The following is a 558,386-nucleotide window of genomic DNA, read 5'->3' as shown; positions in this document are numbered from 1 at the left end:
TTTGCTAACTGTGCGGAGGCAGCCTGGATGCATCACAGCAAGAATTAAGTCTAGACGTGCAGCGCTCGCTGCCTGGAACATATGAGTCACCATTCCCAAGAAAGAGAGTGATGTCCTGGCCGGCTCTGCCCTCCCCCGGGCTGCTCCCGGGGAGCCCCTCAACCCCTTTTAGAGGGCAAGGCTGGGGGACTGAGAGTGGGCCAGGTGTCTACAGGGCCATCCAGGGCAGCCTGTCACCCCAGAACTGACTTGTGCCTGCAGCCTCCTTTTCCTCTGGGCCCCTTCGGTCCTGGTCAGAGGGTCCTCACATCCAGGGTGTGGCCACCGCAACCTCACTCAAATCCCATGTTCACTTCGATACCTGTTTTGCAGATCTGTCCTTGGAAACTGTCTGTCAGCACCTGTGTATCAAAGCAGAAGCTGTAGCCTGTGTCATTCTTGCCCTTGTTCCAACGTTGCTGCTGATGCAACGGGGCCTTGCTAAGTCCAACTGCATCTCTTGCCAGGATATCAGGGTTTCTCTCATGGTGTCAGAGGGGAGCACATGGTATCACAACATGTTTGATGCTGTGAATCTTTGATTTTTCTCATCAGAGGGCCCCAGCTGGCTTCCCAAGTCTGAAAGTAGCCGACAGAAATCAGAACGGTCGTGTGGTCACCAGCATCACAGCAGCCAGGCCTGTCCTGGAGCCCCTACAACTCCACAGACCCCCACCCACTCCATCCCCTCCCTCTCTGGCCCCAGCAGGTAGATAATGTGATGAGGAGGGAAGGGCAGAGAGCCAACACTTTGTACAACAGCTCCAGTTTCCACTGTCATCTCGAGATATGTGGAATGAAAGTCCCTGTACAGTCATGAATGCGTAATGCCTCAGTCACAGCCTCATAGCCTTCCGTGCCTCAGCGAGGGAAAAGCAATCCCACAGCTCCTTCGTGGCCACTGGGGCCTCACTCAGACTCAGCTCCTCAACACGACAGAGGGTCGTAGTTTCAAAAAAAAGCCAGGGTGGTGGTTTGTTTCAACACCGTTTGCCATGCTTGAGCAGATGCACTTCATCAAAGCTCCGCTGGCCTGTGGGCTGCCTCCTGGCAGATGGACAGCCCCTGCCCCCGGAGGCCTGGCGATGACCTGTGGGGGTTACCTCCCTGTGCACCAAAAATATCCCAACCATTTCTACACTCTGCAGTTCGTGCCAAAGTAGGTGCACACCTTCCCTGAGTTTGTATGTGTTGATTTATTAAGCAGCGAGGGTTCCTCACAACCTGGTAAGATTAAAAAAAAAAAAGTCTTTCACTTCAGCTTTTATTGTTGTTATTTTTTGCCTTTTTAGTCTTCTTGGCATGAACCCAGGTACCTCTTGATAGCTGTTGTGTTGTCTCCAAGACGACAACCTCCGCAAAAATGATACCCGTATTTCACAGAGGATGGGCCTTACCCTGTTCTCTCTCCACCCCATTTAAGAAAATTCCAGAGTTTGGCTAGCACTGTGACAGCCTGTCAGAGAAAAAAATATTTGGCCAGAAGCTATAAATAGCTACCTTCTGCTGATGTATTATAACAGTGATGGTTATAGCAGTGGGGAGCGGGTCTGGGTAAGATCGTCACTGGGCAAGGTGTCTGATACTTCCTCTCAGCCTCCTTCAGGAATCTCCCACATCAGTGGTTCTAAATTGGGGCCATTTCTGCCCCCAAGAAACACTGACAGTGTCTGCAGATATTTTTGGTTGTCACAATTGGGGAGGTGGGAGAGTGCTACTGGAATCTAAGGGGGTAGAGGCCAGGGAGGCTCCTAAATATCCTACAATGCACAGGACAGCTCCCCCCGCCGCCATCAAAAAATGATCCTTGTGCCAAGACTGAGAAATCATGATGGTATCTGCTAAGAGTTGGTGATGGACAGGGAAGCCTGATGTGCTGCAGTCCATGCAGTCGCAAAAGTTGGACATGACTGAGCAACTGAACTAAACTGAAGTCACCCCCACTTTTATATGACATTCCAAGTAATCTGTGGCATATACAGACAAACTTAGGGTGGAGGAAAGGTCACCCTTCTTCAATTCACTTAAACATCATTAAAATGTATCAAACATGTCTACCTGTGTAAGGACCTGCAGACAGGGTTGCAGCTCTGCCCTCCAGAGATGCCAGCAGTGAAGCTGCCAGTGGTGGCGAGAGCCCCTCACATGAAGGGCTGGGAAACTGAGAGGGGGAGACGAACTCCCTGTGACCTGGAGGTCCTCTGAAAGGAGAATTCATACTGTAAATATGGACAAGGAAACCTCTGCCCTCAAAGTGGGAGGAGAAAGCGCCAAAGCCTTGGGAAGAACTGAGCAAAGACAGAGGCCTGCCTGGTGGGAGAAGACCTGAAGTCAGGCTGGGGGCTCTGGCATGGGCTGTGTGGAGCTTCGGGACAGAGAATGAGGCCAACCTTCTTTTTGTTGCATTTACTTTTTTTGGAATAACAGGCCACATGTTTCTGTTTCAGATTTTCATAGCTTTCCCTTTGTTTGCTATGGTAACATTACTATTCAGTTGAGAATCTTGCCATTTCATGCAGTATTTAAAGGGGGGAAAGGGTTTTAGCCTAAAACGTAAATTATCAAGTTCCTCCTGGAGCCAGAACTAAATAAGATTCTGTACTTGGTTCAGTCGCTACTAATTTTCTGTGAGATCCAATTTGTTTTTAGAAAAACTCGCTTTGAGTGTGTATATGCAGAAGGATCTCAGAATCATGATGTTCTAGGAAGGAAAGAAACCTCAAGAAGCATTCAGTTTTGGTTTTGTCCAGACCAGCAGACAGGCTCTGGTCATCCCCACTGCACACGTGAGACCCTAACATTTCTGTACATTTCAGACAGAGAATCAGTCTACACCAAATGGCAGGATATTTCTCTTGGAAACATGGGCGAAGGGGTATAGTTCTTCAGTTTTGCAGAAGAAACCATTGTCCAAGTGGTTCTGCCCAGAGTTGATGACCCAGAGATCAAGGAGATAATCTTTGCATGTGTGTGTATGTGTGTGAATGCAGGCCTAAAGGGCAATAAGAAGCCACCACGCTCGAGATTTATAGGGATGAGGTGTCCTCATCTCTACTGGCCAAGGGAGCAGAGCCAATGCAATCTCTTGGAAGCAGATGTGGGAAGAGTTGAGACTATTAACAGCCAGCAGTCAAAGCCCATCTGCAGACAGTATATGTCCAGGGATTCCTTGCACACTGGAGCCATTTTAGGAAATGCAGACTTTTGGCAGAGCAGACAGCCTTCCTTGGTAGGGGAAGGGGATGGGTCTCCTCAGGGATCTTGAGTGCCTGTGGCTACCGAGAAGCTTGCTCCAGCCCAGATTCCCTGAATCCAGGCTCCCTGGGGACCCTCCCTGGTTCAGAAGCTCTGACTTGATTACAGCTTCAACTGAGATGACCTTGTATTTTCCCATCAAAAATGCACCCCTTTTCACGTCAACATCCCCAGTGTGGGGATCATTACCACATCATTGTCTCACTCCAGGCAGGACCCACCCAGGGAGAAGCCCCGATTTGCTTTCTAAGGGACCTCCCTAGTTTATCATAGCAAATGGATTATTTCCTCAATACTGGGTCACTCAGTGTGTGACTCAGAGAGTTGCTTTTTTGTCAGGTCATGCGATGGAGAAGGAAATGGTGTGGGGAAGCACCAGATCCTTGGCTACCCATTTCCTAAAGCAAGCCTTACCCCGGTCATTCAATGACGTTGGCAGCCTTCTACCTGTCAAAAAAGAACTAAAAAGACAGACGTGTAAAAATCAGATCCTTTTTGTGGGACAATACAAATGCTTTATGAGATCTTTTTATGACAGCCACTAATCACTTATTCATCTTTTGCTCAACCCAGGGATGGTCCCCTTCAGCTCAGAAAAAAAAGAAGAAAGGCAACTCCCTATAAAACAGGCTTTGGTGGTATCCATGACAGGGAGGGGAAAGTGGTGAGATCATTCCTGGGCATGGCTTCTAGAGATTGGTGGTAACTTCCAAGATAACTAAGTCTTGGAATCAAGGTCATAGGAACTGCTTCCATCCCATGTGGGAGAAGCCCAGGCTGCCCTATGGATGTTCAGGCTCCTGGCCACTGGCTGTCTGCAGGAAGTCACTTGTGTATTTGCAGGAGAAGTGAGTGCTTGGGACAAAGGCACTGAGCTGTCAGTGGTTAAGGTTTCTTTGGAGTAGAAGCAGGTACACAGCACAACTGCTGGGTGTGGCCCTTCATGTCTCCTGAGCTTTCTAACACTCCTGGTGACACAGGAGTGATTCGCCAAAGGCAAAGGGCACTTGTGTTACACCAAGGGTCTTTTTCCACCTTGGGTTCCAGGTCTTCTTGTGCAACTCCGGGGGCCTGCATCCTTGTTCGCAGAAACTGTGGAGTCAGAGGGCACCTTATTCCTCAGCCTGATCCTCTTAGGTGCTTAGCGGCTGCCTGACTATGGCCATCACTTCTGGAGTCTGACCTGCAGATTATTCATTGGAATCTTTCCAATGCCCCGATGCCCTGCTCAGAGCTACCATTTACCAAGCGTGGATTCTTGCCAAGTGTTTCCATACGTCATCTAACTTAATCCTCACAAGAATCCTGTGCTCAGTTTATAAGAAAGGAACTCTGTCCGCGCCGGCCACATCCACACACACCTGGTCTGAGGAGACCCAGCTAAAGACAGGAGACCAGACAGCCCCTGTTTGAGCATCCTTATAGAACTTGGTATCTCTTTACAGGTCTGATTTTTCAAATCAAGTTGCTATCCAAAAGTCTAGGCCTCCTACTGGGAAAGTGATACCAGGAAGATGGGGGTGCGTTGGGTGTGGCTGCCCTGAAATAGTGAACGACTCATGGCAGGAGCAGTAGGTCATGGGGAATCCCAGATAGCCATACTGGCCATTCAGTGTCTGTTTCCCAAGAGAAGCTGAAATCTAGGTTCTGGTTTCTGTCTTATACAGGAAACTTTTAGTCTTAAATGTTGGCAATTGATTAAAAAACAAACCAAACAAAACTTGTTTAACCCCCTACAAGTGAAGTAACACATTTGGGAGCTGCTTTGCAACTTCTAGGTTAGGTTTTCCAAGAGCTCTGTTGTTGTTCAGTTGCTAAGTCATGTCCAGTTCTTTGTGACCCCATGGACTACAGCACACCAGGCTTCCCTATCCTTCACTATCTCCTGGAGTTTGCTCAAACTCATGCCCATTGAGTCGATGATGCTATCCAACCATCTCATCCTCTGTTGCCCCCTTCTTCTCCTACTCTCAATCCTTCCCAGCATCAGGGTCTTTTCCAATGAGTCACTCTTCACATCAGGTGGCCAAAGTATTGGAGTTTCAGCTTCAGCATCAGTCCTTCCAATTAATATTCAGGACTGATTTCTTTTAGGATTGACTAGTTTGATCTCCTTGCTGTCCAAGGGACTCTCAAGAGTCTTCTCCAGCAACACAATTCGAAAGCATCGATTCTTTGGCACTCTGCCTTCTTTATGGTCCCACTCTCACACCTGTACATGACTGCTGGAAAAAACCATAGCTTTGACTATGTGGACCTGTGTCGGCAAAGTGATGTCTCTGCTTTTTAATATGCTGTCTAGGTTTGTCATAGCTTTTCTTCCAAGGAGCAAGCGTCTCTTAATTTCATGGCTATAATCTCTGCCAGCAGTGATTTTGGAACCCAAGAAAATAAACTGTCACTGCTTCTACTTTTTCCCCCTTCTATTTGCCATAAAGTGATGGAACCAGATGCCATGCTCTTAGTTTTTTGAATGCTGAATTTTAAGCCAGCTTTTTCACTTTCCTCTTTCACCCTCATCAAGAGGCTCTTTAGTTCCTCTTCACTTTTTGCATTCAAAGTGGTATCATCTGCATATCTGAGGTTGTTGAAAAATATAGGTTAGAAAGTGAAAGTGAAATAGCTCAGTCCTGTCCGACTCTTCGTGACCCCATGGACTGTAGCCTAGCAGGCTCCTCCGTACATGGGATTTTCTAGGCAATAGTACTGGAGTGAATTGCCATTTCCTTCTCCAGGGGATCTTCCCAACCCAGGGATCAAACCCGGGTCTCCCATGTTGTAGACAGACGCTTTACTGTCTGAGCCACCATAGGCTAGAACAGGACTCATTATTTTTTTTCACAAAATAAACTTTTTATTAGAGTGTAAAAAGTCCTTAAAATTCTAAAAATACAAAGTTCTAAAAAATACAAATGCTTAGGTATTTTTGTCACTAACTTTATTTTCCATATTACATGGTGCATTAAGATTGAGGCTATCTTCCCATTAACTGCTCACAAGGCAGCTTTGAAGTAGGCACTGTTACCTGCATGGGTGCAGACAGGGCAACCGAAGCTGAGTCTCAGCCACTGACCCGAAGCCGCAGGACCACACATACCGACAGCCTGAAGCCCAGCCCCGGCTTCCCAACTCTACTGGTCTTTTCATTCAGTAAATCTTGATTTTCAGTTTCTGCCACCAGCACTACTATACAATAAGTATTATTCATTCCAAGCCACATAATTTTTTTCCCAAGTCAGCTCCAGCATTAAATAGAAAAGAATTAATAAACACCCCTGTAACCTAGCACTTAGCTGTTTTGTTTAAGAGGCCAACAAGGGAGAAGGTGCTAGCTCTTAACCAGAGGTTGGGTGTGCTGAGTGAGTGAAACCGGGAAGCCTGAACCCTCTGCAATTATCTGCAGCACTGCGTGGAGCCCTGCGCTGGGCTGCTTTGTGGAAGGAGACTGGAGCTTTCTCCGGAGAGGGGGGTCCAGCTTTCCTGGAGAGGGCACGAGCTGTGCAAGTCTGACTTCAAACCCTGATCTGTGTAAATACTGAATCACAAATTAGGCAACCTGCCTAAATCTGCAAACTAATTTCTCCCCAATACCTTCCTCCATCAGGAAGATGTAACTCAGGTCACTTTGCATCTGGAATTAGTCACCACCAACTAATTTAATCCCTCGCTTATTAATGGCTTATTAACATGGACCCAGCTATGTTCCTGTAGGACAGGTCTCCATAGATGTTACCTTCAGCAGACCTCAGGCTTTATAACTGAGCCCCCTTTCCCTGTCAAGAACATTGCAAAACACTTTTGAACAAAATATAATCTTTTTATAAGGCAATAATTACTTTGTGCTAACAATTACATGTTAAGAACTCTCCTACACTGTTGATGGGAACGCAAATTAGCGCACCTACTGTGGAAAATACTCTGGAGGCTTCTTTAAAACTAAAAATAAAACTGCCAGGTGACCCAGTAATTCCACTCCTGGATATATATCCGAAAAAAAGCAAAATGCTAATTTGAAAAGATACATGCACCCCAATGCTCATAGCAGCATTATTTATAATTGCCAAGATATGGAAGCAATCTAAATGTTCATCAACAGATAAATGGATAAAGAAAATGTGGTATACATATATACAATGGAGTACTGTATTATGCTATGCTTAGTCACTGTGAGACCCCATGGACTGTAGCCTGCAAGGCTCCTCTGTCCATGGGGATTCTCCAGGCAAGAATAATGGAATGGGTTGCCATGCCCTCTTCCAGGGGATTTTCCCAATCCAGGGATCAAACCCAGGTCTACTGGGCAAGCCCAATGGAATACTACTCAGCCATAAAAAAGAATAAAATGTTGCCATTTGTAGCAACATGGATAGACTCGGAGGGCATTACGCTAAGTGGAATAAGTCAGACAGAAAAAGACAAATACTGTATGACTCACTTACATGTGAAATCAATAAGGTACAACAAGCTGGTGAATATAACAAAAAGGAAACAGACTCACAGATAGAACGAGTCAGTGGGGAGAGGGAAGGAGGAAGGGGCAATATAGGGGTAGAGGATTAAGAGGTACAAACTATTGGGTATAAAGTAAGCCAAAGGGATATATTGTACAACATGGGGAATATTGGAAATATAATAACTACAAATGGAGTATAACCTCTAAAAATTGTGAATCACTATACTGTACATCTGTAACTTATATTTTCAACTACACTTAAGAAAATTTCTTAAGGAATATGTAAAAAGAAGAACAAAGTAAACAACAAAGTAGCAGGTATTTCTTCTATTAGAAAGGCTTTCTGGATGGTGCAAGAACCCACTGCAGGAACTTCTTACTAGATGGTGCAGAGCATCCAGGGCCTAGAGTCTCACCTAATTCATCGCCTTTGCAACTGTCTGTGGGAGACAACATGCAGAGAATTTTTGTAACAAGGGCTGAGGAGCCCCCCAGAAACAACATCAAAGGGAACCATGGCAAAAGTTTGGAGTCAGGAGGCCTGGTCTGATACCAGCCTCGCACCAGCTCATCGTGTAACTAGGGACAACATATTACCTCTCAAGGGCTCCTGAGCTCCTGTCTCTGACAAAATGACATCTAGGGAGAGGAACGCCAGAAGGGAGTAAAATCAGCCATCCAGAAAGCTGCTCCACGTTGATCCTAGGAAGCCCACATCTTTTCGTGTCCACAGAGGATGCTCACAGCAAGTGAGAAAGCCCCTGAGAAGCAGAGACACCTGTAAGGAGGAAAGGGCACATTTAACCTAAACGAGCATGAAGAATATTGACTTAGGGCTGAACAAGAAGCCATGCGAACTAGATACACTGAGAAAATACAGAATATCCCTGTATTTTCAAGATACCTGACCAACGAGCCAGACCAGAGTGGAAGCAGCAGTTATAGAGAGCCTTGCTGCAACCACCCAGCTTTTTTCCATTCTCCTCTCTTTCCTTTTGAACGGAAATCAGTGTCACACAGCGCTGTTCATCCGTTTCCCCAGCACAAGGGTTTCTGAAGAACATGCATTTGAGGTGCAAAGCGCCATGGGGACAAACATGATTGTGGAGGCAGTACCAGGCTTTGTGACACACTGATCAGATTCATATTTTTCTATGGCAGTAATAATGCTTCAAGTAATGGAACTTATCAGCAACACCAACCATGGCCACACTGTTCTTTTATTTCCTAAGAAATAACCTTTTCAAAAGTGACAAAGGATGCTGACAAAGGCCCAGCCATGGGGGTGAGAATGACTCAAGTGGCTAAAAGGGCTCTCGGCATGGTTCACGTACTGCCTCACTTGGTTTGTGGCAGAAAAGTGGGTTGAGCTGATGCATTTCCACACCCTGAGGCCTCTGCCAGCCGCATGGGGCTGCACCCCTGCCAGGGCTCAAGCTGGAGAGAGCCTCTGATGGACAGGGCTCCAAAGACAGCACCAGACACCTTGATGGCACAGAAAAACAAGAAACTTTCTGCTTTCCTTGGTTAAAGACATGGGAACCCCAGTGTTTGTTTCTTTTTTGCTGCCCCTCTATTAGGAGAAATACGAACTTCACAAAGGCATTCCCTGTCCACTTTGCAGAAATGTCTATCAAAATTAGACCACAGTCAAGGAGAAGACATCCTACAGGCTATGGCCAAGCGACAAGCCTGGAGAACACACCTGCCCCAGGGTTACTGCTCAGGACTGCAGCTCCATTCAGGAGAACCCCCCACTGACGCCTGGGTTCCAGAACCTGTGCACAGGATGTCAAAGGTCACTCCTGAGAGACTTGGCGTTAGCAAACACAGCAGTCAGACCCTTGTGTAAAGCACATGATGACAGAGGAGGGTGGTCCTCAAGGGAAGAAGAGTGATGGGGATGAGAAGAACCAGGGCCTGTAGGGGTCATCAGCCCCTTCAGTGAGCAGTTGGCTCCCCCAGGGCAGTGGGGACTGTTCCCATCTCTAGGGAGATGAGCTTTCCCCAGAAGCAGGGCTATTTTATCGGGCTTTCCCACAGCCCAGAGAGAACACTTCATGAGATCTTCCGAATCCCTCTGTTCTGATTCCACGTCCATCTCAGCTATTGCAGTTTCCTAGGCATCCTGATAATGGGCGTCTACTGGAAAGGTGTCTGCTCGGAATGGGTAACTGGCACTCAGCCTCAGGACCTGACCTGTAAGTGAAGTAGAAATTGTAAATGATGTCTAAAGGCTGTGAACAACTTTCTGCTCCCACTGTCCTCCCAGACACCAGCCTCCTCCTTCCCTCCTTCCCCCACTCTCCCACCAGCCCACAAGGGTCATCCCTTGGCAGCTGAGACAGACAGACAGAAGAAGGGGCCAGGCACCGGGCCAGGGCCTGGGGCCCTGCATGCACTCTGGATGGTCCACCACATTCATGCTGCCCACATTCAGAGCTCAAAGCCTGAGCTCTGAGGAGATAAGCGTTTTAGAGCAATATGGTTGCAGTCTGGTTTATAGCCTAGTTTCTGGTGTGTTTGTTTTGTATGAATTATTGCTCCAATGGCCTGTTCACTCCCAGGGAAGAGATAAAAATCTGGTTTTTGCCCAAAGGGGAGGAGCAGATCCCCAAGCACAATGTCCTCACAAGGGCCATGTCCAGGCTGAGGACGGCAGGCAGCCCTGCCCAGCACCTCCAGCCAGCCGCCTCCTTGAGTGGTTCATCACGTGCCTCTCAGAGTTTGCTGAAAGCCAGTGAGATTCCTAAAACAAGATGGGATCAAGCCACAGAAAGCAGAGCCCAGCCCAGCGATAATGATGGGGAGAAAAATGGCCTCTAAGGGGGAAAAGGGGGCAAAGAACTGTATAATTTAAATTCATTTTGGGAGACGCTCCCCAAAACTGACTAGGCCAAGACACCACGCTGGTTACATTTTTTCTTAAAAGCCAAAAAAAATTCCCTAGAGAAAGGAAGCAACTCTGGTTACGACTGTTCTTTCTTTCAGCTTTATCCCTTAAGCAGTAGCCCCTAAGCAGCAGGCTTGCCACCAACCCCCTCCCCCACTAAGAGGGACATATGACAGTGTCTGGAGACAGTTTTAATTGCCGCATCCGGGGAATGCTACCAGCACCAAGTGAAGGAGAGATGAGGAATGTTGTCAAAATTCCTATAACACACACCACAGCACCCCCACCTCCAACAAAGAATTATCCCATAATGTCGAAGAGCCGCTGCTGAGAAACCCTGCCTTCAGAAGCTGATGCTCCTGGTCTCTCACCAACTCACATGCCAGTAAACCCAACAGTGTACACGAGGGATTCATAATGAGAGAGAGCTTGATGGTGACCGAGAGTACACAGCAAATCCTGGGCCATCAAACGCTTTGAACAGGACCAGCAGTCAGCCCTAGTGAGCCACTGCTCTCATCATAAGCATCATCTTCTGAACTCCATTAAGCAGACAGCCTCTCACTGTGTTACAGTCAAGTGATTGGTGAAAAGAGTCCCAGGAAACCTCTGGCCTCCAAGAGTTTACAGAATGAGCTGGAGAGTAAAGACTAGACATAAAAAGGTGAGATGAACAAATAAAGAAAGAGAAAAATTGGGTCATGCCAACTGTGCAGGCTAGAAGCTGAGTATATTCTAAGAATGGTGAGGGAGGGTAGAGCTAGTTGAGTGAGCAAGGGGGCACTGAAGGAATGAAAGAGAAGGCCTTTGGGGAGCGTCCATCAGCACCTCCATTTATCTACACTTTCACAAAAGCATGCACTGCATGCTTCCAGACAGGCAGAGATGCAGAAGGCACGGCCCCCGTGCCCCTAAGATTCATACACAAATACGCAAAATTTTAAAATGTCATTTTGAGAGGTACAGCCCCAGATAGTATAGTGTTTGGAGAAGGGGGCCATGCCTTCATGTGGTAGAACTTGCATTTGGCCTGGGCCCAGAGCCCGGGTGCCTCTGGGGGGAAGCTGAACTTGTCTGTGAGCCCCAGACCAGGGACACAGGCTGAGGATTAGTTATCAGGCTGACAAGAATTTCTGTAAAGAATTTCTGACTTAAGGTATTTGTTCTGGCTTGTCTTTTGGTCACTCAACAAGACTCTGTGCTTCAGTTTCTCTCTCCTTCCCATTTCTAAGCAATTAAGACCATCATGTTTTCTTGTGCTCAGTCTCAGTCATGTCTGACTCTTTGCTACCCCCTGGACTGCAGCCTGCCAGGCTCCTCTGTCCATGGAATTTTCCAGACAAGAATACTGGGGTGGGTAGCCATTCCTTTCTCCAAGGTATCTTCCCAACCCCAGGACCGAACCTGGGTCTCCTGTGTCTCCTGCATTGACAGATGGATTCTTTTACCCCTGAGCCAGCTGGGAAGCCTCAGTTAAGGCCACAACTGCTCTTATTAGGAAACACAACTCTGTGACATCCTGTGGAGCCTAGTGGCAAGAACCATCAACATCAGTGAGGTTCAAGGGAGATGTTAGTAGCTCTGACTCACAGGGCATCTCGTGTTTGTTTATGTGCCTCCAATTTCATTCAGTAACAGCAACTCAGAAAACTGCCCAGGCGAAAGTCACATGTTTTGAAGATGTACTGATATTTCAATGGCCTAAACATTTTCCAGGACCAAATCTTTACCAGAGCTGCAAACAAGCAGGCAGATGGACTGCCCTGGGAGCTTTCTCCTCTACAGTGAACCCACAGAAAGGTCAGCAGCCGGACACAGAAAGAGGAGAAGGGTCCTGAATAAACACAGACAGTTTAATCAACCATGAAGAAATCCAAGAGTTGACTGAAAGTGCTTTGTCAGGAAGAGAAGAGAGGCCCCCTGCCCTCAGAGAAAGGCGAGGAAGGTTGGAGGTCACTTAGCAGCAGAGATGGCCACGGACCACAGAGGCCACCGCAGAGGCAGTGAGGGCCTGGTGGGCATGTCAGGGAGGAGAGGGGAGGGGTGGAAACCAGCATTTGGATATTTTCCAAAGAATCAGACAAATAAATGTTCCCTTGAGAGAAAAATGAGAATTTAACTCTGTAAGAAAGGAAGATACTGTTTTCAAAACCACCATAATTACTTAAGAGTTGGTTACTCCTTCAAGCTTATGTCCATCGAGTCTGTCATTTCTGATTCCAGACTCCTCAGGGAATTTAAAACACTGGTTTATTCAAATTACACTGATGTCCTTTACTTGCATCTAAAAAAAATCAAGGTCAAGCTAGGTTGATGTGAGAAAGAGAATTTAGATGAATGAGGTCTGACACCCAGTCTCTGGCTCTGTAATTACTTCCCTTTGTAAACCTGAATACCCAATCAGATGGATGTCTTCTCCACAATTTTTGTCATATTTATGGAATACCTTTAAACAATGGAATCTGGAACCTCCAGCAACATCTGTGTCCAAATATATCCAGGCCTGTTTGTTTATGCTTTTAATTGAAAGTCAATTTTAGACCAACTACTCTATGGTATCATTGAAAATGCATATTTTTAGAAAATTCTTGAGAATTTTGCAAACCATTAAAGTAACTTGACATCATACTTTATATTTCTCAGCTGTGATTGCTGTTGGAATGAAATCAAGGGTAGCATTCAAAGACGTCTGCAGCCTGAAAAGGTTTGCATAAGAATTCTGATTCCACTAGAAAACGGTTTCTTTTAGGATGACTACCATTTTCCAATGGCTCATGTAATATGGTTGGTTTATTTCCATTCCAATTAAAGACGCAATTCATTAAAGAGTCTTTAACTTCATTAAAGCAAAGTTTTCTGTTAATGTTATCAAGCATTGATGGGGTTCTAATCGGACTTTCTCAGCAGGCAGGAAAACAGCTTTCAAACGTTCGATTTTGTATGAAGCAATGCTCGTTTCTACACAAGGACTTTCATTTCTGTGAGCTGGCCTGGTAAAATGTTTGTTCCTTTATGCTCAATCTAGTTTATTTGAGTCACAGGTCTATGGGCCGAATAATATGTATAGAAGGATTATTTGTACAAGAGAGCAGTTGTATTTTTTATATTCAATCTTCAAGGATTAGGAAAATTTTAAACCAATTAAGAACTCCCATCACCAGCAGTTTCTTAGCAGGAAATTACTTTTCATGGCATGTGGGAATTATCATGAACATAATTTTCCCTTGAGATGGTATGTTGGTACACAAGAGGAGTGTTGGACAGGATATCCAGAGGAAGTGATAACTTGCACATGAGGAAATGAGTCGCTCTCTTCAAGGTTAGATGATAGGAGACCAGGGCATATTTTCCTCATTTATCTTTTCATTTTTAAAAGTCCTGGAATTCAGGTACATCTTGATTGTTCAGGATAATAAATAATAGGTGAGGCAGGGATAGAAAAACCACAAATGGTAAGTAAAGTTGGAAAACTAGGGATTCGTTTTTTTCCTGTTTATCTACCTTTACACCGAGCTGTGTACTTTGGTTACCATGGTCTCGTGGTAACTCATGTCACAGGTCATACCATATAAAATCACAGAGACAACGACAGGCAGGAAGAGAGGCCGGGCCGTGTTGTCTGAGTAATACACACAGCCCAGGGTGTTGTTGGATGTGAGCCTGGGTGCACCGCTGCCTGATGAGCCCAACCCGCCCAACCCGAGCCTACAGACTGCCGTCTCACCTTTTCTCCTGCCTCCGCCTGCCCCCTAGTGGACGATTGTGGGAAAGCGTGGGAGTCCGCCTGAGGGTCTTTGTGGGGGCTGAGGAACGGCTCCCTGAGAGCTGGCCTCCCCCAGCCGTGCTCTGGCCTCCGCCAGGCACTCCGTCAATTTCCTGGAGAATCGGGGCTCTGCGTGGGATGCTATGAAGTGTCCCTAGGACGAACACCATCATTTCCTGTGTCATTTCCCCCATTTTCCTCTACCTCTGCCCACCTTGATACCCAGCTGGCCAGCACCTTCCCTTGTGCAATCCCCACATGAGACATGTTTTTTATACAGAGGACAAATTACTCCTCCTTTGGGTCCTGCAAACCGCAGACAACTAACACAGAATGGCGCTACTGAACTCATTCCCACTGTAGGAGCCCCTTATGACTCCCATATGTTCCGATACCCATTCATTTATTCGTCAGATACCTACTAAATGCCGAGCCCAGTGCCAGGCCTCTGAGACATAGAAGAAACTGGGCCAAGATTCCTGCCTGGAGGAGCTCTGGGCGAGAGAAGGGACGGTTCATCCAACAATCGCCATGTAATGAGGCTCACGCCACTGAAAAGACGACCGCGCTGTGCTGCGGGGCCAAGGCGGTGGGGGCAGAGGCTTTTGGATTTGTTGTGGATTCTCGTCACAGCAAGGTTAGCCCAACAACTGCTTTGTTCAAATGACTCAGAAAAGTAAATGAGGCTGGCACAGGCCGTCCTGACACCACACACCTCTATAATACCCTGGCTATGCTGCATGTTTTCATCTCTGCCCAAGTCACAGTGATCTGACTGTCCCAGCCGGTGTGGATGCAGCTGAGAGGAGGCAGACAGCACCACGAGTTCTCCTAGATGACGCATTGCTTGATTTTCCCGCTGTGGCAGCCCTCAGCTCCTGCCAACACTCTGCTCTGCTTTGCTCACTTCAAGCCTCCCTTAATTTTTCTGAGGCCTGGGTTTTCCACATCGCTGATTCACAGAAATGGAAGACCTAGAAAGAAAGAAAAAAAAGGTAATTATCTCAAATGACTCAGGAGCCCTCTTGGACCCTGTGATCTGTGTACAGACTTGCACTGTAAAAGCTGAGGATAATAATATTGTCATCTGTGTAAGAAAAGCTGGAAGAAAAACAGATTAACATTCTTCTGAATTCCTGGCTCCTGGCAAAAACTAGTATAGCTAGGATGGATTCTCAGCCAGGGCCTGACAGCTGAATACCTCATCCAGAGGTGATGGTACCTGTAAAGAACTCTGGGAGAAGACACGTTCCTGGGACAAGGGTCCCATGTGCTCATCTCTCTCTCTTTCTCTCTCTCTGATGAACTAAATGTTTGTGGGATGAAACATTTACTGAAACATTCCAGTCCGTCAGGCCCTGGAAGAAACACAGACTGAGAAATGAAACCGGCAGGCCCTAGACCCCTCCATTTAAGATTCATTAACAAATAAGAGGAAATGATTTCCCTGCTACAAAACTGCTGAGAGAGAGGACAATCGAGGAAGGATAGGAATCAACTACAGGAGAGGAGTGGGTAGCGGGACCAATCCCCCGCCCCCCCGCGGGGGGAGGGGAGGAGGGCTCAGAAGCGCCTGCAGGTGCAAAGGGAGGCGCCATTGCGCCCCCAGCGGAGAAGGGCGGAGGTGCATGTCGGCCGCAGACCTCTGCCAGATCTGCGCCGGGGTTGCAGTGACACAAACACGTGGAGCTCCTGAGAAAGGGCCCCCGTGATAATTCTGGCCCCAGCACAGCCCTCCCCACCTCCCTACAAAGGAGCGCTGGCACGAGTCCCCAGGGAGGCGGAGCTGGTGTGGCTGCATGAGTAGAAGAGGTTAAGAAGCCGGAAGACCTCCGGGATCTGACCCCAAATCCTTCCTTTTCCCTGAGGCGGTTGTGGCCTGGGCTAAGGGAAGTTACACATAGCTATAAACATTGTGCACTTCTGCACCTTTTGTATTAGTCTAAAGAAACTGGTACATCTAAATTATCCTGCTATGCCCTAGCTTTGGCTTCCATTAAATCCTCATACTTCCTGCATTTCTGTTTTTCTTCCATGTACCCTTAATAGCACCCAAAATTCATTCATTTCAGGTCAACAAATACTGACTGAATGCCCACTCCACTCTTTGCCGGGTCATACTGGATACCATGAACACGATGTCAGCAAACATAGACACAGTCCCTGCCTTCATGGAACTTAGGGATAGAAAAGGAGATGACCCTGATGAAATAATCACACAAATTAACACAACATTGCAATGTGTGGTTATTTGATCAAGGTCATCTCCTTTTCTATTGTGTAAGTAATAAGGGGTTTGATTTAATAAGGGACGTCAGGGAAATCTCTGAGGAATTGGTGAGTGACATGAAATCTGAAGGAATAGGATTAACTAGGGCAAGAGGGTCCGTGCCCCTCTGTGGTGGGATGGTACTTGTGCCTTCAAGGTCGTGAAAGACATGAGTGTGAACAGAGCACAGAGAGGGATGGGTACAGGATGTAGGACAAGGCTGGACTCGAGCCAGGCCATGCACAGGGAGTCACCGAAGTGTTTAAGTGGACAGGCAATGGGGTCAAATGTGCATTTTAGAAAGATTGCTCTGGATACAAGAGCTTGGAAAGAAGAGCATTTCGGAAAGGGTCACAAGTGGATGTCATGAGACCAGTGAAGAAGCTGTTACAGGTAAATTCAAAACTAGGAGAAGAACTGCGGAGGAGAGAAAGGGGGAAGATCCTAAGTAGGAAGCACAACTATCAGGATGTGGTGATGAAGTAGATAGGCCTACAATGTATTCCACACCTATACCATCTCCCAACAACCTCCCCTGCAATAAGCCCTCTTCATGGGCTAGATTGCCATCTGAGATAAAAATGCAACTTGCCCTTCTTCCAGATTTGTCTCTAAAGATGCCTTCATGGTTTCTTTCTGGCCTCCTTTAAAAATGAAGGGAAGGAAGGTCTGTGATGCCTGGAACATATCAAAGGTCATGGGTTGAAATGACAACAACTCAGATTACAGGACTGTCAACTCCCATGACCTTAACTGAAGGGCTGAGGGGTTGATAGCAGACCAAGAGAGCTTTACAACACTGCATGCTGCTACAGCATTGGATCTGCTGATTGAGTACTTAACATTCATGTACTGTCCAATTAAAGTATTCTTCTACCACATGCTTAGAGAATGCTATGTGGGATTTCTGCATTAGCTGGGGGTGTGGAACTAGCTACCACGTGTCCTCCTCTACCTAAGACCCTTGCTTCTGCAAAACAGCCATTGATCTGTTCCAGGAATGGTGCTTTATCACTACGCTGTGCTAGGTACCAGGAACTGGAAGATGAATAAACGCCTCCTGCCCTCCAGGAGCTGTTGCCTAGCAGGTCTGCCAATCAGGACCACACCGTGTGGGTGCCACAGCACAGGTGGAGGACGGGGACAGGCGCTCTGCCTGGAGGGGTTAGGAAGGCTTTCCAGAAGACCTATCTGAGCCAAATGTCAAGGGATGAGCAGGAATTTAGATGGAGAACAGAAGACAGGTTATTTCAGGCAGAAGAAACAATTCATATAAAGACACAAAAATACCTAAGAGTAAGATGTGGCCAAAAAACAGGCCCAGAGATGATGGTAAGGGCTGTAGCTGGAGGTGAGATTGGAGACAGACCTCTGGTGGGGTCACTGGAAGCTCCTAACTACCTGCTGAAGGGAATATTAGTATTAATACTAGTGTTTCTATTTTATAACAAATTACTCCAAAACTTAGGTGCATAAAACAACAAACATATATTATCTAACGGTTTCTGCGGGCCAGGAATCTGGGCATAGCTTAGTGATCCTCTCGCTCAGGGGCTCACAGGCTGTGGTCATCTCAAAGTTCCACAAAGGAGGCTGATCCTCCAGGCTCACTCACATAGCTGTTGGTCAGCCTCAGGTCCTCACTGTCTCCTGGCTGGAGACATCAGTTCCTTAACACATGGGCCTCTCCACAGGGAAGCTCCCAATATGGGCAGTTGGCAAAAAGATAGAAGGAGAGACAGAGAGAGAAGAAGAGAGGGAGGGGGCCGGTAGGGAGGAGAAAGAGAGGAGGGGAAAGACATCCTTTGTAATTTAATCTCAAAAACTGGCATCTCATCACTTTTGTCATCTTCTGTTTGTTTAGAGGGTCACTAGGTCCAGCCCACACGAGACGGCAGTTCACACAGGGAGTGAATACTCGTAGGTGGTGATCACTGGGCTGTTTTAGAGGCTGCCCACGACACACACCATAGCTGTTTCAGGCACGATCACAGCATTATCTCATTCTGCATAAATTATAGAGAAAGGCATATAATTTCACTGCGTATTAGTTTGTTTTTGTCGATGGGTACACTCTGGTCCTCAGGAGCCCTGAAGAACAATGTGCTTCATTTCACGTCTCTCCCTAAGGATTTTATACAACCCACTTGGCACTCACACTGTTATTATTAGATGGATTCAGCCAAAAGCTGCCTGTGTGGGTACAGATAGGTGGGAAGGTAGGGAGGCAGAGACAGGAAGTGATCAGGACCCCAAATTGAATAAAGAAAAAGGTTACACGCCAACTGGAAATTAGAAATGAATCTGAGTGGAACTAAGCATTGAGGTTGACAGCTCATATGCGCGATGCCAACTTGCCACAGCTTGGCAGTGCCCTTGGTTTTCCCACACGCAACTGAAAATAGCTAGCATTCATCCTGAGGGAGTGCTTCTAAAATAAGTAACTACTGGGAGCTATACCTCACTGCTCATTCAAGTTGGAAGCAGTCTGCAATTATTTTGCCGAAATTAGATACAAATTAAGTTGCCACTTCCGGAACCCTTTCTCCTGTACTATATCACGGGAAAAGAACACTAAATTTCGAACTCAGATATTTTGGATTTCTTAAAAATAAATGTAATAGCTGATAGGATACCCACAAAGGCATATTATTGATACTAATCTCCTGTGAAACCTAATCTCTTCAGGAGCCTGATTTTCTGATTTTTCAGACCTAGGTTAAGCTGCTATGGACACATAGTGACAGTCCCGTAAAGATGACAGAAGGGGAGGATCACACTTGAATAAACTGTGTGGCACCATCACTAAATCTATCAGGGACAGAAGAGAGAGGACTAGTGTACTGTCTGCTGGAATGGATATGGATGGTTCTGCTCCCACTCTTTTTTTGGTGATCTGAAAGCTCTCAGAATCTTCATCCATTTGGATATAGAAAATCTACCATGTTTTTAAAAGCAAATCAGAATAAACACACATGCAAACAAATAATAATAATGATCATTTGGGGGAGCTCCTGTTAACCTTGCCTAAAAAGGACCTGGCATACAGATATTGTGGGTATTTGGGGGGGTTTCTGCCATGGAAGAGCTCCCGAACTGTATTATCTCCTTAATAAAACACCACTTTCTTTTTCAAAGAATTTTTTATGTGGACCATTTTTAAAGTCTTTATTGAGTTTGTTACAATACTACTTCTGTTTTATGGCCACAAGGCATGTGGGATCTTAGGTCCCTGACCAGGAATTGAACCTATACCCCCTGCATTGGAAGGTGAAGTCTTAACCACTGGACCACCAGGGCTAAAACACCATCTTCTGAGCGTCCCTTGGAAGAAGTGGATGAATGTCTAACAGCCCAGCCATCCTGGAACCGAGGAGGCTGTTGTCCTGCAGGGTTAGATGCTTCCCCACAAGTCTGACTCCCAACTTCCCTTTGCAGAAGGCAAAGATTACTTTCTTCTCATTGTTGCAGACATTAGTCACAGCTGAAGCACAATCAGTCTCCCCCCATGCACCCCACATGTCTCCACCCTTTATCCTTATCGTGATCTGGTGAATCTTAGAAGTGACCAATGAAATAAAGAGCTCCAGATGAACTTTCCTCCTCGGGGAAGGTGTTTTTTGTCTCCATAGTTCTCAAACAAAAACTTCTGAAAGATCCACTAAGCAAACCCATAAGATGGTGACCCTTCACAATCTCATTTTAATGTTAGGGATTATTTCATGCCTTGTTTAAATTTTGACATTATATTCAATGTCTCTTTTTCCAGATTTCTTAGGGCTTGGGAGAAAATGAAGCTCAGTGGAATCAAAGTAAACAGTGGTCTGACATGAACTGGTGTCAGCAGTGGCTCCCCACTCAGCTTGTGGCCGTCTCCCACAGCATGTTTCCTGGGAGTGGGGAGTTCACCACAGTATTTATCCTGACAGAAGAAGCACAGACACAGTCTCTGCCTGCCTCAGGTCAGCCCAACATTCAAAGCAACCACCCTTTGTGGACATCTTTCTGCCTTCCCAGAACTTACCCCGGCTTAAAAAAATCCCTTTCTGAAGAAGCAGGGCTTTCAGGACAGAGTCATATACCAGGCAGTGACAACCTGAATGGACTCCTGGTAGAAGGGCTGCTCTTGTCTCCTCCAGACCACTGACCCCAACCTCCTAGAAGCCACCCCATGATCCCTGAGTGGGGAAAGGGGAACTCAGATCCATAACCCTGCACTTAGACATTCAAAAGATGGCCAACGAGGAGAGAGAGAGGGCTGAGGGGGCCAACAGGGGCAAATTCAGAACACTGAGATTCTCATTTATTTTTACCATTTTTTGATTAGCATCCTTTTTCCTTTTCTGATTTCAAAGTAATAAATAATGCTTAACCTCTTGGGAAGTTAATTCTGGGGAATTAGAATCTGCAGTGGGAAGAGGAGTAAGACCATAGGGTGAGTAGGGAAGAGGCTGCTCCCTGTTCTCTCCCTAAGTCCTCTCCCCTATGGCTCCCACCTCTCCAAAACACACACACACACACACACACACACACACACCCTCTCCCTCTCCGTGTTTCATCCAGTATAAAAATAGCTGTCCAGGGTCTGTTATTCATCCCCAAGCGGCAGTGAAGAGTGGGCCTCCCTGCGGTGCCTGCTGCCCTTTAGGAGCTTAGACTATCAGGTGATGCCTCACGCCTCCCATTCCCCACGCCTAGTTGGATAAATGTCCTCGGTGACCTCAGACGGTTTTATTTTAATCAGCAGTATGGTTTTTTGAGAGGAAAATCCTCCCCGGCTTTCCGAGTCGGCGGGGCCCTCCCCTCCTCCACGCCCGGACCGCAGTGCCAGGGAGCGTTTCCATCTGTGCTGGGAAAGAACGGCCTCTCTGTGCTGCCTGGCACGTTCAGGGCGCGGGCGCGGAGGCGGGAACACGCTCTCCCGCAGGGGAACAGCTTTCCAGGGGTCTTGGGGAGGCTAAGGCCTTTCCTAACCAGGGCAGGCGCCTCCCTGGTGGCCCCGGCTCATTCCTGGCAGGATCACTCCATCCCTGCCTGGGGCACTGATTCCCCCGAGCCGGGGAAGGGAGTCACCTGGCCCCGGGTGCCTGAGGTCCGGCCACCAAGGCTAGCGCATGCGCGGAGAGGGCCCGGGGCGATCGCGGGCTCGGCGCCAGGGCGCATGCGTCAGCGGTGGGGCGGAGGGGCCCCTTCAGAGAACCCAGGCCCTGTTGGTCCAGATTCCCGGAAACGCGTTGGGGACACGGCACTGTTGGAAAAGTCACAGAAGGCTAAAGGTTCTTTGAAGGGCGTTTAGTTCGTGCCTCCATTTTACAGATAAGAAAACTGAGGTCCAGGGAAGTGTTGGAAACCGCCTGACGCTGCACTTGTGAATTCTGCAATCTGGGACCAGATCCAACTCTTATTTGTCATGGTTTAGGCACTTGTTCACTGAGCATTTATCTAGCGCCTGGACTTACCATGTCCTAAATGTGTGTATGGTATGAAAGATAACCACAAATACATCAGAAGCAGCGAAACCGTGGCCATGGGAGACTTGGGCATAGAGTGACACAGTCCTGGGTTTGATTTGCTGCTTTGCTGGCTGGATGGCCTGGTGAAGCAGTTAACCTCTCTAAACCCTAGTTTTCTCGTCTGCAAAACAGAGATTAAAAAAAAAAAAAGGACCTACATACTAAGGTCACACACAGGGCTTAAATGAGATAAGGTGCACATTGCTTAGTGTGTAGCCCGCACTTGTAAGTCACTCAAACAAATATTCACGCAATGTTTTGAGAAGTCAAAAGTGCTAGGCTCACAGGCGTTCCTGAGACAATCACAGTTCTCATTTCCAGACAGAAGTAGGCACCAGAGGGAAGGTACTTTCCCAAGCACAGCACTTGGGGAGACTCGCACAGGGTTACGTGACCTGGCAAGACAGGGAAAGGAGGAAATGGCCTCTGGTTATCTTTCCTCCTGCTGCCCTGTCCAACCCCCTCCCTCTTCCCTTCCTCCCCGCCCAACTCTCACTGTGACTCATGGTGGCTGCAGAGATACATTGGGACCTCTTATCAGGGTGAAATATGTTCTGTGAGGTGGTGCAGTTTATGTTTTTCTTAGGTGGACAGGGCACAAGAAGCAGCAATGGAGTTAAGTGGATAAGAAGGAATAGTAGTTAAGCATCTAAGGTATTAGACCCAAGTCAACTGGAGTCACAGATGACCAGAGTTGAAGACCATCTGATACAATGATGGTCCCTCCTATTAAGGAAGAAGCAGTGAAAAACTGTGAAAGGTAACACAGCATCAAATTTTAGATTCAGGTTAGAGCCCTGGTTTTCTGTGTCCCCAGAGTTCATTCATCCATTTACACGCTGCTTTGAGGACCTGTTATATACTGCCAGGTACAGGGGTCTGCCTCAGTAAGCAGGGAAAGGGGAAAGGAAAATGGGAATTCAAGACTTCCAGATTCTTTGTGCAGCTTCATGGATGGTGATACTATTTAAGAAAGATGGTGTGTTTTGAATATGTGCCTGGGGAACTTCCATGGAAGACTTCCAGGAGGCAGTTAGAAATATGGGTGCCAAGCATGGGAGAGAAGCTCGAAGATGCCCACTGGGGAAGGGTCGACATAGAGGTGGTCTCTGAAGCTGCGGTGGGGCTGAGATGACTCAGAGCAGGCAGGCTGAGAAGATCACGGGGGGATGAGACCCTGACACACACCAGCTTCCAAAGACTGAATAGGGATCTTGAAGAGGCAGCAGAGAAGTGGAAGAAAACTAGAAGAAACAAAAAGCAGCATCAAACAGTGCAAATGAGACTGTTCAGGGTGAGGAGGTAGTAGGGAGCGGGAAATGACACAGAGAGGCCCAGTGCACCCGCCCTGGAATGTGCCTGCTGAGCTCAACAATGAGCAAGTTATTACTGACTCGTGTGACTCCAGTTTCAGTGGGAACGTGAGAGCAGAAACCGAGTCCCAGGGGCTTAGAAGTCGATGGAGGCAGGCCAGAGAAGCATCAGGGGGAGTGGGTACAGCCCACTGCTGCAGGAGAGCTGGCAGGGAAGGGGAAGTTACAGCTGCGCGTGAGTTTTTGTCATTGCCTTTCTATTGTGGGAAGCTGAGACGTGCTTAAAGGGTAAGGAGAAGCAGGAAGGGTTAACAGGCAGGACAAGGATGGGATCTCAGTAGAGCCTCCACAGGGGTGAATGAGAGGAGAGGGGATTCTGATCCCAGATAAACCAAAGGAAGGATTCCTCTCCCGTGGTTCTTTTCTTTCTACCACGTGAGAGAAAGCAATGCATTGGGAAGGTTTAGAAACAGACTCAGGAGTTCTGCAAAGCAAGATTCGTCTGTGTCAGGATCTAGCCATGGCAGCCATCTGACCATCAAATGCTCGTGGAGCTGTGCCAAATACCACACAAATCCTGTAAGTTAGATGCTGTTATTCCCATGTCAGTCAGGTCTCCAGGTAGCAGGTGATTAAAACCCAGCTCGAACCAGCTAAACCTAAAATGGAGCCTATTGGTTTGCTAAACTGCATCTACTGGCTTTAGGCATGGTTAGGTTTGGGGGCTTGAAAGATGTCAGAAGGAATAGGGATTATTTTAAAGTTATCAGTGTGATTTTCTCTTTTGCCTTTCAGAGCATATGAATTTAGTCTACTCAAGGCTTTATCTGCTGGTGGGGGAGGGGATGGAGAGTCTTACCAGGAGGTATGCAAACAAAAAGAAAACACTCAGCTTCTGACATTCAAAAACAGAGTTTGTAATAAGACTATAGCCATGTAATTCAAGCTCTTACCTTAGAAAAATAACCTCTACATCCTATAACCTTCCTCTTTAGCAGATGAAGGACTGGATTTGGTAGACTAAACTTTGGGTTTTATGTATGGGAGGTCCAGACAGAAGGAGAAAGGGGGACTGTGGAAGGACAGAAGCAGCAGAACAAGACCAGAGGTGAGGAAGGAGCAACGGGTTTAGGAAAGTATCAACTAGCCCTGCAAACATGGGAGGACCTTATCCCCTGCCATTTGCAGAATTATGAGAGGGACAGCCTGGGTAGTCTGGTGTTGGTCAGATAAAGGGAGGCCCACAAAGGACTTTTTAAGCTATGCTAGGTCCCCACGTAGCTTTGAACCTACCTGGATGTAGCAGCAAACCTGTGTCCAGCTTGCCAGGACGATCACTGTGGTAGGGTGACTCAGCAGTCCTGGCTGCAGGTGGACCCCTGGGACTAGGACTGATAGGGAGTCAGAAGCACCTGGAAGAGCAGAGAAGAGACCACGTTAGCCGGGGAGCACTTCCTCAGACTTGAGTCTGTGCTTATCAATCAATCTTGTCGGACTCTTTGCAACCCCTTGGACCATAGCCCACCAGGCTCCTCTGTCCATGGGATTTCCCAGGCAAGAATACTGGAGTGGGTTGCCATTTCCTACTCCAGGGAATCTTCCTGACTAAGGGATCGAACCCATGTCTTCTGTGTCTCCTGCACTGCAGGCTGATTCTTTACCCACTGAGCCATCGGGGAAGCTGAGGGTGGACCACAAACTCGCCGTCCATAGACTTCACATCAGAGGCTGGCAGCACGTCCAGTCCAGGCAAAACGTGGACCTTGTCCTGACAGCCAGACATGGTGCCTCTATGCCCAACAGTGGGTGCAAAGCCACGGGTTCCTTTTCTCTCCACACTGAGGAGAGAAACAGAAGCACAATCCCCACTTCTACCGCTACCATATACACCCTGCAGGGATGACGACCAAAGCATTTAAAAATCAGGCTCAGGCCCTGACCAATCTTAATGGAGTGCCCTGCTGTGTCCAAGATTAATGTCTTCATTGATGGATTGTGGGAAGCTCAGGGAGAAGTCCCAGGGAGGGGGGGAAAGGGAGGTGCTTAGGGAACTCAAGGTAGCACTTGCTAACCAACTACTCCAGGTATATTTCAGTATTTTTATTAAAAAGTTCAGTGACAATGTACAGGTGAATATTGGCCAGACACCATCATCTTTATTGGTGGAGAAGGAGATGGGAAAGACCATCTGATAAACTGAGCATGTTCTCAAAGGGGATATTGAAATTATTGGATTGTACCAAGATTTAAACTCTTTTTAATCCTTACTAACCTGTGGAAGGCAAGATTGATTATGAGTAAACTAGAGAAATTACAATGTTAATACATCCAAGTTGCAGTGTGAGCTGAATTTACCTTTTGTCTGCTTTCCTTTCACTCTCAGGCAGAAGCTCCCACTAGCAATTCCAAAAGCTAAAACACGTCTTTCTCAACAGCGCCAGCAACAATCCCAAACCAGGCTCCCACTGGCCCGCCTTTACTCATGTCCCCGTCTCTGAATTAGTTCCTGATTGGTTAAGCCCAGATCACATGACTGTTCCTAACCTCAGGAACTGAGAATGAGGAGAGACATGGCTTTTCTCAAATACAATCTGGATACCATTAGCAGAAATGCTGTACTGGTTGTTATGGAGGCAGGCGCAACAGAGGCACACCACGTCACATTTTGGGAGGTTAACTTTCTAAAACTCTCAGCTTTGAGTGGAGTGTTTCCACAGCATGAAGTGAACTGGCACTATGCACTTATCCATAAATTGTTATCAGTGTAGATCGCTAATGTTGAAAAAAATCACCAACTAGGGACTTCCCTGGTGGTCCAGTGGTTAAGACCCCAGGGGGACAGATTTGATCCCTCGCCAGGGAACTAGATCCCACATGCTGCAACAAAGACCAAAAATCTCGAGTGCCCTGGGTAAGACTCAGTGCAGCCAAATCAATAAATAGAAACATTAAAAGGGAAAATAAAATCATAAACCAAGGCAGAATTTTTCTCTTCTTAAATTTTCTTATCATAATAACTAATTTCTGATCATTGAGTTTGAGGAACATAATCAACAGAATGTCTAGTATGGTTTAAAGCTTATACGCTCTAAAATCACTGCAGATGGTGATTGCAGCCATGAAATTAAAAGATGCTTACTCCATGGAAGGAAAGTTATGACCAACCTAGATAGCATATTAAAAAGCAGAGACATTACTTTGTCAACAAAGGTCCGTCTAGTCAAGGTATGGTTTTTCCTGTGGTCATGTATAGATGTGAGAGTTGGACTGTGAAGAAAGCTGAGCTCTGAAGAATTGATGCTTTTGAACTGTGGTGTTGGAAAAGACTCTTGAGAGTCCCTTAGACTGCAAGGAGATCCAACCAGTCCGTCCTAAAGGAGATTAGTCCTGGGCGTTCATTGGAAGGACTGATGCTGAAGCTGAAACTCCAATACTTCGGCCAGCTGATGTGAAGAGCTGACTCATTTGAAAAGACCCTGATGCTGGGAAAGATTGAGGGCAGAAGGAGAAGGGGATGACAGAGGATGAGATGGCTGGATGGCATCACTGACTCAATGGACATTGGTTTGGGTGGACTCCAGGAGTTGGTGATGGACAGGGAGGCCTGGCGTGCTACGGTTCATGGGGTCGCAAAGAGTTGGACACAACTGAGCGACTGAACTGAACTGAACTGAATCAACAGAATGTCTAGTATGGTTTAAAGCTTATACAATCCATTGTTGTTATTGTTCAGTCGCTAAGTCGTGTCCAACTCTGTGACCCCTTAGACTGTAGCCTGCCAGGCTCCTGTGTCCATGGGATTTCTCAGGCAAGAACTGGAGTGGGTTGCCATTTCCTTCTCCAATACAATCCATAAATAGTTCTATTTAGAAATTGTTTGGTCTCTCCTCTTTTGAATGTGACAACTGTCTTACTTTTTCTCTGTGTATTATTTCCTCTTTTAAAAGTAAATTACCCATCTCCTAAATCCAAGGAAACTAGATAATTAGTTGTCATGTATTTATTTTAAAAAAACAGAAAAAGGCTTTTTGTAATAAATACAACGTTTAATTATCCCAAGAAAGATAGTAAAGACAGTGTCAGCTTTTCTTCACAGACTTTTATTTTCAATATCATAGAACACTCCACATTATTTTAAAAAAAAATCAGCCCTCGGTAAAAGGAGATATTTAAGGTCTAGGGAGAGAAAACATAGTCATCAATTTTACTCTAAAATTTATGCTGTGTCTTTTTTGGAAGGAGTATTAGTCCATAAAGGATATCTAAAAATTTATTACATATAAAACTTAAATCTCAGAATTGAAAAACTCTTCAGGAAAAAAATCATTAATCACAATAAGGAAAAATAAACTCATCATGCCTTGGCATTTGAGTCACATAATTAATTCAGAAGGGGCTGCCTTTCTCAAGTGAAACGCAGGTATTCATTTATTCATCAAATATTTATCTTACCCTTCGTCACTTCTATGCACCGTGCAGAGCACTGGGCTGTGAAGATGAGCAAGGTAGGCTCATGTCTGGGAAGGAGAGAGATGGTGGGGGAGGGGGTGTGACAGCTGAGGGCTTGCAGAAGGGAACACTCCTTTTTCAGCCAGGCGGACGGCTCAGAGGCTTGTCAGGATAAGAAGCTGCTTGAAGGCATTGCATTTCCCACAGCGCCCAGTGCAGTGCTGGGAAGCCCTTGTAAGATGGTTTATTGCCCCGACTAAGATGGAGATGGTGTGGAAGTTCTCTTTGGCAGCCCTGAAGCAGCTGGGCTCTGTGACAGCTGAGAAACGAGAGCTCCTGGTCTTCCCAACACCTCGGGGTGTGCGCTCTGGTGCTGCCTGCCAAGGCCTTGAGCATTCCAGTCATCCACCCGACAGAGTTATGGGGCACCCACCGTGGGTCAGGCATTCAAGCAAAGCAGACTCAGAGCTGAGGGAGCTCACTTCTCCGGGAGAGCAGGGGACATCAAACTGGTGATAAGGCCATGGAGAACAAGAAAGAGTGGAGGACAGGGAATATGGGGAAGGGGCTGTGTAGTATAGAATAGGGTCTCCAAGAAGTACAACAGAAGACTCAGTCCCCTCCCCTCATCCTGTCCCTGTGTTACCTGAGCACCCAAGAACAATAGCTGCTGGTAAATAGGAGCCCGCCAAGGAAAGTGACAAGTCACATGACCCCAGGAAGTGGCCAGCTCAGGAAGACAGGCTGTGCATGCCCTCCCTCCCCAAAGATCTGATCAGTGAAACTGATACAGCCCAATTTGGGGACAGTCAAGAGAGCTCATGCCTGGGGAGGAAATAGGGTCATCTTTTCTGGGGTCAGGAGAAGGTTTGTTAAGATGGAGGCAGGCCTCCTGGCAGCATCTTGGGGTAAAGGGCATCCAGCTCCCAAGAAAAGCTTTGGCAAAGGCTGAGATAGAAAGACAAGGTCCTGGACAGGAGGCCGGGGCCAGGACTGGGTGTGGGTCCCTCCTGGGAACTGGAGTGTCAGTGAGGAAGGGTCACAAGGCCAGGTCACTGGAATAGGCTGGGAGGCACAGCTGCATTGGGGCAACACGGGGGTCACAGGCCCCGGCCTTCTCAGAGCCTGGCTACTCTGGGGGGCAGAATGAGAAGAACTCAGGGTCAAATAGGCTGGAGCAGGGGGTTGGCATGGCCTTCCCGAGTGGCACTAGTGGTAAAGAATCTGCCTGCCAATGCAGGAGACATAAGAGACACAGGTTGGACCCCTGGGTAGGAAAGATCCCCTGGAGGAGGAAATGCAGCCGACACCAGTATTCTTGCCTGGAGACTCCCATGGACAGAGGAGCTAGGCAGGCTACAGTGCGTGGGGTCACAAAGAATCAGACACGATTGAAGCGACTTAGCACACATGGCACGAAGAGGGTTGGGGTAGAGTGGCCACGTTGTGGGGGCTGCGGGAACCAAGGGATTTGTGCTTCTCTCAGATCTACTAACCCTGGCTAAGGTGTCTCTTTGCTGTAGCCAAGACCTGCTTGTTCTCTCATCTGTCAAGTACTGCGGTGCTTTTAACCATGAGCCAAATAATACGGAAATAAATCTCAAATCTAATGGGAGGGAACTAAGGAGGGTGAAATGGCAAGGAATCCCCAGTTTTGTATGCCGAAAGCATAAATCCTAACAGAAACCAAGCAGAAGGAGACTGGAGCCTCTGGGGAGGAGAAAAGTACGTACAGTAAAGAGTGACCGGCACATCGTGCCCCGCTGTGCGGACGCCAGGGTCGGAACAGCGTGTCAGGTTGCCACTTTAATCGTGGGATCTGGATCAGAGAGAACATGGGATTTGGACTTATGCTCTGGGTTTGGCTGCCCGCCCATGCTGGCTGCGTGACCTCGGGTGAGTTCCTTTCCCCTCCAAGCCTTTCTTTCTTCACTGATGTAGCAGGAGCCTGCGTGTTGGAGCCTGCACCACCAGGACTCGGCCCTGTCTGCCCAGTTAGTGGGGAAACCCTGGGGTTTGTAGGGAGCTGCCAGGAGCCCAGTGTGGTGAGCTCACCAAAAGGGCAGAGCATCCAGGTCCAAGAATGGAGTAGATTTCAGTACGTTGTGCTCACAGTGGCTGATCTATTCTGGGCCCTATCCCCTGTTGGAGCCAAGTCTGATTCCTAGGCAAAGCCATCTCTAAAAGCAAATAGATTGCCTACAGAGGTAGTAATACAGGCCCATGGTCATAGGAACCCTGGAAAGGAGCATAATGGGGAGAAAGTCATCTTCTCCACAGTACAGGCTTGCCAGAGCAAAAAGGCAGAGCAGGGAAAGGGGTGGGCCTGGCTCCCAGCCACCGACCTGTTGGTGAGAAAGGGTAGGACATCTCACCTCAGGGTCTCCCCCAAAGTATAGAGTGCAGGGTGCTTTGCTGGGAGTAAGTTCTATGTAAGAGTTGGTGATAACCAACTAATATCTAGATTATTAGTTTTAATGTGACTTCATTTGCCCTACATGGTGAGGGCATCTTGGGTAAAACCTACCTCTTGGGGATCCCTTGAATCATCCACAGGCCAGAGCCTGGACATGGCTAAAGCACAGCAAATGTCAGATTCACCCCAGAAACCGCCTGGGTGCCTATGGGCCCTTTGGAAGACTGTTCAGGACCCCTGGTGTGTCGAGAGTTGCACGGCATTCCCAGGGCAAAGATTTGCAATCACAAAGTAACCTAACGTGCATCTTTGAGCACCTACTATGTGCCGGGGAGGTATTTATGCTAAGAGGGATTTGAATTCTTTTTTTTTTTTCAGCACTTTACAAAATACTTTGATATGCATTTATTCATAGTCTTTACAACAACCTAACAATATAGGATCCCCATTTACAGGTGAGAAGACTGAGTTTCAAAGAGGCTAAGTAATTTATCTATAATGACCCAATTAATACAGGGTGCAGTGGGGATCAAACTCATCTTTTCTTTGGTGTGAAGCTGAGATCAAAGTGATGAAATAAGGAGGGGAAAACCAAGCAAATGCTAAAACCTGAGGTTCTGACAGGAAGAGCTAGAGAAATCAGTGGAAACTGGAGCTGGGCTAGACCGGGGTGGACGGTAGCGGGTGGGTGTAGGATGGAGGCCACGTGTGGGGAGGGCTGGGCTCCGGGGGCATTGCCTGGAGCTGCCCTCTGGTTTGTCACACTTCACAGAGAATTTTTACAGACTTTCTGAGAGGAAACTGCAACTCACTCCTGCCTCTCTGCAAGTGACCATGGGCACTTTGCTCCTGATGAAATGAGCAAATGTTCTGTCTGAGCATCTAAACCACCTCTCCTTATTTCAGCGGCTGCTGGTCTCAGGCTCTGTATCCTGCTCATTTCTTAATCCTGCTGGACGATTATCTATGATATTCCAAAAGGAAAGCCACATACTGAAATGTGTCAATATTAGGACATTAGTAAGCCATGGACGGAGGAGCCTGGTAGGCTGCATGCAGTCCATGGGGTCGCGAAGAGTCGGACACGACTGAGCGACTTCCCTTTCACTTTTCACATTCATGCATTGGAGAAGGAAATGGCAACCCACTCCAGTGTTCTTGCCTGGAGAATCCCAGGGACGGGGGACCCTGGTGGGCTGCCATCTGTGGGGTCACACAGAGTTGGACACTGAAGCGACTTAGCAGCAGCAGCAGCAGCAAGCCAGGGATGATGCTCATTTCAAATTGCAGGAGGAAAAGGAAGCGTCACAGAAAGAAACACATCCCTATGGGTCAGACTTTGTGCTGGCAACTTTCACATTTGTGATCTCTGTTCACGTACCCTACCGTGTTAGGTGGACTATCGTATCAGTTCCACCTTGGCAGCTGAGGAAATAATCGTTGAGAGAAGTAAAGTAACTCGGCCAAAGTCGCACAGCTAACAAGTGGCGAACCTATTGTTTGAATCCAGGTCTGACTTCCAATAAACCACACTTTACAGCCTGTGGAATTCAGGTGGAATTAACAGGACCAATAAACGCAGTTTAATGGACAATAAAACTCTTGACCCTGCTTTTTATTAATTCAGTGTATAAACATCGCCGTTTCAAAATTACCAGCTTGGAGAGAGTTTTTAAATAGTGAATCGTGCGGGATTCATGGAGTCCCAACAGTTAGAACTTGACGCGACTGAGGTGCTACCAGAGGACCCTAAAAGGAGGTGATGGCTTCCACCTATGAACTTTCATTTGTGAGAGTGCCTTTTTGAAAATGGGGCCCCTCTTGCACTGAGCAGAGGAAGTGGTAGAGATTCTCAGATGAACCTGCCTGATTCCTTCAAACTCTGTTGAATACAAGTGTCAAAGTTTGACACATTCTAACCACTTTACCTTCTTTGGCGACTCCAACACCGACTCCAACCCTGAGGAAGAGAGTAGGAAACTCGTTTCTGCTTGACAGGAACAACATGAGATGGGAAAGATCTCCGACGCTGAACGGGTTTCTGACAGTTCTTCAGAAGAAAGTGCCTTCTGCCTGTTCGGTTCAATCTGAGTCCAGGTGAGTCACCTCATTTTCAGTCAGGCAAGTATTTTAAGACACGAGGAATCTAAGCCAGAACTGGCAAAGAAAGGTGAGGAATGGATTATCGCCATTCACTTGGATGGTTTTCGTGGTGCTGGAAAAACCATTTCCAGCTGGAGTCTGGCTCACTGTTGTTTTTCTGGTGGCCACCCCGACACCAGCGTGGGACAGGGTGCATGCATGCCCACACCTGCATCAGACACCCACTCTAGAGGCTCATGTCAGTTGGTCCGTGGTTCGTGGGCTGTGCTCGTGTGGATGGTAAACCCACTCCCTGACATCAGCTCGCAGGGAGCCAGCATGACTCCCCCTGTTACCCCACCCCTAACCCCTGAGACATCACTGGATGTTTTGGAACAGAGTCAGCAGCTGCAGGAACCACCTCACCTGCTGCTCCTTGGTTCAACGTGTGGCTCTGGAAAATACCCCATCGCTGTCTCTTAAATATGACTCAAGGCTCAGGTGTCCTGTTAATCCGAGGGCAAAGGAGAGCGTCAAGGTCTCCGGGAGCTGGGGAGAGGGGCAGAGGTGCTGCCCATGGGAAATGACTGGAGCCCGTGGTCAGGCTCACCTAGGCACTGCCTGGGGGTACAGCCTGCCTTCCTGGCACCTACCTTGCAAAGCTTTGCCTGGCTGCACTGAAGGGGGCCCGGAGGCTCTGAGCAGGAAAGTAGAGTGCCCTGCACTGTGCTCCCCCTTCCAATGTCCCACAGGGCGGCCCCTCTCTCTCGGCCTCCTCTTTCACCCATTCTTTTAGGGGGAGGGGCCAGAGGTGGAGAAGGACACTGTAGTGGGGTGGGGGTGGGGATGGGGCAGGAGCCACCAGGCTACTTGGATTTTCCTGAATCACTTTAATTAATCTAAGCCTTTATATAAATGCAATAAACAAGCAAGCACCATACCTGTGCTCTGCAATCTCCTCCCCCAGACTCTCAGTCAGTCTGGGGAGCAGCCTTACTTTGATTAAGCACCCAGGTGATTGGGCTGCAGGTGATCCTGGATCACATTTGGAGAAACACTGAGGACAGAAATGAGCCAGCAAGTGGATGGGTTACAGCTAGTGTGAGAGGTAATTCATCCAGTGTCTTAAAACAGTGGCAGGGCTGGATTGTGATCCACCCTCCAAATTCATGTATTTAAGTCCTAACCCCCCAGACCTCACTTCAAATGTGAATGTATTTGGAGATAGAGACTTAAAAGAGGTAATTAAGTGAAGATAAGGTCTTTAAATGAGCCCTAATCCAATGTGACTGGTAAGAAAAGGAGATTAAGACCCAGGCACGCACAGAGGTAAGACCATGTGAGGACAGGGGAGGCTGTCAGCCATCCGCAAGCCAGAGATGGGCCTCTGAAAAAAATCTGCAGACACCTTGATCTCAGACTTCCGGCCTCCAGAATGGTGGGAAAATAGATCTCTGTTGTTTAAGCTACTCAGTCTGTGGTACTTTATTATGGCAACCCCACCAAACCAGTACAAACAGGAGACCTGGTTTCACTGAATAATCCTCGCAGAAGGTAGACAGTGCTTCAACTTACTGTATGAACAAAGCTAGCTTAAGGACCTAAGGACATGAGTCCCAGCCCTGGTGCATCAGCGGTAACTCAGGCTACGCACACAGCTTTCCGATGTCAGACGTGCCAGCACTCAAAGGCCAAATGCTTCTCTTCTGGTTACCATCTGAGTGATTTAAAAAAGACAGTCATTATTTTTTAAAAAAAAGAATATATGTACTTAATGCTTATTGCTGTTTAGTCGCTAAGCTGTGTCTTACTCTTTTGTGACCCCATAGACTGTAGGCCTCTAGACTGGAGCCCCCATAGACCAGGCTCCTTTGTCCACGGGATTTTCCAGGCAAGAATACTGGAATGGATTACCATTTCCTTCTCAATGGGATCTTCCCGACCCAGTGATGGAGGCTGTGTCTCCTGGATTGCAGGCAGTCTCCTGCATTGTAGGCGGATTCTTTACCGACTGAGCCACCAGTATCTATAGTGAGATGTATATGGTGTGTAAATAAAGTAGCTTGTGTCAACTCAAGACAGGGTTTTCTATCAGATGAGTTTATTCCAGATCAGGTTTTGCTGCCAAGTGAGTTATAAATATAATTTTTGGTCTTTAGAGCTTTTAAGGTTTTGAAGTTATGTTCTCCCTGTTTCTTCAGATGAAGACACTGAGGCACAGGTTGGTGAAATAATGTCCACGTTCATTACCTCGTGGGAGGTGCGACTGGTCTACCAATGGGGCAGGCTGGCTCCAGAGTCCATGCTCTTCCCGACTACCTGGCTGTGCCCTCGGAGCTGCCTACTTCTCAGGGTCCGACCCATCTGAAGAATACAGATCATGTCCAGCTCGCAGCCTTGCTCTGAAGACCAGCTGCAATGTAGGTAGAGTCGTGCTGTGGGCTGAATTATGTCCCCCACCAGATTCATATGTTGAAACTTTAACTCCAATACCTCTGAATATAATCTTATATGGAAATAGGGTCATTGCAGATAACAATTAGCTAAATGAAGGTCATTTAAGGTGGATCCCTAATCCAATCTGACTGGTGTCTTTATTTAAAGAAAAGCTATTTGGGATTTCCCTGGCAATCCAGTAGTTGACTTCACCTTCAATGCAAGGGGCATGGGTTCAATCCCTGGTCGGGGAATTAAGATCCCACAATGCCACACAGCATGGCTAAAAAATAATAATAATAAAAATAAAAAATAAGCAAAGCAGTTTGGACAGAGACAGACATGTTCTCAGGGAGAATGCACATGACTATGAAGGCAGAGATCAGGGCGAAGCTTCTGCAAGCCAAGGAGAGCCCAAGATTGCCAGCAAAGCACTGGAAGCTAGGGGAGAGGGGCATGGATTGGCTTCTCTCACTGGCCCTCTGAAGGAACCAACTCTGCCAACACCTTCATCTCGAACTCATAGCCCCCAGGACTGTGAGACAAATTGCTGTTGTTCAAGGCCCCAGTTGGTGGTGCCTTGTTACAGCCACCCTAGTAAACTAGTGCAAACTTTTTACACAAGCGCTGTAAGTCAAGTTCTGAGTGAGAGACCAATAGATGCCAGGTAATCTCATTTATCATCTTTATGATGACGTGGAAAAAGCTTCAGATTCTTCGTGGAAAAATCATCCGTCAATTAAGTGATCTCTGAGGCCTCTTCCACTTTCCATGTTTAATTTTCCATGATTGTAACATGAGGATAATTCAGCTCCACTTGTCACTTGCACCAGTGGTCCAGCTCCTACAGCTGTTTTGAAAATTTCCTTAGCTGTTTTGAAAATGGGCTAATGGAGAGGTGGTCCTAATAATCAAAACAAAACAAAGCAAAGCAAGACATTTCTTTCCCTGTTTTCTGGGTTACATCACTGTACATTAAAACCAACACCACGTGGGCCCTGCTTTGCCCTCTGATGTTCCTGCTTGTATCAGCAGCTCCATCAGCCGTGGGGTTTTCTGAACCCCTTTCCCTTGTGTCTTCAGGTCTGCTGAGGTTAACCCACATGATTGTTGGGCTGCCAATTCTGCAGGGGAAAGCAGAAATCTCAGTGAGAGGTTGTTTCCTGTGGGCTAAGAGTGTATCATTGGAACCCTGTTTAGACCTGGAGTGGTGGGTTCTTCATTTGGAAACATGTCCCTGCACTGCCATGTCACTCAGCAATAAGAGCTGCTTTCAGAGAGTCTGAAGGGCTGTTGAACACTTTTCCTGTTCTCAGGATGAGGCCCGGTGGCCCCAGTGTAGGGAAACAGGTAAAATGCTCAACAGTTTTCCTCAGGCTGCAGAGATGGGTCTCCCATTGCCAAGCCGAGTCAACTCGTTTGGCCTCTGCCTTTTAGATTCTACACATCAAGTCAGAAGGTGCTTTCCTATAGGTGGGGTGTGGCCCCCAGCTCCCCATCTGTGGCAACAGGACTTTAATGGCTGTGTGTGTTCAGAGAAAGGACTTCAGGTTCCTTCAACATTCCTTTGCACCTGTTCTCAAGGCTGCTTCTCTGATGTCCTGTCAACTCCTCAGACTTGGTCCAGTGGGCTGCTCTCCACTGGTTTCCTGAAAGAGCTTCCTCCCCAAGCCAGAGGGCCTCTCTCACCTCCCTGAAACCCAGGCCCTATCCTCTGCTAAAACCTCTGCTTAAGACTTTTCTTTTTCTCCCTGTTTCTGGTTTTCCTCTCAGGAATTTTAGGGAAAGTGTACCTTTTCTTGGGCTTCCCAGGTGGCTGGTAAAGAATCTGCGTGCCATTTCAGGAGACACAAGTTCCATCCCTGTGTTGGGAAGATCTCCTGGAGGAGGAAATGGAAACCCACTCCAGTATTCTTGCCTGAGAATCCCAAGCACAGAGGAAGCTGGTGGGCTACAGTCCATAGGATCTCAAAGAATTGGGCACAACTAAGTGACTGAGCATGCGCACACACATGTCTTTTTCTTATTACAGCTGAAGCCTGCTGGAATTCAAAATGGTTGCAGAGTGACAGGTTTTACTTTGAGGCTCTCATGGTGGGTGATTCCATCTCGTCCCAACATGGGAGGTTTAATTAAGCAAGAGCAAGTGTCTAATAGATGGAGCAGCTTGGGAGTACAAACCACATCTTGTTCAAGCCCAGAGCTTGGCACATAGTAGATGCTCAATAAAGTCGTCTGTTGGATGACTGCACCTTTGTTTTCTTTCTTCTTCAGAAAAGTGTCTGACATGTGTTAAATCTAGAATCATGACAGCAGACAGGGTTGTAGGATGCCTCTGCTGTGTAGTAGCTCTCGTGGATCGTGTCCAAGGAAGAGGTCCTGTGGCCAGGAGGCAGAGGTCCCGGTCTGGCTCAGCCATTATCCAAGAAACCCTGGGGTCTTCAGCCTCCCTGGGCCTCAGGGTCCTCCACTACAGCATGGAAGTTACCCTGTCTTCTCTGCCTGCCTCCCCAGGGTTATGAGAACATGACACAAGAACGGATGGGACAATTCTCTGAAAACTTCAAAGACCATGCCAGAGGTATTATTTTTATTGTTTTTGTTGTCACAGATATTGTAGAGTTGAGCTACTCATAATTATTTTTTAGAATTTTACTTATTTACTTATTATTTTGGTGGCGGTGGGTCATCACTGCTGTGCACAGGCTTTCTCTAGTTGCAGCGAGTCGGGGCTAGTCTTCGTTGCAGTGCATGGACTCCAGGTGTGCAGGCTTAGTAACTGTGGTGCATGGGCTTAGTTGCTCCATGGCATTTGTGATCTTCCCGGACCAGGGATCAAACCCATGTCCCCTGCATTGGTGGGTGGATTCTTAACCACTGGACCACCAGGGAAGTCCCTCATAATTATTTTTGACCTTTATCTCTTTTCTTTTACAAGTTCACACTTGGGGACCAAAACCAGGTTTACCTCCTTCCCCAGCTAAAGAAATATCCATCCTTTTAATCCAGGCACCGTCAAATGCTGGCCTCCTTGGAGCTCAGTCATCTGTTTGGTCAGATGTGGCGAGGGATAAGTTAAGTCACAGAAGACTGGTTGACAAATAGTTGCCAAAGCCATCAAGAACAGAAACAGTACAGCCTTCTCCCCCGAGGGCCATGCTTCTCTATGGCATCCTTGAGCTGTCCAGAGACCCCTGGACCTGCTCTAGACAGAGCAGCACAGGGAGGAGACAGTTCATCAGGAACAGCCAGCCAGGGGCCAGGAGAGACTGGGCAGGACCCCCACCTCCTGTCTTCCAAGTGCTTACTCTACTCCCTACGCGCCTCTCGAGGGATCAATGGATGAGGCCACGGTAGGTGGTGCTTTGCCTCCTCTGTCTCCTGTTGCTAAGGTAACCAAGTGAGATGAAACAGAAACAAGCCCGTGATCTTGCTGCCTCCACCCACGTGTCCAAACAGCCCCCATTTCAGCCAGAGATTCACAGTCAGGCCAATGGCTGAGCATGTGTTTTGGGGTCACGGACCACCCCCCCAAGGAGAAACGCCTGAGCTGGGTGGCAGCCTATACTCTCTGAATACTCTTCCTGGGCAGACAAGGTGTTGCAGCTGTGGTGGGGTGAGGGATAGAGGTGAGGGATCGAAATGTTTCTAGTGTGTGGTTGTCAATATGTGATATGGTTGGAATTGTCCAAGGCCTGGCTACCAGCTGCCTATCCTTGGTTTACTCAGGGAATCTATAGACCAAGAGGGCAGAGGGCACAGCCTCTAACCCTCACCTCTGGAATCTGTGTCTCTAGCTTTCCCATTTGCCCCCAAGATGAACCCCCTACCCCAAGCTTTCAGATGAGAGCCCTTCTTAAGGATCAACATGGTACCATGGGGAGGAGGGCAAGGTCGGCTAGGAAAGAGGGAGCTACTTGTAGACCACAGAAGTGGGGAGCTGCTCAGGAGAGAGGAGAGGGGAGGGGAGAAGGGAGGTGAGGAGAGGAGAGGGGAGGGGAGGGGAGGTGCTAGGCTGACCACATGGACGACCACTGCAAGGTCTCCCTCCAGCTCCAAGGCCCAACTCAGTGGTGACCTTCTCCAAACGCCTTTTCAAATCCACTTGGGCTGGAAATACCATTTTCCTCCTTTCTACTCACCAGTGTTTTCATCTGCACCTCCCTGTGCACCTATAACCTGTTTACCTTATATTCGCCTTTTGAATAACTTTTGTTCAGTTCAGTTCAGTTCAGTAGCTCAGTCGTGTCTGACTCTTTGAGACCCCATGAATCGTAGCACGCCAGGTTACACAAATACTAATATATGCTCATTGAAGGAAACACAGACACCCACAAAGAAGAGACTAAAAACCACTCATAAGTACCCTGTGGAGGTGATCACTGTCAGCTTTTGGGGGTGTAGCCTAATTTAGGTCAGGTCTCTCTTCTCTGCCAACATTCAGCTCTTCAGCGACCAAGTCCAAACCTCCCCTCCCCTCTGTGTTCCCTCACAGCTACCACAGAGCCTCCCTTCCGCAGAGACTGGTTTGTGCATTTTAAATGAATGGATGAATAAACAAGTAACAGATAGATGGATAAGTGGACAGAAGGTGGAAGAAAAAGTTCTCTTACCCAGAAGTAGCCCCAGTGAAGGAACCAAGAAGGGAAGAGAGGGTATCAGCCCCTAGAAGACACCTGAGCCTCATGCCCCTGACCGCCTCCCCAGCCCCTCTGCTCCCATCAGAGCAGAGTCAAGGCCAGGAAGTTTACATGCACAGAGAATGGGCCAGATCCAGACAATAATTATTAGTGGAAAGATAAAGATGAAGCCCGGTCCCTGCCTTGTGGCTTGGAAACGTCAGCCACTGCTTGAGGGAAAAGAGGATTCATGGAAACAGCCAAGTCAAGGTTGCCACATGTGTGCAGTATTTTAGGCTCAGCAAGCAGTCTGGCAAATTCAAAGCCACTCGTAAATGGGTTCCAAGAAATCTGATTTCAGCAGCGCCATGGACAGGAGCGTATGTCCCCATGAATTGCCCCTCACTGGGCTGGAGATTATCATTGATTTATCTGGAGCAGAAACAGCAGGATTCCACATTACATCTTGGAAGGCGGCCGGGGCAAAGACAGAGAATTAACAGACCTTTATTATTAATTCCAATACCACAACTCCCCATGGGTTCTGCAGCAAATCACAGGCTCTCTTAACAGAAGTTTCTCTGTGTTTAAGTGGAGCTAATGTTTTGTTTTGTTTTTTCCTAAATGGGGCTTGTCCTCATTCTTAACTATAAAGACAACTTCAAAGTCACAAATATCCATTAATCACGCACGAGTCCGGAGCACACTAGGTGCTACAGGAGAAGCAAAACAAGTCGGACAGTCCCTATATTTCAGCCCCATGAACATCAAGCATTTACTCGGCACACTCCTTCTGTGGGCCAAACGCTGAGCACGGCGTGGGTCTTATAGCACATACAGTGACGATCCGGATTTAAAAGTGGAGAGGTCTGACTCTTTGAGATCCCATGGACTGTAGCCCTCCAGGCTCCTCTGTCCATGGGAATTCTCCGAGCAAGACTGCTGGAGTGGGTTTCCATGCCCTCCTCCAGGAAATCTTCCCAACCCAGGGATCGAACCATAATCTCTTATGTCTCTTCTGTATTGGCAGGTGGGTTCTTTATCACTAGTGCCATTTGGAAAGTACAAATGGAAAGTTCAAAACTGAGAACTCAAGAAGAAGATAATTGGTGCTAAGAGATAATGTTTAAGAACTGTGTTGAGATTTTGATATTAATTAACTCATTGAATCCTTACAGCCTTATAATATATATATACGGTATAGGTCCTGATTTCTTTCATAATTCCTATTTTATAAAAATTATTCTGACTAAAAAAATAAATAAATAAAAGTGGAGAGGTGAGCCTTGGGGAGGTTATACAACTTCCGCAAACTTTCCGCAGTCCCAGTTTGCAAGAGACTTGGGGTTAGAATAAAAGGAAAGAATCCAACAGTTTGTTATTTTTAGTATCATTTTCATGCCATTTAAGTAGCCTTAGAAATGCTCAGCCAACATTTGTGTGCGCCTCCCTCTCACGGGCCCAGAACAAGCCACAGTTTGTGCCAGGGGAGTGGGAAGGAGGTCCGTCCTCATCCGCTCTCCTACTGGTGTGTGCAGATGTCAACTGGCCCTGCTCTGTGCTCATTCACAGCGATCTGCTCATGCCTGCTCTCCACCTGGTGCCCGGAGATGGCCCCAGTTCAGGGGACGCTCTTGGGTTGCAGGGGACGCTCTCAGGTCCAAAATCAGCAGCAAAGAGCAAGAGAAGAGGAAGTCCTGTTCCCAACTTGCGTCTTTACCCCTCAACCTCAGCAGCATTGGGTGCTGAGGGAAAGGAGCCTGGATTCTGGGGTTCAAACCCCAGCCCAACCTCTTGCAAGCCTGTGAGCTTGGGCCAGTCTCTCAGCCTCTCTGCAGTTTCATCCTCTCCTGCTAAATGGGGGCAGTGCCGACCCTGCTGAGAGGTTCAATGGGGTTACGTCTGCCCGCTGTTGCTCAGTCAATAGTAGCCACTTAGTATTATCCAAACTAAATTCCACCTAAGAAGCAGAGTCGTGATTTTTTAAGCCATGAACCATCAAGTATTTATTAAAGATCTATTTTTTAAAGCAGGAAGATGGAGAGAACTCTTGCTCAGCCTCTCCAGGAGCGAGGGACCTGGGCAGGAAGTAAATAAAACCCGTAGCAATGTGCATCTGACTCCAGCATCTGAGATACAGGAAGTGAGAGAAAATTCTCCGGAGTGTCTGCAGCTTAGCAGATAAAGACCAGAGTGTGGGCAGACGGAGGCCCCCAGGACCCCCAAGGCCACGTCACAGGTACCCCTCACAGGTTTCCTCTTCACTCCCTGTTCCCTTCTCCCTGCTCCCTGGAGTTTGCTGTTCAGCTCATGCAGGTATTTTCCTTCCGAGACCGAGACCAACCGCACCCCCCACCCCTACCGAGGGCCCAGAGCATCCTCAGGTTATCGCCCCGGCCCGCCGGCTCCTTGCCTGGCTCTGACCTCATCTCGGCGTCAGTCTTATCAGGTGTGGATGGAATCGTCTCCCCGCTCCTCCGGGAGCTCCGAGCCCAGGATTCTCCACACACCCAGGCGGAGGAGGGCCAGCCACCTCTGGGGCTGAACGCTGCTGCCACCTGCCAAATCAGGAGCAACCCCAGGGGTCTTCGAGCAAAGCCATGAGGCCAGAGTTGGGGAGGCAGGGGGAGCTTTATGGAAGTGTTGACAAGGAACAGAGCAGATGCTGAGTTCAACCAAGCAGGAGAGAGGGAGGGGGCAAGGGTGGCAGAGAAAGCCAGCAACTCCCACCGGCTCCCCTCGGGCCGAGGCAGACAGCAGTGGGTCAGGGTGGGGATTTAGTCTCTGGGAACTCATTTCCTCCCAGGCAGCCAGGAGATGCAGCCAAGCTCCATGTCTTGAGAAGTGGGTCTTGGGGACTGAAACAGGAAATGAGGACCCCTCTGGGACCCAGGCAGGTGGGGGTGGGGGGAGCCTGTGCTCCTGGGTCCCTGCACCAGTGCCTCGGCTCCATGTTGATCCCTACGAAATGTGGCAAGGATACTTCCTATCCAAGCCACTCTGGTTTGTTTAGGCTTGTGGCTGGAGCACTCCTTGGGGTTCATGGCCTGGATGTGAGGTAGGGGCGGGTGTTTAATTAGAATTCGCTCCACACAGGCCCCTTTGTCCTCAGCTCCAGACCCTTGTTTGTCTGTACCCAACTCTTTATTGGCCTTACTGACCATGTCTATCAGTACACGATGACTTACTTGAACTGTGCCCAGAATCACAGTCGTGCACTCCTCAGGAGTTTCTCACGTCAGTGTTTTCACATTCTAGAGCTCAGAAGGGAGGGGGCAGGGGGCAGACCACCCCTCACGATGGTGTCCTGGGTGGGAGGAGGCTGGGTGAGCTGGGCAAACTCAAGAGGGCTCGTTCCTGGCCGCTCCACTCTTCTCAGCAGAAGAGACAGGTAGGGACACAGAGGGGGTGAGCAGCCACTTGTACCCTGCGAGCCATAGCCAGGAGTTTGTCCTGCAGGAATACCCATGTGTGTGCAGACGATGGAGTTCATAATAGAGGACCGGAGACAATCTAAATGCCATCAGCAAAGGCCTTACTGAGAAATGCACGGTGTGTGTGTACAATGGTCCATTGTAGACGAAGCCCCTCATTCACCGGTAGGGGATGAGCTCCAAAATACACTGGTATGTCCAGCAAATACAACTAGGTTAAGAACTGTACATTATTGTTTGTTTAAAAAAAAAGAGGGGAGTGGGAAGGGAGACTATGTGTTTATACGCTTGTTTATGCACAGTCTGTCTTGGAAGACTGCAGGAGCTGCTAATATTGTATCCCCCGGGAAGGAATGTGCCTGGTGGGTGTGGGAGTGGGGAAGGCAGCCGTTGACTTGTGCTGTACACCAGCCCAGCCCGAACTTAGTAGCTGAAAACCACCACTATTTTACCAGCTCACATTTTTATAAGTTGGCTGGAGCTTCTGCACGTGACAAGAGAGCGCCTAGAAGCAAGAGAGCTAGCCAGCGCACAAACACTTTGAAGCCTTTATCTGCATGATGTTTGCTAAATTCTCTTTGGCCAAAGCAATTCACACAACTAAGCCCAAATGAAAGGTAGAAAAATAGATTCCATGTTTTGTTTTTGCCTTGGTTTTTGTTGCTGTAGTTTTGGGCTTTTTTTTTTTTTTTTGGCCATACTGTGTCTTGCAGGATTTTAGTTCCCTGACCAGGGATTGAACCCAGGGCCTCAGCAATGAAAGCATAGAGTTCTAATCACTGGTCCACCAGGGAATTCCTGACCCTGCATGTTAATGAGAGGAGCTATAAAAAAACAGCAGAATCCACCACGAGGCGAGGCAGGTAGGAGGCAGGAGCAACTCTTTGTAGCCTTTCGTGCTTTATGAATTTGAGTCATGTCAATACACCCTACTCAAAAAAACTGAAAATTTAAATAGATTCCCTGAGATTAGCTTTGAAAGAATCCAGTTGTTGAAGGACACGTGGGAAGGAGAGACAATGTGGAGATACAAGTGAAACCAGATGGGTGGTGAGTTGAGAACAACTGAAGCCAGGGAATGAATGCATGAGACTCACAGTGCTCTTATACTTTGTGAATGTGAAAATTTCCTGCAACATAAAGTTTTTAAATAGAAATTTAAAAAGGACTGACACCAAAACCTCAAGCTTATTGACGTTTACTTCCATGGTGAGAGCGTGGGCTACATTGCCCTCTCCTGCCTTCCCAGCCACTCTGGGGGCTGGGGCTATTTGGGCCCTGACCCAGCCTTCTAGAGGGTGATGACTGCAGAGGTCACCTGCAGAGTGGCCCCCAGGGCAGCCCCCAGCGGAGACGCTGGGCCTTGAGGAATTGTTGGAGAACAGGGAAGAAAGGAGCCTTCAGGGAGCTGCCTCCACAGCATGGGCAGGACTAGAGGCTGAAAAATCCAAGGGACTGGGGTGGTATTGGTGGTGACAGAGGAGGTGAAAAATACTTAACTGTTTCAGAACCACATAGAGAGCTTCTGAGGGTGGGGGACAAGAAGGGAACCTTTCCAAGGATTCCAGACAAAAAGTATAGAGTGTATGAGCACATCTGAAGAAAAGTAGCTCAGTGAGAAATAAAGATACGTTTTCTTGCCTCTTCTTCATCACTCAGGATAGCCAGCCAGACCATTGTGGGCGCTGGCGGCGTGCCCAGGATGAGCCCCAAGCCACCCACGTGACCTGAGTCTGGCTTCGAGGGGCCCCAAGTTTAGAACATCTCTGAGAATGCTGAGCACTGCAGGCTTCTCTTCTGTGGGCAGACAAGGAAATCTTTTTTTTTTTTCAGACTTTAAACTTTATTTTGTATCGAGGTATAGGTGATTAACAATGTTGTGACACTTTCAGGTGGAGCTTTAAGGGACTCAGCCATACATGTGCATGTATCCATTCTCCCCCAAACTCCCCTTCCACCCAGGCTGCCACATAACTGAGTAGAATTCCATGTGCTATACAATAGGTCCTTGTTAGGTATCATTTTGAATATAGCAGTGTGTACATGACCTTCCCAAACTCCCTATCTCTTTCCCCCAGCAGCCATAAGTTCATGTTTTAAGTTCTGTGAGTCTGTTTTGTAAGTTAAGTTCATTTGTATCATTTCGTTTAAGATTCCACATATAAAGGGATATCATACAATATTTCTCCTTCTCTGTCTGACTTACTTCACTAAGTAAGTCTCTGGACAGTCTCTGGATCCATCCATGTTGCTGCAAATGGCATTATTCCCATTATTCCATTCTTTTAATGGATAAGTAATATTCCATTATATATATATATAAAGAGAGAGAGAGTGCACATATTCTTTATTCAGTTTCAGTCTTCTGTTTTTGGATATCTAGGTTGCTTCCATGTCTTGGCTATTGTAAACAGTGCTGCAATGAACACTGGGATGCATGTATCCTTTTGGATCATATTTTTCTCTGGGTATATGCCTGGGAGTGGGATTGCAGGGTCATATGGTAGCTCTATCTCTAGTTTTTTAAAGAACCTCCATACTGTTCTCCATAGTGGCTGTACCAATTTACATTCCCACCAACAGTGCAGGAGGGTTCCCTTCTCTCCACATCCTCTCCAGCATTTGTTGTTTGTGGAATTTTTGATGATGGCCATTCTGACCCGTGTGAAGTGATACCTTATTGTTGTTTAGTCACTCAGCCAAAGTCGCTCAAGTCACTTTGATTTGCATTCAGTAACTAGTAATGTTGAACATCTTTTCATGTGCCTGTTGGCCATTTGGGCTAAGGAAATCTTTCACGATCTCTACCTAGTCCTGTGGGACGTCTAGCTAGCCCTGAAAACTTTCTCCCCTGTTCCAAGTGTCTACTAAGAGGAAGTTCCCAGAAGCGTGCTTGCTTCCTTTCATGTGGGTGCCTGTGAATGCCTGCATGTGCACCTCCTGTGGCCACGACAGGACAGGGAGGTGAGGGAAGTGACCATGACACTTTCTACCATCCAACTGTGCCCCAGGCCAAGTGAGGTGACCCTCCAGTCATCATGCCCTACACCTGCCTTTACTGCTCAGCTCCCACCTTGCTTAACTTGTTCCTCACTAGTTAGAAACTCAGTATTACAGAATTACCGTTACATTCTGAGGTATGGTAATGGTGTTGTGATTATGTTTTGTTTTACCTTTTATTGAAGTATAATGTACACACTGAAAGAAAATGTATGTGTATAATTATTTTTAAGGGAAAACATACATATCACTCCTGGAGAAGGGAATGGCAACCCACTCCAGTGTTCTTGCCTGGAGAATTTCATGGACAGTGGAGCTGGAGTCCATAGGGTCGCAAAGAGCTGGACATGACTAAGCAACAGCTCATATCACCAGTCTGCAGATCAAGAGCCAGACCACGACAAGCATTAGAGGATGTTCTTCAAAGGAGAAACACTGTTTTTAATAAATATTCTTAAACATCTACAGATGAAATGATACATTTGGATTGCTTCAAAATAATCTGGATTTGAGCAAGTTCAGTTCAGTCTCTCAGTCGTGTCTGACTCTTTGCGACCCCATGAATCACAGCATGCCAGGCCTCCCTGTCTCACCAACTCCTGGAGTTCACTCAAACTCATGTCCATCAAGTTGGTGATGCCATCCAGCCATCTCATCCTCTTCATCCCCTTCTCCTCCTGCCCCCAATCCCTCCCAGCATCAGAGTCTTTTCCAATGAGTCAACTCTTCACATGAGGTGGCCAAAGTACTGGAGTTTCAGCTTCAGCATCAGGCCTTCCAACGGACACCCAGGACTGATGTCCTTTAGGATGGACTGGTTGGATCTCCTTGCAGTCCAAGGGACTCTCAAGAGTCTTCTCCAACACCACAGTTCAAAAGCATCAATTCTTTGGCACTCAGCTTTCTTCACAGTCCAACTCTCACATCCATACATGACCACAGGAAAAAACCATAGCCTTGACTAGATGTACCTTTGTTGGCAAAGTAATGTCTCTGATTTTCAATATGCTATCTAGGTTGTTCATAACTTTCCTTCCAAGGAGTAAGCGTCTTAATTTCATGGCTGCAGTCACCATCTGCAGTAATTTGGGAGCCCAGAAAAATAAAGTCTAACACTGTTTCCACTGTTTCCCTATCTATTTCCCATGAAGTGATGGGACCAGATGCCATGATCTTCGTTTTCTGAATGTTGAGCTTTAAGCCAACTTTTTCACTCTCCTCTTTCACTTTCATCAAGAGGCTTTTGAGTTCCTCTTCACTTTCTGCCATAAGGGTGGTGTCATCTGCATATCTGAGGTTATTGATATTTCTCCTGGCAATCTTGATTCCAGCTTGTGCTTCTTCCAGCCCAGTGTTTCTCATGATGTACTCTGCATATAAGTTAAATAAGCAGGGTGACAATATACAGCCTTGATGTACTCCTTTTCCTATTTGGAACCAGTCTGTTGTTCCATGTCCAGTTCTAACTGTTGCTTCCTGACCTGCATATAGGTTTCTCAAGAGGCAGGTCAGGTGGTCTGGTATTCCCATCTCTTTCAGAATTTTCCACAGTTTATTGGGATCCACACAGTCAAAGGCTTTGGCATTGTCAATAAAGCAGAAATAGAAGTTTTTCTGGAACTCTCTTGCTTTTTTGATGATCCAGCGGATGTTGGCAATTTGATCTCTGGTTCCTCTGCCTTTTCTAAAACCAGCTTGAACATCTGGAAGTTCATGGTTCGTGTATTGCTGAAGCCTGGCTTGGAGAATTTTGAGCATTACTTTACTAGCGTGTGAGATGAGTGCAATTGTGCGGTAGTGGATTTGAGCAAAGGTACATATTAAACAAGGTTTATAATTATTGAAGCTGGGTAATGTTTACATGGGCTTCCCTGGTGGCTCAGTCAGTAAAGAATCTGCCTGCAGTTCAGAAGACAGTCTGCAATGCAGGAGACCCAAGTTGGATCCCCGGGTCAGATAGATCCCCTGAAGAAGGAAATGGCAACACACTCCAATATTCTTATTTGGGAAATCCCATGGACACAGGAGCCTGGTAGGCTACAGTCCATGGGATTGTAAGAGTCAGACATGGTTTAACGACTAAACCATCACCAACCAATAGTTACATAAGAGTTCTTTCTATTTCTCATACACACACACATACACACTTAAAATTTCCATGATTGAATTTTAAAAACAATCACTGGGGAGCCCTGGCTTCATCTCTATCCAGTGACTCTGAATCATGACAAAAAAGCTGAGCAGGTGGGGTGGAAAATATCTCTTTGGTATATTACTTGGTAATCAAGAATCTGAGAGTCTAATGGATTTAATGATCCCATGGAGAAAGGAATAGCTACCCACTCTAGTATTCTGGCATGGAGAATTCCATGGACTGTACAGTCAATGGGGTTGCAGAGTTGGACACTACTGAGCGACTTTTTCACACATACACACAATGGATTTAATAAGTAAATTATTATTTCTTAAATGAGTTCCATGTGCCTATCTCCTCTATGTAACCGAGAGCCCCTTACCCATGCTGGGTTTTATTCATGTCTGTATCCCTGATCCTCAGCACAGTGCCTTGCATACAACAGGTGCTCATAAGTGTTTGTAGCAAGTGAAAGCTTGAATTCATATCCTCCACAAGCCTAGCATGGTCATAGGATGGCACAGGTGCACAAACTGCTTCATAACTTGAACCATTGCTACCAGGGGATCTTTTTTTTTTCATAGATGCTTCAGGTGGCTCAATGGTAAAGAATCTGCCTGCCAATGGAGTAGATGCAGGTTCAAGGCAGATGCAGGTTCGATCCCTAGGTTAGGAAAACCCCCTGCAGAAAGAAATGGTAACCCACTCCAGTATTCTTACCTGGGAAATTCCATGGACAGAGGAGCCTGGTGGGCTACAGTCCATGGGGTCACAGAGTCAGACACTACTTAGTGACTAAACAGCCAAACAGCAAATTGTTCAAACCCTAACATTACAGAATTGAGAGGGACTTAAGAGACCACTTTGTACCAACTTTTCACGTGATAGATGAGTAAACAAAAGTGCAAAGAATAAAGTGATCTTTTCAAGTTCACACAGCTGGTAGGGACAGAGCCTGAATCGGAGACTGGCCTCTTTCTGTTCTATCATCCAGTTTCACCGCTGTGAATTCGACGCATACCCACAATTCTATTTTCACAGGTGAAGAAGACCAAGATCGTAAAGGAAATGAGTATCTTTTTCTCATAGTCTTGGGTCATTGTGACTCTATAACATTTTCCAGAACAGTGTTCTCCACATAGGATTTTCTCTCTTCCTTCAAGAAAACATTAAATTCAAAAACCTTAATTTTCAAAACAAACAGAAGGGTGATTATTCCCATTCGAAAGGATTTTGGTGCACATTTCCTTTTAAAGAGGTGAACTCTCTCAAGTGTCTTTGAAATATGAGTCAGTTTTTAACAATTCCATCTGTATCCAGCTTGTTAGGAATGAAGCAACTGAATAAAATCAGGCACAGCCCAAGCCACAGCCCCACAGTCCTGTCATGTCAAGTGTCACGAGGGCGCTTTCAACATTCCCAAGTCAAAAAATAAACAAATCAATCAGAGATAACACACCGAGAGAAGAAATAAATGAAAAAAAAAAAGACACACAAGGAAAAATCTCTTCATAACATATGTTCATAACATATATTGATTTAAAAAACTCTTTAAATTAAAATATTAGGATAATTTTGCTTATAGCTTAATTTTGTTGGCACTAAAAGCAGCATTAAAAAAAAAAAAAAGCCCCATAACTCTAGTGGTCTCTTGTGTCATTCATGTTCTGGGCTTTTCCATGCAGAAGTGCCAAAGTATTTTGCAGCTTTGCCCAGTGCCTCTTTCAAGAATCTTGTGACACTTCCATGCCCCAGCCTAACAGGGGTGGCCAGATTTCTTTGCTGTTAAGAGGATTGCTGAGACGTTCTTCTTTATAGAACCCAGAAGACTCTAGGAATAATAGGAAAGAGCAAACAAGAGATGTCAAGGAGAAAGGTTACAAGCAAGGGTGATTCTTCAAAGAAGCTCTCTAAGCAAGGAGAAGTCAAAGAATGTTTTAAAGGACACTGATAAGTGGGGGCTTGCTAGTACTGGGCGCCAGTGTCCTAGGCAAGCTGAGGGGTCAGCTTACATCCTCCATTAAGGGTTAAGCTCCAAGCCCTTCAAGAACTTTGGGTGAGTCAGGGCCAGAGACAGATGAAGAAAGGAGACACCTTATCTCTAATCAGCCCTGCCTCAAAATAGCTCTCTCTTCCCTGGGGCAGAGACCCGTCATCTCTGCACTGCACTGCACGGCAGCGTGGAGGTGTCCCAGCCCACTTAGTCAGAAAGTCAATGAGTGCGCTTGATTCATCTCTTACACAAGTTAGAGCTCTCTGGGTGAAGCAATGCATAATTTAGCAGCCTTCAAAATGGCTTGCCTAAAAAATCAGGATGTTCCTGTCTGGAAGGACCTTACAATTTATCTGGATCAACTGGTCATTTTACAGATGGATAAACTGAGACCCAGGAAAATGAAATGGTTCGCACGAGGAGGAAACACAGGGAGTCCGTGACTGGACTGAAGGCGAAAACCCGGAACTAGAGCAGACATTCTTTTTCTCTTGGCAATGCTGCTGTGCTCATCTGAGAAATGAATGAAACACTCATGCCCCTGGTCAATTTTCCTTCCGTTGTTAAGGAAATCATTTTCAATGCTCCGAGAGCTTCCAAATCAACACTCTCACAGGCAGCTCTTGTTAAACTCTTCCATTGTGAGTCTCTCAAACTTCCTCTTCTGTCTTCATAATCCAGACAGCGTTACTTTTGAGGTTCTATATATGGGCTGCCACAGTTGGCCCCCCACCACCCCCCCGCCACTCCCCGTACCCGGCTGCTGGAAGAGAAAGTTACAAATGGGTAATTGAAGCCCTCAGGGAATTGCTTAGAATGGGGTCAGACAAAGATTCCCCCCAGTCTCATCAACGGCTCACGCCTGCCAAGGGTTATGACTCACAGCTTGGGACCTGCTCTCCCAGGGGGCATCTGTGAGATGGCACAGCTCAGACATTCCTGCTGCCCGGCTTCCTACTTGCATAGTGCATCCCTTTGTGTATCTTCTACACACTCTGGGCTCTGTCGAGTGCTGTAGGAGGCACACAAGTTCTAAACAGGAATGGGGCCAAGCCTGGGGCTTGCAAAGGCTGCTGGAAACTGGACAAAGTAATGGGATGCAGAATGTGGACAAAGGGCTGGAGTGTGTGGTTAGGAGATGCTCCGCTCCATCTAGCTTTATGCAGTTTTGTTACAGGTTATTACCATCCAGGATTTTGTGTTGGAGACTAAAGAGAAATTGAATTGCAGCTCCCTTCCATTTCTCCATGATCATCATCTCTTAAATGTTCCTAATTATTTCTTGCATGAGTCACTTGGCTGGACTTATCACAGTTCTGAGGTGGAAATTGGTTCCTAGCTGTTCCTCATATGTGGGATATTTTTCTTCTACCTAGACTCCAACTCTTCTACTCCCCATAAGGTCCAAGGCTTTGTAATTCCTTTACGGTTTCCCACTCACTATAGTGCTGGGCACATTTGTTGTTGTTCAGTCACTAAGTTATATTTGACTCTTTGCAGCTTGTTGGACTGTAGCCCACCAGGCTCCTCTGTTCATGGGATTTCCCAGACAAGAATACTGGAGTGGGTTGCCACTCCCTATTTCAGGGAATCTTCTCAGATCAGGGATCAAACCCATGTCTCCTGCTTTAACAGGTGGAGTTTTTACACCTGAGGCATCAGGGAAGCCCTGTTGAGCACACGCAGGTGCTTAATAAGTACTTAATAACTATATCCTACTGGGTCAGCATCCCAGTTCTAGACTCACTCTGTGCCAAAGCCAGATCACACCGTGAAGGCCTGCATTTTACTCATGAGAAGGCAAAGGGCATAGAAAAGCAATCGTCCAAGGTTTACACACAGTGAATGGCAGATCCAGGTTTTAAGCCTTAGGTCCTTTGAAACAAAATCCAGCCCTTTCCGTCTATCATTTATCATAGGATGGAGACAGAAAATATTATGCTTAAGACCTTTAGGCTAAAGTTAGTGAAAAGTGGAATAGTATTAGCTTATTGCTTGAGGGGTCTTACACTTTTCATGTCAACATTTTTTAAAAGGACATTTTAATTAATAGATCCCTAGCTTATTATACGAGTTACATAAACATTCTCATACAATCATGTAATTATAAAAGTATTTTTTTCTATCAGTTCAATCATAATCAATTGCATTATCAAAATAAAAATGTTTCCTTTTTAGCTGAAGATCTAAAACTTGGATGCAAATTAATGCCTGTAAGTGAGATTAATCTCACTAAATGAGGTAAGGCCTTACTGTTCTAATATCAACCCAACATGGATTTTGAACTTCTCAGTATCATGCATATTCATGTTCAAAGATTATCCTATCAAACGAGCATCAACAAGTATCAGTGGGTGCTTACTGGTTGCACTGCATGGTTCTGGTTGGCCATTAAATAACTGACTTTGAGAACTTAGGTACATACTAAAGGACCCACCACTTTTAAATGCCAACCATGGGCCAGGAACCTTGAAATACAATTTACACATGTTATTTCATTAAATCTTCATGATAGTCTTATGATTTACAAATGAGGATTCCAAGGAGGAGAAAGGTCATTAACATACTCAGAATCACACAGCTTATAAATGACAAAGCTGAGATCTGTCCCAGATTTGAGTGACTCTAAAATTCGTACTTTAAAACATCTAAAATATTTACCCATGAACATCTAAAACATCTACTCATGAACATTGACTCTAAAACACCTACTTCTGCATTATTGACTATGTCAAAGCCTTTGACTGTGTGGGTCACAACAAACTGGAAAATTCTTAAGCAGATGGGAATACCAGGCCACCTGACCTGCCTCCTAAGAAATCTGTATGCAGGTCAAGAAGCAACAGTTAGAACTGGACATGGAACAACAGACTGGTTCCAAAAAGGGAAAGGAGTACGTCAAGGCTATATATTGTCACCCTGCTTATTTAACTTACATGCAGAGTATATCATGCGAAATGCTGGGCTGGATGAAGCACAAGCTAGAATCAAGGTTGCCGGGAGAAATATCAATAACTTCAGATATGCAGATGACACCACCCTTATGGCAGACAGTGAAGAACTAAAGAGCCTCTTGATGAAAATGAAAGAGGAGAGTTAAAAAGTTGGCTTAAAACTCAACATTCAGAAAACAAAGTTCATGGCATCTGGTCCCATCACTTCATGGTAAATAATAGATAGTGAACCATAAAAAGAGTGAGAAATTTTATTTTTTGGGCTCCCAAATCACTGCAGATGGTGAATGCAGCCATGAAATTAAAAGATGCTTTCTCCTTGGAAGAAAAGCTGTGACCAACCTAGACAGCATATTAAAAAGCAGAGACATTCCTTTGCTAACCAAGGTCTGTCTAGTCAAAGCTGTGGTTTTTCTAGTAGTCATGTATGGGTATGAGACTTGGACTATAATGAAAGCCATGCACCAAAGAATTGATTCTTTTGAACTGTGGCATTGGAGAAGACTCTTGAGAGTCCCTTGGACCACAAGGAGATCCAACCAGTCCGTCCTAAAGGAAATCAGTCCTGAATATTCATTGGAAGGACTGATGCTGAAGCTGAAACCCCAATACTTTGGCCCCCTCATGCAAAGAACTGACTCATTGGAAAAGACCCTGATGCTGGGAAAGACTGAAGGCAGGAGGAGAAGGGGACAACAGAGGATGATATGTTGGATGGCATCACAGACTTGATGGACATGAGTTTGAGCTAGCTCCAAGAGTTGGTGATGGACAGGGAGGCCTGATGTGCTGCAGTCCATGGGGTCGCCAAGAGTCGGACATGACTGAGCAACTGAACTGAAAACTCACACTGTCCCTGCTATACCAGAGCTTCTCAAACTTGTGGTGGTGGTTGTGGTTTAGTCACTAAGTCATAGCCGACTCTTGCGACCCCGTGGACCGTATTCTACCAGGCTCCTCTGGATTTTCCAGGCAAGGATGCCGCAGTGTGTTGCTATTTCCTTCTTCAGAGGATCTTCCTGAAGACCCAGGGACCTAACCCAGGTCTCCTGCACCGCTCGGATTCTTTACTCACAAAGCTACCAGGAAAGCCTGTCTCAATCTTAGGGCTTATTATTAACAGTATCACCTAAGGAATTCTTCAATAATATGGATGCCTGGGTCCCACCACAGACCAATGGCATGAGAGTATGTGGGGTAGAATCTGGATTTCTAAAAATCGCCAGGTGATATTAATACGAAACTAGGGTTAAGAACCATTGTGCAAGGTACACTGTGCTTCAGATTCTTCAACTATAAAAGAAGGAGTTTAGATGGACAGCTCTTAGATCATGTCTACTTCTGCAGTCACCAGAACTGTGGTGAGAGTTGTGTGGGGCCCACTGCTCCTTGAGAAGCCAAAGGAACTGGGAATAAGCAGTTATTATGGCACCCCACTCCAGGACTCTTGCCTGGAAAATCCCATGGACGGAGGAGCCTGGTAGGCTGCAGTCCATGCTAAGGGTCGGACACGACTGAGCGACTTCACTTTCACTTTTCACTTTCATGCATTGGAAGAGGAAATGGCAATCCGCTCCAGTGTTCTTGCCTGGAGAATCCCAGGGACGGGGGAGTCTGGTGGGCTGCCGTCTATGGGGTCACACGGAGTCGGACACGACTGAAGCGACTTAGCAGCAGCAGCACCCACCCTGCCAAACACTCTTCCAACTTTCTACTTCAGTGTAGGCTATGAGCAAAGCTGGATAAACATCCAGGGAAAAGACATTAAAGCATATAATTATTTCATGTATTTTGAAGTTTTATCTGTTTAATTATTTATATTATTCAGAACAAGGGCCTAAAGCTCTAAAAAGATTCCCCATGCCACCTTTCCCTTTATGTCTTCTTTTGAGGTATCAATCATAGTTCTTCAATGAGATCCATATCGCTCCAAACTATTTCAGTGTTACTTCTGTACATCATTACATCCAAAAGTCTTTTGAAAATGTTCATACATTTTGATCCAGAATTCCTCTTGTGGAAATCTATTCTAAGGAGATAAGCAGAAATAGCTTTATGAAGATGTTCATTTCACTATTATTTATTATAGCAGAAAATTGGAAACCACTTATATGTCCAATAGTAGGGAAATGAGTAAAATATAGTATGGCTTACTAAATGGTGAAACGGTGGTCATAGGTGAACTTCACATACAGAGACTTTTAAATGATGTGGGAAATACTAACACGATGCTGAATAAAAAATGTAGGATATTAATGCATATATATGGAGTTTAGACAGACAGTAATGACGATCCTATATGCAAGGCAACAAAAGACACACAAATGTAAAAGAACAGACTTTTGGACTATGTGGTAGAAGCCAAGGGTGGGATGATTCGAGAGAATAGCATTGAAACATGTACCTTACCACATGTAAAACAGATGACCAGTGTAAGTTCAATGCATGAAGCGGGGCACTCAAAGCCGGTGCTCTGCTCTGGGACAACCCAAACGGGTGGGGTAGGGTGGGGAGGGAGGTGGGAGCGGAGTTCAGGATGGGGGACACACGTGAACCCGCGGCTGATTCATGTTGGCGTATGGCAAAAACTACCTCAATATTGTAAAGTAGTTATCCTCCAATTAAATAAAATTTTTTAAATGTAGGGTATACCAAATTCTATAGCGTGGGTCTGTGAGTTAAACGACATGGAGTTGAGTAATTTTAACTATACATGTTAGGGAACCTAACTTGGGTCTGCTTGCCCTTGAGAGGTAAAGCCAATGTACTGACACCAGATTGCGGTGAAGGACAGTGCAGCGCTTACTGCAGGGTGCCAAGCAAGGTGTTCAGGACAGCAAGTGCTCAAAAAGCCCAAATTCCTAGATGGGCTTCAGAGAAGCATTTTTAAAGACAAAGTGAGGGAGGGGCAGCCCAGGGTAGGATCAGGTTGTGCACAGTTCTCTAATCGGCTGACGGGGAAGTAAAAGGGCAGAGTCACAGGAGTTAATATTATCAGTCCTTAGGTGCCAGTAGGTCTGGGGGCCACATGCTCATGGTCATCAGGTAGATAATTTCTTCCATTTAATGGTGGTTTTAGTATCTGTGAAACAAGGTAGGAAAGGTCAACCAGATACGATTACCTACGTACTTCAGAGAGGAGATACAGCAGAGGGTATGGAGGGGTGGGGGTCTGTCCTGAAAAGGCCCCATAGGGTCCTGCTCACTTCCATATACTTATTATTATACATAGGAAAAAGGAAAATACTCAGACAAAGGGAAGCCCTTGTGGCTCAGATGATAAAGAATCTGCCTGCAATGCAGGAGATGCGGGTTCAATCCCTGGGTCGGGAAGATCCCCTGGAGAAGGAAATGGCAACCCACTCCAGTATTCTTGCCTGGGAAATTCCATGGAGAATGGAGCCTGGTGGGCTACAGTCCTTGGGTCGCAAAAGAGTCCGACTCGGCTTAGTGACTAAACAACAGCTCCTCAGGCAAAGATTGAAGTACCTGAAATTGTTTTCACCATTCAACCCAATTCTAAATGTTTGGAGAAAAGAATAAAATAGTGGTTCTGAAGCAGCAAAAAGTGTTATACTTGGCCCTTGGCCCGTAGGCTGGTGTAGACATAAGATTTATAAACAGCAGGGTAGAAACAGGAAATCACAGGTCAGATAATTCTTTAGGTGTAGGAAGAAAAGATACATTTAAAATTTGAGTCAATATGAAGGAAGAGAAAACAGAAAACCCATTCGCCAAAATCAGCTCTAATCCAGGAAGGCTGTCAAGAAGGACGTGGGATTCACAGGTGAGTTAATTTAGAACAATCAAGGCGCCATTTTTTAAGTATTCTCATAGCCCCTGACGCGGGTAGGACGCGTAGTGCTGAGCTTGGCCCCATTTCACAGAGGAGGGGACTCTCTGGGTGTCTCCGCGGCAGCAGGAGGGCGAGGCCGAAGCCCCAAGCCCGGTCCTCCGCCGCCACCAACACCTTCCAGCCGGCCTGGTATCTCCCTGCCGGCTGGGACTTTCGACTTTATCAGCTCGACAGCAGCAAGGTAGGCCCCGAGGGCAGGAGCCGGCCACAGGCTGGGGCCTGTGGGTGGCGAGCTGGGGCCCGAGGGTCACTCACCGCGGGGTGCGTTCATGCCTGCCCCCACGGCCCCGGGGGGCCTTGACCTTGGTTAACTCGTCGTGGGCCCCTCGTGCCTGTGCTTCTATGTTTAGGTGTCTGGTTTTCCCTCTCTGACAAACTGAACCTTGTACTTTTTGGCAAATCGCCCGTGTTTGCTCAGCAATCGACCAGCAGCTGCAAGACTGCAGGTGGTAGCCGAGCGTGCCACCAGTCAGTCCAAGTTCCAAGGGGTCCCTTGCGTGGGGGTGGGTGGGGGGTGGGGTGGGGAGTCCGCGGATGCTGTGACTTGGGCTGAGCCCCAGGATCTTGCCCTAGACTCTGAAGGTTCCTACAGCTCCCTTAGGCTAAGTTTTGTAAGATGAACGATGTCCTGGGCCACAATTCAGCCACCATCTAGTGTATTTTAACAAGAGGAAAGCCCTCTTTACGTTTAAGAAGCTAATAATACATTTAATGCTATGATGTATTAATGATAGTAGTAATACTTTTAGGGAAGAAAAGTTATGACCAACCTAGATAGCATATTGAAAACCAGAGACATTACTTTGCCAACAAAGGTCCGTCTACTCAAGGCTATGGTTTTTCCAGTGGTCATGTATGGATGTGAGAGTTGGACTGTAAAGAAAGCTGAGCACCAAAGAATTGATGCTTTTGAACTGTGGTCTTGGAGAAGACTCTTGAGAGTCCCTTGGATTGCAAGGAGATCCAACCAGTCCATCTGAAGGAGATCAGCCCTGGGATTTCTTTGGAAGGACTGATGCTAAAGCTGAAACTCCAGTACTTTGGCCACCTCATGCAAAGAGTTGACTCATTGGAAAAGACTCTGATGCTGGGAGGGATTAGGGGCAGGAGGAGAAGGGGATGACAGAGGATGAGATGGCTGGATGACATCACTGACTCAATGGACATGAGTCTGAGTGAATTCCAGGAGTTGGTGATAGACAGGGAGGCCTGGCGATTCATGGGGTCGCAAAGAGTCGGACACAACTGAGTGACTGAACTGACTCACTGACTGAATACTTTTAGGAAGACTATGGTGATTCTTGTTTTTCTGTTTCTTCCTATTCTTTTGAATCCAAAACAGGTCCCCTTTCTGCTGCTTTTGTTCAAAATAGGACTTACTCCACACTTACAGGTTTTGATTTTCTAGATTTGAAAATCTATTTGGAATTTACGCAAATGCCTTTCAACTCAATGCCTCTTGTCCAGGTAGAAGCATGAATCTGTACTTCTCTTTCCTTCCACACACTGCATTTTGGATATCTTGCAAACATGTCAGATTGTTCATCATTAAACATATTAAACATACTCTTATTAAAGAGCTATTGTAATGCTGCTCTCAAATAATGTTTATCTTTGCATTTAAAAAGGGAGCTAGATGTTGCCAAGACAGTCAGTAACAGTAATATGTAAGATGCTTGGCAATTCTCTAAATGTTTCTTTCTCTGGAATCAAAAAGTTCTCTTCCTGGATTAGATTGCCTCTATTCCTCAACAGAGATATTCTCAGCTTGTTTAATATCAGACCCCTAAGATTTTATCCAGTGCCATTTTAAGAAATGGTCGGGTGAAGAACAACTTAAAATTCTCTGTGAATCTGCCATTGTTGTTCAGTCACTGCTGTGTTCAACTCTGTGACCCCATAGACTGCCATAGACATTCGTTATGTTGCTTAATATATAAAACCCTTGTAAATAATTTCCACCTGAACTTTAGTCCTAAAGAAAGTTTGGTTGTGCTTTCTTTTATCAATTAACGAAAGCCACAGAATGCAACCTACAGTTCTTTTTGCCTTCACTGCCAGGAATCTCAGAGCGTCATTCTCTGCTGAATTATTGTTTCGAGTGAGTCACTCACAAGCTTCCCTATTTTTTTATTAGTAACGACTGACACGCAGCACACCTTGCAGCTGTGGGGGCCCCACCCGACACTGGGACCCTGGGTGCATGCAGCTGTCTGGGCTGTGCTGGGACACCACAGCTCATGAGTCATTTCTTATTTCCCCTCAAGTGTTAGCACAGATTTCCTTCATTCAAGGGTCTCGAGTGCTCAACTCATTGTTCAAGAAAGCCTGACATCTGTGCTTCCTTCCATACCACAGGAAAACTTTCTCATTTCCCTAGAATGTATTTGTTCAGTCCAGAGGTATCTGCCAGTTGTGAGGAGAGGAGTATTAGCAAAGGCACTCAGGAAGCCACAGGGAAAAACTTGTTCAGGGTTCTGAGGACCCTTAGAGGAAGGGCTGCTGGAGAAGGGGAAGAGAGTAATGTCTCTTGAAGCTCAGCTGTGTGCCAGGTGCAGTGTATGCTGAGTACTGAGCAGTTTGGGTTTTTTTTTAACCTTCCCTGCAGGCCTCTGCAGAGAAGGCGATGGCACCCCACTCCAGTACTCTTGCCTGGAAAATCCCATGGATGCAGGAGCCTGGTAAGCTGCAGTCCATGGGGTCTCGAAGAGTCGGACACGACTGAGCGACTTCACTTTCACTTTTCACTTTCATGCACTGGAGAAGGAAATGGCAACCCACCCCAGTGTTCTTGCCTTGAGAATCCCAGGGACAGCGGAGCCTGGTGGGCTGCCGTCTATAGGGTCGCACAGAGTCGGACTGAAGCAACTTAGCAGCAGCAGGCCTCTGAGGGAGGCACGTTTATACCCATCTTCCAGATGAGAAAGCAGACTCAGAGGGGCTAAAGGACTTCCTCAAGTTACATTGCTATTAAGGGCTGAGTTGTGGAGTCCAACCCAGTTTGATAGATGCTGGGGCTCATTCCACATTCACTGTAAATTCTGCTCACAGAAAACAAGGCTGTGAATAAACCATCATGGACTGAGGACACAGGCCTCAGGCAGGGACTTTGAGACCAGGGTGGCTGGGTTCAAAACCCAGGAGTGTCACCAGGGGCATGACCCTGGGCAGATGACTTAACCTCACCCCCGCCTGTTTCATACATCTACAAAATGGGGAGAGTTGTTTTGAGAAGCACATTAACCCTGGCACAGTCAGTCTTCCACAGGTGTTAATTATCACTCTCCAGTTATATATACCCCAGTGTTGTTTTATTGCTGCTTTTTTGCCCAAATGATGGTGGTGGTTTTTTTTTGTTTGTTTGTTTTTGGCTACACTGGGTCTGTTTTGCTTTTAGTGATCTTTCTCTAGTTGTGGTGAGCAGGGGCTGCTCTTCGTTGTGATGCACAGGCTTCTCATTGCGCTGGCTTCTCTCTCTTCGTGCGGGTCACAGGCACGTGGGTTTCAGTAGTTGTGGCTCGTGTGCTCTATAGCACTGGCTTAATAGTTGTGGCACATGGACTCAGTTGCTCTGAAACAAGTGGGATCTTCCCCAACCAGGGATCAAACCTGTGTCCCCTGCATTGGCAGGCGGATTCCTATCCAACTGTGCCACTAGAGAAGGTCATGATGGTGTTTTTCTGTCTGTCTCTATTACGAAATCATTCACTTGGAATGGTAGCTCTTGATAGCGGGGTCACCTTTGGAACAACCCAGGGAGGTTTTAAAGTATTGATGCCTGTCTCCCACCCCTAGAAATTCTGATTCAGTTGATCTAGGGAATAACCTGAGTAGGGGGAAGAAGATTCTTAGTGGTTCTCAAAGTATGGTTCCTGGACCCACAGCTCAGTATAACCTTGGAGCTTGCTTGTTGAAAACACAGATTCCCAGGCCCCCACCCCAGACCTACTGAACCAGATTCTTAGAGACTAGAGTGCAGCAAAACAGGTCCTCCAGGTGATCTGACATCCATGAAGGTCTGAGAGCCATTGCTCCAAGGGAAGGCAGTGCTTGAGACCACCTCACTGTCCTAAGTACAAGGCCCGGAGACGTAGGCTGACCTAGAGGATCCATATGCTTGTTTACACTGAACGAACCCGTAGTACATGAGAATCCTTATGTACTAAGGATTCCTAAGCTGTGACTCCATTGGCCCATCCTCTCCCAGCCCCAGGGAAAGCCAGTCCCCCACCAGAAGTCTGGTTAAATGTCAAAGGACATCAAGCTAAAATAGCCCCATTTGTACATTTCATGATGTGGGTCATGAAACCATGAACCAAAAATACTAAATTCCTCTAAACCCACATAACCCAGAGTCCTTTGGATATAGCCCCTCGCCTCCTATCAGAGTAGCCCTGCCCTAAGCCTGCAGACACTAAGACTGCCTCCCCTCTCCTGGGCACTGAGGCATGCTCCCATCCTCCTGCTCCCTCTCCCATAATCAGTGCAGTCTGGTATTAACACACTTCCAAAGGTTTTAGGTGGATATTGCAGGATAGAGCTACTCTGTCCCTTCCAGTTACTATGACTCTGTTCTGATGCCTGACATGTTGCTCTGACACTCTCAGAGGCATGGATGTCTATTTCCCTCTTTTCCTTATAGAGCAACTCCCAGAGCACTCTTCCCTTGGCACCCATGTCTTTTTCCTGCTCCTTCAGTCATCATTAGTCTCTTTTGAAAATGAGAAATGTTTGCATTAAATATTTGCCTTCAGCGTTTATCCAGATTCTGTGGAACTTGTGATCAGAAGATGTCTCTCTAATGTCACACAAACATATCTTTCATCATCTGATTGTAAGAGAAAGGCCATTGTTACTTCTAGACGCACATCTGTGCGTCTTTGGTGTAATTTCTCATGGGGATAACACTCATGTTTCCTCGTGCTTCATGGAGCCATCCACTGGGAAAGTTGTAGTAAAACTTTATACTTTTTTTAAACAACTCATTCTAGATAACGCTGCCTCAGTTTCACAGGTGAATGAGCAACAGAATCATTAAAGGAAGGGCAAAAGAACAAGGCAGGGGAGTAGAAGAGAGAAGGGGTGAATGAGTTAGCAGGGAGGGAGGGGGAAGAAGACAGGGGGATAGATGGGTCCAGGGGTTTCTGAGATCTAGATCCAGGAGAAGTTAGAACAGGCAGGTATGAAACACAGCCTTGGCAATCGAAGTGAAAAGGAAAATGTGACGACTTCTGTCGCTGTGTAGCAGGATGTTAAGGGGGGCTTTTCTTCTTGCTGCAGAATCTCAGCTGATTCCTTAAAGCTAAGGACATGGGGTACTATCAGCCACTCCACAGGCTATGGAGGGCAGGAGACCATCCACACAGAACATGCTATGCAGCGACCCAGAAAAGGGAGCCCAGTGACCCTGAGCCCATCACCTCGGGGTGTGGGGAGGAGAGGTGGGTTGTTAGTATGCTGAGGATGTGACTGTCAACCTCAAACCAAGTGGAGAGAGTTGCCAGAGAACCACTGGGACAAGCTGGGGCACCTCCCAGGAGGGGAGACGGACATCCTGTCTCCTGGCTGATCCAAGCAGAGCGGTGGAAGCTGTTCGGCCCAGCACCATGACGGGACTGGGACAGAGTGGGGGAGAGGCTTCTCAGCGGAGCCTGACCTGTGTCCCCAGGTGTTGAGGGCCGGAGCCTGTCACAGTGTCTGTGATATACACTGAAATGCTTCAGCCCAGATGGGGTGACACTGTGTGTGTGAAGATGTACCTTTGCCCACATTCCAGAGGCAGCTACCACAGGATATACAGTTATCCCTATCTTTGAACAGTATCAGAGGCTCTGCTCATTAGCATTGTTGTTGTTTGGTCGCTAAGTAATGTCCAACTCTGCGACACCACAAACTACAGCACGCCAGGCTTCCTTGTCCTTCACCATCTCCCAGAGTTTGCTCACTCATGTCCATCGAGTCCGTGATGCTATCCAACCATCTCATCCTCTGTCATCCCCTTCCCTTCCTGCCTTCAGTCTTTCCCAGCATCAGGGTCTTTTCTAATGAGTCGGTCACATAAGAAGTATGTAAAATGGATTTAATTTTGTGAAGTTAATAGGATTCAAGTTACGTGGGTTGGCCAAATATTTGCAACTCTCCTCACACTAGCGTGAACTTAGTGTAGAGCTAGGGGCTTACAGTTTCTAGCCTAATATGCACCAGAGATTTTTTTTTTTAAATCCTTTGTTAATTTTAGGCTGCGCTGGGTCTTCATTGCTGCACTCAGGCTTTCTCTAATCGAGGGGAGCAGGGGCTACTCTTCCTTCAGGGGTATGGGCTTCTCCTCGCACTGGCTTCTTTTGTCGTGGAGCACAGGCTCTAGGCTCGTGGGCTCCGTAGTTGCGGCATGCAGGCTTTGTGATGTGCAGACTTCAGTAGTTGTGGTACGTAGGCTTCTCTATTTGTGGCGTGTGGGCTTAGTTGCTCTGAGGCATGTGGCATTGTCCCAGACCAGGAATTGACCTCACGTCCCCTGTATTGGCAGGCGGATTCTTAACCACTGGACCACCGGGGAAGTCTCACACCTGAGGCTTGATCCCTACATGGTCCTGTGGCTAGCAGTTGGCTCAGAGCAATCTGGTTGTCTGATGGCCAAACCTATAGTTTATTTGAATCTTACCTCTGCAACACCATGATGTTTCCCTTAAGTTAGTCTTTTGTGCAGAGATAGAGATTTCATGATAACCTAATAGCATATTGTGAAGGAATAATCAGCTCTCACCTACCTGTACATATCACCTGGGCTTCCCTGGTGGCTCAGACAGTAAAGAATCTGCCTGCAATGTGGGAGACCGGGGTTCGATTCCTGAGTTGGGAAGATCCTCTGGAGAAGGAAATGGCTACCCACTGCAGTATTCTTGCCTGGAGAATCCCCATGGACAGAAGAGCCTGGCGGGCTACAGTCCATGGGGCTGCAAAGAGTAGGACACTACTGAGCAACTAAGCACAGCACACCTGTCCATAGCAGCAGCTACTATTACCTTTTATTATTTTTTATATCCAACTGAGTCCAACTTGTTCAAGTATGTACAACTCTCATTATTGAAGAAAGGTATTTTTTACCTTTACCGAGGTAAAGGTATTTTTTACCTAAAAATACCTTGGTATTTTTACCATCATCTTCCTAAGTAGCTTATGTTTATATCTCATTAAGTGGAAATCAAGGGGTGGCAAATTAGTTTTCAAACATATTCTTTAAAACCACCAACTGAATTGCAGTGGGATGGAGCAGGAAGGAGATATGTGTCAGTTACCCACTGCTGCTGTAACGAATTACTGCAAACTTGTTATAGCAGCACAGGTTTATTGGCGTTCTGGAGGTCAGAAGTCTGAAATGGGTTTCACTGGGCTAAAATCAAGGAGCAGGCAGACTGATTCCTTCCGGGTGCTCCAGGGAGGAATCTGTTTCCTTCCTTTCCCAGCTCCTAGAACCTGAGCTCCTTGGACCTCAACCCTTTCCCCCTGACTCTCTGCCTCTCCTTCCTCCCTCTTTCACTTACAAGGATTCCTGTGTCGATAGGTTTACCAACCCAGATAATCCAGAATGTGCCTTCACCTCAAGACCCTGAATGTTATCATGTCTGCAAAGTCCCATTTGCTGTATAAGGTGATCTATTAACAGGTTCCAGGGACTGAAGGCTGGACATCTGGGGAACAGGGGCAGGGGTGTGATTCTGCTGTCCACAGGACAAGCCCAGGCACGTGAGCTGGCGCTGTGTTCCTCTCTCAGAAGACCTCTCAGCCTGCCCTACTGGTTAACTAGGCAAAATGATGGCCTCGAGGAAATAAGCTCTGGGTATTCTCGGGAAAAATCACACCATCAATCCACACTTCAGTTTCTTTATCTGTGAGATTACAGAGGTGACTGTTCTCTAAAGCGTCTTCCAAATCTAAACCCTATGCTCCTCTTTTCTTTGGCAAAATAAGCTTTTGAAGAAATCTGGCTGCTTAACTCAGAGAAGCCAAAATGATGTGGTCCTAGTGCACGGAGGCGGCGGAGGGGGGGGTCCCGTGGTACTGCACCCCTGCCTGGGGCCCCGGAGACTCTCAGAGGCCGTGGGGTGGGATCCTGGGAGGAAGCCAGCACTCTGCTCTCCCAGAGACAGAGGAGGGACCCAGCAGGCCCAGATGGGAGGTTCCAGCTGACAGGCCACCCCAGGGGAAGGTGGTGCCTCAGCCTGTCCCTTTCTGCTGAGTCACCATCAAAGGCCTCCGGAGATGGTGACCATCTCAGAAATGGCTGCTGACTCAGGGCTGCCCCAGGGGTCCAGGGATGACTGAGGGATGAGTCACGGCCCTCCCCAGCCTGCTCCTTGCACACTGACTACCTCTGATCTCCCTGGAGCCTCAGGCTCCTAGAACAGCAGGTCTCCAAACACCGGAGATGGATGGGACCTTAGACACCATTTCACAGATGTCCTTCCCTGTCAGGTGACCTCCAGCTGGCCATGTTTTGGCTTTCTAGCTACTCTGATAAATCACCCCATTTTGGTGGCTTACCTCCCTTTCTGGTCTGACCTTAAAATCAAAGTCCACTTTGCATCCTCAGCCCTGGGCTTCAGTCACCCCAGGTCCTCAGGACTCCTCGAGACCACCTACGTTTTCCATTGTCAAGGTCATCTACCAGCAGGAGCTCTAGACCATGGATCAGGGAACCAGGGCTTCCCGTTCCTGTCCTCTGAGCAGCTGTGGGGCATTCAGCAAGTCACACTGTCCCTTTGGGCCACACAGGGGTTTAAGGATATTTCCTCCAAAGCCCCTTTCAGCAGCAATTCGCGGGGATCAAACTAGAGCATTCAGACCAACAAGGACCTACTGTATAGCACAGGGAACTCTGTTAACGTTACGTGGCAGCCTGGGTGCGAGGGGAAGAATGGATAACATGTATATCTATGTCTGAGTCCCTTCGCTGTTCACCTGAAACTGTCACAGCATTGTTTATCGGTTATACCCTAATACAAAATAAAAAGCTTTAAAAAAAAAAAAAAAAGAATAGATCTCCTGAAAGTCCCCATTGGTTGTGGAAGTCAGTCATCCTGTGTCACAGAATTCCTGAATATGGTGAGTCCGGCTTGGCCTGGGCAAAGCCACGGCTACCCTCAAGTGCAGACCTTCCTTAGATGAGTTCTCCCTGTGGCTCTTGACCTCCTGTCTGTCCCCCTAGCCACAGCCTCCACAACCAGGCATTCTGCCGAGGGTCCTGTTCCTTTTCTGTCCTCAGTCCTGCTCTCCCAACCTTGACTAGACTGTACCCTCGTCGTGCCAATCTCCTGGGGGGTCAGAGGGGCGACACTGGAGACCAGAAACTGAGCTGTGGCTTATTCTCCATCCACATGACAAGGCTGTCATTCCTGCTTTCTAGCTGGACCTGCCTAACCAGACAGGCGCTGGGGTCACTGTGTGTGAGAAATGAGACAGACTCCTGCCTGTGAGGTGATGCTAAGGGCGGGCTGTTCTGTGGCAGATGTCACCTCTGACCTGCAGAGGGACATCCAGGGCCCCTACCCCCACCCACCCCCCGTACACCCCCCAGGGTCTCTGCGGAATGCCTTGTCCCCCTGCCTCAAGCCCGGCCACACTTTGCCAAGGTTCCAGAATCTTCTTGGCCCCTTTGAACCAAACAGGTGCTCTCTGAAAGAGAACAGGGTTGCCCTTTTGCCATATCCATTTCAGTCAACTGGCATCTCGTTTCCCCTTTAAAAAATGAGCAACTTTTTTTGCTCATCCAGCAAGGCAGAGCAGTTTATTTCTGTCATGGGTTTAGGCACCCCCCTCACCTCTACAGAAGGAAAGAACATCAATTTTGTGTGTTGTAAACTAGCTTCCCCAGGGGTCCAGGCCCTACGCAGGGGGACCCTCAGGGAGAGAGATCTCCCTCTCCCCCCTCTCCTCTTCCCCAGAGCTTGCATGCTCAGCTGGAGAAGGAAGAAAGGAAGGCCTATTGTTCCCACCAGCCATGTGTCCGGTGTTCCCCCTGGGAGGTAGAAAAGCCTGCTTGAAGATCGGATCATCTCCCGCCTGGTGTTCTGTTGGTTTTGTTTCTGGTCTTTTTTGCTGCGCCTCCTGGCCCAGACCCCCCAGCCACCCCCCACCCCTGTGCCGCACCGGGTTCGTCCTGTCCCCTTTGCGCGCCTTTGATGTCCGGCTCAGTTCTCGGGGAGCAGAGGGAACTTCTCCCACCTGCCAGACTCGGGGCAGTGGGGTGTTGGGGGTGGGGTGGGTAGGCAGAGTGAACAAAGGCATGTGGGGGGAGGGGTGCCGAGAAGGGACGGGGGCTGCTCCCTGCCTGCCAGTGTTGGGATGGGGGACGCGGCAGGGCTGAGCCGACATCACCAACTTCTCGGGCTTCGGAGCATCCTGCCTGCTGAGGCTCCGAGGGAGACTCCGGCAGGAGGAGCCAGGAAATTCTGGTCGGACCCCGCCTCTGCCACCGTGTGACCCCGCGCGGCCCTGCGCCTCCCAGGGTGAGCCTCTCTGCCCTGAGTGGGGCAGTAACTCCCGCTCCGCCCGTCAGCTTCCTGGGCTGAGGGTGAGAGGCGCTAACACAGCCCTCTCCGAGGAGGCGCTGGGAGAAGCAAAAGGCCTTTGTGAGTCAGCGGTGGGAGTCGCTGCTGGGTGCTCACCCACGGTTTACCCGCCACCCCGGGTCACGTAAGCATCTGGTGAGCTCGTGCTGCCCCCTAGAGGCCAAACCGCTCCTCGTAATTCACCTATTTCCAATTATATTTTGATTTTCTCAAAACCATCAGAGAAATTAAGTATGAATATGTAATAACCCAGCGGTGGATCTGAACTACTTTTATACCAGTGCAGTCATAAAATGTATTTTAAAATATTGTTTTAATGGAGACAGTGGCCCATGAGGGCAAAAGAGTACAAGGCAGCCCTGGACCCAAGGTCTCAGGTGGCCTGTTTGAGCTCACTCTTCCTTGGACGGCTACCTGCTAGCTGGCTACCCCTCCAAGCTGGTGGGGAGGCCTGCCTGGGAGCGTGATGGTGGCCACCTGCCAAGGCCTTACCCCAAAGGGCCCATGTTTTCCCCCAAGATGATGGAGATAACATGCAGGAACAGATGGAGAAACTGAAGCAATTTGGTGCTTTTCTTCAGCCTTTAAAAAGCCTTTTAAAATCCCCAAAGATTACAAAATGCCTTGATAAATAGCTACCTTTCTCTTTGTTGATATTGAGACAGCACTAGTTGGCTTAGAGAGAAATTAGGGCTCCTGCATATTAACAATAACGGCTGCATTCCCTCTTTATGAGAAGTGTTCTCACAGAGTGTGCAGTGCAGCCCCAGGTGGCAACTGCCCCTATTTTCAGATGAGGAAGTTGGGGCCTAAAGGGTCACATGCTGGTGAGAGGGGAACCATAGCTTGAGCTGGAAGATTCTGGCTTCAATCCCCCCAACTCCCCCACCCCCTGACACCCCCCACCTTTGAGTGCTGGCGCCCACCCTTGCATGGTGGGGAGGGAAACACTGCAAAAAACCCAACAAGCCTTTTCCCTCCACACCTGTGGATTAGTAATCCAGTCAACGGTTGGTCATCCTCTGGTTGTGATGAATAATGATCTGAAAACTCATGTCCTTTGACCTGGTTACCACTTTCCGTTTCCCTTCTCATCTGACAGATTTCTTGAGAGCCTTGGACATTCCAGAGAGCTCTGCACGCCCCTCCCTGGCCCCTTCCCAGGCCTCTCTGAGGAGCTTCTCTTTACACTTGGCCTCCCAGCCTTGGGACAGGAATGAAAGGCCATGGGCCTTCTGGAGGCTTCCCTCCACGGTCCCCTCTGGCCCCATGTTCTCTCCCCTGTCCTAAACAGGCAGGATGATGGGCAGAACTGAGATGAATGTTGTCAGTACAGTGAGCACAACGCTGAAAAGCGTGGAGGGGCAGGTGGGCAGCTTCGTCACAGAGGCCTTGGGGACCCAGGAGGGCAGTGTACATCCCATCATAGGTGCCTGGTTTGCTGAGAAGGGCTTGCGATACCCGAAGTGGTATGGCAAGTGGAGTGACACAAAGACTTGCTTTCTTACCCATATGAGGCATGAACATTCCAGCAGGTGTGCAGGAAGCCTTCTTCCAGGTCTTTCATCTCTGGGGTGAAACTCAGATTGTATGTGGGTTCTCATACAGGCTAGGAAAACACATTTCATAAACTATCTTTTGCATGCCAGCTCCTAGCCATTTTTGCATATGTCAAATTACATAACCATCGGAAATCCGTGTGAGATAGGGATTATATGGCAGGCTTTATGCATTAATAAACTGAGGTTCAGAAAGGCTGAGAGATTTGGCAAGAATCACAAAACTAATTGGGAGACTATCGACTCAGAGCATGAGATAAGCTCCCGAAAAATGCTGCCTACCCTTGAGACCACAGTGTGCGGGACCCAAGACACCTCTGGATGCCTTTCTGCTTTGGGGCTGAAGGGAGCCCCCTGTAGCATGTTAGGTGAGTGCGGACCATCTCCCGGTTGACTGGATCTATAAACTGAGCAATTAGATGACTTAGCTGTGCATCCATGCGCCCCCACCCCCCAGCCTTGGCCTTCATCCCGGTTTCCTGTTCCCTTCCTCCACGGCGCATGTGGAGGCCGCATCGCCCTTGTGTCAAACCCTGTGGCCTCGTTTGTCTGCCACAGACGTCCGGGCCGCAGCGGGCAGCTGACCAAGATAAGAATGGAGAGACTGGGCAGGCTTGGGTTTAAATTCCACCTCTGCCATATTTTCAGGGAAAACGACTCAGATTTTAGGGTAGCGATGGCGGTGAGGTGGTTAGAGTCATAATTCTGTCCAAGAAGAGGAAAAGGAGCATCCGGGGCCAGCCCCTCGACAGCAGGCAAGGCCTTCATGCCCCAAGCAGGGGATGCGCCCTGGCTATCCCTGTTCTCCACACACGCTGGTCAGGCTCAGTGTAACCATCTCTGGGAGGGGACCACAATTCACAGTGTTTAAGAGAAACCGCATGAAATTAGGGGGAGCATTTGCGTGGAGTCCACCAAATCTGCACTTGACACCTGCTCCCTGGCCTCTGTTTCCTCATCTTTAACACGTACAGCTGATAATACGTCATGCTAATGCTCTCAGCGCTTTTCACATAAGTTCACTCCTCCCCTTCTCACAGTGGCCCAATTCACGCTTCCCAGTGAGGCAGCCCAGAGGTTACATCACCGCCCGGGTCACAACAGAGCTGGACTTTGAGCACAGGTAGGGGCCGCCGTGCTCTCAGCTGGTTCTTATGGGAATGATGCGGGCTTCCGCTGAGGTGAGAGGCCAGGACTGAGAGAGATCCTGTGTCTTAAGCTTCTGGAATAAAGCACGAACTTGGTTAATGCTCTTTTCCTTCCTGGCCTTCCGTGTTTGTGAGGAGGGGGCCACAGCCCACCTCTCTCAGCCAAGGTCTGCTTTGCACAGTGTCTACAGGGATGAATAAAAGGGAGGGTTTTGACAAGGTGGGTGGCAGTAGGGAGGGGAGAGGAGTGCTAGAGATAGAGCTGTGTCTGCAAGGCAGGAGTCAGAGGGCTGCAAGCGTGGCTGCTGCCTTGGTTCTCTGGGGCCCAGCCTGCACACCAGGACGCCACTATATTGGCTGCAGGTTTGAGTCCAAGAGAGAGGCTTCGACTCCTGCTGCCCCTCACATCATGGCTTTAGCCTCAGACCCCACCCCAACCCCCATTAGAAAAGACCCTGATGCTGGGAAAGATTGAAGGCAGGAGAAGGGGAAGACAGAGGATGAGATGGTTGGATGCCTCAATGGACATGAGTTTGAGTATACTCCAGGAGATAGTGGAGGACAGGGAAGCCTGGTGTGTTGCAGTCCATGGGGTCACAAAGAGTTGGACCCGACTGAGCCACTGAACAACAACAACCACTCCGTTCCACCCAGTGCCGAGGAGCCTGGAACAACTGGAAAGCCTCGGGGGACAGGGAGGAGGGAGCTCCCGGCCACCTCGACCCCCTCTAGGGCTGGTGTGAGGAAATAGGGCTGCTCACTGTTGCAGGCCTAAGATAGCCCAGGCCCACACCCAAGCTGCGGCTGCCCCACCCTGACTCTGGCCTGAGTCAGCCGCCGGCAGATGGAGAGTGTTCCTCAGAACCAGAAAGAGGTCTGTGTAGGGGCCGCTTTCTGATGGAAGGTTTCCAAGCCCGACTGCCACAGTTCCGCCAGAGCCCAGCTTCTCCAGCCCAGGCAGTCCAGGCGATGGTTACTGAGGTGTATTCCTCTCTGTTTATCGAGATCACACAGGCCAAGGACAGGTGTTCCCCGGGCCAAAACAAACAGACCTTGACTGGACGGCATACCGATGTGTTGGTTTCACCCTGTTCTTTCTGCGTGTCCCTCGGCTCAGTTGATACAGCGTGATCAGGACAGTGTAAAGTGATAGACACGCCATCACGACCTGCGCTGACCTTAGCTGTGTGCTCACAGGCACTGCCTGCGTGTTCTGGGAAGGGGGACGCCGGGTGGTTTTTTTCCCCACAAAGTGGGTTCACTGAATCCTAGTGACTTGGATGTTTTGGGAGTGGTTGTTTAAAAAATCCCACCCAGTACTTCAGTTTGCTCTGCTGTTTCTAAGGACAGTCGCAGCCCCAGACTTCAGGAGGGAGATTCATCCACTGTCCTTATTTGGTTCCTTCCCATGTGACCAGCTGAACTGGGCTCTTCTTGTTCAAGGTTTGCCAAGGATAGTGGAGGTCTTGCTTCAATTGCTGGCATTTCAGAAGGGTTCTCGAAATGACAAAACGGTTCCTTTGCACTCTCTCGACGACATTTTCATCGTTGATGAATATTTATGAAGTGCCCACAATGAGGTTGCTTGCCAGTTCTGAACCCAGATAAGAGGGAAGTTCTTTTATTCAATTGTGGGGGAGGGGAGTGTTATTTGGTTAACTGTTTAACTTCTGAAAGCCTTCCTTTTCCTGGAAAAAAAAAAATTGTCATTTTGCAAAGGAAAGAGTAAAGCATTTGCTAATACATAGTATTTCTTCAGTTATCATTTTGGTTCCTGGACAGTGCTTGTTTTCTGAAACCCTCAAATTACCTTATTTCTTTGCACTAAAAATACTTGGTCAGTTGAACATTGGTTGAACTCATGACTGTGGCAACTTGCGCATTCAACAGATGGTTTCATTTTTTCCAATCCATTCTCTCCCTTTTTTTCCACTCCACCCAAGAACAAATCATGCATTGCTGGAGTGAATCACCAGGGAACCCATCTCTGACTGAGTTCTTTGCTGTCCACGGTCCAACACTGCCCCCTCGTGGTAAGGAGAGCACGACGCTCTTAATTTTACCATCTCTTCCCCCCCGCCCGCGTCCCCCGGTGAGACCAGGGGCTGCTGGCTGATTTTAAGGAAACTCTTGTGAGGCCCAGAGTGGCCCCAAGGTCCTGGGGCACAAAAGGCCTTGTTGTGTGTTCTCCAGGGTGAAGGGCTCTGGGCTGTAGGTGGGACTTTTACCTCTGTTTGAGATGCAGTGAACCAGACTGCCTTGACCAAGAAAGTCCTTCCCTGGGAGCTGGATGCTTGGAAACGTATATAAGATGCTCCAGGCCTTTGCAGAAGTTTAGCCATAGCAGGAGCTCCTTTAGTGCATGGGCTGGGTTTTTTAATTTCTTTTTTTATTGTTTACTTTGGAGGGGATATTCTCTTTTATTTTTAATTGAAGGATAATTGCTTTACAATATTGTGTCAGTTTCTGCCATACATCAGCATGGATCAGCCATAGGTATACATGTGTCCCCTTCCTCTTGGACCTCTCCCCCACCTCCCTTCCCATCCCACCCCTCCAGGTTGTTACAGAACCCTGGTTTGAGTTCCCTGAGTTATGCAGCAAATTCCCCTTGGTTATCCCATATGGTAATGTATATGTTTCCATGCTACTCTCAATTCACCTCACTCTTTCTCCCCTGCCCCAATGTCCATAAGTCTGTTCTCTATGTCTGCATCTCCATGGCTGCCCTGCAAATAGGTTCATCAGCACCATCTTTCTAGATTCCATGTATATATGTTAATATATGATATTTGTTTTTCTGACTTACTTCACACTGAATAATAGGCTCTAGGTTCATCCACCTCATTAGCACTGACTCAAATGTGTTCCTTTTTATGGCTGAGTAATATTCCATTGTATATATGTACCATATTCATCTGTCAATGGACATCTAGGTTGCTTCCATGTCCTAGCTATTGTAAATAGTGCTGCAATGAACATTGGAGTACATGTGTATTTTTCAATTATGGTTTTCTCAGGATGTATGTCCAGTAGAGGGATTGTTGGGTGATATGGTACTGTTATTCCTAGTTTTTTAAGGAATCTCCATACTATCTTTCATAGTGGCTGTATCAATTTACAGTTGAAGGGTTGGGTTTTAATCCCCTCTCTGGAGCTTCCCTGGTGGTTCAGCTGGTAAAGAATCCACCTGCAATGTGGGAGACCTGGATTCAATCCCTGGGTTGGAAAGATCCCCTGGAGAAGGGAATGGCTACCCACTCCAATATTCTACCCTGGAGATTTCCATGGACAGAGGAGCCTGGCAGGCTGCAGTCCATGGGGTCGCAGAGTCAGACACAAATGAGTGACTTTCACTTTCTGTTCCCAGAGTCTGGAACATTGCTTGACACTTGGTAAACAGTCCATAAATACTTATGAACTGACTTCAGGTAGTTTCTGTCATCAACAGTCATGTGCTGACACTGTTTTGGGTCCCTGGTTAAGACAAGGCATCTACAGCGTATACAAAGGACAGCCCCCACTCTGATTGGAGTCAAGTTGGAGAACTAGGCCAGGCACAAGAAATGACACTTGCCAGTGTTTTCACTGCTCAACAAATAACACAGGGAATAAGAGGCGCCAGTGTTTGGGGATAAAGGAGAACTCGACCGAGGCCATGATATCAGGGTCAGCTTTTCTGATGCATGGGAGGTGGGCTGTGCGTTTAAGGAAATGATAGTAGCCAGATCTGTCAGGCACCTCCTAGCCCCTACCAGTGCCTTTTATGTATATCATTAACGCTTACAACATCCAAGGAAATGTTCTGTCTACCCACAGATGAGGGAACTCACAGCTCAGAAGAGTTAAGCAATGCTATCCAAGGCCACTCAGCCCAGAGCAAGACCAACAGGCTTCAAATGGAGAACCCATACCCTTCCCACCATGCACTACAAAAAAGGAAAAGTGGATCGCAGACCTTTTCAGGTACCTTTTTGGGGGGCTTAATCTGAAGCAGCTTCCAAAGCAAGCAGCTACTGCTTCTGGGAAGCAAGGGCCAAGAGGGAGGAATCTGGCAACCTCAGGTTCTCTGGGCATGACACTGCCAGGGTGGTAGTGGGGCCATAGTGTCGCTGGGAGCCACCATTCCAGGACTGGCCAGCTTGCAGCCACCAGGGCAGGCGGAGCTGAGGTGTGGGCGTCAGCGCGGCTGTTGGATGCATTCCCAGGGCACAGCGGGTGAGCTGTGTCCACTGCTGAGAGACTGGACAGTTTCAAACTTCACTGTGTGAGTACTTATAAAGAGGCCAGCGATTCCAGGCTTGGTGTGGGAAAGTATGATTAAAATGGGACTCAAGCAAAGCTGTGCAGGGGGATGCTGGTTAAGTGTATGGACAAACTGTTTGGATTTGAAGCCTGGCCCAACCACTTACTAGCTGGGTGAAACCACCTCCGCATGGGTGGTTCCCACCCACCACCACCATAGGGCTTTTTAAAGTTTTAAATGAATTAATATATGTGAAACAGAGCAGCACCTGGAGCGCAGTGCTTATGTAAATTGGGATTACTGTCTTTATTCTTCTGCGGGCAGAATTTAGCAAAGGCATATATGGTCTGAGAGTTGTTGTCAAGGCTTCAAGTCTGATGAAGGACCCAGAGGAGGCTTAAGTGGACCCGTCTAAAGATACTGTCGCTGCTGCTTGGGAAAACAGATGTCCTTATTGTGTTCACAAGAAGGCTTGCGAGTCAGCTGAGCAGAGTGAGATCTTCTATCGTGTCCAGCCAAACAGTGACTTCTAGTGGCAGCCGTAGTTGTTACTACCTCGTACTGCAAACTAAAGGGCTCCTGTCAGGAAAGAATAGCTTGTCAGAGGATGGGAATCACGAGGAAGAAAGGTTGTCGTGGCCCGGACAGTTGTTCTGGAAATTACAGCCATGAAGAGCCCTGAGAACTGGCAGTGTCGTTATTTGGACCTTAAAAAGTCACTTTGTTGGTGTTCAGTCACTCAGGCCTGTGACTCTGAGACCCCACGGACTACAGCACAACAGACTCCTCTTTCACTGGCTCCTGAAGTTTGTTCAAACTCGGGTCCATTGAATCGGTGATGCGCTCCAATCATCTCATTTTCCCTTTTCCTCCTGCCCTCAATCTTTCCCAGCATCAGAATTTTTTCCAGTGAGTCAGCTTTTCACATCGGTGTCCCAAGTATTGGAGCTTCAGCTTCAGCATCAGTCCTTCCAATGAATATTCAGGGTTGGTTTTCTTTAGGATTGACTGGTTTGACCTCCTTGCTGTCCAAGGGACTCTCAAGAGACTTGTCCAACACCACAGTTCAAAAGCATCAATTCTTCAGAGTTCAGCTTTCTTTATGGTCTAACTCTCACATCCATACATGTCTACTAGAAAAACCATAGCTTTGACCAGACAGACCTTTGTCAGCCAAGTGATGTCTTTGCTTTTTAAGATGCTGTCTAGGTTTTTCATAGCTTTTCTTCCAAGGAACAGGCATCTTTTAATTTCATGACTGTCTGCAATGACTTTGGAGCCCAAGAAAATAAAGTATCTCACTGTTTCCATTGTTTCCCCATCTATTTGCCATGAAGTGATGGGACTGTATGCTATGAGCTTAGTTTTTTTGAATGTCAAAAATTAAGCCAGCTTTTTCACTCTCTCACCTTCATGAAGTGGCTCTTTAGTTCCTCCTCACTTTCTGCCATTAGGGTGGTATCATCTGCATATCTGAGGTTATTGATATTTCTCCTGGCAGTCTTGATTCCAGCTTGTGCTTCATCCAGCCTAGCATTTCACATGATGTACTCTGCATATAAGTTGAATAAGCAGAATGACAATATACAGCTTTGACATACTCCTTTCCCAATTTGGAACCAGTCCGTTGTTCCATGTCCGGTTCTAACTGTTGCTTCTTGACCTGCATTCAGGTTTCTCAGAAGACAAGTAAGGTGGTCTGGTATTCCCATCTGTAAGAAATTTCCACAGTTTGTTGTGATCCACACAAAGGATTTACCACAGTCAGTGAAGCAGAAGTAGACGTTTTAGTGGAATTCCCTTGCTTATTCTAAGATCCAGTGGATGTTGGCAATTTGATCTCTGGATCATCTGCCTTTTCTAAATCCAGCTTAAGCATCTGAAGCTCTCAGCTCGTGTACTACTGAAGCCTGGTTTGAAGGATTTTGAGCATTACCTTGCTAGCAGGTGAAATGAGTGTAACTATGTGAACATTCTTTGGCATTGCCTTTCTTTGGGATTGGAGTGATAACTGACATTTTCCAGTCCTGTGGCCACTGCTGACTTTTCCATATTTGCTGGCATATTGAGTGCAGCATTTTCAAGCATCATCTTTTAGGATTTGAAATAGCTCAGCTGGAATTCCATCACCTCCACTGTTTGTTCATAGTGATGCTTCCTAAGGTCGATTTGGCTTCACACTCTGGCTCTAGATGAGTGATCATACCATCATGGTTATCCAGGTCATTAAAACCTTTTTTGTACAGCTCTGTGTATTCTTGCCACCTCTTCTTAATATCTTCTGCTTCTATTAGGTCCATACCATTTCTGTCCTTTATTGTATACATCTTTGCATGTACTGTTACTTTGGTATCTCTAAATTTTCTTGAAGAGATCTAGTCTTTCCCATTCTATTGTTTTCCTCTATTTCTTTGCATTGTTCACTTAGGAAGACTTTTTTTTTTTTTAATCTCTCTTTGCTATTCTTTGGAAGTCTGCATTCAGATGGATGTATCTTTCTTTTTCTCCTTTGCCTCTCACTTCTCTTTTCTTGGCCATTTGTAAAGCCTTCTCAGACAACCATTTTGCCTTTTTGTATTTCTTTTTCTTGGGGATGGTTTTGGTCACTGGCTCCTATACAGTGTTACAGACCTCTGTCGATAGTTCTTCAAGCACTCTATCAGATCTAATCCTTTGAATCTATTTGTCACTTCCACTGTCTAAGCATAAGGATTTGATTTAGGTCATACCTGAATGGCCTAGTAATAGATGGGGAAACAGTGGGAACAGTGTCAGACTTTATTTTTTTGGGCTCCAAAATCACTGCAGATGGTGACTGCAGCCATGAAATTAAAAGATGCTTACTCCTTGGAAGGAAAGTTATGACCAACCTAGATAGCATATTCAAAAGCAGAGACATTACTTTGCGAACAAAGGTTCATCTAGTCAAGGCTATGGTTTTTCCTGTGGTCATGTATGGATGTGAGAGTTGGACTGTAAAGAAGGCTGAGCGCTGAAGAATTGATGCTTTTGAACTGTGGTGTTGGAGAAGACTCTTGAGAGTCCCTTGGACTGCAAGGAGATCCAACCAGTCCATTCTGAAGGAGATCAGCCCTAGGATTTCTTTGGAAAGAATGATGCTAAAGCTGAAACTCCAGTACTTTGGCCACCTCACGCAAAGAGTTGACTCATTGGAAAAGACTCTGGTGCTGGGAGGGACTGGGGGCAGGAGGAGAAGGGGACGACAGAGAATGAGATGGCTGGATGGCATCACTGACTCGATGGACATGAGTCTGAGTGAACTCTGGGAGTTGGTGATGGACAGGGAGGCCTGGCGTGCTGCAATTCATGGGGTCGCAAAGAGTCGGACACGACTGAGCGACTGAACTGAACTGAATTGAATGGCCTAGTGATTTTCCCTAGTGGTTTTCCCTTTCTTCAATTTTAGTCTGATTTTTGCAATTAAGAGTTCATGATCTGAGCCACAGTAAGGTCCTGGTCTTGTTTTTGTTGACTGTATAAAAATCCTCCATTTTGGCTGCAAGATTATAATCAGTCTGATTTTGGTATTGACTATTTGGTGATGTCCATATGTAGAGTCATCTCTTGTGTTGTTGGAAGAGGGTGTTTGCTATGACCAGTGCGTTCTCTTGGCAAAACTCTGTTAGCCTTTGCCCTGCTTCATTTTGCAATCCAAGGCCAAATTTGCCTGTTACTCCAAATATCTCTTGACTTACTACTTTTGCATTCCAGTCCCCTATGATGGAAAGGACATCTTGTTTTGGTGTTAGTTCTAGAAGGTGTTATAGGTCTTAATAGAACCATTCAGCTTCATCATCTTCAGCATTACTGGTTGGGACATAGACTTGGATTACTGTGATGTTGAACGGTTTGCCTTGGAAATGAATAAAGATCATTCTGTCATTTTTGAGATTCCACCCAAGTACTGCATTTCAGACTCTCTTGTTGACTATGACAGCTACTCCATTTCTTCTAAGGGATTCTTGCCACAGTATTAGATACAATGATCATCTGAGTTAAATTCACCCTTCTTGTCCATTTTATTTCACTGATTCTTAAAATGTCAGTGTTCACTCTTGCCATCTCCTGTTTGATCACTTCCAATTTACCTTGATTCATGGACCTAATGTTCCAGGTTCCTATGCAATATTGTTCTGTACAGCATCGGACTTTACTTTCACCACCAGACACATCCACAGGTAGGCATCATTTCAGCTTTGGCTCAGCCCTTTCGTTCCTTCTGGAGCTATTTCTCTGCTCTTCTCCAGTAGAATAATGGACAGCTACCGACCTGGGGGGTTTCATTTTCAGTGTCATATCTTTTGCCTTTTCATACTGTTTCTGGGATTCTCAAAGCCAAGAATACTGAAGTGGTTTACCATTCCCTTCTCCAGTGGACCACATTTTGTCAGAACTTTCCATCATGACCCATCTGTCTGGGTGGCCCTACACGGCATGGCTCATAGTTTGTTACACAAAACTGTGATCCATGTGATCATTTTGGTTAGTTTTCTGTGACTAGTTTTCATTCTGTCTGCCCTCTGGTAGGTGAGGATAAGAGACTTGTGCAAGCTTCCTGATGGGAGGGACTGGCTGTGGGGAAAACTATGTCTCTCTGACGGGCAAGGCCATGCTCAATAAATCTTTCATTTTCTGATGAGTGGCTGTGTTCCCTCCCTGTAGTTTGGCCAAACTACGGTAGGGGTAACGGAGACCTCCTTCCAAAGGATTTATGTGAGCATGCCATACCTCCCAGGACTGCTTCTGTCAGTGTCCCTGCCCCCGCAGCAGGCCACTGTCGACCCACACCTCCATCAGAGACTCCCAAATACTCAGAGGCAGTTTGGCTGGGTCTCTTGTGGGGTCACTGCTCCCCTCTCCTGGGTCCTGGTGTGCACAAGGTTTTGTTTGTGCCCTCCAAGAGTCTCTGTTTCCCCAGTCCTGTGGAAGTTCTGTAATCAAATCCCGCTGAACTGCAAAGTCAGATTCCCTGGGGATTTTCAGTCCCTTTGCTGGATTCCCAGGTTGGGAAGTCTGTTGTGGGCCCTAGAATTTTTGCAACAGTGCTAGAATTTCTTTGGTGTAATTGTTCTCCAGTCTGTGTATCCCGCACCTGGCAGCTCTGTGGTAGTGCTAATGGTGACCTCCTCCAAGGGGACTTATGCCGCCCACCCCACCTCCACCTGCTGCTGCCCTGTGCCTCCTTGGAGACACTCAAACACTCACAGGCAGGTCTGGCTCAGTCTCTTGTGGGGTCACTGCTCCTTCCTCTGGGTCCTGGTGCACACAACGTTGTGTTTGTACCCTCCAAGCATCTCTGGTGGGCATGGGTTTGATTTTAAACGTGACTGCACCCCTCCTGCTGTCTTGCTGCAGCTTCTCCTTTGCCCTTGGATATGGGGTATCTTTTTTGATGGATTCCAACCTTCTCCTGTCAATGGTTGTTCAGCAATGAGTTGCAATTTCTCAGAAGACTAGGGCACATCTTTCTACTCCACCTTCTTTAATGCTGTATTATTATATACATATACATATATATATATATATATATATATATACACACAGTGAAATACTGATAGGTAAAAGGACATGGTACTGCAACAACTTCACCTCAGACACATGAGAGAATCCATTACATACACACGTAGAGGGACAGAGTGATAGAACAAGCATGGTAAAATGTTACTATTTGGAAACACTGGGTGAAGGATATACAGGAATTCTTTGTCGTATTTTTGCCTACTCTTTTATATCTAATTTCAAAATGTTTTTTAAAATGTTTTCAATTTCAATGTTATTTTTATGTCCCCATAGTGAGTTGAATAATGTCCCCCCCCCAATTCATATCCACATAGACCCTTAGAATGTGATCTTATTTGGACATAGTCTCTGTGGATGTAATTAGTTACAATGAGGTCATGCTGGATTAGACTGGGCCCTAAATCCAATGACTCGTGTCCTTATAAGAGAAAAGGGGGACTTCCCTGGCAGTCCAGTGGTTAAAACTCTGCACTTCCACTGCAGCGGGCACAGCTTCAATCCCTCATTAGGGAACTAAGACCCTGCATGCCTTGTGTCATGGCCAAAAAACAAAAAAAGTTAATTAAAAATAAAACAGCTAAATTAACAAAAGAAGAGGAGGAAGAGGGGACACGTACAGAGAAAAAGGCCCCATGAAGACGGAGGCGGAGAATGCAGGTAGGATTAGAATGCCAAGGACTGCTGGGAGAAGCTACAAATAATCGAGAAAGGATGCTTCCTTAGAACCTTCAGAGGGAACATTGTCCTGCCGACACCTTGATTCCAGACTTCTAACCCCCAGAACTGTGAGGGAAGACATTTAAGTCATCAAGTTTGTGGTAATTTGTTAGTCTACCTTAGAAAAATAATAGTCACCCACATGCTTAAAATGGCTCTCTAGTCTATCTCAGTCTGTCATCCACAAGCCTCTGATGATATTAATAATGATAATATGATCATTTATTTAACATTTACAACAAGATTATATGCATTATTTCCTTTAATCCTCCTAACACCTGAATAGAGCAGGTTCATGACTAATTCTATGGCTGGGAAGTGACTGCTTAGAGTGGTTAAGTAGTGTGCAAACGTAGACAGCTAGTGAGTAGAGAGGCTGAGCCTTGACCCCAGGCAATCTGAATCCATAAGCCTCACCATTTCTGCTCCAACATTGTGCACTCTTTCCTGCACAAGCCCTTCCTGTCAGAGCAAACAAGCCTCATGTCTGTCCTGGGGTGCACGCCCAGCTATCCAAGTCCAGACATCGAGCCTTGCCTTGAGATTACACCACATCTTCCTCCTTATCCTTTTAAATCCTGTCCATCCCAGGCCCAGCCGCACTCCCTGTCCTCTGAAATTTCCAAGCCACGAGGCCACAGCAGTCCCTCCTTCTTTAGCTCAGCTCTGTGTACTGCTTGCTTGGTCCCCAAATATACTCAGGATTATTTTGGACGTTATTTACCTTAAAAAAAAAAAATTGTCTCCACTTGGATAGCAAGTACCCTGCAAGTAGGTGGTAATTGTATGTAGGTATCTGCCATATCTCTAGACATCAACTTTCCTTGCCCTTCTTTACTTTTTTATTTATTTTGGTTTGTGTTGATCTTCTTGCTGCAGGGACTTTTCTCTAGTTGCGGCGAGCGGGGGCTGCTCTCCGGTTGGACTGCACAGGCTTCTCATTGCGGTGGCTTTTCTTATTGTGGAGCGTGGGCTTTAGGGAGCTCAGGCTTCAGTAGTTGTGATTCCCCAGCTCTAGAGCACAGGCTCAGTAGTTGTGGTGCATGAGCCCAGCTGCCCCACAGCAGGTGGAATCTTCTTGGACCAGGGATCAAACCTGCATCTCCTGTATTGGCAGGCGGGTTCCTTACCACTGAGCTACCAGGGAAGCCCCTCTCTCCTTGCCCTTCTTTCTGTAGTTAGGAACCTCTCAGAAAAGCTTTCATCAGGCATATATGTAATCACAGTAGAAACTTGACATTTGCAATTTGACTGTTTTGAAGCTTGTTGACTCAATTTCAGTTGTGTATAAGATATAGTCTGCTACATCAAAAAGACCACAACCAACCAATGTTGAAGAGGATGGCGAGAAAAGGGAACCCTTGTACACTATTGGCAGGAATATAAATTGGTACAGCCACTGTAGAAAACATTATAGAAGTTCCTCAAAACCTGAAAATAGAACTATGACATGATCTGAAATAAATGAAGACACTAATTTAAAAAGATACATGTACCCCAATGTTCACAGCAGCGTTATTTACAATATCCAAAACATGGATGCAACCTACATGTTCATCAACACCTGACTGGATAAAGATGTGGCATATATATACATAATAGAATACTACTTAACCATAAAAAGACTGAAATCTTGCCATTTTCAACAACATGGGTAAACCTGGAAGGCATTATGTTTAGTGAAATAAGTCAGAGAAAAACAGATACTGTGTATCATTTATATGTGGAATATAAAAAATAAAACTAATAAGTTTAACAAAAAAGACTCACAGACAGTGGAGAACAAGCTAGTGGTTACCAACGGGAAGAGGGAAGGGGGCAATGGCAAGACAGGGGCAGGGGATTAAGAAGTACAAACTATTATGTATAAAATAAATAAGCTATTGTACAGCATGAGGAATATAGCCAATTATTTTATAACAATTATAAATGGGAGCATAACCTTTAAAAATGGTGGATTACTCTTGTATACCTGAAACTAATATTGTAAATCAACTATACCACACCCCCGAATGTGTGTGTATATTTTTAAGATATTGGCAACACAGCTCAAAAAACACATAGTCTGCTAATGGCTGTGAGCATGACTAAACAATGTCAACACTAGTCTAGGTTGCAGTATTTGTCAAATGAACGAAACTTGGTCTGTTTGAAAAAGCCCTAGAAAGAATATATTTTGAGTAGAAAATTAGTTTCCTAATTAAGGGTGGATTATTTTACCTCACGGTGGCTTAGATTTATGACATGCCTTGTGCTCTGTACAAAGACCTGATGTATCACACGTTCTGTGTAAAAACAGAAGAATCCATTTATGGAATTTTTCTGCAAGTGCTGCAGCAACGCAAGAACTGCTTGAGTGAGGAATTCCAGTTTGCAAAGGTAAACACATTGCACTGCAGTTAACTAGCAGAGATGTTGGACACAATAAGTAATCTGATTTTCAACTGACCCAGGAGCCTAGGTACATAGTGCCATGTTCACAGATGTGGGGGTTCATATAGGTCTTGGATTATCTTTGAGATGTCAGGTTCAGGCAGGTAACATCTGTGAGTAAAAGGAGCAGGATCCCAGAAAGACACCCCCATCAACAGTGATGAATGTCAGTTGACACCTGCTTTGCTGTTGCAATTAAGAGGGAGTTGGCAGAAATATACCACACTGGTGTGCACACCCCAACCAGAAGGCTGCTGGGGTGGGGTCATTTGTTGCCCTGAGGGATTGTAGATTTCATGTATTCTAATTTTTAGAAAAGTTGGAGGCCTAGGTTTTTATGTATTTCCAAATTTAAAAATGTTAGCAAATAGTTCACCTAAAACAAACATTGTTCAAACCAAATACTGGTGTGTGAGCTAAGATGTGGCCCAGTGCCCACCAGTTTGCTACCCCTGGGCTGTTGTTTATCTGTCTGCTTTAGTCTGTGAGCTCCAGAGCACTAGAACCTCGTAAAAGGAATAGACATGTTCATAGAAGGGCAGTTGGAAAAAGAACACATGCTCAAACTTGAAAGATGAGGGCTGAAAAGTGCCACTCAGTGAATTAGTGTTTGTAAAATTCATTCCTCATTATTTTTATTGCATATCCTAATACAAGTCAGGCATTGCTGTAGGATTAGATAAGGGGCATTACAATAATGAACGAACCACAGTTCTGCCGCTCTCTCAAAGTTTATACTCTATTAATAATAATGAGAGTCAGTGACAAAATAAGGGAAGTCCAGGTAGTGGCAGGCATTATGAAAAAGTTAGGGCTAGCTAAGGAACAGAACATGAAGGGGGGCTGTCAGAGGGGCTTGTTTTTAGATAGGGTGTGAAAGAAGGCCCTTCTGGAGAGAGGATTCTGGAGAGGGGACCTGAACGATGATCTGGAGGAAAGGCATCCCAGGCAGGGAGGACAGGAAATGGGAAGACTTTGGAATAGAGGGGCACACCTGAGGAAGAGGAAACACTGTTGATGGATGGAGGAAGCTGGCAAAGGTCAGACCTTATACAGCCCAAGTCAAGGGTTTGTAGAGTGAAATGAGAAACGCTTGGAAACTATGTATTAGAGCAACATATGATTAACGTTTTAAATAGATCATTAAGCTACAGTTTGAAGGGCTGTGGCAAAGACCTACAGATACTACAGAGATGACAGTTGATACAGGGGAAAGGAATTTGATGACATAAGAAGGCAGGGGAGGAACTTCCTCTGTTCTTAGAACTGGGTTGGAATTATTCTGAGCAGAGGTGGCAAAAAGCAGAAGGGTCAAGAGGACAGCCGCTGACTTCATGCTTTAATTATGAAAAGCTTCTACTGTTAATCTCAGTGAGGTAGTATTCTGAAACAGCTATGTTTTTTGAATTGTGTTCACAGCAAACATAGACTTCAAACTTTTCTAAGTAGTTGGGTGCTTTCTAACATGAATTGTTTGGACTGCAAAGGTAAAAACTAGAACCCCATTATGTCTAACACATATACTATGCACAATGCTACGAGGGCCGGTTTGCAGACAAGAGTTTAAATGACTTGCCGGGTCACCTTAGTAGAGGAATGACTTGAATGCAGAAATGACATGAAAGCCCAGAAATGGGCCAAGTTCCCATGGCTACAGACAGTGAGCTGTGACTTCCAGCTACAGGAGTGACTAATTCTAGGGGATACAGGGAATCGAGGCCTATGGTGAAAGCTGCTCCCCTTCCAGTGTTCCCAGTAGGGGAGAAGATGATTTTCCTTATCAATCTGCCTGACACTCTCTATCTCAGCACTAACCAGAGCTCCCAATGTGTGCCTTCTTTTAACATGATTTTTTAAAAATTTAATCTTTACTTCCCCTGGTGGCTCAGAGGGTAAAGAATCTGCCTGCAATGCACGAGACCCAGGTTCAATCCCTGAGTTGGGAAGATCCCCTGGAGGACATGGCAACCGACTCCAGTATTCTCACCTGGAGAATTCCATGGACAGAGGAGCCTGGCGGACCCTTACAGTCCATGGTGTCTCAAAAGGTTGAACACTTCCACATGGTGAGCTAGGAGTTGGCTCTTGGGACAAACAAGTATTATTTGTTACTATGAAATTATCTTGTTTTTGGATATTTTCATGAAAAAAAAAAAAAACTTCAAAATTTTAAAGGAGGCTTTTGATGCAGATAGCAGGCATAAATATGGGTTTAACAACTGATGTTAACAGTGACAATATTTAAAGCCGTCAGTTCAGTTTAGTCGCTCAGTTGTGTGCAACTCTTTGTGGCCCCATGAACCGCAGCACGCCAGGCCTCCCTGTCCATCACCAACTCCCAGAGTTCACCCAAACTCATGTCCACGGAGTCGGTGATGCCATCCAGCCATCTCATCTTCTGTTGTCCCCTTCTCCTTCTGCCCCCAACCCCTCCCAGCGTCAGCATCTTTTCCAGTGAGTCAACTCTTCGCCTGAGGTGGCTGCAACTTAAATTCAGGAAAGAGGTCATTACTTTTATTATTTTAAAATGGAAAGGAGATTAAGAATTCCACTGGTCTGTCTTTAGGGTTAAGATGCCAATTGTAAATGACAAATGTAATATTCTATAACATAATAGGACTTGTATTAAGAATTATTAAGACAAATAACATCTTATTTGCAGAAGTACAGCTGTAGTGGGAAACAAAGGTTAAGAGAACAGATACAAATGGGGCACATACATATGAGATTGCTGATGTACATACAAGCAGTAACGTTTTACGATCAGGAACTTAGGTGAGATACCTGGTGAACGAGGCAGCAATTGTGTTTCAAAATAACCAACCTTGGGATCTGAAGAACAAAAGTGTTTAGAGACACCACAGGGTTACAGTGAGCCAACCCAGAATATGAAAATTACAAGACAAAGGACCCAATTTTTCAGGGGGAAAAAAGATGGACAACTTGTGATTAAAACCAAATACAGACCTTGTTTGAACAAACCAATTATAAACAAACAGGAAACCTGGATACTAAGTTAGATGTTAGAGTAAAAAGGTTGCCTGACCTAGAATTGATTATTGTTTTTGGAGCTGAGAGATGGGTACTCACTTGACCTTCCCCATAATTTTAAGTTTTTAAATGTGGGTTCAGCAGCATAAGATTATTAAACTCCTGGTAAGAGCCTAAACTCTTGACAAGAACCTAGAAAACTGATTCATTAACAGCACAAGACACTGATACTATCACAATACTGTTAATCTGCTATACTCTAACATACAAAGTTAAAAAAAATTCATTCACTCCCAGAAAAGAATAGCACAAAAATTAGGGCAGAAGGAAAAAAGTAATCATTCCAGAGCAACCTGTAACATACAGCTCTTACCTCACATGCAGGTCTATCTTCTGCATCTTCCATCTTCACAAATGCCCTTCACCCACATGCTATTTACAAACAAGGATACAGTAAGAGTTGCTACACTATTAAGAACTCAGGATTTTTCAACAGGGTCTTTGTTCAACAGGTCATTTGCCTTTCTTCAATGTTGGCCTTGGAAAGAAATGTCACTATTTAGAGGCAGTTTAAGCTCTTTAGAAATACTGTTACAGATCAGCAATATGTGTCATAAAAGCACATGTAGAAACAACAATGAACTATTACCTTTCCAGAAGTTGCTCATTTACACTAGGTCATGCTGCTGCTAAGTCGCTTCAGTAGTGTCCCATTTTGTGCGACCCCATAGACAGCAGCCCACCAGGCTCCCCTGTCCCTGGTATCCCCCAGCCAAGAACACTGGAGTGGGTTGCGATTGACTTCTCTGAGATCATGCTAGGCCATGTTAGTTTTTAGTTAGGAATGTAAATGACTTAAGCACCATACCGACATTTTTATTTCCAAGTAAATCTCGTCTCCCTGTGAGGCTTTCTACTTTTTCCAGCCCCACTGCCCACCATAGCAGAATGTATTTGGAAATCTTCTTTGGAGTCCTCTTCAGAAGTTGTAACTACTTTAAACATCCTTATGGCAGTAAATCTTCATCTCTTTGTGGGTGTGTTTGATTTTTTGAAACAGCAACAAATCATTTGGAGCCAAGTCTAGTGGACAAGGTAAGTAATCAAGATGGGTGAAAATTTTAATGGAAAACTTAACTATAAAGCAATATTTTATTATGGCTTTTTTAAGGTCTCTAAATTGACTTCCAAAATATTAGGGAACTCTCAAGTAAATAATTTTAAAAATACCCTTGGCTATACGACTTCTGGATTTTTTTGTGATCACATATTCCTTTGAACAGCCAGGCAGGATGGGGGCCCCAGGGGGAGGAATTGGGGGATGGGCTCAGTTCCTAGCCTAAATACCTAAAGAATAACTGGTCTTAATTTGCCATTCTGTTGAAAATTCTGATTTGCTCACCTTCAAAACAGTACTTAAACCTGACTTAAATAACCTTATGGTACCCATTTATGTGCAAATCAAATTTTGACTTAAGTTTCATGCTACAATAAAACATGTAAAAAACATGTAACATTACACTGTTGGACCAAACCCATTTGCTTTTTCCACCTATCTAAGGAAGATTTCTACGAAAGCTCCCAGTGCAGGTAAGAATTACATTTTAATCTCAAACTTTATATAACAAGGAAAGAAACAGGTCTGTCAGAAAATCAGTACAGGCATTTTACTATCAAAAACTTTTCTTTTTAATAATTTATTTAAATAAGATTGAAGCAATTTAGAAAAACAAGATTTGTATTTTATTTTCTTGTAAAAATCTTTACACATGCAGACAAACCAGTGTTAAGAAAGTATTCACCATCATTTAAACAAATAACCACTTAAATAGAACAGTGTCTGCAATTTTATCTGTATAAAAATAAGATACATTTTTACAGAATTCACGCTCCAGTTCTTATAGCAATAAACAATACACAACTATAATAATTACAATTGAACCTGACCATGGTTTTCAATTAGATACTGCTAGGGCATTTTATGTGCAAAAAAAAAAAAACCCAAAAAACATAGTTCTTTTCAAAAGAAAATGTCCTCAGTGTTTCTAGAGACCTAGAGGGTTTAAGAAATCAAATCCTAATCAGTTTGCTTTTAATATTTTGATTACGAGTCCATACATCACACTGTAGATGGGCAAAATCAGGAGTTGATGCAGGCTCAAAGGAAGAAAGTCAGCGTCTGTGCCTGCCATGTCCTGAGCGACTGCCACCATGGTGCTTGCCTTTGTGGGACCTCTCAAAGGAGCGAGATCTTTCACGCCTGTCCCTATGATGTCCCCTTTCATGCCTGTGTTTCTTGACAGCATCTGAGTGATCCCGAGACTTGCTCTGAGATCGAGAACGAGACTTTTTCCTTTTATGACCATGTCTATTTGAACTTTTTAAATCATCTCTGGTATGCTTGGCTTTAAGGTGAGGAGAGCCATGATTATGATGTCTTCTTGGGCTTTCACTGTGACTGCGGGACCTGCTTCTTGATCTCGAGCTGTATGTTCCAGATCGACTCCGCCTATTATTATAACTTAGATAATAAAAATTTGAGGTTGAGAGTCAGTTTCTACTGGGAGCAAATATTTTTGGTGGTGCTCATAGCAGGTTCAAAACAAAACCACTGTATCAGTGACAGACCAGACTTAAGATGTTTAATAAACTTCCCCACCCCTCACTACCTCTCCTTCAGCCTGTTAACATATTAAACAAACCTTAATATATTACGTCTATATTCTAAGGAAGGGAGTAATTCGTTTTTACAGTGTCCTAGCTATTTATTGAATTATCTCCCATATACTCAAAAGAGCCACTGAAGAGCCACAAGTAGCTGGCCATCTAATTATAAAGTTAACTAGGGAAAATTCTTTAGCTATAGTTAACCTGATTCTTCATTAGTAGTAAGTGGTTGGCCAGGCCGTACACCTCTCCAGAAAAACAAAAGCAAAACTACAATAGAATGCCATATACTACCACGAAACAAAAAAGCCACATGCCTACAGAGCATATCTCCAAACTCATTTCTGACAATTTACCCTGAATTAAATCTAGCCTAACTTTGAAAACAGTCCACGTGCAATTTTTTTTTAAGCCATAACCTTTTAAGACTCCAAATAAGACTGCTTTCCCCAACAAAGTGTTTACTTACTGTCTTCTTGGAGTATGTGATCTAGAACGTGATCGTGTTCTTGACCTTGATCGACTTGCACTTCTGCTATTTCTACTTCTCTTGCTGTCTTTTCTTACACTTAAAAAAACACAATTTTTTAGTTATGTACATAGTGTTAGAAATTACATACATAAAAAGATTCCTCAGGCCATTTTTCTAACTCAAGTATACTCACCCATTGTAAGGGCTTTTAGAAGCCTGTTGTCTATCCTCGGGTTCTTTTTTTATTGTCTTCACATTAACAGAAATAGGTGACTTCTCTTCAGTTTTTACTTCTCTTGGTGATGCTTTTAAAAGAATATTAAGGCATGTTAACTATTAGATTATACAGAAGGCCAAATAAGTTTCTAAATGTAACCAAGTACCATTCAATTATCAGTCCTTAGTTGTCTGTCAAGAGAGAAAATATGAATAGCTTAACATCACTGTTTCTATGCAACTGTGAAATGTTAAAACTTTCTAATAACCACACATTCAGTGCTTAAGTTATTAACCTTACATGGTTTAGAGGCTGGAGAAAATCCACCAAGAGTTGAAAGGGCTGGAGTTCCATCAGGATTCAATCCCTTTGCTTTTAATTTGGCTTCTTGTAAGGCAACTTTTCTTTTCTCTACTTCTTTTTCCAGCAATTCATAGTTTGGCTGTTGGAAGAAAATGAAATTAGTATTTCTCTTTTACGTAAGTTTACACTCTTAGCACTGACAAAATATTAACACAAGTGCTGGTAAACAGAATTACCTTTTTTCTGGTATAAAGCCTAAGTGTTTCTATGCAGATTTCTTGGATCTCCTCTTCCGTAGTACCAAAAAGAAGAAACCAATGGGGACGAGTTGGCAATGGAATCTAAACCATAAAAACAGATTAGATGAAATTTTCACTGTTTTTATTAGAACTGCTAATTCCTGTGATTTATCCTATTGGACTATACAAGATTTACGTCTCTCTATATATGCACCTACCTGAAGAGCTCTAGCTGCAAGGTAGATGCAAGCACATGCAATAGTCTCTGGTTGAAATCGAACAAATACATTGGTTCGAAGACTGTCATTCATATAATTCCTGAAAAATATTTCAACCGTAAGCTTTGTATGTAAACAAATCAGTTCCTCTGAACCTTACATAAAATTGGAGACTCAATCTACTTTATTCTTTTTTCTTCTCATGTTTGTATTTTCAGTATTCTAGCATATAACAATTCTTAACTCAAAAGCAGTAAGAGATAAGAATTTAACACTAGAATCATTCTTCATGTCTCCTAAATAGGACCGAAGTCCTTTAAAATAATTCCATACTATTACTCCACATAGAACAGTTTTTTAAAAAAACATATTTCTATGAAAAGCAATGCTTTGAAAGTTCTGACATGATTAGTTTCAGAAATGATAAACCACTCCAACAATACTTCAAGCCATTAATTATTGACCATCTCTCTCCTTTATCCACAATGAAAAGCAGTGTCAATCAAGTTCTTTCAAAAATTCAATACTGTGATAGGGATAAAAAGGCATTTTCAGTAAGCACGCACCAAATTAAGAAAACTAAGCTAGTTCAGAAAACCTAGGTTGGGAAGTGAAGAGCAAATAATATATATAACAGCCTTGTTTATATACAAGTATGACTAAATATAAATAAAAGCAGTAACTACTTCAGTTAATAAATCACTGGACTTTTTTAATAGTGAACCCTCCCCACAATATTCCTGAAGTATTAAATAAATTTTACAAATTGTTCAAAAGGTTAAACTAAAAGACTGTTTTCTTAAAAGTCCGTAACCCATGAAAACTGCTAAAAATCTATAGAACATATATTAAAGTCATGCATTTTATAAAAGCAATGAGACTTTTCTAGTATTACTAATAAAGAAGCATGGCAGTCGTTAAGTCCAGAACATAAGAATTACATCACTTAAGTACTGCACATCAACAGTCTTAAGACAGTAGTTGTGGCTGAACCACAAACTCCTTGTTTTAACTTTAAATAAGTCAGCACTACAAATCACACATCTATATCTCTAAAATCTAAGTTTTAGAGTTCTATGTTAAAATTAACAGCTCTTTAAAATGCAGTACTTCTTACTTCTAATACCATTGCCTCCAATAGCCCAGCAGCTATACATTCATCAAGAATGGGGATGGTGCCCATTTTAAGCTGCTCTTTCCAATGGTAGAATTCATGCTATACATACTAAAAATAGAAATCTAGTCAAACTCCTAACAAAAGTCATAATGGCTGGACAACAAATCTATCAAAAATGAACTATTCATTTTGATAGTTACAGGTATACATTAAATACATAGGCATGTGAATAGTTACTTCTAGAAACAAATATACAAATCCTTTTTGACAACCCGACAGAACTAGAAGATGCTGCCAGATGGATATGGACCACTTCAGTGAATCTCGGATGAGAGCTTGCACTGGATTGGCTGGAGAGCAGGGCAGCCAATCAGGCCATCCTGAGGTCATGGGCTGAAGTGCAGAGGGCAGAGTTCTATGACTTACCATCATGGACTACCCTTTAATTAAAGAGTAGAAAAAAGAACAAAGTTAAATTGAGTTCTCCATTAAAAGTAATTAGTCAAGCCAAGAAAACAGGAAGCAGAAATAAGCATTATTTACCTTTTGATTAAAAAACAAAAAAACAAAAAGCACCAAAACAAACTTATCTCATTATTTTGGAAAGGGAAAATGAAACTTACTTTATTTCTGCTTCTGTTTTCCTGGCTAGGAAAGAAATGTAAAAAAGCAACTTACCAGGCAGTTTGAACCAGGGTTTGATTACGTTCACATTCTAAGACTTGTAAATACATAACAATGATCTGAAGAACAAGGGAAAAAAACTTAGTTTAGCATATTGGAAGTTCTTTCAAAGTACAGAGTTCAATGAACGTAAGTAACTGAAAATGTTAGGAGCAAGTTTTAATTCATAAAAACTGCATGAATAATACAGACCAACCTAAAATGTACCTGATAGTCAATGTAGATTTTTATGTTACTAAAGTTCACATGGACATGAAATGTTCCAAAATTGTACAGGAAAAAAGAAGTTAAATCATCTAAGAACAGTATCTAATTTTTCATGTGACAGGAACTGATTATTTCACTTAATTTCCAAAGGTACAAACGCCCTAGAGACGGTTTTAAAGTTACACAATGTGTATGGTGCATACTATGCACAACTCAGAGTGGGTATTATAGTAAGTAACCAAACCTCTCTACAGTGAAGCTTACCATACTAAAGTGTGATAAATTTTAAAAACTCAATTTAGTTTACCTGAGCTCAGATCTTTCTGGACCATTATCATCATCATTCTCATTTCACAATTTTAGAGATGTGGAATCTGAGGCACGGAGTTTTCTGCCAAGGTCACACAGCTCATGGCAGAAACACATTTCTATGTGCAGATGGTCCTGCCCCCAGAGCTCTCATATCATTGTGCTATGGCTTATGTTGAGCTTATGGAAGCCAAGAGACACTGGAGAAACCTAAAAACACTCAATGATGCTGAAAGTGAGCAGCCACACACTCTAAGCCATTTCACTATGCAACAGGGTAACACACCACCAGGTACTTCTGCAGACATGTGTTTATTCATTCCATGGCTAATATGTAAAAATCTCCATTCTCTAGTATGAACATTGGGTTACCTCAGAAGCAAAAAGAACTTATCTACACCCACACAATAAAAAGTTAAGACTTGAACCCAGGACTTTGATTCTCATTTTACTGATCATTTCAATGTCCAAAAAGTTGCTTTTTAAAACCAATGGTTAGTGCTCAAAGATAAATTTGCAGGAAATAATATTTTAAAAATAACAAAACCCTAATACTTACGAATGTAATTTCTGTATTCTACAACTCACCTTATGGGGATGCTTGACATGAACACAAAATCCCAATTCCTTTAGCACCCTCCTCTCTGCCTTGATAACTTGATTTTTGGTGTTAATGTAGTTCTGATCAAGGATCAGGGGGCTTGGAGTCCTATAGTTTGTAAGAAATAAAATCAAAACTGTTTTGCACATCCCAAAAATTTTATTTGTGGTATCTCCATTTTCCCTTCCAACCAACTATTGGCAACAGAAACCAGCTTTTTAAACTCCTGCAAACAAGTTAAAAGCATTGATCTTGTGCTGTCCAAGTTATGCTAATTAAATATATACTTTCTAGACTCACTTCCTAGTTTACTAACAAAACGCTGAAATGAAAAAAATTTCAGTCTAATGCTCTTACTTGTATCCTTGATTTTTTTCATCCAGATGTATTATATTACATAACAGATAGCCTGATTTATTTTCATAATCTCATTAGTCTACATAGACTAGAAACAAAATTAATGCACTCTTGAACATATGTATTACAAAGACTTCATAGCTCTTGAAGATGTGTATTACAAAGACTTCATAAGATTAGAGTGATTTTACAGAATATCAACTCATGATTAGTTTAAGACCAAAACTAAAATTAGGGGAAAATAGGGTGGGTAGCTAATTCAGATTCCCCTAAATGGGCAGTTCATTTAAATAAACTGATCTAAGAGTCTCTGTTAATAATCTGGAAACGAAAGATTCAGCTCAATTACCAAAGAAATGTTTTTAAGAATCCAATTTAACACTCAAAGTGATCAATAAAACCAGGCCTAAATTTGTTCAGAGTTATCAGGCAGCATCTTTAGTAAACAATGCAAAAGAGAAGGGAGGGCCAACCATAATGAAGAAACTAAAACAGCACATAAGGTCTCTGTGCCAGACCAAAATTTTGACAGCTTAAAAGTTATGAGAGGCGATTTATCTATGGTTCAGTGCTTGGGGGAAAAATTCTTTCAATTAAAAAACTGTCTTAAATTTAAGTCTTAAAATTGAAAACTAGTTTCTTAATGAGAAGTCAGTCAGGACTTAGAATTTCTCTTCTTAAAGTGTATGAAATGTACCAATGTCCTTCATTTGTTACATTCTTAGATCCAACCAACAAAAAAACACATTTTTATTTAGAAGCTGATTTTAACATGGGTAGAATATGTAAATATTTTCCCCCATACTTAATTTTCAGCTAAAAAATTCAAGAGATTTTGCTCTAGGCAGAACACAACATTTTAAAGATAGTCCTTCTGAACACTGTCCCCCCTTCTCCTTTTACTATGGACACCAAATACAAAAAAATTTAATCTCATAATTTTACACTACAGATCCACTTGAAAATCAAAAAAGAAATTGAAATCAGCTATATTACCCTGTAATGTATGTTACCAGAGTAAAAAAATCAGCAGTCATATTTATTTTCCTTTCTCCTGTTTCAAACTATAAAACCGGAACGCTTAACTAAACTATTTCTAGCTTTGCTATACTATCAAGTTGGATATAAGACAAAAGTTGGCAAAGCTGACAAGATGGAAAACAGCCTGTTAATGCTGAAAGCGGCCTTCACTCAATTCAGTTCTTACAGCTTTGAAAGGTGAGAAATGAAGCCACACCTTTCAGTTGGGAAGGGGACTGATTTCTAACATAAAAATATAAATAATGAACCTATTTTATCAGGACAAACAGGCTACAAGTTCACTGTTCTTTGGAAAAAATCAAATTTAATTCAAATGAGCACAGGGAAGCCTGTTGTGCTGCAGTTCATGGAGTCGCAGAGAGTTGGACACGACTTAGTGACTAAGAAACAAATGTGTACACAAAAATGTGTTCCAAGATCTTAAGGTTTATGATTTTTCAAATGTTATAACAGGAAATCTGGGGAAAAGTGAAATCTACTTAACCAACTCTTTAACCAATGGACCAGTTATCTGATGACCCTTTCATCAGATATTCATTAGGAGACAGAATACCTCTGGTGGTATAGTTACACACCACCTTAACACTTAAGGTGCAACTCAAACAGTACACTGTACCATTAGAATCCTTATAAAATTATTATGAAAAATTTTGTTTCATTTTTTCCTATTTATGTTGAACAAATTTATTGTATCTCTTATCAAACTTGCTTTAAGGGTTTATTTCAAATTCTGTTGAACAAATTTATTATATCTCTTATCAAACTTGCTTTAAGGGTTTATTTCAAATTCTGTTAGAAATTCATTTTCTTACAATCAACCAACTCAACATTTGTATTATGGCTATTATCTGGTCCTTAATCAGGTTTAATTACTAATTCTACTTAAGTAGATTAGTTATTTTCTATCTATTCAGTATAATCTTTACTTTCACATTTTTTGGTGTCAAAATCCCAATATTAAACTAATCAGGGAAACCAAACCCGCTACCTACTCAATTCAACTACCTACTCAACTTCTTGCTTAGGCAACAGTAACTGCTTGCAATCTTCAAAGTCAATTTTGTAGATGTACATAATCTGATACCTTCACTGTTGAGAAGTGGTTTTACCTCACAATGAAAGGAGGCTCAATGAACATGTAACTTATACTACTTACAAAGATTACTTTGTATCACAATTGTATCCCCAAATAGGAGCAGTAAGAAAAGGTTCAAACTGCCTAAGCAAATTGTTTCTTTGTATTAACAAAGTATCTATTCATACTTTACCTGGCAACAAGCACATCAAATTTAATTAAGGTTTGCTAGAATTTCTTCATCAATTAGGTAAACTTTCTTTCCAATAAAAGTTTGAAGAGGTTAACATTTTAAAATCTTAAAAAAAAACCTGCTTAAAAGAAACTTTCATCTGTTCAGAAAAAAGTAATTCTCATGATAAAAAACCACCTAAACCTAACTCCTACTCCTCTGCTTTTGACAGACTTTTTCAGATTAATTTATATGAGAAGAACAATTCTCCAAGTTTAATCTTAGTACAAAATTTTGGGTTTTGATCATTTGAATTTTATTATGGGGTCTAAGATTAGCTATATTTCCTTTAGCATGATCTCAAAAATACAACCACAATAACAAATTTAGGAGGAGATTCAAACATGGTTTCTCTTACTCATAGGGTACAAAGGACCAAGAAAATGTGGAACAAATTCTTTGAGACTGTACTTAAAGGAGATCACTAGTACAAAAAGGCAGACTGTTCAACATACAGAAATTTGTAATTCCTACTTCAAAGAATCTTTCTTTCTTTGGCAGTGTTTAAACAAACTGAAAGCCATCTTTTAGAGCCACCAAAATAAACTGGATGAAGAATGGACTAAATGACAAATCACTTAAGACCGTTCTAACTCTAATCTATGATGTATATGCATGTTGAAAATACCACACCACATTCACCAATAAGTGGGTTGCTGCAGTCTTTGAGTATTTGTCTTCTTTTAGACAAGCCTTACAGTATGAAGCTAGCTAGGTGCCTTAAAACTACAGAAAACCCTTAATTTGCTGGGAATATGCTGCATCTCAAAAGCAAACTATAATTGGGAACTGCTGAAATGAAAAAAAAAATCTGAGGTTAAAAAAACATTCTCAAACTACAAAAAAAATGGAGAAAAAAAAAAAAATCACATAATTCAGAATGGGGCTTGGGCATCAGTTTTTCCTAAAAGCTCCTCCAGTAATTCTAATATATAGTCAGCACTGAAATACAGCAACTTCTTTTAAAGGCTACAAAACTGATGCTTGTTATTAGCAAGGTCATACTACAAATTAAAGCTATGCATGAACTAAATTAAATAATACCATTAAAACAAACTGAAACACTTTACCTAGCTAAAGTGATATTAATGGTACTCTTCTAATGACATTAATCTAAAAAATTACTAAACTATCGTTCTAATAACTTGGACAGCAAAGACAAACGCTTATAACAAGAAACAGGAGTTTTTCTAAATGGTTCACCAGTGGCCAACCTGTTAGTCCCCGATTCCAGTGACCTATTCTCAGAGCACTGGCTTCTCCTTGGGGATTTTCGATACTTCACTCACTGTTGCCATGACGACAGCTTCATCGCTATGTACCACTCCACATCACCCAGGCTTTGGTAAATGTAGCTGGTCGCTGTATAGTCGGTTGCAAGGGAAAAAAGAGTTGAAGTTAATAACATATACAAACTACCTGTCTGAGTAAACTTGTAATATGCATAGAAACACTTTTATATCCTGCTTTCTAAAAAAGGCTTCCATGCAATTAACAACTCCCTTTAAATTTCATGCTGTAATCAGACTTCTAAGATTGAGACACAATCGATTTCTCTGATAATGATCAAAAGGGGGGAAAAAAAAACCCGACACAACAGTCAAATCAGGTGAGATGTTTTAAATTCCAAGGTTTTCACAGTTAAGAGAACCTACTCTAACATCAAGGAAGAATATTCCATCTCAAAGAAAAATTTCAAAGTAGATAATAAATGATAATAGCAAAATGGTTCAAAGAATACTAACAGAAAACTATTTCCTTTAAGCAAACAATCCTTTGACTAAAGAACCTTTTTATTAGTGTCATTGTTTAAACACCCTTAACAATCAACTAGATCTAAATATACATTTTAGCTCAGACCATACTAAATTATCAATTTGAAAACTTCCCAAGTTTCAGGGATTCCTCACTAAGAAGCTAGAAGACATTTTTAAATGCAATTAAAAAGTTAAGTCTATCCCTGGAAATAAGGTGAATGAGAAAAGAACAGAATATAGAATGTAAGAAAACTGAAAACCACTGTGAAAACTATCTGGGTAACAACATTTCAATCTAAGTGGATGGACTAATCATTTCAAGGCTACTACTCACTTGTCTCTCAATAGTTCCATTACCAACAATTTACAGATTCAACTAACAAGGACCACTCACGGAAGCTATTAATTTGGTACTAACCAATGCCCAACCCCAAAATGACTTAAAATCTTTTTATAACTGACTTCCTTTCATACTCAGTACAAGTTTATCTAATATCACAACAACTTCCTCAAAAAGCGAACAGAAGAACTAATCTGCACTGTATGTACTAGAAGCATCTAGTATGAGAAGCCATCTGTAGACACAAGCAGCACTGCAACTAAAGCTTTTTGGTACTGCCTCACAGGAACACATAAAATGTCAGCAGGTGTCCACCTATAAAACAACACTATTTCGGTTTCTATTTTCTTACTAGATCAGATAAATGCCCTATCTAAATGCAGCCCACTCACTGAGACTGTTACCTGACCAAAACAAAATACCTGTTTAATCCCTTTGACTCCAAACTTTATCATCCTGCAGTCCTTTCAGATCCGGTATTATGGGGGATATCGTAGTTCAATGTTGAGAAGTATTCTAACAAAAGCCAACCTCAATTGGTAAAGAATTAACTGGAACTTCCAGTGGTAAGACAATCTACATAAAACTTCACCACAATATTAACTTCAACTGCAGTGTTTAAACTTCCAGCCTTCAGTCTTACAGAGAAGGGAGGGGAAAAATAACTTACAGAACACACTCACACTTGAGACAAACATATTCCCTTTCTTGTTTAATCTTAAAACCACAGGACTGGCTTCACAGCACTGTTAGGATTGTCCATAAACGCAACTGCCTCTACAAACTTCAGATAACTGGTTAACTGTGGTTTTTCAAATTATGAAGTATCAGTGTGTTCCTATGTGAATTTTAACACCTAAATTAAAGTCAGTTTTCCCTTACATCGGTTTTGAGAGGAAAGAATGTTTTGATATGATTGGTGCACAGTTCAGTAGTAGCAAGAGATGCTGCATTCAATAATGCCAATCTTACCTTTTTCCTCTTAACTGGCGGAGGTGGTGAAATACATTAATCACATCTCTTATTCTTCTAGGTGCTTCTTCGATTTTTGATGCAAGATTAATACATGCCATGGCAACAATCTGGAAAAAAAAAGAGCCAATAAAAAGCTGTTAGATTATGGCACTGCAGGTGTAAAGTTAGAAAGAAGTGCCCCTCTCAAAGTCTATAGAACTTATTCTAATGAAAAAAACTGGGACATTTGGTGAAATGAAATTGCAGTTGACACTTCTAGGACATAGATTTAGGCTAGTGTGACGTTTCTTTTTATTTATTGCCTGAAACAAACTTTAGCCGCTCAGTCGTGTTTGACTCTGCGACCCCATGGACTGTAGCCTACCTGGCTCCTCTCTCCATGGGATCTTCCAGGCAAGAGTACGGAGTGGAGGTTGCCATTTCCTTCTCCAAAGGATCTTCCCGACCCAGGGATGTAACCCGGGCCTACCACATTGTAGGCTTTACCGTCTGAGCCACCAGGGAAGTCCTTATTCCCCTTAATTTTAAAACCGGAGCCAATCTCAATCTCACAGGAACTCTCCATTTGATTGAAAATGCAAATTCTTGATAATAAGGCACCTGGGCTCAGGCTCCATCTTCTGGTTCTCAAACCCTCTCCAAAAGTCCCTACTCCCCTATGGGTGAGAGCTAGGTACAAAGGCCTACAACTAACCACTCCCTTTCTGCAAAGCTGGCCGCTGACACTACCCACTCCTTCCTTCCCATTTCCGGATGGAGAAATCCCCCGTCACCCGCCCCCGCCCTGCTTACCTCGAAACTGTGTTTGACGAAAGACTTGGAGTAGAAAAAACGATGAAACAACACCTGACCCGTTGCCATCGCCACCTGCAGACAAGAGAAGAGAACGGAAGCGCAGGGGTCAGGCGGGCCCGCACCAGGCGCCGCCGCCATTTTGTGCCTCCGCTCACTCCCCTCCCCCTCCCCACCGCGAACAGCTCCTGGGCCATCCTCCCGTCGCACGCGCCCTCCCGCGCTCTGGCTGCGACCCGCGGCTGGAGAGGCCCAGGGGGTGACCTCCCACGCGGCCGGGCCCTGGTAGTACTGGGAGGCAGCGAAGGGGAAGGTGGGGAGGGGAGGCGCGCCTGTCGGCCCGGGGCCGGAGCACTGACCTGCGGAAGCCGGAGGAGAATGCCGGCGGCCTGGATGAGCTCGCAGCCCAGGATGCGCAAGTCCGTCTCGCTGGGCAGGTCGAGCCCGTCCTGCATGGAAGGGGTGGGCGAGAGCCGCTCCTCCGGAATCAGCGAGTGATCGATGGTGAGCGAAACTTCCGAGTAGAGACGGTCGCCGATCAGGATCCCTCCCGTCGTGGTCGTCGTCGTGGTCGTCGTGCCGGAGCTTGAGCCGCCCGCGCTAGGGGCAGCAGATGAGACGGCGGTGGCAGCGGTCGCAGTCGGGTGAGGCCCGGACGCCATAGTCTCAGCGAGCTGCACGCACGCCCAACGCAGCCGGAACCCGGAGTGAGACTAACCAGCGTTCTCGGCGCGACGGATATTCCCGTGACCGCCGGGTTCTGGCCGCTTCACGCAGCGTGCGCTTCCGCCCTGACGTCACCACGCCCGGCCGGCGTGCCAACTAGTCCCTTCAGGCGTTGTCTCCGCCCGCGGAGCCTACGCCCGCGCCGGCCGGTGAGCGGAGTCCTCTGGGTGGGACCGTCGGTGACCTGGGTGACCTCCCCGTTGGTTCCCTAGAGTGGCTGGGGACGTGGTCTACTTACTAACACAACCTCAAACCGCCTCGCCTCGTACGTAATATTTTTAATCAAAAGAGTAATAAGGGAGCTTTACGAGATACCTTATGTCCAACTTCGAATCCGCAAATTTACTGTAACTCCAGCACAGCTTTGATAATTTCTCTAGAACGTGCGTCTGTGTGCTCCCGTCTCTCTTCCTCTCCTAACTTTCCGCATTTGGGTGGCGCAGGTTCAGCGAGTACAAAGGGAGGCGTCGGATCGACCTTCGCCCGCATTGGTGGGTGTAAGTGGTTTCTCCAGTGTCGTGTACGGACGAACTTGTAATTTAAAGTGACCCGCGAGGAATCTGGAGACGGTTGCTTTACGGTATTTTTAGTAAACAAGAATGTGAACTACTTCGGTTCCAAGGGAGAAAAAAAAGCTCCCCGATGAGCCCTTGATTCCCAGAGGTATCGAAGTAGGGCGAAGGCTTCGTATTGACTGCGAGGGCGGCTGCTTTAGCGGCTTAGATTATGAAACACAGGCCTGAGCCAGTGACAGCGCCACAGCTTTCGATAATCTGGAAAATCCCTAGTTTCCAAAAATAGTTATAGGGCGAACCCTTACAGAGGTAATTTGATTATGCCCAGAAGGGAGTCTGTATTCCTGCGTGGTTATTGCAATTAGTAATATGGGAGAAATCGATCTCCTTAAGGAGATATTGCTATTGCTATTGCTAAGTTGCTTCAGTCGTGTCCGACTCTGTGTGACCCCATAGACGGCAGCCCACCAGGCTCCCCCGTCCCTGGGATTCTCCAGGCAAGAACACTGGAGTGGGTTGCCATTTCCTTCTCCAATTCATGAAAGTGGAAAGTGAAAGTGAAGTCGCTCAGTCGTGTCCGACCCTCAGCGACCTCATGGACTGCAGCCTTCCAGGCTCCTCCATCCATGGGATTTTCCAGGCAGGAGTACTGGAGTGGGGTGCCATTGCCTTCTCCGTAAAGGAGATATATATATTCTAATATCACAGATATCTATCTATCTATCTATATATAGATAGATATATTCTCTCTGTGATATTCGTAGTTCTCCAAATTTCCTGAAGTTTGAAATAAAAACAGTGATACTGATCCAAACTACTAGAAGCTAGAGCTGGAGGAAAAGGACTATGTCCGGGTTTACTCCATTTTTTATCCCACGCCTGACTCTAGGAGACATGGTCTGGAGATGAGACGCCCCATCGCCTATTATACAGCTCAGTTTTAAGGCCTACTTGGATTAATTATAGAAAGCGAATTGAAACTTATGTAAATAGAGCAAAGAGAGTTTGAATACATTGAAATATTTGTCAGTGACATCGCAAAAGCAAAACATATTCAAAATCCTCATTTTAGAAAAAGCATTAAATCAACCTTACACCAGTATTTCTGAACTCTGGCTGCACTTAAGGATCTTCAGAAGCGCTTTTATTCATTTTTGGCCACATCACAGCAGTGTGTGGGGATCTTAGTTCCCTGACCAGTGATTGAATCTAGACCCTTAGCAGTGGAAAAAACTGAGTCCTAACACTGAACCACTAGAGAATTACCCAGAGGAAACATACTGATGCCTGAGTCTTACTTGTAGTCTTATTGATTTGCAGTAGCCCCAGCCAGTGGTTGAATTTTGCCCATAGTGAAGGTGACTGAAATGTTCACCAGGATTGAGAAACATTGCTCAAATCGAGATACCTGACCTCTCTGCTCCTCACCTTCACCTTTGTGACTAGGCTGCTTCCAGGGAAACGTCCTCTTCAATATTCAGCAGGGATCTAAAATGCTGTAACCAACTTTGAAATCTTTAAAAATTAATTGATGGTATGCAATTTTCCTGGTTCTGATCATCTAGTATGCAGTTGTGTCAGATAGTATCAAGTGGGGAATGCTTCAATTATTTCAAAGTAAAAACGGAAAAAAATAAAAAACCTAATTGGTAATATGCTTCATCAAAACACTAAGCTTCAGTGAAATCATCACCTGTATTTGTAATGAGAGTAATGTAAAACTATTTCTTAATGTAACATTTTTCTAATATTTAGAGAATCTCCCACCATGCTTCTCAAGTAAGCTGACTTGGTGATGTCTTGATGTATTGGGTTGGCCAAAAAGTTTGTAAGGAAAAACCCAAACGAACTTTTTGGCCAACCCATTATTTTATAATACATTTTTAACCTCTAGGTCCATAATTAATCTAAAAAAGTTCACAAGCATAGGAGTGAGGAGTTCTGGGAGAAGGAGGGGTGGCTTACTCTACTCCTGATATCTTTTCCCAGTGGACTTCTCTGTTGACCTCCTCCTGTGTCTGGCAGTAACTTCCAGAAGTGCATAACCACTCAAACTATTCTACTACTTTGTGTCCACTTCCCACTCTTTTCTGACTATACTTCAAATTGCATCCAGTTGAAGTTTGAAGTGCTAGATGCTCAGCCATGTCAGACTCTGTGATCCTAGGGATTACAGCCTGCCAGGGCTCCTCTGTCCATGGGATTCTCCAGGCAAGAATACTGGAGTGGATTGCCATTCCCTTCTCCAAATATTTTGTACATTCTTTCTTAACAGCAGCCCTCCTAGTTGACCCTGAGTTTGCTGCTGCTGCTGCTGCTGCTAAGTTGCTTCAGTCGTGTCCGACTCTGTGCGACCCCACAGACGGCAGCCCACCAGGCTCCCCCGTCCCTGGGGTTCTCTAGGCAAGAACACTGGAGTGGGTTGCCATTTCCTTCTCCAGTGCATGGAAGTGAAAAGTGAAAGTGAAGTTGCTCAGTTGTGTCTGACTCTCAGCGACTCCATGGACTGCAGCCTACCAGGCTCCTCCATCCATGGGATTTTCCAGGCAAGAGTACTCGAGTGGGGTGCCATTGCCTTCTCCACCTGATCTACCTTTTATTAATTTTCTCCTTCTTTGGACTCCCTCCTAGTATACATTCTATTTTTCATTTAGTCCTGTGGCAGTTATATGACAACACATTCTGATCAGGTTGTCATATAACACATTCTGATCACATTTTTTCAACATTAGAAAGAGTCATTCTGGGGAATTCCCTGGCGGTCCAGTGATTGGGACTGAAAATGATTTATATGTAATTAACACTTAGGCATGTACTGCTTGGTAAATCTTGTAACACTGGCCTGATCATCCCACTGCTGGCTCTGTGGAGAACTAGTTCTGACACTTAAACAACCACCCATTTTCTCATAAAGTGATCCAACTGGAGCCCTTGCAAGGTCTAAAATTCTTTGACTCTGGTTATTCAGACATCTTGAACCGCAGACTATTCTCTGGTTATTTCTTCTTTATTGTATTTTAGTCACTGAGTCTTGTTCCTTCCTTGAATCTGCCTGTCTGTTCTACTGTGTCTACTGTTCTCTCATGCCTGGACCACCACGGTAGCTTTCTAAATGGTCTTCTTGCCTCCAGTCTCTCCCATCCTTAATTCATCCTGGGACATCTCTAAATTGCTCTTGAAATACCAGCTTATTTTTCCACTTCCTCAAAAAAAAAAAAAAAAAAAAAGCTGGAGATAATAGAAATCAATACTTTTTGGCAATTGAGGCTTTCCACAATCTGAACTTGCCCTGTCACTCATTTCCTCATCGCATTGCCACCTCCCCTTATTCCCGTCTCAACCTGAACCAAGATCAGCTGGACCTGTCTCCTCACCAATATGTTGTTTACCTTCCTGATTTTGCATTTAACCCTGCTTCCATTCTCATGTCTACAATATTCTAACTCCTCCTTTATGTTAAATGATTTTTTTTTTTTTTTTGAGATACTGATGAAATTCCCTACCTTTTGCCAGGAGCCTCCTCCACCTCATCTACCTTTTATTAATTTTCTCCTTCTTTGGACTCCCTCCTAGTATACATTCTGGCACATGATTCCATACTATCATGCAGTTACCTGAGTACTTCATGGGTGAGTTTATTGACTCCTTAAAAACAGGACCATTTTTGCATTTATTGACATTCTCCACAGAAACCTATAAGACACTGTGTATATGGCAGATACTTATCAGAGCTTGCAGGCTGACCTGCGTGCTTTTCTCCCAGGGCCTTCCATAGGCTGCCTGGTCCTGCCTTCTTTCCATCTAGAGGTCAGTCTATCCTTGAGTGTCTGTTCTACCACCACAGCCCTCTCCCTAATAGAAGCTACAGGTCCCAATTTATCTTGTTATTTTTGCAACACTTGTTAGATCAGTCACGTTTCCACTTCTGCTCTATTCTATGTCCTCACAGGGCACTTAATAGCCCACAACCTCTGTTCTACATAGGCCCGGGCTGGGGACCAGGAGGCCTGTTGGAACTGCTACACCCAGAGAGTAGCAGTAAGGGGACAGGAACTCAAAGAAACTGTACAGTGATGTCGTTTGGTGACTGAGTGTGGACAGAGGCTCTGAGACAGTATTTGGAGGTGTGTCCAGAAACGGCATGTGTGATTGAGAGTTAAAAGGCCAGTGCCAATTTGATAAACTGTAAAGCTAACGAAACCACAGGTTTGCTTTTGAAGTTAGTATCTAGTCTCATCTCTTTTATTCAGAAAAGGAAACTAAGGTCCAAAGATGAGGCTGCAAATAGCTACTCAGTAAATATCTAATGATTGCAAATAATCCAATCAAGCCAGTCTTTGGATGGATTTATTCATAATATTTAATGTCAGAAACTGGTCAGCCAGTCTTAAAGAGCTTATTGGCATGATTTCCAAACAGACCACATCAAGGAAGTGTGACCCCATCAACCCCTGGATTTTGACCCACTGAAACTGATTTAGGACTTCTAACTTGAAAAACTGTAAAATAGTATAAATTTTTGTTGCTTTAAGCCGCTAAATCTGTTGTAATTTTAAATAGCAGTTATAGAAAGCTAATGCAATGAGATCTGCCATTTCCTGGTATTCTTTAAGAAATGCTTCTCAAACTTTAAGATGTATACAGATTACCTGGGTGGAGCCTGAAAGCCCCATTTCTTAAAAAATCCTCCCAAGTGATGCTGATACTGCCAGTCTAAGAGCTATTCTGAGCAGTAAGGCTTTAGAGCACATTGGGTGATTTTACATCTTTTGCTAATCTCAGTATGGAGGAAGTGGAACCCAACAGCAGAAAGTACTGGAGGTTCTGGAGTTAACTTACTAGGGAAAAAGAAATTACTGTCACTCAGTAGCCATGCAACTTGAGGCAAACTACTGACTTTGCTTAAATTAGTTAAACAATAATTTAAGCTGTTTTCTCACCACTAATGGCTTCCCAGGTAGCTCAAGTGATAAAGAATCTTCCTGCCAATGCAGGAGCTGAGAGAAACACGAGTTCAATCCCTGGGTTGGAAGATCCCCTGGAGAAGGAAATGGCAACCCACTCCAGTATTCTTGCCCAGAAAATCCCATGAACAGAGGAGCCTGGTGGGCTACTGTCCATGGGGTCGCACAGAGTGAGACAGGACTGAAGCAACTTAGCACATGCTCATTGCTGCTGCTAAGTCACTTCAGTTGTGTCCGACCCTGTGCGACCCCATAGACGGCAGCCCACCAGGCTCTCCTGTCCCTGGGGTTCTCCAGGCAAGAACACTGGAGTGGGTTGACATTTCCTTCTCCAAAGCATGAAAGTGAAAAGTGAAAGTGAAGTCGCTTAGTCCTGTCCGACTCTTTGTGACCCCATGGACTGCAGCCTACCAGGCTACTCCAGGCAAGAGTACTGGAGTGGGGTGCCATTGCCTTCTCCGACATGCACATTAACCACATATAAATGAATTACCAGTAAAATGAAATTAAAACGCAACAGACACAGTTCTGTCAAATTGCCGTAACAAGTTTTAGACACTTGCTCTCAATTTCTGTACTGATTGATGACTGTAACAGTTCAGATTGGTGCCTGCCCATGGGCCACTCTTTGAGTGATATTAAATTTTTTGATAGTGAATAGATATTACTTATATAATTGCAGTTAATTGTTTTGAAAACAAATCTAATTCAGTCTAATAATAGAAATAGGGACAAAGGACAGAAATGGTTCTGAGAGAAGAGTAATCTTATGGACAAAGAAGATGGTAACAAGAAGGTGATGTGAGATCTAGGTTTTAAAAGTTAGATAGGTATTTGTCTGAAGGGTGAGTGTGGAAGAGCATTTTAGGCAGAGGGAGACAGGTCCAGGACAGAGACATACGAGACTGAGAGCGAAGAACAGTGGACATCTGTGTTTTAGCCTGCCTGGCATTGTCTCCCTTCTTTCCTTTTCCCTAGGGACCCACTTGGAGAAGGCAATGGCAACCCACTCCAGTACTCTTGCTTGGAAAATCCCATGGACGGAGGAGCCTGGTAGGCTGCAGTCCATGGGGTCGCTGAGAGTCGGACACGACTGAGCGACTTCACTTTCATGCATTGGAGAAGAAAATGGCAACCCACTCGTGTTCTTGCCTGGAGAATCCCAGGGACGGGGGAGCCTTGGTGGGCTGCCGTCTATGGGGTCACACAGAGTTGGACACGACTAAAGCTACTTAGCAGCAGCAGCAGCAGGAACCCACAGCTTCTCCATTCTCAATGCAGGTGGTTAGGGTGGGTCTGACCTCTTCCCCAGCACCTCCCACCCCAACCCCTACACTTCCTCCTGGTGATTGGTTCAGGACAAAAGCCAGTCCAGGACTCTGTAATCCTGGCCAGGGGAAGAGAGAAAGGTGCTTGTTCCTGCTAAGATTGCTGAGAGGAGGATGTAAGCCTGGCACTACAGAAGAGAACCAGTGATTGGACTGCCTCAAAAAAATCAAGAGCTATAAATCAGAATAATATTAAGAACATTGATTTCCTCAAACCTTTCCAGTAGTTTTGTTGTTACTGTTTCCCTCTATCTGGGCCTGCTGCTGCTACTGCTGCTGCTGCTGCTAAGTCGCTTCAGTCGTGTCCAACTCTGTGCGACCCCATAGACGGTAGCCCACCAGGCTCCCCCGTCCCTGGGATTCTGCAGGCAAGAACACTGGAGTGGGTTGCCATTTCCTTCTCCAATGCATGAAAGTAAAAAGCGAAAGTGAAGTCGCTCAGTTGTGTCCGACTCTTAGCGACCCCATGGACTGCAGCCCACCAGGCTCCTCTGTCCGTCCATGGGATTTTCCAGGCAAGAGTACTGGAGTGGGGTGCCATTGCCTTCTCCGATAGAAAGGGCCCAGCAAATCCCTAAAAATGACATTTAAAAAATTCCATTTTCCTCTTAAGGTTGACAGCTACAATTTTGAACAATTTAGTAGCTGACTTCATTTAGTAGTGCTTTGTATTTCCAATAAGCATTCAGTATGCTTTCTTTCAGTGAAATACCAGTCTTTCACTAAGAAACTTTTAGGAATAATAGGAAATCAGCTTTTCTGAAGCACCCTAGGTATTTGTCTTCTTAGTGGGAATAGGAGGTAACTTCTGGGAATCTGAGGACCACATTAGACATTTTAGAACACTGTAAAATAAAAATAAGCGAGCCTCATATTGTTCCCTTCCTTGTCACAACTCTTTTAGAAAAATTCCCTATAATTTTTGTCTTTTATGGTATTTTTCATGACTCCAGGTCAACTTTCACAGCATGTTCCTTAATTTGGAGTGGTGATTTATTATTAGATTCATATTTTCCTAGGAATAATCCATAGATGTTGTTGAATCTTTCTTTAAGCTTCATAGCAAAGGGCACGTGATGTCCAAATCTTGGTTAATTTTGATTTAGTTAAGGTGCTGTCCACAAGATATATCCTCTGTAAAGGTACCCCTACACCTCTGTAATAGGTCATCTATGGGATGATTCTTTGACAGTAAATAACATACCCAGTTTAATAACAGATCTTACATATATTTTTTCAAGAAAGAAAAATGCCTCGATATCAAACTTTGTAGATTTGGAAGCAGTTATTTCAACAAATCTCTAGTGAGTACCCACTGAACTATGTTATGCTAAGTGCTCAGACCAAAGAGTGGAAGACAGACCAGCCAACAGGACAATTCAAGAGTGACAAGGACCACACTAAACATGAGCAAACGGGAATCCAAAGAAGCGAAAGATTTTAGGTGAAGAATTTATATTGAGTGGCAGGGTTATGTTAGAATTCTGGCTCTTATGATGACCAATCCAGTGTTCTTTTGGAGACAACATTCAAAGGCTTTATCATAATACTGCTTTTCCCTGGTTCAGTGTAACACTGGTTGTTACAATGAAAATAAATCACTTGACTATGAAACTAAAACTGGCCGCTGCAGTTCATGGGGTCCCAAAGAGTCAGACAGGACTGAGCAACTGGACTGAACTGAATTGAACTGAAAACAAGCTTTCTCCAGGCCCACCATAGGATGCTTTAGAGAAACTATTATTTGGATTGATTTAATACTTACATTGTGACATTAAACTGGAGACCTAGTCTAGTTTTGTTTTAGGAAAATGTTTCCTTGTAGTATAACAGTGACACACACACACAGAACCGGATATTGCTCATCTGCCACACCTTGAAACTACCACAGATTTTTCTATTCACAAATCAGGAAACAATTTAGAGGTTATCTAAAAGCATCCCTACATCTTGAAAGCAACTACTTACAGTTGACTCAATTGCTTTATAGTGTATTGTTTTCATACAAATCACCAGTATCTCAATAGCAATCCAGGTAGTGCTTAAGGTGGGAAGTATGAATCAGTGGGAGATGGCTGCTGAGTTATCAACTGTTTTGCCTGTAGGTTTAACAATATCTAGTGTATACCTAATTTTCAGAATAGAAAAATAAGAGAATAGACTTGTTCAGTTGCTCAGTCGTGTTCCTGTTGGACTCTTTGCAGTCCCATAGACTGCAGCACGCCAGACTTCCCTGCCCTTCATACATTTAACCACTAGTTTGTATTTATTCATTCAATGCCAACTTAAAAAAGGATCGAGGTGGGCTGTTTAGGTGTTGTTCTGATGTGATTCCTTTGAGGCTGCTTTGGATCTGTAGACTCGGAAATCCCAACCCGGTCTCTCTTCCCTGGGAGAAACAGGTGGCAGCAGGGAAGACACAAGCAGGAAAAGCTCCATTGTATCCCCTCATAGTTACAGGAACTATTTTAAAAAGTGAAGGCCAAGAATCACTTCACTCTGCTTGTCCTTCTCAATAAGGAACCTCATAACGTTCTGCCTGCTTCGGGGAAGTGAATTTAGACAATCATTACAGCATGTACAATTTTTACAGGACTCTGGCGGTAACTCCCTCCTCCAGCAGCTAAAGGGCCATTTCCGATCTAGAGCCGGGTTTCTCCGAGGGCTCTTCCGTGGCGGAACTGAACGAAGGGGGTGGTCAGTTGGAAAGATCTTCAACCAACCAGGGGTCAGTCTCGTGCCCACAGTCTGTGAGACAAGTGCTGGGAGTTTACTCCCCCAACCCCGCCCCCAGGTCCCGCAGTGCCCGCGAAGCCTGATCGCGCTCGGCCTGGGGTCAATGAACACATGCAAGACCTGGTTGGGCTGCCTCGGACTCCGGGGGCAGAAAGATTTCATAACGGTGGAGAGGGAGGAGCGCCCCAACCTCGTCACTTCTAAGAAGGCCCAAGCCAGCCAGGGTCGCGAGGGGAAGCGGGAAGAGACGCCTAGAAGCCGGAAAGACGGAAGGCTTCGGCCACGCCCCGCGCACGCGCGGCACACTCTTCCCTTGCGTGGCTGTGGTCGAGCGGCTTCCTCCGCCGGCTGCCGGATCTAGCTCGCCGGTCTTTTCCGCCTGCCCGCTTTCCGTCCCTGCGCAGTCGCGTCGTCGCCCGCCACTCCCTTCGCCCCTCCCTCCGCAGCGCCGGCCTCTTGTGACGGCAGCGGCAGACCCTGCCTTCTTAGTCCTAATCTGATGCCAAGTGAAGGGCGTGCCGGGTATGGAGGTCGCTGGCTTCTCCTGTGGCGTGACCCTCTCTTGGAAAGGAAACGTCTTTTGTAATTTCCTAAAACTTCGAATTAAGCCTGTAAACTGTGTTCGTTTCCTAATAAGGGTGAAAACGGCCCCACACCCTAGTTGATCTTCCAAGCTAGAAGTTCTATTAAAAGGAAACTGCAAAATGTGTTGTAATTTAGGTTTATTTGAAGACTTGCTTGTCGTTTTAATGTGTTCCCTTAGTGTGTAAAGTGGGAGAGTGACATTCATAAAATGACAACTTAGCATATGGAAGCTGGGATAAGCGGTACCTAGTTGGCTTGATCGGATTAATGTGATTTTATTTTCCATTTGAATTATCCAGGTGGCATCTTGAAAGGATGGGTATAAAAAGCTGTTGAAGAACTTAACGCCGTGGTTAATCGTTTTGTAAGCAACTTGAGCCAACGCGAGGGGTACAGAAATAAAATGAGAATTTAAACGTATAAGGGGCAAAGATTTCATCTTCCTTTTACAGGCAGTGAAAAAGACTCAGATTTATATCCTTTGCCCGAGATTCTGTAATTTCTATGGTTTGCCTGAAATTTAGGCCACTGCTTTCACCATGCCAGTACTCTGGCCAGCGTGACTAAGGCTGCCTTTGGAACCCTCTGAGCCTGAGCTATTATAGCCTTTTTTCTTGTCTTCCTGCTTCACTTGTCTTTTTCCACTTTCCGTGATTTTGTTTTTTTCCCTGAGTTCTCTTGTCTCCCTCCCACTCCCCTTTTGCTTTCACGATTTCTTTAACTTCCTTTATTTTTTGATTGTTAAGCCAGCCTTTCCTTCCTCCTTTAAATGCTTCTACCTTAAATGACCAAAAAAGGAAATAGAAGAATTTTTCTTAAGGGTTTTTTTTTTTTTTTGGGGGGGATGGTTAGATATGTAGTATGTATATAGTTAGATGTAAAATCTCCTCTTCTAAAAGCTGCCTCCTACTTCTTCCCATAGATGTCCAGTGAAAGTAGGTGTGTGTATGAGAAAGAGAATAATTAAGGAAAGAAAGCGAGAGATAGGAGAGTGGAGGGAGTGTGTGGTGAGCTGTTTAGAGTCAGAAACGAAAAAATAATCATGCAGTAAATGATATAAAACTCAACCTCAGATAACAACATAGCTGTAAATTCTATACAACTGAAGAAACACATCAGTTTCAATTCATCCATGCCTATGCCTCAGAGATATATTTCCTCAGACGAGTTGTGTCTTTGCCAGAATAAACCTGTAGCTTTAGCTGCCTCTTGAGAAACAATCACAGGGCTTCTGCCTATGAAATAATAATATACAGCGATTCCAGACTACATGTCCCCCTGTAGGCTTCTCAACATGTTGGCCCCTGTGCCCAGTTCTGCAGGGTTGTTTGTTATCCTTGTTCTACACTTGGGGAACCTAAAGCCCAGAGAATCCCTCGCCTAATGTTACAGAAGGCAGAGCCTCTGCTGTTTCCAATTCCATAGTCTCTGAGTGAGCATGTCTAGTACTAAGGAATTAATATCTAATTGAAGATGATTGATAGAATTCATTAGGATATAATGTTGCCAATTGACTGAATCATGCTCTCATTACAGATTTCTCTGTTATCTGTCTTATTCTGCTTGGTTAACAATAACTTGCAGAAATTGGTGGGAAACATATTTTGCATTTTGCTAAAACAATCGAGGTTACTCCTGAAGTTTGGTTTATGTTTTAGTTCCCTATATGAAAGAAAATGCACACCTCTGTATTCCATGATTTAAAAATAACTGGAATCTTGAGGACATTATGCTAAGTGAAATAGAGACAAATATAGTATGATCTCACTTACATGTGGAATGTTAAGAAAGATTCAGAAACAGACAGTAGAATGGTGGGAACCAGGGGTTGAGGGGTAGAGGAAATGAGATGTTAGCCATGGGGTCCAAACTACAGTGATGTGAGGAATAAATTCTGGGAATGTAATGTACAGAATCGTGACTACAGTTGACAATACTGTATTATATACTTGGAAGTTGCTTAGAGAGTAATCTTTTTATTCCTCTGGCTTTACTGAGATATAATTGACAACACTGTAGAAGTTTAAGGTATCAGATCAGATCAGTTGCTCAGTCGTGTCCGACTCTTTGCGACCCCATGAATCGCAGCACGCCAGGCCTCCCTGTCCATCACCAACTCCTGGAGTTCACTCAGACTCACATCCATTGAGTCAGTGATGCGATCCAGCCATCTCATCCGTATACAATGTGCTAATTTGATACATTCATTTATTTCAAAATTATTACCACCATAGTTAGCTAACACCTCCATCCTGTTACATAATTACCGTTTCTCTTTTGTGGTGAGAATATTAAAGATCTACTCTCTTAGCAACATTCAAATATAATACAGTACTGGGACTTCCCTGGTGGTGCAATGGTTGAGAATCCGCCTGCCAACGCAGGGGACACCAGTTTGACCCCCTGTCCAGGAAGACTCCACATACTGCACAGCAACTAAGCCTGTGAGCTGCAACTACCGAGCCCACACTCTAGAGCCCAAGAGCCATAAACACCAAGCTCACATGCTGCAACCACTGAAGCCCATGCAACTGGAACATGTGCTTCGCAACAAGAGAAGCCAACACAATGAGAAGCCGGTGCACTGCAATGAAGTATACCCCCAGGTCACTGCAACTTGAGAAACTCGGTGCAGCAACGAAGACCCAGCACAGCCCTAAATAAGCACATATAATACAGTATTATTAGTTTTAATCACCATGCTGTATATTCGATCCTCAGAACTTATTAATCTTATAACTGGAAGTTTGTCCAATTCTTTGACCAATACTGTCTCATCTCCCCCATTCCCTAGATCCTGGTGACTCCACTGTATGACTTTGGGTTTTTATGTTCCACATATGAGTGATAATACAATATTTGTTTTTCCCTGTCTGACTTATTTCACTTAGCACAATGCCCTCAAGTTTCATCTAAGTTGTCTCAAACAGCAGAATTTCCTTCTTTTTCTCATGTATGAATAGTATCCATTATATATACACCACATTTTCTTTATCCATTCATCAATTCATGGATCTTAGGTTGGCTATTGTGAATACTGCAGCACTGAACAAGGGAGTGTGGATATCTTCATGCGATCCTGATTTCAGTTCCTTTGGATATAGATTCAGTAGCGGGGTTGTTAGATCATGGGTAGTGCTAGTTTTAAGTTTTTGAGGAACCTCCATAGTGTTTTCCATAGTGGCTGCACCAGTTTGCATTCCCAACAGTGCAAAAGGATTCCCTTTCCTTCACACCCTTTTATAACACTTCTTGTCTCTTATCTTTTTGAAAGGCTTCTCTCGTAGCTCAGTGGGTAAAGAATCTGCTTGCAATGCAGGAGATCCTGAGTTTGAGCTCCAGGTCGGGAAGATTCCCTGGAGAAGGAAATGGCCACCAACTCCAGTATTATTGCCTGGAGAATCCCATGGACAGAGGAGCCTAGTGGGCTACAGTCGGTGGGGTCATGAGAGTCAGACACAACTTAGTGACTAAATCACCTAAACCACCACCATTTAAATAGGAATGAGGTAATATCTTGTGGTTTTGATTTGCATTTCCCTGATGATTAGTGGTGTGGAGCATGTTTTTTATGTGCCTTTTTTTATGTGTTGTCTTTGGAAAACTATTCAATTCTACTGCGTACTTTTTAGAAGGGTTTTTTTGTTGTTTTTGCTAAGTTTATGAGTTCTTTCTATATTTTGGAAATAAACCCCTTATCAGATATATGATTTGCAAATATTTTCTTCCATCCTGTAGGCTGCTTTCTCATTGTGTTGGTTGCTTCTTTGCTGTGAAAGCTTTTTAATCTGATGTAGCCCCACCAGTTGGTTTTTGTTTTTCTTGCTTGTGTCTTTGGTGTTAGGTCTGGGAAACTGCTGCCAAGACCAGTGTCAAGGAGCTTTTCAGCTGTGTTTTCTTCTAGGAGTTTTATGGTTTCAGGTCTTATGTTTATGTCTTTAATCCATGTTGAGTTCATTTTTTTAAGTGGTGTAAGAGAGAGTTTCAAATCCTGGAAGATGATGCTGTGAAAGTGCTGCACTCAATATGCCAGCAAATTTGGAAAACTCAGCAGTGGCCACAGGACTGGAAAAGGTCAGTTTTCATTCCAATCTCAAAGAAAGGCAATGCCAAAGAATGCTCAAACTACCGCACAACTGCACTCATCTCACATGCTAGTAAAGTAATGCTCAAAATTCTCCAAGCCAGGCTTCAGCAATACGTGAACTGTGAACTTCCAGATGTTCAAGCTGGTTTTAGAAAAGGCATAGGAACCAGAGATCAAATTGCCAACATCTGCCGGATCATGGAAAGAGCAAGAGAGTTCCAGAAAAACATCTATTTCTGCTTTATTGACTATGCCAAAGCCTTTGACTGTGTGGATCACAATAAACTGTGGAAAATTCTGAAGAGATGGAAATAACAGACCACTTGACCTGCATCTTGAGAAATCTGTATGCAGGTCAGGAAGCAACAGTTAGAACTGGACATGGAACAACAGACTGGTTCCAAATAGGAAAAGGAGTACGTCAAGGCTGTATATTGTCACCCTGTTTATTTAACTTATATGCAGAGTACATCATGAGAAATGCTAGACTGGAAGAAGCACAAGCTGGAATCAAGATTGCCGGGAGAAATATCAATAACCTCAGATATGCAGATGACACCACCCTTATGGCAGAAAGTGAAGAGGAACTCAAAAACCTCTTGATGAAAGTGAAAGTGGAGAGTGAAAAAGTTGGCTTAAATTCAACATTCAGAAAATGAAGATCATGGCATCCAGTCCCATCACTTCATGGCAAATAGATGGGGAAACAGTGGAAACAGTGTCAGACTTTATTTTTCTGGGCTCCAAAATCACTGCAGATGCTGACTGCAGCCATGAAATTAAAAGACGCTTACTCGTTGGAAGGAAAGTTATGACCAACCTAGATAGCATATTCAAAAGCAGAGACATTACTTTGCCAACAAAGGTCCATCTAGTCAAGGCTATGGTTTTTCCTGTGGTCATGTATGGATGTGAGAGTTGGACTGTGAAGAAGGCTGAGCGCCGAAGAATTGATGCTTTTGAACTGTGGTGTTGGAGAAGACTCTTGAGAGTCCCTTGGACTGCAAGGAGATCCAACCAGTCCATTCTGAAAGAGATCAGCCCTGGGATTTCTTTGGAAGGAATGATGCTAAAGCTGAAACTCCAGTACTTTGGCCACCTCATGCGAAGAGTTGACTCATTGGAAAAGACTCTGATGCTGGGAGGGATTGGGGGCAGGGGGAGAAGGGGACGACAAAGGATGAGATGGCCGGATGGCATCACCGACTCAATGGACATGGGTTTGGGTGGACTCCAGGAGTTGGTGATGGACAGGGAGGCCTGGCATGCTGCGATTCATGGGGTTGCAAAGAGTTGGACACGACTGAGCGACTGAACTGAATTGACTGAAGAGAAGGGTAAAATTGCATTTTCCTGCATGTACTTATCCAGTTTTCTCAGTAAGAGAATGGATCTTAAATGTTCTCAGCATAACAACAAATGCTAACTATGTGAGGTGAAGGATGTGTTAACGGCTCTTCTTATGGTAAACATTTAGCCATATAGCCATGTATCAGATTATCACAGTGTGCACCTTAAACTTACATAATATTATATGCCAATTACATCTCAATAAAACTAGAGAAAAAATATAAATAATTGTTCATTTTAGTGACATTTGGTAACTGCATAGTGAAAACAGAAAAAATGATAAATTCTATTATTCTCATATCTGTGTAATACTATATGTCTACTGTGAAGTCTGCACTTTACAGAAACACAGTTCTACATTCCCCCTCCCCATCCCCCACCCAAATTCTACATTCCAAGGGGGTGATTAACTTGTATATCTTATCGTAAAGTAGAACTGGATCCCAGGATGATAGCAACACAAAGCTTGCTTATTCTAACTAGCATGTTATATATTTATAGAACTTTATTATTATCCTTACCATATATTGTGTTTTAAGGATGAAATAAAAAAGCAGGAGCATTGTTGGCAGTTAATATTGTGTGTGTGTGTGTGTGTGTGTGTGTGTGTGACTTTAAAATATAAACAAGGGACTTCCCTGGTGGTCCAGTGGCTAAGATCCCAGGCACCCAATGCAGGGGGCCTGGCCTCCATCCTTGGTCAGGGGACTACATCCCACATGGTACAACTAAAAAATAAAAAACCTCCCTCATGCCACAACTAAAGCTGCCTCATGAAGCAATGAAGATCCAAGATCCTGCCAAACCTCAGACACAGAGCAGCTAAATAAATAGATAAGTATAAAACATTTGTTATAAATAAAATACAAACAAAAGTAACTACCATATTAGTTTTTAAAATGTCAGCAATGGTATTGACATTTTTACTGTTAGAACTGTGAAACATATAGACAGGAGATAACATCCTCACCTGAGAAATTACGCTAATTGCCTGTCTAATTGGGAAGGCTGAGGATGCAGTGTATTCATATTTGCATTCATGGGTTGGAATTTGAGATGGAGGCTCAAACAGCAAGGTTTACTAACTTTAATCCTTCTGTCTTCTAAGATTGGGGACTGACTGCATGGTAGGTTTTTGCTGCACTTGCCTGAGCTGAGAAGTTTGGCATGTCTTTTTTTTTTTTCCCCGTGGGTGGTGTAGGTGTGTGCATGCTCAGTTGTGTCTGACTCTTTTAAGACCTCATAGACTGTAGCCTGCCAGGCTTCTCTGTCCATGGGATTCTCCAGGCAAGAATATTGGAGTGGGTTGCCATTCTCTTCTCCAGGGGATCTTCGCAACCCGGGGATCGAACCTGGATCTCCTGCATTGCAGGCAGATGCTTTACCATCTGAGCGACCTTAGGAAGCACCTCTAAGATAGAGGCTTTCACAGTTAACAGGGAATTTGAACAGAAAAGCATGAGCAAGGGATGGGCTTTACATGTTTCATTGCTCTGAAGCTAGAGCAGAAAACAAGTTCAAAGATCATTCCAGATGATTCTGGGAAAACTTTTACTCCAAAGTATTGTAAACTTCCACTCTGCTGATGATTGGGATATTTTTGGATAATAAATCTATCCATTCGTATTGATATGTCTTTGACCCTCATACTCTGTTGCAGTTACTTTTGCTGCATAGAAAACTGACCCAATTTTAGCATCTTGAAATAACCACTTGACTAGGGTCACAGGTTTTGTGGGTCAGGAGTCAGACTGGGCTCTGCAGGGGTGGTGGACCTCTCCTTGAGATTTCAGGTCTCATCCTTTGGGCTGGGCTGCCTCAGGGCCTGGGGCTGTCAGCTGGAGTAACTACATTTGTCTTCTTTCTGCAGCTTGGCTTCCTTACAGCTACTGTTCTCTCAGGGTAGTTAGACTTGTACATGGCAGCTCAGGACTTCAAGACCAAGTGTTCTAGTGTTTAATGCCTGTGCTGTGATGCCTTTTATGACCCAGCCTCCAGACTGAGCCCACAGTAGTCTCTTGGTTGAAGGAGTCATAAGCCTGCCCAGATTCAAGAAGTGTGCCCAGTGCTTTCTTTGGCAGCACACACACTAAAATCAGAATGATTCAGAGAAGATTAACATGGCCCCCACACAAGGAAGACATGCAAATTTTCAAGTATTCTATATTTTTTTGCAACTAGAGATTATCATACTAAGTGAAATAAGTCAGAAAGAGAAAGACAAATATCATACGATATCATAAATATGTGGAATCTAAAATATGACATGAATGGACCTATCTATGGGGCTTCCCTGGTGGCTCTGACGGTAAAGAATCCACCTGCAATGCCGGAGATATGGGTTCAATCCCTGGGTCGGGAAGAGCCCCTGGAGAAGGAAATGGCAACCCACTCCAATAGTCTTGTCTGGGAGATCTCATGGACAGAGGAGGCTGGTGGGCTATATAGTCCATGGGGTCACGAAAGAGTCTGACATGACTTGGCAACTAAACAACAACATGAAAGAGAAACAGAATTATAGATATAAAAAACAGGCTTGTGATTGCCAAGGGGGGTGGGGAGATGAAGGGATGGACTCGGAGTCTGGAGTTAATTCAGTTCAGTCGCTCAGTTGTGTCTGACTGTTTGTGACCCCATGAACCGAAGCACACCAGGCCTCCCTGTCCATCACCAACTCCTGGAGTCCACCCAAACCCATGTCCATTGAGTCGGTGATGCCATCCAACCATCTCATCCTCTGTCGTCCCCTTCTCCTCCTGCCCTCAATCTTTTCCAGCATCAGGGTCTTTTCAAATGAGTCAGCTCTTCGCATCAGGTGGCCAAAGTATTGTAGTTTCAGCTTCAACATCGGTCCTACCAATGAACATCCAGGACTGATCTCCTTGAGAATGGACTGGTTGGATCTCCTTGCAGTCCAAGGGAATCTCAAGAGTCTTCTCCAACACCACAGTTCAAAAGCATCAATTCTTCAGCACTAAGCTTTCCTTATAGTCCAACTGTCACATCCATACATGGCTACTGGAAAAACCATAGCTTTGACTAGATGGACCTTTGTTGGCAAAGTAATGTCTCTGCTTTTGAATATGCTATCTAGGTTGGTCATAACTTTCCTTCCAAGGAGTAAGCGTCTTTTAATTCCATGGCTGCAATCACCATCTGCAGTGATTTTGGAGCCCAGAAAAATAAAGTCTGACACTGTTTCCACTGTTTCCCCATCTATTTGCCATGAAGTGATGGGACTGGATGCCATGATTTTCGTTTTCTGAATGTTGAGCTTTAAGTCAACTTTTTCACTCTCTTCTTTCACTTTCATCAAGAGGCTCTTGAGTTCCTCTTCCCTTTCTGCCATAAGGGTGGTGTCATCTGCATATCTGAGGTTATTGAAATTTCTCCTGGCAATCTTGATTCCAGCTTGTGCTTCTTCCAGCCCAGCGTTTCTCATGATGTACTCTGCATATAAGTTAAATAAGCAGGGTGACAATATACAGCCTTGATGTACTCCTTTTCCTATTTGGAACCAGTCTGTTGTTCCATGTCCAGTTCTAAGTTGCTTCCTGACCTGCATTCAGGTTTCCCAAGATGCAAGTCAGGTGGTCTGGTATTCCCATCCCTTCAGAATTTTCCACAGTTAATATTGTGATCCACACAGTCAAAGGCTTTGGCATAGTCAATAAAGCAGAAATAGATGTTTTTCTGGAACTCTCTTGGTTTTTCAATGATCCAGCAGATGTTGGCAATTTGATCTCTGGTTCCTCTGCCTTTTCTAAAACCAGCTTGAACACCTGGAAGTTCACAGTTCATGTATTGCTGAAGCCTGGCTTGGAGAATTTTGAGCATTACTTTACTAGCGTGTGAGATGAGTGCAATTGTGCAGTAGTTTGAGCATTCTTTGGCATTGCCTTTCTTTGGGATTGGAATGATAACTGACTGGAGCTAGTAGATTCAAACTATTACAATGGTTTATTATGCAATCTATTAGAATGGATAGACAATACTGTATAGGACAGGGAACTATTAATATATTTAATCTCCTAGGATAAACCGTAATGGAAAAGAACATAAAAACAAATGCATATATATGTATAACTGAGTCATTTTGCTATGCAGCAGAAATAATACAACATTGTAAATCAACTATAAAACTGAAAATGAAAGTCGCTCAGTTCATGTCCCACTCTTTGGGATCTCATGGGCCATACAGTCCATGGAATTCTCCAGGCCAGAATACTGGTGTGGGTAGCTGTTCCCTTTTCCAGGAGATCTTCCCAATCCAGGGTTTGAACCCAGGTTTCCCGCACTGCAGGTGGATTCTTTGCCAGCTGAGACACAAGGGAAGCCCAAGAATACTGGAGTGGGTAGCCTATCTCTTCTCCAGTGGATCTCCCTGACCCAGAAAATTGAAATGGGGTCTCCTGCATTGCAAGTGGATTCTTTACCAACTGAGCTATCAGGGAAGCCCATAAATCAACTATACGTCAATTAAAAGAAAAAAAAAAAAAAAAAAGGGAAGAGAAAGTGGGCCCATAGGAAACCTGCACACCACCACTGCTCCATGAAAGGAGTGTCAAAAGACTTGGGGCCCTGTTCTAAGACTGCCACTTACTCTATACCCAACTCTCTCATACTCACATTCAGCTTAAATATTTTTTCAGAGTGAATACAACGTGTTAATAAAATTCACTACGTGGGATTCAAGGCCACTGAAATTGCCATGTAATGATTTTTCTTTCCCAGGGGAAGCAGATGGAATGATCAGACGGTGCCTACTGCTTTTAAACAAGGCTGCCAATGTCTGTATGTCCCTCCCAAGAGATGGGCTGCATTTCTACAATGAGGGGGAGAAAATGTAATTGTCTTTGTTGAAGAAATCAACTATTTTATTTAGAAATCATGCTTGCTTGCTTTTACTCTTTGTTCTTTGGATATATAGAATATGTCTCTGCAAAAAGATGGACTGAGAAGATTGGTTGTTAGTAATTCAGTAAAAGTATTTAAAACATGCCCTAGGGCTTGGATTAATTGCTTTTGGGGCAAAATTTAAGGAGATGCCAAAAACTTTTTAGTCAAGATATTCTAATGTAGTATTTTTAAAAATCAAAATTTATGCCAAGCAATCCAAAACAAAACGTCAAAATTTTAAATAAAGCCAGATCAGTTTCCTAGGGCTGCTGTAACCATAGACCATAAACTGGATGGCTTAACAGAACTGTATTGTCTCCCAGTTCTGGCGGTTAGACACATCAGGAGAAACCTCATGCCTCTCCCCTAGCTTCTGGTGGTTGCCGAAATCTTACTCCTTGGTTTGTAGCTGCACCACTCCAAACTGTGCCTCCATCTCCCATGACCTTCTTCCAGGTGTGTCTCTGTGTCTTTCCTCTTCTCATAAGGACACCAGCCACTGGATTTAGGGCCCACTCTAATCCAGTATGATCTCATCTAATCAGATTATATTTACAAAGACCCTATTTCCAAATAAGGTCATGTTCTGTGGCTCTAGTGGATGTATATTTTTGGCAAACGTTATTCAACACTGTAGACAGGATTAATATAATTGATTTTCCCTTTTGCCTTAGGATTCAACATGGCTTGGTGTATGCTATGCTATGCTAAGCTATGCTAAGTCACTTCAGTCGTGTCCGACTCTGTGTGACCCCACAGACGGCAGGCCCCCAGGCTCTCCCGTCCCTGGGATTCTCCAGGCAAGAACACTGGAGTGGGTTGCCATTTCCTTCTCCAATGCATGAAAGTGAAAAGTGAAAGTGAAGTTGCTCAGTCGTGTCCGGCTCTTAGAGACCCCATGGACTACAGCCTACCAGGCTCCTCCATCCATGGGATTTTCCAGGCAAGAGTACTCGAGTGGGGTGCCATTGCCTTCTCCGATGGCTTGGTGTGGCCTCCCCTATTTTAGTAGTGAGAGTAGGCTGGCCGATGCCTGCCTATTACGTCAGCTTTGAGACGGAAGACTTAGGAGGCCACTGTGCACGTTCCTCCTGGGAACTTTCACCTACTGACCTGCCTCAGCTTCTACATTCCCGTGTGATGACTCTGAAATCTATCTCTCCAGCCTTACTACTCTCCAGATGTCTGATTTCCAATAAGTTCTGATTACCTGTTCTATGCATATAACTCGGAGAAGGCAATGGCACCCCACTCCAGTACTCTTGCCTGGAAAATCCATGGACAGAGGAGCCTGGTGGGCTGCAGTCCGTGGGGTCGATAAGAGTCGGCCACGATTGAGCGACTTCACTTTCACTTTTTACTTTCATGCATTGGAGAAGGAAATGGCAACCCACTCCAGTGTTCTTGCCTGGAGAATCCCAGGGACGGGGGAGCCTGGTGGGCTGCCGTCTATGGGATCGCACAAGGTCGGACAAGACTGAAGTGACTTAGCCTGGCCTATGCATATAACTATACTGGCTCCCCCTCATCCCCGCCCCATGCGTTTTGAATCATTTCTTCATTCCAAATGTTCTGAAATTGTACAGTGAGGTAATTTAGTTTTTTTTTTTTTATTCAATAAGCTGGGTATTAAGTAATAAAGAAAGAAAGTGAAGTCACGCAGTCGTGTCTAACTCTTTGCGACCCCATGGACTGTAGCTCCATCCATGGGATTTTCCAGGCAAGGGTATCGGAGTGGGTTGCTGTTTCCTTCTCCAGGGGATCTTCCCGACCCCGGGATGGAACCCCAGTCTCCAGTATTGCAGGCAGAGGCTTTACTGTCTGAGCCACTAGGGAAGCCCCAGGTATTAAGTAGATGCTTTCAATTTGGAAACTCATTTCTTTAAGTTTGAGGGACTATTCTTTTATTATTTATTCAATAATTGTCTCCTTTTGCTTCATTCTCATTTCTTTGTAGAACTTCTGTTAGTCTAACAATGGGGAGCCTGTATTTGCCTGCTAATGTTACTATCATTTTTGCCTTTTTCCCTTTTATTTTATGGGACGTTGCCTCAAAATTCTCTTCTGATGATTCTTTTGAAATAGTTTTCATTCTGGTTTTTATACTGTTAGTTTTCAAAAGCACTTCCTTTTTCTCTGATTACTTCTTTCTTTTTGAAAAACCTTTTAAAAAGCACCTTATTCCTGTGTCACGGGTCCAACAGGTATCTTTCTTTTTCAGAGGATACTGGTTCATTTTTTTGAAATTTTCTTCTGTTGTCTGCATTGTCTTTATTTCTTTAATTTTGTTATTTGTTTTTCCTTTTTGTCTTGTTCTGTGTCTCTTATGTTGGGTATTTTCCTAGATTGTTCGGTGAGCCTTGGCTATCTGTCGTAAGAGTGAGGATGGAGAAGGCTGATTTTCGTGCAAAGGTGGGAGCCTGATGTGTGGAGGACTAACAAGGTGGAGTGAGCCGAGCTCTAGAGGGCTTGCCCAATGTTAGAGCACAGAAGGATCTACTCTCTCTCTAGTGTTGGAGGGGGCCCATCGGGCTGGTCTTCCAGCTTTCTGGGAAATGAGTGGGCAAATGGGTTGGAAGGTCTTGCAGACTAGAATGTAGACTTCCCTTAAAGTGATTCTACTTTCAGTTCATTTGTAGCCCCTGCCTTTCCTCTGGGAAAGGGTAGGAGTGCTTTTGATCTCTGAGTCCCCAAAGTCCTGGGATGGGATGAGCTTGCTAATCACTGTTCCCCTCTCTGTAGGTGCTTGTTTTCAGCTTTTTCTTAGGTTAGTCCCTCTCATTTTGATCTCTCTTATTCTTTATTTTCTTGTGGATTTGTAACTTTTACTTTCCCTTCCTGTCTTTTGGTGGGGAGGGCATTGAGAGAGGAAATAAAAAGCATATGTTCAATTCTCTATCTTTTCAGGTAATTAATAATTCATTATTAAACCTTGTAGATGATCACTGCATGATTTCCCCTTAGAAGACAACTTCTTCAATCACAAATATAATTAAATATGCCAGTACTTTACTTTAACAGGGGATTTAATGCTCCACCAGTTAAAGGAACTCAGATGTATTAGGGCCATTTAGTGGACAGTTTGAATTAAGCACTATGGGCTTTAAAGAGCACCTTCTTAAAACTAGGAAAATAGCTAGAAAGCTTCACTACTCATCTCAGTGTCGCTGTGCAAAATTTCCCAAAATAGAACGGTTTCCTCTCCATTTATTTCATAGGTTATTTTAGTACTTATTTAATTTCATCTTTATGGCTATTTTAAAGTCTTGGTTGCTGAAATTTAAAATGTTTCTCTACTAATATTCTTGTGGAAGGTGAAAAAATAACTGACTATTCTTCTTTCTTTATAACAGCCTTTTTATTCCATGAGGATTCGCTTCTGTTTCTCTCTCCTCTGGGGTATTTCACTAGTCTACAGCTAGCCTTTCCTAGGAATTAATTGAGGAGGAAATGGCAGATAGGATTAGGCTGTTGGACCCGGGTAGAGGCCAGGCTTGGCAGTACCTGTGGTCAGCTGGGACAAGCTGTCAGTGAATTATACTGCTCTGTGGTTATTAAGACTTCACGTTACACGTGAATTGAAAAGAACTAAGTTATCCAGTCTCTCAATCTTGCCCTCAATAATTTACTTAAAAAAAATTGTTCTGGAGATTTCAGGCTGAAATTTAAAATTACCTCTCTCTTTTCATAACTCCGAAAGGATTTTATTGTTTTACACCCATAGCTATAGGATCTATTGTAGATATTCTTAAGCGTCCATTCAGCCAAATCATGAGAGTTCCCTCAAGAGTTCCCACAGGGTCAAAATATGTGAATCACAGTGCTTGAGCCAAGTGCAAACCAGCTGGGATTTTAAACAGATCAAGTGTGGAGCTGAAGCCTACTACATCATTTAAATGCCCTCTAGTGGCCATGTGTCATTTTTAGTTCTCAAAACAGTTTCAGTGCCGTCCAGGCTTCCTTTGCTCAGTAGTAAAGAATCCGCCTGCCAATGCAGGAGATGCAGGGTGATTCCCTGGGTCAAAAAGACCCCTTGGAAAAGGAAATGGCAACCTACTTCAGTATTCTTGACTGGAGACTCCCAAGGACAGAAAAGCCTGCTGGTCTAGGATCCATGGGGTCGCAAGAGAGTCGGACGCGACTTAGTGACTAAACAACAAAAACAGCAACAAATATCTTTCATAGAGTGATTTACCAGATAGTTTTGAATTAGGGTTATTATTAGCTGCTTCTGCTCTTGGAGTGAAACAGAACTGGAATATTTCCTGATCATAAAAAATGTTTGACAGCTTGAAATGTGCCTAAACCTTAGCTCTTATTCCAGGTGCATCTGCTCTTATGGCTACAAAATAAAGAGTTGCTGTTTGGTTTGCCTACTAGGTCACATAAACAGCACCAGTAGTTATAATTTACTACTTTGTAACTGAAAAGTAAAAAGAAGTATTATATGTAATATGAGATAACTAGTTCAGTTCAATTGCTCAGTTGTGTCCGACTCACTAGTTCCATTCCGTTCAGTCGCTCAATTGTGTCTGACTCTTTGCGACCCCATGGATCACAGCGTGCCAGGCCTCCCTGTCCATCACCAGGAACAAAATTCAAAATATTGATGGCCAGAGGGTTTAAAGGAGCAACAATCTTCAGTCTCAGAAAACTGAAGAGCTGTGAGAGAGACAGTTTCATTTGTCCATAAATGAATGCCATGGGCGAGCAGAGTAGTGTGATAAAATAATGGTGGTAGCAGTAGCAGCTAACATATACTGAATGCTTGAATGCCAGATGCTATTCTGAATGCTCTGCTTGTATTAATGCACAACAATCTAATTAAGTAGGTACTATTACACCCATTTTTTTTTTGCTACACCCATTTTATAGACAAAATGACAAAATATAAACAAAATAGCCACTAGTCAAGGCTGAGTAGGGACCAGAAAATTTGGAGTGTCCTTTGGCCTCTTAGCTGGTTGGATTTTGGTTAGTACTACTTTTGCTGAAGGGTTTTTGGAGAATCATAAAAATCCCTTCAACAGAACCAGGGCACAGTCAGCCTTGAGCATCCTGGCTGGGCTCCACGAAGGGTTGGAGATGTTCGCTTGGGGATGAGGTAGAGCAAACAAGCTTTGCTCTGGGTCCCTGACCTACCTTGGTTAGACCTCCTACTCTTTTGGTTCTGTTGGGATAAACTGCCCCCAGGAGAACCGAGAGTAGATTTGACTTTTGTATAATTGTGGTCTGAGGTTATTTATAACCTCTTCTCCAGCTTTTTACTTCAGATAGTAGAGACTTGATTTATTTGAGTATAACCAAACTAGTTGTCTGTGGTTATGCAATAAAGCATTTTTAAGCATTTATGCAGTGAAGCATCATTAAGCATTTTTCTTCTTGTTGGTCACAGATCTGATTCTGTTCTTTCACTTCAGGACTGTGACCAGTTAAGACCTTAAAGATAATAAATAATACCTCACACAGTGCCTTCTTGATTTCAGTGAGCCTCACAAAGTATTTTTTGAGATCAATAACAATGGTTTTATTATCCTCAGTGTACAGATAAGGAAACTGGGACCCAGGGAGATTAAGTGGTTTGCCAAAATACACATGACTGCTGGCACAGAATTAAGACTAGAACACCTAGGCATTTCACTGCATTTTTTAAACACACACACACACACTTTTCTAGGCATGCAGATGAATCTGTGTGCATGCATACATGATAATACTAACTGAATGTTAAGTAAGGTAGCCTCACATGAAAGTGAAACCATGCTAATTTCAATTTTATCTGATATTTTCAGTTAAAGACCTTTGAAAGAAAGACAATCAAATCAGTGCCATAGGTTAGATAATTTAAGATTCTTTACATGCTCAAAGGCAGAATCTAGATAATCTTTCAAAGCTTGCTCTAGTCCTCTAATTTTTTTTAATGAAAAAAGTAGGATTATAAAAATGTTTTACTCATAAAATAACATACCTCTATAGCAGTTTTACAAGCTTATCATGCCTAAAACAATTTATCCAGAAGGAGGCAGCATTTTACTATTAAATTGATGCTTCTGCAATGAGTCTAATGAGTGTTTTTTTTTTTTTTCTTTAAAGTTGTAAACTACCTAATCACACAGATCCAAAAATTTTTCAGGGCAAAGATTCTTGGATATCACCAGAGTTTTGCATATTGAACTGTTGAAACATCCAAATCCTGCTCAGATTAAACACAACTAAAATTACAAACAGCAAATGTATTTGTAGGAACTGTTTTTCAGTAAAGATACCAATCAAAATATAGAATTGAACAGAAAATAGAGTAGAAGAATGGGAAAAATGAATGATTTGATTATTGTAGAAACTTGCAGCAAATATGTATTTGATCAATGAGACAAACTTTAGAGGAAAAAACCCCTTCAGTTCATTCAGAAATAATAAGGGTAATGAATTAGTTTTAACCATCTACCTAATTTCATACATGCAACTTGCTTTCTTTCCCCACTTTGTTTTCATGGAATCACAGGATCTTTAGAAGGGACCTTGAAATTTCACATGACACATTTCATTGTTTGCTGGTGAGAACTCATTTCATCCATCTGCGGAAATGAGTCTATTTTCAGAAAATTAGGAAGAAAGCAATTCCAACATGATAGGGGAAGCTCAGATATAAGAATGACGGGACATCAAGGGGGACTTTTCCTATTGTCCTGTGTTGACAAAAAGGATCCAGAGCTAAAAACAGTAACTGGGATCTACCACTTCTTCCAAAGTCTTACTAAGTGGCTGAACAACTGAGCATCAGTCCCCACCTACACCCCCCTCCCCTAATATGGAGTCCGCGGTTTATAAAAGAGCCTGGGGACATGGGGATTCTTCCCTTCCTTTTGGGGAGGGATTTCTCCTGACTCCCATTGCCAAGTGAAGAAAGTTTCCAAGACAATGGCTTTTAGGATCTACTGCTGGTGACCTCTGATTGGATAGCAGAGTTGCTGGGCTACCCATTCCTAAAAGAGCTACCCATTTCTACTAGAGAAGATGGAAGCCAGGGAGGGCTGACTGGTCACGTGGAAGAGGAATGGCAGTGGAACCGTGATCTTGCCCACCCTTACGTGGCATGGCCAGGGTGTGAGAAATTCCCTGAACAAGGAACATAAGAAGACATATATTCTTCAGCTGCTTCATGTACAAGCTGTGCACCCCAGGACTAGGCACCGTGGCCTGGGTTCTATTACTGAGAAAGTTGAGGGGAGGTGGGCTTGAAGTGCTGGCCGCACACTCAGGGCTCACTGGAGATGCAGAGCAGCCAATAGAGAGAGGACACCAGTGCCCCTTTCTTTCCCTTCTTCCTGATTCCAACACTTGAGAGAAAGAGCCATGTCTGGGAGAGGGAGGGAGGCTGTTTCACAGCCAGGACTCCCTCCAACCCCAGGTCACTTCAAACAGCCAAGATTCCAACTCAAGCCTTCTCTGGAGGAGACAGAAAGGAGGTGGAATTTACAAAGAGTTTGAAATTAAAGTTTTATACATTTTTTGGATAACCAAAATTGATAGAAATGATGCAATCTGTCCAGGATGTCACGGAATGATATGAAAAGGAAATGTGGAGTATAGCTAAAGGCAGGTACAATTCTCATCAGCAATTTCTGTGGGTCTAGTTTCCCTAGAAACAGACAGGGAAAACTTCAAGACGTCTAAGAGAACTGCAATAATATGGAGCCACCAAAGCAGCAAAGTAGAAATGTCTGAAGGCAGTATTTAAGCATGGTTATCGTTTAGTCACTCAGCTGTATCCGACTCTTTGCAACACCATAGACTGTAGCCCACCAGGCTCCTCTGTCCATGGGATTTTCCAGGCAAGAATACTGGAGTGCGTTGCCATTTACTTCGCCAGAGGAGAATCTGCAAGGTAGACTCAACCACTGAGCCACCAGGGAAGCCACCATTTAAGCACTGCTGCTGCTGCTGCTAAGTCGCTTCAGTTGTGTCTGACTCTGTGTGATCCCATAGACGGCAGCCCACCAGGCTCCCCTGTCCCTGGGATTCTCCAGGCAAGAACACTGGGGTGGGTTGCCATTTCCTTCTCCAATTCATGAAAGTGAAAAGTGAAAGTGAAGTCGCTCAGTTGTGTCCAACTCTTAGCGACCCCATGGACTGCAACCTTCTAGGCTCCTCCATCCATGGGATTTTCCAGGCAAGAGTACTGGAGTGGGGTGCCATTGCCTTCTCTGGCATTTAAGCACAGACAGGGTCAAATACAGAGTTCCAAGAATCCCTTGGCTTCTGTGTGATGTGGAATGATCCAGAGCTTCTTACTTGTCTTGATGAAAGGATTGAAACCAGAAGCCTGCTGCTGTGCTGTGGTAGCAATGGGAGGGAACCCAGTGCAGGCTTCTCTCAGGCACTGCTGGAAGATAAAGTGGAGATAGACTCAGGATTTACAGGGCTAGCCTGGGCTAAGATGGAGCCAGGTAACAGAGGAAAAAGTCCACGAGACCTCCACCTTTGCCAGAAGAACTGACCACAAATGTCTCCATCAGGATGTGATCAGGTGGTGCAGGGGACATATCTGAGGAGGTCAGTTCTGGGGTCAACCCCCCCTTCAGCTGCTCCCAAGGATATGCAATTCCTGCCCTATCTGTAAGTCCCCATCTTTGGAGGAGGGAAGAACAAAAGAGGAGAGAAAAGTCTTAGAGGGAGTTTGAACTTCAACTGACTACATATTTATCTGTGACTCTTTAAGCCAAAGCAACTGATTCCTTCTTTCTCTCTTTCTTCCTTTATTTTTTTGGCTGCATCAAGCAGCACGTGGGATCTTAGATCCCTGACCAGGGATTGAACCCATGCCCCCTACAATGCAACTGTGGAGTCTTAACCACTGAATCACCAGGGAAGTCCCCAAAGTACCTGATTCATTCTTAACTGGTAAGTTTGCATCTCCCGCTATCCCATCCCATCACCTCAAAAAGTGGGAATTTTGGGTCTGCCATAACAAAACACTACAGATTGAGAAGCTTAAACAACACAAGTTTGGAGGCTGGAAATCCAAGATTAGGGTGCTAGAAGATCTGGTTCCTGGTGAGAATCCTCTTCCTGGCTTTCAGATGGCCACCTTCTCACTGTTCTCACATGGCAGAGAAAGCAGGCTCTCGTGTCTTTCCCTTTTCTTACAAGGGCACGAATCCCATCATGGGAGCCCCACTCTCACAACCTCAACTAAACTCACCCATTTCCCAAAGGCTGCATCTCCAGACACCATCCCACTGGGAATTAGGGTTCAACATCTGATTGTGGGGGGAGAGACACAATTCAGTCCATAACAGCGGGCTTGTGAGGAAGTTTATATCATTTATAGAAAAAGCATGACACCATCATCTTTTGTTGTACCTAAATTATAGTATGTCACTAAAAAACGAGTTCTTTGTAAGCCTCATGAGGGCAGAGACGTGATTTAGCTCACTGCTGTATTCCTAGAGCTTGAATAACTATTGAATAAATAGTTGAATAACTATGAATGAATAACTATTCATTAAAGAAACAAATAAATAACAGTTTTCTTTGCATTTAACTATTGAAGAAATTCAATAAAGCTAGAGATTTCTGATTAAAACTGAAAAAAAAGAAAAATTATACCACGAGTACTTTCAGCCCCTCACCTCCCCACTGTGGGCAGAGAAAGAGACAGAGGGATGGAGAGAAGTGGGGAGAGGAAGTACAGAGAGGCTGGGAAGGAGAAAAAGAGAAACTTAGAAAGAGACCAAGAGTGACCTGAGGAAGTGGGGCAGAGGGAGTGGGAAGGAGGAAGGAAAGAAAGAGGTGGATAGGGACTCAGGGATGATGGGGTAGTGGAGTTCACCAGAAGGACTGGGATCTGGGGGAAAAGACGATCCTCAGGCAGTTCTGCTCTGTAATGTGCGGTGTGACACCCTCCTGATCGCTGCAAGACCTTCTGTCAGGAAACACGTTCCCCTTCCCCTCTTTTCCAGTTGCTTTCCTGTTTCCTTCTGACACTTCAGTATGTTGGAGGACTCAGCGTCATACACTTCTCACACAGTGGTGACCTGGGCTAAAGCTTAATAGGCCCCCTTCTGGTGAAGTCTGTCTTGTGTCCACTTCCTTGTGTTGACACTCATGACATCCCTTCCTGTTTCGTCCTATTGGAGGACAGTCTGCCCCTGACTTAACAGCCATTTAAAACTAGTCTGATCAGAAATCAGCCTCCCAGCTTTCCTTTCCTCACTGGAATAACCTCTATTTCTTTATTCTTTCCTCCGAGGCTGCTGTAGGCTTTCCTTCTAAGTCCTTTAATCATCTTTAGCCTTCTCTGGATTTGTTGTGGGCTTCTTCACCGAATTAGCCTGGAGCAGGATTAGCAAACATCACAAACAATGCTTGGCTTGTGTATTTTCTGAGCCTTGCTCTGTCTCTTTCAATGACTTCATAATTATTTTTTCAGATTATTTGCCTAATTAAATAAAAGGTCAAATTTTAGTTATAGTGGTCCCAGTGATTCCAACAACCAGCTGAGTTATTCTCTCTCTTTCAGACTTAGATCTCACTGCCTTTTGCAATAGCACTTGCTGGAGGACACTGGTGTTATATGATTTTCCCCCCCGGTAGACTATTTTCAATGGAAAACTCAGTGGATATTTAGAAGAATGATTTATTAAAGCATTTAGAGAACATGTTTACCTAAAATGAGATAATTTTAAGTCTATAATAAATGTCTGTTTTGGTTGATTACTTGTCTAATGAGGCACAGTACTTAAAAAATGCTGAACATTCCATTCAGCCATGTGGGACAAACAGGGAATTCTCCAGGATTAAATTTCAGCCCCAGAAAATGGGAAAATTCCATACAATTAAGAGGAGACAGGAAGGAAATGGTAAGATTATAATTTTCTGGGAAACAAATTAAATAATTTTTTTCTGTGCAGAAAAGTAGGGGAAAGGGTTGTAGGATTTTACTGCCTTTATGTCTTAAAGTAGATTTTGTGGTTCACTTTGAGGCTTGAAAATAGTGTTTATAATAGCTGACTGGATTAGTTACAATAAGAGCATCTTTCACAGTCAAAGACTATCTGGAGATAAGTCCTGTGATGTTCAAGAATATTATCAAATACTTCAGTACACATGATCCCAGGCATGAAGTAACGTATGTGGTTTTAAAGGCTATGTTGACATTTTTTGGATAAGGTCAAGGTATTTTGAAATATCAAGTACTTTGTTTTGTTTTTGACCAAAAGGATAGAAAAATACAGCCATGCTTAAGAAAGTGTTATATGTACAAAGTGAAAATTTGAGTTTACTTTCTAGGTAATTCAAATAAGAAAGTCTGAAATATTCATTTAAAGGCAAAAATGTGTTCAAATTGGATCCTTTATTGAATTAACTTTCTCTTTATGGAGTTCAGTTCAGTCGCTCAGTCGTGTCTGACTCTTGGCAACCCCATGAATCGCAGCACGCCAGGCCTCCCTGTCCATCACCAACTCCTGGAGTTTACCCAAACTCATGTCCATTGAGTTGGTGATGCCATCCAACCATCTCATCCTCTGTTGTCCCCTTCTCCTCCTGCCCTCAATCTTTCCCAACATCAGGGTCTTTTCAAATGAGTCATCTCTTCGCATCAGGTGGCCAAAGTATTGCAGTTTCAGCTTCAACATCAGTCCTTCCAATGAACACCCAGGACTGATCTCGTTTAGAATGGACTGGTTGGATCTCCTTGCAGTCCAAGGGACTCTCAAGAGTCTTCTCCAACACCACAGTTCAAAAGCATCAATTATTCTGTGCTCAGCTTTCTTTATAGTCCAACTCTCACATCCATACCATAGCCTTGACTAGACGGACCTTTGTTGACAAAGTAATGTCTCTGCTTTTGAATATGCTATCTAGGTTGGTCATAACTTTCCTTCCAAGGAGTAAGCGTCTTTTAATTTCATTGCTGCAATCGCCATCTGCAGTGATTTTGGAGCCCGGAAAAGGAAAGTCAGCCACTGTTTCCACTGTTTCCCCATCTACCTGCCATGAAGTGATGGGACTGGATGCCATGATCTTCGTTTTCTGAATGTTGAGCTTTAAGCCAACTTTTCACTCTCCTCTTTCACTTTCATCAAGAGGCTCTTTAGTTCTTCACTTTTTGCCATAAGGGTGGTGTCATCTGCATATCTGAGGTTATTGATATTTCTCCTGACAATCTTTATTCCAACTTGTGCTTCATCCAGCCCAGCGTTTCTCATGATGTACTCTGCATATAAGTTAAATAAGCAGGGTAACAATATACAGCCTTGACATACTCCTTTTCCTATTTGGAACCAGTCTGTTGTTCCATGTCCAGTTCTAACTCTTGCTTCCTGACCTGCATACAGGTTTCTCAAGAGGCAGGTCAGGTGGTCTGGTATTCCCATCTCTTTCAGAATTTTCCACAATTTATTGTGATCCACACAGTCAAAGGCTTTGACATAAATAAAGCAGAAATGGATATTTTTCTGGAAATGGAAAATCAGCATCAAAACTAGGAAGAGATAAGATTAGACAGGTTTTTGTTTGTTTTTTTTTTTTGCATCATTTTGGAGGTAGATTATTTGAGTCTTAGTTGAAGGGTACCCAGCCATGAGGGCATATTTTCTCCAAGTACCCATTTTGATTATTTTAATTTCTTTGACTCTTCCTTTATTTATTTCCATTAATTCTTTTGTTCAAAATGGAAAGAGAATGGTCAGGGATGTGCTTTAGTTCTCAAGTCTGCCTATTTATTTATTTTTTTAAATTTTATTTTATTTTTAAACTTTACATAATTGTATTAGTTTTGCCAAATATCAAAATGAATCCGCCACAGGTATACATGTGTTCCCCATCCTGAACTCTCCTCCATCCTCCCTCCCCATACCATCCCTCTGGGTCGTCCCAGTGCACTAGCCCCAAGCATCCAGTATCGTGCATCGAACCTGGACTGGCAACTCGTTTCTTACATGATATTTTACATGTTTCAATGCCATTCTCCCAAATCTTCCCACCCTCTCCCTCTCCCACAGAGTCCATAAGACTGTTCTAGTAAGCCAGAAGGAAAAACACCAATACAGTATACTAACGCATATATATGGAATTTAGAAAGATGGTAACAATAACCAGGTGTACGAGACAGCAAAAGAGACGCTGATGTATTTATTTTCTTGGTGTCAGTGAACTCATTAATCATAATGCAATCCTTGGTGAGAGAGGACCAGAGATGCATTGTGAAAGAAAATGAAAAGGTGAGGGCACAGAGGGAAGATAGGGCAGGCTCAGTTTCCAGTGTCCTGTGGTTATGCTAGACTCAGAAAGTAAAATTACCGGGTCTGCGTCCTGATCACACACTGCTAGTGGCATCCACTTACCAACCCCCAACCCCACAAAAATCACTAAATCACATGAAGGATGCATTATGTCTTCAAAAGTGTGACACAGGGAATTCTCTTTTGTTCCAGTGGCCAAGACTATGAGTTTTCAGTGCAGGGAGCCCAGGTTTGATCCCTAGTCAGGGAACTAGATGTTACATGCCGCAACTAAAGATTCCGTATGCTACAACTAAGACCCACTGCAGCCAAACAAATAAACACAAATAAGTAATTTTGTTTAAAAAGAAAAGTGTGACACAGGCGCAGTTCACCTACCCTGAGTCCTCCTGTCTCTGTGTGTTTTCTATCACTGTAGCAGATCAGAGGTGACATCACATTTGAGGTATAAGCAACGTGATTGTTTATCAACAAAGCAGGACACAGTTCTGGAGAGTTGGACCTGAAGTCAGGGGAGGTCGGTCTTGTAAGCTCAGAAGAAAGGACTATTAAACAGTGCACATATTTTCAGGACCTTGATTTTCTAATAAATCACATCATAGCACACCCACCACTATAATATTTTACATTCGTATAACAATTTTGGTCTAAATATCTTGGAGATTTTTCAAGAAAGCATTGCTATCAGGCTTCCCTGGTTGCTCAGTGTTAAAGAATCTGCCTACCAATGCAGGAGACACAGGTTCGATTCCTGATCCAGGATGATTCCACATGCCACAAAGCAGCTAAGCTCATGCACCACAACTTTTGAGTCTGTGCTCTAGAGCCCGGGAGCCACAACTATTGAACCCATATGCCACAGCTACTGAAGCTCTTGTGCCCTAAAGCACGTGATCTGCAACAAGAGAAGCCACCACAATGAGAAGCTGGTGCACAGTAACTAGAGAGTAGCTCTTGCTTGCTGCAGTTAGAGAAAAGCCCACACAGCAATGAAGACTCAGCACAGGCAAAAATAAACAAGTAATACATAAAAAATTTTAAAAAGAAAACAGTGCTAACACAGTTCTGTTTTTATGCAAGTGGGAATAGTGGATTGTGGGAATTAAAGTAACTTTTAAAGGTATTGTTTAGTACGAGGTGAGTACAGGAGTGGGTGCTGCTAAGTCACTTCAGTCGTGTCCGACCCTGTGCGACCCCATAGATGGCAGCCCACCAGGCTCCCCCGTCCCTGGGATTCTCCAGGCAAGAACACTGGAGTGGGTTGCCATTTCCTTCTCCAATGCATGAAAGTGAAAAGTGAAAGTGAAGTCGCTCAGTCGTGTCCGACCCTTAGCGACCCCATGGACTGCAGCCTACCAGGCTCCTCTGTCCATGGGATTTTCCAGGCAAGGGTATTGGAGTGGGGTGCCATTGCCTTCTCTGACAGGAGTGGGTAAGAAGTGTAAAAATAAAGGAGAAATGTATATACCTATATTAGCCAAAAAGTCTGGAAATGTAATTCCAACAAGTCTTTACCTTAATTCATTTTTTGTCTCCTTCCTTTCCAATAGCTCAAAATTCTGATATTTAATTAAACCTGCTCTTAAGAAAGTACTAGAATCCAGTTTGTGAATTTCAGCCAGTATATTACCTCTTTTAGAGATACATTATATATTTATATTTTAAGTCTTTTTTTTCTTTCTGAAAGATGAGTTTTGTCCTCAGTAAAAGGAATTTCAAAATCAACAGAAAGTGGCAAAAAAAGTTCTTTTGGAAGTAGAGAGTCCTTTCTAATACAGCTCTGCTTGCCTCACCTATGAGTACTAATGGCTTTTGTAAATATTTCTTCTTATAATTAATGTACAAAAATCAGAGTTCCATTTGATCAAGTGGAAACTTATCAATTAACTTTAAGATAGTGATACTACTGATAGAATTTTCTGGCCATTCCCTGACATAAGCCAAGAAGGCTTCACTGGTTTGTTTTCTGGTAATATTGCAATAGCACATGTCACCAAGTTAGTAACATTTATTCTCCAATATATCTGCCCCAAGAGTATAGGGAGAGGTGTTTTTTTTTTTTTTTTTTTTTGAGACTCTTAATTAAAGAAAAAATAGCAAATTGGTCCAGTAGTCATGTACAGATGTGAGAGTTGGACCATAAAGTAGGCTGAGTACTGAAGAATTGATGCTTTCAAACTGGTGTTGGAGAAGACTCTTGAGAGTTCCTTAGACAGCAATCCTAAAGGAAATCAATCGTGAATATTCATTGGAAGGAGCTGAAACTCCAATACTTTGGCAACCTGATGAAAAGAACTGACTTATTGGCAAAGACCCTGATGCTGGGAAAGATTGAGGGCAGGAAGAGAAGGGGGTGACAGAGAATGAGATGGTTGGATGGCATCATCAACTCAACAGATGTGAGTTTGAGCAAGCTCCAGGATATAATGAAGGACAGGGAAGCCTGGAGCCCTGCAGTCCATGGGGTCACAGAATTGGACATGACTGAACGACTGAACAACAACAACAAAATAGAATATACTAAAGATGTGGACTCTTTAAGCTCATTGTTTTAAAAGAATGACTCCATTATATCTGTAAAGCATCACCCATATTCTGTTTAGAAAAATAAAAAAGAAAATATTGGATTGAAGACAATAGCAGAGTTCATGTCTTCATGTTCCCATGTCTCAAAATCAAAATATAAATTCATTAAGCTCATTCCAAGGATCTGTCAGTTTTCATATGATTTATTCTTGTTAACAAGGGCACATACACTGAATTAAAGTTTTCTATCAAACTTCTGTCTTAGAGGACTTGAAGTAATCCTGTCTGGATGACACATGGGTATGATGCAGAAAATCACTAATGAAAATAAGGCAGGATTCCAAGGGTATCAGATGTCTATGTTTGTGTACATTATATATTAAATAATGGATTTGTGATCTCATAAATCTAAGGCCTTGACTTAGTTTTAAGATTTTGATATTTTGATGACTCATCTGGACCCTTTCACCATCATTCTTTGACTACCCCTAAGCCTCTACTTCTCTACCTCTGCCAACCCTTGGAACATTCACAGCCTAGACCTTGTCATCACCTGGAAGTACTTACTTCTGAATTTTTTCCCCTTTGGCCACGACCTTCAACTTGCCCATTTCTTGATCCCTCTGCAATGGTTCTTCTCTCTATCCCAGCCCTGGCACTCCCCCATGTAGCCTGTGACAGGTCCATTCTAACCTCTTTTCTCTTGGTCCTAGAATCTCATCTGGACCAGACATGGTTCCTGAGAATGTATATTTAGGAAAGAGAACAGCCTTGGTTTCATAGTGACGGCCTTCCTCTTAACACTTCCCTCCTCCTTCTAGTCTGTAGACCCACTGTACCCTTTGTTCCCAGCTGTATGTCTGAGAAAGAGCGTGGGGAAGGCACATCATACATGTAGCCACTTCTGCTCAGAAGTGACCACACTGATTGCTTCTTCTCTCATTCTATTGTCCAGTAGAGTTGCAAGGAAGCAGGGAAATGTAGATGTACACAGAGATATCCACAAGCAGTAATAGTTTCTCTGACATCCACCTTGTAAGATTGTTTTGAGAATTACACACAATAACATTTGTAAAGTATTTCCTCAGTGTTTGGTAGATAGTTTTCTCAATAGCTATCTGGTATTTTTCAGTTTGATGAAAGTTGTTTTTCTCATTGTAAGTGAATGAATTAGTATTCCACTCTATATTTATATATTTCTGTGAGTTTGGTTAATGCAAGCCAAAGTCAGAGAGGTTGCTTCATACCCAGAGTGTTGATAAAACCACATTTCTGGGTCTGCAAATACAAAGACTACCTAGAAACCACCTAGAAACACCATCATGTGAAGTCACATCTTGGGGGCAGTCAGCTCTGAGGTCAGATTGCTCAGGCACATATTTCCTTCTGATCTTAGCTGGGCTTTCAATATTAAGAGCCACAGGACAGAGTATATATGTATCTATCTATCTGAATTTTAGCGTCTGCCCTTAGTTATCACTAGCAGGCTACCTTGTCCTATTCCTCACAGCAGCTCCTGAGGGTTTTGTAGGATGTCTGCTATGGAGTATCCTGGCATTGCCTGGTGTGGGGTTTGCCTGGAGGTCTTGTCACTCACTCCATAACCACCAGTACCCTGGCTGACTTACCCTCTAGTCCTGACCCCTCATATGCCATCCTAGTAATTCATTACCTTTATATCCTCTAATGCTTCTGCCACCTGCTGCCCAGATGAGGTCACATCTACCCCAAGGGTAGGCATGGATCATCTGCCCCAATATCAATTTTATTCAATGGTGAGAAATAAAAACTATTTTTCTTATTTTGGAATAAACATAAATATATTAGGGAATAGAATGTAAATTCTCCTGAATTTTGAATCTAGAACTCAAGAAAATTTCCCTATAAATGGGGCAGAACTCTGGCTCTACTTCTAGTTTGATTCCCTTTGCTGTGTGGATACATTGGGGGAGGAGGTAAGGAGCACAGATTCTCTCAACTGCCCACCTGGTGAACTTGGACTTGTTCTAGCTGAGTCTCCCATGGACACTGTTCCAGCATGGTATCTCTGAGAGGTCATTCTTGATGTTCTCTGGCTTGTAGAGATACCTGTTTTTCATCTCAGAGTTGTGCAAGATTCTCTTAAGGACCTTGTTTATGTTATTATTAGGTTGGCAAAAAAGTAATTGTGGGAAAAAAAAGAAGTAATTGTGGTTTTGGATCATGAAATTTAAATCATTATAACTAGGCTCAAACACATCTTTATTAATTAAAACAGGAACCATTTACGATCAACATAGTTTTGCCAATAAGAAATAAGTTTCTTTATTCCTGTAGCATAAAAATCTGTGCTTCAGGATTCAACAAATCCTTGGAAAGTATTTTCTGCCTCCTGCTGGTTGTGGAAGAATTGTCCCTGCAAAAAGTTTTTCAAATGCCTGAAGAAGTGGTAGTCAGTTAGCGAGAGGTCAGGTGAATTTGGTGGGTGAGGCAAAACTTCGTAGTCCAATTTGTTCAACTTTCGAAGTGTTGGTTGTGTGACACATGGTTGGGCATTGTTGCAGAGAAGAATTGGGCCCTTTCTGTTGACCAATGTCAGCTGCAGGCACTGGAGTTTTCAGTGCATTTCATTGATTTGATGAGCATACTTCTCAGATGTAATGGTTTTGCCTAGATTCACAAAACTTGTGCATCAGATGACAGACCACCAAACACTGACTATGATCTTCTTTTGGTGCAGGTTTAGCTTTGGGAAATGCTTTGAAGCTTCTTCTTGGTCCAACTACTGAGCTGATCATTGCTGGTTGTTGTATAAAATCCACTTTTTGTCACACGTCACAATCCAATTGGGAAAAGGTTCGTTGTTACTGCATAGAGTAAGAGAAGACGACACTTCAAAATGATGATTTTTTTGATTTGCAGTCAGCTCATGAAGCACCCACTTATTGAGCTTTTTCACCTTTCCAATTTGCTTCAAATGCCAAACGACTGAAGAATGATTGACACTCTGAGTTCTTGACAACTTCTAAATGTAGCTGTAAGAGGATCAGCTTCGATGATCCTTTCAGTTGTTTGTCGTCACTTCCGATGGTCAGCCATTGTGCTCATCTTCAAGGCTCTCATCTCCTTTGCAAAACTTCTTGAACCACCACTGTACTATACATTCATTAGCAGTTCCTGGGCCAAATGCATTGCTGACGTTGCAAGTGGTCTCCACTGCTTTACGACCCATTTTGAACTTGGATAAGAAAATCGCTTGAATTTTTTTTTTTGTCTAACATCATTTCCCTGGTCTAAAATAAATATAAACAGCAAGTAATAAGTCATTAGCAAAAAACATAAAGCAAGAAATGCATATTAAGATGATGTACATATAATCACATTTAGGAATGTATTCCAATATAAAACAAAGTTCAACAATGCAATTTTTGCACCAACCTAAATATTTAGTTATTTAATAAACACATATAGCACTTACTATGGGCTTCCCACATATAGCACTTACTGTGGGCTGCCTCAGTGGGTAAAGAATCCACCTGCAATGCAGGAGATGTGGGTTTGATCCCTGCCTGGGTGGAGAAGATCCCGTGGAGGAGGGCATGGCAACCCAGTCCAGTATTCTTGCCTGCAGAATCCCCATGGACAGTGAAGCCTGGCCAGCTACAGTTCATAGGGTTGCAAAGAGTCGGACAAAACTGAAGTGATTGAGCACACATACACAGTACTTACTAAGGGCAAGGCAGTCTTCTAAGTGATGAATATATGTTAATTCTCACAGCCACCACATAAGAGAGGATCTTGTGTGTGTGTGTGTGTGTGTGTGTGTGTAGGTGAATGCACAGTTGACCCTTGAACAACACAGGTGCACTGACCTTTCACATAGTTAAAAATCCACTTGTGATTTATACTCTGCCATCCATATCCCCAGTTTATCCGTATCTGAGGACATTAGTCAATCACAGATTGTGTACTAGTGTAATATTTACTAGTGAAAAAAAATCCCTGTTTAAGCGGAACTTACTGTTACAACCTGTGTTGTTCAAGGGTCTTCAGTAGATGTGTGTGTGTGTGTGTGTGTGTGTGCACGCATGCGTGCATGTATGAAACACTGAGGCACAAAAGTCAAATAACTTTCCCAAAGTCACACAGTCACACACTATAGGCTGTAAGACAGAGCCAGAATTTGAATTCAGATATCTAAGTTCTTGTGTTTACTGCCTGTTGCATGAGTTGATGGGTAACTTCTATTCTTCTCTAGACTATAAGAGCCTTGAGGACAGAGTTTTATTGATCTCTGTGTCCCTCTAGGCTAGAATGGGGCCAGGCACACAATAACAGTGCAGCAAATGTTGGCTAACCCTCTTTCAGAGATGATGGAGGTTGGTAGGACTGTGTGCCTGGGGCAAGTTTTACCCACTTAATCACCCCGTCACCTTCTCTAAATAAATAGCCCATGGCCTCTAATTGCCAGAGGAATTTTAAACTCATCCTGTTCTTAGTGGAACAAGTTGTGAAATTTTTGTGTAAAATAACTTTGACATTTTTCTAGAATATTTTAACAATTTCTTTGAATGACTGGGAATTGTATAATTGCAGTTTCCCTCTGCACCCTGTTGTTTATGATTCTAGGAAGTTTGGCTTGGTTGTGTCTGTTCAAGGTCTGTGGGAGTTCAGGAATCTGCATGCCATGCTTTGAGATTTCAATCTGCATTTCACCTGCCCCAGAGCCCTCATGTCAGTTAAGGGCAAACTCCACCAAAAAAAAAAAAAAAAAAAACAGCAACAAAAAACCTGACAGCTTTAAAGGATATGGAAGGGGAAGCAAATGCCACAGCTTGCAGTTTCCCTTTGAAATCTTTCCTAAGCCACATCTCAAGAAGGTGTTTTGGGATCACAATTTTATATTTCCTGAGAAGCATTTGGAAAACATACTTGTTGCAAGTGATGACTGGTTAGAAATAAATTCACTGAGTATTAGTTCCACAGAGAAGTAATTATCAGAGCTTAAGAAAGCAAAACATAGAAAATATGTTTTTCGTAAGGGTCAAGCTGGGGATCTTCCTTGCTTTGTTTACAATAAAAGGAGGGTCTTGCACTGCAGCACGCTTTCTCTTTGTAGTTCTGGTTTTCCCTGGTTGGCCCCATCTCATCTCTCTCTCTTGCGTGCACGCGCGCCCCCCCACCCCCCACACACACTTTTTTTGTTCGTTCCTATTTGGAATATTATGTGAAAAAGTGGTCTCCCTACCATAATCCCCCATGTCAACATCCACTACTATGGTAAATCGCTATATAACTTTACCATTATCTAACGTGCATCTGATTTTCTTTTCCCAAAACTGGAAATAGTTATGCATGTCTTTCTATGATCAGGTAGTGAATTATGTCAAAAACTATTCTCTCTCCCTGTTTCCCTCCTACTCTTGCCACTCTTCTCCCATCTCTGACTTTAGAAACAAATCATGGATGTTTTTACAGTCAGAGTACCTTGAGGGAGGAAATAGTTCTATTTCCTCTTGAGGGCAATCTAGCAAATTCTGCTACCACCCGAAGAGGTGTGACTCAGTAGAGCAAGGCCAAAGGGATCATATGGTTGAATTCAGACCTGGAACCAGTTTCTTTGGATAGAAATGGCTTTGCCACTAATTGTTCATGGCATATTAAGGGCTATGGGTTACAAAGATTGTAAATAACAAGGATTTAGGGTAGTATGTTTTAAGTTACTTGTTGAGTATTACTTGTGGTAGACAGAGTGTGAAAAACATAACTGACATAGCCAAAGATCAAGGTTTCACATATTCACAATTAGAATGTGTATGTATATATGTATATGTAAATGAATACACATACTTATTTATGGCTTTTTTTTAATATCCCAAAGGATTTAATATTATTTACCAAAATACACATGATATAAAGAGAGAAATAAAATATAAAACAAGTGGATGAGGGCACCAGGCCCCGAGAGGGTAGGAAGGATGCAGATGAATCTGGAAGTAATCTTCGTACCTGCAGTGTGTGCTGTAAGGATGAGTCTCTGCTTGCGTTGGGCTACATGGGCTCTTTGTTACATGTCTCTGCTATGTGTTGGGCTATATTTGCTCAGCCACTAATATAAAAGACATAGGCCCAAATCTGACTTAGCAGGAGTAAACCCACTTCTGATACTAAAAATAACAGGAGGAGCTTCTCATAGGGCATATAGTAAAATAATGAAGTCCTCAGCATTATTCTTCAAGTAAGTATAGTGATGAGTTATATTTGGTTGCTCCATGATCCAGAGTGCCTTGTGGCTGGCAGATATTCACTCCTCCAGAAATAGCTGTTCTTCATTTGCGAGTTGCCTATAATTTATTATGGCTTAGAAATCTTTGAGGGAGAGAGAATGGCAAAATGCTATTGTTTTTCTAGATTAAAATAGGCAACAATACTTTGGCAGATAATATATAGCCAATGTAGAATCAAAAAATTGTATATATATTTTTAATCCCAGAAGTAAATACAATTTTTCTTAATTTCACTAAGTAGTTATTATTATTGCTTACTGTCATTCAATGCTATTTATTTGAATATCCCTCCTGTACCTTTTAGCATCTGTATAGAGGAAAGAGGGCAGAGGTTAAAATATTTAAATAAAATTTCTTATATATTTTCTCTATTTGCCTTAGATTCTTATATTTTTTTTATGAAAGTGATATATGTTCATTGTAGAAGATTTAGAAAACACAAAACAGACAAGTGGTTTAAAATCTTACCATCTAAAAATCACTTTGAGATGTTATATAGTATGTGTTTATGTATTGGGTTGGCCAAAAACTTAATTTGGGTTTTTCTGTAATATCTTATGGAAAAATCTGAATGAACTTTTTGGCCAACCCAGTAAGCAGTACATGCATTGGCTTAGTTTTCTAATTTTATAAGGGTTACCTAATTACCGCCCTAAACACTAACACCATACTTTCTCTACTTACAGTTGAGTATAACTATTCATTTCCTGTTTACTTTGAACACATAAGTAATGTGGAATTGGAAGAAAAGCACAAAAACAGAGCTTTGAGTATCAGGTCAAAATTTGAGATAAAGTCTGACATTCACAAACAACAGCTACCCCATTTTTAAAAAAAATTAAATCCTTTTAGGTCTCAGTTTCTACATAGTAAAAATGTCACCAAAGTTCTTCAGAAAGTGGGATGCACACTCTTGCTACTTCTAATCAACACAGTATTAGAAGTCCTGGTCACAGCAATCAGATAAGAAAATGAAACAAAAGTATCCAAATTGGAAGGGACTAGATAAAATTGTCACTATATGCATATAACATGATACTATATATATAAATCCTAAGGACTCCACACAAAAACTCCTAGAATTGATAAATGAATTCAACAAAGTAGCAGGATACAAGATTAACATTCAGAAACCAGTTGCATTTCTTTTTTTTTTTTTTCAGTTGCATTTCTTTACACTGACAATGAAATACCAAAAAGGGAATGTAAAAAAATACCTTTAAAAAAAATACCAAAAAAAAAAAGAGAGAGATACCTGGTAATAAAACTGAACGAGATGAAAGACATATACTGAGAACTAGAAATATTAATAAAGGAAATTAAAGAGTATTCAAAGAAATGGAAAGCTATCCCATGCTCTGGAACTGGAAGAATTAACATTGCTAAAATGGCAATACTACCCAAAGCAATCTACAGATTTAATGTGATCCCTATCAAACTACCCATGATATTTTTCACAGAACTAGGACAAATAATACAAAAATTTATATGGAACCATTAAAAGACCCAGAATTTCCAAAGCAATATCATGGGGGAAAAAAAAAACAACAACAAAGTAGGAGGCATAACACTCCCAGACTTCAAGCAATATTACAAAGCTATACTTATCAAAACAGTGTGGTATTGGTGCAAAAACAGACATATGGGTTAACGGAACAGAATAGAGTAGAGAAATAAACCCACACAGCTATGGTCAATTAAGCTTTGGCAAAGGAAGCACAAATATTCAATGGGAAAAAGATAGTTTCTTCAGCAAGTGGTATTGGGAAAGTTGGACAGTTCAGTTCAGTTGCTCAGTCGTGTTGGACTTTTTGCGACCCCATGGACTGCAGCACATCAGGCTTCCCTGTCCATCACCAACTCTCCGCACATAAATCAATGAAGTTAGAACACATCCTCACACCATGCACAAAAATAAACTCAAAATGGCTTAAAGACTTAAACATAAGATACAACACCATAAAACTCCCAGAAGAGGGCACTGGAAAATATTATCTGACATAAATTGTACCAGTATTTCCCAAGTCATACCAATCTCCCAAGGCAATACCAAAAAAAAAAAAAAAGAGCAAATGGCACCTAATCAAAGCTTTTGCATAGCAAAGAAAAGCACAAACAAAAAGATAACCTATGGTATTAGAGAAAATATTTGCAAATGATGTGACCCATAAGGGCTTAATCTCCAAAATATACAAACAGCTCTTATAATTCAACAACAAAGAAAACAAAAAACCCAATCAAAAAGTGGGAAGATCTAAATAGATATTTCTTCAAAGAAGGCATACAGATGGTCAATAAGTACATGAAAGGATTCTCAACATCACTAATTATTGGTAAGTTGCTTCAGTTGTGTCCAACTCTTTGTGACCCTATGGACTGTAGCCCACCAGGTTCCTCTGTCCATGAGATTCTCTAGGCAAGAATACTGGTATGGGTTGCCATTGACTTCTCCAGAGGATCTTTCTGACCCCGGGATTGAACCCACGTCTCCTGAGGCTCTTGCACTACAGGAGGATTTTTTTTACTGCTGAGCCACTAGGGAAGCCAAATGCAAATCAAAACTACAATGAGATGTCATCTCACACCAGTTAGAATGGCCATGATGAAAAATTCTACAAATAACAAATGCTGGAAATGGTTTGGAGAAAAGGGAACCCTCCTACAATGTTGGTGGGAATGTAAGTTGGTGCAGCCACTATGGAAAACAGTAGGAGACTCCTCAGAAAACTAAAACTAGAATTACCATATGATTCAGCATATAGCTGGACAAAACCATAATTCAAAAACGTACATGCACCCCTATGTTCATAACAGCAGCATTCACAATAGCCAAGACATGGAAACAACCTAAATGTCAAACAACAGATGAATGGATAAAGAAGATATAGTATATATATACAGTGGAATACTACTCAACCATAAGAAAGAAGGAAACAATGTCATTTACAGTAGTATGGATGCAACTAGAGATTATCATACTAAGTGGAATAAGTCAGAAAGAGACAGATACCATATGATATCACACATGTAGAATCTCAAATATGGCACAAACGAACCTATCTACAAAACAGAAACAGGCTCACAGACATAGAGAACAGATTTGTGGTTGCCAGGGCAGTGGGGGAAGGAGGAGGGATGGACTGGGAGTAGATGCAAACTATTACATTTAGAACGGATAAACAACAGGGTCCTACTGTATAACACAGGGAGCTATATCTAATCTCTTAGGACAAACCGTAACGGAAGAGAATATAAAAAATGATATATCTATATATAGATATAACTGAGTTCACTTCGCTGTACAGCCGCATTAACACAACACTGTAAATTAACTATACTTCAATAAAAAATACAGAGCACTGTGCAAATGCAAATGTTATTGTCCTTACTAAGTAACATGGTGACTTGGAAGTTGGACCCCATGACGGGGGCCATAATAGGGTGCTCTTGACCCTTTAATATTGAGGGAAAAGAGGAGAAGTTAGAAGGGACACTCTGGATCTGGTGTCCAGATCTAGAGTCATGAAGTCAAATTTGAATCCCTCTGAATTAGTTTTCTTCATTGTCTTTTTTATCAGCATTTCCCTCTTCCTAGCTTTATTTCTATTTTCCTGTTGTCTTTCTGTCTCTTCTTTCTCTTCCTCATCTCTTTCTACTTTTATTCTCTCCCTTCTCTATCTTTAATTGACCTGCATTCCAGAAATTTTATGTTAAAACAGGAAAAGAATGGTAGGACACAGCCCTTAGAATTGAATTTGAATTTTGAATCTCAGTGAAAACCTTATATAAAATCTACGACAATCTTGGCTTTAACCAAGACTACAGCTAAAACAGAGAAAAGATGATCATTTCTCCTGGATACTCATATATGAGATTTATGGGTGGGTGGGAGATCTATAATTCCAGTGGTACTGCTAAGGGCGGAGGTGATCATCTTGGCCACCTATGTGATTGCTCTCAACCATCCCTCCATCCCCAGGTCACAGCTGCTAGAAATTACAACTCTGGAAAAGTTATCTGAATTTTAGGAGAGAAGCAGACTTTTTCTCTCATGAACTCTATAGGCAGTCTGCTACTTTCATACATAAAGCCTTTCTGAAAGCATAAATGAAAACAGACTATCAAACATATATTAAAAGGTAAGTCTAACTATACCAACTTAAACACAGTCTTCAAATATCTATTTCTAATATATAATATACATGCTGTAAACTTGGATTCCCCGCCCCCCCCATAATAAAACACTGTCACCTGGCTTAATGTTGAATGAACTTAAGGTTCAATGAACATCTGAGTAGGAATGCAATCTACAGAATTTGGCCTGTCCACTGATTTCTATCTTTATCTCAATAGTATTACTTCTATGAAATCCGTATTTTTCACTAATATCAACTATTCCATTTTCCTACTTCGTCTACATTTTATAAGGGCTTCCCAGGTAGCGCTAGTGGTAAAGAATTCGCTTGCTAGTGCAGGAGACATAAGAGATGCGGGTTCTATCCCTAGACTGGGAGGATCCCCTGGAGGGGGAAATGGCAACCCACTCCAGTATTTTTGCTTGGAGAATCCCTTGGACAGAGGAACCTGGTGGGCTATGATCCATAGGGTTGCATAGAGTTGGACATGATTGAAGCTACTTAGCACACACTACATTTTATAAAATGCTAATGACAAAATATAGTAAAACAGTCAAATTCTTTCCACAGCACCGCCCTCTGGTAAAGATGGCTGTGCTGGACAAAGTGAGTGGCTGACTGGCCTTAGGCAGTTCCCCATATCATGGCTCAAATTGTCTAGCCAAGAAAAAATCAGAATGTGGCCAACAAGGTCTCTAATGCATGCTGTGTGTTAAAAAAAAAAAAGTGGGTCATGTGGCATTTCTACTAAAGGAAATATGGGAGCTGTATATTAAAAGGCGGATAAGGTAGGAAAAAAAGTAGCCTAATGGTAAAATCTAAAGAACAACAGCGGCATCATCATTACAACAATGAAATGACTAAGTAGTAAGCATAATAAAGACTTTGATTGTTTAAGATATGCATTTCTATTATTTAACTTTTTTTTTTATTTGGGGGATGGGATGGGGTTTAACGAGATGTGTGTTGAGGCATTTAGAGAAAAGTGAGAAATATTTCTCAGAGACATTGTCATTTTAATATGTTTTTCTTGAAGCATTATTAAAGTTGACAGCAAAAAGTAAAAACTGGGACTATAAATAAGGGAAGTGACTATCATGTTCTGGGTACTTTGTGGGGTACAAAAATGAGTGAGATGCAGTCTTTACCCTTGAGCTCCAGATATAATCTGTGTAATACTGAGAGTACACAAGTAAAAAGTGGAAACAATCAAAATTAAATAATGAGATTTATTTCATTATTCACAAAAAATTTTATTATATTTTATAAATGTATTTTATTTTAAAACTTGGAACAGTTTTGGGATTTTAAGCAGTAAAGGTTTTTAAAAGTTGCAAGCACAGTACAGGACAGAAACTTGTTTTCCTGAACAACTGGAGAGCAGGCTGCTAAGCTGATGTGTCGTCATCCCTGACTACTTCACTCTTCATTTTCCAACAATTACATTCTCCTACATGACCACAGAATAGCCATCAAAATCAGGAGATTAACACTGAACCATGGCTAACTTCTAATCCTCAGCCCCCGTTTAAGCTTTGCCAATCATCCTAATGACATACTTTAGCAAAAGGATCTGGTTCAAAACCACACAGGGTACTTAGTGGTCACATTAGTTTTCTTTAGTCTTGAAGAAGTTGGTCTTCCTTTGGCTTTTACAACCTTGACAATTTTAAGGATCACATGGTAGTTGTTATGTACAATAACACTTAATTTGGGCTCATTTGACCTTTCTTTGATTATATTCAGGTCATTTATCTTTGGTAGGACTACCACAATGTTCTCTTTGCCACAACTCAAGTGATGTACAATTTAGATTTGACCCATTGCTGTTGACATTCACTTTGATCAACTAGTTAACATGGCATATGCTTTTCCATTGAAAGTTACTCTTACTTTCTTTAGTACTTTGTTTCTCACTAAATTTTCAATTCATTTATGATTTAAATTTGTTTGGATTTAGATTCATTCCTGTTTTATTCAATAGATTATTTTAATTCTCAAACTATCCCTGATTTGGTCAAGGGCAGCCCCCTCAAGCTGGCTTCTCTATACTTTTGAGATTTCCCCATTCTTGGGGGCTTCTCTGGTGGCTCAGATGGTAAAGAATCTGGCTGCAATGCAGGAGACCTGGGTTTGATCCCTGGGTCAGGAAGATCCCCTGGAGAAGGGAATGGCAACCCATTCCAGTATTCTTGCCTGGAGAATCCCATAGACAGAGGAGCCTGGTGGGCTACAGTCCATGGGGTCACAAAGAGTCAGACATGACTGAGTGACTAACACTTTCACATATCACTTTCATCATTCTTGGAGCACTTCCTTGCTTTTTGATATAAGAAGATGTTACATGCTCGTCTTATACTCTCCCTGACCCAGGTCTAGGATAATTCCCCAAGAAATCTAGGCTGCTGTTAATGGAAAATCATATTTATTTTTTAACATAAATCATATTTATTTTTTAACATAAATCATATTTATTTTTTAACACACCCAACACCCAAGCTCTGGGTGTTGGGTGTGTTCATTACTCTTAAGAGTTTGGCTATTCCCAAGCCCTCTCAGTGGACACAGCTAGCTATGTATATCTATATCTAAAACATAGATGCAAATATCTTTAAAACAATAGTTTTATTTACTTACATATTAGCTATTCTATGTCTTTATACTCATTTATATTGAAAATCATGAGTTTATACTGATACCTCCAATTTCGATCCAATACCATGGGGTTCATTTCAGTTTTCTTCCTTCTCATGTCTGTATCTTCCTACTCTGACCATTAGGAACCTTACTCTTAACATCCTTAATTTATTTCCTTATTTCATCAATCTCCTAGTATGTGACCCATCTCTGCTGCCACCCTTTTACCCACATGGACACTCATCTCACTCGGGTTGAGATGCCCTGTCCTCACCTTGTGGACACCTGCTTACCCTATTTGGGCTTCAGCATTCTGTGCTGGGTAGCCTCATGCCTGGATGCTTTCCTCACTCTTTCTGGGCTCTGACAGCCTACACCAGGTTGCCCTTTGTGGACACCCTCTTTACCCAGCTCTGACTCTGACCCCTACATGGGGCAGCCATCCTGGGTGGCCACTCTCTTGCTGGATTTGAGCTCTGACACCTTGCTCTGGGCCACTGTGGTCCTCTCCTTCAAGGGCAGATGCCTGCCTTAATCTGCCGAACTGCATGTTTTGGGACTGTGTTCTGGGGGAGGGAAAAGGAGAGGAAGGAAATGGGAAAGAAGAGTAAGTAAGTAATTTCTATTTGAAATTCTAAAATTTAAAAGAAAAGAAACAATGTAAACTATATATTTGTTTCTCCAAGGATGAGAAGTGAGGCTTTCTCTAAAGTCTTCTAAAAAGTTGAAAAGATTAAACATGTTTTTTCTTCTGGGGACTAACATGCTGCTGCTGCTGCTGCTAAGTTGCTTCAGTCGTGTCCGACTCTGTGCGACCCCATAGACGGCAGCTCACTAGGCTCCCCCATCCCTGAGATTCTCAAGGCAAGAACACTGGAGTGGCTTGCCATTTCCTTCTCCAATGGGGACTAACATACTGCTGGATAATTAGACTCAGATTCCTTATTTATATTCTTGTTTGAGGCTAGAAGGGAAGTCTCTTTTAATACACAATCTTTCCTTTTTTGAAACATGCCCATAAGGATTGGAAAATGGTGAGAATTAACAATTATTGGTGAAGAGACTAGATTGTAAAGCTATTATAGTTTAAAATAAGGGTGAGCACTGCTCCCTTAAATCACTTCATGCAATTTCACCCTAAAGGCATTTATTCTTGTCTTTGTCCGTTGAAAGGCATTGTAAACACTATTAATTTAATCCAGATGGAATCAAATACTTATTTCTGACTCCATTTTGCTGTTCTATTGAGGCAATTACTACCAAGAGATCAGTGATTTAGTCTGAAAAAAAATGATTTAATTATTATTAATTGGATAACCACTGAGTTAATAAAACTCTTAGGATATTATATTGGAAATTAATTGAATATAATGCATCTATCTACCTTCATGAAACTATTTCCTGAGGGAGATTATAGAGAAGGAACAATCCTTTTCACTTAAAGACACTTAATAAATGCTCATTAAATGAAATATTTTCCTAATATTTGGGGGCTGGGGTGGCTTAGGGTAGCAAAAAACAATTTTTATTTATCAAATTATTAATATGGCAAACATCTCAAATTAATCAACAAAGTTGGACAATTCAGTGCTTTGTCTGAGAATTTTAATATCTAGTTAATAAGCTGGATTTAAAAATGTCAATATAGTCAGTTGATTATTTTCTTACATAAAAAGTAGTAACAAGGTCAAATTAAGGTAAATAACCTAAAGGTAAAAGACCTAATCATGGCCATAAATATTCAAGAAGCCAAACAACTTTCTTAAATAAAAATGGAGCATAAAATACAGGTTTTCTGTCCCTGAATAGCTTTACCTTGCATTGTTCCATGATTCTGGCTCAGGATTTGTACTAACTATAACATGGAAGAATTTCAGGGCCTTAATGCAAGCCATGATTCTGGAACTGTTGTCTCATAAATTCAGACCAAAAAATAAGTGTGATGTTTTGCACTTGATAATGCACTGAGGGGTTTCAAGGGCTTATTGCAAGTAAGTTAAGTGCCTCTGCAGAATACACAGAATTCTAGGAAGCTAAAATTTCTCACTGAAGAAGAAAGATGACCAAAATACCCAACAATATGTTTAGTGATTCATCATGATTTTCAAACTACATTCACTTTTCTTTAAAAGAATGTGTGTGTGTGTTTAAAAACATTAAACAGAGTTGGAATACAGCTTCAAGGATTCAACAATCCCTGAAGAGCATCACATAACAGAATCAAAAGAAACAAACTGAAGGAAACTGTGGACAAAGATGAAAGGATCTAAGAATCTGGAAATCATCTAGTAAAAAAGACTCCTGAGTACTGAAAGAGACCCCCATGCAAGTCCTAAGAAGACAGAAAAGCAATGAAGTGTTGAATCAATAGGAAAAGTACTTTGCTAAGAGGCAAGAACATTGCTTCTGCTTGCAAAGGCAAACAACTCTGAGACTTCAAAGAAAACTTTTTTCCTGCCCTTTTAAAATTTTCTTTTTATTTAAATCTTTAAGAACCCAGTGATAAAACTGTATCTGATAATGGCTTTGGTAACTACTGTTTCATGCCCAGCATTTCAAGTCAGTTATTTGCAATAGCCCTTATAAGTCTCCCTTCCCCCATCATTTTCAGACAGACGCCATTCTGAAACTTTATCTGAATTAAAAAAATGCTTGCCTGAGGAAACAGTTCTTTTAAATTTATAGAGCTTAAGGTTCTTAAAGTGGGAACTTTTCCAAGCACAAACCAGATTAGGAGGGAAGGAAGGGCTGTTTTTCTGAGGGTGAACTTGTGTTCAGTTCATAAATATAAGATCACTGGGACCCATGTGACGACAATACCAGTTTAGGAGATTAGGAAAGGGATAGATGGGGATTCAGACCACTGAAGCCAGAAGTCCAGAGAGCTTCTGACATTTCAGATTGTATCATGTATAATATCAAATACTTGTGTATATGAAACCTCAGTCATCTGTCTTTGAAGTTCTCAATGATGTTAAGAAGTCTTATCCTACCAGCGATCAGGATTATGGTTCCCAGTTCTCTCCAATAATAAAATGACACATCTACGTTCTTTGCTGTGGAAATTTAAAGTGCTTCCCACAATAAGCAGATCATATTTTCATACCCCATTGACGTTGGGTCTGGCTGTGTAACTGCTTTGGCCAACGGACTGTGGGCACAGGCGACAGCACCAGTTCTTAGCCAGGATCTTAAGGGCCGGTGCGTGTTTCTGCACCCAGCTCTTGTAGTCTGCTACCACCATGAGGAAACACACAGTCATTTCAGCCTGGGCCTTTGAAGGAAGCCCTGAGGAGCAGACCTGAGCCCAGCTGAGAGCCTTAAATTCAACCTGGCCTCCTTGACTCCACACCCATGTGGGCATATATACAGGTGTGCCAGTAAGCCACTGACTAACAAATTCCTTCACAAGCTGGCTTTCAAACTCTACTTCTTAGTATAAATCCTAAAGATCAAATGACATTACAAGGAGCCTCATCATCCCTACGTATTTCTAAGGTTCTTTCAAAATAAATTGCTTCAAATTCTCCAAATACAAAAATATAATTAAATCCTAGATTAAATTATGTGTAGTATTGCTTAAACATCTTGTTTCATTTACTGGATAAATAAACCATAGCTGGACTCTTGAATTTCAAACAAACTTGTTTTAGTCACAAAAAGTAAACTACCTTGCAGCCATTATAGGTGGTGCAGTGGTAAAGAATCTGCCTGCCAATGTAGGAGACATCAAGAAACTCAGTTTCGATGGCATGGCATGGCAATCCACTCCAGTATTCTTGCCTGGAGCATCTCATGGACAGAGGAGCCTGGTGGGCTACAGTCCATAAGGTTGCAAAGAACTGGACACAACTGAAGTGACTTAGCATGCATGCACATAGCCATTATAAAGGGAAACCCAAAACCCTGGAACAACTCAATTCTCTACCTGCACCATATCTGCACCTGAGCTGCTGACTGTGGAGAAAGGAAGCAGGTGGAGGAATTCTGCTCTGCTGGCTAGGCTTATTGAAATTTATTGTTTCCGCTGTCACACAGTCACACCATACTTCTGTGGTAAGCTTCCTCTCTCCACCAGAGGCATCATTTCAGAGTCTCTTCTCAGCCCTCCAGCATCTTCCCTAGCTTCACTCTCAGCTGATGACTTCGGTTCTGTTAATAAATTCACTGAGAATATAGAAGCAATTAGCAGAGGTCTGCCTTATCTTCCTACGTCTAGTTCTATCTGGCTCTATCTTCCCACTGGTTACATCATTCCAACAGTCTCTGTGCCCATATGGGACAACTTCTCCACTGTGCACGGCATCACAGAAACTCATATTGTCTTGCCTCCTCAAGAATTTTGCTTTTGCAATCATGCCCTGTCCTTCCTGCAATTGTCACTTTCCACTTCCTTCAGAAATCATTCGCATCGGCATACAAATGTGAGATGTATCTCATATGAAACCACCCTCTATTCATCCAAATTCTCCTCCATTATAGCTGCTCTTCATTGCCAAATTTCTAAAACTGTTGTTTGGATTTGTTGTCTTCACTTCCTCATTCTCTCTATAACTCACTGCAATCAGGCTTTCATCTTCTCTGCTTCAACACAACTATTTTCACTAGGGTTGTTGGAGTCTTCTGTGCTGCCAGATCCCCTGGTCGATAGCATCTAATTCTGCTGATTACTCCTTTTTCTGTGAAATACTCTCTTCACTTGTGTTCTAAGTTCACCAGCCTTTCCCAGTTTCTTCCTACTTTGCTGGAAGCTTCCCCATCTCTGCTGGCTTCATCTGATCCTAAGGACCTCTAAGTGTTGGAGGACCCTATTGGCAGTGTCCTTGGTTTGCTTTGCTTACCATTTAGAGGTTCTCTTAATCAGCTCCATTGGCCATTTAATTGTGGATTAATCCCAAATTTATATCTCCTCTAACTCCAAACTCATACACCTGACTACTAGTCATTCCACTTGTATCTTTAATAAGCATTGCAAACCAGACATATACAAAAACCCAAACCCTTAACTCCCATAAACTGTTTCTTCCCCAGCCATCTCTGTTTCAATAATGGTAACTCAAATTAATCAGTCATTGTTGTTATTGAGTCCCTGAGTCACATGCGGCTCTTTGCGACCCCGTAGACTATAGCATGCCATGCTTCCCTGTCCTTTGCTATCTCCCAGAGTTTGCTCAAGTTCATGTCCATTGAGTCAGATGCTATCTGACCATCTTATCCTCTGTCAATCTGTAGTCCAGGCTAAAAACATAGCTGTCATCCCTGGTACTTTGCTTTCCTTCACTCCCCAAACCAATCAGCAAAGCCGACTGGCTCTACCTTCACATTATCTGAAATTGGAATACTTCTCACCACTTTCCATGCCCTTGTCTTCCTTCTGGCTTCTGCCAGTGAGTAGATCAGCAGGACAGCAGAGAAAGGGACCAGAGAAAGGCCAGGGTATTTCTTCCCCACTCTCTCTTTGCTTCAGGCTTGCATCTCTAGCAATAGTTCTATCCCCACATTCCAGAGGCACCTCCTCTATGGCCCAATGGCTTCTGGGCTCTCCTTTGACCCTGTTCATTCCTTTCTTTGCCACTTCAGCCCTTGGGATACTATCTCCTTGCCTCTTTTGCCTTGCATCCCTCTCCATACTTCTGCAAATAGCTCCTTCATCAATCTCTTCATTTGAGCCATTTGAGAGTGAAGTTCTTTGCCAGCTGGCACACTGATCAACACACTACCCTATGTAAAAGATAATTTATCTCTGCTTTTTAACTTCAACTTTTTTTCCCAAATACATATTATTCACTGACATTTATTATCTTCTGCCCCCTCCTCCCTTTTCTAAAAAGCAAATTTTCTTTTTACTTTAACTTTTGTATCCCTAGCTTCTAGAAGAATGCCTGGTATAGAGTTTCATGTAAATATGTTGCTAGTAAAGATAAGAGCTTCCCTGGTGGCTCAGACAGTAAAGAGTCAGCCTGCAATGCTGGAGACCTGGGTTCGATCCCTAGGTTGGGAAGATCTCCTGGAGAAGGAAATGGCAACCCAGTCCAGTATTCTTCCCTGGAGAATCCCATGAACAGAAGAGCCTGGTGAGCCCCAGTCCATGGGGGCACAAAGCATTGGACATGACTGAGCAACTAACACATAACAAAGATAATATGCTCCTGACATATTCTTAACAAAAAAAAGCATGAATTAAAGAAGAATATTTTGGCATATTCCTATTAAAAAAATCTACCTCTTTGGATTGAGTACTAAAAAGAAACTGGATGCATATACATATATACATCAAATTAATAGTGGCTACTTCCTGGGAAGTGGACGATAGGATTTGGTTTTCTGCTTTGTACATGAATGTATAGTTTGCATTTGTAAGAGAAGTAAACAGCAAGTAGAACTGCTGAAAGCCTACATGAAAAAAAGTCTAATTTTTTGGGCAAAGTAGAAAAAGTCATCCCTCCACTACAGGGCAGATACAGCTGCCTTGGCACCAACAGTTTTACTACACTGATACCAAATAAAGCAAATTTTCATTTAGATTCAGAATTAAAATATCCAGTTATTAAAATATCTGACAGTCTGAAGAAATGCAAGAACAGTTCTTTAAATGTATAAAATTGGATTTATAAAACAAAATTCCAAGTTACGCTCCTGAGTCTTTAGTACTCTATTTTAGGAATACTTCCAGTGTCTTGTTTGTATTCTGACTCTAAAAAAATACTACTTAATAAAACACTCTCATTTTGGATATATCTTATGTAGTTTTTTTTCTTAAACATTCTTGATTAAAAACATCTTTGCATCTGAAGTTTATTTGTTTTGGCAGTTTTAAATCACAATATCCAGATCTGAATTATTTTTTCTAAATAACTCATTGGTTTCTTATGTAGATTCCAAGGCATGTCTCAGAGTCTGTCACTGCAATCCATATCAATATTTTTCTGAGCAAATAGATAATCACAAGGGCTTTAGGATTAATTACATACTTAAACATTTAAGTTTAAGCACTGACTAAAAATAGTCAGTGAAGTAAAATGTCCGGAAATCTCTTTAGTATCCTAACTAAAGCCAGCCTGGAGAAATGTCTTGGCATTGTCAGGATTTAAGGAACATGAAGATTGTTGGGAAATTCTTATAAGATTTTAAAAGAAATAAGAACACCATGCTGTAAAATGTAGGAAAGGAACTCAATATTTTGTGAGTACCAGGTTTCCTCATAAAAATGGAAAAAGAAATGTAATATGATCTGCATGAACTTTTGCCAACTCTGGTTTATTCTGTTGCTTTTGTTTGTTTGTTTGGAAGGTTTTGGCTGTTGGATTCTTGGACTAAGGCTTGAAGAACTCTGAGCTCCAGTGCCCTTGACTTGCCAAATGGCATAGGGATATTGCGTCTTTTCATATTTATGAATCCTGGGACAAAGGGGATTATACTACTTACTTTTTAGAAAGTGTTTGAGAGTTTTTATATGAAAAGTTGAACAATACATTGAACTCTATATAGCAGCTGGAGAAAATCAGAATGGGGCTGAGGGGGCAGATTGCTGTGCTGACTATGGGCTCTGTAGGGCTTGCCTTGCAGGGCTGAATTCAGGGCTGGCCCCACGTGTGGCTTTCAGAGCATGACTTTTTCTCCATCCTCTCTCACTGTTCTTCCTCCAGTTCCTTTGCTGACTCCCCTTCTCTGACCCAGCTATGAAATGCAGGGATTCTCCAAAGTTCTACCTCCATCCTTTTCTCATCTTGCATTCCCTCTGTGCTGGAGCAGTCTTTATCACTCTAGAGGTTCCAATCATATTTCCAAATATCGATCAGGAATCTGTGTCTGGGCACCCCCTAGGTATCTCACATACAACACCTCCCAAATTTAGCAGATCTTCCAGCCTTCCATTAAAGTGTCTTCCTTCCCAAACTCCTGTTGATAAGGGGTCATCTTTTCATAGTCTATGAAACTGGAAATGTTTTCACATCCTTTGACTCCCACTTCCAATCAATACCCTGCTTCTGTTAAGGCTATCTCAGATGACTTCTTCTCCTTCATTTCTGATAAGTAGCCATATTCCATCTATACTACCTACAATGTTGCTAATTCCTATCTCCCTTCTCCAGCCTAGCTTCCATTGCCCTTATTTTGACCTCATCACCTAGTGCATCAACCAACTAACGGGCCTCCCTGCCTCCTTCGTTCTTCATTCCATCCTTCACATGGCTGCCAGAGTTGTTTCCTAAAACACAAACCTAATAATAATGATCCTCTGTGAAAAAGCATTGGCTGCTGCATCATAGTCTGGCTTTAGCTTCATTTTCTGGCTTCACTACTTCTCCCATCTACATACTGTAATTCACGTGTGCTGTTTTCTGCTTATCAAGCCACCATAAACTTCCACAGTCCCATGTCTGTTTGTCCTCCTGTAATGTCCTGCCTGACTTTTCCACCTGGTCAAATTATACTGGTCTCTCAAGGTCCAGCTCCATTAGAAAGACAATAGAATATGTTCACAACACAGTAGGATCAAATAGCAAAATATTTGATATTCAGCCCCAAGGGGTTGAATTCAGTGAAAAAGAAGATATCAAAATGTCACAGTATGAACACAAGATGAGGCTTTATTTCATTAGCTGAGAAATATAATGGAACTTCAATGTGAGTCGAACATATTGTCTGTGAATCCTCTGTTCCTCCGAGACTCCTGTCATTGGTGTGACTTGCCTTGAACGATCTTTCCTTATATTCCTACTTAAAGAGAATTTCCATATTTTATTATTAAAAACATTGCAATGAACATATTTCATGGACTACTTTTTCAAGGGCATCTGTAAGAACTTAGAATGAAATTGCTGAATACAAGGAGCATGATATAAAACACTTGATATGTGTTGCCATAGTGCAGTAACTACCTTTATACAAAGGTGTATGAAGATGCCTAGTTTCTGTGTCCTCATCAGCAGTATTATAAAACTTAGATTTTTGCCAGGTTTAAATATTAAAAATGTTATTTTTGTTTATGCTTCCCTTAATTAACAAGGTTTAACATCTTTTCATACATGTATTGGTCATTTGTATCTCCTTTCTTGCTTTCCCTGTTTTTCTCTTTTGTTCAATATTCTAGTTGGTTGGTCATCTTTTTCTTTATTGATTATACTTTCTCCTTGTAAATCTGTTTACACTATGGATTATAAATAGTATTCCAAATTAACCATTAAAAATTTTTTTTCATTATTATTTTTAAATTATACATAAGTTAAAATTTTTTTAGTCAAATTTAGCAATCTGCTTTATTCTTCAGTTTTGTATTATTCTTAGGAAAGTCTTCTCCATTCTAAGATTGTAAATAAAAGCAGTCTTCTTCAAGTGTTATTATGGCTTCTTTTTTAGAGTTTAAATATTTGATCTATATGAAATTTACTTTCATATAAGAGGTAGGATAAGGATTTGTCTTAATTTTCCCAAGTGGTTCCTAGTTATGCCAATTTCACTTATTGAATAAACTTTTCCTCACTGGTCTGAAATGTAGCTTTTATACTAAGTTCTGGCATAGAGTTAGGGTATAACTCAACTCCATAAAATTTAATTAGAGAAAATTTATGGTGCCCTAAACCACTAGTTTAGGGGCTCCAGTATTAAACCAGTGTTATTCTGGATCTAGATCTGCTAATGGGTATAAATTTCACCATTGCAAAACTCACACACGTCAAAGATGTATCTTTATTTCTCTATGACTGAACCTAATTGAGCCCTTGAGCCCCCATGTCCGTTCTGTGGCAGAACACTTAATTCAGCCAATACAAGGTATCTGTCTTTCACAGATGACCTAAGCTCTGGGGATTGGGGATGATGACAGCTTCACTGTTATCCAGGCTTTTGTGAAGGGGATGAATATTTAATAGTCACCCTCTTATCTTTTTCTGGCATCTCTAAGATGTAATAAGAACCTGCCTGGTTCACATTACTGTGCACTGGCATCTGCTCATGTCCCAGCCATGGGCCTCAATTTGCTAGTTCCAGAGCTCTGTGTCCTCCTTCCCCATTCTGGGACCTCTCTTAGCTCATCTGAGCCCTTTTCAGGACTGGAGGTCTGGGAACCCCGAATGCTTTTCCTACGTCACCTCCAGGTGCTGAGTCTCTATGAAACTGTGCTCATGCCCATCCATATGGGCATCTCTTAGCCTTTGCCACATTGCATTTCTAGCCTCCTGTTGGACATGGGCTTCTCCAAGGGGCTTTCAGTGTCTCTGGGTTGTACCCTGAGATGAGAGGTAGAAGTAGCTTGTGCTCTCAGGTCCCTCTAAAAACCCATATGGGATTTTTCTTAGAGGTTCTCACTCTAGCACCATAGGTGTGAAGCTGGGACATGCAGTATATAGAGGTGCCTTTCTCAGGTATTCATATCAGTTACTCACTGTCCTACTCTCCTTTCCTAACTATCTTCTTTCCTTCAATCTCTGAGATTTTCCTGTGGTTTTAGGGGAGGGGCAGTGGCTCTGTGGGGGTGGTAGGAGGGAAAAAACAGCTTAATCATCACCCTGCACTTTTCCAACGCCCTTGTTTATAATACAAACTTTGACTATACTATAAACTTTTTGTTCAGTTCATTGGATTCTGATACTCAAAGCCAAACTTTTGGAACCAAAACAATGTTTTGTCTCTCAAAAGCCCAATTCATACAAATCAAAATACTTTGGCTTTTAATAAGCTCACTTCTGTTATGAATTTTAAGAGCCTGTTTTGGAGCTAGTGGCTAAGAATATGATTCTTTGTTCTTGCTGAATTGGGAAGATTACTGGGCACAAAGCCTGGGGGAAGGATGCACGGGAAGAGTCTTTGTTAATATCTCAGAAAATTATCTGCAACACCCAGTCCTTGATCTGGTCTGTGGACTCCTGTCTCCATCCCTGTGATCACTCCTTTGGTTATCAGATCTATTTCAACTAACAGCTCCATGGTCCTCCCAGTTCCTTTCCTCTGCTCTTTCTTAGACCTCATTGCCTTTTGAACTAGAGTTTTGCCTTGCTTCCCTCACTGCCAGTCCTCCCAGGGACTAGAGACTCAGAATCTACCTTCTTTGACTGGGCCATTATTTTGATTATAGAGCTGTCTACCTTCCAGATTTTCACCTACTCTGTGCTCAGGAACCTCCTGATGTAATTTTCCATCTGCCTCCTGTTGCAACTGCTGGATCTTCCCAGATCACCTCCTTGCATCACCCAGACCCTCAGCTTGACAGGATGGTGGTAGAGCATCTAATGTGGGAGTCAGGGGTGGGGGGTGTGAGATGGGCTCAGGAGGCAGTGTGTGAGGAGAGCACCAAGGAGAATTACTGCAAAAAGGTTGCATGGACAGAAGGTGGATTGTCAAGAACAAAGCATCATAATGTTACTTATAAGGTCTGGTGTGTGAGTCCTCACGGACTAGTGCTTTGGTATATTTCTGTAGTTAATGACTTTCTTTCATGCCATGACCCTCTTCCCTCCCATTTAATCTCCTATCCCTGAATATTTTTCAGGTCTAACTCTAAATAGTTAGTCATCACAGGGATTTTACTTCCTTCATATCAGGAGGTAGCCACTGTCACAGGTTTTTTGTTTGTTTTGTGCCATTAGTAGCTTGATCTTATTCTTTGGGACTCTAAATGACTGGGGTTTTAAAAAATCATTCTTCTCTAAAGGGAACCCTGGCACACCATTGGTGGAATGTAAATTGGTGCAGCTGCTATGGAAAACAGTATGGAGTTGCCTCAGAAAACTAAAAATGGAACTGCCGTATGATCCAGAAATTCCACTCCTGGGTATATGTTAGAAGGAAACATTAACTCAAAAAGACTTGCACCACAATGTTCATAGCAGCATTATTTACAATAGTCAATATATGAAAGCAACTGAAGTGTCCATCAACAGGTGAATGTATAAAGAAGATGTACATGTATACAAGGGAATAATACTCAGCCGTGAAAAGAATGAAAATTTTGCTATTTGCAGCAACTTGGAGGGACCTAGAGGGAATTATGCTTAGTAAAAGGAGTCAGAGAAAGTGTATGTTATCACTTAAATGTGAAATATAAAAAATAAGTGAACAAATATTTAAAAAGAAAATAGAAATAGTCTCATAGAGAACAAACTTGTGACAACAAGCAGGGAGAGGAAAGGAAGGAGGGGAAAGATAGGGGCAGGAGATTGAGAGGTACAGACTACTATATATAAAAGAAATAAGCTATAAGGATATATTGTACATCACAGGGAATATGCCAATATCTTACAATAACTTTAAGTGGAGTATTATCTAAAATAATTTGGAATCACTATGTTGTATACCTAAAACTAATATTGTAAATCACAACTTATCATTCCTCTATGACCACTGACTTATGTTATTCTCTTATTTGCCTTTCTGCAAAAGGCCTTTAACACAGAAGTTCTGATTTTGAAACAGTAATTAGGAAAGAAAACACTCCATGTGGGGCCTGGAGATTACAGGGAAATGGCAGTCTTCCTCAGACCTAAAGTGTAGTTACTAAACAAGAAAGGTCAACAAGCTGCAATTCCTCTAAATTAGTAATACTCTTTCCCAAATCCAGCCTCATGAGATTCACTGGGAAAATTTTGTCTTTTTTGATAAGTTTAGGTTTTAATTGTTTTTGGCTCAGCTGCTTCTTTGATTGAAAACAAAGCAAAAGAAAACAAACACGGAGTAGAGTCTTTAGGTGAGTGTGTTCTTACAATGTAAGGACATGGAGCTTGCTTGAGAGCCCTGGATCACTTCATATTTCCTGTTCCCAATTAAATTTCCTGGAATGTTTCTACAGGAAGCTCTTCATATTCATCAACTTTTTGAGTAATCCAGGAACTCTTAGAGCCTGAAAAAGGTATTAGATAGAAACTTTAGACGGAAGGAAGATGTTTCGGCCTGCCTGTTAACTGGATAATATCCCTTTTCTAAGCATTAAGCAGTTGACCTCTGACTTGGAGAAAAACAGAATAGTGGCTGTTACTCACTGATGACTTTGGTGGGAGGAAAACAACAGCCTGTGGACTTCTGTTTCTGTCATCTTAAGAGATTAGACCCCCTGAAAGTCTCAGTACAAAACACCTAGAAATGAGGGATTGAATATAACAGATAGTCTTTAGGATATTTGAAATCTTGAGAACACAGGAGAAACTTCCAGACACCAACAGTGGGGAGGTAGTGCTGTTACCAGGCCCAACCCTGCTCTGGAACATTTGGTGAGCTTGGTAGTCAGGAGGTTTGGGTTTCTGACACATGGAGACAGAGGTAAGTCCTTGAACTATGCATGGTGGGGACACAGAACTGAGACTCTGCATAACTGCTAGGACTTTCAAAAGGCTAGCCACTAGAAAAAAGATGTTCAGGCAAAGAGAAATGACAAGAGATAGTGTCTGCTTCTGGACTCTGAGTAGAAAAAAAGAATTCAGGGCAGTCCTAAGATGGTGGAGGAATAGGATGGGGAGACCACTTTCTCCCCCACAAATTTATCAAAAGAACATTTAAACGCTGAGTAAATTCCACAAAACAACCTCTGAATGCTGGCAGAGGACATCAGGCACCCAGAAAAGCAACCCATTGTCTTCAAAAGGAGGGAGGAAAAAATATAAAAGACAAAAAGAGAGACAAAAGAAGTAGGGATGGAGCTCTGTCCCAGGAAGGGAGTCTTAAAAAGAGAGAAGTTTCCAAACACCAGGAAACACTCTTACTGCCGAGTCTGTGTTGAGCCTTGGAACAACAGAGGGTAACATAACTGGGAGGAAAAATAAATAAATAATGAAAACCCACAGATTACGTGCCCAACGGTAACTCCCCCAGCGGAGAAGCAGCGCAGACGCCTGCACCCACCACTAGCAAGCCGGGGTTGGGCAGAGAGGGGCAGGCTGCATTGCTTAGAGTAAGGACCAGGCCTGAATGCCCCTAGGGCAATCTGAGAGAACTAACTTGGGCTAGCAAACCAGACTGTGGGATAGCTACCACGCGAAAAGCCCTAACCTAAGACACAGTCAGGCCTGCTCACAGAACAAACGACTGAGCAGAGCTAGCTGGCTGCAGACCATCCCCCTCTGGTGACAGGCAGCCAGAGCTGGAAGAGGGCAATTGCAGCCCCAGAGAGGCATTATCTACCAAACTGCAAGCAGGCTTCTTTGCTAACTAAAACTTCTTGGGGTTCTGGACAGTCAACATCTGCCTGAGAAGGTATGCCAGTTGTACACCCACAAAATGGAGCGGTAGGGACAGGGGAGGTGATAAGTCGCAGCCACTGCGCTCGCTAAACACCTCATCACCTGAGCTGCTCAGACTTGGGAAGGGCACAAAACACAGGCCGAACCGAATCTGTGCCTCTGACGACTTCCTGAGTGCCTGAACCTGAGCGGCTTAGTACTGGGAGGTGCATGCAGCCCAGGGCCGGCCTCGGACAGTTCCCGGTGGAGCAACCTAGAGCCTGAGCAGTGTGGGCAGGGAGGGCACATGCACCATGAGCAGGGGCAGGCCCAGTGTGGCTGAGACACTGAGCACACGCCAATGTTCGGTGTTTGCAGTGTCCCTCCCTCCCCACAGTGCGACTGAACAAGTGAACCTAAAAAAAGTGTCCACTACCGCCCCCTTGTGTCAGGGTGGAAATTAGACACTGAAGAGACCAGCAAACAGAAGAAGCTAAAACAGAGGGAACTGCCTTGGAAGTGACAGATGCAATAGATTAAAACCCTGTAGTTAGTACTGACTACATAGGAAAGGGCCTATAGATCTTGAGAAATATAAGCTGGACCAAGGAACTATCCGAAAATGAACTGACCCCACAGTGCCCACAACAACACCAGAGAAAGTCCTAGATATATTTTTACTATCATTAAAAAAATTAAAAAAAATTTTTTTAAGTCCTCTGCTGCTGCTAAGTCACTTCAGTCATATCTGACTCTGTGTAACTCCATAGACAGCAGCCCACCAGGCTCCCCCACCCGTGGGATTCTCCAGGCAAGAACGCTGGAGTGGGTTGCCATTGCCTTCTCCATTTTAAGTCTTCTATTACTCCTTTAATTTTCATTTTTATAACCTACTATTATTTTGTAAAAAAAAAAAAAAAGACACTCTATTTTTTAAAGCAAACTTCATATATAATTTATATATTTTATAATTTCTGTGACTTTTTTCTTTTCTTTAATATTGTATTTTTGAAAATCCAACCTCTACTCTAGATTTTTAATCTTTGCTTTTTGGTATTTGTTATCAATTTTGTACCCAATCTTCAGTACCCATTTTTACTTGGGAGCAAGATTATTGGCTTGACTGCTCTCTCCCCCTTTGGACTCTCCTTTTTCTCCACCAGGTCTCCTCTATCTCCTCCCTCCCCCTTCTCTTCTCTACCCAACTCTGTGAATCTCTTTGAGTGTTCCAGACGGTGGAGAACACTTAGGGAACTGATTACTGGCTGGATCTGTCTCTCTCCTTTTGATTCCCCCCTTTATCCTCCTGGCCACCTCTGTCTCCTTCCTCCCTCTTCTCTTCTCTGTATAACTCCGTGAACATCTCTGAGTGGTCCAGACTGTGGAGTGCACATAAGGAAGTGTGATTACTGGCTAGCTTGCTGTCTCCTCTTTTGATTCCACCTCATCTCATTCGGGTCACCTCTAACTCCCTCCTCCCTCTTCTCTTCTCCATGCAACTTTGTGAACCTCTCTGGCTGTCCCTCACTGTGGAGAAACTTTTATATTTAACCTAGATGTTTTATCAATGGTGCTGTATAGATGGAGAAGTCTTGAGGCTACTGTAAAAATAAGACTGAAAACCAGAAGCAGGAGGCTTAAGTCCAAATCCTGAGAACACCAGAGAACTCCTGACTCCAGGGAACATTAATTGACAGGAGCTCATCAAACACCTCCATACCTACACTGAAACCAAGCACCACCCAAGGGCCAACAAGTTCCAGAGCAAGACATACCACACAAATTCTCCAGCAACACAGAAACACAGCCCTGAGCTTCAATATACAGGCTCCCCAAAGTCACTCCAAACCCACTGACATCTCATAACTTATTACTGGACACTTCATTGCACTCCAGAGAGAAGAAATCCAGCTCCACCCACCAGAAAACCGACACAAGCTTCCCTAACCAGGAAACCTTGACAAGCCACCTGTATAACCCCACCCACAGCGAGGAAGCTCCACAATAAAGAGAACTCCACAAACTGCCAGAATACAGAAAGGCCACCCCAAACACAGCAATATAAACAGGATGAAGAGACAGAGTCATACCCAGAAGGTAAAGGAACAGGATAAATGCCCACCAAACCAAACAAAAGAGGAAGAGATAAGGAATTTACCTGATAAAGAATTCCAAATAATGATAGTGAAAATGATCCAAAATCTTGAAATCAAAATGGAATCACAGATAAATAGCCTGGAGACAAGGATTGAGAAGATGCAAGAAAGGTTTAACAAGGACCTAGAAGAAATAAAAAGAGTCAATATATAATGAATAATGCAATAAATGAGATCAAAAACACTCTGGAGGCAACAAATAGTAGAATAATGGAGGCAGAAGATAGGATTAGTGAAGTAGAAGATAGAATGGTAGAAATAAATGAATCAGAGAGGAAAAAAGAAAAATGAATTAAAAGAAATGAGGACAATCTCAGAGACCTCCAGGACAATGTTAAATACCCCAACATTCAAATCATAGAAGTCCCAGAAGAAGAAGACAAAAAGAAAGACCATGAGAAAATACTTGAGGAGATAATAGTTGAAAACTTCCCTAAAATGGGGAAGGAAATAATCACCCAAGTCCAAGAAACCCAGAGAGTCCCAAACAGAATAAACCCAAGGCAAAACACTGCAAGACACATATTAATCAAATTAACAAAGATCAAACACAAAGAACAAATATTAAAAGCAGCAAGGGAAAAACAACACATAACACACAAGGGGATTCCCATAAGGATAACAGCTGATCTTTCAATAGAAACTTTTCAGGCCAGGAGGGAATGGCAGGACATACTTAAAGTGATGAAAGAAAATAACCTACAGCCCAGATTATTGTACCGAGCAAGGATCTCATTCAAATATGAAGGAGAAATCAAAAGCTTTACAGACAAGCCAAAGCTGAGAGAATTCAGCACCACCAAACCAGCTCTCCAACAAATGCTAAAGGATCTTCTCTAGACAAGAAACACAAAAAGGGTGTAAACTCGAACCCAAAACAATAAAGTAAATGGCAATGGGATCATACTTATCAATAATTACCTTAAACGTAAATAGGTGGAATGCCCCAACCAAAAGACAAAGACTGGCTTAATGGATACAAAAACAAGAGCCCTATATATGTTGTCTACAAGAGACCCACCTCAAAACAAGGGACACATACAGACTGAAAGTGAAGGGCTGGAAAAAAACATTTCATGCAAATAGAGACCAAAAGAAAGCAGGAGTAGCAATACTCATAGCAGATAAAATAGACTTTAAAACAAAGGCTGTGAAAAGAGACAAAGAAGGACACTACATAATGATCAAAGGATCAATCCAAGAAGATATAACAATTATAAATATATATGCACCCAACATAGGAACACCACAATATGTAAGACAAATGCTAACAAGTATGAAAAGGGAAATTAACGATAACACCATAATAGTGGGAGACTTTAATACCCCACTCACCTATGGATAGATCAACTAAACAGAAAATTAACAAGGAAACACAAACTTTAAATGATACAATAGACCAGTTAGACCTAATTGATATCTATAGGACATTTCACCCCAAAACAATGAATTTCAACTTTTTCTCAAGTGCACATGGAACCTTCTCCAGGATAGATCACATCCTAGGCCATAAATCTAGCCTTGGTAAATTCAAAAAAATTGAAATCATTCCAAGCATCTTTTCTGACCACAATGCAGTAAGATTAGATCTCAATTACAGGAGAAAAACTATTAAAAATTCCAACATATGGAGGCTGAACAACATGCTGCTGAATAACCAACAAATCACAGAAGAAATCAAAAAAGAAATCAAAATATGTGTAGAAATGAATGAAAATGAAAACACAACAACCCAAAACCTGTGGGATACTGTAAAAGCAGTGCTAAGGGGAAGATTCATAGCAATACAGGCATACCTCAAGAAACAAGAAAAAAGTCAAATAAATAACCTAACTATACACCTAAAGCAACTAAAAAAGGAAGAAATGAAGAACCCCAGGGTTAGTAGAAGGAAAGAAATCTTAAAATTATGGCAGAAATAAATGCAAAAGAAACAAAAGAGACCATAGCAAAAATTAAGAAAGCCAAAAGCTGGTTCTTTGAAAGGATAAATAAAATTGACAAACCATTAGCCAGACTCATCAAGAAACAAAGGGAGAAAAATCAAATCAATAAAATTAGAAATGAAAATGGAGAGATCACAACAGACAACACAGAAATACAAAGGATCATGAGATTACCATCAGCAATTATATGCCAATGAAATGGACAACTTGGAAGAAATGGACAAATTCTTAGAAAAGTACAACTTTTCAAAACTGAACCAGGAAGAAATAGAAAATCTTAACAGACCCATCATAAGCACAGAAATTGAAACTGTAATCAGAAATCTTCCAGCAAACAAAAGCCCAGGTCCAGATGGCTTCACAGCTGAATTCTACCAAAAATTTAGAGAAGAGCTAACACCTATCCTACTCAAACTCTTCCAGAAAATTGCAGAGGAAGGTAAACTTCCAAACTCATTCTATGAGGCTACCATCACCCTAATACCAAAACCTGACAAAGATGCCACAAAAAAAGAAAACTACAGGCCAATATCACTGATGAATGTATATGCAAAAATCCTTAAAAAAATTCTAGCAATCAGAATCCAACAACACATTAAAAAGATCATACACCATGACCAAGTGGGCTTTATCCCAGGGATGCAAGGATTCTTCAATATCCACAAATCAATCAATGTAATACACCACATTAACAAATTGAAAAATAAAATCCATATGATTATTTCAATAGATGCAAAGAAAGCCTTTGACAAAATTCAACACCCATTTATGATAAAAACTCTCCAGAAAGCAGGAATAAAAGGAACATACCTCAACATAATAAAAGCTATATATGACAAACCCACAGCAAACATTATCCTCAATGGTGAAAAATTGAAAGCATTTCCCCTAAAGTCAGGAACAAGACAAGGGTGCCCACTTTCACTATTACTATTCAACATAGTTTTGGAAGTTTTGGCCACAGCAATCAGATCAGAAAAAGAAATAAAAGGAATCCAAATTGGAAAAGAAGAAGTGAAACTCTTACTGTTTGCAGATGACATGATCCTCTACATAGAAAACCCTAAAGACTCCACCAGAAAATTACTAGACTAATCAATGAACATAGTAAAGTTGAAGGATATAAAATCAACACACAATAATCCCTTGCATTCCTATACACTAATAATGAGAAAATAGAAAGAGAAATTAAGGAAACAATTGCATTCACCATTGCAACAAAAAGAATAAAATACTTAGGAATATATCTACCTAAAGAAACTAAAGACCTATATATAGAATGCAGAAGGAAATGGCAACCCACTCCAGTGTTCTTCCCTGGAGAATCCCAGGGACGGGGGAGCCTGGTGGGCTGCCGTCTATGGGGTTGCACAGAGTCGGACACGACTGAAGTGACTTAGCATAGCATATATAGAAAACTATAAAACACGGGTGAAAGAAATCAAAGAGGACACTAATAGATGGAGAAAAATACCATGTTCATGGATCAGAAGAATCAATATGGTGAAAATGAGTATACTACCCAAAGCAATCTATAGATTCAATGCAATCCCTATCAAGCTACCAATGGTATTTTTCACAGAGCTAGAACAAATAATTTCATAATTTGTATGGAAATACAAAAAACCTCGAATAGCCAAAGCAATCTTGAGAAAGAAGAATGGAACCAGAGGAATCAACCTGCCTGACTTCAGACTCTACTACAAAGCCAGAGTCATCAAGACAGTATGGTACTGGCACAAAGACAGAAACATAGATCAATGGAACAAAATAGAAAGCCCAGAGATAAATCCACGCACCTATGGACACCTTATCTTTGACAAAGGAGGCAAGAATATACAATGGAGAAAAGACAATCTCTTTAACAAGTGGTCCTGGGAAAACTGGTCAACTACTTGTAAAAGAGCGAAACTAGAACACTTTCTAACACCATACACAAAGATAAACTCAAAATGGATTAAAGATCTAAATGTAAGACCAGAAACTATAAAACTCCTAGAGGAGAACATAGGCAAAACACTCTCCGACATAAATCACAGCAGGAGCCTCTATGACCCACCTCCCAGAATATTGGAAATAAAGGCAAAAATAAGCAAATGGGAATTAATTAAAATTAAAAGTTTCTGCACAACAAAGGAAACTATAAGCAAGGTGAAAAGACAGCCTTCAGGATGGGAGAAAATAATAGCAAATGAAGCAACAGACAAACAACTAATCTCAAAAATATACAAGCAACTCCTGCAGCTCAATTCCAGAAAAATAAACTACCCAATCAAAAAATGGGCCAAAGAACTAAATAGACATTTATCCAAAGAAGACATACAGATGGCTAACAAACACATGAAAAGATGCTCAACATCACTCATTATCAGAGAAATGCAAATCAAAACCACAATGAGGTAACATTTCACCCCAGTCAGAATGGCTGCAATCCAAAAGTCTACAAGCAATAAATGCTAGAGAGGGTGTGGAGAAAAGGGAACCCTCTTACACTGTTGGTGGGAATGCAAACTAGTACAGCCACTATGGAGAACAGTGTGGAGATTCCTTAAAAAACCGGAAATAGAACTGCCTTATGATCCAGCAATCCCACTACTGGGCATACACACTGAGGAAATCAGAATTGAAAGAGACGCATGTACCCCATTGTTCATCCCAGCACTGTTTATAATAGCCAGGACATGGGAGCAACCTAGATGTCCATCAGCAGAGGAATGGATAAGAAAGTTGTGGTATATATACACAACGGAGTATTACTCAGCCATTACTCAGTTCTAATGAGGTGGATGAAACTGGAGCCTATTATACAGAGTGAAGTAAGCCAGAAAGAAAAACACCAATACAGTATACTAATGCACATATATGGAATTTAGAAAGATGGTAATGATAACCCTGTATGTGAGACAGCAAGAGACACAGATGTATAGAACAGTCTTTTGGACTCTGTGGGAGAGGGAGAGGGTGGGATGATTTGGGAGAATGGCATTGAAACATGTATAATATCATATATGAAGTGAATAACCAGTCCAGGTTCGATGAGTGATACAGGATGCTTGGGGCTGGTGCATTGGGATGACCCAGAGAGATGGTACAGGGAGGAAAGTGGGAGGGGGGTTCAGGATGGGGAACACGTGTATACCTGTGGTGGATTCATGTTGATGTATGGTAAAACCAATACAATATTGTAAAGTAATTAGCCTCCAATTAAAATAAATAAATCTTTTAAAAAAAGAAAAAATAATTCAGATCTGTCTATATTATATATCATATATATATATATGCATACAAACATACATATATATGTATGTACATATGACCAAAATAACTCCCACAGCATAAATCCCACAGATAAACCTCACCAACATGAATTCGAACCAAAATTATAAACACATGAAGAAATATGTTACTGAAGGTGAGAGCTAAAAAACCAAGAAGCAATGTGATTAGAATCTCCCAAAAGATAATAAAAATGTCACATACAAGATATTTTATTTAAAATAATTAAGGCAGTAAAATATGGACTAAACAATAAAGAAAAGGAATAAGATACTACTTACAAATACTCAGAAGATTAAAAAATGAATAAAATAAAAATCCTAGAGATGAAAATAAAATGATTGAAATGAAAATCCAGTGTACAGGATAAGCAGCTGGGTAGATACAGTCAGAGAATGAGTGAACCAGGAGGTAAATCTAAAGAGATGATGTATAATGGCTCAGAGAGTAAAGAATTTGCCTGCAATGCAGGAGACCCAGGTTCAATCCCTGGGTTGGGAAGATCCCCTGGAGGAGAGCACGGCAACCACTCCAGTTTCCTTGCCTGGATAATCCAATGGACAGAGGAGCCTGGTAGGCTACAGTCCATGGGGTCACAAAGAGTTGGACATGACTGAGCAACTAATACTTTCACTTCACTTCCATAGTGCAAAGAGACAAAAAATGTGAGAGATAAAACATGTGGAAGATAAAATGTGTAGATCAAATATACATTTAGAAGGTGTTTCATTCTTTTCCTAGATGTTTTACCCAAAGCACAGGAAAACATATGTCACACACACAAATATGAGAATGTTCATAGCATCCTCACTTGCAAGAGCACAAAACTGGAAACAACTCCAATGTCCACCTGCTGGAGAATAGATAGACAAATGTTGACATATTTATATAGTGAAATTATACTCAGCAATAAAAAGGAATGGACTACTTACTGATGATACACATAATCACATGCTGCTGCTGCTGCTGCTGCTAAGTCGCTTCAGTCGTGTCTGACTCTGTGCGACCCCATAGATGGCAGCCCACCAGGCTCCCCTGTCCCTGGGATCCTCCTGGCAAGAACAGTGGAGTGGGTTGCCATTTCCTTCTCCAATGCATGAAAATGAAAAGTGAAAGTGAAGTTGCTCAGTCATGTCCGACCCTCAGCGACCCCATGGACTTCAGCCTTCCAGGCTCCTCCACCCATGGGATTTTCCAGGCAAGAGTACTGGAGTGGGGTGCCATTGCCTTCTCTGCATAATCACATGAATGTATCTTAAAAAATATCTTGGGAGAAGAAGCTAGACACAAAGGAATACAGACTGTATGATCTCATTCATACAGTTATTGAATAGAGTAATTTAATATATGGAGGTTGCTGCTATGGAGGAGCACGAGGAACTTTCTGGGATGGCAGTAGTATTTTACAGCTTGTTTTGGGTATTGATAAAATGGGCTTACACAATTGTCAAAACTCATAAATGAGACTTATGATATGTAAGTTTTATTGTATGTAAATTGTATTTCAATAAAAAATTAAAAATTTAAAGATAAAGAAAACAATAGAAAAGATCAGTGAAACTAAAAGCTGGTTCTTTGCAAAGATAAAACAAAACTGATAAACCCTTAGCCAGATTCATCAAGAAAAAAAGGGAGAGAGCTCAAATCAATAAAATTAGAAATGAAAGAGAAGCTACAACTAACACCACAGAAATAGAGAGGATCATAGTAAAAACAACTATATACCAATAAATGGACAACCTAGAAGAAATGGACAAATTCTTAGCAAGGTACAAACTTCCAACACTGAACTAGGAAGAAATAGAACATATGAACAGACCAATCAAAAATACCAAAATTGAAACTATGATTAAAACTACTCCCAACAAACAAAAGTCCTTAATAGGTGAATTCTATCAAACATTTAGAGAACAGTTAATACTTATCCTTAAACTCTTCCAAAAAACTGCAGAGGAAGGAACACTCCCGAACTCATTCTACACCATCACTCTGACACCAAAACCAAACAAAGAAACAACAAAAAAAGAAAATTACAGGCCAATATCACTGATGAACATAGATGCAAAAATACTCAATAAAATACTAACAAAAGGAAACTAACAATACACGAAAAGGATCATATACTATGATCAAGTAGGATTTATCCCAGGGATGCAAGCATTCTTCAATATTCACAAATCAATCAGTGTGATACACCACATTAACAAATTGAGTAAAAATCATATGATCATCTCAATAGATGCAGAAAAAGCGTTTGACAAAATTCAACACTCATTTATGATAAAATCCCTGCAGAATGTGGGCATAGAGGAACTTACCTCAACATAATAAAGGCCATATATGACAAATCCACAGCAAACTCATTCTCAATGGTGAAAAGCTGACAGCATTTTCCTCTAAGATCAGAAATGAGACAGGGATGCCTACTCTTACTACTTTTATTCAACATAGTTTTGGAAGTCCTAGCCATGGAAATCAGAGGAGAAAAGAAATAACATGAATCCAAGTTGGAAAAGAAGAAGAGAAACTCACTGTTTTGCAGATGACATGATAACTATAGATAAAATGCTAACAGGAAACTATTAGAGCTCAATGGATTTGGTAAAGTTTCAGAACACAAAATTAATAGAGACATCTCTTGCATTCCTTTAACAATGAAAGATGAGAGAAATTAAGGAAAAATCCCATTTACTATCTCATCAAGAAGAATAAAATACCTAGGAATAATCCTACCTAAGGAGGCAAAAGACCTGTACTCTGAAAACTAAGATGTTAATGAAAGAAACTGAAGATGACACAATCAGATGGAAAGATATATCGTGAACTTGGATTGAAGAATAAATATTGCCAAAGTGACTATTTCTATCCATGGCAATTTACAGATTCAGTGCAATACCTATCAAATTATGAATGGCATTTTCACAGAACTAGAACAAAAAGTTTAAAAATTTGTATAAAAGAATCAGAATAGCCAAAGCAATCCTAAGAAAGAAAAATGGAACTAGAGGAATCAGATTCCCTGACTTCATGTTATACTACAAAATTACAGTCATCAAAATAGTATGGTACTGGCTCAAAAACAGAAATATAGATCAATGGAACAGAAATAAACCTGTATATCTATAGTCAGTTAATTTACAAAATAGGAGGCAAGAATATACAATGGAGAAAAGACAGTCTCTTCAATAAGTAGTGCTAGGAAAACTAGACAGCTACCTGTAAAAGAATGAAATTAGAACATTGCTTAGCAGAAATCAACACGACATTGTAAAGCAATTCCCCTCCAACTAAAAAATAAATAAATTTAAAAAACAACACTAACACCATACACAAAAATAAATTCAAAATGGGTTAAAGACATAAATGTAAGAGTGGATACTATAAAACTCTTAGAGGAAAACATAGGCAGAACACTCTTTGACATAACTTTTTTGATATGTAACAGCATATCAAACATATGTAGCAACAGTATCTTTTTTGATCTGTCTCCTAGAGCAATGAAAATAAAAATGAAAATAAACAAATGGGACCTAATAAAACTTAAAAGATTTTGCATAGTGAAGGAAACCATAAACAAAATGAAAAGAAAATCCACAGAATGAGACAAAATATTTGTAAACAAAGCAACCAACAGGGATTAATCTCCAAAACACACAAACAGCTTATGTATCTCTATATCACAAAAGCAAAAAACCAAATAAAAAAATAGGCAGAAGATCTAAATAGACATTCCTTCAAAGAAGAAATACAGATGACCAAAAAGCACATGCAGTGATATTCAACATTACTGATTATCAGAGAAAGACAAATCAAAATTACTATGAGGTTGGGATTCCCTGGTGGTCCAGTGGTTGGGACTCAATGCTTTCACTGCTGTGGCCTGGGTTCAATCCCTGATAAGGGAACTAAGATCCCATAAGTGAAGTGAAGTTGCTCAGTCGTGTCTGACTCTTTGCGACCCCGTGGACTGTAGCCCACCAGGCTCCTCTGTCCATGGGATTCTCCAGGCAAGAATACTGGAGTGGGTTGCCATTTCCTTTTCCAGGAGATCTTCCTGACCCAGGGATCGAACCCAGGTCTCCTGCATTGAAGGCAGACGCTTTAACCTCTGAGCCACCAGGGAAGATCCCATAAGTTGCATGGCAAAAAACAAAACAGAACAAAAAACAGCAACAAAAAAACCAAAGCAACCACAAAGAGGTATCACCTCACACTGGTCAGAATGGCCATCATCAAAAAGTCTACAAACAATAAATGCTGGGGAGCGTGTGGAGAAAAGGAAAACCTTCTACACTGTTGGTGGGAATGCAAATTTGCACAATCACTGTGGATAACAGTATGGAGGTTCCTTAAAAAACTAAAAGTAGAACAAGCATATGATCCAGCAATCCCACTCCTGAGCATACATCCAGAGAAGACCATAACTTGAAAAGATACATGTACCCCAATGTTCATTGCAGCACTATTTATGATAGCCAAGACATGGACGCAACTTCAATGTCCATTGACAGAGGAGTGGACAAAGAAGATGTGAAACATATATTAAAATGAATATTACTCAGCCATAAAAAGAATGAAATATTGCCATCTACAACAACATGGATGGACCTGGAGACTATTATACTAAGTAAATTACACACAGACAAATATCCTATGACATCACTTGTAAGTGGAATCTGAAAAAAATTTATACAAACTTTTTAACAAAACAGAAATGACTCATAGACTCAAAAACAAACTTATGATTACCAAAGGGGAAATGTTGGTGGGAGGGAGAGATAAATTAGTTTAGGATTAACATATAACATTATATTAACATATAAGTAACATAATTTATACATTACTATATATGAAATAGATAATAATGACCTACTATGTAGAACAGGGAACCCTATTCAATATTTTGTAATAACCTATATGGGAAAAGAATCTGAAAAAGAATGGATATATGTATATGAGCTTCCCAGGTAGCTCAGGTGGTGAAGAATCTGCCTGCAATACAGGAGACCCAGGTTGGATCCCTGGGTTGGGAAGATTCTCTAGAGAAGGGAATGGCAACCCACTCCAGTATTCTTGCCTGGAGAATTCCGTGGATAGAGGAGCTTGGTGAGCTACAGTTCATGGGGTCATGAAGAGCTGGACACGACTGAGCAATTAACTCTTTCACTTTCATATGTATATGAGTAACTGAATTATTTAGCTGTATACTTGAAATTAATGCAACATTGTACATTACTATACTCCAATATAAAAGTTAAAAAAAATCATACATCAAATTTCAAATATATTTTTAATATAATTAAATCAGTTATATTTCTCTCCTTAATTAAAAACAGCCTTTTATTCTGTGCCTGTACTAGTGTTTTGTCAATATAATAGTTAAAAACAAAGTGTCATGTGACCAAAAATGTTTGGAAAATTCTGGACTAAATCACATGCTTTCTGAAAGAGCATTCTAGGAAATGAGTCTGAAAAGATAAGTGGTATCCAACAGTGGGTGGCCTAGATGTCATACAATGAAAATCAGTAAAAGGTTTTAAAACAGGGAAGTTCATGAAAAGATTTTTTTGTAATAAGTCAACTGGTACTCTGGGAAATTAATTATAGAAGGAGTTTTTGCATCAATGTTACCCATAACTATTATGCATTTTATATAATCTTTAACAAATGGATTTTAATCCATTATATAAAATGAGAAATATTGAAAAGCAAAAAAAGAAACCAACTAGGATACATGCCTGGAAAATGTAAAGAGCCCCTAAAATTTCTTGTGAAAAGACAACTTAGTAGAGGAATGGGCAAATAGTGTAACCAGAAATTTCAAAGAAGAGAAAGCCCGTAGAGCCAATAAATACATGGAAAGTGCATTAACTCCCCATCACTACTTTAGCACTTATTGTTGTTGTTGTTTTTTAATCGCTGAGTCACTTCTGACTCTTTTGTGACCCCATGGACAGTAACCCACCAGGGTCCTCTGTCCATGGAATTTTTCAGATAAGAATACTGGAGTGGGTTGCCATTTCCTTCTATTAGAAATAGTAAATATTTAAGTTTGAAATAATTCCAAAATGCTGAGAAGGATGCGAGCAATGGACAATCTGAAATGCTGCAAGTAAGAGTTTAAATTGATGCAATGATTTCAGAGAATAATTTGGAAATATCTATTTAGCAAAGATAAAACACTATCTAGCAATTCTACTCTTGTTTATATCCTTGACCCAGGATAGCGGTTGGCCCCAGGACCTTTTAAAATCTTGAAAAATCATCAAGGATACCAAAGACCATTTGTTTATGTGAATATTGCCTATTAGTATTTACTGTATTAGAAAATAAAGATGAGGAATTAAAAAAATACATTAAGTTATTTAAAAAGCAGTAATAAGCCTTTTACATTAACATAAATAACATATTTTTACAAAATGATTATATTTTCCAAAAATTTTAGTGATAAGATGGCATTGTTTTATATTTCTGGAAATATCTCTAGGTCGAGTTAATAGAAGACAGCTGGTGTTTGTTTCTGTATTCAGTCTATAGTGGTATATTGTTTTCATTGAAGTATATGAAGAAAATAGACACACAGAGATGGAATCAGAAAAGGGAGGAGTATTTTCAGATAACTGTGGCTTTCCTTCTTTGATACTATACTCCAAACTAAACAAATGGTAGTATTTTATAGGTCAGTTGAAATTAGGAATTTGAAACTTTGTCAACAAACTTGTACTCCATTAAAAAATCTATGGCCTAGGACTTCCCTGGTGGTCCAGTGGTTAACAATCTGCCTGCCAATGCAGGGGACATGAGCTTGATCCCTGGTCTGGAAAGATGCCACAGTCTTCGGGGCAACTAAGCCCATGTGCCACAACTGCTGAGCCCACAGCCCAATACAAGAGAAGCACTGCAGTGAGAAGTCGGCACATTACAGCTAGAGAGTGGCCCCTCCTCGTTGCAACTAGAGAAAGCCCACACGAAGCAAGAACCAGTGCAGCCAAAAATAAATCAATAAGTAATTAAAAAAATCTTATGGTCTATCTTGTGCTTTGAAGGGACTTTTTTTTTTTTTTAAACCCATGGGTCATTTTGGAACATTTCGTATTGGTCATTTAGAAAATATTGGATTACCAAGTTACACAGATTTTTCAAGTGTTGATATATTTAATTACATTATACAGTATAAAAAAATCACCACCCATTTCTTCAGAGAAATCTTGAAATACTGAGAAGTTGCTAAGGTTATAACTGGATTCAAGTTTTCAAGAATCTGAATATTTGATTCAAAACTCACATCATCAATTTTTGATAAAATGTCTGTCAAACACCCAAGACTGAAATAATCATGGTTTGTCTGCCAGTTATTCTTTCAAATAAAAATATTCCATGAAGAAAAATTCTTGTTCAGCTTGCAACTCGAACAATTGCACAAGCGCTTTTCCTTGAGACACTACTGCACTCGGGCACACAACACAGTACTTTGTGCTTACTTTCCATTGTGACACACAGAACATTAAATAGATGAGGATGAAACAGTTGACGTTTCAGATCAGATCAGATCAGTCGCTCAGTCGTGTCCGACTCTTTGCGACCCCATGAATCGCAGCACGCCAGGCCTCCCTGTCCATCACCAACTCCCGGAGTTCACTCAGACTCACGTCCATTGAGTCAGTGATGCCATCCAGCCATCTCATCCTCTGTCGTCCCCCTTCTCCTCCTGCCCCAATCCCTCCCAGCATCAGAATCTTTTCCAATGAGTCAACTCTTCGCGTGAGGTGGCCAAAGTACTGGAGTTTCAGCTTTAGCATCATTCCTTCCAAAGAAATCCCAGGGCGGATCTCCTTCAGAATGGACTGGTTGGATCTCCTTGCAGTCCAAGGGACTCTCAAGTCTTCTCCAACACCACAGTTCAAAAGCATCAATTCTTCGGCGCTCAGCCTTCTTCACAGTCCAACTCTCACATCCATACATGACCACAGGAAAAACCACAGCCTTGACTAGATGAACTTTTGTTGGCAAAGTAATGTCTCTGCTTTTGAATATGCTATCTAGGTTGGTCATAACTTTCCTTCCAAGGAGTAAGCGTTTTTAAATTTCACGGCTGCAGTCACCATCTGCAGTGATTTTGGAGCCCAGAAAAATGAAGTCTGACACTGTTTCCACTGTTTCCCCATCTATTTCCCAAGAAGTGATGGGACCGGATGCCATGATCTTCGTTTTCTGAATGTTGAGCTTTATGCCAACTTTTTCACTCTCCACTTTCACTTTCATCAAGAGGCTTTTGAGTTCCTCTTCACTTTCTGCCATAAGGGTCGTGTCATCTGCATATCTGAGGTTATTGATATTTCTCCTGGCAATCTTAATTCCAGCTTGTGTTTCTCCCAGTCCAGCCTTTCTCATGATGTACTCTGCATATAAGTTAAATAAACAGGGTGACAATATACAGCCTTGACGTACTCCTTTTCCTATTTGGAACCAGTCTGTTGTTCCATGTCCAGTTCTAACTGTTGCTTCCTGACCTGCATACAAATTTCTCAAGAGGCAGATCAGGTGGTCTGGTATTCCCATCTCTGTCAGAATTTTCCACAGTTTATTGCGATCCACACAGTCAAAGGCTTTGGCATAGTCAATAAAGCAGAAATAGATGTTTTTCTGGAATTCTCTTGCTTTTTCTATGATCCAGCAGATGTTGGCAATTTGATCTCTGGTTCCTCTGCCTTTTCTAAAACCAGCTTGAACATCAGGAAGTTCATGGTTCACATATTGCTGAAGCCTGGCTTGGAGAATTTTGAGCTTTACTTTACTAGCGTGTGAGATGAGTGCGATTGTGCAGTAGTTTGAGCATTCTTTGGCATTGCCTTTCTATGGGATTGGAATGAAAACTGACCTTTTCCAGTCCTGTGGCCACTACTGAGTTTTCCAAATTTGCTGGCATATTGAGTGCAGCACTTTCACGGCATCATCTTTCAGGATTTGGAATAGCTCAACTGGAATTCCATCACCTCCACTAGCTTTGTTTGTAGTGATGCTTTCTAAGGCCCACTTGACTTCACATTCCAAGACGTCTGGATCTAGGTCAGTGATCACACCATCATGATTATCTGGGTCGTGAAGATCTTTTTTGTACAGTTCTTCTGTGTATTCTTGCCATCTCTTCTTAATATCTTCTGCTTCTGTTAGGTCCATACCATTTCTGTCCTTTATCGAGTTGACATTTAAGAAAGTAATATTCTTAAGTAATGTTTTTAAACCCCTAGTGAAGTAGTAAAGAATATAATGACCACTGGTGGTGCCACCTTGGTTTGTGTAAGACACCGGTTGTTTTGCCTGCCTTGCTTTTATACCAGTTGTGCAAATCTCAACACAATGGAAAAAGTAAGCATGTCTCTGTATTATTATGAAAATGGTTTTGACCTCATGGATTGCCTGACAGAGTCTTGGGCCCATGAGGGGTCTGTTTGACCATACTTTGAGAATCATCAGCCAAAAATTTTGTACACAAAAACTCAATATTTTCATATTTTTTGTCACCACAAAGACAAGAAACAACCATCATCCAGAAGAAAGGTAAAAAATTGAAATGATATGCAAGGGAGTAATATACAGCACTGAAAATTGACTAGCGATAAATACATCAAGATAGATGTCTCACACATAACACCTAAAATATTCATGCAATATCACAGCATGAATATTCATGCAATATTACAGCATTCATTACAATATTATTATGTAAAGTTTAAATATATACAGTACAAAACAATAGTATGGTTTTATATATATGTAGTAAATGTGTAGAAATGCATTTGAATCATAATTACCAAATTCAGGATAGCTACTTGTGTAAAGTAGAGAATGAATTACATTTGGAGAGGAGATACACAGAAAGCTTCAAATCCATTTGCAATGCTTTTTTCTTAAGAGAAGTAGTTACAGGAGGTTCATTTCATTATTGTTTACAGGTCTTTCTATTCTGAATAATTTCATAATAAATAATAGCCTCAGTTCAGTTGCTTAGTCGTGTCCGACTCTTTGCAACCCCATGAACTGTAGCACGCCAGGCTTCCCTGTCCTCCCAGAGCTTGCTCAAACTCATGTTCATTGAGTCAGTGATGCCATCCAACCATCTCATCCTTTGTCGTCCCCTTCTCCTTCTGCCTTCAATCCTTCCCAGCATCAAGATTTTTTTCTAATGAGTCAGTTCTTTGCATCATGTGGCCAAAGTACTGGAGCTTCAGTTTCAGCATCAGTCCTTCCAATGAATATTCAGGACTGATCTCCTTTAGGATGGACTGGTTGGATCTCCTTGCAGTCCAAGGGACTCTCAAGAGTCTTCTCCAACACCACAGTTCAAAAGCATCAATTCTTCAGCACTCAGCTTTCTTTATAGTTCAGCTCTCACATCTATACATGACCACTGGAAAAACCATAGCTTTGACTAGATGAACTTTTGTTGGCAAAGTAATGTCTCTGTTTTTTAATATGCTGTCTAGGTTGGTCACAGCTTTTCTTCCAAGGAGCAAGCGTCTTTTAATTTCATGGCTGCAGTCACCATCTGCAGTGATTTTGGAGCCCCAAAATATAAAGTCTGACACGGTTTCCACTGTTTCCCCATCTATTTCCCATGAAGTGATGAGACCAGATGCCATGATCTTAGTTTTCTGAATGTTGAGTTTTAAGCCAACTTTTTCACTCTCTTTTCCTTTAATCAAGAGGCTCTTTAGTTCGTCTTCACTTTCTGCCATAAGGGTGGTGTCATTTGCATATCTGAGGTTATTGATATTTCTTCTGGCAATCTTGATCCAGTTTGTTCTTCATCCAGCCCAGCATTTTGCATAATATACTCATTAAGCAAGGTGACAATATATAGCCTTGACATACTCCTTTTCCTATTTGGAACCAGTCTGTTGTTCCATGCCCAGTTTTAACTGCTGCTTCTTGACCTGCATACAGATTCCTCAGGAGGCAGGTAAGGTGGTCTGATATTCCCATCTCTTTAAGAATTATCCATAATTTGTTGTGATCTACACAGTCAAAGGCTTTGGCATAATCAATAAAAAAGAAGTAGATGTTTTCTGGAACTCTCTTGCTTTTTTGATGATCCGATGGATGTTGGCAATTTGATCTCTGATTTCTCTGCCTTTTCTAAATCCAGCTTGAATATCTGGAAGTTCACGGTTCATATACTGTTGAACCCTGGCTTGGAGACTCTTGAGAATTACTTTGCTAGTGTGTGAGATGAGTGCAACTGTGCGTTAGTTTGAACATTCTTTGGCATTGCATTTCTTTGGCATTGGAATGAAACTGACCTTTTCCAGCCCTGTGGCCACTGCTGAGTTTTCCAAATTTGCTGGCATATTGAGTGCAGCACTTTTACAGCATTATCTTTTAGGATTTGAAATAGCTCAACTGGAATTCTATCACCTCCACTAGCTTTGCTTGTAGTGATGCTTCCTAAGGTCCGTTTGACTTCACATTCCAGGATGTCTGGCTCTAGGTGAGTGATCACACCATTGTGGTTATCTGGGTCATGGAGATTTTTTTCGTATAGCTCTTCTGTGTATTCTTGCCACCTCTTCTTAATATCTTCTGCTTCTGTTAGGTCCATACCATTTCTGTCCTTTATTGTGCCCACCTTTGCATGAAATATTCCCTTGGTATCTTTAATTTTCTTGAGATCTCCAGTTTTTCCCATTATATCGTTTTCCTCTATTTCTTTGCATTGATCACTGAGGAAGGCTTTCTTATCTCTCCTTGCTATTCTTTGGAACTCTGTATTCAAATGGATGTATCTTTCCTTTTCTCCTTTGCCTTTCACTTCTCTTCTTTTCTCAGCTATTTGTAAGCCCTCCTCAGACAATCATTTTGCCTTTTTGCATTTCTTTTCTTGGGATTGTCTTGATCACTGCCTCCTGTACAATGTCATGAACCTCTGTCCATAGTTTTTCAGGCACTCTGTTTATTAGATATAATCCCTTGAATCTATTTGTTACTTCCACTGTATAATCATAAGGGACTTGGTTTAGGTCATACCTAAATGGTCTAGTGGTTTTCCCTACTTTCTTCAATTTCAGTGTGAATTTGGCAATAAGGAGTTCATGATCTGAGCCACAGTCAGCTCCCAGTCTTGTTTTTGCTGACTGTATAGAGCTTCTCTATATTTGGCTGCAAAGAATATAATCAACGTGATTTCGGTATTGACCATCTGGTGATGTCTATGTGTAGAGTCTTCTCTTGTGTTGTTGGAAGAGGGTGTTTGCTATGACCAGTGCGTTCTCTTGGCAAAACTCTGTTAGCTTTTGCCCTGCTTCATTTTGTACACTAAGACCAAATTTACCTGTTACTCCAGATATCTCTTGACTTCCTACTTTTGCATTCTAGTCCCCTATAATGAAAAGGACATCTTTTTTGGGTGTTACTTCTAGAAAGTCTTGTAGGTCTTCACAGAAGCATTCAACTTTAGCTTTTCAGCATTAGTGGTTGGGGCATAGACTTGAAATACTGTGATATTGAATGGTTTGCCTTGGAAACAAACAGAGATCATTCTGTCATTTTTGAGATTGCATCCAAGTACTGCATTTTGTACTCTTTTGTTGACTACAAGGGCTACTCCATTTCTTCTAAGGGATTCTTGCCCACAGTAGTAGATATAATGGTCATCTGTGTTAAATTCACCCATTCCAGTCCATATTAGTTCACTGATTCCTAAAAGGACGATGTTCACACCTGCTGTCTCATGTTTGACCACCTCCAATCTACCTTGATTCCTGGATCTAACATTCCAGGTTTCTATGCAATATTGTTCTTTACAGCATCAGACTTTACTTCCATCACCAGTCACATCCACAGCTGGGCGTTGTTTTGGCTTTGGCTCCGTCTCTTCATTCTTTCTGGTGTTATTTCTCCATCCTTCTCCAGTAGCATATTGGGCACCTACTGACCTGGGGAGTTCATCTTTCAGTGTTCTATCTTTTCCCCTTTTCATACTGTTCATGGGGTTCTCAAGGTAAGAATACTGAAGTAGTTTGCCATTGCCTTCTCTAGAGGACTGTGTTTTGTCAGAACTCTCCACTATGACCCGCAGGGGCAGGGGCTCTGGGTGCTGCAATCCTGGGTATGGCATAAGCTGCCAAGCAGATGACCCACCAACTGTGAGCGTGTAGGAGTCTCCGGTGGAGACGTGGGTTGGCGGTGGCCTGCTGCAGGGTCCAGGGTATGTTGTGTCAAGGACTTTTTGAAGGACGTTGCCATTATCTTCATTACCTCCACCTAGCCTACCTACTCACAAATCCTTTCAAATATTAGTACTTGTGGAGTTAAGGAGTTGTATAGGTGAAATATTAATATTGAAACTTTGGCATGCAGATATACAGGCATAGCTCAGAGATATTGCATGTTTGATTCCAGACCACCGCACCAAAACAAAATATTGCAATAATGTGAGTCTCAAGAATTTTTGGTTTCCCAATACATATAAACAGCTATGTTTACACTATACTGCAGTATATTGAGTGTGCAGTAGCATTATGTCTAAAAAAGTCAATGTACAAACAATTCATTAAAAAATACTTTATTGCTAAAAAAGTGCTAACCTTCATTGAGCCTTCTGCAAGTTTTAATCTTTTTGCTGGTGAAGCGTCTTGCCTTGATGTTGACGGCTGTTGACTGATCTGGGTGGTGGTTGCTAAAGGCACAGCTATGTGTTAGTCACTCAGTTGTATTTGACTCTTTGTGATTCCATGGACTGTAGCCCACCAGGCTCTTCTGTCCATGGGATTCTCCAGGCAAGAATACTGGAGTGGGTTGCCATTTCCTCCTCCAGGGGATCTTCCCGACCCAGGGATTTAACCCAGGCCTCCCACATTACAGGCAGATTCTTTACTGCCTGAGCCACCAGGGAAGGCTGGGGTGGTGTCTGGCAATTTCTTAAAATAAGAGACAATGAAGTTTGATGCATTAATTGACTCTTCCTGTCATGAACCATTTCTCTGTTACATGCAATGCTGTTCAGTAACCTTTACCCACAGTAGACCTTCTTTCAAAATTAGTCAATCCTCTCACACCCTGCTGCCTCTTTATTAACTTAGTTTATGTAATATTCTAAAACCTTTGTTGTCATTTCTATAATCTTCATAGTATGCTCACCAGGAGTATATTCCATATCAAGAAATCACTTTCTTTGCTCATCCCTAAAAAGCAACTCCTCATCTATTAAAATTTTGTCAGGGACTTCCCTGGGGCTCCAGTGGTTAAGAATCCACCTTCCAATGCAGGGGTTGTGGGTTCCATTCCTAGTCGGGGAACTAAGAGATTCCACATACCATGGGGCAACTAAGCCTGTGCACCTCAACTAGAGATGTCCTCAAGCACAAAGACCTAGTGCAGCCAAAATACAAAACAAATAGTTTTATCATGAGCTTGCAGCAATTCGGTCACATCTTCATGCTCCACTTCCAATTTTAGTTCTCTTGCTATTTCCACATCTGCATTACTTCCTCCCCTGTAGTCTTGAACCCATCAAAGTCATCCATGAGGGTTGGAATAAACTTTTTCCAAACTCCTGCTGATGTTGATATTTTGACCTCTTCCCATGAATCATGAATAGTTCTTAATGGCATTTAAAATGATGATTCCTTTCTAGAATGTTTTCAATTAGCTTTCCTCAGATCCATCAGAGCAATCACTACCTATGACAGCTATAGCATTATAAAATGTATTATTAACTATTAATAATAAGTCAAAATTACTCCTTGATTCATGGGCTGCAGAATGGATGTTCTGTTTGCAGGCATCAATTAGTCTCAATAGGGGACAGAAGAGGATGAGATGGTCAGATAGCATCACTGACTCAATAGACATGAATTTGACCAAACTCTGGGAGACAGTGGAGGACAGAGGAGCCTGGCGTGCTATTGTCCATGGGGTTGCAAAGAGACATGACTTACCAACTAAGCAACAACCTCTCCACCAGAGCTCATGGGTGACCAGGTGTAGTGTCAGTGAGCAGTAATATTTTGAAAGGGGTCTTTTTTTTCTTTTTTCCTGAGCAGTAAGTCTCAACAGCAGGCTTAAAATATTCAGTAAATCATGTTAACAAATGTGCTGTCATCTAGGCTTTACTGTTCCATTTATGGGCAGAGGCAGAATCAGAGTAAATTTAGCACAATTCTTAAGGGCCTAGGATTTTCAGAATGGTAAGGAGTGCTGGATTCAATTTAAAATCACCAGCTGCATAAGCCCCTAACAAGAAGAATCAGCCTGTCCTTTGAAGCTTTGAAGCCAGGCATTGACTTCTCCTCTCAAGCTATGAAAGTCTTAGATGGCATCGCTTTTGTATACAAGGCTGTTGTGTAGTGTAGCCTCCTCCATTCAGCACCTGTTGCTTCATCCTGAACTTTCATGATGTGGAAATGGCTTCTTTCCTTAAAGCTAATTAACCAACCTCTGTTAGATTTTCTTCTACAGCTTCCTGATCGCTCAGCCTTCAAAGAATTGAAGAGAACTACAGCCTTGCTCTCAGAGAAGGCAATGGCAACCCATTCCAGTACTCTTGACTGGAAAATCCCGTGGACGGAGGAGCCTGGTAGGCTGCAGTTCATGGGGTCACGAAGAGTCGGACACTTACTCAGCAACTTCACTTTCACTTTTCACTTTCATGCATTGGAGAAGGAAATGGCAACCCACTCCAGTGTTCTTGCCTGGAGAATCCCAGGGACGGCGGAGCCTGGTGGGCTGCAGTCTGTGGGGTCGCACAGAGTCGCACACGACTGAAGCAACTTAGCAGCAGCAGCACAGCTTTGCTCTGGATTAGGCTTTGGTTTAAGGCAATTTTGTGGCTGGCTTGATCTTCTGTCCAAACCACTATTACTTTCTCCATCTAAGCAATAAGGCTATTTTGCTTTCTAATCATTCATGTGTTCACTGGAGTAGCACTTTTAATTCCCTTCAAGAACTTTTCCTTTGCATTTACAATTTGGTTAACTGGTGCAAGAGGCCCAGCTTTTGACCTGTCTCAGCATTTGACATGCCTTCCTCAATAAGCTTAATCATTAAACTTAATCATTTTTAGTTTTTGACTTAAAGTGAGAGATGTATGACTTTCACTTGAACACCTGGATGCCATTAAAGGGTTCCAATTGGCCTGATCTCAGTATTATTGTGCCTCAGGGAATAGGAAGGCCCTAGTAGAGGGAGAGAGATGGAGAAAGGCTTGTTGGTGGAGCAGTCAGAACACAAATATTTATTGATTAAGTTTGTCATCTGACATGGGTACAGTTTGTGGTGCCCCCAAACAATTACATTAGTAACATCAGTGGATAGGTGTTACAATAGTAACATCGCAGATCACCATAACAAATAATGAAAAGGTTTGAAATACTGCAAGAATTACCAAAATGTGACAAAGTCAGGAAGGAAGCAAATGCTGCTAGAAAAATTACTGGCTTGATGCAGGGTTGCCACAGATCTTTGATTTATTAAAAAACAAACAAACAAAAAGCCAAACAGTATTTGCAAAACAAGATAAAACAGGTACATATAGATGTAAAGTCAGTGACTAACTTCACAGCCCTGGTGTCATTCTCCTTAATAACACCAAAAGACACTCAGCTGTATGGGGCTGCTTGTTTTCCTTAGAGGTAAGGACAACCCAAGCTGACTATTTAAATAGATCACCTTCAAGTCACTCATTCTTATTTACAGAAAGCATCTCTCCATCTCCCCTGGAGGGTATAAACCGAGAGTGTCTGCTCCACAGCAATCCAGACAGAAAACGGAGTCTCTTCATGTTTTCAGCATGTCAGCAGTCAGAGCTCTGAGGCATCTGCTGTTTCAATTCCATCTTCAGGGGGCTTCTTGCCTTCTTGAACTTTGTAATTGAAGTGGAGGTACTCTGCTTTGCTACTCACTGTAACCTCAGTAGCCTTTGAACTTTCAACCTACACCCTCACCACCACTTCAAGCCTGTCCTTTCCAGGGATCTGAAATGTAAAACAAACGCCTGGGCTTAGTGGTGTGCGTGCAGGGTCAGTCACTCAGCCATGCCTGACTGAGACCACCTGGACTGTAGCCCACAGGCTCCTTAGTCCATGGAATTTCCGAGGGAAGAATACTGGATGAGTTGCCATTTCCTTCTCCAGGGGATCTTTCTGACCCAGGGATAGAACCCATGTCTCATGCATCTCCTGCATCGGCAGGCAGATTCTTTACCACTGAGCCACCTGGGAAGCCCTAGTTAGTGGTGACAGACACCAAAATGATCATAACTTCCATAATGGCTTTTTCATTTTGGCAGACCACCTCATGTTTCTCAAAGGGCTTCCACTTAAAGACAAAACCTTCAGAACTTCTATGCTTTTTGGAAGCAGATATCTGAAATATGGAAGTACTGTTAATGAGCCCAAGCTTTTACTGCTCTCTGCACTACAGGCTAATAAATTAGAGGAAAGCTGTGGGGGAAGAAACAGTGACTCATTAGAAAAGTCAGCAAACCAAGGAGATGGTGGACTCATGCCCCTAGAGAATAATCTTGCCCAAGTTGGAATTCATGCTTCTTTTACACTAAAAGGGGAGAGAGTAAAGTCAAACACTTCCTGTTTCCCATTAGCCTCTGAAGGGATGTGCTAATTTCTTCCTCCTTGCAGTCATTCTCAGGTGGGCTTCGGCACCTGTGAACTAAACAAAGTTATTTTAGCTTACCCATGAACAGAGCTGAGTGTAGTGTTCAAACTTTTAACTGGCAACTGCTAGGTTTTTTAGCATTTATAGATTCTCCTGCCTGGGCAGACACCTTGAATGGCTTACCATACAATATTTTATTTTATTATTTTATTTTACTTTATTACTTTATTAATTATTCTATTATTTATCTTATTTTAGCCATGCCATGTGGCTTGCAGGGTCTTAGTTCCCCAACACAGGAATAGAGCCTAGGCCCCGCTGTAGTAGAAACACAGAGTCCTAACCACTGGACCACCAGGGAATTTCCTACCATACAATATTTTAATAGGCCTTAATTTAAGCCTGCTTCTGGTAGCCATTGATTCATAGCAGAGCAACTGGCAAGGCCTTATCCCAAGTTAAATCAGTCTCTTGATATATTTAGAGACATCTCTTTTTAATGTATGGCTCATTTCCTTAGTTTCTTTTTCTGTTGATTGTGCTTTTCAGGTTGAATGTAGCTTTAACGCCTTAATCTAAATCAGTGGATAGTTTCCCTAAGAGGGCTTTAACCACCTCAGAGATTTTTTTGTCCGGGGGGGTATGCTTTCACTCATTCTAAAAATGTGCCCACACAAACACTAACGGGTTGTCTGAAGTTTCTTGCGATCCAAGGCATCTTAGTAAAGTCTAGTTTTCAGTCCTTGGCGGGACAGGTTCCTCTGTGTTGTGTCTGGGGAGGTCTGACAGCAGTCTTTAGGTTATTTTTAAGACCCTGGGGGAAGAGGGCTCTTGTCTCCTTTTTGGGGATTTTCATGAGCTCCAGCTATAGGCTTAACGCGTTCTGGTGGAACTCTGATGTCAAGATATTCCAGTGAAAAACTTCAGGGTGAGGTCTATCCATTAATCAGCTTGTTCCCCACTGTCCAATTTACCCTGGGCTCCTGTGGGGAATTAGGCACCTCAAGCCCAAAGGAGGCCCTGGGCCTCTTCATTCAGAGGGTTCCTCACTTTCTCCTGCATAAGATGCTCAAGTCTTTTATTGTTGCCTTCTGCTTTAGCTGAGGGCAATCTGTTTTCCTCTGTTCCTCCTCCTTACAGTAAGACATTGTTCCTTCCTCAACACTTACCTCTTCAGTTCCTTGCCTCTGGGAATCCAGTGCCGCTGCCAAAAACTTGGCATTTCATCTTGCTTCTTCTTTCTTCTATTGTTTTCTGTTGAATACTTTTAAAAGCAACATCTACCAATTGAGAAGGGTTCATTCTAAAGGTACCATCTAATTTCTGCAACTTGTTCTTGATACCTGAGGCATTTTGCCCAAAAAGGTCAAATTTCCCACTCTAACATTTTCAGGGGCCTTGGGACCTGCGTCAGTATGACATCTGTAGCCCTGATAAGTTCCTTCCAAAAATTCAGAAAGGTCTTCATTTGTTTTGCAGAATTTCTTGAATTTTGTTCAAACTCTTGCTCTGGTTTTCGTTTTCAGAGCCCTGCCAAGATGCACTAATAAGTAATGCTTGAATAAGGGCATTCTTCCCTCACTGGGGTTCTAATTTGGGTCAGCTGTGGGTTCTGCCAAGTGGGCTTCAGGTGTAGAAGATACGTATAAGGAGGGTTGCAGTATTTCCAACTAAAGATAAACCCAGCTGGCTAGTTGTTTGCTTTTAGGCCCCATAAGAGATATTGGTGCAAGGGAAATTGCCAGGTCTGGAAAGTGGCTCTTGGCCCAAATTGGGTGCCCTGTCGGGTCTTAGATGGCGATATCAGACCAAGTCCCAGTGACTCAGAAACTAACACAGAATTTTCTAATTGACCTCTATAAGGAGGGGAAGTCCTACTCCTCTGTGTCAGGAACTGGAACTGGATAGGAGCAGAACTGAGAGAAGGGGTGGATATATTGGCTTAACGGCCAGAGAAGTTAAGGTCTGAAGCAACAGATCATCATTTTCATTCCCTTCTTTTCTCTGATAATTGTATAAATGCTTGCACATAAAGGATTTCACCATTCTTCCCTGTTTCTTCACAAAATAGCTATAGTCATTTGAAAGCTACTGTAAAACCAAAGCTAGCAATTGATCTATTAAAAGGATGCCCTTTTTGCTTTGGCACCAACCAATGGAGATTACAATGTAATTGGACAGAAACTGGATTACTGCCATGACAAACAATTTAAGATAATTAATGACTTATACCATTTCCAGGATATACCAGAATTTTAGAAGTTCCATATAAATTTCTAGAATGTGTGTATTAATAACATTTACCCAGACTCCCCTGGTGGTTCAGTGGTTAAGAATCTGCCTGCCAATGCAGGGGATGTGGGCTGGATCCCTTTCGGGAAGATTTCACATGCCAGGGGGGCAACTAAACCTGTGTGCCACAACTTCGAGCTGCAAGTACTGAGTGTGAGTCACAACAACAGAACCTGCATGGTCTAGAGCCTGCAATAAGACCAGCCACCACAATGAGAAGCCCATGCACCACAAAGAACAGCCCCCACTTGATGCAACTAGAGAAAGCCCGTGCACAGCAATGAAGACCCAGCACAGCCAAAGAGAAAAAAAAAATTATCCATGTAATACAATCTGAGAAGTTTTATCACCACTCATTTGACAATGCCTCCTATGCAATTAAACAACTCAACCAAATAAGCTCACTTAGTTTAATATTCTTCTCTGAGAGAGAAAGCAATTTGAGATGTTCCAGGGACCCTCCAGGAACTCCCAAAGTTAGCCAGAGGTCAAATGAACTCCACTTAGAACTTGATCTTTGGGAAGCTTGTCAAAAATATTAAAAAGTTTTAACCAGTGATAAAAGATCTCAACGGCAAATACAGATCATTTAAAGAAACTCACAATCTATTACCAAAAGCAGTTCAATGTGCTCGCTTCGGCAGCACATATACAAAAGCAGTTCAATATTTTAAGAAACCTCTGTCCTCTTAAGAGAACAAATTCAGGTTTTGTGCCACTTTTAAGATTTATTTTTTCAATTATGTTTAATCTTATTTTAGAACTTAGTTTAGTTTCAAGTTATGAAAATCTGGAGAGACTCTTTTTGATAGATATTCCCAAACCATTATTCCCACGGAGTTTATCCAAAACTCTTCATTTACCTCTATTTTAATTAAAAGCTTTTGTAACAGGAATAATAAGGTTGTGTTTGATTTCTAATAAGCCTAGGTACATTAAAAGTATTTTACTTAATGTTGATGACTAAATGCACATCCGTATCAAACCAACAAGCCTATGCTAACACTAGATATTAATACTGAATATTTCCTAGATCACATGAACCTCAAACTTATTGTGGCCAGTTTCTTTTAGCTTGAGTATTTATATAAGCACTTAATTTTCTTTAAGCTAATTAAATAGAGTTGACAAATTATTGTTGGGAATGCAACCATAACACATGTACAGACACAGGGACCTCATAGTTCCCATTCCAAAATTTTAGCCATGAACTGGGTACAACAATGTAAAACCCACCAGTTACAAAAGAGACTGGATTAAAATTGGGTTTCTGGCAAGTAAGTCATCTGTTTAGATGGCTAGAGCCTTTCATATATTTATGGAAAAGACAATTATATTTCTATTTATAGCTTTTGGTGATTTTAAGAGCCAAATGGAAACTTTCTCTTCTTCCTTGAATGTCCCACTCTTGGACAAGAACAGACAGGTTTTTTCCTTGTTCCTTTCCTCCATTTGACATCAGTAAAAGTTTTAAGTATCACAAAACTGATTTGGCTATCAATGAAGAAATAGTACCAAACAAAATGAAACTTAAAAACTTAAAAACCTAATGGACTTTAAAAACCTAAACCTAAATAGAAAATCCTAAATAAACCCTCAAGCTTGGTCTTGGAGTTTTGCATGTACCCATGACACAGGAGACCATCAATGACATAATTAACACAGCAAGGGCAGCAGCACCTGGTGCACAGGGTCCCGAGACAACCTGCCCAGCCCCTCTGTGGAGATCCTAATAGGTGTTGTGGCCACACATTGTTACAATAAATATCATCTTCCTCTCAGCCCTGGGTTCATAGCTGTCCTCAGACCCCTTAAAACGTGATTTAGACGGCTTTCTTTAAGGATGGTTTAAACATTCCCATTTTTAAAGATCGAAATTCAAGACAAAACACAAACGGCACACAGAAATACTAACATCCAAAGAAATGAACTGGTTCACCAGTCAGGTGAAAGTCCAGCAACTCTTTCTTCTCTTCAGCAGGGTACCCAACTTAAATACAAAACAAATAGGTTTGTTCTGGAGAAAAAGCCCCAAACAGAGGGAAAATAGTTTCTAGCTGTGTGCACCAGAGTGACTTACCCTACTGGATGGAACCTGTCGGAGTCCAAAGGATTCTTTGCTCCAACCGCGAAGTGCTGGGGCAGCCAGTGTCACTTTGGTAAACTCTGAAGGGAAGATCCTCAAGACAAGTGGTCCTTGAAACTGCTAGGAACTTACCCCAGAATTCTCCAACTGAGGTCAGTTGGCCACGAGCAGAAAGGTCCCTGGACGGCTCACCAAAACTTGTTACCAAATCCAAGCTCTTACTGCTTGCCACACAGCAGGCCAGTAAATCGAGAGATAAGTTGCTGCGGCAAGGTCTAGCAAGCAAGGACTAACACTTTATTCAGAAAGTTAGCAAACTGAGAAGATACTGGACTTGTGCCCTCAAAGAACGATTTTGCCTGAGTTAGAATTCAGGGTTCTCTAGAAGGGAGGGAGTAGAGTCAAACACTTGCTGGTTCCCGTCAGCCCCTGGAGGAGGGGTGTGTTAATTTCTTCTTCTCTGCAGTTGTTCACCGGTGGGCCTCGTCAGGATGCTTTCTGTGAGCTGAACAAAATTCTTTTAGCATAATACTCATTACCTGGAAGGCAGGGTTCCTAGAAATAGGTCATTATGTATTAAGCTTGTTGGCAACATCCCTTTAGTGATTAATTTGTAAAAGAATATAAAAAGTTCTTCCCTAAAATGCTATGCTATGCCAAGTCACTTCAGTCGTGTCCGACTCTGTGTGACCCCATAGACGGCAGCCACCAGGCTCCCCAGTCCCTGGGATTCTCCAGGCAAGAATGCTGGAGTGGGTTGCCATTTCCTTCTCCAATGCATGAAAGTGAAAAGTGAAAGCGAAGTCGCTCAGTCGTGTCCGACTCTTAGCGACCCCGTGGACTGCAGCCTACCAGGCTCCTCCATCCATGGGATTTTCCAGGCAAAAGTACTGGAATGGGGTGCCATTACTTTCTCCCCTCCCTAATATAATGTTATATAAATAAATCTTAGAGAATCCTAATTCCCATTGGAGGATGCTTGTGAAAAGTTGCTTGAAAGTTGTACAGTCTATCTATTCCTCCACTCTAAAGTACACCCCTTAAAGAAGGTACCTGTATATAATGGAATAGTATTCAACTAGAAAAAAGAACAAAATAATGCCATTTGCAGAAACACAGATGGACTTGGAGGGTATTACGCTAAGTGAAATAAGTCAGACAGAGAGAGGCAAATATTGTATGTCACTTGTATGTGGAATCTAAAATATGACACAAATAAACCTATCTGTGAAACTGAAACAGACTCAAACATAGAGAGCAGATTTGTGGTTGCCAAGGGGGAAGGAGGGTAGCAGAAGGACAAATTGGTAGTTTGGGGTTGGCCGATGCAAGCTATTACATATATTAGTAGAATGGATAAACAATAAGATCCTACCATATAGCACAGGAAACTAGATTCAATATCCTGTGATAAACCATAATGGAAAAATGGAAAAAATAGAAAAAAGAATGTATATGTATGTATAAAGAATCACTTTGCAGTCCAGCAGAAATTAACACAACATTGTAAATCAACTACACGTCAATCAATGCATCTTTGACTTAATTACATCTTACCACAGCCTGATACTGTTTGACACTCATAGTTTGAGCCCCTCACCCGAATTACTTTTACTTGTTTGGTATACCAGTGTTGCACTATTGGTTTTCAGTGCAGAACGTTATTTTTGAAAATCAATAACAATCAATCTATTAACCGATAGGCTTTTTAAAAATCCTTGAAACTGGTTTTTGCCCTCCCCCGCCACCCCTACCTCCTCATTCAGGCTTCAGGAAACATTCACTGCCTTAGAAAAGGGATTCGAAAAGAAGTTAGAGAGAAATAACAGTGAATTGTCAGCCTCTGAATTTCAGAATGAACTTGCTAGCCTCATAGCAGAGATAATACTTTCAGAAAATAGGATTTTAAGCCTCTCAAGTAGCAATTTTGAGGTTAAAAACCTCATGACCGTGAGGAACTAGGATATGAACCTTGTTGCATAAATAACACATTTGGGGATGTTGTGGGGAAGGGGGCTAGGAAAAACCTGAATGGATGGAGACTACTCCTGCTGCTGCTGCTAAGTTGCTTCAGTCGTGTCCGACTCTGTGCGACCCCAGAGATGGCTGCCCACCAGGCTCCCCCGTCCCTGGGATTCTCCAGGCAAGAACACTGGAGTGGGTGAGACTACTCCTAGTTGACTGAATTTCCCCCAACTAGACTAAGATGACATTTTTTTCATCAGGTGATTTGGGACCCAGGGTTCAAGGCATAAATTAAGTAAAATACAAAGTACTAAAACCAGGCTTCCCAGGTGGCACTAGTGGTAAAGAACACACTTGCCAATGCAGAAAACATAAGAGATGGGTTCAATCCCTGGGTCGGGAAGATTCCTTGGAGGAGGGCATAGCAACCTACTACAGTATTTTTGCCTTGGAGAATCTCATGGACAGAGGAGCCTGGTGGGCTACAGTCCATATGGTCTCAGAGTCGGACACAACTGAAGCAATTTAGCATGCACAAAGTAATAAAGAAAATCACATTCTTTGCCTATTTGAAGTCATGAGGGTGTTTGTACCCTTACACATCTTTGTGAAACATACTCTTGCCCTGAGCGGGAGATATGGAAGGTTGTTGCTATATCAGAGTTCTCTTGGGGAGGCCCCACAGGAAAAAATTCTTGGGTCTCAATATTGGGAGTATTTTCTTCCTCTGGGCAACCGGCTTATTTTTAGTCTGGGAAACTGACTCATGGATCTGAGTGAATGCCTCTCCTAATTCTGGCTGCATGGAAGCAGGGAGTCAGCTCTGAGCCCCATCTGCCTTTTGCAGTGGGGAGTGCCTCACAGCACCCATTTCATCTGCTACTGTCAGCCTGGTGACTGTTTCTCCTGCCTGTTTCCTTCTGCGCTATGCCTTTATTTACTCTCAGTCTGGCTGGACTTTCTGGGTAGCGGACCCTGAGACAGAATTTAAGGTTCAAAATATTTATTAAGGTGTACCCTTGGAATCAACATTTATGGGAGGAAGTGGAGAAAAATCAAGATTGGGGAGGGGGAAAAGTTTAGCTTTGATGTAGCCCCAGTGATAGCCTCAGCTGACCCCAGGGAGGGCTCTGGAGGTAGAATGACCCTTCTTTTGTTGTCGTGTCTGACCCTTAGTTCAAATTTGTGCTGCAGCACCAAGTTCTTCACTGGAGAAGGGTCTTGGTAATGCATTAGTGCTATAGACTGAATGTTTGTGTCCCCTGAAATTCATGTGTTGAAATCTAGTCTCTGATGTGATGGTGTTTGGAGGTGGTACCTTTGGGAAGGAATCAGGAGATGAGAGCACAGCCCTCATGAATGGAATGAGTGCCCTCATAAAAGAAACCCAGAGAGCTCCCTCACTCATCCGCCACATGAGGATACAACAAGAAGATGGCCATATGTGAACCAGAAGCAGGACCTCACCAGACACTGAATCTTCTGGCCCCTTGTTCTTGCTTGGTATTTCAGCCTCCAGAACTGAGAAACAAATGGCTGTCATTATATGTCACCCAGTCCAGGGTGATTTGTGAGAGCAGTCTGAATGGACTAGCACAGTCAGTGTCCACCACAGTTATTTTTAAAATCTACAACACATTTTTTTTGTTGTTGTTAAAAAAAGTCATAAATAACTTTTGGAACAAGGGCACAAATAAGTCATTAAAAATAAGTGATCCTGTCCTCATTCTTGCTTACTTATGTTGTCTCTTACTTTATCTTTGATCCTGAGCCTTTGCAACTTGGTTCCCTAAAACTAAAATGCGCTCTCTCCTCTTTGACTGGAGAGTGTGAAAAGACAGGTCTACTGGAGAAGAAAACTGGATTCCTTCTTCAAGGCCCAGGATATTATCATCTCTTCTCTGGAAGAGGGTTTGCGACCCCGCCACATTGTCTGCTGCCTCCTTCTCTGTCTCTGCCAAGCCTGTGACATCACACTGTCATTATCCCTCCTCTGCAGACAAGACCACCTTCAAACTGACCTCCTCTGAGTGTTCTCTTTACAGAACTGTGCTACCACCTAATCGAGTGGTGTCAGAATCCAGAGAGTGGATTCCTATTCATCTCCAAGTCCTATAATTTTTATTTCAAAAATACCTCACCAACCCTCCATTTCTATTTCCAGTGCCACCCACTCCTTACAGTCTCTTGCCTGTACTATATTAGTAGCCTCCTATCTTTCTCCCAGTCTCTATTCTTGCTTTCCCAACAACCCATTCTCCACACAGCAGCTGGGGGACTTATAAAACTGCTGCTCTAATCATGTCACCCTAGTTTAAGCCTGCCAATAGCTCTCCCTCTGGGCTGCATGACTTGCCCATCTCCCCATCTCACCATCCTTATCAGTGTTCCTCTCCTCTCTGCTGTTTTCTGGACACGCTGGCCTGCTTTGATACGCCAATGGACTGTGACTTTCTCCTCCCTGTGATCTTCTCTGATTGTGATCTTCTCTGATTGTGATCTCTCTTCTCTTCTGCTTTTCCTTCACCTTTCCTGCAGACTAATAACTCCTGTTGGTCCTTCAGATCTCAGGTCAGATAAAGAAGATAAGCTGTCCTTACCTTCCAGATGAGGTCAGTCCTTTCATTTCATGATCTCCATCCATTGTGCTTCCTTGAAGTACTGGTCATATAACAATTTCATAATTAATTAAGGAAAGATTTACCATCTTTCTCTTCTACTAGAATATAAATTCCACAAAGGTTGGGATATCTTGATGACCACAGCATTCCCAATGCCTAGCACAGGATCTGAACATTTTTGCTGTTGTTCAGCGGCTAGGTCATGTCCGACTCTTTGTGACCCCATGAACTGAAGCACATCAGGCTTCTCTGTCCTTCATAATCACCTGGAGTGTGCTCAAATTCAAGTCCATTGAGTCAGTGATGCGATCCAACCACCTCATCCTCTGCCACCCCTTCTTCTTTTGCCTTCAATAGTTTCCAGCATCAGGATCTTTTCCAATGAGTTGGCTGTTCACATCAGGTGCCCAAAGTATTGTAGCTTTAGTTTCAGCATCAGTCCTTCCAATGAATATTCAGAGTTCTCTCAGGGAACTACTCAGTGGTGGGAGGATGCTCTGGTGGTGACCAAAATGGGAAGGAAGTCTAAAAAAGCATATATATATGTATATATGTAGCTTCCCTGGTGGCTCAGAGGATAAAGCGTCTGCCTACAATGCAGGAAACCCAGGTTCGATCCCTGGGTTGGGAAGATCCCCTGGAGAAGGAAATGGCAACCCACTCCAGTATTCTTGCCTAGAGAATCCCATGCACAGAGGAGCCTGGTGGGCTACAGTCCACGGGGTCGCAAAGAATTGGACACGACTGAGCGACTTCACACACACACATGTATATATGTATGTATGTATATAACCGATTCACTTTTCTATATAGCAGAAACTAACACAACATTGTAAAGCAACTATATGCCAATAAAATTTTTTTTAAAAAAGAGGGGCTTTCTGCTTTGCTTTACTTAACAGATAAATAGGTACTTATTTACTGAGTCTTTTAAAAGCATCGACAATTTATCAGTCGATGCCTTGGCATAGTATCTGGCATATATTGGATGAGCAATACATGGTTTTGGATGGATACTTTGAATCAACTATTTGGTTGTCTTGGGGAAGAGGGAGTAGAAATTTTGTGTGGCTGAGTGTGAGAGATTAAGACCAAAAGTTAGAAATTACCAAAAGGTAGAATTTTCCAAAAAAACCCCAAAACAAAACAATACAAAGGATGAGTAACTTAACAGGAATCACATCCAAACATTTCTATTGGATGTTTTTGGGTTTGGGGATGATGGGTAATTTTTGTTGTATTTTAATAGTCTTTTTCTGTATTTTCTGAATTTTCTACAATAAATATTATTTTCATGATCAGAAAATATCTATTTAAAAAGCACGTGGACTAGTGGTAAAGTAATGCATTCTCTGTCCCTAGGAGTGCTTGAGCAGCTGGAAAGACACCTGCCAATGATGACAAGCTTGGACCCCATGTACTCTAAGGTTCTTTTAACTCCAACACCCCATTATACTGTTAACTGAATGATAAGTGCCAAACCCCCTCTCTTGGAAGAACTTAGCCTAGTTTCGGAGAAGGCAATGGCACCCCACTCCAGTACTCTTGCCTGGAGAATCCCATGGATGGAGGAGCCTTGTGGGCTGCAGTCCATGGGGTTGCTAAGAGTCGGACACGACTGAGCAACTTCACTTTCACTTTTCACTTTCATGCATTGGAGAAGGAAATGGCAACCCACTCCAGTGTTCTTGCCTGGAGAATCCCAGGGACGGGGGAGCCTGGTGGCTGCCGTCTATGGGGTCACACAGAGTCAGACACGACTGAAGCGACTTAGCAGCAGCAGCAGCCTAGTTTACCTGTCTTACACTCTGTCAGTGAATGACTTCCTTACAAGGAAGCTCACAATGACAGTATCCACTGCAGTGGAATTTGATTTATATTCACCTGAGGCTGATATAAAAGGAGGATTTCTGGATAGTGTAGTGGTGTCAAGAACATGAATACATAGGTAAGGGATGTTTGCATGGAAAAGCTTAAGTTATCCCTCTGTGAAATGTTTTAGTGAGTCCTGATTAAAACGGTTTCAAAATAGCACTTAAGTACACACATACCCTAAGTATTATATTTCATGGTTAACCTTTTAAGATAGATGTTTCCAGACTGTGCTTTTGGTTAAATTAAAAAAAAAAAGATTGACTTACTCAGACATTGCTTTTCTCTCTTAACAGAAAAGACATTTAGAACATTTTCTCCATATTACAATAGCTTTGAATAAGGAGGAACAGAATATTCCCAGAGGTTATCAAGTGTGTATGAGTGAATTTCCATTAAGAACAGTGCAAGACACACTAAATTCTTCTGATTACATGAAGTCCCAGCCTAATTAGATAGTTAGAGCAATAGGGACAATGACATAACAAGACTGATTTCTACAAGCTACATGTGAGAATTGTTTTGCTGTCACAACTCCTGTGTAAAAGAATATGTGGAAGTATATGTGTATAAATGTATACTATACTGACAAATGTGTATTATCCTGATGTAAGTGGACTGGTGGTTAAAAAACAAAACAAGGCAAAGACAGATTCTAAAAATATTCTGAAAGTAAAAATTAGAATTATTATTATTATCTGCCCCCTCCCAAGTTTCTGGTGAGGTCTTTTGGGATTCTGTAATTCCTATTAACAAATACGTTTGTCATTTGTTTGAGTATTTTCCATTTTTATGTTATTTGCATATTTTATAACTCTTTTACGTTCTCAGTTGCTTAGTTGTGTCTGACTCTTTGTGATCCCATGAACTGTAGCCCAGCAGACTCCCCTGTCCATAGAATTCTCCAGGCAAGAACACTGAAGTGGGTTGCCCTTTCCTTCTCAGTACTAAAGTGAATTTTAATCATTTTTATTGATCGAAAGACAAAGGATACGTATCTTCCTTCTATTGGACTAAAGCTTTAAAAAGGTTGAAAAAGGCACCAAGAATTATGTAATCACAATGTGTCTGATTATCATCTTACAGAATAACGCACAAGAAAGTTCTAGGATTTCTGGCTCCCCTCCCCTATACACCCAGAAAATTTTTCCTTTGAAGTAGACAAGTTCAATATGTGCTAGGCTGAGGATATAGAATGAGAGGAATGTCAATATGGAAACTGCTTGGTGAGGCCGGGGTTCTCATGGCAGTGCCCAGGAGCTGAAGCCTCTGCCAGATCTGGTGGCCTGTTCCACCAGGTACCAGGCTGTAGGGCCTGGTGTAACCTGGTGAAAGGAGGATGGACAGGAGCAGGTGGAAACCTCTCTTATCAAAGCACACTGCACAGAGCCCTCCTCACCCAGACAGGTGCCTGGAAAAGCCCAGCCCTGGGGCTCGTCCTGATGCTCTGCTGTTCACACAGCCCACCATCCATTCTCCCCACTCTGCTCTATGCCTCCCTCTGCTTCTCCCTGGGTCCGCAGCTTCCAACTCAGCTCCAGGCCTTGCCTCCCTACTCTTGTCTCTGGCATGACTGATGGCTAGGGCGCTTCTGGATATGTGCCTCCTTCCTGGTCTGAATTCCTCTTCAGACATCATCCCAAGTTTACCCCCATGCTCCCAATCTGTGACAGTGGGTAAAAGACACCATGTACCCCTACGCTCACTCCTGGCATCTTGGTCCATACCCTATGTAGCATCCCTGCCAGGGAAGGGGACTTGGATAAAGGAGCATACAGGGAGGGGACACCAGGGCACCAAAACACGGCTTGTGTGTGGACATTAGTGATCTTTATTTCCATCAAATGATTAATTTTATATGTCAACCTGACTGGCGTAAGAGATGGCCAGATAGCTGGTAAAATGTTTTCTGGGTGTGTCTGTGAAGGTGTACCTGGAAGAGATTAGCACTTTGAGTCAGCAGACTGAATAGAGATTCACTCTAACCAACCCAATCCCTTGGGGACCTGAATAGAACAAGGAGAACCATGACTAATAGAGAGGGTAAGCATGCACAAGAGTGGCTGATCTCATACCTTTGAGAATTAATTTATTGGGGCCTTTTTAAAAAATTTTTTAATTTTATTTTTTAACTTTACAATGTTGTATTGGTTTTGCCATATATCAAAATGAATCTGCCACAGGTATACATGTGTTCCCCATCCTGAACCCTCCTCCCTCCTCCCTCCCCATACCATTCCTCTGGGTCGTCCCAGTGCACCAGCCCCAAGCATCCAGTATTGTGCATCAAACCTGGACTGGCGACTCATTTCATATATGATATTATACATATTTCAATGCCATTCTCCCAAATCATCCCACCCTCTCCCTCTCCCACAGAGTCCAAAAGACTGTTCTATACATCAGTGTCTCTTTTGCTGTCTTGTATACAGGGTTATTGTTACCATCTTTCTAAATTCCATATATATGCGTTAGTATACTGTATTGGTGTGGGGCCTTTTAAAGCATGTTACAAGATTTTTAAAATTCTTGCATTTGCTATATGATGTATTGTTCATAAACTTTTACATACAGTTTTGAATACTGTTGAGCCTTTAAATTAACACTTACTTTTGATCATTTATTCATTGTTTTTTCCTCCCATTTTTACTCAGTTCTGAAATTGGGATGTGTCTTACAGTCAGTGGTGATTTGCGATCATCATATATCGGGAATGACTCTGATCAGGTGTCACTTGAACTTGACCCCAGCTCTTTGTGTTGTAACCTCAATTGAATTATGTACATGGTCAACACTACATGTTTAGTGTATAAACTGCTGGTTAGTATGTCTTAACAAATCATACCACGATCTAAAACTTTGAAACAAAAATTTATTGGATACACAGAAAAACACAGAAAGGGACTGAAACGAATCATGACATTACTTAGCCAAAGAGCCATCAGTGGAGGAATGACCACAGTTCCATATGAGACAGGTTTCCACCTTCTCCTGTGCATCCTTCCATTACCAGGTTACACAAGGCCCTATAGCCTTGTACTTGGTCACTAGCAGAGCAACCAACAAATGTTTTATCTAAGAAAGGAAGATATCAATATGTCATAAAGCCATGTTTCACTCTGTTACTGAAATAGATACCAATCTATAGGATTACATATCACACACCATGCAAAGTACCTAAAGTCAGAAAAAAATTGCTAAATCCCTCAGAATCAATAAAAGACTTTTTGAAGTAAAACACTACTCATTAGATTATTATTAAGGCACTGCATTATAATTTCATTGGTAGGTTTTCTTTTTTCCTTGTGAAATGAAAATGAAAGTCACTCAGTCGTGTCCGAATCTTTGCAACCTCTTGGACTACACAGTCCATGGAATTCTCCTGGCTAGAATGCTGGAATGGGTAGCTGTTCCCTTCTCCAGGGAATCTTCCCACCCAGGTATTGAACCCAGGTCTCCTGCATTGCAGGTGGATTCTTTACCAGCTGAGTCACCAGGGAAGCCCCAAAATACTGGAGTGGGTAGCCTATCCCTTCTCCAGTGGATCTTCCTGACCCAGGAATCAAACTGGGGTTTCCTGCATTGCAGCTGGATTCTTTACCAGCTGAGCACTGTCAAACACCTATTAAGATAAAGGTTCTCTGTTCTTGTTTAGTCACTAAGTCGTGTCCAACACTTTGTGACCTCATGGTCTATAGCCCACCAGGCTCTTCTGTCCATGGGGTTCTCCAGGCAAGAATACTGGAGTGGGTTGCCATTTTCTTCTCCAGGGGATCTTCCCAACCCAGGGATCAAAGCAAAGTCTCCTGCACTGGCAGGCAGATTCTTTACCACTGAGCGACTGGGAAGCCCCAAAGGTTCTCTGCTGGAGGCTTTTACATGACATTTAAGCCTTATGGCAATTGTAGTCTGTAGATAAATTATCCCCAACCCAGAAATGAGAGAGGAGTGATTTTTCTCAGGTTGGTAGTTTAGTCTGGGCAAGAACTAGGACTTGAATCCTCATGTGTCCGTGCGCAGATCTTGTGCTACTTTCTCCAGACTCTGTTGCCTTGGGAGGAATCTCCCTGATTTTCCAACCCATTTTTCTTTCAGAAGCATCGCTGGGGAGGAAAGGCCCCAAGAGGTCTACACCCTGGCACCATTCTGGAACAAGACAACATCTGGGGTTTTTCATCTAAAAACTTAGCTTTGGGGAGCTAGAAATTCTGAGTAGGGCATTTGTGATTTTTACTTCTTTGTAACACACCTTGAATTCATCTCACATATTCTCTTACCTCATCTCAGAACAGTTTCCTAAAGTAGGGAATGTTTCTTCAACTAAGTAATCTATATTTATGTTTGAGCATAATCATAATAAATAAGCCCCAAAGTAAGCAAATGGAAGATGACCCAGAAATGTCCCTCAACATCACCAGCCAAGGATTTTCTAGAAAACCTAGTGTTAGAAAAATATTGAACCTTTATTTTTACCAAACTCCAAGTTCTTAAGAAATAACAAGATGAGAGCCTCACACATAAACATTTATGTTTCCACAGCTATCTGGGATGAAAAAAGTCAAAATGAAGTAAAAATGAAAACCACTTGAATTTCTGACTATGATTATAATTGTATTCATACCAACATATATAAAGGTTTAAACATGTTTAGAAAGTGGTGTCTTCATAGACTGGGATTAGGAACAGCAGCCTTCTTGGGAAAGGCCAGTCTGTGGTAAGCCAGCTGGCAACAGGGATGGGTATGCCACAAACATCAGTGAGAAGACAACAATTCTAGAATGCCCAGTGTGATTCTGAACCCAGGAAAATTTGCCTGCATTTGAAATTATTGCATCATGGATTGAAACCAGAAATATCTTTGCGTGTGTGTGCTCAGTTGCTTCAATTGTGTCCTACTCTTTGTGACCCAATGGCCTGTAGCCCGCCAGGCTCCTCTGTCCATGGAATTCTCCAGGTAAGGACACTGGAGTGGGTTGCTATGCCCTCCTCCAGGGATCTTCCTGACTCAGGGATCGAACTCTGGTCTCTGATTGAACTGGCTCAAAGGCTCTGAGAGTTGTGCTCCAAACTAGACCCTGCTAGTTAATTAAGTCTCACAAATAATTCTACTCTATTTCTACTTGTCTATTTCAATTTTTCTTAATTGATTAAACTAGGTAGGGTTACTCACCAGGTAGGTTATGAAGGTGACTCATATAAACGAGCTAGTAGATTTTAAAATACTATTTCGAAAATTATTTACAATTATGCTTTTTCTCACCCTTTTCCTGCACAACTTCATAGAAGGAGATGTCCCTCTAGTCCAAGGTGAATCACTTGGCTAGACTCTGAATATATGCATGAAGTCACTTCAGTAGTGTCTGACTCTTTGCGACCCTATGGACTGTAGCCTGCCAGGCTCCTCTGTCCATGGGATTCTCCAGGCAAGAATACTGCAGTGGGTTGCCATGCCCTCCTCCAGTGGGTCTTCCTGGCCCAGGAATCAAACCCACGTCTCCTGCATTGGTAGGTGTGTTCTTTACCACTAGTGCCACGGGAGAATGTTAAAATTAAATTTACCATCTGAATGTATACATTAAAATTAATTACCACCTGCCCCACCTCTTAAACTGTTGCTTTGGAATTTTCTCTCAATGAATGCTGTCATCAAGCATCAGGCTTCTCCAAAGCACCTTGGAGTCATCAGAGACCCTTCCCTTCCCATTTCTATACTCCAGCTCCATCCAACCCACTAGTGTCCTGTCCAGTTTACAAACTCAATATTCTTCCTGCATTTTCATCCCCCTCCAACCCCTCTGCTACTGTATCAGTTTAAGTCCTCACCACCTTCTAGTGAAGTGAAAGTCGCTTAGTTGTGTCCAACTCTTTGAGACCCCATGGGCTATACAGTCCATGGAATTCTCCAGGCCAGAATACTGGAGTGGGTGGTTGTTCCATTATCCAGGGGATCTTTCCAACCCAGGAATCAAACCAGGGTCTCCTGCATTGCATGCAGATTCTTTACCAATTGAGCAATCAGGGAAGCCCCACCACCTTCCAAGAACCTCCCAAATCATTTCCCTGCTACAATCCATTCTCTACACCATGATCAAGATTTTTTCTCTAAATACAAATCTTCTTAAAACCTTTCAATACGTTTCACCATCTTAAGGAAAAAGTTCAAAATACCTAGCATGGACCCAAGCCCTACATGCTACGACCCTGCAGGCCTACAGGAGTATTCTGTACTGCTCCCAATAGGTCCCTTATGTTCCAATCCCAGCTGAGAACTTGCTGTTTTATAAATAAACCATGTTCCCTCTTCCTTTGCTTAAATGGTGGGTGTCCCAAGGAAGCTCTTATTAATTCTGTTGTCTAACTCTCCCTGAGTAATTTCATTTAATTCCACATCTTCAGTGACCATCTATATACATGATGAGCCCAAATTTTGACCTCCCAAACTCTTATTTCCAACTTGTAAGAACTTCCATGACTCACAATAGTCTCAAATTTTACATTTTTAAACTTAAATTTGAGTGGTTCCCTTCCTTAAACTTGGCCCCTTTGTATTTCCTATCCTAGTGAGTTAGCAATAGAGTCAGGGTAGAATTCAGAGCATTAAGTACTTAACATCTTTTCTCCATGTTTCTATATTAGGCTGTGTTTAATAAATTTCAAGGAAAAAATCTGTATGTGTATTACAAATTAGCTTTTGTATTAGTTATCTATTGCTATATGACAAATTACCGCACATACTTAATAGTTTAAAACAACACATATTTATTATCAAAAAGCTTCCATGGATCAGGAGTCCAAGCATGGTATAGCTGGGTTCTCTGCTTAAGGTTTCGCATATTTGCAATCAAGGTGTTGGTGGAGAATGGGCTCTTATCAGAGGCTCAGGATCCTTTTCCAAGCTGCTTACACTGCTTGTGGCAAAATTCATTTCCATGAAGCTGTAGAACTCATGGCAGCTTATTCAAGGTCAGTGGGAGAGAGAGAGTCTCTGACTTGTTCACCATATCAAAGGGCTCATCTGATTAGGCCAGGCCTACCCAAGACCATACACTCTCAGTTAACTTGGTCAGCTGATTAAGGACCTTCATTACATCTGAAACATTTCCTTCCTTTGCCATGTAATGCAACATAATCATGGGAGAGACTATCCTGTCCTGATTGCCATATTCTATTAGTTAGAAGCTGTAGGTCCCACCACACTCAGGGGAAGAGATTTTACCAGGGTTTGGGTCATGAAAGCCATTCTAGAATTCTGCCTACCATGATTTAATTTTTTAAATTATGGGTAATGGCAAAAACAAATACATGTTTATAATTTTGAGGTATTAAAATATTGAATGAAAAGAAAGAAAGTATAGAAATTTAAAATCTCAAATTTTAATAGAAATGGCATATATTTTGAAGATGGGGAAAATGGTCTTCTGTGTTTAATCCTAGCTTACACTTACTGCCTTGGCAGGAGATATAGCCAAGTAACTAAACTTTAGATCATATTATATAAACCTAAAAGGAATAATCAGATAAGGAGTTATGAAGGACAGATATTTAATTATATAATTCGCTTAATTTGAGAACCATTTTACCAAGTGTTAGCCTCCTTTGCATTAGGACAGGATAAATGTAATTATATGTCTGTAAGTAAGTTGTATGGTTTCTTCAGTGTTCTTCAATTTGACTTTTCCTTGTAGGTTTTTTCCTTTTAATACTATTGACTACTTTTCAGCAGAATTGCGTAATATTTCCTTAGGACAGGCAGTTCAGGTATCTTTTAAAGTTGTTTTCTTATAATGTACAATGCCATAGGTACAGAAGTTTCTAGATCCCTTCTCTCCCCTTTCTGGCTCCATATCATCCATAACTCCTTTTCTTATATGCCTCACAAAGCTGTTCTGGAGTTAATGCCAATGCCATATGGATCTGAAATGTACCAGGATCCTGCCACTTTTAGTCTTGCTTCCTGGAGAAAACTTTTCCATTGGTGTTTAGTAAAAGACAGCATGACTTGGTGAATTTATTTCTTTTTCTTGACATTGGCAATGATAATGCCATGCCCATTGTATACAACTGGTATGAGATTGGCTTGCAAATCCCTAGAGATACGTGGTTACTTCTCTACTTTCCCTCTCTTTTGCTTGGGCAACTGCCACATTGATGCACTGGAGCCACTCTTCTGCATTCTTCTCATTCTTGGCCTTGAAAACATAGGTTTTATTGTCTGTGAAAATTTCGAAAGCCCGGGGGAGAGAACGATCCCTGCGTTTCTTGGCCACAACTTTCACACTCTGTACTTTGCTGAGTTCTATCGGGGAGTCATCAGGATCATCTTTCTGAAATGCATGGGAAGGAAAGAACATGAGCTGGCTTCCAGAGTATAGAAAGATCTCTGGCTCCTGGAGAATTTTCCAAGAGGATCAGAATCTGTTCACTTCATGTGACTTGAGACCTTTGTTATTTTGGGTGCTAAGGCCTTGAATAGTCATGAAAACAACTGAAGAAGTGAGCAGCTGGTTTTTTGTTGTAGTATCTTAAGCTAGAACAAAATAGCCAATTTATAGAAAAGTATTATATGTGGGACTGGGGAAAATGTTTGATTCATATTTCTTTGATGTAATGCCATTTTCTATTGATATTAACACTGTATTAATAGAGAAAAATGAAGCTGTACAATTTGGGGTACTATTAACTAAGAATTTGAGATAATTTTAGAGGCCTGAAATTGAATTTTTCTTTGTGTTACCTCTGAGAAAGAGGTGTTAATCGAATAAACAGGGCTCCAATGATTAAGTAGATTAAACTGTTTTTGAAACTTTCTCAATCTTTGAAAGCATTATTTGTCCACAAACATTAAGGGAAGGAATATTTAATGATGTTACGTTTTCTTTGCATTAAAGCAGGTACTTAAGAATCTAACACCAGAGTTGTCAGGCTGGGCTAGCATGAATTTTTTTTTTTTAAATCAGATACTTTTTAAAAGCAATTTCAAATCTTTAACATCCCTGAGTCCATTTTGTCTACTGGAGAATGTAGCTGTGGTTGAGAATCTTGCCAACCCTCCTTTCCCTACCTGCCCATTCATAATCACCCTTTTTTCACTTTGCAATGGAAAAACATCTTTTTCACTCATCCCAAACTTTCTATGGTGTATTGTCCACCTTGGAAAAATCTCAGGAGCATCAAACAAAAAGAGCAATTCAAAATATTGATGTCAGAAGAACAGAGCCCAGAAATAAACCCACACACCTCCGTCAATTAATCTTCAACAAAGGAGGCAAGAATATACAATGGGAAACAGATAGTCTCTTCAGCAAGTGGTGCTAGGAAAGTTGAACAGCTGCATGTAAATCAATGAAGTTAGAACACACCCTCTCACTATGCATAAAAATAAAATGGATTAAAGACTTGAACATAAGACATGACACCACAAAACTTCTACAAGAGATCATAGGCAAAGCATTCTTTGACATAAGTTGTACCAATATTTTCTTAGGTCAATCTCCCAAGGCAATAGAAATTAAAACAAAAATAAACAAATATGACCTAATTAAACTTACAAGCTTTTGCAAAGCAAATCATAAACAAAATGAGAAGACAAGTTACAGGATGGGAGAAAATATTTGCAAATGATGCAACTGACAAGGGCTTAATTTCCAAAATAGCTCATACAAGTCAACAACAACAAAACAAACAATCCAAGTGAAAAACGGACAAAAAACCTAAATAGACATTTCTCCAAAGAAGACATACAGATGGCCACTAGGCACATGAAAAGTTGCTTGACATTGCTAATTATTAAAAAACAGCAAATCAAAGCTACAATAAGGTACCATCTCACACCAGTTAGAATGGCCATCCTTAAAAAGTCTACAAATAAGAAAAGCTGGAGAGGGTGTGGAGTAAAGGGAGACCTCCTGCCCTGTAGGTGGGAATGTAATTTGGTGCAGCCACTGTGGAAAACAGTATGGATGCGCCTCAGAAAACAAAAAACAGAATTATCATATGACTCAGCAATCTCACTCTTGGGGGCAGAAACTATAACACAAAAACATACATGCACTCCTTTGTTCATAGCAGCACTATTCACAGTAGCCAAGATAGCCAAGGAAACAATGAAAATGCCCATCAACAGATGAATGGGTAAAGAAGATATGTTATATATGTACAATGGAATACTACTACTACTTCTACTACTAAGTTGCTTCAGTTGTGTCTGACCTTGTGCGACACCATAGATGGCAGCCCACCAGGCTCTCCCGTCCCTGGGATTCTCCAGGCAAGAACACTGGAGTGGGTTGCCATTTCCTTCTCCAATGCATGAAAGTGACAAGTGAAAGTGAAGGCACTCAGTCATGTCCGACTTTTAGCGACCCCATGGACTGCAGCCTACCAGGCTCCTCTGTCCATGGGATTTTCCAGGCAAGAGTACTGGAGTGGGTTGCCATTGCCTTCTCCAGAATGGAATACTACTCAGCCATAAAAAAGAACAAAATAATGCCATTTGCTGCAACATGGATGTAACTAGAGATTATCATACTAAGTGAAGTAAGTCTGAAATAGAAAGATATATACCATATGATACCACTTATATGTGTAATCTAATATCTACAAAACAGAAGCAGACTTATAGAGAACAGACCTATGGTTGCTAAAGGGGAGGGGTTAGAGGAGGGATGGAGTGGGAGGTTGGGATTAACAGATGTAAGCTATTATATGTAGAACAGATAAATAACAAGGTCCTACTGTATAGCACAGAGGACTATCTTTGATATCCTATGATAAAACATTGTAGAAAAAGAATATTTAAAAAGAAGGTGTATATATATATATGTATATAATAAATAAATGTGTAACTGAATCACTTTGAAATTAACACAACATTGTATATCAACTATACTTCAATTAAAAAAAACACTGATGTAAGGGAAGTGTCCTTCAACCAAGCATTAAAAAGCATTTAACTTTTAATGTTTAATAACTATTTATTACATTTAATATTATACTTATAGCTTTTCATAAGTAACATATTTTTGAAAGTTAATAAAAGATCTTAACACTTTGAGACTGATGGTCACAAGAAATTAAAATCACTAAATTTAAATATATATACATAGTTTTACTGCAGTCGAAAATGAAGGTGATCAGGATAAAAAGTTATAGGAATGGTAGAACAAAAATATTATTTCAAAGAAACAACCTGAACACATCAATTAAAGAAGAGCTAATTTGCATATTTTTTAAATAGATGGTGTTAGGTGTCAAATTGCAATGGTATTTTTTATTCTATTGGTTATATTTAAAGGAGAGATGTGATTTTTAAATTTTAAAGTGACAATATTTACAATTCAATAGAAAGTATGGTTTGTGCAACTGTTTAAACTTATGATAAAAGTATTTACATAAATTAAAATGCTACAAGGTGTTAGGCAGATTTTCAGAATTTTTTTAGGGGATATACAGAATAAAAAGTGAAGATATCTCTATAAGACAATAGCAATACTTTATTAGTTTAATTTGGTTTATAGTAAGTATCTGACAGCAATAAAATTATGTATTTTAAATTAGATTATAGTAGAAAATTGATACGTGTAGGAAGTGAACAAAAAAAAAAAAAAAAAGGGTTACCAGTGGACAGTAAATCAACTAAGATAGAAACAGATAAGAAATCAAAGGAAACCATTACCTAGCTGTTTGGTGGAGATGAAGATCTTAGAAGGCAAAAGTGAAAAAATAACACTATAAGCTTTTAGTTCTTACGTTAAAATGCACATTTTCCTCATTTACAAAAAAGGCCCTCTATGATGCGGTTGAAGCTGCAGCTGGATTGCTGACCACGGCAAGGTTACAGTGTCCCTAAGGATGAGAGGGGTTTTGGTGTGGTCTCTATGCTATATTATAGTATTTCCTAATATTTGAGCCAAATGGTCTGTCAGACTTCTGGAATGTCAAATCATTATCTCCTGATAAAGATGTCAAATAAGTTAGCCAATCGTAAAATAGCTTATTCTCTAAATTTTATTAAAGAGCTCTGAATCAAGAAGTATAAAGGTCAGTATTTGAGTTCAGGAAAAACACTCTTATGAACTAACTCTACTCTGTCCCAAGGGATCGGAAAAATCACTACATCTTAACTTCTATTCTGATTTCTTTAACAAAGATAGGAAGTTCAAATGGTCATTTTAAACACTTTAAAAATGCTTTAATGTGAACCTATGCTAAAAATAAAAGTTTCCTTACACCTCCAATAACTTTCCAAATTGAACACACCATTACATTTCTCATTCAAAAAGATCTTTAGCCACAGGAAAATCCATCTTTATATTTTATAAAACACACAGATGAAGAAAGTAACATGAGTTCAAAACAGGTGCCATCAAAATGTTCTTTTTCACTTAAAAAGTTAATGTGAAGCTTTATTAACTAAAAGAACACTAATCAGAATTCATCATAATACAGATACACCATATTTGATTTCTGCTGAGAAGTTCAAACAAATTTGGTAATGAGCATCCTAAAGATGCAGTGCATGTGCTCTTAGTGAAATGTAATTTTTTAGTAATTTAACACTCTCATCAATTAATCCAGACACACTTTGATTTGCTACTGACCCTGTATTTTATTTATTTATTTCTTTTGACCCTGTATTTTAGATGTACATGTGAAGCTTGATTGTGTTCTCATTTAAGAACATGCTTTGGTGTCACATTGCCTGAGTCTAACTCCAGTTTTACCTTTTCTCACCTTACGGGCTCTATCCTCAGACAAGCCCATCAGTCTCTTTGTGCCTCAGTTTGTCCATCTATAAAATGGCAATAACAATGGTGCTGATCTCAAAGAATTGTTCTGAAGATTGTGAGAGGTAATCCACTGTGGCACATGATAAGCACTGAGAAATTATTATTATTATATCTTAAAATAGCCAAGAAATACATCAAGATTTCATGCTCCCTGATCATGAGTGAGAAGAGTTTAATGATAAATGTGATTTGGAAAGAAAGGGATAACTTTGCATTATTGATTGCAATATAATATCATTTCACAAGTTTCTCACTGAAAATTCAGAATACAGATATTTACTGAGCATCCTACTTCAGATTGAAAATTATATTAAATGAATATTTATGAATTCTTTCAGAGTTCTGTTCTATCCATTAACTGAATATTAAATGAAAGATAGTAATATTTTCCCCCCAAAAAACTGAGTTTGGTTGACTACATAAAAAGTACTTAAAATAAATCAACCTTTTCTCCTTCTTCCCTGCCTACTATTCCCCTTCCTCAGGTCCCCACGTCCAAATATAGCCTTCAATCATAAAAGAAGTCAGAGTCAAAGCCACATATTTATGTAGGTGATCCACAAAGAAACAGAATGCACGATGTTCAAGTCAAGATTCCTGGGTAGGCCTTCTGTGGTTCATCTTCTAAAACTTAGGTTAACAAAAAAACCCTTCCATAATAAACTGAGAAGGACAGTGAACCAACTTATGTAGGAATGAACAGAACAGTCAAAAAGGCATGTATAATAAAAAGACACCGTAAAACTGTAAAATGGAGAAGGAAAAATTATTGGCCATTTTACTCCAGACAAAATGCCTATCAGGTTGGCAAAGATCAAGGCTTTAAAAACACAAGTGTAAAAGATGGCAGAGGGACTTACAGATTTTCCTTTTTGAAACAGAAGTTGATTTCCAGCCAGTGTAAAATAACGGGTTTTCCACCTTTTGATGAACTTCCATCTGACTTGTTTCTCTTTAAGTTTTCCTTCTATGAGGGGCTGGCCATCTTGATTTATAACTGTTAAAGGTAATAGAACAATCAAGCCATTTATTTTTCATTATTCATTTGGCAAGTGATCAAAAGTCAGAATTGTACAGTGAACCAAGTATAAAAGTATACTTGGAAAGTGGCTAAAAAATTATGAATTTGGTTAAGCTTTCCCCCTTTGTCCGTAAAAGAACGCACAGTTTAGATATGATAATGGTAAATGTTGAAAGCCCTCATTGAGATTTGCAAAAGGAATATAGTTCACGAAAAGAGCATTTGGTTAGCAGTTTTTTAAGGTTCATCCAGATACTCAGCATTGTTCTTCCTAACTCCTTTGTTTCATGGTATTTTGTTCACACAAACTTTTAGAAATATAGTTTTATAAACAATCACAAACCAAGTATATTTAGCTATTTGCCAGCAAAAGTCAATGTAGTGCAAATATGTGTTTTCATGAATCCTTAACAGCTGCAAAAACAAACTTACCCCACTCTTTTGAACATGATTTTTCCACTCTCTGGAACACACACTCTACCTCCACTCTTCACAGTTAAATCTTCACCTAGTTAAAAACTAATTATTTCATATTTCAACTCAAAACATTGCTTCCTCTGGGAGACTTCTCCCAAACCCAGACCCAACTGACTTTGTCTGCCATATATTCTCAGAGCATCTGGCATGTTTCTTTTCTCAGATATCATCATTCAAAGATGATTATTGGCATTTACCTGATTAATGTCTTTCTTTACCATTCAGCTGAAAGCTCAGTGAGGTCAGGGTCTTTGCTTTGTTCACTATTGTTACATCAGGCATATCTAGTATGAAGTGTGTAAATTTTTGTTGAATTAATGGATTCATTTCACACTGAAGTAGAGTACGTATGATAACACAGAACCATAGAGTTAGAAGATCGATTATGATGTCAGAAGTTTATATGTTAAACTGAATAATTTCATTTGTTTTACAAACTATGTAAGATTCACTCTTCCAATTCATGTAAAAGAATCTGATTTCTGAGGTGTATGACAATATTTATTTATTTACATTAATGTTTGATATTCATAGCACCTTGAAAGTAATGAAATTTGTTAATCACTGTTAAATTTGGACAGTAGCTCTTTGAACTTATGAACACAACCTGTCCTTCCCATCCATCATTTCTCTTTTCTAATGTAGGTTAAATAACTAGCTCAGATGGGGTATTTGTCCATCATGACAGCACTGTCAGGGTAAGAAATAATAAAATATATAGTTTTTATAAACAAATTCTATTAACCTGGCTTTTTTCCCTTCTTGTCTGATGACTAGTCAATTGGATCTTCCATTTTCAATCCCAAATTAAGGCTAGTAACAGAAACAATCAGAGAAGGCAATGGCACCCCACTCTAGCACTCTTGCCTGGAAAATCCCGTGGACAGAGGAGCCTGGTAGACTGCAGTCCATGGGGTCGCTAAGAGTCAGACAAGACTCAGCGACTTCACTTTCACTTTCATGCATTGGAGAAGGAAATGGCAACCCACTCCAGTGTTCTTGCCTGGAGAATCCCAGGGTTGGGGGAGCCTCGTGGGCTGCCGTCTATGGGGTCGCACAGAGTTGGACACGACTGAAGCGACTTAGCAGCAGCAGCAGCAACAGAAACAATATCTGAAATATATTGTTAGATAGTGGTAGTTTATAATGAAGAGAGTGAGTGACTTGGGGTTGGTGCAGATGCATGTAAGTGGTCAGGAAAGAGCTTGCACATTCGAGGTGGCATTTGATCTGAGGTTTCAATGATGAGAAATACCTCCCATTTTCTAGCGTGCCCCATGGTGGCTAGACTGGGCATAGAGGAGAGTATGCAAAGCACTTGCTCAAGAATCATCGACAATCAATGTTAACAAAGTGATCTGTGTTCTGCTAGCAATAATCTATTAAGAGCTTTCTTAAAGGGAGTATGCTCTTCGCAAATTTAAATTTTCCATAAACACAGTCCTTGCTTCCTTTATGCAGCAGGTAAAGCACTTGGGACACCGCATCTTCCCCAAGTGCTAGAGGTCTTGGGGAAGGTCTAGAGGTCCTAGAGGGCTGGGATTTAGGTAATATTTAAGCACATGGCTCCTTCTGAATCTGACACTGGGAATTAGCTACAAGAACTTCTCAATGTAGATCAAAATCTCAAGGCAGATGCAAATGCTTCACTTGAAGTGTATGTGACCAAAATAGTCGAAGGAACTGTTTGAGACATGAAGTGGCTGGGATAACATACCCACAGACCCACATGCCCACAATGATTGTGAGAGACTCCAGAGGAAATGAAAGGTTTACTGGAAAATGAAAGGATGAAGACTGATAGAGAAATGCTGCTGAGCAAAGAGGACTTCATTGTAGATTCTCACTTCCAGTGAAAGTGGATCCCAGGGAAAAGTCCATGGAAAAGATTTTAGGAAGGAAATTTCAGCAGCATTTTAAACTAGCTGCATGTTAGGACCTTAATTTAGGAATCAGAGTCAACTTCAGGTAATTCTTAAAAGTCAGGCTATTTGTACCTATAGGATTAATTTCAAAACAGTTTCAAAAGGCAAAAAAAGAGAAAAACTATTTCTGCCCCGCCCCCCCAGTGGCTATCCTAGGTTCTAAAAAAAAGTTTTTTAAAACAATTATGTCTGGCATAAGTGTATTACTGGCCATGCGTTCTTTTAATAGGTCTATTGCCCATTACACGTCCTGGTGAGCAATAATTCTCACATGATATTGCTGTCTCTTCATGGTCAAAATGAGGAACTAATTCTTTCTAAGGATGATCATATTCCACTTGAAAAATAACATGTCAAATGAGACTATGAGGAAATGATCATGTGCCTAAAACTATCTTGCTTGCATGTAGTGCATATAGGATATTGAAATATTTTCTCACGTGCCAATTAACACATTATTTCATTCAAAGCATCAGTTTGGCTAAGACATTCTCTACCAACCAGCAACTGTTCCTTTTTAAAATTATCAGTTGGTTAAAAATAATTCAGTTTATGGAATATTTATTTATGAAATAAACTGAAAATAATTCAGTTTATGAAATATTAAACTGAATTCTCTAGTGTAATTGGAACCCATTCCATGTTTATCAACTTAAAAATCTGAGAATGCTAATACAAATGGTTATATATTCATTGTATTCCTTTTGTGGACCAAGACTTGACAACATTTATGTTGATAAAAGATGAAATTTGAAAATGTTAGTCTTACTCAATGAGAAGTTGGTGAATCATATCAGGCACAGATACCTTAGAGCAATAAAGAATATTCCTCTATTGATCTATCAGCCATATCCAGTCATCTCACACATAATTTTGAGCACATGGAAGCTGTAAAGCACTGCGTTTGGATCTGAGGGGGTCATGAAGCCCAGCTCAGAGAGAGCTTGAGTTTATCATCTTGTGGTGAGATAAAGCATTTTACAAATTTGACAACTCAGTGTAGAGTTTGGGATATAGAAGCCAAGCATTACAGAACTCAAAGAAAGAAAATTCTACTTCTAGCTGGGAGAGAGTGACATGAGGGCTGGGTCCCTGCTGAAGAAGGGAGAGAGGAGCTTGTGGGAGGAGTGCAGAGAAGGACTGGGGTAACAGGAATGACATGTCAGGGGAAATGTATGAAAGTAAAGAACCTAAAGAAGCTGGAAGAATCAATGAACTCAAAAGCAAGTTTGTAAAGCAATCACTTTGGTCAAAGTCATGAGCTGAAGGTGGGGGCGGGGGGTGGGGGGGCGGTGCCTGTAGGCAATTGAAGATTTTTTTGGTGTAAGATCCAGGAAAGAGATTGGGTATCAGATAATCATAGGGGAGGTCATATTGGACTTTATTTGAAAGCTCTTCTGAATCCCCATTAGAAAAGATCTTGCTCTTCTTAAGGACTAATCAGGGGCCTAGAGCCTGTGAAGGTCCAGCCGGCACAGGCATGAAGCCTCCTGGTCACCAGATGGGATCAGCTGTGGATCAGGCATGGTCACAGCAGGAAACAGGGGCACCTCAAGCTGTTGTGACTGAAGGGACTTAATAAAGGGACTATTTACACAGATGTGGGCACGGTGTAGGAAAGGCACTGTAATGCTCTGGGGCCAGGAGCCAGGAGGAGGCTCAACACCCCTCTGGCTGAAGAGGAAGTTGAAGAGAACAGTTAGGGGCTGTATGCAAAGCACTGCCTGACTGTGGCTGTGGATGGAGGACACGGTCAACCTGCAGGGACCAAGCAGGGAGGGAGTCGGGAATAAATAAGCAGACCTCACTCTGCTCCCTCCCTCTGATCTCCTGCCAGAATGTAACTGAAAGCCAGAGGTAAGGAGACTGGAACCTCTGGAGAGGCACCTATTCTACACTGGGGGTAGGAAGCAGGAAAGCTGCCTGGAGTATATGTGTCTGAGCTGAATTCTGAAGGACAAATGGCAGTGATGAAGGTGAAGTGAAGAGGGATATTCTGAAAAAAGAAGAAGGAAAATAACCTGCAAAGGGCTGAGGCTGACAGAGTGGGCATGCAATGCATTCTAGAAACTATCACTTATTCTTAGTGATGGGAATCTGGTAGGATCGGCAAGCAAGAGATGAGGTGTGAGATTCAAGGAGAGACCAATCCTAAAAATCCCTGGACATCATGCAAAGTGAAAGCTAATGCTTTGTAATGAACATGATGAAAAATAAGAATTTCTGTAGTCATACAACTCAAGAGCACAAGAGTTTAGTAATTTAAGGTCTCCACCTTGCATTAAGGTTTATTGCAATTGTGACTATATCCTTGTGTGTGTGTGTGTGTGTGTATGCTCAGTTGTGTGTGACTCTTTGCAACTCCATGGACTGTAGCCTGCCAAGCTCCTCTGTCCATGGGATTTTTCAGCCAAGAATACTGGAGTGGGTTGCTATTTCCTACTCCAGGGGATCTTCCCAACTCAGAGATTGAACCATGTCTCTTGTGTCTGCTGCACTGGCAGGCACATTCTTTACCAACTGCTTCACCTGGTACAGACCTTAGCCAATTATAATTTAGTTAAACATAGTGTATTGGATGCCATGTTTTCTCCTTACTATAATAAATCATATAGGGCTGTACCAAAGATTTTCTTTGGTCTAGGCTGAGAGTTGATGGGGTAAGGGCAATGACTTTGGAATCAGATCTTAGCTGAAGTCCAGAAATTGAAACTTAATGGCTGACTGGTCTTGTGCAAGTTATTTAGCCTCACTGAGCTTCAGTTTCCTCTTCTCTGGAGACGTCATGCTTAACAACAGGGCCACCGAGCAGGTTGTTCACTGCCTAAGAGCACTCAGCTAAGGGGGGTGTAGGGGTTGAAAGTCAGCCAGAATTTTGCTATTTAAGTCATACACCCCCCCAAAGTGGACATCAACCACCATAAATAAAGGCACACAAAATGCTGTAAAAGTTAACAGTAGCCTTGCTTAACTAAGTCCTGCTATCTAATAAGATGTCAACAAATAGTAGTTATTATCATCATGATCATGGTCATCTTCTCTGACTGTAATGATGAACAGTTGGTTTTTATAAATACCATATCCTAATGGCCTGAGGATAAAACCTATCTCCTTCCCTCCAATTAAGGATGTAATGAACTTATACTATATTAAAGCATTAGGAATGGTGAGAGAATTCAGAGTAAGACAATAAACCCTTTTAAAGGTCAAGGACTGCAGGCTTTGAACTTGAGGTGTGACAAGCAATTCAAAAAGTCCCGAAAAGAGGTGAACTCTTCTGATTTTGAGTAACAGATCCATTTGTTCATCACAACGGCCATTTTCAAGCTAATCCGATAATGGATTGGGCTGCACTGGGAATCTTTTCCACATCATTAGTGGCTGCTCCCTTTTGTCCCAGGCTTCCTGCTTATTCTTATGGCAGTAGATGCTGACACCCTCACCGCCATTAACTATTATTCACATTGTACTGACTACTATCCACACCCAGAAGTTCCTTATACTGTGTGCTTCTGGCTCATGCAACTTTTGTCTTAAAAGTATTGCATTATGCACAAATAATTAAGATTGTCATAAATTTAATTTGTGATATTCGAATTCTTAGATATTTTTCCTGATTATTAAAGACAAATACCTTCAAAAGAAGGCATAATCTTGAAGAAATATGTAAATCTCAAATATTTAGTTTTAAAATAAGAACTGAGAAAAAGTATGTCTTTTTAAAAAAAAATTTCCCTTGAAATGACTGCTTCTGAGAATTACAACTCCTATACAGTCTGTGGGGAATTTCTTTCCATGTATTGAGAGTCTCAAGTTTACTCCAATTCCCTTTTATGGTTTTACTGATTTTCTTGTGTGTGTGCCAGGTCTAATAAACCCAACTCTGATTATAGAGGGTACACTTAAAAAGGGGTAGAAGCACTGAGTGAGGAGGCTCTAGGAGCCACATTCAGTAGACTGAGTGTCTGTGGTTTCTGAAATCACTAAGGATCGTTAACAAATGGCATATTTCATATGACTACCCAGGCAGTGTTTAGAGGCCCATATTTCCTTACCAGTAGTGAATAAACAAGGAGGCATAATCCAGCATTGATTTTGTAACATCCTACAAGATGTGTGGGGTCCAAAAAAAGATAGGCAAACTCAATTTGACAGCAGCCCTTTGAGAGCACTTTCACATGTGCCAAATGACTTCCTTTCTCAGTAATCTCATACCCATCAAAATGTAGCTTGCTTTCTAGGCCTCTCTATTAACTGCTGAAATATTGTTCTTAAAAAAAAGGCTTTTAGAACTACTATTTTATAAACTCGTAGAGCAGTGTTTCCCAACCTGTGTTCTGAGGAGCACCTATATCAGAATTACGTGCTGGCTTATTAAAATGCAAATTCCAAGGCACCACCCTGAACCTATTGTTTACATAATCTTAGGGTAGGGTGAGGGACCCTGCATTTTAACAGCATCCCCAGCTGATTCTAATATGGCTCAAGAACTTCTAAGAAATGATAGTAGCTTCCTGGTAGATGACAGGAATAGGCCACACAATATCCAAAATAGTAAAATGGCAAAACCAATAGTGGGAAAAAAATTGTTATGAACTTTCCATAAAATTAAAGAATAGGATGGCAGTATAAGATCATATGGTGAAGTAAGTCAGAAAGAGAAAAACAAATATCGTATACTAACACATGTATATGGAATCTAGCAATATGGCGCTGATGAACCTACTTGCAGGGCAGCAATGGAGACACAGAGAATAATAGACGTATGGACGTGGCTAGGGAGGAGGGGCAAGGAGAAGGTGGGACCTATGGAGAGAGCAACGTGGAAACATACATTCCCATATGCAAAATAGGTAGCCAATGGGAATTTGCTATATGACTCGGGGAACTCAAACTGGGGCTCTGTAACAACCTAGAGGGGTAGGATGGGAAGGGAGGGGGGAGGAATGTTCAAGTGGGAGGGGACATGGATAAACCTATGGCTGATTCATGTTGATGTTTGCTAGAAACCAACACAATACTGTAAAACAATTTTCCTTCAATTAAAAATAATAAACTTTTTTTTAAGTTAAAAAAAAGATCATATGGATGTCCTTGATTTAGGTTAATAGAGTTACAGGGAAAAAAAATGCTCAGAATCAATGTTTGTGGAATTTGGCTTATTTATTGTTCATCAGTGAAACAAAAATTCTAAGGCCACCTGCCAAGAGGGTAACCTGTTCAATAGTTCTGAGAAGTTAAGTATGGTCACCTTTGGGTCCCTTATGGGAACCTACCAAATAATACTGGCCCACACTTGCCCAGTAATGACTGATAGGGACCAATGGGAAAAGATCAGGTGTGGTAGGAATGAATGGAGAGAACTGCTCAATCTTATTCTTGAACATTGAATAAAAAAGGGTTCCATACACTCTTCCCATGCTGGTCCCATGCTGTCAACTCATTTCTATGATGTCATGGATGCGTGTTACTGATATCTGACTGTAGGATGTTAGATGGTTTTAAAGGTTGAGTGCTTTTCTGCACTGCCTGGACTTTGTAGAGCTGTGAGGAAAGCTGGGGGAAAATAGATGTGACATACTTGTTTTGGGGCTTCCCTGGTGGCTCAGGCAGTAAAGAATTTGCCTGCAATCCAGGAGACCTGGGTTTGATCTCTGGGTCAGGAAGATCCCCTGGAGAAGGGGATGGCTACCCACTCCAGTTTTCTTGCCCGGAGAACCCCATGGATAGAGCAGCCTGGCAGGCTACAGTCTATAGGGTCGCTCAGTTGGATATGATTGAGTGACTAACACTTTCACACCTGTATCAGCTCTGTGATAAGAAGAGTCATCTTGTTTGAGCTGTACAAGTTGCATGCATACATGCTCAGTTGCTTCAGTTGTATCTAATTCTGCGACCCCATGGACTGTAGCCCCACCAGGTTCCTCTGTCCATGGGGTTCTCTAGGCAAGAATACTGGAGTGGGTTGCCATTCCTTTCTCCAGGGAATCTTCCCAACTCAGGGGTCAAACCCGTGTCTCCTGTGTCTCTTGCACTGCAGGCAGATTCTTTACTGCTGAGCCACCAGGGAAGCCTGCCATAAGTTGCATATGTGTTAGCCATTGTCCCACCTGTATGCATGTACATTCTTGGTTGTTTAAGAGCATTCTAAGGAGTGTCTATACTGTTTTTGTAGAATTATTTAATAAAAACTCCATCTGTTGCGGTTGAACACTTGGCCTCAAACCTTTTGGCAATAAATAGTTTTACAGTGTCTGCATTGGAAGTTTTACCTGTAACATATCCACTATAACACTGTATCTGATATATATATACATACACACAGAATATCTCACTCTCTGTTAAATAAAATGATCTCTCATAGTACTTTTGGGAAGAACTTATTTAAGAAAATACTGCTTAAACAAAGAATATACTTGGCACAAAGATACACTGAAAATGCCATTATATGAATCCCTTTTTTCTCTTAAAATGAATTATTGTGAATTCATTAATTTGGCTTTTGTCACCACTTGCCTAAGAAAAATTTTACTAAAAATTTTCTATGAAGATACAAAATTGGTCATTTGCTTATTTGGCAAATATTTATTGACTATCTATAGCATAGGCTACCCACTCCAGTATTTTTGGGCTTCCCTTGGGGCTCATATGGTAAAGAATCTGCCTGCAATGCGGGAGACCTGGGTTGGATTCCCGGGTTGGGAAGATCCCCTGGAGAAAGGAAAGGCTACCCACTCCAGTATTGTGGCCTAGAGAATTCCATGGATAGCCCATGGGGTCACAGAGAGTTGGATATGACTGAGTGACTTTCACTTTCACTATTGTGTGCGAGGGGCTGAGGAGGGGGGCTCCCTCCATAGAACTTGTTTATTAGAGGAAACAGACACTAGTCAGACAATCAAGGCAAACATCAACCAAACAAACTAACAACGACAAAAAACAAGATGACAGGTATAACAAGTATTTTAAGGAGAGGTCTGAAATACTTTGAGGACCTTAGCATTAGTCAGGAGGTTACAGAAAGCTTCCCTAAGGCAGTGAATCTGAGTTGTAATGGGAAAGTTAATATCTACATTAACTAGGTGATGAGGGGAGAAAGGGTGATTCTAGCAGGAGAACAAGAGATCCAAAAGCCCAGGGCAGGAGGAAGTGTGGTAAGTATAGGAAACTGAAAGGAGGTCTTTCTGGCCAGAATGGCGAGGCAATGGGGACAAAATGAGGCTGGAGAGGCTAGGAGAGGGCATTGCATGTGAGGCTGTCGGGCGCTGGATGTGGAGTTTGGTTTTTAAGAGCTGTGGGAAGCCATTGTAAGGTTTTATACAGAGAATTGTGCCAGGATTTGGGCTTTGAAGAGGTCATTCTGGCCATAGTGTGGGAAGGGGGTTGGAAGGTCCAAGTAGTTCAGTCAGGAGGCTACTGCCATTATTTTAGGCAAGAGGTGATGGTAGTGCAATGAAGAGAGGTGGACAGAGTTAAAAGCACCTGAGAAGGGAAATCCAAATACTGGGTGACAGGCTGGATACGGGTGGGGAGAGGCAATTGGGTGTTTGGCTGATGCCTCAGAACGAGTGATATTATAATTACTCAAGTGGGGAATGCTGAAAGAAAGTCAGGTGGGTTTGTTTGTTTGTTTGTTTTAGGGGGAAGGGTGGGACATTTATGAGTTTTAATTTAAATGAACTGAGTTTGAGGTGTCTTTGAATTATCAAGCAGGAAGAGTCAAGCAGAGAAGGGCAGATACCCGTTTGAGAGTTTTGTCACAGAAGCAGTTACTAAAGCCACAGACCCGTGGAGACTGACTAGGGAGAGAGTTATGGTGATGGGAAAAAATGCGCACTGATAATGAATAGCTGGATAGAGGAAGGTGGGCCCAGAAAGAAGGTTGAGAAGGAGTGTCTAGAGTAGGAGGGTCACTGAAGGATGCTGTGTCACAGAAGGTATAGGGAGAAATGCTTGAGGAAGGAGGAACTGGCCAACGGAATTGAACACTGCTAAAGGTGAGTGACACAAGGACTGAAACATATCCAGTCCTGGAACCTGCATGACTTGAATGACCATAGAGATAATGGGCTGAGAGGCCAGATTAGAAAGGGTCGAGTCAAGAGGAGCAGGAGGCAAGGAAACACAGGGTGAACAGTGACGACTCTTCTGGCTTTAAAGAGGAGGCGAGAGAGAGGCAACAGGTGAAGAGAAAGGAAATGTTAAGCCAGTTGAAGGTGTTTAAGAGCCCATGGGAGTTTAAGTTGGAGGAAGAAGAGCTCTTTGAAGAGATCTTAAGTGCTTTAATTTAAAAAAACTATGTAAAAATTCTTTAAATCAATGTCACTGTAAATCTGTACAGTGATAGGGACTGATATATTCACTCTGGTCTGCCTTTCTAAAGCATGCTTCTTCTCCTTGGTATTTTGGCCTGACTCAGCTTAGTCTCTTGGTGTAAAAAGACACATTTCAATGCCTGATGATTTGTTTCTGGAAAACCACAGGGTGACTCATGCTTTGCTGCAAGTATACTTTCACTCTCTCAAGATAAGATTGTTGTTGACCCAATTTGGAAAGGCAGAAGGATTGATAGTGATGCTGGTTGAAAAATAGAAATTAACCCCTGAAGGGTATTAGGCTACTTAGCTTATGTCCCATAGAGGCTCACAGGTTATTAGCAAGTTTACTATGAAGTCTGTGTATACGTGTGTATTGAAACCTTTTGGTCAAATATCAAAATTGGGTATCCACATGGTGTTGAAGTTTTGTACACAGCAACATTTCTTCTCATAAACATTTACTTTGCAAAAGTTGCTATTTCAAGGTTTCAGTTTAGTAAGCTGTTTTATTTTTTTTATTTTTGAGAAAGAATTAGATTTTAAAGTTATGTTTCAAAACAAATCTTATTTCTCCTATTGGCATTCATTACACGATCCATGAATTATTCCATCATCCATTTATATGCCAAGTACTTGTTGAACACTACCGTGTGCCAGATACTGGGTAGGGCGTACAAAGAATAGTAATGTATGGTTCTTCCTCCTCTAGTTTATTGTCTAGTGGAGGAGATTGATGACAACACACTGTGTATACTATAGATGGTGTAGAGAACAAAAGGACAGAGAGGAGGGAATTTATTCTGTTGGGGTGATTTGTCCATGTTTGCCAATGTATATACACATATGTGCGTGTGTGTGTCTATGTGTGAAAGAGAGGGAGAATGTGAGTGTGGGAAAAGCTTAACAGAGAGTCATAGAACAGGCAATGGGAAGAGTGGAAAGGGAAAAGATTTCAGGATAAGGATAGTAACTTATTTGAGGTGCTGAGCAGGTATTTGTTTTGTCATTATGTAATTCAAAGTATCTTTGAAAAATAGGCTGGGGTTTAATTTTACCTGCTGGGTCATTAACAATATATATGTGTGAAGATGTGAAGTTATCCTGCCCAACACTGCACTGGTTTTGGCTCTCCAACTATGTTTAGCATGGAAGACAACATGCCCACATATTGTAGGAGGGAAGGCATCATAAGACAAACCCAGCCACTGTATAAATCCAAAGTGGGTTTTCTTATGTCACCCATAAAGTTCTGTGAAAGTTGGCACTAAAATTAAATGGAAAACTTTCATGTTAATGGGCCCACAAGTCTATTTACGTCCTACTAGCTGAGGCCTCAGAGATGATCTCATTTAGCCCATTTTTATGTTGGCGTCTGGAGTGGAAAGCCATCTAGCCTAGGCTGAAGGTGTTCGGCAAAGGAGAGCCACCTTGCTGGTACCAGCTGATAGTGTTTGGAGAAAATCTTTTGACAGAGGCCCTTCTCACCCTAATAGCATTTTGAAATCATCTCTATTTGCCCCCATGCGATATAATGGACAGGATGTTCTTGTAACACAAACATTTGAAATCAAGTTCTAAAGAGGAATCATGATGGATGGTTGAGGTCTATCTGAAAAAAATTCTTTCATTCTCTTTTATAGCCTAAGGAGACCTCCTACGGACAATCACATTCAGTGTCTCAATATCCAGTGACTAAGACCCAGGCAAGCGCTCAGATCTACAAGTGCCAAAGATGCAAGTGCCAAGACCAGGACGTCCCTGAGTTGCTTTCTGTAGGGTGTAAGAACAAAGGCATCCCGTGTGTCTCAAGAAACAAGAGTGGAAGTGATGATTTAGTTCCTCCTCTTCCTTTAAAAGAATGTGACTGAATAGGCAGCCAGATGTGTTCTAGGACAGTCCAGCTGACTATGTGTTCTAGGACAGTCCAGCTGACTAACTCTTACTGTTAACAGGCACGAGCAGTTCCAGGACACAAGGACTACTGATAGAGGGATTTGTTTGGTTTTCCAGAAATAGATCCTGTTCTGTTCGATCTGTTTGCTCAATCTCTATTCTCTCATTCATGTGGGCTTGATGGGATTGACAATACACACTGGCAGGCAAATCTCTGAGGATTTTTGAGTTATTTCAGGAACTTTCTAACCTTCTACTCTGTGCTTTTATAAAACGATGATCAGAAACTGAATCAGCAATTGGAGGAATTGGAAATAGCTTCTATGTAATCATGTCCTACGTGTAATCAGGACATGATTCCAGCACATTCCCATCCCAAAACCCCTGCTTGTGTTTGAGAGGATCAAGTCATCAGAGAGGTGGCTCACTCCTTGATCTTTCCAATATATTATAATATTATGAAATAATTGTTCTTGCAATTTTCAACATTCCATGCCTTTAACTTGGATTTGCCCTAGAGATTGAAATTTCAGGCTCAAGAATTGACCTGGATTAAAATGCTAAAGTACTTGACCTCTCTCTGTTTCAGTGTCTTAATCTGAAAAATGGACTCAATAATGGTGAAAAAAATGCATGTAAGACAGAGCACATAATTAGCATGATAAATGCTAGCAATTATAATTTCAGGACCTTTATACTTTTCTAGCATTTAGTTTCCTCTGACTTCACACCCAACTGGATAAAATATATATTTTGTTGAATACCAAAACAGTAAACTTGTGTGAATTTCTGTGTGCTGATGGTGGAGCTGATGGGAAGATGATTAGGAGTTGATGGGGTGATGTGACCTCTACTCAAGGAGGGGAATGTCCTTAAAGTGACCATGGAAGCCAGCTGATTTGTTTTCAGTTTCTGAAGTCCCATAGTTTAGTCTATACATTATTAAGAAGGATTTATATTTCAGGATGTCCTTCCTAGAAGTCTAACTGAAATTTTCTAGTTGTCTCATGTTTTGTTCCCCATTTATGGAGACACATTAAAAAAAATACGGGAACAATGAATATTTGAGAACAAGGTACCTTTTGCCAATACCTTAAAAAAAAACCCAAATGCAATTTTTTCAGCCTTTTGTCTTAGACTCCAATTCTCTCTCTTTAGACCTCTTCCTCCTTGAGCCTGACAGGGCACCTGGGCTCTGCAGGAGTGCTAATCAAACCAGAACAGGAATAGTACTTAGGAGCTCAGACAGTCAGGGAAGTAGACTCTGATGTGCACACAATGACTTCTCTCAATGAGCAAAAAAGCACCAATCTCCATTTACCAGACTCAAAATGCACTGGGTATGATATAGTGATATATTTGATATTATTAACACATAATCACAATAGACCTGGAACATTTAATATTCAAGTTGTATTTGACTTTTCTATTTCTAAATATTATTCATCCATTGACTCACTCAACAGGTATTTATTGCATGCTAAAAACAAGGAAGTATGCTAGATTTTTCTATATATGTCTGGCCCTAAATGGATTATGAACCCTTTTAGAGCAGAGACATTGTACCTTTTTCCTGTTTTATCTCAAGGTTTAGCCTGTTGAAGACATTCAACCAACACAGCAAACATGCACTTCATAAATGAAAAATGGGATGCAAGTTCTATGCTGCCTGTGCATAAACAAATAACAAAATATTTATTCCTATGTCTTGATCATCTTTAAACTTATAATTTAAGCAGAATACAAATGCAAATATACTTCCTATGATTAATATATGTCAGCAGTATTATGTCAGACCTTTCACTTGGATTAAACATATAATTTATATGCTATATAAAAATAAGAAAACTAGATCAACTTATAAAAACTTTTCAGGGAGTTTTTGGTGAAAATAGTAACTTAAAATAGGATTTCTCTCAGACCAAAATCCCTTTTCATAAAGCAAAAGGAAATAAGCAAAGAAATCTAAAAGTTTTAGGCGCCGAACATTTTGATTCAATATGTTCTGCTATAAAATATTTGGCCTTGTTTGAATTTTTATTGCTATATGTTCTCAGTCTATATTTAACTGTGAGAAACACAAATACGAACGAGTGAATGTGAAAAATGTTCTTTTTAAGTCATGGCAGTGAATTTGAGAAAACATATATTAAAGGAACACTTTGTGGTTTTAACTTGCAGCCCCTTTCCTGAGCCTCCCTTGGTCAGATATGATTTAATGTTTATTGAACTAAGGACTCAGCTTACTTGGAATGAAATCCTTAAGGGCCCCTCAGAACCACCTCAGATAAGTCCCTTACTTCACCATGATCTCAAATAAGGTTTCTTTTATGCCCTCTTTTTCACAGGTGAAATAAGGTCTAATTAGAAAGTTTCATAATGGGGACATTCAATTCATCAATTCTTTCTTTGCTCAAATTAAGTTTTTAAAAATCAGTGTGTTCACTCTGGCATCAACTCAATCTCAGTCTGTAATCAGCCAACAATCTGTGCCTCATGAAGGCTGCCATCTTAACTGCCAGTTTCTTCCACCCAAACTGTCTCTGTGGGGGTAATACATTCTATTTGGTGCCTCTGCGTGAGGTCCTCAAATTTCCATCTGGCCAAAATAAACACTTTTTTTTCAGTTCAGTCTCAACTTCTTGGCTGAGCAACAGGACAGACTTGCCACAATGCATGATCTTTAAGATGCCCAAAATCCCAGTTCAAGGAATGGGTACAGATGGTATGACCAACAGCTCTCTAGAGGATGGCTCATCTACAAAGTGGTTTGTGTCCAGCAGTGTTTCAACACCATTCTCTTGGTCTACACTTCAGTTCCTGAGCCATGTCAATGTTGAGAACTCTATCACATTGATGGTAAAATATTCCATTCCCAAAGGCAGCCTACCTAACTCTGTGAAGATTAGACTTTTTATCAACCTATGTCCACTGGTTAAACTGGGGCAAGTGTAACCAGGAGATAGCATGGAGACATGGTTAAGTGCATGGGCTCTGGGGTCAGACTGGGTTCAATCCATCCACTGATAACTCATTACCTGTGTGACCTCAGGCAGTTCCCAAATCCCTCTGTGCCTCAGTTGCCCCATCAGTAAGATAGATACGTGCTTCAGTCGTGTCCGACTCTGTGCGACCCCATAGATGGCAGCCCATGAGGCTCCCCCGTCCCTGGGATTCTCCAGGCATGAACACTGGAGTGGGTTGCCATTTCCTTCTCCAATGCATGAAAGTGAAAAGTGAAAGTGAAGTCGCTCAGTCGTGTCTGACTCTTAGCAACCCCATGGACTGTAGCCTACCAGGCTCCTCCGTCCATGGGATTTTCCAGGCGAGAGTACTGGAGTGGGGTGCCATCAGTAAACTGGAGATAATATTAGTACTAGCCTTATGAGATTATTGTGAAGGTTAAATGAGATACTTGACACGTTTAGTGTAGGGCTTGGCACATATTGACTAACAATGATTATTTTTAGGCAAGTCAGTAGACCAAGTTCCTTGTGCAGCATAAAGGAAGGCAAAGGGTAAATAACCAGATATGAAATTATTTCTCAAATAACTCCTTACTCTTTAAGTGTCTCATTTTTCACCCAGCTCAATCATCAAGCAAAAATATTAAGGGAGATGAGGAGGTCTGTGAAACCACTCACTCATTTAAGTGTGGTCTCATTTCTTTGGGGTTCTTGAGAGGATGTTTGTTTTTCTCTAACCCTCAGGGTCACTGGGGTTGAAATGAAGAATGTTATTGGGGTAAGATGGCCAGTATCACTTTCTTGATAGCCATATAGATGTGGGCATTGTTTTCTTGTTCATTTCTGGTTTATGTTTCTCTCTGTTCCAACATCTTCCCTTTTCCTCACTCCCACTTTCGTGAGATACCTTTGTCAGCACAAAGCAGAGGCAGTCAGGCACACCTCTATGCATTATTCCAACTTAGGATGTTTATGCAAGAAGAAAGCCAACCAGGGTGGGGTTCCTGCAACCCTGGCAACCCCAGGGGCACACGTGGTTCTTAGCAGCCAGGGGAGGGTGGGGTCTCTCACCGGTTGCTCTCTCAGGGTTGTTGCACATGAAGCACTGCCACGCTCCTGCTGCTTCACTGAAGCCAAACACGTCGAAGAACCTCACTTCTTCTAGATGGAGCTGAACCTGGTCCAGATCCTGTTTTGGGAACACAAAGCACAAAGAACATAAGTGTGTCTGCCTGCCACGCAGCACTCTGAGACTGGGCAAATGGGATGTGGACGCAGGACAGCCAGGGCTCGGATTCAGTGCTTATGACAAGAAGGGAGCATGGAGAAAACCTCTCATGGCCCATCTTAGAAAAGAGCAGCTAGTTCAAACTCTTCTAAGAGAGTTCTTACTCTTAAACACAGAGGGTGGCCAGCATAGGCCCCAGGGCTGCTCTTTGAGGGAGTGCCAAGTCAGAGCCTGAAGTGGCCCAGAATTTTCATGCATCTAACCACAGCTCAAGAATTTCTAAAAAGCTGGGATATTCGAGTGGCAATGCTGTCGAAACGAATGCTTCTGGGGATTTGTCTTTTATTTACACTTCACATGGAATTGAGAATCAATTATCCATATCAAAAAATTATTTTTATTAGGTTGGCTTCACAGGGGGCTGATGGAAATGTGTAGGGGTGTTTAATCCCTTAGCCCTTGGCTCCAGTTCTGTTTTAGTTTCATACTTTATCTTAAAATTGGATGTAAACTTTGCATTTTCTAGTCCATAATATGGCTGCATTGGTTTTAATGGAAAATAATGCCATAATCTGTAAATTAATTAACTTTTCCCCTCTAAATGGTTGAGTAGAACTGACACACTGAGAAGACCACCCTGTTTTATGTGCCCTATGGCATCCTGCCAAAGTGTTCCTATTTAAGAGGCACAGGAGAGAGGTTCCATTACACTGTAAATGGATGGAAAACTATTAGCCTAACCAAATTAAATAGCTCTACTGTCCTCCTGAGGCTCTCCTATTATGTAAATGACTTGTAGCCTCTGCTATAGGGTGGCCAGAACTGCACTCTTACAAAGTTGCTTTCCTAAGTGGGGTTTATTGTCTTTGCTGGCCTCGCACATGCCCAGTTGACTTATCTGTTTGTCTTCTATTGAGCTGTGATTGTATTTCCTTTCCTCTGGTCCACACTCTCATCTTGTACCCATAGTAACAGCTCTCAGCATGCCCAAGAGCTAGGGGATGGAGGCACTGGTAGCACTGCTTATGGTGGATCTAAAATAGGGAAGACCCTGAAGCTCTCAGGTCTGCTTTTCTTGACACAGGAGACAGGTATGCTGAACTCAGCTCCTTGAGAGCAGAAACACATCTACTGTGTTCACAAGTTGCATTCCCAGCATCTAGTCCAACATCAGGAATGGGTGAACATCACTGGTTTGCAGGCCCTGTGCAAAGTTTCTCAATGAGCTATATGAACAGTATTATGAAAATTTAAAGGGGATTCATTCTGTAGAACATTTACCTTCACTGGGACAAAAACCCAATGAAGGCAGGGACTTTGTTTTATTGGCTGCTATAATGTTAGCACTAAAGACATGCAAGCATTAAATAAATATTTGTGGGATAATGAAAAGCATAAACTGGGACTAGAAATGAGTACCTCTCAGCACCCTTTATTAAGACTGCTATGGTTTGTGCTCTGGAACTGGACATGTTGGCGGCTCACAATGCTGAATACAGCTTTTTGAGTTGTTAACCTTTAATATCATATTTTAGGTATTCCAACAGGCACTGTTTATAAAGAAATGTTTTTAAAGAATGATTTTGAATGTGTTCAATAGAAAAGAAGGCGGTTTTATTAAAAAGCGTATTTCCAAGATAAAGACTGAAGAAGCACCTGGGAATCTTACAGGTTTCAAAGGATGAAATCCATATTAAAATTTATGGGGAAAAAGCAGATGTTCATAAATATCAGTTTCAAAACTGCTAAGTCTCTGAAGTCTATACTTGGCCATTGGTATGCATATCGTTTCTCTCTTTCCCACACAATTAAGGATCAATTTTTCATTCACCACAAGCACTGCTAGCAAACAAAGTACTTAAAATAATACTTCAGGGTTCCTTTATTTGTCCTGTTGTGAGACCAGAAATATCCCAGGTTGTTGCTCATAATTCACATTTGTCTTGGCAAAAAGTTACTTTCAAAGTTTAAGACAGATGGCAAGTAACATCCCAGTCTTCAAGTTCTCAAGTCAAAAGCAAATTTTTTCAGAGGATTTAAGTGTTGTGCAAAGGAGACTGAGTGAAGAAGGTAGATGGTAATTCTATGAACTGCTGAAGTTGGTAGTAACAGTCAACTTTGAATAGACAGACAAACGAAACACAGGTAATTCCAAATATTGGTGGAAAATCAAAGCAAAATAAATCACAAAACAAACAAACACAAGCCATTCAACTAGAGATACCTAAATTTTTGGAATTTTGATTTCTTAAGTGTGATCGAGGTCATTATTTCTCTCTCCTACTTATTTTCTTTACCCTCCTGTGTCCTATAGCTTCCCCAGGCCTTGCCTAGGATTTGTGATGTGCTAAGTGGGCTTCTCTGGTAGTTAAGACCCTAAAGAATCCACCTGCAATGTGGAAGACCTAGGTTCAATCCCTGGGTTTGGAAGATTCCCCTGGAGGAGGGCATGGCAACCCATTCCAGTACTTTTGCCGGGAGAATCTCATGGACAGAGGAGCCTGGTGGGCTACAGTCCATGGGGTCGCAAAGAATCGGACACGACTGAGTGGCTAAGCACAGCACAGCAAGGTGCTTCAGTTGTGTCCGACCAACTCTTTGAGATCCTGTGGACTATAGCCTGCCAAGCTGCTCTGTCCATGGGATTTTCCAGGCAATACAGGAGTGGGTTGCCATTTCCTTCTCCAGGGGATCTTCCCAACCAAGGGATTGAACCCGCATCTCTTATGTCTCCTGCATTGGTAGGTGAGTTCTTTACCGCTGGCGCCACCTGGGAAGCCCAGGATTTGCTATATGGCTTCTTCTTTTTTTTTTTTTAAAGACAAGAGAACCAAAATTGATTTGTTTAAAGAATTGCAACCTTCATTTAAGCAACTAGCCTCTAGAAGAGTAATTTTATATCAAGATAGGGTCATTCCTTGAATATTTCCATTCAATGGCATTGGACACACCCTAGGGTGACCTTTCAATAATTCCCATCTCCTGGTGTTCATCTCTTTGTATAACCCATTTCTCTTAAGTGTGGGAAAGACCTGTAACTTGTTTTTAACCAAGAATATGGCAATGGTGATAGGATATTAATCTCATGATTATATTATTATGTATCCCTGCTCACCCTCTCCCCCAACACACACACACACACAAAACCAATCTTGCCAGCAAATGCATAGAGAAACTCCCCTGCTGGCCTTGAAGAAGAAAGCTGTCATGTTGTGAACTGCCTATGGAGAGGGCCATGTGGCTGGCAATTGTGGGTGGCTGCTAGGACCTAGTGGCAGCCTTCAGACAACAGCCAGTAACAGAGCCAGTCCTTTAGTCCTATGACCCTCCACCAAATTTCTCCCAGCACCCTGAGCAAGCCTGGAAATGGAAAGCTGACCCTTTCCATTCGATGAGAAACACAGCTCCCTGAGTGAGAACACAGCCTGGTCAATACCTTGATTGCAGCCTTGTGAGACCATGAGTGGAGGACCCAGCAACACCACAAGCAGACTCCTGATGTTGTTTTAAGCTGCTAGGTTTGTAGTAATTTGTTATGCAGTTTTGGGCATCAATACCTAGACTACATTGTGAAGAAGAGGAGAAGGTGACACTCTTGGCCAATATTCAATGAAAATGATGCTTCTACTTAGAGGGGTCACATTCTTTCAAGTACACCCCAGATCAGGCCTCAATAAAACTCAAAGGATATTGAAGTCTGTATTATTTCTGTTGACTTAAATAAAAAGATACATAATCATAGTAAACATGCACTAAGAAGGATTTTCTTGATAATCATTGTCTAATTCAAGAGGGATAAAAGCCTATGAAGGGAAAAATGATGTTTCTGAACAGCTGATTAAGCAAATATTTCTCCAGGTTTAGGGAAAGAAAAACTTAACGGGAGTAGGAATTTGGAAAACTATATAAAAAGTCTTTTGTGAAGCTCCCTAGAGGAAAACTACATCAGCCAGTTTGAAAAGATGAGTGGATATTTACAACATCGTTTTGATGACAGTGACAGCATGAGTTAATGCCATGGATTCTGTAAAAGTGCAAAGTGGCCTCTCCATCTTAGAATGTGGTCTATGTACTGGGAGAGGGGATTGGGAAACAATTTTCCAGAAATCAGTGAAAGCATACATCTGGAAGAACTTTGGCTTCTGGCACATTTAAATTCTGTTCTAACAGTATTTTTGCACAGATACAAAACATAGGATTGCCTCATGTGCTCCGTGCACTTATGGTTAATAGGATCAACTCTTGGCACATACTTTAAGCATGTTTTAAGAAATGTAAAGAGTTATTTTTAAAACAATCTTCAATATTTTCACACAATAGTAATGCTTTTTGTCTTTATGGTTATTTCTATTGTACATGTTCTAACTATATGGAGTTTGGGGTGTGAAATAAACTTATTGAGGGAAGAAAATTAATGATTCACCTCTATATTGTTCATCTTATTACTTATGTTGTCCTACATTCTGTAGGCAAACTGTCTTGTAAGAAACACCGTATGTTGAATGAACAAACTAGCAAAAGAGACACTAAAGAATATTTATGCTCTAATTTTAAAAATTTATTTCAATTTCTGAGAAACATCTCTGTTGAATTCAAGTCAAATCCCTTAGTATTAACAGCACCTGTTGTCAGGAACCAAGGATATATAGATGTAAGAGACACAGCCCTGTATGCCAAAGACATAGGGTAATCCACTGGGTTCACAGCACTTCTCACAGAGGGAAACTGGAATGCACCTTTATTCGTGTTTGGATGAGGTTATTATTAATCTTCTGATGTGACTTTTTTGGCTCTCAACTGGATTAAAGCACCTTCACAAGAAGACTGATTTCTACATGGTTTTGTAGTTTCTGAAATTAATTAGTATAGCACTTTGCCTATAGGAGCTATTCAATAAATTTTTCTAAATTTTTGTTAGTTAAGACACATATCAACAGTAGCATTTAGATTTTCAATTTTCATGTCTATTCAGCATGACCACTAAGCCCTTTTAGAAATACTTATTTTAAAAATAAGTATTATTTTTATTATCTCTATGCATATTAAAAGACACTTGGTCCTTGAAGAAAAGCTATGACAAACCTAGACTGTGTATTTATAAAAAGAGACATCAATTTGCCAACAAAGGTCTGTCTAGTCAAAAATGTGGTTTTTCCAGTCATGTATGGATGAGAGTTGGATCATAAACAAGGCTGAGTGTGGAAGAACTGATGCTTTCAAACTGTGGTGTTGGAGAAGACTCTTGAGAATCACCTGGACAGCAAGGAGATCAAACCAGTCAATCCTAAATGAAATCAAACTTGAGTATTGATTGGAAGGACTGATGCTGAAGCTGAAGCTCCAATACTTTGGCCAGCTGATGCAAAGAGCCAACTCATTGGAAGACTCTCTTGCTGGGAAAGATTGAGGGCAGGAGGAGAAGGGAGTGACAGGAGGAGATGGTTGGATGGCATCACCAACTCAATGGACATGAGTTTGAGCAAACTCTGGGAGATAGTGAAGGACAAGGAAGCATGGCATGTAGTACAATGGGTCTCAAAGAGTGGGAGATGACTGAGTGACTGAACAACAACTATGCATATTATAGGAATTCATTTTATCTAATACTATAAAACAAGCTTTTAGAATAAAATGTAGTAACTGAAGGAGAATGCCTGAATCCATCAATATAGCATGTTGACTGCTTGTTTTCAAGACCTTCAGCTTTTCTGGATCTCCAGTTCTCAGGAGGTATTGGCATCAGGAGTCCCTGGGAAAACTGTTACAAACATCAGATACAGGTCTGCCTCTGAAACTTAACCTTATAAGTCTGAGTTTGGGCCTGGTAACGTGCATTTCTAAACAAGCTCTGCAAGTTATTCTGACATGCACTGACTGGGAAATTAATCCTACACCCCTGGGAATAGAGGCAAGGATGGCTGATTCATCTCCATTAATTGATATTTGAGGAATTTGTCCATCTTCATGTGCATATGTTCATACTTTTCCACAATACTTTGGTTTCATATGACAAAATACACAATCTGGTTGCAAGAGTAAAAATTTCATTCCTGATAATCAGAGACTTTTTTATTCCAAATTTTGCAATATGGAAGGAAGAGTTGAGGCATGAATACTGAACTTGTTGGGACCCATTTGAGACTTGGCAGGAGGTTGAATGTGTGGGGAGGGAGGTGTGCAATGTCTGGAAGACAGACTGAGCAGATGCAGCAAGGGTGCTGACCTTGAGGAGCTCACAGCGTGTTCCAGTATTCAACACGGATGTCCCATATGTGCTATGTCCCATCGTCTCTCCTTTTTCCATCCCTGATTAGGAAAAGAATTCTAAGTACACATGAGTATTTGAGGTCAAAGTGGCAAGCTTTTTCCTATTACTATAGATCATGAAACAGACTTGACTTCTTATTTTTTGAATCCCAGAGTGTTGGGAAGAACTGAACTGTTTCCTAGCAAGTAGTGACAGTTCTATGGTTCTGGCTTAAAGTGGCTGGAAGAAAGCATTCATGTTTGATTTATTTAAGAGAGTTTTTTTTTAAAAGAATTCTTTCATTCAAGAACCAATAAATATGATAGGATATTTGTTTTGATTCAAAAAGTCAAATTTTCACACTCATCTAAGGACAGTAAAAGTGATTTTTTTTTTAAACTACAGAAAGGTGGCAGTAAACATGACAGGAGTTTAAATAAAGTAAACTTGTATGGAAAAGTAAATATAAGCATATGGACTGAGTCAAAATAAAGGTGGCACACTGGGTGAAGAGGCTTTGTAAATGTTTGATAAACCCATAATTAATTTATTTAAGGATCCAATTTCTTTTAAACTTTAGTCCGTTAAAGGCAAAGTATCTGTTACCAGAGTGAAAGCAAGTGCAAAAGACTACGACTGTTCAAGTGTCAAGAAAACGTTGGCACATCTAGAGTGTCAGAGCGAACGTAATCACTAGAACTATTATCAACAAAAGCCCACCTTCCCACGGAATCTCCTTTCATACTGGAAAGCAAAAAATTACAGTTATTTACTTTTTTTTCCTAATCAGTGGTTGCCACCTGTATTTAACAACTATGTACTGAGCATCTGGGACTATTATGTATTACTATGTGGTACCAGACCACAGAGGGTGCTGATGTGGAAAAACTCATTGGGCAGGCTTTCTTTTTCCTCATTTGGAATCCATTAGTGAGATAACCGGAGAAGGCAATGGCAACCCACTCCAGTACTCTTGCCTGGAAAATCAAATGGGTGCAGGAGCCTGGTAGGCTGCAGTCCATGGGGTTGCTAAGGGTCGGACACAACTGACTTCACTTTCACTTTTCACTTTCATGCATTGGAGAAGGAAATGGCAACCCACTCCAGTGTTCTTGCCTGGAGAATCCTAGGGATGGGGGAGCCTGGTGGGCTGCTGTCTGTGGGGTCGCACAGAGTCGGACACAACTGAAGTGACTTAGCAGCAGCAGTGAGATAACCATACTCCTCAGCTCTGTATGTTATTTTGTTGGGGCACGAGGTCCTTCTCTTATCTTAATCTTCCTCCTTCAAGGACTTCCTTGGTGGTCCAGTGGCTAAGACTGTGTTTCCAATGCAAGGGACCTGAGTTTGATCCCTGGTCAGGAAACTAGATTCCACATGCCGCAGCTAAGACCCAGTGCAATCAAATAAAAAAATACATTAAAAAAAAATTTCCTCCTTTATCCCTGATACTCTCTCATTCTTAGACCGCCACTCCCTCCTCCACTTTATGTAAGTTCTCCGTCTTGGGAGTTTGATATATGTCTTTGAATAGATATGTATTCCTGAAAAATAGGTAGCAATGTTTAAGGTATTTGACATTTTCACAAACACATTATGCTGTAGACTACATTCTATTTTTCACTTGCTTCACTCAAGATCTCTACATGGTTTGTATGTGTATTTAGTTTGTTGCCTCTACTGCTGCAATGTGATTTCCTAGTACCTCTTCACCATCCACCACATTTTATCTCACCATTCTCCTAGGAATGGGCATCAAGGGAGTCTCTACCTCTGCACCTAGACAGACCATGCAGTAATGAATATTCTCATCATACCTGTCTCCTTGTGGACATGAGCAAGAATTTTTATGAGATAATCATTTAGGAGTGAAATTGCTGGATTACAGGGCATATGTAAGAATACAAAGAAAACGTTTTTATGGTTCTGCACAGCTTGGGCTTTCTGAGAAAATTTTTACTGAAACTTAGGACCTGGGCTAAAAGGACAAGCTTCAGAAGTTAATTCATAACTAATCAGAAAATGAAAGACTATCCAGAGAGACTTATCTTCCCAGATGTATGTGTATGTTCACATTTCAAGGTGGGGATAAGACCCAGGATTTGGAGACATTCTTGGTTTATCAAGCTGGAGACACAAGTCTCACTCTCCACTGGAACGACTTATCTGCATCCCAAAAGGTAAGAGTAAGAACCCAGAATCCTTTCCAAGGAGCAAAGATTTTTCTCTCTTTCTTTCAGAAGAGTGGAGGTGCTGTTCCTCTCCTATATAAGTATCCAGATTCATATTTTCAGGGTTCCTTATCTATAATACCCTGCTGGCTCAGACAGTAAAGAATCTGCCTGCAATGCAGGAGGCCTGAGTTTGATCCCTGGTTTGGGAAGATCCCCTGGAGAAGGAAATGGCAACCCACTGCAGTATTCTTGCCTGGAGAATCCCATGGACAGAGGAGCCTGGTGAGCTACAGTCCATGGAGTTGCAAAGAGTTGGACATGACTTAGCGACTAACATTTTCCTTTCCTTTTACCTATAATGCAGACCCTGCTATGTGTAGGATGACTTTTGGTTTTCATCATGTTGCATGAGGGTAAAAAACTGAGGCAAAGGAGAACCCGTGAGGTTATTTGCTATAAATAATAATCTCTGCTCCACAAACCTTGTTTTCACGAGATATTAAAAAGTTAACGTTATACATATCTTTAATTTCACTGGGTTCTGATAAACTGCTCTTCAGGTTGGCTGTCCAGTTTACATTCCCACCAGCACAGTATGAAGAATTCCTTTTCCACATCACAATGGAAGGTCTTTCTACACTCTGAAGTTTTTCGAGGAATTACCATCCAACAGTCCTTTCTCATGCATGAAATAGGCCATGCTTGTGGTGACCGCAATTATCATGGCTTGATTGCAAAAGGGGCTGGCAACAGTCTCCAGTAACTTCTTAAACCACTGCTTCTTAAACTGTAGGGAAAATCAACCACACTTCTGCAGAAAACACTGTATTTTTCTCCATTTTTACATGCTGCTGTCATCGGAGGCATTCGAGTTTCTGGGAATCAGATCACTCTTTCTAGGTACAATTATTTTAATAGGCTAAATGCATATCAGAGAATGAGATGGTTGGATGGCATCACTGACTCAGCGGACATGAGTCTGACCAAGCTCTGGGAGATGGTGAAGGACAGGGAAGCCTGGTGTGCTGTAGTCCATGGAGTCGCAGAGTCGGACACGACTTAGCAACGGAACAACAACAATGCATATCGACATTTGACCAGGGTCTAGTTTTACTTTAAAAATGATCATTTTGTTGACATGTTTACTACTTGGGGGCTTCCCTTGTGGCTCAGCTGGTAAAGAATCTGCCTGCAATGCAAGAGACCTGGGTTCAATCCCTGGGTTGGGAAGATCCCTTGGAGAAGGGAAAGGCTACCCACTCCAGTATTCTGGCCTAGAGAATTCCACGGACAGTCCATGGAGTCGCAAAGAGTTGGACACGATTGAGTGACTTTCACTTTTACTTTCACTTTACTACTTGGAGCAGTGACGAAAGAGATAAAACTGACTCTATCCTGGACTTAATGAGAAGGCATTGCTTCCCCTGATATGGAAACTTTAGATGTCTCCATTTGCCTTTCAACAGATACAGCACAATGCTAAGCACTGGTGAAGTAGTAGAGATCAAGGCAGCCGTGGTAAGTTGAACTACCCAGTTGAATTATCCCTCAGTAGAGAAAGGGATAAAGCAAACTCTGATTTCTTTACACAATGAAAAATTCCACAGATATTAAAAGGAATGAGCTAGATCTACATGTATGAACAGATATATTTTCAAGACATAAATAACATATTGCAAAAGATAAATGCATATGGTAAAATTCAAAAACAATGTGCTTAGTCGTGTCCGACTCTTTGCAACTCTATGGACTGTAGCCCTCCAGGCTCCTCTGTCCGTGGGATTCTTCCAGCAAGAATACTGGAGCGGATTTCCATTCCCTTCTCCAGAGGATCTTCCTAACCCATGGATCGAACCCTGGTCTCCTGCACTGCAGGTGTCTTCTTTACCATCTGAGGCACCATGGAAATAATACGCACCAACCTCAGGAGAGTATTTGCAGTATTTCCTTTTCATAAAGGAAAATATTTGAAGTAAATATGGAAGGAAATGCAAACATCTCTTCTATCTTGTGGTAGGAATGGATATCATCTTTCTGTGCTTCCCTGAATGTCAGTTATTTCATAACTTAATAAAAAATAAAAGTGAGGCAGAGAACACAGTTCAGTGAATCAAAGAGACTGGCAGGGATTAGAATCTGTGAGGAAGAAAGGTTCTGCATGTGTTGGGGAGATTCCTTGGTGCCCCTCAAATTCCTCATAGAGGGATCTCCTCATCTAGCATGTGTGAGGCTGGCCTTGGTGGTGAAGGTTGTTAAAGGACCATCTATTTCTCCTGATTTTTTGCATCCATTCTTGTTGTGGGGGGCTCCACATGAAAGCTTCTTTTAATCTAGCTCTTCAAACTCAAGAGACAAAGACACGAAATGCAAAGTGCTTGAAACAGGTTCTACTCTTTTGTTTTAGAAAACAAACCAATCTAAATCACTGAATGGCTTAAATGACAGAAGTGAAACTTAGAAATAAGGTTTCTTTTCTGCACAGTGGGATGGTATAAAGAATGCAGGTTTTGGAGCCAGAAGATCTGAGTTTGAGCCCTACTACTGTCATTCACTGGCAATTCTTGGGAAATATCTTAATTTCTAGGCTCTTTCAATGTACTTCTCAGTCTGTACAATGACTGTGATCCTTAAGCTGCTTCCTTCAGCAAGCTGTTGCCACAAATCAATTCAGGGTAATTCCGCTACTTTGTAAACTGTAGAGAAATAATACAAAGTAGTGATAATGATGATGATATGAACAAAGTAAGATAAGCTCCTTTTTATGCATATAAAACAGTGTTTTTTGCCTCTTAGCTAGATAAATATATGTAAATCTTTTTGAAATGAATGGCTTTTAAAAGAAACATTGATGTTAGGTGCCTGAAAAACATATTTCATTTTCTAAAAGCAAGTAACATATTTATCTGTCTGTTTTTGTTAGCTTGTTGTCAAACCTAGGAGTATAGGGTGTAATGAGATGCAAACATAAAAAGATGCAATGCAATGTGAACATCTGAAAGGGGAGGCAGGTAATGACATGTGCGTGTCTGATGGAGCCATAATGAGATGTACAAATAGAAATGCACATAGAAATGTGCCTGGGCAGTAGTGTAATGAGATGCATAAATGATTGGGTGTAAAGATAAAGGCATTTGGGGGGATGTAATGTGTTTTATAAATGGAAGCATTAAATGGGGGAGGGTAGAAAGGGCAGGTTGTGATAAGAAGCAGAGAGAAAGAATGCAGTGCCATGCATGAATGGAGGAACTAATAGTATGTGCATGATGAGGGAGTAATGAGATAAAAATGAAATGGCATAATGAGGTTCACAGATGGAGGGATGTAATAAGCTGTGCAGAAAGGAGGTAATAATGACAAGCATAAAAGGAAGGATTTAATACTATGAATAAAGAAATGGGTGTAAGAAGACGTGAGGACTGAAAGGAGAAACAGAAAAAAAAAAAAAAAGGACCTGGGTGAAGAGATTTGAAATAACAAGATGGCAAATGGAGCACTCTAATGAGACGCTGAGATTAAAGGGTGCAGTGAGGTGTGCCCATTTAGGGAGTAATTAGACACACACACAGGTTTATAATGAGGTATCCGAGCCCTGCTCAGACATAGACCGTAGCACTCAGTTCTTATGAAAGGGGTGAAAATGGAAAAAATGTAAAGCGGAGCCATAAATATATCTAAATTGTTACAAATCCAAAAAGAGAAAACTAAACAGGTGATTTAACCACCGTCTGGAAGTGAATGAAGTCATGGTTTCATAGGCGCTGTTTATGGAGCACTTACTCTGTGCCACTGCTCTGCTGGGTGCTTAACTAACTAAATGCATCATCTCATTTTCCCTTCCTAGCTGCTGTCTATGGGTTGCACAGAGTCAGACACGACTGAAGCGACTTAGCAGCAGCAGCAGCAGCAGCTATCCTATGAGGCGAGTGAATTTTAGGGCGGTTAACCAATTTGCACAGATTCCCAGAGCATGTTGGTGGTAGAGATGTGATTCAAGCCAAGGCAACTGGATTCCAGTTGCCTTTGCCTCTTTTCTGGTGTTGCTGTAAGAGTACATGGTGGGGCGTCCTGCCTCCGAATCTCCTGGATCATGTGTTTAAAATGCAGAGTCCCAGGCCCACCCAGCAAGTACCCCTTGAAAGACCTGTGGAGGCCCCAGGAACCTGCAAGCTCCCAAGCTCCCAAGTCTGAGGCACTGAGGTCTGAGAATTAGTGAAACCAGCCTTGGAATCAGGGTGTTTAGCTCTGGGGAAAAACCACGAAGCAAGGGGCTCATGGGAAGTGTGAGCAGCTGAGTTGGCTACAAGGGGTATTTACCAAGGATTTATCTTGTGCAAGGATTTTTATCAGATCCTGGAATGAAGCATCAAATGATACTTTGGACTGTATTTAGCAGAGGACTTAAAAAAAGGCTCCTTTCCCTCAGACTGGTATCCATTAAGAACACAAAATTATATTGAAAATAGTATAAAAATGCAAAGATGTACTGAAAATAATTAGATGCTAGGAAATATTTGTTTACTGAAATCATAAATATGAAGATTACTCCAGTCTGTGATCTCTAAGGAGAAGAGAGTAATGTGTTAAACTTAAAAGTTTGCCAATCTGCATGCAACTTTACTTAAAAAACAAAGCCAATAGGGCCACTGATTCTTCTTTCTTGATGTATCTAGTGTTAAGGTGTCTAAATTGCTATGATTTTTTTTACATTAAAAAGTCCCAGAATTTAATCTAGAAATGAATCTCAAACTTGGATGACAACTCACATCTTAGTGACACAGCCACTGCTCTAAACATTTTTAGAAGTATGTTTTGGAACTGTTTTTAGAGTGTATTCATGAACTGCACAAGAAAAAGTTTCATTACTTTAGTAGTTTCCCAGCTTTTAACCTGGAAACTATTATTAAGTTTGAGTAGTCTCCTTTTTAAATTGGCTAAAAACTCAACATTTGAAAAACTAAGATCATGGCATCTGGTCCCATCACTTCATGGCAAATAGATGGGGAAAGAGTGGAAAAAATGGCAGATTTTATTTTTGGGGGCTCCAAAATCACTGCAGATGGTGCCTGTAGCCATGAAATTAAAAGACACTTGCTCCTTGGAAGAAAAGCTATGACCAACCTAGATAGCATATTATAAAACAGAGACATCACTTTGCTGACAAAGTTTCGTATAGTGAAAGCCATGGTTTTTCCAGTAGTCATGTACGGATATGAGAGCTAGACCATAAAGAAAGCTGGTCCGCTTGCATCTCCTGCGACTCCTGCATTGTAGGCAGATTCTTTACCACTGAGCCACTGGAGAAGCCCCAAATCTATGGATGTGAGAGCTGGACTATAAAAAAGGCGGAGGGCCAAACAATTGATGCTTTCGAACTGTGATGCTACAGAAGACTCTTGAAAGTCCCTCAGACTTCAAGGAGATGAAACCAGTCAATCTTAAAGGAAATCAACCCTGAATATTCATTGGAAGGACTGATGAAGCTGAAGCTCCAATACTTTGGCCACCTGATGCAAAGAGCTGACTCATTGGAAAAGACCCTGATGCTGGGAAAGATTGAGGCCAGGAGGAGAGGGCGATACAGGAGGAGATGGTTGGATGGCATCACCAACTCAATGGATATAAGTTTGACTCCAGGAGATAGTGAAAGACAGAGAAGCCTAGCGTGCTGCAGTCCACGGTGTCATCAGACACGACTTAGTGACTGAACAAAAACAAGTCTCCTTTTTTAACAGACTGAGGCCTGTATACATTTTTGACTTTTGCAAAAATAAAGCTCATTTTCAAAAGATGAAAGCTTTGTTATTCATTTTGATGAGAGAGGTCTTGCAGAGGAAGTACAGTAAGATAATACTAGTTTCCGTTTATTGACCTCTCACTATGTCTCAATCACTGTTCAAGGATTTTACATGTATTATGTCTCCCAAAACTTACAAAACCCCAGTGAACTGAGTACTGGTGTTTCCTGCACTTTGCAGGTAAAGAAGATAAGGCAGAGAGGACTTAGATAAAATAACTGGCAAGTGCTGGAGCCAGGATTCAAACCCAGATCCTGAGCTTCAAATGACCATGCTTCCACTTTGCTTGGTGCTGTTTTTCCTGCTAGCTCAGCACCCAGTGTCTGTAGGCACAATATCCATGACAGCATCAAGCAGACAAGACAAAGACTGTACACGTGCACTGATTATTTAAGAAAAGAACCTAAACCACTATTGCATTAGAACAGACACTTTGGAGGGACTGCATACCTCTGTCCCCCTAGGAATAGAGTTATTTCGTTAACTATTTTCTGAAGGTTTCTTTTATTTTTTTAATTTCCTTGACTGATGCAGAACATCTGGCTGGCTGTGAAGGAATGCTCACTACAGTAGTAAAGTTGACATGCTTCATTACAGGATAGTCTGGCTTGTGAAACACGAAGGAAACACAATACATGTGATCAGCCATGATTCAAACTAAACCCAGGAAATATTTAGGCTGATTTTAGTTTCTTTAAAAAAAGCTTATGTACGACATAAGCACAGTATATGTGGATGGTGGTTAGGGAGATAGTGATAATGTGTATTAATTAGCCAAGTGTATGGGTCATGATTTTCTAGTTTTTAAATAGTGAATGGAACTGTCACTTAGGTTTAATGTGTTTGCAAAATGGTACAAGTGCTTAATATAATGAGTTGGTATGTATGGAATTGTTTATATAAGGGGCTCAACTGGACTGTTACAACGTACAGCTGTTAAGGGGAAAAAATGAATCCAAATGAAGGTAGAGACAGTATTTAAGGGGGCAAAGTTTAGAATTTGGCTGGATTTCCAAACTCAGTGGTCCTAAGGCATCAATAAAAGTCCTACTTGTAAAAGTTCGAGAGGACGTGTCAGTGCTTAAGGAGTCTGTTTGCCTTCAAGCCTCTCCTCTTATAATTCATCGAGTTAGTCCCACGTGAACTATTACGTGGCTATAGTGGAAGAATGTGAGTCCACTGATACTAGATAAACTGCAATAAAAATTTATCTCATGTTTAAGCTAATACTCTCCCAGTGCTTCCTAGTGTCACAAGCCTTATGCACAGAGCATGGTGTAAACACGGACAGGGTCACTATCAGCCTCATCTGGCCTCTCAGCCACTGTTTGCCGGCCTTCACCTTGGCAAGGAGCTCATGGATGAACTTATGCCCTTGTTTCCAAGAGGAAGAACAGAACACTGGGCTTCCCAGATGGTGCCAGCAGTAAAGAACACACCTGACAAGGCAGAAGACATAAGAGATAGGCGTTTGATCCCTGGGTCAGGAAGATCCCCTGGAGGAGGGTATGGCAACCCACTCCAGTATTCTTGCATGGAAAATCCCATGGACAGAGGAGCCTGGCGGGCTGCAGTCCAAGAGTTGCAGAGAGACACAACTAAAGTGACTTAGCAAGCATGCATGCATGAAAAAAAGAACTGCTTTTTTCTGGGCTCTAAAAGACTATCTTTCTCTCTCTCAAATGGAGTCTCCTAGGTGTAGACTCTTCCTCTTAGCATTTTAAATCTTTTCTTTGGGTCTGCATGTTTACCGTCTGTCTTCTCAAATACAGATCCACCCTACCTTGAAACTTTTCACCATCTCATTAACACTCAACCAAAAGACAAACGTCCAAGGGTGGATGAATTTAGCCACTGAACAGCTGATCACTGCTGGGGAAATCATCTGTCTGTTTTAACTTGAATCTATCATCTCTGAAGCCAAATGGATTTTCTTTGTTGCCAGACGGTCCTGCCATTTTTTCTAGTTAAGATCATGGCTCGTTTCTGTGAGAATTTCATTTGAGATTTTCTCTTTCCCCACATCTCCTACATTCCATTCCTTCTTCCCCAACTCCACTCTCAGTTGATAGCCTCACCACTTATTTCCTTGAAAAAGATGAAAGGCTATAAGAAAGAACTCACTCATCATCCTGGCACCAAATCCACTGACGGGCCTGGGTCTGTGTGCAGCTCCTTTCTCTCTCCTACTCATCTTTCTCACCCTCTCTGTTGCTTCATCCCAACAACTTACAAGTGTGCTCTGGAAGTTTCCATTTGAATCTTCCATTCCATTTCCAGACTTGCTCCATCACCAACTCATGCAGCACCTTACTTTTAAAACAGCTCCCTACATGTTCTATTAATATGCCCCCTTCCTCATTCTTCACTTCTCAATTTTCAACCAACTCCTGTTTGAACCCTGTTCTTAAAACTCCATTAAAACTGCACTAAGTTGCCAATTTGGATGGATGCTTATCTGTACTTACCTTCCTTGATCCGGTTGCCAAATTCCACCCAATTCCCTTTTCTCTCTTTCTTGGACTCTCTCTTGAGATCAGTGACCTCTAAGTTTTCTGTGTTTCTTTTGTTTCTTGGCTGTTCTCTGGACTTCGTCCTGAATAGGATCCTTTTCCTCTCCGTGTTCTCATTCCAGATGGTTTTACTCTTCCCATGGCTTTCATCATCTCTGTGCCAATGATGCCTTCATTTATATTTCTGGCCTAAACCACTTCCCCATTTGCCCACTAAACAATTCCACTGGAACATCTCACAGGCATTTTAAATGTAAGGTGTTCGAAAGTCTCCCCAACCTCTTTACACCTGACTCATTTACCTTCAACATTTATATTAAATGTGTCATTTATTTCTATCCCTCCCAAGATCATCTCAGTTTTAACTACTCTTTTTCTCTCATCTGGATTAGCAATAGTTTCCCTTGTCATCGCCATGATTTTACTTTTGCCCTTTTCTGATCTGATCTAGTCTCCACACAGCACACTGAATGATCTTTCGAAGAAAAGCTGGGTAATATCTGCTGCTCAAAGTTCTTGGGTGACTTCCCACAGACTGCAATAAAATCTAAACTCCTTGCCATAGCTTAGAAGGCCAGTGGTAAAGCCCCCAGACCAACTCTCAACCCATTAATCTTCACTCTCTTTTTATTTACTCAGCTCCCCCCAACCCTTACACTTCTTCCAACGCTGTGGAATGGGAGGAAATTGACTCCCACACATGCACGACCTTTCCTGTTATATAGGAAGGAGAAAACAGAATTTCCATTTTCTTTTTCATTTCTTCCTTTACAATTTCTACTTTTGAGTATACTTTCTAATGGAAATAATGAGTGTAATTTGTTGTTATTGTTGTTTAGTTGCTAAGTCGTGCCTCTTTTGTGACCCCATGAGCTGTAGCCCACCAGGCTCCTCTGTCCATGGGATTTCCCAGGCAAGAATACAGGGGTGGGTTGCCATTTCCTTCTCTCCAGGGGATCTTTCTGACCCAGGGATGACACCCGTCTCCCCTTGGCAGGCCAATTCTTTACCACTGAGCCACCTGAGAAGCCCAATGAATAATTTATAAGTAAATAAAAATAAGCACGGAGGGTGCTTGCTCAAAAATTTTTTCTTTCTTTCTTTAGCTGTGTCGGGTCTCAGTTGTGGCATATGGGATCTTCATTATGTTATGTGGGGTCTTTCGTTGTGGTAGCACAGACTCTCTTGTTTGCAGTGAGTGGGCTTAGTCACTCTAAGGCATGTGGGATCTTAGTTCCCTGACCAGAGATGGATTGAACCTGCATCTACATTGCAAGGTAGATTCTTAACCACTGGACCATGAGGGAAGTCTCTCAAATATATTTTTCTGATGGAATGTGATTTAAACTTGGAGGAGAATGCTCTAATAAGCCAAGGTTTTGGCTTTCTTTTTAAATTCTTCCTCTTTTTTGTGTGTGTTGGTTTGTGATTTTTTTCTTTTTCTTTTTTTTTTTGAATCTTAAAGTCTTTGTGCAAATAGGCTCTCTTTACAAGGACATCTCTGTCACCAGCGCAGAGAAGACTTCCCCGATCATCCATCCAATGCCCTTGTCCTTCATGTCTTCCTTCAGGCATTTATGTTTGTGTAGTACCTACCAGTGTGGAAATTGTGTGTTTGTTTACTTGTGCTTTGCCTGTCTCCACGTGGCAGTGCATGGTTGTTTAGGCTCAGTCTCTGTACAGTGCTTGGCATAGAATAGGCATTTGCAAAAAAATATTTTTAACTAAATGGATGAACCCGAGACATATTTACCATGATATGACTGTGATCTTTCGTCTCTCCCATGTTATTGCTAATGTCATTTCCTACATGGAACCACTTTCCCCTTTCTTTTAAAGCCCAGACCTTGTGTTTTAAAGCCCACCATCTCCCCAACTTTGCATCTGCATCCACATTCCACCCTCAATCTGCCTTCCTGATCCCCTGGCCTGCGGTTTCCTATCAGGACTTGCATTCGCATGGAGTTTACTTGATAATCACTGGATTTACCACTTGCTCTGGCTTCGCAGGCGGCACAGTGATAAAGAACCCACCTGCCAAGGCAGGAGACACTGGTTCAATACCTGGGTCAGGAAGTTCCCCTGGAGGAGTGCATGGCAACTCACTCCAGTGTTCTTGCCTGGAGAATACCATGGACAGGGGAGCCTGGTGGGCTGCAGTCCACAGGGTTACAAAGAGTTGGATAAGACTGAGTGACTGAGCATGCACTGGCTTCTTTGTATAGATGCCTATTCATATCTTCTTTATATCTTTTTACCTCCCCTTTGCTTCTTCAGTTCAGTCACTCAGTCATGTCTGACTCTTTGCCACCCCATGAATTGCAGCATGCCAGGCTTCCCTGTCCATCACCAAGTTTACTCAACTCCCAAAGTTTACTCAAACTCATGTCCATCGAGTCAGTGATGCCATCCAGCCATCTCATCCTCTGTCATCCTCTTCTCCTCCTGCCCCCAATCCCTCCCAGCATCAGAGTCTTTTCCAATGAGTCAACTCTTCGCATGAGGTGGCCAAAGTACTGGAGTTTCAGCTTTAGCATCATTCTTTCCAAAGAAATCCCAGGGCTGATCTCCTTTAGAATGGACTGGTTGGATCTCCTTGCAGTCCAAGGGACTCTCAAGAGTCCTCTACAACACCACAGTTCAAAAGCATCAATTCTTCGGCGCTCAGCTGTCTTCACAGTCCAACTCTCACATCCATACATGACCACTGGAAAAACCATAGCCTTGACTAGACGAACCTTTGTTGGCAAAGTAATGTCTCTGCTTTTGAATATGCTATCTAGGTTGGTCATAACTTTCCTTCCAAGGAGTAAGCATCTTTTAATTTCATGGCTGCAATCACCATCTGCAGTGATTTTGGAGCGACCCCGCCCCCCCGCCTCCAAAATAAAGCTCCTTTGCTTCTTAGATACTGCTTAAGTTTTTCATAGCCTAAAAGCCCAAGAGGCCCCAACCCCATCTGGACTTCTGAAATCTCAAACCTAATTCCCATCTACCCTATTATTATCTAGCTTTCTCCCAAAGGGAGGTTCAACACAGCTAACCTCTCTCAGACATCTGGGTTCACACTGTTCTCCTTTGAGAACATGTCACTTATAACACCCATGTAGACTTGAATTTCTGGTAAGATTTTGAAGTTACAGTCTATATATAATAAGTCCATTCCTTATTTATTTACTTACTTATGTATTTATTTATTCAAGCACTATGTTAACACAGTAACTCAAAACACTAACTCTAAGCTTTTGGGAGCTTCAGAAGGTCTCTCTTTGTGCCACTCAGAATTGAAGCTTTGGTTTTCTTTATACTTTGACACCCTGGGAACTGTCAAGTGTGTTTGTGGCAATGTGGACTGAAAACACATCTCCAAATGTTAGCCACATGGGGCACATTTTGTTTCAGCAGTGAATTTAATTTTTTATTTATTTTTTTATTTTGTTTCCTTAATGGGCATAGTTTTGAGACCTCATTGTTATGGCATATGGAGTTTCTCCATACTTTGGGAACTCGAACATGAGCGTCAATAAAAGTGACACCTCTCTCACACTCCAGCCCTTCAGCAATCCCCCCATCAGCTTTGTCAACTGTCTGGCCCTCTGATAATCAGAGCAACGCTCCCTCTGAAGAGCCAGGCAAACGTGCCCTGGAATGAAATTATTAATAGAATCTCTAGTTCCTCCACAGAGACCATTCTCTTCATTTCTTAAATAAATTCTGCCCTTTCCCTAAAATCTTTATTTTACAATGAGAGTTGGTTATCTTAAAATGGAATTTTCTTGTCTTTGATTATGTATTTTTAAATTCATTGCTCTTTCTTCAGCACCTAGAAGTCTACGTGGCAATTGTAAGCACTCTAATTATTTACTGAAAACATAAATGAACGTTTCCTCCTTTCTTATAAAGTTAAGGACCAATACCTTTGACACAGCCTATACAATGATGCTGCATCGCTGGTTCCTGCCTAGTGAAATAGAATTTTCTTTATTTCTTAAATAAACTGTTCATTTACATTTCCTTACATAAAGCAATATAAGTAAAAGGGGATACTTCTGTAATAATATTTTTTCCTTGCTGGTAAAAGAAATAGACAGTTAGAGAAAATATAGAAGATAGCTAATTCTATTCACCAGAGATAACCACTTCTAATACATCTTGGTATGTTTTCTTTTGGAGAAGGAAATGCCAACCCATTCCAGTACTTTTGCCTGGAAAATCCCATGGACAGAGGAGCCTGGTGTTTTCTTTTGGCTGTCTTAACAGGTAAATCTCCAAATAATCTTCTTCATATAAACAGTTTTATACCCTGCAATGTGGTATCCGACATAAGTATTGTTTCATGTCATTAAATGTTTCTTGTAAACATGATTTTTCATGGTTTCTTAATATTCTTCCATATAGATTGATGTCTATATGTTACTTTGTCCCATATTTAGACATACATATTATTATATCACACATTGTAAATTATATATTAATCATATAAGCTATACATTAGAAAATATACTTTATTGTACTATTAAACATATTAATAGCATACATATATAACACTTTCATTTGCACACTTGTAGACATTTAGGCTACTACAGATTAGTCCCTAGTACTTTTTTGATGTGCGTATCTTAAGTTCTGTACACATTTCAGATTATTTTTTAGAACAGATTCCTAGAAGTAGAATCACTGTGTTAAAGGATATGAATATTTTTAAGACTCTTGACCTGCATTGCTAAATTGCCTATTTAGAAATGTTGAAATAATTTATACACTGACTAGAAATGTGTGAAAGTATCTAAACTCCCTTAACTCTAACCAGCACTGATTACTGTCTTTTAAAAAATGGATTAAAAAGAGTACTGTTATCTTAACTTCAATTTTTAAATCCTGACTACTAATGAGGCTGAATACTTTTTCTGCACTCAAAGTCTCCTTTGAATTATTTGCTCATGTCTTAGGTTCAGTGATTATTGATTTGCATGAATTCATAGCATCTTAAGGATATTAAACTTGTCTTTCATATTTATTACACATATTTTCAAGTTACTATATAGACAGATTTTTTTAACAAACCTCATATTTTTACAGTCAAATCTGTCAATCCTCTACTGTTAGACATTATTTACAGGTTTAATCCAAAGGAAGAGAGAAAGAAAGAAAGAAAGAAAGGCATGTACAAAGAATAATGTAACAAATACCCATGACCTTGTAGGCCAAATTTAACAAATGCTAATATTTTGCTTTTGAGTTTTTAAAAACAAAATTACATGAGATCTTAATTTCCTTCCCAGTAACATTTCCCTCCTTCCCATCCCTTCCTCATTATCCAGAGGCAACACCAGCACAAATTTTGTGAGATTATAAATATGCTGTTATAGTTTTATCACAAGTATATGCACCCATAAATAATGCCTAATACTGCTTAATGTGTTTTAAAAATTTACACAAGCTATTATACTATTCATGTCATACTTTTGCAACTTGTTTATTAAACATCAATATTATGTTTTTAATATTTATTCCATTTTACTGCTCATGTTTATCGAATTCACTTTCACTTCCTGTATAGCATGACTATACTATGACATTTTTCTCCATCTTTCTAATGATAACATTTGCATTGTTCCTGATTTTTTGATACAATGTTCAGTTTACTTCTGTTAATTGACATGTTCTCTTGGTGCAAATATGTGAGTTGCACCTAGAAATGGAATTTCAAGATAATAGGGTACATGAATTTAAAATATAACCAGCTACTCCCAGATTGTCCTTTAAAAAACATTGTAAATGTAAATTTGTCTTAAGCCCTCTTAGGACATAACATTTTTACATGTTTGGTTGAAAGAAATGAGCATTTCTTACTTAAATGCTCTCACTGAAAGAAAAAAAAAAGAGAGAAAGGAAGGAAGGAGAGGGAGAAAGAGAGAAGGAGGGAGGGAGGGCTGGTGGGAGGGAAGGAAGAAGAAAGAAGGGAAGAAAGAAGAAATAAAAATATGTGAGGAAACAGATTTGTCAATTAACTAGATAAGGGGAATCCTTTGTGGGAAATGCCTATAGTATTTTTTCTGATAAGTTATAAATGCAATGAACACTTCTGAAAAGTGTACACCGCCCCTTGTTACTCATCCCCCTTGTTAGCTAGCTGTCATTTATGAATCTAATTATTGCTATGTATTTTTAATTACTTTTTCTTTTTTAAGTAGATCTACCTGATATTTACTTAAGTACATAATCTCATATGTCATGTATGAACATTCTTATCTTTTTATATCTTTGCCAAAACCTTATTGCCACAATTTTTTATTCTTGACAGTCTGATCATTGTAAAATGGTACTTCATTTTTAATATTTTAAATCAATTATTTCAATGACTTTTAGTGAGTCTAAACATCTTTTCTTAGGTGTTTTGGCCACTTGAGTTTTTGTTCAGTGAATTTTCTGTTCATGTATCTTGCCCAGTTTTCTCTTGGGTTGGTTGTCTCTTCCTTGTTGATGTGTAGAAGAGCTTGTGTCAGTTAAACATATTTTAAATAACTCCTCCCACCCAGGTTATGCTGTTATGCTTGCCTTTTAACTTTGTTACGGTATAATTTGTCATACAGAAATTTAAACTTTTTATGTAGTCAAATCTATTCATTTTTCCTTTATGATCTCTGTTTACTTAGGTCTTAAATTTTTATCCTGAGGTCATAAAGACAACCATTGTTATTTTTGTCTAATTGTTGTAAAGTTTCACTGATTCCATTTAGAGCTTTATTTGGAGTTAATTTATTCATGATAGTGTCGAGACAGCATTGAATTTTATCTTTTCAATCTGGAAAAATCACATATCCCTATGCTGCTAAGTCACTTTGATTGTGTCCGACTCTGTGCGACCCCATAGAAGGCAGCCCATCAGGCTCCCCCGTCCCTGGGATTCTCCAGGCAAGAACACTGGAGTGGGTTGCCATTTCCTTCTCCAATGCAGGAAAGTGAAAAGTGAAAGTGAAGTCGATCAGTCGTGTCCAACTCTTAGCGACCCCATGGACTGCAGCCTACTAGGCTCCTCCATCCATGGGATTTTCCAGGCAAGAGTACTGGAGTGGGGTGCCATTGCCTTCTCCGACATATCCCTATACTGCTTTTTAAATACTTTATTTTCTCCTCACTGATTGGAAATCTCCCTTCTATCATCTATCAAGTGTGCATATGTTCTTGGAACTAGCTCTGGACCCTATATTCCTTACTATTAATTTATCCCTGTAGCAATAATCATCCCCTCATCTTATGGTGCTTTTACAATAAGTTTTCATTTCCTAGTAGAAAAAAATTTCTCCTCTCTGTTCTTTTTCAGAACTGTTTTGTTTATTCTCAAATTTAGTATCAGTTTGTCTAACTCCATGAAGAAATTCTGTTGCTATTATGGTTGGAAATAAATTATATTTATAATCTGAGAGTAATTTCCATTTGCATAATCAGTGTTCCTAGCCAGGGGAACAGCATATCTTTCCATTAATCCAGGTTTAAAAAAAATGTTTTTATTACTATTTAAAATCAAGATAACTAGTAAAGATAGGTACGTTATACACCCATAACAAACACAAAATCTATAGTTTTTAACAGAACAGAAGGTTGTTCCTTGCTCATGTAAAGTGTGTGTGTGTGTATGTGTGCGTGCGTGTGTGCGTGCGTGTGTTGGGGGGGGGGTCTGGTTAACTCTCCAGAGAAGCCATCTTCTGTGTGGGAGTTTGGAGTTGCAGGCTGTGGCCATCGTTCTGACCAGTTAATATCAACATTTGCTTCTGCAATCTCCATGGTAGGGGAAGAGAGGCAAGATGAAGAGAGAAGCACTGGTTCTTCAAAGTGGTTCTTAAAAGCTTCTGACTGGAATGATACAGGGCTTCCCTGGTGGCCCAGATGGTAAAGTGTTTGCCTGCAATGCAGGGGACCTGGGTTCGATCCCTGGGTTGGGAAGATTCCCTGGAGAAGGAAATGGCAACCCACTCCAGTACTCTTGCCTGGAAAATTCCATGGATGGAGGAGCCTGGAGTGATACATATCCCTTTTTATATATCATTTGCTGAAGCAAGTCACATGTCCAAGGCTTATTGCAAGAGGCAGGGAATTGTAATCTTACAAGCACAGAGTAGAGAAAACCCAGAGTATTGGTGTTGGCCCTCATGCCACCATGGTGTACGCTCATGCTCCTGCTCTGCCACTGACGAGGTGTGTGATCTCTAACAAGTCCCTATGCTTCCAATTGCAACATCTGGAAAGTGATAGGATTTATTTATTTATCCAACTGGTGCATGCATGTGTGCTAAGTCACTTCAGTCATGTCTGGTTCTTTGTGATCCTATTGACTGTAACTCGCCAGTCTCCTGCATCTCCTGCCTTGGCACGTGGGTTCTTTACTGCTAGCACCACCTGGGAAGCCTTATTCAATTGGTCCTTATTATTTATTGGGAGCCTGACTTAGCAGCTGCAGCAGCAACCGTGTGTCAGGCACTGTGTGACTCTGGAAATATAATGGTAAAAACAGTGCAATCCTTGCCTTCAAGAAGTTTGCAGTTTAATAGATATCTTACTGCTGATTTTCAGTTCTAAAATTCCAAGATTTTATTTTAAAAATTCTCAATAACAAACTCTCCAGAGAATTATATTCCAGAGACTTAGGTATTTTCTCAGAAGTTTCTTCCTTCTTTGTATACCTGAATTTAGTTAGCTGCAATGTAATTCTATCACAGCAACAGATACACACCTGCCCATAATTTTCAAATCACTAGCATGAGTACAGACTGGCACAGGTGGTGCCAAGAAAGCAGACGTTGGACCATTCTCACAGCTGTTTTGAATTTAATGAGAAGACTACTTCATAAAATAAAGATAACTGCTGCTAAGTCGCTTCAGTCGTGTTCGACTCTGTGCGACCCCATAGACGGCAGCCCACCAGGCTCCTCCATCCCAGGGATTCTCCAGGCAAGAACACTGGAGTGGGTTGCCATTTCCTAATCAATTTGATTGGGAAATACCTGGGCTGATAACCTTGCCACATAATTTACATTCCAGATATCAAAGCTTTTTCTAATACTTATGAGTAAACCAAATTATAAAACTTCTGAAATTTCTAAAACATTTTGTTCTACAATTAATTCTTCCCTAGAGGAATATTTACTGGTATGAACTAGGAGAAATATGAATAAGGATACTTGTGAGCATGCACAAAACTTGTTTGCCAAGTTTTTTTCCCCAGTCTCTTAGGACTTGATGCTGCCTGCCAAGTTTTAATTTACTAGTTCCCTCTAGTTAAAATACAGCTCACAGACAAACATTGCTAAGAATTTGAGGCATTGTCTTTAAACATGATACAATAGTTTAAAATTTTCATGAAATAAGGAGAGAATTCCATTCTACTTTGCATTGATGCAATTATGGGATTTCCTTTATTTTTCATACTACATATCTAATTCTTAAACCAAAGTCAAAAACAGTGATGCAATAATAGAATGTAGTTTCAGTGTCTTACATATCATACTAACTAAGCTTTTGATGAATTACTACCATTTCTCATTTTTTCACAACCCTTTAGCACTTAAGAGGTATTGAGTTTGTTTCACAATATAACAGTTTTTTATTAATTTGCTAGTTGTTTATACTTTGAATTTATTTAATATTAGTATGTTTGCTCCCCTTATTAATAGTAAAACAAGGACAAAGACCAAGAGCATACACTCCTAGAATCTCTGGTTTCATCAGTAAGCATCCAGTGCTTATTACCGGGCTTTCTTGAAAGCAAAATAAGGATAATTAGGTTCTCTGAATATGAGAAGGGAGAGATCAATAACCATTTTCTATTCTCATTAGCCATGTTCTCCCTGAGTGATCCAACTTACTGTCATGACATCAAGTGGTATCTTTGACACCCGAGTCCAATATCTCCAGTTCTGGCTTTCTTCCTAAGTTCCACACTGGTAATTCAAAGACCATCACCACCTGGTTATCTACACAAACAACTCGTACTCAAAATGTGTAAACCAGAATGATTTATCTTCTTCCTCCACATCAGCTTCCTTTGTGGTCAACTTTTTTAAGATGATGCCATTATCCATTGGCCATAGATACACCTGGAGTCATTTTTGGTTCTTCCATCTTCCTTAGCAGGGACCAAGTCCTGTTGATTCTGCTTCTTTACTGCCTCTTGAATCCATCCTCTTCCTATAACTTCCAACTTCGGTTCAGGCTTTCATTTCCTACCTGACTACAGTGATCACTTCCTTCATAGTCTTCCTGTCTCCAGTCAGGCTTCCTCCAATTATTCTCCATACCCAGGCCTGTGACCCTTTTCAATGTGATCACAGCAGTGAGCATCCACTTCCAGTATCACTCTATTGACTGGGTGGGCATGGTTCCACTTTCTGGTCTTTCCCAGTTTGATGGCCTGTTCAGGAGGTCTCGGTCAACTGTTTCCTGAGAGAGATGTCCCTATTCCACACTCCTAAAAGGCTCTAACTCACATCATCCATGCCTGTCTCAACAGAGCTCTTTCTCACCCTGACCATGCTCTATTCCTTCCTGTTCATCTTGTCTTCCTTTTCTAACTTTGTGGTGACAGCAAAGGGTCAGGTGATGAGAGGAAGTATGCAGGGAAGAAATGAAAAGCCCCAAAGAACCTAAAGTCCAATTGCTCTTTCCTCTTCAATCCTAGAGTTGTCTATCTGTAAAATGTTTTCCGTTTCTGTGTGGTTCTCAGTGGTCTGCATTATGTCAGTCTGGGAGCCTCAAAAGGCAGTGACTCTGTCTACTGATATCACTAGGTCCTGAATCCACTATAGCATGACATGTAAATCATTACTTAGTGTCTTCTGATAATAATAAAAGAAAGGAAAGGAAAGAAGAGGAAAAATTGAACCATTAAGAAAAAGCAAACTCTTTCATCTTGAATCTTGGCTAAAAATAACATGTGCAAAGAAAGAAGCATTTACCTTTTGCTGTGGGAATGTGGACTCTATCATGGCTGTTTCAAAGCTGTGAGCACCCCCTTTCTGGGTCTTCTCCCATAGAGCTCTGAGGAATTGTACAGAATGACTCTGAATGGACAGCGGCTCAGGAAACAGGCTCTGAAAGGGCATTCATGAGAGAAGCATGACATGTTATCTCGTGTCCCAACAATATTGCGTGATGGCTGCAAAGCACTATTTTAGTCTTGGTCTGAACTTAAAAATGGTTTAAATAAAGCTACAGAGAAATCTATTTTGAAGATCAAATGTACAGTACATTTCATGCTTTCTATTTTTTTAATAGAAAATTTAACTTATTAAATAGCGTTTTCAAGACAGTTGATATTGATTTCTATAAATATGCCTAACCTTTGTAAGGAGAAGGCAATGGCACCCCACTCCAGTACTCTTGCCTGGAAAATCCCATGGATGGAGGAGCCTGGTAGGCTGCAGTCCATGGGGTCGCTAAGAGTCGGACACGACTGAGCAACTTCACTTTCACTTTTCACTTTCATGCATTGGAGAAGGAAATGGCAACCCACTCCAGTGTTCTTGCCTGGAGAATCCCAGGGACGGGGGAGTCTATGGGGTCGCACAGAGTTGGACATGACTGAAGTGACTTAGCAGCAGCAGCAACCTTTGTAAAGTAGTGTTTATATCAATCACTTCTCAAGCATGTTACTTAATTGGAAAATGGCCAATATAAATATTCATATTTATTTTTCAAAGATCTGAGAATTAAGGTATAAAATTAGAGTACAAATATCAAGTTTTTCTAGGGCTTCTCAGGTGGTGCTAGTGGTAAAGAACTCACTAGCCAATGCAGGAGACGTAAGAGACGTGGGTTTGATCCCTGGGTCAGGAAGATCCCTTGGCGGAGGGCATGGCAACCCACTCCAGTATTCTTGCCTGGAGAATCCCCATGGACAGAGAAGCCTGGGGGCTACAGTCCACAGAGTCGCAGAGTTGGACACAACTTAGCATGCAGCATGCATACATCAAGTTTATTTATACAGGGTAAATAATGAATAATAGACATTAAATAACCAACAGTCCATTATTCAATTCCTCAGATATGAACAGTGTAAAGGAGGGTTGGGAAAATAAAAACATTTTCAGTCCTAAAGTGTATAATGGCTGAATATTCTTAGAGCTTTAAGATATTTTAAGTTTTGGACAATAAGATTGTTAACATAAGAAAAAATTACATTTACATATATTTCATTCAAGTTAATGAAAATAAAAATTTCAAAGGAAAATTTAGATTGTATGTTTAATCAATTATGTGTTTAACAGTCATTTACATGTGATGTTATACCTAAGAATGTGAGAGGTGTCTCAATTCAAGGAAATAATTTTATAAAAACATACAGAACATAAAGGCACACAATTACACACACACATGCACACACACAAAATATAATATATATAATATATATTATCCTTCATGTGGGAGGTGTAATAATAATGATATTGGCTTATAAAATCCCATTTTCAATGTCAATGAGTGTCCAAATATTGACTTACGAGACTCTCTAAATAGTCTCTGTGTACATGGTTTCTATTTAGTAAGTGAATAACAATTCTTTTCCAGAAAAATTTCATTATTATCCTCCTCAACATGAACTATTTTTGGTACTTAGTGGGAAAAGGTGGAGGATCTCATACTCTGAGTAAGTTGCTGACAGGTTTAAAAAGGTTAACAGCCAGTAACAGATTAATGTGAAACCCAAAATGTATATACATCTGGGAATTCCTTGATTATTATCAGAAATGTATACAGCATATGACCATTCACTTAAAAAGAGCAGGACCTGATTTAATTAATCATCATTCCAAAGAGGTCCATTTAGACTGGAATCTCTTAATTTGAGAACTCCATCATGAGTCTGTAAATTGACAGAGAAAGGAAAGAGTCTAGCCCAGCATACTAGGCTCATATGGGTTTGTAACTATCAAGTCAAAGATATGATTTTTTTAGTTATCCCAAAGTCAGGTTTCATCCAGATCACACAGTATCAAAGGTGTAGAAAAAGAAAGGAAACATTATGGTAAAAAGAACAAAGAAAAAAAAAAAAACTAGATGTTTTTTGGTGATTTTGCTCAAAGAGAAAAAACAAAGAATCAGACTGAGTCAATAAAATAAGACAGAAAGGGCAAAGATAAAATCAAGCTTTCTTGGTCTGTTTTCAGAAAACTGACAACTGTGAAGAATAAAGCCAAAGATGAAACCAAGTACAAAATCACTGATGAAAACTACTTGAAAAACATTAGTAGAGTAGGAGAAGAAGGTTTTTATTTCAAGAAAAGGAAGAAAATCAATGCTGTTTTTTATATTCATGTACACTTTCTCTTGTGCTGGGTCTTGGTTGCGGCGCTCAGGCTTTCTCTAGTTGCGGGAGCTGGGGCTGCCTTTGCCGCAGCGCACAGGCTTCTTGTCCTGCGGTTTCTCATCTCTCGGTGCGGAGCACAGGCTCTAGGGTGTGTGGGCTTTCGTACTTGCTGCAGGTGGGCTCAGTAGTTGTGGCCACGGGCTTAGTTGCTCTGAGGCATGTGGAATCTTGTCAGACCAGGGGTCAAACCTGTGTCCCCTGCATTGGCAGGTGGATTCTTATCCATTGTACCACCAGGGAAGTCCCTATATTCATATACAATTTGATTCACGTCAAAATATGAGTTGTTCTCTACAAGATATGATTACGTGTTCTTGAGACTTCATATAGAAAAAGATGGTATCCCTGAGCCATGTCTAACTTGTCTCTTTTCTTTCTTAATTGTTATAGTTCCACTTTACAACTATGATACATTCAGCATTAAAATTCATTTTTTTCTTAATAAACCTGCCCCATTTTATAAAGAAATATGACTATCTGATTAGTGACTTTCACTGAGACTATTACAGAAATATTTTATTAATAGAAGTAAAGAAACTTATTATTACCTGGCCTAATTTTTAACCATTTTGTAACATTTGCATTCTCCTTTTTCTGCCTCTACCCTCTCTGTTCCTGCCAGCAATCCCCATTTCGTTTTAAACACAAGTGAAGACCACTGGGTCAGGAGTCAGGCAGTCTGAGTTCTGTCCTTCAATTTGCTTATTTGGAAAAATTATGTCTAAGATTCCTCCTATTACTAACATTTTGTAATCTATATTCAAATTTTATTGAAAGTTTAATGCATTCAAGATAAGCATTTCCAAACAAGAATCTTTTTTTTGGTGATAAAAATCTTTGCATCAAATTCTTTGTTGTTTAAACTCCTCTTTATGTAACTTTACCTCTATATGTAAATTCTATATAGAAAAGTGGCATTCCAGTGTTTTAACAATGTCAAAAAAGATATGCTGACTCCAAAGTTATTTGGAGATTGGGAAATAATGGCTAGCTCTCCATAAGGAAAGCTGTCCACCCCCAGTAAGTGATTTTTTGTTGTTATCATTGAACAAAAAATATTTGTATTTTAGAGTGAAAAGATATTCAAGATAATAATAGGCTTGTCTTCCTGATTACTAATCTAGGGCCTTTTATAAGGAAACTATCCTAAAATATAGAAAAAAATCCATGTTAAAAATTACTAATTAAATGTGTATGCATTGTTATTATTTGCATATTACTCTGGTCAAAGAGTAATTCAGTAAAAATGATTATAAACTCATACCTGGCTCATTAAGGAGCCATGTTGAACTTGAATTATACATACCTGCTGAAACAGGAACATGATTTGGATCCATGGCTGAGGTTCTTGACTGATGAGAATAAAACTGGATTTACTGTAGAGGCAGTAATGACCCTTCAGGGAACAAGTGAAGAACAGCTTTGCTACACAACTTCTAACAGAATCTGGAAACAAATAAACATAGCATTAAACATTAGATTCTTCCCAGAGTTACACCTCATACTGCAACATACAAACACCTTTAGAAATGCATTCTTTAGTTTTCAGTCTGTGAGTTAATAGTTTCAACAACTGTCGATTTGGGAGTAGATCCATCTTATGGAATGTAGATTAATATGAAGTTGCTTCAAGCAAGTGTATTCAATCCCTCTTTCTCTTTTATTAACAATGCATGAAAAGTCTCAAAGCAAGTCACAATGGAGGAAAAAAAACTCTTACCAATGAAAAGGGAGACAGGTGTCATTTCCATCTAAGTGGGCACTTTGAAATGATAACCTGGGAAGTATAAGCAAATGAATGAAGGAAATCCAGGCATTTGTCTGGGCAGAGACGGTGTGCCATGGCCAGAGCACTGTTATCTTGGTTACACAGAGACAACCTCCAGAATAACTCTAGCCAGGAGTGTGGCTTCCTGTGAACGGGTCTGGTTTGACAAGGTCATTTCATCTTGAAGAGTTTCAGCAGGAAAACTTAAAGCAATCATCCTTTAGGGGCAAGAAAGTGGGGGAATATGGTGGTGGTAGCATAGAGCAGAGGTGGTGAAGAACTGTGTTGAGGAATCATTTGATATTTACAACCCTACAAGATAGGTGTTAATTTTTTTTTTTTTTTCAGTTGCCACACATGGGATCTAGTTCCCTGACCAGGGATCAAACCCAGGGATTTGGGAGCACAGAAGTTTGGCCACTGGACCACCAGAGAACTCCCCAGGTGTTAACTCTTTCTGTTGTAAATATGAGGAAACCTAGCCCATTAAACGGAGAAGGCAATGGCACCCCACTCCAGTACTCTTATCTGGAAAACCCCATGGACGGAGGAGCCTGGTGGGCTGCAGTCCATGGGGTCGCTGGGAGTCGGACATGGCTGAGTGACTTCACTTTCACTTTTCACTTTCATGCATTGGAGAAGGAAATGGCAACCCACTCCAGTGTTCTTGCCTGGAGAATCCCAGGGACGGGGGAGCCTGGTGGGCTGTCGTCCATGGGGTCACACAGAGTCGGACACGACTGAAGTGACTTAGCAGCAGCAGCCCATTAAAGGGTCAGCTTATTGAGCCATCGTGACTGCCTTGTTCAGCCCTCTAGCTCTAGCACGTGGCGTACAATAAGTGCTCTAAAGAGAGTATCTGCAGAGATGAATGAGGCTCAAGGATCCAGAAAAAGTCACTCAATTCTGCCCAGTCTGTGGCAGAACCAGGATTTGAACTCAGCCAAACTTTTGCCACATTGAGATGCTTTAGGCCCTATCATACTAGGAATTTTAAAATCTGAAGAGTAATATTGATAGCTCATGGGGTAGTTATTGTTTCAGAATTAATCTGACATTTTAAAGAGATATTTTGAAAATAGATTCATCATGCCCTACTAGCAAAAACAGAAATGGACTAGAGTTTATTAAAAGTTGATGGGAACCCTAATTAGAAGGTAGAGTCAGTCCCATCCATGACAGTATATGGGGTTCCCTAGAGAATTGTGGGGAGGTGGGCAGCTTAACTATGCACAATCAGGGCTCAGGCCTGAAGGAATAACAGGATTTTGGGGAAGAGTTTGGAAGATTTAGAGGGTGGCCAATGACAGATCAAAGAAGACGACACTGGAAACCGAACAATAAAGCCACAGGGCAATTTAGAAATATATTTAGAAATCTTAGTAAGTAACAGCTTTGTGTGTGATTCTGACCATTGGTATGAAAGAGGACTAGCTTTCATGAAGTTTATTGTTTGGGGGAATTTGATCATTCAAAATCCTTGTATGAAATCAGAAATCATTTCTGCATTCTCTGGATGAATGGCTTACAAATTCAGTAGAAAAGACCAGGAGGCCTGTCACTGACAATAAAAGACTTGTTAGAACAGAATAGAGCACAATATACACTTATTATTTGCCCTATTGGAAATTGTTTGACAATGGCAATTAAAAATACCTTTTTTGGCACTGATGCCAAAATTGAATTTAAATTAATCAATACTAGAGAAGGCAGAAATCAAGTATTCCATAAGAGCACACACACACAAATGGTTCTACTAGAAGTCAATCTAGCCATAATGGATACATTGAGACAGCACTCTGTTAATAACTTCAACAACTGTCGATTTGGGAGCAGATCCATCTTATGGAATGTAGATTAAAATAAAGTTGCTTTAAGCAAGTGTATTAAATCCCTCTTTCTCTTTTGATTAACAATGCATGAGAAGTCTCCAAGTAAGTTGCAAGGGAGGAAAAAAAAACACCTGCTTTAATCGAAAGATTCAAAAGGGCAAGTTCATTTGTATGAACCTGTGCAGTAGCTTGACAGTGTAAGCTGGACTTCAGGCCTGTGCCATGAAAAAAAATGTTTTTATTTTTTTCCTTCTCCTAAATTACTCCTCATTCATGTTTTCTTTTGAAAATGAACATTGTTATTGAACAATTTTACTTGTCTTGACCTATCAGCTTTCTATACCCCAATGGCAGGGGTCCCAGATCACAGAAAATGGACAACGTGGTAGAAGAGAGAGACCTTCACCTAGAAGTATATACACTGACTATAAAAATACATTGGTGCTGTGATGTAAGCATTAGTTGCTCAGTTGTGTTTGACTCTTTGCAACCCCGTGGACTGTAGCCCACCCGGCTCCTCTGTCCATGGGATTCTCCAGGCAAGAATACTGCAGTGGGTTGCCATTTCCTTCTCCATCTGTGATGTAAGGGTTTGTTAATACTTTTAGTAAACTGGATCTGTTTCAATATTTTCCTCTTTTTTTGTTTTCCCTGAACTTTGCTGGATTAGAAAGTTTTCTCAATACTAACACTTAGTTGCTAATTTTTCTCTGTAATTTTCTCCATCCTGTTCATTCCATGGTATTGAATGCTGAACATGCAATAAATGGTGTTGGATGAATGAATGGATGTCAGACACTGTGCACAGACCAAGAGAAGCCATGATGTTGACGTTGCCCTTAAGAAGTTTACAGTAAAATGGGAGAAACACCTATAAATGATGGTTGTAAATTACGTCCATGGAGGGACAAGCAGTGCAGACCCCTCAAAGGAAGCAGCTATTATCCTTGGGGAGCCAGGGGAGGCTTCATGGAGGAGGGAATATTTGAGCTGACCTTGAAAGCTAACCAAGAGTTTGAACTTAGAAAAAGTATGAGAGAGACAAGCATTTTAAGTGTAGGAAACACCCTAAAAAAAAAAATCACATAAAGCATGAATGTTCAAAGTAATTCCAGGTAGTAAGGTTAGTGTATCTGGGTTATTATGGTATTTTTTACTTATGCAACTGATGCTCAAACTGTTATTTATTTTTCTAGAAATGTTGAAGAGAGAGGGGGTCATGCTTTGATAAACACACACCAGATCTGATTGTTATTTCTTTACTTTTGGTATACTGTGGCTTATTTTTATTAAAAAAAATCAAAGGATTTGGTTTGGTCTTTAAAAATATTGAAGTTAACATGAGCAGCAATAATTATAATATAATGTGTTGTAAGCTGAAATACCCAAAATATATACACATTACACATGGATAGCTTTAAAGACATGAATGAAAATATAAGAGCATTTATTCTTCTTTTTGAGTCAAAGTATTTTAAGAATCATTTTGGAATTCTTTTTTTCCGAGCTTTGCTGAAGTAAAAAGTTCTCTCAACAATAACATTCAGTTGCTAATTTCTCTCTGTAATTTTCTCCCTCCTGTTCAATCCATGGTACTAAACAGTGGACATGAAATAAATGGTGTTGGATAATGAACGGGTATCAGACACTGTGTAGAGACCAAGAGAAGGCATGATGTTGACATTACTCTTAAGAAGTTTACAGCCAAATGGGAGAAACACCTATAACAATGATTGTAAATTAAGTTCATTGATGCCAGCCACTCAGAGCAATGAGCAGCTGTTATTTTGGGGAGCCAGGGGAAGCTTCATGGAGGAGGAAATGATCAAAATGATCATTTTGAGATGATCTTGCAAAAGGTTAACGTCAGTATTTTTAAGGACCAAACCAAATCCTTTGATTTTTTTTTTTTTTACAAAAATAAGCTATAGTCTACCAAAAGTAAAGGAATAACAACAAAAAAGGACTTTTTTTTTCTTTTTTCCCCCACTTTTCTCCTACAGTTCATATGCTTTTATTCTTGCACTGCATTCACTGTACTGTGTTAAATTTTTATTAACGATATTTTAAAATTAGCTTTCATTTTACAATACTTTTAGATTTATAGAAAAATTACATGTATAATTATTATACATATTGTATATAATTACAATTATAATGAAATGAAAGTTGCTCAGTAGTTTCTGATTCTTTGCAACCTCATGGACTGCAGCCCACAAGGCTCCTCTGTCCATGAAATTCTCCAGGCAAGAATAATGGAGTAGGTAGCCTTTCCCTTCTCCAGGGGATCTTGCTGATCCAGGGATCAAACCTGTATCTCCTGCACTGCAGGCAGATTCTTTACTGTCTGAGCCACCAGGGAAGCCATTATTTACAGTATATGAATATGTGATTATTATATATTTACATATTGAATTACAATATATAGAGTTCTCTATATACTTTATACTTGATTTATCCTGTTATTAATATCTTAAGTTGGTATGATATTGTTTGTTATAATTAATAAACCAATGTGCATGAGTGCATGCATGCTCAGTCACTTCTGTCGTGTCCCTCTTTGTGACCCTATGGACTGTAGCCTACCAGTCTCCTTTGTCCATGGAATTTCCCAGGCAAGAATACTGGAGTGGGTTGCCATGCCCGGCTCCAGGGGATCTTCCCAACCCAGGGGTCAAACCCATATCTCCTGCATCTTCTGCATTGCAGGGGATTCTTTACCGCTGAGCTACCAGGGAAGCCCTAATAAACCAATATTGACAAATTATTTTTATTCAGATTTCCTTAGTTTATACTTAGTGTCTTTTTTTCTATTCCAGGATCCCTCACAACATTATTCATTATGTCTCCTTTGGCTCCTCTGGGCTGCGACAATTTCTCAGACTTTCCATGTGTTTGATGATCTTGAGAATTTTTTTGACCTTGAGAGTTTTGCAGAGTACTTTTGCTAGATATTTCTTAAAATGTTTCTTAGCTGGGATTTGTCTGTTTTTCTCATGAGTAGACTGAGATTTCCAATTTAGGGGAAGGAAACCAGAGAGGTAAAGTGCCATTTTGCTCGTATCAGATGGAGAGTACATTTATCTACATGACTGATGACTAGTGACGTTGACCTTGAACATCTGGTTGAGGTAGTGTTTACCAGGTTTCTCCACTATGAAGTTCTCTTCCCCCCACCCCCACTTTCCACATTGCCCTCTCTGAAAAGAAGTCACAGTGTGTAACCCATACTTAAAGAGTTGGGGGTAGCTTCACCTCCTGAGGGCAGAATAGCTACATAAATCATGTGGAATTCTGCACAAATTTGTCTCTTCCTCTTCTAGTTATTACATTCAAATTATTTAGTCATTTTTTCTATCAGTATGTACTCATGGATATTTATTTTATAATTCAACATTATTTTACTTAGTCCGTTGCTCTGATTGTTCCAGATTTGGCCACAGCGAGCTCTTTCAGTTGGCTCCTCTGTCCACTGCGTGCTAACTCACTTCAGTCATGTCTGACTCTTGCAACCCAATGAACTGTAGCCCACTAGTCTCCTCTGTCCATGGAATTTCCCAGGCAAGAATACTGGAATGAGTTGCCATTTCCTCCTCCAGGGGACCTTCCTGATCCAGGAATTGAACCCGTGTCTCTTACATTGCCTGCATAGGCAAGCAGGTTCTTTATTACTAGTGCCACCTGGGAAGCCCTGTGTCCATTGGATACACTGCCATCATTATGTGTGTAGATTTTTGTTTGTTTTTTAAAATCACTTCCTTACTTACATCTTACATACAAGATGTTCCAGGCTCATTTTGCATGTTTTCTTCCGTGTCTTAGAATTAGCTGTTTCTCTAAGGAGTTTTGGTTTCTTTCACTGAAGAATTGTGTTAGAAACTAAGATCTAGGTATTGGGTATGTTTGTTGCTACTGGGGTATCATTGTTCTTTAGTCCCTTCAGGTGATAGAGCAGGGAAATTATGTGTGTATATAGGCATATATCTATTTATAAGTATTTCTATATGCAACCATCTGTATTTATATTAAGGTAGACATGAGTTTGGGCTTCTCAGCTAGCACTAGTTGTAAAGAACCCACCTGTCCACCTGCAGGAGACATAAGAGATGCAGGTTCGATCCCTGGGTTGGGACAATCCACTGGAGGAGGGCGTGGCAACCCACTCGAGTATTCTTGCCTGGAGAATCCCATAGACTGAGGAGCCTGGAGGGCTACAGTTCATAGGGTCACAAAGAGTCAGACATGACTGAAGTGACTTAGCATGCGTGCATGAAAATATGAGTTCATATTGTGGTTTCAGTTATAATTCATTACCACATGTATCATTTTAGACTCCATGCCTTGCTTACCTGTTAACTCTTGCTTCAACAGCAAGAAGCCTGAGTCCCACTGTTAGTATTTTTATCTCTGTCAATTGTAGGAAGCACAGTTCTTTTCCTCTCCCTTTCCCTATCTTTCCCTCCCTTCTTTCCTTTCTCCCTCCTTTCTCTCTTACAAATAGTTGTGTATTAAGTATCCACCAAAGTATCTGTCAAAATTCTCCAAGCCAGGCTTCAGCATTACGTGAACTGTGAACTTCCTGATGTTCAAGCTGGTTTTAGAAAAGGCAGAGAAACCGGAGATCAAATTGCCAACATCCACTGGGTCATGGAAAAAGCAAGAGAGTTCCAGAAAAACATCTATTTCTGCTTTATTGACTATGCCAAAGCCTTTGACTATGTGGATCACAATAAACTGTAGAAAATTCTGAAAGAGATAGGAATACCAGACCACCTGACCTGCCTCTTGAGAAATCTGTATGCAGGTCAGAAAGCAACAGTTAGAACTGGACATGGAACAACAGACTGGTTCCAAATAGGAAAAGGAGTACCTCAAGGCTGTATATTGTCACCCTGCTTATTTAACTTATATGCAGCGTACATCATGAGAAACGCTGGTCTGGAAGAAGCACAAGCTGGAATCAAGATTGCTGGGAGAAATATCAATAACCTCAGATATGCAGATGACACCACCCTTATGGCAGAAAGTGAAGAGGAACTCAAAAGCCTCTTGATGAAAGTGAAAGTGGAGAGTGAAAAAGTTGGCTTAAAGCTCAACATTCAGAAAACAAAGATCATGGCATCCGGTTCCATCACTTCATGGGAAATAGATGGGGAAACAGTGGAAACAGTGTCAGACTTTATTTTTCTGGGCTCCAAAATCACTGCAGATGGTGACTGTAGCCATGAAATTAAAAGACGCTTACTCCTTGGAAAGAAAGTTATGACCAACCTAGATAGCGTATTCAAAAACAGAGACATTACTTTGCCAACAAAGGTCCGTCTAGTCAAGGCTATGGTTTTTCCTGTGGTCATGTATGGATGTAAGATTTGGACTGTGAAGAAGGCTGAGTGCTGAAGAATTGATGCTTTTGAACTGTGGTGTTGGAGAAGACTCTTGAGAGTCCCTTGGACTGCAAGGAGATCCAACCAGTCCAGTGCTGGGTGTTCACTGGAAGTACTGATGTTGAAGCTGAAACGCCAATACTTTGGCCACCTCATGTGAAGAGTTGACTCATTGGCATGACTCCCTGATGCTGGGAGGGACTGGGGGCAAGAGGAGAAGGGGATGACAGAGGATGAGATGGCTGGATGGCATCACTGACTCGATGGACGTGAGTCTGAGTGAACTCCGGGAGTTGGTGATGGACAGGGAGGCCTGGCATGCTGCGATTCATGGGGTCGCAAAGAGTCGGACATGACTGAGCGACTGAACTGAACTGAACTGAAAGTATCTGGCATTGATAAGCCTACCTCAAAACATAATAATGATATTTTATTATATTCTTTCTGCTTCTTTCTGGAGCAATATTCCCATGAAAATAATAAGAAATAAAAATAGTAATAATACAATAGTAATTTTCATGTTAAAATTTTATCTTAATTTTAACTAAGCATTCCACATCATCATATCTGGCATGAAAGATGTAGCTATTTGTTAATCTGAACATTCTTCATTAGTTTCAGTTCAGTCGCTCAGTTGTGTCCAACTCTTTACAACCCCACGGACTGCAGTACACCAGGCTTCCCTGTCCATTACCAACTCCTGGACCCTACTCAAACTCATGTCCATAGCGTCAGTGATGCCACCCATGATCTCATCCTCTGTTGAGATCTACTCCCACCTTAAATCTTTCCCAGAATTAGGGTCTTTTCCAATGAGTTGATTCTTCACATCAGGTGGCCAAAGTATTGGAGTTTCAGCTTCAACATCAGTCCTTCCAGTGAACATTCAGGACTGACTTCCATTAGGATTGACTGGTTGGATCTCCTAGCAGTCCAAGGGACTCTCAAGAGTCCTTTCCAACACCACAGTTCAAAAGCATCAATTCTTCAGCACTCAGCTTTCTTTATAGTCCAGCTCTCACATCCATACATGACTACTGGAAAAACTATAGCTTTGATTGCTGCTGCTGTTACTGCTGCTAAGTCACTTCAGTCGTTTCCGACTCTGTGTGACCCCATAGACGGCAGCCCACCAGGCTCCCCTGTCCATGGGATTTTCCAGGCAAGAGTACTGGAATGGGGTGCCATTGCCTTCTCCAATGCATGAAAGTGAAAAGTGACTGTGAAGTCGCTCAGTCGTGTCCGACTCTTAGCGACCCCATGGACTGCAGCCCTCCAGGCTCCTCCATCCATGGGATTTTCCAAGCAAGAGTACTGGAGTGGGGTGCCATTGCCTTCTCCATAGCTTTGACTAGATAGACCTTTGCTGACAAAGTAATGTCTCTGCTTTTTAATATGCTATCTAGGCTGGTCATAGCTTTTCTTCCAAGGAGAAAGCATCTTTTAATTTCATGGCTGCAGTCACCATGTGCAGGATTTGGGAGCCCAAAAAAATAAAGTCTGTCACTGTTTCCATTGTTTCCCCATCTATTTGCCATGAAGTGATGGGACCAGATGCCATGATCTTCGTTTTTTTCATGTTCCTCTTTCACTTTCATCAAGAGGCTTTTTAGTTCCTCTTCCCTTTCTGCCATAAGGGTGGTGTCATCTGCATATCTGAGGTTATTGATATTTATCCAGGCAATCTTGATTGCACCTTGTGCTTCATCCAACACTGCATTTTGTATGATGTACTCTGCATAGAAGTTAAATAAGCAAGGTGACAACATACAGCCCTGATGTACTCCTTTTCCAATTTGGAACCAGTCTGTTGTTCCATGACCAGTTCTAACTGCTGCTTCCTGACCTGCATACAGATTTCTCAGGAAGCAGGTAAAGTGGTCTGGTAGTCCCATCTCTTTCAGAATTTTCCAGTTTGTTGTGATCCACACAGTCAAAGGTTTTGACATAGTCAATAAAGCAAAAGTAGATATTTTTCTGGAACTCTCTTGCTTTTTCGATGATCCAATGGATGGTGGCATTTGATCTCTGGTTCCTCTGCCTTTTCTAAATCCAGCTTGAACATCTGGAAGTTCGCAGTTCATGTACTGTTAAAGCCTGGCTTGGAGAATTTTGAGGATTACTTTGCTTGCGTGTGAGATGAGTGCAGTTGTACGGTAGTTTGAGCATTCTTTGGCATTGCCTTTTGCGGGGTCTGGAATGAAAACTGACCTTTTCCAGTCCTGTGGCCACTGCTGAGTTTTTCACATTTGCTGGCATATTGAGTGCAGCACTTTCACAGCATCGTCTTTTAGGATTTGAAATAGCTCAACTGGAATTCCATCACCTCTGCTAGCTTTGCTCATAGTGATGCTTCCTAAGGCCCATTTGACTGTGCATTCCAGGATGTCTGGCTCTAGGTGAGTGATCACACCATCATGGTTATCTGGGTCATGAACATCTTTTTTGTACAGTTCTGTGTATTCTTGCCACCTCTTTCTAATATCTTCTACTTCTGTTAGGTCCATATCATTTCTGTCCTTTATTGTCCTTATCTTTGCATGAAATGTTCCCTTGGTATCTCTAATTTTCTTGAAGAGATCTCTAGTCTTTCCCAAGCTATTGTTTTCCTCTATTTCTTTGCATTGATCACTGAGGAAGGCTTTCTTATCTCTCCTTGCTATTCTTTGGAACTCTGCATTCAGATGGGTGTATCTTTCCTTTTCTCCTTTGCTTTTCGCTTCTCTTCTTTTCTCAACTATTTGTAAGGCCTTGTCAGACAACCATTTTGCCTTTTTGTGTTTCTTTTTCCTGGGAATGGTCCTGATCACTGCCTCCTGTACAATGTCCTTAGTTTAGCCATTTGTATTTTAGCTATATTCTAAATGCTATAATATTGTTATTATATGCTATAATATTAAATATAAATATTAAATATGCTATAATATCAAATGCTATAATAATCTTGTTATTATCCCAGTAAAGAAATAATTCTTTATTCATTTTATGGTTGTAAAACATTAATGTAAGAAAAACTAGAACTATAAATCTACCAATTAACATTTTAGAAAGCATTTATTAGAATTAGAAATATTAGAAATTAGAAATAGTCCTAAATGATATCATAACATTTTGGAAAAGAATTATAGTCTACCACCATACCACCTCTGAATGCACCTAATCTTGTCAAAAAGGAGTTATAATTTATGACAATATTTTAAAAGTCTAGTGGAAATTTGAAATCAAGAAAATCATAATCAAAAATAAAAATAAGATTTTATTGTGTGTGTGTGTGTACTACTTAAAATATTAGAGTAAGTTGATGTGTGTAATAACAAATATCAGTATTCACTTTTGTATCAATCATTCCATTAAATGTTTTATATAATTATCACTTAATCCTCATAATTATCTATTAGTATCTCTTTTCACTTAAAGGGTTAAAGAGTCAGAGTTAAATGACTTAATCAAGTGAGACAGAGCCAGGTTTTAGACCCAAGTTCCTTAAAATGTAAGTCCCATGTGAACTTAAAATGTTAAGTTCACAAAGTGATATGACCTCCTGCAAAGTCATATTGTTTAATGGTCTTGAGCATCCCTGGTTGAGCTATCTGTAGCTTCTGCAGGGAGAGGATGGAGAATCCAAAATAAACTGCCAGTACCTTTAACAAGACAACGTAAGTTGTTCTGGCTTAGAAATATAACCTAAGGTATTAATTTCTATGCAATTATTATATAGTCAATATAATTCTCTAACGTGAGGGTAAGACAAACCTTTTCATAAACCTAAAAAGCTGTGGAAAATCAATAAAGAGAAGCTCTTTATAGGTCTGTGTGAATTGGGAATAACCGGGCTCTTTTATCCTCAAATGTGGTAGGAGGAAGTAAAGAGGATTCTAAACTCAGAGGGAGTAAACAAGATAACTGGGCTTAGAGCTCTTGGAGGTAGAGAAAGCTGTAGAAAAAAGTGAAGGAGTGCTGTGGTGGTAACTGTGATGCCCTGAGATTCTCTGTGAACAGTTGATAACTTTGACTATTTTTCTAAACATACTGGATCTGAGAAACACACCATTCTTCTTGGGAGATGAGACACTTAATAATGCATCTCCCAGGGTGGTCCTTATATCTAATCCATGCCATTATATACTTTTTATTTAGCAATAAGTGCCTTTTATGAATAAAAATAGAGTATGACTTCGATTTTTTTATAGTAAGTAGAAATATGAAAGAGTTGGCTTTATTTCTTGGAAAAAGAAATCTTAACTCTTTTGAATTCTTTACCAAACTTATAATTTGAAAGCTCTTTCCCAGCTAAATAAGGGCCAAATGAATGTGTTTGGCTTATTTCCCAGATTTTAAACTGAAATATTCTTCTCCATATCTAAACTATATTTCTAGAATGATTTATAAAAACTCAAACACAGGAATATCTCTGAAGAAATTGCTGGATTGAAAGATTTCACACATTGAACATATCATAGATAAGCAACAAATTCAGAGAAGGCATTTGAAGAGCTTGCTAGCTAATTTTCATTTACAACTTGCTCTGAGGGCTTCCCTGGTGGCTCAGATGGTAAAGAATTCACCTGCAATGTGAGAGACCTGGGTTTGATCCCTGGGTTAGGAAGATCACTTGGAGGAGGGCATGGCAACCCATTCCAGTATTCTTCCTTGGTGAATCCCTAAGGACAGAGGAGCCTGGCAGGCTATAGTCCATTGGGTCGCAAAGAGTTAGACACGACTGAATGACTAACACTTTGACTTGCTTCATACCTAGGTATAAGTATAACTGCTGCTGCTGCTGCTAAGTCGCTTCAGTCGTGTCCGACTCTGTGCGACCCCACAGTCTGCAGCCCACCAGCCTCCGCCGTCCCTGGGATTCTCCAGACAAAAACACTGGAGTGGGTTGCCATTTCCTTCTCCAATGCATGAAGTCGCTCATTCGTGTCTGACTCTTCGCGACCCCGTGGACTGCAGCCTACCAGGCTCCTCCGTCCATGGGATTTTCCAGGCAAGAGTACTGGAGTGGGGTGCCATTGCCTTCTCTGATAAGTGTAACAGATTACAACAAATCCTTGTAAAGTAGGTTTAGTTATCTCCACTTTTGCTGTTGTTTGGTCACTAAGTCATGTCTGACTCTTTTGCAACCCCATGGACTGTAGCCCACCATGCTCCTCTGTCCCTGGAATGTCCCAGGCAAGAATACTGGAGTGGGTTGCCATTTCCTTCTCTAGGGGATCTTCCTGACCCAGGGATCAAATCCACATCTCTATACTAGCAGATGGATTATTTTCTGCTGAGCCACCAGGGAAGCCCTATCCTCACTTTATAGAGAAGGAAATCTCAACATCAAACTTCTAGGAAGCAGTTGAGCTGAATTTGAAAGTCTGTGCTCTTTCCAGTATATTATTGAAGAGCTCAGATGAAATAGAGGTAATAGAGGTATCTAAAAAAGGAAATATTGTTCAATGGAAAAAATCACTGGCCCAGGAGTCAGACAACCAGAATCTTAGTGGGTAGACTCATGTTATCTTTTCTATCTTCTGACTTATCTGTAAAAATGATGGCAGGCCAAAGCTGATCTAAAGTGGACTTTTGAAAATTTTATGTTTCTAATTGCTTATTATCTTTCTTTTTCTCATATATTGTAAGCTCCATGAGGGTAGGGATATTTTATTATGGTAAAATAAATATAACACAAACTTCCCATTTTAACCATTTTTCAACATCAGTTTAGTGGAATTTAAGTACATTTACACTGCTGTGCAATCACCACTGCCATCCATCTGCAGAACATTTCATCTGCCCCAACTGAAAATCTGTGAAACTCTAACTCTCCATTTCCCTCTCTCCCCAAACCCTGGGAACCACTATCCTGTTTTCTGCACTTATGAATTTGACTATTCTAAGTGCTTCATATAAGTGGGATCATATATAAAGGATCATATTTATCTTCTTGTGTCTAGCTTATTTCACTCAGTATAATGTCTTCATGTTTCACATATGTTGTAGAATGTATCAGAATTTTATTCCTCTTTAAGGCTGAGTAATTTTCCATTGTAGGCATAGAGCACATTTTGTTTATCTATCCATCATTCACCTGTCAATGGACCTTTCCACCTTTCAGCTAAACATGGGTGTACAAATATCTCTTTTAGGTCCTGATCTCAATTCTTTTGGATATATACCTGGAAGTAAGATTGTCAGGTCACATGGTGAATCTATGTTTAATTTTTTAGAAACTGCAATGCTAGGATGTACTTTTTAGCCTAGAAATTCTATGATTCAATGAGGGCCTATAGAGGCCCATGAAGAAATGTGTTTTTGATGATTGCGCAAAGCAGGGCTGCACATCTGCCAAGGCTGCCAGAACTTACTATCAAGTGCTCAGTGCAGGACAGACAGCAACAGGGTCTGCTGGAGTAGATTTCCCTCTTCTGTTTGACACTACCCAGAGAGGACCCACTGAAACTATTTCTTCCAGTCTCCATTTAATTCTCCTATGATACATTTCAAATACATGGAATTCAAAATACTGATGCTGAATGAATGAATAATACTGTCATTTAACTATATAAATATTCTAAACTGGACAGAAAAAAAAATGGGAGGAAATGAAACTGGTAATTTGTCTGATGAGAACATTTTCAAAGTATTTTAAAAATCATGTTTTTGAAGTCAAACATAAATTATAATTTTGGGGGGAAAAGGCAGAACAAACTCATCACTTAAAAATACTCTTGCTTTTGCCTGGAAATAAAAAAATGGAACAAGACATCACGAGCCAGTGTGGACCACTTATCAAACTTTAATCCCATATGATTTGCAAAGTTAATTTTTATCTTAGGCTGAAATTACACTTTCCTGCCACTACCCTATTCAAGTTTAGCTGTTTTGAACAGAATAATAGTTATTTCACAATTTTGATGCAGGAAATGAAGAAAAATGTTCCAAGGTAAAAAAAAAAATAGATTCTCAAAAGTGACGATGAATTTCTGAAATGAGTTTGAAATAATGAGTAATTCCTCAATGTCAAAAGACACTGGTTTAATCATCTTGGTATTTCCAGGGCTGGGTTCTATAGGTATAGAAATGTGATTTGTTAGCACACTAATGTGTGCTAAGGAAAGACTACCCAATTTCTCATTTGATAAGAATCTAGGGCAGGAAGGTGACAGGAAAGAGGACTGTCTCATTTTTACTAAGTTCTATTTATGACATTATTGACCGAGAAATATATGATCCCTTCTCAGAAGGTGCTTGGCCACTGGCCATATCACATGCATGTGTGTGCAACATCCCCACCCATGTTTTCCCACTCATGGCAAAAATTCCAGCCAGTGGTCAAACAAGCATGACACATACTTTTGTTCTGAATCATCAGAATGGAATAAAATTCTTTTGCAAGTGATTGCCTTAATAATGCATTTTAAATTCAGAGACACAAGGGAAATTTGGTAATTTTATATTCAGAAATACATAAAACATAGATGTACAAAGTTATATTTTGGAAAAAAAAGAGTCAAAATTATGTACTAGTATATAAACCCAAATATTTATATAAATGTATGGGAGAAAGCTCTGCAAAACTATACATCAACCATTGACACTGATTATTTCTGGGTTGAGAATTGGGGTTAGGGTGGGAGCATATACTTTTTACCCCATATATTGTAACCCTGCTTAGTTAACTTATACACAGAAAACATCATGCAAAATGCTGGGCTAGATGAAGCACAAGCTGCAATCAAGATTTCCAGGAGAAATATCAATAACCTCAGATTTGCAGATGCCACCACCTTATGGCAGAAAGTGAAGAGAAACTAAAGAGCCTCTTGATGAAGGTGAAAGAGGAGAGAGAAAAAGCTGGCCTAAAACTCAACATTCAAAAAACTAAGATCATGGCATCCGGTCCCATCACTTCATGGCAAATAGATGGGGAAACAGTGGAAACAGTGAGAGACTTTATTTTGGGGGGCTCCAAAATCACTGCAGATGGTGACTGCAACCATGAAATTAAAAGATGTTCCTTGGAAGAAAAGCTATGACCAATCTAGACAGCATATTAAAAAGCAGAGACATTACTTTGCCGACAAAGATCCGTATAGTCAAAGCTATGGTTTTTCCAGTAGCCATGTATGGATGTGAGAGATGGACCATAAAGAAGGTTGAACGCTGAAGAACTGATGCTTTTGAGCTGTGGTATTGGAGAAGACGCTTGAAGAGTCTCTTGGACTGCAAGATCAAACCAGTCAATCCTAAATGAAATCAACCCTGAATATTCATTGGAAGGACTGATGCTGAAGCTGAAGCTCTAATACTTTGGCCACCTGATGCGAAGAACTGACTCACTGGCAAAGACCCTGATGCTGGAAAGAATTGAAGGCAGGAGAAGAAGGGAGTGAGAGAGGATGAGATAGTTGGATGGCATCACTGACTCAATGGACATGAGTTTGAGCAAGTTCCAGGAGATGGTGAAGGACAGGGAAGCCTGGCATGCTGCATTCCGTGGGGTCGCAAAGAGTCAGACATGACTGAGCAACTGAACAACAACAACAAATTCTCTATTATTTTAATTCTTTTATTTTGGGTTTGTTTATGTATTTTTAAAGAATACTATTGCTTTACTTTTATTTTTTTTGGCTGCACTGGGCAGCTTGTGGGATCTTAGTTCCCCCACCACGTATTGAACCAGATCCCCTGACAGTCAAAGCACCAAGTCCCAACCACTGTACTGCCAGGGAATTCCCATCCTTTGGGTTTATATTCATGTATTAATAGTTTAAAAAGAAAAAAAAATCATACACAATTAAGAGGTTGGTATTAGTTAAAGGAGGTAATTTAAATGATGTCTCACAAAATTACCATGTAATGAGGCTAATATTTTATAGTTTTTAACACACTTTTCTCTTTTGCCTTCCTGAGTTCATAAACTTCACTGTAATGCACTTGAGCCTCCACCTACCTGGCAGGGTGGGCATGGAATGGTAGTGGGGTAGACATTAGATAGTTATAAGAATACAAAGAGAAAGACTAAGAAAGAATTCATCTTTTTTAACTGCCAAAATTGTATTATACAGCACAACGATAGCCTTGCAAGCAAAGCTTTTGTCTTGAGGAGGGATTTTCTAAATTTCTTTATCTCCCTTTAGTCTATCAGCCCCCGAACATGGAGAACTCCCATTAGAGACCTGTGTGTGGGGTCAGGGCAGCTAGGTCAGCTCTGTGGATGGTAGGGAGAACATAACACAGACAAAGTCAAAGAGAGACTTTTCAGTTCTGGCAGGGGTGATTGTGGAGAGGAGAGAGATAGTGTGAAGTCATCAGAAGTGGGTCCTGATTTCCCTATATTTAGACTTCAGCTTGGGGAAGGGGCAGTATATTAGATTAAGTATGGTAACATGGAGGGCAATGGTGACAGTTAGGAAAGAGATCCACTCCTAGACGACTCTCTGAACCAGTATGGGGCAGCCAATTTAGTTAAGTGCACAGCTCGGAGGCAAGCAGAGGAGGTACAAAGTTCAGCTCTCTTGGGCCACACTTGCCTCTGTAACTGAGTGGATAAGAGGAAGTAGAAGCTGAGGTTCTTTCTGGATAGCTTTTCTGAGAAATTACTGTAGTGGGGAGGAGCTCTGTCCAGTATAGGGCAGAGAAAACTGTCTCAGGCAGCCCTCAGAGGGGTCACAGCACCAGTGGGTGCTGAGCTGGTGTCACATTGCCAGGAAAAGCTATGCACACAGTGCCTGGAAAATAAGCAACATGACGTTAGACTTTTGCAGAGAGGATGATCAAAGCAAAGGACATTAGGCAAGAGGACACTTTGTCTCTGCCCGCTACCCACCAGGCACAATTCTTCTCCACCACCACAAGGAAACAGGACCCACTTCCTCATGCCCCCAGATGCCACCTTAAAGAGAGAAGTGTGGCAGGGGGTAGGAAAAAGAACATTTTTATCCACATAAGAGCTTGTTTCCTAAATACACTACTCAAAGTGATCAAATGGAACCAAATTTAAATAAGGACTCAGTTAATTTCCCCCTTACTAACCAGTGGTTAGTTGTTCTTGAGGAATTCCTGACAAAATGATGGTGCATTTTTTTCTGCAAAGCTGAGCTGTGAAATTTTGTAATCTTACAATAAGTGAAAAATAATGATAGAGAATAAAGCTATCCTGAACAAGAAGACCTGGGTAGAGAAAGAAGTCTTGTCCTAATAAAAAGAGAATTTTATTAAGATTCACATAGCAAAGGGTAGAGGGTGGGGAGCTGACTGAGGAACGGTATCTGGACATTTTGTACATGGAGGCTGAAATTTAATCACACTCAGTTGACTGCAGTGTCTCTTGGTGTATACGTGCTTGTAAAGTTCTTATCTGAAAACTGTTCAGATATTGTCCCAGCTTGCTGTTTTGTGTTGCCATTAGAGAATAGTGAGACATATCCACTAACCTTCAGGGGATGGAGACTCTGCAATACTCTCACAACCAGTGTCTCTGCCCTGAGACAAGGACTGAACAGCCTGTCCCCTCAGGAGTCACTTCTAGGGCCCAGTTGCTCCAACTCCTCAACAGAAGTCTCATTCTGCTCCATGGTGGTTATGAAGAGTCCCAACGCTGGAACCAGTCTCTTCTCCTTACTCGCTTTATGTCCTTGAGCACATTACATAACCTCTCTGTGACTTCTATCTAGTAGCTATCTAGCATGCGTGCTCAATCATGTTCGACTCTTTGCAACCCCATGGACTGTAGCCCGCCAGGCTTCTCTGTCCACGGAATTTCCCAGGCAAGAATACTGGAATGGATTGTTATTTCCTACTCCAGGGAATTTTCCCAACCCAAGGATTGAACCTGCGTCTCTTGTGTCTCCTGCATTGGTAGGCAGATTCTTTACCACTGTGCCATCTGGGAAGTCCCTCTGTGACTTAATTGGAAACAATAATAAAAGCACCTGTTTTAAGAGATGTTTAGGGTGATCAACCATCTCTAAATGTCTAGAACTGAAATGGCTCCTGAGACTTAAAATTTTGGGTGCTAAAACTGGGAAAGACCTGGACAAACCAAAAGGAGTTGGTCACTCTGGTTAATGTGAGCATAAAATGGATTGATTCACATAAGGTTTTAGACAGAAGGGTGCTCTCAGCACAGAGAAAGTGCTTAGTGATGTTTCTTATCATTACCATGCTATTGCAACGGTATTGCAATAGTTATTGCAACGATATTGCAATAGCTATTGCAACGGTATTGTAATAACTATTGCAATGGTATTTCAATAGCTATTGCAACCATGACTATTGCATATGGAGAAAGAACTCTGGTCCTCAGTCAGGTGGGCTGCTGTAATGCTGTCTTGATTAGAAAAAAGGGGATCTTAATGACCCTTAGAATCTGTGGATCTCTTCGTGTCCTGAACTTTTCACCTAATTGCTTATTTTAAGAAGAACTTAATACAGAGCAAATTCTGACTTGCAGGCTGAACTAAAATTCTAGACAGCTGAAATAAATTTCTCTGAGGACATGACAAAAGAAGATCTAGCAAGAAAGAAGATCCCATAACAGTGCTTGGAGCCATCCCCTTGGTTTCTCTGAAGTCCTTTTGAAGTTGACACTATTCTGAGGCTCAGAAGCACAAACATTTAGCAAAAACAGCACCAGGAACCTCTATGGAAAAGTCTGACTTTGCTGCATTTAAGGCATCCTAAGAAGACAACATTCTTGCAGCAAAAAAAGGAAAAAAATAGGTAACATTGATTGATTGGTTATTACACATTGGGTACTGTTTTAAGAACCTTATGTGTGTATTGCTCCTTTATGATCACAACAATATTTTGATGTAGATTCTTCCAGTTTAGAAGAAGAACCTGAGTCTTGAAGATGTTTAATGATTTACTACATTTGATTTAAGCAGCAATTAATAATAGCTGAAGTCAAAGAGGATTTAATTTATGCTTAGGTATTTTAAGTTACATAAATCCTATTATAAATTGTGTTATCACTTTCATTTACACAGTATTTATACTTGTAGTTTTGTTTTTGTTTGTTTGTTTGCTTTGACTGCAGTTTTTATCTATATAGTATAATTAGATGAGTTATGTAGTACATTCTTATTCCTGCCCAAACCTCTCTTGGGGGAAGTCCATGTGATTGACCCATCAAATCCCAGCTCAGGGTACTACTGGTTTTCCCCAATGGGAACCACCCGAACTGAAAGCACAACAGTCAAGGAAATAAGTCAAGGAAATAAATTGTCTCTGTCAAATTAGCCTTGGAAACCAGAAAGTCTATAATAGAAGCAAATGTCATAATCATAAAATTATTTTCTATAAATCAATGTTACATATAACAAGTTCACTATATCTTTGAAAGCCTTAGTTTCATCCATTGCTTCTTTTAAGTTGTATTTAAGTATAATTTGTTTCATTTTTATGTGATCTAAAATGCATGATGATGACATTAATCATCATAGTCAACATAGTTAACATTAAATAGAGTCAACATTTTTATTGTTTCTGGTTAATTCTTTCTTTTTCTTATTGCTGCCCAAAGAAGCTATATCATAAAAAAGAGTAGCAATGTCATTTAGCTTCCAGAAACTCAACTTTCTAGTTTTAAATTTGAAACAGCTGGTGATATATTTTGTCCTATAGAGGAAGACAGAAAGATCTATTGTAGAACCAAAGTGAGGGTTAATAGTTGAATTTTTCCTGCCTCAATTTGGTTATTTCCTAATGGTACAGAAGGTAGCATAAACTTTGACATGAGAAGATAGTCAACATTCATTCAACAAAGGCTACAGGAGTTGGCCTCTTGGCCTGCCCCCAAAACTCAGTCATCTCAAAAATTTGCCTTATGTGGGAAAGCTGATGCTAGGTGCCAGTTAAAAAATCCTGAAGTCCCAGAGCTAGAAGGATCTTTGAATTGTAATTTGTTTCTTATAAGACAGAACTGCAATGGAACTAGCTCAGAAAACTATTGTTTTCCTTAATATCTTGAGATTCAAAACACTTAGCAGCATGGCAAAGTACACAGTTCAATTTTCTCCCCTGTATCTAGATTATGGAGGCTTCCTTTTGAAATTAAATGAAGCGTTTCTACACTGGTAAGGCCTTACCGTCAATTTTTCTATTTCACTGAGGGCCCCCTCTTCTGAAGGGGAATCTGAGAATCAGAAAGTCAAGATGGGAGGTATTCATGACCCAAAGTCAGCTTGAAAATGGCTGAGATATTTAAAACCCATCTATTCTGTGCCCAAGAATTGATGCTTTTGAAGTGTGGTATTGGAGAAGACTGTTGAGAGTCCCTTGGACTGCAAGGAGATCCAACCAGTCCATCCTAAAGGAGATCAGTTCTGAGTGTTCATTGAAAGGACTGATGTTGAAGCTGAAATTCCAATACTTTGGCCACCTGATGGGAAGAACTGACTCATTTGAAAAGACCCTGATGCTGGGAAAGATTGAAGGCAGGAGGAGAAGGGGATGACAGAGGATGAGATGGTTGGATGGCATCACCGACTCAGTAGACATGAGTTTGAGTAAACTCTGGGAGTTGGTGATGGACAGGGAGGTCTGGCGTGCTGTGGTCCATGGGGTCGCAAAGAGTTGGACATGACTGAGCGACTGAACCAAACTGATATTGTGTGATAGTGTCTTGTTGAAAGGAAATCTCTTAACAGAAAACCAATGGGCTGGTGCCCCCAGGAGAGGACTTTCTACACTCATGCATACCAAATCATTGAGCAAACACACAGCATCTGGTAATATTCTGTATGAAAAAACTCTGTAAGGAAATAGTTGACTATCACTGAGTCCTGGGCTGGACTCCTGAATCGAGAGAAGTGTCAGGAAAAGGAGAGAGTGGATAAATGACAAGGGATAAATTTCTAGGATTTGGTTGGCAAAAAGGCATGAAGTAGGTATAGAGCCACATTTCCACAAGCACTGACTGATGAGGATCCCAAAATGACCACGTAGTGCTCTAGGTATGAATATCATGGAGTACGCCTCCGCCTTAGCTGCCTATCAAGAGCAACTATTTCCCATGGTGGGCTCTACCTGAGCCACTTACAGAACCGAGGGAGGCAAATCTTGTGGTTAACTGGGGTTCTGTCAATGCTAGCATTACTGGGCTAGATGCAGTCTGGGTTGGAAAGAACAGAGGTGGAGATAGGTGAACAGTAAGCCATGCGTCCTTATTTCCTCCCCACTGATGGGACCCACCCTGTCTCTTTATTGGAACGGGAGCTGCTTCTGAATCCTACCTAACTGCTGTCAACACCCTCCCATCTGGAGATGAGCCCAAGTTGTGGATTTCCCTGTGTCCACTTGGATGGACCAAGCTGGAAACATGCCCTTGGCATGCATCTAACCACTGCATCTGTCCAAGAACTCTGGTTGCTGTGCAGATTTTGCCCTTTTAGAAATGACTTCAGGCCTCAAATGCAGGGCCCCTGCTTATAGCCACACAAGTTCTCCTCTGCACTAGTCCAGAGGGTGTCATTCCCAAAGGCCACAGTGTGAACGGTGCCGTTCCAGAGGCCCTGCAGTGCAACACAAAGAAGCTGTACTCCTCAGTGTGATCTGGGATTGTATGGAGATCCCTGGCAGAGGCTGACATTTTATTCTAAATCAGTTTCTTCTCACCCATCACTTCTTACCCCCTTCTCTGTGCTTATAATATTTCTTTACTTCTCTCAGCCTGCTGCATGCCTCATGGCCAAGTTCCTGATTTGTGACTCAACAAAACCTGATTTAGCTTACTAAGTCCAGCCCCTGGAATGAAAGATGGGGAGAGAGAGAGCTATTTGAGAAACTGCATGTAACTCTTGTTGCAACAGAAGACTGCAAAGGGCCACAGGATTCCTCTGACCACAGACAACAGCCTTGCATAGCACAGTGAATTTGCACCAAAAGAGAACTGTACTTCTTGTAGTTGTTTCATGGTATGCATATGTTCAGTGGTAATTAAACCACTGATTTAATTGATTATATGGTAATCGAATAAATAACAAGGGCAATAGAAATATGCCTGTACTTTGCAGATTTGAGTAAAAATAGTCTGTTCTTAAAAAACTGAAACTTTATCATTCTTTAACATTCATCTGGGAGTCTGAGAATATGCTGCCTTAAGCACATCTTTATGTGGACATAAAGGAGCGCACCCTACAGCACAGCAGCTAATGGCACAGGCTAGACAAGCTGGGATCAAAGCTCAGGTCTATCACCTGCAAGTTATGTGGTTTGGGGCAATTTGTGTTTTCACTTCCATATTTTAGCTTCTGCCTTTGTAATTTAGGAATAATACTTGCTTGGGGTAAAGCATTTAAAATGGTGCTAGCACATCGTGCTTGCTGCTACTGGTAGCACAGAGAGATTAACTCAGAACTATCCCAGGGACAGAGGAGCCTGGTGGGCTGCCGTCTATGGGGTCACACAGAGTCAGACACGACTGAAGTGACTTAGCAGCAGCAGCAGCATGCTTTAATTAGGGCATACCTGCTGCTTATTAAGTATGGAGTTTATCACAGAATGCGCAATCATATATATATATATTTAAACTTTTAACTATAAAACACACAATGTAAAATTTGCCATTTTAAAGTATATAATTCAGCAGCATTAAGTACATTTATCATGTGAAAACATTTCCTCTATCAGTTGGTGTTGTTCAGTCACTCAGTCATGTCCAGCTGTCACCCCATGGACTGCAGCACACCAGGCTTCCCTGTCCTTCACCATCTCCCAGAGTTTGCTCAAACTCATGTCCACTGAGGTGATGATGCCATTCAACCATCTCATCCTCTGATGCCCACTTTTCCTCCTGCCTTCAATCTTTCCCAGCATCAGGGTCTTTATCAAAGAGTAGGCTCATCACCTCTATCTAGTTCTAGCTCTTTTCATTACTCCAAATGGAAACCCTGTACCCATTAAGCAGTCATTTCCCATCCCCTTAGCCCTTGGCAACAACAAATCTACATTTTGTTCCTATGGATTTGCTTATTCTGGATATTTCATATAAATGGAGTCATATATATGCGGCCTTTTGTGTCTGACTTCTTTCATTTAGCATGTTAATCCAAGAGATAACATGTACCAGAATTCATTCTTTTAATGGCTACCTACCCTCTGCTGGATATGCTACACTTTGATACCTATTCAATGTCAATCATTGATGGACACTCTGGTTGTTTCGAGCTTTTGGTTTCTGTGACTAGAACTGCAATGAACATTTATGCAGTGGATGTATATGTTTGAATACCAGTTTTCAATTCTTTTGGGTATATACCTCGGAATGGAACTGCTGAATCATAAGGTAATTCTACATGTAATTTCTTGAGGAATGGTCATATATTTTTAAACAATTATTTTTTTGTTTTTATAATGTCCAAATATAAAAACAAACTGTCATATTAACTGTGAAAGAGATGTACCTAAACAGTGACTTCTGCAATCACTTTCCTTATTCCCTAATTGTGCAGACAGATGAATACCTGCCCTTAGAAACTGTAATCAAATAGGAGTCATTTCTGATTGAAGGACTGACTTCTCATAATTATAGAAAAAGGTTATTGTGGCAACATCATTCACATTTGTGGCTTAGTTTTAATATCGTTTCTAATATTTCTAGACAATACTTCTCCCAAGGTAAGAATAATGAAATATAACTTATGAAACAAAACTAAAAATTGAACTTATCTTTAAGTGACTGCACTGATTATTACTTCAGTCAATTTCTGGTAACCATTAGAAAGAGTGCACCTTCCAACCACAGTGATGAGTCTGACTCAGCTCTAGGAAGAGGAACTTCAGCACTTACCCAATTATAAAATCTCCGGTGGAAGTTCATTTGGAAGAACTCAACTGTTTCCTACCATGTACTCTTGATTTTTTTTAATACATGAAATATAAACCTGTTTGTTTATTTATGGCCACACTCTGTGGCATGAGGGATCTTAGTTCCTGGGCCAGGGATCAAACCTATGCCTCCTGAAGTGGAAAGGTGAAGGCTTAACCTCTGAGCCACCAGGCAAGTTCTGCTACCATGTACTTTAAAAATTTTTTCAAATTGTCATTATTTTTAATTTTTTAATTTTTACTGTGTTGTGTTGGCTTCTGTGTTGGCTTCATATGGCATGTAATAGCCATTCAGTTCAGTTCAGTTCAATTCAGTTCCGTTCAGTCACTTAATCATGTCTGACTCTGCGATCCCATGAATCGCAGCATGCCAGGCTTCCCTGTCCATCACAAACTCCCGGAATTCACTCAGACTCACGTCCATCGAGTCAGTGATGCCATCCAGCCATCTCATCCTCTGTCGTCCCCTTCTCGAACTGCCCCCAATCCCTCCCAGCATCAGAGTCTTTTCCATGAGTCAGCTCTTCGCATGAGGTGGCCAAAGTACTGGAGTTTCAGCTTTAGCATCAGTCCTTCCAAAGAAATCCCAGGGCTGATCTCCTTTAGAATGGACTGATTGGATTTCTTTGCAGTCCAAGGGACTCTCAAGAGTCTTCTCCAATATCACAGTTCAAAAGCATCAATTCTTCGGGGCTCAGCTTTCTTCACAGGCCAACTCTCACATCCATACATGACCACTGGAAAAACCATAGCCTTGACTAGACTGACCTTTGTTGGCAAAGTAATGTCTCTGCTTTTGTATATACTACCTAGGTTGGTCATAACTTTCCTTCCAAGGAGTAAGCATCTTTTAATTTCATTGCTGAAATTGCCATCTGCAGTGATTTTGGAGCCCCAAAAAATGAAGTCTGACACTGTTTCCACTGTTTCCCCATTTATTTCCCATGAAATGATGGGACCAGATGCCATGATCTTAGTTTTCTGATTGTTGAGTTTTAAGCCAACTTTTTCACTCTCCTCTTTCACTTTCATCAAGAGGCTTTTTAGTTCCTCTTCACTTTCTGCCATAAGGGTGGTGTCATCTGCATATCTGAGGTTGTTGAGATTTCTCCCAGCAATCTTGATTTCAGCTTGTGCTTCTTCCAGCCCAGTGTTTCTCATGATGTACTCTGCATAGAAGTTAAATAAGCAGGGTGACAATATACAGACTTGACGTACTCCTTTTCCTATTTGGAACTAGTTTGTTGTTCCATGTCCAGTTCTAACTGTTTCTTCCTGACCTGCATATAGGTTTCTCAAGAGGCAGGTCAGTTGGTCTGTTATTCCCATCTCTTTCAGGATTTTCCACAGTTTGTTGTGATCCACACAGTCAAAGGCTTTGGCATAGTCAATAAAGCAGAAATAGCCATAATTATACATATATCCCCTCCCTCCAGAGCCTCCCTCCCTTCCCTCATTCCATCCCTCCAAGTCATCACAGAGTGCCAGACTGGGCTCCCTGTGCTGTACAGAAACTCCTCACCAGCTATCCACCTTACACACGATAGCATATATATGTTGATGCTACTCTCTCCATTGTCCCACTCTCTCCCTCCCTCACTGTGTCCACAAGTCCATTCTCTGCATCTGCATCTCCATTCTTTCCCTGCAAATAGATTTGTCAATACTATTTTTCTAGATTTCATATATATGTGTTGATATACTATACTTGTTTTTCTCTTTCTGACTTACTTCACACTGTATAACAGGCTCGAGGTTCATCCACCTCACTAGAACTGACTCAAATTTGCTTTTTTAAAAAAATGGCTGAGTAATATTTCATTGCATACATGTACATCTTCTGTATCCATTCTTCTGTTGATGAACATCTAGGTTGCTTCCATGTTGCAACCTGGCTATGTAAATAGTGCTGCAATGAACACTGGGATACATGTGTTTTTTAGAATTATGGTTTTCTCAGAGTATATGCCTGGTAGTGGGCTTGCTGGGTCATATAGTAGATGTATTCCTAGATTTTTAAGGAATCTCCATGCTGTTCTCCATAGTGGCTGCATCAGTTTACATTCCCACCAACAATGTAGGAGAGTTCCCTTTTCTCCATATCCTCTCCAGCATTTATTATTTGTACATTTTTTGATGATAGCCATTATAACTGATGTGAGGTGGTAATAAATGTAACCTAATTAAACTTAACAGCTTTTGCACAGCAAATGAAACAATAAATTAGATTAAAAGACAGCCCTCAGAATGACAGAAAATAATTGCAAACGAAACAACTGAAAAAGGATTAATCTCCAGAATACATAAGCAGCTCATACTGCTCAATATCAGTCAAATAAACAGTTCAATCAAAAAATGAGCAGAAGACCTAAACAGACATTTCTCCAAAGAAGATATACATATGGCCAACAAACACATGAAAAGATGCTCAACACTACTCATTATAAGAGACACACAAATCAAAACTACCATGTATTCTTGATGGTCAGCAAATACAAGTTAGATGTCCAAATAGTAAGGATACAAAGTAGTCAACAGTGATATGATCAGAAACAAATCTGGGATATTTTCATTGAAGCTAGCACAATTTGCAGACGTGAAAGTAATTTTGGAACTTATACGAGTTTTAAATTAAATACACACATATATGGATGTGTCTATATATAAATAAGTTTATATCTGTATTTTTTGCATGATGCAAATATGGTTGATTTCTGGCAATGATACAGAGTCACTCTGTGGTCACATGGAGTCAGTGGAAGCCCATGTGTTATAAATAAACATTTGGCTCCACCAAGCAGAGATATATAAATAGTTGTATGGAGGTTAGTCAGGCAAACCCTGATCCCCTGCAGGTACCACGCCACATGCTACCAATTACTTCATGATTCTGCAAAATGTGTAACAGACACCAGATTTAGGGCACAGGAAATTTTAGTATTAAACTCTAGTAAAATGGGTCTGTTTACATTTCTCCCCCCGGAGGAAAAGAAGATGATCCTAAGATTGTCTACATGTGAGTCATCCACGTCATTCTTCTCTCTGGTTGGTGGTTCTGAACTAAGTAATTCTGGCCTCACCGCCCCTTGACAACCTCAACAAAACACTCCTAAGACAGTGATATGTATTGACCAAGAGGTTGGATGATGTCAGATAGGTTGTTGCAAGTTGCACTCCAAACATACATGTCTATTGTCTCAAGTTCTTTGAAGTGGCTTTTAGCAATTCCTAATTGAGCCTGGCTTTCCTAAGATGTCCACTAGGAAGTTGATTTCGCAATCATGTGTCTGACATGGGAAAACTAGGGAGCATCTTGTTTCATTTGCTACTGCTCAAAGAAGTTTCACTGAATAGAAAGCAACTAATTTTGTGTAGCCAGTTCTGAGTTACACTATGAATATGGGAGCTAATTTTAGAACATAATTCTAGACTTAAGGGAAACTCAATACTGCAGGCCACAGTATAACTGAAAGCTTCTGAGGAATGTATATGAGCTGTAATCTTAGAGCATAAATTCTGAAAGATGTTAGAGATAACCTGCCATTGATGCAGTTGCCATAACAATATGAACAGCTAGTAAGCTTGAAGAAGGTTGATTTCATTTGACATCTGGCACCAGGGAAATATCTAACATCATCATTATCAACTACTTTGGAGATTTATCAAGTGTGGTGCATTGGGCTGGATATTGAAACTAGAAAAAGACTCATTGAAGAGTCTCACAATTTAAGAGCTGTTAGTAGTATATGAATACATATACATACATATTTTAAAAAGCAATCCAAGGCAAAGTACAAGATGAACAGTACCTGCCATCACTGAGGACAGAGATTGTAAGACTGATCTAGAGGTGATGAATTGGTGGGCCTAGAGAAGTGGAATAGAGGGAACCCAGAGGAGCAATGATGTGGGCAAATGTATGGATGTGGATGAAAACAGAACTTCCAAAAAGGCAGCGTGGGATGGACAGACAGCAACAAGGTCATATATTTAGGGTTGAGTCCTGATTTTGCCATCTACTGGCCATATTACTTTGGCTATTTGACTTTCTCTTTTTTCATCTATAAAATGAGGATAATGATCACTAGATGGTACATGCTTTTCATCAAGATTAATGAAAAACAATTATTCAGTTATCCTTTTATTCAATAAATATTCATTTACTGAGAAAGATGCTCAGTAAAGTTAGCTATTCTTACTCATGATGAGACAACCCATTTGGAAAGAGCAAGTCCATGTGGGAAAGTACTGGAGCTAGAAACTAGAGGAATAATCCCATAAAGAAAACTGAGAGCCGAAGAACTGATGCTCTTGAACTGTGGTGTTGGAGAAGACTCTTGAGAGTCCCTTGGACAGCAAGGAGATCAGACCAGTCAGTCAATCCCAAAGGAAATCATTTCCGAATATTCATCGGAAGGACTGAGGCTGAAGCTCCAATACTTTGGCCACCTGATGTGAAGAACTGACTCATTAGAAAAGACCCTGATGCTGGGAAAGATTGAAGGTGGGAGGAGAAGGAGACATCAGAGGACAAGATGGTTGGATGGCAGCACCGACTCTATGGACATGAGTCTGAGCAAGCTCCGGGAGTTGACTATGGACAGGAAAGCCTGGCATGTTACAATCCATGGGGTCTCAAAGAGTTGGACATGACTGAGAGACTAAACTAAAACTGAAACTGAAATTCGTGGTGATGAATATATAGCCCCTTGATACTAACACGGATACAAAGACAAACAATTACAGAAAACAAATGGTGGTCTATTTCTAATATTTATGATATACATATATTTCTTTGTTCAATATTTTGTAGTAATTCTCTCTTTTCTTGTTTAAGGGGGAGAGGGAATAGCTAGCTAGAAAGAAGGTAGTCAAAATAGAAGTTGTAAAAAATAGAATCTAAAATATCCAGACATACAAAGATTAGATTGCACTAATAGAGCTCCTTCTAAAAGATTGGTTTTGGGGGACTTTCCTGGTGGTCTGGTGGCCAAGACTCCATGCTCCCAATGCTTGGAGCCCAGGTGTGATCCCTGGTCAGGGAACTAGATCTAGATCTTGCATGCTACAACTAAGAGTTTGTATGCTGTAACTAAAGATCCCACATCAGTTCAGTTCAGTTCAGTCACTCAGTTGTGTCCAACTCTTTGTGACCCCATGAACTGCAGCACGCCAGGCCTCCCTGTCCATCACCAACTCCCAGAGTCCACCCAAACCCATGTCCATTGAGTCAGTGATGCCATCCAACCATCTCATCCTCTGTTGTCTCCTCAATCTTTCCCAGCATCAGGGTCTTTTCCAATGAGTCAGCTCTTTGCATCAGGTGGTCAAAGTATTGGAGTTTCAGCCTCAACATCAGTCCTTCCAATGAACACCCAGGACTGATCTCCTTTAGGATGGACTGGTTGGATTTCCTCGCAGTCCAAGGAACTCTCAAGAGTCTTCTCCAATACCACAGTTCAAAATCATCAATTCTTCAGTGCTCAGCTTTCTTTATAGTCCAACTCTCACATCCATACATGACCAATGGAAAAACCATAGCCTTGACTAGAAAGACCTTTGTTGGGAAAGTAATGTCTCTGCTTTTGAATATGCTGTCTAGGTTAGTAATAACTTTCCTTCCAAGGAGTAAGCATCTTTTAATTTCATTGCTGAAATTGCCATCTGCAGTGATTTTGGAGCCCAGAAAAATAAAGTCTGACACTGTTTCCACTGTTTCCTCAGCTATCTGCCATGAAGTGATGGGACCGGATGCCATGATCTTAGTTTTCTGAATGTTGAGTTTTAAGCCAACTTTTTTGCTCTCCTGTTTCACACTCTAATCAAGAGGCTCTTTAGTTCGTCTTCACTTTCTGCCATAAGGGTGGTGTCATCTGCATATCTGAGGTTATTGAGATTTCTCCCAGCAATCTTGATTCCAGCTTGTGCTTCATCCAGCCCAGTGTTTCTCATGATGTACTCTGCATAGAAGTTAAATAAGCAGGGTGACAATATACAGCCTTGACGTACTCCTTTTCCTATTTGGAACTAGTTTGTTGTTCCATGTCCAGTTCTAACTGTTGCTTCCTGACCTGCATACAGGTTTCTCAAGAGGCAGGTCAGGTGGTCTGGTATTCCCATCTCTTTCAGAATTTTCCACAGTTTATTGTGATCCACACAGTCAAAGGCTTTGGCATAGGCAACTTAAAAAATAAAAGATCCCGCATGCCACAACTAAAACTCAATGCAGCCAAGTAAATAAGTAATTTTTTTTTAAAAAAGTACCTTGAATTTTGGTTTTCCTAAGCAGTAAAAAAACATATCAAAAGGAATTTAATACAGTATAGAAATAGACTCATAGGAATTTTTAAAAGGTCATTCATTCAACATGTGTTTACTGAGATCCTACAGTACAGACATAGAATATACAGTAAATAAAAGATGCGTTGCTCATTTTATCTAGTAGGATGCAAGCAAAAAGAATAATGCACAAAAATACAACTGTGATAAGTACTACGAAGGAAAAAGAAGAAGGAAAAAAACTCCCAAAGAATGGTATGAGAACAGCTAATTTACACTGGGGTGATGGTCAGAGAGGTCTGCTCTGAGGAAGCAACATTTGTGTCAAGACTTCTAGGACTGGCAAGAGTGAGCAAAGTGAAGGATGAAGGCAGACAGGCCCAGCTTTGGGCTCCATGATGGGAAAGAACCTGGGCTGTGGGGCTGATGTACACTGCCATCAAAGGCTGTGGTAGATCTGGTAGCCTAGTTTTGTTCTTTTTAAATGTGTATAAATCTCACCCACGATAGGTGACTTCAAAGCTAACTTGGCCTGGATTACATCTAAGATCCTCTGGGAACTCTTGGAATACAACTTTGAAAATTCCATATTTTTGGCTGCCAAGAGGAGTCTAATTCCTAAGCCTATATAGAAGGATGGCTTACAAAAGACCTTCCAGCTTCAAGAGACCACATTCAGGCTTGAATCCCTGGTGGGGATTCATTGGCAGAGAATACAGGGGTTAGACCCCTGATTCGGGAAAATTCCACATGCTGCCGCAGAGCAGCTAAGCCCGTGCGCCACATCTGTTGAGCCTGTGGTCTAGAGCCCGGGAGCCACAACTGCTGAGCTCACGTGCTTGAACTACTGAAGGCCGAGCCCTAGAGTCTGTGCTCTACCACAAAGAAGCCAACGCGGTGAGAAGGCCAAGAACCGCAACTAGAGAAAACCCCGAGCAGCAGCGAAGACCCAGCACAGCCAAAAATAAATACATAAATAAAGTTATATACAAAGAAAGACCACATTCACAAAAAGCAACTCAAATCAGACCCAGTGAATTTATAGGAAACCATGTTGACTATACTGTGCTCCAAGAATAAAATGGTAATAAAGAGCAAAATAAAAGGTAGTAGAGTTAATTTATTTCCTTATTAAGTTTATAACTCCTCTCTGTTTGAATCACTTGCACTTGGCTCTGAGTGAGATGGCCAAAGTTCTTCCTGCAGGTCCAATGTGGCAAATGCCCACTCTTACAGCTCTCTCATCTTACTGGGTCAAGCTTTCCCCCAGTACAATTAATTATCGCTTAAATCCAAGGGTAAAACCTGCAGGCTGTCTGCACATGTGCTTACAGGGGGTGCCTTCAGTATCCACATTAATGTAAAGTCCAGTAGGTGGAGAACCAGAGGCACCAGGAGCAGGCGGCATCAGATGGGCAGAGTAGGCAGAGCTAAAGCTCTACCACCAGGAAGCGTTCACGGTTCCTTGTATTCCACGCCTTTCCTATACCCAGAGGGAAGAAAAGACTGCTGAATTTGATTTTAATTTTACTTTTTGCCAAAATGGAAGATCAGTGAACAGCCCCTTCACCTAATCACCTCCATCAATATTAGGATGCCTTAGACTCAGTGAAATGCTCTCTGAGAAGCTGCTCAGGAAAAGTCCAAAGTTTGTGTGTATGGGGTCTTGGGGGTGTTTTTACTTTGACATTCTCAAACAAAGTAGACAGATACTAAAGAATGAAAGGAATGTGCGTGGGAGAAAGAAATGCAAATACAATGAACTGAGACAGGAGATGAGAACATCACAGAGAGGGAGAAGATAAGATTCATTCAAGTCAAATCAAAGGAAACACAATAATGGGATAGTGTTTGCAATAACTCAAGAAGTCCAATGTTTTTCCCTCTGAATAGAGCAAGCAGGACCTGAATATAACTAGTGTCTGTTTTGAGACAAAAGGGAGAAAGGAGCACAAAAAGAGTCTATCTCAAAAAAAAAAACTAAACTAAATCAAGTTTGCATATCTTTTTTTTCTCTTCAATTCTCTAAACATTCTGCTGGGAAAAGGAGATGGGAGTTACTGGCTCAGAGTTAGGGAAGCTTGTTATATATGACCCCAGTGACCCTTGAAGTTTGTATCGGTTACCACAGAGCACATGGCTTTGTTTGCTTGGCCAACGGAGGGCTGTGAAGTTAGACACCCGAATAGCCCATCTGGCACCATAGCTACCAGCCTTCCTTGGTCTGAGCTTTCTTCTGTGGACAGAGACCCAGACATGCAAATCAGTACCCAGAAACCTGCTTTCTGCCATTCCTTGTCTTCCAACTTCCTGCCCCTTCCATCCTCAGGTGAGGAAATTCATCACTGAGGACTAGAAGTGACTGTACAAACAGGAGCAAATTATTACCTTGGGTCTCAGAAAGAAGGTTGGAGGGAGTTTCAAAATAGCTTAATAGCTCTAAAAAAAGCACTAACAGTTAAACTGCTCGTTCTTGTTGGCACTATTCTTATTTAAAAAGCCCACTGAATATTAAAACATTTACAGCTGGAGTCAAGACCACCCCTACCCTCATTCAGTGACTTTGAGTTTTGCAAATAAGCTAAGCATGGCAGCTCCGGCAGTGACTGCATCAGGTTAGGCCCAATTTTCCTGAGAAGCAGTTTGCTGCCACCAACCCTAACTAGATCACTAGAGCTCAGCAGAACTTACAAAAGCCCTCTCGTGTGCACCTCCCATGGACCACAAACCATATTACCTAGGCACTGTTTACTGCCAAGGTTGCATCTCCTTTACTCTGCCGAACATTCTGTTGACATCCTTCGTCTGCTGTTTTCTCTATTCTCCTAAGTTTATACTTTTTAATTCCTCATTATTATTTATGTGGCATTTTAGTGGTAGTGGAGATAAACATGGGTTCAACCAGCCATGTTTACTGCAAGTCTTGTGTGTACTAGATGAATGTGACACCCAGTAAAAACTGACTGTCTAGAATAAGGTTTGATAAGCTACAGCTGTTGGTCAAGTCTGATTCACTGCTTATTTGTATAAATAAAGTTTTATTGGAACTCAGTCATGCCCACCCATGCATTTACACTACAGTGACAGAGTTGGGTAGTTGCAACAGAAACCTCTGGATTGTCTCTGCCCAAAATATTTACTACTTGATCTTTTACAGAAAAAATTTGCCAATCTCCAGTCTAGAATGCAAGCTGGTAACAATGATTAATATTGCAAGGCTTGATGTAAATATTTCTCTATGTTTCAAACGTTTGAAAGATGTTAAAAATTTTTGAATTATTACATTTAATCTTAGTATCAAAGAGGATGTCACAGCTAGGAAAGAAACATATTTTACTAAGGTACGGCAAAAGAATATCCTTTGAAAGAAAGATACTGATTTAGATTCAATATAGCTGTGAGATGTTATTCATAAAAAATCTGATAATTTTTATCTGAAACCTGAGAATTCTTCACATACTAATTAACGCTAACTTACTAGCAGGTATGTTGTCTCTGGTGCTTTAACAAAAGTATTTCATTTAAAAGATTATCCTGCTTAATTTTTGTAGCAAAAGGTAGTTATAATTATACATTACTGGCTTAGATTTTTCAATTGAACTTTTAAATTAGTCTATGTTTTTGAAATCCACATTTTCACCATCTGATTAAAAAGTATTTTTCATTATCTTTGAAAAATAGCCCTTCCTGAAAAGGTCAAAATGCTTTCCAATGCAGTCTTGGAAGGAAATACATAAAACCTCTAACAGTGGTAAACTGGTAAGATTAAGGATAATTTTCTTTAATCCTTTCTCTATTTTCCAAATTTTTACAGTAAACATTATACTTTGATAATGATAAAAAATTAACTTCAGTTGGAGTTTTTTCCACTAGTAAATGGATTAGAATTGGGTTGTGCTATTGGTTGATAAATTCAATTAATCAGCTGTCACAAAATTATCACAGTGGACTAGCCTTCTGAAGGATAAGTGATGAGTTTTTTGTTGTGTACACAAAAAATTTCAGGCAATCACAGTCTCAGAGATGCAAAATACTCAGCAACTAAGAACTGTGTCTGGAAAACATCCACTGGATATAAATAATTTGACAGTTTCTTCCAGCTCACATGTGCCATTTTTAGTTTGAAGAATAAGATCATTCTCCCCACAGGAGACAGAGCTATCCATCCATTGCTCAGCTCACGCCTTTCCTATATACAAGCAGAGGCAGTGGAGACTGTGGGGAGTTACACTGTCCCTTGCCTTCCCCACCCCATTTTTTCCTACAGATGAAAATCCACATGTAATTAATGTCAACGATAGCTGGAGCCTACAACATGAATATTGATTGAATTTTGAGTTTAGAATACCAAAACTTTCAGGAATAATTTTTTTTTTTTGGTACATAGCTCACTTAATTCTCAATACACAGTGGCCATTACTACAGAATAGTGACTCTTGGCCCTGACTCTGGCTGCCTGAACCCATGCGTCTAACCACTGTATCCCACAGCCTCACTCCTGCACTTTCTCCTCTAATTGTATGAATAACTATAAAGAAGCTCGTTTATCTAAATAGAACTAACAATGATCAGTTTTCACTGATTCAGTATTTCCTTCAATCTAGCAAATGTTTTGAAAAATAGCATGCACGTATTGCAAGCAAATGATTAACCATTTTGCCTCTTTTAATGCTGAGTTTGAGATCTAATTTCTTTCTTTGTGGCCATCTCTGTGTATTCTTAATCTTTTATATTGCATAATAACATCCTAAACTTTTCTTTTCCTATTGAAATAAAGGCCACCAACCTAACTGTAAGTGAAATGTTACATGCAATGTGAAAGCCCACTTGACAAAAAGGTGAAATTCAGTCGCACATTGAAGGTCAGGTTCTGGGCAGGCCTGCTCCTGCTCTTTGTTGGTTCATTTGCCTGTTCATTCGTTCATTCATTCAGCTGTGTGCGTTGAGCACCTGCTCTGTGTCTGGCACTGTGTTGGGCATTGGGAATAGAGAGCAATTGCTCTCTATAGAGAGGGCATTGCTGGGATGTAACCAATACTGATTCAGAGCCTCGTGTGGCCTGCTTCTCATCTCAGTTGCAGGGGCTGGAGTGACGGACGCCCCGCTCCAGCTTTGTGTCTGGGACTCCAAACTGCGATACTCTCAGTACATATCTCACAAAGTGTGTGCGAGTGGGGGATGTTAGATAAGAGTTATTGAAGCTAGAGCCCTAAAAGCCAAGGTATTGGAAATGTAAAGAAAGGCACCCTGAATCCTGCTCTAGGGTCCAAGGAAATCTCTTCAGGCTCCAAGTGCTACTCTGTCTCTCCCTGGACTGGGTTGAAGCTCCCCATGCTGAAAAGACCATAGCTGCTTACCCATGTGGGAACTTCATGCAAAGATAGGGAACGGCTCCAGGAATCCCCTTTTTGGGGCCCAAAGAAGTATTTTTTGGAAGGTCATTCATCTGACGAAGGCAGTGACCTGAGAAGGCCTAAGCTGGCTGACTCCAGCTGGACTCCCTGCTGCAATGGATTTCTTTCCCTGGTCAGCTGCCCACAAGAGATGTCAACCTTACCTGTCCTCTGGGCTGGTGCTGTCACACAGGGCCCTGCACTGGCTGAGCAGGAATAAAGGCAAAGAGGGCTTCACTTGCTCTGGGGACACTGGGGATGTTCACTGGGGACACTCCACCCCCGCATTCCAGATCCTCATCTGTCTGGACAATGCTAGACCCTTCGGTTCCGGTGGAAAGGGACAAACAATGAGAACACAAATGAATGACTTGCTAATAGAAATTATTTGAGGCTCCTCCCCAAAAGGTGGTGTTGAAGCGGGTATAGGCTTTGGAACAGAAAAAATAAGGGGAATTTTTCTTAGATTCTTTAACTGATTTATAGTACCTAATCATTACTTTATCATAGGGGTGGTTCCAAGCTTATCTTGAGTAGAATAACCAATCCATGTCTCCCTGTCTGATTCTATGATTCCATGTCACGTTATGCATTATGTTTTGTTCTTTTTGTTGTTGGCGTTGTTTTTTAACGGTAACTGAGATGGAAGAAACGGAGTATGACCAAAACCAGAAAAAGACTTTTGTCTTCAAAAGTCAATAGGGTTAAAATTTCAGCAATCTGGGCACATCTCTTACTATCAGCAAAAATCATTACTTGATAAGATTTCTATTATCAGTAAAATATTTCATATGTATCAGAAGAGTTTGCCAGTTTACCAAACTATATCTTGATGGATAAAGTGAGGATGAATTTGAAACACGTGGATTACATTTCCTTAAAATGTGCATGAGCTTAAAAGTTATTAATAACAATAATAATGCTTGACTAAAAAACATTTGGGAATTTCTTAAGCCCAAAGAGTTTAAAAAACTAGTTTCTAAGCTGAACTTAAATAGGTACCCTTATCCACTAGGGGGCTATAATTTATGAGAAAGGTATTCACAGGTAATGCTTGAACATACCAAGGATGGCAATGTGCTATACTTTATTCTTTGCTTTGGAAACTGCTTCTTGTTTTAGTGCTTTGGATTCTCAAATAAATCCTTTAATTTATATACCTAATGAATTACTTCAGGAAGACAGAGTAATTCTTTTTGCTATCACACATAAATTAAAAATCCACAATAGTCCAGAGAATTCAAAGCTAACCATGACAAAATTGCTGGAAACATTAAAAAACATCTCAAGTGTTCAGTGTACATTTGATATTGGAATTATGGAGAAGCTGTACAATGTTAGTGCTGTATAAGAATAAATGTCTATACTTGTCTTGATTCTCTTAATATAGATTACATTATTTTTAAGAATTCAAAGGTTTTGTTAAAAAATCAAACAAACATAAAACCCCAGGTTATAATTGTATTTATGAACTAGTAAGACTATAAAATAAAAATTCAGTAGAAGGATATGATAGGGGATATAGGAATAGTCGTAACTGTCTACATTTACTGGAAAAGATAACTTTTATTTAAATATTTTCAAGGTTATTTTTAGAAGAACCTAGAAAATCTGATGTACATTTAGTAGAGAAAAGATGGTCCAAAGTACAATGACATCAGTTCTTAGTAAAACGAAGTACAATCGGATTAACCTGTAAATACCAATGATATGTGTATTCACATATAAATACTTGTCTCAACCCATTTTTCAAGGTGTTGGTATTAGGAAAACATGCATTGCCTCCAGCATATTTTTGCTTAATTTTAACTCTATGCATATTTTAAAGGAAATGTAATCCAAATGTTTCTAACTCATTTTCACAACTTGACTAAGCATCACTGAAGATATATTTGATATCCAAGGTATTCTGAGGTTATTGAAACTACCCTCCATGAGGAACTACATGCCATGTTCCTAAACAGTCAGAAGGTCAAGTGCAAATTCACATATACCAAGAAGTAGAACTTTCTGGCTTCCAAGCCAATCCTTCCTCTTGAAAACTCATATCCTGTGAGAAGAATTAAGGAACAACTGCAACCACAAATTCAGTGCCACGAACAGTCCAAATAACTGAGCCCCATGTCCTTGAGAAGAAAACTAATCTTCTCAATTTAGAGGTAAACATTAAATGAAAGGGGCTTCCCAGGTGGCTCAGTGGTAAAGAATCTGCCTGCCAACCAGAGCACTTGGGTTTGATCTCTGGGATAGGAAGATCCCCTGGAGAAAGAAATGGTAACCCACTCCAGTAGCCTTGCCTGGGAAACCCCACAGACAGAGGAGCCTGGCAGGCTATAGTCCATGGGGTTGCAAAAAGTCAGACATGACTTACCAACTAAACAACAACAACAACAACAACAACAATTAAATGAAGAGTCAGTGAATCACTGTAAGGAAGAAAATTATTTTCTCTACTAATAGGACACATTGGAATTTCTCATTGTTGCAGTAGTAGGTGCATATGAATCACATGGGGGATCTTGTTAAATTGTAGATGCTTGATACAGTAGGTCTAAGAGAGGCCTGAGAATCTGAGTATATAACAAGTCCCCAGGTGAGGTCAATGTTGCTGGTCCATGGACTACACTTTGAGAAGCAAAGCTCTGTTGCCGTTTCTGAGTCACTCCTGATATTTTGGGTTGGATAATTCTTTGTTTTAGTAGAAGGGGGTCGGGTGAGGGCACAGTCCATTCACTCTAAGATGTTTAGCAGCATCCCTGGCCTCTACCCACCAGATGACAGTAGCACCTGCCTCTCCCTCAGACAACCGAAAACGTCCCCAGACATTACTAAGAGTCCCAAGTTTGGCCATAAGATTGCCTCTCCAGTGGAGACCCACTACTCTGTTGTTATGTTTAGGGGTTATATGCTTGCTGCATAATGTAAATACATTTTTGATGAACTAGATTCACTGAATACAGCCTTATCAACCAAATAAACAGTTGTCTTCTCCCCTGCCCCCAAGCAATTATCATATTTATTTATGGACACTCTAGGTTTTCTTAAACTAATCTTATTTTCCTCCTTACTATGATCACTAGAATGCTCAAAATTAAATTTGCAAACAACATTTAAAAACTGAAAATTTCCAGGGATACAATTCTGGAAAATAACTCAACTACCAGATTTATTTTATTTTTATATGTTTGTTTTGTTCTCCTCATATCAAGCAAAGTATGTCTTTTTTATTATATATTTTTGTAGGCTCCTTTATAACAATAATTTGAAATGAGATGAGTTTCCTTTAAGTAAGGTAAGCCAAACAATTTAAATAGAAATAGATCAGCTAGGACAAATATAGTACATTAATTTATTGATCATGATTGGTCATTTACTATTTGATAGATATTGATAAATCTCAGCAGATAGTGAGGCAATTGTCAAAAGTATTGAACAATCAACTATACTTCAATTTTTAAAAAGGTAAAAAAATTATTGAACAATCTGGCCTATTTTCTCCCAATAAACTATTATAAATTGATGGATAAAGTTATCTTGGACAAGTGCAGAAAATTAACATTTTAAACCTTACTTTAGAAATATAAAATCATCAATAAAGTTGAGGCTGATTAAAAATGTGGCCAAAATACAAATATCATATGATATCACTTACATGTAGACTCTAAAAAATTATGCAAATGACTTATTTACAAAACAGAAATAGAGACAGAAAACAAACTTATGGTTACCAAGGGGAAAGTGGGGGAGAAGGATAAATTAGGAGTTTTAGATTAACAGATATATACTACTGGATATAAAATAGATAAATAACAAGGACCTAGAGGATGAGATGGCTGGATGGCATCACTGACTCAATGGACGTGAGTCTGAGTGAACTCCGGGAGTTGGTGATGGACCAGGAGGCCTGGCGTGCTGCGATTCATGGGGTGGCGAAGAGTCGGACACGACTGAGCGACTGATCTGATCTTATCTGACTGTATAGCACTAGGAGCTATATGGAAAAGAATAACCTATATGGAAAATAATATATCCTTTTCAGAACTATATAACAGAATCACTTTGCTGTATACCTGAAACTAACACAACACTGTCAATAAACTATATATCAATGAAAAGAAGTTGCCAAATAATGAGCATTTTACATTTTCCAGCTCTGACATAAGACATTTAGAATTAATTTAGAGAATAAGGCATCTTGTAACAAGATCTTAAAAATGATGAAGCTGAGTGCTTTTCAAATTTCTTTAGGTTGTGGAATTCTTGGTTTAAACACATCTCAGGAAGACCAATATGTAACACCAGCTACCTGAGAGCTGCTCGGTTCGTACAGCAGGAAAATAAAGAAGGATGGAGTGTCTGGGGCCCTCTGAAGGGGCCCCTGATGGTCTTTTGGGAGCACAGGCTGAAAACTCATGACCTTGTGATATACTCTTGGCTTATGTGTGAGGAACTGGTGTCACAGGAGATCAAGCAATCTGTTGCAGGAATTGGAGCTGCCCAATGTCAGAGCTGGGACCTCAGTTCAATTCCACAGACTCTGGTTAGACAGGATTCTGAGGAGTCTGGACTTCTCACCTGGGGCCAAGTTCTCAGCCTCTCTGTTACTGAAAGGAGTTACAAAATAGTTCTTCTAAAACTGTTAAAAAAGTTTAAACCTTGCAGAAATTATACTTTAAAATGTGCAAGTTCCTCCCACTTTCTCCTATTTTCCTACACTCCCATAGCCAATCTGGTTCTTCAGAGAAAACAGTGGTGAGAGATGATGGGTATCTTTCTAGAACTAGCCCACTTTGTATGTATATATAATATACATATAATGCAAATCCTTTTCTTTGTCCTGTGCTTTGCAAGCTCTGTTTCTACTTTTACCACAGCACTTAACACTTCTCAACACTCTACATCCTTCATTTATTTATCATTTCTATTATTTATTGTATGTCTTTTCCCACTAGGACAGTCTCTGTGAAGGCAAGGGTATTTGCCTGTTTAGTTCACTGATGTGTTCCCAGTTCTTAGAATGATGCTGGCTTGTGGTAGGCACCCAGAAATATTTGTAGAATTAATGAATGAATGAAGAAAGAATAGTCAGGATTAATGTGCAGAGCATAGAAGATTTTTAGGGCAGTACAACAATTCTGCATGATACTGCAAAGGTAGATACTTCCAGACAATGGAATATTATTTACTGCTAAAAAGAAACGAGCTATCAAGCCACAAAAAGGCATAAAGGGAACTTTCCTGGTGGTCCAGTGGTTGAGAATCTGCCTGCCAACACAGGGCACATGGGCTTGATCCCTAGTCTAGGAATATTCAACATGCTTCAGGGCAACAGCCTGTGCACCACAACTCCGGAAGCCTGCACTGCAACAAGAGAAGTCACCACAATGAGAAGCCCATGTACCGCAACCAGAACGTAGCCCCTGCTTGCCACAGTTAGAAAACTCCCCTGCCCAGCAGTGAAGGCTCAGAGCAGCCATGAATTTATTAATTTTTTTAAAAGGCATAAGGAAGCTTAAATTCATATACCTAAGTGAAAAAAACCAGTCTGAAAAGGCTACTTGGAAATTAGGGGGTTTGATATGAGAAGCAGAATCAGAGCTCCTGTAATGACATCTGAATTTGTGGCCTATTTTAATGATGGAATAATATTTTAATGATTGTTGGATAATTGGTGTGCATATTTCATCTGAAAAATGATTGTTTTCCATAAAATAATTTATTTTTTAAAAGTCCACTGAATATTTTATTATGAAAAGAAAAAATTAGCCTTTTATAATTTCTTTCTGGTCTCTAATATGGACAGGGCATACATGTTGACAGAGGAAACCCAGGGACTTGGTGTCCTTTAATTAGCTCTTTTTGCCTGACCCTGAGTGGGCCTGCTAATCCATGACATGAAGCTCTGTCTGCTTTAGACAGACTCATCTGCTCCTTGTAAACGTGCACCTCTATGGAAATGGACTATAATAGAAATAAATGGCTGCCAAATTGTCAAACACCTGAACTCCTGACTGCCAACTGTGTGATTGCCTATGTTTTTGAAAAAACATTTAAAAATCCTCCATTATCTGAAGTTTGGCAGTTCATGCGGAGCAAACAAGAGGAAACCCTCTCCTTGGCCCCTCCCCTTTCCTCTGTCAGATCAGAACCCTTTACTCAGCCCTATAATCTCTTTCCAGTTTCCTGGCTACCAGCTCTTCATCACCAGCAGAGCTTAGAAATATAGATTTGCTCAGTTTTTAAATGAGATTTGATGATATCAAGGGACCATTTTGTTTCCCTACAGGGCATATACTGCCAGTTTAATAATGAAAGTAAATAAAAAAAATAACATTCACTTTTCTGAAATTTGGTTTGTGGCAAATTGGATCGAAATGTACTTTTCTGCTGGGGACCGTCGGTGGCTCAGGACCGTCTCGTCCACCACTGTGTGCTTGGGAATAGGGACCGTCCCCAGACAGCAATAATAAAAGGCTGATAGTAACCCCTGAGTATGAACTTCCCTTAAAAAAGATTAAAATCCCCATTACAGAGATAAAGGTATAATGCCACATAGCCTTCTATTTTATAAATAACACATTTAGAAGAATATATTTAGGAATACGAAATATTTCACAGCAGACTACTTCTGCTCCTAGCTATCTCCTCCTTTTTTTTCCCTCTCTTTCTTCTTTTAACATGGCTACTTTAAGGACAAGATATACTGAAAGATACTTCCCTATGCATTTTTTGCTCAATTTACATATTTACTTTTGCTTCTGTTTATTTATTAGCGAGATCCCTTTAAATCTGCTAGACACATACACAAGGTAGACACTATATTAGAGGAACTGACAATTTCAAGGGTTTAGTTTTGACTCATTTAATTTACAGGCAGATAATTTATCCAATGTGCATACCAATTTCACTTTGCACCGTTTTCTAGTTGGATGAATAAACCTCTTCATCCACAGATAATAGCAGGTAAAATAAGGTGCAATTAAGCAGCACACCTCTTTGTCCAACAGCACAGTTAGGGAATTTTATTTAGTCATTTATTTGAATGTGTAAAGAAAATCAAACTTCTTATTTTTTGTACTAAGAAGGAGCTTTTGAAAATATAAATAATAAGAAAGTTATCTGATGTCCTCTAGTGGAACTCTAGGACAAGTTATGTTGTAGATTTAAGCGTGGAATATCCTTACCAGTGACATTGTAATTGTCTAAGTCTTGCAGCTGTTCTTGGCTTGGGACGAACAAGGGCAGTGATTTGATATTAACTCAAAGGAGAGGTTCAGAAGGGATCTTTTCAAAAGGACTTGTAGATCTTCCTTTAGCCGTATTATCTGGATGTTTCTCATGAGCCAGTGTAGATGACAGAAACCAAGATATGTGTGGCAGGAGAAACTGAAAGGGAGAACTCAGCCACCATTTTACCTGTCTTCTCTTTTTGTTTTTTTATTTGGCTGCACCAGGTTTTCGTACAGTTTGCAGGCTCTTTGGTTATGGCATGCAAGCTCTTAGTTGCAGCATGTGGGAGCTAGTTCCCTGACCAGGGATTGAACCCGGGCTCCCTGCATTGGGAGTGTGGAGTCTTAGCCACTGGATCACCAGGGAGGTCCCTACCTGTCTTCTTTTGATGAAAACTCACTCCGGAGAAATGGCAACTGGTGAGCAGGTTAATCCAAGATAAATTCTGAAGTACCAAGAAAAATTCTCTAGAAATTTTTTTTCCCCTAACATGTGCCCTCCAAACAAGGGTTCAGTGGACCACTTTAATGAAATGAGGCTCCAGGGAATTTGTAACATCTTCCTATTTGTTGTTTTTCCCTCTTAAACTGTATGGAAAAACTTTAGGATTTTTCTCTTCCTACAAATATTACAACTTTGTCCGTGGGTAAATGATTCTAATCCTAGAATTAAACCAATTTGCTCTAAAAAAGAAAGGCATCTCCAGAACTATGAAGTGGATCAGTGTTACCATTATCCTCCTTATTGGACCAACTGAGGAGAAAGAGGTAAGGACTGGTGTGGGCTTTGCCTCCTCAGTCATCCCAATATGAGGTTGAACTTGACTGCATACAAAATTTCAGTAAGGAAGTCTTACTTGTAATTAATTATGAAAATAGCACCTGCTTCTTGATATTTACAATGAACTTTTTAAAAATTTTTGTATAGTCTCATATCTGTTCATCAGGAAAAATCAACTCATGTGGGTCTTTCAAGAAAGGACTACATTACCAGCTTTAAAATTAGCTTTCTGCAAGTCAGCTGTGCTGACGTGCTCTACAGATGGGATGTATTTTCACTCAATCAGGAAATACTTCAAAGTGAACCAAAGCAGCATTGATGGGTTCTTGTAAGATTTTATATCTTCCTTTATAGAACTCCAGTGATGGGCCAGACTTTCAAGGATTTATTTCCATATCATGTGCTTTGTTTTAAACTCTAAATCATTTTTGTTCACGTAAATGAATACCAGTGATTCAGATCTTTAAAATACATCCTTGAACTAAATTCCTTGTAAATTGGGCAGATATTAGACTAGCACTCTCATATGAATACACCACTTTCAGTGGTTGGCAAATCTGCCCCTATGCCAGAGGCCAATGGTGCCCAGGAGAGAATAACTGACTTAGGAATAACAGGCTCTTACATACTCAAAATGAACTGCTGACCCAAATTCTTAAATAAGACCTAGGGGTTTCTAGACACGATGATAGATTCGTGCTGACCTATTTGCACAATTGCCTGTCCCCACTGTGATCAATATCATGCAGTAATAAGATGGCTGACTGAGGATAAAAATTCTATTTGTGACTTGATTCACCACATATTGAATTCTGCTGTACAGCGACTAGTGAGGCTCCTATTCTTTCAGTATGTTTTATTACTGAAGTATTAGGCTGAACCATATGAAAGTGATGTTTTTGTTGGTCAAAATAAGGAAGCTGAACAGTTTCTTGTTTTTTGCTTTCATATGAGTCAAACCAATACCAAAAGAACTTTTTTAAGAGATTGTTTTGTCATGTCCTTTTAGCATGGACTTTGTAAAATCAGTCTAAAATTAATCCTGATACTTTGTTGTTGTTCTTGTTCTTATTTCCTGCTGGCTTATTTGTCTTTTTAACTTTTAATGTTGTGAAAGTGGTGTTTATGGTTTTCCTCTTTGTTTCTTGATTACTTTGCATAATTTATAAAGAAAGACCAAATATGCCTCTTCTATACCGATGACACATAAAACAGAACACAGATTCTAAGCCTAAATCTTTCTTCAGTAAATTTTTAAGAAAAGAAACACAGTATTGTTGAGCTGAGCAATCGCATGACATAAGCAAAACTGTGTTGGCCAGATGACTGCTGGCGTTTTGCTGAGTGGTTTACACAATCTCTGAAATAATAACAGTGTGTCCCCTGCAGTTAGCACGAGTCCTTTCTTGGTGGATGTGTTTACGGTGAGTCATATAAATCTTCAATCCCTCACACACTTCCCAGTGCAGAGAATTTATCAACAACTTCTAGGAAATTACAAAAGCATGAATGAATCCAAAATGCCAACTTAAAAAGTACATTCTCAGTTCCTGGTCATTTCTGGTAGAAAATATGAAAAGAAAAAAAATTTTAATAAAATGATGGATTCTTTCAATATTTTAGGAGAAAACCCAAAGTCACCTTGTTAACTCTAAAACTCCCAAAATAATTCAAGGCCATGAGAAATACATTTTTGACAACTAGATACTTAAAGTAACTCTGCCAGTTTTCTTTCACATTTTCACAAGATTAAACCTCATTGTATAGCACATCTTAGATGATTTAAATTAAACTTAAAAAAAAAACCCCAACTATTCTAGTAGATGAAAATGTATCTAATATTTTTGCTACTGACATCCTCTGTCAAACTGGAAAATTCACTTAACCTTTCTTATATTAAATTCTCCAACATTTGTGTTAACTTATTAGCCAAACATGCCATTTAAAGAGTTTGTGTTAATTCAATCTTACTGATTTCAGCTACTTTCAAGTCCTGGTATACTTAATTATCCGAAACTTACATTGAATATGAGCAATGTCACTTTTATTGTTACCATTTTATAAAAGAAGTTTAAGAAAGCTAATCAATAAATTAATGTAAACGCTTTTGACTATGTCAGATTCCCTAGAGATCACCACACTAAGTGAAGTAAGCTGGACAGAGAAAGACAAATATCATATGATATTGCTTATATGTGAAATCTAGGAAAAAATGATACAAAATGAACTTATATACAAGACAAAAGTAGATCCACAAACAATAGATAACAAACTTATGGTTACCCAACGGGAAAGGTGGGAAGGGATAAATTAGGAGTTTGGGGTTAACATATGTACACTACTATATATAAAATAGATAACCAACAGGACCTACTATACAGCAAAGGGAGATAAACTCAGTATTTTGTAATAATTGATAAGGGAGAAGAATCTGAAAAAGAATATACATATGTATATATAACTGAATCGGTTTGCTGTACATCTGAAACTAATACAACACTGTAAATCTACTATACTTCAATTAAAAAAAGAAAATGTCAAGATTCTATACAAATGTGCTAAATAGTAATAATTGTCATTATCAAATGCTTGAATCCCCCTTTTCTTTTGTTAGCATGAGAATCTACTCTTTGATCTGATCTGGAGTGGGAGATGGGAGTAGGAAGTAGAGAATTGAAAAACCCTCCTAGTCCCTAAACATGAAAGGGGATGATAGTCAGTAGGTGGGTAAATATGAGTTAAATTCACTATCCCACAGCTGTGCTACTTTCTAGATGAGGTGCTGCCTGGCTTTTTTCTACGAGAGCTGTAACCTGTGAAAAGATGTCATGACCTACAGGTGGGCAAGGACTGTCATCTAAATCTTAAGGGAAGAACATGGATGCTGCATAAGAGTGATTGTAGGAAAGATCTAATTGGCTGCCAAGTGCCTTCAGCCACCCACACCTGCTCAACCCACTACCAGAAGGGTAAGCCTGCCTTGGGCATGCTGCCATTTTAGTTCTTGTGTTTCCAACCTGTCCTCTTTCCTGGGGCCAGGACTAGGGCACAGAACTTAGCAGAGCATCAGAAAATTTAGCAGTCAAGGTAAATAATATTTTTAAAAATCAAAATAAATACAAAAAGGATGTTGTGCTGTGCTTGGTCATGTCCAACTCTTTGTGACCCCATGGACTGCAGCCCACCAGACACCTTTGTCCATGGAGATTCTCCAGGCAAGAATACTGGAGTGGCTTGCCATGCCTTCCCCTAGGGGATCTTCCCAATCCAGGGATCAAACCCAGGTCTCCTGCATTGCAGGAGGATTCTTTACCAGCTGAGCTACTGGGGAAGCCCCACAAAAAGAATAAATAATATCAAAAGTGCAAATAAAGACATGATCAATACTACTAAACTCCTTTTGTTTCAGCTCCAATATGGCTTGGCAAGACATAGTTACTAATTCTGACTTCACTTAAAATTTTACTGAGCTTTTTTAGTGTCTCCTTAAATTGTGCACCTCAGGGAAGTTCTGGCCCTGATGTTCTTTTCTTACTTTGATTTTTTCTGACTAGTTCACACTCTTACTGGCTCCTGACCTATATCACCTCCTGACCATGGTTTCCATCTTTTCTGTCTACAGTTTAACCTCCAAGAGGTGACGGAGTACATTTGTTTAACTCATAACTGAACCTTTAGCACAGTACCTGGCATACAGTAGCTGCTTTATAAGTGCTTGTTGAATAAACAGAAGAAGAATCTCCTGGAGCCCCATAGATTTCTTGCACGAGGATGGAAAATGCCTTTGGTTGGATGCCTATCCCAGAGCCTGTTTTGGGGCCATGGATCCCTTTCCAGAATTTTCTTAAACACTAGTAATGGGAAACCAGAAACAATTTATTCTGAGGTTTGAAAAAATCAGAGTTGGTGGACTTAGGTAGATTGAAATGGAATAAAAAAAGATGACTGAATTTATTGGGAGAAAAGAGCAATCAAAATATTACGAGTGTTTTCAAATTATCTATTTTACAAAAGATTCAGCAATTTATTCTACTGGAGTTTTATTTGTTTTTTTTTATAGTGATGCCTGAAATTTCTTAAGTTTGGGGAGTTCAGGTCACTTACCTTCAATGGTACACTGGTCAGGGACTGGAATCTTCTTTACCATTTCTACAGCATATGCTTTCACTTTACTGAAGTTCTCCTTTAAGTGCAAGTAGAGTTTATCATGGTATTCTACAGGACTTGTGGTTGTCTCTGGAGTTTCTTCCTGATAGTTCTTTTTAACGGCTTCTGGCAAATTCTCAGATGCTACATGTATAATACTTTGGTGTGAAACTGAAGAATTTCCTAGCTGTGATCCATCAGTGTCTACCTTAAAGGGTGACATCTCATGTCCTTGGCCAAGTGGCTCTATTTCTGAAAGAGAGATGCTGGCTGGCGTATCTTTGCTCTCTATAGCTTCCCCATCCTCTGCACTCAAGGAGTTTGTTAGCACAGTGTGCAAAGCCAAACTCTTTGACCTGCAATACAAACAAAGGGAAGGTTGAGGCAGGTAAAGAAGCTGAGCTACTGTTCACTGACAAGGAAAAGAAAGAATAATAACACTGAGGCGAAAGTTCCTCTAGAGTGTGAAACTGAAAATTGGTGCTATTAATAGATTTGATAAAACATACACATTGTAAAATAAGCCAAATCTTTGTAGATCTAGGCTACTTCCCAAAACAAAGATGTAAAAATCAGTTTCACAGCAAACTGGCTGGGAAATGGTGGAGTTATATATTTATATTCTTTTTTTTTTTCTACTTTTGCTAATGCTTTTTCAGCAGAAATCAAGGAAAGCTTTTGCCAGTCATTCTTGATGTTAGCATATTTATATTTAAGAAGAGTTTTTTTTAAAAAAAATAAGCCACACAACTTGTGATTTTTATTTGCACTCTCCTTTTAATATAGCAAACTACTTTGGATAATGAAAGCACTGTGGATGAATTTTGCTGTAGGTAAAAGATATTTAAAAACTACTTCATAAAAGTGTGACAGTAAAACTAATAGCAAACATGAAGTACATATCCTAAAAATCAGCCAAGAAAATTTATACCTATTAAATCTAATGCCTTTTCTTTCTTCCTTAGAAACTTGATCCAAACTATATCTTCTGAGAGAGCCAGGGGTGTTGTCCTCAGCATTTATTTTGTCTTCAAAAGCTTGTATTTTAACTTGGAGCTCTTCATGGTCTTCATTTTCATCTACAGTGAGCTTTGTTTCTTCCAGCTTCTCAAGAAATTCAATTTCAGTGCTGGGTTTTCTCCTAAAAGAATGAAAACCATTGCATTAGATGCTTGTCACATATACTTTGGAACAGTGCTTCTCTCTATTTAACTGCTCAAAATTGAAAACTCTATCTGATCCATTTTTTAATTTATCACTTAATAGATATGAATTGAGTAACTACTATGGACATAGGTCTTTGAAATTGCTTCCACAGCATATTCTACCATAAGTTTAGAAACACTGGTGTTTCTGGCAACTTTATGTTAGAAATAGTTTTTGAAGGATTCAGAGGATGAGAAGCAGGGTTTTTAAAAAGCATTTTTGGTTGCACCATGCAGCATGTGGGATCTGAGTTCCTCCACCAGGGATCAAACCCATGCCGCCTGCTGTGGAAGCAGGGAATCTTAACCACTGAACCGCCAAGGAAGTCCCCAAAAGCAGCTTTTATGGTCATCTACCATATTCTTATCTAGCTCTCCAAAGCATGCCTTTCGTATGAAATTCATGCCAGGAATTTTCTAGAAAACTTATATATGCTGGTCTGTTTGTATCAAAATTATTAGAATAAGAATATTTCATGTGGACTGTATACACTCATGGTTTTGTTAATTTTATGTAAATCGATGGGACTCTTCCATTCTATGAAGCAAGAAAAATCTATCTGGATTTTATTATGTTGGAGGAAAGAGGTTTTTCTACAAATGACATTAACAGTGCCAAATATCTTTTTCAGTAGAATTTATAAAACACTCTGTAGGTCATTAAAATTACCTCCTTTAAGGAATAGGCTATCTTTGTTATCCCTCTAAGGGTTAACACAGTGCCTCAGATAGAGTAAGGCCCCACAAACAAGCTGCAGAAATAGCTCACTGATGCTCAATGAGATGCTGAATGATTAAAGTAGTATGCATTTCTCCCCTTAGGTAGCTAGGTTTAGCCACCGAGTGTTCTCCAACTCTTGCGACCCCATGGACTGTAGCCTGCCAGGCTACTCTGTCCATGGGATTTTTCAGGCAAGAATACTTGAATGGGTCTCCATTCCCTTCTCCAGGGGATCTTCCCAACCCAGGGATTGAGCTCAGGTCTCCTGCACTGCAGCAGACTCTTTACTTACTGAGCTCCCAGGGAAACCCTATCTTCCCTTACTTGCTTTATAATATTGAGCCAGTCTAGAGCTAATTTAATTTCAATTTAACAAGCACTATCAACCATACAATATGGGGTTAGGATTAATTCTTTCCTTATAAACACAAGGGTTAATAAACTCTAGAAATCCATTCGCCAAGACGGCTTAATAATTCTGTTGGTATCTGTGTGTATTTACTTGGTTTTCATAAGTATTTTTTCTAGAGGTTGAAGAAAGGGGCCTCAAATTTACAGAAAAATCCTGATGTTTTTCAAACGTATGGCTATTTTTCCAAAGTAAACCTGGCATTATTTCTTAAGTTAGGGTGAGAAAATACAGGTTTGGTTTTCTTAAGGCACTGCTTTTCTAGGGAAAACCAACACAGAGGGGCTGGTGTTTTTTTTTTTTTTTTTTTTTCCAGTTACATTCCACTCATTCTAGAACCATGTCTGCAGTGGGCAAAGGGTTTGATCCAGCAACTTTTCTTTTTGGCCCAGAGAAGGGGCTTGGCCTCGAGGAAGGGTTCATAGTTTTGGGTCCTCAGAGGTTGGAATCCCCCTGTTAGTTCAGCCTAGTGAGAGATGCTGATGGTGAAAACTGGGAAGGGGAGTAGATCATCCATTAACAAGACACTGTTTATTGTGTAATAGTGCTTCCCTGATAGCCAGTTGGTAAAGAATCCTCCTGCAACGCAGGAGAGCCTGGTTTGATTCCTAGGTTGGGAAGATCTGCTGGAGAAGGGATTGGCTACCCATTCCAGTATTCTTGGGTTTCCCTGTGGCTCAGCTGGTAAAGAATCCTCCCGCAATATGGGAGGGCTGGGTTAGATCCCTGGGTTGGGAAGATACCCTGGAGAAGGGAAAGGCTACCAACTCCAGTATTCTAGCCAGGGTCACAAAGAGTCAACACGACTGAGCAACTTTCACTTCACTTCACTTATTGTGTAGTAAGCTACTGCTCAGAAAATTAAATCATTTTTAATATAACTTTTATAGGGTTCCTATGGTTTTGCATATATAATAAAAAACTTACTTTCAATCCCATGCTTGACTGAAATATACATTAGTTGATTTTAAGAACCAGTTCATGGGAATAAATGCTCACCTTGACCATGTTTCTCTTTCTGACATATACAAGATACTGCCTGCCTACAAGTAGATGGGAGGAACTGACCTCTTCCAGCCAGAAAGTTCTAAAAACTGAATTTTTACTCCTATTACAAATAAAACCAAGAAGGTGCTATTATTGGATGGTATTTTTAAAACTGTGATGACTATGAAGGTTAATTTTAACAGATCCAATGAACCTTCTCAAGATGAGAAATTTGGGGGCAGTATTTATTTTCTGTGTTAGTTAGTCCCTGTACAGTCATCAAACTAAAGTATTTCTCTGGTTCTTGGTTCATAATCACAGTTAAAAAGTGAAAGACACTTTCACTTTTATACTTTCTTTTAGAAATTTATATAGCTGGGATTATTAAAACTTAAAACATTTTAAGGCACAAAGTATACCCCAATATACAAACATCAGATATTGAGCATTAAACAAGTTTTTAAATCTTGAAACATATAAGTTTTTAGAGGTATAGTTTCTCAGGGATTTACTAGTTTTTTCTTTCTACATAAAGCTCTGGGTTATAACAGTAGTTACTAGCATTTTCATCCAAAATTTTTTCAAATTTCATGATTATAGTAAATCTCCCTCAATAATTTATTGGATCAGTTTCTGATTTTTTTAAAATAAAATTTTCTTACTTATGGAGATCTTTTATTTCTTGTCCTCTTCATATCAAGTTCCTCATCTATAAAATGGAGATAATAACTATACTTAACTCATAGGATTGTTGGGAAGCTGAAATGATGGAATCAGTATGAAGCACTGCTCCTAGCACAAATGAGGAAGTCAGGAGATGTTAAATTTTATTATTACCATCAATTGCTGTTATTATTATTATGGTTTTATCTTTCCTTGTCTAAGCATTGTGTTAATGTAGTAAGAAAATACCAGTGACCTAGACACAGATAGATCAATATCCCACATCATGGGAGGCATTGATGTCCCCTGGAGAATGCTATGGCATCAGATTTTAGAAGGACAGTCACTCAGCCCCCTTCCTAGCCCCTGTCTCCAATCACCACGTGTTGGCTGTAAAGCACCATGAATTGTGTGAGTCAGAGCTCTTGTACCTGACAGCATGTCTTCTTGCACCTTCAGGCTGCCTTACAGCATCTCTCTGAGGGGCCTCCAGACATGAAAGAAGTTATGGGCTATCCTCAGACATCCACTGACCCAAGGTTAGGTCAAGTGCCTCTGGTTGCAGGGTTGCCAGGTAAAATATAGAGCATTCAGCCGAACTTGAATTTCAGATAAACAACAATTTTCCTTAGTAGAGTTATGTCTCTAATGGGACATAGTAAAAAATGTATTGTCCTATATTAAAATGATTATACTTACACTAAAAAATCATTTGTACTTTACCTGAAATTTAACTGGATATCCTGTATTTCTATTTGTTTCATCTGGTGTCCCCATTCCTGGGTAAATCTCTACTGCCCTGTGGGCTGGGAACTATAATGCTCATCCTTGTTCCCCTATGGCTGGGACAGTGCTTAACACTCACTCACAGGTACCTAAAGTATTTGCAGAATAGATGAACTGAAACCACCTACATCTTTGCAGCCAGCCTGCTCCTTGCAGCCACAAAAAACCCTCTGGAGGTCTACCAGATGTCTATGAAGTCCTGGCTGCTTCTCCTCATGACTCTGGTCCATGAAGAGTAGGGGACGGGGCAATGTCATTTGGTAAATATCAGATATGGAGAGAAGCCAGGAGCAAGAGTAGGAGTGAAAAAAAGGGATTTGCAAAGGGCCAAAGAAGTAAAGAAGCAACAATAAAATATTTGGGCCAGAAAAGTGTTCCCTAGATATGAGGCTGATGAATGTTGCTGATGAGTAGGCTTCTTACCACAAGGACTCTCTCTTATACACAATCTTCCTTGTTTTTAAGATTTGGAGATTAAAGAGATGTGAATACCAGACTACCTTATCTGCCTCCTGAGAAACCTATATGCAGGTCAAGAAGCAACAGTTAGAACCAGACATGGAACAATGGACTGGTTCAAAATTGGGAAAGGAGTACGTCAAGGCTGTATATTGTCACCCTGATTATTTAACTTCTATGCAGAGTACATCATGAGAAATGCTGGGCTGGATGAATCACAAGCTGGAATCATGATTTCTGGGAGAAATATCAATAACCTCAGATGGGCAGATGATACCACCCTTATGGCAGAGAGCGAAGAGGAACTAAGGAGCCTCTTGATGAAAGTAAAAGAGTAGAGTGGAAAAACTGGCCTAAAATTCAACATTAAAAAAACTAAGATCATGGCATTCTGTCCCATCACTTCAAGGCAAATAGATGGGGGAAACATGGGAACAGTGGCAGATTTTATTTTCTTGGGCTCCAAAATCACTGCAGATGGCGACTGCAGCCATGAAATTAAAAGATGCTTGCTCCTTGGAAGCAAAACTATGACAAAATTAGACAGCATATTAAAAAGCAAAGACATTACTTTGCTGACAAAGGTTCACCTAGTCAAAGCTATGGTTTTTCCAGTAGTCATGTATGGATGTGCGAGTTGGACCATAAAGAAAGCTGAGTGCTGAAGAATTGACACTTTCAAACTGTGGTATTGGAGAAGACTCTTGAGAATTCCTTGGCCAGCAAGGAGATCAAACCAGGCAATCTTAAAGGAAATCAACCCTGAATATTCATTAGAAGAACTGATGCTAAAGCTGAAGCTCCAATACTTGGGTCACCTGATACAAAGAGTTGACTCATTAGAAAAGACCCTGATGGTAGGAAAGATTGAAGGCAGGAGGAAAAGGGGGCGACAGAGGATGAGGCGGTTGGATGGCACCACTGACTCAATGGACATGAGTTTGAGCAAGCTCCGGGAGATGGTGAAGGACAGGGAAGCCTGGCATGCTGCAGTCCATGGGGTCACAAAGGGTCCACATGACTTAGCGACTGAAGAACAACAACATAACACAGGAGTCATGAGATGGGGTGGTGATGAAGAGTCTCCAAGGTAGCCAAAGCCACAAGATGGACCAGAGAGGATGTTCCATTTCTAGCCATCAATCCACCTCGGTTTGTCACAGAGTTTTGCCAGCAGGGAATTAGGACAAGATTTGGTTCCAACAGTTTGAAAGGTTGGAAAATGGTAGATAGAAGTTTGAGTTTATAGTAAACATTCACTGTCCTTTACTTCCCCTCTTGGTTTTTATATTTATTATAAATAGATAGGAGAGAATTGTTCAAAAACAGAGATCTTTTAGAGACAGAAACTCTGCATTCCTCTTAGAGCAAAGAAACGCATTACGAATGTGAGAGAATAGGTGGAGAACAGAGCCACTGGTTCTGTGTGCATTTATTTGTGGGGACTGGAGGTGGGGGCAGGGAGTTGGGCTCATGCAGGGGGATTGTTATTTCTTTTCCATTTGTCACTTTTAACTCCAGAGGTAATTTTACAGAAATCTTTGTCAGAGTTCTATAATCCCCTAAATATTAACTTGGCTTTAACTCAACACACCACATTACAAGAGGCTCAGATGATTTCCAGTCTGAGCAGTTTTTGGTGTCTGTTGCCAAGTTAAAGTTTTTAAAAGCAGCTCTAGGGATACCCAGGAGGGGCAGGGAAAGCCTAATTATCTCCCTCTTATGTGAACAAGACTCCCCCCTTAGGAATGAATTGGTCCATGGGCAGCTCACTGCTCTCACTAAGCTAGGAGATGAGACTGTAAAGCTGGCAGTGATGGAGAAATTGGCAGCCTCTTTTCCTGGTGTCTTAAATCAAAGAAAAATATATTAGTTAATGTTTGATGAGCTTGGCTTATGATTCCATATCCAGGATATGTATTTTGCAGAATTGAGCTTGTTAGAGAAGTGGGAGAACATAATGGATCAAATCCACATAGGAGTCCTAAATTCTTAGGATGTTATGTTCCCTACTCTTCAGCAATTTCTTGGGTCATCAATCATCATAAGAATGACAGAGATGATCTCTCAGCTCCACAGCACTGTCATATGTTTGGGGACTGAAATGAGCAAAGCCTCTGGAAAAGCTCTACTTGAATACTAAGGGAAAGGACAATGTTGAATCTAAATTCTTGGTACTCTCTTCTGCCTCAGACTACCTTGGTGGGCAAGAGCAGAGATTAGAAGGTGCCCAGTTATATGGGAACCAGAATGAAGAACTTTGCTGAAACAAAGTGACTCCGTGGTTTATTTCATTCACAACAAGCTTCTTTAGGGGCTTCACAGAAGGGATGGTGGGGAAATAGACTGAATATGGCCTTTCAGGAAAAAGACCGAGGTTTATGACTCCAATCTCCTCTTTATAAGTGACAGGCAAATCTCTTTGTGTCTTTTCTGTCATCTAAAAATGGGATCAATGTTACTGCATCACTAGATTGCTGAAAGCATTATAGGAGATGAGTTTGACAGTGTACCCACATAGAATGGGCATGAACGTGTAAAGCAGTAAAACCCTAGGTGGCTATTGCCCAACGCAGACCTTTGATACCACAAGAAGGCAGCTTGTACAGGTAATGCCAAGCCTGGAAGATGAGCTTCTCCTTTTCTAGGCCCGGAAGGACTACCCCTGCAGCATCCTAAAGGCTGTGGACTACAGGACAGCAATGCTCCCTACTGTGTGAGCATACAAGTGCTGGAATATCGAAATGGCTGATTTTAAAAATTCCCTGATCTTCAAGTATGAATTCTGAGCAATTGCAGACAGAGAGAAAGAATATTCTGCTAACAGAACAAAAGTTTAAAAGTCCTGATATGAGGAAGTGACCACTCATACAGATGCTCGGTCATTTGTTCACTTTTCATGTAACCAACACGAGAAGGAATGGGACACAGAAAAAGATCAGCAAACAGGGCAGACCCTTGCCTTTGCTGCTCAGAGCAATGTTGCTGGACCAGCAGAATAAGCATCTCCTTAGAGGTTGCTGGAGAGGCAGTATCTCAGGCTCCATCCCAGACCTGCTGAATCAGAGTGCCCTTAACCCAATCCCCAGGTGTTTCAGTACACATTCAAGGTTGAGAAGCACTGGCCCAGGCACTGAAAGAACAGAATTGGAATTAGACCAGGGCAGAGGCATTTTCTCTTAAGCAAAGCTGCCGAGGGTTTCGCCAGGTCTGCAGTGACATGAAACTTAAAACAATAAGCTGTGTATTATTTGGAGTTGGAGTGTGGTAAGCTGTATGCAGCTCCCTCGCATTCCATAGCTTTATTCTCCTCAAGCTTTCCAGGGTCTTTATCGATTCCCAGGTAAATGTACCTTTTCACTTTTTGCCCCTGATAGATACTGCTTCAGATGGATCCCAGATTTGTAGTCAAGACTCCCAAGCCTAGAATGGGCAGACCAGGTAAGCAGCAGCCTTAGTAGAAGGCTACCAGATCCTACCAAATTGTCAGCTGAATGTGGCACAAGTTATAAAAGCACTCGGTAAATTACAAAAGAGTCCAAAAATGTAAAATAGTAATGTCATTAGAACACTCTGAATCAAGTGTGAGAACTGGAGAGACACATGCTCCTCCTTTTCTGGGCCAACTTGATTTTCTGGGAACTTGAGCAGGTAATGGGGGCTGGTGGTGAGGATTAAAGAGAGGATGTCTGCAAGCACTGGGCCTGCAAAGGGAAAAGGTAAGACATTGTCATTCACCATCATTTGATACTGGAAGAGCAGGGCCATGGTTAATTATCCTTTTGGTACATCCCCTTATCCTGTCTGCCCATTTTACTATTAAGCAGACCCTCTGCCATCTCCATTTCACAGATGGAGGAGCTAAGGAACAGAGACGTCAAGTAGTTTACTGAACAACTAGTAAGCCCAGCATTAAACACAAGTATCTACCTCCAGAGCTCACCCACTTCACACCCTCTCCCATTGCCTCTCAGTAGGAGTTTCCTATAGGTTGCCTCTGACTCTGCCCTAGGAAGAAGTTAACACGTTTGGGGATTGGTGATAACATCGTAATCAATAAGAATTATTGTATGCTAATATCTCTGAGTCACATCCTGTGGGAACACACCAGACAGAGCTGACATATAATTGCTGAGCAACCCGTTACAGGTAACTGAAAAGTAAATGTTGGTGTTCCCTTTAACAAAATGGGCTTCCCTGATGGTTCAGTTGGTAAAGACTGTTAGTCGCTCAGTCATGTCTAACTCGACTCCAAGTACTGTAGCCTACCAGGCTCCTCTGTCCATGGGATTCTCCAGGCAAGAATACTGGAGTGGGTTGCCAAAGAATCCGCTTGCAGTGTAGGAGACCCTGGTTCGATTCCTGGGTTGGGAAGATTCGCTGGAGAAGGGATAGGCTACCCACTCCAGTATTCTTGGGCTTCCCTTGTGGCTCAGCTGGTAAAGAATCTGCCTGCAATGCGGGAGACCTGGGTTTGATCCCTGGGTTGGGAAGATCCCCTGGAGAAGACAAAGGCTACCCACTCCAGTATTCTGGCCAGGAGAATTCCATGGACTGTATAGTCCATGGGGTTGCAAAGAGTTGGACATGACTGAGCAACTTTAAGAAGAAATGGATATATTCGCTGTCTACCCACTCCAGAGTTCCTGCCTGGAGAATCATATACACAGAGGAGCCTGATGGGCTGTTGTCCATAGGGTCACAAAGAGTTGGACACAAACATGCATGGTAGTGACTGCAGAGTTCAATCATGATAGATAACAAAAAGGAACAAAGGTTATTGTTACTATCTTTCTAAATTCCACACGATACTGGATGCTTGGGACTGGTGCACTGGGACGACCCAGAGGGAGGGTATGGGGAGGGAGGAGGGAGGAGGGTTCAGGATGGGGAACACATGTATACCTGTGGCGGATTCATTTTGATATTTGGCAAAACTAATACAATATTGTAAAGTTTAAAAATAAAATAAAATTAAAAAAAAAAAGGAACAAAGGAATGGGGAGTTTGGGGGGAACAAAAATAGCAAATAGTTGGGTCATCAGGGTCAAGTAGAACTTTTACCCTCAGCTGTCACCCTCCCCACGAGAGCTGTGCAGGGTATAGCTCCTCGTACCGCTCCTTCCACAATATAGGCTAAATCTTTACTATTCCCCGTCTTGTTTGAAAGAGGAAGCCAAGCCGAAGGAGCTTGATGAAAAGCAATCTTCTCTTTTGTGTGTCTTGTGTTTTGAACACTTCTGTGTTACAGGAAAGGGGCCTGGCCCCCCTGGTGAAAGTGTAATTGCATTGCTCACACTCCTGGCAGTGTCTCCACCTGGGTCTCTCCCCTCTCCCCACCCCACCCCCATCTCCATCTTTGTCCATACCGGCAGAGCCGGCCCCCCTGGGGCCTCACGCTCCCTGGGCCTGCTTCACTGGCTCCAGAACTGATAATGCTGTCTCCCACCTACCTCTCTTGCTGATAAACAAATTCCTGAAATACCTTTACAGACCTTCACATCATCATAAATGCTGCTTTAAGGAAGGACAAATGGTGGAAGTAAATGAACAGCAGATGGAACATAAATGGTCCCACATGTCAAATTTAACTTCTTCAGTAAGAAGAGAGGCAAAAAACCAAGGTCCTTCCTTCCCTATGCATGGAGGAATAACAAGAACCACAGCTACTGCCACAAATGGTTGTTACAATTTTCTTTTTATACAAGTGACCACCATAGACCTCCTGAGACTGAAACATCTACATGTTTTTTATGAAAACTCTAGTCCCCTTGGTGGGGTGAAATTGCATTCAGCTTTTCCTAAGCAGGGGGCAACACTGACCAGAACATCACATGTTTTTAATTATGGTCCTGAACCTCCTTATGTACATTTTTCAAGCCAACAGTCACTCTGAAAAAATCAATTTCTCTTTGTATAAACATGGCTTGCCTAAAAAAGTGGGAGTTTTTATAGGCACTTTTAAGACTCTATTTTCCAAAAATCTTAATTTATCTACTTGAAAACATAATTGTAATATATAGAGGAACTATATGTAACTTTGTTCTATATTTTCCAAGTCTACTGTAAATTTGCCATCCTACTTTGATAAGTTAAAAAAGAAAAAAAAAGGACATTGGTTAAATTTACAACAAAATGTGACTAGTTCTGTAAACTACTATACATTTATACAATGGGACACTATGAAATCATTAAACTAATGCTTGTGAAGAATAATTTTTTTTTAAAAAAGACTCTGTTCTCCTTACATAGGGCATAGGCTCTGATTATTAGCTTCCTTAAGGTTGAGGGAGACTGGAGGTGCACACAGAAAGACACCAAGCACTTCAGGGCAGGACTACATGTGTGAAGGAATTCAGAGGCAACGCGAGTTGTCGGAAGTCAAAAGAGAGAAGGTAACTATGGGCGTGGGTAGGCAGGGAAGACTTTCTGGGTAATGGGTGTTAAACTGGAGTCCTGGAGAAAAGCAGCCTTCGGTGGAAGAGAGGCACAAAGAAGGCATTCTAGATGGTTAGTAGGGTATCATTTTGGAGAGGAACAGGCAGGTCACCCAGAGAAGGCAATGGCACCCCACTCCAGTACTCTTGCCTAGAAAATCCCATGGATGGAGGAGCCTGGTGGGCTGCAGTCCATGGGGTCACTAAGAGTCAGACATGACTGAGCAACTTCCCTTTCACTTTCCACTTCCATGCATTGGAGAAGGAAATGGCAACCCACTCCAGTGTTCTTGCCTGGAGAATTCCAGGGACAGGGGAGCCTGGTGGGCTGCTGTCTATGGGGTCACACAGAGTTGGACACAACTGAAGCGACTTAGCAGCAGCAGTAGCAGCAGGCAAGTCACCGTTGATATTCCTTTACAATTCCTTTATTAATGAAGTACTGTGAACACTGTAAACCTTGTCCACACTAAAATTTGACATACAGTGAGTTAGACAAAGGAAGAAATGAAAGAAAACTCTATGAGATAATGGCTGGGCATTTACACAACTGCCCCTCCAAGAACTACCACGAACCTAGAGATGAGTAGGGATTGGGTAGAGAATTTTTCTTTGTTGCCCATCCACAAGGTTTCCTCCAATACCCTTTAGTATGAAGCCTTTGTAACCCTAATACATATTTAAAAACTTTGTTGTTGTGAGGATATAACAATATAACAGTGAAAGCTCCCAGCACTGAACCTATCACATGGGAGGAGCTGGTAAAAGCTTGATCAGACTTGGAAATACAGGCTTCTCTGCAAACTTGGAGAGAAGAACCTAGCATCCTGCTCTCTGCAGTTTTGGCTGTGGACTTGGTAAAGAGCCACCGCTCCTGAACTATCCCTGAGCTGGGCTTTCAGGGATAGTGGATCACACTAGAGTTGTGTTCTGATGAGACTCACAGATGTCAAGATGGAAACTCTGGAATAACAGGTTGCAAAGGGTCTCACAGTTGGAAAAGTGTCTCTGCAGGCCATATTGCTTTGCTATACATTCCAGACATACATTGACTCAAATTCCCTGTTCTCCTCTGTCATCCATTTCTTTGATGTTCCGTGCATGAGATTTAGGATAAACCAAAACTCTGGGGTGACTCCAAGGAGGGCAGATATCCTGGAGTCATTCTCTTGTGAACATAATCTCCTTAATTCTCTCTTCCCTCCATCCTCCCCCACATACTGCTGCTTCATGTCCTTCCCCGCACTGTGTCACTGCTTTCCATTTTCAGGTTTCCCCTGCTACTTGAAAGAAGAGTGTTCTTATGAAAACTTGTCTAAATTGAAATGGGTATAGGGCAAAGAAGCAATTACTTTTTTAAAATAAAAGCAAAAATTCTCTTCAGGTTTTTTTTTGTTAGTGAAAACAAGTCAAATTGGAGCTCCATAACCCCCTTTCCACATTTTCAGGTTCAACCAATATAGAATGAAGTTTGAATTTCCATCTGCAATTAATTGAAATTAACAATATGAAACTAGTCTATAAAGGGCCAATAGAACTACCCCATTTTATAAGAGGGACTTGAGGGCTTTTGGTGTCCTGGATCCTAGAATCAAGATGACTGTGATAACGTAGATCTTTCCTCAAAGTAAAGAAGTGTAAAGTCAACGTTTGAAAAGTGAGGGATACCTCTATCCTGAAATCAAATTTCAGTTCAGTTCAGATGCTCAGTCATGTCTGATTCTTTGTGACCCCATGGACTGAAGCACGCCAGGCTTTCCCGTTTATCACCAACTCCTGGACTTTGCTCACACTCATGTCCATTGAATCAGTGACGCCATCTAATCGTCTCATCCTCTTCCACCCTTTCTCCTTCTGCTTGAAATCTTTCCCAGCATCAGGGTCTTTTCTAATGAGTTAGCTCTTCGAATCAGGCAGCCAAAATATTGGAGCTTCAGCATCAGTTCAGTTCAGTTCAGTTCAGTCGCTCAGTTGTGTCCAACTCTTTGTGACCCCATGAACCACAGCACACCAGGCCTCCCTGTCCATCACCAACTCCTGGAGTCCACCCAAACCCATGTCCATTAAGTCGGTGATGCCATCCAACCATCTCATCCTCGGTTGTCCCCTTCTCCTCCTGCCCTCAATCTTTCCCAGCATCAGGGTCTTTTCAAATGAGTCAGCACTTTGCATCAGGTGGCCAAAGTATTGGAGTTTCAGCTTCAACATCAGTCCTTCCAATGAACACCCAGGACTGATCTCCTTTAGGATGGACTGGTTGGATCTCCTTTCAGTCCAAGGACTCTCAAGAGCCTTCTCCAACACCACAGTTCAAAAGCATCAATTGTTTGTCACTCAGCTTTCTTTATAGTCCAACTCTCACATCCATACATGACCATTGGAAAAACCATAGCCTTGACTTTGTTGGCAAAGTAATGTCTCTGCTTTTTAATATGCTGTCTAGGTTGTCCTTCCAAAGAATACTCAGGATTGATTTCCTTTAGGATCGACTGGTTTGATTTCCTTGCTGTCCAAGGGATTCTCAACAGTCTTCTCCAATACCACAGTTCAAAAGCATCAATTCTTCAGCACTTAACTTTCTTTATGGTCCAACTCTCACATCCAAAAATGACAATTGGAAAAACCATAGCTTTGACTATATAGATCTTTGTCAGCAAGGTTATGTCTCTACTTTTTAATATGCTGTCTAGGTTTGTCGTGGGTTTGGGTGAACTCCAGGAGATGGTGATGGACAGGGAGGCCTGGCATGCTGCGATTCATGGGGTTGCAAAGAGTCGGACATGACTGAGCGACTGAACTGAACTGAACTGAGGTTTGTCATAGTTTTTCTTCCAAGGAGTAAGTGTTGTTTAATTTCATGGCTGCAGTCACCATCTGCAGTGATTTTGGAGCCCAAGAATATAAAGTCTGTCACTGTTTCCATTGTTTTCTCACCTATTTGCTATGAAGTGATGGGACCGGATGCAATGATCTTCGTTTTTTGAATGTTGAATTTTAAGCCAACTTTGTCACTCTCCTTTTTCACTTTCATCAAGAGGTTCTTTAGTTCTTTGCTTTCTGCCATAAGGGTGGTGTCATCTGCATATCTGAGGTTATTGATAATTCTCCTGGAAATCTTGATTCCAGCTTGTGCTTCATCCAGCCCTGCATTTCGCATGATGTACTCTGCATGTAAGTTAAATAAGCAGGGTGATGATATACAGCCTTAATGTACTCCTTTCCCAATCTGGAACCAGTCCATTGTTGTATGTCCGGTTCTAAATGTTGCTTCTTGAACTGCACATAGATTTCTCAGGAGGCAGGTCAGGTGGTCTGGTATTCCCATCTCTTGAAGAATTTTCCACAGTTTGTTGTGATCCACATTGGCACCCCACTCCAGTACTCTTGCCTGGAAAATCCCATGGATGGAGGAGCCTGGTAGGCTGCAGTCCATGGAGTCACTAGGAGTCGGACACGACTGAGCGACTTCACTTTCACTTTTCACTTTCATGCGTTGGAGAAGGAAATGGCAACCCTCTCCAGTGTTATTGCCTGGAGAATCCCAGGGACGGGGAAGCCTGGTGGGCTGCCGTCTATGGGGTTGCACAGAGTCGGACACGACTGAAGTGACTTAGCAGTAGCAGTACATGGTCAAAGGCTTTAGTGTAGTCAATGAAACAGAAGTAGATGTTTTTCTGGAATTCTCTTTCTTTTTCTATGATCCAACAGATGTTGTTAACTTAATCTCTGGTTCCTCTGCCTTTACAAAATCCAGCTTGAGCATCTGGAAGTTCTCAGTTCATGTATTGCTGAAGCCTGGCTTGGAGAATTTTGAGCATCACTCTGCTAGCGTGTGAGATGAGTACAATTGTGTGGTAGTTTGAACATTCTTTGGCATTGCCTTTCTTTGGAATTGGAATGAAAACTGACCTTTTCCAGTCCTGTGGCCACTGCTGAGTTTTCCAAATTTGCTGGCATATTGAGTGCAACACTTTCACAGCATCATCTTTCAGGATTTGAAATAGCTCAGCTGGAATTCCATCACATCTACTAGCTTTGTTCGTAGTGATGCTTCCTAAGGCCCACTTGACTTTGGACTCCAGGATGTCTGGCTCTAGGTGAGTGATCACACTGTTGTGGTTGTCTGGGTCATTAATATGTTTTTTGGATAGTTCTTCTGTGTATTCTTGCCACCTCTTTTTAATACTTTCTGCTTCTGTTAGGTCCATACCATTTCTGTCCTTTATTGTGCCCATCTTTGCATAAAACACTCCCTTGGTATCTCTAATTTTCTTGAAGACATCTCTGCTGCTACTGCTGCTAAGTCACTTCAGTCGTGTCCAACTCTGTGTGATCCTGTAGACGGCAGCCCACCAGGGTCCCCCATCCCTGGGATTCTCCAGGCAAGAACACTGGAGTGGGTTGCCATTTCCTTCTCCAATGCATGAAAGTGAAAAGTGAAAGTGAAGTCGCTCAGTCGTGTCCGACTCTTAGCGATCCCATGGACTGCAGCCTACCAGGCTCCTCCGTCCATGGGATTTTCCAGGCAAGAGTACTGGAGTGGGGTGCCAATTGCCTTCTCTGTGAAGAGATCTCTAGTTTTTCCCATTCTGTTGTTTTCCTCTATTTCTTTGCATTGGTCGCTGAGGAAGGCTTTCTTATCTCTTCTTGCTGTTCTTTAGAACTCTGCATTCAGATGGGTATATCTTTTATTTTCTCTTTTACCTTTCACTTCTCTTCTTTTCTCAGCTATTTGTAAGGCCTCCTCAGACAACCATTTTGCCTTTTTTGCATTTCTTCTTCTTGGGGATAGTTTTGATCACCGCCTCCTGTACAATGTTACGAACCTCTGTCCATAGTTCTTCAGGCACTCTATCAGGTCTTTTATTATTATTATTATTTTATTTGTTTATTTTTCACTTTACAATATTGTATTGGCTTTTCCATGCATTGACATAAATCTGCCATGGGTGTACCTGTGTTCCCCATCCTGAACCCCCCTCCCACCTCTCTCCCTATCCCATCCCACTGGGTCATCCCAGTGCACCAGCCCCGAGCACCCTGTATCATGTATTGAACCTGGACTGGTGATTCGTTTCACATATGATAATTTACATGTTTCAATGCCATTCTCCCAAATCACCCCACCCTCGCCCTCTCCCACAGAGTCCATAAGACTGTTCTATACATCTGTGTCTCTTTTGCTGTCTCGCATACAGGGTTATCATTACCATCTTTCTAAATTCCATATATATGTGTTAGTATACTGTATTGGTTGTCTATCAGGTCTAATCCCTTGAATCTATTTATCACATTCACTGTATAATCACAAGGGATTTGATTTAGGTCATACCTGAATGGTCTGGTTGCTTTCCCTACTTTCTTCAATTTATGTCTGAATTTTACAATAAGAAGTTCACGATCTGAGCCACAGTCAACTCCCGGTCCTGATTTTGCTGACCGTGTAGAGCATCTCCATCTTCAGCTGTAAATAATATAATCAACCTGATTTTCGTATTGACCATCTGGTGATTTCCATGTGTAGAGTCATCTCTTGTGTTATTGGAAGAAGGTGTTTGCTATGACCAGTGTCTTCTCTTGGCAAAATTCTGTTAGCCTTTGACTTGCTTAATTTTGTACCGCAAGGCCAAACTTGCCTGTTACTCCAGGTATCTCTTGACTTCCTACTTTTGCATTCCAGTCCCCTGTGATGGAAAGGACATCTTTGTGTGGTGCTAGTTCTAGAAGGTCTTGTAGTTCTTCATAGAACCATTCCACCTCAGCTTCTTTGGCATAGGTGGTTGGGGCATAGACTTGTGTTACTGTGATATTGAATGGTTTGCCTTGGAAATGAACAGAGGTCATTCTGTTGTTTTTTTAGACTGCACCCAAATACTGCATTTTGGACTCTTATTGACTATGAGGCCTATTCCATTTCTTCTAAGGGATTCTTGCCCACAGTTGTAGATATAGTGGTCATCTGAATTAAATCTGCCCATTCAGATCCATTTTAGTTCACTGATTACTAAAATGTCAATGTTCACTCTTGCCATCTCCTGTTTGACACTTTCAATTTACCTTGATTCATGGACCTAACATTCCAGGTTCTTATGCAATACTGTTCTTTATAGGATCGGACTTTATTTCCATCATAGTCACATCCACAAATGGGCATTGTTTTTGCTTTGGCTCAGCCTCTTCATTCTTTCTGAAGCTATTCTCCACTCTTCTCCAGTAGAATATTGAGCACCTATTGACCTGGGGAGTTCATCTTTCAGTTTCCTATCTTTTGCCTTTTCATACTGTTCATGGGGTTCTCAAGGCAAGAATACTGAAGTGGTTTGCCATTCCTTTCTCCATTGGACCACGTTTTTACACCTACCTAATTTTACCTTTGGGCTTCTGCAGTGGCTCAGAGGGTAAGCAATCTGCCTACAATTTAGGACACCTGGGTTCAATCTCTGGGTTGGGAAGATCCCCTGGAGAAGGAAATGGGTATCCACTCTAGTATTCTTACCTGGAGAAGTCCATGGACAGAAGAGCCTGGCAGGCACCTTTGCTATACTTTGCCTTTCACTTCACCTGGCACCTGATTCTTAAAAACAAAGAATAAACACAGTTTCACCACTACTCTCACCATCACCATCAAAACAACCAAAGAACATACCACCCACTCAACCAAGCCAGAGGTTAACGCTCTGAGTAAAAACTTCTTAAATGTAACTTTCTCCCCCATGTCTTTGGCTAGTTGGAAAGGTGGGTGTGAGGGAATGGTGACCCCATGCCTGGGGCTTAGGGCTGAGTCAGATGTCCTTTGTCCTTTCCCTCTGCTTCCCCCTTGTGCCTTCTTCCTGACCCTCCCTTTTCCCTACCTTTTCTCATTTCTCCTATTTACCTCCCCACACAATTTCTAGCCCTCAAAGCTTCTATCCCTGGTTGGGGCCTGAGTCTGACCTCCTACTAAGACCACCTGTGATGAACTGTCCCTGGTTCTGATGGTGTCTGATCAGAGCAGCCTCCCTGGCACCACATGCACTTAGCAAAGGCATCTTCTAGTCCAAGGATCGCTGACTGCTCAGCCAGCACACAGTTGCCAGGAGCCGCCCTCTCCTTCTCCAGCTTCTCCTGGGTCTTGGCAAGCAAACAGTTCAATGGTTAGTGGCCACCCAGTAGGCTACTTAGGGCTCGTACAGTTTTGAAAGGTACAGACCTTTTTTTCCTATCTTGACGCCCTCTCTTTTTTATTTTTTAAAATCCTTAAAATTAATTCTTCTTGGAGTACGGTTGATTTACAATGTTGTGTTAGTTTCAGGTATACAGTAAATTGAATCAGTTATATATATATATCTCCACTTTTTTATAGTTTCTTTTCCCATATAGGTCAATATAGAGTACTGAGTAGAGTTCTCTGTGCTACACAGCAGGTTCTTACTAGTTATTTATTTTTATATATGCATATGTGCTCAGTCACTTCATTTATGTCTGACTCTGCAACCCCATGGACTGTAGCCTGCCAGGCTCCTCTGTCCATGGGATTCTCCAGGCAAGAACACTAGAGTGGGTTGCCATGCCTGTTTCCAGGGTATCTTTCCAGCCAAGAGATCAAACCCATGTCTCTTATGTCTCCTGGATTGGCAGGCAAGTACTTTCCCACTAGTGCCACCTGGGAAGCCCTATTTTTATATGTAGTAGTATGCATATGTAAATCTCAAACTCCCAATTTATCCCTCCCCGCTTCCCCTTTAGTAACCATGAGAAAAATATGGAGCGCTTCACAAATTTGCATACCATCCTTGAGCAGGGGCCATACTAATCTTCTCTGTATGGTTCCAATTTTAGTATATGTGCTGCTGAAGCGAGCACCACCCTGTCTTTTTTAATCCAAAATTGCTGTTATCTTTCTTTTACTTCTCCAGAATTAACTTCAAAATCTAAATGTTTTGCTTGGCTATCCTGTTATTTAGCCCTGTTGGTTTATTATTTAGATAAAAACATTCATCCTGAAATACAGGAATAAGAAAAGCGCAAGTGTGCTTACCTGGTGTATCAAATAAAACTCACCCAATTAATTCAGTCACTTGGCACAAAGGAGGCTCCTGTCTCCTCCAGTTTTTTAGTCTCTCTAGGATGCTAATTGTTTTTCTTTTGATAGTCTTATAATCTTGGCCTGAAGTCTAAAATCTGGCCTGCTGGGCTATGTGTCAGATTTGTAAATTAGATGACATCTGTTTTGAATTTTAACCATCTTTAATTTTCTTTCAAGCTGTCTCTTCCCTTATTCATTTCCCCTTCAGTTGTAAGGGTCAGACTTTGCCAGATGCTTTAGACAAAAGTGTGGATCTCTCTGCTTTGTGGGGCACAGATTAAAATTACTGAAGCTAAATGGTCACAATGAAGGCTATTCAGAGAAGAGATGTTGGGAGAGAAGCCTTAGCAACCATCCCAGAGAGGATGAGCAGCTAATACAAAAAGGGGGCAGTCCACACCAGTCTTTTTGAGGTTCCCACTGAATACTTATAATCGATTAGAAGGAGACTGATGGAGAGGGTTGAAATGGTGAAGTATTCTGAATTGAGGGAGAGGCTGAGGTGGTGATGGTGGTGGCAGTATTTGAAGAGCATGGTGACCTTTTATCTTTTAACATTTTTTTCTCTTTTTGTCCCTAGAAAAATAATAAAGGGAGGAGAAATGAATTTTTCTAATGCAGACCCATATTTGGATAGTGAGACCCCCTTTTTTTCCTCCTATCTACATATCTCTTAAATTCTTCTTTTCATGAGGAAGTTGTCTATTGCTAATTGGATTGGGCCTACTTTATTAAGAACCATTTTTCCTGTTGGAATGCCTTAATGTAACACCCTGTATAACAAGTTTTTCCTTTATACAAACCCTTTTCACACATATAATCTCACAGAGAGTCAATTGGCCTCTTGTAACTTTGCATGTGTAGAGGCAAGAAAGAATGGACAGACTGTTGGCCAGAATACATGTCTGAGCTTTTACATCTGATGCACACGCCAGTCACCATTGGAAGAAACGAGCAGGCTAGCTGTGCAGAGAATATAAAGTGGCTCCCCCAAACCCCAGCTGTAGAAGCTCTAAACTGAATTCTGAAACCACACCATGAAAATTAGCTAGCAGTGACTCTGCTTGCACACAGATGACAAATCATCCCTTCACGATGCTGGCTTTGGGTTTCTTGGATGTTGCCATGTGTAGGCTGTTGCTAGGTGTAAATGCTGTTTTTAAAGTGGAATATGTAGATAGCAGTGGTTTTCAATTGGGGGATATTTCTGTCTCTAAGGGGACGTTTAGCAATGTCTGGAGACATTCTTAGTACAGCTGAGGGGGAGCGTTGCCCCTAGCGCCTGGTGCATACAGGCCGGGGAAATGGTAAGTATTTCTAGAGTGCACGGGATAGCTCCACAACCAAGACTTAACCAAATGTCAACAACACCAAAATTAGAAATCCTGGTATTGTAGGAATCTGTACTAGATGTTGAACCAGGGAACAATAGATTGTAATATGCTAAATCAAAAGTATGGTGTTGAGAGAAAAGGGCACTTGCTACCTGTCTTCCTTGAATGAACAGCTATTGTTGAGATGACCATCTTGGCCAGAAAACATTCTCTGTGTGGAATGAGCCAAGAGGTGCTTTATATGGGCTCCCCTCCTGCTCCATCTTTTCTTGGTTATCAGCATGCTTTTCCATGTGCTTGTGGTCACTCGAGCTAGACACCTCTGGATTTTCATTCACTCTTCTCCCTTTCTCCTCAGCCCACCTCTCACCAATAACTGATTCTTTCTAATTCCAAGCTGTCTCACCATGGAGGGAGCCGACTGCTAAGGCTCCAACAATAGCATCCTGGTCACCCTCTCTCTTGCCAGCTAAATCCATTCAGGGCTCCACCATGTCAGCCACTTCCTCACCTATCTAGTCCTTTAGTGAAGAAATATTGAATGCCCACTATCTGCTAATTACTGTGTTAGAAGCAGTGTTCATTCTCTGGGTAAAATCTTTGCAAGTCACCAGGTTGCTTACAGAACAAACTCCTTGCTTCTCTGTGAATGTGCCTCTGACATAACTTTTCAGTTTACTCTCCTGCACTCCACTGATGTATTCACTCCAGTCACATTGAACCAATTGCTTTTCCTCAGTCTGGGTCACACATTCTTAAGCTCTTTTATCTTTGCACGTGAGGAGTGTCCTTTGTATTTGGAGTGCCCTTTAAACCCTTATTTGGGAACTTTCATTCATCCTGTGCAACATGATCTGGTACCTATGCAGATGCCTAGCTCATGGAAGCCACTCAACAAATATGGAATGAATTTAAATTTCATCTTCTTTGTGAAACATTCTTCATTTCCCTGGCTGTATGTCTCTCTTGAGCCACAGCCTGCTATACCCACTTCCACTAACGCCTCACATGCACGGACTGTGAACCCTTTGAGGAATGGTGTTTCATGTCTATGTCTTGTTCTGTATCTCTTGGGACCTTCAGGCTCTGTGCCATGCTAGACATAAAGTGGATCCTTGTGACTAAATCTTCGCTATTTTGTGAGGTTGGCTTCTGTGTTTCTGGAATGCTATTTCAGACTGAAAATGATATGCATCATTTGTTAACCCCCCAACTCACAAAATCTGATGCTAGTCTTAAATGTGTCCTGCCCCTTCTGAAATTTTAGTCCATCTTTTATCATTTAGTTACTGTGTAACTTTGGGAAGAGAGTTAACCAGTCTCTGAGCCTTTGTTTCTTCCTCTATAAAATAGGAATAATGATAATTGCCCTTCTCAACTTGTAGAGTGATCATGAGGATCAAATGAGGTGATGAATTCGAAAGTATTTTGTAACTTCTATGGTCATAAAACTTTCCAAGTGTCTCTCTATTCAAAATGTGACAAATACAATAAAACACCTCCCTCAATCTTGTATGGTCTAGACTTCTTGAAAGGACCAGATTTATCATATCCACTCTCTCCCTCCAACCCCAGGCATCCTATTTTATGCCCATCCATACCACTGGCAGATCACTCACTACAATCATCAGTAATTTTTAAATTGCCAATACCTGTGGACATTTATCTATTCTTCCTTCATTTGACCTGACTCCAGGCTGCCTCTGCCTGAGATGTTCTCTGCATTGGAGCCAGAGTAAGCCTCCTGAAACATGGATTCTGATCATATCCTAATACATAAAAATCCTACCATGGCTCCTCACAGCCTCCAGGATAAAATTTAAACTCCTTAAGAAGGTCTTGATGAAAGTGAAAGTGGATAGTGAAAAAGTTGGCTTAAAGCTCAACATTCAGAAAACGAAGATCATGGCATCCAGTCCCATCACTTCATGGGAAATAGATGGGGACACAGTGGAAACAGTGTCAGACTTTATTTTTTGGGCTCCAAAATCACTGCAGATGGTGACTGCAGCCATGAAATTAAAAGACGCTTACTCCTTGGAAGGAAAGTTATGACCAACCTAGATAGCTTATTGAAAAGCAGAGACATTCCTTTGCCAACAAAGGTCTGTCTAGTCAAGGCTATGGTTTTTCCAGTGGTCATGTATGGATGTGAGAGTTGGCCTGTGAAGAAAGCTGAGCACCGAAGAATTGATGCTTTTGAACTGTGGTGTTGGAGAAGACTCTTGAGAGTCCCTTGGACTGCAAGGAGATCCAACCAGTCCATTCTGAAGGAGATCAGCCCTGGGATTTCTTTGGAAAGAATGATATGCTAAAGCTGAAACTCCAGTACTTTGGCCACCTCATGCGAAGAGTTGACTCATTGGAAAAGACTCTGATGCTGGGAGGGACTGGGGGCAAGAGGAGAAGGGGACGACAGAGGATGAGATGGCTGGATGGCATCACTGACTCAATGGACGTGAGTCTGAGTGAACTCCGGGAGTTGGTGATGGACAGGGAGGCCTGGCGTGCTGCGATTCATGGGGTCACAAAGAGTAGGACATGACTGAGCGACTGAACTGAACTGAACTGAAGAAGGTCTGTCATATCCTGCACCATCTGGTCCTTGCCTCTTATTTCATCCCTATTACCTAATATTGATGCTAGCCAGACAGAATGACTTCTGTTTCCAGAAAGTGCTGTGCTCTTCCACATACTGCCCCAAAGCCAGCCTGGTATAATCTGGTAATCTTTCAAGACTTGGTTCCAAATGTCACCTCTTCTGGGAAGCATTTCCTGATTTCAGCTTCCCATTCCTCTCCATTCCATGCAGAAGTAGGTACCCCAATCTGTGTTCCCCAAACTCCCTGACACAATCATAATTGGCATAATCTTCCCACTATTCTATAATTATCCACTTATTTTTTACCTACTCTCTGGACAATGAGCTCTTTGCTTAAAGGAATATGTTTTATCTCTCTATATGTCTAGCCGTTGGCAGGATTCCTGGCATAGAGTAAGTAATGATTTAAATGTTTGTTGAATAAATAAACAAATTCTATAAACATTATTATTTGTACTACATTCTTATTTCTTTACTGTATTTTCTGCACTCAGAAAATTGTTTTGGTTACATTCTGGTTTTTACAGATTTAGAAAAATTCTGGCAAATGTCATAATTTATTCAGAAGTTACTCTATGTTGAGATAGTGAGTTTGGCTTTCTTTGGAAACTTTGATGCCTACAAAAGAAAGCATAGCCTTTGGTGCTATGCCTTCATGGGTTTGCAGCAGATCCTGAGGTCCCGAGAAATTCCTGCTCACCTGTCATTTCTGGCCTTGGTGGTTTCCAGTTGTCGGGTAAGGAGCTTGGAAATGGCAGTGAAGCTGTTGCTCATGCAGAAGATGTCTCTGCTCTGTGGGCCCAGGATGGAGGAGAATGTGTCCGTGATGCTCTTGATCTCCAGCAGGAGAATATGATGAAATGAGTGCTCCATGCTGGCCAGCTGACTCACCAGGAATGGCAGGCAGCTCCTGGCTCTCTCCTGCAAGAACAATGGAGAACACATACAATTGCTGGTAGGGATGAAAACGGGTGCGGCCACTAAGGAAAACAATATGGCTGTTCCTCCAAAAACAGAACTACCCTATGATCCATTAATCCCATTTCTGGGAATCTATTCAAAGGAAACAAAATCATTATCTCAAAGAGATACCTGCACAGCCATGTTTGCAGAAGCATCACTTGCAACAGCCAAGACATAGAAGCAACCTAAGTGTCCACTGACAGATTAATGGGTAAAGACAATATGGCACACATGCATGCAATGAAAAGTTATTCAGCCACAAAAAAGAAGGAAATCCCACCATCTGTGACAACATAGATAAGTCTGGAAGGCATTATGCCAAGTGAAACAAGTCAGAGAAAACACAATTACTTACTGATATCTCTCTTTTTTTTTATAATTTTATTTTATTTTTAAAACTTTACATAATTGTATTAGTTTTGCCAAATATCAAAATGAATCCACCACAGGTATACATGTGTTCCCCATCCTAAACCCTCCTCCCTCCTCCTTCCCCGTACCCTCCCTCTGGGTCGTCCCAGTGCACCAGTCCCAAGCATCCAATATCGTGCATCGAACCTGGACTGGCGACTCGTTTCATACACGGTATTTTACATGTTTCAATGCCATTCTCCCAAATCTTCCCATCCTCTCCCTCTCCCACAGAGTTCATAAGACTGTTCTATACATCAGTGTCTCTTTTGCTGTCTCATACACTGGGTTATTGTTACCATCTTTCTAAATTCCATATATATGCGTTAGTATACCGTATTGATGTTTTTCCTTCTGGCTTACTTCAGTCTGTATAATAGGCTCCAGTTTCATCCACCTCATTAGAATTGACTCAAATGTATTCTTTTTAATGGCTGAGTGATACTCCATTGTGTATATGTACCATAGCTTTCTTATCCATTCATCTGCCGATGGACATCTAGGCTGCTTCCATGTCCTGGCTATTATAAACAGTGCTGCGATGAACACTGGGGTACACGTGTCTCTTTCCCTTCTGGTTTCCTCAGTGTGTATGCCCAGCAGTGGGATTGCTGGATCATAAGGCAGTTCTATTTCCAGTTTTTTAAGGAATCTCCACACTGTTCTCCATAGTGGCTGTACCAGCTGGCATTCCCACCAACAGTGCAAGAGGGTTCCCCTTTCTCCACACCCTCTCCAGCATTTATTATTTGTAGACTTTTGGATCGCAGCCATTCTGACTGGTGTGAAATGGTACCTCATAGTGGTTTTGATTTGCATTTCTCTGATAATGAGTGATGTTGAGCATCTTTTCATGTGTTTGTTAGCCATCTGTATGTCTTCTTTGGAGAAATGTCTGTTTAGGTCTTTGGCCCATTTTTTGATTGGGTCATTTATTTTTCTGGTATCTCTTATATATAGAATCTTAAAAAAAAAAGTCAAACTCATAGAAACAGAGACCAGAAAAGTGGTTACCAATGGCTAGATGGTGGGGGAAATAAGTAAAAGTTAGTAAGGGGTACAAACTTTCAGTTATAAGATGAATAGGGGTTTGAGAGGCTAATGTATAACATGGTGACCACAGTCGCTAACACAGTATCATGGAACTGAAATTTGCTAAAATATACGGGATAATGGATGGGTTAGTTAAATTGATGAGAGGAATCCTTTGATATACATATATGTATATCAAATCATCATGGTGTACACCTTAAATATCTTATAACTTTACTTGTTAATCATACCTTAATAAAGCTGGCAGGGGGTAGGAGGGAGTGGAGAATAATGAAGAACTAAGGCCTGTATTTCAAAAGAAAGTCAGAGTCCCATGACCTGCAGATGACAGCTCTATGGGGAGTATACTTACAGAGCTAGCTGAAGCTAACAATGTTTCATTCATGATGCCTCTGAATTGGCTTCTTTGAGGTTTTAATTTCTTTCCTGACTGCCAGGACAATTTTTAAAAATTTTCCTGTTACTCCCTTCTTAAGAATATGTAGTTTCATGAGCCTATCTTGCCATGTCCAAAGCTCTCAACCACCGCTAATGATCTGACCTCACACATCCACCCTTCCGGACTATAGTTCTTCCTGGGGGCCAAGGTTCCATGCCAGTGACTCACTAACTCCACACGGACACGGGAGGCCTGATCAGTGGCACCCTCCAGCCATCCACCTGTCGGATGATGGCAGGCACCATACTACCTCTTCTCCACAGGGTATCTTCACTCATCTATTCACTTTAAGCATCTGGCAGCATGTTACAGATTTATGTGCCTGGTTGAACGAGTAGATTCTATTAGTTAGCTTTAATCAAGTTAACTCTCACAATTGACTTAAACAGATTCCTTCAAAGAAACTGATGATGAAAGACAATATGAATAACTTAGGTATGAATGAATAAGAAAATGGCTTAGCGGACAGGTCTCCTATACCTAGGAGAACTCATCAGGCATATTATGGGCTGACAAGTTTTAATCCAACATGACTGGAAGAGAGCCATAAAAATTCAAAATTATCTAGAAGGTTATTTGAAATGTAGATTTGTGGCCAACATAAATAATGATATACCATTAATAATGTAAAATATGCTTATTTCATCTTTAACTGCTCTTTTAAAATATTTTTTACTTTTTAAAAAATTAATTTATTTTTAATTAAAGAATAATTGCTTTATAGAATTTTGCTGTTTTCTGTCAAACAGCAACATGAATCAGCCATAGGTATACATATGTCCCCTCCCTCTTGAACCTCCCTCCCATCTCTCTCCCCATCCCATCTCTTATGTATTTAAAATTTTTTATAATGGTAGTATAATAGAATATATGTATAATTATAAACAAATATATGTCAGAGATTGATGCTCAAAATCCTTTTAAGTGATAGGTGTACAGGTCTAAATTAACTCTTCCAGCTAGGAATTTCCCTGTTTCCTTTGTTACAGCATTTTGAGCCTTCATTTCTTTCAAGATGTAACTCCTGTCTCCTTCAGGAAGCCATCCCTAGTGACCTCTTCTGTGTGAATTTTCGTTGTATTACAAATTCTTTTTTAAAAATCTTGATGGGCTTCCCTGATAGCTCAGTTGGTAAAGAATCCGTCTGCAATGCGGGAGACCTGGGTTCAATCCCTGGGTTGGGGAGACCCCCCTGGAGAAGGGAAAGGCTACCCACTTCAGTATTCTGGCCTAGAGAATGCCATGGGCTGTATAGTACATGAGGTCGAAAAGAGTTGGACATGACTGAGCGACTTTCACTTTCACTTTAATACTTGGTTTCATTTGATATTTTTGTTTACTCATGACTTTTTTTCCATCACCAGATCAGTACTGCAAGTCTATAATATGCCTGTGCTAGACTTGAGTCTGTCCACGCCTTGTGCTCTGTTAACACGCACAGATTTAATTCTTACCATTACCCTAGGACATGACCGAAGCGACTTTGCATGCATGCATGCATTGGAGAAGGAAATGGCAGCCCACTCCAGTGCTCTTGCCTGGAGAATCCCAGGGACAGGGGAGCCTGGTGGGCTGCCGTCTAAGGGGTCACACAGAGTCAGACACGACTGAAGCGACTTAGCAGCAGCAGCAGCAGCAGCATTACCCTAGGTCACGCGAGTGGCAAAGAACTTGCCTGCCAATGCACGAGATCTAAGAGATGCAGGTTCAATTCCTGGGTCAGGAAGATTGCCTGGAGGAAGGCATGGCAACAACCCACTCCAGTATTCTTGCCTGGAGAATTCCATGGACAGAGGAGCCTAGCCGGCTACAGTCCCTGTGGTCGCAAAGAGCTGGACATGACTGAAGCAACTGAGCACGCATGCAGACACTAGGTGGCAAAGGTGAATGAGAAGCAGTCTCTGCCTTTAAGGAGACCCGCAATCCCCTCTTCCGTGTATAATTTCCTAATGTTTAAATGTACCACTCAAGTCTCCTAAAGGTGCTACTTCTCATACATCAATCAACCTGGCACAGAACTGAGCCTGTAGCATCTATACTCTGTGTATGTCTCAATTCACTGATTTAAGTAAACCTTGTATTCCAAGACATGTATGTGTGTGTGTGTTAGTCACTCAGTCGTGTTTGACTCTTTGCGACCCCATGGACTGTAGCCAACCAGGCTCCTCTGTCCGTGGAATTCTCCAGTCAAGAATACTGGAGTGGATAGACATTCCCTTCTCCAGGGGATCTTCCTGATCCAGGGATTGAACCCAGGTCTCCTGCATTGCAGGCAGATTCTCTACTGTCTGGGCCACCAGGGAAGCTCTAAATGCCAAGATATGACTTTACAAATAAAGTATGTATTTGCAAAGGCATTCTGTGCTTTACAAGAAATACTTAGTACAGAACAGATTTCAGTAGTGAATATCCCTAATTTTTAGTACTTAACTTGGTTTTCAAAGATTCCATGTATAATTGCATTGGAACACATCTCTTGGGGTAGAGGTACTTGCCAATCAACTCCTTAATAACTATTTGTTAAGAACCTCTGTTAGTCGATCAGTCATGTCTGACTCTGTAACCCCACAGACTGTGGCTCACCAGGCTGCTCTGTCTATGGATTTCACAGGCAAGAATACTGGAGTGGGTTGCCATTCCCTTCTCCAGGGGATCTTCCCAACCCAGAGACTGAACCCAGTTCTCCTGCACTGAAGGCAGAATTTTTTTTTTTTTTTTAATATTTATTTATTTTGCTGCTCTGGGTCTTAGTTGCGGCATGTGTGATCTAATTCCCTGACCAGGGATCAAACCCTGCATTGGGAGTGCACAGCCTTATTCACTGGACCACCAGGAAGTCCTGCAGGCAGATTCTTTAGTGCTTGAGCCACCAGGGAGCCCTAGGGCACAGTGCTCTGTGGGACTGAGACACACTTCTGTGAGCTGGATAGCTAACTGAAGAGAAATTTATTCACTGAAGGATAACAATATTAGATGAATGAAAAATAAATACCACTGGGACAAGTTCCTGATAGCCTATTTTATACGTTGGCTCATGAAATTGCTAGGTAACAGAAGGGAAACTTAAGTACTCTTTTTGAGTCTAATATTTTTTTCAATGAAAGCATGAAATATTTTTTCAATATAGATGCTTTCATTCATGCAAGGGTTCTATATGTGAATTCATGGTGTGTGATTCATCACAGGGATGTTTTCCCTTCCTCATTTAAAGGCAAAAGCTGGATGTCAGGGTCCATACCATGTACCAGACACTGTTTTAGAAACTAGGAATACGGCACTGAAGAAAAAACAGTAAAAACTTTGCCACAGTAATGAGGCAGATAATAAACAAAATACATGTGTAAAATACAGTGTGTGTTGGATGCAGAAATGTGCCTCAAAGGAAAAAAGAACAGAATGGGGAGACCCACGGAGGGGAGTTAATGTCTAACAGTAGAGTCAGGTCAGATCTCACAGAGAATATGACGTGTGAATTCAACAGGTTTTAGGATCTAAATGCAACATTCTCAATAGCCACAGAAAACAATTACAGTAAAACATATCTTGATTGACCCAGGGAGGTCAGGAGAGATAAGAACTGGGACATAGGAGATGTGATGCTTTACAACAGAGAGTGCAATTTCAAATTTCAGGTAACGTCCTCTGCTTCAGCTTCAGATTCTTCTTCAGCAACTTTTTAAAAGTCAGTCTACAAACATTTCGCTTGCTTATCTAAGAGGTGTCCTTACGGTTTCATTAAGAGACCTTTTTTGAAAGCACATGTCTTCCTCAAGGTGAGGATGGCCGGAATCAACACAATTCTGGATGACTTTCTGGCCGCCAAACTGAGCTGAAGGGAAAATTAATCACAGCGCGGGAACAAGAAAAGCTATAACTGCTCTGGAACTCACACATGAAACCAAGCCAACCTCACGTCGTTTGTTCTAAAACCTTGGAGTATGTCCACGTACCTCACAGGGGTAACAGATGTGACTTTGGATTAGAAAGTGTGAGGTTAGGGTAAGAAGCGGGTTTAGGGGATTCTGATTTCTTTCTTGGCACCACGATATTTCATCTCTGGGGGCCAGTGACTGCATTTTTTCTGCTTTCAGTCATCCTGCCATAGGGACAGGGTCAACAGCACCTGTGTGCTTTAATGGCAGGGCTGACCTCATCCCTTCTGACATAAACTGATCATTTAATATTAAAACAATAATAGCTGACCCACAGAGAGCACTTAATTTAAGCACCAAACCTATTCTATATGCTTTTTAGGTATTTATTCATGTAATCCTCCCAACAACACTGTGAGGTAAGTACTGCCATCGCTTCCATTTTATAAGAGGGAAACTGAGGCACAGATGGAGGACTAATCAGTCCAGGTTACGCTGCTGCCCGGGTCTCTACGTCCGTGTCTTCACTGGCTATGCCTCCACCCCTCCCATCCCAAACCCCAGACTCCCTGCTTCTTTTGCCTATATTTTATACATGTGATCCTTTTCACTTTATATTGATTTAGCAGTATAAATATCATAAATACCTTATAAATACAGAATGGAAGAGCAAGTCTTAAACTTTTTGGTCTTGGGAACTTTTTACTGTTTTAAAAATTACAGAAGATACCAAAGATTTTTTGTTTATCTGAGCTGTATCTATTGACATTTACCATCATTTAGTTAAATAAAAGAAATTTCAAAAAATGTCTGGAGAGGTTTTTGACTGTTACAATAGGGGATGGGAGGGGATGAGTTGGTAGTGTCTACTGGGCAAAGGCTGGAGATGCTGCTAAACAACCCACAGCCCCCTCGAAACCAACAGTTACCTGGCTCAAAATACCAATAGTGCCAACCTGAGCTAAGTGAAACTGGCTTTTTGTTTGTTTGGTTTCTTCCCTACAACATGTAGTGGTAAAGAAAACAATGAAGAGTACACTTGGTCCCACTGTCTTGATTTGTGCTAAGGCACTGGCAGCTTTACCCAATGTTGCTTCTGTCCTTTCAGTACAAATGTCAACCCTGTGAAAAGGTCAATGATGTGTATTAGTGTGAAAATAGCTTTGACCTCTAAGATCCCCTGAAGGGGTTTCAGAGGTCCAGGGACTGGACTGAGAATTGATGAACTAGAATCAAGGGTCAGCAAACTTTCTGTAAAGAACCAGACAGCAAATATTTTTGGCTTTATGGGCCATGTGGTATCCGTTATGGGAAAACAGCTACAGACAATAAGTAAATGAATAGGTGTGGCTGGATCTGGCTCACAGGCAGTGATTTGCTGACCCCTGAACTAGGTTATATGCTTGCAAAATTGCCTTGGCCATACCATTCATTTTTTGTATTATTCATTTTGTTTGTAAAATACTGTTACTGCTATCTCATAAAAACTCTTCTGTTACTCTTTGTTAGGCTGCATGCATATGTGCTCAGTCACAGTCATGTCTGACTCTTAACAACCCTATGGACTGTAGCCCGTCAGGCTCCTCTGTCCATGAGATTCTCAAGGCAAGAATACTGGAGTGGGTTGCCATTTCCTCCTCCAGGGGATCTTCTGGACCCAGGGTTCGAACTTGCATCTCCTGCATCTCCTGGATTGGCTGGCAGATTCTTTACACTGAGCCACCTGGGAAGCCCTTTTGTTAGGATAATAGAATGTAAATCAGAATGTGGCCAAAAATGAAAACATGGGAGCCTGGTTATGTTGATGATAGCTCCGCTCTATTAAGCATCCACTATGTGCCAGGTACTTGGCATCTGCTTCCTCACCTAACCCTCATGACAACATTGCAAAAATGGTAACAGGATGAAGATACTGGTAAGAGTGCTAATCATTTGATCAAGATTACACAAGATCTGCCTGACTTCAGAGCTTGAATATTGCCGCTTTAGCTAGGCTGAAAAAGATGGCTTAGTGCAGCCTTGTGAGCTACCACCTTTCTCCCTCTCCCACCCACAGCAGGCATCACCAGCTGATTATAGCATTCTCTGCCGAAACTTTCCAAGACCCTTTCTCAACATCACCCTCCCTGTGAGAGGGCCTCAACCCTGGCTGTATGTTATTAGAATCACCTGGGAAGCTGTTAGAACAATTTAAGTGCCCAATAATTCCTCTCCTGCACTCTGTTTCTATTTAATTTCATTGTAATGGGTGGCGTCCAGGCATAGGAATTTTTAAAACCTCCCAGATAATTCTAATATAATACCAGGGTTGAGAATCACTAGTCAACATAGTTCCAAATCTGTGAAAATTTGAGAATTTGCTGATATAGGAAATATGGATTTGGTCCTGAAATCTACATTTTTCTCTCTATCCTTTATCAATTTACAAGCGAATTAAAGAAAATAATATATTTTGCAGCCTGAATGAAAATATTTTAATTCCTGGGCATCTGTTATCACTTTTTTTTAATTGTGCCATATATTGTATTTCTTCATAATTCATCTCTTAGATGTTTCCACACACCAAAGAGACACTTGCAAGGTGCATTAGGAATGTAAATCAAATGAGCTTACTGTTAAGGCTTTCTCAGTGAAGCTTTCCTAGGGAAAATCCAGCTTTTGCTTAGGAACCCTCAGAAGCCTGAGTGGGGACAGCAGTGTTTAACTGCTTGCATTTACATTCATTTCATGAGTCTCCTTCCTAAAGATGGTGCAGCTACTAGCTTCAGAGCAAGAGTTGAAGGGTTAGGATGGACACTCCCCCTTCACCTCAATTCCCTGGCTTCAAGAAACTCTGGAGCAGGGGAGTCAACTCTTTCTGATTCGTCCTGGGATTTTCCTTGTTTCAACGCTGAAGGTCCCTCATCCTGGGAAACCCTCAATCAAGGGCAAGTTGGGACATTTGGGCACCCCACTCTGGAGTGAGAAGGTGTGAAATTATTTCAGTTTGGAGAACTCTGCTAGACAGCCTAATGCTGCTGGTGAATGTGATGCTATATCTGTCTGGGTGTGTGTATATATGTGTGTGTGTGTGTATTGTGTGAATGTGTGTGTTTGTGCACACAGAGTTAACTATTACTATTCATAGTAGCTGTGTTCTACAAAGTCACGTCAGACACTGGATTAGGAAACATGGAAGCACTGTTTCTAAAGGAAATACAGGAGTAGGTTCCCAAAAGCCTACACCCACGTATTTTCATCAACTGATCAAAACATAACCTTGTTTTATGTGTGTTTCTATTTAAAGATGTCTTAAGTGATACAGATCATTAATTCATTAAAATTGAGCCCAGCCAAGAGTGCTGTAATTCATGGACAAATGCAACCTACGTAATTTTATCCATGAGGTGCCTCACAGCCATCTCATACTTGGGAAAACCAGAGAGCACTTCAGCACCAAACTTGGGACATTTTAGACATGAAATCACCAACAAAGAGAACAAAGATGAGAAAAACGTGGCACTAAATACATCATCCTTTTTTGTAACTAGGGGGCGGGTATATGACTTTATCCTGGGCATTTGGACTTGAGGTGAAATTTTCTGGGATGGGAGATTGACGGAAAAGGTTTTCTTCCCAAATAAGAATAGACACATGGAGGGACACATGCCTTTTCTTTAATCAGATGTTGCTGAGTCTACAACATATGCTGCCCAGATCTGTGGCAGCCATTTGGCAAGCAAAAGGGGACATGATTACAGGGTCATGTTAATATCCCAAGGAGGTGGAGAGGAAGAGCCTTATCATCAAGGGTTCCTGATGACCTTGTGGAACTTTTGGAGGGATCCTGGACCCATCAAGTCTTGCAGACTTCTTAAATGAGATAATAAATATTCTTATTATTGAAACTGGCTTTAGTTTGATATGCTATTACCAAACTCATCTTAGCTGACACAAACTCTTCAAGACTTTGGTAGGAGGAATAATGAAATAATACCTAAGAAGGACCTGGCATAGAGCAAATGATTTTTTTTAATGGCAGCAATCAATCATTATTATAAGTAGTATTTTTAATGTGTGTAAGTAAAATTTTTAGTAAGTAAATGTAAGTAAAAATTTTAAGTAAACTTTTAAATTTTAATGTGATAACACTGGAAATATCAATGAATTTAAAAATAAGCCATTCAGTAGAGGCCTAGTGTTTTATTATAAATATTATTGTTGTCAATGCCAGGCATACTACTAGCACACAGTAAATGTTTAATATTAATAGCTTTTTGACATTATGGGATACATGCTGTATATGAAAGAATAGATATAAACATATTTAAGTAATGAAACAGAACATTGGCAATACCATTGAAGGCACCAATGTGCCCCTCCCTTGTGCTTCCTTCTTCCTCTCTCTGAATACTCCTTTGCAGAGAAACCAATATCAGGTTTTAAAAGTCATTTTTAATTAGTGGGAGTCCACCTTGGAACATAAAAATTCTACTTACTGGTGGTGCATGAATCCTGGTCCTATTTTACTGGAAGGCTTTTAGGCTCTCCTACTCTGTGGTCTGTTCAAAGTTTGGGATACTAACCTTTAAAATAAAATTTTAAAGATCCTATTGACAGATGAGTTTATAGTCCCTCTTTTTAGAAATTCCAGATGACTGAGTCCAGGTCATTACAGACCTGTTTCTGCTGGAGTCAGCTGGTCTGTCTGTGTGATGTGCGAAGCTTCTCCACGCCAGCCCCTGCTCAGGGCCTCCCTGAATCACACCCACCTGAAGATTTATAGCTCTTTCTGAGACACTTTCTAGCAGCAGCCCAAACTGTTCCACTGCCTCAAAATTTCCCCTTGAAACAAGGAGCAGTTAAGTGTTTGGCTTTCTAGAAGCTTCCTTTACTGCATGGAAAGTAGAACTGGTTAGACACTAGTCAGACAAACAAAGAGCCCAGGCTGTTCTAACTGTCGATACACACGAGAGATTTCTTGGGATACGTATTTCCAGAGGAAGTCCCACCCTGGGAGAACAGGAAAGGTGGCAGTCCATGGAAAGCCCTCCCGACAGAGCAGGCACAGGAGTGGTGTGGTGGTCACAGAGGGGATCAGAAGCTCTTTCCTGTGTTCGAATCCTGGCACTACCACCAGCCAGTCATGACTTGAGCAAGTCACTTAACTCTGCATGGCTCAGTTTATGAAACAGATTAATGTACCCACCTCATAGAGAGGTTGTGAGGATTCAGTGAGTTAAAAACAAAGCATTCACAACAATGCTTGGCACTGAAAAGTGCTAAATAAATGTTAGCGATTATTGTTTCAGTGTTGAAAATCTTAAATGTAAATGCAGATGTATCTAAATTATCACCAAAACTAAAACAATCTGTCTCAAAAGCCATATATCCCCTTAATTTTTCCAGATAACTTATTTTGTGATTTAATAAAGGTTTGGAAGTTCTAAAAATGTCCAAAACCTCAATACCAGCTCAGTAAGCAAATATAGGCCACTGTTTTGGTAACCTGTGAAAAATTTACCTAGAGGTGAAATTTGTTCAACATTTTACCAAGATAGCCTATTTCTCTTTTTTAAAATGTTACATGAGGGCTTTCCTGGTGGCTCAATGGTAAAGAATCCACCTGGCAATTCAGGAGACATGGATTCCATCCCAGATCTAGGAAGATCCCACATACTCAGGGCCACTGAGCCCCTGTACCACAACTATTGAGCCTGCACTCTAGAGCTCCGGGAGGCACAGCCTATTAAGCTCAGGCACCCTAGAGCCTGTTTTCTGCAACAAGAGAAGCTACCGCAACAAGAAGCCCAAGCACCCCAACTATATAGGAGCCCCAACTCGTAGCAACTGGAGGAAAGCCTGTACAGCTATGAAGACCCAGCACAGTCAATAAATAAATAAATAAGATTATTTTTTAAAATGGTGCCCAGACAAGGATACACTCTTCTAGCCTGAAAATACTAACACAAAAATAAATGTAAAATGCTTGCAAAGTAAGTAGGCATCAAGTGCTGTCAGTTTATCATATTCAAAAGCTAAGATTCAACCATTTTAAATATCAAACATTAAGAGAGCAAGCTGCGTGAAATCCTTTTTTGTGGAACAAAGTAGAGAATAAATAAAAACATTGTTGATGTCTCTCTTAGGCAGATAATCCTCCAATTTTGAGCTGATTTTTAAAATAGCATTCCGAAACGTCACATTCCTCAATTCTTTCTTTTATCCTCTGGTCATGCCTCAAGTTTCTGTATATAAACTTGGAGTTAATTGAACATATTTTTCTTCCCATTGATAAACACAGCTCTATTATAATTTAAACAGATTTATATATTCTAAATAATCATTTAATCCAATGTAAAGGGAATGAGTTCCTATCCTTTCCTTATTATTTTTGATTCAGTTTCTATGATTTTAGGAACACAGTTTCCATGGGCACACGTAGAGTAATAAATCATGCCTAGTAAAACAATACTGTCTAGGCAAAACAATTTAAAAAAATAAGTCCCAGTAATAAATTTCAAGAAACAGCTGATGAAAACAGATGTATCCTTTGTTTTGAATGAACCTCAAATTTTCTAACATGGCAAAAATTAGAGATCAGCTGGACTCAGTTCAATTCCATGCACTTGGCACAGAACGCTAAAGTAAACCATGCCCTTGTTAAAAGAAAAATACAAACAGAAAACACAAAGTATAATTTTTGCAATTATGGCTTTTATTTAATATTTAAATGTGGAACTTACTATGTCTTCCTCAAAGAGGTGTTTTAATGAAGTTGACTTAGGATTTAAAGTAGAAATCATAGAATTTAAATGTAGCTTATTTTTATGCCTTGCTATTTGAGACAATAATGTAACCAAATAAATTCTGTTTTTAATATGATTGCTTTTTTAAAAGGGCAGAAAACTGAACATGGTCTCCTGTCAGTAAGTGTTTCTAATTTAAGAGTATTTTCCCCTAAATAGCATTTGGTGTGGCCATATTTATGTCTGAAAACACAAATCTCTCTTCGTTTGTACTGAGAGTTAATCTTTCAGCATCTTTTCTTTGCATTGACCCCCAAATACTTATAGATTTTAAAGCTTGTAGAAATCTATCTAATTTGAGCTTCAAGCATAATGTTGTTTTGTGGGTTGATAAAGGATTTAGAGGTCGGATTTACTCGTTAAAAACTGGGGGCTTGGGAACTTAGCCTTTTAAAGGTAAATCTTTTGTGTGGGCTCAAGCGACTCAGAATGAATTATACAGAGCCAGAATTTCTTCTCCCACCACACCATGGTCCCTTCATGTAAATTACCTCTCATTGATTATCCCCAACAATGGTTCCACTATTTCTTTTGCTTCAATTAAGCAAACTTTTTGAAAGAGCATTGAGGATTTTAGCATTGAAACATTTTTGCAAAACTCAAAGCAGCAGCCCATCTTTAACTACACAATATCTATTTAGCAAATGTGGCATAATCACAGAATGATAGAAAAAGTAACCACAGATCTTCTGGCCTAATCATGGAAACCATTTTGAAGAAAGTTGCTTATTATGGGCCCAAAAAGAAAGGAAAGAAATAGGGAGAAAGAAAAAGAAATTGTGTTTGAACTTTTTGCCAGGAAAAAAAGAAAAAGTGCTTTGTGGTTATTAGAAAAGGAACACAATATGGTATGATTTAACTCAATCGAACTATACATCAGCTACAATTGAACTTTCCATACTTTACTCATTACATTACATAATTTACTCATTATACAATTAAAAACAAGATGCCTATCTTTCTTTGCACCTACTTATTAAAAAAAAAAAAAAGCCAGGATGTTTTATTCATGGTAGCTGACATATAACTCCCAAAATACAAGTTAGACAGAAGTACTTGGATAAGTATTACCTCATTATGTACAGAGGAGAATGAAGTGGAAAAATGCAGTTTGCAAATGTGACCTTGCCTAAGATTGGCAATTTCCTTAGCTAGGATAGATTAAGTTTTTCTGCTACATGTGTGCCCCCTATCCCGCCAATGCTCCCCTTTTCTGTTGCTGCATTTTGCCTTGGGTTAATTATTTCTGGTCTCATAGCAATGTTTTCTCATAGCAATGTTTTCTCATAGCAACGTTTTCATTGTGAACCTCTTGAACTGCTTGCTGGAGGTAAGCAGGGCATAAATAAATAAATAAATCAAAATATGCAAACAAATTGCAGCTAATAGGATGGGGTTTGAAGGTAAGGCTGGCCAGGGTGTGCTTGAAAGCGAAGGTCTGAAATGTACTAGCTTGGAGGAAAAAATTACTTCCAAAGTGCTTTCTACTCACTTGTGAGCTCACCTTTATGTAAACAGTGGAAATAAAGCAGAACAGCCTGTTTAGGATTTTTAGATAAGGCTGTGTTGAGATCTTGAACGGACTCATAGTCCATTTTTATCTTAGTCTTTTTGGGCTTCTCACAGTTTTGAAGACTACTAAGTTCAAGATCATAGTGTTGGTAGATTTGGTTTTTGGTTCCATAGAGGAAGGGGACAACAGAGCTCCCTGAAAACTCTTTAATAAGGGCACTAATCCCATACATGAGGGCTCCACCCTCAAGACCTAATCACCTCCCCAAAACTCCACCTTTTAATACCATCACTTTAGGATGAGTCTTCAACACAGGAATTGTGGAGATGGCTGTGCACATTTAGACTAGAGCATGATGTAATTTTGCCATTTCTCAGCAGAATAATAGAAGCGTCACCTCATTGTATTCATTGTTTTCATTTTATCTACTTTGTGGGATACTAAAACCCATGCATTTAGCCTTCAAAGTAATTCTCACTTTCTAAAGTGGAAGATGGTAGAATATTTCCTTCAGGAAATCTCTTTAACTTCCCATTTCTTCCCATTGCCCACTTTCTCTGCCAATTTAATCTGTACCTACCAGTCTTGAAGAGAAAGAGTTGATCACTAAATCATGTTTTGGGAATGCAGAGCTATCACAGAGAAGGTGGGCTCTGGGAAGTGTTTCGAAGGAGGAAGAAATATTTGACTGAGGCAGGGGCCATTGTCACAGCTGAAGAAAGATTGTCTCTTAAGAAGAACATAGTAGAAGGAAGAGCCAGAGAAAACATAGACAGCAATAGGAGTTTAGTATAATCCAGGGATCTCTAAAATCAACCAAGAAAATAAAGACTTCAGTAACAGGAGATAGGAAAGTGTTTGTTTTCCACTTTTCTGGGTGAATTGCCAGATATTTGAAACTCTATGGAACTGACACAGCACTGAAGTTGGGAAATCTACAGTTCTGAAAACATTCACTTTCCAGGCATCTCAAATTTATTAATCGTAAATAGCAACTATTTATTTACCTACTCTAGATGTATTTATTACTTAACAAGGAATAAACTGATGCCAAGATACCCTTCTCAATGTAATTTCTTTTCTGTTATCTACATGTAAATAACAAGACTCATTCTGGTTAATGCTAAGAACTCTAGCATGAACATTTCAGTGTGACAGTCCATTGCTGATCTGCTGACTGTCAGATACATCTTTTAGAGGCTGTGAACTAGCACTAAGCTCCCCACTCCTATTCACTACTAAATAAAACCAGGCTTACTGTTTTTGATAAATAAGAAAGAGAGCTGAAATGTAAATATCAGCTCAAATAGTACAGTTATGGGTATGCAATAAAACTCATCAACTTTCAAGTGTTCTTGTCATAATTTTTGAGAGTAAAATTATTTTTAAAAAACCACAAAAACCCTTAACATCATGATGACACTATCTCTGTGTCAAATCGTGCTGGGAGTTTTGGGGATGCTTCTAGATCCTGGTTAAAATATGATGAGTCAAGTAAAAAGAAAAAACAAGAAAAAAAATTGGAAATTTAAGCAAAGGAAAATCTTGTATATACACTCCCTAAGTTATTATGTATAAAAGTGCTAATTAGGAACACTCTCCTCATCCTTCCCCCATCACCACCCCCTTTTCCACAGGAGTGGAGATGGGGTGAGGAATTCTAGGAATGTTACATAGGAAGTATCAAAGCCCAGTGCAGGATCCTTTCTAAGAGAAGAAAAACCAGAGCCCCTTCCAACAACAGAAGGGTTGATTTTTATTAAATATTTAACTCTGCTCTCTCTCCAGTGCCTTGCCCTCATCAGATGTGTGACAAATGCTCAGAAACTGTGTAACAAATACTGCTTGATGTTCCCTGGGTTTCTGTTTACTCTAACATTGCCAAAGATGGTCATTTTTAAAGGTTATTGACTTATTACTTCGTAACAAAATGAGTCTTACAAAGAAACTCTGGGGGTATGGCTGTGTGTGTTTATAAACCATACATGAATCATGCATGCAAGTACACATGTGGGTATGTCCAGACCTCGGGGGAATCCTTGAGTAGATAAACCCTATGGGAGCTGGATCCTTGAGACCAGTGCATCTTACACTTTCATGTGCACACAGATCACCTGGGGATCTTGTTACCTTGTAGGTTCTGAATGTAGTTCCCAGTGATGCCCAGTGCCAGAGACTACACTTTGGCCACCACACAGAAAGAAGACCAATAGAACCTGAAAACCAATAGCTACAACCCATGACTGGAACCCTATGTCTGTAGTGTTCCTGGTCTTCCTTATGACCTGCCATGTCATCAGCAGCTGTCTACTAGCATAAGACCTATACTAGTGTTAAGTTCCAATCTCGATCTAACAGCTGGTCAGCAAATATTTGTGGTTCATATGCTAGGAACCCATTGCAGGGGTGGGCAGTGCAGGGGGACAGAGAAGTATAAGGTACAGCGCCCTCTTTTGCAGTGCTTAAAGCAGGTTAGGATTGGTGCGTGGATTCATATACCAAGTGAACGGAAGGCAAATGCAACCAGAAGTCAGGTGCAGACTCGACGTTGCAGATGTGCACTCTCCCATGCTTAGAGAAGGGGAGATGATGATGGCCGGGGAAGGTATGGAAATGAACTTTTCTGGGATCGGGCTCCCCAGAAACAGACCCTGGGATGATTTATGTGCAAAGCATCTATTTGGAAGTTCAGGAGATGAGGATGGGAGTTGAAGAATGAGACAGAGAAGGGAAATAGCTGGGAAAGGGTGCCTGGGAATTCTGGGAAAGGGTTATCTCATTAGAGGGTTGACAGAGTTGAGGTGTAAATACCCCCATCGTTGGTTGAAGGCTGCTGAGGAGGCTGGGGGGATATTCCTCATATATCTATCCTGCCATGCATGTTAGCAGGGTGGCTTTGTGAAGCTGAGGAAACCCACAGGCTCAGAAATGCAGGTGCTGGCAGTTAAAGGGGCTGGCTTATGCTGAAGAGATTTGTCTGAGGGCTATGGGCAGAGCCAGGTCTGTGCTATAGCCTTTGAAGAGCAGCAGGATTTGAGCTGGAATTAGGAACTACTTTATCCTCTCAACTCACCTGCTGTCAATGCCCAGCTGTTGTTTGATGAATCCAATATTCATTTACATCTTAAGTTCAAGCCTAGAAGGGTAAATCACTAAGTAGAAAATTTCTGCTTTTGCTGCAGCAACCACAGGCCTACTTCCTCACAGATATTGGCATAAGAAAGTCAGAAGTCCCCTCTGAAAAGAGGAGATGAGATCTGTGGGGATCAGGCTGACAGTCCTTGGGGCTCAATCCTGAGGAGAGACTGGTCAGGCAGAGGCCCCTTCAAGGACTTGCCAAGCTCTCCCCTCAAAGAGGCACTGAGAGCTCTCAGTGGTTTGGTCAGTTGGCCTAAATTACAGTTGATAATTACAAGACATTGTTGAAAATTGCTGCAACATGTAACTTTTGTAACCATTATTTACTATCCTACATTTGTAACTATTTGTGGGGACTGTTTGTCCTTTTACCAGGCTCTTTAGTTTCTTGGAGATGCTGAGGTACACAGTATTCATTTGCTTGTCCACACAATAAAGGGAAACAAAACACTGGTGACCTGGACACCAGTGATAAATAAGTATAGAGAGAGAGGGTAGAAAACAGGACCTGTCTGCGGATGGATGAGGAATGTCGCCGTCTGGAATGAGTCTGCACCAGCTTCAGCCCTCTCCCCTCTTCCATTATCCATTCCACGCCCCAGGCACGGTTTCCAGAAGGCTGACGGCCTTCCCCCCGCTACAGCAGGCCATTGTAGCTGCTGTGTCCTCCATGGATACTCTCCTCCTCCTCCCCTGACATCATGCTATCATCCAACAGGCCTCACTTAGAACATGCTTCCAAACTCCGCCACCCAGGGTGACTTGTTTCCTTCTTGATACAGATCAGAAACCGGTAGTAACGGGCACCAAAATAAACTTTAATAATCTATTTGTATATCTCTGTCCCCCACCAGCCCGTATTCACTGTGAGCCTCCCTAGGGCAGAGACCATGTCTTTCTCCTCTCTGTGTCTTCATCACTACCAGTACTCAGGCTTGCATCTAGAAAGAATCATCGACTCATCCTTGCATCACAGACACAGGTTAAGGAAAATCAGTTCTATTATGTGAAAGAATATTCTGTACATACTTGAAGTTTTTTTTTCTTTACACTTTGTAAGAGATTATTAATATCATTTACAATTAGCATGTAACCTTTTTACAATATAAAACACAATAAAGCTATTTGCATTTTGGAAAAAAAAAGAAACTTCCCCAATCGATGACAATTCTGTAGTAGTAAATAGCTACCAGCTGGCGCTGACCAAGGCTTCCCAAAGACTCTGAGCAGACCAAGTTTTATCTAGATTCCCCACCCTAGGGGAAACTGGGGTGTTTAAGTCACAGGTCCTTCCTTTTGTGGAATGGCGCCCAGAGTCTTTAGTCTTGACCTGCAAGCTAAAGGTGCACAGCATCCATCCAGGTCCTGTATCGCAGGATGTTTTTCCACAGCCAGGATGAGGACAGTAATGTGGTTCTTGTTGCCTTTGTCATTCTTTTCCTTTTCCTCCTGAAAGTGTTTTTGTGGAAGGCCTGCCGGATGTCACAGAAACCCGACCTGGGCAAGATGTGTCACTTCTCTACTTGAAAAGTGTCCATGACTCTGAGCCCAGAGAGGATGTAATAAACACGCTCTGGTGCTTGGCCAGCATATTCCAGCCAGTTAGGAAAACAAGGCAGAGGGCACAGGATTTCACGCCCACCCTGGCAGAGGCCAGGCTGGGAGGGCAAGCCATCTGATTCTTCACAGGTGCAGACTGCTGGTTTCCAGCTAAGGAAAACAACTGGCTGTAGCATCCTTCCACGTGCTATGAGATCATGTGTAAAAAGCAGCTTAGGGCATCTCTGTTTCCACCATATGGGTTGGTTGCCTTGTGGGTCTGGCATGGGATGGGCAAAACACAGCTATGGAGGGTACCAGTGTGTGTCTTCTAATGAGATGAAGTCCTGGTGAGGATGGGGCTATTAAACTAAAATTGCTTCAGTTCATTTATCTGAGACTTACGTAGATGGACAGAACACATGAATTCAATTTGTCCTCTCCAGAAATGAAAGCCATTCCTAAAGGGCTCTCTTTTTCACGTGGACCCACATTAGAAGAGAGGGTTGTAATAACTGCAATATCTAACCAAGGGGCTGGGACCACTTGTATGGCTCAGAGAGTCTAATGGGTAAAGAAAACAATGAAAAAGAATAAAGCCTCTGGAACTGAAGCATTCTACTTCAGTTCTTCCTGGGCAAGAAAAGTCAACCTAGTCTGGATTTAATTTAGACCACTTCAGATTTAGTTAATGACAGGTTTTTTAAAAAAAATTGATGCAAACTTATTTGAGTTGTTTTTATAGGTGAGGAGCTGGGGACCACCTGCCCTTTATGGAAAGCAATGCACTTCCAGTGCCCCCAGGAAAACAAGGCCTATTTTAAATTATAAAAATTTTTATAAAATGTGGCTTTATTATTGTTTTTGTTATTTTTATTCCCCTCAGGAATGGTGGTCTGTAATATAAATTTAAAGCAGATATATATTCCACACTGAGAAAAAAATTATATATACTAGTTACTTGTTAACAAAGAAAGAAGATACAGCCAGTCCTACTTTATATCTTTAATGGAACATATAGTACCCATTCCTTTTATTTCTGTCCTTATTTTGACCCCACATACCCATCCATTCAGCCTCTTTCCCTGAGGAGCAGGGAAGAGGCGCATCATTTACTTGTTGCTGTCTTCCCTGATTTCAGTCTGTTGGACTTAAGTTCCAGTCTGTATCCAAATAAATGCAATGAGAAAGCCCTGGGCACCACTCAGGAGGTAATACATTGCTGATATTTATTGAATGTTTAGCAATTGCCAGACACTGTTCTCCATGCTTCAGCTGATTAATTCTCACAACAAAATTAGGAGGTAAATAATATTGCTATTCCTATTTAACAGATGAGAAAAATGAATCAAGAGAGGTGATGTAACTTGCTAAAGGCCACACGGCTGAGTCAGGATTCAAACAAAGGCAGTCTGACTCTTGAGACACCCTCTTAGCCACCATATTACAGCGTATGGATGTCCCCACATTCGGGCAATGGATTCTTACATAGACAGATCCCAGGTGGTGAACACTGCTTAGTCTACAGTGGTGAATGTTCCTCCTGGGTACTACGCTTCAACCAGCTTGCTGCCTGTGAAGTCCTCGCATATGAAAACCTCTTTTCATGATCCATTCAACATCATTTTTCTCTGATGTCACCTACCAAGGAGCCAGGATCTTTTGGAATCATAGACAGACATGCCTCATCATATGCTTTCTAATTAATAACACCAGGTCCCCTGTCAAACTCATTTTCATCTTTCACCTACTAGATAAATTGTACAGGCTCTGAAGTATCAACATTTTCCATCTTAATATTTTCCTCGCCTTCCTCTTAAGTTATAGTTATGTCACCTAGAAGAACTAGATGCTTGATTGAATGAAAGTGGCTAGTGAGAATTCAACCTTCAAATTCTTAATGATTAATAAGAGTGCTCCCAAATACTCACGAATTCTTTTGGCCACAAGTGAATTCAGATGGATAAGGTAAGATTCCTTCCTATGAGAGCTCAGAGGCTCATGGAGAATAAACAGACATGGACAGGCAAATTATGACTTGACACAGTCAGTATGACCTTTGCTGCTGCTGCTAAGTCACTTCAGTCGTGTCCAACTCTGTGCGACCCCATAGATGGCAGCCCACTAGGCTCCTCTGTCCCTGGGATTCTCCAGGCAAGAATACTGGAGTGGGTTGCCATTTCCTTCTCCAATGCATGAAAGTGAAAAGTGAAAGTGAAGTCGCTCAGTCATGCCTGACTCTTAGCGACCCCATGGACTGCAGTCTACCAGGCTCCTCTGTCCATGGGATTTTCCAGGCACAAGTACTGGAGTGGGTTGCCATTGCCTTCTCTGTATGACCTTTGAGATACAGCCAAAGTGCCATGGGAATGTAGAAGGGGTAACTGCCTAAGAGAACCGAGAAGAGCTTACACAGGGGGAGGTGACATTTGATGTGGGTCAGGAAAGATAAGCAAGAGCAGGGGATGGAAACTATCCAGCCAGAAGAATAGGCTGTGAAGATGATGACATATGTCAGTGCAAGGTATGCTCAGGGAAGGATGTAAAATGGTAATAGAACACAGAGGGCATGGAATAGCCTGGACAGGTAAGAGCTAAAACTAGAAGGAGGGTAGGGCCAAGCCAAGATGACGGCATCCGATAGGCAGTGAAGGAGCCAACGGAAGACTTTGTGGAAGGGAGAAAGACCACACTTGCACTTTTAGGAAGAAAACTGGTAATTTAACAAAAGATACATTGGAGTGGGAAGAAGACATCTGTCTCATTAACCCTCTCCAGCTGGGTAGAATTTTATTATATTTCTGTTGCTGTTGTTGTTATTATTACTGCTGTTAGATGAACCGTATCAAGCACTTGCTGTATGCCAGGCACTGTGCTAAGGGTTTTGTATGAATTCTCTGGATATAAGTCTGGGGATGGACCCTCAGAAGCTACTATGTTATCCTTCTATTGTCTGGCACTCTCCACTACAGTTTCCTCATTTGAGAAAGACAGAAGGACCTGTGTGTTTTTGCCATGCTGAGGATGCATCTGATATTAATAAAATAGTATTTCTTATTTATGCATCTGCTTCATCTGAGCATACCACAAAAGTGGGGTGAATCCTGGCATGATGAGGAGCCAGCTGTGTCCTTTACTGGACAGGCCAAGGAAGGTGCACCTCAGAGGCAACCACTCATCAATTATCCCAGAAGAGGATGGATTTCTCTGCCCTTTGGTCCTCCTAGTGTTACCCTCCATCCAACAGATGCACGTTAGGTGCCAGAACACACCTGAAAATTGCCTGTGAGTCACTATACAGCTTCCTATAGGGACACAAACACTATATAGCTATTAAGCATGGTTTCATTTTAAATTTGGGCAAAAATATCCCTGAGGTAATTTGGAAGAGAGAAAAAAATAAGAAACTATAGGATGTTAATTTTTGTTTTATAGAACAGCTTCCCTCTGCTACACCAGCAGATGGGAAGATTGTGACTGCTATCAGCTGTTGTAAACAGTTTGCCTACCCAGATGGGTCCTGATATGAAAGACAGGTGCATCTGGTATGCTTCCCTGTAGCCAGCCCTGCAGTTCCTACACCTGTCTTCATGCAGGCACAGAACATAAGGCAGAAGTCAATTAATAATGTGTGAGACTGATTCCAGGCCGACTCCACTCTTGAGGTTATGCCAGGCCTGAGGGTCACAAATCCCTGGAGAGCGGCACACCCCGGTTCCCCTTAAGGCTCAAACACTGTAGTTTGGTGGAAGGCAGGCAATAAGAAAGGGATCAACAGTAGGCTCCAATCAATCACCAACTGTGCATCTCAAAAGTCATAGCAAGATATTCCAAGTTGCATTGGCTTTTCTGCATTTCTAAAATCTTTTAAATCCTAGCAACAAATATCATCTAATACTTGGCACCCCTGAGTACATCTGAAAATTTTACATGGTGTCAAAGAGAAAAAAAATTTAACTGAGTCAATTTTTAGATAAGACCAGAGTACGATTGAGAGAGAGGATCCTAGGGCCTGAGGTCACTAGGTTATTGCAGCTATTCCATCATGAACACCTAAACATCTCCACGTCTCATATATCCCCGTGTCCCTTTACCTCACGTATACCAAGCTCTCCATGCTGAAAACAGTGGGATCTTTTCAGGGCAAAGTTCCTGCTGTTCTCTTTTAATTGCAATTTCCTCCTCCATGGGTCATCAGGAGCCTGTACTTGACTTCTGTCCTCAAACCCACCTGGCAATGCACTTCAGTAGCTTCCGGTTTCCTTCTAAAAAGAGGCTGGGTAGAAATAACCATACACATATATCTTGCCTATTGGTTTTGGTCTTTAGGAATATGGCGCCACAAAAGTTTTAGAATATTGAACAGGTTTACTCCAATTAAGCAGTTAATAGCCACTTAGGTTGTTAATTCTTGGGACAACTGAGTTTTATCATTCTTTAAAACTAAAGGGTGATATTTTAGGCATTATTTCTGAATAAAGGATTCTGACTAACATTTAAGGTAGTTTTGTCACGCTGATCTTGAATGAAATGGAATAATGGAATTCAAGAATATCAGTGCCGGAAGGGAGATAATCCAATACAAAGATATTATATATATTTTATATACGTGTGTGTGTGTGTGTGAATTTAATAGTTATTTAAGACTCCTTGTTGGAAAAGGAAATGGCAACCCACTCCAGTATTCCTGCCTGGGAAATCCCATGGACAAAGGAGCCTGGTGAGCCTACAGTCCATGGTTGCAAAGAGTTGGACATGTCTGAGCAACTAAACAACAAACAGCAACAAAGTCTCCTTGTATCAGTCCTTAATGAGGCTTCATAAACATGTTTCATGTCTGCATAATAGTTTAACAATAAGTTTCTAACTTCTTGCTGTTGGCAGTGAATGTATTTATGCCTAAATCTGTGGGATTTTCTTGAACATTGTTTCCTTAGCATACGGATATTATTTGTTTTGGAGGAGAGAAAAGAGACCCAAAGAAAAGAATCACTTGATGAGTTGCAAAAAGACATTCCTTGTCCTCAGGCATTCTTTATGTCCTTCTCTTTTGATTAACTGGGCATGTGGCCACCTAAATCCAGACTACACATTCCAGCCTCCCTTGCAGCTATGGTCATCTGCAGCTTTGTTTCATTTAGCCAATGGGATATAAACAGTAGGCTGTATTTGTCTGGAAGAGTCCTTCTCCCCTCTCCTCTATTGGCTGAAATGCTCACTTGATGGGTGGAGATGAATAACCATCTTGGACCAGGAGATGGAAGCCCTGTGCTCTTTGGTATGCTCCAGGATGGGAGAGCAACAAAGGAGAAGGGGGGCCTAAGTTTCTGAAACATGGGGTTCTATACTGACTGCCTTCTAGACTTCTTTATGTGCAAGAGAAATAGATGTGTATCTTTGTTTCAACAATGTTTGTTTTGAATTTTTGTGTTACCCTTGACCATATCCAATCTAAACTGCTGTGTCAATAGTCTGGAAAAGTTTTAATTAATTATCATGACTTTATGGAGGAAGGCAGGATGGGTGATGGACAAAGCCTGATTGACTCTTGCTTTAAATATATTATGCCAAGGGATCTCAAATACTGATCCAAGAAAAGGTGTATCAGAATTACCCTGGCAGGCCAAAAATATAGATATATAGATACAGGTATATAGGATTGGAACTAAGATCCCACGTGCTGCACAACCAAAACAAGAATTACACTGGTAGAGGCTGGGGAGGCCCCTTTCCTGGAAACTTTGATTCAATAAGTATTCTCTAGGGTCCAAGAACTTATATTGTGGAAAGAGCTCCTAAAATAATTCTGATATCTATATATCAGATATATAATAATATCCCAATACGTTTGGACAGTGTTTGATCTAGAATTGTTCTCTGCTGACGAACTGAATCAGAAGCATCAGAAAAAAATTTTTTTCTCTCTCAAACACAGATGCCTGCATGGGTATGTGAGAATGAGATATAGAGATAGAGCAAGAGCAAGAGAGAGAAAGAAAAAGAGACAGAGAGAGACAGAGAAGAGAAAATATTCTGGTAGTCTTAATTTTGAAATCGGTGATTCCTCAGGCTCTTTGGCCCCCCTTTTCTCTCTATACTCACCTGGAGCCACACAAATATCACCTAATATTCTATTCCCTCTCAGATTAGCCTTAGTTTAGATAAACTGACAGTGGCTAGAATTGTTTTTTGTTTGTTTTGCTTCACTTACAGATTACATTTTCTGGAGAGGTGTAGTCACCTCCAATGTGCATTATTACATATTGTTGTTTAGTCCCTAAGTTGGGTCCGACTCGTTTGTGACCCTATGGACTGTAGCCCACTAAGCTCCTCTGTCCATGAGATTTCCCAGGCTAGAATACTGGAGTGGGTTGCCATTTCCTACTCCAGGATGTCTTCCCCATCTAAGGACCGAACCCTCATCTCCCACGTTGGCAGGTAGATTCTTTACCACTGAGCCACCAGGGAAGCTCTTACTACACATTAATGATTCATAAATGTATTTGTGACAAAAAGAATGATAACTTAAAGATTCCAAGGCCTTGCCCATCAGAAGTTGAATTTTTTGGTCCATGCAAAAACCTGCAAGGTCAGCAGACCCAGTCAAACAGCTGTCGGTCACAGTTGGCCTAAAAGCACTCGGGCATACCACAGGTTCTCCTGGCAGCAAAGGTGACGGGGCACAGAACGTGTTACCAGAAGGCAGATCGTGGCAAGCATGAGACATTCCAAACAGCAGTGAACAGAAAGGGATTATGCTAAGCAGCATGTCAGTACTGAGTAATCCTTTTACAAGAGCCACTGTCACACTCATAAGCACAGGCTGCTTGGGGCCCAGTTTTCCCACCTTCTTCTGGGAAATTAAAGGAAAAAGACTCTCCATCAGGAAGAAGCCTGGCATTCACCAGCTCTCCACAAATCTCAGCAGAAATCAAACAAAACAGAACCAAAGAACCATTTTAAGACAAAATTTGAAAACAGTGCTAATGATACCAAAGATCTAATTCCAACTGGGTCACCAACTAACCCAAGCTGAGTCTCAATGAGTCACTTAACCTTTCCAGTTTTTAACTTTCTTCTCTGTGGACTCAAGAGGTTAAACTTGGTGAACTATGAAATCCTTTTTAAGAGCTAAACAATTTTATATTTATCTAATAGGAAATATATAGTATAGGTAAGTGCATGAAGTAAAAGCCTTCCTCTATCAATTACACATTTGCTTCTATTTTTAAAAGATAAAAATCCTCAATTTCAACATAAAATCATCAGACAGACATGCATATGTGTATACACATGCATGCACACACCCTTCAGAACTTTAATTTCTGGAAATTCTTTCTTAGTTGCCTAATCCCTACAAGCTCTGATGGCATCCTGTTGCTGCTGCTGAAAGATTTTATTATGCAAATATTTAGACTAGGACTTTCAAACACCCTTGAACGTTTATTGCACTCTCCAAAGGAACATCGTGGAGAGGGTTCAAAACGTACTGAATCCAGGCACTTATTGACAGGATAGCTATGGGTCCTCATTAATAGGCAGTCTCTGAGATCTAACTCCATGTTTACTGACATTCTTGGGTTAAGCAGAATGGCAACCAGAAATGAGATGAAAATCTTGCTGGTTATTGTTATTACGAAGTGGTCTCCATCTATCATTGGGCTTTCTCCATTGTAACCCTTCCCCTTCCTCGGTGACATGTCAGCAATAAAATCCTCACTTCCTGAGCAATCCATATAACCCTGCTACAACATGCCCTTGATCCAGAGGCCACTGTCCATGCCAAAAAAAAAAAAAAAAGAGAGAGAGAGAGAAAGGGGAACTTTCAGAAGTCTCAGGACATATCTGAATATCATAGAGCTCCAATGGATTAAGTGCCAATGGAAATTAGGGAAATGAAGAGAAAAAAGCCATACTTACTTCATCCACATGTCCGACAGCCCCGTAGATTCTCGCCATTTGTCCAATGAGGTAGGGGGATCTCTCAGCAATCTCTTTCAGCATTGGAAGAAAACTGTTCAAAGCCATTGGCTTGTAGCCTGCAATCTCTATGAGGATGCTTAGGATGATGTCGTTATGGGTCGAATCCTTCAATTGCCCAATTAGGAAAGGAATACACTTCTGAACCACCTACAGGAAGAAAAGAGAAGAAGAAGGGAGAAAAAGAAACAGAGGAAAGTTAATTAAGTCAGAATCAATCTAATACTTTTTTGTATTCAATCTGAACTCAACACATTCTGAGATTATTACTCTTGTTGGAACGCAAGCAAATCTCCCAAGTCTGAAATTTAAAATTTACAGTAAAATTTCAGAGCCTTCAGTTTCCTTTGCTTTTTCTTTAAATCTGTGCTCTGCAATTGAAGAGTTAAGGCTACAAAATGCTTAAACGCTGCTACTCACTCATAAGTCAAGGTCTCCTGTGTTATGTCCTTATCAGTAGCGTTACATTTCCTCCAAACCACCCTGAGAGCTTCAGCTTTTTTTTGGAGGGGGTGCCCTTATATGATAGCATTCTCCTCCAAAATCACTGCAGATGGTGACTGCAGTCATGAAATTAAAAGATGCTTACTCCTTGGAAGGAAAGTTATGACCAACCTAGATAGCATATTCAAAAGCAGAGACATTACTTTGCCAACAAAGGTCTGTCTAGTCAAGGCTATGGTTTTTCCTGTGGTCATGTATGGATGTGAGAGTTGGATTGTGAAGAAGGCTGAGCGCCAAAGAATTGATGCTTTTGAACTGTGGTGTTGGAGAAGACTCTTGAGAGTCCCTTGGATTGCAAGGAGATCCAACCAGTCCATTCTGAAAGAGATCATCCCTGGGTGTTCTTTGGAAGGAATGATGCTAAAGCTGAAACTCCAGTACTTTGGCCACCTCATGGGAAGAGTTGACTCATTGGAAAAGATTCTGATACTGGGAGGGATTGTGGGCAGGACGAGAATGGAACGACAGAGGATGAGATGGCTGGACGGCATCACTGACTTGATGGACGTGAGTCTGAGTGAACTCCGGGAGTTGGTGATGGACAGGGAGGCCTGGCGTCCTGTGGTTCATGGGGTCGAAAAGAGTCAGACACGACTGAGTGACTGAACTGAACTGAACTGAAAGACTCAAGGAGAACATTATCAAGTAGCATTCTCAGAAACTGGTTGTGCTGTCCATTATCAACTGTGCTGCAAATATTCAGAAGAATGAGTTTGATCAGTAATTACATTGAATTGAAAAGCATAGATGGCATTAAAAAAAAGAGTAGGGCAACTATTTATTGAATATTTACTATGTACCCAGAATGTCTAGAGATTCCTAGAAGGTAGGATAAAGGCCAGAATTTTAAAACATGGTCTAAAACATGCTCAGTCCCTGCTTGCCTACTCCTTAGACATCATCTTAGACATGCCCACCTTGTTCTCTCAACTTTAGTAACAATGTCATTTGTCTCTCTCTCATATTCCTCTCACCATAAGACCTTTGCACATATCATTCCTTCTCTGTAATAAGGTCTTTTCTACTACCTCATTTCACCAGTTAATTCCTAGTTATCCATAGAATATCAGAGGGTTTCAATTTAAAAGAGAATATAAGTATGTAAGAGATCCTTGACAATGACTTTGATTAGAGCCTTCAAATTAGAGAAATATGGTGTGGAAATATTTAAAATAAAAATAAAGCAGGAAAGAGCTCTTCCTTTTTCTCAGTTTTCCATTTGGACCACAAAAACGTTACAAGATAAAAAACTACTAAAGTAAAATAATATCTACCATATTCTCAATATCCTAACCTTTCTTAGTTTTTAAAGTCTTTAACAATATAAGGATGCAATAATTTGCATTAAGGAGAATGTGACTTTTTTGTGGAATGGTGTCTCTATGTTAACACAGAGACACATTGCATACTGACAATTTAATGAATTGTTTGTCTGCTAAAATAAAAGGATTACAAAAAGAACAACCTGGGGAAAACTGAGCAATAAAAGTACAAACTATTAGTCCATTCATACTTCTCCCATGGTTATTTCTTTTGTTTGTTGTTGGTTTGCTGTTTTGGTAAGGCAGACTTGAAATGTGACTTCCGGTATTAGGATTAAAAAATCTGATGCACAGCTCAACCTGCTGAACTCATAAACTGACCCCCTGCCAAAAACCTGCTTTTCCCACCTCTCTAGCCCCAGGTGTCTCCCTTCGTATAAATGACACTGCCATTCTACCTGCTCAAGCCAGAAGTCTGAGAATCATTCTTTTTTTACAAGGTGAGGGTGGGGGGGCTTGGGGGTGAGGGGGTGTTGGGGAGGGAGGAATCATTCTTGACTACTATTTTCCCCTTTTCAGCAGCTTTATCTGAGCAGTCACCAAGTCCTATTGATTCCCACCCCTCAAGTATCCCACATATGAGTCCACTTCTCTTCATGTCCATTCATCCATCCATTCACTCATTCACAAATTATTTATGGAGTCCTTTCCATTTGCAAGGTGCTATTCTAGGTGCTACAGTTAATGTTGTTAACAAGTCTAACAGGTTGTCATTTCCTCCTCCAGGGGATCTTCCCAACCCATGGATTGAACACTTGTCTCCTGTGGCTCCTGCATTGGCAGGCAGATTCTTTACCACTGAGCCACCTGGGAAGCCCATATATATTATCTTATATATAAATATATACATAAATTTATAAATATAAATTACCCTATATGTAAATTTAAACTTGATATTCATATCCAGTAATCATGGAAGAAAGGTTAGAGCTACTCTCTGATAAATGGCACATATGAATGAACAGTTCAGTAAAGGCTGCCAGTGCATTGGGGGTGATTGTATGTCCTTCAGGAGAAACTATGTGAGGTCCCTGGCACCTATGGCAGAAGTGTCAGCCAGCTGCTCCGGGTCAGGACAGCGCCCTTTTTTTTTTTTTAATTTTATTTTATTTTTAAACTTTACAAAATTGTATTAGTTTTGCCAAATATCAAAATGAATCCGCCACAGGTATACATGTGTTCCCCATCCTGAACCTCCTCCTCCTCCCCTCCCCATACCATCCCTCTGGGTCATCCCAGTGCACTAGCCCCAAGCATCCAGTATCGTGCAACGAACCTGGACTGGCAACTCGTTTCATACATGATATTATACATGTTTCAATGCCATTCTCCCAAATCTTCCCACCCTCTCCCTCTCCCACAGAGTCCATAAGACTGTTCTATACATCAGTGTCTCTTTTGCTGTCTCGTACACAGGGTTATTGTTACCATCTTTCTAAATTCCATATATATGCGTTAGTATACTGTATTGGTGTTTTTCTTTCTGGCTTACTTCACTCTGTATAATAGGCTCCAGTTTCATCCACCTCATTAGAACTGATTCAAATGTTTTCTTTTTAATGGCTGAGTAATACTCCATTGTGTATATGTACCACTGCTTTCTTATCCATTCATCTGCTGATGGACATCTAGGTTGCTTCCATGTCCTGGCTATTATAAACAGTGCTGCAATGAACATTGGGGTACACGTGTCTCTTTCCCTTCTGGTTTTCTCAGTGTGTATGCCCAGCAGTGGGATTGCTGGATCATAAGGCAGTTCTATTTCCAGTTTTTTAAGGAATCTCCACACTGTTCTCCATAGTGGCTGTACTAGTTTGCATTCCCACCAACAGTGTAAGAGGGTTCCCTTTTCTCCACACCCTCTCCAGCATTTATTATTTGTAGACTTTTGGATCACAGCCATTCTGACTGGCGTGAAATGGTACCTCATAGTGGTTTTGATTTGCATTTCTCTGATAATGAGTGATGTTGAGCATCTTTTCATGTGTTTGTTAGCCATCTGTATGTCTTCTTTGGAGAAATGTCTATTTAGTTCTTTGGCCCATTTTTTGATTGGGTCATTTATTTTTCTGGAGTTGAGCTGTAGGAGTTGCTTGTATATTTCTGAGATTAGTTGTTTGTCAGTTGCTTCATTTGCTATTATTCTCTCCCATTCTGAAGGCTGTCTTTTCACCTTGCTAATAGTTTCCTTTGATGTGCAGAAGCTTTTAAGTTTAATTAGGTCCCATTTGTTTATTTTTGCTTTTATTTCCAATATTCTGGGAAGTGGGTCATAGAGGATCCTGCTGTGATGTATGTCAGAGAGTGTTTTGCCTATGTTCTCCTCTAGGAGTTTTATAGTTTCTGGTCTTACGTTGAGATCTTTAATCCATTTTGAGTTTATTTTTGTGTATGGTGTTAGAAAGTGGTCTAGTTTCATTCTTTTACAAGTGGTTGACCAGTTTTCCCAGCACCACTTGTTAAAGAGATTGTCTTTAATCCATTGTATATTCTTGCCTCCTTTGTCAAAGATAAGGTGTCCATATGTGTGTGGATTTATCTCTGGGCTTTCTATTTTGTTCCATTGATCTATATTTCTGTCTTTGTGCCAGTACCATACTGTCTTGATAACTGTGGCTTTGTAGTAGAGCCTGAATTAACATTAACAAATTGAAAAATAAAAACCATATGATTATCTCAATAGATGCAGAGAAAGCCTTTGACAAAATTCAACATCCATTTATGATAAAATCTCTCCAGAAAGCAGGAATAGAAGGAACATACCTCAACATAATAAAAGCTATATATGACAAACCCACAGCAAACATTATCCTCAATGGTGAAAAATTGAAAGCATTTCCTCTAAAGTCAGGAACAAGACAAGGGTGCCCACTTTCACCATTACTATTCAACATAGTTTTGGAAGTTTTGGCCACAGCAATCAGAGCAGAAAAAGAAATAAAAGGAATCCAGATTGGAAAAGAAGAATAAAACTCTCACTATTTGCAGATGACATGATCCTCTACATAGAAAACCCTAAAGACTCCACCAGAAAATTACTAGAACTAATCAATGATTATAGTAAAGTTGCAGGATATAAAATCAACACACAGAAATCCCTTGCATTCCTATACACTAATAATGAGAAAACAGAAAGAGAAATTAAGGAAACAATTCCATTCACCACTGCAATGAAAAGAATAAAATACTTAGGAATATATCTACCTAAAGAAACTAAAGACCTATATATAGAAAACTATAAAACACTGGTGAAAGAAACCAAAGAGGACACTAATAGATGGAGAAATATACCATGTTCATGGACTGGAAGAATCAATATAGTGAAAATGAGTATACTACCCAAAGCAATTTATAGATTCAATGCAATCCCTATCAAGCTACCAACGGTATTCTTCACAGAGCTAGAACAAATAATTTCACAATTTGTATGGAAATACAAAAAACCTCGAATAGCCAAAGCTATCTTGAGAAAGAAGAATGGAACTGGAGGACAGCGCCCTTAACCTGAGGCTTTTAGAAATGGAAAATGCTTACACATTTCCTGCCCCATTCTACAAAATTCCATTTCCCAGTCCTTATTCTTTATGTCCTATTCCTGGAACACCAGGGTCTCTATGATGCGTGTTTCTAGTGACAATTTTATTTAAACTCCAGTCATACATCCCAAGACTATAAAGAAAATTTTAAATGGAGAAGAGAGAAAAGGATAAAGGAATAAAGGAAAAACAAGAAAGACAGGCAGGCAGGCTCAGGCAAATACAGAGTACTAGGCAAAGCTGAATCCATAGAAGGAGCGAAACGAGAAGAAGTACTAAATAATGTGACTAGCAGTAAAATGTGAATAATGTGAATGAATAAGGACAGATATTTCTTGAAGGTTGCTGCTACTGCTGCTAAGTTGTTTCAGTCGTGTCCGACTCTGTTCGACCCCATAGACAGCAGCCCACCAGGCTCCCCCGTCCCTGGGATTCTCCAAGCAAGAACACTGGAGTGGGTTGCCATTTCCTTCTCCAATGCATGAAAGTGAAAAGTGAAAGTGAAGTCGCTCAGTCGTGTCCAACTCTTAGCGACCCCATGGACTGCAGCCTACTGGCTCCTCCATCCATGGGATTTTCCAGGCAAGAGTACTGGAGTGGGGTGCCATTGCCTTCTCCATTCTTGAAGCTTATCACTCACATTTAAGGGAAGTGGTGCTTTGGCCTTCAGATATTTTTGGATAAGGAGAAATTATATTTTCCTGACAGTCAGTATTTCCTTAGGTTGGTCTCTTTATGCTGCCTCATTGGAGCTGTTTCACATCTCGGAGAAAGCCTTCTTTTGCTGAGAGCAGAGAAGCCCCTAAGATAACATAGATAGCTTGCAGAGAGGAAGCTGACATGGCCTTTGTTCAGGCCATAAGTCCCACACCATGGACTCTGAAAGAGCTTCCAAACTGGCCTCCTCGTCTCAAGACTTTTGCCCTCTCTTCAGCCTCCTCACTGCCTAAAACCCCATCTGCTCATGCCAAAGATTTCCCACAATGCGTGGTCAGAATCCCAGTGCCATGGCATTCCAGGGTCATTCACTGGCATTCACTGATGGGTTTATCTGCTGCCTCTTCCTCCACGAACCTCCCGACCCAGCAACATGCCACTGACCACCCACAGTGGCTTGAACACACATAAAAGTATGAGAAAACTCATACTTTCAAAGCTGATCTCAAATAGTTCTACTTCTGGGAAGCCTTCCCCCCAGCCCACGCTCACATACACACAACCTGGAGCCAGAGCACAGGGAGGCCACTGAGCCACACATGGAAATATTCTGCAGCCTTATACAGCGTTCTGTCTTCTGACCCGACACATACACCGTTATAACAATCTGGGAGGCTTGCTTTGAATTTAGAATTTTTGGTCCCTGTCAAGGAAACAGGAAGAAATGACCCCTAGCCTCCATCCCTTGCCCCTCCCTTCTCTTCCTACCCCTCCCTTTGCCCTCAAGGAGTTTCCTATGCATATTTGTGGATACTCTAGCCCCACATATGCAAGCTCATATAGGCTGCCCCTCAGACCTATGAGGGTGACACTGTTGGCATGGCCTGTCCTCGGGGAAACAGACCCAGAGACCAGGACTTCCACAGCCCTGGAAGCAGGATGGAGGTTTACTGGAAAGGGATTCCAAGGTCTCGGTTATCTGGACTGTGTTTAGTAGGCAGGGTGGTGGACGGGAGCTGGGGGGCACAGGCAGAGGAGCGCCAACCAGAACTGTACAAATCCAGTAGCCCAGGTGAGGGCCCGTCCCTGGCGTTTCTGTTCCTTCTTGAGCAGAATCGATCACTGCCTTTACTGTCTCCCAGGCAAGTCTGCTGACGAATTTAGCATCTTGCCATTGAACTGAAATTCTGTGGATACATCTCATTACTCCAGGCTGTGGGCACCTTGAACAGAGGGCCATCAAAAATAACTTAACTGGCAGCAAGGACATGTAAATTCTTGTTAAAGAATGAAAAGTCGAGCTACTGTGTGTGTATACATGTATGTTCCCACACTCCCCCTGAAATTACACTTAGATTCAATGTTCTCTTTCAGTTAATTTGATTAGCACTAACAATGTCTATTCAGAGAAGGCAATGGCACCCCACTCCAGTAATTTTGCCTAGAAAGTCCCATGGTCTGAGGAGCCTGGTAGGCTGCAGTCCATGGGGTCGCTAGAGTTGGACACGACTGAGCGACTTCACTTTCACTTTTCACTTTCATGCATTGGAGAAGGAAATGGCAACCCACTCCAGTGTTCTTGCCTGGAGAATCCCAGACGGGGAAGCCTGGTGGGCTGCCATCTATACGACTGAAGCGACTTAGCAGCAGCAGCAGCAGCAACAATGTCTATTAATCTCCAGAAATCTCTAAAAATAACTGCCACTCTTTTCATTTAATACTTACAGCTACCATACTAACAAAATATATATTCTGAAAACCATGGTTCTGTTCCAAAGACTGTTTTAGGACTTACTATACAGTCCATGAACTTCCTGATGTTCAAGCTGGTTTTAGAAAAGGCAGAGGAACCAGAGATCAAATTGCCAACATCCGCTGGATCATGGAAAAAGCAAGAGAGTTCCAGAAAAGCATCTATGTCTGCTTTATTGACTATGCCAAAGCCTTTGACTGTGTGGATCACAATAAACTGTGGAAAATTCTGACAGAGATGGGAATACCAGACCACCTGACCTGCCTCTTGAGAAATTTGTATGCAGGTCAGGAAGCAACAGTTAGAACTGGACATGGAACAACAGACTGGTTCCAAATAGGAAAAGGAGTACGTCAAGGCTGTATATTGTCACCCTGCTTATTTAACTTATATGCAGAGTACATCATGAGAAATGCTGGTCTGGAAGAAGCACAAGCTGGAATCAAGATTGCCGGGAGAAATATCAATAACCTCAGATATGCAGATGACACCACCCTTATGGCAGAAAGTGAAGAGGAACTCAAAAGCCTCTTGATGAAAGTGAAAGTGGAGAGTGAAAAAGTTGGCATAAAGCTCAACATTCAGAAAACAAAGATCATGGCATCTGGTCCCATCACTTCATGGGAAATAGATGGGGAAACAGTGGAAACAGTGTCAGACTTTATTTTTCTGGGCTCCAAAATCACTGCAGGTGGTGACTGCAGTCATGAAATTAAAAGACGCTTACTCCTTGGAAGGAAAGTTATGACCAACCTAGAGAGCATATTCAAAAGCAGAGACATTACTTTGTCAACAAAGGTCCTTCTAGTAAAGGCTATGGTTTTTCCTGTGGTCATGTATGGATGTGAGAGTTGGACTGTGAAGAAGGCTGAGTGCCCCGAAAAATTGATACTTTTGAACTGTGGTATTGGAGAAGACTCTTGAGAGTCCCTTGGACTGCAAGGAGATCCCACCAGTCCATTCTGAAGGAGATCAGCCCTGGGTGTTCTTTGGAAGGAATGATGCTAAAGCTGAAGCTCCAGTACTTTGGCCACCTTATGCGAAGAGTTGACTCATTGGAAAAGACTCTGATGCTGGGAGGGATTGGGGGCAGGAGGAGAAGGGGACGACAGAGGATGAGATGGCTGGATGGCATCACTGACTCGATGGACGTGAGTCTGGGTGAACTCCGGGAGTTGGTGATGGACAGGGAAGCCTGGCATGCTGCGATTCATGGGGTTGCAAAGAGTCAGACATGACTGAGCGACTGAACTGAACTGAATACAGTCCATCACTCCATCTTCTTAATGTTTTGCAACTATTCTCATTTTAAACAAATACTAAGTGACTTTTGAGTCTTGTCAGCCAGAAGATGCTGTGTTAGGTGTGGAGGATTAGGTATGTGAACAAGAATGTTCTACACTGCTGAGAGAAAATCCTAGAAAATGACTCTTTTCTAGGGACCAGACCACAAAAGCAGTTCCTCTGGGTCTGGACATTAATCAATAGAGGGCTGAACTTGCCACTTCCTGCCACTTATCTCCGTATGGTTAGGGTTAGAAGTCTATGTCCTAAGGATAATTACAGATATGCTCATGTGTGTTACTAAATTCTGTTCCTTTTGTTGGCTAGACTACAGCATGGTTTTTGGCAGCCAAGAATACTGACTTAGGCCCAGAAGGCCACTTGGAAAATTGACCACCCAGCCTTTTCCTATAAATGGACTCGGAGAATTCTCTGGAGCTTCTAGCCATGAGTCACTAGCCAGGAACTGCCTCCCTCCACCTAGGAAGGACAGTTTCCTAAGACAGGGATATTCAATAGACAGTGATGGAGGAAGGGACCCCACCTGCTTGGGAAGCAACATCAGAAAGTCACAGACAATCTCAGCTACACAAAGAGATTTTTTGTTTTAAGGGCCAACTGTTGACCCTCCAGTCCTGAAAAACCAAGTTATCACTAGTCACAGAAGGTGGGTAGTGAGGAGTGCGTTCGAGAAAACACGAAACATTCCTGCACACTGCCTTCATTGGAAAACCTGCTCAGGGATCTCCAAGTTACAGAACGCTGGCACAGCTGTCATGCAGAGAGAAAAGCCCCCTTTTAATCCTCATTTCACAAGGTGAAAATTCTCCTCGTTTAGCCTCTCATTTCATTTGAGATTGGATGAACTAGATGTACACAGAAAGCCTCAGGCTGTAGATGTGACTGTTGCCCTGATTTTGTTTTCCTCTCAGTCGACCTTTTTCTGTATCCCTCCTGTTCCCTTTGCCTGCTGTCTAATTAATGAACATGAGAGAGAGGAGGGTTTACCTGGGATTTCTCTAGCTCACTACCCGTGTATCTCAGTAATCAAGTGCTAGCTGACAAAGAGCTGAAGGAGGCAAAGGAGTGGGATGGGGAGGGGCAGGACCACTTTAACATGAAGAGAAGTGCTGATGGAAAACAAAGGGTTGGTCAGTGCCCGGTCAACCACTCCCTCCCACCAGTTAGGATCCTGGTCCTGGTGTTGTCCCTTCACTTCACTATGAGTACTTCCTAACCCTTTGCTTCTTCATTCCAGGGTCCACACTCAGCACCCATGATAGATCTCATTGGGTGGAATTAGACTGGGTTGATGATGTAGTTCATCCTGACCTGTATGCCTTTGTGAAAGCTCCCTAACCAGTGTCAGCCCCAGATATTCTGTAAATGGCAGCCTTAGGGGCAGGGCAGTGTGACTGTAATGGCCTGTGGAAGACACGGACATTGACTGTATGAAGATGGGGGGCCAGATAAGATGAGGGAGGCACATGACAAGCCACCTCACCAAGCCACTCCCTGGTACCCACCCTGTTCTTAACCTCTCCAAACTTCAACTTCTCTGTTTACAAAATGAAAAGGCTGTTGAGGGGAACAAGTGAGATGATTCCTGTAAAACACCTATATAAGTGCCTGGTACTCAACATGAGCTTGACCACTACTGGTGTCCCCTGTCCACCCTCCCCTGCCTCCTGTAACCTGGGAACACTCGCCTGTGGCCTTCTGAAGTGGAGGCTGCTCAGTGACTCCCCCAGAATAAGAGAGGAGGGGGCTGGGAGTCAGAGTGCTGGACTGACTTTACTGGACAGACTGACTTTACTGGACAGTCACTTACTGCTTACTACTGGTATGATGGGGGCAGGATAGCCTCTCAAAGCATCCAGTTTTTCCCCTACCTTTAACTGATTAATTCATTTTAATGTTTATATAATTTTAAAGCGTACACTCCGTTTACAACAAAGCATCCATTCTGACTAGTGTAAAATGGAAAAAAATAACACATTATAGAGTTATTGGTAGCATTAAGTTAGATATTAGATGTTAAAACAAAAATCCTTTGTGAATGATAAATCCTCTGCAAATTTAGGCACTAATACTATCTCATTTGTGTTAAGAAATATTCACAGAGTGACTTCTCTGTGCCAGATACTATGCCAGGCACTGGGGACACAGTAATGGACAAGGTAGTCCCCGTGTCTCAAGCATTTGTATCACAGCCAAGGTGGTCCCCTGGTAGTTCAGCTGGTAAAGAATCTACCTGCAATGCAGGAGACCCTGGTTCAATTCCTGGGTTAGGAAGACCTGCTGGAGAAGTGATAGGCGACCCACTCCAGTATTCTTGGGCTTCCCTGGTGGCTCATCTGGTAAAGAATCCACCTGCAATGCAGGAGACCTGGGTTAGATCCCTGGGTTGGGAAGATACCCTGGAGAAGGGAATGGCTACCTGCTCCAGTATTCTAGTATTCTGGCCTGGAGAATTCCATGGCAAAGAGTTGGACACAAATGAGCGACTTTCACTTTCACTTTCAAGGTGGTCCGGAGGGAAAGAGAACAGCAGAGACAAATTCATGGCAGCGTGAAATGTGCTGTGTCAGGGATTAGGGGTAAGAAAAGAATCAGAGAGTTTTGCAGGCAAGAAAGCCACATCTAAGCAATTGTCAGCTCACAAAGTGTGGTGCTGGTGAGGGAAGATCATTCTATGTGGAGAACATCATATGTACATAAAAACTCAGTGCCTGATAGAGAATGCCTGCCTGTGATCCCTGAGACCAGATACTTGTTCGAGGTCTAAGGGTTAAAGAGACCCTGATGCTGGCAAAGATTGAAGGCAAGAGGAGAAGGGGGTGACAGAGGATGAGATGGTTGGATGGCATCACTGACTCAACAGACATGAGTCTGAGCAAACTCAGGGAGATGGTGAAGGACAGGGAAGCCTGGCGTACTGCAGTCTGTGAGGTAGCAAAGAGTCAGACACAACAACAACAAGAGTGACTGAACAACAACAACACAAGAGTGACTGAACAACAGCAACAAAGGAGGCCAAGCAACAGACCGGGGCCTGGTTGTAAACAGCTTCATAAGCCCTTTCCCAAGTCTCTGGACGGCCACAGAAAGCCTGTAACCAGCGGTCTGCTGGGACCTCTCTGAACGCCACACAAGGTGCCACTACTACTCTTGCACCTTACCTTTTTGGGTCAGGTCACTCCAAGCCCCTTCCTATAAGTGAGCCTCCTCCTGGTTTCATTTACTGCCTTTATTCCATGGGAAATAAGTTGAATTTGCTTATTCTCTCCAGATCCTCCTTGAACTTGTATTGAACCTGCCCTTCCAAACATTGTGTTTAGCTTTTGTTCTCAGGCTGCAGATAAAATGGCATGCCCAGCTGTCTCTTCTCTGAAACCAGGTCCTGCCTATTAGTCACCTCTCTCTATTCCCCACATCACCTGGTCCCCAGTCTCTATCTGTGGTAGGCAGAATAACAACTTCCCCAAGATGTCCACATTCGAATCCCCGGAACCTGTGAAAAAGGGACTTTGTAAATGTGATTAAGTTAAGGGTCTTGCGATGGCAAGATACTCTTGGATCATCTGGGTGGTCCCAATGTAATCACAGGGCCTTGGCAATGGGAAGAAGAGTCGGAGTCAGGGAAAACATGATGGAAAAGCAGAGGTGAGAGTGATGCAGGCTGTGAGCCAGGCTATTGCAGCTGGAAAGGGCAAGGAACATTCTTCTCTAGATTCTCCGGAAGGAATGCAAGCCTGTTGACACATTTTAGACTTCTGACTTCCAGAACTGTAAGGTAATAAATTTGTGTTGTTTTAAATCACTACACTTGTGGTGATGTTACAGCAGCACAGGAAAAGAATACACCACCCTGTCTGTGTCCCCCTCACTCTGAGCTTTCTTTTACCTGGTCTAGTGATCCCTTAACTCCACTCCCTGCCCAAACTCTGCTGTAGCTGTGCCCATCCTTTATGTCCTTAATCTTTTCTGAAATTCATTTCTCAATCTGTGCTTGGAATTCACTCCCAGACTACCTCTAGCTTGTTCTATCTAATATTTTCTGCCACATCTTCAATCACTTTATTCTTACTGGATATTTTTTAATCCTCCTTATTTCCTCTAAACTCCAACACCCATGCAGGCATTTCCTACACTTCCCTTCCACACACAATCCATAATAGATGTCTTCCACTCCCCACTTCACCCCTACAGACCACTGCCTCTCATGAGTCACTAGTGGGTCTCCAGCTACCAAAGCCAAGGTCAATTCCTATCTCCAATCTCCTTTAAGTCCCTAGATCTTGACCCTGTTGAGTCACTTTCCCTCTTTGAAGACCACACACATTGTTTTACTTATTTTCATGGTCTTTACTTTCTTTGATCTCTTTTGTTCATTTTTTCATTTCCAAATTCAACAACACTTTATTGAAGCCCTACTATGTGCCCAGCACTGTGGTAGGGCATTCATACAAATATGCAGACACAGATGCTGTGCTCCTCAAGGAGTTTAAGGCGCACTGGGAGAGAAAGACATGGAAAAAATAACTGCAATATATTGTTCTAAGGGCAAAAGCAAAACTGTATACCAGGTAACAGAGAGGCCCCCAGTCCTCTGTCTGACCCCTAGCCTTGCTGCTCTAAGTGTGGTCACTGAAGCAGCAGGGACAGCAACGCCAGGGAACTTGAAAAAGAGTAGAATTGGGGACCCCATCCTAGAACTACTGAACTGAAACCCCTGGGGATGGGGCTCAAGCTTGCTCTCTCATGTCCAGGTCTCCCAGCCTGGTCCCCACTTCTTAAAGGCCATCTGCCTCTCTTCTCAACCTGACACAAAACCTCAAGGTCTGGCCTGATGCCACTCCCTCTGTGCATCTTCATGGCACCTGTTTCCCCCTAAGGCAGAACTCACTGCCATCCCATCTCTGTTTATACCTTTCTTTGAGAGGCTGGGCCTGAGGCATGTGGAATCTTAGTTCCTAGACTAGGGATCAAACTCATGCCACCTTATTAGGAGTGCCAAGTCTTAACCACTGGACTGCTAGGGAAGTCCTCCCAACCCCCCTTTTTTTTTTCTCCCACCCTCCTTTTCTTAAAAATCTGTTTCTATCTTTTGTAGAGCACTTATCAGCCTCTTTAATTAAGCTTAGTTTTATGAATATTTATTGAGTACTATCAGATACGGTAACAAGATGTGGGATACAGAGGAAAAGAAGAAATCATGCCTTGCCACGAGGAGCTTACAGTCTTTTGTGGTTAATTATACATATAATCAACTTTGTCTGCCTTTCTTTGAATTTTGACATTGAATTCAAATGTTCCAGTTTTCACCTTGGTGTTGTTTTTCAAGTGGTGGATATTGATATTAACATGAAAATGGAGCAAAGATGCAGCCATAACTGATATAACCTTGGTCTTAGCATTAATCTGTATATGCACATGTGCTCGTGCCCTCTAGAATCCACTTCTACTTTACCCTTCCTGCTGCTGCTGACGCTACTAAGTCATGTCAGTCGTGTCTGACTCTGTGTGGCCCCAGAGAGAGCAGCCCACCAGGCTCTCACATCCCTGGGATTCTCCAGGCAAGAACACTGGAGTGGGTTGCCATTTCCTTCTCCAATGTATGAAAGTGAAAAGTGAAAGTGAAGTCACTCAGTCGGGTCCAACTCCTAGGGACCCCATGGACTGCAGCCTACCAGGCTCCTCCGTCCATGGGATTTTCTAGGCAAGAGTACTGGAGTGGGTTGCCATTGCCTTCTCCGCCCCTCTTCCTAGCAGCCTCTTGTTTCTGAGTGTCTTCAGAGTTCAGGAGAAGCTCCAGGGATAGAGCAAGGGTCTGAAACAAAGACTCTCAGGACTTTGATTTGGATGTTTCAGGAGTCATGGGGGAGAAGCATACTGCTCAGAGAACCCCGATTCCCATCCAGATCCCACAAGGAGAAAGCCTACAGAAAATGGAAGCCAACATTGAGAAATCAAAAATCTGAGAAATGGAGATGGAGAAGCTGTTCTGCTCACATACTTGAGCCCCTAATCAAGTCTTACCTGAAGGTTTTTCCCCATTCTATGCACTAATGCATTCCTTTTATTGTTTAAACCAGTACGGGTTGGGTCTTTGGTTGCTGATAGTCACATGCAACCTAATTATTATGGTGCTAGTGGGCTTCCCAGGTGGCTCAGATGGTAAAGAATTTGCCTGCAGTGCAGAAGATCTGGGTTTGATCCCTGGGACAGGAAGATCTCCTGAAGAAGGGAACAGCAACCCACTACCTTCCCAATGGCAACCCAAGTATTCTTGCCTGGAGAATCCCATGGACAGAGGAGCCTGGCAGGCTGCAGTCCATAGGGTCACAAAGAGTCAGAAGAAGCTTGGCACACACTCAAAGAATAACTAATTTGCCATCTAGAAGGTGAGCCTTCGCTCTCATTACAGGCTGATTTCCCCATAAGTGAAGACATGTGCAGGTCTTCCTCAGGGCCCCATCTGAGAAACTGTAGATCCCAAGGACTGCACAACCACACTGAACTTTCATGAAAGATGTTCTGCAGTGACTACAGATTTGCACACTTGATGTGTTTGTATTACTGTACCTGTGGTGGTTAATTTTGTGTGTCAGCTTCACTGGGTCAGAGGGTACCCAGATATTTGATTAAACATTATTCTCAGTGTGTCTGTGAGGGTGTTTCCAGATGACACTGACATCTAAACAGGCCCAGCTGTGATGAGAGGGTAACAGGCAGGAGGAAATAAACTGCAAGTGGCAGACGTTTTTTTCCTTCTCTACACAAAATTAAAAGAGGCTTCTTTTAATTCTGTGTTGAGGACACCTGGTTCTGCCTTGAGCTAACCAATACATTTCTCTTATAGAAATGTTTTTCTTAAGCTATGTTAATGAAACTATGTATTTGCTTTGGAATCTGCCTTTCTTTAAAAAGGTTCCCAAGACTAACTTTTTTTCTTTTCTCAAACCTTGGGCTGAGAACGGGCTCAACAAACCAGTATTCATGTCAATTGTTTTATGATGCACCTCCTGCCATCCTATCTCAAAAATGCATACTGTGGGAGAGGGGCCTGGTGAAACTCTCTCAGCCTTGAGGTGTCTCTCTTATCTGATTAATAGCTTTCTAACAGACATAAAACACCTTGCTAAAAACTAGCAAGGGGTCATTCTTTCTGTCCCCTTCTGATGTCTGTGTCAGAAGCTTTCCCTATCTCTGTTACACTTTAATAAAACTTTGCTGCAGAAAAAGCTCCAAGTAGTCAAGTCTCATCTCTGACCCCAGATCAAAATCCCCTCCTCTGGAGGTCATGAATCCTGGTATAACACATGGCTTGCAACAGTAACCTTTCTGTGTGGATCATGTTGTATATAATATAATTTTTACCTCCAGTTGCTTCCTCTTTGCAGCTACATGCAAAAGCCGTAGAAGATGGTACTGTTCTGGTTGTTCCAGTTGAGACATCAAGCCTAGGAGTTCTGTGAGGTGTCTGTTAATTGGTTGAGGCTGCTTTTCATACACAGCAGGTAAAACCCTCAACAACATGGCATTACCTGTTGAAGGAACAATAACGAGAATGATGACTTTATCAGTCCATGAGCCATAGAAATAATATTATTAACGTAATAAATTTTGCACTTCCTCACATATTAAACAGCACAGGCTGATGACCAAATCCTTTGCTTAAAATAACATGGTATTTATTTTTATTCTGAAAAATCACTAAAGCATTAAACAGTTTCTGTAAAAAGGAATATTTTATGATATGATCAGCATTATTATCTAATGAAAATTTTTCCTGAGTAATGCGCCCTGGGGAAAAGAGAATTTGACAGTAACCAGACCGCACCCTTGTGGAAGAAACAGTTCCGATAAAGAATTCCTGTTGAGAAACAGCATTTGGATGCTGTTTAAATAAAAACTAAGCAGTGCTGTAAGCATGGATCTAAATGAAACTGAACCAAAAAAATAAAAATAAAAATAGTGCAGAGGAATGTATTCATGTTCCTGAGAGATATGGAGTCCTGATTTAGACAACTGACATATGGAAGCTATGCCTTATTTTTATAAATAGTTAGGAAAGTAGCAATGCAAATTTAGATCCTCAATTTCTGCACTATATCAAGGGAAGTTTAGACAGAGCTTGTTTGTCACGTGATTTGCCTCAAAGACTTGTATAGACAACTGGGTTTAAAATGGCAGAACCTAAAGAAGAAGAAAATGACTTAAGCTTTTGGGACTCGTTTGCAAACAACATATGGGAAACATCTGCCTATCGCTTATGGTATGGAGTTTTTCGAAAAATCCCCTCAAGTACTTAAATGTCTCAGAATTTATTTCTAGGGATTTCTTGAACAAGAATTTTCTTGCCTCTATTTATTTTAAATGTGGCTCTCTATATAGAAGTTATACACAGAAAGAATCAAGTAAGCGGTGATTACACATTTGTAAACCCTTATTAAATGGTGGGGACATTTGGATATGAGGATTAAGAAAAGAAGGACAGAATTTTCTGAATATCTATGGCAAAATTTAATGAAAGGGTGATTCTGGATCAAAGTGAATGTATCAGGGTGATGGTAAATAATGAGAATTGCTTTTTCCACATATGGCTCATAGAATGGTTTCAAACAGATTTCAATCATATAACCACAGAGCCCAAAATATTGGAAATATTCAGATTTTTTAAAATGTGAAAAACATTGTTTTATTTTGTTTTCTGTTTATTTTCCTAAGAACTTTTTCTTAAGATATCAGGAATTGCCAATGTCATGTCCAATCTATACAAGGCACATTACTCATAGAACTTAGCTATGTAGACATACTGATTAACTGCTGGAAAAAGTTACAGTAAATGGGACTGTCACTGGAATTGAAGACACAATACAATATTCATTAAAGGTCCTCAGACTTCTGGAGGGGAAAACCTAGATTAGTCATTTTTAGTGGACTTGAATTTGTTCAAATAATACAAAATTAAATAAGGGTGTTTTTTTTAAACTGATGAAAACACTTTGGTATAGAAATCTTATTAATTTCATTCATAAATTACTATATTCTTCTTCATTATGAAATATTTCAAGTCATTAGACAAACATAGGCAAAAATACAAGGACCACTGGTGTGCCTACCAACTAACTTTATCAAAACTCAGTTCAGTTCAGTTCAGTTGCTCAGTCATGTCCGACTTTTTGCAACCCCATGAATCACAGCACGCCAGGCCTCCCTGTCCATCACCAACTCCCGGAGTTCACCCAAACTCATGTCCATTGAGTCGGTGATGCCATCCAGCCATCTCATCCTCTGTCGTCCCCTTCTCCTCCTGCCCCTAATCCCTCCCAGCATCAGGGTCTTTTCCAATGAGTCAACTCTTCACATGAGGTGCTCAAAGTATTGGAGTTTCAGCCTCAGCATCAGACCTTTCAATGAACACCCAGGACTGGTCTCCTTTAGGATGGACTGGTTGGATCTCCTTGCAGTCCAAGGGACTCTCAAGAGTCTTCTCCAATACCACAGTAGAGTTTGAGAATTTGAATTTCTAACAAGTTCTCAGGTGATGTTGATGGTCACTGGACCACATAATTAAGTAGTAAAGCAGTGGGTTTGTCCCTGGGAGATAAGTTTCTAGATGTTTCAAAATTTCTTCTCAAAATGGTTGTAGTAGTTTTCTATAGCTGCCATAAGAAACTGACATAAACATGTGGCCCCATATAATAGAAATTTATTATCTTATATTTCTGTAATTCAGAAGTATAGCATGAGTCTCACTGGGCAAAAATCCAGGTCTTGGAAAGGCTGGGTTCCTTCTTGGAGGTTGTAGGAAGGAATCTGTTTCTTGGCTTTTCTGGCTTCTAGAGACCACCAGCATTCTTTGCTTCGGGGTCTCCTTCCTTCATCTTCAAAGTTAGCTACACAGCATTCTCTGACCTTGCTTCCATCACTACACCTCTTCCTCTGATTATCTCTTCTGCCTTTCTTTGACTTAAGCACCCTTGTGATAACATTAGGTCCATTTGGATAATCTAGGATTTTCTCCTTATATGGTAACCTAATTTTATCTTCAGTGCAATGAAACACATTGTGTTCACATGTTGTGGGAATTAAGATGTGAACAACTTTGGGGGGGAGGTCATTATTCTGCCTACCACCATGATTATAACAACTTACATACCTATCAACAGAAGCATGAATATTTCTGTTGCCAACATTTAGTCTTGGCAGACACCAGTTTTCGCCAGTCTGACGGGGTATAAAAATGTTACCTTATTTTTTGTTCTAATTTTCATGTCTTTACTTCTGAGGCTGAGCAAACTTTTTATGTTGCTCTTCCATGATTTAGCCTTTCATATCCTTTGCCTGTTTTCAATCAAGATGTCTGTGTTTTCTCACTGATTTGTGAAAGTCACTCAGTTGTGTCCGACTCTTTGTAACCCATGGGCTATACAGTCCATGGAACTCTCCATGCAAGAATACTGGCGTGAGTAGCCTATCCCTTCTCCAGAGGATCTTCCCAGCCCAGGAATTGAACTGGGGTCTCCCGCACTGCAGGTGGATTCTTTACCAACTGAGCTATCAGGGAAGCACTGATTTGTAGAAGTTCCTTATTTATTCTGGACACTAATTTTTGGTCTGTCAGTTTCAAAGTTGTAATCCTAATGGAGTTGGTTTTTAAATTTATTTTATGGTTTATAAATTTTTTAATTGAGAATTCTTTCCCTATCCATGTTCGTAAAAATATTCTACTATATTTTCTCCTAAAAGTATTATGATTTTGTTTTATGCCTTAATCATCTGGATTTTATTTTTGTGTATATAAGGAAGGGATCTAATTATAAATTTATATATGTGTGTGTGTATATAAACAATTGTCTCAGATCAAATTATTCAGTGACCAACTGTTTCCCTTCTGATTTGTGATACTTCTTTCATATATAAAGTTTCCCATGTATATGGGTCTGGTTATTTATCATACCTTCACCAATTATGTCTGCTAAGTCACTTCAGTCGTGTCTGACTCATTATGACCGTATAGACTGCAGCCCACCAGGCTCCTCTGGTCCATGGGATTCTCCAGGCAAGAATACCAGAATGGATTGCCATTTCCTCCTCTAGGGAATCTTCCTGACCCAGGGATCAAACCCACGTCTCTTATGTCTCCTGCATTGGCAGGTAGATTCTTTACCACTAGAGTCACCTAGGAAGCCCTTTATACATTTTCTTAATTGCAATTTATAATAAGTCATTTTACCTCACAAGACAAGTTTCTTCATCTTCTGCTTCCGATTCCTCTTATTTCTTCATTTTCTGCTTCAAATTCCTCTTGGCTACTTTATATACATTTTACCATTACTTTGTCAACTTCCTTGTAAAGCTAGGTTAGGATTATTTTTCACATTGAATATATAGACTAATTTGGGATAACTGACATCTCTGTGAAACAAGAACATGATATATTCTTCTATGTAACTTTTTTGATATCTCTAAAGTTTTGTGATATTAGCTGTGTCTTGTCTATCTTTTATTAAATTGATTCCTAGGTATTCCATAGTTGTTGTTGCTATTGAAATGGAAGTTTTTGGTTTTTTAAAGATGTTTTCTATTTATCTGCTATATTAAGAAATCAATAAATTTTTGTACACTGATCTTTCATCCAGCAAAACTTGTTTAGTTCTTTTTTTTTTATTAATGGAGTCTCAAGATTTTCTGTAGAAAAATAATCAAATGATAATAAGTAACAACTTTGTAATATTCCTTAAGTTTCTTTTATTGTCCTACTTTACCAGCTGGGACCTCCAACACTTTGATGAGTAGAACCAGGTCCTGATATCATTTTCTAATTCCTGTTTTTAAAGAGTATGCTTCTAAGGATTCATCATAATGTATGTATATGTTTCTACATATTCTTGGTATTTATATTTTATCAGTTTAAGTTCCTGTCTTTTTCCTAGTTTGAACATGAATGAATGTTAAATTTTATTAATTGACTTTTCTGCATCTGTCCATATGACCATATGATTTCTCTTTTAAATTGTTACTGTCGTAAATGAATGAGTATGCTAATGTTTAATCAATCTTGCACTCTTGGAATACACTCAACTTGGTATGATGTACTGAAAGCATGTATTTCTGGATTTCTTTGGCTAATACTTCATTTAGAGCTTCTGCATCTATATTCTTAAATGAGACTGACTTGCAGTTTTCCCTTCTTGTATGGACCTTGTCTTTTTTTTAGTATCATCCTTACTAGACATATAAAAAGAATTTAGTGCACTCCTGCACACTCCATTCTCAGAGGCAGTTAATATAAAATGGGAATTATGTGTTTCTTGCACGGTAGAACTTGCTTATCAAACTTTCTGAGCAATGTCCTATACATTTCATTATATCAAATTTTAAATTATACACATTTCTATATCCTTTTGAAGTTTTTAGCATTTTAATCATCAGTTGTGACAGAAATGGATTTATCAATTGCAAGAAGTATGTGAAAATCTGCCTTTATGACTGTGGGTTTACCAATTTTTCCTTATAAGTCTGTCAATATTGGCGTATTTTTTTGAAACGATGTTACTAGATAGTTCTGAGGTATCTTCCTGGCAAATTATTTATTTCATCATAATTTCATTACTCTCTTTGCCTTAAAGTCTATTTTTGACTAATATTAATACAGCTATGCTAGCTTTTCTGAATAGCCCTTGTTTGGTCTATTCTCTCACCACCTTTAAATATTTTGCTTTCAAGGTTTCTAGATTCTTGTGTTTTATGTGTGATCTTATAAGTGACGTAGAACTGGACTTTAAAAATATTCCTGACAACTTTTGTCTCTTAACTGGAATGTTTGTTTCATTAATATTTAGTGATTAGTATTTATAGTATTAGGTATATTTGGATTTATTTTTACATTACAGGTGCTTTTTGGAGAAAGAAAGGGCAATCAGTATTCCTGCCTGGAGAATCCCATGGGCAGAGAAACCTGGTGCACTACAGTCCGTGGGGTTGCAAAAGCCTAACGTGACTTAGCAACTAAACCACTGCCACGTGTGCTTTTTATTTATCTTGCTTTGTCTATGCTTTTCTTCCCTTCTTTACTACTTCCTATTGAACAACTCAAAAAAATTTTTTTAATTCACTCTATTCCTTCTATTTGGTCATTTTATTTCCTCTTGGTTTTGGTGGCTGTCCTTTGAAAGATAAACATACTTGAACAAAGAAAAATTAATTTTGCTACCCTGAACAATGAAAGGACTTTAGATTTATTTTCTTAGATCTTTCTTCCAGTTCCTTAATACTCTCTTCAGCTTTGCCATTCCTTTAATTTCTTAAAACTTTCAATTAATTTTTTAACTCAAGGTTATATTTGATTCTTTAAGTAATAGGCCTATTCTTCTTCTTTTGACACTGTCTTTTTCTTTTTTCAGGTTTCCAATTCTTTCTTGCAGATCTTAAATCATTTTAAACACACTTATTTTCCAGTTTCTAGCTGATATTTTAAATAAATGAAATTCTTGAGGGAGGGGTGTCCAATGCCTTTTGGTTTCTGCTGGTTCTCATTTATGGTAGATTGTTTCCTCCTACATTTAAATATTTTTTATTATGAATTTATTTTTACTGTGGCAGATAGTACACATTTGTGTCTCGAACATGTATAAGGGCAGGACCAAAGTCACAAACTCTTAGGGACCTTATAGAGTTCAGTCAAAGAGAGACAGGCTTACTTCTCATTTCTGTGCTAGGGTAAGGACTGGGGCTATATCTATTGAAATCTAGTCAGTTAACTCCTCACCCTAACCTAAGCCTTGTGGCCCTTAACACTTGGTTAACACAGAACTGAAACATCTCTTCCCCCTTCACCTCCCCTGATGTGTGTGTGTGTGTGTGTGTGTGTGTGTGTGTAGGGGGGCTCTAGATTCAGCTCATGGGCTCACTGACCAGTTTTTGGTTCCCTCTCTTTGGGTAGGTGGCATTGGTGGTAAAGAACCAGCCTGCCAATGAAAGAGACATAAGAAATGTGGGTTCAATCCCTGGGTCAGGAAGATCTCCTGGAGAAAGGCATGGCAACTCACTCCAGTATTCTTGCCTGGGAAATTCCATGGACAGAGGAGACTAGCGGGGCTGCAGTCTATAAGGTCACAAAGAGTTGGACATGACCGAAGCGACTTAGCACACTTGGCCTCTGGATATTGTCCTTACTTTATGGGGAACTTATTTGTACATTTAAAGTTTTTAATTATTATTCAAATGTAAACACATTTCTAGGGTTTTTTTTTTTCAGCAGAATTTTCAACTTATATAGATCTCCATATACTGGCAGAAGCAGGAATCCCTAAATTTACTTTAAAAACATAATCTTTGACTCTGAGGCTAGTGAAATAAGATACCCACACAATAGATTATGAAAAGAAACACCCTAAAAATCAGTTTGTTCCTTTCCCCCAACTCCTCCTTATTTTCGGTTTATTAGTTTTGCTGTGCTTCTCATTAAAAAGTATGTTTATAAAAGTATAGTTGTAACTCCAGAAGGATTAAAGATGGAATTCCTTGGAATGGATTTGGCTTCTAGAAGCATACAAATTCTTACTGTGTTGGTTTATCTTGAAATCAGAAAGTAACTTTCACATCTTAGACCTGTAAAACTGCACAAAGAAAAAGTGAAAAAATGTTTTCTATGCGTAAAGGGTTGTGAAATAATGAGAGCACACACAAAATGCTGGGATGATGCTCTTGCTTTCACACCTCTACGTCTGCTGAATCTATTCCCTAAATCTCTATTCCCTAATCCCTCTCCTCTCCCTGTCATCCTTCAGTACTACCAATTCAAGTTACAACAACTAATCCCCAGGGGGAGACAGTCCTAGCCCTGTCTTCCCCCTTCCTTCCCCGCTAACCCTCCTCCGGTTAATCTGACTGTACTGTAAACCTTTGTGGTTTACTATTGTGCAACGTCCCCCACATCTCCTTCACCCTCCTTTCCCCCAGCCCTCCCCCCCAAATCTGGGGAACTCCCGTTAAGGCAGTGCCACTGGCATTACTCATTCATCCCCATTCAGACTTTCCCCAGCATTTATTAAGGGCTCTCAGCTCCTGCCTCTCACTCGCACTCTCCTCCGCTCCTTCTGCACTTTGAGAGCCTCTTGCCTCGTCCCCTCCCGACAGCGGTGGGAAGAACGTCGTCTCTCCAGCAATGCATATCTCTGTGATTCTGTTTTGTGCGCTCTGGTCTGCAGTGTCGGCGGAGAACTCAGATGATTATGAGCTCATGTATGTGAATTTGGACAACGAAATAGACAATGGACTCCATCCCACTGAGGACCGTAAGTTCATTTTTACTGTTTCTCTGCTAACCCTTAACTACATATCTACCTCCTTAGGTCTAAGTACTATACATATATTTTGTTGCCAATGCAATAAACAACAACAACGAAAAAAGAGTTTTGCGAAAGAGAAAAGCATGTCAGGAAAGGAGGTTTCATAAAGTTACTTCTCTCAGATACGTAATGGGTCGGATTGTATGAAATCGCCGGTATTCGCCTGTTTTGAGCTCCATGAACGGCAATTTCATCGAGTTCAACTTATAAACTTGCAAGGTTTTTGCAGGTTTCCTTAAAGGGAAGGGGGTACTGGGGACGGGCTGTCACTTGGCGACCTCGAGGGAGGTCGGCATTTCACAAAGAACACCCGAGGGAGGTTCAGGTCTGTAATGCGTGTATGTTCCCCGCTCTAGCCACGCCGTGCGACTGCAGTCGTGAGAACTCCGAGTGGGACAAGCTCTTCACCATGCTGGAGAACTCGCAGATGCGGGAGGGCATGCTGCTGCAGGCCACCGACGTCATGCTCCGGGGCGAGCTGCAGAAGCTGCAGGCCGAGCTGGGCCGGCTGGAGGGAAGCCTGCAGAAGCTGTGCGGGCCGGAGGCCCCCTCCGAGACCAGGCTGGCCCGGGCGCTGGACGACCTGCTGCAGGCGAGCCGCGATGCTGGCCGCCGGCTGGCGCGCCTGGAAGATGCTGGGGCGCTGCGACCGCAGGAGGAGGCGGGGCGGGCCCTGGGCGCGGTGCTGGAGGAGCTGCGGCGGACGCGGGCCGATCTCCGAGCTGTGCAGGGCTGGGCAGCCAGCCGCTGGCTGCCGGCAGGTAAGGACGCGGGGACTGGTGGGGATCCGTGCGCGGCTTCGTTTTCAAAGCGCGAGTTGCGGGAAACCGAGTAAGCCAACCAAGCCTCTAAGGGGAGGCTTTAGTGTGAGGAAACACACTGGCTCACACCCTTCTGTTTCAGCATGCGCGGGTCACAGAGCTCAGATACATCATAAAAGGCGGGAAAACTGCTTTCAAAAGTAGTCAGTCTTCAGTTGTGAGGAACCCAGAAGATAGCTGTGTAGGTAACCATCACAGTCTTGAAATAGACCTCAAGGGCCTCCAGACTGACATTTGATCGGACCAGGCGTTAGAGAAACTCTATTGGCCAGTTATAAGAGTGACTGCTCTCAATGTCCAGCTTCCCTCCGTTAGGGATTTCCACTTCTTCTAATTTTAGCCTGCCTCTGTCTTTAAGGGAGCTCTGGTTCCCCGCGCTATTTCAGGACCCAGCCTAATTTTAAGGAACGTTTTCCAGTCCCTGGGCTGGCCCCTTCTCCCTACCAGTTCCAAACAAGAGACTCGAGGTTGAATCTGATCTCCCAAGGCCCCCTGCCCTGAGCCCCCAGGGTCTGTGAAATGAGCTCCAGAGTGAGCTCCAAGGGCGTGAAGTTTGGAATAAACCAGCAGCTGAGGGATCCACAGTGGAACAGTCAGATGTAGGAGCTAGTTGGCATCCAGGCAGTACCTCCAGGGATGTGGAGGATCAGGGTGAAACAGAAGAGAGGCAGTTCAAACCAGATGCAACCTGTCAAAGTCCCATGTGATACTAGTGAACTTCCAAACATATGTGGGCCCGAAATAATACGTTTTAAAGATGCCTTAAGGAAATATAGAGAAGATTTGGAGCAAATAACACTCCTTTATAAAAAGTCAGAATTTCTAAGAAATGGTGCTATAACAATCATTTGTGGGTTATATTAGAAAACCCATGTTCTAGGTAAGAAAATATAACATACACTTTTCCCTGTTCATAAGCAACTTATGAACAGAAAACAATTACACCTTTTATGTCCAATAAAGCAACTCTTACTATATGGGGTAGGAGGTAGAATCAAGCATATGTGAGAGCATTTTTCATTTAAAATTGCAGATATGATACCAAAATACCAGTCTTTCCTAAATAATTGAGGACTGTTTATCAGTACAGAGCATGTTTTTTAAAGTAGGGCTTTAGAGGGGGGGAAATCATAAAATAAACGTACAATAGATCCTTAGTATAAGTGACAGGACAAACTATAATTCTCTGGCAGTTTTAATGGATTAAATTTCTTGTCTTTTGCAAACCATGTAAAATCACTGCACATATCATGTACTGGGAAAACTGAAGAGTTATGCTAACTTTCACCTCCACCTCTGCATACCAGTTAGAGCAGAAGAAGGATGCATTTCTGAATTCAAAAGTGTTAATTCTTATTACATCCATTCATATATTTACCCACATGCTTTGATTTTTCCTCTCTTGGTTTCCTGCCAGCTTGGCTCCTAAGGGATTCCTAATCATTCAGTTGTCAGCCTCTTAAGAACCTGGTTTTAATTTTGTTTGGTCTTTGATAATATAATCAGAAAAAACCTATTAGTTAAAAGCCATTTCATGCGAGAGTTTCTGACATTTTAAAGACATATCAAGGGTCTCAATCACCGACCCCCAAAAGAAGCCACAGAAAAAACTTGCCAACATGCAGTTCTACTCATTGAACTTACATAACCAGTGCAGCCTAGAGGGGAAGCTGGGTCTCTGAGAGGCAATCAAGGAAGGCTTTGGAATGCAATCCTGACTGACGGGGCTGATTTAAACAGGAAATCAGTTAATTAGATTGCAGTAGGCGCTCTCTCTGAACACTGTTTTACTGAAACATTAGACAATATCTAAAATGCCCAAGCATATGGTGATCTTTTGTTCCATGATCTTTGTTGGATTTAAATAACAGCTAGAAAAGTATGCATCTACCAATCTCATTTTCAAAAAGAATCAAGCCTCATTAAAAATTGATTTTAAAAAATCTTTAGAAATTCAAATTATTCAGGGAAAAAGTTCATACCAAAGTATGGCAGGACCAATTTTGTGCTTTAGTGTGATGGTTACTTTTATAGGATTTTCTGAACCTCAATATCTTCTTTGACTATTTCAAAAGGATAAGGTCCATCTGCTTAATTTTTCTGGGTTGGAGCCCACCTTTCAGCCACTTGTAGACTGTTAACTTAGTTTACCACACTTCAAATGGACATTTGGTTCCTGCAAGTCTTATTTACCCCTTAGTCTTCAAATGCTCTGGGAATTTGCTTTTTAAAGCTATCTTATGGTAAATCTTCCTTAAAAGGTTGTTATAAAGTGAATACTTAGCTCTAATTTTTGTTGTTGTTTAGTCGCTAAGTCATGTCCAACTCTTTTGTGACCCCATGGACTGTAGACCACCAGGCTTCTCTGTCCATGAAATTTTCCGGGCAAGAATATACTGGACTGGGTTGCCATTTCCTTTTCCAAGCCCTAACTTAGATTTTTAAAAAATTCTTTCATTGGTCTTTTATATGTATATATTTGAGTTCAGCACAAGGCAGAGCTCACTTATTAAAGCTTTTAGCATATTATTTCCCAGAGACACTTGAAAGGTCTTCACTTCAGCATCTTTAGCTCCCTTACAGGCCATGTGACCTGGAGATGGACAGAGGTGGGAGCTCCCACCCCTCAAGTTTGAAAGTCTCCTTCTAAGTGTGTATTAGTGGAAATATGTCCTCCATCCGGCCCCTTGGAAGAATTCACTCTTCCTTAAAGATTTTCTGTTAGGGCTTACATAGTACTTGTAAGCATTGGGACAAAGAATTTGTAAGCATATCTTTGGTCTACAAAGTATTCCCTGGTGGCTCAGAGGGTAAAGTGTTTGCTTGCAATGTGGGAGACCTGGGTTCGATCCCTGGGTCGGGAAGATCTCCTGGAGAAGGAAATGACAACCCACTCCACTACTCTTGCCTGGAAAATTCCGTGGACGGAGGAGCCTGGTAGGCTACAGTCCATGGGATCACAAAGAGTGGACATGACTGACCAACTTTTCTCACTCTTGGTCTACAAAGTTCTTCTCAAATGTTACATACTTGTTGCTTACAGACTTGCAGAATTTAGAAGGAGAAGGGAAGAGCCTTTGACAGATAACTGTTAAGCCTGGAGAGACTGTAGGGCTCATCAAAAGCTATACAGCTTGCTAGTAGTAAAACAAACTGAATTCCAGTTCTTTTAGCCAAATCCAGAGGTTCTTCTACCACTAAGAGGCAGTGCAGTGTGCTGGTTAGGGTTATGGCTCCTGCAGCCAGAATTGTTGTTGTTGTTCAGCTGCTAAGTCATGTCCATCTCTTTGCGACCCCATGGATTGCAGCACACTGGACTTCCCTGTCCTTCATTGTCTCCCAGAGTTTGCTCAAACTCATGTCCATTGAGTCAATGATGCCATCCAACCATCTCATCCACTGTCACTCCCTTCACCCTCTGTCCTCAACCTTTCCCAGCATCAGGGTCTTTTCCAGTGAGTCAGGGCTTAGCATCAGGTGGCCAAGTACCCAAGTTCAAACCCAGTTTCACTATTTCTCTGTGTGCCTTCTTTTCCATTTAAATGCTTCCCTTAATGAGACAGTTGGATTTCCTTATTCCTGTTTTCTTTGTACTATAGAGATTACACTTGGGCCCCTCAAGTCATAACATATTGCTGCATGTAGTTTTCAGTTGTAGTCATTAAAAGGCCCATCCTAAAATACCTAACTGCCAGAATCATTTCAAAATGAATTTGTATTTTCTCTCATATTCTTACTTTCTTGCCACTCTAGGTTGTGAAACAGCCATTTTATTCCCCATGCGTTCCAAGAAGATTTTTGCAAGCGTGCATCCGGTGACACCAATGAAACTCGAGACTTTCAGTGCCTGCATTTGGGTCAAAGCCACAGAAGTATTAAACAAAACAGTCCTGTTTTCTTATGGCACAAAGAGGAATCCATATGAGATCCAGCTGTACCTCAGCTATCGGTCCATAATGCTTGTGGTGGGTGGAGAGGAAAACAGACTGGTCGCTGATGCTGTGATTTCCCTAGGAACGTGGACCCATCTGTGCAGCACCTGGGATTCAAAGAAAGGGCACATGGCCTTGTGGGTAAATGGTGACTCGGTGGCCACTGCTGTTGATATGGCCACAGGTCATGTTGTTCCTGAGGGGGGAATCCTGCAGATTGGGCAAGAAAAGAACGGCTGCTGCGTGGGTGGTGGCTTTGATGAAACATTAGCCTTCTCTGGCAGACTCACAGGCTTCAATATCTGGGATGGTGTTCTCAGTAACGAAGAGATAAGAGAGGCCGGAGGAGCAGAGTCCTGTCACATCCGGGGCAATGTGGTTGGGTGGGGAGTCACAGAGATTCAGCCCCACGGAGGAGCACAGTATGTTTATTAAGGGCTGTGAAACTCTACTTGAAGCCAAAGAAATAAACTCGCATCTTAAACATATGCCAGTTGGGAAGGTCTAAAAACCTGAATGCATATTAAGAACACTTGAGATTAATGAAGGAGAGAGTTGAGATCAATCTTTATTTATCTTGGCAAAATACTGAGTAAACAGTTGAAAGGGAGACTGGAGAAGGCTTTTGGGGATATTGTTACTAGATTTTATGCCATGGTGCTTTCAGATTAATGCTATGTCTTTGTCAGATAAACTCTCCAATAATTAAAAAGGACTGTATGAATGAACAGAAGGACAATTGTTTTACTTTTCTTTGGTTAATTTCATTTTGGCCAGAGATGAATTTTACATTGGAAGAATAATAAAATTTGTTGTCCATTGTTCATTGGTATAGGCCTTATTATGAAAAAATGATGATAAAACATATTTATACTACAATGTGACTTAACAAATACAAATGTAGTTTATGTGTTATAATCAAATGTCATTTTTTTGAGGAGATAGTTATATAAGTTATATTGTAAAATGGTTTTGTATTAATTTTATTAAGACTATTTTTGTAAAGCTTTACTGTAAATAAAATATTTTATAAAACTAGTCCATGTCATCTAAGTATATATTTAAAATGTCTGGAAGCAAATCCACACTTCTCATTTTTTTATCTAAAGCAAACACTAGTTTTCAGATGCTAACCTACTATGTGAATAGTAATGGTTAGTATTGTTAGAGGTGCTTCCCCGGTGGCTCAGTGGTAAAGAATATGCCTGCAGTGCAGGAGACTTGGGTTTGATTCTTGGGTTGGAAGATCCCCTGGGGAAGGAAATGGCAACCCACTCCAATACTCTTGCCTGGGAAATCCCATGGACTGAGGAGCCTGGTGGGCTACAGTTCATGGGGGTCACAAAAGAGTTGGACACAACTTAGTGACTAAACAACAACAATATTGTTAGAAACAAACTATAGAATTGTTTTAAGCATTGGCTTTCTATAAGTCATAAGAAAGATGATCATAGCTAAGTCAATTCATCTCTCTGGGTTTTAGTTTTCTCAGCTGAGAAATCAAGGAATTGAAGAAATGATCCCTTCCAACTTGATAATGCTGTGAACATACACAACTTTCTGTCCCATGTATACATGGAAAGAAAGTATGAATTATCAAAATTCTCAGATTCACATGATGCCTGCAAGAGATGACTGAGGATTCTTATTGGGGTTGTTATTTAGTCACTAAGCTTGGCTGACTCTTTGGTGACCCCAGTGACTGTAGCCCACCAGGCTTCTCTGTCCATGAGATTTCCCAGGCAAGAATACTGGAATAGACTGCTACTTCCTTCTCCAAGGGATCTTCCCCACTCAGGGACTGAACCCGAGTTTCCTGCATTGGCAGGTGGATTCTTTACCACTGAGCCACCTGGGATGCACAGGACTATTATAAGGGAGATCTAAAAATGTGGAAAAGAAACAATGACTTCTGCCCTTAACACATATCCCATTCTCTTACTTATGCATAAAGGAGAGGACAGTCAAGGCCCGTCATCCTGTAGATGGGGATGTAACTCCCTACCACACTAATGTTCTCCTCCTGTGGAGGCCATGCAAGGGCTGATAGTGCAACATCTCAAAGCCATTTCTGAACATCAGTAGGAAATGTAGTAGAACCATGGTGATGATGTGTCTGCCTAAAGATAGGGCCTGAACAGCCACAAGTCATCTCCTGTTCATGAGGTTTGGAGAAGAGAACCAATAGTAATTAGCAAACCACATTTTGTAATGAACTAGCCTGGTCCTTGGGCTTCTCTGGGGGCTCAGTGGTAAGGAATCTGCCTGCCAATGCAGAAGACGATCCCCTGCAGAATGGCAACCCACTCCAGTATTCATGCCTGGGAAATCCCGTGGACAGAGCAGTGTGGTGGGCTATATCGTCTATGGGGTTGCAAAAGAGTTGGACATGACTTAGAAACTAAAACAGCCTAGACCTTAGGCTACTTAACTCTGGAATTTCTCAGTAAAAGGAGGGGGTTGAACATGTAGTATCTTTTAGCAGTGAAATTCTATAAATCTAGGAATCTTTGCGGAGAAGGCAATGGCACCCCACTCCAGTACTCTTGCCTGGAAAATCCCATGGATGGAGGAGCCTGGTGGGCTGCAGTCCACGGGGTCGCTAAGAGTCGGACACGACTGAGCGACTTCACTTTCACTCTTCACTTTCATGCATTGGAGAAGGAAATGGCAACCCACTCCAGTGTTCTTGCCTGGAGAATCCCAGGGACGGGGGAGCCTGGTGGGCTGCCGTCTATGGGGTCACACAGAGTCGGACACGACTTAAGTGACTTAGTAGTAGTAGTATATGCATTAATATACTATTTTTGTTTTTCTCTGACTTACTTCACTCTGTATAACATGCTCTAGGTTCATCCACCTCATTTGAACTGACTCAAATTCATTCCTTTTTATGGCTTGGTAACATTTTATACAACATATATTTCATATATTGTATATTGTGGACAATTTGTACCACAACTTCTTTATCCATTCATCTCTCAGTGGACATCTAGGTTGCTTCCAGGTCCTGGTTATTGTAAATAGTGCTGCAATGAGCATTAGGGTACACGTGTCTTTTTGAATTATGGTTTTCTCAGGTATATGCCCAGTAGTGGAATTGCCAGATCATATGATAGTTTTATTCCTAGTTTTTAAAGGAATCTTCATACCGTTCTCCATAGTGACTGTATCAGTTTATATTCCCACCAACAGTACAAGAGGGTTCCCTTTTCTCCATATCCTCTTTAGCATTTACTGTTTGTAGATTTTTTGATGCTGGCCATTCTGACCGGTGTGTGGTGATACCTCATTGTGGTTTCCATTTGCATTTCTCTAATAAGTAGTGATGTTGAGCATCTCTTCATGTGTTTGTTGGCCATCTGTGTATCTTCTCTGAAGCAATGTCTGTTCAGGTCCTCTGCACATTTTTTGACTGGCTTGTTTTCTGATATCAAGTTGCATGAGCTGCTTGTATGTTTTGGAGATTACTCCTTTGTCAGTTGCTTCATTTGAAATTATTTTCTTCCATTCTGAGGGTTGTCTTTTTACCTTGTTTACAGTTTCCTTTGATATGCATGAGTTGGCTTTTAATCAAGTATTAATTCCTTAAAATATATCCAGAACAGTTGACTATTAAGTATACATTACAGAATCTTAGAGCTAGGTATTTATTATACTCAATTAACTTCACCTAAATAAACAGATTATCAAACAAAGAAGAAATTATCATTGATTTTTATTTCATCTCTTGTTAAATTTTATATTAGAAAGCTCTTTGAGAAGCTAACTAAGGCCAAATGTTTCTAGAGCTGTATTGTAGCCACTAAGAAATAGCACTCAAAAAGTTAAAAATCTTGGTCAAAGTAATTGTGTGTGTTCACTTATATATTCCTTGATTCAGTGAACTTGAAAACTCAGATTGATGATCCTTGTATTCTGTTTTATAAATCCAGAGTATAGAAGAAAGCTTCCTGGGCTTGGGGTCAAGAACACAGCATTCAGATCCTAGCATTATCATTCACTAACTAGATGATGTAGGCCTGCCAATTGATCTTTATGAGTCTCAAGTCAGCCAAGAAATTGGGGATAACAGCACTTGCCTAACTTGCTGAAGGGGTATAATAAAAATAAAATAACGAGAGATAATGTATCTAAAAATGTTTTATAAACCCTGAAATAATTTTTGAAATGAAATAGTTACCATAAAAATGTTTTTCCAAGTTGTTCCCAGTGGATTTAACAGAAAATAAGTGAACAAAAATACAAACAAACAAATACAAAGATTCCTTTCCATTGTGGGTAAGTTACTCTCAGAGCTTGGCCCATGGATGTTCATAACTGTGTAGGCTTTATTCTACTTTACAGCAACATCTGCTGGTGAAGTCAGGAAGGTGCAAACTCTGACATGCATCAGGTCTAAGACCTGGTTAACAATTCAGAAAACATTCTTTTCTGATTCAAGATGTTTCTCTATTTCTTGATCTACATTTGTACTGATTTTTATAGCATAAAATTTAATATTTCCTTATATGTATTAATGTTCAGGTTGAATATTCTTAATGAGAATTACTTTAGTAGCCTGTTTTCTACAATATTTGATTAATACAGTTTTTTCCTCAACAAGCTGTAATGCAGTGAACTTAAAACCTTTTCCTTGAAAAATAACTGCATCATGAATTTTTAATGGCTCAGCATCTCCCCAGAGATTACAGAACTCCACAAATGATTATGAATTTGCCTTTAATTTTTTAATATGGGCCTGGTATATGACAGACAGTGATGACAATAACAATGATAATGATTATGGTGATGGGAATAAAAAGAAGAATCTTGGTAGCCACTGATGAACTGCGTGCCAGGCACTGGGCAAAGCATAATGGCTCTATCTATGTAAGGCTTACACCCACCCTATATGGTACATATTATTACTGCTACAGTAAATGGGAGGTCAATTTTCTATCTCCATTTTTCTGAGACAGCTTACCAATCAGTGGTTTGAATCTGGTCTCACATTGAGAAAGAAATAAGGTGAATTTATCATAATTAACTGGACAGTCTTTTCCAAGCTATTGCCAAGAAGTCGGAAAGGAATTTGGACTCTTGCTGAGACAAGAGTATATTTCTTTCCAAAGACTTTCGACTTAAGTTTCAAATCGTTTGAGGTCATCTCTGATTAGTGCCAGAGGACTATGTGAAACACATATGGACAGAGAGCCAAAATTCCTTATTCCGACCTCTGATTCAGAAATGCAGAGGCAAGGACGCCACTGCCCACCTTTAGTTTTGATAGTAGTGGTATGCATTTCCTTACAGACTTCCAAATCAAAATTTGGGAAGGGTTTCCCTCTAGGCTCTCAAATAATCTGTTACAGTTGAGATACCCTTATTTCAGGGGTCACCAATTATATTGTCTGCTTCCTAGGTGAAAGATATGCTAATTCATGCTGCACTAAGCATTTATTGTGCTTTCATATTCCAACACTGGACAGGTTTAACAAAGCATCTTCACATGGCAAAGAACAAGTTTTAAGAATTATTCATGACTTTTGAAAAACAAATCTTCCACTCTGAAAAGGTTCTGATATTATAAAATATTAAATTACCTTATATGATTTAAGCAGAAAACATGTTTTTAATAATCACCCAAGGGATATCCTTTTCTTATTATTAATTCAGTGGGGGAAGCATTCAACATTTCCCCATTAAGTATGATTTCAGTTGTAGGTTTTTGTAGATATCCTTTATTAGATTAAGGATATTTCCTTCTATTGCTAGTTTGCTGAGAGGTATTTTTTTTTTTTTATCATAAACAGACTTGGAATTTTACAAAAGGAGAGTGTGTGTATATGTGTGTGTGTTAAGTCACTTCAGTCATGTCTGACTCTTTGCAACCCTATAGACTGTAGCCCATCAGGTTCCTCTGACCATGGGATTCTCCAGCCAAGAATACTGGAGTGGGTTGTCATGCCCTCCTCCAGGGGATCTTTCCAATCTAGGAATGGAACCCGAGTCCCTTATGTCTCCTGCATTGGCAGGTGGGTTCTTCACCTTAGCACCACCTGGGAAGCCTATATATATATATTTCTTAACTATAACCTTAATTATATATAATAATAATTATATCCATATTATATCCTCTTCATCAGTGTCAGAAAGCTCTCCAAAATGCTTAGGTTGCATTCTTCCTGGGATAATTTAACTTTTATAAAGTGAAGATCACAATAGTTCCTCCCTCATAAGCTGTTAGGAGAATTATGTTAAAAGACTAGTACCATGTACAGAACTATGGATGGAAGTTCATGACATTGTACAGGAGGCAGGGATCAAGACCATTCCCAAGAAAAAGAAGTGCAAAAAGGCAAAACAGTTGTCTGAGGAGGGCTTACAAATAGCTGTGAAAAGAAGAGAAGCAAAAAGCAAAGGAGAAAAGGAAAGATATACCCATTTGAATGCAAAGTTCCAAAGAATAGCAAGGAGAGATAAGAAAGCCTTCCTCAGTGATCAATGCAAAGAAATAGAGGAAAACAATTGAATGAGAAAGACTAGAGACCTCTTCAAGAAAATCAGAGATACCAAGGGAACACTTCATGCAAAGATGGGCACAATAAAGGAGAGAAATGGTATGGACCTAACAGAAGTAGAAGATATTAAGAAGAGGTGGCAAGAATACACAGAAGAACTGTACAAAAAAAGATCTTCATGACCCAGATAATCACGATGGTGTGATCACTCACCTAGAGCCAGACATCTTGGAATGTGAAGTCAAGTGGGTCTTAGAAAGCATAACTACAAACAAAGCTAGTGGAGGTGATGGAATTCCAGTTGAGCTATTTCAAATTCTAAAAGATGATGCTGTGAAAGTGCTGCACTCAACATGCCAGCAAATTTGGAAAACTCAGCAGTGGCCACAGGACTGGAGAAGGTCAGTTTTCATTCCAATCCCAAAGAAAGGCAATACCAAAGAACGCTCAAATTACCGCACAATTGCACTCATCTCACACACTAGTAATGTTCAAAATTCTCCAAGCCAGGCTTCAACAATATGTAAATCATGAAATTCCAGATGTTCAAGCTGGATTTAGAAAAGGCAGAGAAACCAGAGACCAAATTGCCAACATCCGTTGGATCATGAAAAAGCAAGAGAGTTCCAGAAAAACATCTACTTCTGCTTTATTGACTATTCTACATCCTTTGACTGTATGGATCACAACAAACTTTGGAAAATTCAAGAGATGGGAATACCAGACCACCTGATCTGCCTCCTGTATGCAGGTCAAGAAGCAACAGTTAGAACTGGACATGGAACAATGGACAACAGACTGGTTTCAAATTGGGAAAGGAGTACATCAAGGCTGTATATTGTCACCCTGCTTATTTAACTTATATGCAGAGTACATCATGAGAAATGCTGGACTAGATGAAGCACAAGCTGCAATCAACATTGCTGGGAAAAATATCAATAACCTCAGATATGCAGATGACATCACTCTTATGGCAGAAAGCAAAGAAGAACTGAAGAGCCTCTTGATGAAAGCAAAAGAGGAGAGTGAAAAAGATGGCTTAAAACTCAACATTGAGAGAACTAAGATCACGGCATCCGGTCCTATCACTCCATGGCAAATAAGTAGGGAAACAGTGGAAACAATGACAGACTTTATTTTTTTTTTTAATTTCAAAATCACTGCAGATGGTGACTGCAGCCATGAAATTAAAAGATGCTTACTCCTTGGAAGTAATGCTATGACCAATCTAGACAGCATATTAAAAACCAGAGACATTACTTTGCCAACAAAGGTCCATCTAGTCAAGGCTATGGTTTTTCCAGTAGTCATGTATGGATGTGAGAGGAAATAAGGAAATAAGTCCTGAATATTCATTGGAAGGACTGATGCTGAAGCTGAAGCTCCAATTCTTTGGCTACCTGATGCAAAGAACTGACTCATTTGAAAGACCCTGATGTTGGGAAAGATTGAAGGCAGGAGGAGAAGGGGGTGACAGAAGATGAGACAGTTGGATGGCATCACCGACTCAATGGACACGAGTTTGAGTAAACTCCGGGAGTTGGTGATGGACAGGGAGGCCTCATGTGCTGCAGTCCACGGGGTTGCAGAGTCGGACATGACTGAGTGACGGAACTGAACCAAACTGGGTACAGAGCAAGAACTCAAACGAATGTTAAGAATTCTTTATGCATTGCTAGAACTGTTTTCCTAAAATTTTTATTTATGATATGTGCATCTATGTTCATAACTAAGATGAGTCTATATTTTTCTTTCCTATATTGTCTTTTGGTATTTATATCACTGCTAAATCTGCCTTATTTCCTTGTGGCTTGGCTGGTAAATAATCTACTTGCAATACGAGAGACCTGGGTATGATCTCTGGGTTGGGAAAATCCCCTGGAGAAGGGAAAGGCTCCCCACTCCAGTATCCTGGCCTGGAGAATTCCACAGACTGTACAGTCCATGGGGTCGAAAAAAGTCGGACCTGACTGAGCGACTTTCACTTTCATGCCTGCCTTATAAAATTAGTTGGAGAATGTACTTCTTTTTCAATTATATGAAAAAGTTTAGATAAGACTGTAATCACTTATTTCAAATTTGTTCTAATTTGCATATAGTACTAAATGTAGTAGCCTTCTTCTTTTTTTTTTTTGGTGGGCTGACTTAAAAACGCTGACAGAATTATTTGATACAGGGACATTCAGGTTTTCTATCTCCTTAGCTCTCAAGCACAAATAAAGAAAACATTCTGGTCATGCTTTTAATCCTCTCTCCAAGAAGGACTTTTACAATTTCTTTTTCACTGGGAGAATTCAAAGAACACAAAACAGACAAACAGATCTAAGGAATTTAAATAAAGGAATTCGTAGTTATATTTAATGTAAAAGTAAACAGTATAACTTATATACAATCATTAATAATGGGAAATAGCAAAAAACTGGCTTGGAACTAGCCTTCAGGGATAAATATTTAAGCCCATCTGACAGTCTCTTATGATTGATTTGGGCTTCCCTTGTGGCTCAGATGGTAAAGAATCGCCTGCAAAGCAGGAGACCCTGGTTCGATCCCTGGGTTGGAAAGATGCCCTTGAGAAGGGAACGCCTACCCACTCCAGTATTCTTGCCTGGAGAATTCCATGGACAGAGGAGCCTGGTGGGCTACCGTCCATGGGGTCACAAAGAGTTCGACACAACTAGGCAACTAACAGTCATGTCCAACTCTTTGAGACCTCATGGACCTCCAGGCTCTTCTGTCCACGGAATTCTCCAGGCAAGAATACTAGCTGCATTGGATGTACCTTTTCAATAGTGTTTTTTAAAAAGAAGGTAGAACGGTTCTGTTCATAAAATTTACAGACAGCAAGAACTTTGGAAGAATTGCAGATATATTGAAATGAAAGGATCATTATCAGTTAGATCTTGGCATGCCAAAGCAATGAACTGAATCTCTTAAGATGTATAAAGGAATAAAAATAAACATTTATATAAGGCTTGCTGCTGCTAAGTCACTTCAGTTGTGTCTGATGCTTTGTGATACTATGCACTGTAGCCCACCAGGCTCCTCTGTCATGGGATTCTCTAGGCAAGAATATTGGAATGGGTTGCCATGCCCTTCTCCAGGGATCTTCCCAATCCAGGAATATAAGGCTTCAGTTCAGTTTAGTTCAGTCGCTTGCCCAGCATTAATTTACAACACTGTTAGCAACAGTGGACTTGGGGGTTATCTACTCCCCATCCATGTGGTTCTGCTGCAGTTTATTATGAACTCCTGCTCTGAGGGTGGCTCACGACCCAAGTCCAGCCAGTTGAAGTATGATATGCCCCTGCAACAAAGATGGATTGGTTCAGAAATGGGCATGTGGCCCATGTCAGGTCAAACAGAGATATGGAATTTTTTTCTTAACTGGTATTCATGATAATGTGAGTGGAAGACAGAGAGGTCCATTACATGAAACATGAAAGTGAAAGCAATCCACAGGAAGCAGAACTGAGTAATGACTTTGGGGATCACATTTGAGTCCTGAATCAAGCCATATGGGAAGTCTGATATACTAATGCATTTTTTTTAGTCATGCGTGCCAATAAGGGACTCCTCCTCCTCCTTCTCTTCCTCTTTTTCATCATCAAACTATTTATACTTGGGCTTCTGTTACTTAAAATATAACTAATTGGTAAGTGGGATAATAATAGGACTTTGGTTAAAGAATTCTTGTGGGAATTAAATGACTTAATTGGTATAAAATGCTTAGTTCAGCATTTGGCATAAAGGGAGCATGAAATAAATTCTAGCCACTGTAGTTATTACTGCTATTACAATTATTATTGTTATCACTGAATGGATGACAATTGGTAGGAATTCAGGCACTTCCCGGGTAACTGAATTTTATAATTCCAGTCTTATAAAAACTCAGATCAAATCAAACAACTAACACTTTAGCATTTTCTGCATAAGTATAAAAATGGGAGAATAAGGATTAGGATAATATAAATCAAGGAGGAAGATCTAAAGGGGAGAAAACTAAGAAATGTCAATGTTTAGCAGGGTATACATACACAGATTTGCAAAGCAGGAAACTTACTATTCAAAGACACCAAGATCCCTTCTGTTTCGCAACTCAAAGTCTGATAGGTTTGTGTGAGTGACTGCAGTATCTTACAGACACATCAGTCCTAAAAAACTAACCCTGAAATATTCAGTTCCAACCTTTCATAGGTTAAATTATCATTTATTTTATGATGGTTTGCATAGTGCCGGATCAAATCAACTAAATCATTTGTTTATTTCAAATACTTGCAGTGAACTCAGAAAGTGTATTTTGTGTTTCAAAAGATTTCTTTGTCATTGAAAGTGCATTTCAAAAAAATTAAAAAAACAAATACATGAGCTAAGTTCTTGGCTGCTACAGAGAGACAATTTAATGTTTTTCCATCATAAATCAGTTACTTGCAAGTCTAACTACCATGATTTTAAAATGTGTGGCATGTATAAGTGTTTGTAATTCCTATAAAATCTGTACCAAATATGTAGCCAAGGTGATAAAAAAAGCATAATTGCCTTCCTGGACTTCTAGCAAATTTAAGATCATATATAAAGAGAAATTAGCAATTCATTCTTGTAGCTGAAGAAAATGAGAAGTGAATAATATGTACTAGTGATATCAATAAGTCTTCAGAAGGGAGTACAGGTAGAGTGATAAATTTCCACTGTCACGGCTGGGGTTTAGGCAGACGCATCTGGCAGACCACTAGGCTGGCTGGTCAGATGTCTGGGGCTAGGGGTGGATACTAAGAATTCTTCTTGGGAATGTCTGGTACATTAGTCCATGGTAGGCCATAGGTATTTTGAGAACTGGAGGATTAATGTGTTACTACCCTGACTGTACAAAAAAGATCTTCGTGACCCAGATAAGCACAATGCTGTGATCACTCACCTAGAGCCAGACATCCTGGAATGTGAAGTCAAGTGGGCCTTAGAAAGCATCACTACGAACAAAGCTAGTGGAGGTGATGGAATTCCAGTTGAGCTATTTCAAATCCTGAAAGATGCTGTGAAAGTGCTGCACTCAACATGCCAGCAAATTTGGAAAACTCAGCAGTGGCCACAGGACTGGAAAAGGTCAGTTATTCCAATCCCAAAGAAAGGCAATGCCAGAGAATGCTCAAACCACCACACAATTGCACTCATCTCACATGCTAGTAAAGTAATGATCAAAATTCTCCAAGCCAGGCTTCAGCAATACATGAACCATGAACTTCCCGATGTTCAAGCTGGTTTTAGAAAAGGTAGAGGAACCAGAGATCAAATTGCTAACATCTGCTGGATCATGGAAAAAGCAAGAGAGTTCCAGAAAAACATCTATTTCTGCTTTACTGACTATGCCAAAGCCTTTGACTGTGTGGATCACAATAAACTGTGGAAAATTCTGAAAGAGATGGGAATACCAGACCACCTGACCTGCCTCTTGAGAAACCTATATGCAGGTCAGGAAGCAACAGTTAGAACTGGACATGGAACAACAGACTGGTTCCAAATAGGAAAAGGAGTTCATCAAGGCTGTATATTGTCAGCCTGCTTATTTAACTTCTATGCAGAGTACATCATGAGAAACGCTGGGCTGGAAGAAGCACAAGCTGGAATTAAGAATGCCAGGAGATAGCTCAATAGTCTCAGATATGCAGATGACACCACCCTTATGGCAGAAAGTGAAGAGGAACTAAAAAGCTTTTTGATGAAAGTGAAAGAGGAGAGTGAAAAAGTTGGCTTAAAGCTCAACATTCAGAAAACGAAGATCATGGCATCTGGTCCCATCACTTCATGGGAAATAGATGGGGAAACAGTGGAAACAGTATCAGACTTTATTTTTGGGGGCTCCAAAATCACTGCAGATGGTGACTGCAGCCATGAAATTAAAAGACGCTTACTCCTTGGAAGGAAAGTCATGACCAACCTAGATAGCCTATTGAAAAGCAGAGACATTACTTTGCCAACAAAGGTCCGTCTAGTCAAGGCTATGGTTTTTCCAGTGGTCATGTATGGATGTGAGAGTTGGACTGTGAAGAAAGCTGAGCGCCGAAGAATTGATGCTTTTGAACTGTGGTTTTAGAGAAGACTCTTGAGAATCCCTTGGATTCTCAAGGAGAATCCAACCAGTCCATTCTAAAGGAGACCAGTCCTGGGTGTTCATTGGAAGGACTGATGCTGAGGCTGAAACTTCAATACTTTGGCCACCTCATGTGAAGAGTTGACTCATTGAAAAAGACTCTGATACCTGGAGGCATTGGGGGCAGGAGGAGAAGGGGATGAGAGAGGATATGATGGCTGGATGGCATCACCAACTCGATGGACATGAGTTGGGTAAACTCCAGGAGTTGGTGATGGACAGAGAGGCCTGGTGTGCTGCGATTCATGGGGTCGCAAAGAGTCGGACACGACTGAGCGACTGAACTGAACTGAGCCTGACTCTTGGGCGAATAGTTGAGCCTAGGGGAGAGAGAAAGAATTTTAGATAAAATGGAACAACATATTTTACTGAAAACTCAGTGTCATACTTTGACGCTGGGAGCCAAGCAACCTTTCTCTGGCTCTCCACCAAAACGTAACACCAAGGAGAAAGACAGGTGTTCTTCCCATCCTGCATCCTGGCCCATGCTACCACAGTGGACTGAGGACTAGTGGCTTCTGAAATTTCAGGGGTAGTAGCAGCACAAAGAGACAGAGGTTTCCATCCCAGGCAGTGAAGAATGGGGTCATGTCCATTCCTGGGATCTTCATGGTAATAGCCACAGAGTTTGGTGGGCTCAGGGTGGTACACATGGACATCACCACACTCTGCTGTACCAAGAAGAGACTACTGGGGACTTTCAGAAATACTTGCTGTGAGAGCACTTTCCAAAAAGTTGATGCTCCACTTGAGCATGTGGGGCATGTGGCAATCAAAGCTGGGCCAAGATACGCAAGGACTTCAGACATTTGAGGCTGGGGATATTTGAGTCCATATCAAATAATACCAAATATTGTTCTTTGATCCCAAACCACACAAAAGAAAGAAGTTTCTGAGAGATCTAAAACCAAAGGAAAAACCACAAGAGAAGAGAATATTCTGACTGGACTAGCTTGATCTCTTTCATTCAAATATGAAAGCATTAACGAGATGTCCTGATCTGATGCTCCATGATAGTATTTAATACAATTACAAATCAGTTCCAAATCATGTTCACATTTAAGAAGTCTTTACACATTCTCTGGTGTATTTCATTTGGCATTTCATACTTTTGGAAAACTTCAGATGATGAGCTTTTCCATCTGCCACTGAGAGCAGTGGAACACAGTCCACTCAGTACAGACAGGTTCTGCACAGTTGGTAGTCGGACAAGATGACCAGAGGCACAGAAAACACCATCTCCAAATGACACCCATAGAGTTGGAAAGAAGCACAAAGAAGGGCCTCCCTGGTGGCTCAGCTGGTAAAGAATCTGCCTGCAACGCAGGAGACCCAGGTTCAATCCCTGGGTCAGGAAGATCCCCTGGAGAATGGAATGGCATACAACTCATCTAAGGAGTTTAAAGAATTCACCTGCCTGGTGAAGAGACCCAGACTCACCCAATTCAAGTAACCTTACCTCCAGACACCTAGCAGCAAAGCAGAGAATGCAATGTACCTCTCAATACTTAAGTCTCACTTTCCACAAACCATAGCTGTTTTATGAAAATACTTTAAAACGACTCCTAAAACACACCCCCAGGCTCAGCCTTTACACCATACCTTGGAGTATGCTCTTTACTATAACCTCGGTGTGATCAGCCAGGAGGTCCGCCTTGGTAATTGCAGCCAGGGACAGGTAGTTGGACATATTCCTGCACAGTTCCTTGTTGCCTCTGTGGAGGAATTTCACTGCAATGGGGATGGCTAATGCCATCACAGGGGGGCGGTTGTAATTCTGAGGAAATACAAGAAATCAACAAATAATAAGTGGCTTGTTCTTCATTCATTTATTCATTCATTCAAAAAATATTTATTGAACTAAGCTCCCAGAGAACAGCTGTGAAAATACAGGGCCCACTTTATCTTCCTTGTATTTGGGAATTCATGCAACTCTTGTTCTAGTTAGAGAGACTTAGAGGCAAATAGGCACTTAATAGCTTAGGCTAATGAAGGTCATGGTAAGGAAAGTGGAGGGAGATAAGGAAGCAAAAAAGGAGCTTAGCCCAGTCTCAAGAGATTGTCAAGGAAGACTTCCTGGAGAAGGTGATATCTTCACTGAGACCTGCTGGATGAGTAACAGATGCCTGGGGAATAGCAAGACAAAAGAGTAGAAAAAAGTAGAAAAAAGAAAAGAGTAGACCAAAGGAAAAGCATGTGAGAAGGCAGAGAGATGGGAGAACTTGTGCATCTGCTGCTGCTGCTAAGTCGCTTCAGTCGTGTCCGACTCTGTGCGACCCCATAGACGGCAGCCCACCAGGCTCCCGCGTCCCTGGGATTCTCCAGGCAAGAACACTGGAGTGGGTTGCCATTTCCTTCTCCAATGCATGAAAATGAAAAGTGAAAGTAAAGTCGTTCAGTCGTGTCCGACCCTCAGCGACCCCATGGACTGCAGCCTTCCAAGCTCCATGGAAGTTTGCCAGGCAAGAGTACTGGAGTGGGGTGCCATTGCCTTCTCCTGTGCATCTGGGGAACTGTAAATAGTTCAGAATGGATGATATGGGGTACAGCTGGGAAAACTGGGATAGAAGATGAAAGAGGGGACTGGAAAGGTAAACAGGGGTATGATTATGAAAGGTCTGGCACCATGCTAAGGAGTTTGGAATTGATCCTTAGGATAATCAGAAATCAATGATGAGAGGAATAACTCAGATTTATACTTGAGAAAAATCCAAGGAATGTTGAATAAGTTGCTACCTGACTGCATCTTAAAATCTAAAGTTTCAGCTAATGAAATTAAAAAGAAAAAAGATGAATGAACATAAGACTAAACTGAATGTAAGGCTAAAAACTAAAGGTATTCTGGATCCTGAAATAATTCTCTTTTTTATGTACTTTGTAATAGAATATTGATGTCCTTACATATAAAATAGTGCTATCAGCACTCAATTACCTAATCAGGGAATAATATTTGGAAAATACAAATTGTTTTCTTGCAAATGAATAGTGTGCCTTCCTTACCATTAATTATTCTGACAATCAACCCCACTCCTTAGGCTAAGTCTAAAGCAAAAGTTGCATAAGTGCACAATGTGTTCGACTTTACATTATTATATTAGAAATAAAAAAGTAGTTTTTCTCTAACTGTTCATGTGGAAAGTGCTTCTTTCTACCCATCGATTATCCCCTTCTAATACCTCGTACAATTCTAGGTTTGTGATAGGTGTTCAATCAACATTTGTGAAGTTGAATAACTAATGAAGAAAATGCAAAACTATAGTGATCGTTGTGATGGGGAACGCAATGTGGTGGGAGGAAGGAAGGTGAAGGGGTGGAAAGGGCCTGCTGGCCCCCATCCTCTCGCTTGGGTCACCAAGGCCAGCAATGGCCTCCCAGTGACGTCCATCTTCAGGGCTAGCTGATTGGGCAGGTGAGCTGTTACATACTCCTTAGCAGACAGGACTTCCTCAGACACCTCCCAGGTACTTCTCTAATGAAGGCAATTATACCCTTAGTTTCACGGGTGGTCAAATGACTCAGGCACTGACCAACCAGAGAATCATATTTCCAAGTGGTAAGTTCAGGGATGGACAAGTTACCCAACTATAATGGAGGAGCTATTCAAGGGCCCTGTGAAAGAGATTCTTTCTCTCTTCTGATGTATTCGAAGTGCTGGGAATGGATCAAGAGTAGCTATCATTTTGTGACCTCAGTAGCAGAGAATCTGTATGAGATATGAGGCAACATGGATCTGAGACAAGAGAAATCTGGTGACATCATTTGAGCCCAAGTGTCAGTCTGTGCCTGAGGCCAGTTCTATCCCTAAATGTTTCTAAATGAGCTAATAAGCCTCTTGTGCATAAGTTTTTTTCCCTTCCCAGTTCCTAGAAACAAAAATATAATAGACTTGATAAATCCTTAATCCATTCTTGTAGTTCTACCCATTTTTTAGATTCAAGAATCAGTCTGACTCTTGAGCAGAAAAAAACAGGCATTTAACAACCTAAGCTGATGTCCCACCATGAAGTGAGTCATGATGGAATCTCTGACCCAATTCCTTGGTGACAAATCACGTGTTTATATAGCAGATCCACTCAGTAGGTCTCTGTCCTATTCTTCCGAGGGTTCCTAACATCATCTAACTATCAGAACCAGGGACTGCAGTCAGACTTCTCTCGGACCAGGCTTTATCAAGAGTGTCTCCCCTCCTGGTAATTTGATTAGGCCTGATTAGACTGGGCCATTCCTGGTGTGACGAGCTGTGAGGGATCCCTGAGAGGCTGGCTGCTCCATGACCTTCAGCATTACAAGTCTGCATGTGTGCTTGGGTAGGTCTTACAGAACTGTTTGCATCCACTGAGGGAAACTCACACTGAGGGATTTCCAAAAGGCTGGTGCATGATCAGGTATGCCAGTTTACTCTCTCACAGTGAATCTTTCCAGGTCAGGCCCTTTCACATTACCAAGACATCAGGAGCCAGATTACTAACCAGAATGTTCACTCATGGGCAGAAGAGCTGATCAGAACAAAGGAATACCTTATGGGCCATTTCATCTAGGCCAGGTCCTGCTCTATAGCCAAATCCCCATCTCTGGTGACTGGAACTTTCTTGTCTATCAGATTCAGTTTCTACTAGCGCCACCCCTTTGACAGTACTAGGTAAATGTGCCAAAATAACAACCCTATACTGAGCATCCTCTTTTTGTTGACACACTCTTCAGACATGTGGTGTTAGGAGAGTCAATTAATTTGTCCATTTCCTCCATTATAATCATATTCTATGCCTGCTCCCTTGTGTGCATGTATGCTCAGTCATGTTTGACTCTTTGCAGCCCTAAGGACTGTCACCTGCCAGGCTCCGGCTCCTTTGCCCACAGAATTCTCCAAGCAAGAATAGTGGAGTGGGTTGCTATTTTCTCCTCCAGGGGACCTTCCCAACCCAAGGATCAAACCTGCGTCTCCTGCATTGGCGGTGGATTCTTTACCACTGACCTGCTCCCCAGAGGTTACATTTATTCAATAAGTTGGAACCCTGAGTATGTCCCAAATCTCTCTGTTTCACCTATCAATTTCTTGGGTTGCCCCAATCTCTCCATGGTGCGTAGGTTTTTGCAAATTGACCTCTGACGTATCTTTGTCCCTGTCAAGGCTACCAAAGCCCCAGTTTTGAGAGTGGAACACAATCACACAATTCGCAAAGTTTTCCAACAAAGAATATCTTGCTCAAGGTTATTTTATCTTCTCTGAGTCTTTAGCCAAGAACAACTTGCAGCTAGAGAAGTATATGCCTTCCATGAGAGGAAAATATCTCCAAGCATATTTACCTGTAGCTTTCTGAGAATCCAGGATGGAGGTATTGGAAGTAGAACTCAAGTGTTTCCTACTAATTGTGAACAGAGATAAGCATACTAAAAGATCATTGTAAAATTATATTCATAACTAATAACTAATGCTTTTAAACCTTGGGAATGAGCTAACACTTTCCAGCAACAATGAAAGAAAAGTCTGTCTTAACCATTTTGATCATATTTTTTTTTTACAACAATTCTAGATGTCCTAGAGAAAAATAGTGGGTAGCTATTAAAGTCTTTGAAGTGTGGTTCCAAGTGAAAATTGTTAAAAATTTTAAAATGTATAATGTCATTATTAAAAAAATAAAACTCTAACATACTCAATTTTTCTGTTTTCCTCCCCCATATGTCATGTGGAAATCTCTCAAATGACAAGAGAAGTGAAACATTAAGCAAAGAGCAAGTAGTTCATATATACACCAAAGAATTGCCACCAATGGCTCTCAATCTCTAAACAGCATCTAGATAGTTCCTAGTGTTTCAAGAGTTATGGGTACTACTGACAGCAACAGGATACGAGTAAAGGGCTAGGAGGCCAAGATGAGGCTGGGCAAGTACACACACCCTCCTTCCAATGCTTGAGCTTTGCTCTCAAGTTAAGCAAAAGGATTTGCTAATGCAGTAGATCTCAGGTCCCTGAAATAACTTTATCTCCAGGATTATCTGGATTCCAGGAATGCTAATGGTATACATTCAAAGAAAGCCCCCATGATTGCTCATACAATCAAACTACTTTAACACCAACTGTTAATGCCAGAGCTTATGCTAGATCTTGCCCTTCCATGCAGATGTGAGCACAAATGGCATCTGTATCTTCTTACAGACAGTTCAGTACTCAGTACTCAGGGAACAATTCAGTGAAGTACAGGGCTGAAATAAAGACTTACTCATGGGAACAGTTATATCCAGCAATAGAAGCTAAACAAGAGGACTTCATTCTACGATTGCCAAGAGTTGTATTTCTTAACTAGATTAGCACCAATTTGAGCTCTTGGTGGAGATTTTCCTTTGGAAAATGCACTTTGGGAAGGTTTCCCAGTGTTTTAAAATTGAAAAGAATAAAGCTAAGTAAAAGATATATATATATATATATCTATCTGAGGTGATAGCCACTAAAAGTCTCTTTGGCTCTTAGGCTTTGAATTCAACTAAGAACCATAAAATATTAATCTCAAGAAATATTATATACCATATGTTAAAATGGCTATTTTATGGTTTTTCATCCCCCATTGTGGATTAGATAATCAAAATTTGGATTTACATATAATATGCTTGGTTCTGAGCAGTATGGCTATATATAAAATCTAAATTGCATCCATCTAAGTTTTCCTAGTGTATTTTCTGACAAGCAATAAGGAAGTGGGTCTCAGGAACCTGAGGCCAGGGGTCCCAGTCTCCTCTCATTTCATGCTGTCGTGTGTGGCATTAAATGATGAACTGGTACTGGGGCCCACTCCGGGGAGAAGCACAGCTGGTGCAAAAGCAAGAGGGCAGTCAAGTCTCCTGAGCTACTTATGTGTTCATCTGTCTATTCATTCATTCAGTAAGTATTTTGAGCACCTACTATGTGCCATTCCAAGTTCCAGGTGCTGGGCCCACATCAGTGAATACAACTAAGTTTCTATTTTGGGCAGGGGGAGACAGGCAATAAACAATGGCTAAAAGAAATAATTAAATGACAGAGTCAATGCTGTTTTAGCATCAACATTAGCATGCAGCTAATGATAATGATGACAATACCAGCCAAAGCTAATACTCATGGAGCACTTCCTGTGTCTTAAATTTTTTATGTATATCCATCTAATCCTCACAACAAACTCACGAGGCAGCTACTCATATCATCTGTATTTTATACCTGAGGAAATTAGGGCCCCAAAAGATGAAATGCCCAAGATCAAACTGCCAGTAAATGGTAGAGCTGGGATTGCCTATTGAATATATTCCTAGACGAACATGAGCAGTCCTGCCTTTTCTAAGAGCTGAAAATGAAATGCTCTCAAAACTACCCAAGGCATTTTGCATGGAATGTCAGCCAGGGATAGATTTTGAATATTCATGCAGCTTTAACTGAACAGGAGGAAATACGAAAATTGAAGTATGGAATCAAAGTGAATGGACAGTGGAGGTCCTTCTATAAAGAAGGAAAAATAGGCTGAGAGGAGCTACCCCACGTCAGGGGCGGCCGCCGAGAGGGGCTACCACACGTCAGGGGCAGCCACCGAGAGGAGCAACCCCATGTCCAGTGAGTGGTGGCTGCGTGGGAGGGCTGAGAGGGCTGAGGAGGGCTGAGAGGAGCTACTCCACATTCAAGGTCAGGAGGGCTGGTGGTGAGGAGATATCCCTCGTCCAAGGTAAGGAGCAGTGCTTGTGCTTTGCTGGAGCAGCTGTAAAGAGATATCCCATGTCCAAGGTAAGAGAAACCCAAGTAACACAGGAAGAGATACCTCATATCCAAGGTAAGAGAAACCCAAGTAAGACGGTAGGCGTTGTGAGAGGGCATCAGAGGGCAGACACACTGAAACCATAATCACAGAAAACTAGTCAATCTAATCACATGGACCACAGCCTTGTCTAACTCAATGAACCTAACCCATGCCCTGTGGGGCCACCCAAGATGGATGGGTCATGGTGGAGAGGTCTGACAGAATGTGGTCCACTGGAGAAGGGAATGGCAAACCACTTCAGTATTCTTGCCTTGAGAACCCCATGAACAGTATGGAAAGGCAAAATGATAGGATACTGAAAGAGGAACTCCCCAGGCCGGTAGGTGCCCAATATGCTACAGGAGATCAGTGGAGAAATAACTCCATAAAGAATGAAGGGATGGAGCCAAAGCAAAAACAATACCTAGCTGTGGATGTGACTGGTGATAGAAGCAAGGTCCGATGCTGTAAAGAGAAATATTGCATAGGAACCTGGGATGTTAGGTCCATGAATCAAGGGAAATTGGAAGTGGTCAAACAGGAGATGGCAAGAGTGAACGTTGACATTCTAGGAATCAGTGAACTAAAATGGACTGGAATGGGTGAATTTAACTCAGATGACCATTATATCTACTACTGTGGGCAGGAATCCCTTAGAAGAAATGGAGTAGCCATCATGGTCAACAAAAGAGTCTGAAATGCTGTACTTGGATGCAATCTCAAAAACGACAGGATGGTCTCTGTTCGTTTCCAAGGCAAACCATTCAATATCACCAGTAATTCAAGTCTATGCCCCAACCAGTAACACTGAAGAAGCTGAAGTTGAATGGTTCTATGAAGACCTACAAGACCTTTTGGAACTAACACCCCCAAAAGATGTCCTTTTCATTATAGGGGACTGGAATGAAAAAGTAGGAAGTCAAGAAACACCTGGAGTAACAGGCAAATTTGGCCTTGGAATACAGAATGAAGCAAGGCAAAGACCAATAGAGTTTTGCCAAGAGAACGCACTGGTCATAGCAAACATCCTCTTCCAACAACACAAGAGAAGACTCTACACATGGACATCACCAGATGGTCAACACCGAAATCAGATTTATTATATTCTTTGCAGCCAAAGATGGAGAAGCTCTATACAGTCAGCAAAAACAAGACCGGGAGCTGACTGTGGCTCAGATCATGCACTCCTTATTGCCAAATTCAGACTTAAATTGAAAAAAGTAGGGAAAACCACTAGACCATTCAGGTATGACCTAAATCAAATCCCTTATGATTATACAGTGGAAGTGAGAAATAGATTTAAGGGCCTAGATCTGATAGATAGAGTGCCTGATGAACAATGGACAGAGGTTTGTGACATTGTACAGGAGACAGGGATCAAGACCATCCCCATGGAAAAGAAATGCAAAAAAGAAAAAGGGCTGTCTGGGGAGGGCTTACAAATAGCTGGGAAAAGAAGAAAAGTGAAAAACAAAGGAGAAAAGGAAAGATATAAGCATCTGAATGCAGAGTTCCAAAGAATAGCAAGAAGAGATAAGAGAGCCTTCCTCAGTGATCGATGCAAAAAAATAGAGGAAAACAACAGAATGGGAAAGACTAGAGATCTCTTCAATAAAATTAGGGATACCAAGGGAACATTTCATGCAAAGATGGGCTTGATAAAGGACAGAAATGGTATGGACCTAACAGAAGCAGAAGATATTAAGAAGAGGTGGCAAGAATACACAGAACTGTACAAAAAAGATCTTCATGACCCAGATAATCACGATGGAGTGATCACTCACCTAGAGCCAGACATCCTGGAATGTGAAGTCAAGTGGGCCTTAGAAAGCATCACTACGAACAAAGCTAGAGGAGGTGATGGAATTTCAGTTGAGCTACTTCAAATCCTGAAAGATGACGCTGTAAAAGTGATGCACTCAATATGCCAGCAAATTTGGAAAACTCAGCAGTGGCCACAGGACTGGAAAAAGTCAGTTTTCATTCCAATCCCAAAGAAAGGCAATACCAAAGAACGCTCAAACTACTGCACAATTGCACTCATCTCACACATTAGTAAAGTAAAGCTCAAAATTCTCCAAGCCAGGCTTCAGCAATATGTGAACCGTGAAGTTCCAGATGTTCAAGCTTGTTTTAGAAAAGGCAGAGGAACCAGAGATCAAATTGCCAACATCTGCTGGATCATCAAAAAAGCAAGAGAGTTCCAGAAAAACATCTATTTCTGCTTTATTGACTATGCCAAAGCCTTTGACTGTGTGGATCGCAAGAAACTGTGGAAAATTCTGAAAGAAATGGGAATACCAGACCACCTGACCTGCCTCTTGAGAAACCTATATGCAGGTCGGGAAGCAACAGTTAGAACTGGACATGGAACAACAGACTGGTTCCAAATAGGAAAAGGAGTATGTTAAGGCTGTATATTGTCACCCTGCTTATTTAACTTCTATGCAGAGTACACCGTGAGAAACGCTGGGCTGGTAGAAGCACAAGCTGGAATCAAGATTGCCGGGAGAAATATCAATAACCTCAGATATGCAGATGACATGACCCTTATGGCAGTAAGTGAAGAGGAACTAAAAAGCCTCTTGATGAAAGTGAAAGAGGAGAGTGAAAAAGTTGGCTTAAAGCTCAACATTCAGAAAACGAAGATCATGGCATCTGGTCCCATCACTTCATGGGAAATAGATGGAAACAGTGGAAACAGTGTCAGATTTTATTTTTGGGGGGCTCCAAAATCACTGCAGATGGTGATTGCAGCCATGAAATTAAAAGACGCTTACTCCTTGGAAGAAAAGTTATGACCAACCTAGATAGCATATTGAAAAGCAGAGACATTACTTTGCCAACAAAGGTCCGTCTAGTCAAGGCTATGGTTTTTCCAGTGGTCATGTATGGATGTGAGAGTTGGCCTGTGAAGAAAGCTGAGAGCTGAAGAATTGATGCTTTTGAAGTGTGGTGTTGGAGAAGACTCTTGAGAGTCCCTTGGACTGCAAGGAGATCCAACTAGTCTATTCTAAAGGAGACCAGACCTGGGTGTTCACTGGAAGGACTGATGCTAAAGCTGAAACTCCAGTACTTTGGCCACCTCATGCGAAGAGTTGACTCATTGGAAAAGACTCTGATGCTGGCAGGGATTGGGGGCAGTTCGAGAAGGGGATGACAGAGGATGAGATGGCTGGATGGCATCACCAACTCGATGGACATGAGTTTGGGTGAACTCTGGGAGTTGGTGATGGACAGGGAGGCCTGGCGTGCTGCAATTCATGGGGTCGCAAAGAGTTGGACATGACTGAGTGACTGAACTGAACTGAACTGAACTGAACTAATTTTCTCACAGTGAATTTGGTGACTATTTCCTCCCTCCTCACACTTTGGCTCCCTCCCTCATCAAATGACCATCAGCAGTATGAGCAGAGGTGAAGGAAGAGTTAAAAGGCAGAGCTTATTTGGAATCAGTTCTGCTAAGCACTTTGGTTGGTTGGTGAAGAGGCTGTAACTACTGTAACTAGTAGTGAAAATAAAACTAGGCATTGGCTATCAATATTATGATTGTTGGCCTGTCAGTTCTCTAGTTCAGTTCAGTTCAGTTGCTCAGTCGTGTCCAACTCTTTGCGACCCCATGGACTGCAGCACACCAGGCTTCCCTGTCCATCACCAACTCCCAGAGCTTGCTCAAACTCATGTCCATTGAGTCGGTGATGCCATCCAACTATCTCGTCCTCTGTTGTTCCCTTCTCCTCCTGCCTTCAATCTTTTCCAGCAACAGTTTCTTGTCCAGTGAGTTAGTTCTTTGCACCAGGTGGCTAAAGAATTGGATTTCAGCTTCAGCATCAGTCCTTCCAATAATTAATTATTCAGGACTGATTACTTTTAGGATTGACAGGTTGGATCTCCTTGCAGTCCAAGGGACTCTCAAGAGTCTTCTCCAACACCACAGTTCAAAAGCAGCAATTGTTTGGTGTTCAGCTTTCTTTATAGTCCAACTCTCACATCCATACATGACTACTGGAAAAACCATAGCTTTGACAAGACGGACCTTTGTTGGCAAAGTAATGTTTCTGTGTTTTAATATGCTATCTAGATTGGTCATAGTTTTTCTTTCAAGGAGCAAGAGTCTTTTAATTTCATGGCTGCAGTTACCATCTGCAGTGATTTTGGAGCCCAAGAAAATAAAGTCTTTGTTTCCATTGTTTCCCTATCTATTTGCCATGGAGTGATGGGACTAGATGCCATGATCTTAAGTTTTTTTAATGTTGAGCTTTTAAGCCAGCTTTTTCACTCTCTTCTTTCACTTTCATCAAGAGACTCTCTATTCCTCTTCACTTTCTGCCATAAAGGTGGTGTCATCCACGTATCTCAAGTTATTGATATTTCTCCCGGCAATCTTGATTGCAGCTTTCGCTTCATCCAGCCTGGCATTTCGCATGATGTACTCTTCATATAAGTTAAATAAGCAGGATGATAATATACAGCCTTGATGTACTCCTTTCCTGATTTGGAACCAGTCTGTTTTTCCATGTCCAGTTCTAACTGTTGCTTCTTGACCTGCATACAGATTTCTCAGGAGGCAGGTAAGGTGGTTTGGTATTCCCATCTCTTGAAGAATTTTCCACAGTTTGTTGTTATCTACACAGTCAAAGGCTTTGGTGTAATCAATAAAACAGAAGTAGATGTTTTTCTGGAACTCTCTTGCTTTTTCCATGATCCAGCAGATATTGGCAATTTGATCTCTGGTTCCTCTGCCTTTTTAAAATGCAGCTTGAACATCTGGAATTTCATGGTTCACATACTGTTGAAGCCTGGCTTGGAGAATTTTGAGCATTTCTTTGCTAGTGTGTGAGATGAGTACAATTGTGCAGTAGTTTGAACCTTCTTTGGCATTACCCTTTTTTGGTATTGGAATGAAAACTGACTTTTTCCAGTTCTATGAAGACCTACAAGACCTTCTAGTACTAACACCCAAAACAGATGTCCTTTTCATCACAGGGGACTAGAATACAAAAGTAGGACGTTAAGAGCTACCTGGAGTTACAGGCAAATTTGGCTTTGGAGTACAAAATGAAGCAGGGCAAAGGCTAACAGAGTTTTGCCAAGAGAACTCACGGGTCATAGCAAACAGCCTCTTCCAACAACACAAGAGATAACTACACATGGACATCACTAGATGGTTAATACTAAAATCAGAGTGATTATATTCTTTGCAGCCAAAGATGGAGAAGCACTATACAGGCAGCAAAAACAATACCGGGAGCTGACTGTGGCTCAGATCATGAACTCCTTATTGCCAAATTCAGACTTAAATTGAAGAAAGTAGGGGAAACTACTAGACCATTCAGGTATGACCTAAATCAATTCCCTTACAATTATACAGTGGAAGTGACAAATAGATTCAAGGGATTAGATTTGATAGAGTGCCTGAAGAACTATGGATGGAGGTTTGTGACACTGTACAGGAGGCAGTGATCCAGACTATTCCCAAGAAAAAGAAATGTAAAAAGGCAAAATGGCTGTCTGAGGAGGCCTTTCCAATATTTGTAAGAAATACAATATTTCTTACAAGAGAAAAGAAGAGAATGTAAAGGCAAAGGAGAAATACCCATCCGAATGCAGAGTTCCAAAGAATAGCAAGGAGAGATAAGAAAGCCTTCCTCAGTGATCAATGGAAAGAAATAGAGGAAAAGAATAGAATGGGAAAGACTAGAGATCTCTTCAAGAAAATTAAAATACCAAGGGGATATTTCATACAAAGATGGGCACAGAAAAGGAGAGAAACGGTATGGACCTAATAGAAGCAGAAGATATTAAAAAGAGGTGGCAATAATACAATGAAGAACTATACAAAAAAGATCTTTATGACCCAGATAACCATGATGGTGTGATCACTCACATAGAGCCAGACATCCTGGAATGTGAAGCCAAGTGGATCTTAGGAAACATCACTACAAACAATACTCATGGAGGTGTTAGAATTCCAGTTGAGCTATTTCAAATCCTAAAAGATGATGCTATGAAAGTGCCACACTCAATATGCCAGCAAATTTAAAAAACTCAGCAGAAGCCACAGGACTGGAAAAGATCAGTTTTCAGTTCTCTAGAATTTCATTCTAATCCATCAGCTAAGTCAGTAGTTACAACCTCCTGAAATGTGAAGTCAAGTGGGCATTAGAAAGCATCACTACGAACAAAGCTAGTGGAGGTGATGGAATTCCAGTTGAGCTATTTCAAATCCTGAAAGATGATGCTGTGAAAATACTGCACTTAATATGCCAGAAAATTTAGAAAACTCAGCAGTGGCCACAGGACTGGAAAAGGTCAGTTTTCATTCCAATCCCAAAGAAAGGCAATGCCAAAGAACGCTCAAACTACCACACAACTGCACTCATCTCACACACTAGTAAAGTAAAGCTCAAAATTCTCCAAGCCAGGCTTCAGCAATACGTGAACCGTGAACTTCCAGATGTTCAAGCTGGTTTTAGAAAAGGCAGAGGAACCAGAGATCAAATTGCCAACATCCGCTGGATCATGGAAAAAGCAAGAGAGTTCCAGAAAAACATTTATTTCTGCTTTATTGACTATGCCAAAGCCTTTGACTGTGTGGATCACAATAAACTGTAGAAAATTCCAAAAGAAATAGGAATACCAGACCACCTGACCTGCCTCTTGGGAAACCTACATGCAGGTCAGGAAGCAACAGTTAGAACTGGGCATGGAACAACAGACTGGTTCCAAATAGGAAAAGGAGTTCGTCAAGGCTGTATATTGTCAGCCTGCTTATTTAACTTCTATGCAGAGTACACCATGAGAAATGCTGGGCTGGAAGAAGCACAACCTGGAATCAAGATTGCCGGGAGAAATATCAATAACCTCAGATATGCAGATGACACCACCCTTATGGCAGAAAGTGAAGAGGAACTAAAAAGCCTCTTGATGAAAGTGAAAGAGGAGAGTGAAAAAGTTGGCTTAAAGCTCAACATTCAGAAAACGAAGATCATGACATCTGGTCCCATCACTTCATGGGAAATAGATGGGGAAACAGTGGAAACAGTGTCAGATTTTATTTTTGGGGGGCTCCAAAATCACTGCAGATGGTGATTGCAGCCATGAAATTAAAAGACGCTTACTCCTTGGAAGAAAAGTTATGACCAACCTAAATAGCATATTGAAAAGCAGAGACATTGCTTTGCCAACAAAGGTCTGCCTAGACAAGGCTACAGTTTTTCCAGTGGTCATGTATGGATGTGAGAGTTAGCCTGTGAAGAAAGCTGAGAGTTGAAGAATTGATGCTTTTGAACTGTGATGTTGGAGAAGACTCTTGAGAGTCCCTTGGACTGCAAGGAGATCCAACCAGTCCATTCTAAAGGACATCAGTCCTGGGTGTTCATTGGAAGGACTGATGCTGAGGCTGAAACTTCAATACTTTGGCCACCTCATGTGAAGAGTTGACTCATTGGAAAAGACTCTGATGCTGCGAGGGATTGGGGGCAGGAGGAGAAGGGGATGACAGAGCATGAGATGGCTGGATGTCATCACTGTGATGGACATGAGTTTGGGTAAACTCCAGGAGTTGGTGATGGACAGGGAGGCCTGGCATGCTGTGATTCATCGGGTCACAAAGAGTTGGACACGACTGAGCGGCTGAACTGAACTAGGTCAATTTTTATTTTCTTCAATCATCTTCAGATGTGCATTTATCCTAGAATATAATGTCCTTTGTTGGGTGTGTGTGGGGAGTATATTCTCTTTCATGATTTTTCCGGAGACAAAGAAATAAGCATTGGCCAACTCCATATAGAACTCTGGTCAGAGGAAGCTGTGGTTTGAAATAGGTACTTCCCAATAGAGGCAGGACTACAAATGGAGGTTGCTTGTATTGTTAAGCCCATTTTATAGATGGCGAAACAGAGGCTTAGAGAGATAAAATAGCTTGTCAATCACTCACTGATATGACATAAAGAACACCTGACCCTAAGGCCTTCAAGTTCAAAACTCTTTGTTCTTCTAGCTCTCGGCATCTCCTAAGGAAGTCAGAATTTTACACTAGGAGATGATCTGAGAGATCACCTTACAGATGTCTAAACGCATGGAGTGGATTGCCAAGAGAGTATCACCCAAGGCAAAAGAAACCAGAACTCAGAAAACATGCTTCACACATGTATGGATTCTGTATTAAGGAAGGTATAGAAGTTGAATTCTAGAATTTTAAAAATTATTTTAAGATAAATGAGAGTTGGACTGTGAAGAAGGCTGAGCGCCGAAGAATTGATGCTTTTGAACTGTGGTGTTGGAAAAGACTCTTGAGAGTCCCTTGGACTGCAAGGAGATCCAACCAGTCTATTCTAGAGATCAGCTGGGGGGGTTCTTTGGAAGGACTGATGCTGAAGCTGAAACTCCAGTACTTTGGCCACCTCATGCGATGAGTTGACTCAATGGAAAAGACTCTGATGCTGGGAGGGATTGGGGGCAGGAGGAGAAGGGGATGACAGAGGATGAGATGGCTGGATGGCATCACTGACTCGATGGACATGAGTTTGAGTGAACTCCAGGAGTTGGTGATGGACAGGGAGGCCTGGCGTGCCGCGATTCATGGGGTTACAAAGAGTCGGACATGACTGCGTGATTGAACTGAACTGAAACGAGGTAAGTTCATACAGTTAGGGACCAAGAAAAGAAACAATTTAAAATACTTCTACTAAAAGTAGAATAGGAATGGACACTTGATGTAGGTTTGAACCTAGGTTGAAAAAGATTATTTAGGGGGAAAAAAAGGCAGAAAGATTGTGTGTGTGAGGGAACATATTTAGCTTGAAATGACAGTGAAATGCCCGGGGAAAAAATGGCAAAGGACATAGGGAGAGGAACTGGTGGACACTTGCTTGATTTAGATAGCATGATATTGGGATTGCTTATCTTGGGAGGTAAGTTGGGTGGAGGGAATCTGTGCTTGTATAGCTAAAAATGCTAAGTGGTTGACTTTAAAGTTGATCTACTGTTTTATTTTACTAACACACACACACATACACTCACATACACACACACACACGAGAATGAGTCATCTGGATTTGCCCATGTTTCCCACAAGAACCTATTTTACAAGTAGGACAAAATCTTCTTTTCAATGTTTATTGCACAACAAAAAGTTCCCCTTGAAGTCTGATGAAAGCCAAATGCCAAGGCTAAGACCACAGCCTTGCCTTTGGTTCATGGCGGGGGGTGGGGGGTAGCTGACTTTCTGGGATCACATCCCCAGGGGTAGCCTCGACAACTTGTTGCACTATGCTCTGAAAAAAGCAAGTTTGCCTCAGGGCTTTCCGCCTTGCATTATTATACCTTCTGCTGCTCAGAGCGTGCACAATGGACACCCTGTGCCCACACCGGCCCTACAGGCTGGAATCATCCACTCTGGGACTCACTGGTCTCTCTGAACCAATATAGCTAACTTTTAGCCCTGTTCTCTGTCCCTTTCCAAAACACCAGTGCTTGTCCTCAGGGGCCTGCTCTCAACAATCTTACAAACTCTCTGACACTGAATCATTGATCAGCAGTGAGTTTCATGTTTGGGTTTTTTTCTTTTTATAGTTCTTAGCCCATTCTGGAGCCTCTACTGAATTAACTGATGATTCCCATACATTGTTCTTGTAAAGGCAGCAAGTAAATTAAATCTAATTATTAATTTGTTTTGTTGTGACTTTTTTTTTAATTTCAAAAAGTAGAATTCTTTGTGATTAGTTATACATACACTATTTTTGAAATTATTTTCTATTATAGGTTATTACAAGATATTGACTACAGTACTATACAGTAAGCCCTGTGCTATACAGTAAACCTTTGTTGCTTGCTGCATATGTATTTTTTAAAGTTAGAAATCTAGCATTCTGTTCATACTAAGTCAAACAAGTAGAATCAAAATGTAATTTTTTTAGTTAGGCAAAAATTTGTAAGGTTTCTAAAATATATATATTATACATATTATTTATATTATGTATACAAGAGCTTTTCTACTATATTTGATAAAGGCTTGCTAGAGAAGATGGAGAAATTGGAAAACATAAACTAAATGAAATGACAGCTCTGAAGAGTTTCATGTTTTTATCTGATCCCCACCACCTTCTTTTTAAGTAGGAGACATAATGACTTCCAGAATGAAACATCTCTTTATGTTAGAATGTGGGGTATTCTGGAATGACAGGCTGCTCAGTTCTCTGATCTCAGTCTCATTTCACAAATCTGGACTACGAGACAATCTGTTTTTTCTGCCTGGAATGCTTTCTCACTGAACTTTTCCTACTTGGCAAAACTACCAGTAGTTGCTCATAACTCTTTCAAATTTGATCTCCATCCAGAAAGGCTTCCAGACTCTCTAGAACTGTGTTAACACACAGTCATGTGAAGACCCTGAGCCTCTGGAAAGAGACTAGTGCAAGGTAATCTGTGCTAATGCACACAGTAGATTTATGTGACTTGGTATACAAAAAACAAGTAAAATGGTTCATTGATTTTCACACCAATTACATGTTTACATTTTGGATATACTGGATGAAGGAAAACATAGTATTGAATTCATTTCATTTGTTTCTTTTCACTTCTTTTTGATGTGGCTATTAAAAAATTTTAAGTCCCACATATGGCTCATGTTTGCAGCTTACATTTTATTTCTATTGGATAGGGCTGCCAGAGTCTAGACCATTAGTTTTGAAATCACAGGGGGAGCTGGAGAATGCCGCTGATCTGTGAGTTTCTGTCTGAAAATTTGTGAATGGTAATTTGGAGTGAAGTAATTTAGGTTTCTGATGTGTCAATAACATAGTCAAGAATAATCAACAAACAAGGGGTTACTAGCAGTCACCAGGAGAGGGGTGGAGGGGCAATATAGGGGAGTGGGATGTAAAAACTGTCAGGTGTAAGACAGGCTCAATGATGTACTGTACAACATGCGGAATATAGCCAATATTTTGTAGTAATATAAATTGAGTGCAACCTTTAAAACTGTATGAAAAATAAAATAAAAAAGTAATAAATAAGCAAGATAAAAATAAAAGAATAATCAATGAAGAATTAGGTCTTTGTTGTTACACACAACAGCATTAATCTTCCATTAATTTTGCTGAAATACCCATTTCTTCCCTTTCCGTCTCTAACCCTGGGGACAAAGGAAAACAGTGTGACAGTGTGTATGCACGTGTGCTAAGTCACCTCAGTCGTGTCTGACTCTGTGTGACCCTATGGACTGCAGCCCCCCAGGCTCTTCTGTCCCTGGGATTCTCCAGGCAAGAATACTGGAGTGGGTTGCCAGGCCCTTCTCCAGGGGATCTTCCCAACCCAGCAACTGAACCCACATATGTCTCCTGAGGACAGTATGTGTAGAGTCTTATTTTTTCAGTTGACTAGCCCCTGGACTGAGCAAACAAAATGTAATACGTTCAGAGCAGAATAAAAAAAAAAACAATGAAAAGAAATGAGGACAGTCTCTGAGACCTCTGGGACAATATTTGAATTATAGGGGCCCAGAAAAAGAAGAGAAAGAGTCTAGGAAGATATTTGAAGGATTATAGTTGAAAACTTCCCTACCATGGGAAAGGAAAGAGCTACCCACATCCAGGAAGCACAGAGTCCCACACATGATAAACCCAACACATGAAAACATGTATTAATTAAACTAACAAAAATTAAATACAAAGAAAAATATTAAAAATCATCAAGGGAAAAGCAACAAATAACACACAAGGGAATCCCCGTAAGGTTATCAGCTGATTTTTCTTCAGATTTTTGCAGGCCAATGGAAGGGAAAAACCTAACAAAGGTCTACCCAGCAAAGGTCTCATTCAGGTTGAATACAGAAATCGAAAGCTTTACAGACAAGCAAGCTAAGAGAATTCAGCATCACCAAACCAGCTTTACAACAAATGCAAAAGAAACTTCTCTAGGCAGGAAACAAAACAGAAGAAAAAGACCTACAAGAAAAACCCAAAACAGTTAAGAAAATGGTAATAGGAACAGACATATAGATAATTAATGTAAATGGACTAAATGCTCTAGCCAAAAGACCCAGACTGAATAGACACAAAAATAAGACCTGTATATATGCTGTTTGGGGCTTCCCTGGTAGCTCAGCTGGTAAAGAATCTGCCTGCAATGCCGAAGTCTGTAGTTCAATTCTTGAGTTGGGAAGATACCCTAGAGAAGGGATAGGCTACCCACTCCAGTATTCTTGGGCTTCCCTGGTGGCAATGTAAAGAATCTGCTTGCAATGCAGGAGACCTGGGTTCAATCCCTGGGTTGGGAAGATACCCTGGAAGAGGGCATGGCAACCACTCCAGTATCCTTGCCTGGAGAATTGCATGGACAGCAGAGCCTGGTGGGTACAGTCCATGGGGTCACAAAGATTTGGACAGGACTGAGCAACTAAGCTTCCTTGGTGGCTCAGATGGTAAAGCATCTGCCTGCAATATGGGAGACTTGAGTTTGATCCCTGGGTCGGGAAGATCCCCTGGAGAAGGAAATAGCAACCCATTCCAATTCTCTTGCCTGGAAAATTCCATGGATGGAGGAGCCATGGGGTTGCAAAGAGTTGGACATGACTGAGCGACTTCATGCATGAGCAACTAAGCACAGCACAGCACATACACTATCTACAAAAGACCCACTTCAGATCCAGAGACATATGCAGACTCAAAGTGAGGTGGGTAGAATAAGATATTCCACGCAAATGAAAATCAAAAGAAAGCTGTAGAAGTAATACTCACATCAGACAAAATAGACTTTAAAATAAAGACTATTACATGAGATATGAAAGGACACTACATAATGATCAAGGGATCAATCTAAGAAGACATAACAAATGTATATATTTATGCACTCAACAAAGGAGCATCTTAATACAAGGCAAATGCTGACAGCCATAAAAGTGGACATTGACAGCAATAAAATAATAGTAAGGGATTTTAACAATCCACTTACACCAATGGATAGATCATTCAAACCAAAAATTAATGAGGAAACACAAGCCTTAAATGACACATTAGACCAGATAGAGATAGTTGGTATTTATAGGACATTCCATACGAAAGCAGCAAAATACACTTTCCTCTCAAGTGCACACAGAACACTCTCCAGGATAGATCATACCTTGGGTCACAAATCAGCCTTGGTAAGTTTAAGAAAACTGAAATCATGTCAAGCATCTTTTCTGACTGCTCTGAGATCAGAAATCAATTGCAGTGAAAAAAACTGTAAAAAACACAAACACATGTAGGCTAAATGATATGTTACTAAACAACCAAGAGATCACTGAAGAAATCAAAGAGGAAATAAAAAAATTCCTAGAAACAAAAGACAATGAACGTATGATGACCCCACAACTATGGGATGTAGCAAAAGAAGTTCTAAGAGGGATGTTTATAGCAATACAACCCTACTTCAAGAAACAAAGAAAATCTCACATAAACTAACCTTACACCTAAATCAACTAGAAAAAGAACATACAAAACCCAAAGTTAGTAGAAGGAAAGAAATCATAAAGATCAGAGCAGAAATAAATGAAATAAAAATGAAGAAAACAAGAGCAAAAATCAATGAAACTAAATGCTGGTTCTTTGAGAAGATAAACAAAATCAATAAACCTTTGGCCAGACTCATCAAAAAGTAAGGAGAGGACTCAAGTCAAAATTAGAAATGAAAAAGAAGTCACAACTGACACTGCAGAAATACAAAGGATCATAAGGGACTACTACAAGCAACTATATGCCAACAAAACGGACAACCTGGAAGAAATGGACAAATTCTTAGAAAAACACAGCCTTTGAGGACTGAACCAGGAAGAAACAGAAAATATGAAAAGACTGTTTACAAGTAATGAAATTGAAACTGTGATTCAAAATCTTCCAACAAATAAAAGTCCAGGACCAGGTGGTTTCACAGGCAAATTCTAGCAAACATTTAGAGAAGAGCTGACACCTATCCTTCTCAAACTCTTTTTAAAAACTGCAAAGGGAGGAATACTTCCAAGCACATTCTATGAGGTCACCATCACCCTGATGTCTTTGTCTCTTTGACAAGAGATTTCACAAAGAAAAGAAAATAACAGGCCAATATATATGATGACCATAGATGTAAAAATCCTCAACAAAATACTAGGAATCCAAATCCAACAACATACTAAAAGAATCATACACTATGATCAAGTGGAATTTATCCCAGGCATGTATGAATTCTTTAATATATGTGAATCAATCAATAGGCTAGAACACACTAATAAACTGAAGAATAAAAACCATTTGATCATCTCAATAGATGCATAAAAAGCTTTTGACAAAATTCAACAACCATTGTGATTAAAAAAAAAAAAACTAACATAATAAAGGCCTTATATGACAAACGCACAGCTAACATTCTCAATGGTGAAAAACTGAAAGCATTTCCTTTAAGATCAGGAACACTTCAAGGCTGTCCACTCCTGCCACTATTCTTCAACACAGTTTTGAAAGTCCTAGCTAGGGCAATCAGAGAAATAAAGAAATAAACGAATCCAAATTGGAAAAGAAGAAGTAGAACTGTCACTGTTTGCAGATTACATGATATTATGCATAGAAAAACCCTAAAGACACCATTAGAAAACTACAAGATTTAATCAATGAATTTAGTAAAATTGTAGGATACAAAATTAATGCACAGAAATCTCTTGCATTCCTATATACTTCAATGAAAGATAAGAAAGAGAAATTAAGTAAACAACCTCTTTTATCATTACAACAAAAAGAATAAAATACCTAGGAATAAATTTACCTAAGGAGGCAAAAGACCTGTACTCAGAAATCTGTAAGATACTGATAAAAGAAATCAAAGACAACACAAACAGATCGAGAGAGAAACCATGTTCTTGGACTGAAACAATCAATATTGTGAAAGTGTCTGTACTACCCAAAGCAATCTATAGGTTCAATGTAATCCCTATCAAATTTCCAATGGCATTTTTCACAGAATTAAAACAAAAAATTTTACAATTTGTATGGAAACACAGAAGACCATGAATAGCCAAAGCAATCCTGAGAAAGAAAAATGGAGCTAGAGGAATAAGGCTCTTTACTTCAGACAGTACTACAAAGCTACATTGATTAAGACAGTATGATGTTGGCACAAAAACAGAAATATAGATCAATGGAATAGGATAGAAAGTCCAGAGGAAAAAAAACATACTCCTAAGGTCATCTAATCTACGACAAAGGAGGCTGGAATATACAATGGAAAAAAACCAGTCTTTTCAATAAGTGGTGCTGGGAAAATTGTTCAGCTATATGTAAAAGAATGAAATTAGAATACTATATAATACAATACACAAAAATAAACTCAAAATGGATTAAAGACCTAAATGTAAGGCCAGACACTATAAAACTCTTAGAATGAAAACATAGGCAGAACATTCTTTAACATACATCACAGGAAGATCTCTTTTGACCTACCTCCTACAGTAATGAAAATAAAAACGAAAGTAAATAAATGGCACCTAATTAAACTTAAAAGCTTTTGCATAGCAAAAGAAACCAGGAACAAGGCCAAAAAACAACTCTCAGAATGGGAAGAAATGTTCGCAAATGAAGCAACTGACAAGGAATTAAGCTCCAAAATATATGAACAGCTCATTTAGCTCAAAAAAAAAAAAAAATCCCAATTTTCTCCAAAGAAAACATATAGATGGCCAACAAACACATGAAAAGATGTTCAACATCACTATTTATTAGAGAAATGCAAATAAAAACTACAATGAAGTATCACCTCACACAAGTCAGAATGGCTTTTATCAAAGAATCTATAAACAATAAATGCTGGAGAGGGTGTGGAGAAAAAGGAACCCTCTTGCACTGATGGTGGGAATGTAAACTGCTACAGTCACTATGGAAACAGTATGGAGGTACCTTAAGAAACTAAAAATAGAACTTCCATATGACCCAGCAATCCCACCACTGAGCAAAGAAAATCATGATTCAAAAGGATATATGCACCTCAGTGTTCATTGCAGCACTATATATAATAGCCAGGACATAGAATCAACCTAAATGCCCATTACTAGAGAATGGATAAAGAAGATGTGGTACATATACACAATGGACTATTACTCAGCCATAAAAACGAACAAAATTATATAATTTGAAGATGTGGCTGGACCAAGAGACTGTCATACAGAGTGAAGTCAGAAAAACACATATTGTATATTAATGCATGTATGTGAAATCTGGAAAATGGTATAAACGATCTTATTTGCAAAAGAGAAATAGAGACACAGACGTAGAGAACAAATGTATGGACACCAAGTGGGGGAAATGGTGAATGGGATGAATTTGGAGACTGTGATTAACATATATATATATATATTACTATGTATAAAACAAGCAATGAATGAGAACCTACTACATAGCTCAGGGAACTCAGTGCTCTATGGTGACCTAAATGGGAAAGAAATCCAAAAAAGAGGGAATATATGGCTGATTCACTTTGCTGTACAACCAAAACTGACACAGCATTGTAAAGCAACTATATCCCAATAATAAATAAATAAAAGTAATGTTCCTATATGAAACAAGCTTCTCTCTGTGGCCAGGAGGACCGTAGATAATAGTATACCAAGATGTACTGGGAAAGTGCACTGAGATGGTTGTTAGGCTGCTAGCCTGACTCCTCAGCAACATAAGCCTCAGTGAAAGTGGAAGGTGAAAGTCTCTTTGCAATCCACAATGCCACACCAAATCAGAGAAGACTATTTGGGTTTTAAAACCATTACCTGCCAATAAAAACAGAAACATAGATCAATGGAACAAGATAGAAAGCCCAGAGGTAAGCCATGCACCTATGGACACCTTATCTTTGACAAAGGAGACAAGAATATACAGTAGGGCAATGATAGTCTCTTCAAAAAGTGGTGTTGGAGAACTGGATACGTGAACCTTTACACGTATCCAACTACACGTAAAAGAATGAAATTAGAACACTTCCTAACACCATACACAAAGATAAACTCAAAACAGATTAAAGACCTAAATATAAGACCAGAAACTATAAAAACTCTTAGAAGAAAATATAGAGAGAACCCTCTATGACATAAATCATAGCAAGCTCCTCTAGACCCACCTCCTAGAATAATCAAAATAAAAACAAAAATAAACAAGTGGGATCTAATTAAATTTAAAAGCTTTTTCACAGCAAAGGAAACTATAAAGTGAAAAGAAAGCCCTCAGAATGAGAGAAAATAATAGCAAATGAAACAATTGACAAAGGATTAATTTCCAAAATATATAAGTAGCTTATACAACTCAATATCAGAAAAACAAACAACCTAATCAAAAAGCAGGCAAAAGACATAAACAGACATTTCTCCAAAGAATACATACATATACTTAATAAACACATGAAAAGATGTTCAACATTGTTTATTATTAGAGAAATGCAAATCAAAACTAAAAGGGGTATCACCTCACACTGGTCAGAATGGCCATCATCAAAAAACCACAAACCATAAGGCTGGAAAAGGTGTGGAGAAAAGGGAACCCTCTTGCACAGCAGGTGGGAACAGAAATTGATAGAGCCACTATGAAGACAGTATGGAGATTCCTTAAAAAACTAGGAATAAAACTACCATGTGTGTGTTAATCACTCAGTCATGTCCGACTCTTTGTAACCCTTTGGACTGTAGCTCACCAGGCTCCTCTGCCCATGGAAGTCTCCAGGCAAGAATATTGGAGTGGGAAGCCATTCTCTTTTTTTAGGGAATCTTCTTGACCCAGGGATCAAACCCAGATCTTCTGCATTGCAGGCAGATTCTCTACCATCTGAGCCACCAGCGAAGCTCAAAACTACCATATGACCCAGCAATTCCACTTCTAGGCATATACCCTGAGGAAACCAAAACTGAAAAAGACACATGCACCCCAGCGTTCACTGCAGAACTATTTACAGTAGCAAGGACATGGAGGCAAACTAGAGGTCCATCCACAGACAAATGGGTAAACAAGCTGTGGTACATATATACTATGGAATACTACTCAGCCGTAAAAAGGAACGCATCTGAGTTAGTTCTAATGAGGTCGATGAACCTAGAGACTATTATACAGAGTGAAGTAAGTCAGAAAGAGAAAAACAAATATACATTAACACACATACATGGAATCTAGAAAGATGGTGCTGATGAACCTATTTGCAAGGCAGCAATGGAGATGCAGACATAAAGAACAGACTTATGAACCCAGGCGGGATTGCTGGGAGGAAGGAGAGGGTGAGATGAATGGAGAGAGTAGCACTGAAGCATAAATACTACCATATGTAAAATAGATACCCAAATTTGCTATATGACTCAGGGAACTCAAACCAGGGCTCTGTAATAACCTAGAAGGGTGGGGAAGGGTGGGAAGTGGGAGGGAGGTTCAAGATGGAGGGGACATATGTATATCTGATTCATGTTGATGTATGGCAGAAATGAAACCAACAGTGTAAAGCAATTATCCTTCAACCAAAAATAAACAAATTTTAAATAAACCATTACATGCCAAGACCATGTCTTTGTTGAACCTAGTAGACAGTGCTAATTAATTGTTTATTATTAATATAGCCTTTCAGTAAAAGAGAATCAGTGGAACCACTACTCCAGCATGCTAATTAATTCTGCATAAAAAGAAGGGTTAATCTCTACTTTAAAACATTGTGTTCAGTCACTCAGTTGTGTCCAACTCTTTGCAATCTCATGGACTGTAGCTCTCCAGGCTCCTCTGTCCATGAAGATTCTCCAGGCAAGAATACTGGAGTGGTTGCCAAGTCCTCCTCCAGGAATCTTCCCAACCCAGGGGTCAAACCCAGGTCTCCAGCATTGCAGGCAGATTCTTTACCATCTGAGCCACCAGGGAAGCACAAGAATACTGGAATGGGTAGCCTATACCTTCTCCAGAGGATCTTCCCGACCCAGGAATTGAACCAGGGTCTTCTGCATTGCAGGTGGATTCTTTACCAGCTGAGCTATCAGAGAAGCTCACTTTAAAACATTAATCATGGAAAGTAAACTGAAATGTGGCCAGAAGAAAAAAAGAAATGCCTATCAATATTACTGGTTGGTAAAATTTGTTATCTGCATTTTATAAGGAGGAAACTGTGGCTTAGAAATTATGTAACTTGGCCAACATTTCAATTTTACATAATTAGTTTGTGATTGAGCCAAAATTCCAAAGTCATGTTTATGCCAGCAGGAAGAATTTGAATACAGTTGGAAGAGGCAGATGTCATCATGGAAAATTCACAGTATATACAGAAATGCACTTTCCAATGACTTAGCCACTTCCCTCCACATATTTCAAGCTCATTATCCCTCAATTCAGAGGTTACCCCCTCTTTGGGTCTCCTTGGATGAAAAAGAGCTCTCCTTTTCTTAATTTTCCAATATTTCTCATTCAGATCTGGACACACAGTGCTTTATTGTTAGCTTTTTATATGTACATGTCTTGTCTCTCCAAATAGACTAGAGCTTGCTTACTTCGAATTCCCCACAGCATGTCTTGCTGAGTGGGGGCTCAGTAGAACCTTCTTAGATTATTAATTACCAGTCTGCTCGGCTTAGCTATTGATGGTTTGTGGTGTCTTTTTACAGTATCTGAACACTACAGAAACACTGGCTCTTGGTTCAGAGACACCAGGTGTTCAACTAAGCTGCCAAGCCAGTATCAAATAGCATGATGCTGAACACAGACATACCTGTAAAATGCAACTCATGATATCAGATGCGATTTTTGCATGGGGAGTGTCTTCATCTTTCCCAGAGGGCCTCAGGTTGTGTTCCAAGCAGGAGTCCCAGAGCCCCACAAGGGCCTTTGCGTGCTTTTCAATCGACTCTGTCTCTCTGATGGCTGTTGTAATTCGTGTGATACAGATTTCAACCACTGCTTGGTCATTGTTATTGGTTTGGTAATCCTGTTTGAAAGAACAGCTTCATGTTAAATACTACTCTGGAAAATTACAAAGAACCTACAGAATATGAGTTCAATCATATAGCAAATGGGTTTGCCACATTGTGGCTAAGGCATAAGGTTGTAAAACCCAATAAAAGATCTTCTTCCTTGGAGATGAGAACCTTGTGGATGAGGTAGATTTGCAAACATGCTAAAATGGAGCAGGTTTGTACTATCACAGATACACAGACAGGGAGCTTAATTATTCACTTGCAAGCAGGCTCAAATTTCATGCTATTTTAAAGTTCATTAGAGGTGAGGGTTTACTTTTGGCTCTGATATTTCAACAACTTTTGTGAAATGTTTCAATTACCCTACAATTTCTCCTCACAAGTTTTCTCTTTCTGTACACAACAGAAATCTTTTCAGCTCTCCCTTTTCTATTAAAATAACCACCAAATCCTTTAAAGTATTCCCCAACCGAATTTCCCTCTGTTCCCCTGTTTTAATTCTTCCTCAAATACCTAATCCTCTTTATTGAGCAAAAATATGATCTTATAAAACACCTAAATGTGAAAACTAGGCCCATCACTTTAATTTGGAAAATTGGCCCGACTGTGAACTCTGTGTGGTGGATTAACTCTTACACTGTCATGTACCATTAGAGCCAGACACTGATGGGGCTCTTCTGTCCAACTGCAAGTTCAAGCTTGATCTTTTTTCTATTACAACTAATGTTGCAGTAAACATCTTAGGCACGAAACCGTCTCCATGATGTAGATTATGTATAGCCTAGATTCTTCAGAAGTGGAAATTTCCGAGACAAAACTCAGGAACATTTTAAGGCTTGTGATACACACTGCCAAACTATTTTCCAGAAAGGTCTTACTAATTTATACTTCCATCAGCTGGGTGAAAGCAAGCTTTGTCCGTTGTACCTTTGCAAGAACAGAGTATTTTTAATTTTTGGTAATTTTATACCTGAAAAACAGTATCTCATTGCTATTTTCCTTGGAATTTCTTGATCAGAAGTAAGGTTGAATATTTTCAACATCTTTATTTGTCATTTGTATTTCCTCCCATGTATTTCCTCCCATGCCCACTGTACCCCATGTCTATTTTTCCTTAGATGACTTCATTTTTTTTTTTTGGCTTTTCTTTGGTGAAATAATATTTTTTTCTATCAAGGATATTAAGTCAGCTTTTGACATACTGGTTGTGAATATGTTTCCATGTTACATTATTTTTAGGCTTTTTTTGCTGCTATTTACTGACATGCTAAGGTTTTAGATAGCCAAATCTGTCAATCTTTGGGACTTTTTTTTTTTCTTTTTTAACTGGAAATTTAAGTTGGTTAAATTATGTTTTTAAAAGATAATACATGAACATGATACAAAAATAAAAGTGATACAAAGAAAAGATTTTCAGTGAAAACTGTCTCCATCTCAGTTCCCTTTCCTGGGGAAACCATGCTCACCAATTTCTCATATTTGACAAGAAAAGTCCAAGTTGATATAAATATCCATCTATACTCACTCCTTTCTTTCTTTGTGATTCCTTTAATAGCTTTTTAAATTTCACATTTTCTTTATTCATAGATTTAATAAAAATTTACCTGTATTTTTTCTACACTAAAAGAAAACTTAACAAAACCCTTACTGTTTAGTATTTCAGAAATTAATCTTTTAACCATTCACTTAGCTCTTGAGTCTATCTGGCATTGATGGAAGTAAGATGTACATTTTCTACAAAGTAGCTAATCTAATTTTTCCATCATTATTTACTGAATAATTCATTTCCTAGTAACTGTCTTATGTACATATCAGGTTCTATTTCAGGGCTGTCTTTTCTGTTTGTTTGTTCAATTTTTCAATTCTACAATACTAATTTTGTTATTTTCTTCATATAAGTTCCACACATTTTTAAAAGGTGCTTCCTAGTGTATTTTATGTCTCTATTGTTTCTGTAAACAAAATCTTTGTGTTTTCCTCATTAGAACTTTTAATGAGTTATTGCTCATATGTCAACCTACATCATGTTTGTATTTATTTTTTGTTGCTTTTGCCCCTCACTAAGTACTTATTGTTCATAGGCTTGCCTCCATTAAAGCCACAGCAGTGTTACCTACACACAAACCTTGCTGTAGAGCCCCCACTGAGGGGCTCCAGCCCTGGGTCCTTGGGGAGCTGAGGCCTGGCCATGCTGCTGGATGGCTCAGGATCCGTCAGGCTGGCTTGGTTCTCTAGTCCTGCCAGCAGCTCCCCACCCTACTTGGATTGTGCCAGTGGGGAAGGGAAGGGGAAGGACTGGTGGGAGGAAAGCCCGTCAGGCTCTGGCCTCTCTCCTCGCTGTCCTGGCTCTTCTGTGGCTGCCCTGCTGCTGGGCTACACTGTAGGCTCCTGCCTGAGCTGGGAAACTGAGGCAGGCCACCAAGTCCTCCTCTGTCCCGACAGAAGGCGCTGTGAGTCCACCCCAATGCAGAAGGCACCATTCTGCCTCCCTTCTTGGAATAAGAGTCCTGCTCCAGCTGCCAGGAAGCCATTTTGGGGGAAAATGGTCTCTCTTCTGGGCCTTAGAGCTCATTTCCTGCCTCTGGCAGTGGCCCATGTAAATGTAGCACCTGCCACACCTCAGGTCTTGCTGAAGAGCCCAGGTGCCACGTACAGGTGGACACCCTGAGGAGAGTGAGTTCACGTGTAGCCACCAGCAAGCTAGGAAACCGTGCAAGATGCGCCTTGGCCTGCGGGCTCCAGAACCACCTGAAGACACTGCTCTGCGTTCACCTCCTGTAATGAATATCCGCTCTCTCAGGCATAATTTGAATAAATGAAGTTACACTCCAAGGGTCCTCAAAAGCAAATATTACAACACCGCGTGGCTATTTCCAGACTAGAAAGAATGAGGCTCTGATCTTGGGGCCACGGTGGCTGAGTCCAGGCAAGGGGAAGTCCCGTGAGCAGTAAGTTGTCTTGCACACTTACCTGAAGACCACAGATGCTGGGAGGCCTTCCACACTCCAGTTGAATTGAAGGAAAATGGGTACACAGGTTCAGGCCAGCACTGCTGTCCACTGCCTGCCCCTCTGCTCCCCACCACCTCATCCAAGACCACCAGGACCCAGAAAGGTCACTGTGGAACCCTCACTACCTGCCTGCCAAGCATCTGGCTTCAGATCAGTAACCATCATTTTTGTCTGTTTCTCAGAAGTGACAGGCCTGGTGTGGGGCTGAGCCAGAGAGCAGGGTTTCCTTCCAGAATCCACTTCCTTATGGCATCTGGAAGGTCTGACGGACACAGCTCACGTCAAGTCCTCGCCAGGTAGATTCTGAGGTTGGAAGAGGCTGGATCCCTGACGGGTGGCCCCTCACTCAGGCCATGCTACTGCTCAGTGCACAGCGAAGTCTTGCACATTCTCCTTCAGAGTCCAGCAGGCGTCTGCCTGTGTCCGTTTCTCCACCGCTGCTCCTGCTGCAGCTCGGTCTGGGGCTCCCGCTGCTCGCAGGCCTGCAGCTGGTGCTGGGCCTCGTCCCGGAGGTCAAGTGCGGCCTCAGCTCGCTGCTTCCAGAGCAGGGCGCTGCGCAGCTGGCAGCTTGTACTGGATGTAGGCTCTGGCAGATGGTGGCGTATAGGCCAAGAGGGTGAGTTCCAGAGGGAATGGCTGCCGGTGTGGCCCCTGCTCGGCTGCAGCCCGCTTCATCTTCCTGGCACCCAGGGGGCTCCAGGAGGTCTGAGAAGGCACTGCTGAGGCCAGGCTCCTGGCTACCCGGGGTGGGGGACAGGCAAGGCGGAGGTGCTGGGGCCTCTTGCACAGGTAGGCAGGTAACGCTAGGAGATAGAGGTGGGGAAGATGGAGCTGTGGGCCCTTAAGGGCCCTCAGAGCAGCACTTCCTGCCTCACCGGAGCCAGCTGAGTCCCGCAGGGCCAGGTGGGTAACTGAGCCCCTTGGTCCTGCTTGTTTGGCACAACCTAGAGAAAGAAAAATACTGCAGGAATTCCCTCCGTCAGGATTCCCATCAGTGCAAGCAGTTCTCCTCAAAGTGATCAGAGCAGAAGTTGATGTACTCGGATTCGGGGTCCCACAGGTGCTGGACCCTGGAGTCCAGCCGCTGGGAGTTCGCCAGCTGCAAGCCTTACCTTGGGTTGTCCTTCTGGGCAAACCTGTGGAAGAAGAAGTGGTGGCTGTGCGTCTGGTGTGTGTCCCACGTGTAGCCTGAGTGGAGCAGTGATGGGGCGTGGCTTCACCGTAGCTCCCGGGAAGTGTCACGGGGGTGTGTCCTATATTTATTTTGTAGGGAGTTAGCCGTTCAGCTCATCTTAATTATAATATTTTTTCAGATCATTCTTTTGTGTTTTCTAAAAAGATTTCTGTATTGTATCTGTACCTTTTATATAGCTCATGACTTACTGTGTCAGAATTTCCTAAGCTATTACACATAGAAACAACAAAAGCAAGATTTCTGGTTAGTTTCTGGTTTTAGTTCCTGATTTTTAATATAAAGTTTATGGCCAAAAGCAAGATAATACTGTAAATGTTTTAAATCATATAGGATGCACCACTTTCTTTTTCTTTGAAAGTTTAAATATTTGTCTTAATTTTTTAACATGTCCTCTCAGCATCTAAAGAGGTAACTAAGCATTTTTTTCCTTAGCTGGCTAATGGATGTGAAGTTTTATGTTATCATATAGAATGAAATTTCCAGATGTTCATCCATCACCACATTCCTAGAATGAACACCACTTGGTTTGGTGGACTGTTTACTATATTTTCTTTTACCTTTCTCCTTTGTTGGTAAGTGTGTTCTTTTATTTTAATACAGCAAAATTATTAGTATTACTTGTGCCAGAACCTATACAGCAAATAGGTACTTACAGTCAAATCATAGGAAAAAGTGGAATATTTGAGAGCAAATTAATGATGCTGACTTTTCAAAAAACCTCTATCACAACAGAAAAACCAAAACCATCCTTAGGGGTGAAAAATAACAGAGAATGCCTTTGGGCTAAAATCACTGTCTTTGGCCATAACTATTCTTGTAAAAAGCAGTTATTTTAATGGCATCATCTTGAAACATGAAGCAACATCATATTGGCTATTTTATATAATAAAGGTAATATATACATAAAATTAGATGAAACAGAATGAATACCATAGACAGAAGGAAGCCTGTATTCCAACTGTAAATGCTAAGATGGTTAATGTGATTAATTGTAACATTTTCTCTAACTCCAAGAAGAGGAGGAAATGGTATACCATGTTGCTTTCAGAACATATAATAGTATCTGGTACATAGTTGATGCTCAGTAAAGGTCTGTCTAGTCAAGGCTATGGTTTTTCCAGTGGTCATGTATGGATGTGAGAGTTGGACTGTGAAGAAAGCTGAGCACCGAAGAATTGATGCTTTTGAATTGTGGTGTTGGAGAAGACTCTTTAGAGTCCCTCGGACTGCAAGGAGATCCAACCAGTCCATTCTAGAGGAGATCAGCCATGGGTGTTCTTTGGAAGGACTGATGCTGAAGCTGAAACTCCAGTACTTTGGCCACCTCATGCAAAGAGTTGACTCACTGGAAAAGACTCTGATGCTGGGAGGGATTGGGGGCAGGAGGAGAAGGGGACGACAGAGGATGAGATGGCTGGATGGCATCCCCGACTCGATGGACATTAGTTTGGGTAAACTCTGGGAGTTGGTGATGGACAGGGAAGTCTGGCATCCTGCGATTCATGGGGTCGCAAAGAGTCGGACACGACTGAGTGACTGAACTGAACTGAACTGAAAGGTTCACTAATCTATTTATCTAATTCCTAAAAAATTGAAGTTTAGTTGATCTATTATTGTGTTAGTTTCAGGTGTACAGTATAGTGGTCCAGTATTTTTGCAGATTACATTCCATTATAGGTTATTATAAGATAGTAGGTATAATATAATATATTATAGTAGCATATAATATAATGCTATATTCTAAATTCTTGTTGCTTATCTATTTTATATATAGTAATTTATATCTATTAATCCCATACCCTTGATTTGTTCCTCCCCTCTTCCCTCTCCACTTTGGTAACCACAAGTTTATTTTCAATGTCTGTGAGTTTGTTTCTGTCTTGTGTGTGTGTTCAGACTCTCAGTTATGTCCAACTCTTAGCAATCCTTTGGACTGTACCCTCCAGGCTCCTCTGTCCATGGGATTTTTCAGGTAAGAGTACTGGAAATGGGTTCCCATTTCCCCCTCCAGGGGATCTTCTCAACCTAGGGATCAAACATGTTTCCTGCGTCTCCTTCATTGCAGGTGAATTCTTTATTGCTATCACGGAAGCCCTCTATCTTATATATATGTTCATTTGTATTATTTTTTTATATTCCACATATAAGTGATATTATATAGTATTTGTAGGGCTTCCCTGGTGGCTAAAATGGTAAAGAATCTGCCTGAAATGTGGGAGACCTGGGTAAAGAATCCGTCTGCAGGATATATAAGAGACACGGGTTCAGTCCCTAAGATCCCCTGGAGGAGGGCATGGCAACCCACTCCAGTATTCTTGCCTGGAGAATCCCCATGGACAGAGAAGCCTGGCGTGCTTCTGGGGTCACAAAAGAGTTGGACATGACTGGGCAACTAAGCACACATGTTATTTGTATTTCTCTGTGTGACTTGTTTCACTAAGCATAATATTCTCATTGGTTTTAATTGAATAGGAAAGAAGATTTTGTTGGCACTAATTTTCAAAATTTAATTGTTTGAAAAAATTTATGGATCTTAATTTAAAATTTAATTTAAAAAAATAGGAAATAAGAAAAAAGTCTCCCATTTCCCCTGCTCATTATTCAACAAAGTGCTGAGTTATTACTTTCTTGTATATCCTTCCAAAGATTTTATATACATATATTTGAGTAAATGTAGGTATGTATGTGTAGAAATATATGATACACATATATTCATACACATATACACTCCCCCACTCCTTATTTTATAGACAAATGGCAGCATAATGGACATACACATCTGCCTCTTGCTCTTTCACCTCACACTGAATCTTGGAAATCTTTTCAAACTGACATATAAAGAGTTTCCCCATTCAGTTTTATGGTAGGACAGTATTCCAATGTAAGGTTGTGCCATTTGTTTTTATTATTCAGTTGCTAAGTCGTGTCCGACTCTTTGTGACCCCATGGACTGTAGCCTGCCAGGCTCTTCTGTCCATGGAACTTCCCAGGCAAGAATACTGGAGTAGGTTGCCATTTCTTTCTCTAAGGGATCTTCCTGTCCCAGGGATCGAACCCACATCTGTGTCTCCTGCATTGGCAGCCAGATTCTTTATTATTGAGACATCAGGGAAGCCCAAGGTTGTACCATAGTGTATTTAATTTGTCTCCTATTGATGACCATTTAGGCAGTTTCCAGTCTTTGGAATTACGAAAAATGTTGCATTGACTAACCTCATATGCAAGTTACTTCCCACTTACAGGAGCAATTAATTGTATAGGACAAATCCCTATAAGTGGATGTAGATATGTGTCTTTTCATTACACTTCTGTTTTATTTTTTTCCCTGGTTGCTATATCATTACCATTACTATTACTTCTGCTGCTGTTGCTGCTGCTACTACTACTACACAGGAGATATATAATCAGTTTGTATCATTCTGAAAGAAAATTTCTGATGGTGTTTTTATTAAAATATTTTGACTAAGGGATAACACATATTTATGATACTGAGTTTCCTATGTAACAACATAGCATGCCTCTCACCTGAAACTATCACAACATTGGTAATTGACTATATCCCAATACAAAATAAAAAGTTGAAAAAAGAACAAAGCATGCCTCTTTACTTTTCAGGTCCATTTTTGTGTTCCTCCATAAGATTTTAAAGATTTTTTAATCAAGGGCATGCACATTTCTTAATGCAGATTGTTTATACATGTAGATACTTTATGTATTTGTTGGCACTCTAAATTGGTTCCTCTTGACCAGTATTTCCACTGATTATTATTATATAAAATCTACCAATTTGTGAACACAAATTTGATACCCTACCAATACACTGAATTATTTTAATTGTTAAGATAAAATCCAAATACCTGTTGGATTTCCAGGTATGTTATTGTGTTATTTGCACAATAGGGTAATCTTATTTCCTCCTTTTTAAACTCTGTTGCTAATTTTACCTTTTTATTAATTGCTTTGTCTATAATCTCTATAAAAATTTAAAATAATTGCATTACAGTAGAATGTCTTGTATAATTCCTGACTTTAATGAAAATGCTCCTAGAATTTCTCTAGTAAGCATTTTACTGGATATTTTTTTTGGGGGGGTATATTTTATAATGTTAAGAAATTATCAATCTATTCCTATTGTATTGAATTTATATTTTAATCAGAATGGATAGTGAATATCATTAAGTACCTTTTTAGAATTTATAGATATATCAAATTATTTTTGCCCTTAGATCTGTTAATATGACAGATTATAGAAACAAATATCTTAATGTCAGTTATCTTCGCATTCCTGGAACATATCCCATTGGATTCTGGGAAATTAATTTTTTAATGTGCTACTGGGTTTGATTTATTAATATTTTATTAAAAATTTCACATCAATATTTGAACGATTGGTCTTTATCTTTGTGAAGTTTCATAACAACTTTATGACAATTTTGTAAAAAGATTTTGCTTATTTATAACCTTACTTAATTTGTTTTTACTTTTATGTATTATGGCCCAAGAGAAATGAATTAAAATTTCCTACAACTAATGTATCTTATCTGTTTTTTTTGCTGGTGTCTCCTAAAACTTTTGTTTTATGAATATTGTTGCTACAAAATTAGATATGTAGATATTCTTAATCTTTATAACTTGTGAATCAAATCCTTTGTAGTAAAATTGGCTTTCTTATCTCATTTAATGTTTTTGGAATACATGTTTCCTTCAGTTCAGTTCAGTCGCTCAGTCGTGTCCAACTCTTTGCGACTCCATGAATTGCAGCACACCAGGCCTCCCTGTTCATCACCAACTCCCAGATTTCACTCAGACTCACGTCCATCGAGTCAGTGATGCCATCCAGCCATCTCATCCTCTGTCGTCCCCTTCTCCTCCTGCCCCCAATCCCTCCCAGCATCAGGGTCTTTTCCAATGAGTCAACTCTTTGCATGAGGTGGCCAAAGTATTGGAGTTTCAGCTTTAGCATCATTCCTTCCAAAGAAATCCCAGGGCTGATCTCCTTCAGAATGGACTGGTTGGGTCTCCTTGCAGTCCAAAGGACTCTCAAGAGTCTTCTCCAACACCACAGTTCAAAAGCATCAATTCTTCAGTGCTCAGCCTTCTTCACAGTCCAACTCTCACATCTATACATGACCACAGGAAAAACCATAGCCTTGACTAGACGGACCTCTGTTGGCAAAGTAATGTCTCTGCTTTTGAATATGCTGTCTAGGTTAGTCCTAGCTTTTCTTCCAAGTAGCAAGCCTCTTAATTTCATGGCTGCAGTCACCATCTGCAGTTGGCTGATATAAATATCATGCTTTCTGTTTCTTTTGATTTGTATTTGCTTAGCATCATTTGCTTATTTTATTTTTATTTAAAAAAATTTTTTACAGACTTTCACATTGATTTATATCAACTGAACAGCTGTTAACTTTGGTAAAACAATTTAGTAGTCATTATTCAGTGCTTCTTAATAGCTGAATATATGCCTGGCATATAGGTTATACAAAAATAAGAAGGTAGTACTTGATCATCATATGATTCCAAATCATTCTATCATAAACAACCATTTAAACATGGGGGGGGATACATGTAGAGTTCAGATATACTCATTTGAGAAGAGAGGGCCTTGCTTTAGCAAATATGTGGACAAACTGCTTCTCAGAATTTTCAGCAAAGAGGATTAATTTTGACTAGGTGTTGATTTTCTATCTGAAAGTGTCATTTCATGTGCTTTATTTGGTAATTTGTCATGGTACAAAAAGATAACCTCACATTAGATTTGAATATGTGGTATGGTTTTGCTGTAAACATCAAAAGGATTTGCTTTAATTTGAATTACTAACATATATTTTACTTAACCAAGTAAATTATTGTCTATCAACTTTTTAGTTTCATATTTTCTAAATCATTTTATTACATATATGTTTCTCATTTACTAGATTTTGCCATGTGATCCCATCTAAAAATCTTTTTCTTATAACAGTTAAGTTTGACCATTTAGATGAAATGGTAGGATAGATATATTTGGTTTGAATATGTCATATATTATTTTATAGTATGATTTTGTTTTTTCTTAACTTTTGGAGTTCAGTTATTTTGCCAGAAAGTGGCACATCTTGGATTAGCTACAAACAAGGCCAGAAGGCACAAATAAGCTGTGTGAACAGGTGGCCCAGACTCCTATGTCATCTACTACTATAGAAATGACCTTACCACCAGGACACACCAACAGTCCTATGGGAGGTTCCCTTATGATCTGCCAGAAGAGTAGGAAAATATCTGAACTTGGATTACTGATGGATTGGCTCAGTATGTGGATACAAGTCAAAATTTGACTGCTGTTAAGAGTATAGACCTACTTAGACGTGGCCCTTGAAAGAAAACAGTAAGAGAAAATTCTCCCAATGGACACAGTTTCAGGCTGTGTACTTGGTCATTAACTTTATATGGGAAAAGGAATGTATAGGTAAGAGCTAAGAATCATAAGTGGTGGGAGATGTCTTGGCTGAATGGCCAAGGACCTGGAAGAAGGAAGATTGGGAGATCAGAGATAAGGAACACTGAGTTAGAAACATGTAGTTTGATACATAGGATTTGGCACAAAGTATAGATATATTTTTTATCCCATGTTAATGCCCATGAGAGCATTAACCACCAAAGAGGCACTAAAAACAAGCATATAGAATGGCTTAACCAGATGACATCAGTTTTATCATAGCCACTACAGTGTGCTCCCAGAGAAGGCAATGGCAACCCACTCTAGTACTCTTGCCTGGCAAATCCCATGGACGGAGGAGCTTGGTAGGCTGCAGTCCATGGGGTCGCTAGGAGTCGGACATGACTGAGCTACTTCACTTTAATGCATTGGAGAAGGAAATGGCAACCCACTCCAGTGTTCTTGCCTGGAGAATCCCAGGGACGGGGGAGCCTGGTGGGCTGCTGTCTCTGGGGTCTCACAGAGTCGGACAAGACTGAAGAGACTTAGCAGCAGCACAGTGTGCTCCAATGGCTGCATGAATGGAGTAGCTTTGCTGTGAGGGATATAAGCTACCACCACCCAAAAGCATAAGATCCTATTCCCCAAGGTTGGTCTTCCCCAAGGTTGGTCTTGTTATTATTGTCATTGCCTAAGTGTGCAATCTGCTAGCAACATAGGTCAATGCTTAGTGCCCAAAATGGCACTATCCCTCGAGGAAGCCAATCAGTGATTTGGTGGCAATTTTTTTTTTTAACCTCAGATCTTTCCACTCTGAAAAAGACATCAATTTGGGGTAGGATATGGTGGGAGGGAAGAGGGAGGTTCAAGGGGGATCAGACATACATATACCTATGACTGATTCATGTTGATATATGGTAGAAGCCAACACAATAAAGCAATTATCCTCCAACTAAAAATAAATTTTAAAAGATGTCAATTTGTATCATGTAGAATTTACATGTAATCAGGGTTTGAGTTTGTCTTTCCTGCCCACAGATCTTAAGCCTCAATCACTGTTTAGGGGATCACAGAGTATGTGATCTGCTGACACAGGAGCCCATGAACATTATGTCTGACCAAAGAACCACTTTACAGCAAGGAGCTCCAGCAGTAGGCACATGATCATGAAATTCACTTGTTCTTTTGCATATCATAACCTCTCCTCCTCTACTCTGAAACTGCTGGATTGATAGATCTATAGAACAAGCTTTTGAAGGAGCAATTCAGCCAAATACTCTATAAGGATGGGGCACAATTCCCAACAAGTTATATATATATATATATATATATATATATATATATATATATATATATACACATACTCAAATGATGACTGTGGCATGGTGATGAATTCACTATAGGCAGAAGACACAGGGCTTCCCAGGTGGCACTAGTGGTAAAGAACCCATCTGCCAATGTAGGATACATAAGAGGTGTGGATTCAATCCCTGGGTTGAGAAGATCCCCTGGAGGAGAAGATGGCAACACACTCAAGTATTCTTGGCTGGAGAATTCCATGGACAGAGGCGCCTCACCAGCCCCAGCCCCTGGGGTTGCACAGAGTCGGACACGGCTGGAGTGACATAGCATGAATACACACATGCAGAATACACAAGCCTGGGAACTCAGTCACTCCAGGCTTCCATGACAAGAGACCAGCAGAAAGCAAAAGGAGTCACCATCCTGGCAAAGGTAATTGACTACTGCATTAGGAGGAAGTTGGGTGGCTGCTACACGATGGGGGCATCTTTAGGCACTGCCTTGACCAATTTTCATGTAAATGGACAATGGAGAAGTCACAACCTGAGAAGGGCATGGACACCAGGGTCTCAGATCCCTCAGGAAGAAGCATCTGAGCCACCCAACTAAGAAGCAGCTTAAATCAGCAGAGGTGCTAGCTGAAGGTGAGGAAAATCTAGAATAGGTGATAGAGGAGGAAGACCATATTAATTTTCCCGTTGCTGCTGTAATAAATTATCACATACTTAGAAGCTCAAGAATTTGTGTTGACTAATTTTCTTACAGTTCTGGAGGTAAAAAAGTTGCAAATGTGTCTCACTGGGCTAAAGCAGTGATAGTTCCCTTGGAGGCTCTAAGGAGAAAATCCCCTTTTCTTTCTTCTACAGGTTATCTGAATTCCTTGACTCATGGCCTTCATGAGCCTCTGTCTTCAAAGTACATCACTCCAAACTCTGCTTGCATGATTCTATCTCCTTCTTCTGTCTCTTTCTTGCTTCCCTATATGTATTACATCCTAGAATGTATCTTCCCTAAAATGTATTACATCTGAAAAATCTCTTTTGCCATATAAGATAAAATTCACAGGTTCTGGGGTTTAGAATGTGGACATCTTTGTGCTCTGCTGTGCTCAGTCATGTCTGACTCTTTGTGGCCCCTTGGACTGTAGCCTGCCAGGCTCCTCTGTCCAGTGAAATTCTCCAGGCAAGAATACTGGAGTGGGTTGCCATTTCCTCCTCCAGGAGATCTTCCTGCCTCAGGGATCGAATCCGAGTCTTCTGCATTGGCAGGTGGATTCTTTACCATGGGCACCATCTGGAAAGCCCAGAAAAACCATTATTCAGCCAGTGCTGAGATGATGAGTACCAACTGCAGCCTTGATACACACTGGAGTGGTAGCGATCAGTCAGCATCTCCGAAAAGCAATATCCACATGGGATGAAACTATTACATAAAGCAAATGAATTCAAATGGTGCCAGGGTAGACTGTATTGAAGATTATGCTACATTGTCCAAATCTCCTGCTAGGACAAAGACATTCATTTTCCCAGCTGCTGGCTCATAGCCAGGTCTGTCTGCCAAAACTGTCCTTGGACAAAGGAAATGGGCTCAGCCAAGATTTTGTTTTTCCCTTGGAACAGTCATTTTAAATCAGGTCCCTGGGACTCAGTTACAACAGAATTTATATAGATGACATTGAGAAACACAGCAAACCATGCCTAAACAATCATTTAACAATAAATAGCAAAGAGAATTTCACGTGGATGAAACAAGCCTCAGTAAAAGTTAAAGGTGCAATTTACTGAAAGTATATGGCATATGTATGTGTCTGGGTTCATGAACACAAAGATCTAATCATTTCTATGCTAAAAGAGTGCTGGAGTATTAAGGAATTCTGAAAAAGGTGCCTTGGAATGAGGCTGGGATGTGCAGAATAGTGTCAGGAGATTGTTGAGCTGAAGGCATATATTCTAACATTTCTAACAAGCAAAGTTAAACAGCCATTATAAGGATAAATTGCTTCACAGTGGTTGTAAATTCAGCTGATATGTTAATATAAGAAAAATTTATTCCCTAAAAAGGAAATTTCCTCCAATAAAAGGGAAAACCTGAATTAGTGGTCAACTGCTTCCTTTAGCAGATACTAAAAAAGACAAAAAAAATTTTTTTAAGAAAAACCCTTTTTAATTCTTTCAATGATGTAATTGAATAGTTTAAATTTTTTGGTGATGAATTGGCTTTGAAATTAGGTTTTCCTGATTCACATTCCAGGAAACACAGTTTTCCTATGAAATATATGTGTGTACATATGTATGTGTTTATGTTTGAGTTCAACATTCAGTGAGTACCCATGCATATTAAAATGAATATCTTTCAAGAACCATAACTATTTAATAACAAACTCATCAAGCTGAGTTTAGAGATTCATTCTCCCAGTGACCTGGTCATTGTCAATTTTAAAGTAATTTATCCTAAAGTGGTAGGTATGTCAAATGGAGGAAAAGACAATGAAAAAGCCACGCAGTGCGCTGCTCCAGGTCTGCTTATCAGAATGGATCACTCCCATTCGGCACAGACACCACACCCCCACATCAGCATCCATTAACCTTCTAGTCACCCTTCTCTGTGCTGTAAGCAGTCTTCAAGGAATGGCCCACTGGCAAAAGGGAAGGTGGAACATTGGAAATAAAATGGTCAGTGATGGGAAGAGTGGATTTGGCGTGGAAGTAGAGGTTTGAGTGAGAAGAAGGAAGGCATCTTATGGCAGAACATGGGCCCTCCTTTAGAGAAGTATAAATAGTGGTTAAGAGCATGAGCTCTTGGGTGACTGCCCAGTTCAAAGCTATGTTCTGCTTTTATCAGCTCTGCATGTGTGCATGCTAAGTCTTGGGCAATCACTTATCTCTGTGTAACTCAGTTGCCTAATCCTTAAAATTGGAATATTATTAATATTTATCTCCTATGACTGTTGTGGGGATTAAATGAGCTAACATACAAGAAAAGGATTTACAATAATACCTGACACATACTAAGAGTAGATAACGGTTAGCTATTACTATTTTTATTACTTCTCTTAAGGATACCAGAACCTTGAATTTATATATATAACAGTCTTGGGTTTATAACTTGCAGAGAGTTATAAATGTTTCCTTCTATGGTTACACTATTTATACATTTTTCTACAACCACTAAATAATAGCACAAAAAAAGACCACATAGTTACTCCCCTCTCATAGTCACATTCTACATCGGCATCATACTAATAATCCTTTATATTTGCATCACTCTTTCCACTTTTAAAAAACCACACCTATACACAACCTTATTTGTTTTATCATTCCAAGAATCTCCAAAGTCAATACACTAACAATAACAACAACAAAACCAAATGCTTTCCCAGATATGATAATACCACTGGGGCTCCCAGCAGAATCAACCATAAAATTACTTTGAGGGATGAAACACTCAACCCTCAAGCCACTGAGTATTCACACAAGTAAAATCTTTATTTAAATGCAAGTGAAAAACCAAAAATAATAAAACACTCAAAGAAATAAGCCATTATAAGCATATCAACAGATGAAATTTAGAGCAAAAATTCAAAAATTTCAGGTAATAAAATTATTAATCTCAAGTTATGCAATTATATGTTCAGAATGATTCAATGTATAAAGAAAAATTATTTTTATGGGAGAAGACAAAGTCACTTTAAAAAGGACCTGAAAGATGCCAAAAAAGAACCAAACAAAACTTAGAATGGAAACCAAATGAAATTTGGATGTAAGCTAAATTCCAACTCAAAAAGACTGAATGGATTGGAATTTAGAACCAAGAAAACAAACCAAACAAACAAACAATGTATATTCTGTAGAAATGGAAAATACAAAAGATCGAGAGACATAGAATTACAAAACTTTTTTTTTTTTCCTGTGATGAGAACCTTTAAGATCCACTCTCTTAGCAATTTTCAAATATGCAATATAGTACTATTAACTATCATCATAAGGGAAAAAATTTGTAACTTTGATGGTGATGGATGGTGACCTATTGTGGTGACCATTTTGAAATATATACAAATATCAAATCATCATGTTCTACACCTGAAAATAACATAATGTTAATGGCAACCCACTCCAGGATTCTTGCCTGGAGAATCCCATGGACAGAGGAGTCTGGCGGACTACAGTCCATGGGATCACAAGAGTCGGACACAACTTAGTGACTAAACAGCTACCACCACCACATGTCAGCTATATCACAATTAAAAAGAAAGAGAGAGATGTAGGATAGAATAGTGTATTGTTGGGGGCCAGAGTGAGGTACTCCGCCCGTGACAAAGGTCATGAGGAAGGAGGCTCGACATACGCAAAGGCGGGATCGAGCCTCAGGAGTCCCCCTGGAACTCCTCGAGCATCTACCCCCATAACCAGAGCCTGCCTACTTTACTACTTTGTGCTCTCACCTACATCTCTGACTTTACGGGGGGCTGTCCCCCACCACCTCTTTCAGAGAAGGAGTTAACCTAGAGCTCCAGTCAATAAAAACTCCTGGGCGTGACAAGAGTGTTTTAACCTACAAACTCCTCTGAAGGTTCTCTAGCCTGCCTGACAGGCTCGTCCGGCCACATGTGATTGTTCACAGCCTCCCAACCGTGAGAGGCACGAGATGCTTTAAACCTTTTAAAAACAGGTTCCTTAGAAAAGTTAGAAAACTATTAGTATAAGTATAATGGGCTGATTAGAAATTGTATTGGCAAAGGGTTTTTCATTTGTTGAGCCAATGTTTGTTGCTAAGTCTCCACATCCCCTGCCCTTACACACATTAATGAATATATAGAAGAAATAAGTATTAACCTTTGATATTAATCACGTTAGACCTTAGGCTAAGTAAATTCTTTCCTTAACTAAAACCCACTACACCCTCACCCTATAGGAACGTAACTTTATTTGGGTGGTGTCTGTTTTGAGAATAATCAGCCCTGGAGAAATAAGTGTCCTGGTTGACTGACTGCTGTCACAAGGAGAGGGTCGTAAATTGTCAGCAGGCCCCCCTGGCCAGAAGATGATGTAACACCCCTAAGACCTCTGTATACATTTGTATGAAGCACCTGACTTTGATAAAAGTCAGGACTGCTGACCCCGCGTGACTTTTGCATAACATCTCAGTGTATAAAAGTAGACCATGGAAAATAAAGAATTGGGATCAGTTTCTCGAAATACTGGTCTCCCCATGTCGCTCTCTCTCTCACTCTGGTTGAGTCTCCATTTGGAGCGCGGAACCCGCCATGCTTACTAATTATGCCTGGGCTTCTAAGATCTGACCGGGGAGGCCTCAGTGTCTCCTCTCCTTCGGGAGAATGGAAGGATGCCTGCGGCCTACGTAAGTGGTGCAAACTTCTTGTCTTGAAGTTTTATTGGTCTCCCGAGTAAACCAAGCTACTCAGCCTCATTTCTCCACTGAATTCTCCTACTGAGCTATCCTCATTCTATTACTCTTTATATCCTTAATTAACATTTAATTAAGCAATTGTTTCCTGATCTTCGCCTACGCCGTCTCTCCTTCGAATACCCTGGATCAGCCGGGGCTGGACCCCGGCAGTGTATAAAGGATATGAGGGCAATATTTGTTGTCTGCTTTATTTGCCATTATATTCCCAACATCTAAATATTGCTGGAAGATAATAAGTACTCAAAATATATTTGTGGGATGCATAAATAGGTAATTAAATGAGATTTCCAGAAGGAGAGATTAAATGGAAAAGGTAATATTTGATATAATATTTAAAAACTTTCAAAATTTGATAAAAGGCATAAAACTCAAAGTCACAAAATGATTAAGTAGAAATATACAAATAAAACCACATTTAGACTCATAATAGTAAAAACCTATAACATCAAAGACACAAGGAAAATATTAAAATAGAAAAAAGTAGACTATGCATAAAGGAATGACAATTAAATTGAAAGCAGATTTCCCAAGAGCAGTAGTAGAGATTACCAAGGAATAAAAAGCTGCCCATCTAGAAATGTATATCCAGAAAATTATTCAAAATTAAAGGCAAAATGAAGACAAAAAGTCTAGAAAACAGAAAAACATTGAGAAAATTTGTTACTAACAGACCTTCACTGAGGGGACTTCAAAATGTATACTTCAGAAAGTAGGAATTTGGATTCAGAGTCAAAAAGAAGAAAATAATTTTTTTAAAAGGAATGGTGAGAAAAGAAACAAGGAAACATTCAGTTCAGTTCAGTTCAGTCGCTCAGTCGTGTCTGACTCTTTACGACCCCCTGAACTGCAGTACTCCAGGCCTCCCTGTCCATCACCAACTCCCGGAGTTCACTCAAACTCACATCCATCGAGTCGGTGATGCCATCCAGCCATCTCATCCTCTGTCATCCCCTTCTTCTCCTGCCCCCAATCCCTCCCAGTATCAGTCTTTTCCAGTGAGTCAACTCATTGCATGAGGTGGCCAAAGTACTGGAGTTTCAGCTTTAGCATCATTCCTTCCAAAGAACATTAGGTACTCAAAATAAGCTTTGGCTGAATTAAAAAAAAAAAAAAATCAGTAATTTAAAGAATAGTTTTGAGGGCATTAAACAAGGTAGCATAAAAGTGCTGCTTAAGAATATCTAAGATGGACATGAAAGTGTTCCAAGTTCCTTGTGATAATAGGAAAATAGAGCTATTGCATAACTTTAGAGAAATTCATTGTAATTTATCAAATGTAAAAAAAGTGTCAATTATAAGACCTACCATTATGAAGAAAGAGAAAAATTTGCCATTTAGTTTTGAATTATATCATGCCTTAAAGAAAATCTTAGCATGACATGAATTCATTTCTTTGCAATTTCTTTCAGACTAGCACTTTCATACTTTTGGGCTTCCTCCATGGCTCAGTGGGTAAAGAATCCGCCTGCGAAGCAGGAGACACAGGAGACTCTGGCTCAGGAAGATGCCCTTGAGGAGGAAATGACAACCCATTGCAGTATTCTTGCCTGGGAAATCCCATGGACAGAGGAGCCTGGTAGTCTACAGAGTCAGACACGACTGAGCAGCAACTAAAACAAAACAAGCTATTAGAAGAGTTCCTGGAACAAAGCAAGTGCTACTTAAGCATTAGCTATTATTATGTACACAAATAAGCCATAAACCATGCTACAAAGCAAGTCAACCATTTCCAAACAATTGGTATCATGCGGTTCACATTCTTTGACTACAGTGCGGTTAAATTTTAACTCAACAACAGAAGATTACAAATATTCTCTGAGGAATTAAAGCACAAACTTCTAATTTATGTGACAAAGAAGAAATTACAATCAAAATAAAAACTTAGAATTCATAATGAAAATATTATGTCTCAAAAACTTGTAGGATGAAGCTAAGTAGTACTTAACAAGAAATCTGTGGTCTTAAATGCTTATATTAAAAAAAATAAGACAGTAAAAAAAAAAAAAAATCCTGAAGGGGTTGGGAGAAAAAAGCAGAATACTATCCGAGAAAGAACAAAAAGGAAAATCATAAGCACTAAAAAAGAATTTAGTCAGAAAAAAGATCCTATAGATGATTAATAAACTAAAATCTATTAAAAAAAACTCCGAAAATTTTGATGAAAGACAATAATGAAAAAGAGCAAATACAGATGCAAATACAAAAAATAAGAATAACACAAAAATTTTTATGCCAATAAATTTGAAAACTCAGAGAAGATGTACTATTTTCTAGAAATTATATTTTACCAAAAGTGACTGAAGCACAAATTCTTTCATTTTCTTCAAAGAAATTGAATAAGTACCTTAAAAATCTACCAAAAAAATAAAAACCAACCAAACAAACAAAAAGCTTCATGGTGCCCAGAGGATTTTTATTGCTTTCTAAAGGAAATCAGTCCTGAATACTCATTGGAAGGACTGATACTGAAGCTGAAACTCCAATACTTTGGCCACCTGATCCGAAGAACTGACTCATTGGAAAAGACCCTGATCCTGGAAAAGATTGAAGGCAGGAGGAGAAGGGAATGACAGAGGATGAGATGGTTGAATGGCATCACCAACTTGATGGACATGAGTTTGAGCAAGCTCCAGGAGTTGGTGATGGACAGGGAAGCCTGGCATGCTGCAGTCCATGGGGCTGGAAAGTGTTGGACACGACTGAGTGATTGAACTGAACTGATGGGATCAAGAAATAGATCGTTACCATCTAATAAAATTGTTGTAAATCATAGAAATGTGAGACATTTCCCAACTCATTTGATGAGACTAGTATTTATACCTTGATATCAAAGCCCAGTAAAATTAGTAGAAGAGAGGGTAATATAGGCCAACCTTACCGTTCCAAAAAAGTTTTAGTCCCTCAGTCATGTCTAACTTTGTGAACCCATGGACTGTAGGAATCTGCAGACTCCTCTGTCCATGGGATTTCCCAGGCAAGAATACTGGAGTGAGTTGCCATTCTCTTCTCCAGGGAATCTTCCCAACCTAGGAATCGAACCCAGGTCTCCTGCAATGCAGGCAGATTCTTTACCATCTGAGCCACCCGGGACAAAACTCCTAGGAGTTTATCCTAGGAGTGCAACAATGGTTTTATATTTAAAAATCTATTACTGCAGTTCACCACATTAAGAAATTAAAAGGGAAAATAGGATTATCTTAAAAGAGCAGAAGATAAACTTTAAGAATTCTTAGAAAAATAGGAATAAAAGGAAACCTTTTTATTTTTTTTTATTCTTCCAATTTTATTTTATTTTTAAACTTTACATAATTGTATTAGTTTTGCCAAATATCAAAATGAATCCGCCACAGGTATACATGTGTTCCCCATCCCGAACCCTCCTCCCTCCTCCCTCCCCATACCATCCCTCTGGGCCGTCCCAGTGCACCAGCCCCAAGCATCCAGCATCATGCATCGAACCTGGACTGGCAACTCGTTTCCTACATGATATTTTACATGTTTCATTGCCATTCTCCCAAATCTTCCCACCCTCTCCCTCCCCCACAGAGTCCATAAGACTGTTCTATACATCAGTGTCTCTTTTGCTGTCTCGTACACCGGGTAGGAAACCTTTTTAATCTGACAAAAGGCATTAGCCAAAAGCCTGGAGCAAACATTATACTTACACTGAAAATTTAGAAAGCTCTTTTTAAAGAAGGAAAAAAGCATATCCACTATCCTCATTCTATTCAGCATTGTTCTCGAGAGCTAGTCAGGATGAGACAGAGAAGTCAAATAAAAGACATAAGAATTGAAAAGGAAGAAATAAAGCCGTCATCATTTTAAGATAATGATTGTATATATAAAAAGTTCCAAAGAATGTGTTTCTCTCTTCTTTAAAAAATCCTTTATTGTACTCCCTATTCTTTTTAATTACCACTCCATTTCCCTACTCCTTTCAGGAGGAAGATGCAGTGTCCACAGTTCGTTTTCTTCAAATCCCCTCCCATTCTGTCTTTAACTCCAACCCAGCTTTCACTCCTCTCTATCCAATGATAATGCATTTATCAAGTCGCAGTGACCTTCATGTGCTGCATTAATGGTCAGTTTTCAGTCCCCACCTCATGAGACCTATCGGCAGGGTTTGGCATCACTCTGTCCTTGATAGTGTCTCCACTTGGCTCTCAGGACATCAAGCTCTCCTGACTTTCTTCTTCCTTCTCTGAGCCTTTCTCCCAGTCAACTTTATTTGTCCTGCTTCATCATCTTCTTGATGTTTGAGCACCAGGACTTCTTTTCAAGTCTTTGGACTTGCTTCTTTTCTGTTTACACTGACTCCCTTGGTGATCCTATCTAGTCTCAAGGCTGATGAATTCCAAAATTAAAATGTCCAGCCCAGACTTCTCTCCTCAGCTCCAGATGCATACATCCAACTGTCTACACTTTACTACCACTTGGATGTGTGACAGCTCAGACTTTATGTGTCTGAAGAACCCTTGATACTTTCTACCCCTCCCCCAAATCTGCTCTTCCCAGTCCTCTCTATTTTGCTTAACAACAATTGTGTCATTGTAGTTTTTCAGGCCCCAAATCTTGGAACCCTCCCCACCTGTCTCTTTCTCTCTCTTTTTACATGTCATACCCATATCAGTGAATCTTGTTTGCTCCACTTTCAAAACATATCCAAAATGAGAACACTTCTTATTACCTCTATTATTCCAAGAGTCTCTGTTGTTTCTTACATCCAGATTATTGTGAAGCATGTTAATTGGCCTCCCTGATCCACTTTTGCCTGTTTTACAGACTCTTCTCAAAACAGGAAAAGTGAAGGTAGGTTGTATTACTTCTCTGGTGTCAGAATTCTCCAGCTCTCCACCCAAGTTTCTAAATGATCAGCTGCCTTTCCCTTCTGACCTCATCTATGATTTTCCCACTTTGCTCCCTCTGCTAATAGCACACTGACCTCTTTTCTGTTCCTCAAAAACTCTAGGCTGCCCTCAACTTAAAGACCTTTGACTTTATGGTTCCTTTACCCAAAATGATTTCCTGAAGGTATCCACAGGTAATGCTCCTTCATCTCCTTCAAATTTTGCCTAAATGTTAGCTTCTTAATATGGCCTGTCTTGTCTGCTGAACTTAATAATTTTCAAAACTCTAATCTTATGTTCCCATTCTTTGTTTTATTTTTCTGCATAATTTTCTTATCCTCTTCTTATATACCATATATTTTCCTTATTTATTTAATTTCTGTCTCACCCAATTAAACATATTATGATGGCAGGTTTATTTTTGTCTGTTTTGTTTACTCCTATGTCCCCAGCATAGAAGTCTCTAGTACATAGTAGGTGCCTAATAAATACTTGTTGAATAAATGGAAAAAATTACAGGCAATGAGAGTTGAGGGAGGGAGGAGTTAAGATGGCGGAGGAATAGGACAGGGAGAGCACTTTCTCCCCCACAAATTCATCAAAAGAACATTTAAACGCGGAGTAAATTCCACAAAACAACTTCTGAATGCCAGCAGAGGACATAAGGCACCCAGAAAAGCAGCCCATTGTCTTCAAAAGGAGGTAGGAAAAAATATAAAAGACAAAAAAAGAGACAAAAAAGGGAGGGACGGAGCTCCGTCCTGGGAAGGGAGTCTTTAAAAGAGAGAAGTTTCCAAACACCAGGAAACACTCTCACTGTCGAGTCTGTGCCGAGCCTTGGAAGCACAGAGGGCAACATAACAGGGAAGAAAAATAAATAAACAATTAAAACCCACAGATTACGAGCCCAATGGTAACTCCCCCAGTGGAGAAGCAGCGCAGACGCCTGCACCCGCCACTAGCAAGCGGGGGCTGGGCAGGGAGCCGCAGGCTGCATCACTTAGAGTAAGGATCTGGCCTGAATGCCCTGAACGCTATCTAAGCGAACTAATTTGGGCTAGCAAACCAGACTGTGGGATAACTACCTCGCGAAAAGCCAGCCCTAACTTAAGACACCTCCAGGCCCGTGCACGGAACAAAGGACTGAACAGAGATAACCGGCTGCAGACCATCCCCCTCCGGTGACAGGCAGCCAGAGCCAAAAGGGGGCAATCGCACCCCCAGAGACATTATCTACAAAACTGTAAGCAGGCTTCTTTGCTAAGACTTCTTGGGGTTCTGGACAGTCAACATCCGTCTGAGAAGGTGCGCCGGTTGTACACCCAGAAAACCAAGTGGCGGGGAGGCGATAAGTCGCAGCAACTACACTCGCCAAACACCTCATCACCTGAGCTGCTCGGACCTGGGAAGGGCACAAAACGCAAGGCACAAAACTGCGCCTCTGAGGACTACCCGAGTGCCTGAATCTGAGTGGCTTAGACCTGGGAGGTGCATGCAGCCCAGGGCCGGCCTCAGATGCTTTCTGGCGGAGCAACTTAGAGCCTGAGAAGTGTGGGCAGGGAGGGTACACGCACCGTGAGTGGGGGCAGGCCCAGTGTGGCTGAGGCACTGCGAGCACACGCCAGTGTTATCTGCAGCGTCCCTCCTTCCCCACAGCGTGACTGAACAAGTGAGCTTAAAAAAGAAAGAAGTGTCCACCACCGCCCCCTTTGTGTCAGGGCGGAAATCAGACACTGAAGAGACCAGCAAACAGAAGAAGCTATAACAGAGGGAACCACCTTGGAAGCGACAGGCAATAGATTAAAACCCTGTCGTTAGTACCGACTACATAGGAAGGGGTCTATAGATCTTGAGAAATATAAGTCGGACCAAGGAACTAGCCGAAAATGAACTGACCCCACAATATCCACAACAACACCAGAGAAAGTCCTAGATATATTTTTACTATTTTTATGATCATTCTTTCCTTTTTTTAATTAAAAAAAAATTTTAAGTCCTCTATTACTCCTTTAATTTTCACTTTTATAACCTACTATTACTTCGCAAAAAAAAAGACCCTATTTTTTTATTAAAGTAAACTTCATATATATTTTATAATTTTTGTGACCTTGTTTTTTTTTTCTTTCTTTCTTTTTCTCTTCTTTTCTTTAACATTGTATTTTTGAAATTCCAAACTCTACTCTAGATTTTTAATTTTAGCTTTTTGGTGTTTGTTATCAATTTTGTACCAATTTTTTTTATAATTTTGTGATTTTTTTCCCCCTCTCTTTCTTTCTCTTCTTTTCTTTGACATTTATTTCTGAAATTCCAAACTCTACTCTAGATTTTTAATTTATGCTTTTTGGTATTTGTTATCAATTTTGTATTTATATTTTTTAAATAATTTTATGACTTTGTTTTTTCTCTTTCTTTTTCTTCTTCTTTTCTTTAACATTGTATTTTTTTTTTTTTTTAAAATTTTATTTTATTTAACTTTACAATATTGTATTGTTTTTGTCATATATCAAAATGAATCTGCCACAGGTTAGCATTGTATTTTTGAAATTCCAAACTCTAGATTTTTAATTTTTGCTTTTTGGTATTTGGTATCAATTTTGTACCTTTAAGAACCCAATCTTCAGTACCTATTTTTTACTTGGAAGCGAGATTACTGGCTTGACTGCTCTCTCCCCCTTTGGACTCTCCTTTTTCTCCACCAGGTCGCCTGTGTCTCCTCCCTAACCCCTCTCTACTCTACCCAACTCTGTAAATTTCTGTATGTTCCAGACAGTGGAGAACACTTAGGGAACTGATTACTGGCTGGATCTGTCTCTCTCCTTTTCATTCCCCCCTTTTATCCTCCTGGCCACCTCTGTCTACTTCCTCCCTCTTCTCTTCTCTGTATAACTCCATGAACATCTCTGAGCTGTCCAGTTGTGGAGTGCACATAAGGAAGTGATTACTGGCTAGCCCGCTCTCTCCTCTATTGATTCCACCTTATCTCATTCAGGTCACCTCTAACTCCCTCCTCCCTCTTCTCTTCTCCATGTAACTCTGTGAACCTCTCTGGGTGTCCCTCACGGTGGAGAAACTTTTCATCTTTAACCTAGATGTTTTATCAATGGTACTGTATAGAAGGAGAAGTTTTGAGACTACTGTAAAAATAAGACTGAAAACTGGAAGCAGAAGGCTTAAGTCCAAACCCTGACTCCAGGGAACTCCTGACTCCAGGGAACATTAATTGACAGAAGCTCATCAAACGCCTCCATACTTACACTGAAACCAAGCACCACACAAGGGCCAACAAGTTCCAGGGCAAGGCATACCAAGCAAATTCTCTAGTAACACAGGAACACAGCCCTGAGCTCCAATATACAGGCTGCCCAAAGTTACTACAAAACCATAGACATCTCATAACTTATTACTGGACACTTCATTGCACTCCAGAGAGAAGAAATCCAGCTCCACTCACTGGAACACCGACACAAGCTTCCCTAACCAAGAAACCTTGACAAGCCACCTGTGCAAACCCACACAGAGTGAGGAAACTCCACAATAAAGAGAACTCCACAAACTGCCAGAATACAGAAAGGACACCCCAAACTCAGCAATTTAAACAAGATGAAGAGACAGAGGAATTCCCAGCAGGTAAAGGAACAGGATAAATGCCCACCAAACCAAACAAAAGAGGAAGAGATAGGGAATCTACCTGATAAAGAATTCCGAATAATGATAGTGAAAATGATCCAAAATCTTGAAATCAAAATGGAATCACAGATAAATAGCCTGGAGACAAGGATTGAGAAGATGCAAGAAAGGTTTAACAAGGACCTAGAAGAAATAAAAAAGAGTCAATATATAATGAATAATGCAATAAATGAGATCAAAAACACTCTGGAGGCAACAAATAGTAGAATAACAGAGGCAGAAGATAGGATTAGTGAATTAGAAGATAGAATGGTAGAAATAAATGAATCAGAGAGGAAAAAAGAAAAATGAATTAAAAGAAATAAGGACAATCTCAGAGACCTCCAGGACAACATTAAACACTAAACATTCGAATCATAGGAGTCCCAGAAGAAGAAGACAAAAAGAAAGACCATGAGAAAATACTTGAGGAGATAATAGTTGAAAACTTCCCTAAAATGGGGAAGGAAATAATCACCCAAGTCCAAGAAACCCAGAGAGTCCCAAACAGGATAAACCCAAGGTGAAACACCGCAAGACACATATTATTCAAATCAACAAAGATCAAACACAAAGAACAAATATTAAAAGCAGCAAGGGAAAAACAACAAATATCACACAAGGGAATTCCCATAAGGATAACAGCTGATCTTTCAATAGAAACACTTCAAGCCAGGAGGGAATGGCAAGACATACTTAAAGTGATGAAAGAAAATAACCTACAGGCCAGATTATTGTACCCAGCAAGGATCTCATTCAAATATGAAGGAGAAATCAAAAGCTTCTCAGACAAGCAAAAGCTGAGAGAATTCAGCACCACCAAACCAGCTCTCCAACAAATACTAAAGGATATTCTCTAGACAGAAAACACAGAAAGGGTGTATAAATTCAAACCCAAAACAATAAAGTAAATGGCAATGGGATCATAGTTATCAATAATTACCTTAAACGTAAATGGGTTGAATGCCCCAACCAAAAGACAAAGACTGGCTGAATGGATACAAAAACAAGACCCCTACATATGTTGTCTACAAGAGACCCACCTCAAAACAGAGGACACATACAGACTGAAAGTGAAGGGCTGGAAAAAGATTTTCCATGCAAATAGAGACCAAAAGAAAGCAGGAGTAGCAATACTCATAGCAGATAAAATAGACTTTAAAACAAAGGCTGTGAAAAGAGACAAAGAAGGTCACTACATAACGATCAAAGGATCAATCCAAGAAGAAGATATAACAATTATAAATATATATGCACCCAACATAGGAACACCACAATATGTAAGACAAATGCTAACAAGTATGAAAGGAGAAATTAACAATAACACAATAATAGTGGGAGACTTTAATACCCCACTCACACCTATGGATAGGTCAACTAAACAGAAAATTAACAAGGAAACACAAACTTTAAACGATGCAATAGACCAGTTAGAACTAATTGGTATCTATAGGACATTTCATCCCAAAACAATGAATTTCACCTTTTTCTCAAGCACACACGGAACCTTCTCCAGGATAGATCACATCCTGGGCCATAAATCTAGTCTTGGTAAATTCAAAAAAATTGAAATCATTCCAAGCATCTTTTCTGACCACAATGCAGTAAGATTAGATCTCAATTACAAGAGAAAAACTATTAAAAATTCCAACATATGGAGGCTGAACAACACGCTGCTGAATAACCAACAAATCACAGAAGAAATCAAAAAAGAAATCAAAATATGCATAGAAATGAATGAAAATGAAAACACAACAACCCAAAACCTGTGGGACACTGTAAAAGCAGTCCTAAGGGGAAAGTTCATAGCAATACAGGCATACCTCAAGAAACAAGAAAAAAGTCAAATAAATAACCTAACTCTACAGCTAAAGCAAATAGAAAAGGGAAAAATGAAGAACCCCAGGATTAGTAGAAGGAAAGAAATCTTAAAAATCAGGGCAGAAATAAATGCAAAAGAAACAAAAGAGACCATAGCAAAAATCAACAAAGCCAAAGCTGGTTCTTTGAAAGGATAAACAAAATTGACAAACCATTAGCCAGACTCATCAAGAAACAAAGGGAGAAAAATCAAATCAATAAAATTAGAAATGAAAATGGAGAGATCACAACAGACAACACAGAAATACAAAGGATCATGAGACTACTATCAGCAGTTATATGCCAATAAATTGGACAACGTGGAAGAAATGGACAAATTCTTAGAAAAGTACAACTTTCCAAAACTGGACCAGGAAGAAATAGAAAATCTTAACAGACCCATCACAAGCACGGAAATTGAAACTATAATCAGAAATCTTCCAGCAAACAAAAGCCCAGGTCCAGACGGCTTCACAGATGAATTATACCAAAAATTTAGAGAAGAGCTAACACCTATCCTACTCAAACTCTTCCAGAAAATTGCAGAGGAAGGTAAACTTCCAAACTCATTCTATGAGGCCACCATCACCCTAATACCAAAACCTGACAAAGATGCCACAAAAAAAGAAAAATACAGGCCAATATCACTGATGAACATAGATGCAAAAATCCTTAACAAAATTCTAGCAATCAGAATCCAACAGCACATTAAAAAGATCATACACCATGACCAAGTGGGCTTTATCCCAGGGATGCAAGGATTCTTCAATATCCACAAATCAATCAATGTAATATACCACATTAACAAATTGAAAAATAAAAACCATATGATTATCTCAATAGATGCAGAGAAAGCCTTTGACAAAATTCAACATCCATTTACGATAAAAACTCTCCAGAAAGCAGGAATAGAAGGAACATACCTCAACATAATAAAAGCTATATATGACAAACCCACAGCAAACATTATCCTCAATGGTGAAAAATTGAAAGCATTTCCTCTAAAGTCAGAAACAAGACAAGGGTGCCCACTTTCACCATTACTATTCAACATAGTTTTGGAAGTTTTGGCCACAGCAATCAGAGCAGAAAAAGAAATAAAAGGAATCCAAATTGGAAAAGAAGAAGTAAAACTCTCACTGTTTGCAGATGACATGATCCTCTACATAGAAAACCCTAAAGACTCCACCAGAAAATTACTAGAAGTAATCAATGACTATAGTAAAGTTGCAGGATATAAAATCAACACACAGAAATCCCTTGCATTCCTATACACTAATAATGAGAAAACAGAAAGAGAAATTAAGGAAACAATTCCATTCACCATTGAAATGAAAAGAATAAAATACTTAGGAATATATCTACCTAGAGAAACTAATGACCTATATATAGAAAACTATAAAACACTGATGAAAGAAATCAAAGAGGACACTAATAGATGGAGAAATATACCATGTTCATGGATTAGAAGAATCAATATAGTGAAAATGAGTATGCTACCCAAAGCAATCTATAGATTCAATGCAATCCCTATCAAGCTACCAACAGTATTCTTCACAGAGCTAGAACAAATAATTTCACAATTTGTATGGAAGTACAAAAAAACCTTGAACAGCCAAAGCAATCTTGAGAAAGAAAAATGGAAGTGGAGGAATCAACCTGTCTGGCTTCAGGCTCTACTACAAAGCCACAGTCATCAAGACAGTATGGTATGGGCACAAAGACAGAAATACAGATCAACGGAACAAAATAGAAAGCCCAGAGATAAATCCATGCACATATGGACACCTTATCTTTGACAAAGGAGGTAAGAATATACAATGGATTAAAGACAATCTCTTTAACAAGTGGTGCTGGGAAAACTGGTCAACCACTTGTAAAAGAATGAAACTAGAACACTTTCTAACACCATACACAAAAATAAACTCAAAATGGATTAAAGATCTCAACATAAGACCAGAAACTATAAAACTCCTAGAGAAGAACATAGGCAAAACACTCTCCGACATACATCACAGCAGGATCCTCTATGATCCACCTCCCAGAATATTGGAAATAAAAGCAAAAATAAACAAATGGGACCTAATTAAACTTAAAAGCTTCTGCACAACAAAGGAAACTATAAGCAAGGTGAAAAGACAGCCTTCAGAATGGGAGAAAATAATAGCAAATGAAGCAACTGACAAACAACTAATCTCAAAATTATACAAGCAACACCTACAGCTCAATTCCAGAAAAATAAATGACCCAATCAAAAAATGGGCCAAAGAACTAAATAGACATTTCTCCAAAGAAGACATACAGATGGCTAACAAACACATAAAAAGATGCTCAACATCACTCATTATCAGAGAAATGCAAATCAAAACCACTATGAGGTACCACTTCACGCCAGTCAGAGTGGCTGCAATCCCAAAGTCTACAAGCAATAAATGCTAGAGAGGGTGTGGAGAAAAAGGAACCCTCTTACACTGTTGGTGGGAATGCAAACTAGTACAGCCACTATGGAGAACAGTGTGGAGATTCCTTAAAAAACTGGAAATAGAACTGCCTTATGATCCAGCAATCCCTCTGCTGGGCATACACACTGAGGAAACCAGAAGGGAAAGAGACACATGTACCCCAATGTTCATTGCAGCACTGTTTATAATAGCCAGGACATGGAAGTAACCTAGATGTCCATCAGCAGATGAATGGATAAGAAAGCAGTGGTACATATACACAATGGAGTATTACTTAGCCATTAAAAAGAATACATTTGAATCAGTTCTAATGAGGTGGATGAAACTGGAGCCTATTATACAGAGTGAAGTAAGCCAGAAAGAAAAACACCAATACAGTATACTAACGCATATATATGGAATTTAGAAAGATGGTAACAATAACCCTGTATACGAGACAGCAAAAGAGACACTGATGTATAGAACAGTCTTTTGGACTCTGTGGGAGAGGGAGAGGGTGGGATGATTTGGGAGAATGGCATTGAAACATGTATAATATCATATATGAAACGAGTCGCCAGTCCAGGTTTGATGCACTATACTGGATGCCTGGGGCTGGTGCACTGGGACGACCCAGAGGGATGGTATGGGGAGGGAGGAGGGAGGAGGGTTCTAGATGGGGAACACGTGTATACTGTGGTGGATTCATGTTGATATATGGCAAAACCAATACAATATTGTAAAGTTAAAAAATAAAATAAAATACATTTTAAAAAATTTAAAAAAAGAAAAATAATGAATATATGATGGGCATCAACTTTCTATAGCAGTTAAATGCAACTTAATACATTTAAAAGATGGATGAAACAATTTATTTTAAAACATCTGTACTCACAGTATGCTGGGAATTACAACATTCAGAAGTCAGTCATTAAACTTGTGATGAAAACATTCTAATTTCAATTAAAAATATGCAACAGTGTAAATAGTTACTCAAAATTATTTTAGAAAATATGAGCAAAAAAAAAAAAAAAGAGAGTTGAGGGAGTTTATTGGACATAATATTACTATACAGTGTCATTTATGCTATAGTCTTCTCAAAAATAGTTGGAAAATATAATTATTAAAAGGGTACCATTTATAACTTCAGCTAAAAATATAAAATGTTTATAAATTTTTAAAAAGATATATAAGACTCAAGATCCTTGAGTAAAAAATCATAAAACGTTATTAAAAGATATTGTAGAAGATCTAAATAAATGGACAGATACAGAATATCTACAGATAAAAAAGATAGTACCATAAAGTTGTTAATTTACTTCAAATTAACCTATAGATATAATAAAATTCCAATCAAGATACTGATAGAATTATTCACGAAACTTGAGAAGCTTATGCAAAATTATTAAAGAACAGAAATGAATCAAAGAAGTTTTAGAGAAAGAGTTTGAGGGTACTTGTCCTATTGGATATCAAGAGGTTACAGTAAAAGGCAAGCTATACTTGAGTAAGAGGTGTGCGACATGCACAAAGTGACAAAGATTAATAGAAAGATATACAGAAAACCCCCCTTTAAATTAATAAGAACAGATTCTTCTTAAACCTCAAGAGAAAAATGAAAGGAAAAAAAAAGCCCAAACCTTAAGGAAGTACTTTACTGAAAAGGAAATTTAAATGCAAATAACAAATAAATATATGAAAAAGTGGTCAGACTCATCAATAATGAAAGTACTGCAGGTTTAAATATCAATCAGACCCTGCTTCACTTAAACGGACAGAAATTTTTTAAATCTGGTAAAAGCAAGTATTGACCAGGAAATAAAGCCACTGAGACTCTTAACTGACTGGTCAGAGTGTAAATTGGTGAAACCATATTGGAGAGCAATTTGGTGGTTTATCAGAAAATTGAAAGTATATGAAACCCTAAATTTAGTTGTTTCACTACTGATTGTGTACAATAGTTATTAAGCACAGCTGCCAAAATTGTTAATTATAAGAATGTTCACTGTGACACTGTTAGAATAGTGAATATCCATCAAAAGAAGCCTGGGTAAGTAAACTGTGGCATGGTCATGTGATGGAACACTCTATTGCACTGAAAACAAATGAATTGGGACTATACATACTGACATAGATAAACCCCAAGGACATAATATTGAGCCTTATTACATCATTTATATAAAGTTTAAAACCATGAACTACAATCCTATAAGTCATTTTTGATCCATGCATATGTAGCAAAGAAATAAAAACACATATGGATAAATACCACAACAGGATATTTGTTACCTTAAGAGAGGAAAGGGAGGAGTATTGAAGGGGAAGAGAGAAACATGCAGGTGACAACACTTTTGTTTAATTTCTTAAACTGGGTGATTTTTGTGTACTTAACATTTTTTATTGTTAAAAAAAATGGAAGCGAACTGGAAGGTGGGTAGATCGACTAGGTATGACTAAGCATCAAAGGAAAGGTGGTGTTGAGAGTGTGAGAAGAGGCTAAGTGGACAGGGAGACAGTCTGACCTGAGGAATCTGGAAGGAGAGCCTAGTAGTAGAAGAAATGAATTATTAGATAAGGGTATTTCAGAAGCGGCAGCTGTGCAGGTGCAGGAGGGCCGAAAGGAGCTACTCCACATTCAAGGTCAGGTGGAGCGACCTCATCCAAGGTAAGGAGCAGCGGCTGCACTTTGCTGTAGCAGCCATAAAGAGATACCCCACGTCAAAGGTAAGAGAAACCCAAGTAAGATGGTAGGTGTTGCGAGAGGGCATCGGAGGGCAGACACACTGAAACTATAATCACAGGAAACTAGCCACTCTGATCACATGGACCACAGCCTTGTCTAACTCAGTGAAACTAAGCCATGCTGTGTGGGGCCACCCAAGACAGGCGGGTCATGGTGGAGAGGTCTGACAAAATATGGTCCACTGGAGAAGGGAATGGCAAACCACTTCAGTATTCTTGCCTTGAGAACCCTATGAACAGTATGAAAAGGGAAAATGATAGGATACTGAAAGAGGAACTCCCCAGGTCGGTAGGTACCCAATATGCTACAGGAGATCAGTGGAGAAAATAACTCCAGAAAGAATGAAGGGATGGAACCAAAGCAAAAACAATACCCAGCTGTGGATGTGACTGGTGATAGAAGCAAGGTCTGATGCTGTAAAGAGAAATATTGCTGAGGAACCTGGAATGTCAGGTCCATGAATCAAGGCAAATTGGAAGTGGTCAAACAGGAGACGGCAAGAGTGAACATCAACATTCTAGGAATCAGTGAACTAAAATGGACTGGAATGGGTGAATTTAACTCAGATGACCATTATATCTACTACTGTGGGCAGGAATCCCTTAGAAGAAATGGAGTAGCCATCATGGTCAACAAAAGAGTCTGAAATGCTGTACTTGGATGCAATGTCAAAAATGACAGAATGATCTCTGTTTCCAAGGCAAACCATTCAATATCACCGTGATCCAAGCTTATGCCCCAACCAGTAACACTGAAGAAGCCAATGTTGAATGGTTCTATGAAGACCTACAAGACCTTTTAGAACTAATACCCAAAAAAGATGTCCTTTTCATAATAGGGGACTGGAATGCAAAGGTAGGAAGTCAAGAAACACCTGGAGTAACAGGCAAATTTGGCCTTGGAATACAGAATGAAGCAGGGCAAAGGCTAATACAGTTTTGCCAAGAGAACACACTGGTCATAGCAAACACCCTCTTCCAACAACACGAGACAAGACTCTACACATGGACATCACCAGATGGTCAACACCGAAATCAGATTGATTATATTCTTTGCAGCCAAAGATGGAGAAGCTCTATACAGTCAGCAAAAACAAGACCGGGAGCTGACTGTGGCTCAGATCATGCACTCCTTATTGCCAAATTCAGACTTAAATTGAAAAAAGTAGGGAAAACCACTAGACCATTCAGGTATGATCTAAATCAAATCCCTTATGATTATACAGTGGAAGTGAGAAATAGATTTAAGGGACTAGATCTGATAGACAGAGTTGCTGATGAACTATGGACGGAGGTTCATGACATTGTACAGGATACAGGGATCAAGACCATCCCCATGGAAAAGAAATGCAAAAAAGCAAAATGGCTGTCTGGGGAGGCCTTACAAATAGCTGTGAAAAGAAGAGAAGTGAAAAGCAAAGGAGAAAAGGAAATATATTCCCATTTGAATGCAGAGTTCCAAAGAATAGCAAGGAGACATAAGAAAGCCTTCCTCAGCGATCAATGCAAAGAAATAGAGGAAAACAACAGAATGGGAAAGACTAGAGATCTCTTCAAGAAAATTAGAGATACCAAGGGAACATTTCATGCAAAGATGGGCTCGATAAGGGACAGAAATCGTGTGGATCTAACAGAAGCAGAAGATATTAAGAAGAGGTGGCAAGAATACACAGAAGAACTGTACAAAAAAGATCTTCATGACCCAGATAATCATGATGGTGTGATTACTGACCTAGAGCCAGACATCTTGGAATGTGAAGTCAAGTGGGCCTTAGAAAGCATCACTACAAACAAAGCTAGAGGAGGTGATGGAATTCCAGTTGAGCTATTTCAAATCCTGAAAGATGATGCTGTGAAACTGCTGCACTCAATATGCCAGCACATTTGGAAAGCTCAGCAGTGGCCACAGGACTGGAAAAAGTCAGTTTTCATCCCAATCTCAAAGAAGGCAATGCCAAAGAATGCTCAAACTACTGCACAATTGCACTCATCTCACACGCTAGTAAAGTAATGCTCAAAATTCTCCAAGCCAGGCTTCAGCAATATGTGAACCGTGAACTTCCAGATGTTCAAGCTTGTTTTAGGAAATGCAGAGGAACCGGAGATCAAATTGCCAACATCCACTGGATCATGGAAAAAGCAAGAGAGTTCCAGAAAAACATCTATTTCTGCTTTGTTGACTATGCCAAAGCCTTTGGCTGTGTGGATCACAATAAACTGTGGAAAATTATGAAAGAGATGGGAATACCAGACCACCTGACCTGCTTTTGAGAAACCTATATGCAGGTCAGGAAGAAACAGTTAGAACTGGACCTGGAACAACAGACTGGTTCCAAATAGGAAAAGGAGTACGTCAAGGCTGTATATTGTCACCCTGCTTATTTAACTTCTATGCAGAGTACATCATGAGAAACACTGGACTGGAAGAAGCACAAGCTGGAATCAAGATTGCCGCGAGAAATGTCAATAACCTCAGATATGCAGATGACACCACCCCTATGGCAGAAAGTGATGAGGAACTAAAAAGCCTCTTGATGAAAGTGAAAGAGGAGAGTGAAAAAATTGGCTTAAAGCTCAACATTCAGAAAACTAAGATCATGGCATCTGGTCCCATCACTTCATGGGAAATAGATGGGGAATCAGTGGAAACAGTGTCAGACTTTATTTTTGGGGGCTCCAAAATCACTGCAGATGGTGACTGCAGCCATGAAATTAAAAGACGCTTACTCCTTGGAAGGAAAGTTATGACCAACCTAGACAGCATATTGAAAAGCAGAGACATTACTTTGCCAACAAAGGTCTGCCTAGTCAAGGCTATGGTTTTTCCAGTGGTCATGTATGGATGTGAGAGTTGGACTGTGAAGAAAGCTGAGCACCGAAGAATTGATGCTTTTGAACTGTGGTGTTGGAGAAGACTCTTGAGAGTCCCTTGGACTGCAAGGAGATCCAACCAGTCCATTCTAAAGGATACCAGTCCTGGGTGTTCATTGGAAGGACTGATGCTAAAGCTGAAACTCCAATACTTTGGCCACCTCATGCGAAGAGTTGACTGACTGGAAAAGACTATGATGCTGGGAGGGATTGGGGGCAGGAGGAGAAGGGGACGACAGAGGATGAGATGGCTGGATGGCATCACCGTTCGATGCACATCAGTTTGGGTGAACTCCGGGAGTTGGTGATGGCCAGGGAGGCCTCTCATGCTGCAATTCATGGGGTCGCAAAGAGTCGGACACGACTGAGCAACTGAACTGAACTGATTCCAGAAAGGACTTGAAATGAAAAGATAAAACTTAAAGGCATATTTGGGAACTTAGAATTCTGAATAAGTCATTTTCTCAAAGCAAGCCTAAAGATAAAATATTTTCCAGCTCTGTTTTGGAGTAACTGATGCATGGACTGCAGATCAGAATCTAGTGATTTTGATTCTTTTGTGAGTGACTTTGGGGGAAGGACTAAAGGCTTGCTTGCTAAATGTCTAGATTATACAAAGCTGGGGATGGTAACTAATGTACTGGACAGAATCATGTTTGTTTGTTTTTTTTCTTTAATTTGGCCACATTACTCACCATGTTGGATCCTAGTTCCCTGAGTAGGGATCAAACCTGGACCCTTGACAGTGAAAGTAGAGTCCTAACCACTGGACAACCAGGAAATTCCCAGAATCATAGTTTTTTCAAAGGTATAGCTATTCTAAAATGAGATAAGAATATTATTTCAATGGTTTAAAATGTGACATAATATACTTAACATTTTTTCAAGTTATCTAATTTCAAGTCTTGATTCAACCTGAGGTTCTTGGCATATCACAGGATAAATGTGGCCAACTGCACCATGTTACTATTGAAAAGAAGCTTTAGAAACAAAATATCTGACTAGTATGAGCAACTATTTCAAACAATTGGTTCAAGTAGTAGGCAATGATAAATTACAATAATAAATATAAAAGATTCCAGGAGAGGGTACTCAGAACGCTGAGAATGTGGACAATCTTTGGGAGCTACAATGAGGCAGTCTCCAAGAATCTGGAAGAGGTTGCCCTGTGAGGATTAGACAAACAACCCTGAAGGCTAACCCAAGGCACAACCTGTACATGGGTGACTTTACAGTTGAGTTACATACAATCTCAGGGAGGTAGGGCTAAAATATGGGTTAAAATACAGGAGGAAAAAGCCTAGTCAGTAACAGAGACAGACTGAGTAAACAGACTTAGCGAGAACAGCATGGAACACACAAGAATTCTGATGGACGTGAGTTATACTTTTCATTATAAATCACTATGTCAGCATTCTATTTTATATTTCTGACAGCATGATTTAAATAGCATTTCTCATGTACTGACAAAATTGTGTTTTCAGACCAGAGACTGGTGTAACTTTTCTCTGCTACAGAGCCTTCCTTTGTCAGGGGAAAATATAAGGACAGTAAGGATAGTCAACTGGGAAGATAGAAGCCAGAGGTGAGACTTGATACCTACCTGCATATGTTTAAAGTTCTTCTTGTAGCAACAGAAGTTTAATTCTCTTGATTGTTAAGGGCAGACACCAGACTAAAGGATAATGGACAGAAAATATTTATAAAGAGAGAGATTTTATTAGACTAAAAGGAAGAACACACTAACAATTTCACCTTCCAACAGTAGAACAAGCTATATCGTTGTTAGGATTCTTTGATGATAAACAGCAGAAAAAATCTGGATAACTGAAGCAAAATAAATAAAATAGTTAAAATATAAGAGGTGGCTGACAGATCTCAAGGGGAATTTGTAGTACTTAGCCTTAGAAAGGCAATGACTGAGGCAGCTATAGTCACAGAAGGGTAGAAAGTGAGGACTGTCTCTTTGGAATACCATCATCATAATAACTCACCCTTTGCTAATTTCTTTCCTAGAATCACTGGGAAAGAAAATCTGATTGGCATATCTTGGGTCAGGTGTTCCTCACTCCTGCTTTCCCCATTCCCTGGCAAAGGGCAAGGTAGAGAACCTTGATTCAAGACCCCATCAAGGAAGGGTTCATGCAATGGAAAGGGACAATTTACTGAAGGAAAATGGAGGAGCAGGAAAAAAAAGTCAGAAACATAGCATGTTCTCATCATTGCATAGAAGGAGAGGCCACCTGGTTGTCAAGAATCCTAAAGAAGGGATTTCTGTGCTGGAAGGAAGTTGGAAAAGACAGTTTAGAAGGTCCCTTTCAGTTTTATGTTTATAAAGAGGAACTGATGCGAAGAACTGATTCATTTGAAAAGACCCTATTGCTGGGAAAGAATGAAGGTGGGAGAAGAAGGGGACAACAGAGGATGAGATGGTTGGATGGCATCACTGATTCAATGGACATGAGTTTGAGCAAACTCTGGGAGTTGATGATGGACAGAGAGGCCTGGCGTGCTGCAGTCCATGCAGTCACCAAAGAGTTGGACACAACTGAGCGACTGAACTGAACTGAGAGGTGGAACTGATTACTGAGATGCAAGGTCATTAGTAAAGGTCTAAGAAGGAATATTTAGTGGGTCTTGGTTATAAGGGAAGGATGGGATGCAGCTACAAGAAGAAACCACAGAGTAGGTACTGTGGTTCAAGGCTCTAATTGCTGGTATTAGTCACTGAATATCACAGTCACTGAGACATCATGGAAAGGGCATGAACAATGGAAAGACATGTAACAAAATCTGGCTTGGGAAATTTAAGCTGGTAATTGTTAGTAGATTGAACTAGAGAAAGGCAAGGCCAAAGGCAGGGAAAGGAGAGAGTGAGAGAAAGAAGTTAAGAATGACTCCATGTTTCAAACCTGGAGATCTAGTAAAAAGGTAGTATAAATGGAAGAAAGGTGATAACTTCTAATGTAGATATATTGAATTTGATGTGATGGATATCAATTAGTATGAGCTTGAAGTTTAGCAAGAGATCTGAAGGCTGAAACATAGATCTGGGATTCCCCCATATAGAGATCGCACTTGAGGATGTATGAATAGATGACTTTCTATAAGAACGGACTATAACGCAAAAGCGTAATTAAGTCTTTTTGGAAAGAAGCAATCACTAAGAACTAGACACACTAGAAATTGTTTCAGGAACAATGGAACTTGAACTGGCTTTTAAAGGAAGGGAGGAGGGAAGGAATGCTAACAGTGACATATTTATAAGTAGAATCGATGAGCAACTTAAAAACTGGATTGATCAACATGATCCCTGCATTTAAAAACTGGATTGATCTGCATGATCAAAACTCTCTTTAAAAAATTGATTCTTTTCTTCCTGCCACTTATCTACTCTTTGCCACAATTGTGTGTGTGTCTGTGTGTGCTCAGTTTGTGTCTGACTCTGCAACTACATGTCCATGGGATTTTTCAGGCAATAATACTGGACTGGGTTGCCATTTCCTACTCTAGGAGATCCAATTCAGGATCAAACCTGTGTCTTCTGCATTGGCAGGTGGATTCTTTACCAACAGTGCCACCTGGTACAGACAGAGAATGGAAGAAACAGGATGTGACAGAAGTTAGTAAATGAGGATCGCAGGAGAACTGCTAGCTCTCCAGACCTACTAGTCTGGTTGGGATGCTGAGTGGAGGGCTTAAAGGATGAACAATGCTCTTGAAGACAAAGGAGGTACCAGCCTTAATGGTTAAAAATGGGGGCACATAATAGAACTCACCAGTCCTAAAATTCTGAATTTGTCATCTGTGAGACAAAGCAACTCATGAAGAAACAAAAGAAATCGCTGACACTAGTGACCTCTAGTGGAAATAGGCTTCAGGGAAATACAGATACAGATAGGTATGTGTATACACATGCATATACATATTTTCTATTAGATGAAATCAGTAGTATATTCAGCCAATTTATTTCCAGAGGAATGTGACGGAAGGGGTTGCTGAAAATAGCATGCACATCCTACTCAGAAAGTGGAAATGTACCAGAGAAATGCTTTGTTATTTTTTTTGAGTCAGACTAAGTTGATTAATTTTCTGGACACAAAATTGCTGTCAAAGATGTTACCTGAGAAAAGAAGACTGTTTAGGCAATGACTTCACTGGTCCCTGGGGGGACTTGGCATGTTAATGGCAGCCAAAAAGAGAACACGCTGACAGATTTGAGGAGGAAGCTGCACTGGTTGCTGTTATGCCTTTTTAAACATCTTTTCATTATGACATGGAAGAAAGCTGTTATCTCTGAAATATGTACATATTTGCTATTCAGTATTTTATGGCTCAAGTCCAGTCTCTTTCCTTTGCCTGGCACATGTTTGTGCCAAGTGTTGGGAAAAGCTGTTAAGCTGAGAGGATGGGAGGGGACACTAGGTGGTCTTGGCCTTTGAAATGGGACCAATCTCTAAACACAACCAAGAAGGTCAACATCAAGCCACCTTGGGCATTCTGCGTCCAGTCTCTTTGAAACATGCTTTCAAGATACATAATCCTGACATTGAGGAGAAGTGAAAGAATGGGCGGGTTGATGGAGATTTTAAATTTGTCTGATCACAACTGGGGTCTAATAATGGGTGAGTTGAATTAAATGGGGGGAGTATAGAAAAAAGAGCAAGGAGAAGGTTTAAAAAAATGGAGGTTATATGAAAGTAAACAGAATCAGCATTATTAAGCCCTGGGCAACTGTCACTTCTGGCAGTAGAGTGATGGTTATCCTTGTCTCCTGTTGCCTACATGGCAGGAGGTGTCATCTTGCCTTCTTTCATTATTCAGCTCCCACCCAACACCCTGCATTGTTTACTGATGCTCTTGTGCAGCTTTGTGGGTCTGCTTTTCCTCAGATTTGCTCCCTCTCATCTCTGGGTCATCTCAAGGATACAGAAACAACCTTTAGACAATCCTTTTTTTTCTTCCTTTGAAAATTCCACTCTGGCCTGCAATTTCCAGAGTTCTGGTCTCCATGGATGGACAAAAGGTAGTCTGACTGCCCCCTCCCCCTCAAGTCAAAGACTTCCCTGGTGTTATTTCTTAGATGCCAACTAAACCACAGGGCAGAGTTAAGAGAGACCAACCTGAGTGGTCCTTCCTCTTTCCTCTGCAAAGATCTTTTCCCCCAGAATATATACAATCATTTAGCTCCAGAATAGATTGTTTCAGGGATCTAGTCTATAAGCTAGTTGACTTACTGAAGATGAGCTAATGATTTTGATTTGCTCCAAAGCTTCTGTCAGGCTGTCTTCAATCTCAGAGTCCTCTAAGGAGAAGAGGTCTCCGGCTCGCGAAAGGTCTTTTTGTCCCAAGACCAGTCTGAAGAGTTGATGCATGCTGAGAGGTTTGATGATCAGTGGACTGCCTGCAGGCCCAGGGCCATGCATCTCAGTCAGCAGAGGTTAGTGAGACCAAAACATGTGGCAGGCCATAGATTTCATATACCTTGAAAGGTCATTCTTCTCCAGACTTTGAGGGGGTTTTTTTGACACTCTCTGCAAGAGAAACAAATGACACAAAACAGCCATTAGCTGAATGTCATGAGCTCAGAATGTGAACTTGGTGCCCAGAAGAGAGAGAGGAAAAGAAAAAAACATTTGGAAATGTGCATGGAACAACAGATTTTGGCTTGATGACCTTCAAAAGAACTCTTTTCTTATTTTGTCTCAAAAAGCCATGTCAAAGATGATTCTATTTTTCCAGAATTTAATTTGATCCTTTAAGAGCAGCTTTTTAAGAACCTACTTTTCTCCTTTCTATATCCTTTTCCTTCTCTTCCTGCCACAAGGAAACAAGTGGACCAGCAACAAATATGCCCAATACTTGCCAGATTTCCTCAAATAGATTCTGATGGAAACCAAACAGAAAAGGGCAATGAAAGGAAAAGAGAACACAGGAAACACCTTTTAGACCCAATACCTGTTTCCTGGATGTGGAAACTGATGCCTAACTTAACTTTATTGGCTGGGCTTCAGTGCTATATTGATAACAGAAACTTCCTGAACCTCAACCCAGAAGGTGATCTCAATCCTCAGTTCTTATGTACTCTCTAAACGAATGGCAGTGAAATAAAGAATTCTGCCTGGGAGTGTGACACGAGATAAATCTCTACAGAACATGAGCATGAACTTGAACACAGAGCTTGAAGGTGAGAATATTGCAATGAAGGCTGAAAAGGAAGGGTCTGGGGATCTGGCAACCCTCCCTCTGTCCCCACAGTTGAAATAATAAAGTCCCACTGTAGTCTCTACTCAGTTAACAGCCCACAGAGATTAAGGTAATGGTACCAAATAAATAACTGATTATTCTCATCAGCTTCCTTCTGGGCTTCATAAAACCACAGATCATTTGCACTAGCGGAGACCTGAGCAATCATTTCAGAGCCAGGGAAGTTTAAGACTTCTTCAAGACCCCTGGTAGCTGTGGCAGTACTGTTCTGATCTCAGGTCAGTGGGCTCTCCTGCACTTTACATGAGAATGGAGCCACCTCATACATACAGGTAACTTAAAAATGCCACCACGTGTTCAGAGAGTGAGAGCTGAGAGTGATTTATGTAACATAAGCAGCAGGCAGTTCTGCCCAGCATTTCAGGCTGAATGTGGTCCCCAGAACAAGCGTGAAAAGGAGTGTCTGCTGCTCCCTTGGGTGTCTCAGACCTTCCCCTGAGCTATCACTGAGACAGCATTTCTTGGTGCTGAATGCAGTTTTCAAGTTTAAAGATACATACCTTCCATATCTCTAAATGCAAGCCAAATCCTTCATCGGGCACTTAACAAAGAAACTATCAGCAGTATTCCAAATGGTGCAACTCATAGGCCACTGAAGAGATTTCAAGGATAGTATTGTGTACATGCAAATTTTGCACTATCTACCAGCTTCAGAAAAATTTAGGAAGTATTGTTGTTGTTTAGCTGCTAAGTTGTGTCTGACTCTTTTGCAACCCCATGGACTGTAACCCACCAGGCTTCGCTGTCCAAGGGATTTCCCAGGCAAGAATACTGGAATGGGTTGCTCTTCCCTTCTCCATAGAAAGTATAGAGTGTCACTTTTCTAAAATGAGGCCCAATATTTAGATATATTTGTCTATATGCCAGGCCCTCGATACTTTGTAAACACTAATTCATTTAATCCTCATAACAATGCTATGAGGATATGTCATTCCTATTTTATAGATGAGGTATGTATGCATGTATATAAAAGTCGCTCAGTCGTGTCTGACTCTTTGTGACCCCATGGACTATACAGTCCATGGAATTCTCCAGACCAGAATACTGGAGTGGGTAGCCTTTCCCTTCTCTAAGGAATCTTCCCAACCCAGGGATCAAACCCAGGTCTCCAGCATTGTAGGCAGATTCTTTACCAGCTGAGCCACAAGGGAAGCCCATAGATGAGGAACTCAAGGCATTAAATAACTTGTCCAAGATACAGAGCTAGGAGACTGGAGAGTTGGGATTTGGACCCAGACTCCAGAGCTAGGCTTCCAGTTTATAACCACCCTGGACTGATGATGACACGTAAGGCTCCATGTGAGGCAACTCTTAGGAATAGAGAGCATTGTTAACATTTAAGGATAAAGATATGGGTAGAGTCATAAAGCAAGAAAATGAATTCCTCTTCCCTCCTACACTGACCCTGCATCCTTGTCCATATATACCCTGGGATTTAGGGCAATCAAAGAGCAGAAATGTAACAAGGAAGAGGGGCTTCGAGGATGAGAAAAGAACAAGAGCAGTGGGAAGATTTCAGGGGCTGGGGTGAGCAGAGAATGAGGCTCCTACAAAGTATTTTGTGCTGGGCTGTGCTAAGTCGCTTTGGTCATGTCTCATTCTTTGCGACTGTATGGACCGTAGCCCACCACGCTCTTCTGTTCACAGGATTCTCCAGGCAAGGGTACTGGAGCGGGTTGCGATGCTCTCCTCCAGGGGTTCTTCCTGACCCAGGGATCAAACCAGTGTCTCTCACATCACCTACGTTGGTGGGTGGGTTCTTTACCTCTAACACCACCTGGGAAGCCCACAAAGTCCTTTGCACCCTGGTAAATGTGAAAGGGTGAATTGCAGTAGCTACAAGAAAAATTAAGGTGATGTTTTCCTGGATTTGCCCCTGCTCTCCCTATCCCCCAGCCTCAGACATGTGCAATGACAGTGTCTCCATGAAATAATATTCAGGAAAGTAAGACACTGGATGGAAATTACTTCATCTTGACCAGTCAGCTCGTTGGTCAATATCAGGCACTTCCAGCAGCAGATTCAGCTGCCCCAGACATAGCAGAGCTGAAGCTCTGAGAAGAAGCAGAAATACATGCTGGAGAACCACAGGGTTCATCTGGGTTCCTTCTTTTTTTTTCACACCTGCAGTGACACCTGGTGTGGAGCCCCACACTCATGCTTCCAATTGTGTGTCTGCCATGTCCAACATCATTGTTCAACACACAGCTGTACATGAAGACATTCACACATCCAGGGGTGAGGGAGTGAGAGAGGAGACTTGTACCAAACATTCTACATTATAAGGATGACCGAGAAAAAAGTCCCCTAAGACTACAAAGGAAGTTTGGGGAAGTATGAGGGAGAGCGATATCTCCTAGGGGAAAATAATAAGGAAATGGCTATGTGCAGGAAATGGTGTTTAGCCAAAACTTTTAGGAGAGGTTTCCTTCAATGCATGTGTGCCCAGTGCATACTGGGTCACCTACTTGTGTGGGACCCAGACTGAAGTTCTAGCTCAGCTACTCAGTAGTTGTTGGGCCTTTGCTTCATGCTCTACCTTTCCCAGGCCTCAGTTTTCTCATCTGCAAAATGGGTCCAAGGCACACGGAATCTATCTTATCTTTTTTAAGATCAAAACAGACAACACACAAAAAAGCACTTTGTAAAAGAATGACACCACCAGCTGGTGTTCAGCGGGTGTTTACCATGAGTCAGGCACTACTCTAAGAGCTTCCCAAAAAATGAGTCACTGAATTCTCAGGACAATTTCATGTGACGAGAAACTGATGTTAAGAGATGAAAACAAGCAGTCCAGGGGGATCTGCTGAGTAAGTTGCAGAGCCAGGATTGAAAGCAGTTGATCTCCCAGGACAAAGCCCTCTCAGGACTGAGTACAGGTGCATACATGACTGTATATGATAATTACTGAGCTGCCTCCCTTCCCATCCATCCTCATCTAAAGAGTGGCCTGCATCCAGTCTGCCCTTTTCTGGACAAGAATCAACAAGGCATGTTATTTATCTTTCAGCAGCTCTGGTCAATGTTTTGTTCAGGTGTGTAGCTTTTCTAACTGCTCTCTTTGCAACACTCCAGAGGGTTAGAGCCAAATCAAAATTTACCTCATCTTCTGGGAAACTTCCTACTCTTATGAATGTCATAGTCCTGTGACCTCTCTGTATGTGGATGTATGCACCTGCCATACACACACAGAAGCATCTGTATATACACACACTAGGACACTTCCTCTGTACCAAGTTCTTTGCTGGACACTTTCTTCTCAGATCTCCCATCAACCTTGCAGGTAGATACTATTACCAAAGAGGAAACAGGACTGGTGAGGTTAAATATCATGCCCCAGGTGACAGAGCCAAGATTCACATCCAAGTAGGTCAGGCTCCAAATCTGGTACTTTCTGTATTACAAAAACTGGCTTACAAAATTCCTTTTTATCCCCGGCTTTGGCTCTCCTAAATTCTTTCCCTAATCTTTAATAAGAGACCCTAATCTGAAACCCGAGTTCTCATTATTCGGTCTACATTTCTTAAGCGGGTGTTGGCTGACAAATGGGGTTTCTGTATGGAGAAATAGAACCCCGCAAAGAGAAATGTTTCTGCACCATGGGGGACACATTTCCGGGGATCCCAGCTGTCCCCCGCAACGCGCTTTACCTGCGTGCTACTCCTCAAAGGGGCCCTTGCGGGTACTCAGCGATCTATTTTGAGGCTGGGTGGGCATCAGAGTCCGAGGGCACCGCAAGTGGAATCCACTCAGCTCAGTGAACCTGAAGTTGTTCATTGTGGCGCCGGGCGGAAGAATTCTAGGAATGCAGCCCGATATGCCACCGGCAGCTCCGGAGTGGTCAGGTGACAGGCTGCGCCTCACCCAGTGGAGAGTTACCTCTGAGTCAAAGGCTCTGTTTCCTGGGGTGAAACAGCCCGCTCCGGTAAAGCCGAGTTGTTTTTAACAGCGAAAACAAAACTGCCTCTGTTCATGGAAATCTATACTTTGCCTGAGAAGAATGGAGGGAAAGAAAAGCTATGCAGAGAACATGGCTTCAGTAAGAACTCAAACAGGTGAATGGTGTGCCCACTGGGGGCCCTTTCTCAACCTCCGGAAGTGGGTAGAATTGGCAGTTTAATTAACACTTCCCTGCCCCTTGAGATGTCCCACACAGAGTTTGAAAAGCTGAGTGTTTGTCCAGGATGAGCCACAGCTCTTAAAGAAGTCATCTCTTGTTCTGGCTCTAGATTAACTTTGTTGAAACTTTCAGAATGCAGGAAGTTGCTAATAAACAGAACAGACTTACTCAACAAAGATGTATACTATACCCTCACTCCCTTTTCTCCCATTTTATTTGCTGGAAGGTTCTTGGACCAGACATATAAGACTGGTATTAATACTTTAAACACTACGGCAATACTCCAGTTCAGTTCAGTTCAGTCACTCAGTAGTGTCAGACTCTGCGACCCCATGGACTGCAGCACACCAGGCTTCCCTGTCCATTACCGACTCCTGCAGCTTGCTGAAACTCATGTCCATCCAGTCATTGATCCCATCCAAACATCTCATCCTCTGTCGTTCCCTTCTCCTGCTTTCTATCTTTCCCAGCATCCGGGTCTTTTCCAATGAGTCAGTTCTTCCAATCAGGTGGCCAAATTATTGGAGCTTCAGCTTCAGCATCAGTCCTTCCAACAAATATTCAGGATTGATTTCCTTTAGGATTGACTGGTTTGATCTTGCAGTCCAAGGGACTCTCAAGAGTCTTCTCCAACAATACAATTCAAAAGCACCAATTCTTTGGTGCTTTATTTATAGTCCAACTCTCAGAACATGCTTATCCTGTTTCATCTATTGATACTCCAGAAGAGAAAAAGGTACTGAAACCCTTTCCTACTGTTTCAAAACTTAATGATTCATTTAAAAAACATATGTTTCAAGCTATATTATTCTCTCCCCCTAGCTTCCTATAGTAGGTCTGTTCATCCCATCAAGTCATCTATCTGTTGGCAAAGTACACAAAAAGTTGTGACCTGCATGACCACCAAGATGTGGACACTGTGGGTGTCTCCCCAGGAGAACTACCCACAAAGGTGTGCACTCAGGGTGGCCACACACCTGCCACCGAACCAGAGCCTATGCTTCAGGAGGATGGCCTCAAAAATCTTCCTAAACACTTGGTGATCAATCATATTTTTATACCATCCATACCTGGAGGACTGTCCCCTTGAAGAGTTTATAAAAATAGAGAACCCAAACATCCATGAATAGATGTATTTTCTCATTGATGGCTTTCTGGCTTATAGATACTGATGAAGTATCTCTATTCTATTCTCTTTTAATGGAATAGATTATATTTCTTTAATCTTCCCTCTTCTTTATCCTCTATTCATTATTCATGGTACTTATCACTAGTTTTTATTCAATTTTCTTTTAGTTTTAAATGAGCTTAGGGTACAGAGTTGGACACAGTGTGAGAATGCAGTAAGAAGAGCAGAGAGGAGTGTCGGGGGAACCTGGACACACCTGGGTTCAGCCATGCCATTACCTGCAGTATAAACCTGGTCACACTACTCAACCTCCCTGAGCCTCAGGTTCCTTATTTACACCTGAGGATGGTGATGTGGGTTGTTGAGAGTTTAAAGAGATTATATAAAGCATTTAACACAGACCTGGCATATAGCAACCATACAAATAGTGACAGCAATCATATCTTTAATAATATAATAATTCTTGTAGGTCATTCTCCTGTTAATGCATCCCCACGTCATACCTTTTGAATACTAACAATGGCTCTGCTGCTACCTAAGACTAAATTCACAGCATTAGAGATGCCTAGGTCTTTTCCATTTGTGTTTTATTTATATCCTAGTTATAGTCTCTCATAGTCTTAAATCGGGGTAGTTCATGCACTGTCTTACAAATGTCCTTGCTGATTTCTTCAGAAACAATTTCTCTCTGGAGAAACAGCCTTACTGTGACCCTACCCCCACCACGGCCAAACAGTGAGAGTGAATTTTTTCACAGGGTGTAAAGGGACTGAAATACAATGTATCTCAGACATTTTTTTGGCCAGGTAATCCAAATACCTGCACTTTCTACGTAAGCACAGTGCTCACTCCCATGTTTATTAGGGAGGAGGGAGTGTATTATTCCCTCCAGGGCACTATAGGGAAAAGTTCTTTATGACTTTTCAAGGTGACCTACACCGAATGGGCACTAATAAGACGTTGCTGGTTTACTCTATTATGCATGTGTGTGTGTGTGTGCATGCACACGTGTGCATGCAGGCACACTCAGTTGCTCAGTTGTGGACACTCTTTCTGAGTCCATGGAGTGGTATCCCAAGAGTTGGGCTATTAAGTGTTCTGGTTCAAGTGTGATTTCATTTAGCAGAATCTACTAATGACACACCCGAACCAGAAGACAATGGCCTGACTATTGGAATGCCACTTTGGGAGGATTTCAATAAACATAACTATCTCAGGAAGCCAGTTTATTCTGAAGAAATTAGCTTCTAGCTTCCAACTCCAGGTTAGGATGTTCTCCGGTTTTGTCACCTCAGAAAATTCTATAATAGCAATATTTATTTACATTATGCTTCGGGGATCAAAAAATTATCATTTTATTTACTTGTGTTTAAAATGCCCACTGACTAACTTAGACCCATTTGGGTTCTAGAAACTTTCAATAAAGTTCTCAGATTTGCCCTTGAAAGAAAGGATTAAAGATTCTTTTCAAGGAGCATCTTTTTCACACAGTGTGAAAGCGTTACAGGCGTTCCCATGGGAATGGGCCGCATACATTTCAGCCCTTCCCACAAGATGTCTATTGTTCCCTGGACTTCTCTGGGCTCCCAATGCTGCGACATGTTGCTATACTTCACTCCTACTGAAAGCCTCTGCGGCTGGGTTATTCTACATGATGCTAAAGGACTCAGCCCTTGGTGTTTTTGCTAGAACTCATACAGTCTAAGTGTGTAGCAGGCTTGTTATCATACGCATATACAAAAAATAGGTATGATGCCCTGTTTAGGCAAGAGCTCAAAAAAATTTACTTAATTTTGAACATGTATTGCAACTTATGAGAACACACATATTAATAGATAGGAAAGATTTCTCTTCATCAGGAGTGAGGGAAAGATCTAATGAACTTTCTAGACCAAGAATTTGTAATCTGTCATAATGGTTTCATGGGGTATCAATTTTCATTTATAAATTCTGACTTCGTAAGACATATGTGCTCTGGAATTGATACAAATCTCACCGAAAAATTTTAATTCCAATTTTCTGGGTTTGTTTTACAAGAAAACATACCCAGAGTTGCAAATTACAAGGAAAATTCAATGTTAAATGTATCTCTATTTACATTTAAATGTCATACATTAAACAACTGCATGACCAATTCAAATAATGCCCTAAGTATGTTTTTTTCTAGTTTTTAAATTGAAAACATACATAAATATCATGGAATTCAGCTGTTGAGTACTACAGCAATTTAAGTATGTATTTGAAAAAGAAAAAAGTGGCCAGATTTAGTTATGATTTGTAAGGTGCCTGAATTATCAAGGGAAAAAAATTACAGCAACAGCAAACAATAATGGTGAGTGTCCAAACTAGTGACTGTAATGATACTACCGACTTTTCTTTGCAAAGCATAGGCAGGATCAGTTTCTTTGCTGGTTGCAAAATGTTTCTTGAGGTAAATAAAAATATGAAATAGAAATAAGCCCAAACTCTGATGGAGTAAAACAAAATGCACCTTCTGTGAGTCTAGAAGCACAGTTTTCTGCTCTAGAGGCCTAGAGACACGTTTTAATAATCCACAGAGAGGTGGCTTTTTTTTCCCCATAATAACTAAAAAGTATGCATACATGGCTAGACACACAACTCCCAAATGCGCTTTATCTGCATAATCAGCCAGCCCCTGAAAGTTTCTCTGCCCTAATCCCGCAGCCCACCCTTTGCCTCACTGCAGCTTCTGACATTTACTTTAATTAGCTTTTGTTTTTGCTGAACAAAAGGACAGGAAAAAAGACAGCCATACCTCTTAGCACAGGAAATTCTGGCCATCATAGGAAATAGAGGGCAAAATGCTTGATCCCAAGAGCAATTCTCGGGGAACCCACAGCCATGCTCAGAAGCAGCCAGTCGCCCCTGCCCGGCTCTGTATGTCGGTAGCAGCGGCGCTTGCCTGCTCTGCTTGTCAAGCCCAAGGTACACTTGATTCCCTCCCCTGGACTCACCATGCTGAATTGAGCAAATGAGTAACTTCTCCTCCCTCTCTCAGACTTCTGCTTACTGCTAACAACTGGCACAAAGTTTCACTTATTTCTACAGTAGATTTACAGAAGCCTCTCTGAGCAGATTCGTAGTTTGAAAGAACTAGAAGATTTGCCCAACAACCAGTAATTTAGGTTCAGTTAATGAATAACTCACTTTAAGGAATCAAGGAAGTTTTAGGTCAATATCAGATGTGGGGCCTTTTATCAGGCAGGCATCAGTGAAAAGGTTTGGGGAGGGATGGAGGAAGGAATGTAGCAAAATAAGATAGTATTTAAGCCAAATATGATAAAAGAAAAATACCATAAGAGAAGGAAAATAACTAGCCTGAGTGAATACCATAAGAGAAGGAAAATAACTAGCCTGAGTGAACACACAATCTGGCTGTGCTATTAATATTGCTAGTGAAATCCTGAACAACTGAATGAAGGATCCAGCAGCACTAGGGGTTTTTCCAAGCCAGCACTGCAGAAATTAATTGATGGTACCCAGTGGATTGTCATATCTAGAGGCACTTCTCTCCCCTTGTGTGCATAACATGGGCTTTCCACCTTTATTGATCTGAGGTTTTGCCTACACACAAAGCAATAGAATATTTCTGAGTGTCTTCTAACTAGAGCTTTCAATTAAATGAAGTATGTGAGTGTGGTGGAGTAGTGCGGTGGGAAGAATGAGATGTAAGGTGTACAATTGGAAATATCAATATTTTCATGTCACTGGCAATCACAGTATCATGTAAATAAATTGCCAGCTCAGTTAAAAGTCATTCTCATAGGGTGAAGAGGACTTTCTCTTGTGTTGATTGCCCAACATCCACTTATCCTACTTCTGGTAAAAAATTGTATGCATATTTCCCCTGGAAATGATGTCCTTTGGATAGAGTTGGCTTACATAAATAGGTTGTATCTTAGCCAATCAGAAAAATTGCATTCCCCTGACCATAGTGATTAATTTAGCGGAGGTATGGATCCCTTCCAGCCCAGTGAGAGTCAGGATAAGGATGAATGTTTGGCTCTGGGGGACAGAGTCTTTACTGCTGTACTTGATGATGAGATACAAGGTCTGGTTGGTCCTGCCATCTTGTCACTGGGAAACTGAATCTTAGTGACTTTGTTCAAGCCACTTAAACCAGCTGCTTCTGATATTGGCAAGATCCATCCTTTACTGTAAGCCAATTCCTTTACAGTGCAAGTGATTTTAGGTTGGGTTTTCTGCCATTTGCCTCTGAAAAAGTTTTACCGGACAGAATCACCTGAAACCAGATTTGTGGATGACTCTTCTGGGCTCTCACAGGGCGTGTGTGTGAAGCCGCTTCAGTCGTGTCCGACTCTTTGAGACCCCATGGACTGTAGCCCGCCAGGCTGCTCTGTCCGTGGGATTCTCCAGGCAAGAATACTGGAGGGGGTTGCCCTGTCCTCCTCCAGAGGATCTTCCAGACACAGGGATCAAACCTGTATCTCTTATGTCTCCTTCACTGGCAGGCAGATTCTTCAACACTAGTACCTCCTAGGAAGCCCTCTCACAGGGCAGCTCCTTGCAAAGGAAGTGGTCTAGGAGACCCATCAGGAACCACCTCTAACAAACAACCCCTTTAATGACAACCACAGGACAACAGGCAGAGACGGGAAAGGCCTACAAGGAATGTAGTCATTCAGTGTACTTGAAACTGTGACATTCCACATTAATTCTTTTAAAGCAGTTATATGTTCACTCCCTTAAATATTTCCACTTTAACCACCTAGGCTTGTTTGGTGGTTCCTAGTCATGTACTGTTTGACCTCAATAAACCTAATCATGGAATCCATCCATCCATGCAGTTTTCATAAATTCCTTTGGATAATTAGTTTCACAGAGTATTGCTCTGTATTTCGCTCCTCTCTCTATTCTTGCCCAACTTCCATCCCTCCCTCCTTCAGTTCAATTCAGTTCAGTCGCTCAGTCATGTCTGACTCTTTGCAACCCCATGAATCACAGCACACCAGGCCTCTCTGTCCATCACTAACTCCTGGAGTTTACTCAAACTCATGTCCATTGAGTCGGTGATGCATCCAGCCATCTCATCCTCTGTCGTCCCCTTCTCCTCCTGCCCCCAATCCCTCCCAGCATCAGGGTCTTTTCCAATGAGTCAGCTCTTCCCATGAGGTGGCCAAAGCATTGGAGTTTCAGCTTCAGCATCAGTCCTTCCAATGAACACCCAAGACTGATCTCCTTTAGGATGGACTGGTTGGATCTCTTTGCAGTCCAAGGGACTCTCAAGAGTCTTCTCCAACACCACAGTTCAAAAGCATCAATTCTTCGGCACTCAGCTTTCTTCACCGTCCAACTCTCACATCCATACACGACTACTGGAAAAACCATAGCCTTGACTAGACAGACCTTTGTTGGCAATGTAATGTCTTTGCTTTTGAATATGCTGTCTAGGTTGGTCATAACTTTTCTTCCAAGGAGTAAGCATCTTTTAATTTCATGGCTGCAATCACCATTTGCCGTGATCTTGGAGCCCAAAAAAATAAAGTCTGACACTGTTTCCACTGTTGCCCCTTAGCAAACTTGAAATAAAGAATATTCTCTCTAACCACAAAGTCAAACTAAGATGCTTCCTTTATAGATGATAGGTAATTTCAAAAATAACTTTAAATGTGTAAGTTACATATAAACACTGAGAATTCCTGGATGCTTAACTTTCTAGAAATAATTTTTCTTACCTGAAACCACTGACACTGCTTTAGGTAGACCATTTCTGTGTTCAGCCTCCCTGCCTGCAAGAGTCCATTAGAGACACAGAAATTCACATAGATCTGGAAACTTCCTTTTAGTTCAGCAAAATAACACATGGCTTGAACTGCAAGAGTTGGGTTTTGTTTGCTTGTTTTAGGAATAGGAGAATAAGAACTTGGGTTTCTTATAGAAATAAGAACTAGGTTGTTCCGAAGAACTATTGTCTGTTTCATTATAAAAAATACTGTTATTTGTAAAATATGGTAGTAATATTTTTGTAATTTTGTAAATATAATACTTTTGTAATATTCTTACTTCCAAATTAATTAAGACTCAGTATGCTCCCAAACTAGCTGCTCTTCCTCTGCTTCTTATCTTAATGAAGGACCCTCATTACCCACAAATCACATATTCTATATTTCTATCTGTCCTTTTCCAGCTCACATACAATGACGCTGCCACATCTTAGGTCCTATCCATTCTGTGTTCTTAACATTCTTTGTAATATATGGTGGAAAGATAGATCAAAACGTGACCTTCAATGATCCATTTTCTGATGTTCATGCCCTGTGTAATTTTTTCTCCTTGAGTGTGGGTGGAAATTGTGACTTGCTTCTAAGAGATAGAATATGGCAAAGATGGTGGAATGTTACTCCCACGATTACCTGATGTCATATAGGACTCCATCTTGCAGACAGACTCACACTCAGATTCTCCATGCTGGCTTGAAGAAGTAATCAGTCTTCCATGATGACGAACTGTGGGAGGCCTCTAGGGGCTGAGAGAAATCTCCAGCCAAGGGCCAACAAGAAGCCAGGGCCTTCAATCCTACAGACACAAAGAAATGAATCCTTCCAACAACCTGAGTGGACTTGGAGGAAGACTTTGCCAGTCAAATTTCCATAGAACACAGCCCAGTAATCACCTGGATTGCAGCCTTCTGAAGCCCTGAGCAGAGAACGTACCTAAACCATGCTTGGATTCTTCACCCATAGAAAATGTGAAACAACAGACGTGTATAATTTTAAACAATTAGGTTCATGATAATTTGTTATACAGAGGTAGAAACTATTATATGACTATTCCCCACTCTCCACTGAGATAGCTAGATAACTTTGTTTCTGCTAAATTCTTCATCCTCTCTTATCTGGATGGTGATAGGAGTCTCCTACTAGATTTCACTGCCTCCAACACGGCCCCTTCAATTCCATTCTCAACCCTGCCACCAGATCAGCTTTCTCAAATAAAATGTGATATGTGACTCTTCTAGTTAAGCTGAATAAGTGACAACTCATAGCCTGAGGATGAAATTCAAACTCCTTTACTTGGCATAAAAAGGACTTTGTAATCTGGCCCCACCACCTCTCAGGCTTGTTACTACCAATCATGCACATACAAGCCTGTGTAGTGAGGTCAGTACCTTCAGAATATATCCAGATGCCTATCGCCTTTCACTATCTTTACTACCACTGCTACTCTGATTAAAACACCATTATCCTGTTTCTCACTTGGATTATTGCAACAGCTCCTGGGCTTCTGTTCTTGCCTTGTTAAAATATAGTCATAACAGAACACCTAGATAATACTATGAAAATGCAAATCAACACTGTCTCCCTTCTGTTTAATACTCTGAAATGGAATAGCTCTCCGTCTAACCCTGGATTAGAACCAAAGTCTTTCCAATGATCAGCAAAGCCTCATATGAAATAGCTTCCCCCTTCTTCCTTCTTGTCGTCAACTTCATCTCCAATCACTCCAGCTACACTGGAGCTACACACAAATTTCTTGCTGTCCCTTAGACACAGTAAATGTATTTCCACCAGAGGGCATGTGGATTTGTGTTTTCTCTGCCTGGAAGGTCCTATTCCAGAGGTCTATATGGCTGGCTCCTCACTTCCTTCATGTCTACCCACACCTCACCTTAGCATGCTTTCCCTGACCACCTTCTATAAAACAGTAACACTCCCAGCCTCCCCTGCATGTCTCAGTCCCTGCTTCATTTTAAAATTTTTTCCATAGCACTTACTGTCACCCAACATGTTATACATGTTTGTTTCCAACATATACTTTAAAAATTTTTTTTTTATATTTTTTTTTAAATTTTTAAAAAAATCACATGCTCCCCATCCTGAACCCTCCTCCTCCCAACCTCCCCATACCATCCCCTGGGCCTTCCCAGCGCACCAGCCCCAAGCATCCAGCATCGTGCACTGAACCTGGACTGGCATCATGACATTTCACATGTTTCAATGACATTCTCCCAAATCTTCCCACCCTCTCCCACAGAGTCCATAAGACTGTTCTATACATCAGTGTCTCTTTTGCTGTCTCGTACACAGGGTTATCGTTACCATCTTTCTAAATTCCATATACATGCGTTAGTATACTGTATTTATGTTTTTCCTTCTGCTTACTTCACTCTGTATAATAGTCTCCAGTTTCATCCACCTCATTAGAACTGATTCAAATGTATTCTTTTTAATGGCTGAGTAATACTCCATTGTGTATATGTACCACAGCTTTCTATCCATTCATCTGCTGATGGACATCTAGGTTGCTTCCATGTCCTGGCTATTATAAACAGTGCTGCGATGAACATTGGGGTACACGTGTCTCTTTCCCTTCTGGTTTCCTCAGTGTGTATGCCCAGCAGTGGGATTGCTGGATCATAAGGCAGTTCTATTTCCAGTTTTTAAGGAATCTCACACTGTTCTCCATAGTGGCTGTACTAATTTGCATTCCACCAACAGTGTAAGAGGGTTCCTTTTCTCCACACCCTCTCCAGCATTTATTATTTGTAGACTTTTGGATCGCAGCCATTCTGACTGGTGTGAAATGGTACCTCATAGTGGTTTTTATTTGCATTTCTCTGATAAAGAGTGATGTTGAACATCTTTTCAAGTGTTTGTTAGCCATCTGTATGTCTTCTTTGGAGAAATGTCTGTTTAGATCTTTGGCCCATTTTTTGATTGGGTCATTTATTTTTCTGGAGTTGAGCTGTAGGAGTTGCTTGTATATTTTTGAGATTAGTTGTTTGTCGGTTGCTTCATTTGCTATTATTTTCTCCCATTCTGAAGGCTGTCTTTTCACCTTGCTAATAGTTTCCTTTGATGTGCAGAAGCTTTTAAGTTTAATTAGGTCCCATTTGTTTATTTTTGCTTTTATTTCCAATATTCTGGGAGGTGGGTCATAGAGGATCCTGCTGTGATGTATGTCAGAGAGTGTTTTGCCTATGTTCTCCTCTAGGAGTTTTATAGTTTCTGGTCTTATGTTGAGATCTTTAATCCATTTTGAGTTTATTTTTGTATATGGTGTTAGAAAGTGTTCTAGTTTCATTCTTTACAAGTGGTTGACCAGATTTCCCAGCACCACTTGTTAAAGAGATTGTCTTTAATCCACTGTATATTCTTGCCTCCTTTGTCAAAGATAAGGTGTCCATATGTGCGTGGATTTATCTCTGGGCTTTCTATTTTGTTCCATTGATCTATATTTCTGTCTTTGTGCCAGTACCATACTGTCTTGATAACTGTGGCTTTGTAGTAGAGCCTGAAGTCAGGTAGGTTGATTCCTCCAGTTCCATTTTTCTTTCTCAAGATCACTTTGGCTATTCGAGGTTTTTTGTATTTCCATACAAATTGTGAAATTATTTGTTCTAGCTCTGTGAAGAATACTGTTGGTAGCTTGATAGGGATTTTGAATCTATAAATTGCTTTGGGTAGTATACTCATTTTCACTATATTGATTCTTCCAATCCATGATTGACAAACCATTAGCCAGACTCATCAAGAAACAAAGGAGAAAAATCAAATCAATAAAATTAGAAATGACAGTGGAGAGATCACAACAGACAATATAGAAATAAAAGGATCACAAGAGACTATTATCCAATTATATGCCAATAAAATGGACAACGAGGAAGAAATGGACAAATTCTTAGAAAAGTACAACTTTCCAAAACTTCGACCAGGAAGAAATAGAAAACCTTAACAGACCCATCACAAGCATGGAAATTGAAACTGTAATCAAAAATCTTCCAGCAAACAAAAGCCCAGGTCCAGACGGCTTCACAGCTGAATTCTACCAAAAATTTAGAGAAGAGCTAACACCTATCCTGCTCAAACTCTTCCAGAAAATTGCAGAGGAAGGTAAACTTCCAAACTCATTCTATGAGGCCACCATCACCCTAATACCAAAACCTGACAAAGATGCCACAAAAAAGAAAACTATAGGCCAATATCACTGATGAACATAGATGCAAAAATCCTAAACAAAATTCTAGCAATCAGAATCCAACAGCACATTAAAAGATCATACACCATGACCAAGTGGGCTTTATCCCAGGGATGCAAGGATTCTTCAATATCCATAAATCAATCAATGTAATACACCACATTAACAAATTGAAAAACAAAACCATATGATTATCTCAATAGATGCAGAGAAAGCCTTTGACAAAATTCAACACCCATTTATGATAAAAACTCTCCAGAAAGCAGGAATAGAAGGAACATACCTCAACATAATAAAAGCTATATATGACAAACCCACAGCAAACATTATCCTCAATGGTGAAAATTGAAAGCATTTCCTCTAAAGTCAGAAACAAGACAATTTTCACCATTACTATTCAACATAGTTTTGGAAGTTTTGGCCACAGCAATCAGAGCAGAAAAAGAAATAAAAGGAATCAAATTGGAAAAGAAGAAGTAAAACTCTCACTGTTTGCAGATGACATGCCATAGAAAACCCTAAAGACTCCACCAGAAAATTACTAGAACTAATCAATGATTATAGTAAAGTTGCAGGATATAAAATCAACACACAGAAATCCTTTGCATTCCTATACACTAATAATGAGAAAACAGAAAGAGAAATTAAGAAACAATTCCATTCACCATTGCAACGAAGAGAATAAAATACTTAGGAATATATCTACCTAAAGAAACTAAAGACCTATATATAGAAAACTATAAAACACTGGTGAAAGAAATCAAAGAGGACACTAATAGATGGAGAAATATACCAACATATACTTTAAAAAAATTAACCATCTTCCTCACTACACCTCCCAAACTATAAACCTCAAGAAGGTAGGAATTGGTTTGTTCAGTTGATTCCCTAGAGTTCAGCATGGTATCTGGCATATAGTATGGGCTTGAGTTGTTGAATAAACATTGAATAAATAAAGGAAGGCAATTTAAACTCAATCAGATTCTCCATGCAAAATGGTAATTTAGAAGTGAATAACCTGATGAAGGATAATTGTATAGAACTTACTCTGTCACTGAGTTTGGTAGCAGAAACATCCATCTTCAGGGGCAGGAGTAGTGGTAAGGTCATGGTCCTCGCTCAACACAGGCACCTGTGGGGCCAGGATGGTGGTGGTTCCCACAGCTCCCAGTACGGGACTCCAGGGACTTCTTCACCTGTTCTCCAATGTAGTTTTGACCCTTTACTCCTCCCAGCATTCTGGGAACTCCTAAAATGGATTTTTTAATAAAAAATTCATTTCTATTTAATCAACCCACTACTGCTTCTGTTGCTTGCAGCTGAAAAAATGAACCATGATACAGCCATCATTCTTCCTTTTGCTTCTGTGCCTTGCACCTGGCAGCCCCTCTACCTGGAACGCCTGGTCTTCTTATAAAGCTCATCCTTTCAGCACGATTCTTACCTCTTCCTCTCTGTAAAGACACCCGTGCCAAGTAGAGCTGACCTCATCTTCTTTTGTTTCCACAGGACACTTATACAGTGCCCTGTGGAAACAAAAGAATAAGATATTATTCTTATTATCTCCCACTAGCCAACAAACCCTCACCATGTTTTAATTCATCTGAGGAACTCTAGCTCTAGCCTAGTATCTAGCACAGAGGAGGAATTCAATAAAAATTTCATGAATAATTTCTTCCTTTATAGAAAGCATCAATAAAACAACAATTCTATAACTGAAAAGAATTCTGATGCAGAAACAAAAAGGTAGATAGCAAATATATCCATTTCTTCTTAAAGTTGCTCAGTCGTGTCCAGCTCTTTGCGACCCCATAGTCCATGGAATTCTCCTGGACAAAATACTGGAGTGGGTAACCTTTACCTTCTCCAGGGGATCTTTCCAACCCAGGGATCGAACCCAGGCCTCCCACACTGTAGGCAGATTCTTTACCAGCTAAGCCACAAGAGAGGCCTAAGAATAGTGGAGTGGGTAGCCTATCCCTTCTCCAGTGCGTCTTCCTGATCCAGGAATTGAACTGGGGTCTTCTGCACTGCAGGCAGATTCTTTACCAACTGAGTTACTAGGGAAGTCCACGATATCCATTTGGCTAAGATATAACTTTCTTGTTAAAATGGTTGAAAAAAATTGTTTTAATTTTCCTAGTACTGGTAAAGAGGCACATACTTTTACTGAAAAAATTCTGACCAGGCCTATTGGAAAAACAGACAGAAGATACAAATTTACCAGTATCAGGAATAAAAGAGTTGACATCACTACAAATCCTATTAAAAGGGAAATAAGGATATAGGGAAGTTTTATGTCAACAAATTTGCCAACTTAGATGAAAAGAACAAATGCCTTGAAGAACAAAACTGTCAAAGCTCATTCAAAAAAAAATAGATAACGATAACCATAAAGCCCTATATTTATTTGTTTAAAAACTGGAGTTATAGTTAAAAGCATTTATGTGAGGAAAACTTGAGACAGTGATAATATCCTCGGTACATTCTACAATACAACTTAAGAAATAAATAATATCAACTATATACAAATTCTTTCACAATAAGATGCCTTGAGAGTTATTCATGTATAAACTATAAATGGTGGCTCAGAGGGTAAAGAATCTGTCTGCAGTGCTAAAGAGGGGTCAGGAAGCTCCCCTGGAAAAGGGAATGGCTACGCTCTCCAGTATTCTTGCCTGGAGAATTCCATGGACAGAGGAGCCTGGCGGGCTACAGTCCATGGGGTTACAGAGTCCGACACAACTAGGAAACTAACAGTTTCACTTTCATAAATATGTAAATATATAACTATACTTTTTAGTGGCTGATACTATCCCATTCTACAAACATAACACATTCTATTTACCCATTCCTCTATTGGTGAGGTTGTAAGTGGTGGGCAGGACTTTTCTGAAAGACAATGTGGAGTTGGGATTGAAAGAATAAAGTTGGGCCAGGCTGCCAGAGGTCTCACTTACTAGCCTCACTACTCTGGACAACAATCTTAACCTTTTTTTTTTTTTTTTTTTTTTGAGTGTCAGGCCTCATTGAATTCTGGGAGTTGGTGATGGACAGGGAGGCCTGGCGTGCTGCAATTCATGGGGTCGCAAAAAGTGGGACACGACTGAGCGACTGAACCGAACTGAACTCATTTGAGGCAAGGAGGGCTTCCCAGGTGGCGCTAATGGTAAAGAATCCATCTGCCAATGCTGGAGACTTAGGAGACATGGGTTAAATCCCCGGATTAGGAAGATCTCCTGGAGGAGGGGATGGCATCCCACCACAGTACTCTTGCCTGGAGAATTCCATGGACAAAGGAGCTTGGCAGGCTACAGTCCATAGGGTTGCACAGAGTCAAACATGACTGAAGCGACATAGCACAGCACAGCACAGGAGGCAAGGGTATTAATGTACCTATCTGCTAGAGTTGTTATGTGGACTACCTGAGGTTAAAGTTCTTTGAACCATGTATGGAATGTAGTAAGTGCTACATGACTACTTAAAGTGTTTCCCGGGTGCTGGTGGTAAAGAACCCACCTGCCAATGAAAGTAGACGCAAGAGACAAGGGTGCAATCCCTGGGTCAGGAAGATTCCCCTGGAGAAGGGCATGGCAACTCACTCCACTATTCTTGCCTGGACAGAGGAGCCTGGCGGGCTATGGTCCATAGGGTGGCAAAGAGTCAAACCTGACAAAAGTGACTTAGCACACATGCACAGGTGTTTGAAAGAAATATCCTTGTAAGTGTGTCCTGGCACAGAAATTTGACTAGTCTACACACACGAGTGAAATTTCTGGGTTGTTGGGAATGCATATTTTTAACTTTACTAAATATTTCCAAATTACACTTCTGAAATGGCAGGTACCAACTGATACTTCCACAAACATGGAGGCTCTTTGTTATATAGTTTTTATCACATTCTCCACAAAGACTTTTCAATTTAATGTGTTGGATGAAAATGGTATTTTTTTTGGTATTAATCTGCTTTCTCTTGATCAGTAATACTAAACAAACTTTAAATTCTGAATGTATTTATAATTCCTCTTCCTTAAATGCTTGTTCAGGTATGTATTTTTTTCACGGATTTGTATGGAGTGTCTTTTCCTTATTGACTTGGATAAATATTTTACATTTTGTAGATACTAAGGCTTTGCTATATATGTTGCAATTATATTTAATTTTTTGATTTACCTTTGTTCTGAGGGGGAAGTCTGCTACAAAAAATTTTTGTTTTATTTTAAAATTCAAAAATGCAATATATTCTCATAGTTCAAAAAATTTAAATATGTATTAAAAGGTACCTATTGAAGAGATAGCTTCACACTCCTGTCCTCCACCTTTTTAGTTCTTGCTCAACTTTCTGCTACAAGAAACATACATCCTTCCAAAATTTAATTCAAATATAAATATAAATTTATATTTTATTTCCCCAATTTTACATAAATAGTGGTTTGCTATATATACTTAATTCTGCTATTACTTCAATCACTTAACAGGATAAATCTTGGTGCTATTTTCATAGCAGCATGTAGAGAACTTATTCATTCTTTTCAAAGCTGCATTCTACTGTATGGATATGCCATAATTTATTTAAAATAGGAATGTAGGTGATTTCAATCTTTATTTCTAAAAATAAGGTAGTAAATTAGAATAGAAGTATTTAGCTTTTTAAAAATTCATCTTTCCTTTTATGGTTCATACTTTCTATGTCTTATTTAAGGAATCCTCCCCTACCTGAGTTCATAAAGAAATATAGTTTTTCTATATATCTTTTCTAAAATATGTAGAGATTATCTATATATAGGATCTAGTGCAAAATTTTTTGTTTATGTGAGGTAGGAACCTGGTTTTGTTAGTATGTATATGTATACACACACACACACACATATATAATCTTCTAGCATGCATTTTTGTAAATAGTCTGCTTTTTACCCGTTGATTCATGATACCAGCTCTGTTATAGTCCATATTTACGTATATGTTTGGGTCTATTTCAGGAGTACCTATTATGTTCCATTGGCCTATTTGTTTTCCTCTGTACCAATACTACACAGTTTTGATGATCTTAGCTTTTCAGTATGTCTTCCATATGCCTTTAATATGTCTTGCATATGTCTTTAATATTGTACAGAAAGAATACCCCTTCTTTGTTCTTTTTTTGAAATTGTCTTAGCAATTTTTTGACCTTTACAATTCTTTGACCACATAAATTTTAGACTCAGTTAATATTTTTTCATGCCAAAGCCTTTGACTGTGTGGGTCACTATAAACTGTGGAAAATTCTGAAAGAGATGGGAATACCAGACCACCTGACCTGCCTCTTGAGAAACCTGTATGCAGGTCAGTAAGCAACAGTTAGAACTGGACATGGAACAACAGGCTGGTTCCAAATAGGAAAAAGAGCCCTCTAAGTTGATACAGAGCCCCTGTTTGAGTTTCCTGGGCCATACAGCAAATTCCCATTGGTTGTCTATTTTACATATGGTAATGTAAGTTTACATGTTACCCTTTCCATACATCTCACCCTCTCCTCCCTTCTCCCCATGTCCATAAGTCTATTCTCTATGTCTGTTTCTCCACTGTTGCCCTGTAAATGAATTCTTCAGTACCATTTTTCTAGATTCTGTATTAATGTGTTAGAATATGATATTTACCTTTCTCTTTCTTTCTGCCGTACTTCAGTCTGTATAATAGGTTCTATGTTCATCTACCTCATTAGAACTGACTCAAATGTGTGCCATTGTAGGGCTGAGTAATATTCCTTTACTATGTATATGTACTACAACTTCTTTATCCATTCATCTGTCAGCGGACATCTAGGTTGCTTCCATGTCTAGCTATTGTAAATAATGCTGCAAAGAACAATGGGATACATGTGTCTCTTTCAATTTTGGTTTCCTCAGGGTATATGCCTAGGAGTGGGATTGCTGGTTCATATGGTTTTATTCCTAGTTTTTTAAGGAATCTCCACACTGTCTTCTATAGTGGCTGTTTCAATTTACATTCCCAACAAAAGTGCAAGAGTGTTCCCTTTTCCCCACCCTCTCTCCAGCATTTGTTGTTTGTAGACTTTTTGATGATGACCATTCTGATGGTGTGAGGTGATATCTCACTGTAGTTTTGATTTGCATTTCTCTAATAATGAGCAATGTTGAGCATCTTTTCATGTGTTTGTTAGCCATCTGTATGTCTTTGGAGAAAGGTCTGTTTAGGTCTTTTTCCCACTTTTTGATTGGGTTGTTTGTTTTTCTGGTATTGAGTTGTATGAGCTGCTTGTATATTTTGGAAATTAATCCTTTGTCAACTGTTTCATTTGCTATTATTTTCTACCATTAGAGGGTTGTCTTTTCACCTTGCTTGTAGTTTCCTTTGCTGTGCAAAAACTTTTAAGTTTAATCAGGTCCCACTTGTTTACTTTTATTATTTCCACTTATTTCTGTTACTCTAGGAGGTGGGTCATAGAGGATCTTGCTTTGATTTATGTCATCAAGTATTCTGCCTATGTTTTCCTCTAAGAGTTTTATAATTTCTGGTCTTACATTTAGGTCTTTAATCAATTTTGAGTTTATCTTTGTGTATGGTGTTAGGAAGTGTTCTAATTTCATTCTTTTACATGTAGCTGTCCAGTTTTCCCAGCACCATTAATTGAAGAGGCTGTCTTTGCCCCATTGTATATTTTTGCCTCCTTTGTCAAAAATAAGGTACCCATATGTGCATGGGTTTATTTCTGGGTTTTCTATCTTGTTCTATTGGTCTATATTTCTGTTTTTGTGCCAGTACCATACTGTCTTGATGACTGTAGCTTTGTAGCGTAATCTAAAGTCAGGAAGCTTGAATCCTCCACCTCTATTCTTTCTCAAGACTGCTTTGGCTATTCAGGGTCTTTTGTGTTTCCATATGAATTGTGAATTTTTTTGTTCTAGTTCTGTGAAAAATGCCATTAGTAATTTGATAGGGATCACATTGAATCTGCAGATTGCATTTGGTAGTAGTCATTTTCACAAGATTGATTCTTACTACCCAGGAACATGGAATATCTCTCCATCTGTTTATGTTGTCTTTGATTTCTTTCATTAGTGTCTTATAATTTTCTGTGTACAGTTCTTTTGTCTCCTTAGGTAAGCTTATTCCTAGATATTTAATTTTTTTTGTTGCAATGGTGAATGGGAATTTCTCTTTCTGATTCTTCATAGGTGCCTTTTTACTTCCTCAATTTAGACAGATAATCCACTTTATTCAACCCTTTAAAATGTTTTAAATCTTGCTTTATGTCTAAGCATATAGTCCTTTAAAAAAATGCCTGCATGTTCAATTCAGTTTTCTATTTATGTATATTAGATCAAATTTACAAATTAGTTTTCCAAATGTTATAATCTTACTTTGTATATGGTTTTTTAAATTAGATATTTCAAGATGTGCTACAGCTTTCTGGTATATTTTGGAATTTTCCATTTCTCATTTTGCCTCTTTTGAAGTTCTATTTTGTAATTATACTATTGTGAGGCTCCATTAGGCTTCCCAAGTGGTGCTTGTAGTAAAGAATCTGCCTGTCAATGCAGGGAGATGCAAGAGACAGGAGTTTGATCCCTGGTTTGGGAAGATTCCCTGGAGGAGGGCATGGCAAGCCACTCCAGTATTTTTGCCTGGAAAATCCCATGGACAGAGGAGCCTGATGTGCTGCAGTCAATAGGGTCACAAAGAGTCAGACAAGACTGAAAGGACTTGGCACACATGCATGAGACTCTTTTATACTTAGGACAGAAAATTAGAATTATTATCATTTCTGGTGAATGAAAACTACTATTATTATGCAGTATTCCTTACAAATGATGATTTTTATTCTACAGTCAGCTTTGTTTGACAATAATATAGCTATGCAGTATATCTTTTGGTTAATATTTGCATGCTCTAGATTCTAATTTAAACCTCTTATGTTTTAGATATATATTTTTTACATCATATGCTACCCCCTCAATCTCATTACTTTTATGTTTTAATTAGAATATTTAAATTATTTTCATGTAACCTAATTACTTATATATTTGGGTTTAAGTTTATCATTGTAGTATTTGTTTTCTATTTGATCTATTTTTTTAGTGATTCTTTTTCTCTTCTTTCTTACTTTTGTTTTGATTGAGCATTTTTTATTCCTTTTTACTTCTCAATAAGCTTTGAAATTACATACTCATTTACTATTTTTAGTACTTTTTTAGAAAATATGATATGTACAGGTGTACAGTATGTAATCTGTGTCTATATAATGTATGTATCTCCACATGACTTTATAATTTTAGTAATGACATTATAATGTGCTTAGGTGTGGATTTCTTTAAATTTATCCTGCATTTGGGATTCATAGGGTTTCTTGAATTTGTAGTTAGAGATCATTTTGGAATTTTTCAGCCATTGTCTCTGCCTCATTTTTTTCTCCTTTTTCTTCTGGATCTTTGATTACATATATGATAGAGTCTTCATAGTACTTTTTTTCCTTAATTTCACTTGTTTCCATCTTTTGATTTGCTGCTCTTCATTCTGGATATTTTCTTCTGATCTTTCAGCTTATTAATTCTCTCTCCAGCAGTATCTAATATACTATCCCATCTACTAAATTTTTCATTTTAATCATTTTTTTTGTTTCTAGCATTTTCATTTGCCTGTTTTCACACATAGATTCTAATTCCCTGATGATTTTTTAGTTATGCTGTTTTTGCCTCCTTGAATATAGTAAGCAAAATTATCTGAAAATCTGTGCCTAATAAATCCAATATCTAGAGACCCAGTGCATTCATTTCTGCTGCCGCTTTTTTCCCTCTTGTTTTTTATTCATATATGCAGTCTCACTGTATGCTTCAATATTTACGTGTATGTGTGTGTGTGTGTGTGAATGAATGGACCTGTATTTGCAAAATTGATTGAAAAGATAATTTAAAACTAAAGATGTCTGTTGCATGAGAAGAGGATTCACATTTGCTCATGAATTAGCACTGATATTACCTCAATTCAATTTCACATATTGAGATAAGTAGACATTTTATTTCATCTATTTCTGGTTTACCTTGGCCCCAAGGTCCAGCCCTTTGGAATTTCTACAGAAGTTTCTACAAATCTTCTTCCCTTATTGTTAGATCCTAGACTTTAATGTTTATTCTTCCTTTTCTCCAAAACTGTGAAAAATAATGCTCAGATTCTCTGCCTCTTAGACTTCCAGGTTCCTTTTGTGAGTCAGCAAAGCCCTCCAGGGAAAAGTGGCCCCCAAAGCCAGGCTCACTTCCCTGATCATCAATCCTCCTCCACATTTTGACTCATTGATGCTTCATTATTTTTTTGTCTTTTCAGTGCCTTGAAACATATTTTTTTCCAAAAACCTAAAAAAATTATTCTGCCCAGATTTTATTGTTCTCATCAGATGAATTGGTCAAATTTGTCTAGTCTGTATTGAAAACAGAAGTCTAAAATAGTTAAGTTTTTATCACTAAAATGTGTTATATTTTCACATATCCTGCACATTCACTGAGATTATACTAAAATTGCATTTATGGATACTTTTATTATTTCCACAACCTTAGTTTTAATGGTTTTAGAAATTACATTGTGTGGATGCTGAATAAAGCAGTAACTTGCTTTGAAAAATGTCTGAACTCCAGTTGTGCTTTATCAACATAGATAACTTGGTTCTTTATAAACAATGGAATTACAATTGCAAGGGAAACATATTACCTAGCTCCTTTATCTGTTCTTTGTGTGCTTAGTTGCTTAATCATGTCCAACTCTTTGCAACCCCATGGACAGTAGCCTGCTAGGGTCCTCTGTCCATGGTGATTCTCCAGGCAAGAATACTGGAGTGGGTAGCGATGTCCTCCACCTGGAGATCTTCCCAACCCAGGGATCAAACTCAGGTCTCCTGCATTGCATACAGATTTTTTACCATCTGAGCCACCAGGGAAACCAACCTTCATAATAGATATCTACCCAAATTTCCAAGGACAAAACAATGGTTAACTTTCTTAACTAAAGGGGATTTCAGAAAAGAACTAGTACAGCTGATATGAAACATATGCTAAGAAGGTAAGACCATGAAATTAAGTATTTCTTATGTTGGTACCACTGTCTTTATCTTTACTACCTCATAAAGAATGGTTTGTAGGCTGGATACAACCCCCATTGTAATGTGCTTCATTAAAACAACACTTAATTAAGTGGTGGATGAAGCCAGAATCATGCTATGGTTTAGGGAAATCTCTTAGGTTATTTTCAGATGTTTCTAGTTTGGAAAAAGCCAAAGCATATTTTGTTGAGCACATTTTATTCCTATGTGTATTATAAGGGAAATCTAACCCATGTGTTTTATTTCATTAATATTTTGCCAAGCTAAATGGTTCTTTTGCAAGATATATTTAATGTTAAGTTATTTTTATGAGGCCTTTCCCTTGGATTATGAATTCATATGTCACCTAAAGTAAGTATACTTTGATCCAAATATCTTGTAGTGTGGAGTCAGGAACCCACAAAACTTGGGTGATTTCCTAACAGTGCCAAATATAATATTTCATTTCTACTGCTAGCATCATGATTTTTTCCTCGTATTTGTTAATCGGCGCTTTATTGAGAAAACAACAGAGTTATTCTCCATTTTAAGCCCTGATTTTTTGATAAATGCCTAAATGAGGCTGTGTCTCATTTCAACATGGGGCACTAACTTCAAATTGTGGGCACAGATCTAAGTGTATGGTTAGTATACTGACTGAATCACATCTGTGGTTACTTAATAGTATGATATAAGTGGGCACATCAGAGAACTTGATGAATACTAACTCTGAAGAGTGGCAAAAATGACTGGTGAAGATATGAGGCAATGGGAACTTTCAGTCAATGCTGGTGAGTGTGCAAGCTTGTAAACTGCTGTAGAAAACAATTGTTCTCTAGCAAAGTTGCATGTTCATGTCCTTAACCCAACAATTCCACTCCTGTGTATAGTCTCAGAGAAACTTGCACATGTGAACCAGGAGATGTGAACAAGAAAGATCACAGTGTCATAATAACAAAAAACTGGAAACAGCTAAAGTATTGATCAGTAGACAAAATGGATATGTTCAGTTGTGCTTTTCATACAATGAGCAATGGAAAATGAATGAATTCTAGGCACATATATTGTTAACATGTGTGAATCTCAAAAGCAGGGTGTTGAATGGGAAAAAAGACAGAAAAAATGGAGTGGTATTGTATTTATATAAAGTTTGAATGTGCACAAACAAAGAATTTAGTGTTTAGGAATATATGCAAATATGTAAGACTGTAAACAAAAATCATGGAATGGTATAAAAATCCAGGATAATCATTATTAAGCATGGGGTGATGGAAAGTTGAGGGGATTAGATACAGGAAAAGCTTCTAAGTATTTTTTTTTAGTGTTTTTTAAAGCTGCATGGTGTGTGTATACAAGTTTTTATCATTATTTTATACTTCAAATATCTTGTGAATATTATTTTGTATGTATTCAACTTTTAAAAATTAATTTTAAAAATAAAGATTTAAGCATGCAATTAACCTACTGGGTTATTTGCCTACTACTCCAGTTCTCACGAAACTAAAGCAAAAGGTACGGTCTGTCAGAGTTTAGTTATGTGCTTAATGCTTCCCTTCCTGTCCTAACTTTTCAAGAAAAATCCCTTTGGGTTCATTCTAAGTCTTACATAGCTGGGTTATTTCTTATATTTTATGATTAGATTAAATACTATCAGGCAGCTTCTGTCATTCTGCATAAGTAGTAATGATTACTCTACCAGAAAAAAAAATCTATAATAACATAGCGTAACAGTTAACATTTGACAAGCAAGTCTCTGTGGTGTACTATAGCTGTCAGTATAGCCATTAGTAACAGGAAGACACAATGGGCTAAATTCTGCTAGAGAACAGAGTTTTCCCTCACCAAGACAAGAGTGAATTCTTTCCAGACAACAGGGAATCTCTTTATTATGTAGAATCAATTATTCACAAGCCCAGACCAGCCCGCCTCCTTCCTTTCCCACTCCTTTCTTAACTTTTTTCCCTCCTTTTCTTCCTTCCTTTCTTTCCTTTCTTTCACCAACTGTATAAAGTATCATGTGCAAGGTGCCAAACATTCATGTATACACTGGTGTCCCCAAGGAATTAACAGGACCTTTGGCAGTGCACATACTGCAGTCACACTTGCTTTTTCTCTCTGGCACAGACTGACACCTACTTTGATAATCCAGTGATACTTTCACAATTTTTGCCATATTTGTTAGTTATGTAATTCCTTTTGTCTTTTGTTATGCTATGTAATTCGTTTTATAAACTCCATAATATATACAAATAAATGCATTATGTTTATATATACAATGTAAGGAATGATAGATAATAAACTTAACATTCATGTACTCACCACCCAGTTTAAAAAATCAACTGCAATTAAAATGAGTGCCCCCTCCTCAATTTTCCCTCCTTTTCTCCATCCAGAAATAATGCACTATTTGAATTGAATATCATCATCCTCCTGCTTTTTAGAAATAGTTTTAAAACTCATGTTTTATCTAAATATTTCACATTTTTGAAATAATAATTGCATAATGAAGTTTATATTTTTGTACGACAATGTTTTTCACTTAACATTCCGTTCTTGTGATTCTTTCATGGAAACATGGCTGATTTACTATTAACAGTTGCATGTTATTCCAAAACTCTATGCCTTTGTCTCACTTTATTTTTAATTTTCCCATGGGCTTCTGGCATGTTTCATTTTTGCTGTTATGGAGAGTCTGCTCTGGACATTCTTATAGATGTCTCTTGGTACAAAAGTGCAAGAATTTCTCTTGGGTGTACACTTAGCTTGGAATTTTTAGGTCGTAGGACCATGAGAACTTCCCACTGTACTGAAAAATGCTTCAGTTCCGTTCAGTCGCTCAGTTGTGTCTGACTCTTTGCGACCCCATGAATCGCAGCACGCCAGGCCTCCCTGTCCATCACCAACTCCCGGAGCTCACTCAAACTCATGTCCATTGAGTCGGTGATGCCATTCAGCAATCTCATCCTCTGTCGTCCCCTTCTCCTCCTGCCCCCAATCCCTCCCAGCATCAGAGTCTTTTCCAATGAGTCAACTCTTCGCGTGAGGTGGCCAAAGTACTGAGTTTCAGCTTTAGCATCGGTCCTTCCAAAGAAATCCCAGGGCTGATCTCCTTCAGAATGGATTGGTTGGATCTCCTTGAAGTCCAAGGGACTCTCAAGAGTCTTCTCCAACACCACACTTCAAAAGCATCAATTCTTCGGCACTCAGCTTTCTTCACAGACCAACTCTCACATCCATACATGACCACTGGAAAAACCATAGCCTTGACTAGACGAGCCTTTGTTGGCAAAGTAATGTCTCTGCTTTTCAATATGCTGTCTAGGTTGGTCATGACTTTCCTTCCAAGGAGTAAGCATCTTTTAATTTCATGGCTGTAATCACCATCTGCAATGATTTGGGAGCCTAAAAAAATAAAGTCTGACACTATTTCCACTGTTTCCCCATCTATTTGCCATAAAGTGATGGGACCAGATGCCATGATCTTTGTTTTCTGAATATTGAGCTTTAAGCCAACTTTTTCACTCTCCTCTTTCACTTTCATCAAGAGGCTTTTTAGTTCCTCTTCACTTTCTTCCATAAAGGTGGTGTCATCTGCATATCTGAGGTTATTGATATTTCTCCCAGCAATCTTGATTCCAGCTTGTGTTTCTTCCAGCCCAGCATTTCTCATGATGTACTCTGCATGTAAGTTAAATAAGCAAGGTGACAATATACAGCCTTGATGAACTCCTTTTTCTATTTGGAACCAGTCTGTTGTTCTATTTCCAGTTCTAACTGTTTCTTCCTGATCTGCATATACGTTTCTCAAGAGCATCTGAATGCAGAGTTCCAAAGAATAGCAAGAAGAGATAAGAAAGCCTTCTTCAACAATCAGTGCAAAGAAATAGAAGAAAACAACAGAATGGGAAAGACTAGAGATCTCTTCAAGAAAATTAGAGATACCAAGGGAACATTTCATGCAAAGATGGGCTCGATAAAGGTCAGAAATTGTATGGACCTAACAGAAGCAGAAGATATTAAGAACAGGTGGCAGGAATACACAGAAGAACTGTACAAAAAAGATCTTCATGACCCAGATAATCACGATGGTGTGATCACTGACCTAGAGCCAGACATCCTGGAATGTGAAGTCAAGTGGGCCTTAGAAAGCATCATTATGAACAAAGCTAGTCGAGGTGATGGAATTCCAGTTGAGCTATTTCAAATCCTGAAAGATGATGCTGTGAAAGTGCTGCACTCAATATGCCAGCAAATGTGGAAAACTCAGCAGTGGCCACAGGACTGGAAAAGGTCAGTTTTCATTCCAGCCCCCCAAAAAGGCAATGTCAAAGAATGCTCAAACTACTGCACAATTGCACTCATCTCACACGCTAGTAAAGTAATGCTCAAAATTCTCCAAGCCAGGCTTCAGTAATATGTGAACCGTGAACTTCCAGATGTTCAAGCTGGTTTTAGAAAAGGCAGAGGAACCAGAGATCAAGTTGCCAACATCTGCTGGATCATCGAAAAAGCAAGAAAGTTCCAGAAAAACATCTATTTCTGCTTTATTGACTATGCCAAAGCCTTTGACTGTGTGGATCACAATAAACTGTGGAAAATTTTGAAAGAGATGAGAATACCAGACCACCTGACCTGCCTGTTGAGAAAAATGCTTACTTATTTTTACAAATAGTTGTCTTGATTTACATTCTCATCTGCAGTGGATGAAAGTTCTTAGCACCACATCATCACCAACAGATAATATTGCCTGACTTTTTAATTGTTGCCAATCAGGTGAGTGTGAAATTATGCCTCACTCAAGCTTGAAATTACAATTCCTTGGTCACCAACGAGTTTGGGCATCTCTTAATATTTATCTGCCATTTATAGTTTTCTTTTGTGAAATGCTGTTCATGTCTTTTTTCTGTTTGATTCTCTTTCTCTTAATGATTCATAGGAACTTTTTTTATGCTTTATTGATGAGTTCTTTTCCTGATATATGTAGTACAAATATGTCCTCCCAGTTGGTGGTTTGAATCACTCTTTCATGGCATTTTAAAATGGCTTTTGATATCTTGATTTTCATGTGGTCAAAATTATAAATCTTGGACTTCCGTGGCAGTGCAGTGATTAAGAATCTACCTGCCAACACAGGGGACATGGGTTTGATTCCTGGTCAGGGAAGATACCATATGCTATGGAGCAACTAAGCTCGTGAGCCACAACTACTAAAGCCCACGTGCCTAGAGCCCACGCTCCACAACAGGAGAAGTCACGGTATCGAGAAGCCCACGCACCACAACAGAGAGTAATTCCCACTCACCACAACTAGAGAAAGCTCTCAGGAAGCAGAGAAGATCCAGTGCAGCCAAAATAAATTAAAGAAAAAGTCACAAATCTTTTTCTTTATGCATTATGCTTTTTGTATCTTATTAAAGAAATTCTTTTGTACACTGAGATCATAAATACATTTGCTTTTACTGTTTCCTGAAAGGTTTGAAAATTTCAATTTCACATTTACATTTTTAATCCACAAGGAATTGATAGTTGTGTATGGTGGTATGTAGGGATCTGTTTTATTTTTCCTCATATAGTCAACCAATAATCTGGTGCCATTTACTTAGGGGTTTATCCCCTCTTCAGTGACCAGCACTACCATCTCCACCTGTACCACATCGTTCTAGGGAATGCTCTGTTTCTGAATTCTGTGTTTTCTTCTTTTAATATATAGCCTATGTTTGCACTAATAACACATTGTCTTAATTACCACATTTGGTAGAGTAAGTTGCCCCATCTTCTTCTTTTGCAAAATTATTCTAGCTATTCTCAGCCCTTTGAATTTCCATGTAAACTTCAGAATTAGATGGTAACTTCCATGTAAAATTCCATCTAAGTTTTGAAACTATCAACATAGTCAAGGTCAAGGTAATGGACACATCCATCACCCCCCAAAGGTTCCTTGTTTCACTTTGTTTTTGGTTTTGCTGTTTTTGATAAGAATACTTAACATGAGATCTCTTCTCTTAAGAAAACATTTTAAGTGCACAACACAGTATTGTTAACTATAGGAACTGTGTTGTACAGCACATCTCTCGAACTTGTTTATCTTGTATAAAATAATTTCCATCCATTGAACAACAACCCCACTCCCCCTGCCCCTGGCCCTGGTAATCACCATTCTATTCTCTTCTTCTATGACTTTGACTATTATAGATGCAGCACAAAAAAGGAATCATGCAATATTGGTCTTTCTGTGACTGGCTTATTTCATTTAGTATAGTGTCCTTCAGGTCATTTATGGTGTCATGTATGGCAGAATTTTCTTATCTTTTTAAGGCTAAATGTTATTTTATTGTATGTATACACTGAATTTTCTTTATTTTTCAGTGACATTTATATTGTTTCCATATCTTGGCTATTGTGAATAATGCTGCAGTGAGAATGGAAGTGCAGATATCTCTTTGTGATTCTGATTTCAATGGAATTGTTGGGTCATATGTTCTATTTTTAATTTCTGGAGGAAACTCCATGTTGTTTTCCATAGTGGCTGCACCAATTTAGATCCCCACAGGTAATGAAGTAGCAATCCTTACAGGTAGTGAAAATTTGCATGGTAGTTTTAATTTGCATTTTCCTGACGGTTAGTGATGCTGAGCATCTTTACATATTCCTGGTGGCCCTTTGTATTTCTTTTTTGAAGACACGTCTATTCAAGTCCCCTGCTTTTTCCTTTGGGGGTGGGGTTTGCTACCGAGTTGGAATTAGTTGTGTATTTTGGATACTAACTCCTTATCAGATATATGGTTTGCAAATATTTCTTTCATTTAATATGTTGCCTCTTATTTCCACTGATTGTTTCCTTTGCTGTGCAAAATGTTTTAGTTTGATGTAGTCTCATTTATTAATTTTTGCTTTTATTGCCTGTGCTTTTGGTATTATACCCAAGAAGTCATTGCTGAGACAAATGTCAAGAAGAGTCTCCCCTGTGTTTTCTTCTAGAAGTTTTATAGTTTCAGGTCTTACATTTCATTCTTTAATCTATTTTGAGTTGATTTTTGTATATAGTATAATATAAAGATCTAGTCACTTTATTTTTGTTGCTACTGTAAATTTAGTGGAAGTTTAAGTGGATAAAACTGTTTTTTTAAAATTCATCACATCAAAAAGAAAAAAAATTTCTAGGAATAAACGTATGCTGCTGCTGCTGCTAAGTCACTTCAGTCATGTCCGACTCTGTGCGACCCCAAAGACGGCAGCCCACCAGGCTGCCCCATCCCTAGGATTCTCCAGGCAAGAACACTGGAGTGGGTTGCCATTGCCTTCTCCAATGCATGAAAATGAAAAGTGAAAGTGAAGTCACTCAGTCGTGTCCAACTCTTAGCGACCCCATGGACTGCAGCCTACAAAACACCTGTACTCCAAAATTGTAAAATTGATGAGAGAAACCAAAGATGACACAAACAGATGGAAAGATATACTATGTTCTTGGATTGGAAGAATCAATAATGTCAAAATGACTATTCTACTACCCAAGATGGTACAGATATGCTGCAATCCCTTTCAAATTACATTTTTCACAGAACTAGGACAAAAAAAAAATCTTGTTTAGAGACACAAAAGACCCTGAATAGCCAAAGCAATCCTGAGAAAGAAAAATAGACACTGGAGGAATCAGGCTCCCTGACCTCAGGCTATACTATAAAGAAATAGTCATCAAAATAGTATTGTATTTATACAAAAACAGAGATATAGATCAATGGGACAGTATAGAAAGCCCAGAAATAAACCCTTGCACCTATGGTCAATTAATCTACAACAAAGGAGGAAAGACTATACAATGGAGAAAAGACATTTTCTCAATAAATGGTCCTAAGAAAACTGGACAGCCACATGTAAAATAGTGAAATTAGAAGACACCTTAACACCATACACAAAAATGAACTCAAAGTGGATTAAAGACCTAAATATAAGACTGGATACTATAAAACTCTTAGAGGATAACATAGGCAGAACACTCTTTAACATAAATCGCAGCACTATCTTTTTCAATGTCTTCTAGAATAGTGAAAATAAAAACAAATGGAGCCTAATTAAACTCAAAAGCTTTTTCAGAGCAAAAGAAACCATAAACAAAATGAAAAGACAACCCATAGAATGGGAGAAAATCTTTGCAATTGGTGCAACCAACAAGGATCAAAACTATTTTTGGAAAACCAATGTGACACTGTCTTATGAAGTAAGAAAACATATACTCAGGATCTAGCAATTCCAGTCCTAAAGGTACATCCAAGGGAAGTTCTTGACCATGAATACCAGGGGACCTGTAAAAACTGCATTGTTCATAATAACAAAAAAACGAAATCAATTTAAATATCCATGTACAGTATTATAAATAGATTATTGTGGTATATTCACTGGAAAAGTACACAGAAGTGAAAGTGAATAAACCAAATCTATGGACATGAGTCTGAGAAAGCTCCAGGAGCTGGTGATGGATAGGAAAGCCTGGTGTGCTGCAGTCCATGGGGTTGCAAGAGTCGGACACGACTGAGGACTGAACTGAATTGAAGGCGTATTAACACGTGTCAATATTAGAATCACAATATTGAATAAGAAAAGCAAGTTGTGAGAAATCCATACAGTGTGATTTCTTTAACATAAAATTAAGGACAGGAAATGTTAGATAAAATATGGCTTGGGATACATGCACACATAGTAAGATTATAAAGAAAGGCAAGGGAATGATCAATGTGAAACAGTCAAGTTGGTACCTGGGGATAGGAGGGGAAGGGGTTGCTGTTGGCAGGGGACACTGGAAACTCTGAAATACTAGTCATTTTCCACTTCTTAAACTGGTTGTATATTGTCACCCTGCTTATTTAACTTATATGCAGAGTACATCATGAGAAACGGTGGGCTGGAAGAAACACAAGCTGGAATCAAGATTGCCGGGAGAAATATCAATAACCTCAGATATGCAGATGACACCATCCTTATGGCAGAAAGTGAAGAAGAACTAAAGAGCCTCTTGATGAAAGTGAAAGTGGAGAGTGAAAAGTTGGCTTAAAGCTCAACATTCAGAAAACTAAGATCACGGCATCTGGTCCTGTCACTTCATGGCAAATAGATGGGAAAACAGTGGAAACAGTGGCTGACTTTATTTTGGGGGGCTCCAAAATCACTGCAGATGGGGTTTGCAGCCATGAAATTAAAAGATGCTTACTCCTTGGAAGGAAAGTTAGGACCAACCTAGACAGCATATTCAAAAGCAGAGACTTTACTTTGTCAACAAAGGTCCGTCTAGTCAAGGTTATGGTTTTTCCAGTAGTCATATATGGATGTGAAAGTTGGACTATAAAGAGAGCCAAGCACTGAAGAATTGATGCTTTTGAACTGTGGTGTTGGAGAAAATTCTTGAGAGTCCTTTGGACTGCAAGGAGATCCAACCAGTCCATCCTAAACGAGATCAGTCCTGGGTGTTCGTTGGAAGGACTGATGTTGAAGCTGAAACTCCAATATTTTGGCCACCTGATGAGAAGAACTGACTCATTGGAAAAGACTGATGCTGGGAGGGATTGAGGGCAGGAGGAGAAGGGGACAATAGAGGATTAGATGGTTGGATGGCATCACTGACTCGATGGACGTGAGTTTGGGTAAACTCCAGGAGTTGGTGATGGACAGGGAGGCCTGGAGTGCTGCAGTTCATGGGGTCACAGAGTTGGACACGACTGAGCAACTGAACTGAACTGAACTGAATTTGGCTGGAGGGTACAGGTGTACCATTATTTTAAAAATATACATATGTTTGTATGTGTGTCCTTGTCATACATGTATACATAACAAACATAATTTTGATACATGCTATGAAAGTGAAATGTCAGCTGCTTAGTCATGTCTGACTCTTTGTGACTCCATGGATTGTAGCCCCCCAGGCTCCTCTGTTCATGGGCTTCTCCAGGCAAAAATACTGGAGTAGCCATTTCCTTCTCCAGGGGATCTTCCTGACCCAGGGTTCGAATCTGGGTCTCTTGCATTGCAGGCAAGACTCTTTACCATCTGAGCCACTGTGTGTACATAGCATACATACTTTGTATACATTCTATAATTTATAATTAAATCTTTACTAAAATTTTTTAATAATTGAGAGTTATTTTTCGGTAATCCAAGAGTACTTTAACGGTTTTATGATAGTTCATTAATGTGTTAGTGCCTCACGGGTGTGTTCTTGATCTGAGTTTCTTACTTTGTCCCTGTTGTTCAGTAGCTAAATCATTTCCAACTCTATAACCCCATGGACTATAGCATGCCAGGCTCCTCTGTCTTCCATCATCTCCCGGAGTTTGCTCAAATTCATATCCATTGAGTTAGTAATGCTATCTAACCATTGCATCCTCTGCCACTCCCTTCTCATTTTGCCTTCAGTCTTTTCCAGCATCAGGGTCCTTAACAATAAGTCAGCTCTTTGTCATCAGAGAGCCAAAGTAGTGGAGTTTCATCTTTAGCAACGGTTCTTCCAAGGAATACTCAGGGTTGACTTCCTTTAGGGTTGACTGGTTTGATCCCCCTGCAGTCCAAGGGACTCTCAAGAGTCTATTCCAACACCACAATTCAAAAGCATCAATTCTTTGGCACTCAATCTTCTTTATGGTCCAACTCTCACATCCATACATGACTACTGGTAAAACCATAGTTTTGACTATATGGACCTTTGTTGGCAAAGTAATGTCCCTGATTTTTAATATGCTGTCTAGGTTTGCCATAGCTTTTCTTCCAAGAGGCAAGCATCCTTTAATTTCATGGCTGCAGTCACTGTCTGCACTGATTTGGAGCCCAAGAAAATAAAATCTGTCACTGCTTCCACGTTTTCCCCTTCTATTTGCCATGAAGTCATGGGACTGGATGCCACTATCTTAGTTTTTGATTGTTGAACTTCAAGCCAGCTTTTTCATTTTCCTCTTTCACCCCTATCAAGAGGCTCTTTAGTGCCTCCCTATGTTCTGTCTTTAGAATGATATCTCTATGTATCTGAGGTTGTTGCTATTTCTTCTGGCAAAATGACAGGAAAAATGTTTCTATACAGTGAGGTAATAAGCAAACCCATGATATGTTTTCAGATCGCTTCATCTGTGTATTGAACTTCCCTGGTGCCTCAGATAGTAAAGCGTCTGCCTACAATGCGGGAGGCCCAGGTTTAATCCCTGTGTCAGGAAGATCTCCTGGAGAAGGAAATGGCAACCCACTCCAGTATTCTTGCCTGGAAAATCCCACAGACAGAGGAGCCTGGTAGGCTACAGTCCATGGGGTCGCAAAGAATCAGACACGACTGAGCGACTTCACTTTCATCTGTGTATTATAAATTTTTAAAGTTACATTTTCTGATTGATCTAAGAGAGATTCATAGAGGTTCCCAGGGCCCTTGTGCAGACCTAGGTCTGGCTTCTATGACAGAACTGAGCCATGTATACTGTGCGCCATTGAAACACATTGTAGAAAAAATACCTGTTAACCCTTAATCTTTTTCTTTTCCTGGCTTATGGCTGGAGAACATCCATTGGCCCATTTAACGAATGAAAAAATGAAAATGGGATGTGACACATTTTGAAATCCTTCTTTAATTTCTGTGATTTGTTTATTCCTGCCCTCTGGTCGTCTTTTTCTACTTAAAACCATTTTAAACAGAAATATACATCTTTTCAAAAAATACACAGAACTGTTTTTTAAGCTGAATTACATGAAACTGTCTTACCAAAAAAAAAAAAAATTCTAGCCCCAATTTTCCTAAACTTCAACCATCTGAAAAGCCCTTTATGATTTTTGACATATCCATTTATCATGTCTCATTGTATACGTGGTATTTTCACGTCTTGTTGTATACGTAGTATACTTAAAATTTGCTTTAATTTGGCTCACTTTTGGTATCTTTACCTCACTCTAAGAAATAATGCTAGGCAAATCATGAATTTGATATGCTATATCTATTTTATCTAATATTCATGAAGATAAAATCATAACTATTACCATTTTAAAATGTTTGTCCATATACTACATTTGACCCCAAATCGTTCTGGGTATGTCCACATGCTATTCTTTGGGAAAATCTAATCAAATTTAGGAAGACAAAAAAAAAATGTCTCTCTCCTACCTCCTCTGTCCCAACCAGCAGTCAGCCCTAAAGTCAGCATTTGCCAAACTGCCAATTTTCTCCTTTGTCTGCAGAATGTTCCCCATTTGGGTTTGCTTTATGTCTTTTATTTGGGATTGCCATCTCTCTGTTGCCCAACTCATTATCCGTTTAGTTCAGTACAGTTCAGTCGCTCAGTTGTGTCCGACTCTTTGCGACCCCATGAATCGCAGCACGCCAGGCCTCCCTGTCCATCACCATCTCTCGGAGTTCACTCAAACTCACGTCCATCGAGTTTGTGATGCCATCCAGCCATCTCATCCTCTGTCGTCCCCTTTTCTTCCTGCCCCCATCCCTCCCAGCATCAGAGTCTTTTCCAATGAGTGAGCTCTTCGCATGAGGTGGCCAAAGTACTGGAGTTTCAGCTTTAGCATCATTCCTTCCAAAGAACACCCAGGACTGATCTCCTTCAGAATGGACTGGTTGGATCTCCTTGCAGTCCCAGGGACTCTCAAGAGTCTTCTCCAACACCACAGTTCAAAAGCATCAATTCTTTGGTGCTCAACTTTCTTCACAGTCCAACTCGCATCCATACATGACCACTGGAAAAACCATAGCCTTGACTAGACGGACCTTTGTTGGCAAAGAAATGTCTCTGCTTTTCCATATGCTATCTAGGTTGGTCATAACTTTTCTTTCAAGGAGTAAGTGTCTTTTAATTTCATGGCTGCAGTCACCATCTGCAGTGATTTTGGAGCCCCCCAAAAATAAAATCTGACACTGTTTCCACTGTTTCCCCATCTATTTCCCATGAAGTGATGGGACCGGATGCCATGATCTTCATTTTCTGAATGTTGAGCTTTAAGCCAACTTTTTCACTCTCCACTTTCATTTTCATCAAGAGGCTTTTTAGTTCTTCTTCACTTTCTGCCATAAAGGTGGTGTCATCTGCATATCTGAGGTTATTGATATTTCTCCCGGCAATCTTTTTTTTTTTTTTAATTAATTTTATTTTATTTTTAAACTTTACATAATTGTATTAGTTTTGCCAAATATCAAAATGAATCCACCACAGGTATACATGTGTTCCCCATCCTGAACCCTCCTCCCTCCTCCCTCCCCATACCATCCCTCTGGGTCGTCCCAGTGCACCAGCCCCAAGCATCCAGTATCGTGCATTGAACCTGGACTGGCATCTCGTTGATTCCAGCTTGTGTTTCTTCCAGCCCAGCGTTTCTCATAATGTACTCTGCATATAAGTTAGATAAGCAGGGTGACAATATACAGCTTTAACATACTCCTTTTCCTATTTGGAACCAGTCTATTGTTCCATGTCCAGTTCTAAATGTTTCTTCCTGACCTGCATATAGGATTCTCAGAAGCAGATCAGGTGGTCTGGTATTCCCATCTCTTTAGAAGAAGGTAAATTCATGTCCTGGGAAACCAACACTCTTGCAGCTGCATTGCCAGCTGGTTAGCCGAGATAAAGTAGCAGAGCAGAATTAATAGACTGGTGCCCAAGTCCCTGTTTATACATGGGCCAAGTCACTGGAGGCATGTGTGGCTGTGTTGAAAATGGATTGTGAACCTCCTCATTAGCATCCTACCAATATCAGCGTGACAGCTGACCTTATAGTCTTCAGTGACAATCCAATTCACATGTCTCCTTGGTGATCATCAACCACTTGGGTTAGTTTACTCAGATTCTCCACTAACTTTCTAGCCAGGGCATTCCTAGTTTATTAAGCCCTGCTTCTTTCTCGATGGCATAGGGTATCTCTGATACAGTTTGATTACAGAGTTTTTTTTATTACCTTCTATTTAGTTGCTCTTCAAGGTCAAGTAGTTTATATATTTCAAGAGGCTGGGGTTGCCTGTTAGCTGTACACATATGTATATGATGTCATGGGCAGGATCTTCCGGGCATATGGTTGAGTCCATTAAAACTTAGTGAAGCCTGAAAGGGAGAATCAATGCTTCATTTACATCAGAAGCCTCTCACTGTCATCACATCCTGCTGGACACAAGGTAGATAACATTTTCCTACTAATCAACTCTCTCTGACATTGAATTCTAAGGATTGGTATTTTGAAAACCAACAGTATTGGCTCTGGCCCTCCCAGGTCCTCTCAGACAATCATCTGCCCCCTTGCCAGACTGTACAATTTGACAGTCTTGTTCAGTGACTTCTCACTCATTACACTGATCAAGATACAAAACTTGTAGTTAATTTTTCATGCACTTGGGGGATCTGGTTGCATATTTTAATGATGTCTCAGAATGTGCTGATCAAACTGCATATTTTGTTGATTTGCTGTGACATATTCTTACCCACAGTGCTGCCTGCACAGGGTTCTGGGTGATGGGAGCTGCATGGAGTAGATGCCCTGTGTGCTAATTGAACTGTGCAGCTCCACTGAGGCACTGGTGTGCTCTCTACTGATTGATGTGAGTAATAACCACTTGGAATTTTCATATTACAGACCCCAGGGCACAGATATTATCAAAACCAACATTTACTACAGTATCATTTGTCCTAGTTAAGACCTTAAGGTACTTTTCTCGTTTGCTTAAGGTTTGGTCATGAAAACTGGGGACTACACACATACACATACGCATAAATGAGATAAAGTCAGAAATCAGGGAGTTATTCTAGACAAGCTCAGGCAGAAAGACAGCAGCAGTCCTAGCGACCCTCTCTGGATCCTATTGATGTTGAAGGCTTAGAATTGGCTCTATACATTTGGAAAATAAGCAATGCGACCTTGCTATCTCTGACTCTACATCACTGACTCCAAACGATTCCTTCAGGCAGAGTAGTTGCTCAAGGTGCCCTGCCAATGGGGAGGCTGAGATAGGACCACTAGGGCATTTGTCAGAGGTCGGGGATCTGAGTTTTAGCCCAGACGGTATACTTGAATGCTCAGCTGACTTCAGAAACAAATCAGGGTCTCTAGACATCATTTGTCAATCCATTTTTTAGAGATGAGAGAAGCCATGGGCACCTTTAACTTCTAAATTCTATGAAGTAGAAAGAGACAGGTTACAGGTTTTGAAAAGCATCTGCACCAAGGGAAAGTATTTTATGTTAATGACAGATTTTGCTGTAAAATACTTCCAAAATATAACTATAATAAAAAATTAAAATGATGTTTGGGAATGGTGAGGTTGTGTTCTCAGTACATAAACAATAAGATACCATAAATAAACATAATTTTCAGCATACCTCACATGACATAGATGGGTAGATGGTTTATATGAACCCATGCAAGACCAGATAGTAAGTAGTTTTATCTTTTCAGGCCATGTAGTCTCTAAGTTTTGGTCATAATTACATAACTCTTTGATCACAGAGGAAAAGCAGCCATAGAAGATGCATAAACAAATAGGCATGGCTGTGTACCAATAAAACTTTATTTACAAAACCAGGCAGTTGGCCAGATTTGGCTCAAAGGTAGTAGATTGCTAACCACTGGTTTAAATCACTATTTCGTCATCTTTTGGTTTATTCTTTTGTAAAATGAAAACAAAACATGTTATTACCTAATTATGAAAATGTTAGAACAATTAAGTGACTGATATAGTACTTGGTACTCAAATACTTGGAACTATGGCTCACACATAGTAAGCACTATGAAAATGTTAGCTACTTTTGTTACTATTAGTTATTATTTGGATTGTATAACTCATTTAATTCATTATCTTGATCATTCAATTAATATTTATTAAGCCTCTAGTATTTGTCACTTCCTGTGCTAGGTCTGGAAATTCATTAGTGACCTAACCACCAGGGCTTTTTGTTATGGAGCTCCCAGATAATAGGGGTCAGAGATGCTTGTGCATCATGATAACTTTATAGAAAGGCAAGCTTAGGAGCACATAATAGAGAAAGCCAACCAAGACATGGGACATCAGACAAGCCTTCTAGGAGGAAGTAACAGTAAACTTAAATATGAAAAACCAGCAAAGACAGTCAAAGAGGGTAATACGAGATGTGGGCAGGCAAAGTGGGAAAGGCAGAGTTTGAGTGTTCCATCATGAGCAGCAGCCTGAGTTTTGGACAAGTGGAATAGGGACTGGGTGGGAAGTGGTGAGGAGTGAGGCCAAAGAGGTGCACAGAGCCCCAGGAGCCAGTTTAAGATTTGGAGTTGATCCTAAAACTGGAGGCTTGAATGGTTTAAACAGAAGGATGACATGATCAAATCTGTACTTGAGATAGAGTACTCAGGCAGCTTATAGAAAATGGATTGGAGATGTAAAATTAGCACTGATAAATACTGAAAGAAAACACTCAGAGAAGGCAGAATCATGTGAACAGAGGTAGGAGAGAGTAACAAAAAAGAGGATGGTCAGCCATTTGGTAATTTCTAGAGAGGTTAAGAAAGACAAGTTCTGAAAATAGATCATCAATGGCCCTCGAGAGAGAGCACCGTGATAGTGATAAGGGTTAGCCTGGATAGTAAGGACCACAGTCACCAGGAATGGCATAGAGACCTATTTCAAGAAGTTTGAAAGAGAGTAGAAAGTGAGTGGTGGGGAAGTATAGTTGGAAATAGAGGAGGAAAGAGCATAAACGAAGCAGTTGACAAAGGAACAGAAAAGGGGGGAATTGATGAAACAGAGCACCATAGATGTCTCTGGGGGCAGGACTGGGAGCCAAGCTCAAGATCAGCCTTGGCAGAAGGGTAGGGCCACACCCCACTGAGACACACAGAAAATGTCTACCATGACAGTAAAAATTAGTTTTAGTCAAAGATGAACCAAGAAAAGTTACCCTAGATCTTCTTCAAAAGTGAAAGATGGAATATGATTTACTACAAGTGAGAGGCAGGGGTACTGGGGCTGGGGATCCGAGGGCTGAGGAACAGGTCTGACTCAGACATCACGGGGAACGTGAGGAAACAATGAGAGATTAATGAAATACTTGAAAGAAGCCTTGAGGTCCCAGATCAGATTCTGAGAGCATAAATACATGATGGACTCAAATAGTACAGTTGGTGAGTTCCCTCCAGCCCTCCCAATAATGCTTGTCAGCCCAGATCAAGAATAGGCAAGAGCATGGAGGTTCCTTTGTGGACTGCCCCGTAGCTCAGATGGTAAAGAATCTGCCTGCAATGCAGGAGAGATCCGGGTTCGATCTCTGAGTCAGGAAGAGCCCCTGGATAAGGAAATGGCAATCCACTCCAGTATTCCTGCTTGGAGAATCCCATGGACAGAGAGGCCTGGCGGGCTACACTGCATGGAGTCACAAAGAGTCGGACATGACTAAGTGACTAACACACACATAGAGGTTCCTTTAAAAACAAGCAGTTCCCATATGATCCAGCAACCCTACTCTTTGGAATATATCTGGAAAAGATGAAAACTCTAATTCAAAAAGATACATGCTCCCAATGTTCATAGGAGCAGTATTTACAATAGCCAAGACACCAAAGCAAACTAAATATCCATCAACAGAAGAATGGATAAAGAAGATGTGGTGCCTGTATACAATGGGATATGAGCCATAAAAAATGAAATAATGCTATTTGCAGCAACATGGATGGACCTGGAGATTATTGTACTAAGTGATGTAAGATAGAGACAAATATCATATGATATCATTTATATGCAGAATCTGAAAAAAATACAAAAGAACTCATTTATAAAACAGAAATAGACTCACAGGCATAGAGAACAAATTTATGGTTATCAAAGGGGAAAGGGGGAGGGATAAATTAGGGATTGGGGGTTAACATATATACACTACTATATATAAAGTAGATAAAAAACAAGGACCTACTATACAGGACAGGGAACTATAGTCAATATCGTGTGTGTGTGTGTGTTAGTTGTTCAGTCGTGTCTGACTCTTTGCGACCCCATGGACTGTAGCCCACCAGGCTCCTCTGTCCATGGAATTCTCCAGGCCAGATACTGGAGTGGGCTGCCATTTCCTTCTCCAGGACTGTCAATATCTTGTCATAACCTATAATGGAAAAGAATCTGAAAAAGAATATATGTATATAATACATATAACCAAATCACTTTGCTGTACACCTGAAGTATTGTAAATCAACTATACTTCAATTTTTTAAAAAAAAGAAAAAAAAAAAGACAGGATAAAAAGTGTGAGCAACCCAGAGGAATGAATTGGTTAGGTGGGCACTGAAGATAGCCAATGAGGACAGGGATTATAGGTGCAACAGAGAGGCCTGTGAGTGAAGCCAGCCAAGAAGAGGGCCAGCCAAGTGAAGTCAGAGGATGGCACAGATGCAGGGGAAGTCTCAGAAGTCCAATACCAATGATTAGAATCATTAAGATGGTTTTGTTTCATTTCATAACATTCACTAGAGTGAATTAATTTCCAAAGCTTATTGAGTTGTCATTTTGTAATTTGAGAAAACAAGAGAAACTTACCCTTTATACTGATTTAAAGTGAGGAAAAGGGCTGGTAATTTCCGAATGTTAGTTAATTCAAATGGACTTTCCCATCTGATGACTACTGCACCAATTTGTATTTAAAACCCAGCCTGTGGACCCCTTAGCCGGATGAGCAAGGTGGGCATATCCGTCCATGAGCATGGCTCCTTGAAGCCTGCTTAGAAGGGAGGGAATCTTAGTTGCACCAGTGCTTCTTGACCTTTTCAAATACCTGGATTTTTGGCAGCACATTTGAGGGAATTAAAAAACAAACACTTTTTATGTTTGTTTAAAGCAAGTTTCCAAAAACCCAGAAAACTTCCTGTAATAACCTGCTATTCTTTTATTTGCCCACTGGCACCATGTCACCACTTGAGTGGAAATGGTTACTGCCCTGAGAATGTTCTTGTGTGTTCCCCTGGAATACAGCAGGGTTCGGGTAAACCTGTGCCCTTCCCATGGCCCTGGCTGGTGTTCCATTTCCCCCTTCAGCTGTCACTCACTGCAAGCCGACCTCTGTCCCACCTCACCCATCCCACCAGCCCTGCTCAATCAGCTATCCAGCCCTGACTGACTTCACCTCAACTGTAAAACTGTAAAATCAAATTGCTCATACAAATCCATATGTGTCTGGATAATGTTCTGAGACACATGGCAGAGGAGCAAGTACAACCTGGTTTACTGAATCCAGGTATCTTACAGAATGATTCAAAGGTCTCAGGTCTGACAGCTTTCACAGAACCCCAGAGCTTCCCTCTGTAGTTGATGAATGTCTGTATCTGGAAGGCATTTTTAAAAATAGAAATGTAAATGTCTGTCCCTGATTTTAAATGCACCCCTGGTAGGTAACAGCCACAGCTATTGCAGTTCAGCAGTCCCTACACTAAAGCACTTTCTAAACATTGTCTCATTTGCCCCTTAAAGCAACCCTCACCTACACAACAGCCATCACCTACAATGGCACAGTGATTACTCTGCTTTAAAGATGTGCTGATTGAAGCTTAGAGGACAGCAAGTGACTCCCTACAGCCACAAGGCTATGCACAGAGCCAAGATCTGCACTGGGGCAGGCTGAGCTCTGGGACAACACACTTCTCCACCACTTTTCAAGGCCTCATTCAGTGGCTTCTTCATTTATAATTCATCATAAATGATTCAAATATTCTAGAACATAAGGCTGCAGGCTTAATTGCCCCAGGCTCTCCTTTCCACTCGGCTACATTCATTTCCATATTTGATGAAGTGCCTTCTTCCTTACACAACTCTTTACCAGCGGTGGTCAACAAGCATTTTATTTACTGGGTCCTCAGGCCTCTCCTTACCCTCAAGTCTCACAAGATCTTGAGTGTAGTTCTGTTTCCTCTCCGTTTTTTATTACTTACATCTTCCACTAGGGGGCGCATTCTGACCATAAAGCTTTTGAAGTTTTTGCCAAGCAGCTATAAAATACAACCAATGTCACCTTAATGCTTTCATTCTGTTGTAAGAAATGGCTTTATTCAAGCTACACTCCTCATTGTTATTTCATGGAGGGGGGACAACAGTAAAAAAAAAAAAAAAAAAAAGGAAACCGTATAATTTTTGTGGACTGTTTCTCCATAATTCATTCACTGAGTTTCTATGTTATGTTGTATGGAATCCATTAAGCAGGATATTGAAGCTTATGAATGGAGACCTAGTAATTCCTCTTTAATAAACATGAGTTACTTTTATTTCTTAAACTTTATTAGGCACTTACTCAAAACATTACTCAAAAATGCTTGTTAATAATATGAATGATGATTTTGATTTCGTGTGCATTATTAGTATTTCTAGAGGCCTAAAATACAAAGTCTGGGCTATTCATAAGGGCTGAGAAAATGGCTGGCATTTGGATGTAAATCTTTGTGCCTGAGCTTAATTCCATCTTGACACTTCTCGCCAAACCTTGTAAGGAAGGTGGTGGCTGCTACCACAGGGGCCTTTTTGTGCAGCTGAGGAAACTAATAGTGGAGGAGACTTGTCAGAGCCTTAGGAGGAGGGAGTCATATGTGAGGAATAGGCTGCTTTGCGTTGGTTCCCTGTCAGCTGCACTATTCATCAAGCAGAGCTATCATGAAGAGTAAAGAACTATGAATACATGTTTTAGTTTAAAGGCCAGCTTACTTCGTCCTCCTTACCTGCCAGACCTCCAAATGTGGGAATCCAGCTCAGTTCTATGCCCTCTTTTCTTCTCTATCTCACTCAATCCCTAATCAATCTCTACATGTCAATGATTTTGAAGAGCATTTACAGAGTTGATAAGGGCTTCCCTGGTGGCTCAAACAGTAAAGGATCTGCCCGAAATGCAGAATACCTGTGTTTGATGCCTGGGTCAGGAAGACCCCTGGAGAAGGAAACAGCTACTATTTCAGTATTCTTGCCTGGAGAATTCCATGGATGGAGGCTGGTGGGCTACAGTCTATGGGATCGCAGAGAGTCAGACAGGACTGAGTGACTAACACTTTCACTTTCTATACAGTGATGATTCTCAAAATTTCATCTCCTCAGACCTCTCCTCTGAACCCCATACCTAAATACCTTCCTGACAACTCCATGTGGGTGATTTCCTGTTCTATTAAGTGAACAAATCTAAATGGAACAACGGATTTTGCACCATAACCCAGAAAAGGTATTCCCATCCTCCAGCATCACCTACTCCCCATTTTAGGAAATGCCCCTAACATCTCCCTGGTTATTAAAGCCAGATACCTAGAAGTCATCCTGATACCCACTCATGCTTCTTCCCAAAGTCAGATGTCCCAGCCAGATCTCCTGATCCCATATCTAAAATGTATATTATATTTTTCTTACTGTTTTCTTTCCATTTCATGTTCCCCTTTGGTTCAAGATTTCATCATCTCTGAGCTGGACCACTGTAGGAGCCTCTCATTGGTGCCACACTCCCATTCTTGTCCCTCTCCCCAACAGTCCAGTCCCCACACAACAGCCTGATTCATATTCTTAAAGCTCAATTATAGATTTGACTCTGATTTTTCCTGCTTAAAACCCTTCAACGGCATCTTATTGCACATAAAATTGAACCCCAACTCCATATCATGGCCCACAAGGCCCTCTATTCTGATCCTTGCCCACCTGTCCAATTTTATCCCAATCCTCACTCCACACAGCTGGACTTCTTTGGAGTACAGAACAAGCCAAACTTTTTTTACGTCTCAGGGCCTTGTGCTGGCTGTTCTTTCGGGCTTTTCCTGATCATCCTAGATAGGTAGAGCTCCTAATTATTCTGTATCATCCTATTCACTTCCTTCCTAATGCTTTTCACAGCCTATAGTTATTTTATTTATTTACTTGCTTGCTTATTTATTGTGTTTCTCTCCAAAGATGTAATCTCCAAACCTAGTTTGGTTAAGAAAAATTACTGTCCTTAACACTAGTGTGCAAAAGTATGGCTATTTTAAAAATTCATTTTTGTTCACAAATTCCCACTCTCCCAAGGCAGGCAAACAGAATCTAATTCAAGGCGGTCCCTGATGCACTTCCCTGGGGTTGCACCCAAGTTGTAGGGCTACTACATGGGTGTCCCTGGGGACAGGCACTGGGCCCTGTTCCAGGCAGGACCCACAGGTGTCTGCACTCCTATTACCTTCCTCCAACTCTTCTCTCAATTCAGAGAACCTTTTCCTAGAAGGAGCAGGAGAAGGGATAAATAGAAGCCTCACTCTTATTTTTGAGTTTCTCTCTCTCTTCCCCTGAGGGCCTAATCTTCTGAAACTCAAAAGCAAAGGGACACTATTTTCTTTGTTTTGTGTTTCATACAATTTCCATTAATCTATGAATCTAGAAAAACTTAACTACCTTAACTGAGGGAAAGAGCTAAAAAAAAAGAGACAGCAAAATTTAAAAATAAATAAACTAATGATTCAAAAATACTTCTTCATCACTTTGGGATTTGTGCCTGACACAGTGTTGGTGTATAATAGGTATTTGTAGCTTAGAAAATTAATAATAAATGAGTTAAGTAACTGCAGTTAGATAAATAGAGAGGCCAGAACATGGACTAGGAAGTACAAGTAGTACTATTCCTTACCCTCCTGTTGAGTGTCTGATTCTGTACAACTCAATTACACCACTCTAAACCTTCAAAATAGACAGAATTATGGTTAACAAGTGATGATAGTTACTTAGAAGAGCTCTGTGAGCTCCTTATAACAAAACATAAGAGTGTGATGCCAGGCACTGCAGCCAGCAGCACTGAGACACAGCCCTGCCCACCAGTGGACTAGTACTCCCCACCCCAGGAGGAAGTGCCTGCCATCCAACCAGGCGAGGGGCCAGCTTTGACTACCAGCATGCCCACAAGAGCTGGCTTTGCTACAACAGAAGGGCCAATAGGGGGTCCCCTAGAGCATATAGGTTTGGGGCCCGGAAGAGAGTGTGTTGCTGGGCCACACTGGACCTATATAAGACCTCTTCTCCAAGTTTGGGAAATGTAACTAATCTATCTAATACATAGAAATAAAAACAGAGAGAACTAGGCAAAATGAGGCAACAAAGGAATAAATTCTGAAAGAAGGAACAAGCTAAAACTTCAGAAGAGGAATTAAAGTGGAGATAAGTGATCTACCCAAAAAAGAGATAAAAGTAATGATTAAAAAATAATGAACCTGGGAAAAGAATGGATGAATGCAGTGAGAAGGTTAACAAAAGTTAGAAAATACAAAGAAAAGCAAAGCTTAATAATGCAATAACTGAAATGAAGAATACACTATAAGGGATCAAGAGTAGTTGATACAGAGGAATTCAATATCCATGATAAAAACTCAACGAAGTGGGTATAAAGGGAATATATCTCAACATAATAAAGTCCATATATAATAAGCCCACACCTAACATCACACTCAACGGTAAAAAGCTGAAAGCACTTCCTCTATGATCAGGAGCAAGACAAGGATGCCTACTCTCACTACTTCTATGCAACATAGTATGGGGAAGTCCTAGCCACAGCAAATGTATAAGGAAAAAAAAAAAAAGGAACCCAAATTGGAAAGGAAGAAGTAAAATTGTCACTTTTTGCAGATGACATGATATTATATGTAGAAAATCTGAAAGATGTCACCAAAAAACTATTAGAATTAATAAATGAATACAGTAAATTTGAAGAATACAGAATTAATATACAGAAATCTGTTGTTTCTATACAGTAACAATAACTAACAGAAAGAGAAAATTTAGAAAAAAATCCCATTTATAACTGCATAATATAGAATAAAATACCTAAGAATAAATCTAACCAAGGAGGTAAAAGACTTGTACTGGGAAAACTATAAGACACTGAATATGAAAGAAAGTGAAGACAATGCAAACAAATGGAGAGATACACCAATGCTCATGGATTAGAAGAATTAATATTGTTAAGATGTCCATACTACTTGAGGCAATTTACAGATTCAACTCAATCCCTATCAAAATGCCAGTGACACTTTTTTATAGAACTAGAACAAATAATTTTAAAATTTGTATGGAAACACAAAAGACCCTAAACAAAGAAAACAATTGTGAAAAAAGTAGGACAAGCCTGGAGGATCATGCTGCCTGATTTCAAACCATACTACAAAGCTACAGTAATCAAAACAACATGGTACTGGCACAAAAACAGACACATAGATGAATGGGGCAGAGAAAAGAGCCCAGTAAATGCATACTTATATAGTTAATTCATCTACGGCAAAGGAGGCAAGAATATACAATGTGGAAAAGACAGCTTCATCAATAGACAGTGTTGGAAAAACTGAGCAGCTACATGCACAAGAATCGGATTGGAGTACTTTCTCACACCATACACAAAAATAGACTCAAAGTGAATAAAAGACAAATGTAAGGCCTGACCATAACACTCCTTGTAAGAAACACAAGGGGTACGCACTTTGACATGTCTTAGCAATATTTTTTTTGTATATGTCATCTTAGACAAAAAAGTAAGCAACAAAATAGGACTACATTAAACCAAAATAACTTTTGCACAGCTAAGAAAACTATCAACAAAACCAACAGGAAGCTTACTGAATGGGAGAAGATATTTGAAAATGATATACCTGATAAGAGATTAACATCCAAACTATACAAAGAACTTAACAACAATCTGATTAAATGTGGGCAGAGGACCTGAATAGATGTCATTTTTTCAAAATCAAGTCATGCATATGGCCAATAGACATATGGAAAGAGGCCAAATATCACTCATTGTCAAAGAAAGGTAAATCTAAATCACAATGAAATATCACCTCCGTCCCTGTCAAAATGCCTATTATAAAAAGACAACAGATAAGAAGTGTTGGTGAGGATGTAAAGAAAAGGGAACCCTCCTACACAGTTGATAGGAATGTAAATTGGTATCAGTTCAGTTGTTCAGTCACGTCCAGCTATTTGTGACCCCATGGACTGCAGCATGCCAGGCTTCTCTGTCCATCACCAACTCCCAGAGCTTGCTCAGACTCATGTCCATCCAGTGGGTGATGCCATCCAACCATTTCATCCTCTGTCGTCCCCTTCTCCTCCTGCCTTCAATCTTTCCCAGCATCAGGGTTTCTTCCAATAAGTAAATTCCTCATATCAAGTGGTCAAAGTACTAGAGTTTCAGCTTCAGCATCAGTCCTTCTAATGAATATTCAGGACTGATTTCCTTCAGGATTGATTAATTTGATCTCCTTGCAGTACAAAGGACTCTCAAGAGTCTGCTCCAACACCACATTTCAAAAGCATCAATTCTTCAGTGTTTAGCTTTCTTTGTAGTTCAGCTCTCACATCCATACACGACTACTGGAAAAACTATAGCTTTGACTAGATGGACCTTTGTTGGCACAGTAATGTCTCTGCTTTTTAATATGCTATCTATGTTGGTCATAGCTTTTCTTCCAAGGAGCAAGCATCTTTTAATTTTATGGCTACAGTCACCATCTGCAGTGATTTTGGAACCTCAAAAAATAAAGTCAGTCACTGTTTCCACTGTTTCCCCATCTATTTGCTATGAAGTGATGGGACCAGATGCCATGATCTTAGTTTTCTGAATGCTGAGTTTTAAGCCAACTTTTACACTCTCTTCTTTCACTTTCATCAAGAGGTTCTTTAGCTCTTCTTGACTTTCTATCATAGAGTGGTATGCGGTATCATCTGCATATCTGATGATTATTGATGGTTACTAATATTTCTCTTGGCAATCTTAACTCCAGCTTGTGATTCATCCAGCCCAGCATTCCACATGATGTACTCTGCATACAAGTTAAATAAGCAGGGCAACAATATACAGCCTTGACATACTCCTTTCCCAATTTGGAACCAGTCTGTTGTTCCATGTCCAGTTCTAACTATTGCTTCTTGACCTGCATACAGATTTATCAGGAAGCAAGTCAGATGGTCTGGTATTCCCATCTCTTGCAGAATTTTCCACAGTTTTTCGTGATCCACACAGTCAAAGCTTTGGCATAGTCAATAAAGCAGAAATAGATGTTTTTCTGGAACTCTCTTGCTTTTTCAGTGATCCAGCAGATGTTGGCTGGTTCCTCTGCCTTTTGGTCTCTGGTTCCTCCGCCTTTCTAAATCCAGCTTGAACATCTGGAAGTTCACAGTTCATGTACTGTTGAAGCCTGGCTTGGAGAATTTTGAGCATTACCTTACTAGCGTGTGAGATGAGTGCAATTGTGCGGTAGTTTGAGCATTCTTTGGCATTGCCTTTCTTTGGGATTGGAATGAAAACTGACCTTTTCCAGTCCTGTGACCACTGCTGAGTTTTCCAAATTTGCTGGCATATTGAGTGCAGCACTTTCACAGCATCATCTTTTAGGATTTGAAATAGCTCACCTGGAATTCCATCACCTCTACTAGCTTTGTTCGTAGTGATGCTTTCTAAGGCCCATTTGACTTCACATTCCAGGATGTCTGGCTCTAGGTGAATGATCACACCATTGTGATTATCTGGGTCATGAAGGTCTTTTTTGTATAGTTCCTCTGTGTATTCTTGCCACCTCTTCTTAATATCTTCTGCTTCTGTTAGGTCTATACCATTTCTGTCCTTTATTGTGCCCATCTTTGCATGAAATGTTCCCTTGGTATCTCTAATTTTCTTGAGGAGATCTCTAGTCTTTCCCATTCTATTGTTTTCCTCTATTTCTTTGCACTGATCACTGAGGAAGGCTTTCTTATCTCTCCTTGCTAATCTTTGGAACTTTGCATTCAAAGGGGTATATCTTTCCTTTTCCCCATTGCCTTTAGCTTCTCTTCTTTTCTCAGCTGTTTGTAAGGCCTCCTCAGACAACCATTTTGCCTTTTTCTTAGGGATGGTCTTAATCCCTGCCTCCTGTACAATGTCATGAACCTCCATTCATAGTTTTTCAGACACTCTGTCTATCCGATCTAATCCTTTGAATCTATTTGTCATTTCCACGGTAGAATCATAAGGGATTTGATTTATGTCATACCTGAATGGTCTGATGATTTTCCCTACTTTATTCAATTTAAGTTTGAATTTTGCAATAAAGAGTTCATGATCTGAGCCACAGTCAGCTCCCAGTCTTGTTTTTGCTGATTGTGTAGAGCTTCTCCATCTTTGGTTGCATAGAATATAATCAATCTGATTTCGGTGTTGACCATCTGGTGATGTCCATGTGTAGAGTCTTCTCTTCTGTGTTGGAAGAGGATGTTTCCTATGACCAGTGCATTGTCTCAGGAAAACTCTGTTAGCCTTTGCCCTGCTTCATTTTGTACTCCAAGGCCAAATTTGCCTGTTACTCCAGGTATCTCTTGACTCCTATTTTTGCATTCTAGTCCCCTATGATGAAAAGGATATCTTTTTTGGGTATGCCCATTACAGAAGGCACCATGGAGGTTTCTGAATAAATTACAAATAGAACTACCATGATATATCAATTCTGCTTCTGGGTATTTTTCCAAAAAATACAAAAATACTAAATTGAAAAGATATATGCACCCCTATATTCACGGAAAAGACCCTGATATTGGGAAAGATTGAAGGCGGGAGGAGAAGGGGATGACAGAGGCTGAGATGGTTGTATGGCATCACCGACTCAATGGACATGAGTTTGAGTAACTGCAGGAGTTGGTGATGGACAGGGAGGCTGGGCATGCTGCATCCATGGGGTCGCAAAAATTAGGACATGACTGAGCGACTGAATGGAACTGAACTGAACTGATATTCATTGCAACATTATTTACTATAGTTAAGTTATAAGAAACTCAAATGTGTATCAGTAGAGGAATGGATAAAGAAGATATGACGTATTTAGACTGTGAGATATTACTCAGGCATAAAAAAGAATGAAATTTTGCCATTTACAACAACACGGATAGATTCAGAGAGTGTTACACTAAGTAAAATAAGTCAGATAGAGAAAGACAGACACCATATGATTTCACGCATATGTGAAGTCTGAAAAAGAAAAAATGAACAAACAAAACAGAAATAGACTCAGAGTTACAGAAAACAAATGTTGCCAGAGGAGAGGAGGTGGGGAGATAAGAGAATAAGTGAAGGAGATTAAGAGATAGAAACCTCCAGTTACAGAATAAGTGAGTCACAGGAATGAAATGTCCAGCACAGGGATGTAGTTTATAATATTGGCAAATCTTTGTGTGGTGAAACATGGTAACTAGACTTGTGGTGATCATTTTCTAATATATAGAAACACTGAATTACTGTACTAGGAACCTGATACTAATACAATGTTGAAGGTCAGCTATATATCATTTAGAACAGAATGTTGTGGTTTATATTCTTTATAGAAATCGTTTTATTATACTCTTCTCCATGAGCCAAGTATTTGCCAGGATTTTCCCATTAACTTGTTTTGTAATGTCTCTAATAAGAAATGCAAACTATGAGTTTGCATTCATAGGTTTAGTTTATTTACTCTGAATTTGGATTTTTCCAAAAGTAGTTCAAACTAAACAAAGTTATTCTGCATTGAATGATCCAATATCATTGGTGTATAGAAAAAAAGAGGAGAGAAATATTTAAGAGAGATAACATGGCACTAATTATGAAAATATAAAACATATCTGTGTTCCATGAAGTTGTCCCCATGCCTTTATTCATTGGTTTGTTCATCAACAAAATGGGATTCATAGGTAATACCTACTTCAAGGGCTCATTTTAAGGGTTAAATGAGAAAGTACTGTAAGTTTCTCATCTGTTGCCGGAACCAATAAACATTAGGTTTATTATTATCTCATAACCAAGAAACAAGCATCTTTGTCATTTATCTATCACTGCATAAGAAGCCATATGATCTTAGTGGCTTAAAACAAAAAAAGTTATACTATGCTCAGAGATTTCGTGGGTCAGGAACACAGACAAGGCACACTGGTCACAGCTTGTTTCTGCCCCATAATGCCTGAAGCTTCACCTGGGAAGACTGTGATAACAGATGGGGGCTATAATTATCTGAATGCTTGTTCACCCAAATGTCAGGCAGTCAAAACTGGTAGTCTGCTGGGGTCTCAGCTGAAGCTATGGGCCGGATCTCCCACATGCGGCCCCTTCACTTCCTCATGGTACAGTGGCTGGATTCTAGGAGAAAGCATCTCAAGAGAAGCAAATGGAAGTTGTATCTTTTATGATCTAGCCTTGGAAGTCACATAATATCATTCAGCCACAGTCCCAGGACACCAAGATTCAAGGGATAATAACATAGACATGCCCTCTTAATTGGAAAAGTATCAACATCACATCATAAGAAAATCACATAAAAAAGTAGATCTTGTGTGGCCCTCTTGGAAAATACATTCTGTCACAACTTCCAAACAGACATATCCTGGGACACGTTCACATTATTCTTGCTATCTGTCATTTGTGAACAAATCATGTTTTGGTAAATGAGGAGTAATTTAATAGGGCTGATTTATAGGGTTAAAAGGACTTTCTGTCAATGAAACTCCAACCATATCATCATCTTTTTATGTCAGGAGAGCAGGAGTAAAAGAATCTACAGGCTCTTGCAAACTGATGGTAGCATGAACTCTATATGATCTCACTGCCATAACACAGAACTGTAAGAGAACTACCACACCTGGCATAGCCAAATGGACAGATGCTCTAATCAAGAGTGTGCAGGGCTCTGAGCTGTCCAAAGCTGATGGTCAGCTATCCTACAACTAAAGAGGTTCATTTCTGCTCTCTTCTGTCTCATTGCTGCTTGCTGTTGGGCTGAGAAGAAAATGAAGTGGGCCTCCATGTGGGACTCTGTATGTTCCATAGGGCAGGGCAGCTGAGGAATCATATTCCAGGAGAAAGAAGACAGGCACCTGAGAGGAAGCCTGAGTATCCAACGTAGATTGGCTCTGGGAATAGATTATCTATCTAGGGGAGTTTTTCTTCCACATAAAGAAACCTGATTCCAAGACTTGGAATCCTGGGTGCCTCCCCTTTGCCCCACCTCCAAACAAAGCAAAAACAAAAATGAAAGAAAAATGTACAGCTATCAACTTAAAAAATTGTATTAAGTCCGTTTTTTTTAAAGTCATAAATAAAATATTTATAACTACTAACTGTACAAAAAAGCTCTTCACAACCCAGATAATCACAATGGTGTGATCACTCACCTAGAGCCAGACATCCTGGAATGTGAAGTCAAGTGGGCCTTAGAAAGCATCACTACAAACAAAACTAGTGGAGGTGATGGAATTCCAGTGGAGCTATTTCAAATCCTAAAAGATGATGCTGTGAAAATGCTGCCCTCAATATGCCAGCAAATTTGGAAAACTCAGCAGTGGTCACAGGACTGGAAAAGGTCCGTTTTCATTCCAATTCCAAAGAAAGGCAATGCCAAAGAATGCTCAAACTACCGCACAATTGCACTCATCTCACACACTAGTAAAGTAATGCTCAAAATTCTCCAAGCCAGGCTTCAGCAATACTTGAGCTGTGAACTTCCGGATGTTCAAACTGGTTTTAGAAAAGGCAGAGGAACCAGAGATCAATTGCCAATATCCGCTGGATCATGGAAAAAAGCAAGAGAGTTCCAGAAAAACATCTATTTCTGCTTTATTGACTATGCCAAAACCTTTGACTGTGTGGATCACAATAAACTGTGGAAAATTCTGAAAGAGATGGGAATACCAGACCACCTGACCTGCCTCTTGAGAAACCTGTATGCAGGTCAGGAAGCAACAGTTAGAACTCGACATGGAACAACAGAGTGGTTCCAAAGAGGAAAAGAAGTATATCAAGGCTGTATATTGTCACACTGCTTATTTAAATTCTATGCAGAGTACATCATAAGAAACACTGGGCTGGAAGAAGCACAAGCTGGAATCAAGATTTCCGGGAGAAATATCAATAACCTCAGATATGCAGATGACACCACCTTTATGGTAGAAAGTGAAGAGGAACTCAAAAGCCTCTTGATGAAAGTGAAAGAGGAGACTGAAAAAGTTGGCTTAAAGCTCAACATTCAGAAAACGAAGATCATGGCATCTGGTCCCATCACTTCATGGGAAATAGATGGGAAACAGTGGAAACAGTGTCAGACTTCATTTTTTTGGACTCCAAAATCACTGCAGATGGGGACTGTAGCCATGAAATTAAAAGATATTTACTCCTTGGAAGGAAAGTTATGACAACCTAGACAGCATGTTCAAAAGCAGAGACATTACTTTGCCAACAAAGGTCCGTCTAGTCAAGGCTATGGTTTTTCCAGTGGTCATGTATGGATGTGAGAGTTGGACTGTGAAGAAGGCTGAGCAACGAAGAATTGATGCTTTTGAACTGTGGTGTTGGAGAAGACTCTTGAGAGTCCCTTGGACTGCAAGGAGATCCAACCAGTCCATCCTAAAGATCAGTCCTGGGTGTTCATTGGAAGGACTGATGCTAAGGCTGAAATGCCAGTACTTGGCCACCTCATGCAAAGAGTTGACTCAATGGAAAAGACCCTGATGCTGGGAGGGATTGGGGGCAGGAGGAGAAGGGGATGACAGAGGATGAGATGGTTGGATGGCATCACTGATTCGATGGACATGAGTTTGGGTAAACTCTGGGAGTTGGTGATGGACAGGGAGGCCTGGTGTGCTGTGATTCATGGGGTCACAAAGAGTTGGACACGACAGCGACTGAACTGAACTGATTTCTGAGCAGAAAGAATGTTTTTCCTCATTCTCCCCACCTCCACCAACAGAAGACAGATACTTTGGAAGGTCAATATCTCAGAGCAAGAGGTGACTTTTTAAACTAAATGAATATTCAATTCAGTTGAGTTCAGTCACTCAGTTGTGTACAACTCTTTGTGACCCCATGGACTGTAGCACACCAGGCTTCCCTCTACATCACCAACTCCTGGAGCTTGTTCAGACTCATGTCCATCCAGTTGGTGATGCCATCAAACCATCTGGTCCTCTATTGTCCCCTTCTCCTCCTGCCTTCAATCTTCCCCAGCATCAGGGTCTTTTCCAATGAGTCAGTTCTTCACATCAGTTGGCCAAAGTACTGGAACTTCAGTTCAGCATCAGTCCTTCCAATGAATATTCAGGACTGATTTCCTTTAGAATTGACTGGTATCCTTGCAGTCCAAGGGACTCTCAAAAGTCTTCTCCAACACCACAGTTCTAAAGCATCAATTCTTCTGTGCTCGGCTTTCTTAATAGTCAAACTCTCACATCCATACATGACTACTGGAAAAATGATAGCTTTGACTAGACATCTCTGCTTTTTAATAGTCATGTATGAATTAATGTAGTTTTATAAACAACTTCCTACATAATCTGTACCAAATCTTTGATTTGGACCAGTGAAAGTTCTGTTATGCATCTCTATGGGGTCAACTCTCCCGAGGGAATTTGAGGCACAGCAGTTGACTCATGTCTGGGAAGAATTGTCTATATTCCTGTCTCCTCTCCCTCACTTTCTCTTCATCTTTCACACCTAAGGGCTTTCCTGTCATTTCATCAGAAATGGTCTCCATAAGGTCACCAGTGACTTCCTACTGATTCAATTGAATTGGTACTTCTCAGGCATAATTCTTGGTCTCACTGGTATGGAAAATTCTTGATCATTTTCATCTTTCTTTTATTTTTTCTCTAGCGTTATTACACTTTAACCCCAGAGATTTAGGTTCCACTTTTTCTGACTTTTCATGTAACTAAGCCAGGCAAGATTTTTGCTATAAAATACTAACAATAATAAGGTAAATGCATGTTTTACACAGGAAAATGTTGGAAGAAGTCTTTTATTTATTTATTTATTTAGTCGTAGGATATATGTAACATTGAAGGAAAGAAAGAAAGAAAGTGAAGTCCCACACTCGTGTCCGACTCTTTGCAGCCCCATAGACTATAGCCCACCAGGGTCCTCCATCCATGGAATTTTCCAGGCAAGAGTACTGGAGTGAGTTGCCATTTCCTTCTCCATATGTAATATTACCAAGGACAAATGATTTAGGAATATGAATATTCACTTCTTTTTATAATAGTGAGAAGTGGGTACAATCATGTTTTACATCTAATTTCATAACAATGAGAATAACATACCAAGTGGCTTTATCCAAAGCCCTTGAAGATGACTTTTTTCCCCTTGCAAATTACTGGATTGAATTTAAGTACAAAATTACAAAGACTCAAATTCTAAAGGCACTAAAAGCAATTATCCATGGGCAGTAATTTTTGTCCTTATTTCTCTGAAGATAGCTTTGCACTTTCACATCTCTATTTTAAAAATTTATGTCTAAAATGTATCTTTTTAGCTGATCTTTCATTCCTAAAAAAATACTTCCCGTAACAATGACATAAAATATATCCCTTTTTTGGTTACAGTACACTTCAGACTTTAACACTATCCTGCTGATAAAGTTGGCCTTTTCCTTTTCTTAAAATCTTGGGGTTTTGAGGTCTAAATATTTAAATAATCAAAACACTGAACATAAACTTAACCTTACTACTAACCTAAGAGTTGAGTCATTTAATTTTTAGAAATATTTAAGATTTAAGTAGCCTCTTTACAGAGCCTTCCTTAATCCTTGCACAGAGTAGATATTCAAAATTTATTTATTCAGTTGAATCTTGCAAGGAATTGATGAAATATCTAAACTCTTGGTTTGTATCTTTCACTTGTCACTTTCCAGTCTGCTCTGTATTAAAGTTACATTTGTATATATTTTATATCACTAATGATCCCATCAGTTTCTTGAGGTAGGAATCATGTCTTGTGTATCCTTGTCTACTTCATTGACCTAGCACAGTTCCTTTCATGTTGCAAATGTTCAATGACTATTTAAGCTGAGAGGGGAATAAGGACCAACATAGGACCTTATGAAAACCTATAGCAAACCTCAAAATGTTAGAAAATTCTCTTTGAAACTAGGAATGAGACAGGAAGTCCTGTTACCACCACTTGTATTCAGTATTGATCACTGAGCTGGAGATTCAGGTTGGTGCAATGATATGGAAAGAAAGAGAGGGAGAAACAAAGAAAGAAAGAAGAAAGGAAAGAAGAGAGAAGAGAAAAGGAAAGAAAAAGTATGAATATTAGAAAGAAGGAAAAAAGTATAATTGTACACAGATCTTACAATTGTCTACATACAAAATCCAAAAGAATTAAGATATTCTAATTCATAAGAGAGTTTAGGAAGGTTCCTAGATTTAAAATCAACATATATGTCAACTACATTCCAAAACACTAACTAAAAAATATAGAAATATATTTTTTAAATTAATTTTTGAAAGCTAGCTTTTATAACTGTAGGGATAGATAACAGTATTAAGAATAAATCTAACAAAAATATACAATACTTTAATGGATAAAGTATCTTCCCTTTAGATCTTCCCTCTAGATCTTCCCTTGTGGCTCAGACGGTAAAGCATCTGCCTACGATGCGGGAGACCTGGGTTCAATCCCATGGGTTGGGAAGATCTCCTGGAGATGGAAATGGCAAACTACTCCAGTATTCTTGCCTGGAATATCCCATGGATGGAGGAGCCTGGTAGGCTACAGCCCATGGGGTTGCTAAGAGTTGGACATGACTGAGCAACTTCACTTTTAATGGATAAAATTATAAAACTTTGTTTATAAATCTTTAAAAATTGAGAGATATACCATGTTTGTATTGAAGTTATTTACATGTGTTTCATATCACTAATGGGATTCGTTGGTGGCTCAGTGGTAAAGAATCCACCTGTCAATGCAGCAGCCACAGGAGATAGAGGTTCAATCCCTAAGTCAGGTAGATCCCTGTGAGAAGAAAATGTTAACCCACTCCAGTATTTTTGCAAGGAAAATCCTATAGACAGAGGAGTCTGGCAGGCTAGAGTCCACGGCATCACAAAGAGTCAGATAAGACTGAACACACACACATGCACACCACACATGCATATCACTAATAGGAAGACCTGATATCATAATATTCCCATTTGTATGAATTCATTGTTATTTCAATCATTGTCTTTACTGGAGTTTGTATGGATATTGAAAAAAAATGGGAATTGATTAGATTATTTTTTTCAGTCAGTTTGGAGTAACAAGGACCAGATTTATCCTATGCCTGAAAAAACAAAGAAAAAGGACAATATATATGAAAAAAAATTTTTTTGTGTGTGACATTGGACATCAGGCAATGAAGGACAGTGATTCCTGAATTATGAGAAACAAGTGAGATGAGCCCTGTGTTTGCCCCAGACTATTCCTTGAGAGAGTTACCATGCCAGGTTACAGCGATGCACACCCAGGGAGAGTTAGGTAGACTCTCTGACTTCAGAAGACAGAGTTATAGTCCAGAGGGACCAAAATTGCTAGACTGTGCAGCTTAAATACCAGAGAGGAGAGAGCTGTTGTAACCTCCTCTGTAGAACCTGTGAGCATAATAGACTTTGTGTTCCTGGGTTTTCTGTGTCTCCTTTGTGACTGCACCTGACTGACCGTCACATAAAAGGACACAGAACACAAGAAAACACTGGCTCTTTCCTTGTTTCATGAGTCTACTTGTCCTTCACGCTATTAATCGCACACTAGCTTCAGGACAGTGCCTTATTGACAGAATGATGGGCAAGTGAACTACTGAAAAATATGAAAGAACCAAAAATAAGTCCGTCTATCAATATCTGGAAAGAATATATTTCATTCCTGGCATTGCAGACTATATGAGGAAAATAAGGACAACTTAATACGTGGTATTAGGATTAATAATTAATTAGTTAAATGGTAAAAAGGGAAATTGGAGCTTTATCTCAGAAAATAAATTTTATGTATAAGCAAACTGAAGATTAAAATGTGAAAGAGAAACATTTTGAATTTGGGGTAGAAAATATTTAAGATAAAAACTATAAATAGGGTGAATTCATCTACACTACCATTTAAAACTTCTATTAATCAAAAGTTACTATAGATTAAGTGAGAGGGCAAATCCCAGCTGGGAGAAAAATATCTTCAACACACATAACTGGCAAAGGATTAGTAACCAGGAGACATAAAGATCCAAAAAGAAGAAAGCAAACAACCTGATGTCTGAAAAATTAACAAAAAAGATGGACAGTTTACAAAAGATGAAACGTGGGTTGTCAAAAAAAAAAAAAACCCATGAATGATATTCATTTACATTAATATCCAAGGAAATGCAAAAAGGAGCCACAGTGGGAAGCTATTTTACATACATCAAAGGCAAAGACCTAAAAGGTCTCAGAATACCAAGAGTTGTTGAGAAAGTAGAGTTTGAGGGACACTGTTGACTGGGGTCAATAAAATGGTGCTATCACCTTTGAGAAAATTAGTAATATCTTGGAAAGTTGGAGAAGTACACACCTATGACCTTGCAATTCCACTCCCCATTAGGAGCCCTAAAGAAACACTCATGTGTATGAACCAGAAGACATATGAGGATGCTCATAGCTTCATTTCTGTAAACCTTTGTTTTCAATAATCTCAAAAGGGAATTAAAAAAAAAAAAAAACATAAACAGGAGACTGGGTAAATAAGTTGGAGAACATTCACAAATGACATAGTATATTACAGTGAAAATTAATGAACTGGAGCTATAACAAGATGAATCTCACAAATGCAATTAAATGAAAACTAGCATAGATTTGAATCTTTGCAGAGAATACAATTGCTTAAGCCACTCTTGCTTCCCTCTTAGTAATAGAACACCAACATTACTTGGCAAACTGCTTTCCAGAATAAAGGGGACCTTGCAACTTGATAAGGTCATGTGATTTAGTTCTGACCAAGGAGCTGTAAGTGTAAATGATGACTAGAATTTCCAGGACCTCTTAAAGGAGTTATGCTCAGCTGCTAATCACCCACTCTCTTTTTTTTTTTTTTTTGGTCCTTCTTCCTTTTCCCCTTCTCCTAGCCAGCAAGGTGACCATAATGGCTGAAACACTCTAGCAGCTAACTTTAGACTATAAGATGATGCAGAAAATGGAAGCCATGAGCTAGATGAAATGGATTCCTGCTGCTGTTGCTACTGCTGTAAAGTAGCTTCAATCATGTCCGACTCTGTGTGACCCCCTAGAGGGCAGCCTACCAGGCTCCTTTGTCCCTGGGATTCTCCAGGCAAGAATACTGGAGTCGGTTGCCATTTCCTTCTCCAATGCATGCATGCACGCTAAGTCGCTTGACTACATGGACAGCAGCCCACCAAGATCCTCTGTCCAGGGGATTCTCTAGGCAAGAATACTGCAGTGGGTTGCTATTTCCTTCTCCGGAAACAGATTCCTAGGTACTAATATATCAATGGTGCTGGCTTACTTCCAACTTTCTTGTATGTGATAGAAGAATAAATATGTATCCTGTTTAAGCTGCTTTCATTTTGTTTTTCTGTTACTTCTGTTTATTTCTACAGATGTAAATAAGGTTTCAGAAGATGCAAAGTGATTAGTATGCAGTAAAACCCTGGAAAGCATGCAATGGTAAACAATAAATTTAGGATAGTGATTACTTTTGGGGTAAGATGCAGGGGGAGGAGATGGGACATGTATACACAATACATACTGGTTTTCATTTTATTCTTTATACCTTTCTGCATGTCTTAAATGCTGGCATAATGCTATTTAAGACTCTGGAACCCTTGGAGTTCTGGGAGTATAAAGCATATGAATATCCTTATGGGCTCTGCATGCAGTCTGCCTCCCTCAATTCTCCTTTCCCTTTAGTGACCTGAGTTGGACAGATAGAAATAAACTTGCTGATTCCCTTAACTTTTCCCCCTAGAGCCCCACAGAGTTACCCTCTCTACTTCCTCTCCTCCCCTCTCCACTGTCCCTCACAGATACACAGAGAAACCTTCCCTCAGCCAAGTCTTTCCAATATTGAAACATTTTCATACTTTCTTTCCAAGTGGCACCTTAGCCTGCATTCCTAGAAAGGGAGAAGCAGGAAGAAAGGGAGGGCCTCTATTATCTCTGAACTTTGGGATGGAGTTTGGTCCTATTGCACATTAAGTGTTCCTTTTCTCGCATGGCATCATCCCAAAGAGCCAAAGAAGGGGCTTTGCTATGGGGCCAGCTGTAGCTTAGTGCTTGGCAAATCAGGCTGCTAACTCCCTACCATGCTAAGAGGATGTCAAATCTGCAGGGCATTTAGGAGCATGCCAAGAGCAGAACAGCTTCTACAATGACAGTGTAACAATTTCCCTCTGGAACGTTTCACAAATGGGTTGATGGGATTAGACAGCATGCCTTTTTTAGAAGACTTTATAGACACGATCACTTATATAAAGATGAAAGTGGTGTTTTGGGGAAAACGCCAAGTTGCAAATCTGAGGAGGAGAAGATATTCCATTAACCTTGTATCTACGAGGCTGTCTATTAATTTCAAATGATAAAGGGATGTCAGATAAAGCCAATTAGCATAAAACACTCTTAGTCAGCTTTGCAAACCTTCAACAAATAGCAACAAGAATGAAGGACATTTGGGGATGGAGGTTTTCCAAAGAACTATTAAAAGTGATTGTGTCTTCACTTTCTTTCATCTTGTATATTCTATGCGCCAGTCCTAAGGCAACTAGTAAATGATTTCCTAAATTCACTCTTCTTCCTGTCTTTTCTCTCCTTGTGATTTACTGCCCTGAATCTCTTTGCAGAGAAGAGACAAATGGGGACACGGTCTTCTGGGGAAGGAAACATAATTAATTACACATGATATCCACAATGTCTGGGAGTTCTGGACCTGTTGGGAAGCTCCCGCTTTTAAGTTCATGGTTTAACTGTGGTGATGAGGTTTCCACCTGGGTGGTTCTGGCGATTAAAAGTGAGGATTGAGGTACAATTATGGGTGATCACTTTACAAATTGGGTTTGTATGGTGATGACCCTTTGTTTTCCAAATATAGCTCTTCCTGAGTATATTATTGTAGGTAAAGAAGTGTTAACCTTATGCTTGGCTCTGGGTTGGTCAACATGGAAAACGGGGCATTTTAGGTATGACGTTTTCTTCTGCTATAAAGAACTTGAGGACAAGGGCCATGCCTTACTTATCTTTTGTTCCCCCAATGCCGGAATACAGTGGTTGCTCCAAAACAATTTTTGAAGAATAAATCTATATACATCAAACAAATAAGCAATGAGTAATATACCATAAACTAACAATACATAAAATAATGTTATAATATCTACCAAAATATAATACTGATAATAAAAGCCAAGAAGAAGAAGGACACAGGACACACGGAGAATCCTTCATAGAAAATATAGAACTTGAGAAGCCATTTGAATACTGGTTGCAGAAGAAGAACAGATGGCATTCCAGGGGACACGAATAAAGTAAAAAATACAGAGGCAGATGTGAATAAAGGATGCTTGCAAGATTAGTAGAACAGCCTTGCATCGGAAGTATAAAGCATTCCTTCAGGGAAATAACGGCATCCACAGTACCTGTAACAGAGCATCTATCTGTCTTGTTGCTCACCCTCCCCTGTACTCAGGAAAGGCGGCCAACAATGATAGCTTCATTCTCCTTACCAATGACTGACGAGTTTTGTCCTGGGCATGTAAACCAGTCCTGCAGAAGGAGTTCGGGGTCTTCTGGAAAAAGAGGGCTCTTCACCTATTAAAGAGAAAGCCCATCACTGGGCACTGTCCTGTTTGCAAGTGGTCTCTGAAGCTATGGCAGCCGTCATACACCCATGAGGAGAGACATCATCACACACCAGAATAATGGGGCAAAAAAGATGGATAGCCTTAGGGTCTGTGACAGCAAGGTCCAGCCAATCCTGAAAACACTGGCCCTGAACTTACCAAGTGAGATATTGTGACTGTTATCATTTAAGCCATTCTTGGATTGATTTATCTGTTGCACCTAAAAGCATCCTACACACCTAATTTCCCCCAAACAAAAGACTTTAGTGCCTTTGGCCCCACTAAATAATATAGAGAGATGATAACAATTATTATGATAACTATTTCTAGCATTTATTGAATGTTTACTACATACCAGAGGCTTTCCTTAGCACTCTACATTATTTAATCTATCACGAGAAGGAAGTATCTGTGTTAGTTAAAGCAATGCTACCTGCTCTAAGAAACTCCAAAATGTATAGTGGCTTAAACACCATAGAAGCTTCCTTATTCATCCAAGTCCAGGATTAATATTCCTGGACAACTGCCTGATTGGCAGGCAGTTCTTCAAATGGAGATCCAGAGATTCCAGGCTCTTTCCACATTGTTGCTCTGTCATTTCCAGTGTATGACTTCCTAGGATGTTCTGGACACTGACATCTAGCTGGCAAATGAGGAAAAAAGTGCAGAAGGAGCACCTGTTTCCAAACTACATTAACAGAAAACTACACACATCAAACATTGCTGTTTTCCAGGAAGGGGGAAAGAAGCCCCTTTCAACTTTTTCCTTTACTGTTCCTCTTAGATTCTCTTTCCATAAAGTGCTGGTGTGAATTCCTGCTAAAGTGAAGTTCAGTGTCTAGACTCCAGTGATGATTGCAGCCTGGTTCTAAAAGTTTTTCTTATGCTTTGTGCCTGCATACAGGTGTCTCATTTAACCCAGCCCCTGGCACGGTGCCTGGAACAAGGCAGGAGGTACACTAATCGGGATTGAAAGCATGAATGCTTGTATGAGTCCTCAGGACAACCTGCCCATTGGTGGGGATTAGTGTTCAGGTTTTCAGGATGAGGAAAGTGAGATTTCTAAAGCTTCTAGGGAAGAGAGAAATTAGCAGTGCAAGAAAGGTGTCTTCAGCCTTTTAACAAATGACTTTAATGAACTGAGGAGCAAAAAGGTTTTTTTTGTTTTGTTTTGTTTTGCTTTTATTTTTATTTTATTTTTAAACTTTACATAATTGTATTAGTTTTGCCAAATATCAAAATGAGTCCACCACAGGTATACATGTATGTTTTGTTTTTTTTAAGGCTTCTCCAAAAGTAGCAAAGTTTTGCTTCTTTATTTTTTTTTTTTAAGTGAGCAAACAAGATGAACAGGAGACCAGAGATTCATAATGGACCAGTTCTACCAAGACTCATACAAAACCATGCCTCCTATTCAGAAAGTAATACATTTTTAACATCTAATCTTATTCACAGTCTAGAATCTGTGGTTGTGTTTTAAAAGCTGTGGTTAACTACTGAGCCAGCTCAATAATGCCAACAGGTCCAGAGGGTGCTTGTCCTGTCTTGGAAGGTGAAGCCGTTCCTCAGTTCCAGCCTGCTGTCAAGCAAAAAGCTGCTCCAGATGCCAGATTTTACCATTTCCAAGAGAAGCTCAAATTCTCTACTTTTATATGAAATATTTTTGGTTTTAAATGTTGGCAACAAATTCAAGATTTTTACAACTAGAGATCACAGCATCATCCAGCTACAGGCTACATTTGACCACAGCACTCTGGTACTATGCCTTCAAAACAGACCTTAGGAGAGCAGGATAAAACACTGAAGTTGGGAGCAGCAGAGGTTCAAGGAAGATGGTATGAGCTGAAGTCCTGGCTTGGTGATGTGGCCTGGGATTCCTGGTCCCATCAGTGCCTATTTCTGGGATGCCAAGGGCATTCTGCCCCAGATCCTGGTCCCTGAGCACCTCTTATCCCCACGATGAGTCCTGGGGAAGCCAACCCACTTGTATGACTTTAGATAAAGCCCTGTAGATAAAGCTAGCTGACAACCCTCCCAGGCACATGTTGTATTTTTACATCTCTTTTAAGAATCAGAATCTTTAGCCCAGAACCTTGTGTGGTGGTGATGAGTCTGAGAAAGCAGTGCCTTGAAATAAGGAAAAGCAGAAATCTGCCTGGATGAGTCCCTTATACTAGACTGTGACCCGAGACCTGGCATCACTGACTGCTGAGGTGGAAATGTTCACTATGCCTGTCCTGCATTGTTTGGTATTGAGAACTGCATTTGGCAATTTGTATGTGGTGACCAGACACTTGAGACACCAGGTCTCAGACTTGTACCCTATTATGAATTTCAGGCTCTCTGAGAGAAAAGGGGACATAGTGGGCTACAGAGTATTTGACCAGCACAGCTCAGATGAAGAACAAGGTATGAAATATTTTTTGCTATGGAAATTTTTTTCCTGATAGGTACTTCTAAGTTTGTCTTAATTGATGTCTTGCATTCAGTCGACTGTAGTTCACTCTTTGTATATGGTCTGAGGAAGCTGCAAAAGCTGAGATCAGTACAGGATTTCCAGTGAGTAATATGTCCCTTTTTGATGTGACTGCAGCCACAAAATTAAAAGATGCTTACTCCTTGGAAGGAAAGCTATGACAAACCTAGGCAGCATGTTAAAAAGCAGAGACATCACTTTGCCAACAAAGGTCTGTATAGTCAAAGCTATGATTTTTCCAGTAGTCGTGTATGGATGTGAGAGTTGGACCATAAATAAGGCTGAGTGCCAAAGAATTGATGCTTTAGAATTGTGGTACTGGAGAAGACTCTTGAAAGTCCCTTGGACTGCAAGATCAAACCAGTCAATCCGAAGGGAAATCAACCCTGAATATTCATTGGAAGGACTGTTGCTGAAATTGAAGCTCCAATACTTGGCCACATAATGCGAAGAGCTGACTCACTGGAAAAGATCCTGATGCTGGGAAAGATTGAGGGCAGGAGAAGGGGATGACAGAGGACATGGCTGGATGGCCAATGGACTCAACAGATATGAAATTGAGCAAACTCTTGGAGGTAGTGGAAGAGAGAGGAGCCTGGCGTGCTTCAGTCCACAGGGTCACAAAGAGTTGGACATAATGACTGAACAACAAAATAGTTTGATCTTGTGTATGATTGTAATCTGTTGAGAATAAGTTGTGCTTAGAATCTCTGGAAAAATCCTGCTGTCATGGCTTCACATTACTGTGGAAGAAGTGCTGTGGGGATCTCTACAGAAATATGTTTATTCTTTAACTGCCAGCCATTTTCTTGAAGATTATGTGAAGTATCAACAACAGTAAAGACCTGTTCAGCCACCTCACCTGGCAGCTGTGTAGTTTGTAGGTGGGTGCTGGTTAGCCAGAGAGCTGAACTGAGTCAAAGACAAGTATAATGTTTGATGCATATTTTATATCTTGGATTTATTTCTAAGCACAACAGACTGGTGTTAGGTCCACACATTTGAAATATTTGTAAGAGTATTTTTTTTTACATCTTATTTTTTAGAAGTAAACATTTACTTCTAATGTTTTACTAATGACATACTGGATGCTATTTGTCCTACTTGACTGGCATTCACTGGCTGTGATGGACGGACGTTGATTGCGGGTTGTGTGATATGTGTGAGCTTTCTCATTTTATGCTATTTAGAGAACAATCATAAGAGTTTACAAGAGATCCGTGATGACTCCATTTTCAAATAGCTTTGGTTTTGCAATAAAAGATTACTGAGAATTTGAAAATTGAGAGTGACATATGTGTGCTACGTGTATGCATTTGTATGTATTTCAAAGCTAAATGCGATTTCAAAAAGAAAAGGATAAATTTTGTTTATTAGTTTTAAACAAAATCCTATGTGGTTTTATGGATAGGATCAGAATTTTCTTACTAATAAAATTGATACCATCTTTTAGTGTGATTAATAACTTACTGCTGCACTTTGTGTGTGTGAGAGTGAATTTTGTGAAAAATACAATGATGAAATGTGACCTAAAACTTTTTTCCTCCTTGTTCTACTCTATTCTTTAACATACGTGTTAAAATAAGTTAAAGTAATGGTCAAAAAGAAGAAGTTTCAATATTGAAATTCTAAGACAAACTTCTAAGACTCTTTTGAATGAATTGTTTTTCCTCCCTTAGTCTCAAATGTGGGGAGGCTCTATGAGTAAGCTCTGTTTTGAATACATTTCTTTGGCCATCCCAGGTGGTGCTAGTGGTAAAGAACTCACCTGCCAATGCAGGAGACATAACAGACGGGGTTCAATCCCTGGGAAGATCCTCTGGAGGAGGAAATGGCAACCCTCTCCAGTATTCTTGCCTAGAGGACCACATGGATAGAGGAGCCTAGTGGGCTACAGTCCATAGGGTTGCAAAGAGTCAGACGTGACTGAATAGACAGCAAGCACACACTTTTGATCGAACATTCTCAAAACACATTCTTTAGGACCTGATAGGCTATTGTATCATTTCAGATTCCAAACCAATAATTATGCTCCATGTTGTCAAAAATCAGGAAGTTGAAAGCAGTGAAAAGAAAAGTAAGCTGATTTACTTGTACGACTTTTTTTTCCAGTATTGCATTTTAGAAGTTTACTACTGTCAAAAACCCACTAAGAAGTAAAACAAATACCCAGGATGCTAAAAATGCATTAATTTTCCTAAACCAGCAGTTCTTCAAAAGTGGCAAGTTGTTGTAGACGTTTTTCTTAATTTGGGAAGGAGTTGTGAAATAAAACTTTGCTTTTTAGGAATTTAATGACCCTAAATTAGGTTATATTCTAATCCTTCAAAGAAACACTCCCAAGAGTCCTTAATTAGAATTGATTTCTCTGTTCTCTGTGTCCTTCATGCTATTAAAAAATCTTTTAGAGGATAGGAAAAAAAGAGGGATTTAATAAACCAAAAGTTATGTCCTTAAAAAGATCAATGAGACTGACAAGACTTTAGTTAGACTAACCAAGAAAAAAGAGAAGACACAACTAAAATAAAAAATGAAAGTAGGTCGTTACTACCCACCTTTCAGAAAACAAAGTGGATTAAAAGAACACCATGAACAATTAATTGTAGGCCAATAAATTAAATCATCCAGATGAAATAGATAAGTTCCTAGAAAGACACAAATAACCAAAACTGATGCAGAAGAAATAAAAATTTGAATAGATCGAGAATAAGAGATTGAACCAGTAATCAAAGCTTCCAACAAAGAAAAGTCTAAGGACAACAGCTTCACTGGTAAATTCTTTCAAATATTTTAAAAAGAATTAATATCAATCCTACTTAAACTCTTCCAAAGAATTGAATAGGACAGAACACTTCCAAATTCATTCTATGAGGCCAATGTCACTTTAAAATCAAGGTCAGATAGACATTTTACAAGGAAAAAAATTTATAGATAATAGCTGCAATAGATGCTGTATCTATAGCATCTATAGATATAGATGCAAAAACCACCAACGAAATTAGCAAACTGAATCTAATAGCAGATTCAAAAGGATTATACACAGCAAAGTGGGATTTAAACTAAAAATGTAAAACAATCATTGTAATGCACCACATTAATTGAGTGAAGAGAAGAAAAAACCACAATATCCTCTCTACTGACACAGAAAACATGTTTGATAAAATCCAGCACCCTTGCCTGATTAAAAAAACATAGCAAACTATAAACTGAAGGAAACTTCCTCAGCGTGGTAAAGGGCATTCATGAAAAACTCATAGCTAACATTGTACTCAATGTTGAAAGACTAAGCACTCTCCCCAAAATGAGGAACAATGTAATGGTGCCTACTTCCAGCAGTGCAGTTCAACATTGTGCTGGAAGCTGTAGCCAGCTCAGTTAGGCAAGAAAAAGAAATAGAAGACATCCAAATGGAAAGGAAGAAGAAAAACTATCTCTATTTATAAGTTATATGGTCCTATATGTAGAAAATTCCAAAAAATACGCATACACACATAACACAAAGTACTTGAGCTAATAAATGAATTCATCAAAGTTGAATGGTACAAGAGGAACAAAAATCAATATAGTGTTTCTCGTCTCTAGCACTGTCCTATCAAAAAGAAAATTTTAAAAATAATTACAACAACATCCAAAGAATAATATACCTAGTTAGTAAATTTAACCAAGGAGATAAAAGACTTGTACACTAAACATTATAAAATAATTGTAAGAGAAATTAGACTTAAATAAATGATAATACATAGCTGTTCATGGATTGGAAGACCTAATAGTGTTAAGATGATAATATGACCCAAAGTGCTCTACAGAGTGGATGGAGTCTCTATCAAAATTCCAACAGCCTTTTTTCATAAGTGGAAAAGAGGATCCTCAAATTCATACGGACTTGCAAGAGACTCTGGATAACCAAGACAATGTCAAAAAAAGAAGAACAAAGCTGAAGGATTCACTTTCTGATTTTAAAACTTATGACAAAGCTACAGTAATTGAAACAGTTTGGTACTGGCATAAGGATAGATATATAGACTAATGAAATAGGACTGAAAATCCATAAGCAAAGCCATACATTTACAGCCAATTGATTTCTTGATAAGGGTACCTTGACTGGGAGTGAATAGGGTGTTTTATGCTGTACATCAGTTTTGTTTGCACTTGATACTGAGTTGTCTCATTAAGCTCTATGCTCTGAGTATGAGTATTTCTTTGTCAATTATTACCTTGCAGCCAGCTCTGCGTAGTCTACAGAAATGGAAAAGTGGGTGAAGCCCTCTGAGTCTTCTGCTATGCTGAAAATGTGGTGACCTGACAAATTTTCATAGGCTGCTACCTGACTAACCACCAGCCTGTTCAGGTAAACCTTTCTCAGGGTTAACCTTCAGAGAGTGAAAGTTTTGTGTTATATATGCAAAGACGTCTTCATAAGTAGGCTTACCAGCTTTAGCAAATAAAAATACAGGATACAGTTAAATGTGACTCTCAGAAAAACAGTGATTAACCTTCTTTCAAGCATGCCTTAAATATTATATAAAAATCCTGTATTTTACCTGACAATATTCCTAATGTTGCAACTTGTTTAGGCTAAAATAGAGGCCAGTCTGTTTTCAGACGTTCTTTTTTCTAAAATCTATATACAGTTTTAATTTCTTGTCTTCATCCAGTTTTAATATTTTCTTGCCTCAAAGTAGCTGAATGTGATATGCCGCCATTAAGGGATATCTTATTCTTTTCTATACGAAGTCTGAAGAATGATCCACAGATGCTGAGAGATGGTCCACAATAAGAGTAATCATTAAAAACAGTTCAAGACTACAGACAAACATCTCTGTGACAGTTCTCAGTCATATCTGACTCTTTGCAACCTCATGGACTGTAGCCCTCCAGGCTCCTCTGTCCATGGGATTTTCCCAGCAAGAACACTGGAGTGGGTTGCCAGTCCCTCCTCCAGGGGATCTTCCCAACCCAAGGATCAAATCCATGTCGCCTGCATCGTCTCCTGCATTAGCAGGTGGATTCTTTACCACTGAGCCACCTGGGAACCCCACTGTGGTAGTATTCAAACATAAAAAAATAAAGGGAAAGATTTGTGAGTTTTTAAAATATCTTGTCAATGTATTTAATCATGTAAGTAACTTTGTCACCTTCATAGATCATATTATAAATGTTGGACAATGATGGCTTTGGATTTGACATTCTGTCTGCAATGCAGGAGACCTGGGTTCAATCCCTGGGTCAGGAAGATCCCCTGGAGAAGAGAATGACTACCAATCCCAGTATTCTTACCTGGAGAATTCCATGGACAGAGGAGCCTGGTGGCTTATAGTCTATGGAATCACTGAGTCAGACATGAATGAACAACTAATACTTTCTTCTTTCTTTTCCCCCCTTATTTACCGCTCTAGATTTTTATAGCTCTCTACTACATGAACATGGATATAATCATGCCTTCACAATTTGCATATTATAAGCACAATTTGCCAGAGAAGGCAATGACAACCCACTCCAGTACTCTTGCCTGGAAAATCCCATGGATGGAGGAGCCTGGTAGGCTGCAGTCCATGGGGTCACTAAGAGTCGGACACGACTGAGCAACTTCACTTTCACTTTTTACTTTCATGCATTGGAGAAGGAAATGGCAACCCACTTCAGTGTTCTTGCCTGGAGAATCCCAGGGACAGGGGAGCCTGGTGGGTTGCCGTCTATGGGGTCGCACAGAGTCGGACAAGACTGAAGTGACTTAGCAGCAGCAGCAGCAAGCAAAATTTTCATATATAAATTTACACAAATTGCATATGTAAAGAATAAGAAGGAAAAATATAAGATCAGTAACAATTCATTCTAATATTTCTATTTGTAATTGACATTTTTCTCATTTAAAAATCAATAGAACATTTTAGAGTTATTTTCAATGCGATGAGGCAGAATTTGATATGACCTAAGACTCTAATGCTGGGAGGGATTGGGGGCAGGAGGAAAAGGGACGACAGAGGATGAGATGGCTGGATGGCATCACTGACTCGATGGACGTGAGTCTGAGTGAACTCAGGGAGTTGGTGATGGACAGGGAGGCCTGGCGTGCTGCGATTCATGGAGTCACAAAGAGTCGGACATGACTGAGCGACTGAACTGAACTGAACTGAACATTTCTCTTAATTATCCCAGTGATAATTCTCTTTGAGAATTTGGGGATATGACACATTTAGATTCCATGCTATTTTCTCTTTTATTTCAATTGGTTGGTATGATTGAAAAATGAACAGAAATGATAAATCAGAAAAATTTTGGTTCCTCTAGGTAAGAGAGAGATTGGTAGGAAAAGTCAAACACTGTTAGAAAGATTTCTGTAGGTGGTAAACAGTACCACATTTTCTCTCTTGACTACTCTGAAAACATATCCTCCCCAAAATCATAACTGCAAAAGTCTCCTAAGTGTTTACTGCTTGTCAGTACTGCTGTAATTCAGGTAACCTTCCCACCGCTTGGTAGAACAGGTGCCATTTTTATCTTCAGAGACTGGCACAGAATAGACCCTCAAACAACTGAGTATCATCATTTACTTTTGCTTTGATCACTGTTTCTTTTAATGACTGTTTAATGTATTTCTTTTTTCATTTGTTCATTTATGAGCCAGCACAAACATGAAATTACTTTTTAGCTATCAATGAAAATAGCACTATTCTCTCCTTAGTGGTTGGGGACCCATCTTCTACTGCCCCCTGGTGACTGTAACTATTACAAGGCAGGAGCAGTTACCCATAACTATCTATGAGCAGTTACTCATAACTGATACCTACAAAATCAGTTTCAAAGTCCACTGGGTAATATAGTGAGAAAGGCAAAGGACGTCATCCAGTGGTTAACCAGGCTCTACTCTCTGCTCTCACTTACTCTTCACAGCAACCTCTGTTATAGACATGAGGAAACTGAGGCATGAGTAAACTGGATGAAGGTCACACAGCTGGTGAGTAGAGGCGTTGGATTTCAAAATAAAGTGACATCAGGAATTTATCTGACTGATTCACAGTTTAAATGGTGTTACATGAATCATACCTTCATAAGAAGAAGGTCTGCCTCTGTTCAGTATTGAGTTCCTGGGACATAGTATATAGCAGGCATTTGGTGAATAGTGGTGGAATGAAATGAATTATAAAATACATGGATGTTTCCAGTAAAGTCAGTATTCAGAGGGTGCTCACTCAGGTTCCTCACTGGCCCCCCTTCCCCCAATACCAATCCCACTTTAAGTATATTAAATAAGCAGGACATCAATAACTAAAATAAAGGACTTCTTGGTTAAAAAAAAAAAACAAACTAAAATAATGGGATATAGGTGTGTGTATAGGTGGTGCTAGTGGTAAGGAACCTGCCTGCCAAGGCAAGAGACCTAAGAGACATGGGTTCCATTCCTGGGTTGGGAAGATCCCCTGGAGGAGGGCATGGGAACTCACTCCAGTATTCTTGCCTGGAGAATCCCATGGACAGAGGAGCCTGGCAGGTTACCTACGGTCCAAAGGGTCACTAAGAGACAGACACAACTGAAGCGACTTAGCATGCATGCACACATACATATACATTCCCTGATGGCTCAGTGGTAAAGAATCCACCTGCCAATGCAGGACACTCAGGTTTGATCCCTGGGTTAGTAAGATCCCTGGATAAGGAAAGTCAACCCACTCCAGCAGTCTTGTATGGGAAGTCCCACGGACAAAGGAGCCCGATGGGCTACAGTCCATGGGATCCCAAGAGTTGGATGCTACTTAGGGACTAAACAACAACAATTATATATAAATGTGTGTGTGTGTGTGTGTGTGTGTGTGTGTGTGTATGCCCATATATATGGACATACACACACACATAGTCACCACCATAACTAGTTTGGTGAACCATAACTAGTTCAATCAATCTAGAACTAATCCTGAATTTCTGTGGCAAACATTCTAAAACAGTATGACAGACTAAGCTCTCTTCAATTTACTCCCTCAGGCCTAAATTGAGCAGCTCATACAATTTATGAGGTTTCCAGGACAGAGTTTTGCTTGGCTGCAATATCTTGTGTGAGCAAAATAGACTGAATTTGGAATGATGTTAACTTAGGGTCAATGCAGGGTTCAAAACAAAATGAAGTTTTGCAAAGGAACATGGGCTCGATTGCTCCTCTAACCTGGAGTGTTAAGGGATAAAGCAAATCCCCCCAATACAAAATGTGTTTGAAGGTAATTTTTTATTGAAGTCTCTTGTCTTAACATGTGGTTGTAATATGTAAAAAAAAAAAAAAAAAAAGCTGTGAGTTCTACCTTTGCAGTTATAGCTCCACAAATGTTTTTAAATAAATGCTTCATCAGTTTGATGTAAAATTGGGAATGGTTTACACAGAATCTGGCAATCAGACATCTGTGTATCTGGTGTCTCATGACACTAACAACCCTAATACAGATGTAACATAACTACAAAATTAAAAATCACATCCAAAAGGTAATACCGTATGGACTTAACTCTGCCCCTAACCCTGGTGGACAGTCTTATTTGTAAGGCACCAGGCTTTTCTACTTCAACAAAGATTTTTGTATGCTTGTTTTTATTTTTGGTTTTGCCTTTCACATTCACTAAGGCTCTACATTACAGTATTTCCTAGTTTCCTAAATAATAATATCCCATTTGATTCTCGTTCCTGGAAATTATCATGCTTTTATTATTACCTGGTGGAGAAAGACCAGAGCCAGCCAGCACCAAAAGAGAAGGAGCTGTTCTGTTCCATATGGTTTATGGACTTTTTGTTTTTTCTTGGAGAGATTCCCAAACCATACCTTGGCTGGCACTGCTGTTTGGATGTTGAATGATCTCAGTTCAGTTCTGTTGCTCAGTTGTGTCCAACTCTTTGCGACCCCTTGGACTGCAGCATGCCAGGCTTCCCTGTTCTTCACCAGCTCCTGGAGCTTGCTCAAACTCATGTTCATCGAGTCGGTGATGCTATCCAGCCATCTCATCCTCTGTCGTCCCCTTCTCCTCCTGCCTCCAATCTTTCCCAGCATCAGGGTCTTTTCAAATGAGTCAGCTCTTTGCGTCAGGTGGCCAAAGTATTGGAGCTTCAGCATCAGTCTTTCCAATGAATATTCAGGATTGATTTCCTTTAGGATTAAATGGTTTGATCTCCTTGTAGTCCAAGGGACACTCAAGAGTCTTCTCCGACACCACAGTTCAAAAGCATCAATTCTTCAGCGCTCACCTTTCTTTATGGTCCAACTCTCACATCCATTCATGACTACTGGAAAAACCATAGCTTTGACTAGACGGACCTTTGTCAGCAAAATTGAATGATCTAGATGCAGATATATAGGTGGCTGGGCTTCCCAGGTGGAGCTAGTGGTAAAGAACCTGCCTGCCAAGACAGGAGACATGAAAGAAGTGGGTTTGATCCCTGGGTCAGGAAGATCCTCTGGAAGAGGCAATGGCAACTCACTCTAGAATTCTTACCTGGAAAATCCCTTGGACAGAGGAGCCTGACAGGTTAGAGTCCATAGGGTCATAGTGAGTCAGACATGACCGAAGTGACTTAGCACGCATACACACATAAGAGATGTGGTCTTCAGGAGGCAGTGGCTTGGTTTATAGCATTTTGGAGCACCAGCATGAATCATTTTGTATTCCAAGTTCCTAGAAATGTAGGTCTTTATTAAGAATTCATGGATTAAATGACTCCTCTTTCTCCGTCACAGGACCCTTGCTTGGCATGTTCCAGTGGTGCCTGGGTCTCTCTTGGTCGCTGCTTTTTCTCCATCTCAAGGGCAAGACTTTTGGCTACCTCTCTCTTTCTCTCAGAGGCCTGGATCACACTCTCTGTTACTGCTTGTAGTTTCCATTGACTGTTGCTGCCACTCACACCACTTTCATCTCCTCTCTCCTATCCTGCAGTCTTCCCACTCCGTCTCTGCAGCATTCTCCTTCCTGTCTGCTGTCCCCTTACAAGCTCTGTCAGCGCGAGTATGGAGGCACTGAACTTCTAAATGTGCAGCTGGGCAATTAAACAGCACTTTCCTTTCCTATAATTGATCCAGCCAATTACCACAGTTCGTCAGGTGCTACCTGTGGCTTCTGTCGTCTCAGATGTACTTGGTGACACTGAGTTCTAAGAAAAGGACATACTTTTCTTTTTTCCCCTGGATACCCTTTATTGTGGAGCCATTCCAAAAATGAAAGTATTCGGGAGATTAAATACCGAATAAGTGCTATTCAGGAGCAGTAATTCCTTTTGTGTGCTGCTGCATATCAGCTTGTGGTGTTTGTTCACCATTGACTTGTTTATTTGTTTCTAAGCACTAGGGAGTAGATGCCCACAGAATTAAGTGTGATCAGGGCGCTGGCGCTCATTGTGCTGTCAGTGGCAATACTCGGTGTTATTGATGAAGAATCGACATGGGACTTCAATAGGAGTGAAAAAGGGAATCTTCATCTGAGAGCCATAAGCTCTTTCTTTTAGACCCAGTTTTTGAGTCACTTTGGAAATATTTCTGCAGAGGTTTTCATTTTTAAAAATTAATTTTATTTATTTATTTTTTGGTTGCTCTGAGTCTTTGTCGCTGCGTGGGCTTTTCTCTAGTTGCGGTAAGAGGGGGCTACTCTCTACTTGTGGTTGTTCAGGCTTCTCATTGTGGAGGCTTCTCTCATTGCTGAGTATGGGCTCTAGGCATGTTGGCTCAATAGTTCCAGTTCCTGAGCTGTAGAGCATGGACTCAGTAGCTGTGGCTCACTGGTTTAGTTGCTCTGTGGCATGTGGGATCTTCTCAGACCAGGGATGGAGCCCATGTCTTCTGCATTGGCAGATGGATTCTTTATCACTGAGCCAATAGGGAAGCTCTGAGTTTTTCTTTTTATTAAAAAAAATTATTTATTTATTTGTCTGCGATGGGTCTTAGTTGCGGCATGCCAGATCTTTAGTTGTGCCATGCGAACTCTTAGTTGTGGCAGGTGAAATACAATTCCCTGACCAGGGAACAAACGTGGGCCCTGTGCATTGGGAGTGCAGAGTATTAACCCCTGGACCACCAGGGAAGGTCCCTGAAGATTTTTCCTTGTTAATCTTATAACTTCTGCAAAGATATTGTGGATGTGCTAAAGTTAGTCTCAGAAATATTTTATTTCAAAGAAGAAATGAGAGTGTGCTGGGACTCAATACCCATCCCCTCCATGTTCTCCCAATAAAATTTCATGAAAGAATTTTTATCAACTTTTTGGATTACAGCTAAGAAACTTCAGGCCTTCGGGATTTCACAACTACTGAACTTTGGTATGCCAGAATTGATCAGGGCTTGGTGAAATCTCAATAAAGGAAAACACAGAGGGCCCCTTCTCTCTTCATGGAACATAGCCTGGTGGGCAAAAAGGCCTGACCCGAAGTGAGAAGACCCATGCATCCTGCCTGTAAACCTGCCCACATAGACCCTCTTCCAGGCAGATGATTTTATAGTGGTCAAAGAAGAGGTTCCATGGGGCTGACCCAGAAATTCACATGGAAACCAGGTAAATAAACCTATATTGAAGTTATTTAAGAAAAAAAATTTAGTTGCCATTATTCAAAACCAGTCAGTATATCCAAGTGGATAGGTAAGTGATTTTGCTACCTGTTTATGGAATACTACCTACTCTAGAAAAACATATTTAATATTTATTGGTCTCCAAAATAACAAAGACACAGAAAAAAAAATTCATACCAGTTCGGTTTCATGGCTACCAATTTCCTTTAAAATACATAAATCCTAATGTATGTTTTGACTGCCCCTTAATGTTATCATTCTTTGTGCATTAGGATACACTTGGCATAATTGAAACGGCAGGCTTTATTTGTGGCTATATATCTTATACTTTCTACTTAGGATCTCAATTTTCCTAACTGTATAGAAAAGTAAGTACATTATTTGCTCAATCAAAAGTGCTTCTTATCTCTGTCTCTACATTTGGAAGATGACTTGGAATTCTGAGGAGTGCATTTGCGACCAGCAACATGGAAGTCACAGTGTTGAATTGATTCTGCTCAGATTGTTTTGCTTGTTAAGTTCCTTCTGGCTTGGGCAGCAAAGAACAGAGATCAGCCAGAATTTTAGTCTAAATCTGTTTTGCTAGGCTTGCATATTAACACCAATATAATGAAGTCACAATAAATTATACAAAGCATTTGGAATGGATATGGTGGTTGTTTCAACTTGTGAAAAACTCACTATTCCCTTGTGTTTTGCAGCTGCTGCTGCTGCTAAGTCGCTTCAGTCATGTCCGACTCTGTGCGACCCCATAGATGGCAGCCCATCAAGCTACCCCGTCACTGGGATTCTCCAGGCAAGAACACTGGAGTGGGTTGCCATTTCCTTCTCCAATGCATGAAAGTGAAAAGTGAAAGTGAAGTCGCTCAGTCGTGTCCGACTCTTAGCGATCTCATGGACTGCAGCCTACCAGGCTCCTCCACCCATGGGATTTTCCAGGCAAGAGTCCTGGAATGGGTTGCCATTGCCTTCTCTGGTTTTGCAGCTAATATACTTCATTGTGGCAACCTAGAAAGGACTCAATTTGGGGATACACACTTTATCTTCCTGATTTTTTTAGCCATTCAAGGATTATTTGAATTTCCATTTAAATATATTCTCTCATTCGGTCAGGTCCTAGAAATTGAGCACTTTAAATTTTTGAATGCTTAGTGGAAATAAAATATTTTTCCTCTAAGTAATATATTTGAATTTCCACACAGTCCAAGTATTCCTATATATTTGTCAATATTTTGAAATGAAGTATTGCAAAGGCAATATATATGATATCTATCTATCAAGAGGAATAAATAACCCAATAATTAGCAACAGGGAAGCACATTGCAGACTCTGAATGAAGAAGCTTTGTGAAACAACACTTTCTTCAGAAGAGATTACTATAGCCTCTCCAATGTATAGAATAGTCTTTTGGACTCTGTGGGAGAGGGAGAGGGCGGGATGATTTGGGAGAATGGCATTGAAACATGTATAATATCATATATGAAATGAGTCGCCAGTCCAGGTTCGATGCACGATACTGGATGCTTGGGGCCGGTGCACTGGGATGACCCAGAGGGATGGTACAGGGAGGGAGAAGGGAGGAGGGTTCAGGATGGGGAACATGTGTATACCTGTGGCGGATTCATGTTGATATATGGCAAAACCAATACAATATTGTAAAGTTAAAAAATAAAATTAAAAAAAGAAGAGATTACTATAGTCTCTACCTCAAAACTGTCTTGAAAAGGAGCCCAAGAGGCAGTTTCACAGTAGGTAAGCATTTGCTAACTCCTGATCCAGTATTGGAGCAATGAGACAGGTGCTAAACGACACTTAAAAGGGCATTAACTGACACCGATATCACACATAGAAGACATTTTAAATATTAAAACTTAGTACTTTCTAATCTTGAAGGAAATGGATGAGAAAAGAAAAGATTTATAGAGTTCACTATAAATATTTGACATGTCTGAACATCAAATATAGATATAAAACCAAAACATAAAGGACACATTAGGAAATACACATGATGAATAACATAATGTTAATAAGAATTTCCATAGTTGAGAAGAAAAAAAGTCAAATAAAATTTACAAAGGATTTTAAAACAGATATAATTAAATAAGAAGAAGTAGAAATAATTAGAACATGCGTGAAAAACACTTTAATCTCTCTAGGAATTGAATACATGCAAAATGTCAAAGTAATACACCTTTTTAATCTATCAAATTAGCAAATATGAAGAAGCTTTAGGGATCAAAGTTGATAAGGGCAGGACTTGTTGGCACACTCATACTCTGCTGAGTAAATTTATAAATTGTTATAGCCTTTCTGGAAGACATTTTAGCAATTTATATCAAGAGCAGTTTGTATGGAGATTTCTTTAAAAAGTAAAAATAGGATTACATATGATCCAGCAATCCCACTTCTAGGCAAATATCCAGAAAAGATAAAAACTCTAAGTTGAAAAGGTGCACGTATCTCAGTGTTCATAGCAGCACTATTTACAATAGCCAAGACTTGGAAGCAATCTAAATGTCCACTGACAGATGAATGGATAAAGAAGACGTGGTATATGTGAGTGTGTGTACGTGTGTGTGTGTGTTCCACTGTGTATACCTATGTATACATAATGAAATAGTACACAGCCATAAAAAAGAATGAAATAATACCGTCTGCAGCAACATGGATGGGCCTAGAGATTATCATACTAAGTGAAGTAAATCAGAAAAAGACAAATACCATATGATATCACTTATATGTGGAATCTAAAATATGATCCAAATTAACTTTACAAACCAGAAACAGAATCACAGATGTAGAAGACAAACTTATGGTTACCAAAGGGAAAAGGGAGGAGAGAGATCAATTAGGAGTTTGGGACTAGCAGGTACAAACTATTATACATGAAGTAAGTAAACAACAAGGACCTACAGTATAGCACAGGAAACTATATTCGATATCCGGTAATAAACCATAATGGAAAAGAATACCCATATACATATATATGTGTGTATTGTGTGTATAACTGGATCACTTTGCTGTATACCAGAATTAACACAACATTGTAAATCAACTATGCTTCAATAATAAATAAATAAAACTAAGTTTTTAACGATGCCATAAATTCTAAAGAAATACAATTTAAAACTTTTGTTACATGATGGATTGTGAAGTGAAAAGAAAAAACAACCAATAACATCCTCACTCCTATTAATCCCAAAGAAGGTCTGTTGAAGGGACTCATTTTGCTGTTTGCATGGGCTGTGATTGGGAACTGCACAGAGGGACTTAATAGGGACTTAATGTGGGTTGAAAGGCACCCACTGCCCAGGGGCACAGGAGCGTCTGCATTGTGCATCAGTGTCCTTGGCTTTTTGGGAGATTCAGAGTCTCATTTCCTGCCTCTCTTGGACCCTTTGCCATCAGAGTGCCATTTGGGCATAAACATGTACTTTATATGGTCTCTTTTAAGAAATGTAAATAGCTAATGGCATAGGCATTTCGTTATTATATTTGGGATATTCATTTATAAAGACAACTCCCTTTTCCCCCAACATGTTCTAGGTTATTAGCATTTTAGTAGGGGATCAAATTCAAATGCAAGTTCCTTGGTTTTCTTCAGTTCATCAGATAAAGAAGTTGAGCCATGATTAAGCATTGAAAGTGATATATTTTAGATACAAATTTTTTGTTAGAATTTAATGGCAGGTATCAAGAAAAAGAGTCTTTTCAGCTCTGAAAACCCCTCCAGAGAACATTTAGAATTCGTAAGTGGTAACCAGTGCTCTTCCTTGTGTCAATGAAAGTGATTTTTAGGAATGAATAGTTTATGGTAGTAAAACTTTTGGATTAATTGGGTAATGAATTTAATTAAAATTAACCATAGTGTTTAAACCTACATCCTTTGAAGGTAGGGAACAAATATGAGGGTACTCTTCATTTTCAATATCTTAGTTTATTAAAATGTATAATAGCTATGTAATCAAACTGGAATATCATATTTATGTTCTTTTACTCATTGTTGTTTGGGTTTCAGAAAACATGCATGTGCATACTTAGGTACTCAGTCATGTCTGACTCTTTGCTACCCCATGGACTGTAGCCCACCAGGCTCCTCTGTCCATGGGATTCTCCAGACAAGAATGCTGAAGTGGGTTGTCATGCACTCCTCCAGGGGATCTTCCCAACCCAGGGATCAAACCCAGGTCTCCTGCATTGCAGGTGGATTATTTACCTACTGAGCCACCAGGGAAGTTGATCAGTCTGATAAAATTGGCACTGGTTGTAGCTCAGAATTGCAAAGTTAAAGACCTAGAGCTCATATTCTGGGTTGTCAAAATATCAAATAATCACTTAAGAATTCTTGGCATGAGTTTTACAGTTATTTTTTGGACTTGGCCATTAAAGAAAATCAAAACAGCTCTTTGCACTTTAGCCACCCTTTATGATTTTTAGTACTTTGCTATAGATCACGAACAAATACTCCCAAAATATTTCTTGTGAAGCAGAAAAATAAAAGCCTCATTTAAAATTGGATGCCTTGAGGCAGAGAGTGGATACTAGAAATATATTGTGAGTGAGCAACAAGCTTGGGACTAACTCCAGAACCTGTGTCCTCAGCAGGTCCTGGAGTGAGAAAGACAATCTCGGAACCTGCACAAAGGGGAATTCTTGAGTCATTCTCCTTTCTTCACCTTCTAGTAAGATGAAGGACAGAGAACTCCATGCCATTGTGTTAGGAGACAACGTATTTGTTTCCATTTCTTTCAAATTTGGAGCATGGGCTGGATTTATGATATTGTCAACGAACGACCCAAAATACTATTTTTATTTTGATTTGGTCATATGACTGCTTCATCTCCTGCTCCATGTATTGGAATGCATGGGAGGGTGTTGTCCTCCAGCTGACCTTTTCCAAAATCGAATCCCGAGTCTAAAAGCTGTAACCTAAAACCCAAAATCATTGGCCTTAAAGAAGTTTCCCTGAGAGAATTAGGCCATTCCTTTTTCATTTCTAAATGCATGTGCCTCGTGCACACATTCAGAAAGTGTGGTATCCTTGGCCTCAACCCTGCGTGAGTTTCAGGATGCGTGGATAAGCAATAATCTCTCAGTTCCAACTTGATTGGAGCCTGAACCCAATCTCACCCGAAATTAGTTTTCAAATCCAAATGCAATTAAAAACAGATGTTTCCAAGCAGACTGAAAAAGGCTGTGAAAAAAAAAAAATCAGGTTCACTGCCTTTAGAATCAGTTGACTATTCTAGGTATTTGTAATCAATATGAAGGGCGGAGAAATGAGTTGCTTCCACAGAGTTCACTCTCCTTTCCTTCCACAATGAGCCCTCCAAAGGCTCGGCATCAGTACCTTTTGAAGAGGTGTGTTATGATTTGCCAGGCTGAGCTTTCCTGCCTGATCCACTTTCTAATCTATTCCAGGTCAAGAAAAATTTGCATTGTGAGTTAGACACTTCATAATTCTTATTGCTGAGAATGAATTTCTACCAATAAAAGTAGGGACACATAAAAATAACTTGTTACTCAAAAGTACTAGAATATTAAAGATTCTTAGACAGAAAGTTTCATTTAGCACATACTTTAAAATTCCTTCTAAAGCTAGCCTAATGGCAATTCAGGAAACATTAGTGAGTTTTGGAAGGTTTTTTTCCCCCGGTGAATCAAAACCCCATTAAAGTATGCATAGTGGGGAAAAGGGGAGAAAGCTTACTTGTGGACAAATAGTACCCATGAACTTTAATGCATTAAAATGGATTCATAAGTTCTTCTAAGATGAAAAACATGTGTCCAATTACTGTGAGATTCACCACTCCTTACAAGTTCAGAGCAGACAATCCTCATCTCCTTGTCTTAAAATGAGTATGTCTATTTTCAGAATAATTTTCAGCATGAAGCCTGGTCCACCATTTGATTTTTAATCTCTTCTTTTATCCCTGGAATCTTGCATTCCTGGTACACTTCATCTTTTTGTGTGCGGAATAATATCCTTCAAAAATCTTTGATGCATTGGTGAATTAAAAGAAAAAAATGAGATGTAAGTGCTTGCTCTATTTGTCATTTTTAATACATTTTGAGTCACTTGATTTATGATTAAGCGTTCTTGGGAGAGGAGAATGTTTAAGGTGGTATTTTGAGCTCCATTTAAGGCAATTTAGTTGTCATCAGGCCTCCTCACCCCATAACCTTCGTAAGACCTTGCTTCATAAATTGGACCCAAACAATTGGCTTGTGTTTCGAGTAGACAAAGCCTTATGGAAATGATACTTGCTAAGTGTTTTTATTGGACATCTGGGTAAGAGTTAGCCTTTGTCAGACCAGTCACAGACCATAGTTAGCCTGACTCCTACACCCTTGGTGGCAGTTTCTGCTCTTAGAAAACTCTTTTAAAATTCTTTTACATCGAGAGGGAATGAGATCTGGATTCATCTCCCCCCTCACCCCCCAGCTTTCTGCTTTGATTTCTGATTCTGTGACTGAGATTAAGGGTGTTTGCTCTATTCCTCCCTCATCTTAGGTCATCTCTCTGCATTTAGTGCCTCCCTAGCCTTCTGTTGGCAGCAAACCCTAGTGTTGGATGGAATCTCAGCCCATGTTACATCCATGTCATACCTGGATGTTGTCCCCCGGTTAAGGACTGGCAGGGTGAGTTCAGGCCCTGGAGGTGCCAAGTT

At 40.9% G+C, this 558,386-nt stretch overlaps 3 protein-coding genes, 1 long non-coding RNA gene, 2 other non-coding genes and 1 pseudogene across 13 annotated transcripts; 3 read left to right on the top strand and 4 right to left on the bottom strand.

The window, feature by feature from the left end:
- The first annotated feature begins 31,664 nt into the window (after positions 1-31,664).
- LOC138990706 (uncharacterized) lies at positions 31,665-37,056 on the top strand. The gene is made up of 3 exons (XR_011466795.1): positions 31,665-32,460; positions 34,647-34,865; positions 36,655-37,056. It is a non-coding gene; the product is annotated as an uncharacterized lncRNA (long non-coding RNA).
- A 50,738-nt stretch (positions 37,057-87,794) lies between these two features.
- Positions 87,795-100,824, bottom strand: CCNL1 (cyclin L1). 3 transcript variants are annotated; one of them, XM_070374249.1, is made up of 12 exons: positions 100,719-100,734; positions 100,037-100,620; positions 99,678-99,752; positions 98,883-98,992; positions 93,096-93,216; positions 91,986-92,050; positions 90,191-90,290; positions 89,970-90,074; positions 89,731-89,872; positions 89,407-89,518; positions 89,211-89,309; positions 87,795-88,595 (listed from the first exon to the last, which is right to left on the bottom strand). In XM_070374249.1, the coding sequence occupies exons 2-12, from the start codon at positions 100,337-100,339 to the stop codon at positions 88,247-88,249; spliced, it is 1,581 nt and encodes a 526-aa protein (XP_070230350.1). In that variant the 5' UTR covers positions 100,340-100,620; positions 100,719-100,734; the 3' UTR covers positions 87,795-88,246. The 3 variants fall into 3 exon arrangements, 2 of the variants coding, with proteins under 2 accessions (XP_070230350.1, XP_070230359.1); XM_070374258.1 differs by lacking the exons at positions 87,795-88,595; positions 89,211-89,309 and having other exon boundaries at positions 89,482-89,621; positions 100,037-100,824; XR_011464820.1 differs by lacking the exons at positions 87,795-88,595; positions 89,211-89,309; positions 89,407-89,518; positions 89,731-89,872 and having other exon boundaries at positions 90,025-90,074; positions 90,191-91,747; positions 100,037-100,824.
- A 17,209-nt stretch (positions 100,825-118,033) lies between these two features.
- On the top strand, positions 118,034-118,139 carry LOC138989427 (U6 spliceosomal RNA). The gene has a single exon (XR_011465732.1). It is a non-coding gene; the product is annotated as a U6 spliceosomal RNA (small nuclear RNA).
- Positions 118,140-192,697: 74,558 nt separating this feature from the next.
- On the bottom strand, positions 192,698-481,243 carry VEPH1 (ventricular zone expressed PH domain containing 1). 6 transcript variants are annotated; one of them, XM_070374213.1, is made up of 14 exons: positions 480,922-481,076; positions 471,867-472,163; positions 430,645-430,860; positions 404,774-404,948; positions 377,795-377,961; positions 361,296-361,505; positions 334,360-334,580; positions 310,923-311,132; positions 309,950-310,347; positions 261,662-261,801; positions 257,948-258,082; positions 230,110-230,227; positions 213,299-213,435; positions 192,698-193,697 (listed from the first exon to the last, which is right to left on the bottom strand). In XM_070374213.1, exons 2-14 carry the CDS (start codon positions 472,053-472,055, stop codon positions 193,638-193,640), a joined length of 2,376 nt encoding a protein of 791 aa, XP_070230314.1. In that variant the 5' UTR covers positions 472,056-472,163; positions 480,922-481,076; the 3' UTR covers positions 192,698-193,637. The 6 variants fall into 6 exon arrangements, with proteins under 6 accessions (XP_070230314.1, XP_070230302.1, XP_070230298.1 ...); XM_070374201.1 differs by lacking the exons at positions 192,698-193,697; positions 480,922-481,076 and adding exons at positions 206,386-207,974; positions 481,121-481,243; XM_070374197.1 differs by lacking the exon at positions 192,698-193,697 and adding an exon at positions 206,386-207,974.
- LOC138989582 (U6 spliceosomal RNA) lies at positions 329,394-329,500 on the bottom strand. Its single transcript, XR_011465849.1, has one exon. It is a non-coding gene; the product is annotated as a U6 spliceosomal RNA (small nuclear RNA).
- Positions 385,489-391,564, top strand: PTX3 (pentraxin 3). Its single transcript, XM_070374240.1, has 3 exons — positions 385,489-385,719; positions 386,130-386,534; positions 390,348-391,564. Exons 1-3 carry the CDS (start codon positions 385,590-385,592, stop codon positions 390,959-390,961), a joined length of 1,149 nt encoding a protein of 382 aa, XP_070230341.1. The 5' UTR covers positions 385,489-385,589; the 3' UTR covers positions 390,962-391,564.
- Positions 434,224-452,944, bottom strand: LOC138987998 (THAP domain-containing protein 7 pseudogene; annotated as a pseudogene).
- Positions 481,244-558,386: the final 77,143 nt, after the last annotated feature.

The sequence above is a fragment of the Bos mutus genome, chromosome 1, assembly GCF_027580195.1.
Source record: "Bos mutus isolate GX-2022 chromosome 1, NWIPB_WYAK_1.1, whole genome shotgun sequence".
NCBI lineage: Eukaryota > Metazoa > Chordata > Mammalia > Artiodactyla > Bovidae > Bos > Bos mutus.
The sequence above is the reverse complement of the archived record's forward strand: the minus strand, read 5'-3'. Positions and strand labels throughout refer to the sequence as shown.

What these genes read in the sequence shown, in the direction of transcription:
- PTX3 (XM_070374240.1), top strand. Translation starts at nt 385,590, where the DNA reads ATGCATATCTCTGTGATTCTGTTTTGTGCGCTCTGGTCTGCAGTGTCG. An exon ending in ACTCCATCCCACTGAGGACC is followed by an intron (nt 385,720 to 386,129) that starts GTAAGTTCATTT and finishes TCCCCGCTCTAG; the next exon opens with CCACGCCGTGCGACTGCAGT. An exon ending in CAGCCGCTGGCTGCCGGCAG is followed by an intron (nt 386,535 to 390,347) that starts GTAAGGACGCGG and finishes TTGCCACTCTAG; the next exon opens with GTTGTGAAACAGCCATTTTA.
- CCNL1 (XM_070374249.1), bottom strand. Translation starts at nt 100,339, where the DNA reads ATGGCGTCCGGGCCTCACCCGACTGCGACCGCTGCCACCGCCGTCTCA. An exon ending in TCGTCAAACACAGTTTCGAG is followed by an intron (nt 98,993 to 99,677) that starts GTAAGCAGGGCG and finishes TTTTTTTTCCAG; the next exon opens with ATTGTTGCCATGGCATGTAT. An exon ending in CGCCAGTTAAGAGGAAAAAG is followed by an intron (nt 93,217 to 98,882) that starts GTAAGATTGGCA and finishes TACAAACTATAG; the next exon opens with GACTCCAAGCCCCCTGATCC.
- VEPH1 (XM_070374201.1), bottom strand. Translation starts at nt 472,055, where the DNA reads ATGCATGGCCCTGGGCCTGCAGGCAGTCCACTGATCATCAAACCTCTC. An exon ending in TCATGAGTTGCATTTTACAG is followed by an intron (nt 404,949 to 430,644) that starts GTATGTCTGTGT and finishes GTATTTCCTCAG; the next exon opens with AATTACAACCGCCCCCCTGT. An exon ending in CTGTCGGACATGTGGATGAA is followed by an intron (nt 334,581 to 361,295) that starts GTAAGTATGGCT and finishes TTGTTCTTGCAG; the next exon opens with GAGAGAGCCAGGAGCTGCCT.